The 562,500-nt window shown below is 40.5% G+C and overlaps 2 protein-coding genes across 7 annotated transcripts in view; one reads left to right on the top strand and one right to left on the bottom strand.

Annotated features, from left to right (window-relative positions):
- The window catches only part of Dg (Dystroglycan), a 253,094-nt gene extending 115,190 nt beyond the window's left edge, over positions 1 to 137,904 (top strand). Inside the window, exons 3-15 of the mRNA XM_076185188.1 lie at positions 864 to 907; positions 35,679 to 35,844; positions 51,253 to 51,410; positions 51,644 to 51,883; positions 62,764 to 63,036; positions 63,255 to 63,383; positions 70,482 to 70,640; positions 87,779 to 87,945; positions 88,806 to 89,001; positions 89,124 to 89,288; positions 123,307 to 123,585; positions 127,407 to 127,580; positions 133,628 to 137,904. Coding sequence (XP_076041303.1) covers positions 893 to 907; positions 35,679 to 35,844; positions 51,253 to 51,410; positions 51,644 to 51,883; positions 62,764 to 63,036; positions 63,255 to 63,383; positions 70,482 to 70,640; positions 87,779 to 87,945; positions 88,806 to 89,001; positions 89,124 to 89,288; positions 123,307 to 123,585; positions 127,407 to 127,580; positions 133,628 to 134,563 — 3,057 coding nt within the window. The 5' untranslated portion in view covers positions 864 to 892 and the 3' untranslated portion in view covers positions 134,564 to 137,904. The remainder of the gene's footprint in view (positions 1 to 863; positions 908 to 35,678; positions 35,845 to 51,252; positions 51,411 to 51,643; positions 51,884 to 62,763; positions 63,037 to 63,254; positions 63,384 to 70,481; positions 70,641 to 87,778; positions 87,946 to 88,805; positions 89,002 to 89,123; positions 89,289 to 123,306; positions 123,586 to 127,406; positions 127,581 to 133,627) is intronic.
- A 38,016-nt stretch (positions 137,905 to 175,920) lies between these two features.
- Positions 175,921 to 490,906, bottom strand: Ars2 (arsenic resistance protein 2). Of its 6 annotated transcripts, none has more exons than XR_012966393.1 (19): positions 490,754 to 490,906; positions 459,021 to 459,171; positions 458,776 to 458,913; positions 450,420 to 450,521; positions 423,143 to 423,316; positions 421,944 to 422,010; positions 421,602 to 421,825; positions 403,185 to 403,315; positions 374,360 to 374,635; positions 366,672 to 366,868; positions 366,327 to 366,467; positions 331,855 to 332,040; positions 292,118 to 292,309; positions 283,581 to 283,824; positions 270,878 to 271,050; positions 233,036 to 233,172; positions 210,299 to 210,448; positions 209,907 to 210,054; positions 175,921 to 176,398 (listed from the first exon to the last, which is right to left on the bottom strand). XR_012966393.1 is itself a non-coding variant. In XM_076185179.1 (19 exons), the coding sequence occupies exons 2-18, from the start codon at positions 459,146 to 459,148 to the stop codon at positions 209,985 to 209,987; spliced, it is 2,730 nt and encodes a 909-aa protein (XP_076041294.1). In that variant the 5' UTR covers positions 459,149 to 459,171; positions 490,754 to 490,906; the 3' UTR covers positions 175,921 to 176,398; positions 209,939 to 209,984. The 6 variants fall into 6 exon arrangements, 5 of the variants coding, with proteins under 5 accessions (XP_076041294.1, XP_076041298.1, XP_076041297.1 ...); XM_076185179.1 differs by having other exon boundaries at positions 209,939 to 210,054; XM_076185183.1 differs by having other exon boundaries at positions 209,939 to 210,054; positions 292,118 to 292,294.
- Between the last annotated feature and the right edge of the window lie 71,594 nt (positions 490,907 to 562,500).

The following is a 562,500-nucleotide window of genomic DNA, read 5'->3' as shown; positions in this document are numbered from 1 at the left end:
TATATATATATATATATAATAATAATAATAATAATAATAATAATAATAACAACAACAACAATAAGACAAATCTTCATGTATCCGACGTCAACTGAAATAACCAATAACAGAAGAGGGTTAAAAATAGCCAGTAACAGAAGAATGTTATGAAATAACGAGTAAATAAGAGAAGAGAGTTATGAAATAACCAGTAATAACAGAATGTTACGAAATTACCGATAACAGAAAAGGGTAACGAATTAATAACAGAGTAGGGTTAGGTTGCCAACTCGAACATTCCACCAACACGAAAAGAAGGAAAAACTCGCCGAAAGAAGAGGAGGAGGACCAGGTGAAGACCAAGTTGGGAAGTGTCTGCGCTAGAGGAAGAAAGGAGGAAGTCGTCTCTCTTGTATGAGAGCAACGATCCGTCGAAATTATAAAGGAAGGGAAAGGGAACGCGAAGGACCCTCTAGCTCTGTAGAGCCCTTGCCGATGTGACATACAGTGTGCGTGAGTACGCACGCGCGCGCGTGTGTATGTATAATATATATATATATATATACATATATATATATATGTATATATATATGTATAATAAATATATATATATATATATATATGTATATATATATGTATAATAAATATATATATATATGTATATAATATATATATATATATACTTTACTTTATTTTTACAGTTTATATATGTGTGTGTCTGTGTGTGTGTGCCTCGTTGTATACAAGATGCACAGGTCCAACTTAGGTTGTATTCTTGATTTGCAATCATGGCATTTAGATTTGAATTCATGTAAATCATCTGTGTATGAGCACATGTCATGGAAGCAAGTGCAATGCACTCTAAGAGTCTTGTTTCCTTGCAGGTATACGGCCGGCCGTTGGATCGGTTGCTATGGTGATGGCAGAGGTGAGAGGACGGCGCCGGAAGCTGCCCTCCGGTAACCTAGGATGATCATCGTGTTGCCAGGGCCCGCTGGGGAGGAGGAGAAGGAGGAAGAGGAAGAGGAGGAGAAGTAGACGGAGGTGGGGGGAGGGAGGAGGAGATTGGGGAGGGGAGGAGGAGGAGGTCGGTGGAGGGCTGGGGAGGGAAGGAGGTGAGGAGGAGGAGGAAGAGTAGGAGAAGGAAATGGAGGCGAAGGTGGGGGGAGGAGGAAATGGAGACGACGGAGGAGGAGGGGGTGAGGAGGAGGGAAGGAGATAAGGAGTGGGAGGAAAAGTATGCAGAGGAGGAAAAAGAGGCGGAGGTGGGGGGAGGAGGAAAAGGAGACGAAAGGGGAGGAGGGGGAAGGGGGAGGAGGAGGAGGAGGAGGGAAAGGTAGGAGGAGGAGGAGGTGGGAGAAGGGAGGAAGAGGTGATGGGGAGAGAAGGATGAGGGGAGGGGAAAGAAAAGTTGGCGGAGAAGGAAAAACAGGCGGAGGTGAGAGGGTGAGGAAAAAAAAAAAAGAGACGAAGGAGGAGGGTGAGGGAAGGGAGGAGGAGGAGGGATGCGGGTGGGATGAATGACAAAGATATAGAGAAGGAGGAGGATGATGAAGAGGAAGAGGAGGAGGAAGAGAAGGATCTGGAGGGAGAGGAAGAACAGAGGCAAAGGAGGAGGAAGTGGGACGACAGGGGATGAGAGGATTAGCTAAGAGGTAGGTAGATGGGAGGGGGAGGAGAAGGAAATACCAAAGTTTATTGTCTGATTTATTGAATGATGAAAACGAAAGGGAAATATCAGGTTAATTTCTTTCAGCACCATGATTTGTTGATTATCTGTCCAGGCGATTTTATCCATGTAGAGGACGAAGTCCAGACTCGCGGTGCCTGTGTGTGCCCCAGATCAAAATATAGAAAGTATGGCCACCGTGTTCAAGTGTTAAAGCTTCAGCCGATGCGACACATACCCGAACCTGACCCGTGTGTGTGTGTGTGTGTGTGTGTGTGTGTGTGTGAGAGAGAGAGAGAGAGAGAGAGAGAGAGCGAAAGAGAGATTCACCTTGGCCTTTCGGATCACGTGTTGGATTCGTGATCGACAGCTATTTCCCTCCCGGAAGAGAGCTCAGAGTTCGTATGACCGATATATGGGTAATGCTGTGACCTTACACGCACACACACCCCCAACTCCCCGCTCACGAGAGTTGGAGTAACGACTCGAAGCGCAGCGATACTGAAATTATTTCAGCCCTGGGTATGATTCGAACCCGGGCGTGTGTGTATGTGTGTGTGTGTGTGTGAGAGAGAGAGAGAGAGAGAGTGAATGAGTGAGAGAGAGAGAAAGAGAATCCTGTAAATATATCTTGTTGCATTAGTAGTTTTGTTTACATTTTCATAGCAAGAGAGCTAATGCATATACATTAAAAACTCAAAAGACCCATTTGCATAGTTCCAAGCTAGGTTGAGGTACCCGCAATGATGCACATAGTCCGGATGTACAGTGAGGTAACCTCATTTCATTGAGCACACACATCGGCCCCCGTTGATTGGACGTTGTTCGAGTCCTTCTTGGTGGAACATCCGTTCTAAAGGAAAGCGACCTACATCACCCGCAAGTTGTATCCGTGTTCTTGTCCGAGCTTGTTACAGAAGACCTGGGACAGAAAATCAATAGTCTGTCTGTGTCTGTGACCGCAGCATCGCCACCTTTGTTGTGAAAGACACACTGGTTACTGTTTCGTTTCTTATACCAATAGTGGAGAACGAATGAGCTAATCTGCATGACATTTTCACAATAACGGCTGCAACACGTCTCGAATAGTTTGTTGAGAAAGTACGAAAAACAAAAATGCAATGTATTATGTATACCGACATCATCCGCCACCCAACACCCCACCGTCAAATCATTTTAAGTATTTCCTTTTGATCTCCACATACCTTCGTATACATCTTTGGTCACTTTTGCCCCGTCCCTTCCGCCTGTCTCCCTCCACTCCTCCGCCCACCCTTCTCCTTTCCTCCACCACAAACAGAGGTGCATGAGTCTGCGGCCACCCTCGTATCAATGTAAAGGAATGCAATATCATATACAAGTAAATAAACAAAAGCAGGCGATATTCAAACCACCAACTCACCATACCCGCTCGCACTCTTACCACCTCCTCTCCTGGCCCTACATCAGCTCCCTCGACCCCTCCACGCGCTAACACCATCTGTACCATTATCACCACAAGGAGGCGGGGGTGGGCCAGGAGTCGAAGGACCCGGCTGAGTGGATTCGTGTCCCTTTACTCGCGATGGACGCGTTTGGGGGAAAAGTCCCTGGAAATGTGTAAGTTCATCAGCATCCTTCCCCGTGATGGGGGAAAAGTTCCTGGAAACTTGCAAGTTCCCCATGATCCTTCCCCGTGATGGTGGGGAGGGGGGAGGACCTTGGAAATGTGCAAGTTCCCCAGAATTCTTCCCCATGATGGAGGTAAAGGACATTGGAAATGTGCCAGTTCCCCAGGATCCTTCCCCGTGATGGAGGAAAAGGACCTTGGAAACGTGCAAATTTTCCAGAATTCTTCCTCATGATGGGGGAAATGGACCCTGGAAACGTACAATGTTCCCCAGTCTCCTTCCCCGTGATAGTCCCTAGACACCGAGGTTGAGAACCTGTGCTTGTTAGGGGCAGGAAATAAACCACAAAGGAAAAGCCACGCTGACAGCAAGTGCAAGATAATCGTTCGTGCACACACACACACACACACACACACACACACACACACACACACACACACACACACACACACACACACACACACACACACACACACACACACACACACGTCGTGGCGCTGTGGTTAGAGTTCTCGCCTGCCACTACGGCGGTCCGGGTTCGACTCCCGCCCAGGGGTGAAATTATTTCAGTATCGCTGCGCTGTGGGGTGTTACTCCAACTGTCGTGGGCGGGGAGTTGGGTGTGTGTGTGCATGTAAGGTCACAGTATTACCTATAGATCGGTCATACGAGCTCTGAACTCTCATCCGGGAGGTTAATAACTATCGATCACGTGGTTATTCACACACACACACACTAATAAGAACATAAAGAAATTAGAAAGAATTCAAATAGCAACGACAAAGATGGCACCAACACTCTCCAAATTGACATATGAACAAAGATTGAGCAAACTCGAACTACCAACCCTGGAACAAAGAAGAGAAAGAGGAGATCTACTAACCATATACATAATTATGAAAGGGACGGAAGTCCTTGATAGAGATGATTTATTAAAGTGGGAGAAAAGAAAAACAAGAGGACATGAAAAGAAACTTAAAAAGAATAGTTACAGAAGAGATCTGAAAAAGAATAGCTTTCCACACAAAGTGGTAAATATCTGGAACAAATTGAATGAGAAAACAGTGAGTGCAAAAACTATACAAGAATTTAATATCAAACTGGACACTGAAAGATACAAAAGCGGGTCATTACGAGCATAGCTCTCTTCCCGTAAAATGTAACTAGGTAAATACACACACATGCACACACACACACACATACACACACACGGCCCGGTGGCGGATTGGTAAGGTACTGGCCTCACAAGCCGGAGAACCGGGGTTCGATTCCCCGGCCGGGCGGAGACAAGTTAGGTTTGTCTCCTTTCACGTGTAGCCCCTGTTCACCTAGCAGCGAGTAGGTACGGGACGTTAGTCAAGGAGTTGTGACCTTGCATTCCCGGTGGGTGGAGTGTGAGTGGTCTTAGACCTACCCATAGATCTGCTAATAATGAGCTCTGAGCTCACTGCCGTAGGGTGGTGTCTGGCTGTCTCGAAAAGAGGCTGCAGCAGATCCGAGGTGAATACACACACACACACACAATATTCAAAAGAAAGAAATCGACCTCTAAAGATAAAATTAAGGTCACAAATGGTAGTAGAAGACATACTAGCAAAATCAGGAAAGTTATCAAAGAGTGCACTACAACAATATATGGATGAAAAGAGAAGTGAATGTTGAGGAAAGAGAAAGAAATAAGAAAAAAAAAAAAAAGAGAGATGAAGCGAAAAAAAAATGCGAAGAGAAATGGGGCCGAAAGAAAGGAGTCCTATTGGAGAGTCTTAGACATGACGCTGAGAAAATGGTGGTATGCTCGGGTAAGAGAAACGAAAGAAACAGAAAACGAGGTGGAGAAGGAAAAAAATTAAAAGTGACTTATACTAACATTGCCAGATTGATCTCAGGATTAAGTGAACTAAATGATTACCTATCAGAAGAAAAAACAGACATAATGGGAATCGCAGAGACCAAATTAAGGGGTCCATTACCACCAAATAATGTTGGACATGGGTATATAATCATTGGATTAAAAATAGAGACGAGAAACAGGGCGGTGGAGTCGTGTTTCTGGCCAAGAAAAAAATAAATGTGACGAAGGTTACAGAGGGTATAAATAGTGTGGGAATGATCATAAAAGTTGAAGAGCTTCTTTGCAGACGATGCTAAATTGCTGAGGAAAGTGAATACTGAAACGGATTGTGAATCGCTGCGGTTTGGAAATGGAGTCAGAAGTGGGAAGTAAACATAATTCGGAAAAAGTAAAAAAGAATATCAGGACAATATAAAATCGGAACGAAGGAAGTAAAGAAAGTGAAATCTGAAAAGGATCTGGGAGTAATCATCACAAATGACATGACCCCTGATAAACAGATAAACAAAATTGTCAGACAATCCTACAACTTACTAAGATCAATAAAGGTGGCCTTTACCTATTTGGGCGAAGAAACTGTAAAAAAAAAAAAAAAAAAAATACTAGTCACACCAATAAGGCCTAGACTGGAGTATCCTGTGACACTATGGTCACCCAGTACCAAAAAGAATATAATGGAGATTGAAAGAATCCAGAGAGCAACTACGAAGATGGTTCCAACACTTTCAAACCTGTCATATGAGGAGAGATTATCAAAACTGAGTTTACCGACTCTGGAACAAAGAAAAGAAAGAGGTGACCTGCTGCTCATCTACAGAATCATGAAAGGCATGGGAATCCTTGATAGAGAGGACTCACTAAATTGGGATAAGAGAAATACAAGGGGACATAAGAAGAAACTCAAAAAGGACAGTTATAGAAGAGATCTGAAAAAAAAAGTTTTCCACACAGCGGTGGATGTCTGAAACAAACTGGACGAAACAATAGTTTGTGCAAAAACTATACACGAATTTAAGAGCAAACTAGACACTGCGAGATACAAAGACGGGACACTACGAGCATAGTTCCCCTTCCCGTAAGATACAACTAGGTAAATACATATACGCACGCACATACACACACACACACACACACACACACACACACACACACACACACACACACATACACACACACATACACATACACGCGCGAGAGCATGATCTACATCGACTGCATCCTTCACTTTTGTGTGTGTGTTGTGTGTGTGTGTGTGTGTGTATTTACCTAGTTGTATTTTGCGGGAAGGGGAGCTATGCTCGTGATGTCCCGCCTTTGTATCTCGCAGTGTCTAGTTTGTTTTTAAACTCATGAATGGTTTTTGCGCATACTATTTCATTGTCCAGTTTGTTCCAAGTGTGTGTGTGTGTGTGTGTGTGTGTGTGTGTGTGTGTGTGTGTGTGTGTGTGTGTGTGTGTGTGTGTGTGTGTGTGTGTGAAGATCTGATATACCGAGATGATAGGTTGTCTAACGCCAAGGGCTTTTCCTCCTCCCAAATTGGGGCCCACAAATCGAATGGTTATATATTTGGGCGTTGCGTCCTGTCTCTCTGATCCAAATTATATTTTTCTGTCGCTCTCAGTGTGCGCGCGCACGTGTGTGTGTGCGAGTGTGTGTGTGTGTGTGATTGGAAAAAGTGCAATGGCGAGCCACAAAACTTATTCCAAATATCAAAATTAAATCATACGAAAACCGACTAAAACATATGAATCTGTTTTCCCTTAAAAAGCGTAGGCTCACTGGTGACTTGATACATGTCTTTAAGATTCTAAAGGGGATTGACATCAAAAGTGACAAAAAATTTAAACTGAGAATCCGACAAGAAATAATGGTCTCAGACTGTCAGGAAATAGATTTAATTTGGAAGTGGGTAGAAACAACTTCGCCAACCGTGTAGTAAATGAATGGAATAAACTTCCTGCAGAGGTAGAGCAATGTAGTTCAGTTCGAAGTTTTAAGATTCGTTTAGATATACACCTAAGTAAGATACTGTAATGACTGTCATATATTTTATATTGTTTATTTGTTTGTTATCATTTGCCTGTTTATTATTTGCTTGATTTTCATTTATTATAATTTATCTGTTAATTTATCATTATTTACTGTGGATGAGCTGTGTCTTGCGACACTGCTTCTGACCCAGGGCAGTGGACAATGTGCAGGGATGACCCGTCATCCAGGAGGTGCTAAGATGAGAGGGAGGGTGGAGGGGTGTGGAGTGTATTCAGGGATGGAATGGGTGGGAATGATTTTATGCCTTTTCTTTTTTGGCTACCTCCCTTGTAAGGGGGGAAAAGTCTTGGTATGTATGTACTATTTACCTGTTTGTTTATTGTTTAACTATACCTATGCATTAAATTATTTTATTTATTATTATTTTTATTATTATAATTTTTTATTTATTTTTTATTTATTTGTCATTATTATATATTTTTTCGCATCGGACCTAGTTATGGACCAAAAGGTCTCCTGTCGGCATGCTCCGCCTATGTAATCCTTTGTAAATCCTTTTGTGTGTGTTTTGTTTGAGTGTGTATGCGTACGTGTGTGCATGTACATGTATATGAGTATGTGCGTATGTATGTGTGTGTGTGTGTATATATATATATATATATATATATATATATATATATATATATATATATACACTGTATGAAAAACAGCAAATTTGCTGATCATTGAAAGGATCGTGCTGATGACCTCGCGAATGACAACAACAGTAAAAACAATATAATTCATGTATTTCTTATTGATCGTTATTGTCATTAATATGACAACTGAATAAATGCCTGGGACTTGTTTCGCCATGGCAGTGATGTCATGCTACGTCTACAGGGACCGCAGGCAGGAGACAGAACCATTCCCAGTGCCATTGCCAGGGCCTGAGGAGGTCGGGGAGGGGGAGTTGATAGCGGTGCCGCTCCTCCTCGAGTGGCACTTAATGCGAAGTCACGAGGCTTTGATTAGAACGACACAGCCCATTTGTAGATGCAAGTGCGCGGGGTGCTGCGTCCTTGTTGCCAAGTTGGGGACCCGGGGGTGGTGCCCCGTCCTATCAAGGGGAACCCCGGGCTGATGTCAGACCAGCGACAGCCCATGAGTTGTTGCAGGTGCCCCCAGGGGAAAAGCCCTAATGGGAAAGAGTGCCTGGAGTCGCTTAACCCCGTCAACGCAGTAACACAATGCGTTCCGGCTAAAAGGGATATCACACTGGGCTATTTTTCCTCCAACCTTCGATTGATCGGCGGTACTGCCCACCTTCAGAACTTTTTCCGCCTTAAAATCACTAAAGGGCAAACTATTTTGTTTTCTCAATAATTTACATAGCTGGAGGAAAATTATTTTCCTCCAACATATCAGATTTCTTCCCGAAAGCTGCGGGCTGTAAATCTGTTCCAGCAGTCGGAGGAAAAATAGCCCTTTGTGTGATAACGCCTTAAGGACAGGCGATTTTATGCAATTTTAAAGGGGGCTGGAAGAGGGGATGGTGTTGGCCTCGATCCTAGGAGGTGCATCGAACCCTCTTTCAGGTAGGAGAGCGCATCAACCTCCGCAGATTCGCTTGTTCTTAGCTGGATCAAACTCGGTAAGGGGTGTCACCCTATTGAGGATGCAACGCGATGCTTCAGCATGGCTAAAATGTTAATTGGTAGGTGCATGTATAGATGTGGTTATAGAGACTTTGGGGAGGGTGAGGAGAAAATCCTGCGAAGCTGGCTTGCCTTTCAAGGGCTTCATCGAGTGCCATTTTGGTACTCGATGAAGAGTCTGGTCTGGATAGTGCCACGCGATTGCGATTTACATTTGAAACTCCTCCTGGCGGTCTTATCTATGTACCAAAAGGTTTCTCCCCTTTTATAAAGTAGCCAGACAAGTCATGCACCCCATCCCATCCCATCCCACACCCAGCCTACACCCATTTGTTCCCCATTTCGTTTTAGCTCCTTGTAAGTAAAGGGCCACTTCTTCCCCCTGCCTATTGCACAGGTAAGAACCAATGCAAGAAGACGCAGCACCTCCACAGCAAGGTCCAGTAGCTGAAGTTGGTTTACCCCCACCGATTCGGTTGTCGGGATTAGTTTAGTAATTTAAAAAAGAAATATCGATTACCTCTGAACTGGAGTTTAGACACTTGGGACTCACCACGGTATTGAATCACGTGTTGGACTCGTGATCGTCAGCTATTACCCTATCGGACGAGATCTCAGAGCTCATATATGGTCCTATATATGGGTAATGTTGTGACCACACACACACACACACACACACACACACACACACACACACACACACACACACACACACACACACACACACACACACACACACACACACACACACACACACACACACACACACACACACACCGACTCGGTGGCATAGTTGGTAGAGCGCTGAACTGGGAAGCAGAAATGCTCCCAGCACCCAGTTCGAATCCTGCCCAGGGCCGAAATTATTTCGGTATCGCTGTGCCTCGGGTCGTTACTCTGACTCTCGTGGGCGGGGAGTTGGGGGTGTGTGTGTGTGCAAGGTCATAGCATTACCCATAGATCGGACCTACGAGCTCTGAGCTCTCTTCCAGGAGGGAAATAGCTGTCGATCACGAGTCCAACACGTGATCCAAAGACCAAGTGAATACACACACACACACACACACACACACACACACACACACACACACACACACACACACACACACACACACACACACACACACACACACACACACGCCCACACACACAGACACACACGCACACAGACACACACACACACACACACACACACACACGCCCACACACACAGACACACACACACATACACACACACACGCACACAGACACACACACACACACACACACACACACACACACACACACACACACACACACACACACACACACACACACACACCTACCTACCTACCTACCTCCATGCCCACCAGAGTTGGAAATTTTGTCAGGCCAGGGCGGGACTCGAACTCTGATCGCTGAATTAACCATTGAGAACGGTACCGCTGTACCAATGAGCCGATGTACTCTACATTTTGTAAACTGCTTTACTGGTGTATACGCAAATGATTTAGCATTGTCGATATAAAGGATTTGATCATAGAGGCGGTTAGACGGTGTGTGCCGAGTAACAATTTGGTTCCGTTCGTACCTTGTACTACCAGAGTGGCTTGTGTTGACTCAGGAGGTCCGAGGACCTAAGGCAAAGGTGACGACCTCTGATGCGGCTAACCGCCTCATGGCGTAAGGTCATACATATAGCTGTTGGGGGCTAGTGGATGACCATTGTAGATTACTTACCTCTTTTTAGATTTTACGATCGTATTCGTTTATTTTAGTTGCCGCCGTGCGATTTTATTTGGCTGTAAAAGTTAACTTGAAGCTCCAAGGGCCCCCATCCACAGTACAATTTGGTCTTGAGGCCGCCGGACAGATATGGTCGGATCCGACCAGATAGGATCGTCGGTCGAACAAACCTATACACGATCAAGTCTGGTCGGATTCATCAGATCTGTCCGGCGGCCTCAAGACCAGTTCGTACCGTGGATGGGGTCCTTAGAAGTGGCCTTGGTTGGTCTGAGTTTAGTGATGCGTATTACAGGCACTGAGGCGGCGAATTAGCCCATGATTTCGCCCCCGAGTGTTGATCCTCCTCATCCTTCACACTTTCCTCTGTTGGACGGGAACCGCAGACCCCACCACCCCTCCTTTGCAGTCCTTGTTACGTCATGTGGCGCGATATGCAGCCTTTGTTAACGCAAGTAATACGGGCGACGCGCCGCGAGGAAGCCAAGGCCCGCCTTGACGTAAGCACAACTCACCCTTATCCTCACGTGGCATAAGGGCTGCGGGGCACCGGAATGCTCTCGGGGAACCAAGTGTTTACACGATGGGTTGTGTGGATTATACGGCGGTGCCATGAGAGTGCCAGGCCTGCTTGTAATCAGCGATAAGGGGAGGCTGGCACCCCAGTGCCACCTCAAATGACACTGGCGGAGTGCAGGTGCCGGATGTTGGATAACGGGAGATGGAACGGAGCCAGAGGACCTGCTTGAAGCAGGAGAACCTGCCTGGAGGAGAAGAAAGAGGATGAAAAATATCTGAAGGAGAAGATTTTGTCTGAAGGAAAGCCTACTTGGAGGAGGAGGAGGAACATGAACTGCCTGAAAGAGGAAAAATATTTGATGAAGGGGGAGAACTTGTCCGAAGGAGAGCCTGCCTGGAGGAGAAGGAAGAAGAAAGAAGAAAGAAGAAAAGGAACTGCCTGGGGGGGAAATCAGGAGGAGGAGGAGGGTGGGGAGAACTTGTCATAGATGTCCGTGTGAGGAAAGCCAGGTACAGTACACGAGTTGTGTGCCTCATCGAAGGCCCACTCTAGAGGATATTCAAGAGGCCTCGCAAGAAACTGCCAGACACAAGACACAAGACCAGAAATAGCAGGACAGAGAGAGTGGGGGAGGGGGAGGGCAGAGTAAGCAGTGACGAAGTGTCACATACTTTGATAAGAGTGCCTGTCGAAGGGTCAAGACGAACCTTTGACACCGTAAATGTCATAGGTTTGAGCTCCGTTTGAGCTTTTCGTCGAACTGACCTGAGAGAGGGCCATGGGGAGGGGGAGAATGGGGGTTGTCTTTATAGGGGCGCTTGCGTGCCTCCTTGGCCAACGGTCGACAGTAAAGAGCCGTTAATCAGTTTACTAAGGTTTTTCTTACATAAAACAGGTCACGCTTTGCCTAGGTCACGCTACGCGCCTGCAGTAGGGAGCCATTCTTTGGCACTGTTCTACATAATTCGTGGAATGAAACGAAGATAACCAGGCCATGTGGTCCCATTGTTCATGGCAGGTTTTCTTGTACCGTGCCGTCATGGTATGCCATAGCGGTGGCACCCTATGCTACGTGACCGTACAGGAAACATATTGGGCTTGGCACCATACTGTATGGAGTGTGTACATATCACCTTGCCATGGTGATAGTTTATGGTAAATTGAGCGGCGGTCTTGTACAGACGGGCACGGCGAAGGATTTTGGGGAGCCGAACCAGTTTCTCGTGGTCTTGGTACAACATGCTGTCTCATGGATCATCAACCAAGGCTACCGGGGGTTTAAAAAAAAAAAAAAAAAAAAAAGTATATATATATGTATATATGTATATATATGTATATATATGTGTATATATATAATGTATTGATGGATGAATAAGGGGTGTGTAATTATATGAGATTCTGAGAATTTAGTATCGATGTACGATTTAACAAGGTCATCCCCGTTTCATGTATTAGTGGGATTTATATTTTTATGATCAAAGTTTATTATGAGCAGTAACCTAATATTTTATTTTTTCCTTTGTTTTCTCAATGCCGTTATGCCGGCTGTGCCTTGTTGTCATGAGAGTAACGTTATAAATGGCTAAAAACATGGAAAATGGCTAAAAACATCGAACCCTGGGAGATAGATTTATGACAAGAGGGCGGATGATGATAGTCGCTGTCCTGGCCGTGGGGCGGGAAGAGGGGGGGGGTGGCTAGTGCCAGACGATTTTATTCAGCCGCCGAGGGTTTACACCCTCGGCTGAATGGGGTCTTGATCGATCGAGACCCCGTATTGGCCAGGGGGTCCGCCAATTAATAAAATGGCTTGGCGGCGTTTGTCTCAGCAGGACTTGGAAATGAACGAGAAAAGGAAGTTGAGGGTGTGGAGGAGTCAACAGAAGCCGGAGCGGTGGTGGAAATGGTGGTGGTGATGGAGAAATGGGGAAAGGATGGAGAAGGTGACTTGGTGGTGGTGATAGTAGTAGGCATAGTGGTGGACTTTTTATTTTTATTTTATATATATTTTCTTTCTTTTGTACTTGCACAGGGGCATCACAACCGTTTACGTGAAAGGTGCAAGGGGGTGGCATGCAGAACCCTCTTTATGTGTTGCCAGTAAGGACTTTTTTTTTAATCGGTCTCCCCACACTCGCAATGCAGGACTCGAACCAGGCCCTTTGTATGACAGCAATCGGATTTGTGGACTTTACAGTGGCGACCCTAAAAAGAAAGAAAAAAAAATGTCCGAGAACTCGAACCCAGAACCTGATATTACAACCCGAGTAATCGAACCGCCACGACGACTGCCCTAGGTGGCACCTCAGTAGATGAGGAATCCTCCCGAGTGCCAAAGTTGCCACAATAGTGTGATCGTTCTGGCAACCAACTGTGATCGATGTTGAATGTTGTGATCGACGCTGAAGACGCCGGGCTTGATGCATCTGGCACTGAATACCTCTTATGGATGATTTGATGCTCGCCCGGGATACGGGGTTCGAGCCCTTCTTAGTATTGCACATTTTTATGATAAATTTATATTCTCTTGAGCACTCCCTGCGAATAAGTCCCGTGTGTGCTGCCCCCCCCCATTAAAAAAGAAAGAAATATGTTGATAATGCATGCATGCATACAATGTCTCTTGAGATGGGGCGGATTGTGTATTGCACTGCTCCTCATTCTTTTCTTCGCGACACAGTTTCATTGCATGGCTGTTGCACCTCTCCGACATAAAAACTTTACTAGTATGTATTTCTCTCTCGCTCGCTTTCTCTATCCCTCCCTTCTCTCTCTCCTCTCTCTCTTTCTCCTTTTCCCTATCTCTCTCTCTCTCTCTCTCTCTCTCTCTCTCTCTCACACACACACACACACACACACACACACACACACACATATATATATGTATATATATATATGTATGCAAAGTAAACCACTTGGAAAAAAGAAACTAACGAAGCAGAGCGCTTTCGTATATTACATCTTCAGTGCAACAAGTACATAGTGATAGGAATACATAGTAAATATATACATGATACAAAGGAACAAGGACAGTTTGAAACTGTCCTTGTTCCTTTGTATCATGTATATATTTACTATGTATTCCTATCACTATGTACTTGTTGCACTGAAGATGTAATATACGAAAGCGCTCTGCTTCGTTAGTTTCTTTTTTCCAAGTGGTCTACTTTGCATAAGTGAACACACGTACCCGTGTTCTTATTAGCATATATATGTATGTATATATATATACTGTATATATATATGTATATATATATATATTTATATATATATATGTATATATTATATATATATATGTGTATATATATACATATAATATATATATGTATATATATATATATATATATATATATTTTACAGGTGAAAAATGTAATCACACATTTGTCAATAACTCCAACAGTGGTTTCTACGTTATATATATATATATATATATATATATATATATATATATATATGTGTGTGTGTGTGTGTGTGTGTGTGTGTGTGTATACACATATATATTTGACATTTTGTGGTCTGGCACTACTGTGATAGTTATAATGGTTACTATACTTCATTCAGCGTTTGTATAAGCAGTATACCAGTGAGGGGCGTGGTGATCCGTTGCACAAAAGCGCTTTTGCGACCTCGGACATGCAAGAACGCCCTGTTGTAGTATAAGTACGAGAACGAAGGGTGTACACGTGCCTGAAGGCGGGAAAGAGCATGTTGAAGAGGCGTGATATGATTCAGGGAAGGGTGACATAGCAGTGTATGTCATTACAAGGGATCCGCAGATCCCTTAGTGAACGGGGTCGTGGTCCCTCGCGCCCCTCTATACCAAATGAAGTGCCAGCAGGTGCCAGCCAGGGCAAAGCCTGTAGAGTGTGCCATTGCTTTGAAGTGAGTCTCATCATCCGGGCGTCCTGAACTCTACTGAATAAAATGGTTTGGTGCTAGCCATAACAGAATATGTAAAGGGCGCCGCAGGTTGGGAGCCGTTTATCGAGATAGCCTCAATCTCTATTCACCCTCTGCTAAAATTGCTTGACGCAGGCCAGAATAAAATCAGTAAAGTGTGCTACAGTTATAAAGAGGATGGGATAGACCCGAGGGCGAGGTGTGTCTTGAGAGAGAGAGGGAGGGAGAGAGAGAGAGAGAGAGAGAGAGAGAGAGAGAGAGAGAGAGAGAGAGAGAGAGAGAGAGAGAGAATAGGTACCGCTAGTAGTAGAGGGCATGATAGTGGCAATGGACAGTAACTTTAGATCGTGTGAACAAGGGCCAAGGAATGCGAGTGGAGGGAGAGGGTAGAGAAGTGTCGAGTTGCATCTCTTAGCGACCTCTTAAATGCTATGCCTCCAGCCCAGCTCGCCCTTGGTCGAGACGAGGAAGACCTCCAGTTCTTGCTAATAGGAACAAGTTGCTCTCGAATTCGGGACCCGCTGAAGGTTAACGAAGGGGGATGCAGGGCCGAGACCCTCAGGTCCCCTTCAGCGCGGGGGTCCTGCCTTGCCTTCGGACAATTGAACAATCATTGAGTGTTATCCTGAACGAAATCTATCGAGAGATCTCATCAAGAGTGTGTAGACGTAGCGAAGAGGATTTTAATTCCTTTCCCAAGATGAATAGAATCGCCTGGCGGCAGCCAGAATAATATATTTAATGAGCGTCACCTTAGGGGACGGGCTTAACCTGAATTTAACCTAACCTAGGGAAAGGGCTTAATGATGTAGCCGTAGCTTCTTGAACACGTAGTTATTAACCCCTTCAGCTCAGTGACGCATTTTCACAGATGTTGTTTTGGGTAAGGACAGACTATTTTGTAGAGGAGAGGATGGGTGACGGGGATAGGGGGTGGGTGGGGCGGACTCAAGCTTGAAAGGCGGGGGGGTCTCCTACGAACGAGACTTCACGAAGAGGGTGAACACGTGCAAGAAGCGTTTCCTTAAGGAGCTCCCCTGATGCCTTCGAAGTTGTAGACCTCAAATGCGGCCGTGGTCAGGGCCGCGCTGCTCATGTGGTTGTGTAAGAGGACTCACCCCTACTCCTAGTGCTCATGCTCCTTCGCCGCCTCCTCCTCCTCCTCCTCCTCCTCCTCCTCCTCCTCCTCCTCCTCCTCCTCCTCCTCCTCCTCCTCCTCCTCCTCCTCCACCTCCACCACCTCCTGCTCTTTCTCTGCTGGTCCTTTTCCTTCCTCTCGTAATCTTCCTCCTGCTGCTGCTGCTGTTCCTCCTCCTCCTCTTCCTCCTGGTTCTATTCCTTCTCTTACTCTTGATGCTGCTACTTCTTGTCTTCCCGTAGCAGTTTCCCTTCCTTCCACTTTCACTGTAAATACCAATCCTCCTCCTCCTCCTCCCTCGCATTAACCCAGAGCAATTGCAGACTGACAGCGCTAAATGCATAACCGTTGCGAGATTGCACACAGGTCCCTCTCGGTCACAGAAATGGTTCGTCCCCGATTGTATTATCAAGCAGCGGTTTCTCAATAATGGGGCACTGGCACTGGCTCGCCACGTAACACGTTGCTAAATGTGAGAACTTGAGTTTGCCGTGAAGGTGCCGTTGAGAGGCAATCGTTTAATGTTCTTCGCTCTCGTTGTGGTTCTGTCATCATTCATCGTTATCGGTGTAGATTATTAATCTTATTATTGTTGTTGTCGCTACAAACCACAGGTAATCAGAGTAGTCCAAGGACCGCCCTCATTTGAACAAAATCGTCTGGCGATGATTTGAATAAAAGTGGATATTTTTTCAATGAGGTGTAGAAGCTAATAGGAGGTAAGTCACAATGGGGACGCTCCTTCTCAGGCGAGTAAAACCTAAGAAAAAGAAGAATAAAATTAATTATCTCGAACAGGGCCTTAAGTCCTCACAGGCCCTTGGATAAATGACAAACCCCGATAGACTCCGACAGACCCCGAGGGAGATTGAATTCTCCATCAAATCAGCCAGCGACGGGGTGGGGTGGGGGGGGGGGAGTAGTGTTGGTCTGTGGGTTCGAGTCCTGTAACTTGTGGACTTTCGCCCGTGCAGTCTCCAGAACCCTTTTCCATGCTCACCTTACGTAAGGCACTCGGGGGTGGACACCAATACCCCGAAGGAAAAAAAAATAATAATTACATTGCGTGACAACTGCCGGCCCATCGTACGCATTTTGTTCTCAATAGAATATCATATCGGTACTATAGGCTTGTCGTTAACTCCGGACAAGGTATTTTGACGTTGAGCACCCCGTGCAAGGTTTCTTCGTTACCGGGAACCTGCGTGAGCCTAATATACAAGATCATAGGTCATCACCACCATTGAGAGGCAACTTGGCGACAATACAGAAGTTCTCTGTCAACGGGGTTATGACGTCATCCGACGACGTCAGTGCAAGAAGGCAGTAGGACGTCGACAGACCCTTTGGGTTTCAAGTGCACACAAGTGACATCCCCCTAATGACATCACGATCTCTTTCGTGATGGGAGCCCCTTACGGCTACTTGACGTCTCCCAAGTATCGCTCGAAGTTTGCAGGACTCTTGGTACTTGGTACTTGGTACGACTCTTGGTATAGGTCGCCGCGTCCTGGCCAGGCCCTTATGGAAGACGTAACGAAATGCGGAGGATGGGGGGTTGGTTGGTTTTTATATCACGTGATCTAGTAAGGGTAGTTGGAGTGCATGCGTCCTACGCCAAGTTTTAATCTTAAGTACCGATAACATATAGCTTCGGCCTCCTAAACGCTTGCATGCTACCTTCACGTGGTCCCCCTGTTTCGTACAGAATGCATGCAAGTGACCGAGTAACCGACGGTATATTCGGTTTCTGCTACCTTGTAGGATATGCTTCTTTAGGTAAAGGCTAAGAGAAGGACAGCTCTGAACACAAACCCCCTGCTGCCTTGTAGAGTATGCCTCTTCAGACAAAAGTTAAGAGAAGGACAATTCTTAATCCAAACCCCCTGCTGCCTTGTAGGGAATGTTTTTTCAGGCAAAGGCTAGGTTCATAGCCAATAACTATGGCGTGGAAAAAAACTGGAAACCTTACCACGTAACCTTCCAAGAAACCATGGAGCAAACAAGACAAAGAAAAAGAAGGAATGGAGTAGTTACCTCGCCCAGTCGAGATGACTATGAGGAGCAGGTGGCCCTTGACCGTCAGCAAGTGATGACTGCCCCTAAAACAAGCAACACAAAGCAAATAAAACAAACGGCACAAAAAGAATTAGAAATAAAATAAAGATCGCTACATGGAACATCAGAACCTTTTACCAGACAGGCAAACTAGCAAACATAGAGAAATGAACAGAATGAAAATAGACATCATGGGATTGGGAGAAGTGAGATGGCCTGGGGTGGGCTGTATGGAGACGAGGGATGGCAGCCAATTAATATACTCCGGAGGAGACACAGCACATAGAGGTGTGGGTATATTAATGACAGAAACAGTAGCCAAATGTATCATGGGATATTGGCCCATTTCAGACAGAGTAATAATGGCTAAACTTAGAGGAAAGACATTAAATATTAACCTGATACAAATATATGCCCCTACAAACGAGAGTGAAGAATAAGATATGAAACTTTTTATGAAGAAATAACAAAAGCAAAGGAATAATGCAAAGAAGAAGAAGGTACATTCATTATGAGGAATTTAAATGCTAAAGTAGGGGAAGGTATATTCGAGGATATTGTAGGACAGTATGGCATTGGAAACAGAAATGAGAGAGGCACCAGATGGGTTTGAATGGTGCACAGAAAAATGACAAATCATCATGAACACTATGGTTCGAACACCACACACGCAAATTATATACATGGAAAAGCCCAGGAGACAGATATAAGAACCAAATAGATTACATAACAGTAAATAGAAGATTCAGAAACTCAGTAACACAGGTAAAAACCTATCCAGGGACAGATGGAAACTCGGACCATATTACAGTTAACATAAAAATAAAGAAACCACCAAAGAGAATTCATAGTATAAGTAAACAGTTGAAACTATTAAAGAACACAGAAATCAGAGAACAATTCAGTTTAGAAGTCAAAAACAGGTATGCAATACTAGAAGATGTAGCAGACGAAACAGAGGTAGGATCAGCTCAGTGGCAATGGACGACACTACAGAAGGCCATGGAAGAGGGGTCAGAAATCATACCAACAAAAGAAAGAAGAAATAAGAAACCATGGATGACAGATGAGATTCATGAATTAATGGAAGAGAGAAAAAAAATACAAAGACAAAGATGAAGAAAAATACAACGAGCTTAACAGAAAGGTACATAGGGAATGTATAAGAGCAAAAGAAAAATGGGTGAATGAAAGATGCATAGAAATTGGACACCTAGAAAGAAAGAAAAGACCAGCGAAAGATGCATGAGAAAGTAAAAGAAGTAATAAAAACAAGAAAACACAAAGTATAGCAATTTTTAAGAAAGATGGGGCAGTAGCAATGGAAGAAAATGAAGTGAAGGATAGATGGAAAGAAAACATCGGGGAACTTTTTGCAGATGTAAGGGAAGAACTAGAGGGGACTTTTAATGAAGAGGGTCCAAACATAATGGAAGATGAAATAAAAGCAGCACTATCAAAAATGACAAAAGGAAAAGCGATAGGAGAAGATGGAATGGCAACGGAAATGTTTGAGGCTTTGGGAGATTTTGGGATTAAAATTATGACAGAAATAACCAATAGAGTCTATGGAACTGGGGAATTAACAGAACAAATGTGCCAGTCAGTTTTCATAACTTTACCAAAAATACATGGGACTTTAGAATGTAGCATAGAACAATTAGTATCATGAACCACTGAACAAAAATAATCTTAAGAGTCATTACTAACAGAATAAGAAACAAAATAAGACCAGAAATAGCTGATGAACAATATGGGTTTGTACCAGATAAGGTTGGGGGGAGGCTACCCCCCGTGTAAGGGAAAAAAAAGCCTTTGGTATATAATAATAATAACCAGATAAGGGAACAAGGAATGCAATTTTTATTGTAAGAATACTAGCTGAAAATATGTTAGAGGTGCAAAAAAATCGATATGCCCGTTTCGTGGACTACGAAAAGGCATTTGACAAAGTAAGACACAATGAATTGATAAAGATGTTGAAGAAAATAGGGGTGGATGGGAAGGATTTAAGGTTAATCGCAAATCTCTATTGGAAGCAAGAAGCAGCAGTGAAAATAGGAGAAGAACTGTCTGATTGGCAAAAGATTGAAAGAGGCGTAAGACAGGGATGTGTAATTTCGCCAGACCTGTTTAATTTATACAGTGAGAGAGAGAGAGAGAGAGATATTTACCATCTAAAAGGAGTAACAATAGGAGGAAGAAATCTCAATAATATTAGATACGCAGACGATACTGTGTTACTCGCAGAAACGGAAGCTCATCTACAGGAATTAGTTACAGCTCTAGTAGAAGCAAGTAGAAACAGATGTCTAAAAGTGAATAAAAAGAAAACGGAAGTGATGGTAATGACGAAAAAACGAGTGTCCAAGGGTAAGAATTCAAGTAGAAAGAAGAATATTGACACAGGTGGACCATTTCAATTACCCAAGAAGCATGTTATCTTAGGATGGGAAAAGCGACGAAGAGATAAAGAGAAGGATAGCCATAACAAAAAAGAATTTTAACAAAATAAACACTTAGTAACTAACAATAAAATTAACATGAGAACAAGAAAAAGATTTGTAAAATGTTACATTTGGTCAGTATTATTATATGGATGTGAAACTTGGACAATTAGTAAACAAATGCAGGACAGGATAAAAGCAGTAGAAATGTGGATTTGGAGAAGGATGCTGAAAATTTCATGGACAGAATTTAAAACAAACGAAGAAATACTGCAGCAAATAGGAACACAGAGGGAAATAATAACAACTATCAGGAAAAGACAGTTACACTTTGTAGGACACGTCATGAGAAAACAACAATTAGAACATACGTGCTTAACAGGAAAAATAGAAGGAAAGAGGGCAAGAGGAAGACCACGCAGAAAATATGTAGACGGATTAAGGACGTCTGTAGGAGAAGAAATAACAAATGTCATCTTGTTAAGAAGAGCCATGTGCAGACAGGAATTGAGCTCCATGTTGGCCAACGTCCAAGTCGATACGGCACCCCGGTAAAGTAAGATCCAGTAAGAGCTCGCTCACGGTTAAGTAGGTACTCGTATGCGGGACTCGTTTAAGTTCTCGTGAGATTTTTCTCACGTACGATTTTAAAGTTGATCCCTTTGTTAACCCTCGATGTCAAGATCAACGAGAAAGCAATTATACAAGTTGAGATGTTTAACCCATTCAACTCCGATGACAAGATGTCTTGTCATTTGGTCAAATAAAACAAAAAATCATAAAACACCAAAATGTTTGATCAAACACCAGAAAAATATGACGTCAATCCTCGCTTCGCTCGCAGCGAAGCGAGGACTGACGTCATATTTTTCTGGTGTTTGATCAAACATTTTGGTGTTTTATGATTTTTTGTTTTATTTGACCAAATGACAAGACATCTTGTCATCGGAGTTGAATGGGTTAAGGATTTCAAGGAGTGATACAGCGAGACCTTAGACTGCCAACAGTTGACCTTTTGGTCCATAGCCGCGGTGAAATGTCTTTTCGGCGGCCTTCGGCCAGATAGAAATCTTCTGGTGACAAACATAATCAAATCGGTTGTGGTAGCAGTAGATGGCAAAACCCCTTCAACACAGTGATGCACTTCATGCGCTTTGTTCTGACTGAGTAAAAGAACTTTATTCGTTTCTGGGGACGGACCCCGGATTGAAAGTGGTCTTCAGTGACCGAGACCCCATTCAGGCCGGAGATCAAGTCCTAAAATATACAAGAAAATGTCTGTTTTTGGTCAGAATAAAATATTTCAAGGGTGTCACCGTATTGAAAGGATTAAAACCACCCTGACTCAGCGCCGGTAGAGGAAGGGGGAGACTGCCCCCCCCCTCCAAATGTCATCATTGTGAGGAAGTTGATGCATGTATGCTCATGACCAACAAGAAACTGCAAGGTAGGGTATGGGTGCAGAGCCTGCGTACATGTGGTAGCTTGCTTCTGAGGTGTCCAATATGGCATATGTGAGACGTAAGCTCTCCGGGACACACATTCCTTCATTTAAATGAAATATTTCTGCGTAGCATAACCAGAAACCCATTTAGAATAAGACTTCCATTATCACAACGCACCAACGTGTTGAAGGATTTTTTCTAACACATCGTATTGTTCGCAGTTGTCTCCTCAAGAATGCGCGTCGCCCCAAGTCGCTGTACTTGAGAACAATTTCAGTATATTTCTCGTGAACATCACTCATGCTCCTGCCCTCCGTTAGAGAGCCTCCGACACAATTGCTCCTCTGTCACAGTTGTGGCACCTTGAGGTCCCTCGTGTTTCTTACGACTTGAAGGAAATATTTTAATATTACTGTTGCCATATTTAGTAGAAGTGTAGAACTACAGCAGATGGCGCGACACCGAACGTGTACATCGCCACGACAATAACTTTAGTGATGTGACATACATGACGCGCCCCATTTCGTCAAAGGGTGACGTCACCCTGTGCATCATGCGATGCACAAGGAGGGAAAGAAGGAGCGGGAGAGAGAGGAGGAGGAGGGGAAGGAGGAGAAGGAGGGGGAGAGAGGAGGAGGAGAGAGAGGAAGAGGAGGAGGAGGGAGAGGAGGGGGAGAGAGGAGGAGAGAGAGGAAGAGGAGTAGGAGGAGAAAGAGGGGGAGGAGTAGAAGGAGGAAGGACACGACTGGGGGATGATAGGGGGACTCCAACAAGAGGCGACCCTCGGCGCTCGGCGTCTCCTTGCGTGTGTCCTAGTAGCGATTGCGCCGCCGACGCGCGTAATGCGATGATGAGGTCTCGCCTCTGTCGTCGTTTCACAACCAGGATGTGTGAGCGGCGACGTCAGCGGCGATGGTGGTGATAGCGTAGTTGGTAAAGCAGTGGTGTAGGTGGTAAAACTGTGGTAGTGGTATTGTAGGTGGTAAAATGTCGTGGTTAGTAGTGTAGGTACAGTATTAAGGCAGTGGTGGTGGGCATGGTGGTGGTTGAGATATTCCCCGTAGCCTCTGTGTCCGGGGAAAGGTGGTTAGGCTATCCTCCATGGGATCCCTCTCACAAGATCCAAGGGAAGTTTGGAGGAGGAGGTGAGAGGCGAGGTTCACGTTGCAGTGACGCAACGTGAACATAATGAACACGCTCTTCCGGAAGTATGCCCGTCGTAAATGTATATATGGAACGAAATAGAACGGTGTGGACGGACCAGGGAGACGAGACACGGCGAGGCGAAGTTTGCAGGAGTTATGTAGCAGAGGTTGGCACAGTCTAGCGACTCGTGAAAGAAGTTGGGAGAGATATTTTATTGTTGTGAACCAGGCTTCGAATTTCTGACGACTTTGACCTGCTGAAGCACTCCGCTTGGGGCGAACCCATGTACCGGGGAAAGGCCACACCACAGGGGCTGACATCCTCTGTCCTAGGATCACCCTGAGGGAAACATCAGATGTCATCAATACTCCTAAGGACATGTAACCTTGAAACCTCTTCAGATCGATGATGTTACATACATATACCAAGGCTTTTTCCCCCCTTACAAGGGAGGTAGCCAAAAAGGGAAAGGCATAAAATCATCTCCACCCATTCCATCCCTGAATACACTCCACACCCCTCCACCCTCCCTCTCATCTTAGCACCTCCTGGATGACGGGTCATCCCTGCACCTTGTCCACTGCCCTGGGTCAGAAACAGTGTCGCAAGACACAGCACATCCACAGCAAGGCCGCTTCATTAAATCGGCGACCCCCCTCTCCGTCCCCCCATTGCATAAAAGGAGAGGACGGGGAGAAATCCCTTCGGGCTGCGTCAAATTTTGCTCACACATACTACCTCACCCCCCACCCCCACCCCGCCCATTCCACCCCCCCTCCTTCTCCCGTCCTTCCTCAACAGACATTCCCCTCTTCCCCAAAGCCCCCTTCACCCCATCCATCCACCTCATCCTAGGACGTCCCCTCATGTTCACTCCCTCCACATCTGCCTTCCATACCTCTTTTACTAGTCTTCACTCATTCTTTCCATGTGTCCAAACCATCTTAATATTCTTTCATCAACCCTATCTCCCAGCTACTTTTCCACCCCTGTTCTCCTCCTCACCTCCTCATTTCTCACTCTATCTAGCCTAGTAACCCCCATCATACTTCTCAGACACCTCATCTCAAACACATTCAAACTCCTTCTCTCTTCTTCTCTTATGTTCCATGTTTCTGCCCCATACAGTGCTGTTGGCACGATCACTCCTTCATACAGTCTCCTCTTAGCATCCATTCCCAAATGTCTATTCCTCATTACACTCTTCAATCCACCAAGGCATTTACTCGCTTCTCTCAATCTACATTCTACCTCCACTTTCACTCCACCTTTTCCTGCCACATTTGCACCCAAGTATCTAAAACTATCCACTCCCTCCAGTCGCTCTCCCTTAATGCTCACTTCCAGTCTACTGCCACTTTCACCCCTTGTACATCTCATCACCTTCCTTTTACCCACATTTATCTTTAGCTTTCTTCTATCACATACTCTCCCAAACTCTGCCACCAACTTCCTCAATCCCTCCTCCGATCCTGCCACAAGCGCAGTGTCGTCCGCAAACAACAGCTGCCTCACCTCCCACTTTTCTCCATTTCGATGATGTTACTTGAAAAAAAAAAAAAAAAAAAAAAAAAATATAAAAATATATATATATATATATATATATATATATATATATATATATCGTGACGTTAACCGGAACAAGGTCCGAGTGTAGATGACATCACGGCGAAAGGATTCAACGTGGTCTAGGAGGCTCCGTGTGGTGCCCACCGGGGGAAGAACCCTCGCTTTAGTGTCCTCTCGCTAATACCATATCTTCTGTATAAGGAAACTGATTGTATTATCCCAGTTATGATTACGAGAAATAATGATGAGATGTACAATCACAATCGGGGCAGAAAGTGTCCCCACCAATCAGTGAATGAAAGCTGGCACATGGGAATGGTTTCAGTGCCAGTGACATCGTCGAAGGGGACTGTAGAGTCGGCGAGGAGGCACCGGGGGACACTGTGGTACTGCGGGGTGCCACAGTGCCAGTGAGTAGTAGTAGTAATGGGGTCCTCACGGTCTGCTGATCTCGTTAGGCGGCCCGGCGGGAGATCGGGTGAGGAGGGGGACGGGGGATGCCAGCTTGTTGCTTCACCCTATACGACCTGGATGCAACTACTCCCTTAGTAGGACGAAGGGGGAGGGGGAGGAAGGACCTGCGGGCGACTCTTGGCCCATGACAAGGGGTACAGTGATGCCCCCAAGCCGAATAAAACAGTCTGTGCCCAGGCACCATCGCCGGTGTGGCGTTAAGGGTCATTTATACGGTCAAACTGTTTGTCAAACAAGTGTTTGGAGTGATGTTTGACCGTATGAATGGTGTATTTGGTTGTCAAACACGTTTGACAGACGTGTTTGACAACCAATTACCCCATTCACACGGTCAAACATCACTCCAAACACTTGTTTAACAAAGCGTTTGACCGTGTAAATTACCCTCTAGTGTGTTGAGGGAATTACTGTAGGTAGTCTAAACCCATTTACTTGTACAGCGATGCCACCTCAACCTAATGTCATATGGTGGGCAGAATGAAAACCCAGTTGTATATCATCCCTCATTTAGATATAAGCTCGTAAAGTGATCCAGACTAAAAATTGTTGCTCTTACAAAGGGGTTGAAAGGGTCAGGACAGAACTTGCTGGTTGGTCACATATGTTGTACATAGACACCCGAAGCCGACCTATGGGTTATAACAAATTTGCACACAAACACACATACAAGGAAGGCCCAACCAATTACAGACCGGTCTGCCTTACAAGTGCAGTAGCCAAAAATTGTGAAAAAGTTTTTGAAAATAGATGGACAAAACATCTGGAGGAAAATAATATACTAAACCCGAGACAATTCGGATTTAGACATGGGAAGTCATGTGCCACAAATTTTATCTGTTTCTATTCAAGACTAATAGAAAGGAATGGATTGGCTGATTATGGTTTCCTAGATTTACAGAAAGCTTTTGATAAAGTTCCACACAAACTATTAAGAAAACTGGAAACCATAGGAGGGATACAAGGAAAAAATATTAAAATGGATGGAGGATTTCTTGCATGAAAGAAAAATGAGAGTGGTGCTCAGAGACAAGAGTTCTACTTGGGAAAAAGTGTTGGCGTTGCGTGGCGGGTTGGAGCGAAAGGCGTTTTGGTTTTCTTTATTCTTCGCCTAGCCTAGTCTAATCTGATACAACAGTTGCCGGCCAGCTCCGAAGAAACCTTCGGAGGATTGCCAGACTTTCCTAGCTAAGTTAGAAATGGAAAAAAAGGGCGTTCCCCCCGAAGGAGTGCCCAATAGGAATATGGGGAAAACATGGAAAAATGTGGCACTCTTCGAAGGTTGCCAACAAGAGGGGATTCGATGTGAAGACTGTTGTAGATGACCTTTGACCCTGTTCTTGTCGCGTCGACTCGAGTTTGTTTAGTGTCCTGCAGGCGCTCTGATATATGGGCCTAGTGGTCTGTCCCGTGCTTGGCTGAGAGGCCTCTTGTTGTTTCTTCATGTTGGAGCGAAAGAAATCGTCCGCCGCCTCACAAAAGTGATTAGTGGTGTCTCACAGGAATCAGTATCGGCTCCAATAATGTTTGCTATTTATATAAATGATATGGGATGAGGGTGTAGAATGTTACTTGAACTTCTTTGCAGACGACGCAAAACTAATAGGGGAAGTAAGTACAGAAAAGGACTGTGAGTCGCTACAGAGAGATCTGAAAAGGGTTTGAGAATGGAGTCAGAAGTGGGAAGTGGCCTTCAACATAAAGAAATGTAGCATAATGGAATTTGGAAAAAATATCAGGACAATAAAAAATTTATACAAAAGAAGTAAAGAGAGTTCTAGACCTGGGAGTGATTATCACAAAGGACATGACACCTGATAAACAGATAAATAAATTTGTCTGAGAAACCTACAACTTGCTAAGATCAATAAAGGTGGCCTTTACCTACTTGGACGAAGAAATGGCAAAGAAAATACTAATCACACTGATAAGACCAAAACTGGAGTACGCAGGGACATTATGGACACCCAGTACTAAAAAGAATACAAAGAAAATAGAAAGAATCCAAAGAGCAATTACGAAGATGGCTCCAACACTTTAAAAACTGTCATATAAAGAGATATTGTCAAAGTTGGAATTATCGACTATGGAACAAAGTAGAGAAAGAGGTGACCTATTACCATCTGTAGAATCATGAGAGGAATGGAAGTCCTTGATAGAGAAGACTTACTAAATTGGGATAAGAAAAATACAAGAAGACATGAAAAGAAACTCAAAAAGACACTTATAGAAGGGACCTGAAAAAGAACAGCTTTCCACTCAGAGTAGTGATGTCTAGAACAAATTGGACAAAACAGTAGTGTGTGCAATAACCATACATTAATTTAAGAGCAAACTAAATACTGTGAGATACAAAGACGGAACACTACGAGCGTAGCTCCCCTTCCCTTAAGATACTAGGTAAACACACACACACACACACACACACACACACACACACACACACACACACACACACACACACACACACACTCGGTGGCGCAGTTGGTAGAACGATGAACTACTAGCATGGTGGTGCGCGTAGTGCTTGGTTCGAATCCTGCCCAGGGCCGAAATTATTTCGGTACAGCTGTGCCTCGGGTCGTTACTCTGACTCTCGTGGGCGGGGAGTTGGGGGTGTGTGTGTGTGCAAGGTCATAGCATTACCCATAGATCGGACCTACGAGCTCTGAGCTCTCTTCCAGGAGGGAAATAGCTGTCGATCACGAGTCGAACACGTGATCCAAAGACCAAGTGAATACAAGTGAATACACACACACCGGCCGGGCGGAGACAAGTTGGGTTTGTCTCCTTTCACGTGTAGCCCCTGTTCACCTAGCAGCGAGTAGGTACGGGACGTTAGTCAAGGAGTTGTGACCTTGCTGTCCCGGTGTGTGGAAGGTCCACTACCACCCAACAGTGTAGGACATGATGCATATAATTATTGGATTAGAAACAGAGTGAAAAAGGAAGGGGGTGGAGTTATGTTCCTGACTAAGAAGGATATAAACTGTGAAGTGTGTCACATATGGAAAGAATACAGTAGAGATGATAATGATGGAAGTAGAAGACAGAGATAAGAAGAGCAGAAAGTTTGTGATAAATTATGTGCCCCCGAAAACAGCCTCATGGGAAGAGAGTGAACATAAAAGTATGTTAGAGGACACAAAGATAGCATTAAACAAGATAATGAAAGAGGGAGGAAGAATAGTTATGATGGGCGACTTTAATTGCAAAGAAATCTGCTGGGAAAAAATGACAGTAAAGGGTGGAGACGGCTCATGGGGAAACGCTCTACTTGAGATGGTTACTGACCATACAATGACACAATGGATACAGGAGAACACTAGGTATAGAAATGAAGAAGAACCATCGAGACTAGACCTAATAATTACATCTGAACCTAGAATAGTGGACAAAATTGAATATAAAACACCAATAAGTAAAAGTGACCACATATTGATTGAACTCGAACTTAATGAAGAAAAATATATGAAAAGAAATGAACAATATAGAAAAGGAAGAATGATGTATGAAAAAACAAACTTTGATAAAATAAGAGAATTCTTTCAAAAGGAAAACTGGGAAGAAATATACAAAGAAGAAACAACAGTAGAAGAGAAATGGAATATTTTGACAAAAATTTACAAAAAAGGAGTGGAAAAGTATGTCCCAAGACAAAAACAAGAAAAAGAATATGTAAAATGCTGGTACAACAAAAGTTGTAGGGAGTTAAAAGACAAAAGAGACAAAGCCTGGACCAGATGGAAAAAAGACAAAGACCTGAAAAATGGAAAATATATACCTGTTATAGAAATGAATATGTACAAACGTGCAGAGAGGAAAAGAGAAAATATGAAAAAGATATCATAGAAAAGTGTAAAGATCAACCAAAACTATTCTACAGATTTGTAAACAATAAACTGAAAAACAAACAAGACTTGGAGAAATTAAGACAAGAGGGAGTTGAATACACTGAGGAAATGGAAATGGCGGAAATTATGAACAAACATTTTAAATCAGTGTTTACAAGGGAGAACATACAACCTGAAGAGAATGAATGGAAAGAGAAAGTCCCCCCTATGGAAGAAATAGAAGTAACAAAGAATGAAATATTTACACACTTGAGTAATCTTGATGTCAGAAAATCGCATGGACCAGATGAAATAGCAAACTGGATACTGAAAGAATGCAGGAATGAACTGGCAGACAAAATACATAGCATACTAAACAGTTCCTTGAAAGAAGGAAAAGTTCCAGAAGATTTGAAAAAAAAAACAAATATAGTACCTATATATAAAGGAGGAAATAAAGAAGAACCTACCAACTATAGACCAGTCTCTCTAACAAGTACAATAGCAAAAATTTGTGAAAGAATTATCAAAAGTAGATGGGTAAAATATTTAGAAAAAAACAAAGTGTTAAATCCAAGGCAATTTGGATTCAGACAAGGACGATCATGCATCACCAATTTAATATGTTTCTATTCAAGGCTAATAGATATAATACAAGAAAGAGATGGATGGGCGGACTGTGCATCTCTAGACCTAAAGAAAGCTTTTGACAAAGTACCACATAAGAAGTTGCTTAAGAAATTAGAAACTGAAGGAGGAATACAGGGCAAACTACTAAATTGGATGGAAGACTTTTTGCAAGAAAGAAAAATGAGAGTAGTGATAAGAAACCAGCACTCAAAATGGGATGAAGTAATAAGCGGTGTTCCCTAGGGAACAGTTCTGGCCCCAATAATGTTTGCTATATAAATGATATGGATGAAGGAATTGAAAGCTATATGAGCTTTGCAGATGATGCAAAACTACTGAAAAGAGTGAAAACTGAAGAAGATTGTGAATCACTACAGAGAGATCTAAATAAAGTACAATAATGGAGTAGGAAGTGGGAGATGGAGTTCAATACAAAAAGTGTAGTATAATGGAATTTGGAAAAAGCAAAAACAGAATAACAGGAGCATATAAATTGGGAGAAGAAGGAATAAAAAAAGTAGAAAATGAGAAGGACCTGGGAGTCATTGTTATGAATAATATGTCACCTGAGAAACATATAAATAAGATTTTTGGAGAAACTTATAATTTAATAAGAACAATCAAAGTTGCATTTACATACCTGGATGAAGAAATGGTGAAGAAAATCCTAATCACCCTGATAAGATCAAGATTGGAATATGCAGCAATGATATGGTCACCAAGTACAAAAAAATGTATAAGAAAACTTGAAAGAATACAAAGAGCAATTACAAAATTGGCACCAACACTCTCAAAACTATCATATGAAGAGAGACTAGAAAAACTTGAACTACAGACACTAGAGCAAAGAAGAGAGAGAGGAGATTTGATAGCTATTTACAGAATCATGAAAGGCATGGAAATTACTGATAGAGAGAATCTGATAAAATGTGATGACAGAAATACAAGAGGACACGGAAAGAAAATAAAAAAAGACAGCTATAGAAGAGATTTGAAAAAGAACAGCTTTCCTCACAGAGTAATAGACAGTTGGAACAAGTTAGATGAGAAAGTGGTGTGTGCAAAAACAATACATGAATTTAAAAATAGTTTAGATAAAATGAGATATGAAGACGGGACCCCACGAGCATAGCTCCCCTTCCCGTAAAATACAACTAGGTACAACTAGGTAAATACACACACACATATATATATATATATATATATATATATATATATAATGTGTGTGTGTGTGTATTTACCTAGTTGTATTTTATGGAACGGGAGCTATGCTCGTTGTGACCCATTTTCTTATCTCTCCACGTCCAGTTTTTTCTTGAAATCATGTATAGTTCTGGCATTCACTGTTTCACTGTTCAATTTGTTCCAGACATCAATCACTCTGTGTGGGAAACTATTCTTTTTCAGGTCTCTTCTGTAACTGTCTTTCTTTAGTTTCTTTTCGTGTCCTCTTGTTTCCCTCTTGTCTCATTTTAATAGGTTATCTCTATCGGGAACTTCCATCTCTTTCATAATTCTGAAAATAGTCAACAAATTGCCTCTTTCCCTTCTCTGCTCCAATCTTGACAACTGTAATTTCTCCAGTCTTTGTTCATATGTCAAATTGGATAGTGTGGGTGCCATTTTTGTCGCTGCTCTTTGGATTCTTTCTAATTTTCTTGTGTTTTTCTTTGTGCTAGGTGCCCAAATTGATATAGCATATTCTAATTTTGGTCTTATCAATGTAATAATTATTTTCTTAACCATCTCCTCATCCATGTAGTTGAAGGCCACTTTCATTGGTCTTACTAAGTTGTAGGTCTCTCCAAATAACTTATTTACATGTTTGTCAGGTGTCAAATCACTTGAGATGATTACTCCTAGGTCCCTCTCTGAGTTTACTTTTTTGACTACTTTGTTTCCAATCGTACATTTTCTCAAAACTCTATTTTTGCCTCTTCCAAATTCCACTATGCTACATTTCTTGTTGTTGAAGTTCATTTCATATTTCTGGCTCCATTCCCAAATTTTATCCAGATCATCTTGTAGCGATCTGCAATCTTCTTCTGTTTTCACTCTCTTGAGTAATTTGGCATAAAGGATTACAAAGGCGGAGCATGCCGACAGGAGACCTTTTGGTCCATATCTAGGTCGGATGCGAAAAAAAATCATAATAATAAAATAATAAATAAAAAATATAATAATGTAAATAAATCAAATAAATAAATGCATAGGTATAGTTAAATAATAAACAAACAGGTAAATAGTAAATAATGATAAATTGACATATAACTAATAATAAATGAAAATCAAACGGACAAATGATAACAAAAACAAATATAAAATAAATTATAATCATTACAGCATCTTGCCTAGGTGTTTATCTAAATGATTCTTAAAGCTTCGAACTGAACTACATTGCACTACCTGTGCAGGAAGTTTATTCCATTCATTAACTACCGGTACACGGTTGGCAAAGTTGTTTCTACCTACTTCTAAATCTAATCTATTTCCGGACAGTTTGAGACCATTGTTTCTTGTCTGATTCTCATTCAATGTGAAAATTTTGTCACTTTTGATGTTGTCAATTCCCTTTAGAATTTTAAAGACCTGTATCAAGTCACCTCTGAGTCTACGCTTTTTTAGGGAAAACAGATTCATATGTTTTAGTCAATTTTCGTATGATTTATTTTTGATATTTGGAATCAGTTTGGGGCTCGCCATTGTACTTTTTCCAGTCTGTCAATGTCTTTAACCCCTTCAATACGAGCCAAAATCTCGCGGGCAGCATTAGCTGCCAGACGTGCGATGTTGCGTCATAATACTCGCATTATAAAAAATAAAGGCACCGCTGCATTAATCATTTTCTCTTTCACCCGTGAATTTTGATAACCATAGAGAATATGATGAAGCCAGTTTACAGAGTATGGGGGTCACACAGGTACAACTACAATAAATATAATCAAGACGCCGACGTCGGCATCCTCGCGTACCCACTTGCTCCTCATGACGCCTACGTAGGCGTCACCGTATGGAAGGGGTTAATGAGATTTGGTGACCATACGGAAACAGCATATTCCAAATGTGGACGAACTAACGATTTATATAGCTTGTTAATGAGTGATGGACTTTTGAAATCAAAAGATCATGCAATCAGTCCTAGAATCTTATTTGCTGTCTCATAGTTAGCAAAAAAGTTCATGTAACAATTTACTCCTTCATCCATATCATTTATGTATATCCATCTCTTTCTTGTATTATCTCAATTAGTCTCGAGTAAAAACAGATTAGATTTGTGGTGCACAATCTTCCACTTCTATAACCAAATTGTTTGGGATTTATTATTTTGTTTTCCTCCATGTGTTTGGTCCATCTGCTCCTGATAAACTTTTTGCATATTTTTGCTACTGTACTTGTGAGGGACACCGGTCTAAAATTTGTAGGATCTTCTCTATTTCCTCCTTTATGTATTGGTACTATGTTTGCATCTTTCCAATCTTGTAGCACCTTTCCCTCTTTTAGTGAGAAGTCTATTATCTTGTGTAGTTTATCTTACAATTCATCTATACACTCTTTTAGTATCCAATTTGCAATTCCATCTAGTCTGTGCGACTTTCTGACATCTAGGCTTTTTATTTGGTCTCTTATTTCCCTTTGTGTTATTTTTATTTCCTACATCATGGGTGAACATTCTAGTTGTCCATCCTCCCAGAGCTGTGAGCTCTCAATTGTAAAAACAGACCTGAAATGTCTGATCATAACTTCTGCCATCTCTGTGTCATCTATGTATCCTTTGTCTCCTTTGTGCAATTTTACTATATCATGTTTATCCTTTAGTTTGTCATTTATATATCTGTAAAAGAGTTTTGGTTGATCCTTACATTTGTCTATGATATCCCTTTCATATTCTCTTTTTTCTTTCCTGCGTATGTTTACATATTCGTTCCTAAGTTTTATATATGTTTGCCATTTGGATGTTTTTCTCTTTTTTTTTTTCCAGTCTTTGTGTCTGTCTCTAGCCTCACTACACCTTTTGTTAAACCAACATTTTATGTAAATCTCTTTTTGCTTCTTTTTTGGTACATATTTGTTAATTCCTTCTTTGTACTTTTCTTTGAATACGTTCTATTTGTCTTCCATCTTTGTTTCCTCTTTAGAGAATCTATCCCAATTTGTGTTTTTGAACAATTTCCTTAGTTTTACAAAGTCTGTTTTGTTGTACATAAATCTTCCTTCTCTATGTTTATCATTCCTATCTACATTGTTCTGTTCTTTTAATTCAAACTCTTGTCCTAGTTTAACAAGTCCTCTCTATCGAGCATTTCTGTGCCCTTCATGATTCTGTAGATGGTCAGTAGGTCACCTCTCTCTCTTCTTTGCTCCAGAGTTGGTAACTCCAGTTTAGCCAATCTCTCCTCATATGACAAGTTTGCAAGTGCAGGTGCCATTTTTGTGGCTGCTCTCTGGATTCTTTCTATTTTCTTTATACTGTATTCTTTTTGGTACTAGGTGACCACAATGTCACCGCATATTCTAGTCTAGGCCTTATCAGTGTGACCAATATTTGTTTACTCATTTATTCGTCCAGGTATGTAAATGCCACTTTTATTGATCTTAGCAAGTTGTAGCATTCTCCAACAATATTGTTTATCATAGGACAAGGCGTTCGAGATAATTACACCCAAATCTTTTTCGGAACTCTCCTTCCTTACCTCCTTGGTTCCAATTTTATATCGTCCTTATATTCTATTTTTGCTTTTTCCAAACTCCATTATGCTACACTTCTTAATATTGAAATCCACTTCCCATTTCTGACTCCAGTTCCATACCTTATTCAGGTCTTCCTGCAGTGATTCACAATCCTTTTAAGTTTTTACTTTCCTTAACAGTTTGGTGTCGTCTGCAAAGAAGCTCATGTAACATTTCACATCATCATCCATGTCATTCACATAAATAGCAAACATTATTGGAGCCAATACAGATCATTGCGGTACTCCACTGATCACCTCTTTTCAACCTGAATATTTTTCTCTGAGCACTACTCTCATCTTTCTACCAATCAGGAAGTCCTCCATCCATTTTAGCAGGTTCCCTTGTATCCCTCCTACATGTTCCATTTTTTTTTTTTTTTTTTTTTTTTGTGGTACTTTGTCAAAAGCTTTTTGTAAGTCCAGGAAGGCACAATCAGCCCATCCATTCCTTTCTTGCATTATGTCTATTAATCTTGAGTAGAAACATATTAAGTTTGTGGTACATGATCCTCCTTGTCTGAACCCAAATTGTCTTGGGTTTATTATATTGTTGTCTTCCAAGTGTTTTACCCATCTATTCTTGATGATTTTCTCATAAATTTTGGCTATAGTGCTTGTTAGTGAGACTGGCCTGTAGTTGGTTCTTCCTTGTTTCCTCCTTTATATATTGGTACAATGTTAGCATTTTCCAGTCTTTTGGCATTTTTCCTTCTTTAAGTGAGCAACTTATTATGTTATGTATTTTGTCCGTTAGTTCTTCTTTGCATCCTTTTAGAATCCAATTTGGAATTCCATCCAGGCCATGTGATTTCCTGACATCAAGGTTTAATAGATGTTCCATTATTTCTTTTTGTGTTATTGTTATTGTGTGTGCATGTGTTTTGTTGCTTTTAATAATGTTGAAAGGTTGATCTGGGAACAGCTTTATATAGAAGTATATCAAATACTCAATAAGGAAAAAAGGAAAGATCCACTTGCATATCGTTACAACCGGTCAGGTAATGTGTGAGTGCACGTAGTACTTGAAGATTGTTCTTGAAAATTGGTTTCTAACTACGAGTATGGGAGGGGGGGGTCCTGAGGACCGTTGGCAGCCGTTTTGAGGTTGCCTGTTTCCTGTCAGTAGAACTTGAGGCAGGTATCATATTATTATTATTATTATAATTATTATTATTATGGTTATTATGGTTATTATTGTTAGTACCATTGTCATTACCATTATTGTTATTACTAAAATCATTATCATCAATAATAATGATCATCATCGTGCCACTACCATCACAGCATGCTTTGTTCATTTTCCTCTGACTTTGCCTTTCTGTTGCAGGTGTCCTCGTTGCCGTCATGGATGAACTTCGACAGGTACCGCAGAGTGTTGGAGGGCGTACCTCTGTCAGTCGACCGCGGCCACAACTACGTCACCATCACAGCGATGAACAAACATGGCGATTCTGCTAAAGACGTTGTGGCCATCGATGTCACACTGCTGCATGGTAAGGATAAAGAAGAAGAGTGTCGCTCTCCTTCTGGTGTAGGGTCGTCCCCTTTTACCTTTGTTTTGTATATCACATTGATCTCGTGATGTTTGTTTACACGTACTTCTATGCCCTTATCATGCTCTCATACAGGTTCCCATCCCCTCCAATCGTATTTCACGTAGAAAACTTTCTTAAAACATCCAACATTTTGGAATATAATTCGGGGAATGTTAAGACATGGGAACTTAAGGTACAATGCACTGTGCATAACTAGGAGTTTTTCAATGGGAATTAAAATTGTTATAATGATTTAAATGAACCCCATTGCAAATCTAGTACACAGACAATACAGCGTTCACATATTGCACTTAAACTAGGGTTGCCAACCGTCCTTTATTCAGCTCTATTTATCCTTGTCCTTTATTGAAATTTGAAATGACACTATTTGTCCTTTATTTTGAAATCATTTTGACTGGTAGTTCAATTTCTTGCTCTCAAGATGTGATGATTGCAAAAGCGTTTATTTCTTGTAAGATTGCAGACTCTGTCAACTCTGCATTCTGCACTATACCAGACACACAGAGACAGACCGCAGACCAGGGTGTAAAATTAGTCTCATTTTATGTATAACTCAATTTTCCATTTAAAAAAAAAAGTGCTCATTTTCTGGCCCGTGCAGAGGGGGGATGCTGGGGGTGCCCGAGCACCTGCCCCTTTGCCTTGTGCCCCAAAAGTGCCCATCACAAAAATATATGAAAATGAATGAAAAATAATTTCTCGCAGGCTTTTTCCACTTTTTTACCATTCAGAAATTATAATGTGGAAAATGGTGTTGCACCCTACTGGATAGGTGCCAAATACGAATAATACAAAAGAGTGAAGTGCCCAATTTTCAGCCCAAAGCACTTGCCCCTTGCAATGTCTGCACGTTACTGCTCATTTTGGGAAAACCAGAAAATTGTAAACTATGTTACTAAATATGAGAACCACCACCAAGAAAAAAGAAAAGAAAAAGCAATAGAGAAAGAAAGGAGGCGCCGTTGGACGTTAGACAGTACTTGCCTATCAACTGAACTCACGAAGAACCAAAACAAATATGGCATATTACCAACAATGTAATGATGAGATCCTTCACAAAATTGAGCCATAATTTGTTATAACAGAAGAACAATGAAATCTGTGTGAGAAAACTTGTAATAGTAGTGCCAATATTTCATGTTATTAACAGATATTTGGAAAAACAGAATAGATTTTGGCAAATTATCAAACCTAAGTTTCGTAGTCCATTCATTTCCCAAAGTTTCAGAAATTTGTAGAAGTAGTATAACATTTGAAGCTAGAAGGAAAGCTTAAATTAAAGATGAACTTTTTGATGAAGTAGTATTAATTTAAAGAAACTTCAACACTATCAAAAGCTCTGAACTCTTCATAAGCTCAAAAACAACAACCAGAAAGTGGTATTTTATTTTGAAATCAATGGACTTTAAATGTATCAATTTTTTCAAAATAGTTTCTTTTGTACTATGAATTCCTGGAACATCATCTTATTGTGAGAGAGTTTTTAGTTTAATGTCATCTAAATGGCAAGATGAAAGGAACTGATGCTCTGTTGAATTAAGAATGAACTTCTCATACATTTTAACATAAAAGATAATTATTTGGAATTCGCTAAAAACAGCAAAGATGATATAAAGTTTCTGAAGGCAGCAAAAAGCCAGGGCAAATATAGTTTTAAATATTAGAATCCTTTGATCAAAGTAAAATAAATGTCTTCTCATTCTTGTTTTTGTATTTTCATTTAGGTAAGAGAAATTTAATTTTAAGCTGCATTTAATATTGGCAACTATTATGATCTACAGCCACTTAAATAAATATCAATAAAGTTTTTATGTCCTTTATTATAGCTTAACAGAGTTGGCAACCCTAACCTAAACTTAATGGAATTTTTATAGTAATCGACAGTGTTTAGTATAGAAATAAAAAATATATCAAAAGAATATTCTGCAGTAAATAAAATGCAGCCAACAATGCGACAGCCGCTAAAATTCCAGAATCACGTAAACACTGATAATAATTAATATGAAATTTACAGTCCCATAACTCGAAACCTATTTCAGAGAGAAAAAATTTTTCGCCACCCCTTGTCACCACTGTCACCACCACTGTCGGTCCTCGACCATTACACATATATTTGACTTGTATTACAACTCGTCTCGAGGCCCCTTGCCTTCGTTACGTGAGTTTCACTAAATATTCAAGTTCCTCTTAAGCAGTAGGCCCAATGCCTTGTATTTCCTGTAGTCTCACTATTTTCTAGGTCCCGTGCCTAGTTCTCTCGTCCTTTGGGTTAATAAAAGGGTGGTGAATTTTCTTTCTTCTTTCACTGTAATTTCACTGTCTTGTTACACTCAGGATCTCTTTCTCCCGTCTCTGTACATCGTCTCTCTAGATCCTCTCTCGATCGTCTCTCTAGATCGTCTCTCTAGATCGTCTGACGAGATCCCGTATCCTACGCTAAGCTACCTTCTTCTGACGTCACTAATTTTTCTAATCCAATCTCCGGTGACTTTTCAAATAAATGTCACTCCTTATGGGCGTGACTTTGAATTCTTGCACCAATAGTTTTTTTCTCCTTCTCCACCTTGCACCAATCCGGAAAGCCATTGCAATGCCACTAGCAAAATCGTTTACCTCAGCATTAGTCAAACGAAGCTAACCTGCGCTTACAGAGTTTTGATTACATCATCGATTATAAAACAGTCACCACCGTCGGTGTGTTTACATAGACATAGTGTTACCTCAATGTTATCAAAACAGCAGGCGAGCAGGCAGGCTCATTTCCATTCGTACAACTACCGGCCTCTTACAAAAATAAATGCAAAAATGAAAGAAGTGAAAAATGTATGCATGATACTGGAACAGAACCCTCATCCTTGTTGGCCAGACTTTTTTTTTTTTTTAATGGGTAATAGGCCCCATGGATACTTCCCCAGAAGGTGCGTTTACACCGGTGCACCTAGTTGCCATGTGGCTACGCAAGCCTCTCCGTATGCAATACGCACGTTCACGCATGCCATAGCCACATGCCTCTGTATGCTTGCTGGCTTCTGTTCACACTGAGAGTGAAGCAGTTGTCAACATGTCTGTTCTTGACTAAGCAGTTGCCGCTACTACAGTTGGTGTTATTTTGAGATAAAGACGAAAACGAAGGAAAAGGTGTGAGTGCTGGGTCAATGAATATCTTGCACGTTGGAGGGTATGTGTGAGTGTAGAAGAGTTTAGGATGGCAAGCAGTCTAGTCCTTGTGTACTCGTCGTACAGTATGGCCGAAAGCATTATATTTTGTTTAGGACTGCCTTTGACATCCCTAAATCATATTTAGCTTTTAGGAACAGCAGGGCATCACTCTGTTTGACCCTGTCTTTAGAATTATCAGTTAGCCCTCTACAGACAAGTAAAGGAATGATAAATCTCAATAAAATTAATATTTTTTCGTTTGACCAATTCTCCATACTGGCAATAGAGTAAACACATGTGTATCAAATGGTGGCTGTCGTGCGACTGGTGACCAGTGCTGTCACTCTAAAATATATATCCCAAGACTTGCCTCCAAAAATTCCCAATATATGCCAAAATATCCCAAGGTTTACAAATATTGTCGGTTAATGCTATTGAAATGTTTATTCTGGTATATTCCTTACTTGAATATTGAACTTATGAAGAACTATTGTAGAAGTACAGGAAGAGGCTCTTCATCACTGGGAGCCTCGGCATCATTGGGATGTAGAGTTGCCACTTCTCTCTGCTGATGTAGCACTGGTGGCACTGCCCACTTATAACATCTTTTATAAGTGATGTCGATGGCTCCCAGTGGTTGCAAGTTGTTTCCTGTTGTGCAATGGGACCTTTCGCAGTCAGGCTCGTAGATTCCTATTAGCGCTAGAATTTCCAATTGTCTCGGATTTCACGAGGCAAAGGGGTGACTTAGCTAATTTGGAAACCGATATTTAAAAAAAGATACAACATAAATTGCTGCATAAATGTATTTAAAATTAAAAACATGACTCTTAATGTTATAATTTATACTTACTGGTGTGTGATAAGGCTTTTTTAATTTAATTATAAGGTAAAACTAAAAATAGGTAATTATTTTTACTGAAGTATGAGCAGTAAAAATAAGAGGATGTTGATTTCGGTTTGTGCATTTTATCTGAAAGTGTTGAAAAATAATGGATATCACTGTCACGTCCTGTATATGAAGATAATCAGTAAGATAAAAGATAACAGTGGTGGCGGACGTACGAAGTGAGAGACGTTTGTGTAAACAATAGCCTCTTAGATCTGCTGGGAGCTATTTTCAAACAAATATGACTAATTTTACGTGTGTCGTGGCAGACTGCACGTCAGATTCAAGAAAAGGTAAGAGAAAGACAAATGTTAATCGTACCGGAAAAATTAAGTCTTCGATGCAAAATTATATTTTCTATACATTACATGGATTTGTCTATTGCTTGGTGCATTCAAATGAAAGTATATATCAGTATACGTCCATTGAAGTTGGTAGAAAATGACAAATTGCTTGGCTTGATAAACTTATAGGCTGTTTTACGAATATCATCTGTAATTATAAATAGAGGCTCAAACAATGCTATATGCCGTTTGCAATCATGAAATTAATTGACTTAAATTTCAGACACAATAATGTACAATGATACACCTCTGTAAGCTTATAAAACTTGCCAAAAAAGTATTTATGTTCCGGCAAGAATTACAAAATCTGGCTGTGTCTGGTATCAAATTGCTCACTGCGAAAGGTCCCATTGCTTGCTTAGCTAGAAGCCAGTTTGCAACAGTTGATACATGAAGACTGTTTGTTCATTTAGTTTTGATAATGCTGAGAAAATACTCTCTCAATGCATGCAGACGACTGGGGTAGAACCAGTAGACAGCACATGAAGTTAGTAAGGAGGCAGAATTTCTGACAGTTATGGCCATCTTTCACCGCCCGCAGTTCATGCCAGAAATTAGTTGCTGAGCCACTCATATTTTTCAGTGATTCCTTGAAATGCAATAAATCTTTCCATTCATCCTGTAGGTCATCTAAGTCTTCTTCTTTAATCAGTGTAAGAAACTTGACTGCCAATTTCACAATAGAGTGTAAGCTTCTCTCATCAGAGAGTGCTTCTTTCGGGTCAACAACTCGCAGCATGGCCAGTATACTGTCTTCCTCAAAAGCGAATCTCTCACATTTGAGCACAAAGTTCCACCAAAAACTTCTGGCAGTCAAGACAAAATATTTTTTCAGCTTTTCCTAGAGGTTCATTGAAAAGCATGCCACCAAGTTATACTGAACTTTCTTGTGTATTACATGATCATGGGGAATAATGCTGCTAAGCCCTTGTGACTGAAGTACTTCTTTTTTCACAAACATTGCTAAAATGTTTCTATATTCATCAGATATTGAAGAATACAGAGTTGAAATTTGAAAGTACTGTGACTAGAATTCAGTATTCATTTTGTCTACTTTCCAAAGAATATAGTTCAGGAAGAGCAACATGCGCTTTGTTCCTGGAGTTGTCATCGTTTTGTGTATCTTGCTCCATCTACATTATCTGTGTTGGATTCTCCCTGAAAAAACAGCTGTAGGGCATCCCATTGTTCTAATATTCTAAAGACAATGGAACCTCTAGACAGCTATCGAGTCTGTGCTTTAACATTTTATGTTTAGGGGTCTGGGCAATATCTTGGATCATCTGAAAAAGGTGACCTTTGCTGCTATGAGCAAAATAACCACAAGCATCCTTCAGAAAAGATTCAAGCCATGAAGGCAGGGTATTGCTGGCTTGACTAGCACACAAGGCAAATGAATGACACACACATTCTAAAATAAAAACAGATGGAATTTCATGTTTAAGGTAAGCCTGAAATAATGTATGTGTTCCTTACATATTGGAGCAGTTGTCACTAGTAAACCCTATTATGTTTTGTAGGGGTATACCCTTACTTTTCAGTAACTCCTTTACTGATTTAAACATTCCTTCAGCACTCACATCATCAACTTCTACTACATCTAAAAATGCATCAGTAACTTTACACTTTTTCATCATAAAATCGGACCATCACTGCAAGGACTTGTGATACAGAAACATCTGTACATTCATCTATAATTAAAGAAAACTTATTTTCATTGCAAATTTTTTGCAATAGACATACTTTCCATGCAATTCCACCCTGTAATATGTAAGAAGCTTTATTTATTTATTTATCTATTTATTTTCATTTTCATGCCTTGAAGAATTTCACAGTCAGGGCCATTTTCTTTCTAACTAAATAATCAACTTGTCCAAAAGGGACTCCATGTTCTGCTATATGTCCTTCTAAAAGCAATTTTGCCTTTGCTATCTTATCTTGAAGCTTTTCAGATTCTGTGGGCTTCTTAAAATACTGCTGAATGTTGCGTTTCTTTGCTTCAAAACACTTTTGTGTTTTAAGGAAGCTTTATGCTTCATTAGGGCAGACTTATTACAGTTTTTGAGTTTCCAGTTACACACACAACAAAATGCACCATTCTTGTCCTTTGGGTCTGGTTTTACCCAGTCTTTCAGTTCAGGGTCTTGCAGCCACTCAGGATTAAACGACTACTGGAACAATCCTTTGCTCAGGATCTCCAGGCTCACTTATTGTTCATAACAACACAAGTTTATGCAGTTATCATACAAGCACTCCTCACTTGAGTCACTACTGCTGTGATCTGTGAAGCTATAGAGGCCAGGCCAAGTGTATAGTGTTGCTAGATTTAGGAGGACAAAGTACCTGGATATTTTGTATTCAGATATAATATTAATTTGCAAACCTAAATAATGAAAGATACAATGAGAAGGCTTTAAAATCCCAAGATATCTAGTTTTTCTTATATAAAAATCCCAATACCATACACAAAATCCCAATATATTGGGAAAAGTCCCAAGGAGTGGTAGCACTGTTGGTGACTGTTGCATGTCTCTCCATCTGGGATGGGGAGACACTTTTACCTAGTTGTATTTACCTAGTTGTATTTTGCGGGAACGGGAGCTATGCTCGTGATGTCCCGCCTTTGTATCTTGCAGTGTCTAGTTTGTTTTTAAACTCATGAATGGTTTTTGCGCATACTATTCCATTGTCCAGTTTGTTCCAAGTGTCCAAAACTCTATGAGGAAAACTGTTTTTCTTCAGTTCTCTTCTATAGCTATGTTTTTTTATTTTCTTTCCATGTCCTCTTGTGTTTCTTTTGTCCCAGTTAAGTAAGCTCTCACTATCGAGTACCTCTGTGCCTTTCATGATTCTGTAGATGGTCAATAGGTCACCTCTCTCTCTTCTTTGCTCCAGTGTCGGTAACTCCAGTTTAGCCAATCTCTCTTCGTATGATAGGTTTGCAAGTGCAGGTGCCATTTTTGTAGCTGCTCTTTGGATTCTTTCTATTTTCTTTATATTCTTTTTGGTACTGGGGGACCACAATGTCGCTGCATACTCTAATCTAGGCCTTATCAATGTAACCAATATTTTTTTCATCATGTCTTCGTCCAAGTATGTAAACGCCACTTTTATTGATCTTAGCAAGTTGTAAGTCTCCCCGACAATTTTGTTAATCTGTATATCATAGGACAAGTCGTTCGTGATAATTACTCCCAAATCTTTTTCGGATCCTACTTTCTTTACTTCTTTGGTTCCAATTGTATATTTTCCTGATATTCTGTTTTTGCTTTTTCCAAACTCCATTATGCTACACTTCTTAGTATTAAAGTCCACTTCCCATTTCTGACTCCAGTTCCATACCCTATTTAGGTCTTCTTGCAGTGCTTCACAGTCCTCATCAGTTTCTATTTTCCTTAGCAGTTTGGCGTCATCGGCAAAGAAGCTCATGTAGCAGTTCACGTCCTCATCCATGTCATTCATATAGATAGCAAACATTATTGGTGCCAGCACAGATCCTTGCGGTACTCCACTGATCACCTCTTTCCAGTCTGAATATTTTTCTCTGAGCACTACTCTCATCTTTCTACCAGTCAGAAAGTCCTCTATCCATTTTAGTAGGTTTCCCTGTATTCCTCCTATGTGTTCAAGTTTTTTTAGTAGTTTTCTGTGTGGTACTTTGTCAAAGGCTTTTTGCAAGTCTAGGAATGCACAATCAGCCCATCCATTTCTTTCTTGCACTATGTCTATTAGTCTTGAGTAAAAGCATATTAAGTTTGTGGAGCATGATCTTCCTTGTCTGAATCCGAATTGTCTTGGGTTTAATATGTCATTGTCTTCCAGATGTTTTACCCATCTATTCTTGATTATTTTCTCACAAATTTTGGCTATGGTGCTTGTTAGTGATACTGGCCTATAGTTGGTGGGTTCTTCTTTGTTTCCTCCTTTGTGTATTGGTACAATGTTAGCGTTTTTCCAGTCCTCGGGTATCTTTCCTTCTTTGAGTGAGCTGTTTATTAAGATGTGTATTTTGTCTGTTAGTTCTTCTTTGCACTCCTTTAGAATCCAATTTGCAATACCGTCCGGGCCATGTGATTTTCTGACATCCAGCCTTGATAAATGTTCTGATATTTCCTTTAGTGATGCTGTAAATTCATTCATGAGGGGAGATTTCTTGTTTTTGTCTATGTCACAATTTGGTATTTTCTCTCTGGTGAAAACAGATTTAAAGTGATTGTTCATGACTTCAGCCATCTCTAAATCTTCTGTGTATTCTATGTTTCCTTGGCATAGTTTTGTGCCTACATGTGTGTCTGCACATTGGCCTGTGCGCACAGATTTGAGGGATGTCGCCCTTTGCGCAGAGGCATGCCTTGGCTTGCCTCTCCATGAAATAGGTGCATGCCTCCTGTGTGCATGAAAAGTTGCACTGGTGTAGCACCTGTAGGTAAGATGATGAAAAAATGCCCCAACACATTTATACAAATCTTTTAGGTTCCATATTGTCAGGTTGGATTTTTTTTTTCTTTTTTTTTTTCAGTTATATTTCATTTATACCTTCTCACTGGCCAGGCTGATCAGCACAGAAGCTACTGTATGTACCAACCTTTGCATGTTTTGCACAAACAGTAGGCCCACATTTTTTTATCATTACACCAGTGCTAGTCAGCAGTTTGGCAGAAATAATACAGTAATAAAAAAAAGAGGAAATTTTCCTGTTTGTTTGTTTTTATTTTGATTAAGTTTTCCAACATCGGCAAGCCCGCAACCCAATGAATAAAAAAAAAATCTGGCCTTATGAGGGCTGCTTGCGAATAATGATCTGCACATTTAAAAAAATAGAAACAAACATTGCTGTGACGTCATATGCTATTGCATGGAAAATTACTTGTGTACAAATGGATCTGTGCCTTGGTACACCGTTAATTTTCTTGTGAGAAATATCTATATTTAAAAAGCCATCCACTAACACTGCTGCTATGGATTATGTCATTATGACTCACATTATGCGGATAGACCACATATGAAGGGTATTACTTGGATCCGTTTTCCCAAACCACATTTGTCCTTTATGTCAGCAATGGTTTTGAGCATGTGGAAGGGATGATTTTACCACCGAGAATGTGAAGAAAAACATGTACATAAGCAGCAAACACTTCATAGTTGAATCTTGGGCTAAAAATGACTCACGAAGTACATCCAATCCTGCCCTCTCAAGCCCAGAGCAGGTTAGTCCACCAAGCACTGAAACAGTACAGTGTTGTCCAATTCAAATTCAGATGTGTTTTATTCATTCATTGTCAACTACAGAGTTTCAAAGGCATAAGCTGGGTCCACACTATTCCTTATGCAGATGTGCATGTAGTAGGTGGCTCCTTTGAAAGCCGAGCTTTGTCCACACTGATGTTCACACTGAGTGGGCATGAAGAAAGAATGCAAGTCTCACAGATGCAGTTCTAATCTATATCATTGGATAGCTCTTATAAATCTGAGTATTTTGAACACCATAAACAGGTACTGCAACTAGTAGTACCATTAGTAGTTATTTTTAAATTGTTAGTGTATTTTTGACAAGGGGCTGCCATGGAAAATAAAACAACTGTACTTAACCTAACTCATATTTTCAATGTCACTGTTCAGAATAACTCTTTCCTGATCTCATCAGGTTTGCAATTATGTTCCTTTGTCTTGATGTTCCATAAGCAGAGATGCTGCTTCAATAATTATAGAATATTGGGTGTGGCTTCTTGTCCAATCACTGGGGCTAATAGAAGTGGCCATGATGTAGAGCATACCTTTCCACATTGTTTTCACAGATTTTAGTCCTCAACACCCCAATCAGCACTTCAATAGAATGTTGGAATAACTATATGTTGAATATCTATCTTGGCCCCAGGGACATCGTCCCCCAACAATAAAACCTTTGGAAATAGGTTGCATGTCAACTTTGTTTACTCTTTTCAGTGCATTGAGATTGTCTGCATCTTGGTAGTTTGCCAGACTGCCAATAGAGTGTGTGGTAACTGTAACGTCAACATTGTGGTTTGCTATTGAAATGGGGTGTAAACAGTGGAAATGGTTAAGCACCACTGACTTATAAGAGCTCACAGTACTGAAAAATGTGCGAGATTGAATTTGGACTCCATATATTTATCAAAGCACTTTTTAAGTGTCAATTGTATTTCAACATACAACATGAACAGATAGTTTGTTCCAAATATTTGCAATGTGATTTAAAGAAAAAATTGTGTTTGATTTCTTATAGACCATTTTGCACAAGTCCTGTCCTGCTTTCTTCCTCACACTACTCCTGTGATAAACATGTCAAAATGAATTACTAACACTCCCTTGTATCTTCAGGTTAATGTAATTTGAATTTTTGTTTCTTGTGTTTAACTTGGGTTGTGGAAGGAAATCGTGCTGCAGGATGTTCCCCCACACCTCTTGTGCTAAGTGAGGTAATATAAGATACCAGCAAATCTGTTAGACTGTTAGACATTCAAACAAAGGCAGTTTATAATTAGATTTTGCAGTGTTTAAAATAAGAAGGATGGGGAAAGAAATTGTGTTACCGGACAGGGCCACAACACGTATACAAAGATGTCACATCTGTCGCTACCCACATGTACAGCAGTACATTTGTTGTGAATACAGTTTTACTTATTATGTGTTGGTAAAAAAAAAAAAATGTCTATATTTATAATATATTTAGCTGCTAATCATTCCAATGAAAATTGGGATCTGCCCCCCCCTGCCCACCCCCCACCCAAAAAAAAAAAAAAAAAAAAAAATGTATGGAAAGTGTAGTTCTGTAGCTCTGTGATCACCATCACCACTTGCCAGAAGCCTAAGTCTACTCACAGTCTGATAACTCAACTTCAAGTATAAGAATTTTCTCCGTGTACTTACCCTAGTTGTATTGTACACGGGAAGAGAACTATGCTCATAGTTACCCATCTTTGTATCTTTCAGCATCTAGTTTATTCTTAAATTCTTGTATAGTTTTTCCACACACTGTTGCCTCATCCAGTTTGTTCAGGCATCTACCACTCTTTGTGGGAAACTGTTCTTTTTCAGATCTCTTCTTTAACTCCTTTTTGAGTTTCTTTTCAGGTCCTCTTTTTTTCTTTTAACCCACTTTAATAAATTTTTTCTGTCGAGGACCTCCGTCCCTTTCATAATTCTGTAAATGGCCAGTAGATCTCCTCTTTCTCTTCTTTGTTCCAGGGTTGATAGTTCCAGTTTGGACAATCTTTGTTCTTATGTCAATTTAGAGAGTGTTGGTGCCATCTTTGTCATTGCTGTTTGGATTCTTTCTAATTTCTTTATATTCTTTTTTGTACTGGGTATCCATAGTGTTAGTGTATTCCAATCTTGGTCTTATCAGTGTGACTAATATTTTCTTTACCATTTCCTCATCCCAGTGGTCAAAGGCCACTATCCTTGATCTTAGTAAAGTGAAGGTTTCTCTGACTATTTTGTTGATATGCTTGTCTGGTGACCTTTGCTGATAATTACTCCTAAGTCCCTTTCTGAGCTAACTCTTTTTACTTCCTTTGTACCAATTTTATATTGCCCTGATATTTTATTCTACTCTTTCCAAATTCCCTCATACTACATTTCTTGATGTTGAAGTTTACTTCCCACTTTTGACTCCATTCCAAGTCTCTCTGTAGTGATTCACAGTCTTCCTCTGTACTTTCTTTAGTAGTTTTGCATCATCTGCAAAAAGTTCATATAACACTCCTCACCTTCATCCATGTCATCTATATATATATATGGCAAACATTATTAGAGTCGATACAGAACCTTATGGAACTCCACTTATCATTTCTTCCCAGGTTGAGTTTTTGTCTCTAAGTACCACCCTCATTTTTCTCCCATTCAAGAAATCTTCCATCCATTTCAATAACGTTCCTTGTACACCACCTATTATTTCTATTTTTCTTTGTAGCTTTTTGTGTGGTACTTTATCAAATGCTTGTTGTAAATCTAGGAAAGCACAATCAGCCCATCCGTCCCATTCTTGCATTATTTCTATTAGCCTCGAGTAAAAGCAAATGAAGTTAGTGGCACATGACCTTCCGTGTCTAAAGCCAAATTGTTTTGGATTCAGTATATTATTTTCTTCCAAATATTTAATCCATCTACTTTTGATAACTTTTTCACATATTTTTGCTATTGTGCTTGTAAGGAGACCAGTCTATAGTTTGTTGGGTTTTTCTTTTCTCCCCTTTACATAATGGTACAATAATTGCATTTTTCCAATCTTGTGGTACCTTTCCTTCTTTGAGTGAGTAATCAGTTATCTTATATATTTTGTTCGTTAGTTGACCTATACATTCTTTTAATATCCAATTTGCAATTCCATCCAGACCATGTGATTTTCTAACATCAAGGTTTTTTATTTGGTCCCTTATTTCCTTCTGTGTCATAGTTATTTCTTTCATTGGGGGAGATCTTTTTCTCTGTCCTTCATTCCATTTTTGTGTACTTTCAATTGTGAATACAGATTTAAAATGCTCATAATTTCAGCCATTTCTTCTCTCTTCTATATATTTGTCATTTCCCTGATGCAGTTTCACTATTTCTTGTTTATCTTTTAATTTACCATTCACATACCTGTAGAATAGTTTAGGTTGGTCTTTGCATTTGTCTATTATGTCTTTTTCATAGTTTCTCTTTTCTTCCCTGCATATATATACATATTCATTTCATTGTTTGTACCACTTGTTTGTTTTTTCTTTCTTTTTTCCATATTTTCCAAGCTTTGTCTCTTTTATCTTTAGCCTCACTACATTTTTTGTTGTACCATCACTTAATGTACACCCTTTCTTGCTTCTGCTTTGGTACATATTTGTCTATTACTTCTTCATAAATTTCTTTTAACCTCTTCCATATGGTGCCGCCTACGTAGGCGGCATGAGGAGCAAGTGGATACGCGAGGCTGCCATATTGGCGTCTTGATTATATTGTAGTTGTCCCTGCGTAACTGACATACTCTCTAAACTGGCTTCATCACATTTTCTATGGTTATCAAAATTCACGGGTGAAAGAGAGAACGATTGATATAAGCGGTGACTATTTTTTATGATGCGAGTATTATGATGCAACATCGTACGTCTGGCAGCTAATGCTGCCCGTGAGATTTTGGTCCGGAGTGAAGTGGTTAATATGTTTCATTTCTCTTCCATCTTTGTTTCTTCATTTAAGAAGTTTTCCCAGCTTACATTTTGAAAGAATTTTGTTTCTCAAAATCCATTTTGTTGTACATTAGTCTTCCTTTTCTATGTTTCTCATTTCTTCTCAAATCAATTTGTTCTTTTAGTTTGAATTCTATTAGTATGTGGTCACTCTTGCCAATTGGTGTCTTGTATTCCACTTTATCCACAGTTTCAGGTTCTGACGTAAATATTAAATCTAGTCTCGACAGTTCTTCATTGTTTCTATATCTTGTATTTTCCTTTACCCATTGAGTCATTGTATTTACCTAGTTGTATTTTACGGGAAGGGGAGCTATGCTCATGGTGTCCTGTCTTCATATCTCATTTTATCTAGACTGTTTTTAAATTTGCGTATCATTTTTGTACACACCACATTTTCATCTAACTTGTTCCAAACATCTATTACCCTGTGGGGAAAGCTGTTCTTTTTCAGGTCTCTTCTATAACTGTCTTTCTTGATTTTCTTTCCATGCCCTCTTGTATCTCTACTATGTCATTTTCTTAAATCCTCTCTATCAATAGTTTCCATGCCTTTCATGATTCTATAAATAGTTATCAAGTCTCCTCTCTCCTTTGCTCTAATGTCTGTAGCTCGAGTTTTGCTATTCTCTCTTCATATGGTAGTTCTGAGAGTGTTGGTGCCACTTTTGTAATTGCTCTTTGTATTCTTTCAAGTTTTGTTACACTTTTTTTTGTACTTGGTGACCACGTCGTGGCTGCATACTCCAATCTTGGTCTTATCAAAGTGACTATTATTTTCTTCACCATTTCTTCGTCCAGGTATGTAAATGCCACTTTGATTGTTCTTATTAAATTATAAGTTTCTCCAAAAATCTTGTTTATATGTTTCTCGGGGGACATATTATTCATAATAATGACTCCAGGCCCTTCTCATTTTCTACTTTTTTAATTTCGTCCTCTCCCAATTTATATGATCCCACTATTCTTTTTTTGCTTCTTCCAAATTCCATTATACTACACTTAATATTGAACTCTATCTCCCACTTCCTGCTCCATTCCCATACTTTATTGAGATCACTCTAGTGATTCACAATCTTCTTCAGTGTTCACTTTTTTCAACAGTTTTGCATTGTCCGCAAAGAAGCTCATATAACTTTCAATTCCTTTATCCATATCATTAATGTATAGCAAACATTATTGGGGCCAGAACTGTTCCTTGTGGAACTCCACTAATCACTTCATCCCAATTAGAGTGTTTGTCTCTTATCACCACTCTCATTTTTCTTTCATGCAAGAAGTCTTCCATCCACTTCAGCAGTTTGCCCTGTATTCCTCCAGCACTTTCTAATTTCTTAAGCAATTTCTTATGTGGCACCTTATAAGCTTTTTTCAGGTCTAGAAATGCACAATCAGCCCATCCATTTCTTTCTTGTATTACATCTATCAGCCTTGAATAGAAACACATTAAGTTTGTGACACATGATCGTCCTTGTCTAAATCCAAATTGCTGAACAGGACCATGATTCACAATAGCACCGTTAGCATAGCCCACTGGATCGTGTTGTTCACCAGTGTCTGGATAGGGTCTGGAAACCTAGCCCATTTTTTCCCTATAAGACCTATTATTTGCCCAACATGAATTTTATCCTGCATGATGGACTAAGGAATGTAACACTCGTGTTGGGTGAGGTCTGACTGTATATATATATTTTTTTGTTTTCATAGTATGCAGTGACACATGGCTGCATTTATGGTGTCATTTTTTGATGACTTATGTATTCTGCCCCAGGTGCAGAGAAGGTGCTTAATTTAGGATGCAGACCTGGCAAGGATGTGACTATGCTCACTGTGCAGCTGGATGTCAATGTGTCTAGTCTTGATACAAAGGCTAGAGTAAGGATTCTTCGGGCCTTTGCCTCATTCCTCAAACTTGAGACAGTAGCTAAGGTATGTGTGTGCTACTGGGAGTATGGCAAAATATCTGTTTGGATATGCAAGTGAGGGAGAAGGGAAGCTTCACTATTTTTCTCCTAAAAAAAATTAAAGATTAGAAAGTTACTTGTTTTTTACTTAGCTTTTATGTTTCCCCTTACAAGTAGGAAAGTCATAAAAAGGGAATATGACATACATCAATTTTAATATGAAATATCCTCTGTGCCTAATATTGGCTTGTATTGCAGGCTGCATTGATGCCACAACCAGCAGATTATGACCCCTTGTCAGACTCTATCATTGCGGGACCAGGGAGTGCTCAGGGTCAGAAGGCAATGCGGACTAGCCTGCTGCAATTGCCAGTTGGTTGTGAGGGAGAGATAAACCGTAAACAACAGGCCATTGTAGATCAAGTGGAGGCTGCTGCTAAGAATGGGACTTTGCAAGAAATCCTGAGCTTCCCTGTTTTGGGATGGCATGTCACACAGGTAAGATTGTATTAAATTCAACCTATTTCATAAAGAGGACATGTACGGACCAGAGCTACACACCATTTTGTCTGTGATAGAGGAGGACTCTGCTCACAGAAAAATGATGAAACTTTTATTATATTACTACTGTCCCTCTTTTATGCAGTCCCCCAACCCCTTGTTGCTGTCCTGTACCATTTCTCTGAATTTCATTTCCTTGTTTCGCCTACCCTGTGGTTGGGGAAAAGAATGCTGCCACCAAGTATTCCCACTTGGATCGTAAGAAGCGAGAAAAATGGGACGGGGATTGGAACCAGGCATCCTTCTCCCTGTAGCCCCACAGGGGACATTCTTAAAAAAAAGTAAAGGCATAAGAGGGTTTAGGAGTTTTCCAACCAGCACCCTAAGGTTTGGGTCTTTTAATGTGCGTGGATGTGGTACAGATGAGAGTAAAAGGGAAGAGATAGATAGTATGTTTGTGAGAAAGATGGATGTGTTGGCTTTGAGTGAAGCTAAGATGAGAGGGAAGGGCGAGTGTGAGTTTGGGAGTGTAGTTGGGAGTTTCTCAGGAGTGAAGAGAGGGCAAGGGAGAGAAAGGGTAGTTAAACCAGTAAGTGAAGAGATAGGTAAACGTGTAGTGGAGTGGGAGGAGGTTTCTTCAAGGTTAACCCCTTCCATATGGTGACGCCTACGTAGGCGTCATGAGGAGCAAGTGGGTTGTTGTTGTTGTCGTTCCCTAGACTGTCTGTCCGAGCAGTCCCGTCTCCCCAAGGAAGGCCACAGCCGAGACTGGGTTTTCCCACAAATCCTTTATAGAGTGTATGTTGTGTTGTTTGCGTGCATGATTGTGTATAATGCAGTCTTCCATTATGTGTTGTATGGTATGGGGTGAAGTGTTACATCCTGGGCAGCTGTTCACAACACGGTCGTCCAGCCTCCTCTGGTAGCTTAGAAGTGCTGGGTGGTGACCGCATCGCATCGCAGAGCTGCAACATCTACGTCGTGGGACCACCCCCCAACCCCAAGAGTTGGGGGCCAAACAGCGGCATTTACCCCTGGCCATCAGCTCTACGCAGATGGAGCAAGTGGGTACATGAGGATGCCGACGTCGGCGTCTTGATTATATTTATTGCAGTCGTACCTGTGTGACCCCCATACTCTGTAAACTGGCTTCATCATATTTTCTATGGTTATCAAAATTCACGGATGAAAGAGAACGAGCGATAGAGCAGTGACTTTATTTTTTATAATGCGAGTATTATGATGCAACATTGCACGTCTGGCAGCATTAGCTGCCAGACGTGCGATGTGGCCCGTATTGAAGGGGTTAATGTGGATGAAGGTGAAACTGGGAATGGAGATGTGGGTTTTTGTAAATACATATGGGCCTGGTAGTGAGAAGAGTGTAGGATAAAGGGAGGCTTTTTGGATAGATTTGAATGAGTGCATAGAGGGATTAGGGAGGAATGTCAATGTAGTGGTATTGGGAGACCTTAATGCTAGGGTAGGAAATGAACCAATTGATGGAGTGGTTGGGAGATGTGTAATTCCAGGAAGGAATCGTAGTGGAGAGTTGATGGTGGAGATGTGTCTAGAGAGTTGATGATAGCAAATACAGTGTTTCGGAAGAAAGTCAAGCATAAGTACACATGGGAGAGGGTGGTGGATGGAAGGGTGGTAGATAGAGCATTAATGGACTATGTAGTGGTAGATAGGAGTATAATAGGAAGAATTAAGAATGTACATGTTCTAAAGGGAGAGAGTGGAGGAATATCAGTTTATTTTTTGGTGGAAGGGAAGTTGAGAGTGGAGGATAGATGGAGAAAGAGGAAAAGGACAAAAGGTAGGGAGGTGCTTAGGGTGAACTCTTTAAATGCGAAGGAAAAGGAGAAGGAGTACAAGAAGAAGCTGAGGGAGGAGTGGGAGGGAGTGAAGGATAGAGTAGAGCTAGGAGTGGAGGAGGAATGGGGATAGTTCAAGGAGGGCGTCACAAGGTGTGCAAAGATGGTGTGTAGAACAAGAAGGATGGGAGGAAATAGAAGGAAGGTAGTGAGTGGTGGGATGAGGAAACAAAGAAGAGTGTAGAAGGGAAGAAGCGAGCTTTCACAGATTGGTTACAAAATAGGACGAGGGAGTCATGTGAGAGCTACAAAGAAAAGAGAAGAGAAGTAAAGCACAAAATAAAGGAGGCAAAGAGGAGAGCAGATGTGAAATGGGGTAAGAGTATGACAAAATTTTGAAAGTAATAAAAAGATGTTTTGGAAAGAAATTTAGAGAGGAATAGGAGGCAAATCAAGTAGAGAAGAAAAGGTAAAAGGTGCAGATGGAGAGATGTTAATGGAAGAGAAGACAGTAAGAGGAAGATGGGCAGAGTATTTTAGGGAGTTGCTAAATGTGAAGGAGGATAGGGAAGGAAAGATAGTTGCAGTGGGAAGTGCTAAGAAAATGACTGTGATGAGTGAGGAAAATGGAGGAGAAATAAGGAAGGATGAAGTGAAGACCGTTAACCTCTTCACTCCGGGCCAAAATCTCGTTGGCAGCATTATCTGCCAGACGTACGATGTGTCGTAATAATATTCGCATCATAAAATATAGTCACCGCTTATATCGATCGTTCTCTCTTTCACCCGTGAATTTTGATAACCATAGAAAATGTGATTAAGATAGTTTAGAGAGTATGTCATTACGCAGGGGCAACTACAATAAATATAATCAAGACGCCGATATGGCAGCCTCGCATATCCACTTGCTCCTCATGCCGCCTACGTATGCGGCACCGTATGGAAGGGGTTAAGATGATGAGAGTAGGTAAGGCACTTGGGCTAGATGGATACCATGCAGAATGTCTAAAAAAAAGGAGGTATAGTGATGGTGGACTGGCTGGTGAGGTTATTTAATGTTTGTTGGAGAGAGGGTAGAGTGCTGGAGGACTGGAGGAGTGCCTGTATAGTTCCACTCTACAAAGGAAAAGGGGATAAGTGTGAGTGTAGTAGTTTCAGAGGAATTAGCTTGTAAAGTGTAGTTGGGAAGGGTTATGGGAGGATCTTGATTGAGATGATTAGGAGAGGAACAGAGGGAGTAATTGGTGTGGATTTAGGACAGGTAGAGGTTGCATAGACCATATTTTTGTGAGAAACCTATAAGAAAAGGTAAGGATGTTTTTTGGGCTTTTATGGATATGGAAAAGGCTTATGACAGGGTAGACAGGAAGGCACTGTATTGTAGATATACGGGATAGGAGGAAAGCTTTTAGGAGCTGTCATGAGTTTTTATGATAGTAGAGCATATGTGGGCAAAAGTAAGGTGATGAGATATACAAGGGGAGAAAATGACAGCAGGCTGGAAGTGAGCATTAAGGGTGAGAGACTGGAGGAAGTGGATAGCTTTAGATACTTGGGTGTGAATGTGACAGGAAAGGGAGGAGTGGGGGTGAAGGTAGAATGTAGATTGAGAGAAGTGAGTAAATGCCTTGGTGGATTAAAAAGTGTAATGAGAAATAGATATCTGTGAATGGATGCTAAGAGGTGGTTATATTTAGGAGTGATTGTGCCAACAGCACTGTTTGGGGCAGAAACATGGAACATAAGAGAGAAAGAGAGAAGTAGTTAGAATGTGTTTGAGATGAAATGTCTGAGAAGTATGATAGGGGTTACTAGGTTAGATAGAGTGAGAAATGAGGAGGAGAACAGGGGTGGAAAGGGAGCAGGGAGATAGGGTTGATGAAAGAGTATTAGGATGGTTTGGACACATGGAAAGAATGAGTGAAGAAAGATTAGTAAAAGAGGTATGGAAGGCAGAGGTGGAAGGAGTGAATATAAGGGGACATCCTAGGACGAGATGGATGGGGTGAAAGGGGCATTACAAAAAAGAGGAATGTTTGTTGAAGAAAGACGGGAGAGGACAGAAGATAGGGGTGAATGGAGAAGGGTTGTGATTAGATGATGCTGTGAAGCATGAGGGGAAGTGGGTGGGGGTGGGGGATGAGGAGTATGTATGAGAAAAAATTTGACGCAGCCCGAAGGGATTTCTGCCAGTCTTCTCCTTTTCTGCATGAGGGGACAGAGAGGGGGGTTGCCGAATTTATGAAACAGCCTTGCTGTAGATGTGCTGTGCCTTGTGATACTGCTTCTGATCCAGGGCAGTGGACAGGATGCAGGAATGACCCGTCATCCAGGAGGTGCCAAGATAAGAGGGAGGAGGGTGGAGGGGAGTGGAATATGTAGGGAATGGAATGGGTGGGAGTGGTTTCTATGCCTTTTTTTTTTTGCTACCCCCCGTGTAGGGGGAAAAAAGCCTTTGGTATATGTATGTAGTAGAGCGTGTGTCAGGATTAGAAATGGAGAGAGTGAGTGGTTCAAGGTAAAGATGGGACTTCGTCAGGGATGTGTTATGTCGCCCTGGCTGTTCAACTTATACATGGATGGGGTGGTGCGAGAGGTAAATGCAAGGGTGGTGGGTCAGGGATTGGAGATTGTTAAAGAAAATGGAGAAAATTAGGAGGTGAGCCAGCTGTTGTTTGCAGATGACACTGCACTTGTAGCAGGATCAGAGGAGGGATTGAGGAAGTTAGTGACAGAGTTTAGGAGTGTGTGTGAAAGAAGAAAGTTGAAGATAAATGTGGGTAAAAGTAAGGTGATGAGATGTACAAGGGATGAAAGTGGCAGCAAACTGGTAGTCTGTGGAATCTTCCTTTGGATCTATGCAGGCTCTTGTTGGAACAGTAGAGCCATAGGGATCAATGATAGGATATTGCAATTGTGCACACAACAATTGGGATACCACTTTCTTGATCCCTGGTATCTCTTTCCAGATATCATGACCTTTACGCTTCTGATGGAATCCACCTTACCCACAGCGACAAAGATGTTCTTACAAACCTCATTGTGGGAGTTTGTAATGAACTAGTTCCTTTTTTGGGGTAGAAGCCCAAAGGGAAGGGAAAGTAGAGTGTACGTGGGAAAACAGAGTAGAGTATAGCATTAATGTAGAACAATATGCCATTATAGGACAAAATATAATTTTAGGATATAATGTCGGTAGAGGACAAAATGTGTAAAAAAGAAATAATACGAGTTTCTTAAAACTATGTACTTTAATGTTCATAGTATTAGGAACAAATTTCAAGAAATACAGGAGTATGTCAAAAGCGAAAATCTCTATATGATGGGAATAACCGAGACATGGTTAAATGGTACAGAGTTCGAAGCTGAATTAAATATTGTGGAATTTAAACACTTTCATCAGGATAGAAACCACAAGAAAGGTGGGGATGTTCTGTTGTACGTTAAAAACAATGTTCATGCTTGTGTTTTAGAGAAAGTGAAACACGATGCATATGATAGTTTGTGGGTTGAGTTAACCCAAACAAATGGACAAAAAATGAATGTAGGTGTAATATATAGGCCAAAGACATTATCATTAGCAGACGACAAACTGTTATTTCAAGAACTGTCTAGTTTCTGCAACCGAGATTTACTGATAATGGGTGCTTTCAATTTTACTGACATTGATTGGATGACCCTTGAACATAGCCATATAGGTACATACATACATACATATACCAAGGCTTTTTCCCCCTTCCTTACAAGGGAGGTAGCCAAAAAAGGAAAGGCATAAAATCATTCCCACCCATTCCATCCTTGAATACACTCCACACCCCTCCACCCTCCCTCTTATCTTAGCACCTCCTGGATGACGGGTCATCCCTGCACCTTGTCCACTGCCCTGGGTCAGAAGCAGTGTCGCAAGACACAGCACATCCACAGCAAGGCCGCTTCATTAAATCGGCGACCCCCCCCTCTCCGTCCCCCCATGCATAAAAGGAGAAGACGGGGAGAAATCCCTTCGGGCTGCGTCAAATTTTGCTCACACATACTACCTCATCCCCCATCCCCCCACCCATTCCACCTCATGCATCACAACATCATCCATATACAAACATTCTCCATTCACCCCTGTCTTCTGTCCTCTCCCATCCTAACCCAACAGACATTCCCCTCTTCCCCAAAGCCCCCTTCACCCCATCCATCCACCTCATCCTAGGACGTCCCCTCATGTTCACTCCCTCCACATCTGCCTTCCATACCTCTAATACTAGTCTTTCTTCACTCATTCTTTCCATGTGTCCAAACCATCCTAATACTCTTTCATCAACCCTATCTCCCAACTCCCTTTCCACCCCTGTTCTCCTCCTCACCTCCTCATTTCTCACTCTATCTAGCCTAGTAAACCCCATCATACTTCTCAGACACCTCATCTCAAACACATTCTAACTCCTTCTCTCTTCCTCTCTTACAAAGGATTACAAAGGATTACAAAGGCAAAGCATGCCGACAGGAGACCTTTTGATCCATATCTAGGTCGGATGCAAAAAAAAAAAAAAAAAAAAAAAAAAAAAAATCATATTAATAATAAATTAAAACTATAACAATGTAAATAACAATTAAAATACATAAATAAATGCATTGGTATAGTTGAATAACAAACAAACAGGTAAATAGTAAATGATAATAAATTGACATATAACTAATAATAAATGAAAATCAGACAGACAAATTATAACAAAACAAAAACAAATAATATAACATAAATTATAATAATTACAGCATCTTACTTAGGTATTTATCTAAATGATTCTTAAAGCTTCGAACTGAACTACATTGCACTACCTGTGCAGGAAGTTTATTCCATTCATTAACTACACGGTTGGCAAAGTTGTTTCTACCTACTTCCAAATTGAATCTATTTCCGGACAGTTTGAGACCATTGTTTCTTGTCTGATTCTCATTCAATGTGTAAATTTGGTCACTTTTGATGTTGTCAATTCCCTTTAAAATCTTAAAGACCTGTATCAAGTCACCTCTGAGTCTACGCTTTTTTAGGGAAAACAGATTCATGTGCTTAAGTCGATTTTTGTATGATTTATTTTTGATATTTGGAATCAGTTTTGTGGCTCGCCGTTGTACTTTTTCCAGTCTGTCAATGTCTTTAATGAGATTCGGTGACCATACGGAAACAGCATATTCCAAATGTGGACGAACTAACGATTTATATAGCTTGTTAATGAGTGATGGACTTTTGAAATCAAAAGATCGCGCAATCAATCCCAGAATCTTATTTGCTTTCTCAGAGGCTGAAATACACTGCTTGGATGATTTGAGGTCGTTACTGATAATTACGCCGAGATCTTTTTCACTATCCACTTTTGTTAACGAATTTCCAAATAACTTGTAATCGTACTTGCTGTTATTTTTACCTATGTGCATTACCTTGCATTTACTTGTGTTAAATTTCATTAGCCACTTTTCAGACCATTGCTGTAATTGATCTAAATCTTCTTGAATATCTAATTGGTTTGAGTGATCATTTGCCACTCCGCACAGTTTTGTATCATCAGCAAATTTGGAAACAGTAGATTTTAGTCCATGGTCTATATCATGTTCTTATGTTCCATGTTTCTACCCCATACAGTGCTGTTGGCACAATCACTCCTTCATACAGTCTTCTCTTAGCATCCATTCCCAAATGTCTATTCCTCATTATAGGTATATAGGTTGTCGCTTGATTGATTTTCTTGGTGACAATTACTTAATTCAGCATGTAAAAGAGCCCACAAGATATGGAAACAGTAGATTTTAGTCCATGGTCTATATCATGGTCTTATGTTCCATGTTTCTACCCCATACAGTGCTGTTGGCACAATCACTCCTTCATACAGTCTTCTCTTAGCATCCATTCCCAAATGTCTATTCCTCATTATAGGTATATAGGTAGTCGCTTGATTGATTTTCTTGGTGACAATTACTTAATTCAGCATGTAAAAGAGCCCACAAGATATGGAAACTTACTCGATCTATTGATCACTAGCCGTGAAAGCATGGTAACTGATGTAGAAGTTGGTGAAACTGTTGCAAATAGCGATCACAACTTAGATTCAAACTAAAGAATTTTAGAATAGCTACTTATGTTTCTAAAATACCCAATTTCAGTAAAGCTCAGTTCATAGGACTACGTCAGGAGCTTCAGCATACAGATTGGGAGCGAAATTAAGCGAAAGACCTGTAGATCAGATGTGGGAAATATTTCAAAATATGCTCAGTAAGATGATTCATATTTACATTCCTTTTAAGGACAGACGTCCCCCAAATCAGGCTTGCCCAAAGTGGCTCGACAAAGAAACTGAAAAAAGTATTGCTAAAAAGAGACAGGCTTATAAGAAATAAAAATGGTCGGGTGCATCTAATGACTATGAAAGTTATGTATCAATACAGAGATTTAAAAAAGACAATAAAAATAATAAACGACAATACGAAATGAACATCGCTGATAAATCCAAAGAGAATCCCAAAGAATTCTATAGTTACATTAGAGATAAAAAGGTTGTTAGGAATCACATTGGTCCACTATTATCTGCTGACGGTCAACTTGAATATTCAAATGATGGGATGTGTAATATTTTAAACAATTATTTTAGCTTGATATTTATAAACGAAACACCTCAAAGTGAACTCCAAACTGAAACCTGTGAAAAGTCTAGGGTAAACTTACTCACTACGGTAAATATACCAAAAGAAAAAATTAAAAGGTGTATAGGTAAACTCAAAGTTAATAAAACACCAGGGCCTGACGGTTGGCATCCAAGAATCTTAAAGAAAATGAAAAATGAGATTGTTGTTCCATTAGAAATTATTTTCAAGAAATCCATCATATCCGGAGATGTCCTAAGAGAATGGAAGCTAGCTAACGTTACTCCCATATTAAAAAAGGTGACAAAAAGAAACCAAATAACTATAGGCCTATAAGTTTGACTTCAATCATAGGAAAAATAATGGAAACTATCATCAGAGATGCTATCGAACATCATTTAGAAAGTAACCGTTTGATAAATGATAGCCAGCATGGTTTCAGACGGAAACGTTCTTGCATGACTAACTCGAATTCTACAACACAGTTATCTCGAGTTATGACAAAAGAGACAATATAGATTTAATATATCTAGACTTTGCTAAAGCTTTTGATACCGTCCCCTACAAAAGACTACAGGCGCTCCTCAACTTATGTTTTAGTTACGTTCCGAACGGCCGAACGTAAGTTGAAAATGAATGTAAGTTGTTACTGTACTATACATCGGTAAATTCTATTACCATATCTTATAAAACACCCCTAAATCATTAATTAAACACATAACATTGTAAAATAATAACATTAATTTCAAAGAGATTAAATTCAAGCAACATAAATTGAGATGGTGGAGGAGGAGGGGGAGGAGGCAAGGCATTTTCAGTTTGTCTGCGCAATGTAAACAATGGACACAGTGTCGTGCGCAAGTATAGTTTGAACTACGGAGAGCGCGGTAAACTAAAAAATTCACTCCAAATTTTTTTTTTTACAATTTTTTTTTTTACCGTCAGTTCAAATGTAAAATCGAAAAAACGTAAAACGAATGAACGTAAATAGAGGAGCGTCTGTACTTAATAAATTAGCTTCGCACAGAATAAGTGGTAGCCTGTTAAGTTGGTTGAATGATCGAAAACAGAGTTGTTTTATTTGGAAAAACTTCTAGATGGAAAAATGTTACAAGTGGAGTTCCTCAGGGTTCTGTTCTTGGGCCACTTCTATTCATACTATATAAAACATAAGTTGAGGAGCATCTGTATAATTCATTTTATATTGTTTTTGTTTTATCATTTGTCTGTTTGATTCTCATTTATCATTAGTTATATGTCAATTTATTATTATTTACTATTTACCTATTTGTTTATCATTTAACTATACCTATGCATTTATTTATGTATTTTATGTGTTATTTATATTATCATAGTTTTTATTTATTCATTTATTATTATTATTATTTTTTTTTTTAATGCGACCTAGATATGGACCAAAAGGTCTCCTGTCGGCATGCTCTGCTTTTGTAATTAAGGGAGAGCGACTGGATGAAGTAGATAGTTTTAGATACTTGGGTGTGAATGTGTCAGGAAAGGAAGGAGTGGAGGTGGAGGTAGAATGTAGATTGAGAGAAGCGAGTAAATGCCTTGGTGGGTTAAAAAGTGTAATGAGAAATAGACATTTGGGAATGGATGCTAAGTGGAGATTGTATGAAGGAGTGATTGTGCCAACAGCACTGTATGGGGCAGAAACATGGAACATAAGAGAGAAAGAGAGAAGGAGTTTGAATGTATTTGAGATGAGGTGTCTGAGAAGTATGATGGGGGTTACTAGGCTAGATAGAGTGAGAAATGAGGTGAGGAGGAAAACGGGGTGGTAAGGGAGCTGGGAGATAGGGTTGATGAAAGAGTATTTGGATGGTTTGGACACATGGAAAGAATGAGTGAAGAAAGTAAAAGAGGTATGGAAGGCAGATGTGGAGGGAGTGAACATGAGGGGCCGACCTAGGATGAGGTGGATGGATGGGGTGAAGGGGGCTTTGGGGAAGAGGGGAATATATGTTGAGGGAGGACAGGAGAGGACAAGACGGGGTGAATGGAAAATGGTTGTATATGGATGATGTGATGCATGAGGTGGAATGGATGGGGGGTGAGGTAGTATGTATGCAAAAAATTTGACACAGCCCTAAGGGATTTCTCCCCATCTTCTCCTTCTGCATGGGGGGACGGAGGGAGAGGGGGGTCGCCGATTTGATGAAGTGGCCTTGCTGTGGATGTACTTTGTCTTGAGTCACTGCTTCTGACCCAGGGCAGTGGACAGGATGCGGGGATGACCCGTCATCCAGGAGTTGCCCAGAAAAGAGGAGGGTGGAGGGGAGTGGAGTGTATTAGGGATGAACTGGGTGGGAATGGTTTTTGTGCCTTTGTTTTTTGGCTACCTCCCTTGTAAGGGGGAAAAAGCCTTTGGTATATGTATGTATTATTTATTTATTTATCTATTTTTTTTTTCAGGTCAGTTCAACTAGCCGTATACGTCGCCAGGTTGATTACTCTGGCTACTATGATGGAGAGATTGAAAATAGAGATTTTGGAGACTATTATGACTACTTCGTTGAGGATTATGATGAGGAGCCAGAGGAGCGGGTGATCCCATCTCTGGCCACCCCTGTTCTGCTGGAACCCACAGCTACTTTTGTTCCTGGGCACAATACTTTCCCCCACTCAGAGGTTCCACAATATGTGTCACCTGTACTCCGCCCTGTACCCATCTCTACACCTGTATATGTGAGTATTCACATACCATACTTCCTTTCTAACAGCTGGTTGAAGTGTTAAAGATATGAACCTGTAGATAGGTAATATAGTGACATACAGTTGTGAGTTTAGGGTAAACTGAATAAGTAAGAGTGTGTTGTATATGTAATAATAGTTTCTTAGTTCAGTAGGTATCTAGTATGGTAGAGCAATGATAGATTACAAGTTTATTAATGTCTTAATACCAGGTGGCAGTCAAACCGACACGTGTAGTAGATGCCAGCCCAGTTGTGGTGTATGAATCGGTGTATCCATCTGTTGTACCTGATCAGTACCCAACACTTGAGCCATCCATCACAGCACCACCCACAGCAGAGGTAAGTCCACACCAGCCCTACTGGTCTTGTGCATATTCATTACATTATCTTCACATTGTTCCTTCTCTCTTGGTATAGTAGTAACAGTGCAATTCCACCTGCTCAGAATAGGATTAAAACCATTGGTATTAGATATATTCTTTATACCCTTCTTTCTTATGAACACATGGTTGACCACGTGCATGGAAATTGGTTATACCTACAACATTTAGAGTTGAAAAAAAAAAAAAAAAAAACCCACTATATATATATATATATATATATATATATATATATATATATATATATATATATATATATATATATATGTATATAGATTTTAAAGTGATAGAAAGATATTTTGGAAAGAAATTAAGAGAGGAAGGGGAGGCAAATCAAGTAGAGAAGAAAGGGTAAAAGGTGCAGATGGAGAGATGATAATGGAAGAGGAGTTGCTAAATGTGAAGGAGGATAGGGAGGGAAAGGTAGTTGCAGTGGAAAATGCTGTGAAAATGACAGTGATGAGTGAGGAAAATAGATGAGAAATAAGGAGAGATGAGGTGAAAGCAGTTGTTAAGATGATGAGAGCTAAAAAAAGGAGGTAAAGTGATGGTAGACTGGCTGGTGAGATTATTTAATGTTTGTTTAAGAGAGGGTAGAGTGCTAGAGGAGTGCCTGTATAGCTCCACTTTACAAGGGACAAGGGGACAAGTGTGAGTGCAGTAGTTTTAGAGGGATCAGTTTGTTCACTGTAGTTGGGCAGGCTTATCGGAGGGTCTTGATGTAGAGGATTAGGATAAGAACAGAGGGAGTAATTGTTGAGGAACAGTGTGGGTTTAGGACAGGTAGGGGTTACATGGATCAGATTTTTATAAGACAGATGTGTGAGAAAGCTTTAGGAAAAGGTAAGGATATTTTTTGTGTTTCTATGGATTTGGAAAAGGCTTATGACAGTAGACAGGAAGGCACTGTAGGAGGTATTGCAGATATATGGGATAGGAAGAAAGCTTTTAAGAGCAATCAAGAGTTTTTATGAGAGTAGTAAAGCATGTGTTAGAATCAGAAATGGAGAGAGTGGTTTGAAGTAAAGGTGGGACTCCATCAGGGATGTGTTATGTTGCCTTGGCTGTTTAATTTATACATGGATGGGGCAGTTTGAGAGGTAAATGCAAGGGTAGTGAGTTGGGAATTGGAGATGGTTAAAGAAAATGGAGAAAAGTGGGAGATAAGCCAATTGTTGCTTGCTGAGGACAGTGCGCTTGTGGCAGCATCAGAGGAGGGATTGAGGAAGTTAGTGACAGAGTGCTGGGGGTGTGCAAAAGAAGGAAGTTGAAGATAAATGTGGGTAAAAGTAAGGTGATGAGATGTAAAGGGGAGAAAGCAGCAGACTGGAAGTGAGTATTAAAGGAGAGAGACTGGAGGAAGTGGATAGTTGTAGATACTTGGGTGCAAATGTGGCAGGAAAGGGAGGATTGGAGGTGGAGGTAGAATGTAGATTGAGAGAAGTGAGTAAATGCTTTGGTGGATTAAAAAGTGTAATGAGAAATATACATTTGGGAATGGATGCTAAGAGGAGATTGTATGAAGGAGTGATTGTACCAACAGCACTGTATTGGGCAGAAACATTGAACATAAGAGAGAAGGAGTTTAACTTCTTCAGTATGGGCCAAAATCTCGCTGGCAGCATTAGCTGCCAGACGTACGATGTGTCGTAATAATACTCGTATCATAAAACATAGTCACCGCTTATATTGATCGTTCTCTCTTTCACCCGTGAATTTTGATAACCATAGAAAATGTGATGAAGACAGTTTAGATAGTATGTCATTACGCAGGGGCAACTACAATAAATATAATCAAGACGCCGATATGGCAGCCTCACATATCCACTTGCTCCTCATGCCGCCTACGTATGCGGCACTATATGGAAGGGGTCAAGTGTGTTTGAGATGAGGTGTCGGAGAAGTATGATAGGGGATACTAGGTTGGATAGAGTGAGAAACAAGGAGGTGAGGAGGAGAATGGGGGTGGAAAGGGAGTTGGGAGGTAGGGTTGATGAGAGAGTATTTTGATGGTTTGGACACATGGAAAGAATGAGTGAAGAAAGATTAGTAAAAGAGGTGTGGAAGGAGTGAACATGAGCATGAAAAGGTGACCAAAGATGAGATGAATATGTGGATGAAAAGGGGCATTGGGAAAGAGGGCAGTGTCTGTTGAGAAAGGATTGGCAAGGACAAAAGATAGGGGTGAATGGAGTAGGGTTGTGTATGGATGATGCTGTGATGCATGAAAGGGAGTGGGTGGGGGATGAAGGTGAGGGAGTATGGATGAAAAATAAATTGCCACAGCCCAAAGGGATTTCTCTCCATCTTCTCCATATCTGCATGAAAGGATGGAGAGGGATGTCACCAATTTAATGAATTAGCCTTGTTGTGGATGTGCTCTATAATGCAACACTTTTTCTGACCCAGAGGAGTGGGCAAGATGCAGGGATGACTTGTTATCCATGAGGAACCAAGATAAGAGGGAGGGAGGGGGGTGGATGGGAGTGGAGTATGTGGGGATGGAGTGGGTGGGAGTTGTTTTTATTTATCTATTTATTTGGGGTATTGGGTGCATGTTATTGTGGCAAAGTAGCATGCAGTTGATACTTTAGGGTCTATATGGAGCACCCCTATGGACCAGAGCCACACATAATTTTGTCTGTGATAGAGGAAAACTCTGTTCATAGAGAAATGATGACACTCTTATACTATGACTATCCCTCCTTTATGCTGTCCCCCAACCCGTTGTTACTGTCCTGTACCATTTCTCTGAATATTCATTTCCTGTGGTGGGGGAAGAGAATGCTACCACCAGGTCTTTCGACTTGAGTCGTAAAAGGCGACAAAAATGGGACAGGGGATGGGATTAAGAGTCCTACTATGTGTAGCCCCTAAAGGGGACATTCCTAAAAAAAAAAAAAAAAGTAAAGGCTTAAGAGGGTCTGGGAGTTTCCGACCAGTACCCTAAGGTTTGGGTCTTTTAATGTGCGTGGATGTGGTATAGATGAGAGTAAAAGGGAAGAGATAGACAGTATGTTTGTGAGAAGAAAGATGGATGTGCTGGCTTTGAGTGAAACTAAAATGAAAGGAAAGGGCAACTGTGAGTTTGGGAGTGTAGCTGGGAGGTACTCAGGAGTGAAGAGGGGACGAGGGAGAGAAGGGGTGGCTTTACTAATGGAAGGAGGTTTCATCAAGGTTGATGTGGATGAAGGTGATGCTGGGAAAGGAGATGTGAGTTTTTGTAAGTGCATATGGGCCTGGTAATGAGAAGAGCGTAGAGGAAAGGGAGGCTTTTTGGGTAGATATAAATGAGTGCATAGAGGGATTAGGGAGAAATGTCAATGTAGTTGTATTGGGAGACCTTAATGCTAGGGTAGGAAATGAACTAATAGACGGAGTGATTGGGAAGTATGGAGTTCCAGGTAAAAATCGTAGTGGAGAATTGATGGTGGAGATGTGTCTTGAAAGAGAGTTGATAGCAAATACAGTGTTTTGGAAGAAAGTCAAGCATAAGTACACATGGGAGAGGGTGGTGGATGGAAGGGTGGCAGATAGAGCATTAATGGATTATAGTGTGGTGACCAGGAGTATGGTAGGAACAGTTAAGGATGTATATGTTCTAAGGGGAGAGAGTTGGGGAATATCAGATCATTTTCTGGTGGAAGGTAAATTGAGAGTGGAGAATAGGTGGAGAAAGAGGAAAAGGGCAGAAGGTAGGGAGGTACTTAGAGTGAACTGCTTAAACACTTCCATAGGGTGACGCCTACGTAGGCGTCATGAGGAGGAAGTGGGTACGCGATGTTGCCGACATCGGCGTCTTGATTATATTTATTGTAGTCGTATCTACGTAACCTCCATTCTCTCTAAACTGGCTTCATCATATTTTTTATGGTTATCAAAATTCACGGGTGAAAGAGAACGAACAATTGAGCACTGACTTTATTTTTTATAATGCGATTATTATGACGTAACATCGCACGTCGGGCAGCTAATGCTGCCAGACGTGTGATGTGCCCCGGAGTGAAGAGGTTAAAAAAAAAAAAAAAAAAAAAAAAAAAAAGGAGAATGAGTATAAAAAGCTGAGAGAGGAGTGGGAGGGAGTAAAGGATAGAGTAGAACTAGGAATGGAGGAGGAATGGGGATGGTTCAAGGAGGGAGTCATAAGGTGCGCAAAGATGGTGTGTGGAACAAGGAGGGTGGGAGGAAATAGAAGGAAGGGTAGTGAGTGGTGGGATGAGGAAAAAAAGAAAGGTGTAGAAGAGAAGAAACAGGCATTCATAGATTGGCTACAAATTAGGACGAGGGAATTGTATGAGAGGTACAAAGTAAAGAGAAGGGAAGTTAAGCATAAGATAGAGGAAGCAAAGAGGAGAGCAGATGTGAAATGGGGTAAGAGTATGACAGAAAATTTTGAAAGTAATAAAAAGATGTTTTGGAAGGAAATTAAAAGAGAAAGAGGAGGCGAATCAAGTAGAGAAGAAAAGGTAAAATGTGCAGATGGAGAGATGATATGGAAGACAAGGCAGTGAGAGGAAGTTGGGTAGATTATTTTATGGAGTTGCTAATTGTGAAGGAGGATAGGGAGGGAAAGGTAGTTGCAGTGGGAAGCTCAAAGGAAATGAGAGTGATGAGTGAGAAAAATGGAGGAGAAATAGGGAAGGATGAAGAGCAAGTAAGGCACCTGGGTTGGATGGATGCCATGGAGAATGTCTGAAGAAAGGAGGTACAGTTATGGTGGACTGGCTGGTGAGGTTATTTAATGTTTGTTTAAGAGAGGGTAGAGTGCCGAAGGACTGGAGGAGTGCCTGTATAGTTCCGCTTACAATGGAAAGAGGGACAGGTGTGAGTGTAGTAGTTTCAGAGGGATCAACTTGTTGAGTGTAGTTGGGAAGGTTTATGGGAAGATCTTGATTGAGAGGATTAGGAGAGGAACAGAGGGAGTAAATGGTGAGGAACAGTGTGGATTTAGGAGAGGTAGAGGTTGTGTAGATCAGATTTTTGTGGTAAGACAGATATGTGAGAAAGCTATAGGAAAGGGGAAGGATGATTTTGGTCTTTTATGGATCTGGAAAAGGCTTATGACAGGGTAGACAGAAAGGCACTGTGGGAGGTTTTGCGGATATACAGGATAGGAGGAAAGCTTCTAGGAGCTGTCAAGAGTCTTTATGAGAGTAGTAGAGCTTGTGTCAGGATTAGAAATGGAGAGTGAGTGGTTCAAGGTAAAGGTGGGACTTTGTCAGGGATATGTTATGTCGCCCTGGCTGTTCAACTTGTACATGGATGGGGTAGTGCGAGAGGTAAATACAAGGGTGGTGGGTAAGGGATTGGAGATGGTTAAAGAAAATGGAGAAAAGTGGGAGGTGAGCCAACTGTTGTTTGTGGACAACACTGCGCTTGTGGCAGGATCGGAGGAGGAATTGAGGAAGTTGGTGACAGAGTTTGGGAGAGTGTGTGATAGAAGAAAGCTGAAGATAAATGTGGGTAAAAGTAAGGTGATGAGATGTTCAAGAGGTGAAAGTGGCAGCAGACTGGAAGTGAGCATTAAGGGAGAGTGACTGGAGGAAGTGGATATTTTTAGATACTTGGTTGCAAATGTGGAAGGAAAAGGTGGAGTGAAGGTGGAGGTAGAATGTAGATTGAGAGAAGTGAGTAAATGCCTTGGTGGATTAAAAAGTGTATTGAGGAATAGACATTTGGGACTGGATGCTAAGATGAGACTGTATGAAGGAGTGATTGTGCCAACAGCACTGTATGGGGCACAAACATAGAACATAAGAGAGGAAGAGAGAAGGAGTTTGAATGTGTTTGAGATGAGGTGTCTGAGAAGTATGATGGGGGTTACTAGGCTAGATAGAGTGAGAAATGAGGAGGTGAGGAGGAGAACAAGGGTGGAAAGGGAGCTGGGAGATAGGGTTGATGAAAGAGTATTGGGATGGTTTGGATACATGGAAAGAATGAGTGAAGAAAGACTAGTAAAAGAGGTATGGAAGGCAGATGTGGAGGGAGTGAACATGAGGGGACGTCCTAGGATGAAGTGGATGGATGGGGTGAAGGGGGCTTTGGGGAAGAGGGGAATGTCTGTTGAGGAAGGATGGGAGAGGACAGAAGACAGGGGTGAATGGAGAATGGTTGTATATGGATGATGTTGTGATGCATGAGGTGGAATGGGTGGGGGGGATGGGGGATGAGGTAGTATGTGTGATCAAAATTTGACGTAGCCCGAAGGGATTTCTCCCCATCTTCTCCTTTTCTGCATGAGGGGACGGAGAGGGGGGGTTCGCCGATTTAATGAAGCGGCCTTGCTGTGGATGTGCTGTGTCTTGCGACACTGCTTCTGACCCAGGGCAGTGGACAAGGTGCAGGGATGACCCGTCATCCAGGAGGTGCTAAGATAAGAGGGAGGGTGGAGGGGTGTGGAGTGTGTTCAGGGATGGAATGAGTGGGAATGATTTTATGCCTTTTCCTTTTTGGCTACCTCCCTTGTAAGAGGGAAAAAGCCTTGGTATATGTATGTATGACTTTGGCTGCCTCCCTTGTCAGGGGGAAAAAGCCCTTGGTATATGTATGCATGTATATGTATATAGAGTAGTAATGCTTGGGTCTCACGTCCAGAAAGACCTGAGTTCAAGGTTCATGAAAGGTTGGGCCTGATTGTTTAAATTACATAGTTTTTATGAGTAATTTGTTCTTTAATATATATGCTATATTATGCTATATATTTTATGTTTTTAACATACGGGAGTGGGATGGATGTGGGGTGCATGCCTTGGCTGGTTACATCTCTCATAAGGGGGAAGAAGCCTTTGCTATAGACAGATAGAAATATAACTAAGTAAGACATTTTAATGTGCTTCTCTCTTTGTTCATTTCTGTTTCTTTTTTCCCTTTGTTTCCTTTTTCTTTTCTTTATATATATATATATATATATATATATATATATATATATATATATATATATACATGTATATATATATATATAATATATACACACACATGTATATATTTTTTCATAAGCATTGAACTTGAGAGGATTGTCACCACCCCTTTTGTTTTCATGAACATTCCTTTCATACAGGTTAGTTCAACAGAATATCTACCAAGTTCCACTACACCACCCGTGCGCCCAACAGCTGTAGTTGAACCCACAGCTGTCACTGGAGAGACCTCAACAGTCGAGTATGGACCACGCAACTTCTCTCCCCGTGTCAGATACAGGATTGACAAACAAGCATGGGTATGTTCAAAAGTTAAATAATTTATAAGAGAATCCTGCTAAAAAGAACCTTATTTTTGTAGGAAGTTGTGAGGGGGAAAGGGCCTGTGGTGTATATACTGTATGTATGTATATATACACACACATGTAAAATTTGAGCTCCGAGAAACAAGTTAAAAGTGGAATGTCTCAGCAGTGTCGCATTAGCAGGATGCCTAGGTTGTGTTAAATGGGAAGGGGAGTGCTAGTGGATACCCAAGATGGTCAAATTACAGCTTAAATAGTGGGTATTAAAGCAAAATGGAAGAAAAGGATGGCAGGCCAGAGAAGCCCAATGGTGGCAGTGCATTGAGTCATAACATAAACATGTACCCAAGACCATCTATCAGTGCATGACCAAAGCATAATGTGAGCTTCAGGTCACCTCTGGGTACAAAAAGATTTCTTTTAGACAGTAGTGATGAGGGATATTTTTCTGGATTTAGTGGGTATGAAAGAAGACTTTAGTAGGATTATAGACATAAAGAGGGAGATAAGATTTATGAATGAATCATGGAAGCAAGAGACTAACGATTTATGGAGCATGAATCAAGAAATAAACAAGTGAGTGATTTAAAAAAGTAAGTACTGAGATAAAAGAAGAGGTAAGTGCGCTAAAAAAAGAACTGGCCGAGTTAAAAGGTGAAAATGAAAGGTTAAAAATTATTATAACACGGGAGAGGACGGAAGACAGAGGTGAGTGGAGAATGGTTGTATATGGATGATGTTGTGATTGCATGAGGAGGAATGGGCAGGGGGGTGGGGGGTGAGGTAGTATGTGTGAGCAAATTTTGACGCAGCCCGAAGGGATTTCTCCCCGTCCTCTCCTTATATGCAAGGGGGGACGGAGAGGGGGTGTCGCCGATTAAATGAAGCGGCCTTGCTGTGGATGTGCTGTGTCTTGCGACACTGCTTCTGACCCAGGGCGGTGGGCAAGGTGCAGGGATGACCCGTCATCCAGGAGGTGCTCAGATGAGAGGGAGGGTGGGAGGGGTGTGGAGTGTATTTAGGGATGAAATGGGTGGGAGTGATTTTATGCCTTTCCCTTTTTGGCTACCTCCCTTGAAAGGGGGAAAAAGCCTTGGTATATGTATGTATGTATAACACTAATGCCAATTCTTCCTCTTCTTTATCTCTCAGGGACCAATTTAGGTCATGTTTTTCCTTTAGACCATATACTGTAGGTACGGGCACAAAATAAAAAAAATAAAAAATTAACCCTTAAATTATTGTTGCATATGAAAGGCAATTTTATTAGAAACAAAATACTTTTTACATTTTTGAAATAGCTCGAAAAGTAAGGGAGATACAATTTTTTAAATTATTTTTTTAGCCCACATTTTTGGCTGGACTTCACCATAGCAAAATGTTAGAATTAAAGGTGGTCATTTGTAAAGATTTCGGTAAAGAAATACACATTAACTCTAAACCACTGGTCCAATTTTATTAAAATTCGGAATACTTGGGTTTTAAGGATCAACAAATCACATGAGCATGTCAAAAACAATGCAAGACATCTCCATCATACCATATTTGCCTTTTCATGGCAACCATGAAGTTGTCAATTTTCAGATTATCATCAATAAAATCCAAACCCCTGGCCCAACTGACATGCAACTTGGCATGTCAAGGTTTTATGGGTCAATAAAACACCTGAGCATGTCAATAACATTGCAGGACCTTCTTCTGATACACATTCTTACTAACACCTATCACGTTGCCATGGCAACTGTTGTCAATTTAGAAATAATAAAATCCAAACCCCTGGCCCAACTGACATGCAACTTGGCATGTCAGGGTTTTATGGGTCAATAAAACACCTGAGCATGTCAATAACATTGCAGGACCTTCTTCTGATACACATTCTTACTAACACCTCTCACGTTGCCATGGCAACTGTTGTCAATTTAGAAATAATAAAATCCAAACCCCCGGCCCTACTGACATGCAACTTGGCATGTCAAAGTTTTATTTGGTCAATAAAACACCTGAGCATGTCAATAACATTGCAGGACCTTCTTCTGATACCATTCTTACAAACACCTATCACATTGCCATGGCAACTGTTGTCAATTTAGAAATAATCAATAAAATCCAAACCCCTGGCCCAACTGACATGCAACTTTGCATGTCTAGGTTTTATGGGTCAATAAAACACCTGAGCATGTCAATAACATTGCAGGACCTTCTTCTGATACCATTCTTACAAACACCTATCACGTTGCCATGGCAACTGTTGTCAATTTAGAAATAATAAAATCCAAACCCCTGGCCCTACTGACATGCAATTTTGCATGTCTAGGTTTTATGGGTCAATAAAACACCTGAGCATGTCAATAACATTGCAGGACCTTCTTCTGATACACATTCTTACTAACACCTCTCACGTTGCCATGGCAACTGTTGTCAATTTAGAAATAATAAAATCCAAACCCCTGGCCCTACTGACATGCAACTTGGCATGTCAAGGTTTTATGGGTCAATAAAACACCAGAGCATGTCAATAGCATTGCAGGACCTTCTTCTGATGCCATTCTTACATACACCTATCACGTTGCCATGGCAACTGTTGTCAATTTAGAAATAATAAAATCCAAACCCCTGGCCCAGCTGACATGCAACTTGGCATGTCTAGGTTTTATGGGTCAATAAAACACCAGAGCATGTCAATAACATTGCAGGACTTTCTTCTGATAAATCATGGGTCAACAATTCATGATAGATATTGGGTCAACAATTCTCCTGAGCATGTCATTAACATTGCAGGACCTTCTTCTTATACCATTCTTACTAACACCTATCATGTTACCATGGCAACTGTTGTCAAATTGGAAATAATAAATAACATCCGAACCACTGGCCCAATTGACATGCAACTTGGCATGTTAAGATTTTTGGGTCATTTCTTGACCAAGTGTATATTACCCAACGATCTTGAGCTGCTCATATACGGGAGAAAATAGGTTAAGAAATAAGTTTATTACATTGCAATAGATTATTAATGATGTCTTACCTTAATATTTTTACTCGGAAAACTAATTTGCCGAGGTTGATAACCAAATTTGCGTTGGAATCGGTGAATATTTGTTTCCTTTGAAAGATTTGGTCATACACTTGTACAATAACAAGATAATTTGAATGTTTTGTACATGCGCTGAACGCTCAAAACATTCAAACTAAGCAAAACAAAATCAAATGGGTCGCAAAAAATGGCGTTGTAAACAGTACCAGCGCGATGGTGACGTCACGCTTGTTTTCGCGCGTACCTATATACTACTATACACTTCTTTTTGTCTACTGTATCTCTTACTAGATTTTTTTTTTTCTTTTATTACCTTGATGACTGCATCTTTGGCATTCTCCTGCATTTGTTGATGAACTATTTCTTTAAAAGTTATCTTATCTTTTTCTTGGTCTCTCCTCCATTCATTCCTGAGTTGTAAATCATCCTCTCCTATGTTTTTTTTCCAGTTTTTATGGTTGCCTTTATCTGTTCATTTACCTCTTTATAGTCTCACTATTAGTGTTATCATTATTTTTCAGGGCAATATAAAATTGGTACAAAGGAAGCAAAAAAAGTTAGCTTGGAAAGGGACTTAGGAGTAATTATCAGCAAAGACATGTCACCAGACAAGCATATCAACAAAAAAGTTGGTGAAACCTTCACTTTACTAAGATCAATGAAAGTGGCCTTTGACCACTGGGATGAGGAAATGGTAAAGGAAATATTAGTCACACTGATAAGACCAAGATTGGAGTACGCTACAACACTATGGACACCCAGTACAAAAAAGAATATAAAGAAATTAGAAAGAATCCAAAGATCAATGAGAAAGAAGGCACCAACACTCTCTAAATTGACATTTGAACAAAGATTGTCCAAACTGGAACTACCAACCCTGGAACAAAGAGGAGATCTACTGACCATTTACAGAATTATGAAAGGGATGGTAGTCCTTAACAGGGGAGATTTATTAAAAGAAAAGAGAATTTAAAAAGAAACTCAAAAAGGATTGTTAGAAGAGATCTAATAAATAATAGTTTCCCACACAGAGTGGTAGATATCTGGAACAAATTGGATGAGGCAACAGTGTGTGCAAAAACTATACAAGAATTTAAGAACAAACTAGAAACTGAAAGATACAAAGATCACTACAAGTATATCTCCCTGTATAATACAACTAAGTAAATACACAATTTCTTTTGCATGGAGCCAAGAATGGGAAATGAAGTTCAGTACTAAAAAATGTACAGCACTGGAAATGGGCAATAGTGGCAAAAAACCATCCTTAAACAATTAGTTGGGAAGTGAACCCATTACAAAAGCAAAATAGGAGAAAGATTTGGGAGTGTTGTTAAGAAACAACCTGTCACCTGATATTTCAGCAGGATTGTGGGACATATGGACTACTATTTATCAAAGTGGCATTTCAATATATGGAAGAAGAGATGATGAAAAAACTCATTGAAACCCTGATCTGTCAGTTGTATGGTCCCCACACAGAGTGAAGGATATAAGTAAAATTGAGAGAATACAAATAGCAGCAACCAAACTGGTCCCCAGCTTGGCAAATAAACCATATGAGGAAAGATTAAAAGCACTGAGTCTGCCAACTTTGAAAGATCAAAGAGAAAGAGGCGATGTGATTACAGTATAGCTCTACTGATTAAAGATGGGAGGGCTAAGGTCATAAGAGCAAATTAAGAAAGACCAGATGTATAAATACTTGGAATAGCTTAGGAAATGATAATATGATAATTGGAAATCAAGGATATAGATTAAGTTGGAACTGTACATGAATTTGAGGCTAGGCATGATAAAAAAAAGATAGAGAATAGGAGACAGGACCCAATGAGCATTGTTCCTTTCCTTTATACTACAATTAGGTCAATTGTGCCATGGTTATTCAATATGTACATGCATGGGGTGGTGTGGGAGTTAAATGCGAGGGTAATGGGCATGGGACTGGAGATGGTTAAAGAAAATGGAGGAAAGTGGGAGGTAAGCCAGTTGTTGTTTGGTAATGACATTGTGCTTGTGGCAAGGTAAGAAGGATTAAGGGAGTTAGTGATGGAGTTTGTAAAGGTATGTGAGAGGAGAAAGTTGAAGGTAAATATGGGTAAAATTAAGTTGATGAGATGTACAAAGAAAGAGAATGGCACTAATTTGCAAGTGAGTCTTAAAGGAAAGGAGAGAGACTGGAGGAGGTGGATAGCTTTAGGTACTTGGTTACATGTGACAGGAAAGGGAGGAGTGGTGGAGATAAATTGTAGATATAGGCATGTAAGTTAATGCCTTGGAGCATTAAAAAATGTAATAAGAAATAGACATTGGGAATGAATGCTAAGATGAGATTGTATGAAGGGGTGATTGTGCCAACAACACTGTATGAGGTAGAGGCATGGAACATAAAGAGAGGAAGAGTTTAAATGTGTTTGAGAGAAATGTCTGAGAATTGTGGTAGGGGTTACAAGGTTGGATATAGTGAGAAACGAGGAGGTGAGGAGGATAGCGGGGGTGGAAAAAGAGATGGCAGATGGGGTTGATGAAAGAGTATTGGGATGGTTTGGACACATGGGAAGAATAAATGAAGAAAGATTATTAAAAGAGGTGTAGAAGGCAGAGAGGGATGGAGTGAACATGAGGGATTGACTGAGGATGAGATGTATGGATGGGATAAAAAGGGCATTCAGCAAGAATGGGATGTCTATTGAGGAAGGAAGGGAGAAGACAGAAGATAGGGGTGAGTGGAAAACGGTTGTGTATGTATGATACCGTGATGAATGGAAGGTAGTGGGTGGGGGATGTGGGGGGTTAGGGAGTGGTTATGTGTGGATAATATTTTGGTGCAGCCCAAAGCGATTTCACAGCATCTTCAATGTTTCTGCATGAGAGGGAGGGGGGGGGGGCTCACTGATTAAGTGAAGTAGCCTTGCTATAGATGTGCTGTCTCACTGCATTGCTTCTGACCCAGGGCGGTGGGTGAGATGCAGGGATGACCCATCATCCATGAGTAGCCTAGATGAGAGGGAGGGAGGAGTGGTGGATGGGAGTGGAATTATGCCTTTTGACTTTGGCTACCCCTCTGGTAAGGGGGAAAGAGCCCTTGGTGTATGTTTATAGGTACATACATATACCAAGAACTTTTTCCCCCCTTACAAGGTAGCCAAAGTCAAAAGGCATAATTCCACTTCCACCCATTTCATCCCCATTCACTTAATTCCCATTCACCACCCCTCCCTCTGTTCTTGGCTCCTCCTGGATGATGTGTCATTCCTGCATCTTGCCCATTGCCCTGGGTCAGAAACAATGCACCAAGACAGCACAGCCACAGCAAGGCTCCTTCATTTAGTCCATTCAATCCTGAGATTAATCTGTCAATGTTAGTACAGACACTCCTCAACTTATGTTTTAATTACGTTCCGAACGGCCGAACGTAACGTGAAAATGAACGTAAGTTGTTACTGTACGTTCCAGTAATGTATGACCGTTCATACTGTACTATACATCCATAAATTCTATTACCGTATCTTATAAGACACCCCTAAATCATTAATTATAAACATAACATTGTAAAATAATAACATTAATTTCAAATAAATTACATTCAAGCAACATAAAGTGAGATGGTGGAGGAGGAGGAGGCAAGGCATGTTCAGTCTGTCGTTTGTGCCATGTAAACAATGGACGCAGCATCATGCGTATGTATAGTTTGAACGTCTCGTACTACGGAGAGCTCGCTAAACTCAAAAATTCACTCAACAATTTTTTTTTTTTTTTTACAATTTTTTTTTTTACAGTCAGTTCAAATGTAAAATCGAAAAAACGTAAAACAAATTAACGTAAGTAGAGGAGCATCTGTATAGGCCACTTTTAATTTTTTTCTTTCACCATCTTGTTTTCTGTTTTTGTTTTGCCCACACTGATTTACCATTTTCTCAGTCTTATGTCTGTGACCCTCCAATAGAACTCCTTGCTTTTGGTCTCCAGTCTCTTCACATTTTTTTCCTTAGCTTCACCTTTTAGTATTTTCTCTTTTTCGATTTCCTCCTCACTCATTTCTCTTTTTATCCATATCTTGTTGTAGTGTTCTCTCCTTGCCAACTTGCTTTTTCTAATATATCTTCTACTACCATTTGTGATCTTAGTTTTATCTATAGTGGTTGATTTCTTTCCTTAGAATATTGTCCCATTCTATGTACTTCTTTTATGTCTTTACTTCCATGTCACCATCTTCTATTTCTTTTAGAATTGATATTGCTATTTCTTTTCCTGCTTTTTCTCTCATGTACCTCACCAGACCATATTTCCCTAAGTCCATATATCACAATACATTTTTTTTATCCACTGTATCTCTAACCCAATTTGCCTTTTCTTTAATTACTTGAATGATTTATCTTTTGCATTTTCCTGCATCTGTTGTTGTACTATTTCTCTAAAGGCAGTTTCTTAATTTTCTCTGTTTTCATTCCATTTCTTAGTCTTCTGCATACTTTCCTCACATAAGTTTTCTTCAATTCTTTCAGTCATTTCTTGTATTTTGTTATTTACCTTTTTTTTTTCTCTCATTATTGGTAGTATCATTATCTTCGTTTTTTCATTTTCACATTTAACTTACCCGGTATATAATTTTTTTTGTTAGCTTGGGTTAAACATTCCATTGAATCTACAATCTCCACTCTTAGTTCAATGACTTCATTCGTCCATCATTTTCTTTTATTACTCATTTCCCTTTTCATGTCTAAGATTCGACTCAAATTTCTTCTTTTGTACTTACCAAAACTGGAAAAGGAGTCTTCATTATACAATTTAAATCTTGCTGGTGTTTCAAGTCCTCTGTTTACATTGTACTTTGGCATGGCACCCCTAAATGGCTCTACTTTCAAGTCAACATTTGTCTCAAAATCATTGTTTTTATTTTCCTACATTTTCTCTTATTAAATCAAACTATCACTGCAGAGAAATCATTTTGGGTAACCACAATTGCTCCCCCTCCCATTCAATACAAACCAGGTCTCCTGTTTTCCTTGTACTATAAATTTTGTTTGTTTTTGCCAGCCGACAGAGCTCAAGTGAGATGTTGACAGGTCAGAAGCTCATGTGTGTATGAAGGAGTGATTGTGCTGACAGCACTGTATGGGGCAGAAACATGGAACATAAGAGAGGAGGTGTTTGTATGTATTTGGAATGAGGTGCCTGAGAAGTATGATAGGGGTTACTAGGCTGGATAGAGTGAGAAACAAGGAGGTGAGGAGGAGAACAGTGGTGGAAAGGGAGTTGGGAGATAGGGTTGATGAAAAGTATTGGGATGGCTTGGACACATGGAAAGAATGAGTGAAGAAAGATTTGTAAAAGAGGTGTGGAAGGCAGAGGTAGAAGGAGTGAACATGAGAGGGTGACCAAGGGTGAGATGGATGGATGGGGTAAAAGGGGCATTGAGAAAGAGGGGAATGTGTGTTGAGGAAGAACAGGAGAGGACAGAAGATAGAGGTGAATGGAGAATGGTTGTGTATGGATGATGCTGTGATGCATGAGGGTAAGTGGGTGGGGAATGGGGATGAGGGAGTATGAGCAAAGAATAAATTAATATAGCACCGAAGGGATTTCTCCCCATCTCCATTTCTGCATGTGGGGATGGAGAGGGGTGTCACCAATTTAATGAAGTGACCTTGCTGTGGATGTGCTGTGTCTTGCAACACTTTTTCTGACCCAGGGCAGTGGGTGAGATGCATGGATGACCCATCATCCAGGAGGAGTCTAGATAGGAGGGAGAGAAAGGGGTAGATGGAAGTGGAGAGTGTGTGGATGGAAAAGATGGGAGTGGTTTTTATGCCTTTGTTTTTTTGCTACCTCCCTTATAAGGGGGAAAAAGCCTTTGGTATATGTATGTACATACGGTGCATCCTCCTCTGTAGCCCTTAAAAGAAAAAACAAAAACAAAAAAACATAAGAGGGTCTGGGAGGCATTTTCCAACCAGATCCCTATAGTTTGGGTCTTTTAATGTGCATGGATGTGGTACAGATGAGAGTAAAAGGGAAGAGATAAACAGTATGTTTGTGAGAAGGAAAATGGGTAGCTATGGAGATAGATAAATGTGTGATGGAGTGGAAGGATTCTTCTTCAAGGTTAATGTGGATGATGTGGGAGATGTGGGTTTTTGTAAGTGCATATGGCCCTGGTAGTGAGAAGAGTGTAAAGGAAAGAGACTTTTGGACAGATTTGAATGAGTGCATAGAAGGTTTAGGGAGAGATGGCAATGTAGTGGTATTGGGAGATCTCACTGCTTGAGTAGGAGACAAACCAATAGACAGAGTGGTTGGGGAGTGGAGTGCCAGGAAAAAATTGTAGCATAGAGATGATGGTAGAGATGTGTTTAGAGAGTTGATTATATCAAATACAGTCTTTAGGAAATAAAAGTCAAGCATAGTACACATGTGAGAGGGTGGTGCATGGAAGTGTGGTAGATAGGGCTTTAATAGACTATATAGTGGTAACCAGGAGATGGGTAGGAAGAGTTTTGAATGTACATGTTCTTACAGGAGAGAGTGGGGGAATATAAGATTTTTTGTTGGAAGGTAAGTTGAGAGTAGAGGATAGATGGAGAAAGAGGGAAAGGACAGAAGGTAGGGAGGTAGAGTAAACTGCTTAAGGGAGTGTCACCAGTGATCATTTGAAAAATTCTTGTACATGAGTGAATTTTAGGTAAACATTTCAAAAGTATCTATGATGGTGGCAACACTCATACAAAGTTATACAAATGTATTTTGTTTCTATTTTTTATACAGCATAAAATAGATCAAATATTGGCAACCTCTGGCAACCCTATTGCATAAAAAATAAGAAGAGGAAATTGGAAATTTGCTTTTCATCACAACCATCAAATAAATGGTCGCAAAAAATTGTCGCGAAAATCTAAATCCCCCATCCTGTAAAGTTTATGTTTTTGTTCTTTCTGTTGTAATATCTTTGGTTGTTCTTTATGGATTTTTGTCATTCTTGTTTCATTTGAAAGAATACATCATGCTCTTTATTTTCTACAGAAAAAAAAAATTTGTATGAAACCTTAATTTTGCAGCATTTTTTGATTATTCAGAGAAACAATAAAAAATCAGAGGTATTAGTTTGAAAAAATGTATTCAGTAAGACTTGTTCCCCATACTCCAAACTTTCATTTCATACCAAGCTGAATGATGTGGAAGGATTTTCCATCAAGTAATTAGAGCTTCACTAGAGTTCACTATATCTTCATTAAATATTCACTATGCCTTATATATACATAGGAGGAACACAATGCCCTAAGGAATTACACACTAATGTAAGGTGTATTTATACTTATATTCATTAAACACACATTTGAAAAAAAAAAAAAATCACCTACTCTATAAAGTGATGCGACTCCCTTAAATGAGAAAGAAAAGGAGTACAAAAAGCTGAGAGAGGAGTGGGAGGGAGTGAAGGATTGAGTAGAACCAGGAATGGAGGCATGGGGATGTTTCAAGGAGGGAATCCCAAGGTGTGCAGAGATGGTGTGTAGAACAAGGAGGATGGGAGGAAATAGAAAGAAGGGTGGTGCATGATGGGATGATGAAGCAAATAAGGTTGCAAAATAGGATGAGAGAATCATATGAGAGATACAGAGAAAAGAGAAGACAAAAAATAAGATAGAGGAGTCAAAAAGGAGAGCAGATGTTAAATAGGGTAAGATTATGACAGAATTTTTTTAAAGTAATGAAAAGATGTTTTGGAAGAAAATTAAGAGAGGAAGAGGAGGCAAATCAAGTAGGGAAGAAAAGGTAAAAGGTGTAGATGGAGAGATGATAGTGGAAGAGATGGCAGTAAGAAGAAGATGGGCAGATTATTTAAGGGGTTTGCTAAATGTGAAGGATATGGAGGGAAAGGTAGTTGCAGTGGGAAACACTAAGAAAATGACCGTGATAAATGAGTGAAATGGAGGAGAAATAAGAAAAGATGAAATGAAGGCAGTTATTAAGATGATGAAAACAGATAAGACACCTGGGTTAGTTGGGTGTCATGCAGAGTGTCTATAAGAGGGAGGTACAGTGATGGTGGACTGGCTGGTGAGGTTTTATGTTTGGCTAAAAGAGGGCAGAGTGCCAGAGGACTGGAGGAGTGCCTGTATAGTTCTGCTTTGCAAGGGAAATGGATGACAAGTGTGAATGTAGTAGTTTCAGAGGGATAAGTTTGTTGAAAGTAGTTGGGGAGGCTTATGGGAAGGTTTTGATGGAAAGGATTAGGAAAGGAACAGAGAGAGTAATTGGTGAGGAACACTGTGGGTTTAGGACAAGTAGGGGTTGTGTGGATCAGATTTTTGTGTTAAGGCAGATATGTGAGAAAGCTTTAGGAAAAGTTAAGGATGTTTTTTGGGCCTTTATTGATTTGGAAAAAGGCTTATGACAGGGTAGACAGGAAGGCACTGTGGGGAGGTATTGCAGATATATGGGATAGAAAGAAAGCTGTTAAGAGCAGTCAAGAGTTTTTATGAGAGTAGTAGAGCCTGCGTTAGAATTAGAAGTGGATAGAGTAAGTGGTCTGAGGTAAAGGTGGGACTTCACCAGGGATGTCATATTGCCTTAGCTGTTCAAGTAAGGTGATGAGATCTACAAGGGGATAGGATGGCAGCAAATTGGAAATGAGTATTAAAAGAGAGAGACAGGAGGAAGTGGATAGTTTTAGATACTTGGGGGGCAAATGTGGCGGGAAAGGGAGGAGTGGAGGTGAAGGTAGAATGTAGATTGAGAGAACCAAGTAAATGCCCTGGGGTATTAAAAACTGTAATGAGAAATAGACATTTGTAAATGGATGCTAAAAGGAGATTGTATGAAGGAGTGATTGTGCCGACAGCACTGTATGGGGGGTATAAAGTTTAAATGTATTTACGTAGTTGTATCTCACAGGAAAGGGAGCTATACTTGTGGTGTCCCATCTTTGTATCTCTCCATATCTAGTTTGCTTTTAAATTCTTGTATTGTTTTTGCACACAATTGGCTGGATAAAGTGAGAAATAAAGAGGTGAGGAGGAGAGCGGAGATGGAGAGGGAGTTGGGAGATAGGGTTGATGAAAGTATTGAGATGGTTTGGACTCAAGAAAAGAATGAATGAAGAAAGATTATGAAAAGAGGTGTGGAAGGCAGAGGTGGAGGGAGAGAATGTGAGGGGGCGACCAAGGATGAGATGGATGGATGGGGGTAAAAGGAGCATTGAGAAAGAGGGGAATGTCTGTTGAGAAAGGATGGGAGAGGACAGAAGATAGGGGTGAATGGAGAATGGTTGTGTATGGATGATGCTGTGATACATGGAAGGGAGTGGGTGGGGATGAGGTTTGAGGGAGTATGTGTGAATGATATTTTGATGCAACCCAGAAGGATTTCTCCCTGTCTTCTTTTTTTCTACATGAGGGGACTGAGAAGGGAGGTTGCTGGTTAAATGAAGCGGCCTTGCTGTGGATGTGCTGTGTCCTGCTGCATTGCTTCTGACACAAGGCAATGGGCAAGATGCAGGGATGACCTGTCATTCAGGAAGAACCAGGAGAATAGGGAGGGAAGGAGGGAGGGGTGGTGAATTGGAGTGGAGTAAGTGGGGATTAGGGCTACCTCCCTTGTAAGGGGGTAAAAGCCCTTGGTATATGTATGTGTATTTACCTAGTTGTATTTTACGGGAAGGGGAGCTATGCTCGTGGTGTCCCGTTTTCATATCTCATTTTATCTAAACTATTTTTAAATTCATGTATTGTTTTTGCACACACCACTTTCTCATCTAACTTGTTCCAACTGTCTATTACTCTGTGAGGAAAGCTGTTCTTTTTCAGGTCTCTTCTATAGATATCCTTTTTGATTTTCTTTCCATGTCCTCTTGTATTTCTGTCATCCCATTTTATCAGATTCTCTCTTATCAGTAATTTCTATGCCTTTCATGATTCTGTAAATAGTTATCAAATCTCCTCTCTCTCTTCTTTGCTCTAGTGTCTGTAGTTCAAGTTTTTCTAGTCTCTCTTCATATGATAGTTTTGCGAGTGTAGGTGCTAATTTTGTAATTGCTCTTTGTATTCTTTCAAGTTTTTTTATACATTTTTTTGTAGTTGGTGACCATATCGTTGCCGCATATTCCAATCTTGGTCTTATCAGGGTGATTAGAATTTTCTTCACCATTTCTTCATCCAAATATGTAAATGCAACTTTGATTGTTCTTATTAAATTATAGGTTTCTCCAAAAATCTTATTTATATGTTTCTCAGGTGACATATTATTCATAACAATGACTCCCAAGTCCTTTTCATTTTCCACTTATTTTATTCTTTCTTCTCCCAATTTATATGATCCTGTTATTCTGTTTTTACTTTTTCCAAATTCCATTATACTACACTTCTTTGTATTGAACTCCATTTCCCACTTCCTACTCCATTCCTGTACTTTGTTTAGATCTCTCTGTAGTGATTCACAATCTTCTTCCGTGTTCACTTTTTTCAATAGTTTTGCATCATCTGCAAAGAAGCTCATATAGCTTTCAATTCCTTCATCCATATCATTAATATATATAGCAAACATTATTGGGGCCAGAACCATTCCTTGTGGAACACCGCTTATTACTTCATCCCATTTTGAGTGTTGGTCTCTTATCACTACTCTCATTTTTCTTTCTTGCAAAAAGTTTTGGTTGATCTTTACACTTTTCTATGACATCTTTTTCATATTTTCTCTTTTCCTCTCTGCACGTTTGTACATATTCATTTCTATAACAAGTATATATTTTCCATTTTTCAGGTCTTCTGTATTTTTTCCATCTGGTCCAGGCTTTGTCTCTTTTGTCTTTTAACTCCCTACAACTTTTGTTGTACCAGCATTTTACATATTCTTTTTCTTGTTTTTGTCTTGGGACATACTTTTCCACTCCTTTTTTGTAAATTTTTGTCAAAATATTCCATTTCTCCTCCACTGTTGTTTCTTCTTTGTATATTTCTTCCCAGTTTTCTTGTTGAAAGAATTCTCTTATTTTATCAAAGTTTGTTTTTTCATACATCATTCTTCCTTTTCTATATTGTTCATTTCTTTTCATATATTTCTCCTCATTATGTTCCAGTTCAATCAATATGTGGTCACTTTTACTTATTGGTGTTTTATATTCAATTTTGTCCACTATTCTAGGTTCAGATGTAATTATTAAGTCTAGTCTCGACGGTTCTTCTTCATTTCTATACTTAGTGTTCTCCTGTATCCATTGTGTCATTGTATCGTCAGTAATCATCTCAAGTAGAGCGTTTCCCCATGAGCCGTCTCCACCCTTTACTGTCATTTCTTCCCAGCAGATTTCTTTGCAATTAAAGTCGCCCATTATAACTATTCTTCCTCCATCTTCCATTATTTTATTTAATGTTATCTTTGTGTTCTCTAACATACTTTTATGTTCACTCTCCTCCCATGAGGCTGTTTTCAGAGGCACATAATTTATCACAAACTTTCTGCTCTTCTTATCTCTGTCTTCCACTTCTATCATAATCATCTCTACTGTATTCTTTCCATATATGACACCCCTCACGTTTATATCCTTCTTAGTCAGGAACATAACTCCACCCCCTTGCTTTTTCTCTCTGTTTTTAATCCAATAATTATATGCATCATGTCCTACACTGTTGGGTGGTAGTGGGCCTTTTAATTTTGTTTCTACAATTCCCATTATGTCCGGTTCTTTTTCTTTCAAATAATCATTCAGCTCATTCAATCCTGTTATTAATCCATCTATATTTGTGTAAGACACTCTTAGTTTTCTGTCACTTCCATTGTGTTCTCTGTTTCCCTTTTGTTTTTCTCTTGTATGTCGAACCGCCTTAGTTTCATATTCACTACTCTCCAATAGAATCTCTCTTTTTCTGACTCCGTTCTGCTCTCGTTTTTTTTCTTAGCTTCAAGTCTTTTCTGTTTTTCTTCCTCTCTTTCCTCTTTATTCATTTCCCTCTTTATCCATACCTTTTTATATTGTTCACTTGTTGCTAGTTTCCCTGTTTTGGATAAGATATTCTCTGCCGTCGTTTGTGACCTGAATTTAATCTTAATTGGTCTGGTCTTATCTGTACTATACTTTCCGAGCCTGAATTTTTCCTCAATTTCCTTCATAATTTCTGGTTCATCTTCCTGAACTAATTTTAGTAAACTGCTTAATTTTTCATTTTCCTCATTGGTTCTTGAGGTTCTATCTGGGTTATGTTTCTCTTCCATTCCTAATATAATTATACATTTCTTTTTATCAGCTAAGTCTCTTACTATATTCTCCTTCTGTCTCATCACTTTAATAACTGAGTCTTCAGTTTGTTCTCACATTTGCTGTTTGATTATGTCAGTAAATGCAACTTTACTGTTTTCTTGAATTATCTTCCATCCCTCTCTGTTTTCTTTATTATTCATCTTTAACTCTTCATTCTCCTTTTTTACTTCTTTTAACTGTCTTTTTAGGTCTTCTATTTCCTTAGTTAAGTTTTTGTTCGCCTTCTCTAGTTCTTCCAATTTTTCAACCCTCTGTACAATGTTGTTAACATGACCGAACCTACGCTCCCAGTGCTCGATCATCTTATCGAACTTCTCTTCTAGTCTTGTCAGTCGGGGGGGGGGGGGGGTTGTGTCCCCCCCACCCTCTTTAAATCCCTGGAAAATATTCTCATCACTTTCTACTGTATTGCTCTTATCTATACTTCTAATCTTTACATTTTTATTAGACATTTCGTCGTCACTCAGTTGGTCGGGGGGCCGTTTTTTGGTGTTTACATTTCGTTTGCCTGGGCCAAGTCTTCTCCTTCCTCATTTCCTTCCATTTCCCTCAGCAATCCCTCCCCTTCTCCTCTTTCCCTACTTTCCCACTACCCCACGAGCAATTTCCCCCCACCCTGTAAATACAATAGGCACTTCCTTTGCTTTGGGATCCACGAAACTTCACTTTTCTTCAGAACGTCCTCTAAGCCGTCCGTTCGTTGAAGTGTGTGTGTGTGTGTATATATATATATATATATATATATATATATATATATATATATATATATATATATATATATATACCGTATCTGCAAAAAATATAGAGTGCTCCCCATTGAAATCAAGGCTAAAAAGCTCTCCGAACTTTTTGCTTTTCCCACCACTGTCAGGCATCTTGTCATTATTATTTTACATCTAGCAACTCAATCAGCTTGCATTTTCCTGCCTTGGTGCTCTTCAAGCTCTTGTGGAGAGGGGTTGTGTTATTTTTTGCTCCAGCCTCCTACCCCCTATTTTCATTGTTTTACTTTGTGACACTGCAGTTTTAGGAGACATTCATCCTGATGGCTCCAACTAACCTTAGTGGTGAGGAAAAGACTCATATTTTGGCCTGGAAGACTGAAAATGTGTTGACAATTTTTTTTTCAAGACTTACAGGGCGAGGTGAGAGCACCATTTGACGTCTGGTCGCTACAGCTCGTGGACTCCCACCCAACGTCATACCACCTCAAAAACCTGTCCCTGGAAGGCTTAGAAAGACCTCTAAGTCTACTGACAACCTCCTATGACATGAATCACTCTCGTACGAGGTTGTCAGTATGCTTAGAGGCCTTCCAGGGACAGGTTTTCGAGGTGGTACATTGTTGGGTGGGAGGCCACGAGCTGTAGCCACCAAATATTGAATGGTGCTCTCACCTCGCCCTGTACGTCTCAAAATCTCTTTCGTTGATACATTTGCAGTCTTCCAGGCCAAAATATTAGCCTTTCCCTCACCACTAAGGTTAGTAGGAGCCATCAGGATGAATGTCTCCTAAAACTGCAGCGCCACAAAGTGAAACAACGAAAATAGGGGGTAGGTGGCTGAAGCAAAAAATAACACAACCCCTCTCCCCAAGAACTTGAAGAGCACTGAGGCAGGAAAACGTAAGCTGGCTGAGTTGCTAGATGTAAAATAATAATGACAAAATGTCTGACAGCGGCGGCAAACGCAAAAAGTTCAGAGTGCTTTTTAGCCTTGATTTCAATGGGGAGCGCTCTATACTTTTTGTGGATACTATATATATATATATATATATATATATATATATATATATATATATATATAATTTATATTCTCTTATATATTGTTTGCTGGTACTTACAGATTGCAGGTCTCCTGTACCACCTTCCCATCGACAGAGACCTATTTTATGATCTTGAAGATGGTGATACTACTAAACTGAGACTTGTCTTCAAGACTACTGATGGAAGCACAGTGGGTGTCAATTCCTGGATCCAGTTTGACCCCATTAAACAAGAAATCTATGCTTTGTAAGTAGGAGGAACTGTCAATGTACTTTAGCATTTGTATGCATGCATACACTCTCTCTCTCTCTCTCTCTCTCTCTCTCTCTCTCTCTCTCTCTCTCTCTCTCTCTCTTTTAGCTTCCATATCTTCCTATCCCCTTTACCCTCCCAACCTCCCTCTCCCCCCTCCCCCACCACCTTCTTCCTTCTCTACTTTCTCCCCTCCACTCCTAACCTCCCTTCCCACCTCTTCTTTCAAAGCTCCCTCTCCTATCTCTTTCCCAACTTCCCTCCTTGTCACCCTTCCCAACCTCCCTCCCCATATCCCCTCCCCCTCCTAACCTCCCTCCCCATCTCCCCTTCTTCTTTCTCCCCATCCTTCCCCCCACCTTCCCCTTCCCAACACTCCTTACCCCTCCTCCTCCCAACCTCCCCTTCCACCTCCTCCTCCCAACCTCCCCTTCCACCTTTGCCTTCCCAATATCACTCTCCACCTTCCCCCTCCTTCCTCCCCCTACCCCTCACTCCTCCTCCTCCCCTACCCCTCCCAACCTCTCCCTCCACCTTTGCCCTTCCAACATCCCCTGACCCCACCCAATCTCCCTCTCCCAACCTCCCTGCCACCTTCCTCCTTCTAACATCCTTCCCCCTACTAACCTCCCTCCCAGCCTCCCTTTCCCATCTCACCTCCTCCACCCCCTCTTTCTCCATCTCCCCCTCCTCCCCTCATCCACATTCACCTCTCATTCCTCTCCCCTTGACCAACCTCGTTCCTTTCCCCTCCCTCTTTCCAACCTCCCTCCCTTCTCCCACTCTCTCCCATAATCTGATGTTTCACTGGGTATAAAACATATAGGAATTCTAATTCGAGTTATTTCTTGCAGGCCTCTTGAGGAACATATTGGACGCTACACATTCACCCTTGAGGCCTTTGATTCTGAAGGCCAGTCTGCTAAAGATTCTATTATGATTCATGTTCAGCAGCCTCGTGAAGCACGCAACTACAACCATCAATTCACTGCCACACTCAGGCTTACTAAGAAATATGAGTATGAGTTCATTTACTCTCTAGACTGGCAGGTGAGATTTACATCAGTTATCACTTCTTGTATTATGTTTCTCTTCTTTGTTTGTATACTTGAATGTTATCAGTCATGCCTAGATTTTTTGCTTTTATATAATCCATTTATTTTGGCTTGCAGAGGAACCTGATGGAAAAGATTGCAGATATTTATGGGGATGGAGATGTTAGCAGTATAAATGTTAGGTCCATATCACGAAACCCCATCAAGTTCTCATGGACTAATACTACTCTTGTTAATCCACGCTCAACAAGCTGCCCAAAGAACCTCATGGCTATCAAAAAGGTAGAAATTGCAATATGTGTAATAGGAAAGCAAGAATACAATTTGCTGAAGTTATAATAATGAGTGGTAAAGGAATATAGTAAGTTAATACAAGAGTAAACTAAGTGACTAGGCTAGCCCACTTATAAGGAAGAAAAGGCCTTTTGGTGCACGTGTGTGTATTTACCTGGTTGTATTTTATGGGACAAGAGCTATGCTTATAGTGACCTGTTTTCGCATCTCTCCGCATCCAGTTTATTCTTAAGATTGTGTATAGTTTTGGCACTCACTGTTTCTCTGTTTAGTTTGTTTCAGACATCAATCACTCTATGTGGGAAGCTATGCTTTTTCAAAACTCTTCTGTAACTGTCCTTCTTTAACGTCTTCTCATGTCCTCTTGTTTCTCTTCTGTCCCATTTTAATAAGTTGTCTCTATCAAGAATTTCCATCCCTTTCATAATTCTGTAAATGGTCAACAAATCACCTCTTTCTCTTCTCTGTTCCAGTGTTGATAGATGTAATTTCTCCAATCTTTGTTCATATGTCAAATTTGATAGTGTAGGTGCCATTTTTGTCACTGCTCTTTGAATTCTTTCTAATTTTCTTATGTTTTTTTTTTTTTTTGTGCTAGGTGCCCATAGTGTTGCAGCATACTCTAGTTTAGGTCTTATCAGTGCAACCACAATTTTCTTTACAATTTCTTCATCCATGTAGTCGAAGGCCACTTTCATTAATCTTAATAAGTTAAAAGTCTCTCCAACTAGTTGTTGTTGTTGTTGTTGTCGTTCCCTAGACTGTCTGTCCGAGCAGTCCCGTCTCCCCAAGGAATGCCACAGCCGAAACTGGGTTTTCCCACAAATCCTTTATAGAGTGTATATTGTGTTGTTTGTGTGCATGATTGTGTATAATGCAGTCTTCCATTATATGTTGTATGGTATGGGGTGAAGTTTTACATCCTGGGCAGCTATTCACAATGCGGTCATCCAGCCTCTTCTGGTAGCTTAGAAGTGCTGGGTGGTGACCGCACCGCAGTCTGGCCAGGTGGACTCTGTCCTTTCGTGGGAGAGAGGATTCAGAAGGGTGGATATCAGGGGGTCTGGCATGCAGCAATGTGTTGTCTTTCAGTGTGTTAATGGAGCGGTGAGTGATATGATTATGAATATGTTTCCGGAGGCTGGTATTTGGTGGTTGTGGAGGAAGAGAAGAGAGTATCTGTGTGTGATACAGGTCTTTGGGTGTTGTTTATTGACATGTTTATCAGGTGTCAAGTCACTTGAGATAATCACTCCCAGGTCCCTTTCTGAGTCTACTCTTTTGACTTCCTTGTTACCAATTTTATATTGACCTATTCTATTTTTGCTTTTTCCAAATTTGATTATACTACATTTCTTAATGTTAAAGTTCATTTCACACCTCTGACTCCATTCCCATATTTTGTCTAGGTCTTCTTGTAGCGATCTGCAATCTTCTTTTGTGCTTACTCTCTTGAGTAATTTGGCATCATCAGCAAAGAAGTTCATGTTACTCTTCACTCCATATCATTTATATATATGGCAAACATTAAAGGAGCCAATATAGAGCCTTGCGGTACACCACTTATAACATCTTCCCAGTTTGAATTTTTGTCTCTAAGTACCACTCTCATTTTTCTCACACTTAAGAAATCCTTCATTCATTCCAGTAGCTTACCTTGTATTCCTACTATTATTTCAATTTTTTATTAACTTTTTATGTGGTACTATGTCAAAAGCCTTCTGCAAGTCCAACAAGGCATAATCTGCCCAGCCATCTCTTTCTTGTATTATCTCAATTAATCTTGAGTAAAAGCATATTAAGTTTGTGGTACATGATCTTCCACTTCTAAAGCCAAATCACATTGGTCCACTATTATCTGCTGACGGTCAACTTGAATTTTCAAATGAAGGAATGTGTAATATTTTAAACAATTATTTTAGCTTGGTATTCGTAAACGAAACACCTCAAAGTGAACTCCAAACTGAAACCTGTGAAAAGTCTAGGGTAAACTTACTACGGTAAATATAATAAAAGAAAAAATTAAAAGGTGTATAGAGAAACTCAAAGTTAATCAAACACCAGGGCCTGATGGTTGGCATCCAAGAATCTTAAAGGAAATGAAAAATGAGGTTGTTGTTCCATTTGAAATTATTTTTAAGAAATCCATCATATCCGGAGATGTCCCAAGAGAATGGAAGCTAGCTATTTACTCCCATATTCAAAAAAGGTGACAAAAAGAAACCAAATAACTATAGGCCTATAAGTTTGACTTCAATCGTAGGAAAAATAATGGAAACTATCATCAGAGATGCTGTCGAACATCATTTAGAAAGTAACCATTTGATAAATGGCCAGCATGGTTTCAGACGGAAACGTTCTTGCGTGACTTACTTGAATTCTACAACACAGTTATCTCGAATTATGACAAAAGAAACAATATAGATTTAATATATCTAGACTTTGCAAAAGCTTTTGATACCGTCCCCCACAAAAGACTGCTTACTAAATTAGCTTCGCATGGAATAAGTGGTAGCCTATTAAGTTGGACTAGTAATTGGTTGAATGATCGAAAACAGAGAGTTGTTTTAAATGGAAAAACTTCTAGATGGCAAAATGTTACAATTGGAGTTCCTCAGAGTTCTGTTCTTGGGCCACTTCTTTTCATAGTATATATAAATGATATAGACCATGGACTAAAATCTACTGTTTCTAAATTTGCTGATGATACAAAACTGTGTGGAATGGCAAATGATCACTTAAACCATTTAGATATTCAAGAAGATTTAGATAAATTACAGCAATGGTCTGAAAAGTGGCTAATGAAATATAACACAAGTAAATGCAAGGTAATGCACATAGGTAAAAATAACAGTAAGTACGATTACAAGTTATTTGGAAATTCGTTAACAAAAGTGAATAGTGAAAAAAATCTCGGCGTAATTATCAGTAACAATATCAAATTATCCAAGCAGTGTATTTCAGCCTCTGAGAAAGCAAATAAGATTCTAGGACTGATTGCGCGATCTTTTGACTTCAAAAGTCCATCACTCATTAACAAGCTATATAAATCGTTAATTCGTCCACATTTGGAATATGCTGTTTCCATATGGTCACCGAATCTCTTTAAAGACATTGACAGACTGGAAAAAGTACAACGGCAAGCCACAAAACTGATTCCAAAATATCAAAAACAAATCATACGAAAATCAACTAAAACATATGAATCTGTTTTCCCTAAAAAAGTGTAGACTCAGAGGTGAATTGATACAGGTCTTTAAAATTCTAAAGGGAATTGACAACATCAAAAGTGACAAAATTTTCACATTGAATGAGAATGAGACAAGAAACAATGGTCTCAAACTGTCCGGAAATAGATTCAATTTGGAAATGAGTAGAAATAACTTTGCCAACCATGTAGTTAATGAATAGAATAAACTTCCTGCACAGGTAGTGCAATGTAGTGCAGTTCAAAGCTTTAAGAATCATTTAGATATATACCTAACCAAGATGCTGTAATGATTATAATTCATTTTATATTATTTTTTGTTTTATCATTTGTTTGATTCTCATTTATCATTAGTTATAAGTCAATTTCTTATTATTTACCGTTTACCTGTTTGTTTATTGTTTAACTATACCTATGCATTTATTTATGTATTTTATTTATTATTTACATTATTATAGTTTTTATTTATTAACATGAATTTTTTTTTGCATCCAACCTAGATATGGACCAAAAGGTCTCCTGTTGGCATGCTCTGCCTTTGTAACCCATAGTAATCCTTTGTATTTTATTCTCTTCCAAGTGTTTGATCCATTTGTTTTTGATAACTTTTTCGCATATATTTGCTACTGTGCTTGTTAGGGATACTGGTCTGAAGTTTGTAGGATCTTCTTTGTTTCCTCCTTTATATATTGGTACTATGTTTGCATCTTGTGGTACCTTTCCTTCTTTGAGTGAAAAGTCTATTATCTTGTATATTTTGACCGTCAGTTCGTCTATACACTCTTTCAGTATCCATTTTGCAATTTCATCCGGTCCATAAGATTTCCTAACATCTAGGTTTTTTATTTGGTCTCTAATTTCTTTTTGTGTTTCCTTTATTTCTTTCATTATGGGTGATCTTTCTTGTTGTCCATCTTCCCAAAATTGTGAGCTTTCAATTGTAAAAACAGACCTGAAATGTCTGATCATAACTTTAGCCATTTCTGTGTCATCTATATATTCTTTATCTGCCTGTATAGTTCCAGTTTACAAGGGAAAAGGGGACAAGTGTGAATGTAGTAGTTTCAGAGGGATTAGCTTGTTAAGTGTAGTTGGGAAGGCTTATGGGAGGATCTTGATTGAGAGGATTAGGAGAGGAACAGAGGGAGTAATTGGTGAGGAACAGTGTGGATTTAGGACGGGTAGAGGTTGTGTAGATCAGATTTTTGTGGTAAGACAGATATGTGAGAAAGCTCACATATCTGTGAAAGGGGAAGGATGTTTTTTGGGCCTTTATGGACCTGGAAAAGGCTTACAACAGGCTAGATAGAAAGGCACTGTTGGAGGTTTTGCAGATATACGGGATAGGAGGAAAGCTTCTTGGAGCTGTCAAGAGTTTTTATGAGAGTAGTAGAGCTTGTGTCAGGATTAGAAATGGAGAGAGTGAGTGGTTCAAGGTAAAGGTGGGACTTCGTCAAGGATGCATTATGTCACCCTGGCTGTTCAACTTATACATGGATGGGGTAGTGCGAGAGGTAAATGCAAGGGTAGTGGGTCAGGGATTGGAGATGGTTAAAGAAAATGGAGAAAAGTGGGAGGTGAGCTGGTTCCAGCTGTTGTTTGCGGACAACACTGCACTTGTGGCAGGATCGGAGGAGGGATTGAGGAAGTTGGTGACAGAGTTTGGGAGAGTATGTGATAGCAGAAAGCTAAAGATAAATGTGGGTAAAAGTAAGGTGATGAGATGTACAAGGGGTGAAAGTGGCAGTAGACTGGAAGTGAGCATAAAGGGAGAGAGACTGGAGGAAGTGGATAGTTTTAGATACTTGGGTGCAAATGTGGCAGGAAAAGGTGGAGTGAAGGTGGAGGTAGAATGTAGATTGAGAGAAGCAAGTAAATGCCTTGGTGGATTGAAGAGTGTAATGATTAATAGACATTTGGGAATGGATGCTAAGAGGACACTATATGAAGGAGTGATTGTGCCAACAGCACTGTATGGGGCAGAAACATGGAACATAAGAGAAGAAGAGAGAAGGAGTTTGAATGTGTTTGAGATGAGGTGTCTGAGAAGTATGATGGGGGTTACTAGGCTAGATAGAGTGAGAAATGAGGAGGTGAGGAGGAGAACAGGGGTGGAAAGGGGGTTTGGAGATAGGGTTGGTGAAAGAGTATTAGGATGGTTTGGACACATGGAAAGAATGAGTGAAGAAAGACTAGTAAAAGAGGTATGGAAGGCAGATGTGGAGGGAGTGAACATGAAGGGACGCCCTAGGATGAGGTGGATGGATGGGGTGAAGGGGGCTTTGGGGAAGAGGGGAATGTCTGTTGAGGAAGGACGGAAGAGGACAGAACACAGGGGTGAATGGAGAATGGTTGTATATGGATGATGTTGGGATGCATGAGGTGGAATGGGTGGGGGAATGGGGGGTGAGGTAGTATGTGTGAGCAAAATTTGACGCAGCCCAAAGGGATTTCTCCCCATCTTCTCCTTTTCTGCATGAGGGGACGGAGAGAGGGGGTCGCCGATTTAATGAAGCGGCCTTGCTGTGGATGTGCTGTGTCTTGCGACACTGCTTCTGACCCAGGGCAGTGGACAAGGTGCAGGGATGACCCGTCATCCAGGAGGTGCTAAGATAAGAGGGAGGGTGGAGGGGTGTGGAGTATATTCAGGGATGGAATGGGTGGGAATGATTTTATGCCTTTTCCTTTTTGGCTACCTCCCTTGTAAGGGGGAAAAACCTTGGTATATGTATGTATGTGTTTGTCTTTTGATTTATCATTTACATATCTGTAAAAAAGTTTAGGTTGATCCTTACATTTGTCTATAATATCTTTTTCATAGTTTCTGTATTCTTTTCTGCATATATTTACATATTTGTTCCTAAGTTTTATATATGTTTGCCATTTGGATGTTTTTTTATCTCTTTTCCATCTTTTCCAGGCTTTGTCTCTTCTGTCTTTACCCTCACTGCACCTTTTGTTATACCAACACTTTCTATAAATCTCTTTTTGATTCTTCTTTGGTACATATCAATTATTTCCTTGTACTTTTCTTTGAATATGTTCCATTTGTCTTCCATCTTTGTTTCCTGTTTGGAGAATTTACCCCAGTTTGTGTTTTGGAATTTTTTTCTAAGTTTTAAAAAGTCTGTTTTGTTGTACATTAATCTTCCTTCTCTATGTTTTTCATTCCTTTTTACATTGTTTTTGTTCTTTTAATTAAAACTCTATTAGCGTATGTTCACTCTTTCCAATTGGTGTTTTATATACCATTTTGTTCATGATATCTGGTTCAGAGGTTAATATTAAGTCTAGTTTCGACAGTTCCTCATTGTTTCTATATCTAGTATTTTCCTTAACCCATTGTGTTAAGGTATATTCGATGGTCATATCCAGTAGAATGTTGCTCCAAAGTTCTTCTCCCCTTTTACTATCATTTCTTCCCAGATTATATCCTTTGCATTAAAGTCACCCATGATTACTATGTTACCACCCTCTTTCAGTAACTCATTTAGCACATTCATTTTGTCTTCCAGTAATTTAGAATGAACACTATCAGACCAAGCCTTCGTTTTTGGTGACACATATACTGCTACAAATTTTCTACATTTCATATTTTTATTTACAAATTTAATCATAATTAATTCCACATTATATTTGCCTTCATTCATCCTTGTCACATTTAAACCCTTTTTGGTCAATATCATGACACCTCCCTGTTTGTCTGTTCTATTTTTTGCCCAGTGGTTGTATAAATCTTGTCCCACCATACTTGTTGATAGAGGACCTTTCAGTTTTGTCTCCACAATTCCCATAATGTCAGGTTTCTCTTTTTCTAGATAGTTGTTTAGTTCATTAATTCTAGGGATCATGCCGTCAATATTTGTGTATGCCACTTTTAGTTTCATATTTTCTTCTCATTTTTGGTTTAAGTTTCCATTTTTCTGATGTACCATTTTTTCAGTCTCAAGTCCAGTACTCTCCAAAAAAATCTTGTTTTTTTTTCGTCTCTGTTCTTTTCTCATTTTTATCGTTGGCTTCAATTCTGAGAGCCTTGTCTTTCTCTTTCTCCTCATCACTCATTTCTTTTTTTATCCATATATGTTTGAATTTCTTGCTGTTTGCTAATTTAGTTGCTATCAATAGTACCTCCTCAGCTATCATTTGAGTTCTTAGTTTTATTTTCAGAGGTCTGTGTTGTTTTTCTTTTGAGTATTTGCCTACCCTGTGAATCTCGTCAATTTCTTTGTCAAAATTTTGCCCTTCATCCTGAATTTCTTTCAGAATTTCCTTAGCTATTTCCTTTTCCTCCTTTTATTCTCTGGTATTTATACACATCATGTTTTTCTTTGATACCATGGACCACAATGCATTTACCTTTGCCAATTGTATCTCTCACCCAATTTTAAGAGGTGGAATGGAGTGTATTTAGGGATGGAATGGGTGGGAATGGTTTTTATGCCTTTTTCTTTTTGGCTACCTCCCTTGTAAGGGGGAAAAAGCCTTTATATATGTATGTACTTTCATAACTGTTTCTTTTGTATTTTCCTCCATCTGCTTTTGTACTATTTCTCTAAAGGATATTTTTTTTATTTTCCTGTTCTTATTTCCATTGAATTTTTATTTCAAGGTCTGTTTCTTTGATCAACTCTTCCACATTTCCAGTTACAACCTGTAATTGCTCTTTGACCTCCTTTTTCATTTCTCCATTTTTTTTTTTTTTTTTTTTTTTTTTTTTCTCTTTTGAGCACATCAATTTTGCTCTTTAGGTTGCTTAATTCTCTAATTGTTTGCTCATTACTCTTACACAACGTAATCAATTCTCTAAGTGTGTGTGTATTTACCTAGTTGTATTTTACAGGACGAGAGCTATGCTTGTAGTGACCCGTTTTCATATCTCTCTGCATCCAGTTTATTCTTAAAATCGTGTATAGTTTTGGCATTCACTGTTTCTGTGTTCAGTTTGTTCCAGATATCAATCACTCTATGTGGGAAGCTATTCTTTTTCAGGTCTCTTCTATAAGTGTCCTTCTTTAGTTTCTTTTCATGTCCTCTTGTTCCTCTCATGCCCCACTTTAATAAGTCATCTCTATCGAGGATTTCCATCCCTTTCATAATTCTGTAAATAGTCAATAAATCACCTCTTTCTCTTCTCTGTTCCAGTGTTGACAGATGTACATACATATACCAAAGGCTTCTTCCCCCCACACGGGGGGAAGCCAAAAAGAAAAAGGCATAGAAACCACTCCCACCCATTCCATTTCCTATATACTCCACTCTCCTCCACCCTCATCCCTCCCTCTCATCTTGGCACCTCCCAGATGACGGGTCATTCCTGCATCCTGTCCACTGCCTTGGGTCAGAAGCAGTGTCGCAAGACACAGCACATCCACAGCAAGGCCGCTTCATAAATTAGGTGACCTAACACAAGCTCTACTACTCTCGTAAAAACTCTTGACTGCTCTTAACAGCTTTCCTCCTATCCCATATATTTGCAGTACCTCCCACAGTGCCTCCCTGTCTACCCTGTCATAAGCCTTTTCCAGATCCATAAAAGCCTAAAAAACATCCTTACCTTTTCCTATAGCTTTCTCACATATCTGTCTTACCACAAAAATCTGATCTACACAACCCCTGCCTGTCCTAAACCCACACTGTTCCTCACCCATTACTCCCTCTGTTCCTCTCCTAATCCTCTCAATCAAGACCCTCCCATAAGCCTTCCCAACTACACTCAACAAGTTGATCCCTCTGAAACTACTACACTCACACTTGTCCCCCTTTCCCTTGTAAAGCGGAACTATACAGGCACTCCTCCAGTCCTCCGGCACTCTACCCTCTCTCCAGCAAACATTAAATAACCTCACCAGCCAGTCCACCATAACTGTACCTCCTTTCTTCAGACCTTCTGCATGGCATCCATCCAGACCAGGTGCCTTACCTGCTCTCATCATCTTAACAGATGTTTTCACTTCATCCTTCCCTATTTCTCCTCCATTTTCCTCACTCATCACTCTCATTTTCTTAGCTCCTCCCACTGCAGCTACCTTTCCCTCCCTATCCTCCTTCACATTTAGCAACTCCCTAAAATACTCTGCCCACCTTCCTCTCACTGCCTTCTCTTCCATTATCATCTCTCACATCTGCACCTTTTACCTTTTCTTCTCTACTTGATTCGCCTCCTCTTCCTCTTTTAATTTCCTTCCAAAACATCTTTTTATTGCTTTCAAAATTTTCTGTCATACTCTTACCCCATTTCACATCTGCTCTCCTCTTTGCTTCCTCTATCTTATGCTTAACTTCCCTTCTCTTTACTTTGTACCTCTCATACGATTCCCTCGTCATAATTTGTAGCCAATCTATGAATGCCTGCTTCTTCTCTTTTACACCTTTCTTTGCTTCCTCATCCCACCACTCACTACCTTTCCTTCTATTTCCTCCTGCCCTCCTTGTTCCACACACCATGTTTCCACATCTTATGACTCCCTCCTTGAACCATCCCCATTCCTCCTCCACTCCTAGTTCTACTCTATCCTTTACTCCCTCCCACTCCTCTTTCAGCTTCTTCTTATTCTCATTCTCCTTTTTTTTTCTCATTTAAGCAGTTCACTCTAAGTACCTTTCTACCTTCTGCCCTTTTCCTCTTTCTCCACCTATTCTCCACTCTCAATTTACCTTCCACCTGAAAATTATCTGATATTCACCCACTCGCTCCCCTTAGAACATGTACATCCTTAACTCTTCCTACCATACTCCTGGTCACCACTATATAGTCCATTAACGCTCTATCTGCCACCCTTCCATCCACCACCCTCTCTCATGTGTACTTATGCTTGACTTTCTTCCTAAACACTGTATTTGCTATCATGAACTCTCAAGACAGATCTCCATACGATTTTTACCTGGAACTCCACACTTTCCAATCACTCTGTCTATTGGTTCATTTCCTACCCTAGCATTAAGGTCTCCCAATACAACTACATTGACATTTCTCCCTAATCCCTCTATGCACTCATTTATATCTACCCAAAAAGCCTCCCTTTCCTCTACGCTCTTCTCATTACCAGGCCCATACGCACTTACAAAAACCCACATCTCCCTTCCCAGCATCACCTTCATCTACATCAACCTTGATGAAACCTCCTTCCACTCCACTATCCGCTTACTTATCTCTTTACTTACTAGTAAAGCCACCCCTTCTCTTCCTCGTCCCCTCTTCACTCCTGAGTACATCCCAGCTAGACTCCCAAACTCACAGTTGCCCTCTCCTTTCATTTTAGTTTCACTCAAAGCCAGCACATCCATCTTTCTTCTCACAAACATACTGCCTATCTCTTCCCTTTTACTCTCATCTGTACCACATACAAAGGATTACAAAGGCGGAGCATGCCGACAGGAGACCTTTTGGTCCATATCTAGGTTGGATGCGAAAAAAATCATAATAATAAAAGAATAGATAAAAACTAAAATAATGTAAATAACAAATAAAATACATAAATAAATGCATAGGTATAGTTGAATAATAAACAGGTAAATAGTAAATAATAATAAATTGACATATAACTAATAATAAATGAAAATCAAACAGACAAATGATAACAAAACAAAAATAATATAAAAAAAATTATAATCATTAAAGCATCTTGCTTAGGTGTTTATCTAAATGATTCTTAAAGCTTCGAACTGAACTACCTTGCACTACCTGTGCAGGAAGTTTATTCCATTCATTAACTACACGGTTGGCAAAGTTGTTTCTACCTACTTTCAAATTGAATCTATTTCCGGACAGTTTGAGACCATTGTTTCTTGTCTGATTCTCATTCAGTGTGAAAATTTTGTCACTTTTGATGTTGTCAATTCCCTTTAGAATCTTAAAGACCTGTATCAAGTCACCTCTGAGTCTACGCTTTTTTAAGGAAAACAGATTCATATGTTTTAGTCGATTTTTGTATGATTTATTTATCAAAAATAAATTTGGAATCGGTTTGGAATAAGTTTTGTGGCTTGCCGTTGTACTTTTTCCAGTCTGTCAATGTCTTTAATGAGATTCAGTGACCATATGGAAACAGCATATTCCAAATGTGGACGAACTAATGATTTATATAGCTTGTTAATGAGTGATGGACTTTTGATGAGATGATTACTCCCAGGTCCCTTTCTGAATTGACTTTTTTGACTTCTTTGTTTCCAATTTTGTATTGGCCCAATACTCTATTTTTGCTTTTTCCAAATTCTATTATGCTACATTTCTTAATATTGAAGCTCATCTCACATTTCTGACTCCATTCCCATATTTTGTCTAGGTCTTCTTGTACAATTTACAATCTTCTTCCATTTTTACTCTCTTAAGTAACTTGTCATCATCACCAAAGAAGTTCATGTAACAATTTAGTCATCCATATCATTTATATATGTGGCAAACATTAAAGGAGCCAATACAGAGCCTTGCGGGTCTCCACTTTTCACATCTTCCCAGTTCGAATTTTTGTCTCAAAGTACCACTCTCATTTTACTTCCAATTAAGAAGTCCTTCATCCATTCTAGCAGTGTGTGTGTATGTGTATTTACCTAGTTGTATTTTACAGGACAGGAACTATGCTCGTTGTGACCCGTTTTCGTATCTCTCCACGTCCAGTTTCGTTTTAAACTCATTTATAGTTCGCATTTACTGTTTTACTGTTCAGCCCGTTCCAGACATCGATCACTCTGTGCGGGAAACTGTTCTTTTTCAGGTCTCTTCTGTAACTGTCTTTCTTTAATCTCTTTGCGTGTCCTCTTGTTTCTCTTTTGTGCCATTTTAACCTCTTCACTCCGGGGCACATCGCATGTCTGGCAGCATTAGCTGCCCAACGTGCGATGTTGCATCATAATAATTGCATTGTAAAAAATAAAGTCAGTGCTCAATCGTTCGTTCTCTTTCACCCGTGTATTTTGATAACCATAGAAAATTGATGAAGCCAGTTTAGAGAGAATGGAAATCATGTAGGGACGACTACAATAAATATAATCAAGATGGCGACGTCGGCATCATCGAGTACCCACTTGCTCCTCATGCCGCCTACGTAGGCGTCACCGTATGGAAGTGGTTAATAGGTCATCTCTATCAATAACTTCCATCCCCTTCATAATTCTGAAAATGGTCAACAAGTCGCCTCTTTCCCTTCTGTGCTCTAATGTTGACAGCTGTAATTTTTCCAATCTTTGTTCATATGTGTGTGTGTGTGTGTATTTACCTAGTTGTATTTTACGGGAAGGGGAGCTATGCTCGTGGGGTCCCGTCTTCATATCTCATTTTATCTAAACTATTTTTAAATTCATGTATTGTTTTTGCACACACCACTTTCTCATCTAACTTGTTCCAACTGTCTATTACTCTGTGAGGAAAGCTGTTCTTTTTCACATCTCTTCTATAGCTGTCTTTTTTTATTTTCTTTCCGTGTCCTCTTGTATTTCTGTCATCCCATTTTATCAGATTCTCTCTATCAGTAATTTCTATGCCTTTCATGATTCTGTAAATAGCTATCAAATCTCCTCTCTCTCTTCTTTGCTCTAGTGTCTGTAATTCAAGTTTTTCTAGTCTTTCTTCATATGATAGTTTTGAGAGTGTTGGTGCCAATTTTGTAATTGCTCTTTGTATTCTTTCAAGTTTTTTTATACATTTTTTTGTACTTGGTGACCATATCGTTGCTGCATATTCCAATCTTGGTCTTATCAGGGTGATTAGGATTTTCTTCACCATTTCTTCATCCAGGTATGTAAATGCAACTTTGATTGTTCTTATTAAATTATAAGTTTCTCCAAAAATCTTATTTATATGTTTCTCAGGTGACATATTATTCATAACAATGACTCCCAGGTCCTTCTCATTTTCTACTTTTTTTATTCCTTCTCCCAATTTATATGCTGTTATTCTGTTTTTGCTTTTTCCAAATTCCATTATACTACACTTTTTTGTATTGAACTCCATCTCCCACTTCCTACTCCATTCCTGTACTTTATTTAGATCTCTCTGTAGTGATTCACAATCTTCTTCAGTTTTCACTCTTTTCAGTAGTTTTGCATCATCTGCAAAGAAGCTCATATAGCTTTCAATTCCTTCATCCATATCATTAATATATATAGCAAACATTATTGGGGCCAGAACTGTTCCCTGCGGAACACCGCTTATTACTTCATCCCATTTTGAGTGCTGGTTTCTTATCACTACTCTCATTTTTCTTTCTTGCAAAAAGTCTTCCATCCAATTTAGTAGTTTGCCCTGTATTCCTCCTTCAGTTTCTAATTTCTTAAGCAACTTCTTATGTGGTACTTTGTCAAAAGCTTTCTTTAGGTCTAGAGATGCACAGTCCGCCCATCCATCTCTTTCTTGTATTATATCTATTAGCCTTGAATAGAAACATATTAAATTGGTGACGCATGATCGTCCTTGTCTGAATCCAAATTGCCTTGGATTTAACACTTTGTTTTTTTCTAAATATTTTACCCATCTACTTTTGATAATTCTTTCACAAATTTTTGCTATTGTACTTGTTAGAGAGACTGGTCTATAGTTGGTAGGTTCTTCTTTATTTCCTCCTTTATATATAGGTACTATATTTGCTTTTTTCCAATCTTCTGGAACTTTTCCTTCTTTCAAGGAACCGTTTAGTATGCTATGTATTTTGTCTGCCAGTTCATTCCTGCATTCTTTCAGTATCCAGTTTGCTATTTCATCTGGTCCATGCGATTTTCTGACATCAAGATTACTCAAGTGTGTTAATATTTTATTCTTTGTTACTTCTATTTCTTCCATAGGGGGGACTTTCTCTTTCCATTCGTTCTCTTCAGGTTGTATGTTCTCCCTTGTAAACACTGATTTAAAATGTTTGTTCATAATTTCCGCCATTTCCATTTCCTCAGTGTATTCAACTCCCTCCTGTCTTAATTTCTCCAAGTCTTGTTTGTTTTTCAGTTTAATGTTTACAAATCTGTAGAATAGTTTTGGTTGATCTTTACACTTTTCTATGATATCTTTTTCATATTTTCTTTTTTCCTCTCTGCACGTTTGTACATATTCATTTCTATAACAGGTATATATTTTCCATTTTTCAGGTCTGTCTTTTTTCCATCTGGTCCAGGCTTTGTCTCTTTTGTCTTTTAACTCCCTACAACTTTTGTTGTACCAGCATTTTACATATTCTTTTTCTTGTTTTTGTCTTGGGACATACTTTTCCACTCCTTTTTGGTAAATTTTTGTCAAAATATTCCATTTCTCTTCTGTTGTTTCTTCTTTGTATATTTCTTCCCAGTTTTCCTTTTGAAAGAATTCTCTTATTTTATCAAAGTTTGTTTTTCCATACATCATTCTTCCTTTTCTATATTGTTCATTTCTTTTCATATATTTTTCTTCATTAAGTTCGAGTTCAATCAATATGTGGTCACTTTTACTTATTGGTGTTTTATATTCAATCTTGTCCACTATTCTAGGTTCAGATGTAATTATTAGGTCTAGTCTCGATGGTTCTTCATTTCTATACCTAGTGTTCTCCTGTATCCATTGTGTCATTGTATGGTCAGTAACCATCTCAAGTAGAGCGTTTCCCCATGAGCCGTCTCCACCCTTTACTGTCATTTCTTCCCAGCAGATTTCTTTGCAATTAAAGTTGCCCATCATAACTATTCTTCCTCCATCTTCCATTATTTTATTTAATGTTATCTTTGTGTCCTCTAACATACTTTTATGTTCACTCTCCTCCCATGAGGCTGTTTTCGGAGGCACATAATTTATCACAAACTTTCTGCTCTTCTTATCTCTGTCTTCCACTTCTATCATTATCATCTCTACTGTATTCTTTCCATATATGACACCCCTCACGTTTATATCCTTCTTAGTCAGGAACATAACTCCACCCCCTTGCTTTTTCTCTCTGTTTTTAATCCAATAATTATATGCATCATGTCCTACACTGTTGGGTGGTAGTGGGCCTTTTAATTTTGTTTCTACAATTCCCATTATGTCCGGTTCTTTTTCTTTCAAATAATCATTCAGCTCATTCAATCCTGTTATTAATCCATCTGTATTTGTGTAAGACACTCTTAGTTTTCTGCCACTTCCATTGTGTTCTCTGTTTCCCTTTTGTTTTTCGCTTGTATGTCGAACTGCCTTAGTTTCATATTCACTACTCTCCAATAGAATCTCTCTTTTTCTGACTCCGTTCTGCTCTCGTTTTTTGTCCTAGGTTCAAGTCTTTTCTGCTTTTCTTCCTCTCTTTCCTCTTTATTCATTTCCCTCTTTATCCATACCTTTTTATATTGTTCACTTGTTGCTAGTTTCCCTGTTTTGGATAAGATATTCTCTGCCGTCGTTTGTGACCTGAATTTAATCTTAATTGGTCTGGTCTTATCTGTACTATACTTTCCGAGCCTGAATTTTTCCTCAATTTCCTTCATAATTTCTGGTTCATCTTCCTGAACTAATTTTTAGTAAACTGCTTACTTTTTCATTTTCCTCATTGGTTCTTGAGGTTCTATCTGGGTTATGTTTCTCTTCCATTCCTAATATAATTATACATTTCTTTTTATCAGCTAAGTCTCTTACTATATTCTCCTTCTGTCTCATCACTTTAATAACTGAGTCTTCAGTTTGTTCTTTCATTTGCTGTTTGATTATGTCAGTAAATGCAACTTTACTGTTTTCTTGAATTGCCTTCCATCCCTCTCTGTTTTCTTTATTATTCATCTTTAACTCTTCATTCTCCTTTTTTACTTCTTTTAACTGTCTTTTTAGGTCTTCTATTTCCTTAGTTAAGTTTTTGTTCGCCTTCTCTAGTTCTTCCAATTTTTCAACCCTCTGTACAATGTTGTTAACATGACCGAACCTACACTCCAAGTCCTCGATCATCTTATCGACCTTCTCTTCTAGTCTTGTCAGTCGGGGGGGGTTTGTGTCCCCCCCACCCTCTTTAAATCCCTGGAAAATATTCACATCACTTTCTACTGTATTGCTCTTATCTATACTTCTAATCTTTACATTTTTATTAGACATTTCATCGTCACTCAGTTGGCCGGGGGGCCGTTTGTTTACCTTTCGCCTGTCTGCCTGGGCCAAGTCCTCTCCTTCCTCATTTCCTTCCATTTCCCTCAGCAATCCCTCCCCTTCTCCTCTTTCCCTACTTTCCCACTACCCCACGAGCAATTTCCCCCCACCCTGTAAATACAATAGGCACTTCTCTTTGCGTTGGGATCCACGAAACTTCAATTTTCTTCAGAACGTCTTCTAAGCCGTCCGTTTGTTGAAGTGTGTGTGTGTGTGTGTGTGTGTGTATATATATATATTTATTTATATATATATATATATATATATATAAATCATATATATATATTTATATATATATATATATATATATATACATATATATATATACACACACACATACATGTATGTATATGTGTATACATATATGTATATAAGATGTATGTATGTATTACTATACTGCAACTGTCCCTCCATTATGCTGTCCCCCCCACCCTTTGTGTAACAAGAAAGCAAGAGTACAATTTGCTGAAGTTATAATAATGAGTGGTTAAGGAATATACTAAGTTAATACAAGAGTAAACTAAGTGACTAGGCTACCCCACTTATAAGGAAGAAAGGGCCTTTTGGTGTAAGTGTGTATTTACCTAGTTGTATTTTGTAAGAGAAGAGCTATGCTCACAGTGACCCCCAGTTGTATCTTTCCACATCCAGTTCTTTCTTAAAATCATGTATAGTTTTAGCACTCACTGTTTTCTCTTTCAATTTGTTCCATGTATCTATTACTCTGTATGAAAAGCTGCTCTTTTTTAGATCTCTTCTGTAACTGTCTTTTTTAAGTTTCTTCTTGTGTCCTCTTGTATTTCTTCTGTCCCATTTAAGTAGGTCATTCCTATCAAGGATTTCCATTCCTTTCATAATTCTGTAGATTGTTATCAAATTGCCTCGTTCTCTTCTTTGTTTCAAAGTTGATAAGTTTAGTTTGTCCAATCTTTGTTCGTATGTCAACTTGCTAAGTGTTTGTGCCCCCTTTGTCATTGCTCTTTGAATTCTTTCTAGTTTCTTTATGTTTTTTGTACTAGGTGTCCACTGCCTCTGACCCAGAGCAGTGGACAAGGTGTAGGGATGACCCTTCATCCAGGAGGTGCTAAGATAAGAGGGAGGGTGGAGGGGAGTGGAGTCTATTTAGGGATGGAATGGGTGGGAATGATTTTATGCCTTTTTCTTTTTGACTACCTCCTTTGAAAGGGGGAAAAAGCCTTGGTATATGTATGTATCTATGTAGGTGTCCATAGTGACTCTGCATATTCTAATTTTGGTCTTACCAGTGTAACTAGTATCCTCTTTACCATTTCCTCATCCATGAAGTCAGAGGCCACTTTCATTGATCTTATTAAATTATAAGTTTCTCCAACTATTTTGTTTACATGTTTTTCTGGTGTCATGTCGTTTGAGATAATTACTCCTAGATCTCTTTCTGAGTTTACTTTTGTAACTTCCTTTGTACCCATTTTATATTGACCCGATATTCTATTTTTTATTTTTCCAAATTCCATTATACTACATTTCTTAATGTTGAAATTCACTTCATTTTCTTTGTATTCTTTTTGGTACTGGGTGACCACAATGTCGCTGCATATTTGAGTCTAGGCCTTCAGTGTGACTAATATTTTTTTTAATAATATCTTCATCCAAATATGTAAATGCCACTTTTATTGATCTTAACAAGTTGTAGGATTCGCCAACAATTTTGTTGATCTGTTTGTCATAGGACAAGTCGTTTGAGATAATTACACCCAAATCTTTTTCGGATCCCACTTTCTTTACCTCCTTAGTTCCAATTTTATATTGTCCTGATATTCTATTTTTGCTTTTTCCAAACTCCATTATGCTACATCTCTTAATGTTGAAGTCCACTTCCCATTTCCGACTCCAGTTCCATACCTTATTCAGGTCTTCCTTAGTGATTTGCAATCCTTTTCAGTTTTTACTTTCCTTAACAATTTAGTGCCATCTGCAAAGAAGCTCATGTAACATTTCACATCATCACCCATGTCATTCACATAAATAGCAAACATTATTGGAGCCAGTACAGATCCTTGCAGAACTTCACCGATCACCTCTTTCCAACCTGAATATTTTTCTTTGAGTACTACTCTCACCTTTCTATCAACCAGGAAGTCCTCCATCCATTTTAGTAGTTTTTTTTTTAAATACTTTTTTGTGTGGTACCTTGTCAAAAGCTTTTTGTAAGTCCAGGAAGGCACAATCAGCCCATTCATTCCTTTCTTGCACTATGTCTATTAGTCTTGAGTAAAAACATATTAAGTATGTGGTACATGATCTTCCTTGTCTGAACCCAAATTGTCTTGGGTTTATTATATTATTTTCTTCCAGGTGTTTTACCCATCTATTCTTGATAATTTTCTCACAAATTTTGGCTATAGTGCTTGTTAGTGAGACCAGTCTATAGTTACTGTATTTTCCGGCTTAAAATGCGCATCGGGTTATAATGCGCACCCATGCACTTCGTTATCTCAGTACGCAGATAATGCGCACCGACGTATAACGCACATGCCAGGAAAAGTCACTGGTGGCTACAGCTCGTGAACTGCATGTATGCGACTCCTGCTTGCGTTGGTCCATTGTTTTGTGGGAAATTTGAGCCATGAAAAGTTTATTGAATACAAAATGTACATGAAAATTTTTGGATTTTTACAGAAAATTTTTAATTTACTATCCTGAGGGAATAATTCATCTTACAAGTTTTTATCACCATGTACAAGTTTTTATCACCGTGTACAAGTTTTTATCGCCATGCAGCAACAAACTATGTTTCGGTTCATAAGTGCCTTTACTGAAGTGACGTTTAGTTTAACAAACTCTCGCAAGAGGGTGTTTAGTGTAGGCTAGATTGGCAATAGAACTGTCAATCTCGGCCCTGATCTAGCATATTCCGGGTGAGCTAAAACGGCCAACGTTCATGATGTTGGTACCAGTGCTGTTTTACGGATCCCAAATATTTGCATAGACTATGATAATTAATGTTAGTAAAAATAAACCAATGAAATAACGGCGATTAATTACTTAGTATCATTTGGACGGGGTTACATGGAGAAGTATTTTTCATTGGCTAGAGCCACCGCTGGGAAATCTGTTGATTTGTCACTAAATTAAGTGTCAGTTTAGGCATCAATCAGGACACAACTAAGAAAAAGTCGGAACTACATGTACCGGTATATGACTCATGTTGTGCGTTGGTCCCTTATTACTTTGTAGCTTAAATAGTTTGTAGGAAATATGATTTAAAAAAAGTTTATTGAAAGTAAAATATACAGAAAAATATCGGGATTTTTACAGAAAATGTTCATTTTATATCTTGAGGAAATAATTCGTCTTTACCATTTTTTCTTTAATACTGAAACAAACTACAGACTGTTTCGTTTTAGCTTTGAACCTGCAATGACAGTGGTGAAATAGGACAGTCTCTCATCGAGGTGACGTTTAGTTAATATAACTCCCGAAAGAGGGTGTTGTAGTCAGGTGTTTGACACGAGTTTATGAACGGCCGCAACGGAATTTGTACCATACCTAAAGTGAAGCAACAAAGCCAACATGAAAATTCAAACTAGGATGCTGTGAACATGGGCAAATATCATGAATATTGATCATGTTTCATGGTGTTTAGGCCTATTTAAACATGAAAAATAAGATTCGATAGATACCTACCTATACCAAATATTTATATAGCCCATGCTGTCGTATTCTTTCATGTCACCATGGCTGTTCTTCTTGTTCTCACGGAACGTCACGGAGAAGTGTGCCGTCCCGACTTTGTGACGGCCAACATCATCACGTTGTTGTGAAAAAAATTACACAGCCGCAGAATTTTTATCGTAGGCCGTAGATAATGCGCACCACCGGATAACGCGCACCCCCCATTTTTAGGCCCTTCCGACGGGAAAAAGTCGCGCACTATACGCCGGAAAATACGGTAGTTGGTTCTTCCTTGTTTCCTCCTTTATATATTGGTACAATGTTAGCATTTTTCAAGTCTTGGTATTTTTCCTTCTTTAAGTGAGCAATTTATTATGTTATGTATTTTGTCCAGCAGGGTGGAGGAGTGATGTTACTAACCAAGAAAGGCCTAAATGTGACAAAAATCACAGAAGGAGAGAACAATGTGGAGTTGATTATGATAAAAGTTGAGGATAGAGATATGAAAAATAGAAAGTATACAGTGATTTATGTCCCACCTAAAACTCATGCATGGAATGAAAGTGAACACTCCAAAATGCTGGAAGACACTAGAAAAACACTAAATGAAATACTAAAGAAAGAAGGAAATCTGGTAATTATGGGTGATTTTAACTCGAAAGAAATACACTCAAACCTCGTTTATCCGGCCTTCACATATCCAGATTACGGTTTATCCGGACGTTTTGAAGCAGCTGGGCAGCTAAATATTATTTTTGAAAATAATATTTAGATGCCCGAAAAAAACAAAAAACCGCCACATACGCGAGGCGAACAATACCGAGTTACAGTAGTTTGAAATGTAAACACCAGATGGCGTGCGGCGGGGTATATAAACCATGCTAGTCGCGGGGTGAAGGCCATACAACACCTATTTACAGTACACTACTATACAGTACTACGAATACACCTGTGTCATCATGCCTAATAAAGTCATGAAACGAAAGCGAGTTGCTCTAACAGTGCGACAAAAATTGGACTTAATCAAGAAACTTGAGGAAGGAGCAAGTGTAAGAATTTGTGTGACGAATTTGGAGTGGCCAAACAAACAGTGTCGGATACTAGAAAATCCAAGGCAAAGTTACTGAATTACTGTTCTAAGTTTTGTGTGGACACATCAGCAGCAAAAAATGGTAAAGGAGTGCCTAGAAAATACACTAGACTTGGAAAAGAGGCATTTTCAATATCCGGATTTTTTCATGATCTGGACAGGTAGCTGCACCAATTAATCCGGAAAAACGAGGTTGGAGTGTATGTTGGGAAGAAATGACTGTGAAAGGCGGAGAAGATCACTGGGGAAACATTACTGGAAATGACCATTGATTACACATTGACACAGTGAGTTAAGGAAAACACCAGATGTAAAAATAACAATAAACCCTCAAGATTGGATTTGATATTCACATCAGAACCTGAAATTTTGTATAAAATCGAACACAAGACACCAATTGGAAAAAGTAATCGCATACTAATAGAATTAGAATTAAATGAAGAAACAAATATAGAAATTAACAAAAAACAGAGAAATGGAAGACTAATGTATAATTTTTTTTTTTAGAATCTTAGAAAATTCTTTTGAGAAGCAAATTGGGAAAAATTTAATAGTGAAGAAACAAAGGTGGAAGAGAAATGGACAATTTGGAAGGAAATCTATAATGAAGGAGTGGATAAGTATGTACCTAGACAAAAACAGGAAAGGGTATATATAAAATCCTGGTATAATAAAAAGTGCAGTGAGGCAAAATACAGAAGAGATAAAGCCTGGAAAACATGGAAAAAAAGAGAAATGGAAAATATACACCAAGCTAAGATATGAATATGTAAAAATACGTACAGAAGAAAAAAGAAATTATGAAAAGGACACAATAGACAAATGTAAAGATCAACCCAAACTATTTTATAGATATGTAAATGGCAATCTAAGAAATAAACAGGAAATACTTAAATTATATCAAGGTAATAGAGAAGATATAGAAATGGCAAATATTATGAACAAACAATTCAAATCTGTATTCACCAAAGAGGAAAAAAATTACAAAACTGTGATCAAAGAATTGAAGGAAGATTTCCTCCATTGAAGAAATGAAATATTACCCAGAATGAAATAAGGAATCAAATATTAAAGCTTGATGTTAACAAGTCACATGGCCTGGACGGAGTTGCAAACTGGATACTGAAGGAATGTATAGATGAATAGGAAAAATATACAAAATAATGGAATGCTCACTCAAAGAAGGAAAACTACCAATAGACTGGAAAAATGCCAATATAGTGCCAATATATAAAGGGGGAAATAAGGAAGACCCAACAAATTATAGACCGGTGTCCCTAACGAGTACAATAGTTAAAATTAGTGAGAGAATCATCATAGATGGACAAATTATCTGGAAGAGAATAATATACTGAACCAGAGGCAATTTGGATTCAGACAAGGAAGATCATGTACCACTAATTCAATTTGTTTCTATTCAATATTGATAGATATATTGCAAGAAAGGGATGGCTGGGCAGATTGTGCCTTCTTGGACTTACAAAAGGCATTTGATAAGGTACCACACAAAGTCTGGAAATAGAGTAAAGAATGAAGTGAATTTCAATATTAAGAAATATATCATGGAATTTGGACAAATCAAAAATAGAATATCGGGTCAATATAAAATTGGTACAAAGGTAGTTACAAAAGTAAACTCAGAAAGAGACCTAGGAGTAATTATCTCAAACGACATGACACCAGAAAAACATCCATTCCCAATTGTCTATTTCTCATTACACTTTCTAAACTCCCAAGGCATTTACCTGCTTCTCTCAATCTACATTCGACCACCTCCACTCCACCCTTTCCCGCCACATTTGGACCCAAGTATCTAAAACTATCCACTTCCTCCAGTCTCTCTCCCTTAATACTCACTTCCAGTCTGCTAAACACTTTCTTTGTACATCTCATCACCTTACTTTTACCCACATTTATCTTCAATATTCTTTTGCACACCTTCCCAAACTCTGTCACTAAATTCCTCAATCCCTCCTCTGATCCTGCCACAAGTGCAGTGTCATCAGCAAACAACAACTGGCTTATCTACCACATTTCTTCATTTTCTTTAACCATCTCCAATCCTTGGCCCATCACCCTTGCATTTACCTATCCCACCACCCCATCCAAGTATAAATTGAACAGCTAAGGCGACATAACACATCCCTGGTGAAGTCCCACCTTTACTTCAAACCACTCTCTCCATTTCTGATTCTTACACAAGCCCTACTACTCTTGTAAAAACTCTTGACTGCTCTTAACAGTTTTCCTCCTATCCCATTTATCTGCAATACCTCCCATAGTGCCTTCCTGTCTATTCTGTCATAAGCCTTTTCCAAATCCAGAAAGGCAAAAAAAAAAAAACTTACCTTTTCATAAAGCTTTCTCACATATCTGTCTTACCACAAAAATCTGGTCCATGCAACCTCTACCTTTCCTAAACCTACACTGTTCCTCAACAATTACTCCCTCTGTTCCTCTCCTAATCCTCTCAATCAAAATCCATGCTGAATGGTCTACCGGCTCCGGCGCTTGGCCTTCAAGCCAAAAATTTCATAAATCAATCAATCAATCAAAGTCCTCCCATAAGCCTTCCCAACTACACTTAAAAAACTGATCCCTTTGAAACTACTACACTCACATTTATCCCCTTTTTTGTTGTAAAGTGGGAATATACAGGCACTCCTCCAGTCCTTTGGCACTGTACTCTTTCCTAAACAAATATTAAATAGCCTCACCAGACAGTCCACCAATGCTATACCTCCTTTTTCTTAGACATTCTGCATGACACCCATCCAACCTAGGTGCCTTACCTGCTCTCATCATCTTAACAACTGCCTTCACCTCATCTTTCCTTATTTCTCCTCCGTTTTCCTCACTCATCACTCCCATTTTCTTAGTGTTACCCACTGCAACTACCTTTCCCTCCCTATCCTCCTTCACATTTAGCAACTCCCTAAAATACTCTGCCCATCTTCCTCTTATTGCCATCTCTTCCATTATCATCTCTCCATCTGCACCTTTTACCTTTTCTTCTCTACTTGATTCACCTCCTCTTCCTCTCTTAATTTCTTTCCAAAACATCTTTTTATTACTTTCAAAGTATATATAATATATATATATATAGATATATAAATATATGTATATATATATATATATATATATATATATATATATATATATATATATATACAGTCGAACCTCGAAAGCCCGGACCCCGAATGCTCGAACCCTCGTATGACCGGTCGAAATGAACAAAGGGCAGACTTTTCAAGCAAAGTTCCCTATTTGTCCGGTAGGTGGCAACGACGGACGTACACGTGTACTCAAACGGCCCAGTCAAGCCGCCACCAGGGCTGCCGTTTCGTAGAATTTTGTACCAAAACGTAGTAAAATAGTGGCATGTGGCAACTGCACAAGGACATGAGGAAATTTTTTCTACATATCAGCGGGCTGTTAAAAACATTCAAAAACTCAAACTTTTGTTTAAAAATCATAGAACTAGTCATCAAATAATAAATGATACATCAAAATATGACTTTTATTGGTAATTGTGTTTCTTATAAAATATTATACCCTAAAAGATACGTTTTTACCATGTAGAAAAAAATTCTACGCTAAAGTTTCAGCTTTCTTTTAGCGATAATATAAAGAAATATATCTTACGGAATATGTTAGGGCATGGGGCCTTATATACATTCAAGAATAAAAAAAACTAGAACCAACATTTTGTCAAAGTTTGACAAGTATATCTTGCTATGAAAGTCTGCACACGCCCGAGAAAAATGTATGCCCGGTATGGCAACACTCTCATTCTACACGGCAGTGTAGAAAACGCGGCAACCCTGGCCGCCACCACTATCCCGCGTGCATACCTTCCGATATTTACGGTGTACGTAATAAAAAAATACAGTACAGTACACTGTATAAACAGTACATTTACATGCCTGTATTACAATTATTATTACAGAATTATTAGTATTATAGTATTATTATTATTATTACAGTGTTAGAGTATTATTCTTATGTTTCTATGCCATATCATACATTACCTATACGTATACCGCTACGAAAATCTACGGGTGTTAGGGCGATATTTTCGATGACCGGACTTTTGGCATGACCGGATCACCCTTCCCCCCAATTAGTCCGGGCTTTCGAGGTTCGACTGTATATATATATATATATATATATATATATATATATATATATATACACACACACACACTTCAACGAACGGACGGCTTAGAGGACGTTCTGAAGAAAAAGTGAAATTTCGTGGATCCCGAAGCAAAGGAAGTACCTATTGTATTTACAGGGTGGGGGGAAATTGCTCGTGGTGTAGGGGAAAGTGAGGAAAAAGGAGAAGGGGAGGGATTACTGAGGGAAATGGAAGGAAATGAGGAAGGTGAGGACTTTGCCCAGGCAGGCAGACGCCATCTAAACAAAAGAGGTCCGGACCAATTTAGCGACGACGAAATGTCTAACAAAAATGTAAAGATCAGAAGTATAGATAAGAGCAATACAGTAGAAGGTGATGAGAATATTTTCCAGGGATTTAAAGAGGGTGGGGGGGACACAACCCCCCCCCCCCCGATTAACAAGACTAGAAGAGAAGCTCGATAAGATGATCGAGCACTGGGAACTTAGGTTCGGTCACGTTAACAACATTGTGCAGAGGGTTGAAAAATTGGAAGAACTAGAGAAGGCGAACAAAAACTTAACTAAGGAAATTGAAGAATTAAAAAAACAGTTAAAAGAAGTAAAAGAGGAGAATAAAGTCTTAAAGGAGAATAATAAGGACAACAAGGAGGGTTGGAAAAAAAATCAAGAAAACAGTAAAGTTGCATTTACTGACATAATCAAACAGCAAATGAAAGAACAAACTGAAGACTCAGTTATTAAAGTGATGAGACAGAAGGAGAATATAGTGAGAGACTTAGCTGATAAAAAGAAATGTATAATTATATTAGGAATGGAAGAGAAACATAACCCAGATAGAACCACAAGAACCAAAGAGGAAAATGAAAAAGTAAGAAATTTACTAGAATTAGTTCAGGAAGATGAGCCAGAAATAATGAAACAAATCGAAGAGAAATTCATGCTTGGGAAATATAGTACAGACAAGACCAGACCAATTAAGATTAAATTCAGGTCACAAATGACGGCAGAGAATATCTTATCCAAAACAGGGAAACTAGCAACAAGTGAACAATATAAAAAGGTATGGATAAAAAGAGAAATGAATAAAGAGGAAAGAGAGGAGGAAATAAAGAAAAGACATGAAGCTAAGAAAAAAAACGAGACCAGAACGGAGACAGAAAAACTAGAATTCTACTGGAGAGTAGTGAATATGAAATTGAAGCAATGGAAAATAACAGAGAGAAACACAAAAGAAACAGAGAATACAATGGAAATAACAGAAAGTTAAAAGTATCCTACACAAATATAGATGGATTAATAACAGGACTGAATGAACTGAACAAATATCTGAAAGAAAAAGATCCAGACATAATGGGAATTGTTGAGACAAAATTAAAAGGTCCACTACCACCCAACAGCATAGGACACAATGCATATAATTATTGGATTAGAAACAGAGAGAAAAACAAGGGGGTGGAGTTATGTTCCTGACTAAGAAGGATATAAGCGTGAAGAGTGTCACATATGGGAACAATAGAGTAGAGATGATCATGATAGAAGTAGAAGATAGAGATAAGAAGAGCAGAAAGTTTGTAATAAACTATGTGCCCCCAAAAACAGCCTCGTGGGAAGAGAATGAACATAAAAGCATGTTAGAAGACACAAGAATAACACTAAACAAGATAATGGAAGATGGAGGAAGAATAGTTATGATGGGCGACTATAATTGCAAAGAAATATGCTGGGAAGAGATGACCGTAAAGGGTGGAGAAGACTCATGGGGAAGTGTTCTACTTGAGATGATTATTGACCACACAATGACACAATGGATACAGGAGAACACTAGGTATAGAAATGAAGAAGAACCATCGAGACTAGACCTAATAATCACATCAGAACCTGAAATAGTGGAAAAGATAGAATACCAGGCACCAATAAGCAAAAGTGACCACATACTGATAGAACTAGAACTAAATGAGAAAAAATACATGAAAAGAAATGAACAATATAGAAAAGGAAGATTGATGTATGAAAAAACAAATTTTGATAAAATAAGAGAATTCTTTCAAAAGGAAAACTGGGAAAGAATACACAAAGAAGATACAACAGTAGAAGAGAAATGGAATATTTTGACAAAAATCTATAAAAAAGTAGAAAAGTATGTCCCAAGACAAAAACAAGAAAAAGATTATGTAAAATGCTGGTACAACAAAAGTTGTAGGGAGATAAAAGACAAAAGAGACAAAGCTTGGACCAAATAGAAGAAAAACAAAAGACCAGAAAAATGGAAAATATATACTTGTTATAGAAATGAATATGTACAAGTGTGCAGAGAGGAAAAGAGAAAATATGAAAAAAATGTCATAGAAAAATGTAAAGATCAACCAAAACTATTCTACAGATTTGTAAACAACAAACTGAAAAACAAACAAGATTTGGAGAAATTAAGACAAGGAGGAGTTGAATACACAGAGGAAATTGAAATGGTGGAAATTATGAACAAACATTTTAAATCAGTGTTTACAAGGGAGAACATACAACCTGAAGACATCGAATGGAAAGAGAAAGTCCCCCCCTATGAAAGAAATAGAAGTAACAAAGAATGAAATATTGAAACACTTGAGTAATCTTGATGTCAGAAAATCACATGGACCAGATGAAATGGCAAACTGGATTTTGAAAGAATGCAGGAATGAACTGGCAGACATAATACATAGCATAATAAACAGTTCCTTGAAAGAAGGTAAAGTTCCAGAAGATTGGAAAAAAGCAAATATAGTACCTATATATAAAGGAGGAAATAAAGAAGACCCTAACAACTATAGGCCAGTCTCTCTAACAAGTACAACAGCAAAAATTTGTGAAAGAATTGTCAAAAATAGATGGGTAAAATATTTAGAAAAAAACAATGTGCTCAATCCAAGGCAATTTGGATTCAGACAAGGACGATCATGCGTCACCAATTTAATATGTTTCTATTCAAGACTAATAGATATAATACAAGAAAGAGATGGATGGGCTGATTGTGCATTTCTAGACCTAAAAAAAGCTTTTGACAAAGTACCACATAAGAAGTTGCTTAAGAAATTAGAATATGAAGGAGGAATACAGGGCAAACTGCTAAATTGGATGGAAGACTTTTTGAAAGAAAGAAAAATGAGAGTAGTGATAAGAGATCAACACTCAAAATAGGATGAAGTAATAAGCGGTGTTCCACAAGGAACAGTTCTGGCCCCAATAATGTTTGCTATATATATTAATGATATGGATGAAGGAATTGAAAGCTATATGAGCTTTTTTGCAGATGATGCAAAACTATTGAAAAAAGTGAACACGGAAGAATATTGTGAATCACTACAAAGAGATCTAAATAAAGTACAGGAATGGAGTAGGAAGTGGGAGATGGAGTTCAATACAAAAAAGTGTAGTATAATGGAATTTGGAAAAAGTAAAAACAGAATAACAGGATCATATAAATTGGGAGAAGAAGGAATAAAAAAAGTAGAAAATGAAAAGGACCTGGGAGTCATTGTTATGAATAATATGTCACCTGAAAAACATATAAATAAGATTTTTGGAGAAACTTATAATTTAATAAGAACAATCAAAGTGGCATTTACATACCTGGATGAAGAAATGGTGAAGAAAATTCTAATCACTCTGATAAGACCAAGATTGGAATATGCAGCAACGATATGGTCACCAAGTGCAAAAAAATGCATAAAAAAACTTGAAAGAATACAAAGAGCAATTACAAAATTGGCACCAACACTCTCAAAACTATCATATGAAGAGAGACTAGCAAAACTTGAACTACAGACACTAGAGCAAAGAAGAGAGAGAGGAGATTTGATAGCTATTTACAGAATCATGAAAGGCATAGAAATTACTGATAGAGAGAATCTGATAAAATGGGATGACAGAAATACAAGAGGACATGGAAAGAAAATAAAAAAAGACAGCTATAGAAGAGATGTGAAAAAGAACAGCTTTCCTCACAGAGTAATAGACAGTTGGAACAAGTTAGATGAGAAAGTGGTGTGTGCAAAAACAATACATGAATTTAAAAATAGTTTAGATAAAATGAGATACGAAAACGGGACACCACGAGCATAGCTCCCCTTCCCGTAAAATACAACTAGGTAAATACATGTACCAAAGGCTTTTTCCCCCTTACAAGGGAGGTAGCCAAAAAACAAAGGCATAAAGACCATTCCCACCCATTCCCTCCCTAATACACTCCACTCCACCCTCTACCCTCCCTCTTATCTTGGCACCTCGTGTACATATATATATATATACAGGTATATATATAATATATATATATATATATATATATATATATATATTGTCATGTAAATACCCTGCCTTATCAAAAAAGATTATTATCTACGGACACGTTACAGATGTACTACTTCAAAACAATTAGGTTATTAGCCAGGTCCAGCATAGTATGGTGATAGAAAAATTAAAATGAAACATTTATACACTTAATAAATTATAAAATTTAACAACTTTGGCCTATTTAAACAACTGAAACGGAATTGTGATAGATGCGAATATGCAAATTCAAAGATACAGTAAAAGGAAAATACAAATCTAAATATTTCAAAAGCGAATTAAAAACCCCGTGCATTTACTTATTGCTAAACCTAAGTTTAAGATAAAACGTCTGGTCATCACGCGTAGCACTGTAGTAAAACAAAAAGGTTAACCAGAGCAACACTTAAAACAAAGGGGTTTACCTTAAACTTACGGAAGGCAGCAGCTTCCTCTTTGGGGAAAAGAAGATGGAAAAAAAGCCTCGAGAAACAGGTTGACCCTCTCTATATAGACCGAAAGTTTAATAGGAAGTACTTTCCTATCCCACTTTAACTGGTAGCTAACAAGCCTAACCACTTTCATAAACTTAAAATTACACACACAAGAATATTTATTATGCACATAACAAAATAAAAAACCTTAATACTAATCACAAAGAAAGTAAAAGGACAATGATAATTAAACGGCAACTTGACATTTTGCAAGGCACACATGTCCGGCCGGGAATTGGTAACAGAGATACACAAAAGACCAGTTGCAAGAAATCTGGTTACATTATAAAATAAAAATTGTAAACTACAGAGAAAGAAATATAACCACAATAAGATAATAAGATATCATAACTTGGCAATAATGACACCCTGAATGATAATGGCCACGGCTACTTGACCTGAGAGCAAGGGAATCACAAAAGACAGCTGCTGCTTTGACCATTGTTAACGAACTGGGTGTGTCAACTATGGTCCACAGCTGGGCGATAGAAGGGGGGAGGGGGTGAAAACTGTGCTGGCAGACTACTTGCGACCACCACTACCAAGAAAGAAAATGCATGACATCGGGATATGTTACAATATATATATATATATATATATATATATATATATATCTAATATATACAAGCCGCGGGCTTCACCGGGGGCTTGGCTGCGCAAACAGCAGCCTACGGCCGCAGCTTTCCGCGCTCTAATCCCTCATTTTCCCCTTCGGCCTCGGGGGCGGAACCCCAACACGGGATCCCCAGCACGAAGAAGAACGCGAAGAACGCTAGGAAGAAGAAGAAGAAGAAGAATGCGAAGAAGAACAACAACAACGCGAAGAAGAATGCAAAGAAGAAGAAGAAGAACGCGAAGAAGAAGAACGCGAAGAAGAATACCACCTGACCCTGACTTACCCAAGCGCTTTTTCAAGAATATTTTTAAGACAAAGTGTCACCGTAATACCACCTGTCCCTGACTTCCACAGCGTTTTTTAGAAGAATATTTTGATTTAGACTTATATATATGTGTGTATATATATATATATATATATATATATATATATACACACACACATATATACATACCAAGGGCATTTTCCCCTGTATAAGAAAGGTAGTCAATTCAAAAAGGCAAGTACCCAGTCCCACCAATTTCACTCCCACCCATTCCACTCCCATCCACTCCACTCCCATCCACTCTACTCCCACCCACTCCACTCCCATCCACCACCTTTCCCTCCCTCTCATCTTAGCTTCTTATGGATGACATGCCATCTGTGTATCCCACCCACTGCCTTGGTTCAGAAGTAATGCAGCAAGACACAGCACAACTGCAATAAGGCTGCTTCACTTAATTGATTAAAAAAAAAAAAAAAAAAAAAAAAAAAACTCAAGCAGAAAAATAGAAAATGGGGAGAGAGATCTTTGGGTTGCATCAAAATATTCTTTATACATAACCACTCCCTACCCCTATCTCCTGCCTTCCCCATTCCTTGCTGAACAAATATTCACCTCTTGCTCAGCACCCTGTTCACTTCACCCATCCAACTCATCCATGGTAATCTCCTCAACTTTCACTCCCCCCCCCTTCCTTCTATATCTCTTTTACTAATCCTTCTTAACTCATTCTTTCCATGTATCCAAACCATCCCAATATTCTTTCATCAACCCTGTCTGCCATCTCCTTTTTCACTCCTGCCATCCTCCTCACCTCGTTTCTCACTATATCCAAACTTGTAACCCCTACCATATTTCTCAGACATTTCATCTTAGTTACATTTCAACTTTTCCTTTCAGCCTCATATATATATATATATATATATATATATATATATATATATATATATATACATATATATATATATATATATATATATATATATACACACATACAGTGGAGACTCAATACTGAAACTTAATTCACTTCAACTGGCTGTTAGAGTATCTAAAAGTTTGACTACGAATACCTATAAATCAGGTAATTCCTTCTAACTTTAGCAAAAGCTTAAGTTTACAAAAATTTTAGTGTAAATTTTTTTTATAATTTTGATTTGTACTTGCTGTAAGTGAAGGCTGGTGATGGATAATGTAGGAGGGGAGAAGGGTGGGGAGGAGGAGGAGGAAGATATTCATTGGAGGACAAGTCACCATCCGTGAAAATGTCTGGTAACTCATCTCCTTGTGTGATTCCTGTGAACCCACTAGTGGAGGGCTGTGGCTCACTAACACTTGCACTCTCACCAGATTCCTTTTTCAACAAGAATCAGTCTAATGTGATCTGCCTTTGCCTTTTTTCAAAATGCCTCTGAAATGCTACATCAAATTTTCATCAAACTGGTTTATGTTTCTGTGTATGGCAGCAATATTAGGGTGGCACCTCTCCAAAAAGTTTCCCAACTCTGTCCACTGCCACAAATATTTCTTAATTTCTGCAGTGGAGACTCTTTCTTTGCTGTTCCTCTTCCCCTGAAGACAGCTCCTCAGTTACCACCTGTAGCTGTTCCTGGTGAAGTTGACACAGCTTGTCAGTGGTGAGGTCTTCAGAGTGTGTTTGCACCAGCTCCTCCATATCATCACTGGCCACCTCAGTGCCTATGGCCCTCCTCAGAGACACAATGTCCTCCACCACAGTAGACTCCTAGACTGAAGGCTTGAATCCCTTAAAATCCTTGGCTGTCACACAGGTTGGTCTATGGGTTGGATTAGTGGCATGGTGTTGGGTGGAAGGAACATCACTTCAATGAATTTTTACCCATTACCCAATTCTTCTTCCACACCTGGAAGATGTGCAGGGGCATTGCTCATCAACAGAAGGGCCTTGAGTGGTAGATTCTTCTCTATTAGGTATGTCTTCACTGCAGGTGCAAACACCTCCACAAACCACTCCGTGAAGAATTGCCTGGTTGTCCAGGTTTTCTTGTTTGCCCTCCACATCACACCATGCTTGCTCTTTTGCACACCGTTCTTTTTTAATGGCTTGGGGTTTTCATAGTGGTACACCAGCATCGGTTTAATTTTGCAGTTGCCGCTAGCATTGATGCAGAGAAGCAGGGTTAGCCTGTCCTTCATGGGCTTGTGTCCTGGCAAACACTTCTCTTCCTTTGATATATAGGTCCTGTTTGGTAGTTTTTCCAAAACAGGCCTGTCTCATCACAATTAAAAACCTGTTTTGGGCTTAAGTGCTCCTTATCCACAGATTTCTTAAATTCAGGCACATACTTCTTACAGCAACTTTGTCAGCACTTGTGGCCTCGCAGTGCCTCACAACAGAATGAATTCCAGTTCTTTTCTTGAAATTTCCAAACCATCCCTAACTAGCTTTAAAATCTTCATTGGAGTCAGGGGTAGTATCACAAATAAAGTCTTTATGGAGCTGCCTAGCCTTTGCACAAATTATGCCTTCTGACATAGAATCACCAGCCATTTATCCACACCATCAAAAAAAATTCCATTTCTTCCACTGCCGCAGATTGCTTAAGTTGCTTTTTCACACCTTCAGTATGGTGGCTACTCTAGATTTGCCCATACAATACTTAGCTGCAAAAAATGGTGATTCTTGCTCCTTTCTTGTATATATCAATGATCTCCTTTTTCCGTTCAATGGTCATCACTACTTTCTTCCTTTTAGGCTTATTTTCACCACAAATAAGCCTCTTTGTTGCCATTATAAGTTTCTAAATGAAAAACTACAGACAGAACACAGGAGAATGTTGTTGTTCTCACGACTGCAGTGGGACAACTGATGGCAGTGGGGAGGGAGAGGCCAGGAGCCTTTGTTTACAACCATATTTGAGTACCAGATATTTTTTCGAGTACCAAGTTGAACTTTTGCATTTGAGTATCAAAAAGTTCGATTTCCAAGACATTCAAGTATTGAGTCTTCACTGTATATATATATATATGTATATATATATATATATATATATGTATATATATATATATATATATATATATATGTATGTATATATATTCATAGTGTTTTTTAATAAGATCTAATTCCTTTGTGTTATCACTAGATTTATTATTATTATTATTTTTTTTTTTTATCAGATTTCATAATTTTATGATTTTTCTAAACAGGTTCTGATAGATAATGACAGTGGTGACCCCAGCAAAGAAATTAGAAATGCCTTTGAACCAGAATTCCACATAAAGAAGATCCACATGCACTACACAGGACCATGTGAAGGCTCACAGCCAGTAAAGCCTCATATTGGAGGTGAGGAGAGAGAGCATGTGGAGACCAACATTGAGGAATCTGGTGGGTCTTCACCAGTCAACATTGCACCAGTCATCAGAAACCAGATAGATTCTCTCAATGCCACTCAAGGTGTTCTCTTCAGGTTCCAGGTGCCTGAGGTGAGTGAAATTACATTGTAGAAAGTTTGGCAGAAGATGTTCAATCTATTATCTCTGGTTTCTTATGCAGGAGACCAGCAATCCAATAAGCTAAGGCTTCCTAGTTACCTCATAGTTCTCTCAGAAAAAATGTTGTACTGCTATTTATTATTGAACAGTTGGGGGAGACCCACCCCTTCCATTTTAGAAAAGATTATACTCAGTATTGTCTAATACCCCATCTGGGGTATTGGCTGCATGTTATTGTGGCTAAGTAGCATGCATCTGATACTTTAGGGTCTATATGGGGCGCCCTTACAGACCAGAGCCACATATCATTTTGTCTGTAATAAGGGAAATCTCTGTTCATAGAGAAATGGTGATAATTTATTATACTGTGACTGTCCCTTTGTTATGCTGTCCCCCACCCCTTGTTACTTTCCTGTACCATTTTTCTGAATGCTCGTTTCCTTTTTTTTGCCTAACTGGTGGGAGAAAAAATACTGCCAAGTCTTCCCACTTGAGTTGTACGAGGTAACAAAAAACAGAACAGGGATAGGATTAGGTATCCTTCTCCCTGTAGCTCCAAAGGGGACATTCCTAAAAAAAAGTAAAGGCATAAGAGGGTCTAGGAGTTTTCCAACCAGTACCCTAAGGTTTGAGTATTTTAATGTGCATGGATGTGGTACAGATGAGAGTAAAAGGGAATAGATAGGTAGTATGTTTGAAAAGAAAGATGGATGTGTTGGCATTGAGTGAAACCAAGTTGAGAGAGAGGGGCAAGTGTGAGTTTGGGAGTGTAGTTGGGAGATTCTCAGGAGTGAAGAGAGGACAAGGGAGAGAAGGAATGGCTATACAGTACTAGTAAGTGAAGAGATAGGCAAGCGTGTAGTGGAGATGAAGGTTTCAAGGTTAATGTGAATGAAGGTGAAACTGGGAAGGGAGATGTGGGTTTTTGTAAGTGCATATGGGCCTGGTAGTGAGAAGAGTGTAGAGGAAAGGGAGACTTTTTGGATGGATTTAAATGACTTCATAGAAGGTTTAGGGAGGAACGTCAGTGTAGTGGTATTGGAAGACCTTAATGCTAGGACAAGAAAAAATCATAGTGGAGATGTGTCTAGAGAATTGATGATAGCAAATACAGTGTGTAGGAAGTCAAGCATAAGTACACATGGGAGAGGGCAGTGGATGGAAGGTGGTAGATAGAGCGTTAATGGACTATATAGTGGTAACCAGGAATAAAATAGGAAGAGTTAAGGATGTACATGTTCTAAGGGGAGAGAGTGGGGTAATATCAGATAGTTTTTTTGGTGGAAGGTAAGTTGAGAGTGGAGGATAGATGGAGAAATAGGAAAAGGACAGAAGGTAGGGAGGTGCTTACAGTGAACTGCTTAAATGAGAAAGAAAGGAAAAGGAGTACAAGAAGAAGCTGAGAGAGGAGTGGGAGGGAGTGAAGGATAGAGTAGAACTAGGAGTGGAGGAGGAATGGGGATGGTTCAAGGAGGTAGTCACAAGGTGTGTAAAGATGGTGTGTGGAACAAGGAGGATGGGAGGAAATAAAAGGAAGGGTAGTGAATGGTGGGATATGGAAGCAAAGAAGGTTGTAGAAGAGAAGAGAGTTTTCACAGATTGGTTACAAATAGGACAAGGGAATCATATGAGAGGTACAAAGAAAAGAGAAGTAAAGCATAAGATAAAGGAGGCAAAAAGGAGAGCAGATGTGAAATGGGGTAAGAATATAACAGTTTTGAAAGTAGTAAAAAAATGTTTTGGAAAGAAATTAAGAGAGGAAAAGGAGGCAAGTCAAGTAAGAGAAGAAAAGCTAAAAGGTGCAAATGGAGAGATGATAATGGAAGAGAAAGTAAGAGGAAGATGGGGAAAGTATTTTAGGGAGTTGCTAAATGTGAAGGAGGATAAGGAGGGAAAGGTAGTTGCAGTGGGAAGCCATAGAAAATGACTGTGATGAGTGAAAAAAAGGGAGCAGAAATAAGGGAAGATGAGGTGAAGGCAGTTGTTAAGACGATGAGAGCAGGTAATGCACCTGGGTTGGATGGATGTCATGCAGAATGTCTGAAAAAAGGTACAGTGATGGTAGACTGGCTGGCTAGTGAGGTTGTTTGTTTTAGAGAGGGTAGAGTGCCAGAGGACTGGAGGAGAGCCTGTATAGTTCCACTTTACAAGGGAAAATGGGACAAGTGTGAGTGTAGTAGTTTCAGAGGAATTAGCGTGTTAAGTGTAGTTGGGAAGGCTTGATTGAGAGGATTAGGAGAGGAACAGAGGGATTAATTGGTGAGGAGCAATGTTTTAGGACAGGTAGGGGTTGTGTACATCAGGTTTTTGTGGTAAGACAGATATGTGAGAAACCTTTAGGAAAAGCTAAGGATGTTTTCTGGGCTTTATGGATCTGGAAAAGGCTTATAACAGGGTAGACAGGAAGACACTGTGGGAGGTATTGCAAATATTTGGGATAGGAAGAAAACTTTTAAGAGCAGTCAAGAGGTTTTACAAGAGTAGTAGAGCATGTGTTAGGATTAGAAATGGAGAGAGTGGTTTGAAGTAAAGGTGGGACTTCACCAGGGATGTGTTGTGTTGCCCTGGTTGTTCAATTTATATATGGATGGGGTGGTGTGAGAGGTAAATGCAAGGGTTGGGGATTGGAGATGGTTAAAGAAAATGGAGAAAAGTGGGAGATAAGCCAGTTGTTGTTTGCTGATGACACTGCGCTTATAGCAGGATCAGAGGAGGGATTGAGGAAATTAGTGACAGAGTTTGGGAAGGTGTACGAAAGAAGGAAGTTGAAGATAAATGTGGGTAAAAGTAAGATGATATGTACAAATGGAGGAAGTGGCAACAGACTGGAAGTGAGGGTTAAAGGAGAGAAACTGGAGGAAGTGGATAGTTTTAGATACTTGGGGACAAATGTGGCGGGAAAGGGAGGAGTGGAGGTGGAGGTAGAATGTAGATTGAGAGAAGCGAGTAAATGCCTTGGTGGATTAAAAAGTATAATGAGAAATAGACATTTGGGAATGGGTGCTAAGAGGAGACTGTATGGAGGAGTGATAGTGCCAACAGCACTGTATGGGGCAGAAACATGGAACATAAGAGAAGAGTAGTTTGAATGTGTTTGAGATGAGGTGTCTGAGAAATATGATAGGGTTTACTAGGCTGGATAAAGTGAGAAATGAGGAGGTGAGGAGGAGAATGGGGGTGGAAAGGGAGTTGGGAGATGGGGTTGATGAAAGAGTATTGGGATGGTTTGGACACATGGAAAGAATGAGTGAAGAAAGATTAGTATAAGAGGTGTGGAAGGAAGGAACCTGAGGGGTCGACCTAGGATGAGATGGATGGATTGGGTAAAAGGGACATTGGGAAAGAGGAGAATGTCTGTTGAGGAAGGACTGGAGAGTACAGAAGATAGGGGTGAATGGAGAATGTATGGATGATGCTGTGATGCATGAGGTGGAGTGGGTGGGGAGATGGGGATGAGGGAGTATGTGTGAAAAATAAATTGATCCAGCCCGAAGGGATTTCGCCCCATCTTCTCCTTTTCTGCATGAGGGGACCAAGGAGGGGGTGTTGCTGATTTAATGAAGTGGCCTTGCTGTGGATGTGCTGTGTCTTGTGACACTGCTTCTGACCCAGGGCACTGGGCGAGATGCAGGGATAACCCATCATCCAGGAGGTGTCAAAATAAGAGGGAGGGAAGAGGGTGGAGTGGAGTACAGTATGTTGGGGATGGAATGGGTGGGAGTAGTTTTTATCCCCTTTTTTTCTACCTCCCTTCTAAGGGGGAAAAAGTCTTTGGTATATGTATGTTGTCTAATCAAAAATTTTATTCACAGGATACATGCTATGATGCTGAGGATGGTAATTCAAGACGTCTTGGCATGAGTCTACTTACTTCACACAATTTAGCTCCACCATCTGCACAAAACTGGCTCCAGTTTGATACCTCTAACCAAGAATTCTTTGGCATTCCCCTGAAACCTGATGTCGGCAGTAAAGAGTACATTTTGGTAAGTAACAAGCTTGAGTTGAGAATGGTTGTGTGTAGATGGTATTTTGATGCATCCTGGAGGGATTTCTCCCTGACTTCTCTATTTTCCACATGAAGGGATGATGAGGAAGGGTTGCTGAATAGATGTAAGAGCTCTGTGTCTGCTGCATTGCTTCTGATCCATTCACTGGGCATGACACTGGGATGACCCTTCATCCATTAGGAGCTAAGATGTGAGGGAAGCAATGGGTGGTGGATCAGAATGGAATGGGTGAGAATGGGTATGTACCTCCCTTATAAGGGGGAACAAGCTTGATGTTATGTTTTCATTGCTCCATAAATATTTTGAGTGGATGAAGGGGTTACCATATAATGAAGTAGTGAGGGTAAACTCCTGTTGTTGGGTCCTGCTGTGGAAGTGTTGTGCCTTGTTGCATTTCCCTCAACCCAGTCAGTGTGACAGCTAACAGAAATCATCCTTCATCCTTGAAATGATGAAATGGGAAAGGCATTGAATAGGTGTTAATATGTACGAAGTGGGCATGTGCTTTGATGTGGTCATCCCTCTTACAAGGGGAAAAGGGAATAATTATTATTGTTATTATTATTCAGTTAGCATAATAATGATGATAATAATAATAATAATAATAATAGTTATTCCCTTTCCCGTTGTAAGAGGGATGACCACATCAAAGCCCACACACCCATGGAGAGAGGGGGGTCACTGATTATGTAGCGGCCTTGCTGTAGATGTGCTGTGTCTTGCTGCATTGCTTCTGACCCAGGGTAGTGGGTGAGATACAGGGATGACCTGTCATCCAGGAGGAGCCAAGAAAAGAGGGAGGGAAGGGTGGTGAATCAGAGTGGAGTATATGGGGATGAAGTGGGTAGGAATGGATTTATACCTTTGACTTTGGCTAGCTTCCTTGTAAAGGGGAAGGAACCCTTGGTATATGTATGTATTATTATTATTTTATTTATTTTTTCTGTGTATATCTCACTGGTTGAGCAAGTTAACATCGCTGCTTGGGTGGAGTTTAGAAGTGGAAGTGGTTCAAGTCCTGCCCAACAGCAAGAGAGTTTGTATTAAGGGCATCTCCATCTGTCAGTCCATATACCAGGAGTTTCTCTCCCCTTTATAAGATTTAACCAGCCAAGGGATGTACCCACATGTTGTACTGCCATTTGCCCTATCTGAAATAGGAAGCTCACAATGTTAAACTGAACTAAATCAGTCACATTAATATATATGTCTATATACCAAGGGCTTTTTTTCCCTTACCGCGGAGGTAGCTAAAATCAAATCCCACCCATTTCATTTCCACCCATTCCACTCCCATTCACCACCCTTTTCTCTCACTCATCTTAGCTCCTCATGGATGATAGGTGATTGTATCTTGCTCACTGGCCTGAGTCAGAAGCAATGCAGCAAGACAGCACATTTACAGCAAGGCCGCTTTACTTAATCAGTGACAACTCCCCCCCCCCCCACACACACTTTGTCCCTTCGTGCAGAAAAATAGAAGACAGGGAGAAATCTCTTCAGGCTACACCAAAATAGCATTCACACATAACCACTCCCTATGCACCCCTTTCCCTTCTTTGCATTACAGTATCATCTATACACAGCCATTCTCCACTCACCCCTATCTCCTGCCTTCTCCCTTCCTTGCTCCACAGACATCCCCCTTTTGCTCAATACTCCTTTCACCCCATCCATCCATCTCATCCATGGTCTTCCCCCCATGTTCACTCCCTCCAACTCTGCCTTCCACACTTCTTTTACTAATCTTTCTTCACTCATTCTTTCCATGTGTCCAAACCATCCCAGTTCTCTTTCATCAACCCTATCTCCATCTCCTTTTCCACCCCCACTATCCTCCTCACTTCCTCATTTCTCACTCTATCCAACCTTGTAACCCCAACCATACCTCTCATACATTTCATCTCAAACACATTTAAAATTTTCCTCTTTGCCCCTCTTACATTCCATGTCTGCACCAGGCAGTACTGACAGTACAATTATCCCTTCATATAATCTCTTAGCATCCATCTCATATGCCTATTTCTCATTACACTTTTTAATCCCCCAAGATGTTTACTTGCTTCTCTCAATCTATAATTTACCTCCACTCCCTTACCTGCCAATGCAACCCAAAGAACCTAAAGCTTCCTCCAGCCCCTTTCCTAGACTTGCTTCCAAATTTTTGCTGTCCTCTCTCCGTGTACATCTCATCACCTTTTACCCACATTTACATTCAAATTTCTCCTAATGCATACCTTCCCAAGGTCAATCACAAACTCCCTTAAAACCCCTCTGACCCTGCCACAAGTACAATGTCATCAGCAAACAATAACTGGTTTACCTCCCACTTTTCTCTGTTTTCTTTAACCATCTCCAGACCCCTGCCCATTACTCTCACATTTACCTCCTGCACCACCCCATCCATATACAGGTAAACGTCGACTTACGATGGCCGCGACTTACGATTGTTCGACTTTACGATGACGACGACGACGACGACGATATGATAATTTAACCCCTTCCATACGGTGCCGCACACGTATGCGTCATGAGGAGCAAGTGGATTCGCGACGCTGCCATATCGGCGTCTTGATTATATTTATTGTAGTCGCCCCTGTGTTTTTACATTCTCTCAAATGATTCATTCTCTGTGGTTTTCAAAATTCGCGGGTGAAAGAGAGAACGATCGATATAAGCGGTGACTATATTTTATGATGCGAGTATTATTACGTCACGTCGTACGGCTGGCATTGTATGCTGCCCGCGAGATTTAAGTCCCGTACTGAAAATACATATTATAGTGTTTGAATATGGTAAAAAGGATAAAAATGATTAAATAAACTACTGTACATGTTTAATAGGCTATATTCAGTATCTCTGGTGGTTAATATACAGGTAGGCTAGGTACAGTGACCACGGAACAGAGTGGGGATCGACTTACGATGAGATCGTCTTACGATGGCTCTATCGAAACCTAATGCCATCGTAAGTCGACGTTTACCTGTACATGTTGAACAGCCATGACAACATGACACATCCCTGATCCAGTCCCACCTTTACCTCAAACCACTCACTCTCTCCATTTCTAATTTTAACTCAGGCTCCTATAAAAACTCTTGACTGCCCCTAACAGCTTTCCCCCAATCCCATATATCTGCAGAACCTTCCACAGTGCTTTCTTTCTACTCTGTCATAAGCCTTTTCCAAATTCATAAAGGCCCCCCCAAAAAAAACGTCCTTACATACATATACCAAAGGCTTTTCCCCTTTAAAAGGGAGGTAGCCAAAAAACAAAAGCATAAAATCCTCTCCCACCTATTCCATCTCCACACACTCCTCCCCCATCCACCCCCCTCCCTCCATCTTATCTTGGCTCCTCCTGGATGACGGGTCATCCCTGCACCTTGCCCACTGCCCTGGGTCAGAAAAAGTGTTGCAAGACACAGCACATCCACAGCAAGGCTGCTTCATTAAATTGGTAACCCCCACTCTCCATCCCTTCATGCAGAAATGGAGAAGACAGGGAGAAATCCCCTCAGGCTGCATTAATTTATTTTTTACATGTACCCCTTCACCCCCTATCCCCCACCCACTCCCTTCCATGCATCACAGCATTATCCATACACAACCATTCTCCATTCACCCCTATCTTCAGTCTTCTCCCGTCTTTCCTCAACAGACATTCCCCTCTTTCCCAATGCTCCTTTTATCCCATCCATCCCATCCTTGGTTGCCCCCTCATGTTCACTCCTACCTTTACCTTCCACTGATCTTTTTTCACTCATTCTTTCCATGTGTCCATTTCCACCCATTCCACTCCCATCCACCACCCTTTTCTCTCACTCATCTTAGCTCCTCATGGATGATAGGTGATTGCATCCTGCTCATTTTCCACCCTGTTCTCCTCATCTCCTCATTTCTCACTCTGTTCAGCCTAGTAACCCCTGTCATATTTCTCAGTCACCTCATCTCAAACACATTCAAACTCCTCTCTTCCTCTCTTATGTTCCAGGTTTCTACCCCATACAGTGCCGTTGGCACAATCATTCCATACAATCTCTTCTTAGCATCCATTCCCAAATGTCTATTTCTCATTACACTTTTTAATCCCCCAAGGCTTCTCTCAATCTACATTCTAACTCCACCTCCATCCCTCCTTTTCCCACCACATTTGCACCCAATTATCTAAAACTATCCACTTCGTCCCAGTCTCTCTTCCTTAATACTCACTTCCAGTCTGCTGCTACTTTCTCTTCTTGTACATCTCATCACCTTACTTTTACCCACATTTATCTTCAACTTCCTTCTTTTGCACACCTTCCCAAACTTAACTTTCTTAATCCCTCCTCTGATCTTGCCACAAGTGCAGTGTCATCAGCAAACAACAACTGGCTCATCTCTCACTTTTCTCCATTTTCTTTAACCATCTCCAATCCTCAATCCATTACCCTTACATTTACCTCTCACACCACCCCATCCATGTATAAATTGAACAGCCAAGGTGACATAACACATCCCTCAAATCACTCACTCTCCATTTTTTATTCAAACACAAGCTCTACAACTCATGTAAAAACTCTTGACTGCTCTTAACAGCTTTCCTCCTATCCCATATATTTGCAATTCCTCCCACAGTGCCTTCCTGTCTACCCTGTCATAAGCCTTTTCCAAATCCATAAAGACCCAAAAAATATCCTTACATCTTCCTAAAGCTTTCTCACGTAACTGCCTTACCAGAAAAATCTGATCCATGCAACTCCTACCTTTTCAAAACCCACACTGTTCCTCATCAATTACTACCTCTGTTCTTCTCCTTGTCCACTCAAAACCCTCCCATAAGACTTTCCAACTACACTTTACAAAACGATCCCTCTGAAACCACTACAGTTGCATTTGTCCCTTTTTCCCTTATAAAGCAGAGCTATACAGTCACTCCTCCAGTCCTCTAGCACTCTACCCTCCCTTAGACATATATTAGATAACCTCACTAGCCAGTGTACCATCACTGTACTTCCCTTCTTCAGACACTCTTCATGACATCCATCTAGCCCAGGTGCCTTACCTGCTATCATCATCTTAACCACTTCAGTACGGGACTTAAATCTCGCGGGCAGCAGCCAATGCCAGCCGTATGACATAACGTAATAATATTCGCATCATAAAATATAGTCGCCGCTTATATCGATCGTTCTCTCTTTCACCCGCGAATTTTGAAAACCACAGAGAATGGGATTCAGGGCGCATTTGGGAGAATGTAAAAACACAGGGGCGACTACAATAAATATAATCAAGACGCCGATATGGCAACGTCGCGAATCCACTTGCTCCTCATGACGCCTACGTGTGCGGCACCGTATGGAAGGGGTTAAAAACTACTTCCACCTCAACTTTTCTTGTTTTTCCTCCATTCTCCTCACCCATCACTCATTTTCTTAGTGCCTCCCACTGCTACCACCACTCCCTCCCTTTCCTCATCCTAATTTAGCAGCTCCCTGAAATACTCTGCACATCTTCCCATTACTGACTCCTTTTCCATTATCATCTTTCCATCTGCACCTTTTACCTTTTCCTCCCTATTTGATTTGCCTCCCCTTCCTTTCTTAACTTCCCTCCAAAACTTATTTTTATTACAAAATTATCTGTCATACAACTTTCCCATTTTACATATGCCCTCTTTTTTGCCTCCTCTATCTTGTGTTTTGTTTCTCTTCTCTTTTATTTGTACATTTTATGTTTCTTTTGTCCTACTTTGCAACCAGTCTGTGAATGTTCATTTCTCTTCAACAACCTTCTTCACTTCATCATCCCACTACTCACTATCCTTCCTTTTATTCTCTTCCATCTTCCTTGTTCCACTTACCATCTTTGCACACCTTGTGACTCCCTTCTTGTAACACCCCCATTCCTCCTTCACTCCTACCTCTACTCTATCCTTCACCACCTCCCACACTTCTCACATTTATATACTACTTTAAAGTAAGTACTTAATAACTTAAAAAAAAAACTCCTACACTATTTTAACAACAATTTCTTTGTTACAGGTATGTATTGACAGTAAAGGAGGAAAGATCAGTGATGTGCTCAATGTGGAAGTGGTCCCTCGACCACGTAGACAGCGTCCGTCCGTGGAGTTTGGGCTCACTTTGTCAGCCAACTACCACCAATTCATGGATGATGCACATAACAAGGCCAAACTTATTGAACGTATTGCTCATGTCTTTGGTGATCCCAGCCCTCAGCACATTGCCGTCCACAGTATTAAGAAAGGATCAGTCATCATAACATGGCACAACTCATCTTTACCATCTTTCCCTTGCCCTCATGATGAGATTGAAACTCTAAAGAGTATTATGCTTGACCAGTCAGGACAACTCAAAGAGAGCTTTGTTGAGGCCTTTGCCCCAGATTTTGACCTGGAGAATGGTTATATAACACCACAGGGCAAGTGTTTGGGTGAAGACACCCCAACCCATCATGAGGACCCAGGTATTCCTCCAGAACCCAAGACAGTTGAAGAAGGTGGTGAAGACTACCTGCTAACCTTCATCATCCCAGCCATCATTATTGCTGTCATGCTCCTGCTGGCTGCCATTATTGCTTGTTGCCTGTACCGACGGCGGCGTTATGGGAAGATGACCATGGCTGAAAACAACACATTTGTTGGCAAGGGCATCCCTATTATTTTTGCAGAGGAATTGGATGACAAACCTGACCCAGCCAAAAGTCCAGTTATTATGAAGGATGAAAAACCACCTCTGCCACCCCCAGAGTACCAGAGAGGATCTGCCTCCCCATCGGCTTCAACACCACCTTCTGAACGCCGGCACTACCCCAATGACGGTCACCATGGTGATGGAGGTGAGGAGATGCCCTATCAGCCTCCTCCCCCATTCACAGCCACTAATGGTGGATCACGTCACACCCACCCTGCCATGCCCCCAATCTACAGGAAGCCGCCCACTTATGTGCCTCCCTAAGGCCAATCTACCCAATCCCCATAACTCCTCACCACCACAACACCCACAGCACACATGCAGAACACATTAGACTCACATATATATATATATATATATATATATATGCACACACACACATATACACAGTTATAGAAGAGACCTGAAAAGAAAAAAGAAAAATTCCACACAGTGTCTGGAACAAACTGGACAAAACAATAGTGTGTGCAAAAACCATACACAAATTTAAGAGCAAACTAGACACTGCAAGATACAAAGACGGGACACCATGAGCATAGCTCCCCTTCCCATAAAATACATTTAGGTAAATACATACATACAGATACACACGTGCATATGCATACACAAACATCGGTCTCATGATCCTGTCATACATATCCTGTAACAAAGTGCATTTGGCCACCAAGTATTAAACTGATCAACACCATCTCCACAACAGTGGACCAGGCATGTGGGGCCTACATATCAGCTATGCACAAAGTTTAGGGTATTGAGTGTTGTGGTGCAGTACAGGGAGGTGTGGCCAGATACAGGAGCCATCCCATCCTTCTCATCCCCCACAGAAACAGTACATATCGCACATTGAGGAGTTCATGTGAAGCCTTCATTGTCTTAGCACACTTTAGAGTTAGACTTCCTATTGTCAAGGAAACGACAATCTAGACCTAGCCTGTCCTTGTCAGAGAAATAATGTAAAAGTTTTATGTTAAATGTAGGAAAGTATAACACAATATTCTTCATTTGTGTTAAAAAAAAATGTTATTTGTATTTGCACAAATTGCATTGTGATGAATAAAAAATTGCTGCTTTTAAGGCCTGTAGTCAAGAAAATCATTGGGTGCCCAGTAGCATCATACCGGTGTGCAATAACATACAATCATTACCCATGTTTTCTTGTGGTGTAGGAAAACTCATGCCTTTGAAAACTTGCAATGGGTACAACACATATTTGTAATGTCTCCAGTTTGGGTAGAAATGAGTTGCACACTGTAGGAAACATGAGGACACCTTGTTCATTATTGTGCACTGCCAGCTCTCCCATTTTGACATGGTGCTATTGGTGGCTGACGCTTTTCTCGACTGGGCTAATTTCTGGTGGTCTAAACTGTTGGCACAAGTCTTGCTTGGATGTCCTACATGTTGGCATGGGAGATTCTTCATGTTGAAGTAGGATGTTCTTCACACTGGTATTGTGCAGCAGTCTTCAACATGCTGAGGTGTCCAAAATAGTATTGCAAGGCTTTCCTGTGGTGTGGCAGGCAAACAGTAAACCATAAGGTGTTTGCCAAGCAGCACTAAGTCATTTGATAAAGAAAAGTAGGTAATCCAGTATACTCTGTAGTGTTACACTCGGGAGAAACTTACAGTGATGAACACAGTGACATGGTTTTGATCTCTCTCTCTCTCTCTCTCTCCCACTTTACCTTCTTCTTCTTCTCTTTTTTCCTGAAGTTTGGTTCCCTTTCTAATGCTTCCAGTCAAGTGGGTTCACCCACTGTAGCCGCCTCCTCCTCATCATCCATCCCCTCCCCCCATGTTGTTATCCACCTTGTTGTCTACCACCAGCCATGATTAGAGAAACTGCCGCATGGCGGCGAAAGCATCTCACAGTGTACATAAGTACCTCTTCCCTACCTTCCCAAGCATTAGCTGTTAGACTTGCTTTTTATATACAATGCTCTTCATAGCTGCCTAATTCTAAATGCTTCAATCTGCTGTTCATTCAGTGATGATGCTTCCAGGTCCATCTGTCAAAAGAAAGCCATGCCCCTTCTTGATTTACCTAATAAGCAGTTTGTAGCTCCTGCTTGAGATCCTAGTTCATATCTAGGACTGCAGAAGTGAATGAGACTGCTGCTGCTCAGAGGGATGGTTATGGTTCTATTTAAGCAAATGATCCTGACAAAACGGTGTGGTGTTTGATAAGTAGAACTATGTTGAGGTGTACTTCTCTAGTGTGGTGTAAAAGATGTATGTTTGTGACAATTTTTGTATACATCACACGATAATATAATTGTAAATGATGAGAATTTCCTGTGAATGTTATTTTATTTTATTTTATTTTTTATTTTATTTTATTTTTTTCACCAAAATGGGCTAAATGTCATGTTTTCTATGCCCTCTACATCTTCTAGTGCCTCGTCTTCAAGCATCTTGACGTTAGATTGCCTTTCTAGACGTCATGCAACTCCGGCTTTGCGAGGTGAAGGTGATGTGGGTGAACTATAGCTGCTAATACCTGTTTTTTTGTGGAGCGAGGATAAAATTTGAATGGGGAAAGCAGCAATAAACTGAATAGTATGAATGAATAGATATAAGGATTCCAGGCTATGGACCCTGAAGAAAATCTAATTGATGGTGTTGATTGTTTAGGTACAGAGAACATGCTAGGTTTGCAAGCAGTTATTGCTAACCTCCCCTTATCTTGTGTAAGTTTGGAGAAAGCCACATCCAAATCTTGTGCTAAATGATAACAACTGATTCATAAGTTGAAATAGTTTTATCTGTTAAAACTGTTCAGGAATCTGTAAGCATTTGTTGATTTTTAACAATATATAACATCTGATAAAGGTTTACAACTACCATTTGGAGTTTAAGGTGTGGTAGACTTGTTTTAGTTTTATAAGCTATTATTCTGGTAGTTTTCAAGTTTGTTAGGGTACAGTGGGACATCCTTTGTGTAAATAGAGATGCACTTGTGACTGACATAGACACTAAGACCCACAAACTACGTACATGCATAAATCCCTCCTACACAAACAAAAACACGTTTTCTATTTTGACATTTACCAAGTGAACATGCAGTGCAGACACTCATACCCATGTGGTAATTGCTGCCAAACTTTATACATCACTGGACACAACTTGCCACTTGTTACAACTGGCTGTGTCCCTGTCCGTCTAGCAGAAACCCTTTAATCAAGCAGTGTCATCAGCATCCATACAGTAGATATAATTTCTTGGCATCCTTTTATCTTTATTGTAAATGAAATAGGACTTAAAAAGTGATTGAAGCGCTTTTCTCCTGTCTTATTCCTGTAGTTTTGCATCTTGTGTAGACAACACTGGAACAGGATTGGACAAACACTTTGTCTCCTCAATTTGCCTTCCTTCAACCTGCCGCTGTCCTGCATACTGATTGTAATAATATTAGTATTAATAGAAACTATATTGATAATAAGCTAGTGACTGCATTAACGAGAATTAATTGTGGGACGTGCGCGTGTGCATGAGTACAAGGGATGTGAAAATCAAGCTACATCAGCTCACTAATGTTACACCCTGTAGCTTTATCAACATTTGTGTCACGAGAAAATTATAATAAACTTTTTATACAAAAGTAATCACATTTTTTCTTCTTTGTCTTTTTTTTTTTTTTTTAAGTCACCCTATGAAGATTTTATCTCACTTTCCACCTGCATTGCCAATGTACTTGATCTTAAATTTCATGTTTCTGGGATATTGGCTGCATGTTATTGTATGGTAAAAATCTGCTCAGTAGCATGCAGTTGATAAACTGCGAGATACAAAGGCGGACACCACGAGCATAGCTCCCCTTCCTGCAAAATACAACTAGGTAAATACAACTACGGAAAGTCTATATGGGGCACCCCAAAGGACCAGAGCCAAACATCAATTTGTGTTAGAGGAAATATCTACTTGTATAGAAATGATGCTACTTTATTGTACTGTGACTGTCCCTCTGTTATGATGTCCCCCCCCCCCCACTCTTAATATGTACCACTTCTCTGAATATATATTTCAATTTTTGCCTACCCCTGTGGTAGGGGAGGAAAGAATACTGCCACTGAATTTTCCTTCTTGGGTCGTAAAAGGCGACTTAAATGAGACAGGGTGGGACTAGGCATCCTGCTCTCTGGAGCCCTAAAGGGCAAATTCCTACAAGAAGTCAAGGCATAATAGGGTATGGGAGTTTTCTGATCAGAATCCTAAGGTGCATGGGTGTGATACACATGAGAGTAAAAGGGAAAAGATAGGCAGTATGTGTATGAGAAGGAAGATGAATTTGTTGGCATTGAGTGAAACTAAATTGAAAAGGAGTGAGTTTGGGAGGGTGTCAGGAATAAGAAGAGGACAAGAGAAGGAAGGGGTGGCTACACTAGTAAATGAAGGGATAGGTAAATGTGGAGAGAAAGGAGATTCTTCAAGGTTAATGTGGATGGTGAAATTGAAAAGGGAAATGTTGGATCTTTGTAAGTGCATATGGGCCTGGTAATGAGAAGAGTATGGAGGAAAGGGAGGCTTTTTGGATAGATTTAAATGAGTACATAGAGAGTTTTGGGAGAAATATCAATGTAGTAGAATTGGGAGATCTCATTGCTAGAGTAGAGGATGAACCAGTAGATGGAGTGGTTGGGAAGTGTGGAGTGCCAAGTATAAATCATAGTGGAAAGTTGATGATGTGTTTAGAGAGTTGATAGCTAAAACAGTGTTTAGGAAAAAAGTTAAGCATAAGTACACATGGTAGAGAGTGGGGAATGGAAGGGTGGTTGATAAGGCTTCATTGGACTATGTTGTGGTATCCAGCAGAAAAGTAGGAAATGTTTTGGATGTCCATGTTCTAAGGGGAGAGATTGGGGGGATATCAGATAATTTTTTTGGTGGAAGGTAAGTTGAAAGTGGCAGATAGATGGAGAAAGAGAAAAAAGATTGAAGGTAAGGAGGTGCTAAGAGTAAACTGTTTAAATGAAAAGGAGAAGGAGTACAAGAAGAAGCTGAGAGAAGTGTGGGAGGTGGTGAAGGAAAGATAGAGGTAGAAGTGGAGTAGGACTGGTGTTTCAAGGAGGGAGTAACATGGTGTGCAAAGATAGTGTGTAGAACAAGGATGATGAGAGGGAATAGAAGGAAGGGTAGAGTGGTGGCAGGATGAAGTGAAGAAGGTTGTTGAAGAGAAGAAACAAGCATTCACAGACTGGTTGCAAAGTAGAATGAAACATATGAGAGGTACAAAGAAAAGAGAAGAGAAGCAAATCATAAGATGAAAGAGGCAAAAAGTAGAGTAGATGTAAAATGGGGAGGAGTATGACAGATAATTTTGAAAGTAATAAAAAGATGTTTTGGAAGTTCAGAGAGGAAGGGAGGTGAATTAAGTACAGAAGAAAAAGTAAAAGGTGTAGATGGAGAGATGATAATGGAAGAGGAGGTACCAAGTGAAAATGGGCAGAGTATTTCAGGGAGCTGCTAAATGTAGAGGAGGATTGGGAAGGAGTGGTGGTAGCAGTGGGAGACACTAAGACAATGACAGTGATGGGTGAGGATAATGGAGGAAAAATAAGAAAAGATGAGGTGCAAGTAGTTATTAAAATGATGAGAAGAGGTAAGGCACCTGGGTTAGATGGGTGTCATATGGAGTGTGAAGAAAGGAGGTACAGTAATAGTAGACTGGCTAGTGAGGTTGTGTAATATGTGTCTAAAGGTAGAGTACCGAAGGACTGGAGTGCCTGTATAGTTCCATTTTACAAGGATAAATGGGGACAAATGTGAGTGCAGTAGTTTCAGAGTTGAGTGTAGTTGGGAAGTCTTAAGGGAGGGTTTTGATTGAGAGGATTAGAACAGAAGTAGTAATTGATGAGGAATAGTGTATGTTTAGGACAGGTAGGAGTTGTGTGGGTCAGATTTTTGTGGTTAGACATGTGAGAAAGCTTTAGGAAAAGGTAAGGATGTTTTTTTAGGCCTTTATGGACTTGGAAAAGACTTATGACAAGGTAGACAGGAAGGCACTGTGGGATCTGCAGATATATGGGATTGGGGGAGAGCTGTTAAGAGCAGTCAAGATTTTTTACAAGAGTAATAGAACCTGAGTTAAAATAATGCATGGAAAGACCGAGTGGTTTGAAGTAAGGGTGGGACTGCATCAGGGATGTGTCATGTTGCCATGGCTATTCAGTGTGTTCATGGATGGGGTGGTGTGAGAGGTAAATGCAAGGGTAGTGGGTTGGGGATTGGAGATGGTTTAAGAAAATGGAGAAAAGTGTGAGGTGAGCCAGTTGTTGTTTGCTAACAACACTGTGCTTGTGGCAGGGTCAGAAGGGGATTAAGGGAGTAAGTGATGGAGTGTGGGAAAGTATGTGATAAGAGAAAGTTTAAGGTAAATGTCGGTAAAGGTAAAGTGATGAGATGTACAAGGGGAGAGGATGGCAAGTAAATCTTAAAGGAGAGAGGCTGGAGGAAGTGGATAGCTTTAGGTACTTAGGGTTGCATGTGGCTGGAAAGGGAGGAGTGGGTGGTGAAGGTAAATTTTAGATTGAGAGAAGCAAGATGCCTTTGGGGATGAGAAATAGGCATTTGGAAATGGATACTAAGAGGAGATTATATGAAGGGGTGATTGTGCTGACAGCATTGTATGGGGAGAGACATGGAATTTAAGAGACAAGAGGAAAAGTTTAAATGTGTTTGAGATGAAATGTCTGAGAAGTATGGTAGGGATTACAAGGTTGGATAGTGAGAAACAAGGAGGATAGCGGGGAAGGAAATGGTAAATTAGGTTGATGAAATAGTATTGGGATGGTTTGGACACATGGAAAGAATGAGCAAAGATTAGTAAAAGAGGTGTGGAAGGCAGAGTTGGAGGGAATGAACATGAGGGGGTGATTGAGGATGAGATGGATGGTGTGAAAGGGGCATTGAGGAGGGAAGGGAGAAGCCAGGAGATAGAGGTGAATAGAGAATGGCTGTGTATAGATGATACTGTAGTTAATGTAAGAACACAACTCAGGTGTCTACTTGCTACTATAAAAGGATTTTAATCTAGTTTACATAGTTCAGACAGGAAGAGGTCTGGAAACAAGGCTAAATGAACACAAATGATTGATCAGATAATTATAGCCAAGAAAGTTTGGCAGTGTTCCAGCACATGAATCTGTCTCTGGATTAGGACAAAGCTGGTCTGATTTATAAATCTGGTTGTGGGTTCAGGAGGAAGATAGTAGAATCCACACTAATAGGATACTATCCTAACATGAACATATCAAAGGGGTGGTGGTCTCCAGATATTATATCTGGACTCATGATCACCAACATGTTTTATTTTCATGTAGTATACCAGTGAAAGTGGCAGTAGACTGGAAGTGAGCATTAAGGGAGAGCGACTAGAGGAAGTGGATAGTTTTAGATACTTGGGTGCAAATGTGGCAGGAAAAGGTGTAGGTAGAATGTAGATTGAGAGAAGCGAGTAAATGCCTTGGTGGATTAAAAAGTGTAATGAGGAATAGATATTTGGGAATGGATGCTAAGAGGAGACTGTATGAAGGAGTGATTGTGCCAACAGCACTGTATGGGGCAGAAACATGGAACATAAGAGAAGAAGAGAGAAGGAGTTCGAATGTGTTTGAGATGAGGTGTCTGAGAAGTATGATAGGGGTTACTAGGCTAGATAGGGTGAGAAATGAGGAGGTGAGGAGGAGAACAGGGGTGGAAAAGGAGCTGGGAGATAGGGTTGATGAAAGAATATTAGGATGGTTTGGATACATGGAAAGAATGAGTGAAGAAAGACTAGTAAAAGAGGTATGGAAGGCAGATGTGGAGGGAGTGAACATGAGGGGACGTCCTAGGATGAGGTGGATGGATGGGGTGAAGGGGGCTTTGGGGAAGAGGGGAATGTCTGTTGAGGAAGGACGGGAGAGGACTGAAGACAGGGGTGAATGGAGAATGGTTGTATATGGATGATGTTGTGATTGCATGAGGTGGAATGGGTGGGGGGATGGGGGGTGATGTAGTAAGTGTGAGCAAAATTGACGCAGCCCGAAGGGATTTCTCCCCATCCTCTCCTTTTATGCAATGGGGGGACGGAGAGGGGGGGGGGTCGCCGATTTAATGAAGCGGCCTTGCTGTGGATGTGCTGTGTCTTGCGACACTGCTTCTGACCCAGGGCAGTGGACAAAGTGCAGGGATGACCCGTCATCCAGGAGGTGCTCAGATAAAAGGCAGGGTGGAGGGGTGTGGAGTGTATTCAGGGATGGAATGGGTGGAAATGATTTTATGCCTTTTCCTTTTTGGCTACCTCCCTTGTAAGGGGGAAAAAGCCTTGGTATATGTATGTATGTATACCAGTATTAGCCAAAAAGCATTCAATGAATGATATACTGAATATCAAAAGACAATATGAATTTTTTATTCTTTTAATACAAATAAAGACAATTACAGGTGTACTATTTATGCACAGGTCTTTTAGAAAATTATTTCTGTTTTTTTTTTTTTTTTTTTTTTTGTAAAATCTTTCAAAACAATTTTAAGGTCAATGGTTTCAGTAATGCCATTTTCTGTAGATAGCAGCACAAAATTCTGTAATCTTGTGAATTTGTGGACCATAAGTATGTTTTAATCAGTTATAGTTATGAAAATTTCTTTTGCCCAATGCAACTGTTATGGGCATTGTTAAGTAAATTCTCAAAGCAATAAAAACATTAAGAGATGTAACTCTGATTCCCAACATGGACAATATCACACCCTTGGCCTCATGTTGCACCAACATGTTACTTATCATCTTGATTATAGTGTTGCAGCAGGCTTTTTCAACACGCCATATGCCTCACAACCATTCTGATTTTATGCAGCAGGGAAGTGTTCGTCTTGACTCAGAGGAGATTTGTTGCATGCTAAGCTCTGCAGGATGGCACCTATATCCAAGTGTATAAGGAGCAACACTCTCGCATTTATAGATTTACTACAGCAGCATCCTTGTATTTGAAACATGAAGTGCAAGGAGTACAAGTGAAAGGACTGAAGAAGTACAACTTTGGAAGAAACTTAAGCAGAAACGTCCTGCATTATGAACTGGACAATGAGGACACCCATTCTTCCCTTGACAATGTTCATAGGTGACTGATACGCTGCAGCACTTTGGGTAGTGACAGACCGCGTGCACACAGGTGCCACATGCAACACTGCCAATTGCCTCATGCAGTGCTGTACAAGGCAGTGTTGGCAGATGCTGGGTGATTACCCTGTTCTAGGGTAATTTGAGCACTATCAGGGTAACACAAAGAAATTTATCCACTTACTATAGAGAGAGAGAGAGAGACAGGGGAGGGATTCTGCATTGGGATTTGTTCAAAGTTTGTCAAGAACTAGCAAAAGGTGAAATTCAGACCCAGCTAATTTTCTTCCCGTAAAAGATGTGTACTTCAGTGGTTGGGTAACTGCATCACTCCACACATGGAACTCTATTGAGAAACAAGATCTTGTAAACTTTAGGCTAAGATGTCTTGATTATTATATTGAGAAAACATCACAGCTTCTACAAATATTTAATTTTACTGATCCATTGTTTGAATCTCTCAAAGCATTGGATCCTCTTTGTATTTTGATGAAAACTATCCCTTCCATTTCCATTTAGCATCAAAGATTCCAAATCTTGTCTCTCAACTTAAACATCACTGACACTGAATGGCTACAGAACACAAATGAAGTCCTTGGAAATCTGGGTGGAATTAGAGTATGTTTCTATTGGTGGGAAACTTCATGACAAAACTGTTATGCTTGTCTTGTTCAATTACCAGTGTAGATTTTTTTCCCCCAGATCTTTTGAAAACAATAAAATCAATTCCCTGAACATAGACAGACATGTTAATTGGAATGATTCATGTGAAGAGAATATTAGAAACTTCAACATCAGACAATTTCAAAATTACATCAACACAGTGATTCCGATGACAGACTGCCACATATTAACCTGATCAGGAGTAAGTCCAAAATCTATGGACAGTGGCATGTAGCAGTTGTAATATAATGTAGTATAATGTAATTTAATGTAATGTGTAATTATAATGACATAACTGTCAATGACAAATATCCTATACCGCACTTGCGTTCTTTCACCTTATCACTTAAGGATAAGACAATCTTTACAAAGAGAGACTTAGGTGCATATCTGCAGATTCCTATCGCTGAACAGAATATGCCAAAAAATGCGGTATGGATACTATTTGGACTCTGACATCCTGTTCAGTGACAGGAATATGCAGATATGCACATTGTAAGTCTATCTTTGTAAAGAATGTCTTATATTTAAGTACTAGATCTAGGAGCAGAGGATGAGGGATGAGAATTAGGACGGGAATCAGGCAAAATGTTTACATGACTTCGCTCTACTACCATAATAGATATGGTACCTACATATATGTTGTCATTGACCCTCATGGTAACAGCCTTACTCCAGTAGGAATGTCAGTAGAAGCCGAGCTTAACACTGCACTGTAATGAGAGGGTGAACACGACACTTTGTCACTAACCACTGACACCAGAGTACTACGGTTGTTGGAACAGTAAGTCTGCAATATTTCAGTGACATGGGCTATTCGTCCAGGGTTCCTTTATGTGTTACGAGGAGAGGTCGAATGTCATGGGAACTGCTTTCAGAAAATTGAGTTTCAAGAATTCGTTGTCCACTTTCAGCTGTTGTCCAATCTTCCTGAGCTCTCGTAGGAATATCGTAGGTTTCTCATACATTTTCATGCATGAGGGCATCAAACAGTTCCGGTTGGGTCTTTGTGAATATGGTGGTCAACTCCCGCTTCAATCTGTCGTAGTCGGCGGAGTTGATAACGTCGTCACTGAGCTGGTTGACCATTCGAACGGTAAGTTTGCTACGGTGTGATGAAACTTGGTGGAGGACGTGGTGATATTTGCCTAAACAAATTAGGAATCCAGTAGAAGAAACCAGCGTGCTGAATAAGTTTCGTCAAATTGTGGGGATCGGACGGCGATTGCTGCTGCTACCGGAAGCGTTGACGTTGTTGATGTGGGCGTTGATGGTGTTGCTGCTGCTGTTGTTGGCGTCGCGCCTGGCGTGACGAACGACTAGATGATTGTGTCATGGTGTCGTTCCGCGACATAATTTCCGCGGATAGGTTGCTGGTTGGTCTGGATCAAGGATGAGGTTGAAGGATGTGTAGAAAGTGAGCTTCTTTATATGTCGTCGATACAGTACCCGTTAGATATGTGGTTAAATGCAAAACACTGGTTTTTATGTTGGGAGTTTATTACATCGATCTACACACAAGCATGTCAGGAAGTAATCTGCCTCCAGGCGAATGCTTGGAGGCATGGGCACGCTCTCATGGCCCACTTTCCTGATACTCTGTTGCCAGGTAGAACCCGTAGGCAAAGCAATACAGGCAAACACATATAGGTATATACATAACATAAACAAGAGAACAATTACATATAATGAGTAATATGCGTGTAAAACGTTTAAGGGTAACGTTATACTAAATACCTTAATGCTATGGCACGTAAAATTGGCAAAAGCGTATACGCTTGGGGCGTATGCCTAATGACGTATATAAACGTTTATATGATTGTGTATAGGGCACTTATATAATGTAATAACTACATAGGCTTACTTATGCAAAACATTTACAACAAATATATACTGAGATTACGTACATGTATGATAAATGAGTATTACATATACAATAAAGGAGAGTTACGTATACAATAAATATATGCAATAATTAAGTAAAGAAAGGAATCACTACATATATACTCCCCCCTCAAGAGTGGAGCGTCAGAGAAGAAAGTAGTAAGTAGTAAAAATCTGATTTATCGTGGAACCTAACGGTCCTGCCTGTACGAGTTGTGTATGGAAGAGCGGAAGTATGAGGGTGGGAGGGAGGGGAAGAGGTGATAGGGTGGCCAAGGTCATTGGCATCAGCTGTGGGTGGTATGGGACTTGGTGGGGTGACATTGGAAGTGGACGAAGTAGGAACAGGAGTGGAAGGTATTGAGGGTATGTTTGGAATTACATGGAGACGGGTCTTAGGGCGAGGAGGAACAGGGAGGAAAGCTGGTTTCAAACGATCAATGTAAACTGAGGTTTCGCCTTGAGGAAGGTTAAGGATGAAGTACTTAGGTTCACGTCGAATATCATCATAAGGACCAGAGTACGGAGCCTCCAAACTCTTACGAATTCTGTCGACTCGTACCCAAACTTTAGAGCAAGAGTGAAGGTCATGAGGGACATATGGCTGAGGTGGTGTGTGACAGTCACCGGATGCGAGGTCATGGAAATTGATAGATTGCATTTCCTTGATAAGACGAAGGATGGTTGCGTCGTCCGAGGGGGGGGGTGTTCCTTAGTAATGGCAACGGAAGGGCATAACATATGAGCGCCAGTAACAGCGGGAAACGGGGGGGGAAATTAGTGACGTGAGGTGTCATGCGATAGCCAAGAAGGACGATAGGTAAGGAGTAAAACCAGTTATCTTGTCTAGCGCGAAGAGCTGATTTCAGAGAGCGGTGGGAACTTTCAATCATGCCGTTAGCTTGGGGGTGATGACTAGTAGTGGAAGCCGATGATAGATGAAAGCTGAGAGAAAAGTTCACTCTCGAACTGGGAACCTCTATCTGTGATGACATGAAGTGGAACACCGAAACGGCATATCCAACCATTCACAAAAGAGATTGCTACAGAAGTGGCAGTAGTGTCAATGAGGGGAATTGCTTCAGTCCAACGCATAGCTCGGTCGATGCAAATCAATAATTATTTGTAGGGGAGAGGATAAGGATAGTTAGGAAGAGTAGCAGGGGGCAGCGGTCCTACGATATCGATGTGCACTGATTGGAAGTGGTCAATAGGAGTAGATATAGGAGAAACAGGAGAGGAAGTGTGGCGCGTAGTCTTAGCCTGTTGACACCTAAGGCATTGTCTCACAAATGTCTTAACATCTCTGTCAATGTATGGCCAGAAGTAACGTTGTTTTACCAACTTAGAGGTGGACTGAACACCAGGATGAGAAAAGTTATGCAAAGAAGAGACTACGTCATTACGTAAGGGTAATGGGACAAAAGGTCGAGGAGTCTTAGTAGAGGTATCACACCAGAGTGTCAAATCAGAGTGTAAAGTGAACTTAGAGAGTCTAGGCTTGAAAGTTTCCAGTTCGTCAGCTGTTGCCTGACTTTGAGCGATGCCACTTAAGTCAAAGACATCGAGTGAAACAGCGCACGTCGTGCGAGATAAACAATCGGCAACGACATTGTTGTCGCCGTGGATATACTCGACTGAGGAAACATATTCAGAAAGAACAGAGTTGTCGTTGTTGTCTGTCAGTTTTAGCAAGAGATTTAGAGTAAAAGGCAGCTACGAGGGGTTTGTGGTCAAGAAATAGAGTAACTGTATGGCCATCAATGAGAGTCCTAAAATGCAAAACTGCGAGGTAAGCAGCTAATAACTCACGGTCGTAGGTGGAATAGGCACGTGTGTCCTAGTAAAAATCCAGGGGCGTTGGTTCGCCGTCTATAACTTGATAGAGAGCGGCGCCAACGGCTAGGCTTGAACTGTCAGTCACGAGTTGGTAGTTTGTCGGTATTAGGGAAGGGTAAGCTAAGGTTGGACAGTCCAGTAAGGCTTGCTTCAAATTATTGAAGGAGTCCTTTGCTGCGTCAGTCCAAGTGAGACACTTTGAAGAAGGATATTGTTTAAGAACCTCAGAACCTCAGGAAGGGAATAAGCTACGGTTGCAAAGTTAGGAATCATGGGCCGAAAGAAATTGATCATACCCATGAAACGGCGTAAAGCCTGTGAAGTCTGGGGTAAAGGGAAATCGGAAATGGCCGTGGTACGGTCTTTAGGTGGCTTAATCTCTTTTGAGCTAATCTCGTAAACGAGAAGGTAAGGTTTGACTTGAAGAATTGACATTTGTCGAGAGAAAGTCGCATGTGATGCTGAGCCAAAATGGAAAGAACAGTTTGAGCATCAGAAATATGTTCTTCAAGGGTCTCACTAGCAATCAGTACATCATCAAGGTACGTAAACGTGTTGTTTACGTTAGCTAAAGAGAGTATCTATGAAACGCTGAAATGTGGCCCCGGCATTTTTCGATCCAAAGGGCATTTACAAGAATTCAAACAAACCAAAGGGCGTGCATATCGCAGTCTTAGGAATGTCTTATTCAGCTACAGGAATTTGCAGATATGCACGTTGTAAATCAAACTATATAACCTTATTCTTAAGTGACATGGTGAGAGAGCGCAAGTGTGGTAGGGGATATCTGTCATTTACAGTTATAATACAGTAATTACAGTTATAATACAGTAATCTCCGCAAGGTCTCCAGGAATGTGGTTCTTTCTTGGGAACCAAATTAAGTGGGGACGCCCAAGGTGAGTTGGAGCGTCGTATGATCCCTGCATTAAGCAAAAATTGAAATTCATCCTTTGCCGCCTTGAGCTTCTCACCTGTCAATGGCCTAACTTTAAAGGATATGGGGGAAGAATCACAGGTATCAATATGATAATAAATAGTACCTTCTAGTGTTTGAGAATGAGATAGTTGTCGGGGCGCGGTAAGTACAGGGAATTCTGAAAGAAGAGCAATGGCTCTTGAATCAATATCCCCATAATGTACCGCGTGTGAAGAGATAGGGAGAGGAAGCCTTAAGGGGGATGGTGCATGCAGTGGAGGGGTCGTGGAGGATGCGATTTTTACAATCAATAACTAGGGATTTATATACTAAAAAATCTGTTCCAAGAATTGGGCGGACGACATCAGCAACGACGAAGGACCATGGAAAAGAACGTCTGATACGTTGAATTCCAAGTTCCACGTCGACTTCGCCGTACGTACGAATGCGGGTACCTGAAGCATTCGTAAGTTGCACTACCGTGGAGCGGAGCAGTGGAGTTAAACTTGAGTTGTAGGGAATGAGAGAGACTTGAGAACCGGTGTCGATAAGGAATTCATAGTTCTTGCAACCTATTGAAGCACTTATAACGAGTGGCAGTCCTGCGGTTGCAAGGGATACTTCTACAGACTGCCCATCGAGTTTCCCGACATGTTAAGCTGAGGGCCTGGTGACGGGGGACGTGAGTTAGGGCGTGAATTGGGGCGCGAGTTGGGACGCGAGCTGGGCAAAACGTTGTCACACTTTGAAGATAAGATGCACCACGTTTTGCAAGTTCTAGCACTGTTGCCGTAGAAGAGGTGGTAACGGCACACTCGTTGCCTTTGGCCATCGTAAAATGGAGTTAATCCGAGTGAAGAGGTAGTATACGCGGAACCACGTGTAGTGGGGTTACCACTACGAAACACTGGCACACTATCACTCTGCGGAGCCCTTGGCACAGGCTTGTTCACTGATGACGCACTTATGCCTTTGTTTCCGTGGCCATGGGCCATGAGTGTATCGGAGACGCGGGCCAATTCATCTAGTCACTTCCATACGGTGCCGCCTACGTAGGCGGCATGAGGAGCAAGTGGGTACTCGCTGATGCCGAAGTCGCCATCTTGATTATATTTATTGTAGTCGTACCTACGTAATTTTCATTCTCTCTAAACTGGCTTCATCAGTTTTCTATGGTTATCAAAATACACGGGTGAAAGAGAACGGACAATTGAGCACTGACTTTATTTTTTATAATGCGATTATTATGACGCAACATCCCACGTCGGGCAGCTAATGCTGCCAGACGTGCGATGTGCCCCGGAGGGAAGAGGCTAGGGTCGGATGTCACTTGGCACTGCACGTAGAAACTTCAGACGGATGAAGTCATCGTCGACACCGAGTTGCTTCCCTATGGTGCGCAGTTCACGGAGGAAGGTCGTTGGCTTGTCGTATATGATGTTGTTCTGGTGGACCAAGGCATCGAAGAGTTCCGGCGGAGACCTGGTGTGGTGCCGTCGATTGATTTAGGATGTGTTTAACCAAGAGCACCTCCAATGGGAGTGATCAGAGATACCCACATAAGAACGATTTGGGAAATAAAAAAAATCAAGGTATACGCTGCCACCACCCAATCGTCTATATGGATATATCTGACCATAAATGGAAACTGCTCCTTGTTACTCACGTCTGACTCCGTCCCCTTTCCTCAGGTCGTTCGGGGTTGGTTCTGGGTAGCGAAAAGGCCTATGCCCAAGTGGGGGTAGTAAAAGAATATAAGTGAAGGTCTGCTATGTGTTAATTATTACACTGAAGCAAAAATATAGTAAGGAAATACAAAAGTATATTGTGGTTTTCTCCAACTAGACAATCTATTGATCCTTACAATATGAAAAATATATGGGTATGCGAGACATTTAATAACACAGTTTTTTTTTTTTTTTTTTTGCTTATGGGCATCATATGGGCATCATAAGGTCACAGGCACGTGGAAAAACGTAGTTATTTACGCTCCAACCTTCCGGTCAGTGTATAAGTCTACTTACAATATTGTGTCTACTTCCAGCACTGTGTCTACCTTCAACCCCGTATTCTTATTAGAGAACGATCACAGACAGAATTATACTCTAAGGATTACACCCTCATAGCTAATGTATATATGCAAAGTGTTTGTGAAGTACACTCCCTTAAACCCCTTTTTCCATATCTGTTATCGGAATCATTTTTGGCATCAGATTCAAAACTTAATAATAATAATAACTATCTACCTACTATATCTGCACTATATCATTTAACTCACATATTGACATTTGTTTTCATTAATCTTACAGAACGTGTTCATACCTGTTATCGGAATCATTTTTGGCATCAGATTAAAATTTTAGCTGCGCACAAAAAGAACGAGACGGCTATGTGTTCGTATCTATGGGTAAACTACTAACCTCCCTGTTGTATTATTTCGTAAAACTTCATTTCGCTTCTCAACAGAGCCCCTAGCTGCTACAATCTCTCCCTAAACTATTTCTCTAGTGGAATCCTGAACTGAAAGTTGGGAATTTTTCCTATTACTCTTAAAATTAATGGCCTTAGTTTACGCCTCTGTCCGAACGTGTTTAGTGACGTCACGGGTGGGCGGAGCTACGGTGCGCCCGCTATGTTCGAGAACATTCTAATGTCGTCTCGAAGCTTTAGTTGAACCAAAATCAGCTGAAATATATTTGTAGCTATCTCCTATTGTATGTTTTTCTTCAATGATTATAGTAAGGATCTTTGCCAACACATCTTGATAGGCAGACATAGAATAGAATAAATTCATGGTCTATTAAGGCTCTATTTTCTACTTTGCTTCTTGGTTGAGTAAAACCGTCACGACGTCCATAATACCCAGTCTCTCAAATAAATAAACAGATAAATAAAACGAAATTCCAAAAATAATATCCCTTCAAAATTCCTGTCCTTACACTGGTAAGGACGTCGATCAGCGCCTTCTTCAAGCGGTCGTAGTCGCCGGAGGTAACGACATCGTCGTCGAGCTGGTTGAGCACTGGGATGGTTAGGTTCGCGAGTGCATGGTTGAACTTTGTTTGGGGGACAGTTATGTTGGCTAGTGCAAATTGCGCCTCTAGCAACGAAAACCATCTTGCCGGCGATGCTTCATCGAATGGTGGGGGTCGAACAGCGACGGCGGCGGAAGTCGTGGAATGCGTGGATGAAGAAGTGCTTCCTGCTGCTGTAGTTGAAGTGACTACGGTGGTTGTAGGCGGAGTAGGGGTAGTCGTGGTGCCGTTGTCGGACATTCCCCGGTAAACGTGTTGCGTGTAGATCTAAGAGCTGTTAACAATGCTGCGCACTCCGATTAATTCTTGCGCACTTTGAAGTGCATAGGCACTTAACCACGTAATCTGTATGACACCTAAATCACTTAGGTACGAAGCACTTGGGTATTAGGGTCACTTGGGCACGTGTCACTCAGGGTCACCAGTGTGGTTAAATGCAAAACACTGGTTTTTATGTTGGGAGTTTATTACATCGATCTACACACAAGCACGTCAGGAAGTAATCTGCCTCCAGGTGCTTGGAGGCCTAGCCTTCGGCATGGGCACGCTCTCATGGCCCACTTTCCTGAAATTCTGTTGCCAGGTAGAACCCGTAGGCAAAGCAATACAGGCAAACACCAGTGGCAGATCCAGGATAAAAATTTGGGGGGGCTAACCTGAATTCCTTCCTCTGAGTAGTCTGATGTATCAGAAGTCTGAGGTATACTTAACTTAATAATATTTATCAGATTTTTCTGTATTTTGGACGTATATAATAGAATGTATATTCATTTTATATTGTTACACGCTTGTGGCTTGTGCTAGTCAGTGATAAGGCACTGGCACGCGTATACTCTCGCATAGAGAGAAATTATTGCAGGATCCGTGTGTAGTGTTAGTGCACATGGACTCATGGAAGTTATAAAAAATAAAAGTAGCTTTAAAAAACAGAAATACAAACAAAAACGTGTATGAACTTCTGAACCTGTTAATAAAAGTATCTAAATTACATTAATAACACACAGCATTGTTCATGGGATCTCACACGAACATCAACCTCCTGTTTTTTCGGGGGGCAAATATATTGATTACACTGTCTATTTCAATATTGATTTCATTGTGAACGCCGAGTAGCGCCAGGCCGTTGAGGCGATCTTGACCCATAGTATTCCTTAGGTAGGTCTTCAGTCGCTTCAGGGTTGAAAATGAACGCTCGGCCTCTGCGTTCGAGACTGGGAGTGTGGTTAAAACTCGGAGGAGCTTGGCCAGGTTCGGATACATTCGGGTCTGGGCGTGGGCAAGGGCATCTCCAATGGATTCGAACTTCATTGTTGTTGAATACCAGCGCTCTGCTTCCGCCTTCACGAGGCTCAAGGTCTCGATGTCAGCCTCATAAACCTTTGCCGCTTCCAGTACAGCAGGAACATCTCCGCCAACGCTGCTGAGCAGATTCTTGATCTTGAAGCCAACAGGAATAGTATCATTCCCGAACCGGGTCTGCAGCTCAGTCAATACATGGTCGAGGAATGGGACATATACAGATCTTCGGTATACTCCTCAGCTGTCTGGAAGGGTAAATTCGCTCGCTGCGTTTGGCGCTTGCAAACTCGAGGTACAGGAATGGTGTCGTGTGATGAATCGATCTCCTGGAGGAGCCCCTCTGCCTTCTTGAAGATGTCCTGGAAGCTGGTCAGTGCACCTTCCCGGGTCTTGATTAGATTCGTCACCACATCACCAATCGTAGCGTACGCTGAGACTAGATCGACCATAGGGTACTGCAGGGCTCGGCTCGGCTCCACAGTGTGAGCTAGCACAGACTCAGCGACGGCGAGACCAATCAGAAAGCGCGGTGTGTGTGTGTGTGTAATTCGGGAGTGAAGCTCCCACGGGCTTTTGATGTGAGCCCGTTTAGAGGGTGATTTTACATATGTGTGTGTGTGGGCCCAACCACACACACTCATACATTCAAAAGATGTGTATACGCATGTAAAATACGTATGCACATCTCGGCGAATGCACCCTTTCTGATCTAACGGTGTTTGGTGTTACAAGAGGTGATACAGTGAATACACACACACACACACACACACACACACACACACACACACACACACACACACACACACACACACACACACATATATATATATATATATATATATATATATACACACAGGGGGGGCTGACACTCCACCAGCCGACGCAGTTCGTAATCGCCTAGGTGGCGGCATAGGCGACGCACAAGACCCTCAGATGTTGTCGGAGGCCCTCTCCTCAGAAAAACAGTTGCGGGGCAATGCTTGAGGTAGTGCTTCAGGGTGGCTACAGTGGTGGCATCTTCTTTCTTCAGGTGTTGGGTTACTTTTGATTTGCCAGAAATAACGGTCCTCCAGTCGCAGACGGAAGAGCAGAGTTTCCACTTTTCTAGGTGTGGAGCGAGGAAGTACAAGGGGCTCGTAGTCTGTGACTGCCCTGTACCACCTCGCCCTCTCTGACACCTCTGCCTCCAGTCTGTGCTGAAGGAACCGTTGTATCTGATTAAGAGCCCTGGTGCGTAGGCGCAACTGATTTCTGCTGAGAGGGACGACAACATCGACTTCGGGTCTTTGGCGCGCCGCTTCAGCTGCGGCGTCGGCTAGCTCGTTACCTGGGACACCTACGTGGCTTGGCACCCAGTTGACCGTAACACTCCTGCCTTGCTGATGCAGCTTCAGCAGGAGTGCTAGGATGGAGGTCAGTAGGCGTACATTGTCGCTGGGCTGTATCGATTCCAAGCTGCCTAGCAGAGACTGTGAATCCGTGTGGATCACCACAGGACCAGCTCGAGATATTAGAGCATGCTCTAACGCTCCTTGGACCGCTATGGCCTCAGCTTGGAGAGTGGACGCATGATCAGATACTCTCCTGCCGAAGGTCAAACCATCCGTCACGAAGGCAGCCCCCGCACTACGGGGCCTGTTGGGGTCTATGGAGCCATCCGTATAATAGACCGCCATTCCAGGTTCCGACAGTGCGCGGATGCCTTGTAGGGCCTGCGCTCGTACTCTTTCCTGGCCACATAACTTCTTCTTACTGGGAAGCTTTGCGACAACGAAGGTTGCAGGTATCGACAGCCATGGTGGCGGGGGCTTGAACTCTGGGTGTGGAGAGTCCCTACCCTTCTCAAGGAGAACGCTGGTGAGCTTGAAGGAGTCCAGGAGCCCAGCCGCCTGTGATAGCCAGGTGGCAGAGTGGATAAAAGTACCCACCCGTCCCAGAGCTATCAAAGGCTCTGACTCAGCTCGGTTATCTGGGGCTCTGGACTATCTTGGCAAGAAAGTGCGGCTCTCGGATTGCTATTAGTAGTAGTCCCGCAGCGCCGTCGCGTCCGAGTTGCTCTCGTTCTCATTATACTCGTTCTCATTATACTTGTCACCACAATGATTTCGCCAATTGTTTGATAGCTATATTTAATGAAGAAATTACTAAATTAACGACTAAAATAACATCAAGAAGAAAGATTCCAATCAAACCTTGGATAACAAATAACTTATTGAAATGCATCAATTTAAAAAATAAACTTGATAAAAAATACATTAAGTGCAACTCTGAACTTAATAAACACAATTTTATCAGATATCGTAATGTTCTCAACTCATCAATTAAATCGGCTCGCAAGCAATACTATCTCAAAAAACTTGAAGAAAATTCATCGGTTCCGAAGAAACTCTGGTCAATACTTCTTGAAGTAATTAATAAAAAGAGAAGTAATAATACTCCCAATTTGTTTATTCACAATAACAGGCAGGTTACTGACAACCATGAGATCGCTGACATGTTTAACAACTTTTTCTGTTCAGTTGGTAGTTTATTGGCTGATAAGCTGCCAAATGACCCAGGAAACCCACTTCAATATATAACTCCAGTCTCATCACAATTTAGTCTAATAAAACCATCAACTCACGATATTTTGCGTATTATGAATAATCTTGAAAATAAGTCCAATGGCTATGATTGCCCTAATACAAAGATCCTTAAACTTGCTGCTCCCAAAATTATTCATTTACTCATGCATTTAATCACTTTGTGCTTTCAACAGAGTTGCTTTCCTAATGTCCTAAAAATTGCTGTAGTACACCCGATCCATAAAGATGGGCCCACATCAAACGTATCAAATTTTCGTCCGATTTCGATCCTTCCGGTATTGTCTGAAGTACTTGAAACCGTTATTCTTGAGCAATTGGTAGATTACCTTGAGTACTATGGGATCATTTTCGATAATCAATTTGGATTCCGTGAAAACCACTCAACATATATGCCTGTTGCTCTCTTACATGAATATATTGCAACTCGACTATCTAATAAAAAATATGTGCCGCAGTTTTTCTAGACGTTGAAAAGGCTTTTGACACAGTTGATCATAGTATTCTATTGATGAAAATGGCTTAGTACGGAATCAGAGACTTTGAACTTCAGATGTTTCAGTCATATTTATCTAATCGTAATCAAGTTGTCTTATTTAACGGTGTTAAATCGAGATTAATGGGTGTAAGTATGGGGGTACCTCAAGGTAGTATTCTAGGTCCTATTTTGTTTTTGATTTACAGTAACGATATCTATAAAGCCTGTGGTATTCCTGAATGCTTACTGTTTGCAGATGATACTTCTTGATTGATTGCTTCAACTTGATTGCTTCAACAACACAAAACAATCATATAGGTGACAATACAGGTATGTTAAACGGCCAACGAACGTGGTATATCTCCTTTCTATCCCTTTTCAGCGCAACTGAGACACAATCCTGGCAACCCTACAACACGCGCAGCACAAAACAGATAAATGGAATTAAACAAATGCCAAACACAGTACAATTCCGCCCAAATACCGCACCCATGCTGTCAGTTTATTTAGCCCCCGGACCTGGCAAAACATCAGAAAGTACTAAAATCGATAAATGACATCCTTACAATGATTCATGGAAGAACAAATTTGGGGGGGCTTCAGCCCCCTCAGCCCCCCCCCCCCTTGAATCCGCGCCTGGCAAACACATATAGGCATTTACATAAGAACATGAATAAACAAGAGAACAATTACATATAAAGAGTAATATGTGTGCAAAACGTTTAAGGGTAACGTTATACTAAATACCTTAATGCTATGGCACGTAAAATTGGCAACAGCGTATACGCTTGGGGCGTATGCCCAATGACGTATATAAACGTTTATATGATTGTGTATGGGCACTTATATAATGTAATAACTACATAGGCTTACATATACAAAACCTTTACAATAAATATATATTGAGATTACGTACTACATGTATGATAAATGAGTATTACATATACAATAAAGGAGAGTTACGCATACAATAAATATATGCAATAATTAAGTAAAGAAAGGAATCACTACAGATACGGTACACGAAGTATTGAAAGCGTCACTGGAATACCATAGTTGCAAAACACAACAGTCGCTTTGAATTAATTATTCACTCGTTACTTTTATCCATGAAGGATACATTTCACAAAATAAATGAATAAACATATAAAATAAAATAGAATTAATTGTACATCTATTGGGCACTAAACTCACTAAAGGTTTTGTTACATAAGTAATTTTTTAGTAGATTCTGTAATATTTGTATCTACCCGGTCTCATGATCCGTCATTTGGTATATTCAGCAATTGTATTTGTATTATTTGTCACAATGCATCTTACTATTATTTACGTAAAGGCCACATAAAAAAGTGCTTATCGTCCCCGCTCAAAAAAATGGCCCGACTCAATAAAAATTTTCTTAGAAAACCCCCCCCCCCCCAAAAAAAAAAAAAAAAAAAAAAAAAAATCAGACCTTCCAATTTCAAAATTTGTGCCTCTCGAGTTTCGAGCCTTCCGAACGTGCCCGAGTGCGCTTTGGTACCATTCGGCGCAGTGTATGAATGGGCGACTCAGTGAAAGTGCCAGTGTTTGGTTTACGACATTTAATGGCTTTTATTGTAGCTAGCATAGCGCAAGATGACAATTCTACCCTCTTAAAGGCCTGATATAGCATTGCCAACGATACATCTCTGAATTCTATGCAGAATTCTCTGACGGAAAGTTTGACAAACCGCTACAGGAGTCATGCAGCCGATCATTTGTCAAAGTTCTAGAAGTTGAGTTTGCATGTTAAAAGAAGAAGAAGAAAAAAAAAATCTCACCTAACCCACCGCCTCACAGAAGCAAGGATGATAATTTTTTTTATGTGGCCTAATGGTAACTATTTTCTAAGGTTTGGTATGTTGTCAGCAAGTGTTCGTTAATTGTTACCTTTTTTTAGTCGAAAAACAGAAGTCCTTGGCACACCAATTTCGAGTCAGTTGGAGCCTGGCGTACAGCATCATTCCTGATGTGCATCAAGTGCTGAAACCAACCTGCCTAAATATAACTGCAAACAACTCAGTTCTCGTTAACCATCTCCGGACTTCTGCCCATTCCCTTGCATTTACCTCCCACGCCACCCCATCCATGTATATATTGAACAGCCATAGCGACTTGACACATCCCTCACGCAGCCTCACCCTTACCTCAAACCACTCACTCTCTCCATTTCCAATTCTAATGCAGACACTACTACTCTCATAAAAACTCTTGACGGGGATATTTACCTAACTGTAATATACGGGAAAGGAGCAACGCTTGTTGGGTCCCTTCTCCTACTCTCCAATTTATCTTACCTAGCTTCAAATCTATGTGTCGTGCTCCTTGTTTACGAATAAATATAAATAAGTATAAGTAAATGGTAGCTGTGGCCAAGGTAACTAGAATAACAAGGAACACGAACAAACGTATGTACAAGAAATTATCACTTCACATTTGGTGGTGAATAAGACTAATGTTTCCTAAGTATGTGACTTTTATTATTATGTGATATTAATTTATATTCAAAATAGATGACTGTAATGTGTGCGAGTGTGCGGGTGTGGGAGGCTGGACTATGACTTAATTGGTACAGACCTTTCTCTGTTTTGCGAGGAGGCTTCAAGGTTCATGATACACTACTCGATTCCCGAATAGACTAATTAATAATAACTTGATTTCAGATATGCCTGAACTTGACACTGTTGTCATGTTCTTAAGACTGAAATTTACACTATTGCTGGCTAATAAGGGGAACCTCTGGATGATATAGGCTCCTCCTACAACTTATTATGATTGGTTAATATTCTCTCTGTATACCACAAATGACCAATGGGAACACATGCCTTTTTCGTAAACAACCCATCACGTGTCCATTTCAGAAATGCAAATTCAGCATAACAGCATATGGCTCGAGAAGGGCCCAGCGTGCGATGCGTCATGCCCAGCGCACGATGCAATGAAGAAAACTAGTATCGACTAGTATCACTGTCTAGTATCAACCTCTAGTAGCAACTAGTGGTGATGGTGTTGGTGGTGTCGTCAAACCAATCACCACATATGTACAGCCCCAACTCAATTTATATATTTTATTTCCAATTACCATATCTATATTTGAACTCGTGGATTGTTCCAGCTTGGGTTATATCACCTTCTAAACTATTCCAGGTATTTATGCCTCTTTATGGAAAACTGCATTTCTTTACATCCTTTAGACGTGTGTGTGTGGGGGGGGGGATAAGATTTGTGAAACCAAATTCTAATAATCCTTACAAGAGATAAGGAATTTTAGATACAACTTTATTAACTAATTTTACCTTAACACATGAATGTAGTACTAGGAAATATTCTAAAGATTACAAAATGCTCCAAGAGTTTGAAAACTCAAAAGTGAATTCAAAGTACCAGTATTACTTGGTAGGTGTTTTGCCATTATTAGAAATTATGTTTTTCCTTGAAGTCTTTAAATATTTGATGTGCAGTCTCCATAATAGCAAAACCAATTTGTGCCCTGCAGCTGTGGAGGAACTACATTTATTGCACTTTCTGCCACTACTGAAATACTCTTGGAGATTGGTGGTGAATGTATAGTCATCTGTAATGTAAGGTCCAGTGCTGTATTATAGCCTTTGCTCTTCTTCATGGCACTGAGACAACTCGTGACCTTGGTTTTGTGATTCTGGTAGGACTGGACTAGATGTTAGACTTGTCAAGATGGATGATGGAGATGAAGTTGTAAGAGGCGACTCACTACATTAGAATTGTGCTACTTACTGATTGCTCTAGTACAGGCTTCAGTAAGGTCATCTGTTTACTGCGTTGAGCTAATTCACTGGCACTATCTGTTTCAGTAACACTATACTATCAGACCTCGCCCAACACGACTTCACCGTGCACGAAATTAACCTTTACACAAATAGGTAAAATATCCCAGTATTTGCCGAACATGACCATGATTCACAATAGCACACTTTGAATAGCCTGCTGGGTCATGTTGTGCGCCAGTGTCTGGAGAGGGTCTGAGATACTAACCTAATTTTTCCTTTAATACCTGTTGTTTGCCCAACACGAATTTCGTCCTGCACGATGGGCTAAGGGACCTAACACTCGTGTTGGGCGAAGTCTAACTGTACTCAAATCCATTACACATATCTATTCCTTCTATCACAGTGCTGCATGGTTGTTCAAATGAGCTCTGTGACAGGGTAATCACAATATAGTAATTTATTCACAAAAAAATCTGATCATCTCATCCCTGTACACTTTTTAAAACTTCACTGCTCTTCACTAACTCTACATCCTGTGATTTTTTTGTACTGATTCATTCAAAATTCTTCCACACACCTTTCCAGATATAGCTAAAAGAGTAATTCTCTGCTTCTTGGGGTATTGTTATCAAGACGACATATTGATGTACTGTACCTGCTTGCAATTTAAGTATTGCTGCCAAACCAAGTTATACCATGATGTTCATACAGGTTAATCACACTAAAAGTGAGTGTACGGTTGGGCCATTACGTAATTGCAACTTATAAGGCCAAAATTATTATTATGGCAATATATAATTTAGAGAAAAAAAAATTGTGATAGTACTCACCCCCAATCAAAATCTACAAGAACACTACAAATTACCTCATGGTGTGTTGGTCCCGACCAGTTTGCCTCTGACAAGAACTCACCACATACAAACAAGAATACAAGATAAGGCCAAGAAGTAAATAACAATGCACCATAAAATATCTGTCAAGATATTTATTTACTTTTACATTCGAAATATAATTTTAAGTTAAAATCCTTCACCTTAGTACACAAAATGACTGATTTGGTCGTGGACTTAGATTAAATAAGGCGGGACCTCTTGGTGTATATATATATATATATATATATATATATATATATATATATATATAGATATATATATATATATATATATATATATACATATAGACTGTATATATATATATATATATATATATATATATATATATATATATACTGGATATATATATATATATATATATATATATATATATATATATAATTAATTCAAAACTTATAATACAAATATGTTATGCAATAAATATATTGCAACGAACCTAGACGCTTGTTGCAATATTGAGGGAAGGGTTCTGACAGGTTTCCATCGCGAGCAATTACTCAGAGAGGAAATACAAAATTAAATACTAACCTCACTTTTCCACGTATATTTCACTACGGCTTGTACACTGGAAATACATACACTATTTCCTTACAATAGTCGTACTAGCACGACAACGATCACCAAATTTTATATTTTTTCTTACTCATATTTCGTTTATTTGTTATTTTCTCTCACACTATTTTAAACATGGGTCTTTCACTGTTCACATCACAATGGTTCGAGGTAGTTCTGAAGTAGATAGGAATAATACACAAATAAATCAACGAGGAAAACAAAAAACATCCTTGAGCAGGCCTTGCTTTGGAACTCTAACCCGCTTGGCCATAGATCGGTCATCCCGCGTTGCCAAACGTACGATTCATGCCCTCTCCACATAGACGAGTCTGTTTACCTATATGAAACTAATATATACTACAATTTTTGTTTAACCTACAATCACCTTCGTAACAATATAATGTTTACAAACTAAGTTAAAACGGTAAACATCATTGTTCCTAATTTAAAAAGCATACTTTCATTGTAATATTATTAACATATTTATAGATAATAAAAATTAAGTTCTATTATTTTGAAATAAAAGAGTTAACCAAATTCATAAAGCACATCAAGATCACAAGTTCCGAGAATCTAATCTAATCTAATATAATATAAAAGATAAGTCTCCGCGGTCCAGGGTGGTTTCGTCGATTTTGTTAAAAACCTTCAAGTGCTCAGTCGGCGTGGCATTCTGCGGACACCTCCCTGTAAGCCCTCCAAGGGTGCAAGTCCTCCGAGGGTGCCAGTCCTCCGAGGGTGCAAGTCCTCCAAGGGTGCAGGTCCTCCGAAGTTGTAAGCCCTTGGAGGCTGCAAGTCCTTCGAGGTCGTAAGTCCTATGAGGGTGCAAGTCCTCTGAAGTTGCAAGTCATCAGCGAGGGTGCAAGTCCTCAGCGAGGGTGCAAGTCCTCTGAAGTTGCAAGCCCCCGGCGAAGCCCGCGGCTTCGCGGTCCAGAGTGGTTTCGTCAATTTTGTTAAAACCCTTCAAGTGGACGGCGAAGCCGGGTGCTTGTATAATATAAAAGATAAGTCTCCGCGGTCCAGGGTGGTTTCGTCGATTTTGTTAAAAACCTTCAAGTGCTCAGTCGGCGTGGCAATCTGCGGACACCTCCCTGTAAGCCCTCCGAGGGTGCAAGTCCTCCGACGGTGCCAGTCCTCCGAGGGTGCAGGTCCTCCAAAGTTGTAAGCCCTTGGAGGCTGCAAGTCCTCCGAGGTCGTAAGTACTATGAGGGTGCAAGTCCTCTGAAGTTGCAAGTCCTCAGCGAGGGTGCAAGTCCTTAGCGAGGGTGCAAGTCCTCTGAAGTTGCAAGCCCTCGGCGAAGCCCGCGGCTTCGCGGTCCAGAGTGGTTTCGTCGATTTTGTTAAAACCCTTCAAGTGGACGGCGAAGCCGGGTGCTTGTATAATATAAAAGATAAGTCTCCGCGGTCCAGAGTGGTTTCGTCGATTTTGTTAAAATCCTTCAAGTGCTCAGTCGGCGTGGCAATCTGCGGACATCTCCCTGTAGGCCCTCCGAGGGTGCAAGTTCTCCAAGGGTGCCAGTCCTCCGAGGGTGCAAGTCCTCCGAGGGTGCAGGTCCTCCGAAGTTGTAAGCCCTTCGAGGCTGTAATTCCTCCGAGGTCGTAAGTCCTACGAGGGTGCAAGTCCTCTGAAGTTGCAAGTCCTCAGCGAGGGTGCAAGTCCTCAGCGAGGGTGCAAGTCCTCTGAAGTTGCAAGCCCCCGGCGATATGTTGTTACAGGGGTGTGTGTGTGTTTAATTGGGAGAGAGGCTCCCACGGGCTTTGGTTGTGAGCCCGTTTGGTGGGTGATTGTACATACGAGTGTGTGTGGGCCCAGCCACACACACTCATACATTCACAAGATGTGCACACGCATAAGAATGCGCATGCACATCTCCGTGAATGCACCCTTCTCGATATAGCTGAATTAGATGGTAAGTGGTGACATCTTCGTAATTATAAAGTAAGATAAAGGGGAGGGGGGTGATCCAATGTATGAGTGTGTGTGACCTTGGCCACACACACTCATACATACATTGGATGTGCATACGCATGCAATATGCGTATGCACATCACCATAAATACACCCTTCCTGACAATGAGCATATATATTGAAATAAATGGGGGGGTGATTCAATGTATGAGCGTGTGTGTCCTTGGTCACACACACTCATACATACATTAGATGTGCACACGCATGCAATATACGTATGCACATCGCTATGAATTCACCCTTCCGAACAGAGACATGTATATATAATAATTACAGGGGGGGCTGACACTCCACCAGCCGACGCAGTTCGTAATCGCTAAGGTGGCGGCATAGGCGACGCACAAGACCCTCAGATGTTGTCGGAGGCCCTCTCCTCAGAAAAGCAGTTGCGGGGCAATGCTTGAGGTAGTGGTTCAGGGTGGCTTCGGGGTGGCTGCAGTGACTGCATCTTCTTTCTTCGGGAGTGGAGTTGGTCTTTATTTCCCAGAAACAACGGTCCTCCAGCCGCAGACGGAAGAGCAGAGTTTCCACTTTTCTTGGTGTGGAGCGAGGAAGTACAAGGGGCTCGTAGTCTGTGACTGCCCTGTACCACCTCGCCCTCTCTGACACCTCTGCCTCCAGTCTGTGCTCGAGGAACCGTTGTACCTGGTTAAGAGCCCTGGTGCGTAGACGCAACTGATTTCTGCTGAGAGGGACTGTTACAGGGGGAAAGAGAAGGCGTTTTCAACTATTTGACCAAATGTAGAAGGTTATTCCAACAGTTCGCGGTTGACAATTACGTAAAAGTTTAGTCTACAAGGTTATCTTTCATAGAGCATAACCAGAAAGAAATTAGAAAGGAACGATCAGATGTTCTACGGGGTGAAGACGGTAAAAATTCTGGACAACGTATCGTTATTCCTCCAACATACGTTGGGGGCCCAAGATACATGAAACAGCGTCAACAGGACGCACTCGCGTTCGTCACTAACTTTGGTTCTCCTGACTTTTTCATAACTTTTACCATGAATCCTGCCTGGGAAGAACTGATCGAAGCCGCGCAACAGACGGGTTCCCATGGTACTTCGAAAAATAGGGGCGATAGACCTGATTTAGTCAGCAGAATCTTCAAGTTGAAAGTCGACGAACTCATGGATGATTTGACCAACAAGAACATTTTTGGACGCGTAAAAGCTCACCTTTACAGTATCGAATGGCACAAAGGAGGTCTCCCTCACGTTCACATTCTTTTGTGGATGGAACATCGTGTTGACGCAGAATTAGTGGGAAGAATCATCTCAGCCGAAATACCAAACAAAGAAAAAGAGCCAAGGTTATTCGAAACTGTTACAACAAGCATGATCCATGGTCCTTGCAAGGGTTTCGACGAGTCCCAAGCATGTTGTCAAGGAAAATCAGTAAACGGGAATAATAAGCATGAAATACTCTTCCTCAAATTTCGATTAACCACGTTGAACATCTATTGTATGTTAAATTTTATTCAGTCCGTCAATCACACGCACACCTAACAACTCATCCATACTTTTAAGGGAGTGTCACATCGCTTTATAGAGTAGGTGATTATTTTTTTCAAATATGTGTTTCATGAATATAGGTATAAATACCCCTTACATTAGTGTGTAATTCCTCAGGGTATTGTGTTCCTCCCATATATATATATTATATATATATATATATATATATATATATATATATATATATATATATATATATAAATAAGGCATAGTGAGTATTTAATGAAAATATAGTGAGCTCTAGTGAAGCTCTAATTAATTAATGGAAAATCCTTCCACGTCATTTAGCTTGGCATGAAATGAAAACTTAGAGTCTGGGAAACAAATCTTATTGAATACATTTTTTCGAACTAATAACTGATTTTTTTTTTTATTAATTTGTTTCTCTGAATAATTAAAAAATGCTGCGAAATTCAGGTTTCATAAATATTTCTTTATTTTTTTTCTTACTGTAGAAAATAAAGAGCATGATGTTTTCTTAAAAAAAAAAAAAAAAAAAAACGAAAATGACAAAAATCCATAAAGAACAACCGAAGATATTACACCAGAAAGAACAAAAAACATAAACTTTACAGGGCTGGAGATTTAATTTTTCGCGACCATTTGTTTGATGGTTGCGATGTATAGCACATATCTAATTTCCTCTTCTTTGCTGATGAGGTGTGAGGTGAGGGTGAGTGGTGTGGCGTGGGTGGAGGTGTAAGGGGGGTGTGGCTAGTAAATGCTTGCGGAGTGCTGGGTGCAGCTGTGCTGCTTTGCTCATCTTTCTTTTCCCTTCTTGTTTCTATTTCAGGCACTCTCGGGCCCTCTCTATATTCTGCTGCTTCACTCTCTTGTTTCTTGTTAATTTTTCCATGAGCACAGCAACAATGCAGGGTGAGGAATCAAAATTGTTGCGTACAATGAGAGCGCCAGGAGCGACGTCACCTTTTGCTTTTTCAAGAGTACTGGTGCCCTGAGGGCACCAGTACTCTTGAAAAGGCCCTGTCCACTGTCTTTGTGGGGCGTGCTGGTGGGAGGAGTTGCCAAATATCCCCATAAACACAATTCTGTAGAAAAAAGTAGCTATAGAAATTTTGACGCTATTTCAATATGCAGAATGTTTTTTATGCAATAGGGTTGCCAGAGGTTGCCAATATTTCATCTATTTTATGCTGTATAAAAAAATAGAAATTAAATACAGTTGTATAGCTTTGTATGAGTGTTGGCACCATCATAGAGATTCTTTTGAAATGTTTACCTACAATTCGCTCATGTACCAGAATTTTTCGAATTATCGCAGGCGACGCTCCCTTAAATTATAAAATATGTACTCCATTTCCAATTTGAGCACTGTTTTAACATGTCGTTTGTCCCGAATAAAAAAGACCCAGTTTTACACAAGTGCAGAGATAACATGTCAACAAGCCCCTGACCAACAGATTCCAGTTCAGAACTGAGTACATTTTCAATTATGTTGACATTCTTGTGTGAATACAGCAGTGTTGAATCACTTGCATACAATAAAAGTTTGATATTGACTGCAGACTCCATGTTGTTCACATATATGAGAAATAATAGAGGTTCCAAGATGGAACCCTGAGGGACCACATGTTATGTTACATTCATTACATATGACAGAGTTGACACCAACATGTTTTCTAGACACTAGAGCACAAGTATGAGGAAAACCATTTAATACATGTTTTGTCTAGGTCTATGCATTGGACTTACCCAGAAGATTGTTACTATTTACAGTATCAAATGCTTTCTGTGGGTCAAGTAACATCAGACCACTATAGTTGCCTACATCTAATTATGATCGAATACAGTCTGGCAAATGGAAAACACATGATTCCAATTAATATGGTTGTCTAAATCCGGACTGAAACTCAGAGTAGGTTCTTTAGCTGTAGATACTCATTGTAAGAGGCCGGTAGATAGAGGTAGACATTTAAGGTAAATCAGAGTAGATCGAGAGGTAGATGGAGAACGAATGCTAATCCAGGGTCAGTTGTTATGAATACTTATGAAAACAACGGCCGACGGCCGACAGGCGTCAAGGATAGCTGAGTCAGACTCGCGCCTTGTATATATATTTAAAAGTGCTGAGTGTAGGTTGAATGCGGAGTGTCGCCTGGTGTGTAATATTATTTTGACTATTGTAACTGTAAGCGGACAAGCCATTTTTGTTACGACATAATGCTTACATTGTGACATAGTTTAGAAGAGTATAACAGCCTCTCTAATTGGAGAAAAAGGTGGAGAAAAATAATTGGTGCAGAAAGGAAAAGTCATGCCCTTAAGGTGTGGCACTTGTTTGAGAAGTAAAAGACTATTAGATGAATGAAAGAGTGATGTCAGAACGAAGGTGGCTTGAAGTTATGTAGAGAGTTCCGGGTGGGATTCTCGAGGTGTACTGATTTAGACCAACAAGCATCAGAACGACTACATCTATTTTATTCACCCCTCAAGAACTACTTTAGAATAAAGAGAAGTGATCGTGTACCACTATTTCTAGGATTTTTTGACATGACACGGAGAACAGACACTGGGCTGTAATTATCTGCCCCTGTTTTATTTAATTTTTCTGTACAGAGGAACAACACGTGCTTGTTTAAAATCATCAGGCATCACACCTTAATCGAGTGACAAATTTACAATGTGGGTGATTCCATATGCAAATGCCTTGGCACCATCCTTGATAGATAATGCTGGGATTTTTAAACTAGTAGCTTTACGCTTGTTGACATTGCTTAGAGCATACGGATTTGTTCAACACTGACATAATTTAATTTGCATGAGTCTGAGATGACACCTTTAGATCTATGATATATACAAACCTGTTTTACATCATACATATCACTTACCTTGGGCAACTTTTCAACCAACTTGGCAGCCATAGTGGTGAAAAAAAAATATATATATGATTTTTTTCTCAAAAGTTATTGAGCCATTCATATTTAGACCTATGTTGACAGATTTTTCGCTCTATTAGCCAGCTCCTAGATATTTGTTTTCCATAACTGCTTATGACAATGTTTATTTTCTTCAACCTTATCTTTAGTATGGAAAATTTTTAGCATTGTTGGTGAGTTTTTGTGTTTTGTTCTTAACGTTCTTGAACCTATAATACTTCTCAGTATTCTATGACACTGAACTGTTTCAGTAGTTCGTCCCTATGAGGGATGTAACTTAAGATTTCATTAGACATCAATCTTCAGACCATTGTTTTAACCTAACAGTTTTAGTTGGAGTTACCGCATCTAGAACGGTTGTAAATACAATCCTGTTTTTTGCCAAGCTTTGTTATCCATACAATTCAATACTACTGACCAATTAAGATAAGATAATTTTATCATTAAAACGCTCCTTTGTGCAATGATTTAGAGCGAATATTGACAGACGAGTGTTTGTTTCTTAGTTACTTTTCATTTACAAAATATCATGTGGCACTTACACCACTATTAGAAATTCTGTGCTCATCTGTCACCAGGATCAGATCAATTACAGAACTACACATTTTCGAAATTCTGGTAGGTTCATTGATTAGTTGTTTTAAGAGATAGTGGTCTGCACAGGCCTGTACACAAATAATTACTAATATGATAACATATAAATAGACAAATGCTCTTGAAAAATACCGTAGAAGTTCTGTTAGTCTGGTAATCTGTGTACAGTGCCGTCTTTGGTAGAAGGATTTCGATCATGAGGACCTCGAGCGTCTCTTTGTTCACGGCATCGCGGACGTTGAACGCGAGGTCATTGCAGATGTACATAGATACACCTCCGCCATGACGATTCTGTCCCTGTAGATACAAATATACCCAAGAATGTCTGTCTCCCTGTCCGTAACCGTGTTGTCCAACCATGTTTCTATGAAACCTAACACCGCGGCGTTCGTATCACAAGCAAGTTTACGGAGATCAGCTATTTTTGGGATGAGGCTACACACGTCGAGATTGAAAATATAAGGAAAGTTGAGCCTTTTCTCCGATTTTCACATTTCCCCCTCTGGCGCCCCTACTATTGGCCTGAGTGGTGTCCAAGTAAAATCCACAGGAGCCCTGGCGTCCCTCGACCTGTGGATGAGCAGGTGACCAAATGACCCGATAACTAAATAATCCCCAAAAAATGGACTGGTACCTATTTGGCTCAGACTTAATCCAGAGGGGAGTCGGGTGCAGTGCGCCACGAGGTAGACGCAAGTAGCCTAGACCTAAGGGACTGTGCGTGGCGACCATCCAAATTTTAGCATTTTCTCCGATTTTTTACATTTCCGCCTCCGGCGCCCCTGTTGTTGGCCTGAGCTGTGTCCAAGTGGAATCCACAGGAGCCCTGACGGCCCTCGACTTATGAGTGAGATGGTGGCCCAATCGGAGCAGGTGACCAAAATGACCCCAAAACGAAAAAATCCCAAAGGGACCCAAGGATTTTGGGCAAAAGGGGCAGGTCACCAATTTGGCCCAAACTTACCCAAGAGGTAGAGAGTCGGGCACAGTGCACCACGAGGTAGACACGAAGAACCTTGACCCCCCTCCAAAAAGTTGAAAAAAAAAAAAAAAAAAAAATAATAATAATAATAAAATAAATAAATAAAAATAACGTTGGGTCACCCACAATAGTAAAATTTCAAATGAATCTTCGTGTTACTCCGTCCTTGATATTGTTTATTATTGTTATGGGAGCATCGCCAGCGATAATTCGAAAAATTCTGGTACATGAGCGAATTTTAGGTAAACATTTCAAAAGAATCTCTATGAAGGTGGCAACACCCATACAAAGCTATACAACTGTATTTCGTTTCTATTTTTTATACCGCATAAAATAGATAAAATATTGGCAGCCTCCGGCAACCCTATTGCATACAAAATATTCTGTATGCTGAAATAGCGTCAACATTTCTATAGCTACTTTTTTTCTACAGAATTGTTTATGGGGATATTTGGCAACTCCTCCCACCTGCACGCCCCACAAAGACAGTGGACATGGCACCAGTACTCTTTAAAAGGCCAAAGTAAGGTGACGTCGCTCCTGACGCTCTCATTGTACGCAACAATTTTGATTCCTCACCCTGTATTGTTGCTGTGATCATGGAAAAATTAACAAGAGAGTGAAGCGGCAGAATATAGAGAGGGCCCGTGAGTGCCTGAAATAGAAACAAGGGAAAAGAAAGATGAGCAAAGCAGCACAGCTGCACCCAGCACTCCGCAAGCATTTACTAGCCACGCCCCCCCCTTACACCTCCTCCACCCACGCCACACCACTCACCTCACACTTAACCCCTTCCATACGGTGCCGCACACGTAGGCGTCATGGGGAGCGAGTGTATTCGCGAGGCTGCCATATCGGCGTCTTGATTATATATATTGTAGTCGCCCCTCCATAATGACATTCTTTCTAATTCTTTTGTAATCGCATTTTCTATGGTTATCAGAATTCACGGGTGAAGAGAGAACGATCAATATAAGCGGTGACTATATTTTATGATGCGAGTATTATTACGACACGTCGTACGGCTGGCATTGGCTGCTGCCACCGAGATCTAAGTCCATGACGCCTACGTGTGCGGCACCGTATGGAAGGGGTTAAGCACTTAACTGTTTATTGTTCTTCAAAGGCACACTTACACATGGGAGAGGGTGGTGGATAGTAGAGTGGTAGATAGAGCATTGATGGACTATGTAGTGGTAGATACGAGTATAATTGGAAGAGTTAAGGATGTACATGTTCTAAAGGGAGAGAGTGGGGGGAATATCAGATCCTTATTTGGTGGAAGGTAAGTTGAGAGTGGAGGATAAATGGAAAAAGAGGAAAAGGAGAAAAGGTAAGGAGGTGCTTAGAGTGAACTGCTTAAATGAGAAGGAAAAGGAGTACAAGAAGCTGAGAGAGGAGTGGGAGGGAGTGAAGGATGGAGCTGGGAGTGGGGGAGGAGTGGGGATGGTTCAAGGAGGGAGTCACAAGGTGTGCAAAGATGGTGTGTGGAATAAGGGCAACGGGAGGAAGTAGAAGGGTGGTGAGTGGTGGGTGAGGAAGCAAAGAAGGTTGTAGAAGATGGGGAAGTGAGCTTTCATAGATTGGTTGCAAAATAGGACGGGGGGGTCATGTGAGAGGTGCAAAGAAGGGAGAGAAGTAAAGCATAAGATGGAAGAGGCAGAGAGGAGAGCAGATGTGAAATGGGGCAAGATTGTGACAGAAAATTTTGAAAGTAATAAAAAGATATTTTGGAAAGAAATTAAGAGAGGAAGAGGCGAATCAAGTAGAGAAGAAAAGGTGAAAGGTGCAGATGGAGAGATGATAATGGAGGAGAGGGCAGTAAGAGGAAGATGGGCAGAGTATTTAAGGGAGTTGCTAAATGTGGAGGAGGATAGGGAGGGAATGGTAGTTGCAGCGGGAGGTGCTAAGAAAATGACCATGATGAGTGAGGAAAATGGAGAATAAAGAAGGATGAAGTGAAGGCAGTTGTTAGGATGATGAGAGCAGGTAAGGTACCTGGTCTAGATGGATGTCATGCAAAATGTCTGAAAAAATTAGGTACAGTGATGGTGGACTGGCTGGTGAGGTTAATTATGTTTGTTTCAGAGAGGGTAGAGTGCCAGAGGACAGGAGGAGTGCCTGTATGGTTCCACTTTACAAGGGAAAGGGGGCCAAGTGTGGGTGTGGTGGTTTTGGAGGGATTAGCTTGTTGAGTGTGGTTGGGAAGGCTTGTGGGGGAAGTGACTGGTGAGGAACAGTGTGGGTTTGGGACAGGTGGAGGTTGCATGGATCAGATTTTTGTGGTAGGACATATGTGAGAAAGCTATAGGAAAAGGTAAGGATGTGTTTTGGGCTTTTGTGGATCTGGAGGGGGCTTGTGACAGGGTGGACAGGGGGGCACTGTGGGAGGTGTCGCAGACGTGCGGGATGGGAGGAGGGCTTTTGGGAGCTGTCAAGAGTTTTTGTGAGAGTGGTAGAGCATGTGTTGGGATTGGAAATGGAGAGGGTGGGTGGTTCGAGGTGAAGGTGGGACTTCGTCAGGGATGTGTTATGTTGCCCTGGCTGTTGAATTTGTGCATGGATGGGGTGGTGGGAGAGGTGGGTGCGGGGGTGGTGGGTCAGGGATTGGAGATGGTTAGGGAAAATGGAGAGAGGTGGGAGGTGGGCCAGCTGTTGTTTGCGGGCAACACTGCGCTTGTGGTGGGATCAGAGGAGGGATTGGGGAGGTTGGTGGCAGAGTTTTGGGTGTGTGAAGGAGGGAAGTTGGAGATTGGTGTGGGTGAGGGTGGGGTGATGAGATGTACAAGGGGTGAGGGCGGCAGCAGACTGGAGGTGAGTATTGAGGGAGAATGGAGGGGATGGATGGTTTTAGATACTTGGGTGCAAATGTGGCAGGAGGGGTAAGAGTGGGGGTGGAGGTGAAATGTAGATTGGGAGAGGGGAGTGGGTGCCTTGGTGGATTGAAGAGTGTGGTGGGAGGTGGACATTTGGGAGTGGATGCTGGGAGGTGATTGTGTGAAGGAGTGGTTGTGCCGGCAGCACTGCGTGGGGCAGAAGCATGGAACGTGGGGGAGGAAGAGAGAGTTTGAATGAATTTGAGATGAAGTGTCTGAGAGGTATGATGGGAGTTACTGGGCTGGATAGAGTGAAAAGTGAGGAGGCGAGGAGGAGAATGTGGGTGGAAAGGGAGTTGGGAGATGGGGTGGATGAAGGAGTGTTGGGATGGTTTAGACACATGGAGTGAGTGAGTGGGGAGGGACTGGTAAAAGAGGTGTGGAGGGCAGATGTGGAGGGAGTGAACATGAGGGAGCGACCTGGGATGAGATGGATGGGTGGGGTGGGGGCTTTGGGGAAGAGAGGAATGTCAGTTGAGGAAGGACAAGACAGGACAGAAGACAGGGTTGAATGTAAAATGGTTGTATATGGATGATGTTGCAATGCATGAGGTGGAATGGGTGGGTGATAGCGGATGAGGGAGTATGTGTGAGAAAAATTTGATGCAGCCCGAAGGGATTTCTCCCTATCTCCTTTTCTGCACAAGGGGACGAAGAGGGGAGTCGCTGACTGAGGGCAGTGGACAAGATGCAGGGATGACTCATCATCCAGGAGGTACCAAGATAAGAGGGAGGGAAGAGGGTGGAGAGTGGTGTATGATAGGGATGGAATGGGCTTGAGTGGTTTTTATGCCTTTGTTTTTTGGCTACCTCCCTTATAAGGGGGAAAAAGCCTTTGGTATGTGTACAAAAAAAATTCTCACTTATCACAGACTTCCAACAAACTAAAACAGAAAAAACAGAATGTAGTCTTCTCAGAAATTATCAGTAACTTTTTTCACCTTACACAACCATGAATTAAAGAAGCAATAGTAAATTGGAATGACAAAATACTTTAGAAAAGCACCTTAACACCCTGAGCCTCATTTATATACTTGCATGACCTTGAGCCTACACATCATGGACCTGACAATGAAATCAACAAGTAAATAAACATACTATGATCAATAGCTAACACAGGTTTTGGTCAGCAGAGGGAAACTAATTACTGGTTACAAACAGTTCTTGAGAACTATACTTAACTATACCTCCGCAGCATGGTTCCTAACAATCAGGAAAACAAACATCACACCCTACAACCCATGCAAAATAAAGTACCAAAAATAATAACATATGACCCAAAACCTCCCAAATAGAGCATATGCACACAGAAACCCAAAGCTTCCCTATTGAACACAAGAAAATGATTGTTACACAATTCTATGCAAGAGCCCACCATCCTACCTACCCATCTAAATTAAACTGCACAAATACAATTGACTGAATGCAACAAAAACCACACCAGCAGCATCTACCACTTGTACCACAGCACACACATACATAAATACATTCACTCACATCACAAAACATGCACTTCAAGACTGACCACCAAACTCCTCACTTTTTCAAACCCCTTCAGAAAAACCCTCACCACAAGAAGCAAAAATCACACTAGCAAGACTGCATTAAGGTGACTGGTCAGTACTGAAATACATGCCCAAAATGGGCCTGACCACAGAAATTGCCCCACATGAAATCTTCACATAAATGATACCAAACACCTCATTCTACACTTCCATCCTAGCGTTACTCAGACAACACTATATTTCTTCCCTGAATAACTCTTAGTTATTCTAATGGCTGTATATTACCAGGTAGTTGTGGTATCCTACAAGAGAGATCTTAGGAAACTGGTTGATTGATTGCATTGTGGGGTACTGAGGGTAGGTCAATGTAGATGTTTGAACTGAAGGCATTTATATACAGTGGGTTCAAGAGTTCAGTGCATACTTTCTTCTAAATATTGTATGCAACCAGTGAATCTTGGAACTCGCAATATTTGTTTACATTTCAATTGTATTTTCATAACTGTAGAATGTCTAAAAATGGAGGTATAGTGATGGTGAGCTGGATGTTAAGGTGTCATGTTCCATGATACGTCACTGACATAAAGAAATGCGGATATGGCACATAAGCCACATCCTAGCAAGAAGCATAGTGCTTACCATTCTTAGTAAATTGAGTATAGTATTAGATCCTACTAAGTAGTAAGTTACCTTAAATTAGAGAAGATAAAACTTAAATTAGGCTTTAATTTTATGATGACTAGTTGCAGGAGATTTGGAAGCCAGTGGTGGAGGAGTACAAAATTGGAGCCTTCTCCCCTCAGGGGTAAGAGGGCATGTAAACAAGATGACACTGCGAAGTAGTATCCTCGTATATGTGCTTACCTTTTCCCATTTGTGTCAATAGGTAATGATTGAAATTTTGTAAGCCTTCTTCACACACAAAGAAGTAGGATTGTGTGGTGTGCAAATAGTGATAGAATAGGCTTACGTAGGCACACATTGGCATCTGTCCTTGGCAATGATGTCATGTGGTCATAGTATAATTAAGATGCGTGGGCATTGGCTCACTCTATGACTCCTGCACTCTGTTCATACCCAACTTCATTGTAAGTCAATATATTATTTTATTATATAATGTAAATTAAACGATACAGTATCCACCATACTTGTGTTCAAAGTATGATTAGCCCTCTATTAGAGAATGTCTCATCCAAATAGTTCAAGCAGCTCCAAAAATAGTCATGACTTCAAGGGATTCTCACAGGTAGGTGGGAGATATTGTGATATAAGAGACAATAGGAGGGAGGATTATGATATAAGGGATGATAGAAGAAATATTATGATGAAAGCAATGATAGGAATGAGATATAATGTAAAAAATTATAGAAATAGAGATATATGATGCAAGAGACAATGGGAGTGATAGGTATTATGACCCTTCATCCACAAGGAGCTAAGATGAGAGGGAACAAAGGTGATAGATAGGAGTAAAATGGGTGGGAGTGCCTTTGACTTGACTACCTCCCTTGTTAGGGGAAGAAGCCCTTGGATTATGACATCAGCAGACAACTTTCCAGGCTAAACTCTTCCCACCAACTACTATACACAACTACGAATACCATTATGAACAGCTCCAGACTTCAACTTGACAATCTTTATTACCAGATCATACCACGATACTGCAAGAGCAAAATTATAAAGAATACTTGTCTAATGAATTTCCAACTAATTTCAACTAATATGTCTTCCCATCACAGAAATGAACATCAGATGTGTGCTGCTCTCAGGCACCTTCCAACTTTTTTCCATTACCCTATTATCCACTCAGGCCAAAATCATGATATAAGCTTTGGGGTGTGCAGGGCTTTGTCAAAACAGTTGATCCAATATTTCATAGCAAGGGACAATAAAGAAAAAGAGAGACAATAATTACTATTGAGGAACTTTAATATGACAAATTTGTTGTCTTTAGTAGGTGTATAGTGCACACCTATCATACCCACAATATAGTATATGCCTGTCATGCAGGTCACCTTTCTTTCCTTCCATCAGTCCTACAATAAATCTACTTGCATCTTTAAAATAACAGCTTTTCAAAACATTGTGGCAAAATCTGAAAGTAAATTGTATGGAGCATGGCTGTTAGACTGAGTCAGATAGGTTTGATATAAGAAATTTTTATATCAAATTGGCAAACCTCAAAACTTTGAATTTTTAAGCACCTGGGTGATGGATATACAAATGATTATTGTACCTATTTCAGGTGAATAAGGGATAATCAGTAACAAAACAAATTAATTATTCACACTTTTATTTCTGATACAAAGATGAGTGACAAATGGCTCTATAGTTCAATACAAGACCAAATAGTACAAGTTTATAAAACTAGTATTCAGCTGAGAACACAGGGGAGAAATGGAAAACAGCAATGAAAAACTATGAGGTTATAATCTTGAAGTTAAATCAGCTAGTCTTGAAAGCAGAGGCAATGTGTGATTCTGAAGCTTACATTTAAAGTTTTAGTTTAAAATTAATAATGATAATAGAAATAAAATGAAATATGAGTACAAATTCTTAAATAAAAAAGAACCCCAAACAAAGTAATTGCCTGAATTACATGAGAAAACCTGCTTTGACTCAAAACCACTATACAGTTTTAAAATAAAACTACGATCTAACTCTACCCCACCTTTGAGCCTGACTGAAAAACAACTGATGCTTAGTGGTCTAGTAGTCTTCCTTGGGGGCATCCAGGTCCCTGTAGCCCACCCTGCCAACAAGGAGAAAGGGTAATGAGGCTTGGATATATTGTTGGCATACAGCATAGATACTCTGGCAACAAAACTTCTGTCGATCACAAAACCCCAAAACTGTGTAGTCAGAATGTCATATAAGCCACATGTTTACAATACATATGAATTAGACCCAAGATCTGAAATTTGTTTTAATCTAATTAATAATAATGATAGTAATAAATAATAATAATACATACATATATACATATACCAAGGTCTTTTCCCCCCTTTATGAGGGAGGTAGCCAAAGTTAAATGCATGAATTCACTTGCACCCATTTCATCCCCACACTACACTCCCATTCACCACCCCTCCCTCTCTCTTATCTTGGTTCCTCCTGAATGACATATCCCTACATTTTCCCCACTGCCCTGGGTCAGAAGCAATGCAGCAAGACACAACACATCCACAGCATGGCCACTTCATTTCATTGGTGACCCCCCTCTCCATCCCCTCATGCAGAAAAAGAGATGATGGGGAGAAATCCCTTTGGGCTATATCAAAATATCACTCACACATGCTCCCTCACCCCCCCATCTCCCACCCACTCCCTTTCATGTGTCACAGCATCATCCACACACAACCATTCTCCAGTCAATCCTATCTTCTGTCTTCTTTCTTTCTTCAACAGACCTTTTTTCCCCAATGCCCCTTTTACCCCATCCATTCATCTCATCCTTGGTCACCCCCTCATGTTCACTCCACCCCATCTCTTTTATTAATCTTTCTTTACTAATTCTTTCCATGTGTCCAAACCATCCCAATACTCTTTTATCAACCCTATCTCCTAACTCCCCTTCCACCCCTGCTCTCCTCCTCACCTCATTTCTCATTCTATCCTGCCTAGTAACCCCTACCATACTTCTCAGGCATTCAATAACAATAATAATATTAATAATAATAATAATAATGGTAATGATAATATAACTAATAATAACAATAACAATAATACTGATGATGATAACATTGGCTGGAAACCCAAAGCCTATCAATGGTTGGCAATACTCCTCAGGCCCTCCTATTGATCTCTGAGAATTTTTTTTGGATTGTATGTTTTGGTTACTGTCTGGGGTATTGGCTGCATGTTATTGTGGCAAAAGTAGCATGCAGTTGTTACTTTAGGGTCTATATGGGTACCCCTATGGACCAGAATCACACATCATTTTGTCTGTGATAGAGGACTGTTCACAGAGAAATGATGACAGTTTTATTATACTGTGACTGTCCCTCCGTTATGCTGTCCCCTAACCCCTTGTTACTGTCCTGTACCATTTACCTGAATATTCATTCCCTTTTTTTTGCCTACCCTGTGGTGGGGGATAAAATACTGCCACCAAGTATTCCCACTTGAATTAAGAGGTGAGAAAAATGGGACAGAGATTAGGATTAGGCATCCTTCTCCCTGTAGCCCCAAAGGGGACATTCCATTCCTAAAAAAAATAAAGTCATAAGAGGGTCTAGGAGTTTTCCAACCAGTACCCTAGGGTTTGGGTCTTTTAATGTGAGTGTATTTAGTACAGATGAGAGTAAAAGGGAAGAGATAGGCAGTATGTTTGTGAGAAGAAAGATGGATGTGTTGGCTTTGAGTGAAACTAAGTTGAGAGGGAGGGGTGAGTGTGAGTTTGGGAGTGTAGTAGGGAGGTTCTCAGGAGTGAAGAGAGGGCAAGGGAGAGGCTATACCAGTGAAGAGATAAATTAATGTGTATTGGAGTGGAAGGAGGTTTCTTCAAGGTTAATGTGGTTGAAGGTGAAACTAGGAAAGGAGATGTGTGTTTTTGTAAGTGCATATGGGCCTGGTAGTGAGAAGAGTGTAGAAGAAAGGGAGGCTTTTTGGATATATTTAAATGAGTGCATAGAGGGATTAGGGAGAAATGTCAATGTAGTAGTATTGGGAGACCTTAATGCTAGGGTTGGAAATGAACCAATAGACGGAGTGGTTGGGAAATGTGGAGTTCCAGGAAAGAATAGTAGTGGAGAGTTGATGGTGGAGATGTGTCTGGAGAGTTGATGATAGCAAATACAGTGTTTAGGAAGAAAGTCAAGCATAAGTACACATGGGAGAGGCTGGTGGATGGAAGGGTGTTTGAGCGTTAATGGACTATGTAGTGGTCGATAGGAGTATAATAGGAAGAGTTAAGTATGTACATGTTCTAAGGGGAGAGAGTGGAGGAATATCAGATCATATTTTGGTGGAAGGTAAGTTGAGATTGGAGGATAGGTGGAGAAAGAGGAAAAGGACAGTAGGTAGGGAGGTGCTTAGAGTAAACTGCTTAAATGAGAAAGAAAAGGAGTACAAGAAGAAGCTGAGAGAGGAGTGGGCGGGAGTCATAAGGTGTGCAAAGATGGTAGGTAGAACGGGAGAAAATAGAGGGAAGGGTAGTGATTGGTGGGATGAGGAAACAAAGAAGGTTGTAGAAGAGAAGAAGCAAGCTTTCATAGACTGGTAACAAAATAAGATGGGGTTCATATGAGAGGTACAAAGAAAAGTAAAGCATAAGATAAAGGAGGCAAAATGGAGAGCAGATGTGAAATGGGGTAAGAGTATGATAGAAAAATTTGAAAGTAATAAAAAGATGTTTTGGAAATAAATTAAGAGAGGAAGAGGACACGAATCAAGTAGAGAAGAAAAGGTAAAAGGTGCAGATGGAGAAATGATAATGGAAGAGAAGGCAGTAAGAGGAAAATGGGCAGAATATTTTAGGGGGTTGCTAAATGTGAAGGAGGATAGAGAGGGAAAGGTAGTTGCAGTGGGAAGTGCTAAGAAAATTACTGTGATGAGTGAGGGGAATGGAGGAGAAATAAGGAAGGATGAAGTGAAGGCAGTTGTTAAGATGATGTCAGCAGGTAAGGCACCTGGTCTGGATGGATGTCATTAAGAATGTCTGAAAAAAGTAGGTACTGTGATGGTGGACTGGCTGGTGAGGTTATTTAATGTTTGTTTAAGAGAGGGTAGAGTGCCAGAGGAATGGAGGAGTGCCTGTATAGTTCCACTTTACAAGGGAAAATGGGACAAGTGCGAGTGTAGTAGTTTCAGAGGGATTAGCTTAAGTGTAGTTGGGAAGGCTTATGGGTCTTGAGAGGATTAGGAGAGGAACAGAGGGAGTAATTGGTGAGGTACAGTGTGGGTTTAGGACAGGTAGAGGTTGCGTAGATCAGATTTTGTGTTAAGGCTATAGGCTATAGGTTAAGGCTATATGTGAGAAAGCTATAGGGAAAGGTAAGGATGTGTTTTGGGCTTTTATGGATATGGAAAAGGCTTATGACAGAGGAAGACAGGAAGGTACTGTGAGAGGTATTGCAGATATATGGAATAGAAGGAGAGCTTTTAGAAGCTATCAAGAGTTTTTACGAAATTAGTAGAGCGTGTGTCAGGATTAGAAATGGAGAGAGTGGTTTGAGGTAAAGGTGGACTTCGTCAGGGATGTGTTATGTCACCCTGGCTGTTCAATTTATACATGGATGGGGTGGTGCGAGAGGTAAATGCAAGGGTGGTGGTTCAGGGATTAGTGATGGTTAAAGAAAATGGAGAAAAGAGGGAGCTAAGCCAGGATCAGAGGAGGGATTAAGGAAGTTAATGACAGAGTTTGGGAAAGTGTGTGAAAGAAGGAAGTTGAAGATAAATGTGGGTAAAAGGTGATGAGATGTACAAGGGGTGAAAGTGGCAGCAGACTGGAAGTGAGTATTAAGGGAGAGAGACTGGAGGAAGTGGAGAGTTTTAGATGCTTGGGTGCAAATGTGGCAGGAAAGGGAGGAGTGGAGGTGGAGGTAGTGTGTAGATTGAGAGAAGTGAGTACATGCCTCAGTGGATTAAAAAGTGTAATGAGAAATTGACATTTGGGAATGGATGCTAAGAGATTGCATGAAGGAGTGATTATACCAACAGCAATGCATGGGGCAGAAACATAGAACATAAGAGAGGAAGAGAGAAGACGTTTGAATGTATTTACCTAGTTTACCTAGTTGTATTATACGTGTTTGAGATGAGGTGTCTGAGAAGTATGATGGGGTTACTAGGCTAGAGTGAGAAATGAGGTGAAGAGGTGAGGAGGAGAATGGGGGAGGAAAAGGAGTTGGAAGACGGGGTGGATGAAAGATTATTGGGATGGTTTGGACACATGGAAAGATTGAGTGAAGAAAGACTAGTCAAAGAGGTGTGGAAGGCAGACGTGGAGGGAGTGCACATGAGGGGGCGACCTGGGATGAGATGGGGTAAAAGGGGCTTTGGTAAAGAGGGGAATGTCTGTTGAGGAAGGACAGTTGAGGACAGAAGATTGGGATGAATGGAGAATGGTTGTATATGGATGATGTTGGCATGAGTATGTGAGAAAAATTTGATGCAGCCTGAAGGGATTTCTCCCCGTCTTCTCCTTTTCTGCACGAAGGGACAGAGAAGGGGGGGGGTCGCTGATTTAATGAAGTGGCCTTGCTGTGGATGTGCTGTGTCTTGTGACACTGCTTTTGACCCAGGGCTGTGGACAAAATGCAGGGATGACCCATTATCCAGGAGGTGCCAAAATAAGAGGGAAGAAAGAGGGTGGAGGGGAGTGGAGTGTGATAGGGATGGAATGGGTGGGAGTGGTTTTTATACCTTTGTTTTTTGGCTACCTACCTTATAAGGGGGAAAAAAGCATTTAGTGTATGTTTTGGTGTGGGACGGTTTCTATGTCACTAGTTTAAAGTAACAGGAATGAAGCACTTAGGGCTGTTCTTTCCATTGAGTTCATCCAGGGTGTGGCATAGCCATTCTGCCAAATCAACCTTAGTACATGCCTCCCTCTCTCTTATTTCCCATCTATGTGCTATTTGATTTTTTTTCTTTATTCTGTATGTAGTAAAGGAAGCTGTTTAGTACGATGAGTACCACTTTGCAGGATTAAAAAAAAAAAAAAAAAAAAAAAAAAAAAAAAAAAAAAAAAAAAAAAAAAAAAAAAAAAAAAAAAAAAAAAAAAAAAAAAAAAAAAAAAAAAAATCCTATGACATCTGGCAACACCTTTCCCCCATGTTGCCTTGCTAAGGTGTCACAGGCGAGACAGATGGGATGGGGTGGGTAATTAGTTATAATCCTAAAAAGTGATACTGTACTATATAGCTTCCTTTAATATATACAGAATATATAAATATAAAAACACAATTTCAAATAGCACATAGATGAGAAATGAGAAGTGAGGGGGGGGGGCACATATAAAAGTTGATTTGACCAAAGTAAATCATGATGTATGCCATACCCTGAATGGATTCCTTATGTGAAAAGTTAGAAGAAATACAAGAAAAGATCAGGCAGACCTTTGTCAACCTTGGGGACTGTGTGTCAACCCTTCAGAAATAGAGGTGAAAGGGTTGATAGATTTTGAAAATGGGCAGTAAATACACTCAGCCCTTGATTAATGGACTCCCATTTAACAGATTTTGGAGGCAATAGACAAAATTCAGTGACAAGTAAATTTTGAGCCCCCCTTCCCAACCCACCCACACACAATATGATCATATCCTATCAAGAACCTCTCTTCACACTCATTAGTATGTCTAATATTACAGTAAATATACTCGATTTATAATTATTAGAATGATGCCATCCCATTCTTGTCTACTAAATCAAGGGATGGGTATAATTTTTTTTCCTATCCATCTTGCAGGACCAACACAAGCATGTCACTAGCCCTTTGCTTTCACCTAAAACTGTAGCCTAATTCCTAAATATACAAATTACAAATAAAGATATGTACGTATGTATATATATATAATATATATACACCATATATACATACAACATTGTGGGCACCCAGCACAAAGAAGAACATAAGAAAATTAGAAAGAATCCAAAGAGCAGCGACAAAAATGGCACCTACACTGGCAAATCTGACATATTAACAAAGACTGGAGAAACTACATCTGTCAACACTGGAACAGAGAAGAGAAAGAGGTGATTTATTGACCATTTACAAATCTTCGATAGAGATGACTTATTAAAGTGGGACATAAGAGAAACAAGAGGACATAAAAAAGAAACTAAAGGACACTCATAGAAGAGACCTGAAAAAGAATAGCTTCCCACATAGAGTGATTGATGTCTGGAACAAACTGAACAGAGAAACAGTGAATGCCAAAACTATACACACTTTTAAGAATAAACTGGATGTAGAGAGATACGAAAACGGGTCACTACGAGCATAGCTCTCGTCCCATAAAATACAACTAGGTAAATACTTATATATACAGTCGGTCATAAGCAGTCGAGGAGAAAGGAAGTGTCAACAGCTGCTTTGAGTTTCGCTATGATTAGTGCTCCGAATGAGCTCTTTACTGCTCACCAGGAAATATGAATTGTTGGTATTGCGGAGAGTAATAATATGTTTTCATGGGACGGTGGGGTTTGTACCCGATCCAGTTCTTGAGGATTAGTTTAATACAAAATGGAAAGTAATAAAGAAGGAAGAATCAACGAATCAAAGAAGAGAGGATTAGACGAATCCAGGATTGAGTCCCCATGGGGGGTAATACGCAGGAAAAAAAAAAACATGCTTAAACGACACTCCCAAAGGGACCAGCAGGTATGTAAGTGATGAGTATTTCTCAGGGTTTCGGAGGCAAGGGGAAATAATGGAGAAAACCTTGGACACAGAGAGATTTCAGGATTAGCAGAGCAATACGAAACAGAGAAATTAACAACATAGCAGGTGAAGTGATCGATTTAAGATTATACTACAAAGCTTTGCAACTAGAAGTAACCAACCTATGTACAATGAATGAGGTAATACTAAGGGAACTAAACGAACTAAAAGGTGAACTATGTGCGGTAAAGAGAAAATCAAAGAAAGGAAAACGTGGCTAAGATTGCAAATGATGAACTGAAAAATAAGAGGTAAAAGAACAATTGAAAGCAGTAACAGAAAAAATGGAAGAATCAATCAAAGAGACTGACCTAAATGAAATGAAAAATTAGTGGAAAAAGGAACGCGAAAGTAAAAAACTATCATTCACAGAAATAGTGCAGCAGCAGGTAGAAGAGAATGCAAAGGAAACAGTGATCAAGGTGATCAAAGAGAAGGAAAATTGGGTGACAGTCGACAAAAAGAAATGCATTGTGGTTTATGGTATAAATGAAAACAATGTACACATATACCAAAGGAAAAAGGAAGAGAAAGAAATTGAGAAGGAGATTCTAAAAGCGGTCCAAGAAGGACAAAGTCTAGATACAGAAATCAATGACGTACCAAGGATGGGTACATACTCAAAAGAAAAAAATCACTGACCAATGAAAATCAAACTAAGAACACAAATGATAGCAGAAGTACTATCAAAAGCAGCAAAACTAGCAAACAGTGAAAAATACAAAAATGTTGGGATAAAAAAGGAAATGAATGCTGAGGATTTAGAGAAAGATAGGGAACTGAGAAGTGAGGCTAAGGAAAAAAAACAAGAAAAGAACAGAGACGGGAAAAAACGAGTTGTTTTTTTTTAGAGGGATCTGAGACTGAGAAAATGGTACATCAGAAAAATGGAAACTTAAACCAAAAAAGAGAAGTGGGAAAAAAAAAAAAAAAAAAAAGTGGCATATACAAATATGGATGGTATATCAGAATTAAATGAATTGAATGACTATCAATAGAGAAACCTGACATAATGGGAATTGCAGAGACAAAACTGAAAGGTCCTATACAATCAAGTATGGTGGAACAAGGATTATACAATATTTGGTCGAAAAATAGGACAGACAAACAGGGGGAGGAGTCATGATATTGATTAGAAAGGACCTAAATGTAACAAAGGCAACAGAAGGAAAAGATAATGTGGAATTAATCACAGTTAAAGTCGAAAACAGCAGTATGAAAAGTAGAAGGTTTATAGTTTTTTATGTGCCACCAAAAACTAAGACCTGGACTGACAGCGAACACTCAAAATTACTAGAAGACACTAAGAATGAATTAACCGAAACACTGAAATATGGAGAAAATATAGTAATTATGAATTAGGTAAATACATTCAAACTCCTCCTCTCTTATGTTCCATGTTTCTGCCCCATACAGTGCTGTCAGCACAATCACTCCTTCATACAACCTTCTCTTAGCATCCATTTCCAAATGTCTATTTCTCATTACACTTTTTAATCCACCAAGGCATTTACTTGCTTCTCTCAATTTGGTGGTATCTGATGCAGCAACAGCTTCAACAGATGCCACCAGCTATTTCAGCAATGTACAGAAACTGTACAGCCTTTTTTATGCATCACCACAAAGATTGGCAATCCTAAGGGATCATGTCACTTTTGCACTCGAGACTTGGAGTGACACGAGGTGGGAGTGCCGTATTAACAGCATAGAGGCTGTGTGGTACCAGGTCTCTATTATAAGGGAATATTTGCTGAAGATCAAGGAAATGATGGATCCTCTAACCAAGGTTGAGGCCCAAAATTTGGCAGAAGAGGTGGGGTCATACTGATTTCTCATTTGTATAGTTATATGGTATGACATTCTACACCATGTGAACTATGTCAGCAAGCTCCTGCAGTCTCCAAAAATGCAGTTGATGTGGCAGTTGACCTTCTCACTAAAGCAAAAACATCTCTGACTAACTACAGAAGAACTGGCTTCATTTCAGCTCAGGCCTCTGCTAAAGATATGTTTGAGGAAATGAATGTAGAGGCTGTACTCAAAGAGAAAAGATTAAAAAACACAAAAAAACACTTTGCTTACAAAGCCCCCAGATAAGCCCATTGCAGATGCCATGAAGAGGCTAGAAGCAACATTTTTTAATGCTGTTGTTGACACAGCTTAACTGATAGGTTTGAAACACTGGGTGAAGTGAGAGACAGATTTGGAGTGCTGCTCAATTTCCAAAAACTGGATGATCAGGCATTGAGCAACCAGTGTGACAATCTCTCCATGACATTAAGCACTAGAAATGTATGTGACATTGATAGAAAGGAACTGGCTGTGGAAGTCAAAAACTTGCCAAGCTTACCCTCAGATGACATGAATGCTCTCGAGTTCCTCACCTTTATCCACAAAAAACATTTGGAGGAACTGAGTCCCAATCTGTGGGTTGCCCTAAGAATTGCCTGCACTCTCCCTATGACTGTGACCTCAGCAGAGAGGAGCTTCTCATAGCTGAGGTGGGCAAGCAGGTGTCATATGAAGACATCACTGATGACATTGTGAGTAAAAAAGCCAGAAAGCAGACATTCTCAGGACAATACAATGTTACTATGAATAATGTGAATTATTAGTTGTTTTTCTGGTGTGTGACTATGGATGGGGTGGTGCAAGAGGTAAATGCAAGGGTAGTGGGCAAGGGATTGGAGATGGTTAAAGAAAATGGAGAAAAGTGGGAGGTGAGCCAGCTGTTGTTTGCGGACGACACTGCGCTTGTGGCAGGGTCAGAGGAGGGATTGAGGAAGTTGGTGGCAGAGTTTGGGAGAGTATGTGATAGAAGAAAGCTAAAGATAAATGTGGGTAAAAGTAAGGTGATGAGATGTACAAGGGGTGAAAGTGGCAGTAGACTGGAAGTGAGCATTAAGGGAGAGCGACTGGAGGAAGTGGATAGTTTTAGATACTTGGGTGCAAATGTGGTAGGGAAAGGTAGAGTGAAAGTGGAAGTAGAATGTAGATTGAGAGAAGCGAGTAAATGCCTTGGTGGATTGAAGAGTGTAATGAGGAATAGACATTTGGGAATGGATGCTAAGAGGAGACTGTATGAAGGAGTGATTGTGCCAACAGCACTGTATGGGGCACAAACATGGAACATAAGAGAAGAAGAGAGAAGGAGTTGGAATGTGTTTGAGATGAGGTGTCTGAGAAGTATGATGGGGATTACTAGGCTAGATAGAGTGAGAAATGAGGAGGTGAGGAGGAGAACAGGGGTGGAAAAGGAGCTGGGAGATAGGGTTGATGAAAGAATATTAGGATGGTTTGGACACATGGAAAGAATGAGTGAAGAAAGACTAGTAAAAGAGGTGTGGAAGGCAGATGTGGAGGAGTGAACATGAGGGGATGTCCTAGGATGAGGTGGATGGATGGGGTGAAGGGGGGTTTGGGGAGGAGGGGAATGTCTGTTGAGGAAGGACGGGAGAGGACAGAAGACAGGGGTGAATGGAGAATGGTTGTATATGTATGATGTTGTGATAGCATGAGGTGGAATGGGCGGGTGGATGGGAGGTGAGGTAGTATGTGTGAGCAAAATTTGACGCAGCCCGAAGGGATTTCTCCCCATCCTCTCATTTTATTCAATGGGGGGACGGAGAGGGGGGGTCGCCGATTTAATGAAGCGGCCTTGCTGTGGATGTGCTGTGTCTTGCGACACTGCTTCTGACCCAGGGCAGTGGACAAGGTGCAGGGATGACCCGTCATTCAGGAGGTGCTAAGATAAGAGGGAGGGTGGAGTGTGTGGAATGTATTCAGGGGTGGAGTGGGTGGGATTGATTTTGTGCCTTTTTCTTTTTGGCTACCCCCCTTGTAAGGGGGAAAAAGCCTTGGTATATGTATGTATGTATGTGACTATGATGTTGATTAAGCATTATTTTATTTTTTATTTTTTGCACTTTGAAATAGATGTGAAATAAACATGAAGTGTAATAGTTTCTTGCATCTTACTAGACCATCTAAAGTGTTAGGAATTGCTTCATCACAGTTTGACAAACCCCTTGGGGATAAATGAAGTACCTACGTATCTATCTAGGGTCCCCACAAAGCTAGAAATGGCCCTGCCTGATGAAGTCCCACCTTTACTTCAAACCATTCACTCTCCACTTCTGATTCTAACACAGACTCTTGACAGCTCTTAAAGCTTTCCTCCTATCCCATATATCTACAATACCTCCTACAGTGCCTTCCTGTCTACCCTGTCAAAGCCTTTCCCAAATCTATAAGAGCCCAAAAAACATCCTTACCTTTTCCTAGTTTTTTCACATATGTCTTACCACAAAAATCTGATATATACCCTTACCTCTCCTAAACCCACACTGTTCCTCACCAATTACTCCCTCTGTTCCTCTCCTAATCCTCTGAATCAAGATCCTCCCATAAGCCTTCCCAACTACACTCAACAAACTGATCCCTCTGAAACTACTACACTTACACTTGTCCCCTTTTTCTCTTGTAAAGTGGAACTATACAGGCAGTCCTCTGGCACTCTCTTAAACAAACATTGAATAACCTCACCAACCAGTCCACCATCACTGTACCTCCTTTTTAAGACATTCTGCATGACACCCATCCAACCCAGGTGCCTTACCTACTATCATCTTAACAGTTGCCTTCACCTCATTCCTTATTTTTCCTCCATTTTCCTCGCTCATCACAGTCATTTCCTTAGCACTTTCTACTGCAACTACCTTTCCCTCCCTATCCTCCTTCACATTTAACAACTCCCTAAAATACTCTGCCCATCTTCCTCTTACTGCCTTCTCTTCCATTATCATCTCTCCATCTGCACCTTTTACCTTTTCTTCTCTAGTTGGTTCACCTCCTCTTCCTCTCTTAATTTCTTTCCAAAACCTCTTTTTATTACTTTCAAAATTTTCTGTCACAATCTTACTCCATTTCACATCTGCTCTCCTCTTTGACTCCTTTATCTTATGCTTTACTTCTCTTTTCTTTGTACCTCTCATATGACTCTGGTCCTAATTTGTAACCAATCGAAAGCTCACTTCTCTTCTACAAATTCTTTGCATCCTCATCCTACCATTCCTTCTATTTCCTCCTATTCTCCTTGTTCCACATACCATCTTTGCACACCTTGTGACTCCCTCCTTGAAACATCGCCATTCCTCCACTCCTAGTCCTACTCTATCCTTCACTCCCTCCCAATCTTCTCTCAGCTTCTTCTTGTACTCCTTTTCTTTCTCATTTAAGCAGTTCACTTTAATCACCTCCCTACCTTCTATCCTTTTCCTCTTTCTCCATCTATCTTCCACCAAAAAATGATCTGATATTCCCCCATTCTCTCCCCTTAGAACATGCACACTCCTGGTTACTACTATATAGTCCATTAATGCTCTATCTATCACCCTTCCATCTACCACCCTCTCCCATGTGTACTTATGCTTGATTTTCTTCCTAAACACTGTATTTGCTATCATCAACTCTCTAGATACATCAACTCTCCACTACGATTTTTTCCTGGAACTCCACACTTACCAACCACTCTGTCTATAGATTCATTTCCTACCCTAACATTAAGGTTTCCCAATACCACTACATTGACATTTCTCCTTAATCCCTCTATGCACTCATTTAAATCTATCCTAAAAGACTCCCTTTCCTCTACACTCTTCTCACTACCAGGCCCATATGCACTAACAAAAACCCATATCTCCTTTCCCAGTTTCACTTTCTTCCACATTAACCTTGAAGAAACCTCCTTCCATTCCACTACACGCTTCATTTACCAGTATAGCCACCCCTTCTCTCCCTCATCCTCTCTTCACTCCTGAGATCCTCCCTACTACATTCCCAAACTCACTCGCCCCTCCCTCTCAGCTTAATGTAACTCAAAGCCAACACATCCACCTTTATTCTCACAAACATACTGCCTATCTCTTCCCTTTTACCCTCATCTGTACTACATCCACACACATGAAAAGACCCAAACCTTAGGGTACTGGTTGGAAAACTCCTCCCACACTCTCTTATGCCTTTATTTTTTTTTTATTTAGGAATGTCCCCTTTGGGGCTACAGGGAGAAAGATGCCTAGTCCTATCCCTGTCCCATTATTGTTGCCTCGTATGACAAGTGGAATGACTTGGTGGCATTATTCTATCCCCCACCACTGGGTTATAAAGAAATGAGGAAATGAATATTCAGAGAAATGGTACAGGACAGTATAACAATGGGACAGTCACAGTATAATAGAATAATTTTTCTGTGAACAGAGATTTCTTCTACCACGGACAAAAATAATGTGTAACTCTGGTCCATAGGGGTGCCCCATACAGACCCTAAAGTACCAGCTGCATGCTACTCATCAACTTTTAATGCCACAATAACATGCAGCCAATACCCCTCTTCTAAGTCTAGTGCTTCCATTGTGTATTTGCTCAAATGATCAGATGGTGACTTGCATGGGTGTGCATGTAGTGCCCGGTTAGTGTGTGACAACTTGTACTCCCAAGCTCCGTTACCACCCCACTGATCTGTGGCACTTCAGGGCAGGCTCAGACTACCTCCTGTGGATGTTATTGTGCATCTGAAAGCACTTCTGTTCTGCAACCCAAAAAAGAGTACAAACACTTAAGTGCTGAGATTATGGTATGACCTTCCTTCATTACTGGTATATAATGTAACACTGCTTAACAATAAACTCGATGAAGTTATAACAACAGTGAAAGATACCAGCACTGACATAGCAATTACTGAAGCATGGCAAGTGGTTCCTGAAGTGTGTAAAATTGTGGGCTACAAACTTTTCCACCATCTCAGAACTGACAAATGAGGGGGTGTAGTAATGTATTGTAGGCCAACCCTTAACCCTTCACACCTAACTGACGTAACCCCCGAGGGAGTGGAGGCTTTGTGGGTGAGGGTGTCACCTCCCTACCATCCTTGCCATACAGCATGTCATTTTCCGTGTTGTGTACCATCCATAGAGAAATGATGACACATTTATACTACGACTCTCCCTCCGTTATGCTGTCCCCCAACCCCTTGTTACTGTCCTGTACAAATTCTCTGAATATTCATTTCCTTTTTCGCCTACCTCCCCTGTGGTGGGGGAAAAGAATTCTGCCACCAAGTATTTCCACTTGGATCATAAGAGGCGAGAAGAAAGGGACGGGGATTGGGACTAGGCATCCTTCTTGTAGCCCCACAGGGGACATTCCTAAAAAGAGTAAAGGCATAAGAGGGTCTAGGAGTTTTCCGACCAGCACCCTAAGGTTTGTGTCTTTTAATGTGTGTGAATGTGGTACAGATGAGAGTAAAAGGGAGGAGATAGGTAGTATGTTTGTGAGAAGAAAGATGGATGTGTTGGCTTTGAGTGAAACTAAGTTGAAAGGGAAGGGTGAGTGTAAGTTTGGGAGTGTAAGTGGGGAGGTTATCAGGAGTGAAGAGAGGGTGAGGGAGGGAAGGGGTGGCTATACTAGTAAGTGAAGTGATAGGTAAACGTGTGGTGGAGTGGAGGGAGGTTTCCTCAAGGATAATGTGGATGAAGGTGAAACTGGGAAGGGAGATGTGGGTTTTTGTAAGTATATATGGGCCTGGTAGTGAGAAGAGTGTAGAAGAAAGGGAGGCTTTTTGGATAGATTTAAATGAGTGCATAGAGGATTTAGGGAGAAATGTCAATGTAATAGTACTGGGAGACCTTAATGCTAGGGTAGGAAATAATACAATTGGAGTGGTTGGGAAATGTGGAGTTCCAGGAAAGAATCATAGTGGAGAGTTGATGGTGGAAATGTGTCTAGAGAGTTGATGATAGCAAATACAGTATTTTGGAAGAAAGTCAAGCATAAGTACACATGGGAGAGGGTGGTGGAGGGAAGGGTGGTAGATAGAGCATTAATGGATTATGTAGTGGTAAACAGGATTATGATAGGAAGAGTTAAGGATGTACATGTGCGGTAAGTTGAGAGTGGAGGATAGATGGAGAAAGAGATAAGGGACAAAAGGTAGGGAGGTGCTTAGAGTGAACTTTTTAATTGAAAAGGAAAAGGAGAAGGAGTACAAGAAGAAACTGAAAGAGGAGTGGGAGGGAGTGAAGGATAGAGTAGAGCTAGGTGTGGAGGAGGAATGGATATGGCTCAAGGAGGGAGTCACAAAGTGTGCAAAGATGATGTGTGGAACAAGGACAGGAGGAGATAGAAAGAAGGGTAGTGAATGGTGGGATGAGGAAACAAAGAAGGTTGTAGATGAGAAGAAGCGAGCTTTCACAGATTGGTTACAAAATAGGATGAGGGAGTCATATGAGAGGTACAAAGAAAGGAAAAGAGAAGTAAAGCAATCGTAGTTTGGGAGGCAAAGAGGAGAGCAGATGTGAAATGGGGTAAGAGTATGACAAAATTTTGAAAGTAATAAAAAGATGTTTTGGAAAGAAATTAAGAGAGGAAGAGGAGGCAAATCAAGTAGAGAAGAAAAGGTAAAAGATGCAGATGGAGAGATGATAATGGAAGAGAAGGCAGTAAGAGGAAGATGGGCAGAATATTTTAGGGAGTTGCTAAATGTGAAGGAGGATAGGGAGGGAAAGATAGCTGCAGTGGGAAATGCTAAGAAAATGATGGTGATGAGTGAGGAAAATGGAGAAATAAGGAAGGATGAAGTGAAGGCAGTTGTCAAGATGATGAAAGCAGGTAAGGCACCTGGTCTGGATGGATGCCATGCAGAATGTCAAAAAAAAAAAAAAAAAAAAAAAAAGGAGGTACAGTGATGGTGGACTGGCTGGTGAGGTTACTTAATGTTTGCTGGAGAGAGGGTAGAGTGCCGGAGGACTGGAGGAGTGCCTGTATAGTTCCACTTTACAAGGGAAAAGGGGACAAGTGTGATTGTAGTAGTTTCAGGGGGATTAGCTTGTTAAGTGTAGTTGGGAAGGTTTATGGGAGGATCTTGATTGAGAGGATTAGGAGAGGAACAGAGGGAGTAATTGGTGAGGAACAGTGTGGATTTAGGACGGGTAGAGGTTGTGTAGATCAGATTTTTGTGGTAAGACAGATATGTGAGAAAGCTATAGGAAAGGGGAAGGATGTTTTTTGAGCTTTTATGGATCTGGAAAAGGCTTACGACAGGGTAGAGAGAAAGGCACTGTGGGAGGTTATGCAGATATATGGGATAGGAGGAAAGCTTCTCGGAGCTGTCAAGAGTTTTTATGAGAGTAATAGAGCTTGTGTCAGGATTAGAAATGGAGAGAGTGAGTGGTTTGAGGTAAAGGTGGGACTTCGTCAAGGATGCGTTATGTCACCCTGGCTGTTCAACTTATACATGGATGGGGTAGTGTGAGAGGTAAATGGAAGGGTAGTGGGTCAGGGATTGGAGTTGGTTAAAGAAAATGGAGAAAAGTGGGAGGTGAGCCAGCTGTTGTTTGCGGACGACACTGCGCTTGTGGCAGGATCAGAGGAGGGATTGAGGAAGTTGGTGACAGAGTTTGGGAGAGTGTGTGATAGAAGAAAGCTGAAGATAAATGTGGGTAAAAGTAAGGTGATGTGTACAAGAGGTGAAAGTGGCAGTAGACTGGAAGTGAGCATTAACCTCTTCACTCCGGGGCACATTGCACGTCTGGCAGCATCAGCTGCCCGACGTGCGATGTGGCGTCATAATAATCACATTATAAAAAATAAAGTCACTGCTCAATCGTTCGTTCTCTTTCACCCATGAATTTAGATAACCATAGAAAATATGATAAAGCCAGTTTAGGGAGAATGGAGGTTATGTAGGTACGACTACAATAAATATAATCAAGATGCTGACGTCGGCATCATCACGTATCCACTTGCTCCTCATGCCGCCTATGTAGGCGTCACCGTATGGAAGTGGTTAAGGGAGAGCAACTGGAGGAAGTGGATAGTTTTAGATACTTGGGTGCAAATGTGGCAGGAAAAGGTGGAGTGAAGGTGGAGGTAGAATGTAGACTGATAGAAGCGAGTAAATGCCTTGGTGGATTAAAAAGTGTAATGAGGAATAGACATTTGGGAATGGATGCTAAGAGGAGACTGTATGAAGGAGTGATTGTGCCAACAGCACTGTATGGGGCAGAAACATGGAACATAAGAGAGGAAGAGAGAAGGAGTTTGAATGTGTTTGAGATGAGGTGTCTGAGAAGTATGATGGGGGTTACAAGGTTTGACAGAGTGAGAAATGAGGAGGTGAGGAGAACAGGGGTGGAAAGGGAGTTGGGAGGTAGGGTTGATGAAAGAGTTTTAGGATGGTTTGGACACATGGAAAGAATTAGTGAAGAAAGACTAGTAAAAGAGGTATGGAAGGCAGATGTGGAGGGAGTGAACATGAAGGGATGTCCTTGGATGAGGTGGATGGATGGAGTGATAGGGGCTTTGGGGATGAGGGGAATGTCTGTTGAGGAAGGACGGGAGAGGACAGAAGACAGGGGTGAATGGAGAATGGTTGTATATGGATGATGTTGTGATGCATGAGGTGGAATGGGTGGGGGGATGGGGGGATGGGGGGTGAGGTAGTATGTATGAGCAAAATTTGATGCAACCCTTAGGGATTTCTCCCTATCTTCTCCTTTAATGCATGGGGGGACAGAGAGGGGGGTCGCCGATTTAATGAAGCAGCATTGCTGTGGATGTGCTGTGTCTTGCGACACTGCTTCTGACCCAGGGCAGTGGACAAGGTGCAGGGATGACCCGTCATCCAGGAGGTGCTAAGATAAGAGGGAGGGTGGAGGGGTGTGGAGTGTATTCAGGGATGGAATGGGTGGGAATGATTTTATGCCTTTTCCTTTTTGGCTACCTCCCTTGTAAGGGGGAAAAAGCCTTGGTATATGTATATATGTGTACCATCCACCTCAAAGCTGCTGGTCTCCCACATCACTGATACAGCAGATGCACTGAGAGTGAGATTTCCTGCTGCCAAGATCATCATATGTGGTGACTTCAATCAATTGAACATATCAGACATCATAAATCAACTCCATCTTACTCTAGTCATAGATTTCCCAATGAATGGTAAGAATAGCCTTGACTTTATCATGACTGACCTGAGTCAATACTACCTAACCCTCCCCCCTCCCACCACCACCTCCCCAACTGTGGGGTCAGCTGTTGTCAGGACTCACAGGCCCACCCCTGACTCAGCCATGGGAGTTTGGGCAGTGGATAGTACACCATCCCTGATCAGAAGTTCTCCTAGTGGATGATGTTGACACCAACTGGGATCATTATGTCAATACCATCACTGAGGCTTATCACCACTTTTTTTCCACCAAGACACCATGCACTCCTCAGACATTTTCTGGATTACACCAAGGATTAAATGGCTGATGGGACAGGGAGACAGGGGAACAAGGCATTCTATACAAACACCAGCCTTTACAGGAGTATTTGCAACAAAATCATCCATGAAATTAAGACTGCCAAAATGTCATATCATCCAAGCAAAGTCAATCATTTCAAACAGGTAAATAGCAGCCAATGGTACTTTAAGATTAAAGAGCTGTATGGTCTGAACAACCAGTCATCTCTCCCTTGCATTTCTCAGTCACCCCCTGAACAGGCAGCATAGGATATCAACAGTCACTTTGCTACTATATGTCAAAGTCTCCACAAGCTCATTCCTGCCCTCCTCCCAGCCTACCTGCCATCCCCTTCCCCCCACCCTCTGTTCTTGAGTTTGAAATCATTAAGAAATTAAAAAGCTTCAATTCTAAAAGATCCACCACACCAGTTGACCTCCCACTAAAGCTCTACCAGGACTTGCTGAACTTGCCATTCCTCTTTGTTTGATAATCAATGCCTCTCTAACTCAAAATAAATGCCCCAGAGATTGGAAGACTTCATATGTCAACCCCATCCCTAAAGTCCCCAGCCCCCAGTCCTTAATAAAATGACCTGAGGCCAATTGCCATCACACCCATCACCAGTCTCATCTGTGAGGACTTTGTTTTCAACTGGGCACATAGTAACATATGCAACAAAATAGATCCCCAGCAATTTGGCAACATCAAAACTTCATCCACTACTGTTTAATTGACCTACTTGATTTTATTTACAGAAATTTAAACAAATGTAACACTTCCCTTGCTCTCATTTTCATTAATTTTAGAAAAGTATTTGATCTGGTTGACCATACCAACTTAATAAGGTAATCAATAGAAATTGGTCTCCATCCCAACCAAGTAACATGGCTGTTGGATTTCCCAAGTGAGCACAGACAGTGTGTCAGGTTTAACTGCTTGACCCCTACCCCCAAGGGACCAAGATTGGACTGCTATGCTTCCTAATGTTAATTAACAATGCTTTAGCTGATGGTTCCCATCACTGGAAATATGTTGATGACTCAACTGTTGGCATCACCGTTGACAACACAGCTCCTGACTATTCTCCACTGCAGGCTACTCTTGATAAGTTACAAGCCTGGATGACTGACAACCACGTGACCATTAACAGTACAAAAATGGTCACCATGCACTTTTGGACATCAAAGAAGGATGTACTTGATCCAAATGTCACAATCTGCACCTAACCTATCCAAGTAGTGAAGTCCACTAAATTACTGGGAATCACTACAGGTAGTCATAAGTCGATTCAGTTGCAAGTTGGTCTTTATTCTAAATGTATGGGTAAAAATGTTAGGATTATCCATTATACCCCAGAGAAGAACCCCTCACCATAATTTGAGGCATTCATATCCCAGCTGCTGGGATATGTGGAGTACAACTACATGGCTGATATCTTTTTGAGGATCTAAACAATCTCATCTCTAGCCTCGACTTCTGTCGGGGCATGTTAGGGAGTTATCCTTTACTCAATGCACTGTGGTTCACAGTGGGTCACTCTCAGCCAATTGACATGCCACAACAAAAGGCTGGCTAGGATGAGCTAGGCTGCGTATCCGAAAGTAGCGACCATGGGTTACGGGTCAGAGCAACAATGACAGCTGCCAACCAGTGTGCAGGATACGTGCTGGCTTGGCTGTCTCGAGCCGTCTTGCTGGTAAGGCTCAACAGAAACTGCCAAAAGCACTGATTGCCTCGGAACCCAATGAAAATCACCACTTACAGTAGCCGTGTCTCTCGCCACCCACGAAGCCAGTCATCGCCTTGGAACCTCTCCTAGCTGCCTGGCGCATGGGCATTGAGCTCAACATTCATCTCTCTTTTGGCACCCGGAGCCAGAAGTCACTCCCTACTCGGTGCCAAACACCTGGTGAATCACTACAGTCAAGCCGTGGTCCCGTGGGCTGTGCCATGTGAAAGATGTAAAACCCTACTCTTTCCTGGAGATAAATCACACAGTCTTCCAGTGTTTACCCTCTGGACAGACCCTACCCAGCATCCACCAATCCTGACAAAGACTGATTCGGTGTGCCACGTGAGTGTGGGGCCATAATCAGTGGCAGGAAAATTGATTTTTGTGAGTGGTACTACGGTGCCCCAATGGAACTTGTTCATCTTTTTAAGTGCATGATAATAACTTGGAAAAACTGGTCATAAGTCATCAACAATCTGTAAATGTTGAGCAACCATGGTGACATTATACAACCATAGTGCAACCTCACCTTCATTTTAAACTCTCCTCCAACTTCCTTTCCTACCCTTACACAAGATCTATTACTTGTTAAACTTTCTCACCACCCTGAACAGCCTACCCCTATACCATACATCTACATACATAAACTGGAGGTCATGAAGTGAAAACTATGCTGATTCCTTGTATGAGAAATTGATCTTTTGAAGATAGATTGAACAAAATAAATCTGACCACACTGGAAGAGAGATGTGTGTGGGGGAGATTTGATCATGATGTACATAGGATTGAGGAGTTTCATAAAAAACTTTTTTACTAAACAAAACTTTTCTACCGTCTGGCAAGCGAGTGATACCTGCCAACCAGTCGCAAGTCCCATAGGTCATAAGTTGACGACTACCTGTATTGATGACCAACTGGACTGGAAGCAGCATGTGACAAACACCGTCAGAGCAGTATCCTATTGACTATACATGCTGTGAAGGCTGAGATCACTTGGAACACCACAGAAGGGGTTGAAGAATATATATTCCACCTTTATTTTGCCTAAACTTTGCAATGCATCTCCAGCCTGGACCCCCTCCATCAATCTCACTCAGGAACGGCAGCTAGAAAGGGTACAGAAAATGGCATGCAAAATCGTCCTAGGTTCCTCTTATTCCAACTATGAGGCTACTCTAACCATCCTCAACCTGCCCAAACTCTCTGACCATCACAAGGAGACACAAAGAAAATTTGGAATCAAGCTATTATGTCATCCTTGCCACCATAACTTGCTACCGTTGGAAGTTGACCGCCCTCCCTGGGACACAAGACATCACCATATTAACACTAAGACACATTTATCATTTTCTATATGTTCATGTTTTATATATTTGTATAGTGCACAATCACTTCAGCATCATAATATGCATAGGTAATCATTTATTATGTACCCTCTTACCTTAATATGTGTATTTTCACCCCTTGGCTGCCATGTTTTCAATAAACCGTTTATTATTATTATCATATACTTTTCAGAGAATGCAAAGTTTGCACACAAGCAAATTTCTGCACGCACAGCAAAAAATTTGAGGAAACATTACTCCACTTCCAATCACCCCCCCCCCTTACTCCCTCTTATCTTGGATCCTCCTGGATGACGGGTCCCTGCATCTTGCCCACTGCCCAGGGTCAGAAGCAATGTAGCAAGACACAACACATCCATACCTAGGCTGCTTCATTTAATCGGCGACCCCCTCTCCATTACCTCATGCAGAACAGAAGACAGGGAAAAATCCCTTCAGGGTGCATCAAAATATCATCCACACATATGCCCTCACCCACGCACTCCTTTCCATGCATCACAACATCATCCATATACAGCCATTCTCCACTCACCCCATTCTCGTCTTCTCCCTTTCTTAAACACATTCCCCTCTTTCCAAATGCCTTTTACCCAATCCATCCATCTCATCCTTGGTTGCCCCCTCACTCCTCCTCTGCTTTCCACTTTTACTAATCTTTCTTCACTCATTCTTTCCATGTGTTCAAACCATCCCAATACTTTTACATCAACCATCTCCTAACTCCCTTTTCACCCCTGCTTTCCTCATTTCTTACTCTATCCAGCCTAGTAACCCCTACCACACTTCTCAGACATTTCAACTCAAACACATTTAAAATCTTCCTCTCTTATATGTTTCTGCCCCATACCGTCCTGTCAGCACAATCACTCTTTCATACTATCTCCTCTTATCATTCATTCTTCAATGACTATTGCACATTACACTATTTAATACCCAAGGCATTTACTTCCTTCTCTCAATCTACATTCTACCTCAACTCCTCCCTTTCCTGCCACATTTGCAACCAAGTATCTAAAGCTATACACTAAAGCTACTCACTTTCAATTTGCTGCCATATTCTCCCCTTGTACATCTCATCACCTTACGTTTACCCACATTCATCTTTAACTTCCATCTTTCACACACCTTCCCAAACTCCATCACTAACTTCCTTAATCCCTCCTCTGATCCTCCTACAAGCACAGTGCTGTCAGCAAACATGCCTTATCTCCCATTTTTCTCCAATTTCTTTAACCATCTCCCAGCCCATTATCCTTGCGTTTACTTATAGCACCATGTATAAATTCAACACATATATATATATATATTAGTGATGGGACAAGTACTCGGAATTGGAATCGAGAATTGAAAATATTGGAACTTTTTCTGGTATCGGAATCTGAACATTTTAATTCAATTTCCGATTCTGAAAACAATTCTTTAGAATTCGTATGTTTGCAACTTAGATTTTTATCACAGGTAATAATAAAAAATAAATATTTTGTTTGACGACTTTAAAGTATCAGTATAATCTATAGATCTTAAAATCCAAAGTATCATTATTTCTAAAGAAGTTGAGAACGTTTAGAGAAGAAAGAAATTGCAACACTAAATGGTTGCGATAGAATGAATAACAATAGCATGAGTTTGATACTTGACTAACAAACTTCAGCCTCATGTAGTTCCCAACTTGAGTGTTGTCCTGCTGAATTTTTTGTTTTTATTATTTCTTAGCTACCTTTGTAATTTTAATGTGATGCACAAGGATTAGTTTATAAGAACTATAATATGTAAGAAATAGCCATACAACATTTACCGCTTCCTTCGCCAAAAAATAAATTCGCAAATTTTTATAATTTTGGCCGTTGGCGGCTCATCTCATCCTAACTGGCAATCCCTTTCAGTAGCAAGTGACAAGTGTTCTTCCGTGCAAACTCTATGACTGACGGGTGTTTTTTACAGTTGTTATTGCTAACAGGTAAGTTTTAGCACTTATTACATTTTGCAATACCAGAAACCAATTGCTATTGCAAACACAGGATACATATTTCAATCAAACTGTTTTATTCAGAAAAATATGGCTCTTGTTCGTAATCAGAAAAAGTATTGTTCTTGTTCGTAGTCATAAGATTATAATTCTGAGCCCATGACCTTTTAGTGAATAAGTGAAGGCGGGTATTGCTAGATATTTAGAATATTGTAGATCCTTGTTGATTGTACGAATTTATTAGATAATAGAGAAGCGACTGCCTCTCTTATCATAACACACATTAAAGTCATTTCTCACTTTTTTGATATGGGAGAAAAAAAGGGACTGTTTGATGGGCTGGATTCAACACTGACAGCATAGAAAGCCTCTTTCATTGCTAGATTTTTGCAGTTACCTAAAGGACAAGAACTTAATACTGGCAACATATCTTGATCCAAGATTCAAGACTACTTTCTTAGATAGTAACTACCAAGGAATGCCTAATGAAGAGGCTATTGCGGTAGTTCACCGAAGAAAGTAAAAATATTTGTACTATAAATGAAGGAAATTTTGACACCTCTCCTGAAATACCACAAGGCGACTCATTTGATGTGTCTGAAGAGAAAAGTGATAATGAAAGTGACTTTACCTTCAGCTTTGAAAAATACTTCTCTGAATTAAAGAAAAAGGGACAAGAAAAAATGGAGCTAATGCCTAACAAAGGATGTGATAATGCAAGTAGCGAAACTAGGAACAAATGAATTTTAATAGAACATGATATGTCCAAATATATATTTTTTGAAGAATATAGAAAATGATGAGAATCCTTTGCAGTGGTGGAGATTAAATAAAAATTAATTTCCTATCATGGCATTTTTTGGCAGGAAATATCTGTCTGCACCTCCCTCTTCTGTTGAAAACAAAAGATTAGTGTTGGAAGGACTATTTACTATAAATGAAGGAAATTTTGACACCTCTCCTGAAATACCACAAGGCATAGACTCATTTGATGTGTCTGAAGAGAAAAGTGATAATGAAAGTGACTTTACCTTCAGCTTTGAAAAATACTTCTCTGAATTAAAGAAAAAAGGACAAGAAAAAATGGAGCTAATGCCTAACAAAGGATGTGATAATGCAAGTAGCGAAACTAGGAACAAATGAATTTTAATAGAACATGAAATGTCTAAATATATATATTTTTGAAGAATATAGAAAATAATGAGAATCCTTTGCAGTGGTGGAGATTAAATCAAAATTAATTTCCTATCATGGCATTTTTTGGCAGGAAATATCTGTCTGCACCTCCCTCTTCTGTTGAAAGCAAAAGATTAGTGTTGGAAGGACTATTTACTCACCGAAAAGAAATAGACTGAAAGGTAAACCAGTGAGATGCTAATGTTCTTACATTACCATCTAAGAATATTGGGACTTGGATACGAATAAAGTACCTTCAAGGAATTTAGTTAAATATTTTTTTCTAAACTTTTATCCTTTTCATTTAATTTAATAAGAAACTTTTTTAATTTTTGCTATAACAAAACCATTTATGTCCCTTCTGAATGCATAATCAATAAAAGTACTTTGTCCAAAAAGTATTTGCTTCTTAAACCAGCTTCAGAATCTGAAAATAATCCTGCATTCATTGCAGGTATCGGAATCGGAATTTTAATTAGGTATCGGGACTCATATTGGAATCGTTATAAAATTTGGTATCATCCTGTCACTAATATATACACTCATGCCTTGATTTAACGGACTTAAAGGGGGGAACACCGGTCCGATATACCCAATTGTCCGAAGTTTCCGATACTACTGTATTTCAACGATTACGTTACGAAAAAATGAGGAATGAATACAGTACGGTATTTTTACTTAAGCACACTATCCAATCTGTTAGTGTAAATACCTGGGATCTGGCCCAAAATTTTCACCCCAAGAGTACCAAGTCCAAAATTTTCATCAACCGAATACTTCAGCGAATATTGGGTAAGTTGCTCCTTTTGTTTACGAATATCAGACACAGTTTGTTTCTTTACTCCATATTCATCACACACCTGCTTCACCGACACTCCACTTTCCAACTTTTTAATCAACTCAAGCTTCTGTGATACTGTTAAATTGACTCTTTTCCTCTTTTCTACAGGATGTACAGGTGCCATGGTTAAAAAAAGTTGAATTATTTCACAAACACACAAAACAGGGCCAAAAAGGTTGAAAAACACGGACCAAACAGCTCCACGTGTTCCAGCACAGTTGTAAACAAAGCGACCATAGGTCATCTGGCGGTCAACTGCGGAAACATCGGACCGCGTCCGGTTGCTCCGGATGATCCGGAAGCTACAGATTTTGTCCGTTGCATCCGAAATCCGTTAAAGTGAGGTCCGTTAAATCGAGGTATGAGTGTATATATAGAAAAGGAGACGAGATCATGGAATCTAGAGACTTGGGAGCTACATACGTACATACACCAAGGCTTTTTCCCCCTTACAAGGGAGGTAGCCAAAAAAGGAAAAGGCATAAAATCCTTCCCATCCATTCCATCCCTGAATACACTCCACACCCCTCCACCCTCCCTCTCATCTTAGTACCTCCTGGATGATGGGTCATCCCTGCACCTTGTCCACTGCCCTGGGTCAGAAGCAGTGTTGCAAGACACAGTACATCCACAGCAAGGCCGCTTCATTAAATTGGCGACCCCCCCTCTCCGTCCCCCAATGCATAAAGGAGAAGATGGGGAGAAATCCCTTCAGGCTGCATCAAAATTTGCTCACACATACTACCTCATCCCCCATCCCCCCGCCCATTCCACCTTATGCATCACAACATCATCCATATACAACCATTCTCCATTCACCCCTGTCTTCTGTCCTCTCCCATCCTTCCTCAACAGACATTCCCCTCTTCTCCAAAGCCCCCTTCACTCCATCCATCCACCTCATCCTAGGACATCCCTTCATGTTCACTCCCTCCACATCTGCCTTCCATACCTCTTTTACTAGTCTTTCTTCACTCATTCTTTCCATGTGTCCAAACCATCCTAATACTCTTTCATCAACCCTATCTCCCAATTCCCTTTCTACCCCTGTTCTCCTCCTCACTTCCTCATTTCTCACACTATCCAGCCTAGTAACCCCCATCATACTTCTCAGACACCTCATCTCAAACACATTCAAACTCCTTCTCTCTTCCTCTCTTATGTTCCATGTTTCTGCCCCATACAGTGCTGTTGGCACAATCACTCCTTCATATAGTCTCTTCTTAGCATCCATTCCCAAATGTCTATTCCTTGGGAGCTAAAGAAAGAAACCATGCACCTAAAGAATTAGTACAATGAAACCTACAAAGAACTGAGGGACTTAAAGAAAATGTGGAAATAAATAGAAATAGCAAGGTGAGTTGAAAAAAGAATTAATCAAAAGTGGGAATGAAAGGATGAAAAACAAGAATACCACCAATAATGAAGAAATAATGAAGAACTGTCGAAACTAGATTTAATGTTTACATCAGAGCCTGAAACTGTGGATAAAATTGAATACAAGACACCAATTGGGAAGAGTGACCACATATTACTTGAGTTTGAACTAAAAGAGGAAATAGATATGGAAAGAAATCAGAAATACAGGAAAGGAAGATTGATGTATAACAAAACGGACTTTGAAAAACTCACAAACTTCTTTCAAAAAATCTAAAATACAGACACACAAGTCGAAGAGATGTGGATAATTTTGAAAGCAATCTACAAAGAAAGAATATATAAATATATACCAAGTCAAAAACAGGAAAAGGTGTAAGTTGTAAGTTAAGTGCTGAATTAATAGGTGTAGCGAGGCAAAAGAAGAGATAAAGCTTGGAAAAGATGGAGAAAAGATGAAAAAACCTGGAAAGTGGCAAATATATATCAATCTAAGGAATGAATACATAAATTACACAGGGAGGAAAAAGAAATTATGAAAAAGGCATAATTGAAAAATGTAAGGACCAAAGAAAATCATTCTATAGATATGTGAACAGTAAACTAAAAAACCAACAAGAAATAGTAAAATTATGCCAAAGGATTATAGAATACACCGAATATATAGAAATGGCTGAAGTCATGAACAAACACTTCAAATCTGTGTTCACTAGAGAAAATATACAGCATGGGGATGAAAGAAGTGAAGTAAGATCCTTGCCCATGAGAGAAATAATTGTACAGTAAGTCCTCATTATATGGTATATATGCATTCCTGAAAACCCATTATAACATGTAAAAATAGGATATGGCAGACTTACCTTCTCCCTGCTCTTTCCTCTTCAAAACATGAGCGGATACCATATCTGTGAATTTTTCTTACCGTAAATAGAATCGAGGGTAGTAATTACCAAATACAGTAACTATGAATTTACCGGATAAAGAAATACCGTATAAGGAGGACTCACTGTACCAAGAAAAAAAAAATCATGGACCATATAATAAAACTTGATGTCAGGAAATCGCACGGCCCAGATGGAATTGCAAACTGGATACGAAAAGAATGTATAGATGAACTAATTGACAAAGTATACAAGGTATTAAGCTGCTCACTCAAAGAAAGAAAATTATCGGAAGACTGGAAAAATGCCAATATCGTATCAATATATAAAGGAGGAAACAAGGAAGACCCAGCAAATTAGACTGGTCTCCCTCACATATACAGAAGCACAAAATTTGTGAAAAGGTTATTAAAAATAGATGGACAAAACATCTGGAGGAAAACAATATACCGTATTTTTCGGACCATAAGGCGCACCCGCAATTTGCTATTCCCCGTCATTACATAAGGCGCACCTGACCATAAGGCGCAGCTGGTCTCGTCATCGGATAATCATGCTTATGTGAGTGCATTCAGAACTGATAATTTTCGTTGTCGAATGAGAAAAATCGTTTGGGATTTAGCAAAATTACAAAAATAAATGATATTTTTTTTTTTTTTTTTTTGGTCAGTGAAATCAGACCACCTCCATGGATGGTCTGCCCTACCAATACCCCTAAAAAACAACATAAACATGTCACGGGAATTGTAGGGAATAAAACCAGCATTAGCAGTTTTATTCCCGGAATTCTCTATTCACTTTAAAAACACAAGATTACAAAAGAAGGTAAATTTTTAGTTTCGACCATAGGCACAATATAGCAATAGAAAATGAATTATTAATTTTGTAAATTGTAATGTATCAACGTAATATGCAATTTTGTGAGCGGAAATAAAAAACAAAAAAAGTTACTAAAACAGATTTTGTAAGTAACGAAGTCTTGTCGGGCGAATGGTACGCCATGTTTGTTATGATAGATGCCGACGTCTAACCTAACCTGTGTTTAATAAATCGTTACCTGCAAATTAACTCATTCAACTCCAATGACAAGATTCTTGTCATTTGGTCAAATAAAACAAAATCATAAAACACTAAAATGTTTGATCAAACATTTTGGTGTTTTATGATTTTCTGTTTTATTTGACCAAATGACAAGAATCTTGTCATCAGAGTTTAATGGGTTAAATGTCATCCGGCTCGTCCTCGTTGTCGTCGTCGTGAGAGACGTTGGCGGGCTTTTCAACCACTCTCTCAGCTTGCGGGGTATACAGTTCCTATGCTACCGACTTCGTTCATTAGCATATTTGCTTGTAGCAAGGTATTTTTTTTCATTTCCGCCCACAAAATTGCATATTACGTTGATACATTTTAATTTACAAAATTAATAATTAATTTTCTATTGCTATATTGCGCCCATGGTCGAAACTTAAAAAATACCCAAATGACTACAGTTGGAGTGGAGCGAGACTAGACCAATGTAAAATGGCTGTCTTTGTTGTAAACGCTATCATGTCATAGCCATGATAGCGTTAATGAATGCGGTGTCATGGACACGAAAACTGTCGAAGTTTTCGCAATTTTCTTGTCAAGATACATGCATCTTGGTTATAACTTGGTTGTAACTTTTGCTAGGCCTATGCACTGTCGCCGTCGGCAGGCTAGCTACGAAACGTGTGAAAATAGTATGTCACTGTCCGAGTCATTTTTTTGCAATGAAGCCACACATAAGGCGCACCACCCAATTTTGGCTGATTTTAAGGATTTTGCCCGCGCCTTATGGTCCGAAAAATACGGTACTAAACCTGAGACAATTCAGATTTAGAGAGGAAAGGTCATGTGCCACAAATATGATCTGTTTCTATTCAAGACTAATAGATATAACACAAGAAAGGGATGGATGGGCTGATTGTGCTTTCCTAGATTTACAAAGCTTTTGATAAAGTACCACACAAAAAATTATTAAGAAAACTGGAAACCATAGGAGGGATACAAGAAAAACTATTGAAATGTTCCCAGATTTACAAAAAGCTTTTGATAAAGTACATACATACATATACCAAGGGCTTTTCCCCCTTACAAGGGAGGTAGCCAAAAAGAAAAAGGCATAAAAACCATTCCCACCCATTCTATCCCTAAATACAATCCACTCCCCTCCACCCTCCCTCTTATCTTGGCACGTCCTGGATGACGGGTCATCCCTGCATCTTGTCCACTGCCCTGGGTCAGAGGTAGTGTCGCAAGACACAGCACATCCATAGCAAGGCCGCTTCATTAAATCAGCGACCCCCCCCTCTCCGTCCCCTCATGCAGAAAAGGAGAAGACGGGGAGAAATCCCTTCGGGCTGCATCAAAAATTTCTCACACACTACTACCTCACCCCCCATCTCCCACCCATTCCACCTCATGCATCACAACATCATCCATACACAACCACACTCCATTCACCCCTGTCTTCTCCTGTCCTTCCTAAACAGACATTCCCCTCTTCCCCAAAGCCCCTTTCAACCCATCTCATCCTAGGTCAGCCCCTCATGTTCACTCTCTCCACATCTGCCTTCCATACCTCTTTTACTAGTCTTTTTTCACTCATTCTTTCCATGTGTCCAAACCATCCTAATACTCTTTCATCAACCCTATCTCCCAACTCCCTTTCCACCCCTGTTCTCCTCATCTCATTTCTCACTCTATCCAGCCTAGTAACCCCTATCATACTTCTCAGACATCTCATCTTAAACACATTCAAACTCCTCTCTTCCTCTCTTATGTTCCATGTTTCTGCCCCATACAGTGCTGTTGGCACAATCACTCCTTCATACAGTCTCCTCTTAGCATACATTCCCAAATGTCTATTCCTCATTACACTTTTTAATCCACCAAGGCATTTCCTCTCTTCTCTCAATCTACATTCTACCTCCATTCCACCCTTTCCTGCCACATTCGTACCCAAGTACCTAAAACTATCCACTTCCTCCAGTCGCTCTCCCTTAACCTCTTCAGTACGGGCCTTAAATCTCGCGGGCAGCAGCCGATGCCAGCCGTACGACGTGTCGTAATAATACTCGCATCATAAAATATAGTCACCGCTTATATCGATCGTTCTCTCTTTCACCCGTGAATTTTGATAACCATAGAAAATGTGATTACAGACAGTTTAGAGAGTATGTCATTACGGAGGGGCAACTACAATAAATATAATCAAGATGCCGATATGGCAGCCTCGCGCATCCACTTGCTCCTCATGACACCTACGTATGCGACACCGTATGGAAGGGGTTAACCCCTTCCATACGGTGCCGCACACGTAGGCGTCATGAGGAGCAAGTGGATTCGTGACGCTGCCATATCGGCGTCTTGATTATATTTATTGTAGTCGACCCTGTGTTTTTACATTCTCCCAAATGCGCCCTGAATCCCATTCTCTGTGGTTTTCAAAATTCGCGGGTGAAAGAGAGAACGATCGATATAAGCGGCGACTATATTTTATGATGCGAATATTATTTCGTTACGTCATACGGCTGGCATTGGCTGCTGCCCGCGAGATTTAAGTCCCGTACTGAAGTGGTTAATACTCACTTCCAGTCTGCTGCCACTTTCACCCCTTGTACATCTCATCATCTTACTTTTACCCACATTTATCTTCAACTTTCTTCTTTCACACTCTCTCCCACTAACTTCCTTAATTCCTCTTCTGATCCTGCTACAAGCGCAGTGTCATCAGTAAATAACTGCTGGCTCCATTTTCTTTAAAATTCTCCAATCCCTGACCCACCACCCTTATATTTACCTCTCGCACCACCCCATCCATGTACAAGTTGAACAGCCAGGGCGACATAACACATCCCTGATGAAGTCCCACCTTTACCTCAAACCACACACTCTCTCCATTTCTAATCCTGACACATGCTCTACTACTCTTGTAAAAACTCTTGACAGCTCCTAAAAGCTTTCCTCCTATCCCGTATATCTGCAATACCTCCCACAGTGCCTTCCTGTCTTCCCTGTCATAAGCCTTTTCCAAATCCATAAAAGCCCAAATAATATCCTTACCTTTTCCTATAGGTTTCTCATATATCTGTCTTACCACAAAAATCTGATCTACACAACCTCTGCCTGTCCTAAATCCACACTGTTCCTCGCCAATTACTCCCTCTGTTCCTCTCCTAATCCTCTAATCTCTCTGAAACTACTACACTCACACTTGTCCCCTTTTCCCTTGTAAAGTGGAACTATACAGGCACTCCTACAGTCCTCCGGCACTCTACCCTCTCTCCAGCAAACATTAAATAATCTCATCAGCCAGTTCACCATCACTGTACCTCCTCATTTTTTTTTTTTTTAGAAATTCTGCATGGCATCCATCCAGACCAGGTGCCTTATCTTAATAACTGCCTTCACTTCATCCTTACTTATTTCTCCTCCATTTTCCTCACTCATCATGGTCATTTTCTTAGCACTTCCCACTGCCACTATCTTTCCCTCCCTATCCTCCTTCACATTTAGCAACTCCCTAAAATAATCTGCCCATCTTCCCCTTACTGCCTTTTCTTCCATTATCATCTCTCTATGTGCACCTCTTACCTTTTCTTCTCTACTTGATTCGCCTCCTCTTCCTCTTTTAATTTCTTTCCAAAATATCTTATTACTTTCAAAATTTTCTGTCATACTCTTACCCCATTTCACATCTGCACTCCTCTTTGCCTCCTTTACCTTGTGCCACACAAAAAATAAAGAAAACTGGAAACCATAGGAGGGATACAAGGAAAACTATTGAAATGGATAGAGGATTTCTTGCATGAAAGAAAAATGAGAATAGTGGTCAGAGATAAGAGTTCTACTTAGGAAGAAGTGATTTGTGGTGTCCCACTGGGATCAATACTGGCTCTGATAATGTTTGCTATATGTAAATGACATGGATGAGGGTGTAAAATGTTACACGAACTTCTTTGCAGATGATGCAAAACTGATGAGGAAAGTACAGAAACAGAGTGTGAGTCACTACAGAGAGATTTAATCATGGTTTGGGAATGGAGTCAGAAGTGGGGCATGGCCTTCAACATAAAGAAATATAGCATAATGGAATTTGGGAGAGAAAAAATAAATAAATAAAAAATCAGAACAAAGGAAGTAAAGAGAGTTCTGAAAAAGACCTGGTGGTAATTATCACAAAACACACGACTCCTGATAAACAGATAAAATTGTTGGAGAAACCTACAACTTGCTAAGATCAATAAAGGTGGCCTTTACCTACTTGGACGAAGAAATGGTGAAGAAAATACTAGTAACACTGATACAGCCAATACTGGAGTATGCAGCGACACTATGGACACTCAGTACTAAAAAGAAAATAAAGAAAATTGAAAGAATCCAGAGCAATTATGAAGATGGCCCCAACATTTTCAAAACTGTCATATGAGGAGAGATTGTCAAAGCTGGAATTACTGACTTTGGAAGTCCTTGATAGAGAACATTTACTAAACTGGGATAAGAGAAATACAAGAGGACATGAAAAGAAACTCAAAAAGGAAGTTATAGAAGGGACCTGAAAAAGAACAGCTTTCCACACAGAGTGGTGGATGTCTGGAACAAATTGGACAAAACAATAGTTTGTTCAAAAACCATATATAAATTTATGAACAAACTAGGTACTGCAAGATACAAAGACGGGACACCACGAAGTATAGTTCCCCTTCCCATAAGAAACTAGGTAAATACACACACGCACACACAAACAAACAATAGGGAAGGGTTTTTTTTCTGAGTATGTATGGCAATTAGGATGTGTAATGTACACATTATAATTTTCGACCAAGGAGCTGCAGAACATGTCTAACTTTTATGAGAACTACAAACCAATATACAGGGGGATCTCTCATTACAAATGAATTTCCATATTGTATTCATGTGCCATATGAAACTTGAGAAACCAAACTCTGTATATTGATTGACATGAAAGGACTAGTTTAGCTATTATGTTACAAGAAAGTAATATTTCTAAAATATTTCTTAAATGCTTATACAAAGTATCTATTACTTTACTTGAACATAAATAAGTGTGCAAAAGAAATATTATCTTCCAAATATGACTATGACGTTGAATGAAATGATTCACATTTCAGCAACTCCATAGTGATATTCCTCTTGGTAACAGAAGAACTGCTTTTTTAAAAATTAAGGTGAACAAGTGAGCTGTCAACTGGAAAGCTGTATCTACAACAGGGAAAGTCCAAGTTACCAAGAGTTGTAACATGACAGCTAAGCTAGAACCTTGCAGCAGTTGCGTTGTGCACAGTCTCATGGTGGGGTGTGGCGCCTAAAACAGATCTGTATCATCTGGGGCATCCAAATCATGGTAGCCAATGACTTCTCGCTGGTCACCAGACCTACAAAAACAAAGATCAACTCAGTTGTGCTTCTGGCTGGTGACTCACATTACCGATTGTCTTCCCTCATACAAATACAACTAAATTATCTGAGCTCATCAATGAAGAATGCAATTTCTTCACAAGCAGTGACAGAATGGGATAAATGCACACACATCTTTAACTGTCAAACAACTTACGCTTACATAAACCTTTTAGCTGTATCCTCGATAATATCTAAGGGTATACCTAAACAATGATTTACCTTGATCTATATGTGGCTCGTGGTCTCTGGTATGGGTCACGAGCATATGGGTCAACTCGACCACTGTAGTAATCTTTTGGATAACTGCTTCCATAGCTGCCATAACCAGCTGCTGTTGGATAACGGCTGCCATAACTTCCATATCCATACCTGTTCAGAAGGAATCATAAATGGATACACCTATTATTACCATTTATCCTATATCCAATAATTATTTCATATATTTTGTACAATAAATCAAATAGTTGCTTCAATGAACAATGACCTCATAGTTGCTGGCAGCAGCCCTGAAGCCATAACATAAACTTACACAGCAGGGTCATACTTCCTGCAGGTAGGTTCTAGCTCCCGCCCATATTTTTATTCCATGATTGCCAACTATACATAATGCCCTAAACTACATGATAGCTTTTCAATAATGTCAGTTCCTCTACTAGCCCCCAACAAAATTTTTCATACACTATACCCCTGCACTGAGTGTGAAGATGTATCCATGTCATTAATGAGGAGCAGGAGGAGGAGGAACAGGGTGAGGCTACATCTACAATCCCTCCATAAAAATTTTCATGAACTACTGTCCTGCACTGGGAGTGAAACTGTATCTGTCATTAATGAGGAGCAGGAGGATTAGGAAGATGATGAGGCTACTTGTTACTCTATATGAAAAAGTAGTGGAAAAACATTTGAAATCAAAAGAGACCTTGGAACTAATTTGAAGATTTAATGACAATCCATACATTTATGAATGGGGTGGGAGAAGGAGATACCAATGTGGAAAAAAAAAAAAAAAAAAAAAAAAAAAAAAAAAAGGGGGGGGGTTGAGGCAAGAGAGGAAAAGACTTGGGCATTTCAAACATGACTTATTGCCAGTTCTATGAAGAACATAACAGGAGAGAACATTATAGGAACCAGAACAGTCCTGTGATATTCACTAGCCATTTTTCTCCAGTCCAACTTTTCATCTCTCACTACTGTTTTATACTTCTACTAGCCAAATTACCCGCGTTTTGCTGTGGGCAAATGATGATCATTTTAATTTTGATAGAATTTGAGGAGAAAAGTTACATGTATCAATATAACTCAATGGAAAAGGTAACAAATAAAATGTTAAGAAAGTAAGAAAAAAACAATTTGAGGAGGGAGATGCCCTTTGGAAATAAAATACACTCGGCTGTAAGAGAAGAAATTAACCAACCTTTAATAATCTTTGAACTCAAGTATATTACCGTCCACAAAAAAAGTAAAATAAAAATAACCAATATTTTAATATTTGGCAAAATTATACTATTATTTTACATTTACATGCTTTCTCCTTACAAAGGCTATCATAGTTTGTGGCAACATTAATTTCACAAATATAAATAATGTTTATGAACAGATACAATAGCTTGTTTAATCATGGTAATTTTTGTCACAAAAATGCTATGCATGTTAAAGGGACACAAAAAAAAAAAAAAAAAAAAAAAAAAAAAAAATATATATATATATATATATATATATTTTAATGAAATATAGTTATCCAAGTACCTGGAGTGATAGGGTATCAGAATATATATGGTTATGGGAAAGGCACTGTGGGACGTTATGCAGATATAGGGGATAAGAGGAAAGCTTCTAGGAGCTGTCAAGAGTTTTTATGAGAGTAGTAGAGCTTGTGTCAGGATTAGAAATGGAGAGAGTGAGTGGTTCGAGGTAAAGGTGGGACTTCATCAAGGATGCGTTATGTCGCCCTGGCTGTTCAACTTATACATGGATGGGGTAGTGCGAGAGGTAAATGGAAGGGTAGTGGGTCAGGGATTGGAGATGGTTAAAGAAAATGGAGAAAAGTGGGAGGTGAACCAGCTGTTGTTTGCTGACGACACTGCGCTTGTGGCAGGATCGGAGGAGGGATTGAGGAAGTTGGTGACAGAGTTTGGGAGAGTATGTGATAGAAGAAAGCTAAAGATAAATGTGGGTAAAAGAAAGATGATGAGATGTACAAGGGGTGAAAGTGGCAGTAGACTGGAAGTGAGCATTAAGGGAGAGCAACTGGAGGAAGTGGATAGTTTTAGATACTTGGGTGCAAATGTGGCAGGAAAAGGTGGAGTGAAGGTGGAGGTAGAATGTAGATTGAGAGAAGCAAGTAAATGCCTTGGTGGATTGAAGAGTGTAATGAGGAATAGACATTTGGGAATGTATGCTAAGAGGAGACTGTATGGGGCAGAAACATGGAACATAAGAGAGGAAGAGAGAAGGAGTGTGAATATGTTTGAGATGAGGTGTCTGAGAAGTATGATGGGTGTTACTAGGCTAGATAGAGTGAGAAATGAGGAGGTGAGGAGGAGAACAGGGGTGGAAAGGGAATTGGGAAATAGGGTTGATGAAAGAGTATTAGGATGGTTTGGATACATGGAAAGAATTAGTGAAGAAAGACTAGTAAAAGAGGTATGGAAAGCGGTTTGGAGGGAGTGAACATGAGGTGGCTGGATGGGGTGAAGGGGGCTTTGGGGATGAGGGGAATGTCTGTTGAGGAAGGACGGGAGAGGACAGAAGACAGGGGTGAATGGAGAATGGTTGAATATGGATGATGTTGTGATGCATGAGGTGGAATGGGGGGGGGGGGATGGGGGTGAGGTAGTATGTGTGGAGCAAAATTTGACGCAGCCCAAAGGGATTTCTCCCCATCTTCTCCTTTTATGCATGGGGGGACGGAGAGGGGGGGACGCCGATTTAATGAAGCGGCCTTGCTGTGGATGTACTGTGTCTTGTGACACTGCTTCTGACCCAGGGCAGTGGACAAGGTGCAGGGATGACCCGTCATTCAGGAGGTGCTAAGATAGAGGGAGGGTGGAGGGGTGTGGAGTGTATTCAGGGATGGAATGGGTGGGAATGATTTTATGCCTTTTCCTTTTTGGCTACCTCCCTTGTAAGGGGGAAAAAGCCTTGGTGTATGTATGTATGGGGGTCTATCTCCAAAACCCTAGGAGGAGTTCATGAACAGACAAAGGCTACTACTTTATTATAGAATACTTAAAAAGTCTTTTACCATTTATGTGTGATCCTTCTACAGCTTACTATATTTTCCAACTTCCATATCAATCTTTTGTGTAGTACTTTGTCAAAAGCTTTTAAGAATATAAGAATGAAAGAGATTACAAGAGGCCACAAGGCCAATACCAGGCAGTTCCACATTCATTACCACCTATCATCCCTATCCATAAGTTTATCAAACTTCCTCTTAAAACAACCAATCATTTCAGTGCTCACTACATGATTATTAAGTCTATTCCATTCATTAACCACTACTGGTAAACCAATTCTTATCTATTTTTTTTTCTTAAACCTACATTTCATCTCCTCTATCAGATCGCCCCACACTCTTCGTTTTTCCAGTGTAAGTTATAGTGCCTACATCTGTCTTTGGTAAATTTCTAAGCCCTTGTATCATTTAGGTCATTCTTTGTACCATAATGAAGATCCATTCTATAGGACAAAGACCAAAACTGTACTGCATAGTAAAGAGTGGGTCTATTGCAGTGGTATCTGAACCCCAAAGGGTTACAAAACCTTAATCCTGGTGGTACAAGACATGATAGCCAGTGCAATGGTACTGTATATTTACCAAGAGAAAGCATAATGTGCATTCATTGTATCTTACTAATTGACATTTCTAATTTGAAATAAAGAAGTACCTTTGTTCAGTAATTGAATATATCTAGTAATTTCTCAGCAAGGTTTGTATCACTAATCCTTTCCATATGTTTGCATTGTATTTATATTGGATGGGGTATGAATTTTTTTTTGAGATAATCAAGGAGTACAGGCACTGAAAAAGTTTAAGAACCACTGGTCTATTGCCATATAGTTAAAGATTACCTCTACACTTTAGTTTGTAACTGTCCTCACAAAAATCTGCCTTGTTAACCCTGTTCCTGGCACTAATGCACTGTTTCCTGGATTTAAGGTCAGGACTCAGGCTCCAAAGTCCTGTTCATATTCTGTTTTCTCTAATATAGCATTATCTAAGCTATACCTATTAGCTGGGTTTTGTAGTCCTACATTTAATACACTGTAATTTGAGATATTGAATTCCATTTCCTACTTCTCCATCAAGTAAACCATTTACATTAGCATTGGCCACTTTCTTGTTTTAGGCCATCTCCTATCTGAAAAGGTGATGTAGTTTTACTCCTAATTCTTCCATTATTTTCCATAGAGATGTTCTGCTCACTCTATTATAAGCCTGTTTGAAATCGATGAACAGGTGCAATTGCTCCCTATCATATTCCCAATACTTTTCTATTAGTTGTCTTATAACAAAAACTATTTGTTGTTGACCTCCCTCTTCTAAAACCACATTGGTACTCTCCTACTATATACTCTCACCACTGTTATTTAATCTGGGAATGGGAAAAAAATAATCAGAGGTAGTATGAATGGGTGAGACAAAGGAATAAAATTGGAAGATATAACCATAAAACTATTACCATATGCTGACGACATTGACATCATGATAGAGAATCAAACAGAATTGGGAAACCTGGCGGCACTCTTTAAAGAAGCTGCAGAAAGTGTTGGACTCAAGATCAATGAGAGCAAGACAAAGATAATGAAGATAGCAAGAGAGTCTAATTTGCCAGAAAGGGGATTGATTGCAGGGATGGACATAGAGAGTGTTCAAGATTTTAAATACTTTGGAGTAAAGGTGACCAGTGACAGAAGAATGAAACAGGAAGTGGAAGCCAGAATCGGAGCAGGAAATCGAAGAAGAAGAAGAAGAAGAAGAAAAGAAAAAGGTCAATTTCAAGAACAACAAAACTGAGACACTACAACTCAATAGTGAGACCAGTCATACTGTACGACTGCGAAACATGGGCCCTTACAAAAGCTATGGAGAAGTTTGAAGTTCTTGAAAATAAGTTTTATGTAGAATTTTAGGACCCGTGTATGACAACGAAAGGCAAGAATATAGAATAAGACAACTGGGAAATTCAAGAATAAACAAAACAACCCCATGTTAAAAATGTAATAAGATTAAAAAGATTGAAATGGGCAGGACATATTACATGGATGCAAGAAGATAGATGGCCAAAGAAAGTGCTCAATAGTGGAGTGCGTGGAAGATGACCACTTGGACGACCTAGAAAAGACTGGAGGAGATGAGTTGAAGAAGATGAGAAGATATGCGGAATAGAACAGGAATAAAAGGAGGTGGCACAGGACAGAAAGACATGGCGAGACATTTCAAAAGTGGTTATGAATCACCCAGTGGCCCCGAAGACCAGCGGAGTAGGAGAGTAAGTATTGGCCACTTTCTACTTGTAGTGTTTTTATACTATATTGCCCTATAGTCATTTTCAAAACAATATTGATACTGATTGTGACCTAACCTGAAAAACGTTTTTTTTCTTTCACCTTCCTTTTAATTTTTGTTCCTGGTTTCCTTTAAAAGTTGCTGTATTTTTTCATTCATTTTCAGTTACATCTTCCCTAATCTAAATATATTTAAATTTTTCTTTCCCTGCTAACCTCTGTGACTTGCTGATTACCTCAATTGCTAAAATTTTAGACTCAAACATTATATCTACTGGATGGAAGCAATTCCTTCTATAATGACCTAACAAACATTGTCTGTCTGATCAGTTGCATCAATTTCCCACACAAGTTTCCCTAGCCCTATGCCATGTTCCTGGCATACCTTCCATGAAGTAATGTAGTCTTCCTGCTATCCAACAGTTATGAAACATTTAGTGACACAGGTGATGCACTTGGAAATGTGCTGGACTCCCATCTTAGTTGTGTGTTTGATTTTTGCACTTCTCTCTGATTCCCAGCAATGACTGTTACCTCCTTCAACAGTCCAAGTACAAGGCAAAGGTAACAGCTTCAGTCACAGCAACATGCCTCATAGTATATGCTCCTCACCTATATTTCTGATGAGAAATTCTGCTCCCCTCACTACTTCCTATCAAATTCCTCCACAATTTTAACTTTGTTGCAAATTCACTTACCTCCACTGTTCAACATTTTTATTTTGGCCTCTGTTTCATCCTGGTCAAATTTCCAAGTTGAATTACATACTTTCATAGCCAGAAATCCTTAACAATCAGCCTTTTGTAATGTAAAACAACACTTGGTAATATAAACAAAGATTTTTTCTGACATTACATTTCATTTCTCATCCTGAATTATATCTAACCCCCCCAAAAAAAAGGGGGGAGGGGGAAAGTGACAAATATACATCAAACTAAGAAATGAATATGTAAAAATATGCAGGGAAGAAAAGAGACACTATGAAAATGACATAATAGAAAAATGCAAGGACCAACCTAAACTATTATATGTATGTGAATGATAAACTAAAAGATAAACATGAAATAATGAAACTGTGTCAAGGGAATAATGTATAGATGTAGAAATGGCTGAAATTATAAACATTTTAAATCTGTATTCACAATTGAAAATACACAAAATTGGGAAGGACAGAAAGATTCCCCCAATAAAAGAAATAACTGACACAGAAGGAAACAAGGGACCAAATAAAATACCCTTGATGTCATAAATTCACAAGGGCTGGATGGAATTGCACATTGGATATTGAGAGAATGTATAGGTGAACTAACAGACAAAATACACAAGATAATTGATTTCTCACTCAAAGAAGCAAAAATATCACAAGATTGGAAAAATGCAAATATTGTACCAATATACAAATGAGGGGACAAGGAAAATCCAACTAACTATAGACCAGTCTCCCTTACAAGTACAGAAGCAAAAATGTGAAAAACTTATCGAAAGTGGATGGATTAAAATTTAGAATATAACATACTAAATCCAAAACAATTTGGATTTAGATGTGGAAGATCATGTGCCACAAATTTTATTTGCTTTTACTCGAGGCTAATAGAAATAATACAAGAAAGGGGCAGATGGGCAGATTGTACCTTCTTAAATCTACAAAAAGCATTTGATAAAGTACCACACAAAAAGCTACTAAGAAAAATTGAAACAAAAGGTGGAGTACAAAGAACTTTATTGGAATGGATGAGAGACTTCTTGAACAGGGGAAAAATGAGGGTGGTAACTTAGAGACAAGAACTTGACCCGGGAAGACATGATAAGTGGAGTCCCACAAGGTTCTGTATTGGCTCCGATAATGTTTGCCATATATATATATATGACATGGATGAAGGTGTGGAATGTTATATGAACTTTGCAGATGCAAAATTACTAGAGAGTAAGTACAGAGGAAGATTGTAAGTCACTACAAAAAGACCTGGATAAAGTCTGTGAAAGGATTCAAAAGTGGAAAGTGAACTTAAACATCAACAAATGTAGTATAATGGAATTTGGACAAAGTAAAAATATATAGATGTAGAAATAGCTGAAATTATGAACAAATATTATAAATCTTCTCCTTTTATGCATGGGGGGACGGAGAGGGGGGGTCGCTGATTTAATGAAGTGGCCTTGCTATGGATGTGCTGTGCCTTGCGACATTGCCTCTGACCCAGGGCAGTGGACAAGGTGCAGGGATGACCCGTCATCCAGGAGGTGCTAAGATGGGAGGGAGAGTGGAGTGTAGTGTTTTTTAGGGATGGAATGGGTGGGAATGATTTTATGCCTTTTTCTTTTTGGCTACCTCCCTTGTAAGGGGGAAAAAGCCTTGGTATATGTATGTAAAAATGGAATATCGGGACAATATAAGATTGGTATAAAGGAAGTTAAAAAAGTTAACTCTGAAAGGGACGAAGGAGTAACTATCACCAGTGACATGGCACCAGACAAATATATTAACAAAATAATCGAAGAAACCAGGATCAATGAAAATGGCCTTTGACTACTTGGATGAAGAAATGGTAAAGAAAATATTAGTTACATTGATAAGACCAAGATTAGAGTATGCTGCCACACTATGGCCACCTAATACAAAAAAGAATATAAAAAATTACAACAAATCTACTACATAGTAGTAGTACTGGGAGACCTTAATGCTAGGGTAGGAAATAAACCAATAAACTGAGTGGTTGGGAAGTGTGGAGTCCCAGGAAAGAATTTTAGTGGAGAGTTGATGGTGGAGATGTGTCTAGAGAGTTGATGATAGCATACAATGTTTAGGAAGAAAGTCAAGCATAAGTACACATGGGAGAGGGTGGTGGATGGAAGGGTTGTAGATAGAGCGTTAATGGACTATAAAGTGGTAGATGGGATTATAATAGGAAGAGTAAAGGGTGTACATGTTCTAAGGGGTGAGACTGGGGGAATATCAGTTCATTTTCTGGTGGAAGGTAAGTTGAGAGTGGAAGATAGATGGAGAAAGAAGAAAAGGACAAAAGGTACAGAAGTGCTTAGAGTGAACTGCTTAAATGAGAAAGAAAAGGAGAAGGAGTACAAGAAGCAGCTGAGAGAGGAGTGGGAGTGAAGGATGGAGTAGAACTAGGAGTGGAGGAGGAATGGGGATGGCTCAAGGAGGGAGTCACAAGGTGTGCAAAGATGGAACAAGGAGGGCGGGAGGAAATAGAAGGAAGGGTAGCGAGTGGTGGGATGGGGAAGAAAAGAAGGTTGTAGAAGAGGAGAACCCAGCTTTCACAGACTGGTTACAAAATAGGACAAGGGAATCATGTGAGAGGTACAAAGAAAAGAGAAGTATAGCATAAGATAAAGGTGGCAAAGAGGACATGTCAAATGGGGAAAGAGTATGACAGAAAATTTTGAAAGTAATAAAAAGGTGTTTTGGAAAGAAATTAAGAGAGGAAGAGGAGGCAAATCAAGTAGACAAAAAGGTAAAAGGTGCATATGGAGAGATGATATTGAAAGAGAAGGCAGTAAGAGGAAGATGGGCAGAATATTTAAGGAAATTGCTAAATGTGAAGGAGGATAGGGAGGGAAAGGTAGTTGCAGTGGGAAGTGCTAAGAAAATGACAGTGATGAGCGAGGAAAATGGAGGAGAAATAAGGAAGAATGAAGGCAGTTAAGAAGATGAAAGCAGAAAAGGCACCTGGTCTGGATGGATGTCATGCAGTATATCTGAAAAAAGGAGGTACACTTATGGTGGACTGGTTGGTGAGGTTATTTAATGTTTGATTAAGAGAGGGTAGAGTGCCGGAGGACTGGATGAGTGCCTGTATAGTTCCACTTTACAAGGGAAAAGGGGACAAGTGTGAGTGCAGTAATTTCAGAGGGATTAGCTTGTTAAGTGTAGTTGGGAAGGCATATGGGTCTTGATTAAGAGGATTAGGAGAGGAACAGAGGGAGTCATTGGTGAGGAACAATGTGGGTTTAGGACAGGTAGGGGCTATGTAGATCAGATTTTTGTGGTAAGACAGATGTGTGAGAAAGCTATAGGAAAAGGTAAGGATGTTTTTTGGGTTTTTATGGATCTGGAAAAGGCTTATGACAGGGTAGACAGGAAGGCACTGTGGAAGGTATTGCAGATATACGGGATAGGAGTAAAGCTTTTAGGAGCTGTCAAGATTTTTTACAAGAGTAGTACAGCATGTGTTAGGATTAGAAATGGAGAGAGTGGGTGGTTTGAGGTAAAGGTGGAACTTCATCAGGGATGTGTTATGTCACCCTGGCTGTTCAATTTAAACCTGGATAGGATGGTGCGAGAGGTAACTGCAAGGGTGGTGGGTCAGGGATTGGAGATGGTTACAGAAAATGGAGAAAAGTGGGAGGTGAGCCAGCTGTTGTTTGCAGATGACACTGTGCTTGTAGCAGGATCAGAGGAGGGATTGAGGAAGTTAGTGACAGAGTTTGGGAAAGTGTGTGAAAGAAGGAAGTTGAAGATAAATGTGGGTAAAAGTAAGGTAGATGTACAAGGGGAGAAATTGGCAGGAGACTGGAAGTGAGTATTAAAGGAGAGAGACTGGAGGAAGTGGATAGTTTTAGATACTTGGGTGCAAATGTGGCAGGAAAGGAAAGAGTGGTAAAGGTAGAATGTAAATTGAGAGAAGCGAGTAGATGCCTTGGTGGATTAAAAAACGTAATGAGAAATAGATATTGGGAATGGAGGCTAAGAGGAGATTGTATGAAGGAGTGATTGTGCCAACAGCACTGTATGGGGCAGAAACATGGAACAAGAGAGGAGTTTGAATGTGTTTGAGATGAGGTGTCTGAGAAGTATGATAGGGGTTACTAAGCTGGATAGTGAGAAATGAGGTGGTGGGGAGGAGAACGGGGGTGGTAAGGGAGTTGTTGTTGTTGTTGTTGTTGTCGTTCCCTAGACTGTCTGTCCGAGCAGTCCCGTCTCCCCAAGGAATGCCATAGCTGAAACTGGGTTTTCCCACAAATCCTTTATAGAGCGTATGTTGTGTTGTTTGCGTGCATGATTGTGTATAATGCAGTCTTCCATTATGTGTTGTATGGTATGGGGTGAAGTGTTACATCCTGGGCAGCTGTTCACAATGCGGTCATCCAGCCTCTTCTGGTAGCTTAGAAGTGCTGGGTGGTGACCGCACCGCAGTCTGGCCAAGTGGACTCTGTCCTTTCGTGGGAGAGAGGATTCAGAAGGGTGGATATCAGGGGGTCTGGCATGCAGCAGTGTGTTGTCTTTCAGTGTGTTAACCCCTTCCATACGGTGCCGCACACGTAGGCATCATGAGGAGCAAGTGGATTCGCGACGCTGCCATATCGGCGTCTTGATTATATTTATTGTAGTCGCCCCTGTGTTTTTACATTCTCCCAAATGCGCCCTGAATCCCATTCTCTGTGGTTTTCAAAATTCGCGGGTGAAAGAGAGAACGATCGATATAAGCCGTGACTATATTTTATGATGCGAGTATTATTACGACACGTCATACGGCTGGCATTGGCTGCTGCCCGCGAGATTTAAGTTCCGTACTGAAGTGGTTAATGGAGCAGTGAGTGATATGATTATGAATTAAGGTCTCCCAGTACTATTACATTGATATTTCTCCCTAAATCCTCCATGCACTCATAGGGAATTAAAGAATGAAGTGACCTAAAGAGTGAAATTGAAATCCTTAAAAGAGAACACAAGGGAATGAAAAATGAGGACAAAAATAAAAATGAACTGAAAAAAAAAAAAGAGGTCAAAGAGCAATTACAAGTAGTGACCAGAGAGGTGGAAGTGTCAAAGAAACAGAACTAATTAAAACAAAAAAAAATCAATGGAAATAAGAACATTAAAATAAAAAAATATTCTTTAGAGAAACATTACAAAAGCAGATGGAGGAAAATACAAAAGAAACAGTTATGAAGGTAATTAAAGAAAAGGAAAATTTGGTGAGAGATACAGTTGACAAAGGTAAGTGCATTGTGGTCCATGGTATCCAGGAAAAACATATGTATCAATACCAGAGAGAAAAAGAGAAGGAAATAGGTAGGGAAATTCTGAAATACAGGATGAAGGACAAAATTTCAATAAAGAAATCAACAAAATCCATAGGATAGCAGAAAAAAAACCCTCTGAAAATAAAACTAACTTAAATGATAGCCGAGGAGGTATCATTGAGAGCAGTTAAACTGGCAAACAGCGAGAAATTCAAACATATATGGATACAAAAGAAAATGAGTGATGAGGAAAAAGAGAAAGATAAAGTTCTTACAATTGAAGCCAATGATAGAAATGAGAAGAGAACAGAGATGGAAAAAAACGATTTTTTTTTGGAGAGTGCTGGACTTGAGACTGAAAAAATGGTACATCAGAAAAATGGAAACTTAAACCAAAATAGAAGGGAAAATATGAAACAAAAAGTGGCATACACAAATATCGATGGCATGATCTCTGGAATCAATTAACTAAATGATTATCTAGAAAGAGAAAAACCCATCATTATGGGAATAGCGGAGACAAAATTGAAAGGATCTCTATTAACCACTTCACTCCGGACTTAAATCTCGCGGGCAGCAGCCAATGCCAGCCGTATGAAGTGTCGTAATAATACTCGCATCATAAAATATAGTCACCGCTTATATCGATCGTTCTCTCTTTCACCCGCGAATTTTGAAAACCACAGATAATGGGATTTAGGGCACATTTGGGAGAATGTAAAAACACAGGAGCGACTACAATAAATATAATCAAGACGCCGATATGGCAGCGTCGCGAATCCACTTGCTCCTCATGACGCCTACGTAGGCGGCACCGTATGGAAGGGGTTAACATGCATAGTGGGACATGGTCTATACAACCACTGGGTGAAAAATAGAACAGAGGAGCAAGGAGTAGGTGTTATGATATTGACCAAAAAGGGTCTAAATGTAAAGATTATTGAAGGCCAAGGCAATGCAGAATTTATTATGATCAAAATTGCAAACAAAAAAGATAAAAAGCAGAAAATTTGTAGCAGTGTATGTACCACCAAAAACCTATGCATGTTTGTACAGCGAACATTCTAAATTACTGGAAGACACAATGATCGTGCTAAACGAGTTACTGAAAGAGGGTGGAAACATAGTAACCATGGGCGATTTTCATGCAAAAGACATAATCTGGGAAGAAATGATAGTTAAAGGGGGGAGATAAATTTTGGATCAACATTCTACTAGATATGACCATCGAATACACCCTGACACAATGGGTTAAGGAAAATACTAGATATAGAAACAATGAGGAACCGTTGAAACTAGACTTAATATTAACTTCTGAACCAGATATTGTGAACAAAATGGAATATAAAACACCAATTGGAAAGAGCGACTATATACTAATAGAGTTTGAATTAAAAGAACAGAACGATGTAGATAGGAATGACAAACATAGGGAAGGAAGATTAATGTACAACAAATCGGACTTTTGTAAAATTAAGAAAAAAATTCCAAAACACAAACTGGGATAAATTCTCGAAATGGGAAATAAAGATGGAAGACAAATGGAACATATTCAAAGAAAAGTACAAAGAAGGAATTAACAAATATGTACCAAAAAAAGAAACAAAAAGATATCTACATAAAGTGTTGGTTTAACAAAGGGTGTAGTGAGGCTTGAGCCAGGAGAGGCAAAGCTTGGAAAAGATGGAAAAAAGATATATATATATATATATATATATATATATATAAATCCAAATGGTAAACATATAAAACTTAGGAACAAATATGTGAACATAAACAGGAAAGGAAAATGAAATTATGAAAGATATTATACACAAATGTAAGGATCACCCTAAACAATTCTATATATAAATGAAAAACTAAAGGATAAACATACATACATACATATACCATGGCTCTTTCCCCCTTACAATGGAGATAGCCAAAAAGAAAAAGGCATAAAAATCATTCCCACCCATTCCATCCCTAAATACACTCCACTCCCCTCCACCCTCCCTCTTATCTTGGCACCTCCTGGATGACAGGTCATCCCTGCATCCTGTTGACTGCCCTAGGTCAAAGGCAGTGTTGCAAGACACAGCACTTCCACAGCAAGGCCGCTTCATTAAATCGGCAACCCCCCTCTCCATCCCCCCCCCCCCATGCAGAAACGGAGAAGACAGGGAGAAATCCCTTCGGGCTGCATCAAATTTTTCTCACACATACTACCTCACCCCCCATCCCCTCACCCATTCCACCTCATGCATCACAGCATCATCCATATACAACCATTCTCCATTCACCCCTATCTTCTGTCCTCTCCTGTCCTTCCTCAACAGACATTCCTCTCTTCCCCAAAGCCACCTTCACCCCATCCATCCATCTCATCCTAGGAAGCCCCCTCATGTTCACTCCCTCCACATCTGCTTTCCATACCTCTTTTACTAGTCTTTCTTCACTCATTCCATGTGTCCAACCTATACTAATACTCTTTCATCAACACTATCTCCCAACTCCTTTACCACCCCTGTTCTCCTCCTCACCTCCTCATTTCTCACTCTATCCAGCCTGGTAACCCCCATCGTACTTCTCTGACACCTCATCTCAAACACAAACTCCTTTTCTCTTCCTCTCTAATGTTCCATGTTTCTGCCCCATACAGTGCTGTTAGCACAATCACTCCATACAGTCTCCTCTTAGCCTTCATTTCCAAATGTCTGTTCCTCATTATACTTTTAAATCCACCAAGGCATTTACTCGCTTCTCTCAATCAACATTCTACCTCCACCTTCACTCCACCCTTTCCTTCCACATTTCCATCCAAGTATCTAAAGCTATCCACTACCTCCAGTCTCTCTCCTTTAATGCTCGCTTCCAGTCAGCTCCCATTTTCACCACTTGTACATCTCATCACCTTACTTTTACCCACATTTATCTTCAACTTTTTTCTTTCACACAGTCTCCCAAACTCTGTCACCAACTTCCTCAGTCCCTCCTCTGATCATACTACAAGCACAGTGTCGTCAGCAAACAACAGCTGGCTCACCTCCCACTTTTCTCCATTTTCTTAAACCATCTCCAATCCCTGACCCACTACCCTTGCATTTACCTCTCGCACCACCCCATCCATGAAAGATTGAAAAGCCAGGGCGACATAACACACCCCTGACAAAGTCCCACCTTTACCTCGAACCACTCACTCTCTCCATTTTTAATCCTGACACATGCTCTACTACTCTCGTAAAAACTCTTGATAGCTCCTAGAAGCTTTCCTCCTATCCCGTACATCTGCATAACTTCCCACAGTGACTTCCTGTCTACCCTGTCATAAGCCTTTTCTAGATCCATAAAAGCCCAAAAGACATCCTTACCTTTTCCTATAGCTTTCTCGCATATCTGTCTTACCACAAAAATCTGATCTACACAACCTCTACCTGTCCTAACTCCACACTGTTCCTCACCAGTTACTCCCTCTGTTCCTCTCCTAATCCTCTCAATCATGATCCTCCCATAAGCCTTCCCAACTACACTTATCAAGCTAATCCCTCTGAAACTACTACATTCACACTTGTCCCCTTTTCCCTTGCAAAGTGGAACTACACAGGCATTTCCCCAGTCCTTCAGCACTATCCTCTTTCCAGCAAACATTAAATAACCTCACCAGCCAGTCCACCATCACTGTACCTCCTTTTTTTGGGATATTCTGCATGGCATCCATCCAGACCAGGTGCCTTACCTGCTCTCATCATCTTAACTGCCTTCACTTCATCCTTCCTTATTTCTCCTCCATTTTCCTCACCCATCATGGTTATTTTCTTACCAATTCCCACTGCAACTATCCTTCCCTCCCTATCCTCCTTCACATTAAGCAACTCCTTAAAATACTCTGCCCATCTTCCCCTTACTGCCTTCTCTTCCATTATCATCTCTCCATCTGCACCTTTTACCTTTTCTCTACTTGATTTGCCTCCTCTTCCTCTCTTAATTTCTTTCCAAATCATCTTTTATTATTTTCAAAATTTTCTGTCATACTCTTATCCCATTTCACATCTGCTCTCCTGTTTGCCTCCTTTGGCTTTTGCTTTACTTCTCTTTTCTTTTCTTTGTACCTCTCATATGACTCCATTGTCCTCTTTTGTAACCAATATGTGAAAGTGCTTCTTCTCTTCTACAACCTTGTTTCCTCATCCCACCATTCGCTACCCTTTCTTCTATTTCCTCCCGTCCTTCTTGTTCCACACACCATCTTTGCACACTTTGTGACTCCCTCCTTGAACCATCCCCATTCCTCCTCCACACCTAGCTCTACTCTATCCTTCACTCCCTCCTACTCCTTCAATTTCTTCTTGTACTCCTTCTCCTTTTCCTTTTCATCTAAAGAGTTCACTCTAAGTACCTCCCTACCTTTTGTCCTTTTCCTCTTTCTCCATCTATCCTCCACTCTCAACTTACCTTCCACCAAAAAATGATCTGATATTCCCCCCCCCTCTCCTCTTAGCACATGTACATCCTTAACTCTTCCTATTATACTCCTATCTACCACTACATAGTCCATTAACACTCTATCTACCACTACATAGTCCATTAACACTATCTACCACCCTTCCATCCACCACCCTCTCCCATGTGTACTTATGCTTGACTTTCTTCAGAAACACTATTTGCTATCATCAACTCTCTAGACACATCTCCACCATCAACTCTCCACTATGAATCTTTTCTGGAACTCCACATTTCCCAACCACTCTGTCAATTGGTTCATTTCCTACCCTAGCTTTAACCACTTCATGTCAGGCCAAAATCTCGCGGGCAGCATTAGCTGCCAGACATACGATGTTGCGTCATAATACTTGCATTATAACAAATAAAGTTACAGCTGTATCGATCATTCTCTCTTTCACCCATGAATTTTGATAACCATAGAAAATGTGATGATGCCAGTTTACAGAGTATGGGGGTCACGCAGGTACAACTACAATAAATATAACCAAGACGCCGACATCGGCATCCTCGCGTACCCACTTGCTCCTCATGACGCCGACGTAGGCGTCACCGTATGGAAAGGGTTAAGGTCTCCCAGTACTACTACATTGATGTTCCTCCCTAATCAATTTATACACTCATTTAAATGTATCCAAAAAGCCTACCTTTCTTCTACATTCTTCTCACTACCAGACCAATATGCACTTACAAAAACCCACATCTCCTTTCCCAGTTTTACCTTCATCCACATTATCCTTGAGGAAACCTCCTTCCACTCCACTACATGTTTACCTATCTCTTCACTTATTAGTATAGCCACCCCTTCTCTCCCTTGTCCTCTCTTCACTCCTGATAACCTCCAATTACACTCCCAAACTCACACTCACTCTTCCCTCCCAACTTAGTTTCACACAAAGACAACATATCCATCTTTCTTCTCACAAACATACTACCTATCTCTTCCCTTTTACTCTCATCTGTACCACATCTATGCACATTAAAAGACCCAAACCTTAGGGTGCTGGTTGGAAAACTCCTAGACCCTCTTATGCCTTTACTTGTTTTAGGAATGTCCCCTTTGGGGCTGCAGGGAGAAGGATGCCTGGTTACAATAACCATCCCGTTTTTCTCGCCTCTTATGATCCAAGTGGAAATACTTGGGGGCAGTATTCTTTTACCCCCACCACAAGGGATAAACATGAAATAGTGAAATTGCGTGAAGGAGATAAAGAGTATATAGACGACACAGAGACGGCAGAAGTTATGATCAGACATTTCAGGTCTGTTTTTACACTTGAGAGCTCACAATCTTGGGAAGATGGACAACAAAGAAGATCACCCATGATGAAATAAATAAAGGTAACACGAAAAGAAATAAGAGACCAGACAAAAAACCTAGATGTCAGGAAATCGCATGGACCAGATGGAATTGTAAATTGGATCATGGAGTGTATAGACAATCTGACAGATAAACTATACAAGATTCTCACAAGACTTCTCACCCAGAGGGAAAGGTTCCGCAAGATTGGAAAGATGCAAACATAGTACCAATATATAAAGGAAGAAATAAGGAAGATCCTACAAACTTCAGACCTGTATCCCTTACAAGCACAGTAGCAAAAATATGTGAAAAGGTCACAAACAAATGGACCAAACACTTGGAAGAAAATAAAATAATAAACCCCAAAAATTTGGCTTTATAAGTGGCAGATTGTGCACCACAAACCTAACCTGCTTTTACTCGAGATTAATTGAGACAATACAGGAAAGAGATGGATGGGCAGATTGCGCCTCCTTGGATTTGCAGAAGGCATTTGACAAAGTACCACATAAAAAATTAACAAGAAAAATTGAAATAATAGGAGGAATACAAGGTAAACTGCTGGAATGAATGATTTCCTAACTGGGAGAAAAATGAGAGTGGTACTTAGAGACAAAAATTCGAACTGGGAAGATGTGAAAAGTGGTGTCCCGCAAGGCTCTGTATTGGCTCCTTCAATGTTTGCCATATATATAAATTATATGGATGAGGGAGTAAATTGTTACATGAACTTCTTTGCTGATGATGCCAAATTACTCATGAGAGTAAGACCAGAAGATTGCAGATCACTGCAAGATGACCAAGACAAAATATGGGAATGGAGTCAGAGAAGTGAGATGAACTTCAACATTAAAAAATGTAGCATAACGGAATTTGGAAAAAGTAAAAACAGAGTATCGGGACAGTATAAAATTGGAAACAAAAAAGTCAATTCAGAAAGGGACCTAGGAGTAATTGTCTCACGCAACTTGACACCTGATAAACATGTCAATAAATTATTTGGAGAGACTTATAACTTATTGAGATTAATGAAAATGGCCTTTGACTACATAGATGAGGAGATGGTAAAGAAAATAGTTGTTACACTGATAAGACCTAAACTAGAATATGCTGTAACACTATGGGTACCTAGCACAAAGAATAACATAAGAAAATTAGAAAGAATCCAAAGAGGAGCGACAAAAATGGCACCTATACTGTCAAATCTTACATACAAAGATTGGAGAAATTACATATGTCAACACTAGAACAGAGAAGAGAAAGAGGCGATTTGCTGACCATTTTCAGAATTGTGAAAGGGATGGAAATTCTTGATAGAGACTACTTATTAAAGTGGAACAGAAGAGAAACAAGAGGACACAAAAAGAAGCTAAAGAAGGACAGTTACAGAAGAGACTTGAAAAAGAATACCGTATATACTCGTCTATAGGTCGATCTCGTGTAAAGGTCGACCCCCCATTTTTGGCCCAAAATTCTAGAATTTTCCATATACCTCATGTATAGGTCGAGTGGCTTGTTTTTGTTTTGGTGCTGTGAGCATTCCACTGTCTTAATGCTTTGAAGTGGCGTGGCTTGCCTGGTATAGCAATTGATTATTATGGTTTTTTCACTTCATTAATTCTGATGTATTTTGGTTTATGTTTTTTTTTCAAGTTCACTGATTTTAATATCTAATAAGTTTCACTGAAGTTGCCATTTCAGCAGAGTTAAAAACTTGAACAGATTACCAATTTTTTTTATCATGAAAGTAGCAGTTGCCGACAAGACCGACGAGTTAAACACCATATGAGGACGGAGCCTTTATTTGTACGACTTTTCTCTTATTACAGCCTTTTCAAGTACAAACTGTGATACATATGCTTGAGATTAAATAAGGGGAAAGGAGGGAACGGGGAGAGAAAAGAAGTAGGGGGAAGGGAGAGGAGGAGGAGGAGGAGGGGGATTGAACACTGGGAAAGGTTGAGAATGCTAGCCCAAACGTCCGTGGGCAAAATGTTCTCAAAGGGTGGTTTAATTATTTTTTTTTTTTTTGCCATGGGTATTAGGGGAATTATGTGGGGCGAGATGTTGAACATTCCCCTATTGTGTTCAATAGTGTTCGTTCCTTGAATGATCGCTGCTTCTAAACACTTCCTGCGGATTTTGTCTGGTTCTCGTATCAGCAGCTCTGCATTCTTCCAGTCCATAAGATGGTTTTCCTTGTTTCTATGTGTCACACATGCATTGGTGGTGACATCATGACCTGACGTCGTAATGATGTTCACGTATTCGTGTATTCAGGTTGCGTGACGTTTCTCCGATGTAAACACGGAACACGGAATACGATAAACACCAGCTTTGGTGCCCAGTGTTTGGTTGTTGTGTATTTTTGTCTTCGTGATGTCTTTTATCGTCCTGCTTGTCTGGCACACTACTTCCAAATTGGTGGTTCTTAAAATATGTGTCAGGTTGGTGGCAACGTCGCTGGTTGGCAACACGAGACGTCTTGTTGTGCAGCAGGACAGCACAACAAGTTGTCTCGTGTTACATTGTTTTAGTAATGGTAACAATAATATATACCATATAAAAAGCTAAATTTGAGAATATCACAATATTTTATTATTTTTCAACCAACTATGAGTACTATAATAGTATACATGATATAATAAGCTTGCCTGTGCTAAGAATTTTAACAAACAGGTAAACCCACAGTATGGGGTTACCGTATCTAGAAGGAATTTCACATGTTTTGGTACGTACCGTGTATTTCATGTCCCCATTGTTTACTGGTAATAACTAGTAAGTAAATATTTTGATTTCTGAACCTAAAGAAAAGGTAAGAGTTCTTCCTAGCCTTTCTTGTCATGTCTGGATTTCAACCTAACAAGATTATGACTTGTGTATAGGTCGACCCCTAGGTTTTGGCCTAAATATTTTTCCTTAAGATATCGACCTATAGACGAGTATATACGGTAGCTTCCCACATAGTATTTACCTAGTTGTAATATACGGGAAGGGAGCTATGCTTGTGGTGACCTGTCTTTGCATCTCTCCGTATCAAGTATTATCTTAAAATCTTGTATAGTGTTTGCACATACTGTTTCGTTGTCTAATTTGTTCCATGTATTTATCGCTCTGTGCAGGAAGCTATTCCTTTTCAAGTTTCTTCTATAACTGTCCTTTTTCAGTTTTTTTCCCATGTCCTCTCCTTTTACCGTTGTCCCACACTAACAAGTCGTTCCTGTCTAAAACTTCCATTCCTTTCATTATTTTGTAGATAGTCAGCAAATCTCTTCTCTGTTCCAAGGTTGCTAGATTCAATTTGGACACTCTTTGCTTGTATGTTAGTTCGGCGAGAGTTGGAGCTAGTTTGGTTGTCGCTCTTTGTATTCTTTCTAGTTTCTCAATATTCTTTTTGGTACTGGGTGTCCAAAGTGATGCTGCGTACACAAGTTTTGGTCTTATTAGTGTAGTTAGTATTTTCTTTATCATTTCTTCATCCAAATAAGCAAATGCCACTTTGATTGACCTCAATAAATTGTAGGTTTCTCTGAATATTTTATTTATATGCTTATCTGGTTTCATGTCCTTTCCAATCATCACTCCCAAGATCTTTTTCTGAGTTTGCTTTTTATTTCTTTTACTTTTTCTTCCCCAATTCTGTAATCTTTTTATATTCTGTTTTTACTCTTTCCAAATTCCATTATACTACATTTCTTTATATTAAATTTTACTTCCCACTTTTGAGTCCAATTCCAGATCGGTCTGAAACAAACTGAACGGAAAAATAGTGATTTTAAGAATAAACTGGGTGTGGAGAGATACGAAAATGGGTCACTATGAGTATAGCTCTTGTTCCATAAAATACAACTAGGTAAATACTCTTCCGACTCCATTTCCAGACTTTGTCCAGGTCTTCTTGAAAAGATTTGCAGTCTTCCTCTGTATTTACTCTCTTTAATAGTTTCACATTGTCTGGAAAGAAGTTCATATAACATTCCATGCCTTCATCCATATCACATATATAAATAGTAAACATTATTGGGGCCAATACAGAGCCTTGGGGGACTCCGCTTATCATATCTTTACAATTTGAGTCCTTGTCTATAAGTACCACCCTCATTTTTCTTCTGTTCAAGAAATCTTTCATCCATTCCAATAACTTTCCTTGTATTCCACCTATTATTTTAATTATTTTTAGTAGCTTTTTGTGTGGTACTTTGTCAAAAGTCTTTTGTAAGTCCAAGAAAGCACAATCAGTCCATGTGTCGAAATATACAGATTTTCTGTCCATCCTATCTCATTCTCTGACAGTGGGTCAGTAAGTCTCATTTTACAAAAGTGCTACTACATTATACCTTCCATACAGTAGTGGGATTCAGCCGGTTCTTACCTATTCGCTAGAACCGGCTCACGCAAATTTGTCAGTTCGGCGAACCGGCTAACTGGCGAACCGACTAGTTGCTCAGCTGGTCAGTGGTCTTCTGCATCTCATCCGATAAGTACCGGGACGGTATGTTTCGTAACTTTCGTTAGTGATTTATTGCATAGTTTATTTACACAAGTGGTTACCAGTTTTTTTTCATGTATATAGTGCTTGGTTTCTCTGTATATTTGTGTTATTAAACTACATTTTATTATAATTATGGACATACATACATACATGCACTCTCATACACACTCCTTAGGCCTACCCACACAAACATGTTTGTTTATAAATAACACAAATGCATTGCACACATACTCATGTACATGTACACATATGCACACGTGTAAGCACATACATAGCCTACACATGCACACACTACCCCCACACAAACATGCGTCCGTAAAAAAATAAATACACCTGCACTAGGTTGCCCAAATCGAATTTTTTGATCACGAGACTAACTATAGGTTGGCACCCAGGTCTATACCCCATTTTATTTTCCACCTGACAATTTTTCAGGTTTTTCGTATGTAAATATTTGAATATTTTTTACGTTTGGCAGCCAGAGATGCATTTTAGATATAATATTGTTAGTTTTCCATATTTCTAGTTAGAATATTTAATTGATAACAATAATATAAAGAAAATGTGGCTAAGAAGTGGTTGCAAATTAGTGTCAGATGGAAATACACCGACTATAACAGAACCGGCTGACGAAAAATTTGAATCCCACTACTGCTTCCATATATATTATATACATACAATACAAATGTTGTTGTAATTCCATTATAATTCTTTCACCTCTTTCAACAATCTCACCTGATATCAAATCATGACATACCTTTTGAATATACACCCATCTCACAATTAAATGGACAAGGGGGGGGGTTCCGATAAATATAATAAATTCAACATATTTACTGCAATATAATATGACATCTACCAAGGATTGTAAAGACTGTTTCTTGATATGCCATGATTGTATAGTCAGGGGACTCTCAAATTCAATTTGACTCGTTGGTTGGCATATTTATAAGTGTACTGGTCTTGCATTCGTTTAGTTATGGGTTCGAATCCCACACCCCTCTGATTCCTAGCAGTGACTGTTACCTGCCTTAATAATCCAAATGCATATGGCAAAGATGATGGCTTCAGCTGCAGCTACACACCTCTTGGTGTAGGCTCCTCACCTTCACCTCTAAAATCTGTTAAATGGGGGACCATCAAATCAAGAGCTGAGTGTAAAGACAAAATAAGAAAAGCTGACACTTACGCTGCTGGTTGTTGAGGGTATGCTGCAACATATGGGTCTGGCCTGTCCTCCTTACGTCCACCACCTTGTTTATTACCTGGGTACTCAGGTAGCTGGGGCCGCTTTGGGTCCCGCAAATAATTATTGAAGTATTCAACCTAAAATAGAAATGTACTTGTAGTTTCAACCAATACCACATGTGTCACATGATATACTTTACTCATCATCATCATGTACCAAAAATACCTTTCAATATTATAATGTGGTGGCCAGCAAAGACACACCCACTCTTTACCAATACCACATGCAATTGTTGTCATCATCTCAGCTCCTCATGGATAAAAGGTCTTCCCTGTCCCCTACCCACCACTTAGGTCAGAAGCAATGCAGCAAGATACAGCACCTCCACAGCAAAGCTCAACTGTTTAAATTGGTTCATCCCAACTGCTTCATTACATAGCAAATCCCTCCCACCTCAGCCTTTCCAGAATTTAGAAAATGGGCAATCTTTTTGGCCATATCAATTGATCATCCATTTAACTCTTTCCACTCCCACTTATCTCTTATACTTTCCCTTCCCTGATTGACAGACATTTCTCTTGTTCCCAATCCCACCATCACTGAATCCTTCCATTCATCCATCCCATTCTTGACCTTCCCTTCAAGTTCACTCCATCCATCGCTACATTACACACTTGTTCTTTGTCTTTCTTCACTCTTTTTTCCAAATGCCCAAACCATCCCAGAATTCCCTGATAAACCCTATCTGCCAGCTCTCTTTCCAATCATGCTCTCCATTTCACATTTCATTTCTCTCTCCATTCATCCTTGTAACCCCATCCATGCTTCTTAACACTAACACTTCATCTTGAAATACATTTAAACTCCTCCTTTCTGCCTCAATTTCAACTGTCTGCCTCATACAATGTCATGGGTATAATCACCCCTTTTTACAGCATTCTCTTCATATTCACCCACAAATATACTTCTTTCCCATGACACTTTTCATTACCTCAATACATTTTCACCACTCCCCATAAAATGTTACCCTAAATACTTAAAACTTTTCACTTCTTCTAGCCTCTGCTTTACAATTTATCTCACTCACTGCCACCCTACCCTCATGTATCTCACAACCTTACTTTTGCCAACATTTACTTTCATATTTCTTCTCTCACCTTCTCAAACTCCATCACTAATTCCCTAAAGCTCTGACCCAGCCACAAGTGCAGTGTCATCAGCAAACAACTGGCTCACTTCCCTCCACTCACATATCCAACCATTCACTCATCACCCTCACATTTACCTTCCATACAACCCCATCAATGTACATGTTTAACCACTTCCATACGGTGACGCCTACGTAGGCGTCATGAGGAGCAAGTGGGTACGTGATGATGACAACATCGGCGTCTTGATTATATTTATTGTAGTCGTACCTACGTAACCTCCATTCTTTCTAAACTGGCTTCAACATATTTTCTATGGTTATCAAAATTCACGGGTGAAAGAGAACGAATGATTGAGCACTGACTTTATTTTTTATAATGCGATTATTATGACGCAACATCGCACGTCGGGCAGCTAATGCTGCCAGATGTGCGATGTGCCCCGGAGTGAAGAGGTTAACAGCCATTGTGACATTACACAATCCTGGCACAGCCCTACCTTCACCTAGCAGTTCTCCATTTCCTATTCTAACACAAGCTTTCCGACTCGTGTAAAGATATTTGACTGACCTCAACAGCCTTCACCCTATCTTTTATATCTGCAATATATTACACACACCATCCACACACTGAAGCGAAAGGAAGTGCTGAGTTGTGAGCGTGCCTATCTAGCGGTTTTGTCGCCAATAACAAAGGAAACCTGTTGTTATTGTGCGGGATGGATACGCTATGGTACTCGTCGTGACTGGTAAAGTTTTTTCCAGTTCTTGAATTAGGTATAGTTCAGGCAAAATGGAGAAAGATAAAGAAGAAAGAATAACAAATGAACCAACCAACAGAGGACTTGATGCGAGTATAGTAGAAAGCCCTAGAGGTGCAATCCCCAAATGCCAATAATAGATACTCCTAGAAAAAACCCAAGGTGGGAAAATAACGTCTTTTCAGGATTTTAAAGAAACCCAGGTGAAGTAGGTAAAAGTTTAGATATAGACAGAGAAATCAGATACAGTAATGCACTAAGAAATTGCTAAGTAAATGACTCAATGGAAGAAATCATAGATTTGAAACTGGATTACCGAGCTGTACACAGGGAATTGATTACATTGCGAAAGAGTAATGAGCAAATGATTAAAGAATTAAGTGACCTAAAGAGTGAAACTGAAATTCTTAAGACAGAAAACAAGAGAATGAAAAATGAGGATAAAAATAAAAATGATGAACTGAAAAAGGTCAAAGAGCAGTTGCAAGTAGTGACCGGAGAAGTGGCAGAGCCAATCAATCAAACAGACCTCATTTAATTAAAAATCAATGGAAACAAGAACAGGAAATATCTTTTAGAGAAATATTACAAAAGCAGATGGAGGAAAATACAAAAGAAACTGTTATGAAAATAATTAAAGAAAAGGAAAATTGGGTAAGAGATACAGTTGACAAAGGTAAGTGCATTGTGGTTCATGGCATCCAGGAAAAGCATGATATGTATAGATACCAGAGAGAAAAGTATAAGGAATCAGCTAAAGAAATTCTGAAATACAGGATGAAGGTCAGAATCTCGATAAAGAAATCGATGAAATCCACAGGATAGGCAAATATTCAAAAGAAAAACAACATAGATTTCTGAAAATAAAACTGAGAACACAAATGATAGCAGAGGAGGTATTATCGAAAGAGGTCAAACTGGCAAATAGCGAGAAATTCAAACATTTAAGGATACAAAAGGAAATGAGTGATGAGGAAAAAGAGAAAGGGAAAGTGCTCAGAATTGAAGCCAATGATTGGGATGAGAAGAGAACAGACGGAAAAAAACAAGCTTTTTGGAGAGTGCTGGACTTGAGACTGAAAAAATGGTACATCAAAAAAATTAAAACTTCAACCAAAAAACAAAAGAAAATATGAAAATAAAAGTGGTATACACAAAAATTGATGGTATGATCTCTGGAATCAATTAACTAAATGACTATCTACATACATATATACATATACCAAAGGCTTTTCCCCTTTACACGGGGGGGAGCCAAAAAGAAAAAGGCATAGAAATCACTCCCACCCATTTCATTTCCCATATATTCCACTCCCCTCCACCCTCCTTCCTATCTTGGCACCTCCTGGATGACGGGTTATCCCTGCATCCTGTACACTGCCCTGGGTTAGAAGTAGTGTTGCAAGACAGCACATCCACAGCAAGGCTGCTTCATAAATTCGGCGACCCCCTCTCCATCCCCTCATGCAGGAAATGAGAAGACGCGGAGAAATCCCTTCGGGCTGCGTCAAATTTTTTCTGATACATTTTTCCTCATCCCCCATCCCCCACCTACTCCCCCTCATGCATCACAGCCTCATCTATACACAACCCTTCTCCATTCACCCCTATCTTCTGTCCTTTCCCGTCCTTCCTCTACAGACATTCCTCTCTTTTGTAAAGCCCCTTTCACCCCATCCATCCATCTCATCCTAGGACGCCCCCTCATATTCACTCCTTCCACCTCCGCCTTCCACACTTCTTTTACTAATCTTTCTTCACTCACTTTCCATGTGTCCAAACCACCCTAATACTCTTTCATCAACCCTATCTCCCAGCTCCCTTTCCACCCCTGTTCTCCTCATTTCTCACTCTATCTAGCCTAGTAACCCGTATCATACTTCTCAGACATTTCATCTCAAACACATTCAAACTCCTTCTCTCTTCCTCTCTCATGTTCCATGTTTCTGGCCCACACATTGCTGCTGGCACGATCACTCCTTCATATAACCTCCTCCTCACATCCATTCCCAGATGTCTATTTCTCATTACACTTTTTAATCCACCAAGGCATTTACTCGCTTCTCTCAATCTACATTCTACCTCCACCCACACTCCTCCCTTTCCTGTCACATTTGCACCCAAGTATCTAAAGCTATCCACTTCCTCCAGTTTCTCACCCTTAATGCTCACTTCCAGCCTACTGTCACTCTCTCCCCTTGTACATCTCATCACATTACTTTTACCCACATTTATCTTCAGCTTCCTTCTTTCACACACCTCAAACTCTGTCACTAACTTCCTCAATCCCTCCCCTGATCCTGCTACAAGTGCCATGTCATCAGGAAACAACAGCTGGCTCACCTCCCACTTTTCTCCATTTTCTTGAATCATCTCCAACCCCTGACCCACTACCCTTGCATTCACCTCTCGCACCACCCCATCCATGTAAAGATTGAACAGCTAGGGCAACATAACACACCCCTGACGAAGTCCCACCTTTACCTCAAATCATTCACTCTCTATTTCTAATCCTAATGCAAGCCCTACTACTCTCATAAAAACTCTCGACTGCTCTTAATAGCTTTCCTCCTATCCTATATATCTGCAGTACCTCCCACAGTGCCTTCCTGTCTACCCTGTCATAAGCCTTTTCCAGATCCATAAAAAAAAAAACCAAAAAACATCCTTACCTTTTCCTATAGCTTTCTCACATATCTGTCTTACCACAAAAATCTGATCTACACATCCCCTACCTGTCCTAAACCCACACTGTTCCTCACCAGTTACTCCCTCTGTTCCTCTCCTAATCCTCTCAATCAAGACCCTCCCATAAGCCTTCCCAACTACACTCAACAAGCTGATCCCTCTGTAACTAATACACTCACACTTGTCCCCCTTTCCTTTGTAAAGTGGAACTATACAGGCACTCCTCCAGTCCTCTGGCACTCTACCCTCTCTTAAACAAACATTAAATAACTTCACCAGCCAGTCCCCCATAACTGTACCTCCTTTCTTCTGACATTCTGCATGGCATCCATCCAGACCATGCCTTACCTGCTCTCATCATCTTAACAGCTGCTTTCACTTTATCCTTCCCTATTTCTCTTCCATTTTCCTCACTCATCACTCTCATTTTCTTAGCGCTTCCCACTGCAACTACCTTTCCCTCCCTATCCTCCTTCACATTTAGCATCTCCCTAAAATACTCTGCCCACCTTCCTCTCACTGCCTTCTCTTCCATTATCATCTCTCCATCTGCACCTTTTACCTTTTCTTCTCTAATTGATTCGCCTCTTTTCTCTTTTAAAAAGAAATAAGAGACCAAATAAAAAGCCTAGATGTTAGAAAATTGCATGGACCAGAAGGAATTGCAAATTGGATACTGAGTGTAAAGATGAACTGACAGACAAACTATACAAGTTAATTGACTTCTCATTCAAAGGGGGAAAGGTACCGCAAAATTGGAAAGATGCAAACATGGTAGCAATATATAAAGGAGGAAATAGGGAAGATCCTACAAACTTCAGACCAGTATCCCTCACAAGCACAGTAGCAAAAATATGCGAAATGGTCATCAGGAACAAATGGACCAAACACTTGCAAATTAAGAAAATAATAAACCGCAAACAATTTGGATTTAGAAGTGGAAGATCGTGCACCACAAACCTAATCTGCTTTTACTTGAGATTAACTGGGCTAATACAAGAAAGGGATGGATGGGCAGATTGTGCCTTCTTGGATTTGCAGAAAGCATTTCACAAAGTACCACACAAAAAATTAATAAGTAAAACTGAAAAAATAGGAGGAATTCAAGGCAATCTGTTGGAATGGGTGAAGAATTTCTTAACTTAGAGACAAAAAATCGAAATGGGAAGATGTGAAAAGTGGCATCCCACAAGGTTCTGTTTTGGCTTCTTTACTGTTTGCCATATACATAAATGATATGGATGAAGGAGTAAATTGTTACACGAACTTTTTTGCTGACGATGCCAAATAACTCAAGAGAGTAAGATCAGAAGAAGATTGCAGATCGCTGCAAGATGACCTGGATAAAATATGGGAATGGAGTCAGAGATATGAGATGAACTTCAACATCAAAAAATGTAGCATAATTGAATTTGGAAAGAGTGAAAATAGAGTTTTGGGACAATATAAAATTGGAAACAAAAAAGTCAAAAAAGTAAACTCAGAGTGGGACCTAGGAGTAATCATCTCAAGTGACTTGACACCTGACAAACGTGTAAATAAATGATTTGGAGAGACTTACAACTTATTAAGATCAATGAAAGTGGCCTTCGACTACATAGATGAGGAGATGGTATAAAAAATAATTGTTACACTGATAAGACCAAAATTAGAATATGCTGTATCAATGTGGGCATGTAGCACAAAAAAGAACATAAGAAAATTTGAAAGAATCCAAAGAGCAGCGACAAAAATGGCACCCTCACTGTCAAATCTGACATATGAACAAAGATTGGAGAAATTACAGTTGTCAACACTAGAACTGAGAAGGGAAAGATACAATTTGTTGACCATTTTCAGAATTATGAAAGGGATGGAAGTTCTCGACAGAGATGACTTATTAAAGTGGGACATAAGAGAAACAAGAGGACACGAAAAGAAACTAAAGACAGTTGCACAAGAGACCTGAAAAAAAAAAAAAAAAAGCATCCCACATAGTGTGTTGGTGTCTGGAACAAACTGAACAGAGAAACAGTGAATGTCATAACTATACACGATTTTAAGAACAAACTGGATGTTGAGAGATATGAAAATGGGTCACTACAACTAGGTAAATACACAATGTCTTCCTTCTGACCCTCTGAGGTCTGCTCTAGATCCATAAAAGCCGAAAAGACATTTTCATATTTTGCCAAAAACTTCTCCAATATCTGTCTTACAATCAAAATATAAGAGATGAAAAGCTAAAGAAAAATAGTGGAGGTTATGAGGATGGATAATGAGAAATGTGGTGGTGAGGTGGAGAGTAGTGGAGAGGTGATGGAATGAGGGCTGATGTGGTGGATCACCAAACACTGGTATGGTTTGAGTACATGGAAAGAATGAAGAATGACTAATAAAAAGTGTGATAAAAAGTGGATGGAGGGTACTTCAAGGAAGACTAATCAATCAATTCATCAATCTGTTGCCTCTGGTCTTTCTTGCTGAAGACCTGCAGCCTCCAGAAAACTGGCAACAGCCTCAAAGCAGGACCATAAAACACTTAGAGAAGAGATATTGTGTTGCTGTTCTGGGACTGTTAGTGTGGGGCATTGTAGTATGAGGGGATACAAAGAAGAAAGGAGAGAGAGAAAAAAAGAGGAAGCAAGATTGGGTGAACAGGGAGGGTGGAAAGTGCTGTCATGCCATTTTTGGTGAGAATGTCTCACACTCAAGGCAGTGTGCACTGACACACTGTTGTGATGAAACAACCACTTTCCATTTTGTCATAGGTCAGGGTGTTTTTATCTCACTGCATCTCGCAAACGCTTCAGAACTGCCAAGTAAAAAGTCTGGTTAACAGTTTGACCAGGGGGAACACATTCTTTGTGGACAATTTCTTTCACATTGAAGTAACAAATCAATATAGTCTTGACATTGGACTTCACTTGACGTGCTTTTTTGGGTTGTGACTTGACTGCTGTTTAGTTTCTGGGTCATAGCCATAGCACCACCTTTCATCACCAGTAATGACCTTCAAAAAAAGTTCTGGATCAACTTCCAACTCTTCTTTCAGTTCTTGGCACACTGCTTCTGACACAGGGCACTGGGCAAGATGCAGGGATGACGTATTATCCAGGAGCCAAGAGGGAGGGAGGAGGATGAATGGGAGTGGATATGTGGGGATGGAATGGGTGGGAATGGACTGTATGCCTTTGTTTTTTGGCTACCTCCCTTGTAAGGGAGGAAACAGCCATTGATATATGTATAAATTAATCTATTAATTCATTTATTATGTAAGAGGAGAAAGTTCAGGGTAAATGCGGGCAAAAGTAAGGTGACGAGATGTACAAGGGGAGAGGATGGCAGCAATTTGGAAGGAAGTCTTAAAGGCAAGAGGCTGGAGGAAGTGGATAGCTTTAGATACTTGGGTGCAAATGTGGCAGCAAAGGGAGGAGTGGAGGTAGACCGTAGATTGAGAAAAGCAAGTGCTTTGGGGGACTGAAAAAGTGTAATGAGAAATAGACATTTGGGAATGGATGCTAAGAGAAGACTATATGAAGAGGTGATTGTGCTGAAAACACTGTATGGGGCAGTGCCATGGAACATAAAAGAGGAAGAGGGGAAGAGTTTAAATGTGTCTTGAGAAGAAATGTCTGAGAAGTATGGTAGGTATTACAAGGTTGGATAGAGTGAAAAATAAGGTTAGGAGAAGCAGGGGTGGAAAAGATGGGAGATAGAATTGATGAAAAGAGTACTGAGATGGCTTCGGCATATGAAAAGAATGAATGAAAAAAAGATTTGTAAAAGAAGTGTAGAAGGCAGAGGTAGAGGGAGTGAACATGGGGGGTGATTGAGGATCAGATGGATGGATGGGTTGAAAAGGGCATTTACCAAGAGGGGGTTGTCTGTTGGGGAAGGGAGAAGGCACAAGATATGGGTGAGTGGAGAGTGGCTGTGTATTGATGATACTGTGATGAATGGGAGTAGGTGGGGCATGGGAGGGGGATTAGGGAGTGATTATGTGTGAATGATATTTTGATGCAGCCCAAAGGGACTTCTCCCTGTCTTCAATGTTTCTGCATGATAAGACAGAGATGGGGTCACTGATTGAATAAAGCGGCCCTGCTGTGGATGTGCTGTGTCTTGCTGCATTGCTTCTGACCCAGGGTGATGGGAGAGATGCACGCCCATCGTTCATGAGGAGAGCCAAGAAAATAGGGAGGGAGAGGTGGTGGATAGGAGTGGACTGAGTGGGGATGAAATGGGAGTGGAATTAGGCCTTTTGACTTTGGCTACCTCCTTGACAAGGGGTGAAGAAGCCCTTGGTATATGTGTATATGTATTACTTATTTATCTGGGAGACAGGGATGACCCTTCATCCACCAGGTGCTATGATGAGAGGGAGGAAAGGGTAGTGGATGGGAGTGGAATGGGTAGGCGTGGGTTCTTCTTTTTGACTTGGCTACCTCTCTTATTAGAGGGAAAAAGCCCTTTCATATCTATTTATATATTCATTAGAGAAGAGAGACTGGAGGAAGTGGACAGCTTTAGATACTTGGGTGGGAATGTGGTGGGAATGGGAGGAATGGAGCTAGAATGTAGATTGTGATAAGCAAGTAAATGGCTTGGGGGATTAAAGTGTAATGAAAATAAACATTTGGGAATGGATGCTATGAGGAGATTGTATTTACCTAGTTGTAATTTATGGGATGGGGTGGTGAGAGAGGTAAATGCAAGGGTGGTGGGTCAGGGATTGGAGATGTTAAAGAAAATGGAAAAAAGGGGGAGGTGAACCAGCTGTTGTTTGCGGATGACACTGTGTTTGTGGCAGGATCAGAGGAGGGATTGAGGAAGTTGGTGACAGAGTTCGGGAGTGTGTGTGAAAGAAGAAAGCTGAAGATAAATGTGGGTAAAAGTAAGGTAAGATGTACAAGGGGTGAAAGTGGCAGTAGACTGGAAGTGAGGATTAAGGGAGAGCAACTGTAGGAAGTGGATAGATTTAGATACTTGGGTGCAAATGTGGCAGGAAAAGGTGGAGTGGAGGTGGAGGTAGAATGTAGATTGAGAGAAGCGAGTAAATGCCTTGGTGGATTAAAAAGTGTAATGAGGAATAGACATTTGGGAATGGATGCTAAGAGGAGACTGTATGAAGGAGTGATTGTGCCAACAGCACTGTATGGGGCAGAAACATGGAACATAAGAGAGGAAGAGAGAAGGAGTTTGAATGTGTTTGAGATGAGGTGTCTGAGAAGTATGATAGGGGTTACTAGGCTGGATAGAGTGAGAAATGAGGTGAGGAGGAGAACAGGGGTGGAAAGGGAGTTGGGAGATAGGGTTGATGAAAGAGTATTAGGATGGTTTGGACACATGGAAAGAATGAGTGAAGAAAGACTAGTAAAAGAGGTATGGAAGGCAGATGTGGAGGGAGTGAACATGAGGGGTCGTCCTAGGATGAGATGGATGGATGGATGGGGTGAAGGGGGCTTTGGGGAAGAGGGGAATGTCTGTTGAGGAAGGATGGGAGAGGACAGAAGACAGGGGTGAATGGAGAATGGTTGTATATGGATGATGTTGTGATGCATGAGGTAGTATGTGTGAGCAAAATTTGACGCAGCCTGAAGGGATTTCTCCCCGTCTTCTTCTTTTCTGCATGGGGGGATGGAGGGGGGGGGTCGCTGACTTAATGAAGCGGCCTTGCTGTGGATGTGCTGTGCCTTGCAACACTGCCTCTGACCCAGGGCAGTGGACAGGGTGCAGGGATGACCTGTCATCCAGGAGGTGCTAAGATGAGGGAGGGTGGAGGGGAGTGGAGTGTATTTAGAGATGGAATGGGTGGGAATGATTTTATGCCTTTTTCTTTTTGGCTACCTCCCTTGTAAGGGGGAAAAAGCCTTAGTATATGTATGTATTTTATGGGACGAGAGCTATGCTCGTAGTGACCCCCTTTTGTATCTTTCGGCATCCAGTTTGATCTTAAATTCTTGTATAGTTTTTGCACTCACTGTTTCTTCATTCAGTTTGATCCAGATATCTATCACTCTGTGTGGGAAGCTATTCTTTTTCAGATCTCTTCTGTAACTATCCCTTTTAAGTTTCTTTTCACGTCCTCTGGTATTTCTTCTATCCCACTTTAATAAGTCATCTCTATCAAGGACTTGCATCCCTTTCATAATTCTGTATACAGTTAGGTCTCCTTTTTCTTTTCTTTGTTCCAGGGTAGGTAGTTCAAGTGTGTCTAATCTTTGTTTGTATTCACCTCACCTCGGATCTGCTGCAGTCTCTGTCGAGACAGCCAGACACCACCCTACGGCGGTGAGCTCAGAGCTCCTTATTAGCCGATCTCTGGGTAGGTCTGAGACCACTCACACACCACACACCGGGACAGCAAGGTCACAACTCCTTGACTAACGTCCCGTACCTACTCGCTGCTAGGTGAACAGGGGCTACACGTGAAAGGAGACAAACCCAACTCATCTCCGCCCGACCGGGGAATTGAACCCCGGTTCTCTGGCTTGTGAGGCCAGTGCTTTACTAATCCGCCACCGAGCCGTGTATGAAGGGGTGATTGTGTCGACAGCACTATATGGGGCAGAAACATGTAACATAAGAAAGGAAGAGGGGAAGAGGTTAAATGTGCTTGAGATGAAATGATTGAGAAGTATGGTAGAGGTTACTAGGCTGGATAAAGTGAGAAATGAGGTGAGGAGGAGAGCAGGGGTGGAAAGGGAGTTGGGAGATAGGGTTGATGAAAGAGTATTAGGATGGTTTGAACACATGGAAAGGATGAGTGAAGAAAGATTAGTAAAAGTGATGAGGAAGGCAGAAGATATGGGTGAATGGAGAATGGTTGTGTATTTACCTAGTTGCATTATACAGGAAGAGAACTATGCTTGTAGTGACACGTCTTTGTATCTTTCAGCATCTAGTTTGTTCTTAAATTCTTGTATAGTTTTTGCACTCACTCCACTTTAATAAATCTTCTCCATCGAGGACTTCCATCCCTTTCATAATTCTGTAAATGGTCAGTAGATCTCCCCTTTCTCTTCTTTGTTCCAGGGTTGGTAGTTCCAGTTCCTTGCTGTGGATGTGCTGTGTCTTGCTGCATTGCTTCTGACCCAGGGCAGTGGGTGAGATGTTGGGATGACCTATTATCCAGGGCCCAAGAACAGAGGGAGGGAAGGGTGGAGAATGGGAGTGGAGTATGTGGAGATGAAACGGGTGGAAGTGGTTTTATGCCTTTGACCTTGGCTACCTCCCCTTGTAAGGAGGAAAAAGTTGTTGGTATATATAGATGTATATATATTCATCTATAAGCAATACAAACACTAGATATGTGTTCTAAAAATGCAAGGTTAACCACTTTGAATAGAAACAACTGAAGCAGAATGCTTTCCTGTATTACATTGTAAGTGCACAAATACATCAAAAGCATTCTACTTCAGTTGTTTCTCTTCAAAGTAGTTAACCTTGCATAAAATGTGTGTGTATTTGTATATGTATTATATATATATATATATATATATATATATATATATATATATAGTGTTTCCTCTATTGTACTCTATATTCATCTATAAGCAATACAAACACTAGATATGTGTTCTAAAATTGCAAGGTTAACCACTTTGAATAGAAACAACTGAAGCAGAATGCTTTCGTGTATTACATTGTAAGTGCACAAATACATCAAAAGCACTCTACTTCAGTTGTTTCTCTTCAAAGTAGCTAACCTTGCATAAAATATGTGTGTGTATATTTGTATATATATATGTATATATATATATAAATATATATATATATATGTATATATATATATACATATATATGTATATATATATATATATATATATATATAGTGTTTCCTCTATTGTACTCTATATTCATCTATAAGCAATACAAACACTAGATATGTGTTCTAAAAATGCAAGGTTAACCACTTTGAATAGAAACAACTGAAGCAGAATGCTTTTGTGTACAGGAGTCCCTCAAATAACGCGGGGGTTAGGTTCCTGAAATTACCGTGTATGACCAAATCTGCGCATGCTGACATTCCATATTAAATACCGAGAACCGTATGTATGTGTGTATGTACAAAGATTACAAAGGATTACAAAGGCAAAGCATGCCGACAGGAGACCTTTTGATCCATATCTAGGTCGGATGAAAAAAAAAAAAAAAAAAAAAAAAAAAAAAAAAAAAAAATCATATTAATAATAAATTAAAACTATAACAATGTAAATAACAATTAAAATACATAAATAAATGCATTGGTATAGTTGAATAACAAACAAACAGGTAAATAGTAAATGATAATAAATTGACATATAACTAATAATAAATGAAAATCAGACAGACAAATTATAACAAAACAAAAACAAATAATATAACATAAATTATAATAATTACAGCATCTTACTTAGGTATTTATCTAAATGATTCTTAAAGCTTCGAACTGAACTACATTGCACTACCTGTGCAGGAAGTTTATTCCATTCATTAACTACACGGTTGGCAAAGTTGTTTCTACCTACTTCCAAATTGAATCTATTTCCGGACAGTTTGAGACCATTGTTTCTTGTCTGATTCTCATTCAATGTGAAAATGTTGTCACTTTTGATGTCAATTCCCTTTAAAATCTTAAAGACCTGTATCAAGTCACCTCTGAGTCTACGCTTTTTTAGGGAAAACAGATTCATGTGCTTAAGTCGATTTTCGTATGATTTATTTTTTATATTTGGAATCAGTTTTGTGGCTCGTGTGTGTGTGTGTGTGTATGTGGCGTATGTATGTGTGTGTGTGTGTGTGTATGTGGCGTATGTATGTGTGTGTGTGTGTGTGTGTGTGTATGTGGCGTATGTATGTGTGTGTGTGTATGTGGCGTATGTGTTTGTGCGTATATACATGTGTGTATGTGGCGTATGTGTGTGTTTGTGCGTATATACATGTGTGTATGTGGCGTATACACATACGTGTGTGTGTGTGTGTGTATGTGGCGTATACACGTACGTGTATTCACTTGGTCTTTTCACTTGGTCTTTGGATCACGTGTTGGACTCGTGATCGACAGCTATTTCCCTCCTGGAAGAGAGCTCAGAGTGTGTGTGTGTGTGTGTATGTGGCGTATACACGTACGTGTGTGTGTGTGTATGTGGCGTATACACGTACGTGTGTGTGTGTGTATGTGGCATATGTATATGTGCCTGTATGTGGCATATGTATGTGTGGCGTGTGTGTGCGGAGTATGTGCATATATGTGTGTGTATTTACCTAGTTGTACCTAGTTGTATTTTACGGGAAGGGGAGCTATGCTCGTGGGGTCCCGTCTTCATTTCTCATTTTATCTAAACAATTTTTAAATTCATGTATTGTTTTTGCACACACCACTTTCTCATCTAACTTGTTCCAACTATCTATTACTCTGTGTGGAAAGCTGTTCTTTTTCAAATCTCTTCTATAGCTGTCTTTTTTTATTTTCTTTCCATGTCCTCTTGTATTTCTGTCATCCCATTTTATCAGATTCTCTCTATCAGTAATTTCTATGCCTTTCATGATTCTGTAAATAGCTATCAAATCTCCTCTCTCTCTTCTTTGCTCTAGTGTCTGTAGTTCAAGTGTGTGTGTGTGTGTGTGTGTGCGTCCATCTGTCTGTGTTCACATGTACAAGTAAGCATGTACGTGCATGTGTCTGTGTTCATATTTGTGTGTACACGCATGCACATTCACAACATACTGTACACTGGTTGTCTAACACGTGTCTACATGTGCGTGTCTACACGTGTGTAACCGTGTATACGTCTGTTTTTGATCTCCCACACCACAACTGCCAGTAACAACAAGAGCCTCATATGAGAAATTAAGACACGACAAGCGCAGTCATTATCAGACTTATTAGTTGTGTTCCAAACGAAAGAAACCTTACACCTCAACAGGTTAGGGCAGTAAAATTTCACGATAGCACAGCGCAGGTGGTGGAAGCGACAAGCTAAAGCTTGTTGGCTACCCCCCTACTCCCCCCCTCCTGCATCAGTACCCAGAGGTTGACACGTGACCGCAGGCAGCCACCCACGGCTATCCCCTCACCCCACACCCTTGTTTGAGCAGTTCCCATTACAGGTAGTCGTCGACTTACGACCGAGTTCGGTTCCGACAGACAGGTCGTAAGTCGATCTGGACGCAAGTCGGATTTTATATATATACAGTATATATTACCCTTTATATATTATTTTTGTTACTGTATATATATATATTGTATATTATATTTACCATACTGAAATAATCTTAGCATCTTTGAACTATGTTGTATAGTATTTTTAACCTTTTTATAATTTTATCTGATTTTCTTTGGGAAACGTAGCTTAGGCCAAATAAAGTATACTGAATAAAATCCTATCATCTTTGACCTATGATATTAGATACTTTATTTTTTAACATTTTTATTATTTTACCACCAGACTTTCTTTAGGAAATGTATGCATACTGAATAAAATCGTATTATCTTTGAGCTATGTTCTTTAATATTCATCAACTTTTTATAATTTTCGTTAGGAAACGTAGCCTAGGCCTACGCATACTGAATAAACTATAAAGTCCTGTCATCTTTGACCTACAAATACTTTTTTTTTGTTAAATACATATCATTGCAAGGCACAATCAGGAAAATTTCTATTTCAAAACACATTCTTCTCGTTTACGTACTATACCGAAAATATTGACAACAGAGCATAAACAAAGTTTACCGTTACATTTTATTAATCGCAAAACATAAAAATACAAAATGCTGTACCGAACATATTGTTATCGACAACAAACTAAGCATAAAAAAGTTTTACTGTTACATTTCATTAATTGCAAAACATATACAAATACAAACCGTAAGGTAAAATTTTATTTCAAAACACATTCTCTTTGTTTACGTACTGTACTGAACATATTGTTATCGACAACAAATTAGCCTAGGCATAAAAAAAGTTTTACTGTTACATTTTATTAATGACAAAATATATAGAAATACAAAATGCAATGCAAAATTAGGAAATATTTTACTTCAAACAAACAAAATGAAAGAATATTCAGCTGGCTGAAATGCTGATGCCGCCGGCAGCCTGCCAAAATTGTCGTACTTGCGTCTTGCGGCATGCAAAGTAATTGTACTGCACTGCCAGGCATAACATTGCAATTCTATTAAATGTTAGATATTATTGCACTATCTCGTGGTCGTAAAGTCGATCAGTCGTAAGTCGCATAGGTCGTAAGTCGATGACTACCTGTACATAATGACCGTGTTATCTGAGGATCGACTGTATATGGTAAAATAGAAAGCAGTCACCACAAATGTTTGTGATGTTGCCGCGTGTGTGCGTATGCGTGCCCAACTCGGCACGAATTTTAAAACGGTTCTCTACATTTGAGATGGTTTTGAAATAAAATCCATGTTATTTGAATCCGTGTTAATTGAGGGAGTTCTGTATTACATTTTAAGTGAAAAATACATCAAAAGCACTCTACTTCAGTTGTTTCTCTTCAAAGTGGTTAACCTTCCATAAAATATGTGTGTGTGTGTGTGTGTGTGTGTGTCTGTGTGTGTATATATATATATATATATTGTTTCCTCTATTGTACTCTATCCCTGCCTAGGGTATTGGCTAAGTAGCATGCAGCTGATACTTTAGGGTCTATATGGGGTGCCCCTATGGACCAAAGACACACATCATTTTGTCTGTGGTCGAGGAAATCTCTGTTCATAGAGAAATGATGATACAGCAAGTAAATTGAAATTACCGTATACCGAACGCGGGAAGAGACTGATTGTTGTGGTGGCCGCATGGCATGGTGGCACTACGGTACAGTGTAAACAAAACACGAGCGGATACCATAACTGTGAATTTTTCTTACCATATATAGAATTGAGGGTAGTAATTACCAAATACCGTAACTGTGAATTTACTGGATAAAAAATTACTGTATAAGGAGGACTGACTGTACTTTATTATACTATGACTGTCCCTTCATTATGCTGTTGTTACTGTCCTGTACCATTTCTCTGAGTATTCATTTCATTTCTTTGTCCAACCCTGTGGTGGGAGAAAAGAATATTGCCACCAAGTCTTTTTACTTGAGTCGTATAAGGTAATAAAAACGGGATGGGGATAGGACTGGGAATCCTCCCTGTAGCCCCAAATGGGTCATTCCTAAAAAAAGTAAAGGCATAAGAGGGTCGAGGAGTAGTTTTCCAAACTGTACCCTAAGGTTTGGGTCTTTTAATGTGTGTGGATGTGGTACAGATGAGAGACAGTCATTATGTTTGTGTGAAGAAAGATGGATGTGTTGGCAGTGAGTGAAACCAAGTTGAAAAGGGAGATGTGAGTTTGAGTTTGGGAGTGTAGTTGTGAGGATTTCTGGAGTGAAGAGAGGACAAAGGAGAGAAGGGGTGACTATACTAGTATTTATCTAGTTGTATTATACAGGAAGGGAGCTATGCTCGAGGTGACTTGTCTTTGTATCTTTCAGCATAAATTTTTTTCTTAAAATCTTGAATAATGTTTGCACACACTGTTTCTTTATCTAAATCATTCCAGGTATCCAGTGCTCTATGTGGGAAGCTATTTTCTTTAGATCTCTTCTATAGTTATCCTTTTTGAGCTTTTCCTGTCCTCTTGTTTTTCCATTGTCCCATTTAATACATCATTCCTATCTAGGATTTCCATTCCTTTCATGATTCTATAGTCAGTGGATCTCCTCTTTCTCTTATTTGTTCCAGAGTTGGTGATTCCAATTTGGACAATCTTTGGGGAGAGTTGATGCCAACTTTGTCGTTGCTCTTTGTATTATTTCTAATTTCTTTATATTCTTTTTAGTACTGGGTGTCCATAGTGTTGCTGCATACTCCAGTTTTGGTCTTATTAGTGTAACTAATATTTTTGAATAATTTCCTCATCCAAGTAGTCAAATGCCACTTGAAGGTTTTTCCGACTATTTTATTGAAATGTGTGTCATGTCTTTGCTGATTATTACTCCAAGGTCTCATTCTGAGTTCACTTTTTTGACTTCTTCACCAATTTTATAATTTCTTGATATTCTATTTCTACTTTTCCAAACTCCATTATACTACACTTCTTGATATTGAAGTTCACTTCCCACTTTTGAGTCCATTTCCAGATTTTGTCCAGGTCTAACTGTAATAACTCACAATCCTCCTATGTTCTTACTTTCTTTAGTATCTTTGCGTCATCTGCGAAGAAATTCATATAACACTCTACTCCTTCATCCATTTCATTTATATATATGGCAAACATGATTGGAGCCAATACCAAACCTTGCAGGACACCACTTATCATTTCTTCCCAATTTGAGTATTTGTCTCTAATTACTACCCTCATTTTTCTCCCAGTCAGGAAGTCTTCCATTCATTCCAATAATTTTCCTTTGATGCCACCTATTGATTCTATTTTTCTTATTACAGTAGAAGCCCGATTTAACGAATCTCAATTTAGCGGAAGCTCAAATTAGCGAACTGCAAATAGCAATAACGATAATGCTCAACTTAGTGGAAATGGTCCGCTAGCTGGCCAGACACGCGTCTACGGAAATAGCTCAATTTAGCGGGAACGGTAAGCTAAGTTGAGCATTTTCCGTCAACTGGCCACATGCGTGTCTCAGAGTCCAATGTTACCAGATGTTACCAGATTGTGGTGGTGGAGTCAAGGAAAAATTTATAATTTAGTACTTTGGAGGTATATAAATATATATATACACTCATACCTCGATTTAACGGACTAAAAGGGGGGAACACCGGTCCGATATACCTGATTGTCCGAAGTTTCCGATACTACTGTATTTCAAAGATTACGTTAAGAAAAAATGAGGAATGAATACAGTACGGTACTTTTACTTAAGCACACTATCCAATCTGTTAGTGTAAATACCTGGGATCTGGCCCAAATTTTTCACCCCAAGAGTACCAAGTCCAAAATTTTCATCAACCGAATACTTCAGCGAATATTGGGGAAGTTGTTCCTTTTCGAATATCAGACAGAGTTTGTTTCTTTACTCCATATTCATCACACACCTGCTTCACCGACACTCCACTTTCCAACTTTTTAATCAACTCAAGCTTCTGTGATACTGTTAAATTGACTCTTTTCCTCTTTTCTACAGGATGTACAGGTGCCATGGTTAAAAAAACTGTTGAATTATTTCACAAACAACACACAAAACAGGGACAAAAAGGTCGAAAACACGGACCAAACAGCTCCACGTGTTCCGGCACAGTTGTAAACAATGCGACCATAGGTCATCTGGCGGTCAACTGCGGAAACATCGGACCGCGTCCGGTCGCTCCGGAAGCTACAGATTTTGTCCGTTGCATCCGAAATTCGTTAAAGTGAGGTCCGTTCATCGCATGCGCAGGGTATTCAAATTATCTTGTTATTAAACAAGTGTATGCCCAAATCTTTCAAAGAAAACAAATATTCACCAATACCAACGCAAATTTGGTTATCAATCTTGTCAAATTAGTTTGTCGAGTGAAAATATTAAGGTAAGACATCAATAACATACTATTGTAATGTAAGAATGTTTTTTAACCTATTTTCTTCCATATTTGAGCAGCTCAAGATCATTGGGCAATATACACTTGGCGATTTTTTGACCCAAAAATCTTCACATGCCAAGTTGCATGTCAATTGGGCCAGTGGTTCGGATGTTATCATTATTTCCAATTTGACAACAGTTGCCATGGTAACATGATAGGTGTTAGTAAGAATGGTATAAGAAGGCCCTGCAATGTTAATGACATGCTCAGGAGTCTAAATTGACAACAGAATGGTATAAGAAGGCCCTGCAATGTTAATGACATGCTCAGGAGTCTAAATTGACAACAGTTGCCATGACAACGTGATAGGTGTTAGTAAGAATGGTATCAGAAGAAGGTCCTGCAATGTTATTGACATGCTCAGGTGTTTTATTGACCCATAAAACCTAGGTATGCCAAGTTGCATGTGAGTTGGGCCAAGGGTTTCGTTTTTATTGATGATAATCTGAAAATTGACAACTTCATGGTTGCCATGAAAAGGCAAATATGGTATGATGGAGATGTCTTACATTGTTTTTGACATGCTCATGTGATTTGTTGATCCTTAAAACCCATTTATTCCGAATTTTAATAAAATTGGACCAGTGGTTTAGAGTTAGTGTATTTCTTTACCGAAATCTTTACAAATGACCACCCTTAATTCTAACACTTTGCTATGGTGAAGTCCAGCCAAAAATGCAGGCTAAAAAATAACTAAAAAAATTCGTATCTCCCTTATTTTTTTAGCTATTTCAAAAAACTAAAAAGCATTTTGTTTCTAATAAAATTGCCTTTCATATGCAACAATAATTTAAGGGTTAAAAGAAAAATGAAAATTTTGTGCCCGTACCTAGATAAGACCAGACCAATTAAGATTAAATTCAGGTCACAAACGACGGCAGAGAATATCTTAACAAAAACAGGGAAACTAGCAGCAAGTGAACAATATAAAAAGGTATGGATAAAAAGAGAAATTAATAAAGAGGAAAGAGAGGAGGAAAACAAGAAAAGACATGAAGCTAAGGAAAAAACGAGATGAGAACAGTCAGAAAAAGAGAAGTTCTATTGGAGAGTAGTGAATGTGAAAGTAAGGAAATACAACATACTAGAGAAAAACAAAAGGGAAACAGAGAATACAATGAAAGTGGCAGAAAACTAAGAGTGTCTTACACAAATATAGATGGATTAATAACAGGATTGAATGATCTGAATGATTATCTGAAGGAAAAAGAACCGGACATAATGGGAATTGTAGAAACAAAATTAAAAGGTCCACTACCACCAACAGTATAGGACATGATACATATAATTATTGGATTAGAAACAGAGAGACAAAGCAAAGGGGTGGAGTTATGTTCCTGACTAAGAAGGATATAAATGTGAGGTGTGTCACATATGGAAAGAATACAGTAGAGATGATTATGATCGAAGTGGAAGACAGAGATAAGAAGAGCAGAAAGTTTGTGATAAATGATGTGCCTCCAAAAACAGCCTCGTGGGAAGAGAGTGAACATAAAAGTATGTTAGAGGACACAAGGATAACATTAAATAAGATAATGGAAGATGGAGGAAGAATAGTTATGATGGGCGACTTTAATTGCAAAGAAGTCTGCTAGGAAGAGATGAGAGTAAAGGGTGGAGACGGCTCATGGGGAAATGTTCTACTCGAGATGATTATTGAACATACAATGACACAGTGGATACAGGAGAACACTAGGTATAGAAATGAAGAACCATCGAGACTAGACTTAATAACCACATCTGAACCTAGAATAGTGGAAAATATTGAATACAAAACACCAATAAGTAAAAGTGACCACATATTGATTGAACTGGAACTAAATGAGGAAAAATACATGAAAAGAAATGAACAATATAGAAAAGGAAGAATGATGAATGAAAAAAACAAAATTTGATCAAATAAGAGAATTCTTTCAAAAAGAAAACTGGGAAGGAATATACAAAGAAACAACAGTGGAAGAGAAATGGAATATTTTGACAAAAATTTATAAAAAAAGTGGAAAAGTATGTCCCATGACAAAAACAAGAAAAAGAATATGTAAAATGCTGGTACAACAAAAATTGTAGGGAGTTAAAAGACAAAAGAGACAAAGCTTGGACCAAATGGAAGAAATACAAAAGACCTGAAAATGGAAAATATATACTTGTTATAGAAATGAATATGTACAAGCGTGCAGAGAGGAAAAGAGAAATTATGAAAAAGATGTCATAGAACAATGTAAAGATCAACCAAAACTATTTTACAGATTTGTAAACAACAAACTGAAAAACAAACAAGATTTGGAGAAATCAAGACAAGGAGTTGAATACACAGAGGAAATAGAAATGGTGGAAATTATGAACAAGCATTCTAAATCAGTGTTTACAAGGGAGAACATCAACCTGAAGAGATCGAATGGAAAGAGAAAGTCCCTCCTATGAAAGAAATAGAAGTAACAAAGAATGAAATAATGAAACACTTGAGTAATCTTGATGTCAGAAAATCGCATCGACCAGATGAAATAGCAAACGGATTTTGAAAGAATGCAGGAATGAACTGGCAGACAAAATACATAGCATAATAAACAGTTCCTTGAAAGAAGGAAAAGTTCCAGAAGAATGGAAAAAAGCAAATATAGTACCTATATATAACGGGGGAAATAAAGAAGATCCTACCAACTATAGACCAGTCTCTCTAACAAGTACAATAGCAAAAATATGTGAAAGAATTATTTATCAAAAGTAGATGGGTAAAATGTTTAGGGAAAAAAACAAAACAAAAAAACAACGTGCTAAATCCAAGGCAATTTGGATTCAGACAAGGACGATCATGTGTCACCGATTTAATATGTTTCTATTCAAGGCTAATAGATATAATACAAGAAAGAGATGGATGGGCTGATTGTGCATTTCTAGACCTAAAAAAAGCTTTTGACAAAGTACCACATAAGAAGTTGCTTAAGAAATTAGAAACTGAAGGAGGAATACAGGGCAAACTGCTTAAATGGATGGAAGACTTTTTGCAAGGAAGAAAAATGAGAGTAGTGATAAGAGACAAACACTCAAAATGGGATGAAGTAATAAGCGGTGTTCCACAAGGAACAGTTTTGGCCCCAATAATGTTTGCTATATATATATTAATGATATGGATGAAGAAATTGAAAGTTATATGAGCTTCTTTGCAGATGATGCAAAACTATTAAAAAAAGTGAACACGGAAGAAGACTGTGAGTCACTACAGAGTGATCTAAATAAAGTATGGGAATGGAGTAGGAAGTGGGAGATGGAGTTCAACACTAAAAAGTGTAGTATAATGGAATTTGGAAAAAGCAAAAACAGAGTAACAGGATCATATAAATTGGGAGAAGAAAGAATAAAAAAAGTAGAAAATGAGGACCTGGGAGTCATTGTTATGAATAATATGTCACCTGAGAAACATATAAGATTTTTGGAGAAACTTAACTTATAATTTAATAAGAACAATCAAAGTGGCATTTACATACCTGGATGAAGAAATGGTGAAGAAAATTCTAATCACTCTGATAAGACCAAAATTGGAATATGCAGCAATGATGTGGTCACAAAGTACAAAAAAATGTATAAAAAAACTTGAAAGAATACAAAGAGCAATTACAAAATTGGCACCAACACTCTCAAAACTATCATATGAAGAGAGACTAGCAAAACTTGAATTACAGACACTAGAGCAAAGAAGAGAGATTTGATAGCTATTTACAGAATCATGAAAGGCATAGAAATTATTGATAGAGAGAATCTGATAAAATGGGATGATAGAAATACCAGAGGACACGGAAAGAAAATCAAGAAAGACAGCTATAGAAGAGATCTGAAAAAGAACAGCTTTCCTCACAGAGTAATGGACAGTTGGAACAAGTTAGATGAGAAAGTGGTGTGTGCAAAAACAATACATGAATTTAAAAATAGTTTAGATAAAATGAGATATGAAGACGGGACACCACGAGCATAGCTCCCCTTCCCGTAAAATACAACTAGGTAAATACACGCACACACACATTTTGCAACGAATTACTGCACGTTGCTGTTCGTTTACAATTCACGATTGTGCTGCCTATAATTCACTTACAATAATATATATACTGTATGTGTGTGTGTGTACACTAGGGAATTTTTAGGTACGTATCATTTTTATAATCCGCTCTGGCAACACTGTTACACCAACGCTCACTCACTCAATTTAACGGAAAATTCAATTTAGCGGATTGGACCTTGGCTGAATTAGTTCATTAAATCGGGCTTCTACTGTAGTTTGTTGTGTGGTACCTTCTCAAATGCTTTTTGTAGGTCTAGAAAGGCACAGTCTGCCCATCCATCCATTTCTTGGATTATTTCTTTTAGTGTCGAATAGAAGCAGATCAGGTTTGTTGTACATGATCTTCCTTGTCTAAATCCAAATTGTTTTGGATTAAGTACATTTTTTTCTTCCAGATGTTTAAGAGGGCCGTCGCGATGAATTTCCGAACAAAATCGAAATATTCGAAAAAAATTCCATCATCTAGTGGCCTTTGGCAAGCCAGTCCTGAAATATTTCAGCGAAATACCAAAAAATAAAGGAGTTATGGCTATTTTTCTGACCCCACCCCCACTTCCCAGTACACCTTCGCTGCACATATGTTCGACTAAGTTATTTCATTGCAATAAAAATGGCACAAATGCGATGTATTTTGTTATTCACTAATATAGACTAGCTGGAAACTTGTCCTACACGTGGGGAAAGCACTTCGCACTCGTGAGTAAACTGAGAGAATTATTGTGAGTAGGCGGAGAAGCGAATTGTCGCTCCTTGGAGAACTTTTATTTACTTTTATTTGAAGCTACAATCATTTCAAGAATGCCTAAACATTCGAAGAAGAAACGTGCATTTCATGAAAGCTAAGAAACTGAATCAAATTATTGAGAGTGTACTTCTGCCTCGGTTATTACTGGAGATGACTCATAGCAGTGGGGTTCTTCATTTTTTGTGATAGAAGTCGATATATTGTATATATATATATATATATATATAAAGAAAAAAAAAAAAAAAAATCTAAACTAAGAGGAAATTCCAAAAACTGTACGATAATTTTTTAGGTATTGCTATAGAGCATTTGTGGTATTTTTTTCAGCATGCTCAGTCAATTGATGAGATAGAAAGTTTGTAATTTGTCAAAAAACATTTTTTTTATTAATAACTTCATTATTTTTCAACCAAATGATATGAAAATTGGTGAACATATTAAAAATTCGCGAAATTCCGATCATAATTGACGAAGTTCGTTTTCGAGTGCGACGGCCCCCTTAACCCATCTACTTTTGATAACTTTTTCACATGTGTTTGCTTTTTTTTTCCAGTCCTGTGGTACCTTTCCTTCTTTGAGTATTTCATTATATTGCATATTTTGTCCTTCAACTTCTCTATGCATTCTTTCAGTATCCAATTTGCAATTCCATCCAGACCATGTGATTTTCTGACATCTAGGCTTTTTATTTGGTTGTTCATTTCCTTCATGGGGGGGTCTCTCTCTATTCCCTCACAGTTAGGTGAATTTTCAATTGTGAATACAGATTTGAAATGATTGCTCATAATTTCAGCCATTTTTTGTTCTTCATAATATTCATAATTTCCCAGGTGCAGCTTTTCCATTTTTTATTTTACCATTTACATACCTGTAAAATAGTTTAGGTTGTTCCTTGCATTTTTCTATTATTTCTCTTTCACAGTTTCTCTTTTCATCTCAGCATATTTTTACATAATCATTTCTTAGTTTGATATAGGTTTGCCATTTGCTCTTTTTTTCCACCTTTTCCAAGCTTTGTCTCTTTTATCCTTAGCCTCACTACAATTTTTGTTGTACCAGCTTTTTATGTATACTCTTTCTTGCTTTTGTTGTGGTACATATTTGTTCACTTCCTCATTATAAATTTCTTTTAGTATACTTCACATCTCTTCCATCTTTGTTTCTTCATTTAGGAATTTTTCCCAGTTTGCGTTACGAAGGAATTTTTTGAGTTTCTAAAAATTTGTTTTGTTGTACAATAGTCTTCCTTTTCTATTTTTTCATTTCTTAAGTCCATTTGCTCTTTTAGTTTGAATTCTATTAGTACATGGTCACTCTTTCCTATTGGAGTTTTGTAATCAATTCTGTCCACAATTTCAGGTTCTGACATAAGTATTAAATCCAGTCTCGATGGTTCCTCATTGTTTCTGTATCTGGTATTTTCTTTATCCACCGAGTCATTTTGTATTCAATGGTCATATTGAGTAGTATGTTTGCCCAGAGATCTTCTCCACCCTTCACTGTCATTTCTTCCCAACATATTCCTTTTTAATTAAAATCACCCATAATTACTATATTTCCTCTTTCTTTCAGTTTATTAGTTAATTCATATTTTCTATCTTCCAACAGTTTGGAATGATTACTTTCTGTCCAGGACTGTGTTTTGGGGGGCACATATACTACTACAAATTTTCTACTTTTCATGTTTGCTTTCAACTTTTATCATAGATAGGTAAGTGTGTAGTGCAGTGGAAGGTTTCTTCAAGGTTTATGTGGATAAAGGTGAAACTGGGAAGGGAGATGTGGGTTTTTGTAAGTGTATGTGGGCCTGGTAGTAAGAAATTTGTTAATGGGAGGCTTTATGGATAGATTTAAATGAGTGCATGGAGGGATTAGGGAGAAATGTCAATGCAGTGGTATTAGGAGCCCTTAGTGTTAGGGTAGGAAATGAACCAATTGAAAGAGTAGTTGGTAAGTGTGGAGTTTCAGGAAAAAATCGTATTGGAGAGTCGATGATCGCAAACACAGTGTTTATGAAGAAAGTCAAACATAAATACACATGGGAGGTGGTGGATGGAAGGGTAGATAGAGCATTAATGGACTACATAGTGGTAACCAGGAGTATAGTAGGAAGAGTTTTGGATGTACATGTTCTAAGGGGAGAGAGTGGAGGAATGTCAGATCATTTTTTGGTAGAAGGTAGATAGATGGAGAAAGAGGAAAAGGACAGAAGGTAAAGAGGTGCTTAAAGTGAACTGCTTAAATGAGAAAGAAAAGGAGAAGGAGTACAAGCAGAAACTGAGAGAGGAGTGGGAGGGAGTGAGGGATAGAGTAGAACTAGGAGTGGAGGAGGAATGGGGATAGTTCAAGGAGTCACAAGGTTTTGGAAGTAAATTAAAAGAGGAAGAGGAAGCAAATCAAATAGAGAAGAAAAGGTAAAAGGTGCAGATGGAGAGATGATAATGGAAGAGAAGGCAGTAAGATGAAGATAGGCAGAGTATTTTAGGGAGTTGCTAAATGTGAAGGAGGACAGGAAGGGAAAGGTAGTTGCAGGGGGAAGTGCTAAGAAAATGACAGTTATAAGTGAGGAAAAAGGAGAAATAAGGAAAGATGAGGTGAAGGCAGTTGTCACGATGATGAGAGCAGGTAAGGCACCTGGGTTGGATGGATGCCATGCAGAATGTCTATATATATATATACATACATATACCAAGGCTTTTTCCCCTTTACAAGGGGGGTAGCCAAAAAGAAAAAGGCATAAAATCATTCCCACCCATTCCATCCCTGAATACACTCCACACCCCTCCACCCTCCCTCTATCTTAGCACCTCCTGAATGACGGGTCATCCCTGCGCCTTGTCCACTGCCCTGGGTCAGAAGCAGTTTCGCAAGACACAGCACATCCACAGCAAGGCCGCTTCATTAAATCGGCGACCACCCCTCTCCGTCCCCCCATTGCATAAAATGAGAGAATGGGGAGAAATCCCTTCGGGCTGCATCAAATTTTGCTCACACATACTACCTCACCCCCCCATCCACCCGCCCATTCCACCTCATGCAATCACAGCATCATCCATATACAACCATTCTCCATTCACCCCCGTCTTCTGTCCTCTTCCGTCCTTCCTCAACAGACATTCCCCTCTTCCCCAAAGCCCCCTTCACCCCATCCATCCACCTTATCCTAGGACGTCCCCTCATGTTCACTCCCTCCACATCTGCCTTCCATACCTCTTTTACTAGTCTTTCTTCACTCATTTTTTCCATGTGTCCAAACCATCCTAATATTCTTTCATCAACCCTATCTCCCAGCTCCTTTTCCACCCCTGTTCTCCTCCTCACCTCCTCATTTCTCACTCTATCTAGCCTAGTAACCCCCATCATACTTCTCAGACACCTCATCTCAAACACATTCAAACTCCTTCTCTCTTCTTCTCTTATGTTCCATGTTTCTGCCCCATACAGTGCTGTTGGCACAATCACTCCTTCATATAGTCTCCTCTTAGCATCCATTCCCAAATGTCTATTCCTCATTACACTCTTTAATCCACTAAGGCATTTACTCACTTCTCTCAATCTACATTCTACCTCCACTTTCACTCCACCTTTCCCTGCCACATTTGCACCCAAGTATCTAAAACTATCCACTTCCTCCAGTCGCTCTCCCTTAATGCTCACTTCCAGTCTACTGCCACTTTCACCCCTTGTACATCTCATCACCTTACTTTTACCCACATTTATCTTTAGCTTTCTTCTATCACATACTCTCCCAAACTCTGCCATCAACTTCCTCAATCCCTCCTCCGATCCTCCCACAAGCGCAGTGTCGTCTGCAAACAACAGCTGGCTCACCTCCCACTTTTCTCCATTTTCTTTAACCATCTCCAATCCCTTGCCCACTACCCTTGCATTTACCTCTCGCACCACCCCATCCATGTATAAGTTGAACAGCCAGGGCGACATAACGCATCCTTGACGAAGTCCCACCTTTACCTCGAACCACTCACTCTCTCCATTTCCAATTCTGACACAAGCTCTACTATTCTCATAAAAACTCTTGACAGCTCCCAGAAGCTTTCCTCCTATACCGTATATCTGCATAACCTCCCACAGTGCCTTCCTGTCTACCCTATCATAAGCCTTTTCCAGATCCATAAAAGCCCAAAAAACATCCTTCCCCTTTCCTATAGCTTTCTCACATATCTGTCTTACCACAAAGATCTGATCTACACAACCTCTACCTGTCCTAAATCCACACTGTTCCTCACCAGTTACTCCTTCTGTTCCTCTCCTAATCCTCTCAATCAAGATCCTCCCATAAGCCTTCCCAACTACACTCAACAAGCTAATCCCTCTGAAACTAATACATTCACACTTATATATAAAAATTACAGTGATGGACTGGCTGGGAAGGTAATTTAATGTTTGTTTAAGAGAGGGTAGAGTGCTGGAGGACTGGAGGAGTGCATGTATAGTTCCACTTTACAAAGTTAAGGGGAACAAGAGTGAGTGTAGTAGTTTCAGAGGGATAAATTTGTTTACAGTAGTTGGGAAGGCTTATGGGAAGGCCTTGATTGAGGGGATTAGGAGAGGAACAGAGGGAGTAATAGGAGAGGAACAGAGGGAGTAATTGGTGAGGAACAATATGGGTTTAGGACAAATAGGGGTTGCGTGGATTAGACTGTTGTGGTAACACATATGTGAGAAAGCTTTAGGAAAAGGTAAGGATGTTTTTTGGGCTTTTATTGATTTGGAAAAGGCTTATGACAGGGTAGACAGGAAGGCAATGTGGGAGGTATTGCAGATATATGGAATAACAGGAAAGCTTTTATGAGCAATCAAGATTTTTTAAGAGAATAGTAGAGCTTGTGTTAGAATCAGAAATGGAGTGGTTTGAGGTAAAGGTGGGACTTCATCATGGATGTGTTATGTTACCCTGGGTGTTCAATTTATACATGGATGGGGTGGTGTGAGATGTATATGCAAGGTTAATGGGTTGGGGATTGGAGAGGGTTAAAGAAAATAGAGAACAGTGGAAGATAAACCAGTTGTTGTTTGCTGATGACACTGCACTTGTAGCACGATCAGAGGAGGAATTGAGGATTTAGTGACAAATTTTGGGAGGGTGTTCGAAAGGAAGTTGAAGATGTGTGTAAAAGGTGATGAGATGTACAAGGGGAGAAAGTGGCAACAGGCTGGAAGTGAGTATTAAGGGAGAGAGACTGGAGGAAGTGGACAGTATTAGATACTTGGGTGTGAATGAGGCAAGAAAGGGAGGAATGGAGATTGAGAAGAGAGTAAATGCCTTGGGGGATTAAAAAGTGTAAAGAGAAATAGACATTTGGGAATGGATGATATGAGATTAAGAAGAGAGTAAATGCCTTGGGGGATTAAAAAGTGTAATGAGAAATAGACATTTGGGAATGGATGCTATGAGATTGTATGGAGTGATTGTACCGACAGCACTGTATGGGGCAGAAACATGGATAATAAGAGAAGAGAGGAGGAGTTTGTATTTACCTAGTTGTATTATACGGGAAGGGAGCTATGCTTATGGTGACCCGTCTGTATCTCTCAGCATCGTTTTTTTCTTAAAATCTTGAATAGTGTTTGCACACACTGTTTCTTTGTATAATTTGTTCCAAGTACCTATCACTCTGTGTGGGAAGCTATTTTTTTCAGATCTCTTCTGTAATTATCTTTTTTTTTAGTTTCTTTTCGTGTCCTCTTGTTTTTCCATTGTCCCATTTCAATAAGTCATTCTTATCTAAGATTTCCATTACCTTCATAATTCTATAGATAGTCTCCTCTTTCCCTTCTTTGTTCCAGAGTTGGTAAATCTAATTTGAACAGTCTTTGTTCATATGTCATTTTGGAAAGAGTTAGTGCCAGTTTTGTTGTTGCTCTTTGTATTCTAACTTCTTTATATTCTTTTTGGTACTGGGTGTCCATAGTGTTGCTGCGTACTTGAGTTTTGGTCTTATTAGTGTAGTTAAATTTTCTTTTAGCATTTCCTCATCCAAAGAGGCAAAGGTCTTTCATCCATTTCAATAATTTTCCTCTGATGCCACCTATTGATTCTATCTTCCTTATTAGTTTATTGTGTTTGGGATGAGGTGCCTGTAAAGTATGATAGGGGTCACAAGGCTGGATAGAGTGAGAAATGAGGAGTGAGGAGAACAGGGGTGGAAAGGGAGTTTGGAGATAGGGTTGATGAGAGAGTATTGGGATGACTTAGACATATGGGAAGAATGGGAGAAGAAAGATTAGCAAAAGGTGTGGAAGGCATCAGTGGAAGGAGTGAACACGAGGGGGCAACCAAGGATGAGATTGATGGATGGGGTAATAGGGGCATTGGGAAAGAGAGGAATGTCTGTTGAGGAAAGGTGGGAGAGGACATGATGGGGTAAATGGAGAATGGTTGTGTATGCATGATGCTGTGATGCATGAAGGGGGAGTGGGTGGGGGATGTGGGGTGAGGGAGTATTTATAATAATAAATTGACACTGCCCGAAGGGATTTCTTCCTGTCTTCTCCATTTCTGCATGAAGTGAAGGAGAATGGGGTCACCAGTTTGATGAAGCGGCCTTGCTGTGGTTGTGCTGTGTCTTGCGACACTGCTTCTGACCCAGGGCAGTGGGCGAGATGCAGGGATGACCTATCATGCAAGAGCCAAGATAAGGAGTGGGGGTGGATGGGAGTGGAGTATGTGGGAATGGAATGGGTGGGAGTGGTTTTTATGCCTTTGTTTTAAGGCTACCTCCCTTGTAAGGGGGGAAAAACCTTTGGTATTTGTATGTCTATTGTACTGTCCATTTTTTCTTTTTCTTAGCAATTTCTTCATACTTTGAGTATTCTCCTGAAAAACTTTTGTTGTTCTTCACTCCTTATCTAATTTCTTTTACATGCTCCTGTGTCTTTGCACTTTCATTATGTTGCAATTTTTCTGGGCCAAAGTTTTTTAAACTTTCCCCTTCCCTTCCCTATGGTGGGGGAAAAGAATGCTGCCACCAAGTATTCCCATTTGGATCACAAGAGGCAAGTAAAATGGGACAAGGATTGGGACTAAGCATCCTTCTCCCTGTAGCCCCACAGGGGACATTCCTAAAAAAGTAAAGGCATAAGAGGGTCTAGGAGTTTTCAACCAGTACTCTGGATGTGGTACAGATGAGAGTAAAAGGAAAGAGATAGGTAGTATGCTTGTAAGAAGAAAGATGGATGTGATGGCTTTGAGTGAAACTAAGTTGGGAAGGAAGGGCGAGTGTGTTAGGGAGTATACCTGGAAGGTTCTCAGGAGTGAAGAGAGGGCAAGGGAGAGAAGGGGTGGCTATACTAGTAAGTGAAGAGATGGGTAAATGTGTGGAGTGGAAGGAGGTTTCTTCAAGGTTAATGTGGATGAAGATGAAACTGGAAAAGGAGATGTGGGTTTTTGTAAGTGCATATGGGTCTGGTAGTAAGAAGAGTGTAGAAGAAAGGGAGGCTTTTTGGATAGATTGTAAGTGCATAGAGGGATTAGGGAGGAACATCAATGTAGTTGTATTGGGAAACCTTAATGCTAGGGTAGGAAATGAACCAATTGACGGAGTGGTTGGGAAATGTGGAGTTCCAGGAAAGAATCATTGTGAAGAGTTGATGGTGGAGATGTGTCTAGGAAGAAGAAGAAGAAGAAGAAGAAGAAAAAAAAAAAAAAAAAAGTTGATGATAGCAAATACACTGTTTTGGAAGAAAGTCAAGCATAAAAACACATGGGAGAGGGTGGTGGATGGTAGGGTGGTAGAGTGTTAATGGACTATGTGGTGGTAGATAGGAGTATAATAGGAAGAATTAAGGATGTATATGTTCTAAAGGGAGAGAGTGGGGGAATATCAGATCATTTTTTGGTGGTAGGTAAGTTGAGAGTGGGGGATAGATTGAGAAAGAGGAAAAGGACAAGGTAGGGAGGTGCTTGGAGTGAAATGGTTAAATGAGAAGGAAAAGGATAAGTACAAGAAGAAGCTGAGAGAGGAGTGGGAGGGAGTGAAGGAGGAATGGGGATGGTTCAAGGAGGAAGTCACAAGGTGTACAATGATGGTGTGTGGAACAAGAAGAACGGGAGGAAATAGAATGAAGGGTAGTGAGTGGTGGAATAAAGAAACAAAGAAGGTTGTAGAAGATAAGACGCGAGCTTTCAAAGATTTATTACAAAATAGGACGAGGGAGTCATATGAGAGGTACAAAGAAAAGAGAAGAGAAGCAAAGCACAAGATAAAGGAGAGCAGATGTGAAATGGGGTAAGAGTATGACAGAAAATTTTGAAAGTAATAAAAAGATGTTTTGGAAAGAAATTAAGAAAGAGGAGGCAAATCAAGTAGAGAAGAAAAGGTAAAAGGTGCAGATGGAGAGATGATAATGGAAGAGAAGGCAGTAAGAGGAAGATGGACAAAGTATTTAACCCCTTCGATACGATGACGCCTACGTAGGTGTCATGGGGAGCAAGTGGGTACGTGAGGATGCCTATGTCGGCGTCTTGATTATATTTGTTGTAGTTGTACCCCCATACTCTGTAAACTGGCTTCATCATATTTTCTATGGTTATCAAAATTCACGGGTGAAAGAGAGAACGAGCAATACAGCGGTGACTTGATTTTTTATAATGTGAGTATTATGATGCAACATCGCACATCTGGCAGCTAATGCTGCCCGCGAGATCTTGGCCTGGAGTAAAGGGGTTATGGGAGTTGCTAAATGTGAAGGAGGATAGGGAGGGGAAAGGGAGTTGCTAAATGTGAAGGAGGATAGGGAGGGGAAAGGGAGTTGCTAAATGTGAAGGAGGATAGGGAGGGGAAAGGTAGTTGCAGTGGGAGGTGCTAAAAAAATTACTGTGAAGATTGAGGAAAATGGAGAAATAAGGAAGGATGAAGTGAAGGCAGTTGTTAAGATGATGTGAGCAGTTAAATCACCTGGTCTGGATAGATGCCATTCAGAATGTCTGAAAAATTGAGGTACAGTGATGGACTGGCTGGTGAGATTATTTAATGTTTGTTTGAGAAAGGGTAGAGTGTTGGAGGACTGGAGGAGTGCCTGTATAGTTCCACTTTACAATGGAAAAGGGGACAAGTGTGAGTGTAGTAGTTTCAGAGGGATTAGTTTGTTAAGTGTAGTTGGGAAGGCTTATGGGAGGATTTTGATTGAGAGGATTGGGAGAGGAACAGAGGGAGTAGGTGAGGAACAGTGTGGTTTTAGGACAGGTAGAGGTTGCATAGATCAGATTTTTGTGGTAAGACATATGTGAGAAAGCTGTAGGAAAAGGTAAAGATGTTTTTGTGGGCTTTTATGGATCTGGAAAAGGCTTATGACTGGGTAGACAAAGAGGCACTATGGGAGGGATTGCAGATACACAGGATAAGAGGATTGCTTTTAGGAGCAGTCAAGAGTTTTTACGAGAGTAGAGCATGTGTCAGGATTAGAAATGGAGAGAGTGGTTCGAGGTAAAGGTGGGGCTTTGTCAGGGATGTGTTATGTCACCCTGGCTGTTCAACTTATACATGGATGGGGTGGTGCGAGAGGTGAATGCAAGGGTGGTGGGTCAGGGATTAGAGATGGTTAAAGAAAATGGAGAAAAGTGGGAGGTGAGCCAGCTGTTGTTTGCAAACGACACTGCACTTGTATTAGGATCAGAAGAGGGATTGAGGAAGTTAGTGACAGAGTTTGGGAGAGTGTGTGAAAGAAGGAAGCTGAAGATAAATGTGGGTAAAAATAAGGTGATGAGATGTACAAGGGGTGAAATTGGCAGCACACTGGAAGTGAGCATTAAGGGACGAGAGACTGGAGGAAGTGGATAGTTTTAGATACTTGGGTGTGAATGTGGCAGGAAAGGGAGTGGAAGTGGAGGTAGAATGTAGATTGAGAGAAGCAAGTAAATGCCTTGGTGGATTGATAAGTGTAATGTGAAATAGAAATCTGGGAATGGATGCTAAGAGGAGGTTATATGAAGGAGTGATTGTGCCAACAGCATTGTATGGGGCAGAAACATGGAACATGAGAGAGAAAGAGAGAAGAAGTTTGAATGTGTTTGAGATGAAATGTCGGAAGTATGATAGGGGTTACAAGGCTAGAGTGAGAAATGAGGTGAGGAGAACAGGGGTGGAAAGGGAACTAGGAGATAGGGTTGATGAAAAAGTATTGGGATGGTTTGGACACATGGAAAGAATGAATGAAGAAAGATTAGTAAATGAAGTGTGGAAGGCGGAGGTGGAAGGAGTGAATATGAGGGGGCGTCCTAGGATGAGATGGATGGATGCTGTGAAAGGGGCTTTACAAAAGAGAGGAATGTCTGTAGAGGAAGAATGGGAGAGGACAAAAGATAGGGGTGAATGGAGAAGGGTTGTGTATAGATGAGGCTGTAATGCATGAGGGGGAGGTGGGGGATGGGGGGTGAGGAAGTATGTATGAGAAAAAATTTGACGCAGCACGAAGGGATTTCTCCCTGTCTTCTCCTTTTCTGCATGAGGGGGCGGAGAGGGGGGTCGCTGAATTTATGAAGCGGTCTTGCTGTGGATGTGCTGTCTTGCGACACTTCTTCTGACCCAGGGCAGTGTACAGGATGCAGGGATGACCCGTCATGCAGGAGGTGCACAGATTGGAGGGAGGGAGGAGGGTGGAGGGGAGTGGAATATATGGGTAATGAAATGGGTGGGAGTGATTTCTATGCCTTTTTCTTTTTGGCTACCCCCCCGTGTAAGCGAGAAAAATCCTTTGGTATATGTATGCTCCACACTAACATTCCCCAGACATACATACATCAAAGGCTTTTACCCCCTACATGGGGGGTAGCCAAACAGAAAAAGGCAAAGAAACCACTCCCACCCATTCCATTTCCTATATATTCCACTCCCTTCCACCCTCCCTCTTATCTTGGCGCCTCCTGGATGACGGGTCATCCCTGCATCCTGTCCACTGCCCTGGGTTAGAAGCAGTGTCGCAAGATGCAGCACATCCACAGCAAGGCCACTTCATAAATTTGGTGACCCCCCTCTCTGTCCCCTCATGCAGAAAAGGAGAAGACGGGGAGAAATCCCTTCGGGCTGCATAAATTTTTTTTTCTCATACTTCTTCACCCCCCAATCCCCCACCCAGTCCCCCTCATGCATCACAGCATCATCTATACACAACCCCTCTCCATTCACCACTATCTCCTGTCTTTCCTCCACAGACATTCCTCTTTTTTGTAATGCCCCTTTCACCCCACCCATCCATCTCATCCTAGGATGCCCCCTTACACTCACTCCTTCCACACTTCTTTTATTAATCTTTCTCCACTCATTCTTTCCATGTGTCCAAACCATCCTAATACTCTTTCATCAACCCTATCTCCCAACTCCCTTTCCACCCCTGTTTTCCTCCTCACCTCCTCATTTCTCACTCTATCTAGCCTAGTAACCCCTATCATACTTCTCAGACATTTCCATCTCAAACACATTCAAACTCCTTCTCTCTTCCTCTCTCATGTTCCATGTTTCTGACCCATACAATGCTGTTGGCACAATCACTCCTTCATATAACCTCCTCTTAGCATCCATTCCAAGATGTCTATTTCACATTACACTTACCAATCCACCAAGGCATTTACTCGCTTCTCTCAATCTAATATCTATTTCCACCCCCACTCCTCCCTTTCCTGCCACATTCACACCCAAGTATCTAAAACTATCCACTACCTCCAGTCTTTCACCCTTAATGATCACTTCCAACCTGCTGTCACTCTCCCCCCTTGTACATCTCATCACCTTACTTTTGCCCACATTTATCTTCATCTTCCTTCTTTCACACACCTTCTCAAACTCTGTCACTAACTTCCTCAGATCCTGCTACAAGCGCAGTGTCGTCAGCAAACAGCAACTGGCTCACCTCCCACTTTTCTCCATTTTCTTTAATCATCTCCAATCCCTGACCCACTACCCTTGCATTCACCTCTCGCATCAACCCATCCATGTAAAGATTGAACAGCCAGGGTGACATAACACATCCCTAACGAAGTCCCACCTTTACCTCAAACCATTCACTCTCCATTTCTAATGCTAACACAAGCTCTACTACCTTCGTAAAAACTCTTGACTGCTCTTAACAGCTTTCCTCCTATCCCATATATCAGCAGTACCTCCCACAGTGCCTTCCTGTCCACCCTGTTGTAAGCCTTTTCCAGATCCATAAAAGCCCAAAAAACAACCTTACCTATTCCTATAGCTTTTTCACATATTTGTCTTACCACAAAAATCTGATCTACACATCCCCTACCTGTCCTAAACCCACACTGTTCCTCACCAATTACTCCCTCTGTTCCTCTCCTAATCCTCTCAATCAAGATCCTTCCATAAGCCTTCCCAACTACATTCAACAAGCTGATCCCTCTGAAACTACTACATTCACACTTGTCCCCCTTTCCCTTGTAAAGTGGAACTATACAGGCACTCCTCCAGTCCTCTGGCACTCTACCCTCTCTCAAACAAACATTAAAAAACCTCACCAGCCAGTCCACCATCATTGTACCCCCTTTCTTCACCCATTCTGCATGGCATCCATCCAGACCAGGTGCCTTACCTACTCTTATCATCTTAACAGCTGATTTCACTTAATCCTTCCCTATTTCTCCTCCATTTTCCTCACTCATTACTCACATTTTCTTAGCGCTTCTCACTGCAACTACCTTTCCTCCTTCACATTTAGCAACTCCCTAAAATACTCTGCCCACCTTCCTCTCACTGCCTTCTCTTCCATTATCATCGCTCCATCTGCACCTTTTACCTTTTCTTCTCTACTTGATTCGCCTCCTCTTTCTCTTTTAATTTCCTTCCAAAACATCTTTTTATTGCTTTCAAAAATTTTCTGTCATACTTTTACCCCATTTCACATCTGCTCTCCTCTATGCTTCCTTTATCTTATGCTTAACTTCCCTTCTCTTTACTTTGTACCTCTCATACAATTCCCTCGTCCTAATTTGTAGCCAATCTATCTCTTCTCTAAGTGACTTATGGTCCTGCTTGGAGGATGTTGTCAGTTTCTGGAGGCCACAGGTCTTCTGCAAGAGAAACCAAGGGTGACGAATTGATTGAATATCAATGAGATGATGCTTCTCGATCTTGCCATTTCTGGTGCTATGTCATGTCCCCTTGTAGGTGCTTACTTGGAGAAAGGAGTCAGTGTGTGAAGCAATGCATTCCCCCCTGATATGTACACACATACATATACAAAGGGCATTTTATCCCATTACAAGGAAGGTAGCCAAAATCAGATGGCAAATTCCATTTCCACCCATTTCATCCCCACCCACTCCACTCCCACCACCCCTCCCTCTTTTCTTGGCTCTTCATGGAAGACACAGCACATCCACAGCAAGACCACTTCATTTAATCAGTGTCCCCCCCCTCTCCATCCCCTCATGCAGAAAAAGAGATGGGGAATAATCTCTTCTAGTGTTTGGGATAAATTAAAATCTCTTCCCCTGATATGTACTCTTAATTAATAATGAGGGTGGTTGTCATGCCTTCACTCATTATGAGAATGTGATGCAAGTTTGAATAATTAAAAGCATAAAGAATCTACTTAAAAATGGCAATATTAGTAATAATATCAATCAGTTTCCAAGCTTTTCTTTCAAGAAACCAACTCCAAGACTGCAGCAACAGTACCAAAAAAGCCAGCGAGTCATGTCAAACCCAATGATTTCTGGTCCATATTGAAAGCATTCTGGTAAATATCAGTTCCCAGGGCTGTATATCTTACAAGTGTTATGAGTCTTTGTATCCAGATGACAAGATTCTTTTGCACAAGTAGCAGCCACAAAACAATGAGAATACAATGTCACAGAAAGACATAGGAAGAAAAATAAATAAACTAAATAAATCTTACCTCTTTACTTCTTTAACTTTTTCTGCATAATCTTACCTCTTTCTTTACTTCTTTAACTTTTTCTGCATGTTTGTTCAGTATGTGTTTGTGAACAAACTCTGCTCCTTTGAATTTTTTTCCACATAATGGGCACTGCCATTTGTCTTTAGCAACTTCCTGAGTGTTCGCCTGCACAAATTTTTCAACTTCACCCTCAGCTTCCTTCAAACCTGAGAATTTAAATAATAATATAAATGTTAATATATACATGTAGGAACTATACAGGCACTTCTCTAGTCCTCCAGCACCCTACTCTCTCTTAAACATTAAACCTCACCAGCCAGTCCACCATCACTGTACCTCCTTTTTTCAGACATTCTGCATAGCATCCATCCAACCCAGATGCCTTACCTGCTCTCATCATCTTAACAGCTGATTTCACTTCATCTTTCCTCATTTCTTCTTTTTCCTCACTCCTCACTCATTTTCTTAGTGCTTCCCACTGCAACTACCTTTTCTTCCCTATCCTCCTTCACATTTAGCAACTCCCTAAAATACTCTGCCCACCTTCCTCTCACTGCCTTCTCTTCCAATGTCATCTCTCCATCTGCACCTTTTCTTCTCTACTTGATTCGCCTCCTCTTCCTCTTTTAATTTCTTTCCAAAACATTTTTTTATTACTTTCAAAAATTTCTGTCATACTCTTACCATATTTCACATCTACTCTCCTCTTTGCCTCCTTTATCTTATGCTTTACATCTCTTTACTTTGTACCTCTCATACAACTCCCTTATCCTAATTTGTAACCAATCTATGAAAGCCTGCTTCTTCCCTTCTACACCCTTCTTCACTTCCTCATCCCACCACTCACAACCCTTCCTTCTATTTCCTCCTGTCCTCTTTGTTCCACACACCATTCCCTTTACAAGGGAAAGGGGGGCAAGTGTGAGTGCAGCAGTTTCAGAGGGATTAGGTTGTTAAGTGTAGTTGGGAAGGCTTATGGGTCTTGATTGAGAGGATTAGGAGAGGAACAGAGGGAGTAATTGGTGAGGAACTGTGGGTTTAGGATAGGTAGCTGTTGTGTAGATCAGATTTTTGTGGTAAGACGTATATGAGAAAACTATAGGAGAAAGTAAGGATGTTTTTTGGGCCTTTATGGATCTGGAAAAGGCTTATGGCAGGGTAGACAGGAAGGCACTGTGGGAGGTACTGCAGATATATGGGACAGGAGGAAAGCTGTTAAGAGCAGTCAAGAGTTTTTTCGAGAGAAGTAGAGCTTGTGTTAGGATTAGAAATGGAGAGAGTGAGTGGTTTGAGGTAATGGTGGGACTTCGTCAGGGATGTGTTATATCACCCTGGCTGTTCAACTTATACATGGATGGGGTGGTGTGAGAGGTGAATGCAAGGGTAGTGGGGCTGGGACTAGAGATGGTTAAAGAAAATGGAGAAATGTAGGAGATAAGCCAGTTGTTGTTTGCGGACAACACTGCGCTTGTAGCAGGATCAGAGGAGGGATTGAGGAAGTTATGGACACAGTTTGTGAAGGTGTGTGAAAGAAGGAAGTTAAAGATAAATGTGGGCAAAAGTAAGGTAATGAGATGTACAAGGGGAGAGAGTGGCAACAGGCTGGAAGTGAGTATTAAGGAAGAGAGACTGGAGGAATTGGATAGTTTTAGTTACTTGGGTGCAAATGTAGCAGGAAAGGGAGTGGGGGGTGGAGGTAGAATGTAGATTAAGAAGCAAATAAATTCCTTGGGGGATTAAAAAGTGTAATGAGAAATAGACATTTGGGAATGGATGATAAGAGGAGATTCTATGAGGTAGTGATTGTGCTGACAGCACTGTACAGGGCAGAAACATGGAGCATAAGAGAGGAAGAGAGGAGTTTGAATGTGTTTGAGATGAAATGCCTGAGAAGTATGATAGGAGGGGGTTTGCCGAATTAATGAAGCGGCCTTGCTGTGGATGTGCTGTGTCTTGCTGTGCTGGTAGTGATGTGTAAGTGTAGTGATGCTAAAGATAGAAGAGACAATGCCTGGAAAAGATAGAGAAAAAAAGAAAAAGAAGAAGAAAAAAGGCAAACATACATCAAACTGAGAAATGACTATATAGATATACGTACATACATATACCAAGGGTTTTTCCCCCTTACAAAGGAGGTAGCCAAAAAGGAAAAGGCATAAAATCATTCCCACCCATTCCATCCCTGAATACACTCCACACCCCTCCACCCTCCCTCTTATCTTAGCACCTCCTGGATGACGGGTCATCCCTGCACCTTGTCCACTGCCCTGGGTCAGAAGCAGTGTCGCCAGACACAGCACATCCACAGCAAGGCCGCTTCATTAAATCGGCGACCCCACCTCTCTGTCCCCCCATGCATAAAAGGAGAGGACGGGGAGAAATCCCTTCGGGCTGCGTCAAATTTTGCTCACACATACTACCTCACCCCCCATCCCCCCCGCCCATTCCACCTCATGCATCACAGCATCATCCATATACAACCATTCTCCATTCACCCGTCTTCTGTCCTCTCCCGTCCTTCCTCAACAGACATTCCCCTCTTCCCCAAAGCCCCCTTCACCCCATCCATCCACCTCATCTTAGGATGTCCCCTCATGTTCACTCCCTCCACATCTGCCTTCCATATCTCTTTTACAATTCTTTCTTCACTCATTCTTTCCATGTGTCCAAACCATCCTAATACTCTTTCATCAACCCTATCTCCCAACTCCCTTTCCACCCCTGTTCTCCTCCTCACCTCCTCATTTCTCACTCTATCCTAGTAACCCCCATCATACTTCTCAGAAACCTTATCTCAAACACATTCAAACTCCTCTCTTCCTCTCTTATGTTCCATGTAGATATACGTAGAGAGGAAAAAAGAATTCCATGTTCCATGTAGATATACGTAGAGAGGAAAAAAGAAACTACAAAAAAGATATAAAAGACAAATGCAAATACCAATCTAAATTATTTTACAGATATGTAAATGACAAACTAAAAGACAAATATGAAATAGTGAAACTGCGCGAAGGAAATAAAGAATATATAGATGTAGAAATAGCTTTAGTAATGACCAGGCATTTTAATTCTGTATTTACAACTGAAAGCTCTCAATTTTGGGATGAAGGACAGAGTATGATCCCCCAAAATTAAAGGAATAACAGTGACACAGAAAGAAATAAGGGACCAAATAAAAAAAATCTTGATGTCAGAAAGTCATATGGGCCTGATGGAACAGCGAACTGAATATTGAAATAATGTATAGATGAACTTACAGACAAAATACACAAGATAATTGACTTCTCACTCAAAGAAGGAAATGTACTACAAGATTGGAAAAATGCAAATATTGTACCAATATACAAAGGAGACAAAGAAAATCTGACAAACTATAAAGCAATATCCCTTACAAGCACAAATGCAAAAATATGCGAAGTTATTAAAAATAAATGGATTAAACACTTGGAAGAGAACAATATACTAAACCCTAAACAATTTGTATTTAGAAATGGAATATCATGTACCACAAACTTAAAATGTTTTTACTTAAGACTAATTGAAATAATACACGAAAGAGAGGGATGGGCCAATTGTGCTTTCTTGAACTTACAAGAGGCTTTTGACAAAGTACCACTCAAAAAACTACAAAGAAAAATTGAAATAATTGGTGGAAATACAATGAAAATTATTGGAATAGATGAAAGATTTCTTGAACGGAAGGAAAATGAAGGTGGTACTTGAGAGACAAGAACCCAAAAATTAGGAAGATATGATAAGCAGAGTCCCACAAGGCTCTGTATTGGCTCCAATAATGTTTGCCATTTAGATAAATGACATGGATGAAGACATGGAATATTTTGTGTACTTCTTTAGAGATGATGCAAAACTATTAGACATACAGAGGAAGATTACAAATCTTTTCAAGAAGACCTGGATTAAGTCTGGAAATGGAATCAAAAGAGTGAAGTGAACTTCAACATTAAGAAATGTAGTATAATGGAATTTGGAAAAAGCAAAAATAGAAACTAGGGGTCAATATAAAATTGGTACAAAGGAAGTTAAAAAAGTAAACTCGGAAATGACCAGACAAACATGTCAACAACTTTGACTTCATGGATGAAGAAATGGTAAAGAAAATACAAGTTACACAGATAAGATCAAAATTTGAATACACAGTCTCACTATGGACACCTAGTGGAAAAAAAAAAAAAAAAATTTAGAAAGAATTCAAAGAGCAATGACAAAGATGGCCCCAACACTTTGCAATCTGACATACAAACAAAGATTGGCTAAACTAAATTTACCAACCCTGGAACAAAGAGAAAGAGGTAATTTTATAAACATTTATACATGCATACATATACCAAAGGCTTTTTCCCTCTTACAAGGGAGGTAGCCAAAAAACAATGGCATAAAAACCATTCCTACCCATTCCATCTCTAATACACTCTACTCCCCTCCACCCTCCATCTTATCTTAGCACCTCCTGGATGATGGGTCATCCCTGAATCTTGTCCACTCCCCTGGGTCAGAAGCAGTGTCACAAGACACAGCACATCCATAGCAAGGCCGCTTCACTTAAATCAGTGACCCCCCCCCCTCTGTCCCCCTATGAAGAAAAGAAGACAGGGAGAAATCCCTTCGGGCTGTGTCAAATTTTGCTCACACATACTACCTCACCCCCCACCCATTCCACCTCATGCATCACAGCATCATCCATATACAACCTTTTTCCATTCACCCCTGTCTTCTGTCCTCTCTTGTCCTTCCTCAACAGGCATTCCCCTCTTCCCCAAAGCCCCCTTCACCCATCTCATCCCAGGTCTCCCCCTCATGTTCACTCGCTCCTCATCTACCTTCCATACCTCTTTTACTAGTTTTTCTTCACTCATTCTTTTTATATGTCCAAACAATCCCAACACTCTTTCATCCACCCTATCTCCAAACTCCTTACCACCCCTGTTATCCTCCTTACTCCATCCAGCCTAGTAACCCCTATCATACTTCTCAGACACCTCATCTCAATCACATTCAAACTCCTCCTCTCTTCCTCTCTTATGTTCCATGTTTCTGCCCCATACTGTGCTGTTGGCACAATCACTCCTTCATACAGTCCCAAATGTCTATTCCTCATTACACTTTATAATCCACCAAGGCATTTACTCGATTCTCTCAATCTACATTTTACCTCCACCTCCACTCCACCCTTTCCTACCACATTCGCAACCAAGTATCTAAAACTATCCACTTCCTCCAGTCGCTCTCACTTAATGCTCACTTCCAGTCTGCTGCCACTTTCACCCCTTGTACATCTCATCACCTTACTTTTACCCACATTGTATAGGCCTCCTAACCTCAGCATTGAGCAGACTGATCCCCTGATTCATGAAATTCAGAGCGTCCCAGTACAAAAAGGTTGTGACCATGGGAGATTTTGATTATAGAGACATTGACTGGGAAAATTTAATAGATCATGAAGCAAAGAAATTCCTAGATGTGGTGCTGGATAATTTCTTAAAACAAGTGATTACTGATCCTACAAGGGGACAAAATACCCTGGACTTAATTTCAACTAATAATAAGCACCAAATTAGCAGCGTAATAGTGGGAGATAGTCTAGGCTCTGGCGATCATCAAGAAATAAGATTTAATGTTATTTGGGAAAAACTAAAAAGTACGAATAACGTCCAAGTACCAGACTTCAGGAAAGCAAACTTTGGCAATATAAAAACCTTTTTGAAATTGAAGACGAAATGTCATGCAGATGTTTCAAACATTGTCAGGTCTCGGTGCGTGACCGGGGGTAAGGTCATGACTAGGGGTTGGGTCACGGAGGGTAATATGCATACCTTGGGTCAGGTCATTTGGGGGCGAGGGCTCAACAGACAGGTCAGCGATTTGGAGGAAATGTATAGCAATCTACCTGATCTAATTATTAATGCACAAAACACATTTATCCCCCTAAAGTCAATACGGAAAAATAGTAATACTCCCAAATGGATGACGGACAGATTGAAAGATGAGATTGGAATGAAAAGAGGACTTTACATAAAAATAAAAAATGGGGAATCACACCTTAGATCAAGATATAATGAAATGGCAAAGCTGGTTAAAAGGAATACACGTACAGCGAAACATAATTATGAAATTAAGGTTGCCAGTCAAGCAAAATCCAACCCAAAGGGTTTCTTTCATGTCTATAGAACAAAAAATAAAGAATAGGACCAATTAAAAATGAAGAAAATGTCATGATAGAATCGGAGGAAAAAATGAGTGAGGAGTTTAACAATAATTTTCTATTGGTGTTTACTAATCAGAGGTTAAAGTACCTGACTGCGATCTGATTTTCAGAGAGGATGCAGAAAGTACATACATATACCAAAGGCTTTTTTCCCCCTACATGGGGGGTAGCCAAAATAAAAAAGGCATAGAAACCACTCCCACCCATTCCAATTCCTATATATTCCACTCCCCTCCACCCTCCTCCCTCCCTCATATCTTGGCACCTCCTGGATGACAGGTCATCCCTGCATCCTGTACACTGCCCTGGGTCAGAAGCAGTGTCGCAAGACACAGCACATCCACAGCAAGGCTGCTTCATAAATTCGGCAACCCCCCCCCCCCTCTCCATCCCCTCATGAAAAAAAGGAGAAGACGGGAAGAAATCCCTTCGGGCTGCGTCAATTTTTTTTTTCTCATACATACTTCCTCACCCCCCATCCCCCACCCACTCCACCTCATGTATCACAGCATCATCTATACACATCCCCTCTCCATTCACTCCTATCTTCTGTCTTCTCCCGTCCTTCCTCAACAGACATTCCTCTCTTTTGTAATGCCCCTTTCACCCCATCCATCAATCTCATCCTAAGATGCCCCCTCATATTCACTCCTTCCACGTCTGCCTTCCACACTTCTTTTACTAATCTTTCTTCACTCATTCTTTCCATGTGTCCAAACCATCCTAATACCCTTTCATCAACCCTATCTCCCAGTTCCCTTTCCACCTCTGTTCTCCTCCTCACCTCCTCATTTCTCACTCTATCTAGCGTAGTAACCCCTATCATACTTCTCAGACATTTCATCTCAAACACATTCAAACTCCTTCTCTCTTCCTCTCTCATGTTCCATATTTCTGCCCCGTACAATGCTGTTGGCACAATCACTCCTTCATACAACCTCCTCTTAACATCCATTATCAAATGTCCATTTCTCATTACACTTTTCAATCCGCCAAGGCATTTACATGCTTCTCTCAATCTACATTCTACCTCCACCCCCAATCCTCCCTTTCCTGCCACATTCACACCCAAGTATCTAAAACTATCCACTTCCTCCAGTCTTTCACCCTTAACCACTTCACTACAGGACTTAAATCTCGCGGGCAGCAGCCAATGCCAGCCGTACGACGTGTCGTAATAATACTCGCATCATAAAATATAGTCACAGCTTATATCGATCGTTCTCTCTTTCACCCATGAATTTTGAAAACCACAGAGAATGGGATTAAGAGCAGATTAGGGAGAATGTAAAAACACAGGGGCGACTACAATAAATATAATCAAGACGCCGATATGGCAGCGTCGCGAATCCACTTGCTCCTCATGATGCCTACGTGTGCGGCACCGTATGGAAGGGGTTAATGCTCACCTCCAGCCTGCTGTCACTCTCTCCCCTTGTACAGCTCATCACCTTACTTTTACCCACATTTATCTTCAGCTTCCTTCTTTCACACACCTTCTCAAACTCTGTCACTAACTTCCTCACTCCCTCCTCTGATCCTGCTCCAAGCGCAGTGTCGTCAGCAAACAGCAACTGGCTCACATCCCACTTTTCTCCATTTTCTTTAATCATCTCCAACCCGACCCACTACCCTTGCATTTACCTCTCGCACCAACCCATCCATGTAAAGACTGAACAGCTAGGGCGACATAACGCATCCCTGATGAAGTCCCACCTTTACCTCAAACCATTCACTCTCTCCATTTCTAATGCTAACACAAGCTCTACTACTCTCGTAAAAACTCTTGACTGCTCTTAACAGCTTACCTCCTATCCCATAGATCTGCAGTACCTCCCACAGTGCCTTCCTGTCTACCCTGTCATTAGCCTTTTCCAGATCCATAAAAGCCCAAAAAACATCCTTACCTTTTCCTATAGCATTCTCACATATCTGTCTTACCACAAAGATCTGATCTACACATCCCCTACCTGTCCTAAACCCACACTGTTCCTCACCAATTACTCCCTCTGTTCCTCTCCTAATCCTCTCAATCAAGACCCTCCCATAAGCCTTCCCAACTACACTCAACAAGCTGATCCCTCTGAAACTACTACATTCACACTTGTCCCCTTTTCCTTTGTAAAGTGGAACTATACAGGCACTCCTCCAGTCCTCCGGCACTGTACCCTCTCTCAAACAAACATAAAATAACCTCACCAGCCAGTCCACTATCACTGTACCTCCTTTCTTCAGACATTCTGCATGGCATCCATCCAGACCAAGTGCCTTACCTGCTCTCATCATCTTAACAGCTGCTTTCACTTCATCCTTCCCTATTTCTCCTCCATTTTCCTCACTCATCACTCACATTTTCTTAGCGCTTCCCACTGCAACTATCTTTCCCTCCCTATCCTCCTTCACATTTAGCAACTCCCTAAAATACTCTGCCCACCTTCCTCTCACTGCCTTCTCTTCCATTATCATCTCTCCATCTGCACATTTTACCTTTCCTTCTCTACTTGATTCGCCTCCTTTTTCTCTTTTAATTTCCTTCCAAAACATCTTTTTATTGCTTTCAAAATTTTGTCATACTCTTACCCTATTTCACATCTGCTCTCCTCTTTGCTTCCTTTATCTTATGCTTAACTTCCCTTCTCTTTACTTTGTACCTCTCATACGATTCCCTCGTCCTAATTTGCAGTCAATCTATGAATGCCTTCTTCCCTTCTACACATTTCTTTGCTTCCTCATCCCACCACTCACTACCTTTCCTTCTTTTTCCTCCCACCCTCCTTGTTCCACACACCATCTTTGCACACCTTATGACTCCCTCCTTGAACCATCCACATTCCTCCTCCACTCCTAGTTCTACTCTATCCTTTACTCCCTCCCACTCCTCTTTCAGTTTCTTCTTAACCCCTACCATACGGTGCCGCACACGTAGGCGTCATGAGGAGCAAGTGGATTCGCAATGCTGCCATATCGGCGTCTTGATTATATTTAATGTAGTCGCCCCTGCGTTTTGACATTCTCCCTAATCTGCCCTTAATCACATTCTCTATGGTTTTCAAAATTCACAGGTGAAAGAGAGAACGATCGATATAAGCAGTGACTATATTTTATGATGCGAGTATTATTACGACACGTCGTACGGCTGGCGTTGGCTGCTGCCCGCGAGATTTAAGTCCCGGAGTGAAGTGGTTAAACTCACTCTCCTTTTTTTCCTCATTTAAGCAGTTCACTCTAAGTACCTCCCTACCTTCTGCCCTTTTCCTCTTTCTCCACCTATTCTCCACTCTCATTTTACCTTCCACCAGAAAATGATCTGATATTCCCCCACTCTCTCCCCTTAGAACATGTACATCCTTAAATCTCCCTAACATATTCCTGGTCACCACTATATAGTCCATTAACGCTCTGTCTGCCACCCTTCCATCCACCACCCTCTCCCATGTGTACTTATGCTTGACTTTCTTCTTAAACACTGTATTTGCCATCATCAACTCTCTTTCAAGACACATCTCCACTATCATTTCTCCACTACGATTTTTACCTGGAACTCCATACTTCTATCTAATATCAGCATCAGTAAAGTAGTCAAGCAGATTGAAAGACTTAGTTACAAAATCTCCGGGTCCAGACAAAATTTTTCCAAGAACGCTTAAGGAGTGCAAATTTGAAATCTGCGACCAGTTAACTGAAATATTAAATAAATCGGTAGACACTGGTTTTGTGCCAACTGCTTGGAGGCAGGCAAACATTGTTCCTGTTTTTAAGAAGGGAGATAGATCGTCTATATGCAACTACAGGCCAATCAGTTTGACAGCGGTTATACGAAAAATGTTTGAATCAATAATAGGAAATAGACTCAGAGAACACATTGAAGGACATAATTTAATTCATAATTCACGGCATGGTTTCTCCAAGGTAAGTCATGTGACTAATCTTCTATCCTTTTACATTAAAGTATATAAGGTGTCACATAACAATGATAATTACAATGTTATTTACCTTGACTTTAGCAAAGCGTTTGACAAGGTGCCTCACCAGAGACTACTAAATAAAATCAAACCCCATGGCATAGGAGGAAAAGTGTTAGAATGTTTATGTGTCATATGTGTTCTGACTGGTGTTACTCATGATTGTCTCTAGTCCCCTTAACCCCCTACGTATGTTGTCAGTGTGACTTAGTGTAGAATAACAATCTGATGAGGACCACAATGGAAATAAGCGTACATACTTGGATTAGTAACAGAAAACAGCGGGTCACTTAAATGGAATAAAATCTAGGTGGGGCAATGTTACTAGCGGGGTCCCCCAGGGCTCGGTTTTGGGTCCCTTGTTGTTCATTATGTACAAAAACAAATTAGACGATGGGATAAATAGTGATGTTATTAAGTTTGTGGACGACACTAAAATAGGATGCCTAATTAGGTCAGGAGACGATGCAGAGATTCTGCAGGATGATCTTAATAAATTGTTAACATTGTCGGTGAAATGGCAAATGCACTTCAATATCTCTAAGTTTAGCATGTTAAACGTAGGGCTACACAAACCTGAAAATAGATACAGCGTAGATAACACGTTTTTAGACAAATCTGAGTGCAAGAGGGACTTGGGAGTTCTGGCGAGTCCAGACCTTAAAACTAGGAAGCAGTTGCATTAGCGCCAGGAATAAAGCTAACAGAGCATTAGGTTTCACTGCTAGGACGGTAACAAATAGAAGTGCAGAGGTAATTATTAAACTATCTAGCAATAATTAGACCCATCCTTGACTATGCGGTACAGTTTTGGTCTCCGTCCTTCAGAATGGACAAAAATTCACTAGAATCAGTACAGAGAAGAATGACCAAAATGATATATGGACTCAGAAATTTGCCTTACGAAGAGAGGCTTAGGCACCCTAACTTACACTCTGGAAAGACGTAGAGTGCGGGGTGATCTAATAGAGGTGTTCAAGTGGATCAAAGGTTATAACAAGTGTGATGCAAACAAGGTCATCATAATAAAACAACTGGGCAGGACTCGCAGTAATGGGTATAAACTGGACAAATTTAGATTCAAGAAGGAAATAGGCAAGAATTGGTTTACTAATAGGGTGGTCGATGAATGGAATAAACTCAGTAACCATGTAGTAAGCGCTGAAACTATCAGTTGTTTCAAAAAACAATTAGACAACTTTATGGATGGGGATGACAGGTGGTGATGGATACGGAGCTTCCTAGTGTAGGCCTTATGGTCTCTTGCAGTCTCCTTTATTCATATGTTCATCTTCAACTTTCTTCTTTCACACACTTTCCCAAACTCTGTCACCAACTTCCTCAATCCCTCCTCTGATCCTGCTACAAGCGCAGTGTCGTCCGCAAACAGCAACTGGCTCACATCCCACTTTTCTTCCTTTTCTTCAAACATCTCCAATCCCTGACCCACCACCCTTGCATTTACCTCTCGCACCACCCCATCCATGTATAAGTTGAACAGCTAGGGTGACATAACACATCCCTGACAAAGTCCCACCTTTACTCCAAACCACTCACTCTCTCCATTTCTAATCCTGACACATGCTCTACTACTCTCGTAAAAACTCTTGACAGCTCTTAACAGCTTTCCTCCTATCCCGTATATCTGCAAGACCTCCCACAGTGCTTTCCTTTCTACCCTGTCATAAGCATTTTCCAGATCCATAAAAGCCCAAAAAACATCCTTACCTTTTCCTATAGCTTTCTCACATATGTCTTACCACAAAAATCTGATCTACACAACCTCTACCTGTCTTAAATCCACACTGCTCCTCGCCAATCACTCCCTCTGTTCCTCTCCTAATCCTCTCAATCAAGATCCTCCCATAAGCCTTCCCAACTACACTTAATAAGCTAATCCCTCTGAAACTACTACACTCACACTTGTCCCCTTTTTGTATAATAGAACTAGGTAAATATACACCCATCCCCTGCCCCCTCCCTTCTTTGCTTGACATGGAAGTAGAGAATTAAAAATATCTTCATTGTTTTAAAAATTTCAGTTGAACATCCACCCCACCTGACATCTGCTTTCCTCTTAACCTCCCTAAACTTATATTTTGCTTCCCCCTATTTACTCTATACCTCTAATATGCTTCATTTACAATTCATCATACACCCATTTCTTGGTGAAGCATATAAACAAGACAGAGAGAATACAAAGAATATTGACTAAACTGGTTCCCAGCCTTGCAAAAGAGAAACTAGTAGCACTTGCCTTAACATCATTCAAATATAGAACTGAAAGAATATGACCATATTATTCAGGTCATTAAATTGTGGCAAATCTGACAAGATTTCTTGGTTTGAGACAAACTGAAAAAGACCACACATCTGAAGGCTGTGAACAGTTTTCTTTACAAATACATTAACAATGTTCAACAATCATTCTTTCAAGCCTGCAACACAACTGAATGTGGCCATGGCCAGTTCCCTAGGGACAAGGAGCCTCCTGAAAAAGAGTACTAGGACAACAAAGCTGCATGAAACTTCTGAGACACCTTAAACTTACCAAGTTTTTTTGAATCATCATCACTCAGCTTTGTCAGTGGTTGCAGAAATGAACCTATCTTATTTTCAAATGCACGACAATAATCTTGAACCTCCTGTGATGTGACTTTGCTTGAAGGTGGTATACCACGTGCATGCATTATGCCACATCTATTTGGCATTTCATCCTCATTTGGATATTCTGAGTGGTTGTAGTAGTCAACTGAATGGACAATCCGAAGATATAATAGCAGTCTATCCAGCACCTGCAATTAAAAAATCTTATTGTAATAATTGTACTGACATCCTACTTAAACTTCAAATAACAGAACCAAAAGAAACCTTTTTCCATTTCTAATATCAATCAGTTACCTTGGTTTCTTCATGCTAGACCAGTGCCCCCAGGACATCCATCAATAGCCCCCATTCTGCCCCAGTGATCATTGATATAAAACTATGTTGTCTATGGTATGCTACTGCTAGGCAATGCAACACTGTATTTACCTAGTTGTATTTTACAGAGAGAAGGAATTTGAATGTGTTTGAGATGAGGTGTCTGAGAAGTATGATGGGGGTTACTAGGCTGGATAGAGTGAGAAATGAGGAGGTGAGGAGGTGAACAGGGGTGGAAAGGGATTTGGGAGATAGGGTTGATGAAAGAGTATTAGGATGGTTTGGACACATGGAAAGAATGAGTGAAGAAAGGTTAGTAAAAGAGGTATGGAAGGCAGATGCGGAGGGAGTGAACATGAGGGGATGTCCTAGGATAAGATGGATGGATGGGGTGAAGGGGGCTTTGGGGAAGAGGGGAATGTCTGTTGAGGAAGGACGGGAGAGGACAGAAGACAGGGGTGAATGGAGAATGGTTGTATATGGATGATGATGTGATGCATGAGGTGGAATGGGTGGGGGGATGGGGGGTGAGGTAGTATGTGTGAGCAAAATTTGACGCAGCCCGAAAGGATTTCTCCCCGTCTTCTCCTTTTATGCAAGGGGAGACGGAGAGGGGGGGTTGCCGATTTAATGAAGTGGCCTTGCTGTGGATGTGCTGTGACTTGCGACACTGCCACTGACCCAGGGCAGTGGACAAGGTGCAGGGAAGGTGGAGGGGTGTGGAGTGTATTTAGGGATGGAATGGGTGGGAACGATTATGTCTTTTTCTTTTTGGCTACCTCCCTTGAAAGGGGGAAAAAGCCTTGGTATATGTATGTATGTATTTTACAGGAAGAGAGCTATGCTCATAGTGACCCCCTTTTGTATCTTTTAGCATCCAGTTTATCTTAAATTCTTGTATAGTTTTTGCATTCCCTGTTTTCTCATTTAGTTTGTTCCAGCTATCTATCACTGTGTGGGAAACTTCTTTTTCAGATATCTTCTATAACTATCCTTTTTAAGTTTCTTTTCATGTCCTCTGGTTTTTCTTCTATCCCACTTTTGTAAGTCATCTCTATCAAAGACTTCCATCCCTTTCATAATTCTGTAGATGGTTAGTAGACCTCTTTTTTCTCTTCCTTGTTCCAGGGTTGGTAGTTCGAGTTTGTCCAACCTTTGTTTGTATATAATTTTGGAGAGTGTTGGTGCTATCTTTGTTGTTGCTCTTTGAATTCTAATTTCTTTATATTCTTTTTTGTACTTAGTGTCCATAGTGTCACAGTGTACTCCAATCTTGGTCTTATCAATGTAACTAATATTTTCTTTACCATTTCTTCATCCATGTAATCAAAGGCCACTTTCATTGATCTTAATAAATTGAAGGTTTCTCTGACTAATTTGTTGATATGTTTGTCTGGTGTCATGTCATTGGTGATAGTTATTCCTAGGTCCCTTTCAGAGTTGACTTTAACTTCCTTTGTACCAATTTTTTATTGTCCCAATATTCTGTTTTTGCTTTTTCTAAATTCCATTATACTACATTTCTTGATGTTGAAATTCACCTCACAAAGGATTACAAAGGCGGAGCATGCTGACAGGAGACCTTTTGATCCATATCTAGGTCGGATGCGAAAAAAAAATCATATTAATAATAAAATAATAAATAAAAACTATAATAATGTAAATAACAAATAAAATACATAAATAAATGCATAGGTATAGTTAAATAATAAACAGGTAAATAGTACATACATACATATACCAAGGCTTCTTCCCCCTTCCAAGGGAGGTAGCCAAAAAGGGAAAGGCACAAAAACACTCCCACCCATTTCATCCCCAAGTACACTCCACACCCCTCCCACCCTTCCTCTCATCTGAGCACCTCCCGGATGACGGGTCATCCCTGCACCCTGCCCACCGCCCTGGGTCAGAAGCAGTGTCGCAAGACACAGTACATCCACAGCGAGGCCGCTTCATTTAATCGGCGACCCCCCCTCTCCGTCCCCCTTTGCATATAAGGCGAGGACGGGGAGAAATCCCTTCGGGCTGCGTCAAAATTTACTCACACATACTACCCCACCCCCCACTTCCCCGCCCATTCCTCCTCATGCAGTCACAACATCATCCATATACAACCATTCTCCACTCACCTCTGTCTTCCGTCCTCTCCCTTCCTTCCTCAACAGACATTCCCCTCTTCCCCAAAGCCCCCTTTACCCCATCCACCCACCTCATCCTAGGACGTCCCCTCATGTTCACTCCCTCCACATCTGCCTTCCATACCTCTTTTACTAGTCTTTCTTCACTCATTCTTTCCATGTGTCCAAACCATCCTAATATTCTTTCATCAACCCTATCTCCCAAATCCTTTTTCACCCCTGTTCTCCTCCTCACCTCCTCATTTCTCACTCTATCTAGCCTAGTAACCCCCACCATACTTCTCAGACACCTCATCTCAAACACATTCAAACTCCTTCTCTCTTCTTCTCTTGTGTTCTGTTTCTGCCCCATACAGTGCTGTTGGCACAATCACTCCTTCATACAGTCTCCTCTTCGCATCCATTCCCAAATGTCTATTCCTCATTACACTCTTTAAACCACCAAGGCATTTACTCGCTTCTCTCAATCTACATTCTACCTCCACCTTCACTCCACCTTTTCCTGCTACACTTGCACCCAAGTATCTAAAACTATCCACTTCCTCCAGTCGCTCTCCCTTAATGTTCACTTCCAGTCTACTGCCACTTTCACCCCTTGTACATCTCATCACCTTACTTTTACCCACATTTATCTTTAGCTTTCTTCTATCACATACTCTCCCAAACTCTGCCACCAGCTTCCTCAATCCCTCCTCTGACCCTGCCACAAGCGCAGTGTCGTCCGCAAACAACAGCTGGCTCACCTCCCACTTTTCTCCATTTTCTTTAACCATCTCCAATCCCTGACTCACTACCCTAGCATTCACCTCTCGCACCACCCCATCCATGTATAAGTTGAACAGCCAGGGCAACATAACGCATCCTTGACGAAGGTAAATAGTAAATAATAATAAATTGACATATAACTAATAATAAATGAAAATCAGACAGATAAATGATAAAACAAAAACAAATAATATAAGATAAATTATAATCATTACAGCATCTTACTTAGGTATTCATCTAAATGATTCTTAAAGCTTCGAACTGAACTACATTGCACTACCTGTGCAGGAAGTTTATTCCATTCATTAACTACACGGTTGGCAAAGTTGTTTCTACCTACTTCCAAATTGAATCTATTTCCGACACTTTGAGACCATTGTTTCTTGTCTGATTCTCATTCAATGTGAAAAAAATTTCACTTTTGATGTTGTCAATTCCCTTTAAAATCTTAAAGACCTGTATCAAGTCACCTCTGAGTCTGCGCTTTTTTAAGGAAAACAGATTCAAGTGTTTTAGTCGATTTTCATATGATTTATTTTTGATATTTGGAATCAGTTTTGTGGCTCGCCGTTGTACTTTTTCCAGTCTGTCAATGTCTTTAATGAGATTCGGTGACCATACAGAAACAGCATATTCCAAATGTGGACGAACTAACGATTTATATAGCTTGTTAATGAGTAATGGACTTTTGAAATCAAAAGATCGCGCAATCAGTCCCAGAATCTTATTTGCTTTCTCAGAGGCTGAAATGCACTGCTTAGATGATTTGAGGTCGTTACTGATAATTACGCTGAGATCTTTTTCACTATCCACTTTTGTTAACGAATTTCCAAATAACTTGTAATCGTACTTACTGTTATTTTTACCTATGTGCATTACCTTGCATTTACTTCTGTTAAATTTCATTAGCCACTTTTCAGACCATTGCTGTAATTTATCTAAATCTTCTTGAATATCTAATTGGTTTGAGTAATCATTTGCCACTCCGCACAGTTTTGTATCATCAGCAAATTTGGAAACAGTAGATTTTAGTCCATGGTCTATATCATTTATATATACTATGAATAGAAGTGGCCCAAGAACGGAACCCTGAGGAACTCCACTTGTAACATTTTTCCATCTAGAAGTTTTTCCATTTAAAACAACTCTCTGTTTTCGACCATTCAACCAATTACTAGTCCAACCTAATAGACTACCACTTATTCCGTGTAAAACTAATTTAGTAAGTAGTCTTTCGTGTGGGACGGTATCAAAAGCTTTTGCAAAGTCTAGATATATTAACCCATTCAACTCCGATGACAAGATGTCTTGTCATTTGGTCAAATAAAACAAAAAATCATAATAAAACAACAAAATGTTTGATGATCAAACAGCACCAGAAAAATATGACGTCGTCAGTCCTCCTCGAGGAGGACTGACGACGTCATATTTTTCTGGTGCTGTTTGATCATCAAACATTTTGTTGTTTTATTATGATTTTTTGTTTTATTTGACCAAATGACAAGACATCTTGTCATCGGAGTTGAATGGGTTAAATCTATATTGTTTCTTTTGTCATAACTCAAGATAACTGTGTTGTAGAATTCGAGTAAGTTAGTCACGCAAGAACGTTTCCGTCTGAAACCATGCTGGCTATCATTTATCAAACGGTTACTTTCTAAATGATGTTCGATAGCATCTCTGATGATAGTTTCCATTATTTTTCCTACGATTGAAGTCAAACTTATAGGCCTATAGTGATTTGGTTTCTTTTTGTCACCTTTTTTGAATATGGGAGTAACGTTAGCTAGCTTCCATTCTCTTGGGACATCTCCGGATATGATGGATTTCTTGAAAATAATTTCTAATGGAACAACAATCTCATTTTTCATTTCCTTTAAGATTCTTGGATGCCAACCGTCAGGTTCTGGTGTTTTATTAACTGAGTTTCTCTATACACCTTTTAATTTTTTCTTTTGTTATATTTACTGTTGTGAGTAAGTTTACCCTAGACTTTTCACAGGTTTCAGTTTGGAATTCACTTTGAGGTGTTTCGTTTACGAATACCGAGCTAAAATAATAGTTTAAGATATTACACATTCCTTCATTTGAATATTCAAGTTGACCGTCAGCAGATAATAGTGGACCAATGTGATTCCTAACAACCTTTGTATCTCTAATGTAACTATAGAATTCTTTGGAATTCTCTTTGGATTTATCAGCGATGTTCATTTCGTATTGTCATTTTCTTTTCTTATTGTCTTTTTTAAATCTCTCTGTATTGATACATAACTTTGATAGTCATTAGATGCACCCCAGCACTTATATTTCTTATAAGCCTGTCTCTTTTTAGCAATACTTTTTTCAGTTTCTTTGTCGAGCCACTTTGGGCGAGCCTGATTTGGGGGACGTCTGTCCTTAAAAGGAATGTAAGTTTGAATCATCTTAGTGAGCGTTATTTGAAATATTTCCCACATCTGATCTACAGGTCTTTCGTTTAATTTTGCCTCCCAATCTGTAAGCTGAAGCTCCTGACTCCATTTCCAGACTTTGTCCACGTCTTTCTGTAGTGATTTGCAATCTTCCTCTATACTTACTCTCTTTAGTAGTTTTGCATCATCTGCAAAGAAGTTCATACAACATTCCACAACTTTATCCATGTCATTTATATATATGGCAAACATTATCGGCACCAATACAGAGCCTTGTGGGAATCCACTTATCATTTCTTCCCAATTTGAGTTCCTGTCTCTGAGTACCACTCTCATTTTTCTCCTGTTCAAGAAATCTTTCATCTATTCCAGTAACTTTCCTTGTATTCCACCTATTGTTTAAATTTTTCTTAGTGCCTTTATGTGTGGTACTTTGTCAAATGCTTTTTGTAAATCTAGGAAGGCACAATCTGCCCATTTGTCCCTTTCTTGAATTATTTCTATTAGCCTCGAGTAAATGCATATCAAGTTTGTGGCACATGATCTTCTGTATCTAAATCCTTTGTCCATTAGTTCATCTATACATTCTTTCAATATACAATTTGCAATTCCATCTGGCCCATGTGACTTTCTGACGTCAAGGTTTTTTTATTTGGTCCATTTTGTGTCACTGTTAATTCTTGTGTGCATTATGGGCATACTGTCTCTTCCCAGTATAATTCTGCATTTAGAATAGGTAACCAAGAGTGGTGATCCAGTGAGGTGAACCAAAGCTGCCCTATTTGTAAACAGTACACAAAAAGAAGGAATGAATATTCAACCTCTTCAATACAAGTTGAATTCTCGTGCGGAGTATTGGATGCTTGATGTATGGTGATGCATCACAATACACGCATTATAGAATATAAAGTCACTGCTGATTTATTTGTTCTCTTTCACTCATAGTAATAATAAACACAGAAAATGCGATAAAGCCAGTTCACAGAATTTAGGGGTCACTCAGGTACAACAACTACAAAATAATATAATCAGGACGCCAATACTGGCATCCTCATATACCCACTCGCACCTCATTATGCCTATGTAGGCATCATCGTACAGAAGAGGTTAAGTTCAAATTGAATGAAACTGTGTATATAGGTGCTAAACTGCAAGCATAAATATTGAACAGTAATGTCCAGCATTTAACCAAGAAAACATTAAGACGATAAGGCAGTTATTGACTTACAATTATTTGCACTTATGACCACTTTGATTGTATCAGTGTTCATACAGCAAGCAGTATACAATTATGTAAAAATACATTTTAATTCGGACAGTTTCACATAGAGTGGTAACACATGCACTCTCCCACATGAACAAAGTCTGGGAATGGAGTCAGAAGTGTGAAGTGAATTTCAACATCAAGAAATGTAATATAATGGAATTTGGGACAATATAAAATTGGTACAAAGTAAGACAAAAAGTTAACTTGGAAAAGGACCTAGGAGTAACTATCACCAATGACATGGCACCAGATAAACATATCAACAAAACAGTCAGAGAAACTTTCAATTTATTAAGATCAATGGAAGTGGCCCTTAACTACATGGATGAAGAAATGGTAAAGAAAATATCAGTCACAATGATAAGACCAAGATTGGAGTATGCTGCAACACTATAGACACCTAGTACTAAAAAGAACAAAGAAATTAGAAAGAATTCAAAGAGCAACAACAAAGATGGCACCAACACTCTCCAAATTGACATATGAACAAAGATTGGACAACTCGAACTAACAACCCTGGAACTAAGAAGAGAAAGAGATCTACTAACCATCTACAGAATTATGAAAGGGATGGAAGTCTTCAAGAGAGATGATTTACTAAAGTGGGATAAAAGAAAAACCAGAGGACATGAAAATAAACTTAAAAAGGAGTTACAGAAGAGATCTGAAAAAGAATAGCTTCCCACACAGTGATAGAGCTGGAACAAACTGAATGAGAAAACAGGGAGTGCATAAACTATACAAGAATTTAAGATCAAATTGGACGCTATAGTGGGATAAAAGAAAAACCAGACAAGAAAATAAACTTAAAAAGGAGTTACAGAAGAGATCTGAAAAAGAATAGCTTCCCACACAGTGATAGATAGCTGGAACAAACTGAACGAGAAAACAGGGAGTGCAAAAACTATACAAGAATTTAAGATCAAACTGGATACTGAAAGATACAAAAGTGGGTCACTACGAGCATAGCTCTCTTCCTGTAAATTACAACTAGGTAAATACAAAGTACTAAGCATATGTCTCACTAACTTTCACTCAATGATTTCCATCTCTACCACTCATAGAATATGAACAAAGAGGAAGAGTTACTTCTGTTGACAAACCAACAAGGGGGTTGGCAGAAACTCCCATCCACCACTCTTGTTTCCCTCTTATCTTAGTTCTTTGTGGATGAAGGGTCATCCCAGTCTCCTCCCCATGTCCAGGTTGGAAGCAATGCAGCATGACACAGCACATCCACAGCTGGGCCACTTCACTTACACAGTTACCACCCCCCTCCTCCTCATCTCTTTTGGAAAATAAAGACAAGGAGAAATCCCTTGAGGCTGTCAAAATATCATCCATATATAACTATCCTCCACTCACCCATATCCCTTGCCTTCTCCCTTCCTTGCTCAAAAGACCTTAAGTTCACTCCCTCCACCTCTGCTTTCCACACCTCTTTTGCTTATCTTTGTTCACTCATTCTTTCCATGTGCCCAAACCATCCCAATCATCTTTCATCACCCCTATCTGCCAGCTCCCTTTCCACCCCGACTCACCCCCTCATTTCTTAAGCTATCCAACCTTATGAGATATTCATTACCTTGATTAAATTTGGATCTCTCTCAATAGTTTCTCCTTCTTGAGTTTTATCCTCATTATCATTTTCACTACTGTTGGCCCCAAGGAGTTCCTCTTCTTCAGCACTTGCTTCTTCAATTAGGTAGTCAGTTATATTGCGTAGTACTGGGTTTTGTGAAGATGTCAAACTCAACAGCATCTGAAAATCAAAAGCCTAACATTGATTATAAAAATCTGCATCATCAAGATTGCATTATTACATCTACTTACAAAATAAAAGTATTATGTATGAGCATATCATTAAAAAAATTCTGGAAAGTAAACAAATAAATGAATATACAAATAAAAAAAAATGAATGATGATAATTAAATATTAAGCAAATTACCACAACATGGAGCTCATTGAAAGAAAAGTGCATATGATTACTGTGGACTTCATTTTTGCAGGGACCAACAATACAACCATAACTGAGACAGACATATTCAAACTACACCAATATCTCACCTCTGGACAAAATGCATCCCCCAAGTAACTGCTACTTTCAACCAGGTTCATGATCCATTATCTGTTTCAACTATCCTTCCTCTGATTTTTTTCCCTAAGGAGATTTGCTAACAAGTATATTGCTACCCTCCTCTTCCTCTTACCACCCAGTGGCTTGTGGGATGGAATTATCTAGTTTAGGTCTATAACCATGAAGACATTTCAGCACCATAATGAATGAATACTTAGTTTCAAGTGATGGTTCTAAAATTCTGAATCAACCAATCCATTGTCCCTGTTCTCTCTTGCAGATCCACAACCTCCAGGAAACCAGCAACAGCCTTCAGTCAGGACCATAAATCAATTAGTGAAGAGATACTGTGTTGTCTGGGTATAATAGTGTGGGGTATAGTAGTATAAGATATTCCGTGTCTTCTGTGTGGTGGTTGCACCTGGGACAATTTGAATCTGTGGCCAGGCCTATTCTGTGTTGGTATTGTCTTAATGACAGATGGTGTCCTGAGCAGTCATGCCAGTGTGATTCTTGTCTGGTATGGGAAGACTTTCTCTGTGGGACTTTATTGGGGGAGGGGGGGTAGTATTGAGTTTGGTGGTCTTTCAGTCTTTCTTGAAGGGTTTGATTAGTTGTCTGGGTGTGAATGTTTTATGTGGTTTGGATGATTGATTGTGGTAGATGTTTGAGTAGTATGCTGCAGTTTTTTTTTTTTGTTGGATTCTGTTGGCGGTACTTGTGAGATATAATTTGAAGGGTGTGTGTTGTTTAAGGTTTTTGTGTAGAACTGTGTTCCTGTCATTCTATATGATGTTCCATTGAAAGGATTTTGGTTTCTGAGTACAGGTGTCTTATAGGGGTGGTTTTGGTGCATCCTGTTCATACTCTCAGTGCTCCATTCTGTAGTATCTATAAGTTGTTTATGTTTGATTTGGTGCTTGTTGGAAACCTTACTGTGGAGGTGTATTCTAGGGTGGTTCTTATGAATTGTTTATAGATGTTTATTAGTTTCTATATGATAGGCAAGAGATACACGAGTGTGGGTACTGTCTTTACTGGTGCCCAAGACCAACCACCTACAGCGCGTTACCACGGGCTTGCTGCCTGCGGGGCCCCACATATACTACATCCCCCTCCTAAAGATATTAATGTACTACGTTCATGTAGTACATTAAACAAAAATTACAATTATTTTGCACAAGTCCACAAGAGTAACTTGATATACAAACATAACTGAGAAATGCCAACTCCATGAGGGGAGGGGGGAAAACAAAATAAAGAAATACACAGGGCACTTCTGTGCACACACACACACACTTAGTTGCAGTCGTCTATTACATAATCTCCTACCCATCCAAGGATGGCAGGCCAGGCCTGTCTGTGTTATGAGTGGTGGTGAGGGCAGTTCTTGCAATGCATTATTGGCAGCAGGACACAGGTGTCGGCAGTTGCGTAGGGTGATCCGTTCAATTGGATTGAGTATTGGTGGAATAGTACAGCCTCAGTAATCACACCTCGCCTGTCCCACAGCTTATTAGCCTGGATCTGTATCCACACTTGGGTGCCAATCGCTAGTGTGGGAAGAGTCTTGGGCGTTCCTTGTTTGACAATCCAGGTCTCCTGTTGCCTTGCTGCCTCGCACTCTCTTGCACGCAGTGTTTGTTGCCACTGCACATCCACCTTGTAATGTTGTCAATTCACTGGTACACCATCTCGTAGCTGCCTGCCCATGGCCAGCTGTGCAGGTGACTTGTCCACCCCGCACAGAGGTGTGTTGTGGTTGTTGTTGTTGTTGTCGTTCCCTAGACTGTCTGTCCGAGCAGTCCCGTCTCCCCAAGGAAGGCCACAGCCGAAACTGGGTTTTCCCACAAATCCTTTATAGAGTGTATGTTGTGTTGTTTGCGTGCATGATTGTGTATAATGCAGTCTTCCATTATGTGTTGTATGGTATGGGGTGAAGTGTTACATCCTGGGCAGCTGTTCACAACACGGTCGTCCAGCCTCTTCTGGTAGCTTAGAAGTGCTGGGTGGTGACCGCATCGCAGTCTGGCCAAGTGGACTCTGTCCTTTCGTGGGAGAGAGGATTCAGAAGGGTGGATATCAGGGGGTCTGGCATGCAGCAGTGTGTTGTCTTTCAGTGTCTTAATGGAGCGGTGAGTGATATGATTATGAATATGTTTCCGGAGGCTGGTATTTGGTGGTTGTGGAGGAAGAGAAGAGAGTATCTGTGCGTAATAAAGGTCTTTGGGTGTAGTTTTAATGTTTCTTGGTGTGTGTGGGTGTTCTGCTATGTAGTGTAGCGGGTGTGATGTGTTTGTGGTGGCTGCAGCAAGTGTTTGTGTGCCTCTCATGTCGAGGTGGTCCTTGACTTTGAGGACTTTTGTTTCATGGTGTAAATGGTCGGTAGGTGATGTATTTGTGCAGCCTGTAATTGTTTTTAGGGCTTTGTTTTGTATGATTTGAAGGGTGTTGTGGTGTGTCTCACTGAGATTAGGAGCCCATGCAGGACTCGCATAATTCATCACTGAGCGTATGCATTGTTTGTATATTGTTATATTAGTTTCTTTGTTTTGTCCAAATGTTGTTCCAGTGATTGACTTAAGTGCGTTAAGTCTAGGTGTGCATTTGTTTTTTATGTTTGTGAGGTGTTGTTTGAAAGACATGGATGTATCGTATGTTACACCAAGAATTTTCGGTGTGTTTGTGTGTGGTATTAGAGTGTTGTTGATGTAGAGATGAGGTATGTATTTGTGTTCTTTTGTCCAGTTGGTGAGAAGTGTTGCTGTAGATTTGGTTGGAGCTATTTTGAGTCTGTTTGTGATGAACCATGTGTTGAGTGTGTCAAGGTAAGGCTGGATTATTTCAGCAGCTTTGTCTGTGTTACGATGTGTGCATGTGATTGTTATGTCATCTGCGTAGGAAGAGATTTGTATTTCTGAGGTGTCTGGCGTGGGTAAGTCATGCATGTATAGATTAAATAATGTGGGGGATAGAACTGAGCCCTGTGGTACTCCGTTCTTAATGTTTCTGATGTGCGATGATTGGCCATTATATGACACATGAGCATTCCTGCCTGCCAGATAATTGGCCAGCCATCTTTTGGTGTTATTGTGCATGTCTGTGTTATATATTTTATTTGTTAGGTTGTGGCGGGGGATAGCATCAAAAGCTTTACTAATGTCCAATGTTATAAGAAGTGTTCTGTGGTGGGGCTTATCTGAATTGATTCCATCTAAAATTCTTTGTGTGAGGTTTGTCAGAAGAGTGTTTGTGGAGTGGTACTGTAACAGGGCTACTGATGCCTTATCCACATTGAGGCCGCCCCTGGGGCCCGTGTTTTCTCGGAGCAGTCTCTTGGCACACTTCACAGCCGTTTCCGCTCTGCCCTTCGACTGTATGAAGTGTGTGGACGCAATCCACCTCTTTACTCCCCACTTCCTGAATAGGACACACATCTCTTCACTGGCAAGGTTCATCCCTCCTTCTGTTGTTGTTGTTGTTGTTGTCGTTCCCTAGACTGTCTGTCCAAGCAGTCCCATCTCCCCAAGGAATGCCACTGCCGAAACTGGGTTTTCCCACAAATCCTTTACAGAGTGTATGTTGTGTTGTTTGCATGCATGATTGTGTATAATACAGTCTTCCATTGTGTTGTATGGTATGGGGTGAAGTGTTACATCCTGGGCAGCTGTTCACAATGCGGTCATCCAGCCTCTTCTGGTAGCTTAGAAGTGCTGGGTGGTGGCCGCATCACAGTCTGGCCAGGTGGACTCTGTCCTTTCGTGGGAGAGAGGATTCAGAAGGGTGGATATCAGGGGGTCTGGCATGCAGCAGTGTGTTGTCTTTCAGTGTGTTAATGGAGCGGTGAGTGATATGATTATGAATATGTTTCCGGAGGCTGGTATTTGGTGGTTGTGGAGGAAGAGAAGAGAGTATCTGTGCATGATAAAGGTCTTTGGGTGTTGTTTTAATGTTTCTTGGTGTGTGTGAGTGTTCTGCTATGTAGTGTAGCGGGTGTGATGTGTTTGTGGTGGCTGCGGCAAGTGTTTGTGTGCCTCTCATGTCGAGGTGGTCCTTGACTTTGAGGACTTTTGTTTCATGGTTTAAATGGTCTGTAGGTGTTGTATTTGTGCAGCCTGTAATTGTTTTTAGGGCTTTGTTTGGAATGATTTGAAGGGTGTTGTGGTGTGTCTAACTGAGATTAGGAGCCCATGCAGGACTCACATAATTCATCACTGAGCGTATGCATTGTTTGTATATTGTTATATTAGTTTCTTTGTTTTGTCCAAATGTTGTTCCAGTGATTGACTTAAGTGCGTCAAGTCTAGGTGTGCATTTGTTTTTTATGTTTCTGATGTGTTGTTTGAAAGACATGGATGTATCGTATGTTACACCAAGAATCTTCGGTGTGTTTGTGTGTGGTATTAGAGTGTTGTTGATGTAGAGATGAGGTATGTATTTGTGTTCTTTTGTCCGTCTGTAGAAAACCCGGGTGCCCCCCACCTCTGGATGTACTGCCAGAACACCAATGCTAACTTGTTGGATGTGGCTCCATTGGAGAAGTCTGCTAATTCCAACCACCCGGTAAGTCTGTCAATGTATGCCACGTATATCTGTGCTTCAAGTTGGAACAAGTCTGCCACAGTGTTGAAATAGATACTCAGGTGGGGGCATCATGGTGAAGGGTTCGGTAGCTTGCGATGGCAAGTGAGTATTACAGGTGGTACAAGAATCTCTATGCTGCTGCAGGTCGCCTTCCATGTCAGGTAAATAGACTGACTGCCTCGCCCGTTGTAACATCCCATGCCTTGGTGACCAGTGTGGAGATTTCTTATGCATTATCTGGGATCACCAATCAAATCGACCCTGGGTCGTATGTGTACATCACCATTCCTTGTGACACTGCCAGCCTGTCCCTGACTCCATAGTACTGACAGAGACAGGTTAACTCGTGTGCTCGGTGCAGGTGCCAATCGCCTGCTGTCACCTTGGCAAGGAGTAGCTGATAGTCCAGATCATCTGCAGCAGCCTGCACCATTGGTGCATTGTCAAGCACGATGGAGTCACCGCTGTCAAGAGCAGTGACCGTTGCTGCCACCACTGTGGCCTCCATGATGCTGGCATCCTCTTCATCTCTGGTTTCTGGCAGCTCAAAGTGCAGGGTAGCAAGACAGGAAATCCGCCGCACACTTGCGCTTCCCAGGGAGGTACTTGATTTGGAATCTGTAGGGGAGGGTTTCTTCCTTAAGGGAGAACAACCTTGAGTTCACAATGTCCTTCAGTGCTCTGTCCCCCAGTAACTTGACTAGCAGGCAATGGTCAATGATGATCAGGAGGTTGGGGCATCCCAGCAGGAACAGATGGGCTTTGTGGGGGCACCAAGCGACTGCTAGTGCCTCACCCTCCACCGGAGCGTAGCCTGCCTCAGCAGGTGTAAGGTGATGAATGCCACATAGTGCGAGGTGCCACCCGCTCTTACAGCAAAAACAACTCTTTTGTTGGGCAGAGGCAATGTTGCAGCAGCACCACAAAGCCAATGCCCATCCTACTCCAATCAATCAATCAATGCTGTGGGTTTGTCCTTGTTGTAAAAGGTTGGACACTCCTTAGCAGGGCCACAGATGACGTCCTTTGCTTGCTGGAATTTTTCTTGCAGATTACCGTCCCAGTACACCTTCCTGCCTTCAGGTTTCCATAGCAGCTCATGGAACAGTTCCATGACTGGTACAGTGGCAAGGAAGGGTGCCAGCTGGTTGGCAAATCTGTGCCAGGAGTGGATGTCAGTCAGAGACGGCTCTGCAGGCATGTTGAAGTTTCTAATGGCAGCCAGCCTTTCTTCTGTGGGCTTATAACCATCCCACCTGACACGAAATCCCATGAAGACCACCTTTCCTCCAAAACTTGAATTTCTCGGGCTTCATGGTCACTCCTTTCACAGCACATGTCTCGAGGAAGTCGTAGACGTGCCAGAAAGCGTCAAACAGCAGTGTGTCATTGACGCATTTCAGCTACCGTTGGATCCCACTGATGGCATCATCGAACCGTCTAGTGTAAGTGCCAGGGGCGGCTCAGTGATCCATTGGAGTCCTGCAGTACCTGTACTGGCCCCAAGGAGTGATGAATGTAGTGAGTTTCTTGCTGGCTTCATGTAGCTCAACCTGGTGGAAGCCCCAGTGCACGTCTGCGACGGTCTTGTAGGTGTAGCGTGGGATCCCAGACACCATGTCAAATGGTGTTGGGGTGTGGTGGGTCTCTCTCCTGCAGATGGCATTAAGTTTCTGGTAGTTGGTGTGCCTGGGCTGGCCGGACTTCTTAGCAACAACCACCATTCTTGCACACCATTCCATAGCCTCTCCCACCAGCACTGGTTCTAGGATCCCCATCCTGACATCGTTGTCCAGTTATTTCTTGACCTCCGCCTCCAGTGTTTAGGTATGGTGGCCAGTGTGTGACATGTGTAGGGCTTGGTGTCTGGTAGCAGGTGGATGGTGTGTGGCTCGCCAGCCATCACTGGGAGGAGACTCCTGGTTGAATGTAGATCCTAAGAAGTGACAGAGGAGCCATTCCTCCAGTTGAGGCACGTTTTCCTCCAGGGGGGGAAATGGGAGTGAGAGTGGGTGAGGTGGCACGGTGTCAGCTGATTGTGTGGCAGCACTGTCAACGTCAGTGACTGCCACTCCCGTGATGACCATGTGATATGTAGCACTGTGTGGCTGTCTTCATAACAAACACTTCATGTGTTATAGACTTGTTGCCATGCTGTAGGTGACAGGTTGAGGAGTCGAGGGGTTGTAAGTTGACGTTTGCCACATCTCGCAAGCTTCCTCGGTAGGTTGGCGATGCCATCTTGACGCCCAGAGTGGACAGTAGCCCCGGACCAGCTACACACACCTGTGTTCCCATGTCAGGTATGGTCTGGATTCTAGTAGCTGACAGTCACCCAGATCTGTGGCTGACTCTGGGCCATGCATGCCGCTGTGTGTGATGCCAGATGTCTCCAGCTCCTCAGCTGCTGCCGCTGCTGTGAGTCCATCTTTACTTCTACACATCTTTTGCATGTGTCCAACTTTGCCACAGTTATGGCACGCCAGTGTCTCCATGGGACACAGCCCTCTCCCGAGCTTGTGCACTTTGACTTTAGCAAAGCGTTCGATAAGGTGCCACACCAGAGACTACTAAATAAAATCAAACCCCATGGCATAGGAGGAAAAGTGTTAGAATGGATTAGAGCTTGGATTAGTAACAGAAAACAGCGGGTCACCATAAATGGAGTAAAATCTAGGTGGGGCAATGTTACTAGTTGGGTCCCCCAGGGCTCGGTTTTGGGTCCCTTGTTGTTCATTATGTACATAAAAAACTTAGACAATGGGATAAATAGTGATGTTAGTAAGTTTGTGGACACTAAAATAGGATGCCTAATTAGGTCAGGAGATGACGTTGAGATTCTGCAAGATGATCTTAAAAAATTGTTCACATGGTCGGTGAAATGGCAAATGCACTTCAATATCTCTAAGTTTAGCATGTTAAACGTAGGGCTACACAACCCCGAAAATAGATACAGCTTAGATAACATGCTTTCAGAGAAAACTGAGTGCGAGAGAGACTTGGGAGTTCTAGTGAGTCTGGACCTTAAAACCAGGAAACAGTGCATTAGCGCCAGGAGTAAAGCTAACAGAGCATTAGGTTTCATTGCTATGACAGTAATGAATAGAAGTGCAGAGGTAATTATTAACCTCTATCTAGCGATAGTTAGACCCATACACTATGTGGTACAGTTTTGGTCTCCATCCTACAGAATGGACATCAATTCACTAGAATCAGTACAGAGAAGAATGACCAAAATGATACATGGACTCAGAAATTTACCTTACGAAGAGAGGCTTAGGCACCTTAACTTACACTCTCTGGAAAGACGTAGAGTGCGGGGTGATCTAATAGAGGTGTTCAAGTGGATCAAAGGCTTTAACAAGGGTGATTCAAACAAGGTCACCATATTAAAACAATAGGGCAGGACTCACAGTAATGGTTATAAACTGGACAAATTTAGATTTAAAAAGGAAATAGGCAAGAACTGGTTTACTAATAGGGTGGTCAACAAATGGAATAAACTTAGTAACCATGTAGTAAGCACTGAAATTATCAGTTGTTTTAACCTCTTCACTCCGGGGCACATCGCACGTCTGGCAGCATTAGCTGCCCAACATGCGATGTTGCGTCATAATAATCGCATTATAAAAAATAAAAGTCAGTGCTCAATCGTTCATTCTCTTTCACCCATGTATTTTGATAACCATAGAAAATTGATGAAGCCAGTTTAGAGAGAATGGAGATTACGTAAGTACGACTACAATAAATATAATCAAGATGCCGACGTTGGCATCATCCCGTACCCACTTGCTCCTCATGCCGCCTACGTAGGCGTCACCATATGGAAGTGATTAAGAAACAATTAGACAACTTTATGGATGGGGATGACAGGTGGTGGTGGATTCGGAGCTGCCTAGTGTAGGCCTTATGGTCTCTTGTAGTCTCCTTCATTCTTATGTTCTTATTTCAGGTTCAGCTGTGGTGGGTGGGCTGGGGGTGTTTGGCGGCCAGAGGGGAGACTTCTGTTTGTGCATCTGGCAGCAATGCCACCCCGGCTGCTGGGGCGAGGGTTTCCCTTCCGAAATTCCCACCCACGGAACTGTGGCGGGCATCTTTCTGTGCCGCCTTGAAAGTGACACATAATTTGCTTAATGAATCCACATCACTAAAGGACTCGCACTGATGAAATACCTCCTCTTTCAGCACTACACTCTGTAAACCACACACCAGCTTCTGGAGGAGCATGTACTCAAACAGGCTGTACTCACATTCTGGGCACTTGAATTCACAATCTGCGGCACACTGTTTTGAATGCATAGTCACAGATGGACTCACTGGGTTCCTGTGTGGCCTAGAAGAACTTGCACCAATCTGCTGCCTGACTGGTTGCCTGCAAGGCCATGTGACCTACGGCGTCCAGAGTGTCCCTGATGGAGAGAGCCTCCCACTGCCATGTGGAGTACCTGGAGTACAAGGAATGTTGCAGGGTCGAGGTGCAGAGAAGGCAAATGTACAGGACTGCTTCAACAGTTGTAAAGCTGTTGAGACCTAACCAGTGCTCCATAGAGCACCTCCAGGTGCGGAATGTTGCCGAGGACATGCCCAGGTTACATTTCTTGGGCTGATGAATGGTGGCCAGGTCTCATCGCCACCTGTCACTGCAAGGCTGTGATGGCTTCAGTCTATGCCAGTAGTAGCTGATGGGCCTGTTCCAAGGCTGTAGCTGCTTGAGGGGACAGACGGCTGGACTGTGGGGTCTGAGTTGGTAGATGGGGGCGACGACCAGCAACAGTTCCTCTTTGTTTCCTAAAGTCTGTGCTCGTGACATTTTTCAACAGGCTTCTTTTCTCATTGATCCTTACTGATAGGTTCTTGTTATGTGGGCTGATTATCATATGGGTATCAAATGTTGGACCTAGAATTTTTGTGTTCCTTTCCAATGTAAGGATTAGGCCATTTAGCTTCACTATAGGATGGTTTTTTTATTTATGGTTGTCTTGGGTGGTCAGTGTTACTGTTGATATCTGGGATGAAGCTTTCTGTTATTTCCTCACAAAACTCTCTAAACACTTGTATAAATCAATCTAAACACTCACCTATCCTCTTTACTTTTCTCACTACCAGGACTATATACAATTCCAATAGAAAAGGAACCTAAAATTCTTCTTATATTCATATGACTTTGAGCCTATATGTAAAGGACCTAACTGGAGAATGAAAAAAGGAAAGGAAGAAAAGAAAGAAAAGAAAAGAAATACATATATATATTTATATATACACAGGTACTCCTCGTTTAATGACGACAATTGGGACCAGCGCGCCGTCGTTAACCGAATTGGTCGTTAAGCGAAAGTGTATACATATACGTACATGTACTGTATGTACAATGTCCAGCAATACATGTATCTTTATTTTGGTGTATTTTCCCTCTTTTGTACAGTACATTAAAGCTTTATTTACTGTTTATTTACGGTGGTTAGGTTCCTGAAATTACCGTATATGACCAAATCCGCGTATGCTGACATTCCATATTGAATACCGGGGTATTTTTTTAGTTTCGACCATGGATGCAATATAGCAATAGAAATTTAATTATTAATTTTGTAAATTAAAATGTATCAACGTAATATGCAATTTTGTGGGCGGAAATGAAAGTAAAAAATACCATGCTACAAGAAAATATGCTAATGAACGAAGTCAGTAGCATAGGATCAGGATGCCATCTTGTCGTCTGCCAACGTCTCTCACGAGGACGAGCCGGATGACATTTAATTTGCAGGTAATGATATATCAAACACAGGTTAGGTTAGTTTAGTTTAGGTTAGACGGATTTATCATCCTTTCATTTCTTCGACATCGGCATCTATCATAACAAACATGGTGTACCATTCGTCCGACATGACTTCGTTACTTACGAAATTTGTTTTAGCACCTATTTTTTCCGCTCACAAAATTGCATATTACGTTGATACATTATAATTTACAAAATTAATAACACAAATTAACATTTTTTTTTCAAAAGTTTTGTTTATTGTATTTTGTTTTAGAGTTTATTAATCCATTTTTCCTGCTGATTTCAAATATGCAATTATTTTTTCTGTATCATTGACCGTTATAGAAATACATATAATTTCAATGTTACCATGTATATTTTGGAATTGTTATGTGGTCTGCTACTAAATGTTTATCTAATTTTCTCTTTCAGATCAATGACTGAACTATTTACCTGTTAAGATGGCTACTAGAGGATGTGAAAATTCTCCTGATACATTTTGCTATGTGTGTGGTTATTATATTGGGAAAAAACAAGTACTACATAAGATTGTGAGAGGTGCTAAAGTGTGGATAGCATACAGACTCTATTTCGGAATGCCCATGGATGACCAGGACAAGCCATGGGTACCTCATGTGATATGTGGAAGCTGCCGATCTACTCTAGAAGGATGGCTGAGAGGTACAGGAAGGGCAATGCCTTTTGCCATTCCTAGAATATGGAGAGAGCCGAAGAACCATCACGACGACTGCTACTTTTGTATGATTGATGTGACGAAGTACAGGAAAGTGAAAGGAAGACAAGCTCTGCAGTATCCAGACATACCATCTTCTAGAGCACCTGTCCCACATGATGATAGCTTACCAGTACCACAACCACCAGAAAATGCAAGTTTATTTTTATCATACTCTCTTTACTTTTAATTAACTTCAATATTAAGTACTTAATATACATTCACTTTCCTAAAGATATATGGAATACTAATGCTATTCGTCTTTGTTGAAGTTGCTATATTTAGTTATTTCTTTCTTTCCAGATGGAAGATGCAATGGAAATTTCATCTGAAGGGTCAGCAGGTAGCAGCAGCCATGAAATGGGAGACGAAGATTTCGCACCAAGAACGACTTCGGAGCCTCACTTTCCAAGTCAGAGTGAGCTAGATGACTTAATCAGAGACTTAGGTCTTACTAAGTCAGGAGCTGAGCTTCTTACATCAAGGATGAAAGAATGGAATCTACTAGGAGAAGACTGCAGGACATCTGTGTACCGGAAACGACATGAAGAATTTAAAATTTACTATGACTTTAGTGATGATATGTGTTATTGTAAGGATGTTACTGGTTTGTTTACAGCCCTTGGACTCGAACATGATCCTGCAGAATGGCGACTGTTTATAGATAGCTCAACATGAAGTCTCAAAGCAGTATTGCTCCACAATGGAAATAAAAACCCATCTTTGCCTCTTGCACACTCAGTACAGAAGAAAGAAAACTATCATAATGTCAAACAGCTTCTTGAAAAAATCAATTATGCTGAATTCAAATGGGATGTTTGTGGTGATTTCAAGATGCTAGCCTTTTTGCTTGGCTTACAAGGGGGATACACAAAGTATTCCTGTTTTCTTTGTTTATGGGACAGCAGGGCTGATGATGATCATTATAATAAAGTTCATTGGCCCCCAAGAGTTGAACTGCAGCCAGGAATGTTAAATGTTCTCAGACAGCCTCTAGTAGATTCGAAAAAAGTTTTATTTCCCCCACTTCATATCAAGCTAGGGTTAATTAAACAGTTTGTGAAGGCTTTGGATTTTGGAGGCAAAACTTTCCAAGAAATTTGTCTCATGTTTCCCAAGCTATCTGAGGCTAAGCTCAAGGGTGGTATATTTGTTGGACCCCAGGTAAACAAAATGTTGAAGTCGGAGAAACTGGAAAGAGCGATGACAAAAGTTGAAAGAGAAGCTTGGTGTTCATTTCGTGATGTAGTTCGTGGATTCCTAGGAAATCACAAGGACCCTAATTATTAACAAATAGTGGCAAAGCTTATTGAGAACTTCAGGAAACTTGGTTGTCGTATGTCCTTGAAGATACATTTCTTGCATTCTCACCAAGATTTCTTCCCTGAAAACTTGGGGGCTGTCAGTGAGGAGCATGGCGAGAGATTTCATCAGGATATCGCAACTATGGAAAGAAGATATCAAGGACGATGGAATACTGCTATGATGGGAGATTACATATGGTCACTAGTCAGAAAAGACGAAAGCATGCATTCTAGAAAATCTCGATCGTCATTTCTTGCATTCTCACCTAGATTTCTTCCCCGAAAACTTGGGGGCTGTCAGTGAGGAGCATGGCGAGAGATTTCATCAGGATATCGCAACTATGGAAAGAAGATATCAAGGTCGATGGAATACTGCTATGATGGGAGATTACATATGGTCACTAGTCAGAAAAGACGAAAGCATGCATTCTAGAAAATCTCGATTGTCAAAGCACTTCTAATCATGAGAAGAGTCATCAAAACACTTGCAGTGCAAAGTTGTGTTGTTTATTTTGTTCTTACTAATATTGTAGCTCTTAAATACACTTCATATTATGAAAAAAATACTAGATGTTGTAAAATTATCCTTAGAATGCTAAAGTAGATTGAATCAATTAACTACTGTAGAGAAAGGTTGCGTATATAACAATAAAATATAAAATCAAGAATAAATAAAGAAATATCGATGTTACGTCAAAACTAATGTAATATTTGGATTCAGTGACACGAAATACATATATAAACATGAAACAATACAAATAAACAAAACATATGTTACATTGTGTAATTAATTTTCTATTGCTATATTGCGCCCTTGGTCGAAACTAAAGATTTACCACTACCGGTATATACTGTACCCCAGGTAGTTTTTTCAGCTTGCAGGATGGTAATGTAGACCTAAGCTTCAGAACACTTTACCTCACAGGTAATATCCACCGTTTAAGTTCATTTATAACATCATACAAATTTGCCTCAGCCAACTAAATTATCGTACACGACGTCGTAACTTCGGGAGATTTACGTTAAATGTCATAAAGCCCGTCGTTACTCCGAGTTGTTGTTAACCGAGTAGGTCGTTAAACGAGGAGTACCTGTATATAATATATCTGGAGCCTTTTCCCCTTTTTAAGGTGAGTAGCCATGTCAAAGGCATGCATCCACTTTCCATCCTCCACCCATTTTCCTCTTATCTTATGAAGCTCTAATCCATTTATGTTTCATTTCTTCTCAAATTATGTCTTTTGCATTGAAATTGCCTATGATTACTGTTTCCACCCTCATTCAGTAACTTGTTTAGCACATTCATTGTCTTCCAGTAATTTAGAATGTTCACTGTCCGACCATGCATGGGTTTTTGGTGATACATACACTGCTACAAATTTTCTGCTTTTCATCTTTTTGTTTGCAATTTTAATCATAATTACTCCTACACCGCCTTGGCCTTTAATAATCTGTCACATTTAGACCTTTTTTGGTCAATATCATGACACCCCCTTGCTTGTCTGTTCTATTTTTCACCCAGTGGTTATATAGACCATGTCCCACTATGCTTGTTGTTGTTGTTGTCGTTCCTTAGACTGTCTGTCCGAGCAGTCCCGTCTCCCCAAGGAATGCCATAGCCGAAACTGGGTTTTCCCACAAATCCTTTATAGAGCGTATGTTGTGTTGTTTGCGTGCATGATTGTGTATAATGCAGTCTTCCATTATGTGTTGTATGGTATGGGGTGAAGTGTTACATCCTGGGCAGCTGTTCACAATGCGGTCATCCAGCCTCTTCTGGTAGCTTAGAAGTGCTGGGTGGTGACCGCACCGCAGTCTGGCCAAGTGGACTCTGTCCTTTCGTGGGAGAGAGGATTCAGAAGGGTGGATATCAGGGGGTCTGGCATGCAGCAGTGTGTTGTCTTTCAGTGTGTTAATGGAGCTGCAGCGTCTACGTTGTGGGACCACCCCCCAACCCCTAGAGTTGGGGGCCAAACGGCAGCATCTACCCCTGGCCACCGGCTCTACGCAGGTGGCACCGATCCCCAAGAGGAGCTACGCCTACCTTGGGGAGTACCACTATGCTTGTTGATAGTGGTCCTTTCAATTTTGTCTCTAGTATGCCCATGATATCAGGTTTTTCTGTTTCTAGATAGTCATTTAGTTCGTTGACTCCAGAGATCACACCATCAATATTTGTGTATGCCACTTTTATTTTCATATTTTCTTTTCTTTTTTGGTTTAAGTTTCCATTTTTTTATGTACAATTTTTTCAGTCTCAAGTCCAACAATCTCCCAATTTTTTTTTTTTTTCCATCTGTTCTCTTCTCATCCCAATCATTGGCTTCAATTCTGAGTGATTTGCCTTTCTCTTTTTCCTCATCACTCGTTTCCTTATGTATCCTTATATGTTTTAATTTCTCGCTGTTTGCCAGTTTAACTGCTTTCGATAATACCTCCTCTGCTATCATTTGTGTTCTTAGTTCTATTTTCAGAGGTCTATGTTTTTCTTTTGAATATTTGCCTATCCTGTGTATCTTGTCGATTTCTTGATCAAGATTCTGACCTTCATCCTGTATTTCTTTCAGAGTTTCTTTAGCAAATTCCTTCTCCTTTTCTCTCTGGTATCCATCTGTTTACAATGTACTTTGCGTAGCACAACTAGATGTCTCTCCTTTGAAGTTGACATGCATCTCGAAATTGTTTTTATTTTCTTGCATTTTCTCTTGTTAAATCACTAACACTGCAGAGAAATAATTTTGGGTAGCTATAACTGCTCCCCCTCCCATTCAATACAAACCGGGCCTCCTGTTTATCTTGCACTAATAAGAATTTTCATCTTTGACAGTCTGCCGAGTTCAAGTGAGATGTTGACAGTTCGGAAGCTTGTGTGTGTATGTATTTACCTAGTTGTATCTTGTGGGAGGAGAGTTATGCTCATAGTGACCCGCTGTTGTATCTCTCCATACCCAGTTTATTCTTAAAATCGTGTATAATTTGAGCTCTCACTGTTTCTCTTTCAGTTTGATCCAAATATCTATTACTCTGTGTGGAAAGATATTCTTTTTCAAAAAAATTCTATAACTGTCATTAAGTTTCTTCTTGTGTCCTCTTGCAGTTCTTCTGTCCCATTTTAGTAGGTCATCCCTATCAAGAATTTCCATCCCTTTCATAATTCTGTAAATGGTTATCCAATCACCTCTTTCTCTTCTTTGTTCCAAGGTTGGCAAATTTAGTTTGTCCAATCTTTGTTCATATATCAAATTACAGCGCTGGTGGCATCTTTGTCGTTGCTCTTTGAATCCTCTCCAGTGTTTTTTGTACTAGGTGTCCATAGAGATGCTACATATTCCAATTTTGGTCTTATAACTGCAACTAGTATTTTCTTTACCATCTCTTCATCCATGCAGTCAAAGGCCACTTTCACTGCTCTTAAGTTAAAAGTTTCTCCAACTAATTTGTTGACATGTTGGTGTCATGTTGTTAGAGATAGTTACCCCTAGGTCCTTTTCTGGGTTTACTTTTTTTACTTCCTTTGCACCAATTCTATATTGACCTGCGATTCTATATTTGCTTTTTCTAAATTCTATTATACTGCATTTCTTAATGTTAAAATTCACTTCGCTCTTTTCACTCCATTCCAGACTTTGTCCAGGTCTTCTTGAAAAGATTTGCAATCTTCCTCTGTACTTATTCTCTTTAACCACTTCACTCCAGGCCAAAATCTCGTGGGCAGCATTAGCTGCCAGACATGCGATGTTGTGTCATAATACTCGCATTATAAAAAAATAAAGTCACCGCTGTATCGATCGTTCTCTCTTTCACCCGTGAATTTTGATAACCATAGAAAATATGATGAAGCCAGTTTACAGAGTATGGGGGTCATGCAGGTACTGTACATACATACTGTACATACATATACCAAGGCTTTTTCCCCCCTTACAAGGGAGGTAGCCAAAAAGGAAAAGGCATGAAATCATTCCCACCCATTCCATCCCTGAAAACACTCCACACCCCTCCACCCTCCCTCTTATCTTGGCACCTCCTGGATGATGGGTCATCCCTGCACCTTGTCCACTGCCCTGGGTCAGAAGCAGTGTCGCAAGACACAGCACATCCACAGCAAGGCCGCTTCATTAAATCTGCGACCCCCCATGCATAAAAGGAGAAGACAGGGAGAAATCCCTTCAGGCTGCATCAAATTTTGCTCACACATACTACCTCACCCCCCATCCCCCGCCCGTTCCATCTCATGCATCACAACATCATCCATATACAACCATTCTCCATTCACCCCTGTCTTCTGTCCTCTCCCGTCCTTCCTCAACAGACATTCCCCTCTTCCCCAAAGCCCCCTTCACCCCATCCATCCACCTCATCCTAGGACGTCCCCTCATGTTCACTCCCTCCACATCTGCCTTCCATACTTCTTTTACTAGTCTTTCTTCACTCATTCTTTCCATGTGTCCAAACCATCCTAATACTCTTTCATCAACCCTATCTCCCAATTCCCTTTCCATCCCCGTTCTTCTCCTCACCTCCTCATTTCTCACTCTATCTAGCCTAGTAACCCCCATCATACTTCTCAGACACCTCATCTCAAACACATTCAAACTCCTTCTCTCTTCCTCTCTTATGTTCTGTTTCTGCCCCATACAGTGCTGTTGGCACAATCACTCCTTCATACAGTCTCCTCTTAGCATCCATTCCTAAATGTCTATTCCTCATTACACTCTTCAATCCACCAAGGCATTTACTCGCTTCTCTCTATCTACATTCTACCTCCACCTTTTCCTGCCACATTTGCACCCAAGTATCTAAAACTATCCACTTCCTCCAGTCGCTCTCCCTTAATGCTCACTTCCAGTCTACTGCCACTTTCACCCCTTGTACATCTCATCACCTTACTTTTACCCACATTTATCTTTAGCTTTCTTCTATCACATACTCTCCCAAACTCTGTCACCAACTTCCTCAATCCCTCCGATCCTGCTACAAGCGCAGTGTCGTCAGCAAACAACAGCTGGCTCACCTCCCACTTTTCTCCATTTTCTTTAACCATCTCCAATCCCTGACCCATTACCCTTGCATTTACCTCTCGCACTACCCCATCCATGTATAAGTTGAACAGCTAGGGCAACATAACGCATCCTTGACGAAGTCCCACCTTTACCTCGAACCACTCACTCTCTCCATTTCTAATCCTGACACAAGCTTTACTTCTCTCATAAAAACTCTTGATAGCTCCTAGAAGCTTTCCTCCTATCTCATATATCTGCATAACCTCCCACGGTGCCTTTCTGTCTACCCTGTCGTAAGCCTTTTTCCAGATCCATAAAAGCCCAAAAAACATCCTTCCCCTTTCCTATAGCTTTCTCACATATCTGTCTTACCACAAAGATCTGATCTACACAACCTCTATCCGTTCTAAATCCACACTGTTCCTCACCAATTACTCCTTCTGTTCCTCTCCTAATCCTCTCAATCAAGACCCTCCCATAAGCCTTCCCAACTACACTTAACAAGCTGATCCCGCTGAAACTACTACATTAACACTTGTCCCCTTTTACCTTGTAAAGTGGAACTATAAAGGCACTCCTCCAGTCCTCCGGCACTCTACCCTCTCTCCAACAAACATTAAATAACCTCACCAACCAGTCCACCATCACTGTACCTCCTTTTTTAAGACATTCTGCATGGCATCCATCCAGACCAGGTGCCTCACCTGCTTTCATCATCTTAACAACTGCCTTCACTTCATCCTTCCTTATTTCTCCTCCATTTTCCTCACTCATCATGGTCATTTTCTTAGCATTTCCCACTGCAACTATCTTTCCCTCCCTATCCTCCTTCACATTTAGCAACTCCCTAAAATATTCTGCCCATCTTCCCCTTACTGCCTTCTCTTCCATTATCATCTCTCCATCTGCACCTTTTACCTTTTCTTCTCTACTTGATTCGCCTCCTCTTCCTCTCTTAATTTCTTTCCAAAACATCTTTTTATTACTTTCAAAAATTTCTGTCATACTCTTACCCCATTTCACATGTGCTCTCCTCTTTGCCTCCTTTACTTCTCTTTGTACCTCTCATATGACTCCCTCGTCCTATTTTGTAACCAATCTGTGAAAGCTCGCTTCTTCTCTTCTACAACCTTCTTTGTTTCCTCATCCCACCATTCACTACCCTTCCTTCTATTTCCTCCTGTCCTTCTTGTTCCACACACCATCCTTGCACACTTTGTGACTCCCTCCTTCAACCATCCCCATTCCTCCTCCACACCTAGCTCTATTCTATCCTTCATTCCCTCCCACTCCTCTTTCAGCTTCTTCTTGTACTCCTTTTCCTTTTCATTTAAAGAGTTCACTCTAAGCACCTCCCTACCTTTTGTCCCTTTCCTCTTTCTCCATCTATCCTCCACTCTCAACTTACCTTCCACCAAAAAATGATCTGATATTCCCCCACTCTCTCCCCTTAGCACATGTACATCCTTAACTCTTCCTATCATAGTCCTATTTACCACTACATAATCCATCAACGCTCTATCTACCACCCTTCCATCCACCACCCTCTCCCATGTGTACTTATGCTCAACTTTCTTCCGAAACACTATTTGCTATCATCAACTCTCTTTCTAGACACATTTCCACCATCAACTCTCCACTACGATTCTTTCCTGGAACTCCACATTTCCCAACCACTCCATCAATTGGACCATTTCCTACCCTAGCATTAAGGTCTCCCAGTACTATTACGTTGACATTTCTCCTTAAATCCTCTATGCACTCATTTAAATCTATCCAAAAGGCCTCCCTTTCTTCTACACTCTTCTCCCTGCCAGGCCCATATGCACTTACAAAGACCCACATCTCCTTTCCCAGTTTCACCTTCATCCACATTATCCTTGAAGAAACCTCCTTCCACTCCACTACACGTTTACCTATCTCTTCACTTACAAGAATAGCCACCCCTTCCCTCCCTCGCCCTCTCTTCACTCCTGATAACCTCCCACTTACACTCATCCTTCCCTTTCAACTTTGTTTCACTCAAAGCCAACACATCCATCTTTCTTCTCACAAACATACTACCTATCTCTTCCCTTTTACTCTCATCTTTACCACATCCACGCACATTAAAAGACCCAAACCTTAGGGTGCTGTTCCAAAAACTCCCAGACCCTCTTATGCCTTTACTTTTACAAAGGATTACAAAGGCAAAGCATGCCGACAGGAGACCTTTTGATCCATATCTAGGTCGGATGCAAAAAAAAAAAAAAAAAAAAAAAAAAGAAAAAAAAAAAAAAAAAAAAAAATCATATTAATAATAAATTAAAACTATAACAATGTAAATAACAATTAAAATACATAAATAAATGCATTGGTATAGTTGAATAACAAACAAACAGGTAAATAGTAAATGATAATAAATTGACATATAACTAATAATAAATGAAAATCAGACAGACAAATTATAACAAAACAAAAATAAATAATATAACATTTTCGTTTAGGAATGTCCCCTGTGGGGCTACAAGGAGAAGGATGCCTAGTCCCACGCAGGTACAACTACAATAAATATAATCAAGATGCCGACATCGGCATCCTCTCATACCCACTTGCTCCTCATGACGCCTACTTAGGCGACACCGTATGGAGGGGGTTAATAGTTTTGTATAATTTGCAAAGAAGTTCATATAACATTCCACGCCTTCATCCATGTAATTTATATAAATAGCAAACATCAGAGCCAATACAGAGCCTTGGGGGACTCTGCTTATCATATCTTCCCAATTTGAGTTCTTGTCTCTAAGTACCACCCTCATTTTTCTTCCGTTCAAGAAATCTTTCATCCATTCCAATAATTTTCCTTGTATTCCACCTATTGTTTCAATTTTTCTTAGCTTTTTGTGTGGTACTTTGTCAAAAGCCTTTCGTACATTCAAGAAAGCACAATCTGCCCATCAGTCTCTTGTATTATTTCTATTAATCCTGAGTATAAGCATTTTAATTATGTAGTACATGATATTCCACTTATAAATCCAAATTGTTTAGGGTTCATGTTATTCTCTTCCAAGTGTTTAATCCATTTGTTTTTAATAACTTTGCATATTTTTGTAATAGTGCTTGTAAGGGATACCAGTCTATCATTTGTTGGATTTTCTGCTCTCCTTTATATATATCTACAATATTTGCTTTTTTCCAAACCTGTGGTACTTTAACTATTTTGAGTGAGAAGTCAATTATCTTGTGTATTTTATCCGTAAGTTCATCTATATATTCTTTCAATATCTATTCATTGGGCCCATATGAATTTCTGACGTCAAGATTCTTTATTTGGTCTCTTATTTTTTTCAATTTAGGGGATCCTCGCTGTCCTTCATTCCAAATTTGTGAGCTTTCAATTGTAAATACAGACCAAAAATGCCTGGTCATTACTTCAGCCATTTCTACATCTGTATATTCTTGGTCTCCTTCACATAGTTTCACTATTTCATGTTTATCTTTTAGTTTGTCATTTACATATCTGTAGAATAGTTTGGCTTGGTCTTTGCATTTGCCTATTATATCTTTTTCAGTTTCTTTTTTCCTCTCATATATCAACATATTCATTTCTCAGTTTGATGTATGTTTGCCATTTGTTAATTCCCCCCCCCATCTTTTCCAGGCTTTGTCTCTTCTACCTTTAGCATCATTACACTTCTTGTTACACCAATACTTTATGTAAACCCTTTTTTGTTTCTTCCTAGGTACATATTCATCTGTTCCATCCTTGTATTTTTCCTTTGCCCCTACAGCAGCAGCAGCATACATCATATGCCACAAATGAAAAAATTCACCAAGAATAGGCATTACATCAAGGGTCAAATATGTGGCAATGACCAAGTAGCCCTATCCTTTGGCTAAAAAAAAAAACACCCATAATTTTTTATTTATTGACAGAACTGGCAACCCCAGCAGCAATTTTTTGGGGGGTAACTTGGGGTATAAAATCGGCCTTTAGGATGTAATTTAGGTGACTGGTGTACAAAACAAAGTATGAGGAGGTGAAGTTGTACTTCGACAGTTAGTCAGGTGCTATTTAGTACGTATTCAGACATATAGAACTGGCAATTTTGCACTACCAATTTTTGTAATAAATGCATAATTCGAAATGTGGCCAGTCAATAATGGTGTGATGGATGCTTACTAAAACATTTACCAAAACAATAAGAAACACCACAATGACCTATCCTCCATGGAGAGAGAGAGAGAGAGAGAAAAAAAAAAAAAAAAAAAAAAAAAAAAAAAAAAAAAAAAAAAAAAAAAAAAAAAAAAAAAAAAAAAAAAAAAAAAAAAAAAAAAAAAAAAAAAAAAAAAAATTACCACATAACTAAGTGATAAGTATTTGCCAAAAAATCCACAAAAACCATTTATAAACACATTTTCCATAAGTGTCAGACTGTACATTGATTTGAATCATCATAAATGTAAAATTCTTTCACTCTCATGAGATTCTAACAAAGCTTCCCTGAAAAATACCTCGTTCAACCCGCGTGAGGAGCGAAAGAAAGTCTACAGATGTTCTACCAAACTTTCGCATGCATATCTTGACAAAATCGACCCAGTTTCTCCACTTCTAGGCTAAGGTGAATCAAAATAAACAAGATTTGTTGGGTGGGAGTGGTTTTTATGCCTTTGTTTTTTGACTACCTAACTTGTAAAGGGGAAAAAAACTTTGGTATATGTATGTACTTGTAAGGGAGACTAGTCTATAGTTTGTTGGGTCTTCCTTAGCTCCTGCTTTATATATTGGCATTTTTCCAGTCTTCCAGTACCTTTTCTTCTTTGAGCATTTTACCTTATATATTTTATCCATTAGTTCATCTATACATTCTTTTAGTATCCATTTTTCAATTCTCTACGGGCTGTTTGATTTTCTGACATTAAAGTTCATTATTTGGTCCCTTATTTCTTTGTGTCACAATTATTTCTTTCATTGCAAAATGATTTATGAGTGTGTTTGCTTGTTGTCTATTTGAGGGTAAGTTGACTGTTGTAATTATTGTTCTGGGGTATTGGTTGCATGTTATTGTGGCAAAGTAGCATGCGGTTGATTCCCTGTCTGGGGGTATTGGCTGCATGTTACTGTGGCAAAGTAACATGCAGTTGATACTTTAGGGTCTATATGGGGCGCCCCTACGGACTGATAGAGGAAAACTCTGTTCATAGAGAAATGATTACACTTTTATACTATGACTATCCCTCCATAAATGCTGTCCCCCCAACCCCTTGTTACTGTCCTGTCCCATTTCTCTGAATATTCATTTCCTTTTTTCACCGACTCTGTGGTGGGAGATGAGAATGCTACCACCAAGTCTTTCCACTTGAATCGTAAAAAGCGACAAAAAATGGGACAGGGATGGGATTAGGAGTCCAACTACCTGTAGCCCCAAAAGGGGACATTCTTGAAAAAATAAGAAGTAAAGGCATAAGAGGGTCTGGGAGTTTTTCAAACAGTACCCTAAGGTTTAGGTCTTTTAATGTGTGTGGATGTGGTACAGATGAGAGTAAAAGGGAAGAGATAGGCAGTATGTTTGTGAGACGATGGATGTGCTGGCTTTGAGTGAAACTAAAATGAAAGGAAAGGGCAACTGAGTTTGGGAGTGTAGCTGGGAGGTACTCAAGAGTGAAGAGGGGATGAGGGAGAGAAGGGGTGGCTATACTAGTGAAGCGATAAGTAAGTGGGTGGTGGAGTGGAAGGAGGTTTCATCAAGGTTGATGTGGATGAAGGTGAAGCTGGGAAGGGAGATGTGGGTTTTTGTAAGTGTGAATGGAGCTGGTAGTGAGAAGAGCATAGAGGAAAGGGAGGCTTTTTGGGTAGATATAAGTGCAGAGGGATTAGGGAGAAACATCAATGTAGTTGTATTGGGAGACCTTAATGCTAGGATAGGAAATGAACCAATAGATGGAGTGATTGGGAAGTATGGTGTTCCAGGTAAAAATTGTAGTGGAGAATTGATGGTGGAGATGTGTCTTGAAAGAGTTGATGATAGCAAATACAGTGTTTTGGAAGAAAGTCCAGCATAAGTACACATGGGAGAGGGTGGTGGATGGAAGGGTGACAGATAGAGTGTTAATGGACTATATAGTGGTGACCAGGAGTATGGTAGGAAGAGTTAAGGATGTACATGTTCTAAGGGGAGAGAGTGGGGGAATATCAGATCATTTTCTGGAAGGTAAATTGCGTGGAGAATAGGTGGAGAAAGAGGAAAAGGGCAGAAGGTAGGGAGGTACTTGAGTGAACTGCTTAAATGAAGAAAGAAAAAAAAAAGAAGGAGTATAAGAAGCTGAAAGAGGAGTGGGAGGGAGTAAAGGATAAAGTAGAACTAGGAGTGGAGGAGGTATGTGGATGGTTCAAGGAGGGAGTCATAAGGTGTGTAAAGATGGTGTGTGGAACAAGGAGGGTGGGAGGAAATAGAAGGAAGGGTAGTGAGTGGTGGGATGAGGAAGCAAAGAAAGGTGTAGAAGAGAAGCAGGCATTCATAGATTGGCTACAAATTAGGACAAGGGAATCGTATGAGATGTACAAAGTAAAGAGAAGGGAGCCTAAGCATAAGATAAAGGAAGCAAAGAGGAGAGCAGATGTGAAATGGGGTAAGAGTATGACAGAAAAGTTTGAAAGCAATAAAAAGATGTTTTGGAAGGAAATTAAAAGAGAAAGAGGAGGGAAATCAAATAGAGAAGAAAAGGTAAAAGGTACAGATGAAGAGATGATAATGGAAGAGAAGGCAGTGAGAGGAAGGTGGGCAGAGTATTTTAGGGAGTTTCTAAATGTGAAGAAGGATAGAGAGGGAAAGGTAGTTGCAGTGGGAAATGCTAAGAAAATGAGAGTGATGAGTGAGGAAAATGGAGGAGAAATAGGGAAGGATGAAGTGAAAGCAGCTGTTAAGATGATAAGAGTAGGTAAGGCACCTGGTTTGGATGGATGCCATGCAGAATGTCTGAAGAAAGGAGGTACAATGATGGTGGACTGGCTGGTGAGGTTATTTAATGTTTGTTCAAAAGAGGGTAGAGTGCCGGAGGACTGGAGGAGTGCCTGTATAGTTCCACTTTACAAGGGAAAGGGGGACAAGAGTGAGTGTAGTAGTTTCAGAGGGATCAGCTTGTTGAGTGTAGTTGGGAAGGCTTATGGGAGGGTTTTGATTGAGAGGATTAGGAGAGAACAGAGGGAGTAATTGGTGAGGAACAGGGTGGATTTAGGACAGGTAGGGGATGTATAGATCAGATTTTTGTGTTAAGATAGATATGTGAGAAACCTATAGGAAAAGGTAAGGATGTTTTTTGGGCCTTTATGGATCTGGAAAAGGCTTAAAACAGGGTAGACAGGAAGGCACTGTGGGAGGTACTGCAGATATATGGGATAGGAGGAAAGCTGTTAAGACCAGTCAAGAGTTTTTACAAGAGTAGTAGAGCATGTGTTAGGATTAGAAATGGAGAGAGCTAATGGTTTGAGGTAAACGTGGGACTTCGTCAGGGATGTGTTATGTTGCCCTGGCTGTTCAATCTTTACATGGATGGGGTGGTGCGAGAGGTGAATGCAAGGTTAGTGGGTCAGGGGTTGGAGATGATTAAAGAAAATGGAGAAAAGTGGGAGGTGAGCCAGTTGTTGTTTGCTGATGACACTGTGCTTGTAGCAGGATCAGAGGAGGGATTGAGGAAGTTAGTGACAGTTTGAGAAAGTGTGTGAAAGAAGGAAGCTGAAGATAAATGTGGGTAAAAGTAAGGTGGTGAGATGTACAAGGGGAAAGAGTTGGAAGTGAGCATTAAGGGTGAAAGACAGGAGGAAGTGGATAGTTTTAGATACTTGGGTGCGAATGTGGCAGGAAAGGGAGGAGTGGGGGTGGAGGTAGAATGTAGATTGAAAGAAGCGTGTAAATGCCTTGGTGGATTGAAAAGTGTAATGAGAAATAGACATCTGTGAATGGATGCTAAGAGGAGGTTATATGAAGGAGTGATTGTGCCAACAGCATTGTATGGGGCAGAAACATGGAACATGAGAGAGGAAGAGAGAAGGAGTTTGAATGTGTTTGAGATGAAATGACTGAGATGTATGATAGGGGTTACTAGGCTGGATAGAGTGAGAAATGAGGTGGTGAAGAGAACGGGTAGAAAGGTACCTGGGAGATAGGGTTGATGAAAGAGTATTAGGATGGTTTGGACACATGGAAAGAATGAGTGAAGAAAGATTAGTAAAAGAAGTGTGGAAGGACTGAACATGAGGGGGCGTCCTAGGATGAGATGGATGGATGGGGTGAAAGGGGCATTACAAAAGAGAGGAATGTCTGTTGAGGAAGGATGGGAGAGGATAGAAGATGGGGGTGAATGGAGAGGGGTTGTGTATAGATGATGCTGTGATGCATCAGGGGGAGTGGATTGGGGATGGGGTGAGGAAGTATGTATGAGAAAAAAATTTGACGCAGCCCGAAGGGATTTCTCCCTGTCTTCTCCTTTTCTGCATGAGGGGATGGAGAGGGGGGTCGCCGAATTTATGAAGTGGACTTGCTGTGGATGTGCTGTGTCTTGCGACACTGCTTCTGACCCAGGGCAGTGGACAGAATGCAGGGATGACCCGTCATCCAGGAGGTGCCAAGATAAGAGGGAGGGAGGAGGGTGGAGGGGAGTGGAATATATAGGAAATGGAATGGGTGGGTGTGGTTTCTATGCCTTTTTCTTTTTGGCTACCCCCTGTGTAGGGGGAAAAAGCCTTTGGTATATGTTTGTAGAGCATGTTGTGTTACTGTTGGATAGAGTAATGGTGTTAAATGTTTTCTACAGTTTGTTGGAGTTTGTTTCGTGATTGTGTTGACAAATGTTTATCAATTTTGTTGTTGTTGTTGTTGTTGTTGTCGTTCCCTAGACTGTCTGTCCGAGCAGTCCCGTCTCCCCAAGGAAGGCCACAGCCGAAACTGGGTTTTCCCATAAATCCTTTATAGAGTGTATGTTGTGTTGTTTGCGTGCATGATTGTGTATAATGCAGTCTTCCATTATGTGTTGTATGGTATGGGGTGAAGTGTTACATCCTGGGCAGCTGTTCACAACACGGTCGTCCAGCCTCTTCTGGTAGCTTAGAAGTGCTGGGTGGTGACCGCATCGCAGTCTGGCCAAGTGGACTCTGTCCTTTCGTGGGAGAGAGGATTCAGAAGGGTGGATATCAGGGGGTCTGGCATGCAGCAGTGTGTTGTCTTTCAGTGTCTTAATGGAGCGGTGAGTGATATGATTATGAATATGTTTCCGGAGGCTGGTATTTGGTGGTTGTGGAGGAAGAGAAGAGAGTATCTGTGCGTAATAAAGGTCTTTGGGTGTAGTTTTAATGTTTCTTGGTGTGTGTGGGTGATCTGCTATGTAGTGTAGCGGGTGTGATGTGTTTGTGGTGGCTGCAGCAAGTGTTTGTGTGCCTCTCATGTCGAGGTGGTCCTTGACTTTGAGGACTTTTGTTTCATGGTGTAAATGGTCTGTAGGTGTTGTATTTGTGCAGCCTGTAATTGTTTTTAGGGCTTTGTTTTGTATGATTTGAAGGGTGTTGTGGTGTGTCTCACTGAGATTAGGAGCCCATGCAGGACTCGCATAATTCATCACTGAGCGTATGCATTGTTTGTATATTGTTATATTAGTTTCTTTGTTTTGTCCAAATGTTGTTCCAGTGATTGACTTAAGTGCGTTAAGTCTAGGTGTGCATTTGTTTTTTATGTTTGTGAGGTGTTGTTTGAAAGACATGGATGTATCGTATGTTACACCAAGAATTTTCGGTGTGTTTGTGTGTGGTATCAGAGTGTTGTTGATGTAGAGATGAGGTATGTATTTGTGTTCTTTTGTCCAGTTGGTGAGAAGTGTTGCTGTAGATTTGGTTGGAGCTATTTTGAGTCTGTCTGTGATGAACCATGTGTTGAGTGTGTCAAGGTAAGGCTGGATTATTTCTGCAGCTTTGTCTGTGTTACGATGTGTGCATGTGATTGTTATGTCGTCTGCGTAGGAAGAGATTTGTATTTCTGAGGTGTCTGGTGTGGGTAAGTCATGCATGTATAGATTAAATAATGTGGGGGATAGAACTGAGCCCTGTGGTACTCCGTTCTTAATGTTTCTTATGTGCGATGATTGGCCATTATATGACACATGAGCATTCCTGCCTGCCAGATAATTGGCCAGCCATCTTTTGGTGTTATTGTGCATGTCTGTGTTATATATTTTATTTGTTAGGTTGTGGCGGGGGATAGCATCAAAAGCTTTACTAATGTCCAATGTTATAAGAAGTGTTCTGTGGTGGGGCCTATCTGAATTGATGCCATCTAAAATTCTTTGTGTGAGGTTTGTCAGAAGAGTGTTTGTGGAGTGTAGTGGCCTAAAACCGTGTTGTGAGTCAGCAAGGGGAATATATGGTGTGACAAGTTTAAGTATTAGGCGTTCAATGACTTTAGAGGGGGTGCAGAGAAGTGTGATTGGGCGGTGCAATGTTGGGATTGTTGGGTCTTTGTTCGGTTTTGGAATGGTGATTATTTTACCATGCTTCCAGATGTCGGGTATAGTGTTGTGTGAATAGCTGTAGTTTGCAATGTTTGTGAGTGCGTGTATACCTTGTGGTCCAATGTGTTTTAGGTGGATGTTGCTTATGTTATCAGGGCCACAGGCAGATGAGTGCTTGAGATTATGCATTATGAGTTTTGTCTGACTGTCTATGAAGGGTGCATAGTCTGAGTCTGTGGGGAAGTCTTTCTTACGTCGAATGGTGCATCGGTCGTCAGGGTGAGATGTAAGATGGCTCGTCTGTGCAAAATGACGTACGAGTGCGTTTGCTTGTTGTCTGTTTGAGGGTAGATTATCTGTTGTTGTGATTATTGCTGCGTGAGAGCGTGTAGTGTTAGTGTTGGATAGTGTGATGCTGTTGAGTGTTTTGTACAATTTGCTGGTGTTTGTTTTGTGATCAAGTGTATTGATAAAGTTTTGCCAATTTTGTGTTTTTTGTTCATGTATTTTATTGGCAATCACAGTGTTTAGTGTTTGCATTTGGTCTGCTATGTTTTGAGGGATAGGTGTGGGGGTATCGTGTTTAAGTGTGTCACGTTGTCCGATTTTGTTGTTGATTTCAGTGTTTAGTGCTTGTATTTGGTTTTATGTTCTGATGGATAGGTGTAGGGGGTATTGTGTTTAAGTGTGTTGCATTGACAGGGCTTGGATTTCTGGTGTGAAGTTTGAGTTGTGTAATTTTCTGTACCCTTTGAGGATGAATTTCTTGTCTGCATTTTGTATGGTTGTATGGAATATGTCCACAGCATTATATCTATGATTGATGTACTGTTTTGTGTCTCAAATTGTTGTTCTGTCTCTTCAGTGAAAACTTCCTAGTTTGCTCTCTTGTAATTGGTGTATATGTGTGTTGTTGGGTATTGTAGAATGAGGTACTCTGTGTTCTTTTGATGGCTGCATCGAGGACAATTTGATTTTATGTACCGAATATAAGCATGCCATGTTGTTTTTACCCCTCCTGAGAAGGATCCTCCTTGGGGTTCAGGTTCAGCATCTTTATTTCCTTCGTGCAGTTTCACTGTTCCATGATTGTCTTTTAGTTTGTCATTTGCATATCTGTAAAATAGTTTAGGTTGGTCTTTGCATTTGTCTATTATATCTTTTTCGTAGTTTCTTTTTCCTCTCTGTATATCAACATGTTCATTTCTCAGTTTGAGGAATGGGGATGGATCAAGGAGGGAGTTACAAAGTATGCAAAGATGGTGTGTGGAACAAGAAGGACAGGAGGAAATAGAAGGAAGGGTAGTGAATGGTGGGATGAGGAAATGAAGAAGGTTGTAGAAGAGAAGAAGCGAGCTTACACAGATTGGTTACAAAATAGGACGAGGGAGTCATATGAGACGTACAAAGAAAAGAAAAGAGAAGTAAAGAAAAAGGTAAAGGAGGCAAAGAGGAGAGCAGATGTAAAATGGGGTAAGAGTATGACAGAAAATTTTGAAAGTACAGACGCTCCTCTACTTACGTTCATTCGTTTTACGTTTGAAGTGACGGTAAAAAAAAATTTTGAGTGAATTTTTTAGTTTACCGCGCTCTCCGTAGTTCAAACGATACTTGCGCACGATGCTGCGTCCATTGTTTACATTGCGCAGACGACAAACTGAACATGCCTTGCCTCCTCCTCCTCCCCCTCCTCCTCCACCATCTCAATTTATGTTGCTTGAATTTAATCTATTTGAAATTAATGTTATTATTTTACAATGTTATGTGTTTAATTAATGATTTAGGGGTGTTTTATAAGATACGGTAATAGAATTTACCGATGTATAGTACAGTAACAACTTACGTTCGGCCGTTCGGAACGTAACTAAAATGTAAGTTGAGGAGCTTCTGTAATAAAAAGATGTTTTGGAAAGAAATTAAGAGAGGAAGAGGAGGCGAATCAAGTAGAGAAGAAAAGGTAAAAGGTGCAGATGGAGAGATGATAATGGAAAAGAAGGCAGTAAGGGGAAGATGGGCAGAATATTTTAGGGAGTTGCTAAATGTGAAGGAGGATAGGGAGGGAAAGATAGATGCAGTGGGAAATGCTAAGAAAATTACCAGGATGAGTGAGGAAAATGGAGGAGAAATAAGGAAGGATGAAGTGAAGGCAGTTGTTAAGATGATGAAAGCAGGTAAGGCACCTGGTCTGGATGGATGCCAGAAATACAGGCGTATGTCAAAAGCAAAAATCCCGATATGATAGGAATAACTGAGACATGGTTAAATGGTACAGAGTTCGAAGCTGAATTTAATATTGCGGGATTTAAACACTTTCATCAGGATAGAAACCACAAGAAAGGTGGGGGTGTTCTATTGTACGTTAAAAACAATGTTCATGCTTGTGTTTTAGAGAAAGTGAAACAGGATGCATTTGATAGTTTGTGGGATGAGTTAACCCAAACAAATGGACAAAAAATGAATATAGGTGTAATATATAGGCCAAAGACATTATCATTAGCAGACGACAAACTGTTATTTCAAGAACTGTCTAGTTTCTGCAACCGGGATTTATTGATAATGGGTGATTTCAATTTTACTGACATTGATTGGATGACCCTTGAACATGGCCATACAGGTAGTCGCTTGATTGATTTTCTTGGTGACAATTACTTAATTCAGCATGTAAAAGAGCCCCCAAGATATGGAAACTTACTCGATCTTTTGATCACTAGCCGCGAAAGCATGGTAACTGATGTAGAAGTCGGTGAATCTGTTGCAAATAGCGATCACAACTTAGTTAGATTCAAACTCCTAAACAATTTTAGAATAGATACTTGTGTTTCTAAAATACCCGATTTCAGTAAAGCTCAGTTCATAGGACTACGTCAGGAGCTTCAGCTTACAGATTGGGAGGCAAAATTAAACGAAAAACCTGTAGATCAGATGTGGGAAATATTTCAAAATACGCTCACTAAGATGATTCAAACTTACATTCCTTTTAAAGACAGACGTCCCCCAAATCAGGCTCGCCCAAAGTGGCTCGACAAAGAAACTGAAAAAAGTATTGCTAAAAAGAGACAGGCTTATAAGAAATATAAGTGCTCGGGTGCATCTAATGACTATGAAAATTATGTATCAATACAGAGAGATTTAAAAAAGACAATAAGGAAAAGAAAACGACAGTATGAAATGAACATCGCTGATAAATCCAAAGAGAATCCCAAAGAATTCTATAGTTACATTAGAGATAAAAAGGTTGTTAGGAATCACATTGGTCCACTATTATCTGCTGACGGTCAACTTGAATATTCAAATGAAGGAATGTGTAATATCTTAAACAATTATTTTAGCTCGGTATTCGTAAACGAAACACCTCAAAGTGAATTCCAAACTGAAACCTGTGAAAAGTCTGGGGTAAACTTACTCACTACGGTAAATATAACAAAAGAAAAAATTAAAAGGTGTATAGACAAACTCAAAGTTAATAAAACACCAGGCCCTGACGGTTGGCATCCAAGAATCTTAAAGGAAATGAAAAATGAGATTGTTGTTCCATTAGAAATTATTTTCAAGAAATCCATCATATCCGGAGTTGTCCCAAGAGAATGGAAGCTAGCTAACGTTACTCCTATATTCAAAAAAGGTGATAAAAAGAAACCAAATAACTATAGGCCTATAAGTTTGACTTCAATCGTAGGAAAAATAATGGAAACTATCATCAGAGATGCTATCGAACATCATTTAGAAAGTAACCGTTTGATAAATGATAGCCAGCATGGTTTCAGACGGAAACGTTCTTGCGTAACTAACTTACTCGAATTCTACAACACAGTTATCTCGAATTATGACAAAAGAAAAAATATAGATTTAGTATATCTAGACTTTGCAAAAGCTTTTGATACCGTCCCATACGAAAGACTACTTACTAAATTAGCTTTGCATGGAATAAGTGGTAGCCTATTAGGTTGGACTAGTAATTGGTTGAATGGTCGAAAACAGAGAGTTGTTTTAAATGGAAAAACTTCTGGATGGAAAAGTGTTGCAAGTGGAGTTCCTCAGGGTTCCGTTCTTGGGCCACTCCTATTCATAGTATATATAAATGATATAGACCATGGACTAAAATCTACTGTTTCCAAATTTGCTGATGATACAAAACTGTGCGGAGTGGCAAATGATCACTCAAACCAATTAGGTATTCAAGAAGATTTAGATAAATTACAGCAATGGTCTGAAAAGTGGCTAATGAAATTTAACACAAGTAAATGCAAGGTAATGCACATAGGTAAAAATAACAGTAAGTACGATTACAAGTTATTTGGTAATTCGTTAACAAAAGTGGATAGTGAAAAAGATCTCGGCGTAATTATCAGTAACGACCTCAAATCATCCAAGCAGTGTATTTCAGCTTCTGAGAAAGCAAATAAGATTCTGGGACTGATTACGCGATCTTTTGATTGTCCATCACTCATTAACAAGCTATATAAATCGTTAGTTCGTCCACATTTGGAATATGCTGTTTCTGTGTGGTCACCGAATCTCATTAAAGACATTGACAGACTGGAAAAAGTACAACGGCGAGCCACAAAACTGATTCCAAATATCAAAAATAAATCATACGAAAATCGACTAAAACACATGAATCTGTTTTCCCTAAAAAAGCGTAGACTCAGAGGTGACTTGATACAGGTCTTTAAGATTTTAAAGGGAATGGACAACATCAAAAGTGACAAAATTTTCACATTGAATGAGAATCAGACAAGAAACAATGGTCTCAAACTATCCGGAAATAGATTCAATTTGGAAGTAGGTAGAAACAACTTTGCCAACCGTGTAGTAAATGAATGGAATAAACTTCCTGCACAGGTAGTGCTATGTAGTTCAGTTCGAAGCTTTAAGAATCAGTTAGATAAATACCTAAGTAAGATGCTGTAATGATTATAATTTATCTTATATTATTTGTTTTTGTTTTGTTATAATTTGTCTGTCTGATTTTCATTTATTATTAGTTATATGTCAATTTATTATTATTTACTATTTACCTGTTTGTTTATTATTTAACTATACCTATGCAATTATTTATGTATTTTATTTGTTATTTACAGCTTGTTAAGTGTAGTTGGGAAGGCTTATGGGAGGATCTTGATTGAGAGGATTAGGAGAGGAACAGAGGGAGTAATTGGTGAGGAACAGTGTGGATTTAGGACAGGTAGAGGTTGTGTAGATCAGATTTTTGTGGCAAGACAGATATGCGAGAAAGCTATAGGAAAGGGGAAGGATGTTTTTTGGGCCTTTATGGATCTGGAAAAGGCTTACGACAGGGTAGACAGAAAGGCACTGTGGGAGGTTCTGCGGATATACAGGATAGGAGGAAAGCTTCTCAGAGCTGTCAAGAGTTTTTATGAGAGTAGTAGAGCTTGTGTCAGGATTAGAAATGGAGAGAGCGAGTGGTTTGAGGTGAAGGTGGGATTTCGTCAAGGATGCGTTATGTCACCCTGGCTGTTCAACTTATACATGAATGGGGTAGTGCGAGAGGTAAATGCAAGGGTAGTGGGTCAGGGATTGGAGATGGTTAAAGAAAATGGAGAAAAGTGGGAGGTGAACCAGCTGTTGCTTGCGGACGACACTGCGCTTGTGGCAGGATCGGAGGAGGGATTGAGGAAGTTGGTGACAGAGTTTGGGAGAGTGTGTGATAGAAGAAAGCTGAAGATAAATGTGGGTGATGAGATGTACAAGGGGTGAAAGTGGCAGTAGTCTGGAAGTGAGCATTAAGGGAGAGCAACTGGAGGAAGTGGATAGTTTTAGATACTTTGGTGCAAATATGGCAGGAAAAGGTGGAGTAAAGGTGGAGGTAGAATGTAGATTGAGAGAAGCGAGTAAATGCCTTGGTGGATTAAAAAGTGTAATGAGGAATAGACATTTGGGAATGGATGCTAAGAGGAGACTATATGAAGGAGTGATTGTGCCAACATCACTGTATGGAGCAGAAACATGGAACATAAGAGAGGAAGAGAGAAGGAGCTTGAATGTGTTTGAGATGAAGTGTCTGAGAAGTATGATGGGGGTTACTAGGCTAGATAGAGTGAGAAATGAGGAGGTGAGGAGGAGAACAGGGGTGGAAAGGGAGTTGGGAGATAGGGTTGATGAAAGAGTATTAGGATGGTTTGGACACATGGAAAGAATGAGTGAAGAAAGACTAGTAAAGGAGGTATGTAAGGCAGATGTGGAGGAAGTGAACATGAGGGGACGTCCTAGGATGAGATGGATGGATGGGGTGAAGGGGGCTTTGGGGAAGAGGGGAATGTCTGTTGAGGAAGGACGGGAGAGGACAGAAGACGGGTGAATGGAGAATGGTTGTATATGGAAGATGTTGTGATGCATGAGGTGGAATGGACGGGGGAATGGGGGGTGAGGTAGTGTGTGTGAGCAAAATTTTGATGCAGCCCGAAGGGATTTCTCCTTGTCCTCTCCTTAATATGGGGGGGATGGAGAGGGGGGGTCGCCGATTTAATGAAGCGGCCTTGCTGTGGATGTGCTGTGTCTTGCGGCACTGCTTCTGACCCAGGGCAGTGGACAGGGTGCAGGGATGACCCGTCATCTAGGAGGTGCTAAGATGGGAGGGAGGGTGGATGGGAGGGAGGGTGGATGGGAGGGAGGGTGGAGGGGTGTGGAGTGTTTTCAGGGATGAAATGGGTGGGAATGATTTTATGCCTTTTCCTTTTTGGCTACCTCCCTAGTAAGGGGAAAAAAGCCTTGGTATATGTATGTATGTATCTTTTCCAGGCTTTGTCTCTTCTATCTTTAGCATCACTAGAAAGAGGGGGGGTCGCCAACTTATATGTAAATGTGTAACCTGTGCCCAACATTATTGGGTGGTATTGGACCCCTTAATCTAGTCTCCACAATTCCCATTATGTCTGGTTTTTCATCTAACAGGTAATCATCTAGTTCATTCAGTCCTGAAAATAATCTGTCACTATAGGCCACTTTTATTTATTTATTTATTTTTTTTTGCCCATTCTGATGTACCATTTTCTCAGTCTCATGTTGATTACCCTCCAATAGAATTCCTTACTTTTGGTTTCCATTCTCTTCATGTTTTTTTTTCTTAGCTTCATCTTTTAGTGTCTTCTCTTTTTGTAATTCCTGAACACTCATTTCTCTTTTTATCCATATCTTGTTGTAGTGTTCACAAGAGAGGGTTTATGTTAAATGTTAGTTCAACGGAATATGCATACATAAATATACCAAAGGCTTTTTCCCTCCTTACATGGGGTAGGGGGGGGGGGCTTAGCCAAAAAGGCATAGAAATCACTCCCACCCATTCCATCCCCTACATATTCCACTCCCCTTCACCCTCCCTCTCATCTTGGCACCTCCTGGATGATGGGTCATTCCTGCATCCTATCCACTGCCCTGGGTCAAAAGCAGTGTCGCAAGACACAGCACATCCACAGCAAGGCCGCTACATTAATTCGACGACCCCCCTCTGTCCCCTCATGCAGAAAAGGAGAAGACTGGGAGAAATCCCTTTGGGCTGCATCAAATTATTTCTTATACATACTTCCTCACCCCCCCCATCCCCCACCCACTCCCCCTCATGCATCACAGCATCATCCATTCACAACCCTACTCCATTCACCCCTATCTTCTGTCAAAGGATTACAAAGGCGGAGACCTTTTGATCCATATCTAGGTCGGATGAAAAAAAAAAAAAAAAAAAAAAAAAAAAAAAAAAATCATAATAATAAATTAAAACTATAATAATGTAAATAACAAATAAAATACATAAATAAATGCATAGGTATAGTTGAATAACAAACAAACAGGTAAATAGTAAATTATAATAAATTTACATATAACTAATAATAAATGAAAATCAGACAGACAAATGATAACAAAACAAAAACAAATAATATAACATAAAGTATAATCATTACAGCATCTTACTTAGGTATTTATCTAAATGATTCTTAAAGCTTCGAACTGAACTACATAGCACTACCTGTGCAGGAAGTTTATTCCATTCATTAACTACACGGTTGGCAAAGTTGTTTCTACCTACTTCCAAATTGAATCTATTTCCGGATAGTTTGAGACCATTGTTTCTTGTCTGATTCTCATTCAATGTGAAAATTTTGTCACTTTTGATGTTGTCCATTCCCTTTAAAATCTTAAAGACCTGTATCAAGTCTGAGTCTACGCTTTTTTAGGGAAAACAGATTCATGTGTTTTAGTCGATTTTCGTATGATTTATTTTTGATATTTGGAATCAGTTTTGTGGCTCGCCGTTGTACTTTTTCCAGTCTGTCAATGTCTTTAATGAGATTCGGTGACCATATGGAAACAGCATATTCCAAATGTGGATGAACTAACGATTTATATAGCTTGTTAATGAGTGATGGACTTTTGAAATCAAAAGATCGCGCAATCAATCCCAGAATCTTATTTGCTTTCTCAGAGGCTGAAATACACTGCTTGGATGATTTGAGGTCGTTACTGATAATTACGCCGAGATCTTTTTCACTATCCACTTTTGTTAACGAATTTCCAAATAACTTGTAATCGTACTTACTGTTATTTTTACCTATGTGCATTACCTTGCATTTACTTGTGTTAAATTTCATTAGCCACTTTTCAGACCATTGCTGTAATTGATCTAAATCTTCTTGAATATCTAATTGGTTTGAGTGATCATTTGCCACTCCGCACAGTTTTGTATCATCAGCAAATTTGGAAACAGTAGATTTTAGTCCATGGTCTATATCATTTATATATACTATGAATAGAAGTGGCCCAAGAACGGAACCCTGAGGAACTCCGCTTGCAACACTTTTCCATCCAGAAGTTTTTCCATTTAAAACAACTCTCTGTTTTCGACCATTCAACCAATTACTAGTCCAACCTAATAGGCTACCACTTATTCCATGCAAAGCTAATTTAGTAAGTAGTCTTTCGTATGGGACGGTATCAAAAGCTTTTGCAAAGTCTAGATATATTAAATCTATATTGTTTCTTTTGTCATAATTCGAGATAACTGTGTTGTAGAATTCGAGTAAGTTAGTCACGCAAGAACGTTTCCGTCTGAAACCATGCTGGCTATCATTTATCAAACGGTTACTTTCTAAATGATATTCGATAGCATCTCTGATGATAGTTTCCATTATTTTTCCTACGATTGAAGTCAAACTTATAGGCCTATAGTTATTTGGTTTCTTTTTTTCACCTTTTTTGAATATGGGAGTAACGTTAGCTAGCTTCCATTCTCTTGGGACATCTCCGGATATGATGGATTTCTTGAAAATAATTTCTAATGGAACAACAATCTCATTTTTCATTTCCTTTAAGATTCTTGGATGCCAACCGTCAGGCCCTGGTGTTTTATTAACTTTGAGTTTGTCTATACACCTTTTAATTTTTTCTTTTGTTATATTTACCGTAGTCCTCTCCCATCCTTCCTCAACAGACATTCCTCTCTTTTGTAATGCTCCTTTTACCCCATCCAGAAGACGCAGTGAGGCAAAAGATAAAGAGACAAAGCTTGGTAAAGATGGAGAGAGAGAGAGAGAGAGAGAAAAAGCAAATATATATATATTATAGAAATGAATATGTTTAAGTGCAAAGAGAGGACAAAAGGAACTATGAAAAAGATATCATAGAAAAATGTAAAGAGCAACCCAAACTATTCTATAGTTAAACATCAACAGGAAATGGTGAAACTATGCCAAGGAAATACAGAATACATAGAAGATCTAGAAATGGCCCATGTCATGAATAACCATTTCAAGTTGGTTTTCACTAGAAATGGCCCATGTCATGAATAACCATTTCAAATCGGTTTTCACTAGAAAGTACATCAGTGGGATGAAGTGAAGTGTGATCTCCCCCGATGAGCGAAATAATAACACAAAAAGAAATAGTGGATCAATTAACAAACCTTGATATTAGAAAATTGCATGACCCAGACAGAATTGCAAATTAGATACTAAAAGAATGTAAAGAAGAATTAATGGACAAAATATATAACATAAGTTGCTCACTTAAAGAAGGAAAAATACCAGAAGATTGAATGCCAACATTGTACCAATATATAACAGAGGAAACAAGGAAAAACCAACTGTTACAGACCGGTCTCACTAACAAGCATTGTAGCCAAAATCTGTGAGAAAATGATCAAAAATAGATAGGTAAAACACCTGGAAGAAAATAATATAATAAACCCAAGACAATTTGGGCTCAGACAGGGAAGATCATGCACCACAAATTTAATCTGTTTTTACTCAAGACTAATAGATATAATACAAGAAAGGGATGGATGAGCTGATTGTGCTTTCTTGGACTTACAAAAAGCCTTTGACAAAGTACCACAAAAAAAATATTAAAAAAATTGGAAAACATAAGAGGGATACAAGGCAACCTACTAAACTGGATGGAGGATTTCCTGAATGGTAGAAAGGTGAGAGTAGTACTAAGAGAAAAATATTCAGGTTGGGAGGTGATTAGTGGAGTTCTGCAAGGATCTGTATTGGTTCCAATAATGTTCACTATTTATGTGAATGACATGGATGATGTGGAATGTCATGTGAGCTTCTTTGTAGACAATGCTAAATTGTTGAGGAAAATGAAAACCAAAATGGACTGCGAACCACTACAGGGAGACCTGGACAAGGTTTGGAAATGGAGTCAGAAATGGGAAGTTGACTTCAACATTAAGTGTACATAATGGGGTTCGTAAAAAGTAAAAACAGAATATCAGGACAATATACAATTGGAACTAAGCAGGTCAAGAAAGTGGGACCTGAAAAAGATCTGGAAGTAATTATCTCAAACAACTTGTTCTCTGATAAACAAAATTGTCGGAGAATCCTATAACTTGCTAAAATAAATAAAAGTGGCATTTACCTATTTGGATGAAGAAATTATTAAAAAACATTAGTTACACTAACAAGGAATATGTGGCGACATTATGGTTACCTAGTGCCAAAAATAATATAAAGAAAATTGAAAGAATAAAGACAGCAACCACAAAAATGGCTCCTGCACTTTCAAACTTGTCATAAAACTTGCTAAATTGGAGTTACTGACTTTGGAGCAAAGAAGAGAGAGAGGCAACCTACTGACCAGCTATAGAATCATGAAGGGCATGGAAATACTTGATAGAGAGGACTTGTTAAATTGGGACAAGAGAAAAACGAGAGGACATGGAAAAAAAAACTCAAAAAAGAGAGTTATAGAAGAGATTTGAAGAACAGTTTTCCACACTGAGTGATGGACACTTGGAACAAACTGGACAAAAGTGTGTGCAAAAACCATACACAAATTTAAGAGCAAACTTGACACTGCAATATACAAAGGTGGGTCACCATGAGCGTAGCTCCCCTTCATGTAAGATACAACTAGGTAAATATGAAACACATACCATAGTATCTCCTCCTTTGTCTTTGTCATGCCAAAGTCCCCACCGAGAATCAAGATTCTGGATTATTTTGGCTGACAATTTGATGTCAGAACGAACTACAGCTTTATGAGATGTAATACCATTCACAGTTCGAATGCGTCGACTAAGGTCCCGATTAACAATGGCACCTAATTCACAGTCACGCAGCTGTAAGGAAAGGATTGAAAAATTATTAAAATATGCACACTAATATATTTCTATATATAAAATCTAGTTAGCAAGACCTTCATAATCAATTTATACATATATATTACAAATTTATTTAATTTAGGCACTCAGTTAATACTATCCACATAGTTGACTAGTTGACGGCATAATTTTTACAGTCAATATGTTAGGTGAGGAAGAGAACGGGGGTGAAAAGGGAATTGGGAGATAGGGTTGATGAAAGAGTATTGGGATGGTTGGACACATGGAAAGAATGAGTGAAGAGGTGTGGAAGGCAGAGGTGGAAGGAGTGAACATGAGGGGGGTCAACCAAGGATGAGATGGACGAATGGGCTAAAAGGGACATTGGGAAAGAGGGAAATGTCTGTCGAGGAAGGACAGGAGAAGACAGAAGGTAGGGGTGAATAGAGAATGGATGTGTATGGATGATACTGTGATGCATGAAAGGGAGGGTGGGGGATGGGGGGTTGAGGGAATATGTGTGAAAAACAATTTGATGCAGCCCAAAGGGATTTCTGTCTTCTCTTTTTCTGCATGAGGAGATGGAGAGGGGAGGGTCTCCAATTAAATGAAACGGCCTTGCTGTGGATGTGCTGTGTCTTGTGACACTGTTTCTGACCCATGGTAGTGGGTGAGATGCAGGGATGACCCATCATCCAGGGGGAGCCAATATAAGAGGGAGGGGGGGGTGGGGTGAATGGAAGTGGAGTATGTGGGGATGGAATGAGTGGGAGTGGATTTTATACCTTTGTTTTTTGGCTACTTCCCTTGTAAGGGGAAAAAAGCCTTTGATATATGTATGTTAGGAACTTTGGTGACACCTTGTGGATGGAGCAGATTTATATAGTATTTTTTGATGGTTGGAAACTAAAAAAAGAATGTTGATAACCTTTTCCTAATTCTTTTTTCTGATGCCCTCCAAACATCTTGTCCCTAAGGGTAGCACTGGTGATTGTTGACAAAATATAATCGTTTATCATCTTGTGGCAGGTTACAAGAATCCAGCAACCATATTTCCCTAAAGTGTTACAAATGGCAACTAAATAGGGTGGAGAAACAAGACTTGGAACCTGGGAGGCAATGGAGCTGGGCCTGCAATACCACCCATGGGGATTGAGACTGGAGGCTTCAAAAGACCACCTTCTCTTACCCTTACCATTACCCGAGGACTTTTTGGGTAACATGTGGGAAGGCTGATGTTTTTGTTAAGTCTATAATTTTCCCCCTTATGAAGGAGGTAGCCAAGTCAAAGGCACATACCTACTTCCACCCATTCCATTCCCATCCACCACCCTTTCCTCCATCTTATCTTAGCTACTCATGGACAAGTTATCCCTGTATCCTGCCCACTGCTCTGGGTCAGCAGCAATGTAGCAAGACAAAGTACCTCCACAGCATGGCTGCTTCACTTAATTATTGACTCCCTTCTTTGTCCCCTCACACAGAAAAAGAGAAGACAGAGAGAAATCCCTTTGGACTGTGTTAAAACTATCATTCACACATAAGCACCCACCCCCACCACCACCACCCCATCCCCCACCCCTTCCTTGCATAGTACCTATCTCCTGCCTACTCCCTTCCTTGCTCAACAAACATCTCCCTCTTCCTCAATGCCCCATTCACCCCATCCATCCATCTCATCCTTGGTTGTCCCCTCAAGTTCACTCCCCCCACCTCTGCCTTCCACACCTCTTTTACTTATCCTTCATCACTCATTCCTTCCATGTCTCTGAAACCTCCCAATAATCTTTCATCAGCCCTATCTGCCATCTCCTTTTCCACTCCTGCTCTCCTCCTCACCTTGTTTCTTACTTGATCCAACCTAGTAACCCTTACCATATCTCTCAGACATTTCATCTCCACCTCATCTTTGCATCCATTCCTAGATGTCTATTTCTCATATCACTTTTTAATTCCCCAATCAATATACAACTTACCTCCACCTCCACTCCCTTTCCTGACAAAGTGACCACAAATACCTAAAGCTATTCACTTCCTCCAGACTCTCTCCTTTTAGACTCACTGCCATCCTGAACCCTTGTACATCTCACCTTACTTTTACCCACATTTATCTTCAACTTTCTCCTACCCCATACTTTCCCAAATTCCATCACTAACTCCCTTAATCCTTCCTCTGACCCTGCCACAAGTGCAGTGCCATCAACAAACAACTGGCTCACCTCCCACTTCAAATCTGTTCCCTCCCATCCTCCTCATCCACATACCATCTCTGCACACTGTCAATTCCTTTTTTGAAATACACCCTTGCTTCTTCTACTACTTTCCTTTCCTCACCACCTCCCACACTTCTCTCAGCTTCTGGTTCCTTCCCTTTTTTATTCTTATTCAATGGTATATCTCAGCACCTCTCTGCCTCCTACCCTTTACCTACACTCTCACTTTCCCTTTTACCAAAAATTGATCACTCTTTTGCTCTCTTCCCTAAAAATATGAATGTCTAAAACTCTTCCAATCCTTCCTCTGGATATATATAGTCCCTTAATGCCCTTTATAGTACCTTAATTCCCTATCAACCTACCTTCCATCCACCACCCTTTTCCATGAATACTTATGTTTGGCAATCTTTTTAAACACTGATCAATTCCCTTTCTAAACACATCTCCACCATCATCTCTTCACTAAAATTTCTACCTGGCACCCAAAACTTTCCTACTACTCCATCTATTAGCTCATCTTCTACTTAAGCACTGAGACCTTCAACACTACTAGTTACAGTCCTCCTAAAACTCTCTAAGCACTCATTTAAACTGATTCAAAAGGCCTCCCTTTCCTCCTAACTTTTCTATCTACTAAGACCATATACATTCATAAATTTCCTAACTTTTCTCTCTACTAAGACCATATACACTCATAAAAACCAACATCTCCCATCCCAGTTTCACCTTTGACCACAAAATCCTTGAAGACTGTTACCTTCACTCTACCACACACTTTCCTATCCCATCAATTACCAACAGAGCCACTCCTTCCTCCCCTTGCATATTTATCACTCCTGACACTTTCCACCACACTCCCAAACCCAAATCTATCTTTCAACTTTGTTTCATTTACAAGGGAGGTAGCTAAAAAACAAAGGCATAAAATCCACTCCTACAAAGTAGACAGAAAAGGATGAGAAAGGAAAAAATTAAAGACAGCTTATACCAACATAGAATGATTTCAGGACTGAAGTGGTTTAGCCTTGTCTTTCGGCTACCTCCTGTGTAAGGGGGAAAAAAGCCTTTGGTATATGTATGTATATGTATGATTTGGGGTTGTCTGTCCTTAACCACTTCCATACGGTGACGCCTACGTAGGCGGCATGAGGAGCAAGTGGGTACTCGATGTTGCCGACGTCGCCATCTTGATTATATTTATTGTAGTCGTACCTACGTAATTTTCATTCTCTCTAAACTGGCTTCAGCAGTTTTCTATGGTTATCAAAATACACGGGTGAAAGAGAATGAACGATTGAGCACTGACTTTATTTTTTATAATGCGATTATTATGACGCAACATCGCACATCGGGCAGCTAATGCTGCCAGACGTGCAATGTGCCCCGTAGTGAAGAGGTTAAACAGGATGTAAGTATGAATCATCTTTGTAAGCGCATTTTGAAATATTTCCCATATCTGATCTACAGGCCTTTCGCTTAATTTTGCCTCCCAATCTAAAGGCTGAAGTTCCTGACAGTCCTAAGAACTGAGCTTTACTGTAATCAGGTATTTTAGATACACAAGTATCTATTCTTAATTTTTTTTAAGCATAAGTTGTGATCACTACATGCAATAGTTTCATAAACTTCTACATCGGCTATCATGCTTTTGTGGCTGGTGATCAATAGATCAAGTAAATTTCCATGTCTTGTGGGCTCTTTTACATGCTGAACTAATTGTCACTGAGAAAATCTATCAATGTCAGTAAAATCTGAATCATCCATTATTAAGTCTTGGTTGCAGAAACTAGACAGCTCTTGAAACGTTTTGTCGCCTGATAATGATGTCTTTGGCCTATATATTACACGTACATTAATTTTTTGTCCATTTGTTTGGATTAATTCATGTGGGGACGACCATGGTTGAGAGAGATGGATGAGGGTAAAAGGGGCATTGGGAAAGAGGGGAATGTTTGTTGACGAAGGATGAGAGAAAACAGAAGATGGGGTAATTGGAGAATGGGTGTATATGGATGATGCTGTGATGCATGACAGGAAGTGGGTGGGGGATGAGGAGTGAGGGGGTACATGTAAAAAAAAAAAATTTGCAGCCTGAAAGGATTTCTCCCTGTCTTCTCTTTTTCTGCATGAAGGAATGGAGGGGGGGGGGTCACCGATTTAATGAAGCAGCCTTGCTGTGGATGTGCTGTCTTGCGACACTGCTTCTGACCCAGGTCAGTGGGCGAGATGTAGGAATGACCCATCATCCAGGAGCCAAGATAAGAGGGAGGGAGGTGAATGGGAGTGGAGTGTGTATTTACCTAGTTGTATTATACGGGAAGGGAGCTATGCTCATGGTGACCCATCTTTGTATCTTTCAGCATGAAGTTTTTTTTTAAAACCTTGAATAGTGTTTGCACACAGTTTCCACATCTAATTTATTCAAGGTATCCACCACTCTTATATGGGAAGCCCCCCCGATCTCTTCTATAGTTATCCTTTTTGAGTTTCTTTTCATGTCCTCTTGTATTTCCATTGTTGCATTTTAATAAAACACCTCTATCTAGGATTTCCATTCTTTTCATGATTCTATAAACAGTCTCTTCTTTGTTCCAGAGTTGGTAGTTCTAGTTTGGATAATCTTTGTTCGTATGCTAATTTGGAGAGAGTTGGTGCCAACTTTATTGTTGCTTTTTGTATTCTTTCTAATTTCTTTATACAGTAGGACCTCTCATTAATGGACGTTAATTAGCTGTGTTTTCGGTGTTTTTGGTGCTGTTGTTTAGTCCATGCAATCACTATGCCACCCAAAAACCACTCCAAAACACCGAAAATACAGCGAAAACACTGCAAACACAGCTAATTAATGTCCGTTAATGAGAGGTCTCACTGTATTCTTTTTAGTACTGGGTGTCCATAGTGTTGCTGCATACTCCAGTTTTGGTCTTATTAGAGTAACTAATATTTTTTTTTATCATTTCCTCATCCAAGTAATCAAATGCCATTTCCATTTACCTTAATAGGTTGAAGGTTTCTCCAACTATTTTATTGATACGTTTGTTCGGTGTCATGTCTTTGCTGATTATTACTCTAAGGTCTCTTTCCGAGTTCACTTTTTTTTTACTTCACCAAATTTATAATTTCTTGATATTCTATTTTTACTTTTTCCAAACTCCATTATACTACACTTCTTGTTGATACTGAAGTTTACTTCCCACTTTTGAGTCCATTTCCAGATTTGTCTAGGTCTAACTAAAGATTCACAATCTTCCTCTGTTCTTACTTTCTTTAGTATTTTTGCATCATCTGTGAAGAAATTCATATAACACTCCACTACTTCATCCATGCCATTTATATATATGGCAAACATGATTGGAGCCAATACTGAACCTTGTGGGGCACCACTTATCATTTCTTCCCAATTCAAGTATTTGTCTCTAATTACTACCCTCATTTTTCTCCCAGTCAGGAAGTCTTCCATCCATTCCAATAATTTTCCTTTGATGCCACCTTTTGATTCTATTTTTCTAATTAGTTTTTTGTGTGGTACTTTATCAAATGCTTTTTGTAGGTCTAGAGAGGCACAGTCTACCCATCCATCCCTTTCTTGTATTATTTCTATTAGTCTTGAATAGAAGCAGATCAGGTTTGTTGTGCATGATCTTCCTTGTCTGGGTTATTAGCTGCATGCTGTTATGGCAAAGTAGCATGCAGTTGGTACTTTAGGGTCTATATGGGGTGCCCCTACGGACCAGAACCACACATCATTTTGTCTGTGATAGAGGAGGACTCTGATCATATGAAATGATGAAACTTTTATTATACTGCTACTGTCCCTCAGTTATGCTGTCCCCCAACCCCTTATTGCTGTCCTGTACCATTTCTCTGTATTTCATTTCCTTGTTCCACCTACCCTGTGGTGGGGGAAAAGAATGCTGCCACCAAGTATTTCCACTTGGATTGTAAGAGGCGAGAAAAACAGGACAGGGATTGGAACCAGGCATCTTTCTCCCTGTAGCCACAAAGGGGACATTCCTAAAAAAAGTAAAGGCATAAGAGGGTCTAGGAGTTTTCCAACCAACACCCTAAGGTTTGGGTCTTTTAATGTGCGTGCATGTGGTACAAATGTGAGTGAATGGGAAGAGATAGGTAGTATGTTTGTGAGAAGAAAGATGGATGTGTTGGCTTTGATTGAAACTAAGTTGAGAGGGAAGGGCAAGTGTGAGTTTGGGAGTGTTAGTGGGAGGTTCTCAGGAGAGAAGAGAAGATGCTCAAGAGAAAGGGTGGCTATACTAGTACGTGAAGACATAGGTAAACGTGTAGTGGAGTGGAAGGAGGTTTCAAGGTTAATGTGGATGAAGATGAAACTGGGAAAGGAGATATTGGTTTCTGTAAGTGCATATGGGTCTGGTAGCAAGAAGACTGTAGAAGAAAGGGAGGCTTTTTGGATAGATTTAAATGAGTGCATAGAGAGATTAGGGAGGAATGTCAATATAGTAGTATTGGAAGACCTTAATGCTAGGGTAGGAAATGAACCAACTGACGGAGTGGTTGGGAAATGTGGAGTTCCAGGAAAGAATCGTAGTGGAGAGTTGATGGTGGAGATGTGTCTTGAGAGTTGATGATAGCAAATACAGTGTTTCTGAAGAAAGTCAAGCATAAGTACACATGGGAGAGGGTGGTGAATGGAAGGGTGGTATAGCATTACTGGACAATGTAGTGGTAGTTAGGAGTATAATATGAAGAGTTAAGGATGTACATGTTCTAAGGGGAGAGAGTGGGGGAATATCAGATCATTTTTTGGTGGAAGGTAAGTTGAGAATGGAGGATAGATGGAGAAAGTGGAAAAGGACAAAAGGTAGGGAGGTGCTTAGAGTGAACTCTTTAAATGAGAAGGAAAAGGAGGAGTACAAAAGAAGCTATGAGAGGAATGGGAGGGAGTGAAGGATAGAGTAGAACTAGGAGTGGAGGAGGAATGGGGATGGTTCAAGGGAGTCACTAAGTGTGCAAAGATGGTGTATGGAACAAGAGGGATGGGAGGAAATAGAAGGAAAGGTAGTGAGTGGTGTGATGAGGAAACGAAGAAGGTTGTAGAAGAGAAGCGAGCTTTCACAGATTGGTTACAAAATAGGACAAGGGAGTCTTATGAGAGGTACAAAGAAAAGAGAAGTAAAGCACAAGGTAGAGGAGGCAAAGAGAAGAGCAGTTGTGAAATGGGGTAGGAGTATGACAGGAAATTTTGAAAGTAAAAAAAAAAAAAAGGATGTTTTGGAAAGAGATTAAGGGGGGACTGAACACCTTAACAAAAAAATTCATAAAAAAAAAAAAAAAAGTTTATAGTCTTTGAACTTGAAACTGTCAGGTTTTGTTTAAAATATAGGTAGAAATATATTACGAACCCGAGAGCTTGCTAAATCTTGACGTCATAAAGTTATGACGTAACTTTTTTCTGACGTAACTGAATACATACATTGTATTTTTTGTACTACAGACTTCTGCTTTTTCATGGTAATACTTAAAGGAAAGGGGAAGGATGTTTTTTGGGCCTTTATGGAACTGGAAAAGGCTTACGATAGGGTAGACAGAAAGGCACTGTGGGAGTTTTTGCGGATATACAGGATAGGAGGAAAGCTTTTAGGAGCTGTCAAGAGTTTTTATGAGAGTAGTACAGTTTGTGTCAGGATTAGAAATGGAGAGTGTGAATGGTTTGAGGTAAAGGTGGGATTTCGTCAAGGATGCGTTATGTCGCCCTGGCTGTTCAACTTATACATGGATGGGGTAGTGCGAGAGGTAAATGTAAGGGTAGTGGGTCAAGGATTGGAGATGGTTAAAGAAAATGGAGAAAAGTGGGAGGTAAGCCAGCTGTTGTTTGCAGACGACACTGCACTTGTGGCAGGATCGGAGGAGGGATTGAGGAAGTTGGTGACATAGTTTGGGAGAGTGTGTGATAGAAGAAAGCTAAAGATAAATGTGGGTAAAAGTAAGGTGATGAGATGTACAAGGGGTGAAAGTGGCAGTAGTTTGGAAGTGAGCATTAAGGGAGAGCGACTGGAGGAAGTGGATAGTTTTAGATACTTGGGTGCAAATGTGGCAGGAAAAGGTGGAGTGAAGGTGGAGGTAGAATGTAGATTGAGAGAAGCGAGTAAATGCCTTGGTGGATTAAAAAGTGTAATGAGGAATAGACATTTGGGAATGGATGCGAAGAGGAGACTATATGAAGGAGTGATTGTGCCAACAGCACTATATGGGGCAGAAACATGGAATATAAGAAAGGAAGAGAGGAGTTTGAATGTGTTTGAGATGAGATGTCTGAGAAGTATGATGGGGGTTACTAGGATAGAGTGAGAAATGAGGAGGTGAGGAGAACAGGGGTGGAAAGGGGGTTGGGAGATAGGGTTGATGAAAGAGTATTAGGATGGTTTGGACACATGGAAAGAATGAGTGAAGAAAGACTAGTAAAAGAGGTATGGAAGGCAGATGTGGAGGGAGTAAACATGAAGGGACGTCCTAGGATGAGGTGGATGGATGGGGTGAAGGGGGCTTTGGGGAAGAGGGGAATTCCTAGGATGAGGTGGATGGATGGGGTGATGGGGGCTTTGGGGAAGAGGGGAATGTCTGTTGAGGAAGGACGGGAGAGGACAGAAGACAGGGGTGAATGGAGAATGGTTGTATATGGATGATGTTGTGATGCATGAGGTGGAATGGGCAGGGGAATGGGGGATGAGGTAGTATGTGTGAGCTATTTTTGACACAGCCTGAAGGGATTTCTCCCCGTCTTCTCCTTTATGCATGGGGGGACGGAGAGGTGGGGTCGCCGATTTAATGAAGCGGCCTTGCTGTGGATGTGCTGTGTCTTGTGACACTGCTTCTGACCCAGGGCAGTGGACAAGGTGGAGGGATGACCCATCATCCAGGAGGTGCTAAGATGAGAGGGAGGGTGGAGGGGTGTGGAGTGTATTCAGGGATGGAATGGGTGGGAATGATTTTATGTCTTTTCCTTTTTGGCTACCTCCCTTGTAAGGGGGAAAAAGCCTTGGTATATGTATGTACCTATAAACACTTTCACGCCTGCCTTTTTAAAAATTCGCTATATGTGAGATATAGGTGTCATATGGTCACTTACGTCACCCCTTTTTTCTGCGTTTTTTCCCACTTACATGGAGCCCATCGCTCTATTTTTCAAGATATCGAGAAAAAAAAAAAAGGCGTGGGAATACAGATATACCTATTATACACTACCAGAAGCATTTTCAGGCTGCTACAATTGATGAATTGTTTTTGGCATATCTTTAATTGCAAATATATGTGGTTTTGAGATACGAGCATTTAAAGTTTTCAGCATTGTATATCTCTGTTATTTATTGTGTGATTTTTATTATATTCACACACATTATTATATAATGTATACTGAATAAATTGACAGTAAATATTTTCATATATATATATATATATATACATATCTACTATATTACATTAAAATGTATTTGTTACTCGCCAAGCGGTTCTTTTCATAATTAAAGATTTTGCACTTCTACCGGTTTAAAATCTCACTGCTGGGGTGTCATCACTTTGTCAAATCATTGAAGAGTGGTTTATTTTTACCAGCAATGAGTGCCTTTCCTCTGCTCAATGACAAAGCTTACCAAAAAAGTGTTTGATCCTACACAGGCATGATCCCAGCCCTTTATGTTTCTCCTTCGCCAGCAATTTTCTCTTCCTCCTCATGAATTTCCCTCACCTTCTTCTCTTCATTTGGAAGAAAGCACTTTGTCAGCTGCATTGTTAGGTGTGGTGGTATTTGGTGGTGGAGATGGTGTTGGCAGTGGAGTTGGTGGTGGTGGTGACGCGCGAGGTGGTGGCGTTCCTCCTCCAATTCTTCTCACACCTTGCCTCCTTCTAGCAAACTTTCATTCCACTTTTGTCTCAATTTTTTCATCTTTTCCTTGGTTTTCCTCTTCATCATGATGCAGTTGATGATTCGACATCTAGTAAGTGTAGTAATGTCCAGGAAATAAGGCAAACAGCGACACAGGAACACAATATTGCCACAGTCAGTTAGGTGTTTATGCATCAATACACTCTGATTTTTGATGGGTAACTTAGGCTTGAAGTGTGCTGTGCACACCACATAAAAGAGGAAGACATGCTGATGCCAGACATACAAAAAAAATAGCCATTTCATGGAATTAGAAAAGCAAAAACAAAACATATTTATATATACAGATGCTCCTCAACTTACATTTTAGTTACGTTCCGAACAGCCGAACGTAATGTGAAAATGAACAAAAGTTGTTACTGTACGTTCCAGTAATGTACGACTGTTCATACTGTACTATACATCCATAATTCTATTACCGTATCTTATAAAATACCCCTAAATCATTAATTATAAACATAACATTGTAAAATAATAACATTAATTTCAAATAAATTAAATTCAAGCAACATAATTTCAATTAAATGAGTTTTATTCAAATTTACTTACCTTTGGCAGTGGTGCTTAAAGTGAGATGGTGGAGGAGAAGGAGGAGGGGGAGGAGAAGGAGGAGGGGGAGGAGGAGGAGGCAAGGTACGTTCAGTCTGTCGTTTGTGCCATGTAAACAATGGACGCAGCATCATGCGTAAGTATCGTTTGAACGTCTTGTACTACGGAGAGCGTGCTAAATTCAAAAAATTCTTTTTACAAAACTTTTTTTTTACAGTCAGTTCAAACGTAAAATCTAAAAAACATAAAACGAATGAACATAAGTAGAGGAGCGTCTGTATTCTGGGGCTATTCATGCGTGATCCATTCAAATTGACATGCCTCACGGGCCCTTTAAACTCCCTCCATTACGCTGGGGAGGAAAAAGTCATTCATATTTTGCTTTTAGAATGTTTATATTATTCAAATATGCCCATATCTAAAATTCAATTTTTGGATAAAAATGTCATGATTCAAGGCGAATCAAGTAGAGAAGAAAGGGTAAAAGGTGCAGATAGTTAGATGATAATGAAAGAGAAGGCAGCAAGAGGAAGATGGGCAGAGTATTTTAGGGAGTTACTAAATGTGAAGGAGGATAGGGGGGGAAAGATAGTTGCTGTGGGAAGTGTTAAGAAAATGACAGTGATGAGTGAGCAAACATGAAGGAGAAATAAAGTAGAATGAAGTGAAGGCAGTTGTTAAGATGATGAGAGCAAGTATGGCACCTGGTCTGGATGGATGCCATGCAGAATGTCAAAAAAAAAAAAAGAGGAGGTACAGTGATGGTGGACTGGCTGGTGAGGTTATTTAATGTTTGTTGGAGAGAGGGTTGAGTGCCTGTATAGTTCCACTCTACAAGGGAAAAGGGGACAAGTGTGAGTGTAGTAGTTTCAAAGGGATTAGCTTGTTAAGTGTAGTTGGGAAGGCTTATGGGAGGATCTTGATTGAGAGAATTTGGAGAGGAACAGTGTGGATTTAGGAGAGGTAGAGGTTGCATAGATCAGAGTTTTGTGGTAAGACAAATATGTGAGAAAGCTATAGGAAAAGGTAAGGATGTTTTTTGGGCTTTTATGGATCTGGAAAAGGCTTATGACAGGGTAGACAGGAAGGCACTATGGGAGGTTTTGCAGATATACGGGTCAGGAGGAAAACTTTTAGGAGCTGTCAGGAGTTTTTATGAGAGTAGTAGAGCTTGTGTCAAGATTAGAAATGGAGAGAGAGAGTGGTTTGAGGTAAAGGTGGGGCTTTGTCAGGGATGTGTTATGTCGCCCTGGATGTTCAACTTATACATGGATGGGGTGGTGTGAGAGGTAAATGCAAGGGTGGTGGGTCAGGGATTGGATATGATCTAAGAAAATGGAGAAAAGTGGGAGGTGAGCCAGTTGTTGTTTGCAAATGACACTGCACTTGTAGTAGGATCAGAGGTAGTTGAAGATAAATGTGGTAAAAGTAAGGTGATGAGATGTACAAGGAGTGAAAGTGGCAGCAGACTGGAAGTGAGCATTAAGGGAGAGCAACTGGAAGTGGATAGTTTTAGATACTTGGATGCGAATGTGGCAGGAAAGGGAGGGGTGGAGGTAGAATGTAGATTGTGAGAAGCAAGTAAATGCCTTGGTGGATTAAAAAGTGTAATAAGGAATAGACATTTGGGAATGAATACCAAGAGGAGATTGTGTGAAGGAGTGATTGTGCCAACATCACTGTATGTGGCAGAAACATGGAACATAAGAGAGGAAGAGAGGAGTTTGAATGTATTTACCTAGTTGTATTTTACGGGACGAGAGCAATGCTCAGTGTCCCGTTTTCGTATCTTTCCGCATCCAGTTTATTCTTAAAATTGTGTATAAATTTGGCACTCACTATTTCTCCATTTAGTTTGTTCCAGACATCAATCACTCTACGTGGGAAGTTATTCTTTTCCAGGTCTCCTTTGTATCAGTACTTCTTTAGTTTCTTTTCATGTCCTCTTGTTTCTCTTCTGTCTCATTTTAAGTCGTCTATATTGAGAATTTCCATCCTTTTCATAATTCTGTAAATGGTCAACAAATCACCTCTTTCTCTTCTCTGTTCCAGTGTTGACAGATGTAATTTCTCCAATATTTGTTTGTACGTCAGATTTGACAGTGTTGGTGCCATTTTTGTCGCTGCTCTTTGGATTCTTTCTAATTTTCTTATGTTTTTCTTTGTGCGAGGTGCTCATAGTGTTGCAGCATATTCTAGTTTAGGTCTTATCAGTGTAACCATTCCCTCCGTTATACTGTCCCCCAACCCCTTGTTGCTGTCCTGTACCATTTCTCTGAATTTCATTTCACTGTTTCGTATACCCTGTGGTGGGGGGAAAAGAATACTGCCATCAAGTGTTTCCACTTGGATCGTAAGAGGTGAGAAAAACGGGACGGGGATTGGGAGCAGGCACCCTTCTCCCTGTACCGCAAAGGGGACATTCCTAAAACAAAAGTAAAGGCATAAGAGGGTCTAGGAGTTTTCCAACCAGCACCCTAAGGTTTGGGTCATTTAATGTGTGTGCATGTGGTACAAATGAGAGTAAAAGGGAAGAGATAGGTAGTATGTTTGTGAGAAGAAAGATGGATGTGTTGGCTTTGAGTGAAACTAAGTTGAGAGGGAAGGGCAAGTGTGAGTTTGGAAGTGTAAGTGGGAGGTTATCAAGAGTGAAGAGAGGGCACGGGAGAGAAGGGGTGGCTATACTAGTAACTGAAGAGATAGGTAAACGTGTAGTGGAGTGGAAGAAGGTTTCCTCAAGGATAATGTGGATGGTGAAATTGGGAAAGGAGATGTGGATTTTTGTGAGTGCATATGGGCCTGGTAGTGAGAAGAGTGTAGAAGAAAGGGAGGCTTTTTGGATAGATTTAAATGAAAGCATGGAGGGATTAGGGGGAACATCAATGTAGTTGTATTGGGAGACCTTAATGCTAGGGTAGGAAATGAACCAATTGATGGAGTGGTTGGGAAATGTGGAGTTCCAGGAAAGTATTGTGGAGAGTTGATGGTGGAGATGTGTCTAGAGAGTTGATGATAGCAAATACAGTGTTTCTGAAGAAAGTCAAGCATAAGTACACATGGGAGAGGGTGGTGGATGGAAAGGTGGTACACAGTGTGTTAATGGACCAAGTGGTGGTAGATAAGAATATAATGGGAAGAGTTAAGGATATACATATGATAAGGGGAGAGAGTGGGGGAATATCAGATCATTTTTTGGTGGAAGGTAAGTTGAGAGTGGAGGATAGATGGAGAAAGAGGAAAAGGACAAATGGTAGGGAGGTGCTTAGAGTGAACTCTTTAAATGAAAAGGAAAAGGAGTACAAGAAGCTGAGGGAGGAGTGGGAGGGAGTGAAGGAGGAATGGGGATGGTTCAAGGGAGTATTCACAAAATGTGCAAAGATGGTGTGTGGAACAAAGACAGGAGGAAATATAAGGGTAGTGAGTGGTGGGATGAGGAAACAAAGAAGGTAGAAGAAGCGAGCTTTCACAGATTGGCTACAAAAAAGGACGAGGGAGTCATATAAGAGGTACAAAGAAAAGAGAAGTAAAGCACAAGGTACAGGAGGCAAAGAGGAGAGCAGATGTGAAATGGGGTATGACAAAATTTTGAAAGTAATAAAAAGATGTTTTGGAAAAATTAAGAGAGGAAGAGGAGGCGAATCAAGTAGAGAAGAAAAGGTAAAAGGTGCAGATGGAGAGATGATAATGGAAGAGAGGCAGTAAGGGGAAGATGGGGAGAGTATTTTAGGGAGTTGCTAAATGTGAAGGAGGATAAGGAGGGATAGTTGCAGTGGGAAGTGCTAAGAAAGTGACAGTGATGAGTGAGGAAGAGGAGAAATAAGGAAGAATTAAGTGAAGGCAGTTAAGATAATGAGTCTGGATGGATGCCATGCAGTGATGGTGGATTGGCTGGTGAGGTTATTTTATGTTTGCTGGAGAGAGGGTAGAGTGCTGGAGGACTGGAGGAATGCCTGTATAGTTCCACTATACAAGGGAAAAGGGGACAAGTGTGAGTAGTAGTTTCAGAGGGATTAGCTTGTTAAGTGTAGTTGGGAAGGCTTATGGGAGGATCTTGATTGAGAGGATTAGGAGAGGAACAGAGGGAGTAATTGGTGAGAAACAGTGTGGATTTAGGACAGTTAGAGGTTGCAAAGATCAGATTTTTGTGGTAAAACAGATATGTGAGAAAGCTATAGGAAAAGGTAAGGTTGTTTTTTGGGCTTTTATGGATCTGGAAAAGGCTTATGGCAGGGTAGGTCAGGAGGGCACTGTGGGAGGTCTTGCAGATATACGGGATAGGAGGAAAGCTTTTAGCTGTCAAGAGTTTTTACTATAGTAGAATTGTGTCAAGATTAGAAATAGAAAGAGTGAGTGGTTTGAGGTAAAGGTGGGACTTCGTCAGGGATGTGTTATGTTGCCCTGGCTGTTCAACTTATACATGGATGGGGTGGTGTGAGAGAGCAAAGGTGGTGGGTCAGGGATTGGAGATTGTTGAAGAAAATGGAGAAGTGTTGTTTGCAGACAACACTATGCTTGGAGCAGGATCAGAGGAGGGATTGAGTAAGTTGGTGACAGAGATTGGGAGAGTATGTGAAAGAAGGAAGTTGAAGATAAATGTGGGTAAAAGTAGGTGAATAGATGTACAAGGGGTGAAAGTGGCAGCAGACTGGAAGTGAGGATTAATGGAGAGCAACTGGAGGAAGTGGATAGTTTTAGATACTTGAGTGCAAATGTGGCAGGAAAGGGTGGAATGGAGGTGGAGGTAGAATGTAGATTGAGAGAAGCGAGTAAATGCCTTGGTGGATTAAAAAGTGTAATAAGAAATAGACATTTGGGAATAGATGCTAAGACGAGATTGTATGAAGGAGTGATTGTACCATCAGCACTTTATGGGGCAAAAACATGGAACATAAGAGAGGAAGAGAGGAGTTTGAATGTGTTTGAGATGAGGTGTCTGAGAAGTATGATAGGGGTTACTAGGCTGGATTGAGTGACAAATGAGGAGGTGAGGAGGAGAACGGGTGGTAAGGGAGTTGGGAGATAAGGTGAATGAAAAAGTATTGGGATGGTTTGGACACATGGAAAGAATGACTAGTAAAAGAGGTATGGAAGGCAGATGTGGAGGGAGTGAACATGAAGGGGCAACCTAGGATGAAATTGGTGGATGGGGTGAAGGGGGCTTTGGGGAAAAGGGGAATGTCTGTTGAGGAAGGATGGGAGAGGACAGAAGACAGGGGTGAATGGAGAATGGTTGTATATGGATGATGTTGCGATGTAAGAGGTGGAATGGGTGGGGGGATGGGGGGTGAGGTGGAATGGGTGGGGGGATGGGGGGTGAGGTGGAATGGGTGGGGGGATGGGGGGTGAGGTAGTATGAGAAAAATTTGATGCAGCCCAAAGGGATTTCTCCCCGTCTTCTCCTTTTCTGCATGAGGGAATAGAGAGGGGGGGTTCGCCCATTTAATGAATCTGCCTTGCTGTGGATGTGCTGTGTCTTGCGACAGTGCCTTTGACCCAGGGCAGTGGACAAGATGCAAGGATGACCCATCATCTAGGAGGTACCAAGATAAGAGGTAGGGTAGAGGGTGAAGGGGAGTGGAGTGTATTAGGGATGGAATGGGTAGGAATGGTTTTTATGCCTTTTTCTTTTTGGCTACCTCCCTTGTAAGGGGGAAAAAGCCTTAGTATATGTATGTTGTGTAACCATTATTTTTTTAACCATCTCATCTATGCAGTCGAAGGCCACTTTCATTGATCTTAACCCCTTCCATACGGTGCCGCATACGTAGGCGGCATGAGGAGCAAGTGGATACGTGAGGCTGCCATATCGGCGTCTTGATTATATTTATTGTCGTTGCCCCTGCGTAATGACATACTCTCTAAACTGTCTTCATCACATTTTCTATGGTTATCAAAATCACGGGTGAGAGAACGATCGATACAAGCGGTGACTATATTTTATGATGTGAGTATTATTACGACACCTCGTACGTCTGGCAGCTAATGCTGCCCGCGAGATTTTGAACCGTACTGAAGAGGTTAATAAGTTAAACGTTTCTCCAAATAACTTATTGACATGTTTATCAGGTGTCAAGTCACTTGAATTTGAGATGAGGCATCTGAGAAGTATGGTGGGGGTTACTAGGCTAGATAGAGAAATGAGGAGGTGAGAAGGAGAACAGGGGTGGTAAGGGAGTTGGGAGATAGGGTGGATGAAAGAGTATTGGGATGGTTTGGACACATGAAAAGAATGAGTGAAGAAAGACTAGTAAAAGAGGTATGGAAGGCAGATGGGGAGGGAGTGAACATGAGGGGGCGACCTAGGATGAGATGGATGGATGGAGTGAAAAAGGTTTTGGGGAAGAGGGGAATGTCTGTTGAGGAAGGATGGGAGAGGACAGAAGACGAATGAATGGAGAATGGTTGTATATGGATGATGTGATGCATGAGGTGGAATGGGTGGGGGGATGGGGGGAGAGGTAGTATGTGTGAGCAAAATTTGACACAGCCCGAAGGGATTTCTCCCTGTCTTCTCCTTTTCTGCATGAGGGGACAGAGAGGGGGGGTCGCCGATTTAATGAAGAAGCCTTGCTGTGGATGTGCTGTGTCTTGCAACACTGCTTCTGACCCAGGGCAGTGGACAAGATGCAGGGATGACCCGTCATCCAAGAGGTGCCAAGATAAGAGTGAGGGTAGAGGGTGGAGAGGAGTGGAGTGTATTAGGGATGGAATGGGTGAGAATGGTTTTTATGCCTTTTTCTTTTTGGCTACCTCCCTTGTAAGGGGGGGGGGGAAAGCCTTTGGTATATGTATGTATTTATGTAGATGTATTACATGAGAAGTGGAGCTATGCTCGTGGTGACCCGTTTTTGTATCTCACAAGATCAAGTTTGTTCTTAACTTCTTGTTTTGCGTTTCCACACACTATTTCTTCATCCAATTTGTTCCATATATCTATCACTCTGTGTGGGAAGCTGTTCTTTTTCAGGTTTCTTCTGTAGTTATCCTTTTCGAGTTTCATTGCATGTCCTCTTGTTTTTCCTGTCCTACTTTAATAAGTCCTCTCTATTAAGGCATTCTTTTCCTTTTATAATTCTGTAAATGGTTAGTAGGTCCCCTCGTTCTCTTCTTTGTTCAGGGTTGGCAATTCCAATTTGGCCAGTCTTTGTTCATATGTCAGTCTTGAAAGTGTATGTACGTACAGATGTTTAACCCATCTACTTTTGATAACTTTTTCATATATTTTTACTATTGAGCTGGAAAGGGAGACCAGTCTGTAGTTGGTTGAATTTTTCTTGTCCCCTCCTTTATATATTCATTCTACCCACAAATTATCATATACATCCTGTTTCACTTTCTCTAAAACACAGGCATGGTCATTGCTTTTAATGTACAACAAAACACCCACCTTTCTTGTGGTTTCTCTCTTGATGAAAGTGTTTAACCTCTTCACTCCAGGGTACATTGCACGTCTGGCAGCATTAGCTGCCCGACGTGCGATGTTGCGTCATAATAATTGCATTACAAAAAAATAAAGTCAGTGCTCAATCGTTCGTTCTCTTTCACCTATGTATTTTGATAACCATAGAAAATATGATGAAGCCAGTTTAGAGAGAATGGAGGTTACGTAGGTACAACTACATCCTGCAATATCAAATTCAGCTTCAAACTCTCCACCATTTAACCATGTCTCTGTTATTCCTATCATATCGATATTTTCAATTTTGACACGCACCTGGATTGATTTGGAATTTGTTTCTAATACATGAGCATTAAAGGACACGGTTCTAAGAAACTTGTGATTATTTATTTTTGACTAATTTTTTGTTTGAACATCATGCCTTACATTATAATGTTGTTGTTATTGTTGTTGTTGTCGTTCCCTAGACTGTCTGTCCGAGCAGTCCCGTCTCCCCAAGGAATGCCATAGCCGAAACTGGGTTTTCCCACAAATCCTTTATAGAGCGTATGTTGTGTTGTTTGCGTGCATGATTGTGTATAATGCAGTCTTCCATTATGTGTTGTATGGTATGGGGTGAAGTGTTACATCCTGGGCAGCTGTTCACAACGCGGTCATCCAGCCTCTTCTGGTAGCTTAGAAGTGCTGGGTGGTGACCGCACCGCAGTCTGGCCAAGTGGGCTCTGTCCTTTCGTGGGAGAGAGGATTCAGAAGGGTGGATATCAGGGGGTCTGGCATGCAGCAGTGTGTTGTCTTTCAGTGTGTTAATGGAGCGGTGAGTGATATGATTATGAATATGTTTCCGGAGGCTGGTATTTGTTGTTCTTTATTGATACCTTGCTCTATACTGATATTTGGTCCTTCAATGACATTCAGTGCCTCATGGACATTTGTCCCATCACTGACATCTGGTCCCTCACAGTCATCTGATCTCTCATGTACACCTTGCCCCCCTCCATCACCGCATCCCACACCAACCACTCATTGTTCATTGACATTCTGTCTGGCATCACCTAAAATGATATTCTGTCCTCCACTGACATTATATTCTACCATGATACCATAATATTTTGTCCTCCACTATCATTACATCCAATCACGATATTTTGTCCTTCATTGACATTACATTCTCATATAATATTTTGTCCTCTACTGACATTATATCCTAGAATTATATTTTGTCCTCAACTGACATTATATCCTAAAATGATATTATTTTGTCCTACACTGACATATTGCTCTACATTATGGCTACACCCTACTCCGTTATCTCAAGTAAATTCTATTTCCTCTTCCCTTTGGGTTTCTACCCCCAAAAAAGGAACTATTTCATTACAAACTCCCACAATAGTGTTGGTAAGAACATCTTTGTCTTTGTGAGTAAGGTGGATCCCATCAGAAGCATAAAGGTCATGATGCCTGGAAAAGAGATTGAGTAAGTCCTCATTATACGGTACATAACCGTTACTGAAAACCTTACCACAAATTGAAATTACCATATACCGAATGCAGGAAGAGACTGATTGTTGTGGTGGCTGCACAGCGTGGTGGCACTATGGTATGGTGTAAACAAAACATGAACGGATATCGTATCTGAATTTTTCTTACCGTAAATAGAATCGAGGGTAGTACTGTAATCCCTCCCGTATCCAGATCAATTGAGCAACAGCCGTGACAGATATGCGGATTTTTTGAACCATTATTATCAAAGAAAACAAGGGTTAAAAAAAAAAGAAAAAAAAAAAAGTGCCCAATACACTGTTATTTTATTGTAAATAAATGTATAAACACACGTGTACATTAATGTGTATATAAAAAACCCACACACAGTACATACTGTACAGTACTACATGATTACATCATGGTGTGGGCAGTGGTGGCAGTGGCGGTGATGGAGTTGACTGAGGTGTTGCTGGAGGAGAGTGAGTTGGTGGTGGTGGTGAGTCCTCACGAGTTGATGGTGGTGGTGATGATGACTCGTGAAGAGTTGATGGCCCTGGGTGTGGCGAGTCCTCACGAGTTGATTTTGGTGGTGGTGATGACGAGTCGCTATGAGTCGATGGCCCTGGGTGTGGTGCGTCTTTACGAGATTATGATGTTGTTACCCTGAAGAAGTTGTCCAGCTTGATCTGCCTCGTTGGCCACTTGCTGTGTTTTCTGATCAGCATTTCTCGAATTATCCGTAATGATGAGGTGTAGCTGCGCATTTCTTCGTCAGCAGCAGGATGTTCAATAAAATCCACGAGCACTTCAAAGCTTGCCCTGGCCTCAGAAAACTTAGGCCTTGCCTCAACAACAGCCTCATTATTATCATCATCATCACTATCAGAGTGAGGCTCATCCGGGTGCATGACCTCTTTAGCAATTTCTCCTTCAGTTTGCAAGTGCATCCCAGGGTCTCCTTCATCACACTCTAGCCAGTCTTGCATGTCCTCTTCTGTGGCCGCTTCACCTGGGATGGGGCATGGGAGAAGAAGGGGGTGGGATGCATGGGCTGTGGTGACATGTGGGCTATAGTGACACGCGGGCTGTTTGAATCACTCCAAATATGTTCGCCAGATCCCGGTCACCATTCGGATACTGGAGGGAACTCCGGTAGTTACAGGGCATCTGGATAGTGGCGAGTTCTGAATAATGGCGAACCGGATACAGGAGGGCTCACTGTAATTAGCAAATACCGTAACTGTGAATTTACCGGATAAAGAATTACTATACAAGGAGGACTCACTGTACCAAGGATCAAGAAAATGGTATTCCAGTTACATGCATATTTGTGATATCTTCTCATTGATCCCTATGGCTCTACTGTTCTAACACGAGCCAGCATAGATCCTCAGAAGGATCCCACAGACTACATGATGGCTCCCATGTCCTTTATATCCTGAATGAGAACTTGTAATTCTGAACAAATTCCTCTGATCTCACCCTACCCATATCGTTACTTCCCATGAGAACAATCGTAACCATGTTTGTCTGTCTTTGCTCCCTGATGGTCTGGGTAGAGTCAGCAATCCCATGGCCCAGTTGACATACAAGTTTGCAACGTTGTTTAGTCTTCCGCTGAAGGATGTCGTCATAGCCTCGCACCATGGAGTCCCCCACCACCAAGAACTGATTTCCAGCCACCTCATCTTCCAGCAGAGCAAAATGATTGGCTAGAGCTAGTGGTTGTTCTGCAGGGCACCCACCTACCAAACGTAGGCTTGACAAACAGGACCCCACGGAGTGCCACTCACTTACAGCAGTAGCAGAAGTGGAAGAGGTGGAAAACTCTATGGGTTGTGGGGAGGATTCACTCATATCAGAGAACACACTCTTGATGAGAAGACGAATTTCCTCCACACATCCTGAGATGGTCCTTCAAATTCACACAACCTTCACAAGCCATTTTGCTCCTTTGGCAATACAAACAGCAAAGAGAAAATACAAATCAACAAAAGAAATAAAAGCGGTCACTAAATAAACTAAATATTCAAGGTTTACTCTGCTAATCTTATACGATTACTCCTACCTTAGGAGTACAGTAACAGACTACGGCTCTTATTCTAAATTAATAGGACACTACACTTCAGCTTATACCTGTAACTGTATAATGCTATATGTATACAATTACAAAAACACAACACCATCAGTTGTCACTATTCGAAGATATACTGTAAACTTCACAGGAATCAATAAACACCAAGAGGTATTCGCTAGCTAGTGTCTCAGCAGCAAACGAGTTCACTAGCTGTGGTCTCTGAGGAGACTGAGATTATATCTATTTATGTGGGGGAGACTAGGCTGGATAGAGTGAGAAATGAGGAGGTGAGGAGAACAGGGGTGGTAAGGGAGCTGGGAGATAGGGTGGATGAAAGAGTATTGGAATGGTTTGGACACATGGAAAGAATGAGTGAAGAAAGACTAGTAAAAGAGGTATGGAAGGCAGATGTGGAGGGAGTGAACGTGAGGGGGCAACCTAGGATGAGATTGATGGATGGGGTGAAAGGGGTTTTAGGGAAGAGGGGAATGTCTGATGAGGAAGGACGGGAGAGGACAGAAGACGGGTGAATGGAGAATAGCTGATTATGGATGATGTTGTGATGCATGAGGTGGATTGGATGGGGGTGAGGTAGTATGTGTGAGCAAAATTTGATGCAGCCCGAAGGGATTTCTCCCCATCTTCTCCTTTTCTGCACGAGGGGACGGAGAGGGGGGGTTGCTGATTTAATGAAGCAGCCTTGCTGTGGATGTGCTGTGTCTTGCAACAATGCCTCTGATCCAGGGCAGTGGACAAGATGCAGGGATGACCCGTCATCCAGGAGGTGCCATGATAAGAGGGAGGGTAGAGGGTGGAGGGGAGTGGAATGTATTAGGGATGGAATGGGTGGGAATGATTTTTATGCCTTTTTCTTTTTGGCTACCCCTCTTGTAAGGGGGAAAAGGCCTTTGGTATATGTATGTATGTATGTGGCTATAGCTGAGTGACCACCATATTCTGTCAACTGGTCTGATCATATTTTCTATGGTTGTAGAAGAGAAGAAGCGAGCATTCACAGATTGGTTACAAAAGAGGACGAGGGAGTCATATGAGAGGTACAAAGAAAAGAAAAGAGAAGTAAAGCAAAAGGTAAAGGTTGCAAAGAGGAGAGTAGATGTGAAATGGGGTAAGAGTATGACAGAAAATTTTGAAAGTAATAAAAAGATGTTTTGGAAAGAAATTAAGAGAGGAAGAGGAGGCGAATCAAGTAGGGAAGAAAAGGTAAAAGGTGCAGATGGAGAGATGATAATGGAAGAGAAGGCAGTAAGGGGAAGATGGGCAGAATATTTTAGGGAGTTGCTAAATGTGAAGGAGGATAGGGAAGGAAAGATAGCTGCAGTGGGAAATGCGAAGAAAATGAGAGTGATGAGTGAGGAGAATGGAGGAGAAATAAGGAAGGATGAGGTGAAGGCAGTGTTAAGATGATGAAAGCAGGTAAGGCACCTGGTCTGGATGGATGCCATGCAGAATGTCTGAAAAAGGGAGGTCAAGTGATGGTGGACTGGTTGGTGAGGTTATTCAATGTTTGCTGAAGAGAGGGTAGAGTACCGGAGGACTGGAGGAGTGCCTGTATAGTTCCTCTTTACAAAGGAAAAGGGGACAAGTGTGAGTGTAGTAGTTTCAGAGGGATTAGCTTGTTAAGTGTAGTTGGGAAGGCTTATGGGAGGATCTTGATTGAGAGGATTAGGAGAGGAACAGAGGGAGTAATTGGTGAGGAACAGTGTGGATTTAGGACAGGTAGAGGTTGTGTAGATCAGATTTTTGTGGCGAGACAGATATGTGAGAAAGCTATAGGAAAGGGGAAGGATGTTTTTTGGGCTTTTATGGATCTGGAAAAGGCTTATGATAGGGTAGACAGAAAGGCACTGTGGGAGGTTATGCAGATTTATGGGATAGGAGGAAAGCTTTTGGGAGCTGTCAAGAGTTTTTATGAGAGTAGTAGAGCTTGTGTTAGGATTGGAAATGGAGAGAGTGAGGTAAAGGTGGGACTTCGTCAAGGATGCGTTATATCGCCCTGGCTGTTCAACTTATACATGGATGGGGTGGTGCGAGAGGTGAATGCAAGGGTAGTGGGTCAGGGATTGGAGATGGTTAAAGAAAATGGAGAAAAGTGGGAGGTGAGCCAGCTGTTGTTTGCGGACGACACTGCGCTTGTGGCAGCATCGGAGGAGGGATTGAGGAAGCTGGTGGCAGAGTTTGGGAGAGTATGTGATAGAAGAAAGCTAAAGATAAATGTGGGTAAAAGTAAGGTGATGAGATGTACAAGGGGTGAAAGTGGCAGTAGACTGGAAGTGACCATTAAGGGAGAGCGACTGGAGGAAGTGGATAGTTTTAGATACTTGGGTGCAAGTGTAGCAGGAAAAGGTGGAGTGAAGGTGGAGGTAGAATGTAGATTGAAAGAAGCGAGTAAATGCCTTGGTGGATTAAAGAGTGTAATGAGGAATAGACATTTAGGAATGGATGTGAAGAGGAGACTGTATGGAGTGATTGTGCCAACAGCACTGTATGGGGCAGAAACGTGGAACATAAGAGAAGAAGAGAGAAGGAGTTTGAATGTGTTTGAGATGAGGTGTCTGAGAAGTATGGTGGGGGTTACTAGGCTAGATAGAGTGAGAAATGAGGAGGTGAGGAGGAGAACAGGGGTGAAAAAGGAGCTGGGAGATAGGGTTGATGAAAGAATATTGGGATGGTTTGGACACATGGAAAGAATGAGTGAAGAAAGACTAGTAAAAGAGGTATGGAAGGCAGATGTGGAGGGAATGAACATGAGGGGACGTCCGAGGATGAGGTGGATGGATGGGGTGAAGGGGGCTTTGGGGAAGAGGGGAATGTCTGTTGAGGAAGGAAGGGAGAGGACGGAAGACAGAGGTGAGTGGAGAATGGTTGTATATGGATGATGTTGTGATTGCATGAGGAGGAATGGGCAGGGGGGTGGGGGGTGAGGTAGTATGTGTGAGCAAATTTTGACGCAGCCCGAAGGGATTTCTCCACGTCCTCTCCTTATATGCAAGGGGGGACGGAGAGGGGGGGTCGCCGATTAAATGAAGCGGCCTTGCTGTGGATGTGCTGTGTCTTGCGGCACTGCTTCTGACCCGGGGCGGTGGGCAAGGTGCAGGGATGACCCGTCATCCAGGAGGTGCTCAGATGAGAGGGAGGGTGGGAGGGGTGTGGAGTGTATTTGGGGATGAAATGGGTGGGGGTGTTTTTGTGCCTTTCCCTTTTTGGCTACCTCCCTTGAAAGGGGGGAAAAGCCTTGGTATATGTATGTATTAATATTCAGAGTGAAAGAGAAAAAGTTATAAAGCTTTAACTTTATCTTTTATAATGCAAGTATTGCGATGCATCATCATATGTCAGACAGCTGATGGATGCTGCCCATGAGAATTTGACTCATACTGAAGAGAATACAGAAGTCTGAAATAAAGTATATTTTGGCATCTTCTGTTTTTCCTTTAGTGTACTAGTGTACTAATGTACTTTAGTGTGCAAAGATATTGTGTGGAACAAGGAGGGCAGGAGGAAATAGAAGGAAGGGTAGTGAGTGGTGGGATGAGGAAGCTAAGAAGGGTGTAGAAGAGAAGAAACAGGCATTCATAGATTGGCTACACATTAGGACGAGGGAACCATATGTGAGGTACAAAGTAAAGAGAAAGGAAGTTAAGCATAAGATAAAGGAAGCAAAGAGGAGAGCAGATGTGAAATGGGGAGAGTATGACAGAAAAATTTGAAATAAAAAGATGTTTTGGAAGGAAATTAAAAGAGAAAGAGGAGGCAAATCAAGTAGAGGAGGCAAATCAAGTAGAGAAGAAAAGGTAAAAGGTGCAGATGGAGAGATGATAATGGAAGAGAAGGCAGTGAGAGGAAGGTGGGCAGAGTATTTTAGGGAGTTGCTAAATATGAAGGAGGATAGGGAGGGAAAGGTAGTTGCAGTGGGAAGCACAAAGAAAATGAGAGTGATGAGTGAGGAAAATGGAGGAGAAATAGGGAAGGATGAAGTGAAAGCAGCTGTTAACCTCTTCCATATGGTGCCGCCTACATAGGCGGCATGAGGAGCAAGTGGATACGAGAGGCTGCCATATCGGAGTCTTGATTATATTTATTGTAGTTGTCCCTGCGTAACTGACATACTCTCTAAACTGGCTTCATCACATTTTCTATGGTTATCAAAATTCACGGGTGAAAGAGAGAATGATCGATATAAGCGGTGACTATTTTTTATGGTGCGAGTATTATGACACAACATCGTACGTCTGGCAGCTACTGCTGCCCGCGAGATTTTGGCCCGGAGTGAAGTGGTTAAGATGATGAGAGCAGGTAAGGCACCTGGGTTGGATGGATGCCATGCAGAATGTCTGAAGAAAGGAGGTATAGTTATGGTGGACTGGCTGGTGAGGTTATTTAATGTTTAAGAGAGGGTAGAGTGTCGGAGGACTGGAGGAGTGCCTGTAAGAGGCCGGTAGTTGTACAAATGGAAATGAGCCAGCCTGCTCGCCTGTTGTTTTGATAACATTGAGGTGACAACATTGAGGTGACGCTATGTCTATGTAAACACACCGACGGTGGTGACTGTTTTATAATCGATGATGTAATCAAAACTCTGTAAGCGCAGGTTAGCTTCGTTTGACTAATGCTGAGGTAAACGATTTTGCTAGTGGCATTGTAATGGCTTTCCGGATTGGTGCAAGGTGGAGAAGGAGGAAAAAACTATTGGTGCATGAATTCAAAGTCACGCCCATAAGGAGTGACATTTATTTGAAAAGTCACCGGAGATTGGATTAGAAAAATTAGTGACGTCAGACGAAGGTAGCTTAGCGTAGGATACGGGATCTCGTCAGAGGATCAAGAGACGATCTAGAGAGACGATCTAGGGAGACGATCGAGAGAGACGATGTAGAGACGAGAGAAAGAGATCCTGAGTGTAACAAGAAGGTGAAATTACAGTGAAAGAAGAAAGAAAATTCACCACCCTTTTATTAACCCAAAGGACGAGAGAACTAGGCACGGGGCCTAGAAAATAGTGAGACTACAGGAAATACAAGGCATTGGGCCTACTGCTTAAGAGGAACTTGAATATTTAGTGAAACTCACGTAAAGAAGGCAAGGGGCCTTGAGACGAGTGGTATTACAAGTCAAATATACGTGTATGGTCGACGACCGACAGCGGTGGTGACAGTGGTGACAAGGGGGTGGTGAAAGTGCCTCTATAGTTCCACTTTACAAAGGAAAGGGGGACAAGTGTAGTTGTTGTTGTTGTTGTCGTTCCCTAGACTGTCTGTCCGAGCAGTCCCGTCTCCCCAAGGAATGCTACAGCCGAAACTGGGTTTTCCCACAAATCCTTTATAGAGTGTATGTTGTGTTGTTTGCATGCATGATTGTGTATAATGCATTCTTCCATTATGTGTTGTATGGTATGGGGTGAAGTGTTACATCCTGGGCAGCTGTTCACAATGCGGTCATCTGGATGACCGCTGGATGTGAGTGTAGTAGTTACAGAGGGATCAGCTTGTTGAATGTAGTTGGGAAGGCTTATGAGAGGGTCTTGATTGAGAGGATTAGGAGAGGAACAGAGGGAATAATTGGTGAGGAGCAGTGTGGTTTTAGGACAGGTAGGGGATGTGTAGATCAGATTTTTGTGATAAGACAGATATGTGAGAAAGCTATAGGAAAAGGTAAGGATGTTTTTTGGGCTTTTATGGATCTGGAAAAGGCTTATGATAGGGTAGACAGAAAGACACTGTGGGAGGTACTGCAGATATATGGGATAGGAGGAAAGCTGTTAAGAGCAGTCAAGAGTTTTTATGAGAATAGTAGAATTTGCATTAGGATTAGAAATGGAGAGAGTGAATGGTATGAGGTAAAGGTGGGACTCCGTCAGGGGTGTGTTATGTCGCCCTGGCTGTTCAATCTTTACACGGATGGGGTGGTGCGAGAGGGGAATGCAAGGGTGGTGGGTCAGGGGTTGGAGATGATTAAAGAAAATGGAGAAAAGTGGGAGGTGAGCCAGCTGTTGTTTGCTGATGACACTGCCCTTGTAGCAGGATCAGAGGAGGGATTGAGGAAATTAGTGACAGAGTTTGAGAAGGTGTGTGAAAGAAGGAAACTGAAGATAAATGTGGGTAAAAGTAAGGTGATGAGATGTACAAGGGGAGAGTGTGCCAGTAGGCTGGAAGTGAGCATTAAGGGTGAGAAACTAGAGGAAGTGGATAGTTTCAGATACTTGGGTGCGAATGTGACAGGAAAGGTAGGAGTGGGGGTAGATGTAGAATGTAGATTGAGAGAAGTGAGTAAATGCCTTAGTGGATTGAAAAGTGTGATGAGAAATAGACATCTGGGAATGGATGCTAAGAGGAGGTTATATGAAGTAGTGATTGTGCCACCAGCAATGTACGGGGAGGAAGAGAGAGGAAGAGAGAAGGAGTTTGAATGTGTTTGAGATGAAATGTCTGAGAAGTATGATAGGGATTACTAGGCTGGATAGAGTGAGAAATGAGGTGAGGAGAACAGGAGTGGAAAGGGAGTTGGGAGATAGGGTTGATGAAAGAGTATTGGGATGGTTTGGACACATGGAAAGAATGAGTGAAGAAAGATTAGTAAAAGAAGTGTGGAAGGTGGAGGTGGAAGGAGTGAATATGAGGGGGCATCCTAGGATGAGATGGATGGATGGGGTGAAAGGGGCATTACAAAAAAGAGGAATGTCTGTAGAGGAAGCACGGGAGAGGACAGAAGATAGGGGTGAATGGGGGAAGGGTTGTGTATAGATGATGCTGTGATGCATGAGGAGGAGTGGGATGGGGGGTGAGGAAGTATGTATGAGAAAAAATGTGACTCATCCCGAAGGGATTTCTCTCAGTCTTCTCCTTTTCTGCATGAGGGGATGGAGATGGGGGGGTCGCCGAATTTATGAAGCGGCCTTGCTGTGGATGTGCTGTGTCTTGCGACACTGCTTCTGACCCAGGGCAGTGGACAGGATGCAGGGATGACCCATCATCCAGGAGGTGCTAAGATAGGAGGGAGGGAGGAGGGTGGAGGGGAGTGGAATATATGGGAAATGAAATGGGTGGGAGTGATTTCTATGTTTTTTTTCTTTTTGGCTACCCCCCCATGTAAGGGAGAAAAAGCCTATGGTATATGTACTACATCTTAAACAATGTTATAATAATAATGTTAATAGCAATATAATAATAATAATATTAATAAGGAGCAAAACAAAATGGAGCAAATATCAGAGTATTTGCGGATATCTATAGAAGAGTATCCGTGGATTTGGCCATTCATGGGGATATCAGAAATGTAACCCCTGCAAATAACAAAGGGTTGCTGTATTTTGATGCAGCCTGAAGGGATTTCTCTCAGTCTTCAATGTTTCTACATAAGGGGATGGAGATGGGGGGTTGCCTTGCTATGGATGTGCTGTGTCTAGCTGTATTGCTTCTGACCAAGGGTGATGGGTGAGATGCTGGGATGACCTGTCCTCCATGAGGAACCAAGGTGAAAGGGAGGGAGGGGTGGTGGATGGGAGTGGAATTATGCCTTTGATTTTGGCTACCTCCCTGGTAAGGGGGGGATAAAACCCTTGGTGTGTATATTACAATACAGTCAAACCACTCCACTCACATTTCTCCCAAACTCAAATAAATCAATGCTTCAAATTTTATTAAGTGGAGAACCTGCAACTCTATACACACACATTTAAATAAATCCAAATTACTTCTCTCCTTTCACAGACTGGTTACAAAATAGGATGAGGGAGTCATATGAGAGGTACAAAGAAAAGAAAAGAGAAGTAAAGCAAAAGGTAAAGGAGGCAAAGAGGAGAGTAGATGTGAAATGGGGGTAGGAGTATGACAGAAAATTTTGAAAGTAATAAAAAGATGTTTTGGAAAGAAATTAAGAGAGGAAGAGGATGCGAATCAAGTAGAGAAGAAAAGGTAAAAGTTGTAGATGGAGATATGATAATGGAAGAGAAGGCAGTAAGGGGAAGATGGGTAGAGTATTTTAGGGAGTTGCTAAATATGAAGGAGGATAGGGAGGGAAACATAGTTGCAGTGGGAAGTGCTAAGAAAATGACTGTGATGAGTGAGGAAAATGGAGGAGAAAAAAGGAAGGATGAAGTCAAGGCAGTTGTTAAGATGATGAGAGCAGGTAAGGCACCTGGTCTGGATGGATGCCGTGCAGAATGTCTAAAAAAAGGAGGTACAGTGATGGTGGACTGGCTGGTGAGGTTATTTGATGTTTGCTGGAGAGAGGGTAGAATGCCGGAGGACTGGAGGAGTGCCTGTATAGTTCCACTTTACAAGGGAAATGGGGACAAGTGTGAGTGTAGTAGTTTCAGAGGGATTAGCTTGTTAAGTGTAGTTGGGAAGGCTTATGGGAGGATCTTGATTGAGAGGATTAGGAGAGGAACAGAGGGAGTGATTGGTGAGGAACAGCGTGGATTTAGGATGGGTAGAGGTTGCAAAGATCAGATTTTTGTGGCGAGACAGATATGTGAGAAAGCTATATGAAAAGTTAAGGATGTTTTTTGGGCTTTTATGGATCTGGAAAAGGGTTATGACAGGGTAGACAGGAAGGCACTGTGGGAGGTCTTGCAGATATACGGGATAGGAGGAAAGCTTTTAGGAGCTGTCAAGAGTTTTTACAATAGTAGAGCATATGTCAGGATTAGAAATGGATAGAGTGAGTGGTTCAAGGTAAAGGTGGGACTTTGTCAGGTATGTGTTATGTTGCCCTGGCTGTTCAACTTATACATGGATGGGGTGGTGCGAGAGGTAAATGCAAGGGTAGTGGGTCAGGGATTGGAGATGTTTAAAGAAAAGGGAGAAAAGTGGGAGGTGAGCCAGTTGTTGTTTGCAGAGAACACTGCGCTTGTAGCAAAATCAGAGGAGGGAATGAGGAAGTTGGTGACAGAGTTTGGGAGAGTATGTGAAAGAAGAAAGTAGAAGATAAATGTGGGTAAAAGTAAGGTGAGATGTACAAGGGGTGAAAGTGGCAGAAGACTGGAAGTGAGCATTAACCACTTCACTCCGGACTTAAATCTCGCGGGCAGCAGCCAATGCCAGCCATACGACGTGTCGTAATAATACTCGCATCATAAAATATAGTCACCACTTATATCGATCGTTCTCTCTTTCACCCGCGAATTTAGAAAACCACAGAGAATGGGATTCAGGGCACATTTGGGAGAATGTAAAAACACAGGGGCAACTACAATAAATATAATCAAGATGCCGATATGGCAGCGTCGCGAATCCACTTGCTCCTCATGACGCCTACGTAGGCGGCACCATATGGAAGGGGTTAAGGGAGAGCGACTGGAGGAAGCGGATAGTTTAAAATACTTGGGTGCGAATGTGGCAGGAAAGGAAGGAGTGGAGGTGGTAGAATTTAGATTGAGAGAAACGAGTAAATGCCTTGGTGGATTAAAAAGTGTAATAACGAACAGACATTTGGGAATGGATGCTAAGAGGAGATTGTATAAAGGAGTAATTGTGCCAACAGCACTGTTTGGGGCAGAAACATGAAACATAAGAGAAGAAGAGAGAAGGAGTTTGAATGTGTTTGAGATGAGGTGTCTGAGAAGTATGATAGGGGTTACTAGGCTGGATAGGGTGAGAAATGAGGGGGTGAGGAGGAGAACGGATGGTAAGGGAGTTCGGAGATAGGGTGGTTGAAAGAGTATTGGGATGGTCTGGACACATGGAAAGAATGAGTGAAGACTAGTAAAAGAGGTATGGAAGGCAGATGTGGAGGGAGTGAACATGTGGGGGTGACCTAGGATGAGATGGATGGATGGGGTGAAAGGGGCTTTGGGGAAGAGGGGAATATCTGTTGAGGAAGGATGGGAGAGGACAGAAGGCAGGGGTGAATGGAGAATGGTTGTATGTGGATGATGTTGTGATGATGAGGTGGAATTTGTGGGGGGGGGGGAGGTGAGGTAGAATGTGTGAGAAAAATGAGAACGGATGGTAAGGGAGTTCGGAGATAGGGTGGTTGAAAGAGTATTGGGATGGTCTGGACACATGGAAAGAATGAGTGAAGACTAGTAAAAGAGGTATGGAAGGTAGATGTGGAGGGAGTGAACATGAGGGGGTGACCTAGGATGAGATGGATGGATGGGGTGAAAGGGGCTTTGGGGAAGAGGGGAATATCTGTTGAGGAAGGATAGGAGAGGACAGAAGGCAGGGGTGAATGGAGAATGGTTGTATGTGGATGATGTTGTGATGATGAGGTGGAATTTGTGGGGGGGGGGGATGGGAGGTGAGGTAGAATGTGTGAGAAAAATTTGGCACCGCCTGAAGGGATTTCTCCCCGTCTTCTTTTCTGCATGAAGGGAGGGAGATGGGGGGGTCACCTATTTAATGAAGTGGCCTTGCTGCGGATGTGCTGTGTCTTGTGACACTGCCTCTGATCCAGGGCAGTGGACAAGATGCAGGGATAACCTGTCATTCAGGAGGTGCCATGATAAGAGGGAGGGTGGAGGGTGGAGGGGAGTGGGGTGTATTAGGGATGGAATGGGTGGGAATGTTTTTTGTGCCTTTCTTTTTGGCTATCTCCCTTGTAAGGGGGAAAACGCCTTTGGTATATGATGTACTTCTCTCACAAACTGGGCCACAAGCACTGAAAAATTCATCTTCCATCTTAATTTTGTCTTTTCCCAAGTTATACTAAACGAGATTTCTCTCCACTTCACCATGCACTTAATTATCACCACTCCTTCCTCTCACACTCTCACCACTCCTGATGCCCTACCCACTATATTCCCTTATTCTAACTTCCCTTCCTTTTTCTGTTGTGTTTCACTCAACACTCACAGATCCGTCTTTACTTTTACACACTACAAATCACTTCCCTTTCATCCATTCTACATCCATGCACATTAAATGACCCAAGGAAGTAGGGTTCTGGTTGAAGACCTCCTATGCTTTAACATTTTGTAGGAAGAAAAATAAAAAATAGATAATCTCTTTTCCCCTCACTCTGTCTAGTTTAGTTGTCTTCTGACATGCATGGGAATATATTGGTGACAATCTTTTCCACATGAGAGGCAGACAGACAGAGAGAGAGAGAGAGAGAAAAGGGGGGGCATTGATTAATCTGCCAAGAAGCCAATCCTAATTAATCAGCTAAATGGCAATGGCCAACTACTGAATTAGCTACTGATTAATCAGGGCAATCCTAGTTCTCATTATCACTTCACTCTTTAATAAATCATATATTTCCTTCTACTGTAGCAGTAAAAAAAAAAAAATATATATATATATATATACTGTATATATATATATATATTATATATATATATTAGCTACTGATTAATCAGGGCAATCCTAGTTCTCATTATCACTTCACTCTTTAATAAATCATATATTTCCTTCTACTGTAGCAGTAAAAAAATATATATATATATATATATATTATATATATATATTAGCTACTGATTAATCAAGGCAATCCTAGTTCTCATTATCACTTCACTCTTTAATAAATCATATATTTCCTTCTACTGTAGCAGTAAAAAAAAAAAAAAAAAAAAAAAAAAAAAAAAAAAAAAAAAAAAAAAAAAAAAAAAAAAATATATATATATATATATATATATATAAATAAATATGAATACATATACCAAGGTTTTTTCCCCCTTACAAAGGAGGTAGCCAAAAAGGAAAAGGCATAAAATCATTCCATCCCTGAATACACTCCACACCCCTCCACCCTCCCTCTCATCTTAGCACCTCCTGGATGACGGGTCATCTCTGCACCTTGTCTACTGCCCTGGGTCAGAAGCAGTGTCGCAAGACACAGCACATCCACAGCAAGGCCTCTTCATTAAATCAGCGACCCCCCCCTCTCTGTCCCCATGCATAAAGGAGAAGACGGGGAGAAATCCCTTCGGGCTGCCTCAAAAATTGCTCACACATACTACCTCACCCCCCATCCCCCACCCATTCCACCTCATGCATCCATATACAACCATTCTCCATTCACCCCTGTCTTCTGTCCTCTCTCGTCCTTCCTCAACAGACATTCCCCTCTTCCCCAAAGCCCCCTTCACCCCATCCATCCACCTCATCCTAGGACGTCCCTTCATGTTCACTCCCTCCACATCTGCCTTCTATACCTCTTTTACTAGTCTTTCTTCACTCATTCTTTCCATGTGTCCAAACCATCCTAATACTCTTTCATCAACCCTATCTCCCAACCCCTTTTCCACCTGTTCTCCTCCTCACCTCCTCATTTCTCACTCTATGTAGCCTAGTAACCCCCATCATACTTCTCAGACACCTTATCTCAAACACATTCAAACTCCTCCTCTCTTATGTTCCATGTTTCTGTCCCATACAGTGCTGTTGGCACAATCACTCCTTCATATAGTCTCCTCTTAGCATCCATTCCCAAATGTCTATTCCTCATTACACTTTTTAATACACCAAGGCATTTACTTGCTTCTCTCAATCTACATTCTACCTCCACCTTCACTCCACCTTTCCCTGCCACATTTGCACCCAAGTATCTAAAACTATCCACTTCCTCCAGTCGCTCTCCCTTAATGCTCACTTCCAGACTACTGCCACTTTCACCCCTTGTACATCTCATCACCTTACTTTTACCCACATTTATCTTCAGCTTTCTTTATGCAAATAAAAAAAATAAATATATATGATAGAAAATTACCCTTATGTTATTGAGATTCCAACATATGTCCTTGATGTTGACATGCCTTTTGAAAGTGACCCAACCTCTGCGAAACCATCTACGCTCTGGCTGTGGATCTGCTATAGCAGCCCTCAAGAAGCCATCATATCTGCGACACATCTGTTGAACATAACCATTAAATCAAATTACTGCATTTATTATTAAGTGAAACAAAATAATAGAAAAACTATGAAATAACTTTTATCAAAGTTGGACTATGAAGACAGAGGAATATGCATCCATTACAAATAAATTAACAATAAACTCATAGAACTTATGTTTGAATACTTTTTGTTAAGATTTGAATGATAAAGAAACACTTACAGCTTCTACTTCTTGCTTTGTAATTGTTGGTGCCAAGTTCCGCAGGAATATGGAAGCTGTCTTATGGAGAGCTCTTGGTCTCATTTCTCCTTCTTCCTCTTCCTTTTCCTCCTCACCATCCCTCTTTTTCTCATCTTCATCCTCTCCATTTTTCTCTTTAGCTTCACTACTATCTTTTCTAATTTGCAAGTCTTCTGCTGGAAGATTTTAATAAAATAATCAAAACATCTTTAAAATAAATCCTACTATGTGCATACATATCAAAGAACCTTCTCCCCCTAATACAAGCAGGTTGCCAAGGATGAGCATACATGCACCCCATGCATATCAAAATACATTAAACGCCCCTTCCATCTTAGCATACATACATACATATACCAAGGTTTTTTCCCCCTTACACAGGAGGTAGCCAATTAGGAAAAGGCACTTTATGGATTAAGGGTTATCACTGTCCCCTGCCACACTGCTTGGACCAAAGGCAAAGCAGTAAGACAAAGTGTCTCCACAATAAAACTAGACAGTTAACCACTTCACTCCGGGCCAAAATCTCTCGGGCAGCATTAGCTGCCAGATGTACGATGTTGCGTCATAATACTCGCATCATAAAAAATAGTCACCGCTTATATCGATCGTTCTCTCTTTCACCCGTGAATTTTGATAACCATAGAAAATGTGAAGCCAGTTTAGAGAGTATGTCAGTTACGCAGGGACAACTACAATAAATATAATCAAGACACCGATATGGCAGCCTCGCTTATCCACTTGCTCCTCATGCCGCCTACGTAGGCGGCACGGTATGGAAGAGGTTAAAGTTAGTTTATCCCCACTGTTTCATTATAAGGCAACTCCCCACCTCATCCACTCATAAATTCATGGAATATTGGCTCCCTTAATGTTTGCCATATATATAAATGATATGGGAGGGAGGAGTTACATGAACTTCTTAGCTGACAATGCCAAATTACTCAAGAGAGTAAGCACAGAAGAAAATTGCAGATCTCTACAAGAAAACCCAGACAAAATATGGGAATGGAGTCAGAGGTGTGAAATGAACTTTAACATTAAGAAATGTAGTATAATGGAATTTGGAAAAAGCAAAAATAAAATATTGGGTCAATATAAAATTGGTAACAAGGAAGTCAAAAAAGCCAATTGAGAAAGGGACCTGGGAATGATTATCTCAAGTGACTTGACACCTGATAAACATGTCAATAAATTATTTGGAGAACCTATTAATGTGGATGAAGGTGAAACTGGGACAGGAGATGTGGGTTTTTGTAAGTACATATGGGCCTGGTAGTGAAAAGAGTCTAGAAGAAAGGGAGGCTTTTGGATAGATTTAAATAAGTGCATAGTGGGATTAGGGAGCAACATCAATGTTTTAGTATTAGAAGACCTTAATGCTAGGGTAGGAAATGAACCTTTGCTTTTTCAGGGATGGAATGGGTGGGAATGATTTTATGCCTTTTCCTTTTTGGCTACCTCCCTTGTAAGGGGAAAAAAAAGCCTTGGTATATGTATGTATGTAGGAAATGAACCAATTGACGGAGTGGTTGGAAAATGTGGAGTTCCAGGAAAGAATCGTAGTGGAGAGTTGATGGTGGAGATGTGTCTAGAGAGTTGATGATAGCAAATACAGTGTTTCGGAAGAAAGTCAGGCATAAATATACATGGGAGAGGGTGGTGGATGGAAGGGTGGTACACAGAGCATTAATGGACTATGTAGTGGTAGATAGAAGTATAATAGGAAGAATTAAGGATGTACATGTTCTAAGGGGAGAGAGTGGGGGAATATCAGATCATTTTTTGGTGGAAGGTAGGTTGAGAGTGGAGGATAGATGGAGAAAGAGGAAAAGGACAAAAGGTAGGGAGGTGCTTAGAGTGAACTCTTTAAATGAGAAGGAAAAGGAGAAGGAGTACAAGAAGAAGCTGAGGGAGGAGTGGGAGGGAGTGAAGGATAGAGTAGAGCTAGGAGTGGAGGAGGATTGGGGATGGTTCAAGGAGGGAGTCACAAAGTGTGCAAAGATGGTGTGTGGAACAAGAAGGATGGGAGGAAATAGAAGGAAGGGTACAGAGTGGTGGGATGAGGAAATGAAGAAGGCTGTAAAAGAAAAGGAGCAAGCTTTCACAGATTGGTTACAAAATAGGATGAGGGAGTCATATGAGAGGTACAAAGAAAAGAGAAGATAAGTAAAGCAAAAGGTAAAGGATGTAAAGAGGAGAGATGTGAAATGGGGTAGGAGTATGACAGAAAATTTTGAAAGTAATAAAAAGATGTTTTGGAAAGAAATTAAGAGAGGAAGAAGAGGTGAATGAAGTACAGAAAAAAAAAGGTAAAGGGTGCAGATGGTGAGATGATAATGGAAGAGAAGGCAGTAAGGCGAAGATGGGTAGAGTATTTTAGGGAGTTGCTAAATGTGAAGGAGGATAGGGAGGGAAAGATAGTTGCAGTGGGAAGTGCTAAGAAAATGACCATGATGAGTGAGGAAAATGGAGGAGAAATAAGGAAAGATAAAGTGAAGGCAGTTGTTAAGATGATGAGAGCAGGTAAGGCACCTGGTCTGGATGGATGCCATGCAGAATGTCTAAAAAAAAGGAGGTACAGTGATGGTGGATTGGCTGGTGAGGTTATTTAATGTTTGTTGGAGAGAGGGTAGTGCTGGAGGACTGGAGAAGTGCATGTATAGTTCCACACTACAAGGGAAAAGGGGATAATTGTGAGTGTAGTAGTTTCAGAGGGATTAGCTTGTTGATTGTAGTTGGGAAGGCTTATGAGAGGATCTTGATTGAGAGAATTAGAAGAGGAACAGAGAGAGTAATTGGTGAGGAACATTGTGAATTTAGGACAGGTAGAGGTTGCATAGATGAGATCTTTGTGGTAAAACAGATATGTGAGAAAGCTATAGGAAAGGGTAAGGATGTTTTTTGGGCTTTTATGGATCTAGAAAAGGCTTATGACAGGGTAGACAGGAAGGAATTGTGGGAGGTTTTGCAGATATACGGGATTGGAGGAAAGCTTTTAGGAGCTGTCAAGAGTTTTTATGAAAGTAGTGGAGCATGAGTCAGAATTAGAAATGGAGCGAGTGAGTGGTTCGAGGTAAAGGTGGGACTTTGTCAGGGATGTGTTATGTCACCCTGGCTGTTCAACTTATACATGGATGGGGTGGTGCAAGAGGTAAATGCAAGGGTGGTGGGTCAAGGATTGGAGATGGTGAAACAAAATGGAGAAAAGTGGGAAGTGAGCCAGTTGTTGTTTACCTACATATATACATATACCAAAGGCTTTTTCCCCCTATATGGGAGGTAGCCAAAAGAGAAAAAGGCATTGAAACCACTCCCACCCATTCCATTTCCTATATATTCCACTTCCCTCCACCCTCCTTCCCATCTCGGCACCTCCCATATGATGGGTCATCCCTGCATCCTGTCCACTGCCCTGGGTCAGAAGCAGTGTCGCAAGACACAGCACATCCACAGCAAGGCCGCTTCATTAATTCGGCGACCCCCCCCCCCCCCATGCAGAAAAGGAGAAAGACAGGGAGAAATCCCTTTGGGTTGCGTCATATTTTTTTCATACATACTTCTTCACTCCCCATCCCCCACCCACTCCCCCTCATGCATCACAGCATCATCTATACACAACCCCTCTCAATTCATCCCCATCTTCTGTCCTCTCCCGTCCTTCCTCAACTGACATTCCTTTCTTTTGTAATGCCCCTTTCACCCCATCCATCCATCTCATCCTAGGATGCCCCCTCATATTCACTCCTTCCACCTCTGCCTTCCACACTTCTTTTACTAATCTTTCTTCACTCATTCTTTCCATGTGTCCAAACCATCCTAATACTCTTTCATCAACCCTATCTCTCAGTTCCTTTTCCACCCGTTCTCCTCAACTCCTCATTTCTCACTCTATCTAGCCTAGTAACCCCTATCATACTTAGATATTTCATCTCAAACACATACAAACTCCTCTCTTCCTCTCTCATGTTCCATGTTTCTGCCCCGTACAATGCTGTTGGCACAATCACTCCTTCACATAACCTCCTCTTAGCATCCATTCACAGATGTCTATTTCTCATTACACTTTTCAAACCACCAAGGCATTTACTCGCTTCTTTCAATCTACATTCTACATCTACCACCACTCCTCCCTTTCCTGCCACATTCGCACCCAAGTATCTAAAACTATCCACTTCCTCCAGTCTTTCACTCTTAATGCTCACTTCCAGCCTGCTGTCACTCTCTCCCCTTGTACATCTCATCACCTTACTTTTACCCACATTTATCTTCAGTTTCCTTCTTTCACACACCTTCTCAAACTGTCACCAACTTCCTCAACCCCTCCTCTGATCCTGCTACAAGCACAGTGTCATTAGCAAACAACAACTGGCTCACCTCCAACTTTTCTCCATTTTCTTTAACCACTTCCATACGGTGCCGCATATGTAGGCGGCATGAGGAGCAAGTGGATATGCGGGGCTGCCATATCGGCGTCTTGATTATATTTATTGTAGTTGCCCCTGCATAATGACATACTCTCTAAACTGTCTTCATCACATTTTCTATGGTTATCAAAATTCACGGGTGAAAGAGAGAACGATTGATATAAGCGGTGACTATATTTTATGATGCGAGTATTATTACGACACATCGTACGTCTGGCAGATAATGCTGCCTGCGAGGTTTTGGCCCGGAGTGAAGAGGTTAATCATCTCCAACCCCTGACCCACTAACCTTCACCCCATCCATCCAACTCATCCTAGGACGTCCCCTCATATTCACTCCCTCCACATCTGCCTTCCATACCTCTTTTACTAATCTTTCTTCACTCATTCTTTCCATGTGTCCAAACCATCCTAATACTCTTTCATCAACCCTATCTCCCAACTCCCTTTCCACCCCTGTTCTCCTCCTCACCTCCTCATTTCTCACTCTATCTAGTCTAGTAACCCCCATCATACTTCTCAGACACCTCATCTCAAACACATTCAAACTCCTCTCTTCCTCTATTATGTTCCATGTTTCTGCCCCATACAGTGCTGTTGGGACAATCACTCCTTCATACAGTCTCTTCTTACCATCCATTCCCAAATGCCTATTCCTCATCACACTTTTTAATCCACCAAGGCATTTACTTGCTTCTCTCAATCTACATTCTACCACCACCTCCATTCCACCTTTTCCTGCCACATTTGCACCTAAGTATCTAAAACTATCCACTTCCTCCAGTTGCTCTCCCTTAATGCTCACTTCCAGTCTACTGCCACTTTCACCCCTTGTACATCTCATGACCTTACTTTTAACCACATTTATCTGAAGCTTTCTTCTTTCACACACTCTTCCAAACTCAGTCACCAACTTCCTCAATCCCTCCTCCGATCCTGCCACAAGCACAGTGTTGTCTGCAAACAACAGCTGGCTCACCTCCCACTTTTCTCCATTTTCTTTAATGATCTCCAATCCCTGACCCACCACCCTTGCATTTACCTCTTGCACCACCCCATCCATGTACAATTTGAACAGCCAGGGTGACACAACGCATCCCTGACAAAGTCCCACCTTTACCTCCAACCACTCGCTCTCTCCATTTCTAATCCTGATACATGCTCTACTACTCTCGTAAAAACTCTTGACAGCTCCTAGAAGCTTTCCTCCTATCCTGTATATCCACAAAACCTCCCACAGAAGTAAATAAAGTAAATTCTGAAAGGGACCTAGGAGTAATCATCACCAAAGACATGTAGCCAGATGAACATATAAATAAAAAAGTCGGAAAAATATACACTTTGTTGAGATCAATAAAGGTGGCCTTTAAATACCTGGATATGGAAATGATTAAGAAAATATTACAAACACCGATAAGGCCAAAACTGGAATATGCAACGCTGATATGGTCACCCAGTACACAAAAAGAATATAAGAAAATTAGAAAGAATACAAAGAGCAACAACAAATGTGGCCCCAACACTTTCAAACCTGACATATGAATGAAGACTGGCCGAAACAGAATTGCCGACCCTGAAACAAAGAAGAGAACGGGGGGACCTGCAAACCATCTACAGAATTATGAAAGGAAAAGAACGCCTTGATAGAGAGGACTTATTAAAGTGGGACAGCGGAAAAACACGAGGACATGCAATGAAACTCAAAACCTGAAAAAGAACAGCTTCCCACACAGTGATAGATATATGGAACAAATTGGAAGAAAAAATGGTGTGTGCAACCACAATACAAGAATTTAAGAACAAACTTGATCTTGCAAGATACAAAAACGGGTCACCACAAGAATAGCTCCCCTTCCCGTGTAATACAACTACAATAAAACCCCGATTATCCGAAAAACGGGATTATCCGAAATTGATTTGGATAATGCAATTAATTTTTTTTCTATACTAAAACGTTATAAAACATAAAAAATACGAAAATAAATAAAAGTAACTACATATGTACTATATTAACACATTTAAAATTTATAAGAACAGTAAAAATGAATACGTATTAAGCGTACTACTTTGTTTATGTGTGTGTATGTGCACTTGTGTGTATGTGTGTGTGTTTGTGTATGTATACACCCGCGCGCGCAAGTGTGTATTTGTGTGTGAGCGTTTGTGTGTGTGTGTGCGTTTAAGTGTGTGTGTGTGTGCGTTTAAGTGTGTGTGTGTGTGTGCGTTTAAGTGTGTGTGTGTGTGTGTGTGTGTAAGTGTGTCTGTGTGCGTTTGTGTGTGTGTGTGTGCGCTTGTGTACATGTATGTGTGTGTGTTTGTGTATGTATACGCACGCGCGCAATTTTGTGTATTTGTGTGTGCGTTTAAGTATGTGGGGAGTGGAAGGGTTGTGGAGTGATGGTGACGGAGGCGGGGAGTGGCGGAGTTGCTTTATTGTGTTCATCAGGATAATGGAAAATATATGTATGGAATAATTCTTGTTCTCTGTTACGTATAAAGTATGTACGTCAACACGAAAAAAAATTTGTGTTCCATCCACAACTTGAGACTGATGGAGAGAGAGAGGGGGGGGGGAAGGCATAGGACACACACAAAGTATGTCAACACGAAATATATTTCTGATAAATCTGGATTATCCGAAAGAGGCTTCCCCCCTTTCGTTTCGGATAATCGGGGTTTTACTGTAGTTAAATACATTCAACATTCAAACTCCTCCTCTCTTATGTTCCATGTTTCTGCCCTGTACAGTCAGCACAACCACTCCATACAATCTTCTCTTAGCATCCATTCCCAAATGTCTATTTCTCATTACACTTATTAATCCCCCATAAAACACAACTTGGTATATACAGTCCTTTTAATCCAATCAGCTATTGCCCAAAAAGCAAGGAGGCTAAGCATTGGAGAGGAACATACTCACCCTTCCTTTCCTTCCCATTATATTTAAAACCCCTTGAAAACACCACATGACAACATGCATGTCTTGCAATGGGCACTAATGAATTATAGAGTCAATCTTGGCCCATAACATCTTTTCTTCAAGTTCATATGCCTTTGCATATACTGCAAAGAGAGATGAAACCAAAGATGTGTTTCAACCTCACAGCATCCTACACTCATCAACCTCTATAACTGTACATTGTAGTTCACTAGACATGTCAGCAACTACTTCCATAAACAGTAGATTGATTAGTAAAAGAAAAATGTGGTAGAAAAAATTCTATCAAAACATATACATACCATTTGATTCGTCACATTGTGGTTTTAAACCATTTTCTTCTTTCCCAGTTTCTCCTTCTTCTTCTCCTTCTTCTTCTTCTTCCTCCCCCTCTTCTACCTTCTCAGCATTTTCCTTTATATCCTTATCTTCATCATCTTCTTCCTCAATACCAGGTGGTGGTGGTTCCTTCCTTGGCCTAGTCTCTTCGGTACCTGGAGCTGCTGGTTCATCCTCTGAGTCACTGCTACTTGAACTTGATGATGAACTTTCCGAGTGTTTTCGCTTTCTTGATTCATCTGATGTAAAAATAAATCTCTTAAAATAAACTGAATGACCAAGCAAAAATGTACAAGTTAGAAGGGGGTTGGTCAAGTCAAAGAATTCACCCACTTTTCATCAATCCCCAATCCACACAAAATCCTATAGTTGTTGCTCCTATTGTATCCATATACTAACCCTATAACCATATATATATGTCACATGCCTGACACGATCCAAGTAGTCAATAGCATCCACTACAGCTCTGTATGCTACTGACTTAAGGCAAAAATTCTCAATAGTGCAAGGAGAGCAGGAGGCCTGGGTTGTATTGAGTGGAAGGGGGAGCACTTGTGCCCAAAGTGATCTAGTGCAGTGCTAGTAATGTCTATCAAGAGAAAATGCAACAAATTCAAGAGGGATCAAGTGAAAATGGCAATGATTTTGAGTCGAACATCGGCATGAATGCAGGTCTTCAAACACCAAGGGGAATGCTTAAGCTAAGTACTGATGATCCTTTTTCTGGATCTCATAAGTACGAAAGAAGATATTTGAGTTGAATCACAGACCTGGGACAGGGAATTCATGGAACTAAAGAGATTATGAATTTAAGAAAAAACTACTTTGAAGTAAACAAAGAGGTGTGTGATTTAAAGAAAAAGAATGCCAAAATAAATAATGAACCAAGTGGGAAAAAAAAAAAAAAAAAAGAGGTTAAATGCAAAAATGAAAGGATGAAAAACAAAGATACCACCAATAGTGAGGAGAGAAGGTGAGAGAGAAAAAAAGGTAATTGAGGTTCAATGTAAAAATGACAGGATGAAAAACAAAGATAGTGATAGAAGAGAAAAGAAAGAAAAACAAAAACAAAAACATTCCCACCCATTCCATCCCTAATACATTCCCCTCCCCTCTACACTCCCTCTTATCTTGGCACCTCCTGGATGACAGGTCATCCCTGCATCTTGTCTACTGCCCTGGGTCAGAGGCAGTGTCGCAAGACACAGCACATCCACAGCAAGGCTGCTTCATTAAATCGGCGACCCCCTCTCTCTGTCCCCTCATGCAGAAAAGCAGACGGGGAGAAATCCCTTCGGGCTGCATCAAATTTTGCTCACACATACTACTTCACCCCCATCCCACCTCATGCATCACAACATCATCCATATACAACCATTCTCCATTCATCCCTGTCTTCTGTCCAAACCATCCCAATACTCTTTCATCCACCTTATCTCCCAACTCCCTTTCCACCCCTGTTCTCTTCCTCACCTCCTCATTTCTCACCCTATCCAGCCTAGTAGCTCTCATCATTCTTCTCAGACACCACATCTCAAACACATTCAAATTCCTTCCCCCATGTTTCTGCCCCATACAGTGCTGTTGGCACAATCCTTCATACAATCTCCTCTTAGCCTCCATTCTCAAGTCTATTCCTCATGACACTTTTTAATCCACCAAGGCATTTACTCGCTTCTCTCAATCTACATTCTACCTCCACCTCCACTCCTCCCTTTCCTGCCACATTTGCACCCAAGTATCTAAAACTATCCACTTCCTCCAGTTGCTCGCCCTTAATGCTCACTTCCAGACTACTGCCACATTCACCCCTTGTATATCTTATCACCTTACTTTTAACCCACATTTATCTTCAACTTTCTTCTTTCACACACTCTCCCAAACTCTGTCACCAACTTCCTCATTCCCTCCTCTGATCCTGCTACAAGCGCATTGTTGTTTGCAAACAACAGCTGGCTCACCTCCCACTTTTCTCCATTTTCTTTAACTATCTTCAATCCCTGACCCACTGCCCTTGCATTTACCTTTCGCACTACCCCATCCATGTATAAGTTGAACAGCCAGGGTGACATAACACATCCCTGACGAAGTCCCACCTTTACCTCGAACCACTCACTCTCTCCATTTCTAATCCTAACACATGCTCTACTACTCTTGTAAAAACTCTTGACAGCTCCTAGAGGCTTTCCTCCTGTCCCGTAATCTGCAAAATCTCCCACAGTGCCTTTCTGTATACCTGTCATAAGCCTTTTCCAGATCCATAAAAGCCCAATAAACATCCTTACCTTTTCATATAGCTTTCTCACATATTTGTCTTACCACAAAAATCTGATCTTCGCAACCTCTACCTGTCCTAAATCCACACTGTTCCTCACCAATTACTCCCTCTGCTCCTCTCCTAATCCTCTCAATCAAGATCCTTCCATAAGCCTTCCCAACTACAATCAACAAGCTAATCCCTCTGAAACTACTACACTCACACTTGTCCCCTTTCCCCTTGTAAAGTGGCACTATACAGGCATTCCTCCAGTCCTCCAGCACTCTACCCTCTCTCCAACAAACATTAAATAACCTCACCAACCAGTCCACCATCACTGTACCTCCTTTTTTTAGACATTCTGCATGGCATCCATCTAGACCAGGTGCCTTACCTGCTCTCATCATCTTAACAACTGCCTTCACTTCATCATTTCCTTATTTCTCCTCCATTTTCCTTACTCATCACGGTCATTTTCTTAGCACTTCCCACTACTATTATCTTTCCTGCCCTATCCTCCTTTACATTTAGCAACTCCCTAAAATACTCTACCCATCTTCCCCTTACTGCCTTCTCTTCCATTATCATCTCTCCGTCTGCACCTTTTACCTTTTCTTCTCTACTTGATTCGCCTCCTCTATTTTTTTTCCAAAACATCTTTTTATTACTTTCAAAATTTTCTGTCATACTCTTACCCCATTTCACATCTGCTCTCCTCTATGCCTCCTTTACCTTGTGCTTTACTTCTCTTTTCTTTTCTTTGTACCTCTCATATGACTCCCCCGTCCTATTTTGTAACCAATCTGTGAAAGCTCGCTTCTTCTCTTCTACAACTTTCTTTGTTTCCTCATCCCACCATTCACTACCCTTCCTTCTATTTCCTCCCATCCTTCTTGTTCCACACACCATCTTTGCACACTTTGTGACTCCCTCCTTGAGCCATCCCCATTCCTCCACTCCTAGCTCTACTCTATCCATCACTCCCTCCCACTCCTCTCTCAGCTTCTTCTTGTACTCCTCCTTTTCCTTTTCATTTAAAGAGTTCATTCTAAGCACCTCCCTACCTTTTGTCCCTTTCCTCTTTCTCCATCTATCCACTCAGCTTACCTTCCACCAAAAAATTATCTGATATTCCCCCACTCTCTCCCCTTAGCATATGTACATCCTTAACTCTTCCTACTATACTCATATCTACCACCCTTCCATCCACCACGCTCTCCCATGTGTACTTATGCTTGACTTTCTTCCAAAACACTGTATTTGCTATCAACTCTCTAGACACATCTCCACCATCAACTACGATTCTTTCCTGGAACTCCACATTTCCCAACCACTCCGTCAATTGGTTCATTTCCTACCCTAGCATTAAGGTCTCCCAGTAATACTACATTGACATTCCTCCCTAATCCCTCTATGCACTCATTTAAATCTATTCAAAAATCCTCCCTTTCTTCTACACTCTTCTCACTATCAGGCCCATATGTACTTACAAAGACCCACATCTCCTTTCCCAGTTTCACCTTCATCCACATTATCCTAAAGGATAACCTCCTTCTACTCCACTATACATTTACCTATCTCTTCACTTACTAGTATAGCCACCCTTTCTCTCTCTCGCCCTCTCTTCACTCCTGAGAACCTCCCAATTACAATTCCAATCTTACACTCGTCCTTCCCTCTCAACTTAGATTCACTCAAAGCCAACACATCCATCTTTCTTCTCACAAACATACTACCTATCTCTTCCCTTTCACTCTCATTTGTACCACATCCACGCACATTAAAAGACCCAAACCTTAGGGTACTGGTTGGAATGTCCCCTATGGGGCTACAGGGAGAAGGATACCTGGTCCCAATCCCAGTCCCATTTTTCTTGCCTCTTATGATCCAAGTGGAAATACTTGGTGGCAGTATTCTTGCCCCCCCCCCCCACAGGGTAGATTAAGAAACAGAATAAAAACAGAAAACAAAGAGGTAGCATTTAAAGAAATAATATAACAAATGCTGGAGAATGCAAAGGACACAATTATTCAGGTAATCATAAAGAAAACAAATTGGGTTGAAGATACAGTGGATATAAAAAGTGTATTGTTTTTTATTGACTAAAGGAAAAACATGGGATGGTTAGGTATTTGAGGAGAAAAAAAAAAAAAAAAAAAAAAAAAAAAAGTACAAGACAGAGACCAAGAAGTAGAAAAGGAAATAGAAGTATATAGAATAGGAAAATATTCAAAAGAAATTGACCTCTAAAGATAAAATTAAGGTTACAAATAGTAGTAGAAGGCGTACTAGCAAAATCAGGAAAGTTAGCAAAGAGCTACAACAATATATGAATAAAATAAGAAATGAATATTGAGGAAAGAGAAAGAGAGAAGATGCTATGAGATGAAGCTAAAGAAAAAAATGTGAAGAGAATGGAAGCTGAAAGGAGTTCTATATCTTAGACATGAAGCTAAGAAAATGGTATGCTCGCATAAGCGAAATGAAAGAAACAGAAAAGGAGATGGGGGAAAAATTAAAAGTGGCTTATACTAACATACAGCTTGATCTCAGGATTAAGGGGGGCCTGAACACCTAGAATCGTGAAATTTTCATCCAAAAAACGAATTTTAGATATGGGCATATTTGAATAATATAAGCATCCTAAAAGCAAAATATGAATGACTATTTCCTCCACAGTGTAATGGAGGGAGTTTAAAGGGCCCGGAAGGCGTGTCAATTCAAATGGATCATGCAAGAACAGGCCCTAAATATCTATAAATGTCTTGTTTTTGTTTGTCTTATTCCATGAAACAGCTATAATTTTGTACGTCTGGCATCAGTGTGACTTCCTCTTCTGTGTGGTGTGCACAGCATGCTTCAAGCCTAAGTTACCCATCAAACATCAGAGTAGATTGATGCATAACACCTCACTAACTGTGGCGATACTGTGTTCCTGTGTCACAGTTTGCCTTATTTCCTGGACATTACTACACTTACTAGATGTCCAATCATCAACTGCATCACAATGAAGAGGAAAACCAAAGAAAAGATGAAAAAATTCAGCCAAAAGTGGAATGAAAGTTGTGCTAGAAGGAAGGCAAGGTATGAGAGGCTTGGAGGAGGGACATTACCGCCTCGCACATCACCACCACCACCTCCACTGTCAACACCATCTCCACCACCAAATACCACCACACCTGAAAACACAGCTGACAAAGTGCTTTCTTCCAGATGAAGAGAAGAAGATGAGGAAAATTCAGGAGGAAGAAGAGAAAATAGCAGGTGAAGGAGAAACATACGGGGCTGGGATTGTGCCTATGTAGGATAGTAAAACATGTTTGGTCAGCTTTGTCGAGCATAGAGAAGGTGCTCATTGCTGGTAAAAATAAACCATTCTACAATGATTTGACAAAGTGATGACACCCCAGCAGTGAGGTTTTAAACTTTAAGCACAAAATCTTCAATTATGAAAAGAACCGTTTGGCGAGTAACAAATACATTTTAATGTTATATAGTAGATATGAAGGAGGGAGGTGCAGTTGTGGTGGACTGGCTGGTGAGGTTGTTTAATGTTTGTTTAAGAGAGGGTAGAGTGCCAGAGGGCTGGAGGAGTGCCTGTGTGGTTCCGCTTTGCAAGGGAGGGGGGGACGGGTATGGGTGTGGTGGTTGCAGAGGGATTGGCTTGTTGAGTGTGGTTGGGGAGGCTTGTGGGTGGGTCTTGGTTGAGAGGATTGGGAGGGGAGCAGAGGGGGTGGTTGGTGGGGGGCAGTGTGGTTTTGGGACGGGTGGGGGATGTGTAGATTGGATTTTTGTGGTGGGGCAGATGTGTGAGAGGGCTGTGGGAGGGGGTAAGGATGTTTTATGGGCTTTTGTGGATCTGGAAGGGGCTTGCGACGGGGTGGAGGGGAGGGCACTGTGGGAGGTACTGCAGATGTATGGGATAGGAGGAATGCTGTTAGGAGCAGTCAAGAGTTTTTATGAGAGTAGTAGAGCTTGCATTAGGATTAGAAGTGGAGAGAGTGAGTGGTTTGAGGCAGGGATGGGACTTCTTCAGGGATGTGTTATGTCACCCTGGCTGTTCAATCTTTACATGGATGGGATGGTGCGAGAGGTGAATGCAGGGGTGGTGGGTCGGGGGTTGGAGATGGTTGGGGAGAGTGGAGAAGGGTGGGAGGTGGGCCACCTGTTGTTTGCTGACAACGCTGCGCTTGTGGCGGGGTCGGGGGAGGGATTGGGGAGGTTGGTGACGGAATTTGGGTGTGTGTGTGAGGGAAGGAAGCTGAAGATGGGTGTGGGCGGGGTAGGGTGATGAAATGTGCAAGGGGAGAGAGTGGCAGTGGGCTGGGGGTGGGCATTGGGGGGTGATAAGCTGTGGGAAGTGGATAGTTTTGGATACTTGGGTGCAAATGTGACAGGAAGGGGAGGGGTGGGGGTGGAGTGTGGATTGAGAGAGGCGAGTGGGTGCCTCGGTGGATTGAGGAGTGTAATGAGAAATAGACATCTGGGAGTGGATGCTAAGAGGAGGTTGTATGAAGGAGTGATTGTGGCAACAGTAGTGTGTGGGGTGGAAGCATGGAACGTGGGAGGGGGGGAGAGAGGGAGTTTGGGTGTGTTTGGGGTGAGGTGTCTGAGAGGTGTGATGGGGGTTGCTGGGCTGGATGGAGTGAGAGGTGAGGGGGTGAGGGGGGAATGGAGGCTGGAAGGGGAGCTGGGGGGTGGGGTTGGTGGGGGAGTGTTGGGATGGTTTGGGAGTGAGTGAGTGAGGAAAGATTAGTAAAAGAAGTGTGGAGGGCAGAGGTGGAAGGAGTGAATATGAGGGGGTGTCCTGGGACGAGATGGATGGATGGGGTGAAAGGGGCTTTACAAAAGAGAGGAAAGTCTGTGGAGGAAGGACGGGAGAGGACAGGAGATAGGGGTGAATGGAGAAGGGTTGTGTATAGATGAGGCTGTGATGCATGAGGGGGAGTGGGTGGGGGATGGGGGGTGAGGAAGTATGTACATACATACATACATATACCAAGGCTTTTTCCCCCTTACAAGGGAGGTAACCAAAAAGGAAAAGGCATAAAATCATTTCCACCCATTCCATCCCTGAATATGCTCCACACCCCTCCACCCTCCCTCTTATCTGAGCACCTCCTGGATGACGGGTCATCCCTGCACCTTGTCCAAAGCCCTGGGTCAGAAGCAGTGTCGCAAGACACAGCACATCCACAGCAAGGCCGCTTCATTAAATCGGCGACCCCCCCTCTCCGTCCCCCCATTGCATAAAAGGAGAGGACGGGGAGAAGTCCCTTCAGGCTGCGTCAAATTTTGCTCACACATACTACCTCACCCTCCATGCAATCACAACATCATCCATATACAACCATTCTCCATTCACCCGTGTCTCTCCTGTATGAGGAGAGAAAAAAAAAAAAAAAAAAAAAAAAAAAAAAAAAAAAAAAGACGCAGTCCGAAGGGATTTCTCCCCGTCTTCTTTTCTGCAGGAGGGGACGGAGAGGGGGAGGTCGCCAAATTTATGAAGCGGCCTTGCTGTGGAATGTGCTGTGTCTTGCGACACTGCTTCTGACCCAGGGCAGTGGACAGGATGCAGGGATGACCCGTCATCCAGGAGGTGCCAAGATAGGAGGGAAGGAGGAGGGAGGAGGGTGGAGGGGAGTGGAATATATGGGAAATGAAATGGGTTGGAGTGATTTCTATGCCTTTTTCTTTTTGGCTACCCCCCGTGTAAGGGGGAAAAAGCCTTTGGTATATGTATGTATATATATAAAAATATTTACTGTCAACTTATTCAATATACATTATATAATAATGTGTGTGTATATAAAAATCGAACAATAAATAACAGATGTACAATGCTGAAAAATTTAATCGTTCGTATCTCAAAACCACAAATATTTGCAATTAAAATATGCCAAAAAAATATAATCTACTGCAGTAGCCGATATCTTGAAAAACAGAGCAACGGGCTCTAAGTGGAGGGGAAAAAAAAAAAAAAAGAGGTGACATAAGTGACCATACTTACGACACCTATATCTCATGTCATATAGCGAATTTTTAAAAAAGCAGGCATGAAAGTGTTTAAACGATCTATAAATATTACCATGAAAAAGCAGTCTAGTACAAAAAATATGACATACATATTCGATTACGTAAAAAAAAATGTTATGACGTCAAGACATAGCAAGTTCTTGGATTAACAATATATTTCTATGTTTTAAACAATACCTGAAAGTTTCAAGTTGAAAGATCATAAACTTTTTTTATATGAATTTTTTCTGTTAAGGTGTTCAGTCCCCCCTTAACCCCTTCCATACGGTGCCGCACACGTAGGCGTCATGAGGAGCAAGTGGATTCGCGACGCTGCCATATCGGCGTCTTGATTATATTTATTGTAGTCGCCCCTGTGTTTTTACATTCTCCCAAATGCGCCCTGAATCCCATTCTCTGTGGTTTTCAAAATTCGCGGGTGAAAGAGAGAACGATCGATATAAGCGGCGACTATATTTTATGATGTGAATATTATTACGTTACGTCATACGGCTGGCATTGGCTGCTGCCCGCGAGATTTAAGTCCCGTACTGAAGTGGTTAAGTGAACTAAATGATTACCTGTCAGAAGAAAAACCAGTCATAATGGGAATTGCAGAGATGAAATTAAGGGGTCCACTACCACCAAATTGTGTTGGACATGGATTATATAACCATTGGATTAAAAATAGAGATGAGAAACTGGGTGGAGGAGTCATGATTCTGGCCAATAAAAACTTAAGTGTAATGACGGTTATACATACATACATATACCAAGGCTTTTTCCCCCTTCCAAGGGAGGTAGCCAAAAAGGGAAAGGCATAAAAACACTCCCACCCATTTCATCCCTAAATACACTCCACACCCCTCCCACCCTCCCTCTCATCTGAGCACCTCCTGGATGACGGGTCATCCCTGCACCCTGCCCACCGCCCTGGGTCAGAAGCAGTGTCGCAAGACACAGTACATCCACAGCAAGGCCGCTTCATTTAATCGGCGACCCCCCCTCTCCGTCCCCCTTTGCATATAAGGCGAGGACGGGGAGAAATCCCTTCGGGCTGCGTCAAAATTTACTCACACATACTACCCCACCCCCCACCCCCCCGCCCATTCCTCCTCATGCAGTCACATCATCATCCATATACAACCATTCTCCACTCACCTCTGTCTTCCGTCCTCTCCCTTCCTTCCTCAACAGACATTCCCCTCTTCCCCAAAGCCCCCTTCACCCCATCCATCCACCTCATCCTAGGACGTCCCCTCATGTTCACTCCCTCCACATCTGCCTTCCATACCTCTTTTACTAGTCTTTCTTCACTCATTCTTTCCATGTGTCCAAACCATCCTAATATTCTTTCATCAACCCTATCTCCCAAATCCTTTTTCACCCCTGTTCTCCTCCTCACCTCCTCATTTCTCACTCTATCCAGCCTAGTAACCCCCACCATACTTCTCAGACACCTCATCTCAAACACATTCAAACTCCTTCTCTCTCCTTCTCTTATATTCCACGTTTCTGCCCCATACAGTGCTGTTGGCACAATCACTCCTTCATACAGTCTCCTCTTCGCATCCATTCCCAAATGTCTATTCCTCATTACACTCTTTAAACCACCAAGGCATTTACTCGCTTCTCTCAATCTACATTCTACCTCCACCTTCACTCCACCTTTTCCTGCTACACTTGCACCCAAGTATCTAAAACTATCCACTTCCTCCAGTCGCTCTCCCTTAATGTTCACTTCCAGTCTACTGCCACTTTCACCCCTTGTACATCTCATCACCTTACTTTTACCCACATTTATCTTTAGCTTTCTTCTATCACATACTCTCCCAAACTCTGCCACCAGCTTCCTCAATCCCTCCTCTGATCCTGCCACAAGCGCAGTGTCGTCCTCAAACAACAGCTGGCTCACCTCCCACTTTTCTCCATTTTCTTTAACCATCTCCAATCCCTGACCCACTACCCTAGCATTCACCTCTCGCACCACCCCATCCATGTATAAGTTGAACAGCCAGGGCGACATAACGCATCCTTGACGAAGTCCCACCTTTACTTCAAACCACTCACTCTCTCCATTTCTAATCCTGACACATGCTCTACTACTCTCATAAAAACTCTTGACAGCTCCCAAAAGCTTTCCTCCTATCCCATAAATCTGCATAACCTCCCACAGTGCCTTTCTGTCTACCCTATCATAAGCCTTTTCCAGATCCATAAAAGCCCAAAAAACATCCTTCCCCTTTCCTATAGCTTTCTCACATATCTGTCTTACCACAAAGATCTGATCTACACAACCTCTACCTGTCCTAAATCCACACTGTTCCTCACCAATTACTCCTTCTGTTCCTCTCCTAATCCTCTCAATTAAGATCCTCCCATAAGCCTTCCCTACTACACTTAACAGGCTAATCCCTCTGAAACTACTACATTCACACTTGTCCCCTTTTCCCTTGTAAAGAGGAACTATACAGGCACTTCTCCAGTCCTCCGGTACTCTACCCTCTCTCCAGCAAACATTAAATAACCTCACCAACCAGTCCACCATCACTGAACCTCCCTTTTTCAGACATTCTGCATGGCATCCATCCAGACCAGGTGCCTTACCTACTTTCATCATCTTTACAACTGCCTTCACCTCATCCTTCCCTATTTCTCCTCCATTCTCCTCACTCATCACTCATTTTCTTCGCATTTCCCACTGCAACTATCTTTCCTTCCCTATCCTCCTTCACATTTAGCAACTCCCTAAAATATTCTGCCCATCTTCCCCTTACTGCCATCTTTTCCATTATCATCTCTCTATCTGTACCTTTTACCTTTTCTTCCCTACTTGATTCGCCTCCTCTTCCTCTCTTAATTTCTTTCCAAAACATCTTTTTATTACTTTCAAAATTTTCTGTCATACTCCTACCCCATTTCACATTATAGAGGACATAAACAGTATTTAACTAGTTGTATTTTATTTTACGGGACAAGAGCTATGCTCATAGTGACCCGTTTTTACATCTCTCCACATCCAGTTTGTTCTTAAAATCGTGCATAGTTCTGGCATTCACCGTTTCTCTGTTCAGTTTGTTCCAGACATCGATCCCTTTATGTGTGTAGCTATTTTTTTTTCAGGTCTCTTTTGTAACTGTCTTTCTTTAGTTTCTTTTCGTGTCCTCTTGTTTCTCTTCTGTCCCACTTTAATAGATTATCTCTATCGAGAACTTTCATCCCTTTCATAGTGTTGACAACTGTAATTTCTCCAATCTTTGTTCATATGTCAGATTTGACAGTGTGGGTGCCATTTTTGTAGCTGCTCTTTGGATTCTTTCTAATTTTCTTATGTTATTTTTTGTGCTAGGTGCCCACATTGATACAGCACATTCTAATTTCGGTCTTATCAGTGTAACAATTATTTTTATAACCATCTCCTCATCTATGTAGTCAAAGGCCACTTTCATTGATCTTAAGTTGTCTCTCCAAATAATTTATTAACATGTTTGTCAGGTGTCAAGTCACTTGAGATGATTACTCTTAGGTCCCTCTCTGAGTTTACTTTTTTGACTTCATTGTTTCAAATTTTATATTGTCCCGAAACTCTATTTTTACCTTTTCCAAATTACATTATGCTACATCTAGTTTATGTTGAAGTTCATCTCATATTTCCGACTCCATTCCCATATTTTATCCAGGTCATCTTGCAGCAATCTGCAATCTTCTTCTGTTCTTACTCTCTTGAGTAATTTGGCATTGTCAGATGTAACAATTTACTCCTTCACCCATATCATTTATATGAGGAGAGATTGTCAAAACTGAATTTAAAAACTCTGGAACAAATAAGAGAAAGAGGTGACCTGCTGACCATCTACAGAATCATGAAAAGCATAAGTCCTTGATAGTGCGGATTTACTAAATTGGGATAAGAGAATACAAGGGGACACGAAAAGAAAAGAAAAAAGGACAGCTATAGAAGAGACCTGGAAGAGAGAGAAAAAAAATCCATATAGAGCAGTGGATGTCGAGAACAAACTGGATGAAACAATAGTGTGTGTAAAAACTATACATGAATTTAAGAGCAAACTAGACAATGCGAGATACTGAGACAGGTCACCACGAGCATAGCTCCCCTTCCCTTAAGATACAACTAGGTAAATACATACATGCAAGGTGTCGACAAGCACTGGCAACTTCCAATACCTCCAATCTTGCTGATCTCCATATTCTCAAATTGTAAACACCTGACTCAAGCACAACACACATCATGCCACCGCCCAATGGAAAATTACCGAAACAAGTACATAATGTCGTGAGACACATACAAACCATTTCATTATACCTACCAAACTACATAATTATAACTATAAACCATATACCAAGTCAAGGCATATCTACTTATACTAACTAGACACATAATGCCTACAATCCACAAATATTATTGTACATATACTAAAGGCATAAAAAACACTCCCACCCATTCCATCCCTATCACACTCCACTCTCCTCTACTCTCTTCCCTCCCTCTTATCTTGGCACCTCCTGGATGATGGGTAATCCCTGCATCTTGCCCACTGCCCTGGGTCAGAAGCAGTGTCACAAGATACACCACATTCACAGCAAGGCCACTTCATTAAATCGGCAACCCCCCCCCCTCTCCATCCCCTCATGCAGAAAAGGAGATGGGGAGAAATCCCTTTGGGCTGTGGGCTGTGTCAAATTATTTCTCACACATACTCCTTCACCCCCGATCCCCCACCCATTCCCCCTCATGCATCACATCATCATCCATATACAACCATTCTCCATTCACCTGTCTTCTGTCCTTTCCCACCCTTCCTTAACAGACATCCCCCTTTTTCCCAAAGCCCCTTTTACCCCATCCATCCATCTCATCCCAGGTTGACCCCTCATGTTCATTCCTTCCACACCTATTACTAGTCTTTCTTCACTCATAATATTTTAAGTAAATATTATTATAGAAAGACAAAATGATTAGAGAATAGGTAACTTCACACAGAAACACTGATGCAGCTATTTCTGTGTATTTCACCTGTGACTGTAGCATCAAGAGGGGACTCCCTTACAAGAAGCATCTGAGGACTCTTCCCATACAGGATTACATCCTCATTCTGTAAATACTTCACTTCAATAAATCAAGAAACCCGAAGATGCTTTATTTTTCCCTGCACCACCCTAATGTGTAGCTATCAAAGACTACATCTAGTGGCAGCTGTGGCGGCAGATGCTATTCCTCCCTATGCCTCCGAAGAAAGACCATCCTCAACTACCCACACCCACCTGTGTAGCATTCAAAGTCTACATCTGGTGCCAGGCGATGGTCCTCAACACCTCTGAGGAGATACTGACCATCCACGACTATCACACCCACCCATGAAGCATTAACAGACTACACCATCTCAGCTCCCTATGGACAAAAGGTTATCCTAGTCCCTCCTCCCATGCTCAGGTCCAAGGAAAAGCAACAAGATAGCAACACCACACAAAGGCCTAATAGCTGAAGCTGGTTTATCCCCATTCACTACACTGTGGGAGGTTTTGTAGATATACGGGATAGGAGGAAAGCTTCTAGGAGCTGTCAAGAGTTTTTATGAGAGTAGTGGAGCATGTGTCAGGATTAGAAATGGAGAGAGTGAGTGGTTTGAGGTAAAGGTGGGATTTCGTCAAGGATGTGTTATGTCGCCCTGGCTGTTCAACTTATACATGGATGGGGTGGTGTGAGAGGTAAATGCAAGGGTGGTGGGTCAAGGATTGGAGTTGTTTAAAGAAAATGGAGAAAAGCGGGAGGTGAACCAGCTGTTGTTTGCGGACAACAGTGCACTTGTAGCAGGATCAGAGAAAGGATTGAGGAAGTTAGTGAAAGAGTTTGGGAGAGTGTGTGATAGAAGAAAGTTGAAGATAAATGTGGGTAAAAGTAAGGTGATGAGATATAAAAGAGGTGAAAGTGGCAGCAGACTGGAAGTGAGGATTAAGGGAGAGAGACTGGAGGAAGTGGATAGTTTTAGATACTTGGGTGCGAATGTGGCAGGAAAGGGTGGAATGGAGGTGGAGGTAGAATGTAGATTGAGAGAAGTGAGTAAATGCCTTGGTGGATTAAAAAGTAATGAGGAATAGACATTTGGGAATGGATGCTAAGAAGAGATTGTATGAAGGAGTGATTATGTTAACAGCACTGTATGGGGCAGAAACATGGAACATAAGAGAGGAAGAGAGGAGTTTGAATGTGTTTGAGATGAGGTGTCTGAGAAGTATGATGGGGGTTACTAGGCTGGATAGAGTGAGAGATGGGGAGGTGAGGAGGAGAACAGGGTTGGAAAGGGAGTTGGGAGATAGAGTGGATGAAAGGATATTGGGATGGTTTGGACACATGGAAAAAATGAGAGAAGACTAGTAAAAGAGATATGGAAGGCATATGTGGAAGGAGTGAACATGAGGGGATGACCTAAGATGTGATGGATGGATGGGGTGATAAGGGCTTTGGGGAAGAGGGGAATGTCTGTTGAGGAAGGATGGGAGAGGACAGAAGACAGGGGTGAATGGAGAATGGTTGTATATGGATGATGTGATGTATGAGGTGGAAAGGGTAGGGGGATGGGGGTGAGGTAGTGTGAGAAAAATTTGACGCAGCCTGAAGGGATTTCTCCTTGTATTTTTTTATGCATGAGAGGACGGAGAGGGGGGGGGGGTCGCTAATTTAATGAAGCAGCCTTGCTGTGGGTGTGCTGTGTCTTGCGACACTGCCTCTGACCCAGGGCAGTGGACAAGATGCAGGGATGACCCATCATCCAGGAGGTGCCAAGATAAGAGGGAGGGTAGAGGGCGGAGGGGAGTGGAGTGTATTAGGGATGGAATGGGTGGGAATGGTTTTTATGCCTTTTTCTTTTTGGCTACCTACCTTGTACATACATACATATACCAAGGCTTTTTCCCCCTTACAAGGGAGGTAGTCAAAAAGGAAAAGGCATAAAATCATTCCCACCCATTCCATCCCTGAATACACTCCACACCCCTCCACCCTCCCTCTTGTCTTAGCACCTCCTGGATGACGGGTCATCCCTGCACCTTGTCCACTGCCCTGGGTCAGAAGCAGTGTCTCCCTTGTAAGGGAGAAAAAGCCTTTGGTATATGTATGTATATACTACATGGTAACCGTCCCCCTTTACCCACTCAACAAATTTGTGACAAGATGAAATCACCTTCAGGCCATGTCATTTCCCCATCTATTCACACCTCTTTAACTCTCAATATCTTGCTCAGACATTTTTCTTGCATCCATCACCATTTTCACGATGTCCATCCACTTTATTCTTGATTTCACCCCCCATCCCCTGTCCAGGATACTCCCTTCACCTCCAGCTTCCATTTTTTTTTGCAAGTCTTCCTTCATTTTATTTATTTTTTCTTTCCTCAATGCGCTCCTTGTCAATTTCCTATCTGATAAATATGCACTCTTGAAACCATATACCTATATTTCCCTTTCATCTTAGCTCCTCATGGGTGAAGGATCATCCTTGTCTGTTGCCCACTGCCTAAGTCAGAAGTAATGCAGCAAGATGTAGTACATCCAGAGCAGGGCCACTTAACTTACATGGCAACCCTCCCTCCTCATCCCCTCATGTGGAAAATAAAAAAGACAAGCTAAAATCCCTTTGGGCCATGTCAATATGTCATCCATAGACAACCATCCTCCACTCATACCTATCCCATGCCTTCTCCTTTCCCTGCTGAATATACACTCTTGCTCAAAGCCCCTTTTACCCCATCCATCTCATCCCATCAAATTTACTCCATCCATCTCTACTTTCCACACTTTTTGCTAATCTTTCTTCACTCATTCTTTCCATGTACCTAAACCATCCCAATTATTCAAAGCCCTATCTGCCAGCTCCTTGTCCACCCCCACTCTCTTATTCACCTCATTTCTCACTCTATCCAACCTTGTAAACCCTACCATACTTCTGACACTTCTCCAACACATTTAAACTTTTTTCTCTCTTATATTCCAATTCTCCAACCCCATAAAGTATCATAGGCACAATTGCCCTTCTCTTTGCATCCATTCCCATCATGCACCTATCTCACTATTTATCAGCAATGTAACTCCTTTCCTCCCTTGCCCCCTCACCATCCTACCCACCATGCTCCTCAACTCTAACCCACCCACCCACCTAGAGTTGGGGGCCAAACAGCAGCAACCAGCCCTGGCCACCGGCTCTACGCAGGTGGCACCGATCCCCAAGAGGAGTTATGACTGCCTTGGGGAGTACCACAATCCCTTTTCTCAACATGCAATGTTACGTTTTTTCTGCACCAAGGGGTGATTTTCCGGCGATCACCCCTCTTCTACTTTTAGCTGGAGATGTAGAGAGCAATCCTGGGCCCACCACAAAATACACATACCCAACATGCTCTAAACCCATTACCTTGAGCAGACAGACAAAGGGCTCAATTCAGTGCAATATGTGCAAAAACTGGGCCCACCTCATTTGTACAACACTTGCTGACACAAACCAATACACAAACACTTGGACATGTTCTACCTGCCCTCCAGTAACCCCACTCTCACCTCCCCAACCACAACCAGCACCCTTACCCACTCCCAATTTCCCTTTGCCCTTATCCCCAATCAGTACTCCCCTTCCTTTGTCCCCAATCTCTCCTTTCCCCCCCTCTAACCCAGATCCTATACCTTCCCCATTAACACCCCAACCTCAACCCCAAACGGCAACATACAACACATACAGAACACACAACATTGACGGTATTAACACGAAAAAACATGAACTCGAACACTTTCTTAAACAACACAACATACACATTGCAATTATACAAGAAACAAAACTAAGACACTCACACAAAACACCATCATTTCATAATTACACCACCATCAGACAAGACTGGACTGACGGCAATGGCGGTGGACTCATCACCCTGATCCACCACTCCATCTATTTTGTGGACACAAGTGACACAACCAAAATTCTCCTCCCTACCACAGATAACACTACAGAAATCCAATCCATTCGAATCCGCACAGGCAACAAATCAACACTGACAATAGTTAACATGTACATTCCCCCCCAATCATCCCCCACAGTTCCAGACACCTTCAGGCCTCAATTTAGCCAACTACCCTCAATCCCCAACCTGATCATGGGTGGTGACTTCAACGCCAAGTCGTCTGCCTGGTATGTCGACAACCCTGACACAGACAGAGGGCTTGATATACAGACTCAGTTTGACTCAATGACTATCATGAACAACACACATAATCATACACATATCCCACACCAAGCCCTATACACTCCCTCCTCTCCTGATATCACCTTCTGCTCCCCCTGCCTAACCCCAACATCATGGACAGTGGTCAGAACCCTTGGTTCTGACCACCTTCCAATCATCATCACCACCAAAACAAGATGCACCCCAGTTGGCCACAGACACACATACACCAATTACAAGAGCTAACTGGGAAGCTTTTACTGAAGAGACAGAACAACATTTTGAAACACTTAACAGTACACCAATCACAAACATAAACAATGCTGTGCACACTTTTAATACAATCATACAAAACGCAGACTAGAGATACATCCCTAGAGGCAACAGAAAATCACACAACCCCAACTTCACACCAGAAATCCAAGGCCTCATCAGACAACAAGACACACTTAAACACAATACCCCCACACCTATCCCTCAAAACATAGCAGACCAAATACAAACACTAAACACTGGGATTGCCAATAAAATACATTAACAAAAAACACAAAATTGGCAAAACTTTATCAATACACTTGATCACAAAACAAACACCAGCAAATTGTACAAAACACTCAACAGCATTACACTATCCAACAGTAACACAACACGCTCTCACGCAGCAATAATCACAACAGACAATCTACCCTCAAACAGACAACAAGCAAACACACTCATAAATCATTTTGCACAGACAAGCCATCTCACTTCTCACCTTGACGACCGACGCACTATTCAACGTAAGAAAGACTTTCCCACAGACTCGGACTATACACCCTTCATAGACAGTCAGACAAAACACATAATACATAATCTCAAGCACTCATCCGCCTGTGGCCCTGATAACATAAGTAACATCCACCTAAAACACATTGGACCACAAGGTATACACGCACTCACAAACATTGCAAACTACAGCTATTCACATAACACTATACCCGACATCTGGAAGCATAGTAAAATAATCACCATTCCAAAAACGAACAAAGACCCAACAATCCCAACATCGCACCACCCAATCACACTTCTCTGCACCCCCTCTAGTCATTGAATGCCTAATACTTAAACTTGTCACACCACATATTCCCCTTGCTGACTCACAACATGGTTTTAGGCCACTACACTCCACAAACACTCTTCTGATAAACCTCACACAAAGAATTTTAGATGGGATCAATTCAGATAGGCCCCACTACAGAACACTTCTTATAACATTAGACATTAGTAAAGCTTTTGATGCTATCCCCCGCCACAACCTAACAAATAAAATGTATAACACAGATATCAACAATAACACCAAAAGATGGCTGGCCAATTATCTGGCAGGTAGGAATGCTTATGTGTCATATAATGGCCAATCATCGCACATCAGAAACATTAAGAATAGAGTACCACAGGGCTCTGTTCTATCCCCCATCGCACCGCCCAATCACACTTCTCTGCACCCCCTCTAAAGTCATTGAACGCCTAATACTTCAACTTGTCACACCACATATTCCCCTTGCTGACTCACAACGTGGTTTTAGGCCACTACACTCCACAAACACTCTTCTGACAAACCTCACACAAAGAATTTTAGATGGCATCAATTCAGATAGGCCCCACCAAAGAACACTTCTTATAACATTAGACATTAGTAAAGCTTTTGATGCTATCCCACGCCACAACCTAACAAATAAAATATATATAACAGACATGCACAATAACACCAAAAGATGGCTGGCCAATTATTTGGCAGGTAGGAATGCTTACGTGTCATATAATGGCCAATCATCGCACATCAGAAACATTAAGAACGGAGTACCACAGGGCTCAGTTCTATCCCCCACACTATTTAATCTATACATGCATGACTTACCCACACCAGACACCTCAGAAATACAAATCTCTTCCTATGCAGACAACATAATAATCACATGCACACACTGTAACACAGACAAAGCTGCAGAAATAATCCAGCCATACCTTGATACACTCAACACATGGTTCATCACAAACAGACTCAAAATAGCTCCAACCAAATCTACAGCAACACTTCTCACCAACTGGACAAAAGTACACAAATACATACCTCATCTCTACATCAACAACACTCTAATACCACACACAAACGCACCGAAAATTCTTGGTGTAACATATGATACATCCATGTCTTTCAAACAACACATCACAAACATAAAAAACAAATGCACACCTAGACCCAACGCACTTAAGTCAATCGCTGGAACAACACTTGGACAAAACAAAGAAACTAATACAACAATATACAAACAATGCATACGCTCAATGATGAGTTATGCGAGTCCTACATGGGCTCCTAATCTCAGTGAGACACACCACAACACCCTTCAAATCATACAAAACAAAGCCCTAAAAACAATTACAGGCTGCACAAATACAACACCTACAGACCATTTACACCATGAAACAAAAGTCCTCAAAGTCAAGGACCACCTCAACATGAGAGGCACACAAACACTTGCCGCAGCCACCACAAACACATCACACCCGCTACACTACATAGCAGAACACCCACACACACCAAGAAACATTAAAACAACACCCAAAGACCTTTATCACGCACAGATACTCTCCTCTTCCTCCACAACCACCAAATACCAGCCTCCGGAAACATATTCATAATCATATCACTCACCGCTCCATTAACACACTGCTGCATGCCAGAACCCCTGTTATCCACCCTTCTGAATCCTCTCTCCCACGAAAGAACAGAGTCCACTTGGCCAGACTGCGGTGCGGTCACCACCCAGCACTTCTAAGCTACCAGAAGAGGCTGGATGACCGCATTGTGAACAGCTGCCCAGGATGTAACACTTCACCCCATACCATACAACACATAATGGAAGACTGCATTATACACAATCATGCACGCAAACAACACAACATACACTCTATAAAGGATTTGTGGGAAAACCCAGTTTCAGCTATGGCATTCCTTGGGGAGACGGGACTGCTTGGACAGACAGTCTAGGGAACGACAACAACAACAACAACTCCCTTTCCACCCCTATTCTCCTTCTCACCTCCTCATTTCTCACTCTGTCCAGCCTAGTACCCCCTATCATACTTCTCAGGAATTTCATCTCAAACACATCTATACATGCATGACTTACCCACACCAGACACCTCAGAAATACAAATCTCTTCCTACGCAGACGACATAACAATCACATGCACACATCGTAACACAGACAAAGCTGCAGAAATAATCCAGCCATACCTTGATACACTCAACACATGGTTCATCACAAACAGACTCAAAATAGCTCCAACCAAATCTACAGCAACACTTCTCACCAACTGGACAAAAGAACACAAATACATACCTCATCTCTACATCAACAACACTCTAATACCACACACAAACACACCGAAAATTCTTGGTGTAACATATGATACATCCATATCTTTCAAACAACACATCACAAACATAAAAACCAAATGCACACCTAGACCCAACGCACTTAAGTCAATCGCTGGAACAACATTTGGACAAAACAAAGTAACTAATACAACAATATACAAACAATTATGCGAGTCCTGCATGGGCTCCTAATCTCAGTGAGACACACCACAACACCCTTCAAATCATACAAAACAAAGCCCTAAAAACAATTACAGGCTGCACAAATACAACACCTACAGACCATTTACACCATGAAACAAAAGTCCTCAAAGTCAAGGACCACCTCGACATGAGAGGCACACAAACACATCACACCCGCTACACTACATAGCAGAACACCCACACACACCAAGAAACATTAAAACAACACCCAAAGACCTGTATCACACACAGATACTCTCTTCTCTTCCTCCACAACCACCAAAAACATATTCATAATCATATCACTCACCGCTCCATTAACACACTGAAAGACAACACACTGCTGCATGCCAGACCCCCTGATATCCACCCTTCTGAATCCTCTCTCCCACGAAAGGACAGAGTCCACTTGGCCAGACTGCGGTGTGGTCACCACCCAGCACTTCTAAGCTACCAGAAGAGGCTGGATGACCGCATTGTGAACAGCTGCCCAGGATGTAACACTTCACCCCATACCATACAACACATAATGGAAGACTGCATTATACACAATCATGCACACAAACAACACAACATACACTCTATAAAGGATTTGTGGGAAAACCCAGTTTTGACTGTGGCATTCCTTAGGGAGACGGGACTGCTTGGACAGACAGTCTAGGGAACAACAACAACTCTAACCTTTTCCTTTCAATCTAGTTTTCCTCAATGCTAACACATCTTAAAAACACCTCACCAATGTGTTCTTTTTTATTCTCATCTAGCTGATGAAGGACCATCTCTGTCCCCGGTCTAATGCCCAGGTCAGAAACAGTGCAACAAGACATCACATGCAGAGCAGGGCCCAACAACCCAAAGTGATTTACCCCTAACACTTTATTTATATGGTGACCCACCCTCCTCATATCCTCATAAATAAAGACATGGAAAAATCCCTTCAGGCCATGTCAGTTACCATCCATTCAAAAAAAAATTTCCCTCACACCTATCTCCTGCCCTCTCACTTCCCTGCTCAACATTTTTCCTTTTACCCAAGGCTTCCTTCACCCCATTCTTATTCTTTCCCCATAAGTACACTCCGTCCACCTCTGCTTTCCACATTCTTTTTAGTCTTTCTTCAATTGTTCTTTCCACATGCCATAACATCCCAGTCATCTTTCATCAACTAACTGCCAGCAGTTTCCATCCCAGCTTTCTGCCTTATCTCATCCCACCATACATCTCAAATGCTTAATCTCACACATTAAAATTTATTTTTTTCTGCTTCCCTTACATTCCATGTCACTGACCCTTAGAGTGCTGAAGGCATCACTCCTTCATATAGTCTTCTTGTCACTCATCCCAACATATATATTTCTCCTTATACATGGATGGGGTGGTGTGAGAGGTAAATGCAAGGGTAGTGGGTCAGGGATTGGAGATGGTTAAAGAAAATGAAGAAAAGTGGGAGATGAGCCAGCTGTTGTTTGCGGACGACACTGCGCTTGTGGCAGGATCGGAGGAAGGATTGAGGAAGTTGGTGGCAGAGTTTGGGAGAGTATGTGATAGAAAAAAGCTAAAGATAAATGTGGGTAAAAGTAAGGTGATGAGATGTACAAGGGGTGAAAGTGGCAGTAGACTGGAAGTGAGCATTAACCACTTCACTACGGGACTTAAATCTCGCAGGCAGCAGCCAATGCCAGCCGTACGACGTGTCCTAATAATACTCGCATCATAAAATATAGTCACGGCTTATATCGATCATTCTCCCTTTCACCCGTGAATTTTGAAAACCACAGAGAATGGGATTAAGAGCAGATTAGGGAGAATGTAAAAACACAGGGGCGACTACAATAAATATAATCAAGACGCCGATATGGCAGCGTCGCGAATCCACTTGCTCCTCATGACGCCTACGTGTGCGGCAACATATGGAAGGGGTTAAGGGAGAGTGACTGGAGGAAGTGGATAGTTTTAGATACTTGGGTGCAAATGTGGCAGGAAAAGGTGGAGTGAAGGTGGAGGTAGAATGTAGATTGAGAGAAGCGAGTAAATACCTTGGTGGATTAAAGAGTGTAATGAGGAATAGACATTTGGGAATGGATGCAAAGAGGAGAATATATGAAGGAGTGATTGTGCCAACAGCACTGTATGGGGCAGAAACATGAAACATAAGAGAAGAAGAGAGAAGGAGTTTGAATGTATTTGAGATGAGGTGTCTGAGAAGTATGATGAGGGTTACTAGGCTAGATAGAGTGAGAAATGAGGAGGTGAGGAGGAGAACAGAGGTGGAAAGGGAGTTGGGAGATAGGGTTGATGAAAGAATATTAGGATGGTTTGGACACATGGAAAAAACGAGTGAAGAAAGACTAGTAAAAAAGGTATGGAAGGTAGATATGGAGGGAGTGAACATGAGGGGACGTCCTAGGATGAGGTGGATGGATGGGGTGAAGGGGGCTTTGGGGAAGAGGGGAATGTCTGTTGAGGAAGGACGGGAGAGGACAGAAGACAGGGGTGAATGGAGAATGGTTGTATATGGATGATGTCGTGATGCAGGTGGTGGAATGGGCGGGGGGGGGGGATGGGGGGTGAGGTAGTATGTGTGAGTAAAATTTGACGCAGCCCGAAGGGATTTCTCCCCGTCTTCTCCTTTTATGCAATTGGGGGATGGAGAGGGGGGGTCGCCGATTTAATGAAGCGCCCTTGCTGTGGATGTGCTGTGTCTTGCAACACTGCTTCTGACCCAGGGCAGTGGACAAGGTGCAGGGATGACTCGTCATCCAGGAGGTGCTAAGATAAGAGGGAGGGTGGAGGGGTGTGGAGTGTATTCAGGGATGGAATGGGTGGAAAAGATTTTATGCCTTTTCCTTTTTGGCTACCTCCCTTGTAAGGGGGAAAAAGCCTTGGTATATGTATGTATGTATGTATGTATTACATACATACATACATATACCAAGGCATTTTTGAGGTAGACAAAAAGAAGAAGGCATAAAATCATTCCCACCCATTCCATCCCTAAATACACTCCACTCCACCCTCGCACTTATCTTATCACCTCCTGGATGACGGGTCATCCCTGCACCCTGTCCACTGCCCTGGGTCAGAGGCAGTGTCACAAGACACAGCACATCCACAGCAAGGCCGCTTCATTAAACTGGCGACCCCCCCCCCTCTCTCCGTCCCCCCATGCAGGAAAGGAGATGGGGGAAAATCCCTTCGGGCTGCGTCAAATTTTGCTCACACATACTACCTTACCCCCCATCCCCCCACCCATTCCACCTCATGCATCACATCATCATCCATATGCAACCATTCTCCATCCACCCCTGTCTTCTGTCCTCTCCCATCCTTCCTCAACAGACATTAGCCTCTTCCCCAAAGCCCCTTTCACCCCATCCATCCATCTCATCCTAGGACGTCCCCTCATGTTCATTCCCTCCACATCTGCCTTCCATACCTCTTTTACTAATTTTTCTTCATTCATTCTTTCCATGTGTCCAAACCATTCTAATACTCTTTCATCAACCCTATCTCCCAACTCCCTTTCCACCCCTGATCTCCTCCTCACCTCCTCATTTCTCACTCTATCCAGCCTAGTAACACCCATCATACTTCTCAGACACCTCATCTCAAACACATTCAAACTCCTCTTTTCCTCTCTTATGTACCATGTTTCTGCCCCATACAGTGCTGTTGGCACAATCACTCCTTCATACAGTCTCCTCTTAGCATCCATTCCCAAATGTCTATTACTCATTACACTTTTTAAGGGGGCCGTCGCGATGAATTTCCGAAAAAATCGAAATATTCGAAAAAAAAATTCCCTGTCATCTAGTGGCCTTTGGCAAGCCAGTCCTGAAATATTTCAGCGAAATACCAAAAAATAAAGGAGTTAAGGCTATTTTTCTGACCCCCTCCCACTTCCCAGTACACCTTCGCTGCACATATGTTCGACTAAGTTATTTCATCGCAATAAAAATGGCACAAATGCGATATATTTTGTTATTCACTAATAAAGACTAGCTGGAAACTTGTCCTACACATGGGGAAAGCACTTCACACTCGTGAGTAAATTGAGAGAATTATTGTGAGTAGGTGGAAAAAGCAAATTGTCGCTCCTTGGAGAACTTTTATTTGAAGCTATAATCATTTCAAAAATGCCTAAACATTCGAAGAAGAAACGTGCATTTCATGAAAGCTAAGAAACTGAATCAAATTATTGAGAAAGAGTGTACTTCTGCCTTGGTTATTACTGGAGATGACTCATAGCAGTGTTGCTGCGCGCACACGGGCTCGCTAAAGCTGACCGCGCGTTATCACACTCCTATACCCCTCCACATCCTCGTTTCTCAAATGACATCACCGCAAACATCGAGCATGCGTGATGTACCATCACGTGCCTCTTCAAATGAAACGTTCCGAGTGCTTTTTGTCACAAGAGCGACTATCATTGATCATAACTTTGGAAGGACACATAATCTTCTTTCTCACTTGGTTGGAGTCAATCCCATCATTACAAAAGCACTTGAGGAACAAGACAGACACAGAATGGAAATGGACACCAAAGACCAGAAAGATGAAGAAAAAACTATTGTTCAGCTCCGATTTTCAGCTGGGAGCTTTCTAGTAAGTGAACCTAGCGACAATGAGGGAGGTGGTGCCTCCTGAAACCCTCACCTTCTAAGTGACTAATACCTCGTAAAAGGGGGGACCAGGTACCAGCTACACTTTATAATAACATGTGAATGACATAGAATGCAAGAAGATTGGCGCAGAGAGAGAGAGAGAGAGAGAGAGAGAAAAAAAAAAATCTAAATGAAATATATAAAAAATGCAGGGAAATGTATTTTGAACTTCAAAGCTCAATATCTCAAAACTACACTTTTCTCTACATTTTTCTATCTCCTCCGTAACTACTTGGCCGATTTTAATGGGGTTTGGATCATTTGAAAGCTGAATAAATTTGCAAACTTTTTGTCGTGGGGTTTTTCATTTTTTGTGATAGAAGTCGATATATTGTATATATATATAAAAAAAAAAGAAAAAAAGACACTATTCAAAATTCTTTCTCCTAAACTAAATTCCAAAAACTGTGCGATAATTTTTTAGGTACTGCTATAGAGCATTTGTGGTATTTTGTTCAGCATGCTCAGTCAATGGATAAATGAGATAGAAAGTTTGTAATTGTTCATTTTTTTTTTTTTTAATAACTTCATTGTTTTTCAACCAAATGATATGAAAATTGGTGGTGAACATCTCAGTATATGTATATATAACATATAAAAAATTCACGAAATTCCGATCATAATTGACTAAGTTCATTTTCGAGCACGACGGCCCCCTTAATCCACCAAGGCATTTACTCGCTTCTCTCAATCTACATTCTACCCCCACTCCACCTTTTCCTGCCACATTTGCACCCAAGTATCTAAAACTATCCACTTCCTCCAGGCGCTCTCCCTTAACCCCTTCCATACGGTGCCGCATACATAGGCGGCATGAGGAGCAAGTGGATACGTGAGGATGCCATATCGGCGTCTTGATTATATTTATTGTAGTTGCCCCTGCGTAATGACATACTCTCTAAACTGTCTTCATCACATTTTCTATGGTTATCAAAATTCATGGGTGAAAGAGAGAACGATCGATCTAAGCGGTGACTATATTTTATGATGTGAGTATTATTACGACACATCGTACATCTGGCAGCTAATGCTGCCCGCAAGATTTTGGCCCGTACTGAAGAGGTTAATGCTCACTTCCAGTCTACTGCCACTTTCACCCCTTGTACATCTCATCACCTTACTTTTACCCACATTTATCTTCAGCTTTCTTCTTTCACACACTCTCCTCAACTCTGTCACCAACTTCCTCAATCCCTTCTCCGATCCTGCTACATGCGCAGTGTTGTCCACAAACAACAGCTGGCTCATCTCCCACTTTTCTCCATTTTCTTTAACCATCTCCAATCCCTGACCCACTACCCTTGCATTTACCTCTCACACCACCCCATCCATGTATAAGTTGAACAGCCAGGGAGACATAATGCATCCTTGACGAAGTCCCACCTTTACCTCGAACCACTCACTCTCTCCATTTCTAATCCTGACACATGCTCTACTACTATCGTAAAAACTCGACAGCTTTCCTCCTATCCCGTACATCCACAAAACCTCCCACAGTGCCTTCCTGTCTACCCTGTCATAAGCCTTTCCCAGATCCATAAAAGCCCAAAAAACATCCTTCCCCTTTCCTATAGCTTTCTCACATATCTGTCTTACCACAAAAATCTGATCTACACAACCTCTACCCGTCCTAAATCCACACTGTTCACCACCAACAATTATTCCCTCTGTTCCTCTCTTAATCCTCTCAATCAAGATCCTCCCACAAGCATTCCCAACTACACTTAACAAGCTAATCCCTCTGCTAATCTCCTATTACTTTTCATTTTCAAGACATTTGTTAGCTTCACTCTACAGTTTACCTCCACCCTAACTCCTCTATTCCCTCTTAAATGTAACTCTGAATAGATAAAACTATCCACTTCCTCTTGCCTCTCTCCTTTAAGACTTGGCTCCAACCCACTGCCACCCTCACCCACTTGTACATCTCATCTTACTTTTACCCTCTGTATATAAATGGTAGAATTATACAGAGAATACATCTCCATATGTATCTTTAACCACTTCCATACGGTGCCGCACACGTAGGCGTTATGAGGAGCAAGTGGGTACGTGATGATGCCGACGTCGCCCTTTTGATTATATTTATTGTAGTCATACCTACGTAAGATTCATTCTCTCTAAACTGGTTGCATCATATTTTCTATGGTTATCAAAATTCACGGGTGAAAGAGAACGAACAATTAAGCACTGACTTTATTTTTTTATAATGCGATTATTATGACGCAACATCGCACATCGGGCATCTAATGCTGCCAGACGTGCGATGTGCCCCGTATTGAAGGGGTTAACCTCCCTGGCACACAAAACCCATTTGTTTGGATTTCATGGAGATTACAGCTCAATCTGACTTGATCAATCAACAAACATGTCTTTTTGCTATTATACATACATATACCAAAGGCTTTTTCCTCCTTACATGGGGGGTAGCCAAAAAGAAAAAGGTATAGAAATCACTCCCACCCATTTCATTTCCCATATATTCCATTCCCCTCCACCCTCCTATCTTAGCACCTCCTGGATGATGGGACATTCCTGCATCCTGTCCACTGCCCTGGGTCAGAAGAAGTGTCGCAAGACAGCACATCCACAGCAAGGCCGCTTCATAAATTCGGCGACCCCCCCCTCTCCGTCCCCTCATGCAGGAAAGGAGAAGACAGGGAGAAATCCCTTCAGGCTGCGTCAATTTTTTTTTTCTCGTACATACTTCCTCACCCCCCATCCCCCACCCACTTCCCCTCATGCATCACAGCCTCATCTATACACAACCCTTCTCCATTCACCCCTATCTTCTGTCCTCTCCCATCGTTCCTCTACAGACATTCCTTTCTTTTGTAAAGCCCCTTTCACCCCATCCATCCATCTCATCCTAGGACGCCCCCTCATATTCACTCCTCCCAACTCCACCTTCCAAACTTCTTTTACTAATCTTTCTTCACTCATTCTTTCGCTATTATACTACCAACAATTCAAGAACTAAAACATTCAGCAATTTTTCATCTAAACAAAATAAAACTTACTGTCTGAGCCTTTCTTTTGTAAATATTCTTTTGCTTTCTTCTGTAATTCTATCTGTTCTTCTGACATGTCCATCTTGAGGGGTTCATCATGAGATTTCGAGTCTGAATGTTCTTTCTCACCTTCATCAGAGCTGTAAAAATTGTTCTCATATAATCATTCTTCCAATACAAATGCTATTGCACAATCAGTTCAAAATATTGGCATGTGCCATACAGTATTTTAGACACAAACACACACAAGCAATAGACATGAGTAAACGAACCAGATACTGTACTCTAAAAAACAAGAGTGATACATGAAGTGAAAAATAGGGAAGTTATTCTGTTGCTTATGGTATATGAAACAAAAGATAATTGAAAAAGATGTGCAGTGAGAAGTGATATGCTTCACCAGATCTGAAACACTTTGAAAATATACACAAACAAATGTGTGCAACCAAGGCCTCTGTGGGGCAAGAAAATGTTTTGATGGGTTCCCAATAGTTAGAGTTTCTATATCTATGTACTGGGGTATTCACTTCATGTTATCATGTATTATTAATTGCATAGGAAATATGGAGGGTGGCTGTGTAAATGAAGCAGCCCTCCTAGATATGCTTTGTCTTGCTGCATTGCTTCGGACCTTGACAGTGGGCAGGAGACCAGGATGACCCTTCATCTGTGAGAAGCTATGATGTGAGGGAAATGAGTAACAGAAAGGAGTGGAAAGGGTGGGAGTGGGTCATACCTTCGCTGGCTATCTCCCTATATTACAAGGGGGAAGAGGCCCTTGGTATATAGATAGATGGTATACAGTCAATGGTTTAGGGACTACTTCGGGGTGCTCCTTTGGACTAGAACTACATTTGTCTATGTTAAAGTGGAATCTCTACTAGAAGAATGATACTTTTGTACTATGGCAATTCCTCCTTTATGCTGTTCACTTGAAACTATCATTACTACTTCTTTGAGTATACCCTTTTCTTATCCTGTGTCCCTGTGACAATGGGATTTTATATATATATATATATATATATATATATATATATATACACGTCGACCATCACTCATCTGGGAATCATTAATCCGGAACAATCAGTTATCCGGGATTATTTTCGCTACTGGCCGCTAGCATTTGGTGGCACTGTTCTACAAAAACAAATTTGAGCAGGAATTATAAACACCAGCATCCGGCAATCTTTTCCTCTCGTGATTTTTACACTTTGGTAAAAAAAAAAAAAAAAAAAAAAGAGTTCTATCCCCTACCATGGCTCCAGTGAATAAAGGAACTGACAAGCGAACACATAAATCATTGTCAATATCAGAAAAGGTTGAACTTTTGAAAAAACTTGATAAAGGTGTGTCTGTGAGAAGCGTGTGTGAATTCTATGGCATTGGATCATCAACAGTGTATGATATAAAGAAACAGAAAGAAAAGTTACTCGGCTTTTTTGCTAACAGTGAGTCGAAGAAACAGATGTTTAAAAGGAAATCAATGAAACCAGGTAAAAGTGCAGAACTAGATCAAGTAATGATGAGGTGGTTTAAGTTGCGTGAAAGTGAAGGTGTTGAACTGTCAGGTGATCTTGTGAAGGCACAAGCAAAATTATTTCACGAAGAACTTGGATTGGAACATCAGTGTGATTACACTGAAGGATGGTTGCAGCATTTTAAGGATGGACATGGCTTAAAGTTTCGTGCAATGTGCGGTGAAAAAAGATCAGCTGACAAGGATGCAGCTGAACAATTTGTTGACGAGTTTGCCAAGTTGGTCATTGATGAAAATTTAACTCCTGACCAAGTCTATAATGCAGATGAAACTGCACTCTTTTGGAAATGTACTCCCAAAAGAACACTGAAATCGGAGGATGCAGAATCACCTACAGGCTATAAAGCATCAAAAGTTCGCGTAACTATACTGGGATGTAGCAACGCTGCAGGAACACACAGATGTAAGTTGCTGGTTATAGGGAAAAGTTTACATCTTCGAGCGCTCAAAGGTATAACAAATCTTCCTGTAAATTATCATGCAAACAAAAAAGGTTGGGTAACAACTGAACCTTTTCTGGATTGGTTCATTAAAGACTTTATCCCAGAAGCAAGAGCTCTCTGTAACTCTATTGGGTTGGATCCTAACTGTAAGATAATGTTAATTTTAGCTAACTGTTCTGTGCATCCAAAAGCAGAACTGCTGGCAAAAGATAATGTTTTTTGTGTCTATCTCCCACCTAACTGCACCTCACTGATTCAACCTATGGACAATGGCATATTACGTTCATTTAAGTGTAAGTACCGCACTAATTTTATGAGGCGCCTACTGAGTGAAGTTAATTCTGGGAAGCCTGTATGTGAGTTTGTTCGCGAATTTAATATTCGTGATATGATTTACTGTGTTGCTAATACTTGAAAAAGCTGTACTGCCAACCACACTGAAAATAGATGGCACAAATTGTGGCCATCATTAATTTTTGAAACAGCACCTGGTGAAACGCTTGAACCAAACTTTACAGGATTTAAGCCTTCTAAGGAAAAGCAGCATATAAATGATCTGTTGTCTTATGCACGAGAACTTACTGACTTGGCAGCGAAGGATCTTGCATCACGGATGGATGACGATAACATTGATGAATGGATGGATGTTGATGCCGGTGCCCCTGTTGTTCATCATTATACTGACTCAGAAATTGTAGAAATGGTTATAAGCCCAGAAAAACAAACCAGTGAAGGAGAAAGTAGTGATGAAAATGAGGAAAAAGTACCAGAAAGAATTTCTATTGAACATTTAATTCAGCTGACAGGTGAACTGCTGAAAGGTTTAGAGCAGCGGAGTTTTATAACTGAGCAAGAAATAATGAATATTTACATGTTGCAGGATAAATTGATCAAAGAAAGGCCTAAATATATGAAGCAACAAAGTTTGCAAGATATATTAAAAAAAAATGGCTAAAAAACATTCAGCAGACGTGTCTAGCGAAAAAGCAGTGCCTTCTACGTCTGGCAACCCAGGAGTGTTGCTAACGTCACCAACACCATTACGTCTAGATGACAATGAAGATTCCGACAGCCTAGATGATGTGTTTCAGTGATGATCTTCAGTACGTAGGCTACGTTTACTATATGATTGTATTTCATCAAACTTGAATTTATTTTATAATTTTACGCAAATAATAATAGCAGTGACGATCTCTCTCTCTCTCTTTCTCTTGGCCTGATCAGCTGATAAGACTCTCTCTCGCTGCCAACTTATGATTTCCGTGTGTAGCCTACGTTTACACACTTACGGTTCTAGTGATGTCCTTTCTTGTGCAACATTACCATTTATTTTAATTGTACAGTACTCATATTATCATTTTTTTTTTTTTGTACGAAAATCAATAACATTACTTTGGAAGTAGCAGTGATGAATTTCCCTGTGTAGCCTACATGAACCACTTATGTTTTTTGTATGTAAGGAACCATTCATTTTATTTTACTTGTACTGTACTTTATTTCAACAAAGTTTCACTTGAATTTATTGGATATTTGTCTTTTCTTTATTAACCAACATGTGCTTATATAAGGGGTATCTTAAATTTAAAATGAGGTGATTAATTATTTGGTTTCCTGCATTCTTGGCTAATCAATCACTAATCCAGAAAAATGGATAATCTGGCACTCTCTCTGTCCCAAAGTTGCCGGATAAGTGATAGTCGACCTGTATATATACATATATGTATAATGGTTTGTGGGGCTGGCACCCGCTTGGACCTTAACCTTCCTGGTGGTTTGGAACTATTCATACATGAATGCAGGAGACAGTGTCTATGGTATGCCACTGCAGTGACAATACCCAAAGGAAGCTAATGCATCACAGTGTTACCAAGTCACCTCAGATCCAAGGGGAGCAGCAGTCAGGGACCATTACTCTGAGTGGTGGCCCTTCCTAACCTCTGCACCACAGCCAGGATTCAAACATTTTGGAAGGAAATTAAGAGAGGAAGAGGGGGCAAACAAGGAGAGAAAGAGAGAAAGAGAGAGAGAGAGAGAGAGAGAGAGAGAGAGAGAGAATGAGAGAGACAGAGAGAGAATGAGAGAGAGACAGAGAGAGAATGAGAGAGAATGAGAGAGAGAGAGAGAGAGAGAGAGAGATATGATAATGGAAGAGACGCCAGTAAGAGGAAGATGGGCAGAATATTTTATGGAGTTGCTAATGTGAAGGAGGATAGGGAGGGAAAGGTAGTTGCAGGGGGAAGTGGTAAGAAAAGGATGGTGATGAATGAGGAAAAATAAAGAAAGAAAAGGTGACAGCAGTTATTAAAAGGATGAGAGCAGGTAAGGCACATAGGTTGGAGGGGTGTCATGTGGAGAGTCTAAAACAGGGAGGTTATAATGATGATGGACTGGCTGGTGAGGTTGTTTATGTTTGTCTAAAAGAGGGTAGTGCCGGAGTACAAGTGCAAGTGTAGTAGTTTCAGAAGGATTAGTCTGTTGAGTGTAGTTGGGAAGGCTTATGGGATTACGAGAGGAACAGATAAAGTAACTTGTGAGGAATAGTGTGGGTTTAGGATAGGCAGGGGTTGCATGGATCAGATTTTTGTGGTAAGGCAGATATGCGAGAAAGCTTTTAGGAAAAGGTAAGTGTGTTTTTTTGGACTTTATGGATGCATTATATCAACTTGACCATTCAATTTATACATCGATGGGGTGGTACATACATATACCAAAGGCTTTTTCCCCCTTACACAGGGGTTAGCCAAAAAGAAAAAGGCATAGAAATCACTCCCACCCATTTCATTCCCATATATTCCACTTTCCTCCACCCTCCTATCTTGGCACCTCCTGGATGACAGGTCATCCCTGCATCCTGTCCACTGCAGGGATGGTACAAGAGGTAAATGCAATTGTAATGGGTCAGGGATTGGAGATGGTTAAAGAAAATGGAGAAAATGGGAGATAAGCTAGTTGTTGTTTGTTATAAATAATCATTGCCCTAATTAATCCTAAAATACTGGATAATTACAGGAATGTGGGGATCATAAACTTCATTGTGACAGTGCCAAGGCCCATATTTTGGAGCAGCATTGCAACACGTTAGTTTCAGTTAAAATAGCAGTCAATTACAACTCAAATTACAAAATTAACTTAGACAATAAAATAAAGTATTTCACATAAAACTATCTTAAGAAGAGATTAATATTAATTAATAGTCAATTCTCTGTATGCTGCAATATCTAATTATAGCTTCTGTTTTATTATTAGGTGCAGAAAGCCACACTGGGCAGTACATAGATCTCCAGAAGAAAGTAGTGGATGACATTGGGCCATTGAAAGTGTTGGGGGTCTGCACAGATTTACCTAGTTGTAATATACGGGAAGGGAGCTATGCTCGTGGTGACTCGTCTTTGTATCTCTCCGCATCAAGTTCTATCTGAAAATCTTGTATAGTGTTTGCACATACTGTTTCGTTGTCTAATTTGTTCCATCTATTTATCGCTCTGTGTGGAAAGCTGTTCCTTTTCAAGTTTTTTCTATAACTGTCCTTTTTCAGTTTTCTTCCGTGTCCTCTTGTTTTACCATTGTCCCACACTAACAAGTCGTTCCTGTCTAAAACTTCCATTCCTTTCATTATTCTGTAGATAGTCAACAAATCTCCTCTTTCTCTTCTTTGTTCCAAAGTTGGTAGATTCAATTTGGACAGTCTTTGCTCATATGTTAGTTTGGCGAGAGTCGGTGCTAGTTTGGTTCTCACTCTTTGTATTCTTTCTAGTTACTTAATATTCTTTTTGGTACTGGGTGTCCAAAGTGATGCTGCATACTGAAGTTTTGGTCTTATTAGTGTAGTTAGTATTTTCTTTATCATTTCTTCATCCAAATAAGCAAATGCCACTTTGATTGACCTCAATAAATTGTAGGTTTCTCCGAATATTTTATTTATATGCTTATCAGGTTTCATGTCCTTTCCAATCGTCACTCCAAGATCTTTATCAGAGTTTGCTTTTTCTACTTTTTCTTCCCCAATTCTGTAATCTTTTGATATTCTGTTTTTACTCTTTCCAAACTCCATTATACTGTATTTCTTTTTACTAAATTTTACTTTCCACTTTTGAGTCCAATTCCAGATCGTGTTGCAATGAGTTGCAGTCCTCTTCCGTTTTTACCTTCTTTAGTAATTTTGCATCATCTGCAAAGAAATTCATATAGCACTCCACACCTTCATTCATGTCATTAATGTATACGGCAAACATGATTGGGGCCAGTACTGATCCTTGCGGGACACCGCTTTTTACTTCTTCCCAGTTAGAGAATTTTTCTCTAATTACAACTCTCATTTTCCTCCCAATCAGGAAATCTTTCATCCATTCCAATAATTTTCCTCTGATGTCACCTTTTGACTCTATCTTCTTTATAAGTTTCCTATGTGGTACCTTATCGAATGCCTTTTGCAGGTCCAGAAAAGCACAGTCCGCCCACCCATCTCTTTCTTGTATTATGTCTATTAATCTTGAGTAGAAACAGATCAAATTTGTGCATGACAATGCCTCTAATATGAAAAAGGCTTGGTAACTGCTTCAGTTGAAGTATCCCCACATAAAACCATATGGTTGCATAGCTCACACTCTGCACTTAATATTCACAGACCTAAAAAAGATCAAGCTTGCAGAAAATATCCAGTCTGACTGCATAGAAGTTTGCAAAGCAGACAAACAGTCCCAAAATCTCACTGCTCTACTCAAACAACATCAACAGCAGTCACCACAGGGGCAACAGCAAACACTAAAACTGCCTGTTAAAACAATGTAGGAATTATTAGTATATTACTCATTTCTAAAGATCACAACTTGCAAAATAGTATTTGAAATCTCATTCTTATGCCAGTAAAGTTGCTGTGAATTCTTTATTAATGGTACATTTAATTTAATATTTCTCATGGCTGAGCTGTTTTGAATTGAGAATTCATACTGGTACTAATATTGTCCTCCTCCTTTGTTTCAGATGGGGATCCATTATCCAGTGTCTGAAGAGTGTATGCATTAACAATCATGCACTTCAGAAGTATTTTGGGATTGGACTGAGGGTATTCTCAAGCTCCTAAAGCCAGTGGCAGATGCTATCACTGTCATAGGAGACAATAAAAACCTCTCTCTGGTAATGAAAGTGTTCAGTGATTTAAAGCTCTCCTTTGAAGAGAATCTCTACCCATCCCAAATCCTCAAGAGTGAAGATGATGCCCTCAAGGAAATAATTCATGAAAGGAAGAAATTCCTGGTGAAAATTATTCACCTTGCAGCCAACTTTGTGGATCCTTGTTACTGTGGATGTCACTTTTCAGGTGAAGAAGCGGTACATACATACATACACCAAAGGCATTTTCCCCCTACATGGGGGGTAGCCAAAAAGAAAAAGGCATAGAAACCACTCCCACCCATTCCATACATACATATACCAAGGCTTTTTCCCCCTTACAAGGGAGGTAGCCAAAAAGGAAAAGGCATAAAATCATTCCCACCCATTCCATCCCTGAATACACTCCACACCCCTCCACCCTCCCTCTTATCTTAGCACCTCCTGGATGATGGGTCATCCCTGCACCTTGTCCAATGCCCTGGGTCAGAAGCAGTGTCGCAAGACACAGCATATCCACAGCAAGGCCGCTTCATTAAATCGGCGACCCCCCCATTGCATAAAAGAATACGGGGAGAAATCACTTTGGGCTGTGTCAAATTTTGCTCACACATACTACCTCACCCCCCATCCCCCTGAACATTCCACCTCATGCATCACATCATCATCCATATACAACCATTCTCCATTCACCCCTGTTTTCAGTCCTCTCCCGTCCTTCCTCAACAGACGTTCCCCTCTTCCCCAAAGCCCCCTTCACCCCATCCATCCACATCATCCTAGGACGTCCCCTCATGTTCACTCCCTCCATATCTGCCTTCCATACTTCTTTTACTAGTCTTTCTTAACTCATTTTTTCCATGTGTCCAAACCATCCTAATATTCTTTCATCAACCCTATCTCCCAACTCCCTTTCCACCCCTGTTCTCCTCCTCACCTCCTCATTTCTCACTCTATCTAGCCTAGTAACCCCCATCATACTTCTCAGACACCTCATCTCCAACACATTCAAACTCCATTTCTCTTCCTCTCTTATGTTCCATATTTCTGCCCCATACAGTGCTGTTGGCACAATCACTCCTTCATACAGTCTCTTCTTAGCATCCATTCCTAAATGTCTATTCCTCATTACACTCTTTAATCCACCAAGGCATTTACTCACTTCTCTCAATCTACATTCTTCCTCCACCTTCACTCCACCTTTTCCTGCCACATTTGCACCCAAGTATCTAAAACTATCCACTTCCTCCAGTCGCTCTCCCTTAATGCTCACTTCCAGTCTACTGCCACTTTCACCCCTTGTACATCTCATCACCTTACTTTTACCTATATTTATCTTTAGCTTTCTTCTATCACATACTCTCCCAAACTCTGCCACCAACTTCCTCAGTCCCTCCTCCGATCCTGCCACAAGTGCAGTGTCGTCCGCAAACAACAGCTGGCTCACCTCCCACTTTTCTCCATTTTCTTTAACCATCTCCAATCCCTGACCTATTACCCTTGCATTTACCTCTCACACTACCCCATCCATGTATAAGTTGAACAGCTAGGGCGACATAACGCATCCTTGACGAAGTCCCACCATTTACCTCGAACCACTCACTCTCTCCATTTCTAATCCTGACACAAGCTCTACTACTCTCATAAAAACTCTTGACAGCTCCCAGAAGCTTTCCTCCTATCCTGTATATCTGCATAACCTCCCACAGTGCCTTTCTGTCTACCCTATCATAAGCCTTTTCCAGATCCATAAAAGCCCAAAAAACATCCTTCCCCTTTCCTATAGCTTTCTCACATATCTGTCTTACCACAAAGATCTGATCTACACAACCTCTACCTGTCCTAAATCCACACTGTTCCTCACCAATTACTCCCTCTGTTCCTCTCTTAATCCTCTCAATCAAGATCCTCCCATAAGCCTTCCCAACTACACTTAACAAGCTAATCCCTCTGAAACTATTACATTCACACTTGTCCCCTTTTCCCTTGTAAAGTGGAACTATAAAGGCACTCTTCCAGTCCTCCGGCACTCTACCCTCTCTCCAGCAAACATTAAATAACCTCACCAGCCAGTCCACCATCACTGTACCTCCTTTTTTCAGACATTATGCATGGCATCCATCCTGACCAGGTGCCTTAACTGCTTTCATCATCTTAACCTCTTCACTCCAGGGCACATCACACGTCTAGCAGCATTAGCTGCCCGACGTGCGATGTTGCGTCATAATAATCGCATTATAAAAAATAAAGTCCGTGCTCAATCGTTCGTTCTCTTTCACCCGTGTATTTTGATAACCATAGAAAATTGATGAAGCCAGTTTAGAGAGAATGGAAATTACGTAGGTACAACTACAATAAATATTATCAAGATGGCAACGTCGGCATCATCGAGTACCCACTTGCTCCTCATGCCGCCTACGTAGGCGTCACTGTATGGAAGTGGTTAACAAATGCCTTCACTTCATCCTTCCTTATTTCTCCTCCATTTTCCTCACTCATCACTCTCATTTTCTTAGCATTTCCCACTGCAACTATCTTTCCCTCTCTATCCTCCTTCACATTTAGCAACTCCCTAAAATATTCTGCCCATCTTCCTCTTACTGCCTTCTCTTACATTATCATCTCTCCATCTGCACCTTTTACCTTTTCTTCTCTACTTGATTCGCCTCCTCTTCTTCTCTTAATTTCTTTCCAAAACATCTTTTTATTACTTTCAAAAAATTCTGTCATACTCTTACCCCATTTCACATCTGCTCTCCTCTTTACCTCCTTTAACTTTTGCTTTACTTCTCTTTTCTTTTCTTTGTACCTCTCATATGACTCCCTCATCCTATTTTGTAACCAATCTGTGAAAGCTCGCTTCTTCTCTTCTACAACCTTCTTTGTTTCCTTATCCCACCATTCACTACCCTTCCTTCTATTTCCTCCTGTCCTTCTTGTTCCACAAACCATCTTTGCACACTTTATGACTCCCTCCTTGAACCATCCCCATTCCTCCTCCACACCTAGCTCTACTCTATCCTTTACTACCTCCCACTCCTCCTTCAGCTTCTTTTCGTACTCCTCCTTTTCCTTTTCATTCAAAGAGTTCACTCTAAGAACCTCCCTACCTTTTGTCCCTTTCCTCTTTCTCCATCTATCCTCCACTCTCAACTTACCTTCCACCAGAAAATGATCTGATATTTCCCCACCCTCTCCCTTTAGCACATGTACATCCTTAACTCTTCCTATCATAATCCCATTTACCACTACATAATCCATTAACGCTCTATCTACCACCCTTCCCTCCACCACCCTCTCCCATGTGTACTTATGCTTGACTTTCTTCCAAAACACTGTATTTGCTATCATCAACTCTCTAGACACATTTCCACCATCAACTCTCCACTACGATTCTTTCCTGGAACTCCACATTTCCCAACCACTCCATCAATTGGACCATTTCCTACCCTAGCATTAACCTCTTCACTCCGGGGCACATCGCACGTCTGGCAGCATTAGCTGCCCGACACTCGATGTTGCGTCATAATAATCGCATTATAAAAAATAAAGTCAGTGCTCAATCGTTCGTTCTCTTTCACCCGTCAATTTTGATAACCATAGAAAATATGATGAAGCCAGTTTAGAGAGAATGGAGGTTACGTAGGTATGACTACAATAAATATAATCAAGACACCGACGTCGGCATCATCGCATACCCACTTGCTCCTCATGACGCCTACGTAGGCGTCACCGTATGGAAGTGGTTAAGGTCTCCCAGTACTATTACATTGACATTTCTCCCTAAATCCTCTATGCACTCATTTAAATCTATCCAAAAGGCCTCCTTTTCTTACAAAGGATTACAAAGACGGAGCATGCCGACAGGAGACCTTTTGGTCCATATCTAGGTCGGATGCGAAAAAAAATCATAATAATAATAAAAGAATAAATAAAAACTATGATAATGTAAATAACAAATAAAATACATAAATAAATGCATAGGTATAGTTAAATTATAAGCATACAGGTAAATAGTAAATAATAATAAATTGACATATAACTAATAATAAATGAAAATCAGACAGACAAATTATAACAAAACAAAAACAAATATAAAATAAATTATAATCATTACAGCATCTTGCTTAGGTGTTTATCTAAATGATTCTTAAAGCTTTGAACTGAACTACATTGCACTACCTGTGCAGGAAGTTTATTCCATTCATTAACTACACAGTTGGCAAAGTTGTTTCTACCTACTTCCAAATTGAATCTATTTCCGGACAGTTTGAGACCATTTTCTTGTCGGATTCTCATTCAATGTAAAATTTTGCCACTTTTGATGTTGTCAATTCCCTTTAAAATCTTAAAGACCTGTATCAAGTCACCTCTGAGTCTACGCTTTTTTAGGGAAAACAGATTCATATCTTTTAGTCAATTTTCGTATGATTTATTTTTGATATTTGGAATCAGTTTTGTGGCTCGCCGTTGCACTTTTTCCAGTCTGTCAATGTCTTTAATGAGTTTCGTTTCGGTGACCATACGGAAACAGCATATTCCAAATGTGGATGAACTAACGATTTATATAGCTTGTTAATGAGTGATGGACTTTTGAAATCAAAAGATCGCGCAATCAGTCCTAGAATCTTATTTGCTTTCTCAGAGGCTGAAATACACTGCTTGGATGATTTGAGGTCGTTACTGATAATTACGCCGAGATCTTTTTCACTATCCACTTTTAACGAATTTCCAAATAACTTGTAATCGTACTTACTGTTATTTTTACCTATGCGCATTACCTTGCATTTACTTGTGTTAAATTTCATTAGCCACTTTTCAGACCATTCCTGTAATTGATCTAAATCTTCTTGAATATGTAATTGGTTTGAGTGTTCATTTGCCACTCCACACAGTTTTGTATCATCAGCAAATTTGGAAACAGTAGATTTTAGTCCATGGTCTATATCATTTATATATACTATGAATAGAAGTGGCCCAAGAACGGAACCCTGAGGAACTCCACTTGTAACATTTTTCCATCTAGAAGTTTTTCCATTTAAAACAACTCTGTTTTCGACCATTCAACCAATTACTAGTCCAACCTAATAGGCTACCACTTATTCCGTGTAAAGCTAATTTAGTAAGTAGTCTTTCGTGTGGGACGGTATCAAAAGCTTTTGCAAAGTCTAGATATATTAAATCTATATTGTTTCTTTTGTCATAATTCGAGTAAGTTAGTCACGCAAGAACGTTTCCGTCTGAAACCATGCTGGCTATCATTTATCAAATGGTTACTTTCTAAATGATGTTCGATAGCATCTCTGATGATAGTTTCCATTATTTTTCCTACGATTGAAGTCAAACTTATAGGCCTATAGTTATTTGGCTTCTTTTTGTCACCTTTTTTGAATATGGGAGTAACATTAGCTAGCTTCCATTCTCTTGGGACATCTCCGGATATGATGGATTTCTTGAAAATAATTTCTAATGGAACAACAATCTCATTTTTCATTTCCTTTAAGATTCTTGGATGCCAACTGTCAGGCCCTGGTGTTTTATTAACTTTGAGTTAATCTATACACCTTTTAATTTTTTCTTTTGTTATATTTACCGTAGTAAGTTTACCCCAGACTTTTCACAGGTTTCAGTTTGGAATTCACTTTGAGGTGTTTCGTTTATGAATACCGAGCTAAAATAATTGTTTAAGATATTACACATTCCTTCATTTGAATATTCAAGTTGACCGTCAGCAGATAATAGTGGACCAATGTGATTCCTAACAACCTTTTTATCTCTAATGTAACTATAGAATTCTTTGGGATTCTCTTTGGATTTATCAGTGATGTTCATTTCGTATTGTCGTTTTCTTTTTCTTATTGTCTTTTTTAAATCTCTCTGTATTGATACATAACTTTCATAGTCATTAGATGCACCCGAGCACTTATATTTCTTATAAGCTTGTCTCTTTTTAGCAATACTTCTTTTAGTTTCTTTGTCGAGCCACTTTGGGCGAGCCTGATTTGGGGGACGTCTGTTCTTAAAAGGAATGTAAGTTTGAATCATCTTAGTGAGCGTATTTTGAAATATTTCCCACATTTGATCTACAGGTCTTTCGTTTAATTTTGCCTCCCAATCTGTAAGCTGAAGCTCCTGACGTAGTCCTATGAACTGAGCTTTACTGAAATCGGGTATTTTAGAAACACAAGTATCTATTCTAAAATTGTTTAGGAGTTTGAATCTAACCAAGTTGTGATCGCTATTTGCAACAGATTCACCGACTTCTACATCAGTTAACATGCTTTCACGGCTAGTGATCAATAGATCGAGTAAGTTTCCATATCTTGTGGGCTCTTTTACATGCTGAATTAAGTAATTGTCACCAAGAAAATCAATCAAGCGACTACCTATATGGCCATGTTCAAGGGTCATCCAATCAATGTCAGTAAAATTGAAATCACCCATTATCAATAAATCCCGGTTGCAGAAACTAGACAGTTCTTGAAATAACAGTTTGTCGTCTGCTAATGATAATGTCTTTGGCCTATATATTACACCTATATTAATTTTTTGTCCATTTGTTTGGGTTAACTCAACCCACAAACTTTCATATGCATCCTGTTTCACTTTCTCTAAAACACAAGCATGAACAATGTTTTTAACGTACAACAGAACACCCCCACCTTTCTTGTGGTTTCTATCCTAATGAAAGTGTTCTACACTTTTCTCACTGCCAGGCCCATATGCACTCACAAAGACCCACATCTCCTTTCCCAGTTTCACCTTCATCCACATTATCCTTGAGGAAACCTCCTTCCACTCCACTACACGTTTACCTATCTCTTCACTTACTAGATTAGCCACCCCTTCCCTCCCTTGCCCTCTCTTCACTCCTGATTACCTCCCACTTACACTCCCAAACTTACACTCACCCTTCCCTTTCAACTTAGTTTCATTCAAAGCCAACACATCCATCTTTCTTCTCACAAACATACTACCTATCTCTTCCCTTTTACTCTCATCTGTACCACATCCACGCACATTAAAAGACCCAAACCTTAGGGTGCTGGTCGGAAAACTCCCAGACCCTCATATGTCTTTACTTTCTCTTTTAGGAATGTCCCCTGTGGGGCTACAAGGAGAAAGATGCCTAGTCCCAATCCCCGTCCCTTTCTTCTCGCCTCTTACGATCCAAGTGGAAATACTTGGTGGCAGTATTCTCTTCTCCCATCACTAAGTATGACACACCTAAGTCAGTTGAACATGTATGTTCCCTCCTTGGACTGGCAGGATAATATCATGCATTTATTAACAATTTTGCTTCAGTTACATCTCCCCTTACTATTCTCCTCAAGAAAGATACTTCCTTCCAGTGGCATGATGTTTATCAGGAAAGTTTTGATCCATTGAAGCATGCCCTTACTGAAGCACCTGTGTTGGCATTCCCAGATTATAGTCTTCCCTTTACTATTTGTACAGATGCTTCTAGTACAGGCATTGGAGCTGTACTTATGTAGCAAATAGATGGATCTAGACCCCATGTTACTGCATAGGCTAGTCACACTCTTAACAAGCCTGAGTCTCGTTACTCTGTTACACATTTAGAGGCACTGGCAGCAAGGTGGGCTTTAAAGCATTTTCAAGACATCATTTTTGGATATCCTGTTACAATCTATACAGACCACACTGCTTTCACACAACTTTTCAAGGGCAAAAATCTTTCAGGCTGCCTAACCAGATGGTTCCTCACTATTGAAGAATTTAACCTGATCCTTAAGCATATTCCAGGACATGTGAACAATGTTACTGATGCACTTTCATGTAATATACCTGTAGCTGCAGTTACAGTGACTGACAGCTTCTCCCTGCAGGATCTGGCCAAAGCTCAGTGTGAGGACCCTGTTTGGTCTGCTGTCATTTATGCTTTGGAATCTGGTGATGATACCACCTTACCAGATTTACCTGTGCCTGTCCCAATTTTCTCTACAGGACAATGTTCTCATTCGTAATGTGGAAGTGTTTGAGCAGGATGTGGCACAGTTAATGATCCCCGAGTCTCTAGTCCATGTTATTGTCTCTTGCTCATGATGTCCCTCAGGCTAGTCACCCAGGTCATGGCAAAACTCTGTTTATGGCTCACAAAATATATTATTGGCCTAAAATGCGACTGGACATTACTACTCATGTAGCCCAGTGTAGTTCTTGTGCCCAGAACAAAGGTTCTATGCACACTGCTCCTATCCTAGAGTACCCTACTCCTCATCCTTTTCAGACTATGGGTATAGACCTTTTACAATTACCTCATAGTTATAAAGGTTCTGTGTATGTCCTTGTGTGTGTGGACCACTTTAGTTGCTTTGTAATATTGGCTTCCTTTCATAGCAAGTCTGCTCCAGTAGTTGCCCATGCTTTAGTTTCTCATGTTTTTTGCCCATACACTACTCCTTCAGTGCTCCTTATTGACAATGGGACTGAATTTAGGAATAAAGTTTTAGCAAATGTATGTGAACCTTATGGCATCACTCAAACCTTTGTGACAGTTTACAATCCTGCATCTAATGGTTTAATAGAGCAGATGAATAGGAAGATTTTGGATAATCTCAGGCACATTGCTAGTAGCCTCCATGAAGCTGGGGAGGATTGGCTTCTGCATGTTAGTACTTGCATTAATAGCACAATTAATATTTCCACAGGTAAGACACCTCATTATGTCATCTATGGAGTGGAAAAAAGGCTCCTATATGATGTGTTAGACAGTCCTACTCATCCCCTCTACAATTTTGATGATTATAGTCAACTCCAATGTCACACACTACACAGGATATGATTCTGTGAAAAAAACTTCATGTTTCTAAGTCAAAAATGTTGAAACACCAGCATAGTATTGGTGATTGTGTTTATAAAAGTATGCCTGACCACCAATCTAAACTCAATTGTAGGTTTACAGGTCCTTTTGGTGACTGAAAAGTTGCATCCCAATATGTGGACAGGCTTAAACTAACATGAATGCCTATCCCTGCATTTGCCTGGCCTCCCCCAAGGCCCACTGTACAAACTATGACTTATAATCTCCGTTCAAGGGGTCCTATACCTTACTATCTGTATGTGTGCACTATGTTGTTATCCATGACTGTCTTGAATTGTAGTGTAAATATTGTTTAGCTACTATATGTAGTCTTGAATTGTATAGTGTGTAAATTTTGTTTAGCTACTAAGTGTAGTCTTGAACTAAATCATGGGTAAATTTTGTTTAGCTATTATGTATATTGTCTTGATTTGTATAATGTGTAACTATTGTTTAGCTATTAAGTGTTATGTCCCAGATGTCCAGTATTTATTATCTCTAATCTAAAACTGGCACCAGTACTTATAGGCATATATTTATGTGTTCTTATACTTTGTATAGATATCTGTGTGTGCTATGTATGTTCATGTAAAAAATTTCTCCACACTTTTGTATGTATAATGTATATAAATGTGGTGTGTGTGGAGTCTGTTGTAGATATTTTGAGTTTTGACTTGTCTTGGTCATTCATTTTTCTCATTTGCTCGGTGGGGTCACTGAGTGGTGGTGGCCAAGCGATGTAATGGTGTGGTACATTGCAGCATCATACAATTATTGTTCAATTAGGAGTTGTAACTCCAACTCCAAACTATACGTATGCATTTGTTTATTGTAGTGCTGTATCAAATTGTGATTTAATACATTCATTTACATTATTAATATACTTTTATCTAGCCATCCTACAACAAGAGCAGGGGTGGAAAGGGAGTTGGGAGATAGGGTTGATGAAAGAGTATTGGGATGGTTTGGACACATGGAAAGAATGAGTGAAGAAAGATTAGTAAAAGAGGTGTGGAAGGCAGAGGTGGAAGGAGTGAACATGAGGGGGTTACCAAGGAAGAGATGGATGGATGGGCTAGAAGGGGCATTGGGAAAGAGGGAAATGTCTGTTGAGGAAGGGAGAAGTTGTTGATAGGATGAGAGGAGAATGGTTGTTTATGGATGTTGTAATGCATGGAAGGGAGTGGGTGGGGGATGGGGGAGAGGAAGTATGTTTGAATATTTTGACACAGCCTGAAGGGATTTCTCCCTGGCTTGTCTTTTTCTGCATGACAAAGAAAGGTGGGGAGGGGTCGCTGATTAAATGAAGTGGCCTTGCTGTGGATGTGCTGTGTCTTGCTACACTGTTTCTGACACAGGGCAGTGGGTGAGATGCTGGGATGGCCCGTCATCCAGGAGGAGCCAAGATAAGATGGAGGGGGGATGCATGGGAGTGGAGTACGTGGGGGCGGAATGGGTGGGAGTGGATTTTGTGCATTATTATTATTATTATTATTATTATTATTATTATATATATATATTTTTTTTGCTACCTCCCCTGTAAGGGGGAAAAAGTCTGATATATGCATGTATATGCACACACACACACATATATTATTAATTAAAAATAAAAACAAATATGTAAAAACTATATCAAACCAAGGGCTCCTTCCCCTTACATGGGAGTTAGCCAAGTCAAAGATACGCACCCACACCCACCCATTCCACTACCTTTACTTTCCTCTTATTTTAGCTTCACATGGAAGAAGGGTTATCCTTGTTTCCAACCCATTGCCCAGGTCAGAAGCAATACAGCAAGACACACCACATCCATGGCAGGGCCACTTCACTTACAAAGCAACCAACCCCCTCCCCATCCTTCATAAACATTCTGCACTCACCCCTCTCCATTGCCTTCTCCCTTCCTTGCTCTACAAGCATTCCCCTCTCGCTCAGTAAATGAATAAAACCAAGTCTATATAACAAGGGCTTCCCCCTAACATGGGACGTGCCCAAGTCAAAATGCAAGTACCCACTCCCACTCATTTCACTCCCATCCACCACCCTTTCCTACTTCTCATCTTAGCTCCTCATGGATGATGGGTCATCCCTGTATCTCACCCATTCCCCTGGGTCAGAAACAATGCATATCCACAGCAAGGTTGCTTCACATAATTGGCTCTTTCTTTACATAATTGGCTCTTTCTTTAGGCTCATGCAGCAAAAAAGAGAAGATGAGGAGAAATCCCTTTGGGCTGCATCAAAATATTCACGTAATTGGCTCTTTCTTTACATAATTGGCTCTTTCTTTACATAATTGGCTCTTTCTTTAGGCTCATGCAGCAAAAAAGAGATGAGGAGAAATCCCTTTGGGCTGCATCAAAATATTCATACATGAACACTCCCTACCCCATCCCTTTCTTGCATCACAGTATCATCTATACATTGCCATTCTCCATCACTCACCCCTATCTCCTTCCTTCTCTCTTTCTTGCTCAATAGACATCTAAAGGTATAATCAATAGAATACTTACTCCTCCCCAAGGATAAATGGTTTCTTCTCTTCCTCTACTGTTGCAGGTTTGGTCTCATCCTCAGGTGGTTGATCAAGTACTTGGAGATCAAAATTTGTTCCACCTTCCAATTTGATGACAACAGAGTCCAGGAGTTTCAGCAACTGATCGGATTGGTCTGCATCCACACTAATATTGTCTAGCCGAGTAGCATCTGCTAATTCTTGGAATACTGCAACTCGCCGCTGTTGTGTTAAATGCTCATTTAATTTCCAAACAAAATGCAACTTAAGTTGATCCACTATTGCTACTGAAAATTATAAACATTCATAAAGGATACTGTAAACTATGAAAATTGAATACCTTAAGATTTGCCAGCTGCTCTTCTCTCCTCTTGACGCATTCTTCTGGATGATATTTTGCCTTGAACCTATTAAAGAGGTTAAACAGTAATGAGGCAAAAATTCTTTATAAAGTCATGAAAGCATGTGTCAACCTGCTTACCTTGGTAGAAGTTCTGTTGCAGTCAATTTTTGCTTACACTCCTATCACATAGTCAAGACACGACATACATGTTATCTAATATTAACTAACCAAGGAATGGTAGAGTTGAAACACTGGAAATAATGGGAATCTATGTTGACTGAGGCTTGAAACCTGTATCAAAGTTTAAGGCTCTAAATTCTTAGAGCTTACATCATTACACACCTCTCACCTGGTTCTATGGCTACATGACAGCCACACGGTGCTGCTATGGCATCGTTGAAAGCGCAAAGATCGCTGGGTCCTTGTGCGACCCCCTACCTATCCTAGACATTTTAGAGCCGCATAGCTAACACTGCATTGCGCGCAGTGACCCTAAGCTGACCGCTCATCAGTCCCATCATAAGTGGTTGAGTGTTCAGTGCTCACAAAGCACATGACAAATGCAAGAAGATATCTTGTACAGCGCAGTGGAGTCCCAGCAGTCTTCTTTCCACTGTTGGGGGCAAGAGTGGTTAGGAAGAGCACATTCCTAGCAGACATGCATTTGTGCCATGTGTCCACATCTACTCAGCACATAATTAGCCTAGCTCCACAATATAGCATTAATTTGAATACGAGACCAACTAAAGATTCTAAGCAATTTAATATCTAATCCATTTCCCTTCATTCATAATTGCTTGAGGCTGTCAAAAAAAAGTTCAATTAATTGAAATGGGCTACTGATTGAGGCTGTATTAACAGAATCTTCATTCATTGAATGAGCTACTGATATCATATTTATGTTTGGAGAAAAGGAAGAAAGACAGAAAATGGCACTGGGTATAAAAATGTGTCCATACAACACACAAAACTATCCTACACAAACTCTTATTCTACCTCATTCAAATCCATATACCCACACTAATTAACAACTAATTTATAATTTAATGTACCAATTTTCCATATCAACATTCTTGGGCACTTGCCATGTTATGCAAAAAGATGAACAACTGGTTGCATCTTTGTGTATAACAATTTTAGGCTGCTTTTCATGTATCTAAACATAAGCTCATTATACTTCTCATACATTAACTTACCATTCCTCTTCCTTGTGGTTAACAAAAAACTCATTAAGCTGTTGACGTTTGAATTCTAATTTATATTCAGAATATTTCTTTATGGCATCTTCTTCAGAGATAGAATCATCACACTGTTCCATGAAAGCCTTAAAAGACATCATTGGTGGTTGAGTTGGACCAACATCATCTAGCCTGTAAAACAAATTACAGAAAACATTATTTATGGATGCTTGATGGCTGTGCAGGTTAGAGTGTCGCAACTTGCAACATAGGTTGAGGTGATGGCTGTTCGAACCTTGCCATAAGTGAGTTAGACCAAGGGCATGATCCATTAATTTCCATGCTACAAAGTCCTCTGTAAGAGACACCATTCTAGCCTCCTGATAGGAGGTGTACTGAAGGAGAAAATTTGGGAGTAATCAATTAATCAATCCATGTCTCTTTTGCAGGAGACCACTAGCTCCCATGGAATCAGCAACAGCCACCAAATTGGCCTACAAGCTGTGGGAAAGATTTTTCTGTTGGGCTGATCTCTGGGGTAGTTTGGTGGTGCATAAGTTAAGTGGTCAGTCTTTTAAGTATTTGTTCTATGATTTGAGTGTGTACAGCAGTCACAATGAAATGCTCACAAATTTTGTGCTAGGAAAAAGTTTACATGGACTTTTGTGTCACTTTTTCATCTATGTTTTCTGGCAGCTATAAGTTGGGAGAGCTTGGTATCATGTTAGTACCCAGGATCAGCCTCTGCCTTCAACCTCACCACTTGGTTCACACCAGTGAGCTGTGGATTCTCCAAGAGGAAGGTTTTCTTCATTTTTCTTCTTCAACCCAGTTTCAATCTTGAACCCACTTAAGACTTTTTAACTTAAAACTACAGTATTCAGAATGGGTCGAACTAAACTTTCAACAGTCGAAAAGACTTGTTGTTTGACCATGTTACAAGATGAATAGGTAACAACAGCAGTAAATGTATTTCAATAGGCACTTTACAACCTTAAATATGAAGCAGCTGAGGTACTATGGAGTGGAGTGCCACAAAGGAAACTTGGCTGGACCGGCAACATCCTTAAACATTAACCCCTTCCATACGGTGCCGCACACGTAGGCGTCATGGGGAGCGAGTGTATTCGCGAGGCTGCCATATCGGCGTCTTGATTATATTTATTGTAGTCGCCCCTCCATAATGACATTCTTTCTAATTCTTTTGTAATCGCATTTTCTATGGATATCAAAATTCACGGGTGAAGAGAGAACGATCGATATAAGCGGTGACTATATTTTATGATGCGAGTATTATTACGACACGTCGTACGGCTGGCATTGGTTGCTGCCACCGAGATCTAAGTCCATGACGCCTACGTGTGCGGCACCGTATGGAAGGGGTTAAATACTATCTAACCCTGACGTAACAACTTCTACACTAAAAATTAATTAGTACATACATATACCAAGGCTTTTTCCCCCTTACAAGGGAGGTAGCCAAAAAGGAAAAGGCATAAAATCATTCCCACCCATTCCATCCCTGAATACACTCCACATCCCTCCACCCTCCCTCTTATCTAATCACCTCCTGGATGATGGGTCATCCATGCACCTTGTCCACTGCCCTGGGTCAGAAGCAGTGTCACCAGACACAGCACATCCACAGCAAGGCCGCTTCATTAAATCGGCGACCCCCCCTCTCCGTCCCCCCATTGCATAAAAGGAGAAGACGGGGAGAAATCCCTTTGGGCTGCGTCAAATTTTGCTCACACGTACTACCTCACAACACCATCCCCGCCCATTCCACCTCATGCATCACATCATCCATATACAACCATTCTCCATTCACCCATCTTCTATCCTCTCCCGTCCTTCCTCAACAGACATTTCCCTCTTCCCCAAAGCCCCCTTCACCCCATCTATCCACCTCATCCTAGGACGTCCCTTCATGTTCACTCCCTCCACAGCTGCCTTCCATACCTCTTTTACTAATCTTTCTTCACTCTTCTTCCCATGTGTCCAAACCATCCTAATACTCTTTCATCAACGCTATCTCCCAACTCCCTTTCCACCCCTGTTCTTCTCCTCACCTCCTCATTTCTCACTCTATCTAGCCTAGTAACCCCCATCATACTTCTCAGACACCTTATCTCAAACACATTCAAACTCCTTTTCTCTTCCTCTAAGTCTTATGTTCCATGTTTCTGCCCCATACAGTGCTGTTGGCACAATCACTTCTTCATACAGTCTCCTCTTAGCATCCATTCCCAAATGTCTATTCCTCATTACACTCTTCAATCCACCAAGGCATTTACTCACTTCTCTGAATCTACACTCTACCTCCACCTTCACTCCACCTTTTCCTGCCACACTTGCACCCAAGTATCTAAAACTATCCACTTCCTCCAGTCACTCTCCCTTAACCACTTCACTCCGGGACTTAAATCTCGCGGGCAGCGGCCAATGCCAGCCGTACGACGCGTCGTAATAATACTCGCATCATAAAATATAGTCACCGCTAATATCGATTGTTCTCTCTTTCACCCGTGAATTTTGAAAACCACAGAGAATGGGATTAAGGGCATATTAGGGAGAATGTAAAAACGCAGGGGCGACTACAATAAATATAATCAAGACGCCGATATGGCAGCATCGCGAATCCACTTGCTCCTCATGACGCCTACGTGTGCAGCACCGTATGGTAGGGGTTAATGCTCACTTCCAGTCTACTGCCACTTTCACACCTTGTACATCTCATCACCTTACTTTTACCCACATTTATCTTTAGCTTTCTTCTATCACATACTCTCCCAAACTCTGTCACCAACTTCCTCAATCCCTCCTCCGATCCTGCCACAAGCGCAGTGTCGTCAGCAAACAACAGCTGGCTCACCTCCCACTTTTCTCCATTTTCTTTAACCATCTCCAATCCCTGACCCACTACCCTTGCATTTACCTCTCGCACTACCCCATCCATGTATAAGTTGAACAGCCAGGGCGACATAACGCATCCTTGACGAAGTCCCACCTTTACCCCAAACCACTCACTCTCTCCATTTCTAATCCTGACACAAGCTCTACTACTCTCATAAAAACTCTTGACAGCTCCCAAAAGCTTTCCTCCTATCCCATATATCTGCATAACCTCCCACAGTGCCTTTCTGTCTACCCTATCGTAAGCCTTTTCCAGATCCATAAAGGCCCAAAAAAAACATCCTTTCCCTTTCCTATAGCTTTCTCACATATTTGTCTTACCACAAAGATCTGATCTACACAACCTCTACCCGTCCTAAATCCACACTGTTCCTCACCAATTACTCCCTCTGTTCCTCTCCTAATCCTTTCAATCAAGATCCTCCCATAAGCCTTCCCAACTACACTTAACAAGCCAAGCCCTCTACACTCCCTCCTCTCCTGATATCACCTTTTGCTCCCCCTGCCTAACCCCAACATCATGGACAGTGGTCGGAACCCTTGGCTCTGACCACCTTCCAATCATCATCACCACCAAAACAAGATGTACCCCAGTTGGCCACAGACACACTTACACCAATTACAAGAGAGCTAACTGGGAAGCTTTTATTGAAGAGACAGAACAACATTTTGAAACACTTAACAGTACACCAATCACAAACATAAACAATGCTGTGCACACTTTTAATACAATCATACAAAATGCAGACAAGAGATACATCCCTAGAGGCAACAGAAAATCACACAACCCCAACTTCACACCAGAAATCCAAAGCCTCATCAGATAACGTGACACACTTAAACACGGTACCCCCACACCTATCCCTCAAAACATAGCAGACCAAATACAAACACTAAACACTGGGATTGCCAATAAAATACATTAACAAAAAACACAAAATTGGCAAAACTTTATCGATACACTTGATCACAAAACAAACACCAGCAAATTGTACAAAACACTCAACAGCATTACACTATCCAACAGTAACACTACACGCTCTCACGCAGCAATAATCACAACAACAGATAATCTACCCTCAAACAGACAAGCTAATGCACTCATAAGTCATTTTGCACAGACGAGCCATCTCACTTCTCACCCTGACGACCGACGCACCATTCGACGTAAGAAAGACTTTCCCACAGACTCAGACTATATACCCTTCATAGACAGTCAGACAAAACTCATAATACATAGTCTCAAGCACTCATCTGCCTGTGGCCCTGATAACATAAGCAACATCCACCTAAAACACATTGGACCACAAGGTATACACGCACTCACAAACATTGCAAACTACAGCTATTCACACAACACTATACCCGACATCTGGAAGCATGGTAAAATAATCACCATTCCAAAACCGAACAAAGACCCAACAATCCCAACATCGCACCGCCCAATCACACTTCTCTGCACCCCCTCTAAAGTCATTGAATGCCTAATACTTCAACTTGTCACACCACATATTCCCCTTGCTGACTCACAACACGGTTTTAGGCCACTACACTCCACAAACACTCTTCTGACAAACCTCACACAAAGAATTTTAGATGGCATCAATTCAGATAGGCCCCACCAAAGAACACTTCTTATAACATTAGACATTAGTAAAGCTTTTGATGCTATCCCCCGCCACAACCTAACAAATAAAATATATATAACAGACATGCACAATAACACCAAAAGATGGCTGGCCAATTATCTGGCAGGTAGGAATGCTTATGTGTCATATAATGGCCAATCATCGCACATCAGAAACATTAAGAACGGAGTACCACAGGGTTCAGTTCTATCCCCCACACTATTTAATCTATACATGCATGACTTACTCACGCCAGACACCTCAGAAATACAAATCTCTTCCTACGCAGACGACATAACAATCACATGCACACATCGTAACACAGACAAAGCTGCAGAAATAATCCAGCCATACCTTGACACACTCAACACATGGTTCATCACAAAGACTCAAAATAGCTCCAACCAAATCTACAGCAACACTTCTCACCAACTGGACAAAAGAACACAAATACATACCTCATCTCTACATCAACAACACTCTAATACCACACACAAACACACCGAAAATTCTTGGTGTAACATATGATACATCCATGTCTTTCAAACAACACATCACAAACATAAAAACCAAATGCACACCCAGACTTACCGCACTTAAGTCAATCACTGGAACAACATTTGGACAAAACAAAGAAACTAATATAACAATATACAAACAATGCATACGCTCAGTGTTGAATTATGCGAGTCCTGCATGGGCTCCTAATCTTAGTGAGACACACCACAACACCCTTCAAATCATACAAAACAAAGCCCTAAAGACAATTACAGGCTCCACAAATACAACACCTACAGACCATTTACACCATGAAACAAAAGTCTTCAAAATCAAGGACCACCTCGACATGAGAGGCACACAAACACTTGCCGCAGCCACCACAAACACATTACACCCGCTACACTACATAGCAGAACACCCACACACACCAAGAAACATTAAAACAACACCCAAAGACCTTTATCACACACAGATACTCTCTTCTCTTCCTCCACAACCACCAAATACCAGCCTCCGGAAACATATTCATAATCATATCACTCACCGCTCCATTAACACACTGAAAGACAACACACTGCTGCATGCCAGACCCCCTGATATCCACCCATCTGAATCCTCTCTCCCACGAAAGGACAGAGTCCACTTGGCCAGACTGCGGTGTGGTCACCACCCAGCACTTCTAAGCTACCAGAAGAGGCTGGATGACCGCATTGTGAACAGCTGCCCAGGATGTAACACTTCACCCCATACCATACAACACATAATGGAAGACTGCATTATACACAATCATGCACGCAAACAACAAAACACGCTCTATAAAGGATTTGTGGGAAAACCCAGTTTCGGCTATGGCATTCCTTGGGGAGACGGGACTGCTCGGACAGACAGTCTAGGGAACGACAACAACAACAACAACACTTAACAAGCTAATCCCTCTGAAACTACTACATTCACACTTGTCCCCTTTTCCCTTGTATAGTGGAACTATAAAGGCACTCTTCCAGTCCTCCGGCACTCTACCCTCTCTCCAGCAAACATTAAATAACCTCACCAGCCAGTCCACCATCACTGTACCTCCTTTCTTTAGACATTCTGCATGGCATCCATCCAGACTAGGTGCCTTACCTGCTTTCATCATCTTAACAACTGCCTTCACTTCATCCTTCCTTATTTCTCCTCCATTCTCCTCACTCATCACTCTCATTTTCTTAGCATTTCCCACTGCAACTATCTTTCCCTCCCTATCCTCCTTCACATTTAGCAACTACCTAAAATATTCTGCCCATCTTCCCCTTACTGCCTTCTCCTCCATTATCATCTCTCCATCTGCACCTTTTACCTTTTCTTCTCTACTTGATTCGCCTCCTCTTCCTCTCTTAATTTCTTTCCAAAACATCTTTTTATTACTTTCAAAATTTTCTGTCATACTCTTACCCCTTTTCACATCTGCTCTCCTCTTTGCCTCCTTTACCTTTTGCTTTACTTCTCTTTCCTTTTCTTTGTACCTCTCATATGACTCCCTCGTCTTTTTTTGTAACCAATCTGTGAAAGCTCGCTTCTTCTCTTCTACCTTCTTTGTTTCCTCATCCCACCATTCACTACCCTTCTATTTCCTCCTGTCCTTCTTGTTCCACACACCATCCTTGCACACTTTGTGACTCCCTCCTTGAACCATCCCCATTCCTCCTCCACACCTACCTCTACTCTATCCTTCACTCCCTCCCACTCCTCCTTCAGCTTCTTCTTGTATTCCTTCTCCTTTTCCTTTTCATTCAAAGAGTTCACTCTAAGCACCTCCCTAACTTTTGTCCCTTTCCTCTTTCTCCATCTATCCTCCACTCTCAACTTACCTTCCACCAGAAAATGATCTGATATTCCCCCACCCTCTCCCCTTAGCACATGTACATCCTTAACCACTTCACTACGGGACTTAAATCTCGTGGGCAGCAGCCAATGCCAGCCGTACGACGTGTCATAACAATACTCGCATCATAAAATATAGTCACGGCTTATATCGATCGTTCTCTCTTTCACCAGTGAATTTTGTAAACCACAGAGAATGGGATTTAGAGCAGATTAGGGAGAATGTAAAAACACAGGGGCGACTACAATAAATATAATCAAGACGCCGATATGGCAGCGTTGCGGATCCACTTGCTCCTCATGACGCCTACGTGTGCGGCACCGTATGGAAGGGGTTAACTCTTCCTATCATAGTCCTATTTACCACTACATAATCCATTAACACTCTATCTACCACCCTTCCATCCACCACCCTCTCCCATGTGTACTTATGCTTGACTTTCTTCCAAAACAATGTATTTGCTATCATCAACTCTCTTTCTAGACACATCTCCACCTTCAACTCTCCACTACGATTCTTTCCTGGAACTCCACCTTTCCCAACCACTCCAATTGGACCATTTCCTACACTAGCATTAAGGTCTCCCAGTACTATTACATTGACATTTCTCCCTAAACCCTCTATGCACTCATTTAAATCTATCCAAAAGGCCTCCCTTTCTTCTACACTCTTCTCACTGCCAGGCCCATATGCACTTACAAAGACCCACATCTCCTTTCCCAGTTTCACCTTCATCCACATTATCCTTGAAGAAACCTCCTTCCACTCCACTACACGTTTACCTATCTCTTCACTTACTAGATTAGCCACCCCTTCCCTCCCTCGCCCTCTCGTCACTCCTGATAACCTCCCACTTACACTCACCCTTCCCTTTCAGCTTAGTTTCACTCAAAGCCAACATGTCCATCTTTCTTCTCACAAACATTCTACCTATCTCTTCCCTTTCACTCTCATCTGTACCACATCCACGCACATTAAAAGACCCAAACCTTAGGGTGCTGTTCTGAAAACTCCTAGACCCTCTTATGCCTTTACTTTGTTGTTTAGGAATGTCCCCTGTGGGGCTACAAGGAGAAGGATGCCTAGTCCCAATCCCCGTCCCTTTCTTCTCGCCTCTTACGATCCAAGTGGAAATACTTGGTGGCAGTATTCTTTTCCCCCACCACAGGGAATTCCCCCACAGCAGAAAATGAATACTCAGAGAAATGGTACAGGACAGCAACAAGGGGTTGGGGGACAGCATAATGGAGGGACAGTCGTAGTATAAAAGTGTCATCATTTCTCTATGAAGATTTTTCCTCTATCATAGACAAAATGATGTGTGGCTCTGGTCTGTAGGGGCGCCCCATATAGACCCTAAAGTATCAACTGCATGCTACTTTGCCACAATAACAAGCAGCCAATACCCCAGACAGTATCATCTCCCAGAAAGTTTTGGATTTACCAACTCAGCATGCTGATAGGAAGCCATTACTCATGGAGACAATGATGAAGAAATGGATACAGTATGCCAAGAAATATCTGCACTGGACATCACAGAACTCAAAATAAGCAATGTTTAGTGATGAGAATAATTTTTGACTCATCAGGGAAGCCTCTGAAATCATGTATCACCCATAATCTGCATCTTGCTATGATGCAAAATACACTGAATGAAACATCCAGCCAATGTAATTGTATGGGGTGTTTTAATGGAAACAAAGGCCATGGGGTTCTGTATTTTCTTCCATAATGTATTATAATGAAGAACAATAAACATATTGAAGTGTTGGGGGATCATATGCTTGCGGAGTGTGAAATTAATGTGATTTTTATCATGCAACATGAGGGTGCTCCTTGTCACATGTCCAAGACTTCAAAAGTTTTTCAATAACAAAAACGTCACAAAGAGCAAGGTGCAGCAAGCAAGAATCAGCAACATCGAGGAGGAACTGAAGAAACTGTGGATCAATATGGATACCTCTCACTCTGTCAAACTAGCAGACTCTATGCCAAAATTACCCAAGAATGTACTGAAAAACAAGGGTAGCATGACTAAGTACTAAATGCAGAGAAAATTAGTATATCAAATCATATGAGGTTTTGCATTTACCATAAAAATTGCATGTAAACATTTCATTTGCAGCCACTGAATGTGTTTTTGTATAGATGTATTGGAAGGTGCAGGTGTGGGTTGCAACAGATACTGATGATGTGTTAAGTGACACGATAAGTGGATAGGCAGGGTTGGAGATTCTTACATAGAACTGTGCATACCATTGTCAGGTGCTGACCTATAGGGAACTTCTGGATCCCCTATTGTGGTGTAGTGGTCTTGTGGTAGTGGGATGGGGTTTGTTTAAGAGAAACAAGCTGGATGAGTTAGTGCAAGTGAAAGGAAGTTAAGGGGGCCGTCGCGATGAATTTCTGAAACAAAATCAAAATATTCGAAAAAAAATTCCTTGTCATCTAGTGGCCTTTGGCAAGCCAGTCCTGAAATATTTCAGCAAAATACCAAAAAATAAAGGAGTTATGGCTATTTTTCTGACCCCCCCCCACTTCCCAGTACACCTTTGCTGCACATATGTTTGACCAAGTTATTTCATCACAATAAACATGGCACAAATGCGATGTATTTTGTTATTCACTAATATAGACTAGCTGGAAACTTGTCCTACATGTGGGGATAGTACTTTGCACTCGTGAGTAAACTGAGAGAATTATTGTGAGTAGCTGGAGAAAGCGAATTGTCGCTCCTAGGAGAACTTTTATTTACTTTTATTTGAAGCTATAATCATTTCAAGAATGCCTAAACATTCGAAGAAGAAATGTGCGTTTCATGAAAGCTAAGAAACTGAATCAAATTATTGAGAAAGAGTGTACTTCTGCCTCGGTTATTACTGGAGATGACTCATAGCAGTGCTGCTGCGCGCGCCCGGGCTTGGCCACGCTGACCGCGCATTATCGCACTCCTCTCCCCCTCCATATCCTCTTTTCTCAAATGACGTCACTGCAAACATCGGGCATGTGTGACGTACCATCACGTGCCTCTTCAAATGAAACGTTCCGAGTGCTTTTCGTCACAAGAGTGACTGTCATTGATCATAACTTTGGAAGGACACAATCTTCTTTCTCACTAGCCAATCCTATCATTACAAAAGCACTTGAGGAACAAGACAAAGACACAGAACAGAAAGGGACACCAAAGACCAGAAAGAGGAAGAGAAAACTATCGTTCAGCTCCAATTTCCAGCCGGGAGCTTTCTAGTAAGCGAACCTGGCGACAATGAGGGAGATGGTGCCTCCTGAAACCCTCGCCTTCTGAGCTGCTAATACCTCGTAAATGAAATATATAAAAATTGCAGGGAAATTTATTTTGAACTTCAAAGCTCAATATCTCAAAACTACCCTTTTCTCTACATTTTTTCTATCTCCTCCTTAACTACTTGGCCGATTTTAATGGGGTTTGGATAATTTGAAAGCTGAATAAATTTGCAAACTTTTTGTTGTGGGGTTTTTAATTTTTTTTTGTGATAGAAGTAGATATATTGTATATATCGTATATATATGTTACAGTGAGAACACGTACCTAGGGATTAAGCGTAATCCCTGAATGTTTATTCAGTGAATACGCGTAATCTCCGTTTCACTAACCGTTTATTCAGTGAATACGCGTAATCCCCGTTTCACTAACCTAACCTAACCTAACCTAGCCTAACCTAACCTTAGGTTAGGTTAGGTTCAGTTAGGTTAGGTTAGGTTAGGTTAGTGAAACGGGGATTACGCGTATTCACTGAATAACCATTCAGGGATTACACGTAATCCCTAGGTACGTGTTCTTACTGTAACATATATACGTCTAGGGTATTGGCTGCTTGTTATTGTGGCTAAGTAGCATGCAGTTGATACTTTAGGGTCTATATGGGGTGCCCCTATGGACCAGAGCCACACATAATTTTGTCTACGATAGAGGAAAACTCTGTTCATAGAGAAATGATGACACTTTTATACTACGACTGTCCCTCCGTTATGCTGTCCCCCAACCCCTTGTTGCTGTCCTGTACCATTTCTCTGAGTATTCATTTTCTGCTGTGGGGGAATTCCCTGTGGTGGGGGAAAAGAATACTGCCACCAAGTATTTCCACTTGGATCGTAAGAGGCGAGAAGAAAGGGACGGGGATTGGGACTAGGCATCCTTCTCCTTGTAGCCCCACAGGGCACATTCCTAAAAATAAAAGCAAAGGCATAAGAGGGGCTGGAAGTTCTCGGACCAGCACCCTAAGGTTTGGGTCTTTTAATGTGCATGGATGTGGTACAGATGAGAGTAAAAGGGAAGAGATAGGTAGTATGTTTGTGAGAAGAAAGATGGACATGTTGGCTTTGAGTGAAACTAAGCTGAAAGGGAAGGGCGATTGTAAGTTTGGGAGTGTAAGTGGGAGGTTATCAGGAGTGAAGAGGGGCCGAGGGAGGGAAGGGGTGGCTATACTAGTAAGTGAAGAGATAGGTAAACGTGTAGTGGAGTGGAAGGTTTCCTCAAGGATAATGTGGATGAAGGTGAAACTGGGAAAGGAGATGTGGGCTTTTGTAAGTGCATATGGGCCTGGCAGTGAGAAGAGTGTACAAGAAAGGGAGGCCTTTTGGATAGATTTAAATGAGTGCATAGAGGGTTTAGGGAGAAGTGTAAATGTAATAGTACTGGGAGACCTTAATGCCACGGTAGGAAAAGATTCCAATTGATGGAGTGGTTGGGAAATGTGGAGTTCCAGGAAAAAATCGTAGTGGAGAGTTGATGGTGATGTGTCTAGAAAGAGAATTGATGATAGCAAATACAGTGTTTTGGAAGAAAGTCAAGCATAAGTACATATGGGAGAGGGTGGTGGAGGGAAGGGTGGTAGATAGAGCTTTAATGGACTATGTAGTGGTAAATAGGATTATGATAGGAAAAGTTAAGGATGTACATGTGCTAAGGGGAGAGGGTGGGGGAATATCATATCATTTTCTGGTGGAAGGTAAGTTGAGAGTGGAGGACAGATGGAGAAAGAGGAAAGGGACAAAAGGTAGGGAGGTGCTTAGAGTGAACTCTTTGAAGAGGAAAAGGAGAAGGAGTACAAGAAGAAGCTGAAGGAGGAGTGGGAGGGAGTGAAGGATAGAGTAGAGGTAGGTGTGGAGGAGGAATGGGGATGGTTCAAGGAGGGAGTCACAAATTATGCAAGGATGGTGTGTGGAACAAGAAGGAGAGGAGGAAATAGAAGGAAGAGTAGTGAATGGTGGGATGAGGAAATGAAGAAGGTTGTAGAAGAGAAGAAGCGAGCTTACACAGATTGGTTACAAAATAGGATGAGGGAGTCTTATGAGACGTACAAAGAAAAGAAAAGAGAAGTAAAGCAAAAGGTAAAGGAGGCAAAGAGGAGAGCAGATGTGAAAAGGGGTAAGAGTATGACAGAAAATTTTGAAAGTAATAAAAAGATGTTTTGGAAAGAAATTAAGAGCGGAAAAGGAGGCAAATCAAGTAGAGAAGAAAAGGTAAAAGGTGCAGATGGAGAGATGATAATGGAAGAGAAGGCAGTAAGGGGAAGATGGGCAGAATATTTTAGGGAGTTGCTGAATGTGAAGGAGGATAGGGAGGGAAAGATAGTTGCAGTGGGAAATGCTAAGAAAATGACCAGGATGAGTGAGGAAAATGGAGGAGAAATAGGGATGGATGAAGTGAAGGCAGCAGTTAAGATGATGAAAGCAGGTAAGGCACCTGATCTGGATGGATGCCATGCAGAATGTCTTAAAAAAGGAGGTACAGTGATGGTGGACTGGCTGGTGAGGTTATTTAATGTTTGCTGGAGAGAAGGTAAAGTGCTGGAGGACTGGAGGAGTGCTTGTATAGTTCCACTTTACAAGGGAAAGGGGGGCCAAGTGTGAATGTAGTAGTTTCAGAGGGATTAGCTTGTTGAGTGTAGTTGGGAAGGCTTATGGGAGGATCTTGATTGAGAGGATTAGGAGAGGAACAGAGGGAGTAATTGGTGAGGAACAGTGTGGATATAGGACAGGTAGAGGTTGTGTAGATCAGATTTTTGTGGTAAGACATATGTGAGAAAGCTATAGGAAAGGGGAAGGATATTTTTTGGGCCTTTATGGATCGGCAAAAGGCTTACGATTGGGTAGACAGAAAGGCACTGTGGGAGGTTATGCGGATATACGGGATAGGAGGAAAGCTTCTGGGAGCTGTCAAGAGTTTTTATGAGAGTAGTAGAGCTTGTGTCAGGATTAGAAATGGAGAGAGTGAGTGGTTTGGGGTAAAGGTGGGACTTCGTCAAGGATGCGTTATGTCGCCCTGGCTGTTCAACTTATACATGGATGGGGTAGTGCGAGAGGTAAATGCAAGGGTAGTGGGTCAGGGATTGGAGATGGTTAAAGAAAATGGAAGTGGGAGGTGAGCCAGCTGTTGTTTGCGGACGACATTGCGCTTGTGGCAGGATCGGAGGAGGGATTGAGGAAGTTGGTGACAGAGTTTGGGAGTGTGTGTGATAGAAGAAAGCTGAAGATAAATGTGGGTAAAAGTAAGGTGATGAGATGTACAAGGGGTGAATGTGGCGGTAATCTGGAAGTGAGCATTAAGGGAGAGCAACTGGAGGAAGTGGATAGTTTTAGATACTTGGGTGCAAATGTGGCAGGAAAAGGTGGAGTAAAGGTGGAGGTAGAATGTAGATTGAGAGAAGCGAGTAAATGCCTTGGTGGTTTAAAAAGTGTAATGAGGAATAAAAATTTGGGAATGGATGCTAAGAGGAGAATGTATGAAGGAGTGATTGTGCCAACAGCACTGTATGGAGCAGAAACATGGAACATAAGAGAGGAAGAGAAAAGGAGTTTGAATGTGTTTGAGATGAAGTGTCTGAGAAGTATGATGGGGGTTACTAGGCTAGATAGAGTGAGAAATGAGGAGGTGAGGAGGAGAACAGGGGTGGAAAGGGAGTTGGGAGATAGGGTTGATGAAAGAGTATTAGGATGGTTTGGACACATGGAAAGAATGAGTGAAGAAAGACTGGTAAAGGAGGTATGGAAGGCGGATGTGGAGGGAGTGAACATGAGGGGACGTCCTAGGATGAGATGGATGGATGGGGTGAAGGGGGCTTTGACGCAGCCCGAAGGGATTTCTCCCCATCCTCTCCTTTATATGGGGGGACGGAGAGGGGGGGTCGCCAATTTAATGAAGCGGCCTTGCTGTGGATGTGCTGTGTCTTGCGACACTGCTTCTGACCCAGGGCAGTGGACAGGGTGCAGGGATGACCCATCATCTAGGAGGTGCTAAGATGGGAGGGAGGGTGGAGGGGTGTGGAGTGTTTTCAGGGATGGAATGGGTGGGAATGATTTTATGCCTTTTCCTTTTTGGCTACCTCCCTAGTAAGGGGGGAAAAGCCTTGGTATATGTATATTAAAAAAAAAAAAAAAAAAAAAAAAAAAATCTCTCTCCTAAACCAAGAGGAAATTTAAAAAACTGTATGATAATTTTTTAGGTATTGCTATAGAGGATTTGTGGTATTTTTTTTCAGCATGCTCAGTCAATGGATAAATGAGGAGATAGAAAGTTTGTAATTGGTCAAAAAACGTTTTTTTATTAATAACTTCATTGTTTTTCAACCAGATGATATGAAAATTGGTGAACATCTCAGTATATGTATATATAACATATTAAAAATTCGCGAAATTCTGATCATAATTGACGAAGTTCGTTTTCGAGCGCGACGGCCCCTTAAAGGGGAGGGGTGATTTTGAGTTTGGGAGTGTGATGGGGAAGGTGTTGGGAATGATGATGGGATGAAAGAGGAAAGGAGTGGCTCTACTGATAAGTGATGAAACAGGAAAGTGCACAGTGGAGTGGAAGGAAGTGTCTTTAAGGTGAATGTGAGTGAAGGTGAAACTGGAATGGGATTTGTGGGCTTTTGTAAGTGTATATGGTCCTGGTAGTGAGAAGAGTGAAGAGGAAAGTGAGGCTTCTTTGGATCAATTTAATTAAGTGCTAAGACAGTTTTGGGAGGAATGTTGTCATAATGTTGGAAGATCCGAGTGCTAAAGTAGGGATGAACCAAGAGATGGAGTTGAAAGGAGGTTTGGGGGTGACAAACAAGAATCATAGTGGAGAGGTGATTTTGGAGATGTGTTTAGAAAGGAAGCTGATGACAGAAAACAGTGTAAAAGAAGAGAGCCAGGCATAATCATAAAAGGGAAAGGGTAATGAAGGGATGGGTGTTGATATGGCATTAGAGGGTGATGGAGAGGTGCCCAAATAAAAGATTGGTGTAAGAGGCTGGTAGATAAAGGTAGACAAGGTAGATTGAGAGATAGGTGGTGAGAATTTAATTTTTATGTGTGGGATGTTTGGTAAACAATAGCTGCAAAGGAGTTGCATAATCTCGCTCATCTAAAGTTTATAAACAACAGCTAGGGACCAGATTTTAATACTGATGTGCCAATATGTAAACTAAGCCATTCATGCATCGATATTGTGAGTGCTTGTGTAAGCAGTATTGCTTATGACATTGTAACAGTCTTTCTGATTGGAGAAAGGGTGGAGAAAAAGTTATTGGTACACAGGAGAAAAGTAACGGCCTTAACCCCTTCCATACGGTGCCGCATACGTAGGTGTCATGAGGAGCAAGTGGATACGCGAGGCTGCCATATCGGCGTCTTGATTATATTTATTGTAGTTGCCCCTCCGTAATGACACACTCTCTAAACTGTCTGTAATCACATTTTCTATGGTTATCAAAATTCACGGGTGAAAGAGAGAACGATCGATATAAGCGGTGACTATATTTTATGATGCGAGTATTATTACGACACGTCGTATGGCTGGCATCGGCTGCTGCCAGCGAGATTTAAGGCCCGTACTGATGAGGTTAAGGGAGGCACTTAACTGTAACAGTAAAAATCATTGGACTAAGAATCTTGTGATGTCAGTGCAGAGGTGGTATAGGGAGTGGATTGAGGATCCCAGTGGAGTCCCTTGGTGTAAACTGACAAGCCAAGTGTAATATTATTTGGGAAGAACAGAAGAATTTTTTTTACCTCTGATTAATTCACCCCATAAAGAAATATTACTTACTTCCTACAGAAAGATATGGTAAAAGACATACTTAAGACAGTGATGGAAAGTTGAAAGTGAAAGAAGAAATACAAAGCCATAGAAGGGAACAGTAAACAGAATTAAACCAGTAGTTACATAAAGACAGAGGTAAAAACTGGAAGTTCTGGATGTTCATGTTTTCAGGATAGTGGGGGGGAGTGTCAGATGATTTTTTGGTAGACAGGAAAGAAAATGGGGGAAAAGTGGGGAAGGAGTGAAAAGGTGGGAGGTAGAGAGGTATCCAGAGTAAATAATTTACATGAGAAAGGAAAAAAGAAAGAATACCAGAAGCTGAGAGGGATGTGGGAGGTGGCAAAGGCTAAATGGAAAGTATCAGCAAAAGAAGAATGTGCATGTTTAATAGAGGAAGTGACAATGTGTGCAAAGATATGTGGAACAAGAATGATGCATGGGAATAGATGATAGGTAGTGAAAGGTGGGATGAAGAGGTGAAGGCAGTGGTGAGAGAAATATATAGGGAATGGCTGCAAGGTGAAACTATGGAAGCACATGAGAGGTGCAAGAGAAGCAAAACATAAAATTAAGGAAGCAAAGAGGAGAGATGTAAAATGGTATAGGAGATTGACAAAGAATTTTGATAAGAATAAAAATATATTTTGGAAGGAAGAGAAAGGGAGGCGAGTCAGGTATAGAGGAAAAAGTGTAGGGGGCAGAGGGACTGATTTTAAGGTAAGTGAAAGTGATAGGGTGAAGATGGGTGGCGAATTTCAGAGATTTATTGAATACAAATGCAAAGGTAAGGCAGGGGATTGGAGATGGTTAATGAGTGGAGGGAAGTGGAAGGTGAGCCAGTTGTTGTTTGCTGATGATACTGCACTTATGGCTGAGTCATAGAAAGGTCTAAGGCTGTTGGTAACAGTTCAGTAGGGTATGTGATAGGAAAAAGTTGAAAATTAATACTAGTAAAAGGTAATAAGATGTGCAAGGGGTGAGGATGGCAGAAAGTTGGAAGTCTTAACAGAGAGGCAAGTGAAAGTAAACAGTTTTAAGTATTTAGGAAATAAGTAGCAGTGAATGGAGTGGTGGTGGAGGTAAACTGTAGAGAAGTGAGTAAATGTCTTGGGGGAAATTAATTTTTTTTATGAGACAAGCCCACCGGCTGCGCCGGCCCAGCTACGCCGGGGGCCTTGGCCTGCGGCGCTGCGCGCCCTGGGCTACGCCCCTTTTTTGGAAAATAAAGAGTTCTTCTTCGAGTTCTTCTTCGAGTTCTTCTTCGAGTTCTTCGAGTTCTTCTTCGAGTTCTTCTTCTTCGAGTTCTCCTTCTTCTTCGAGTTCTTCTCTTTCGAGTTCTTCTTTTTCGAGTTCTTCGAGTTCTTCTTTTTCGAGTTCTTCGAGTTCTTCTTTTTCGAGTTCTTCGAGTTCTTCTTTTTCGAGTTCTTCGAGTTCTTCTTTTTCGAGTTCTTCTTCTTCGAGTTCTTCTTCTTCTTCTTCTTCTTCTTCTTCTTCGAGTTCTTCTTCTTCTTCGAGTTCTTCCTCTTCTTCTTCTTCGATTTCTTCGAGTTCTTCTTCTTCTTCGAGTTCTTCTTCTTCACCGTAGTTGGCGGTGTAACCGATTTACCACCAAACGCGAAGGTGTGACCGAATTACCACCGGACGGCGTAAGCAACCATTAAATTTTTTTATATTAGAAACAGGCATCTGATAATTAATGCAATCAAGACTATCTGAAGGGGTGATTGTGCCTTTGACTGTGTGGGAGACTTGGATTGTAAGAGAGGCACAAAGGAGAAACTTAAACGTGTTTAAATGTGGTAGCTACAAAGATAGACAGGATAAGAAATAAGGTTAGGAGGAGAGCAGGGGTGAAAAGGGAGCTGGCATATCTGGTTGATCAAAGAATAATGGGATGGTTTGGGCACATGGGAAGAATCAGTGAAGGACTAGTAAAGAGTATGTGGAAAGCAAAGGTGGATGGAGTGAAGTTAAAGAGAAGACCAATAATTGGATGGATGGGGTGGAAGGGGAACTGTGTAAAAGTGCAAGTTCTGTTGAGCAGGGAAGGGAGAAGATATCCTGTCTTACTGCATTACTTTTGACCCAGGCTATTGGCAGGAGGAAGGGATGGCCCTTCATCCACAAAGAGTTAAAAAATAGAGAAACAAATGGGTGATGGATGGGTGTGAGATGGGTGCATACCTTGGCTGGCTACCTCCCTAATATAAGGTGAATGAATATTTTGGTATATATAGTGTAGATGTTCTACTGGTGTAGTGTAGTATATTTAGTTCTTTTTCTCAGTACATTGTTTCCTGTAATCTGTAAGGTGCCAATGTTTTCTTGATTATAACAAACCATACTAGGGAGGCATGGTCGAGTGCAGTGCAAGGAGTGATTAGTTTCTTGCTGCTCACCAAAAACTATGCCTTCAACTAATTTTAATAACTGTTTCATGTTTTTCTTTGCAGATGACACAAAACTACTGAGGAAAGTAAGTACTGAAAACAGTGAGTTGCAACAGAGAAATCTGAACAATGTTTGGGAATGGAGTCAGAAATGGAAAGTGGAATTTGGAAAGAGTAAAAAAGAATATTAGGACAATATAAAATCAATACAAAGGAAGTAAGGTAGGTTCTGAAAAAGATCTGGGAGTAATTATCACAAAAGACATATATACATATACTAAAGGCTTTTCTCCCCTTACACGGGGGGTAGCCAAAAAGTAAAAGGTATAGAAATCACTCCCACCCATTTCATTTCCCATATATTCCACTCCTCTCCACCCTCCTATCTTGGCACCTCCTGGATGACGGGTCATCCCTGCATACTGTCCACTGCCCTGGGTCAGAAGCAGTATCGCAAGACACAGCACATCCACAGCAAGGCCGCTTCATAAATTCAGCGACCCCCTCTCTCCGTCCCCTCATGCAGAAAAGGAGAAGACGGGGAGAAATCACTTCGGGCTGCGTCAATTTTTTTTTTTTCATACATACTTCCTCACCCCCATCCACCACCCACTCCCCCTCATGCATCACAGCCTATCTATACACAACCCTTCTCCATTCACCCCTATCTTCTGTCCTCTCCCATCCTTCCTCAACAGACATTCCTCTCTTTTGTAAAGCCCCTTTCACCCCATCCATCCATCTCATCCTAGGACGGCCCCTCATATTCACTTCTTCCACCTCTGCCTTCCACACTTCTTTTACTAATCTTTCTTCACTCATTCTTTCCATGTGTCCAAACCATCCCAATACTCTTTTATCAACCCTATCTCCCAACTCCCTTTCCACCCCTGTTCTCCTCCTCACCTCATTTCTCACTCTAACCTAGTAACCCCCATCATACTTCTCAGACATTTCATCTCAAACACATTCAAACTCCTTCTCTCTTCCTCTCTCATGTTCCATGTTTCTGCCACATACATTGCGGTTGGCACAATTACTCCTTCATATAACCTCCTCTTAGCATCCATTCCCAGATGTCATTTCTCATTACACTTTTTAATCCACCAAGAAATTTACTCGCTTCTCTCAATCTACATTCTACCTCCACCCCCACTCCTCCCTTTCCTATCACATTCGCACCCAAGTATCTAAAACTATCCACTTCCTCCAGTTTCTCACCCTTAATGCTCACTTCCAGCCTACTGTCACTCTCTCCCCTTGTACATCTCATCACCTTACTTTTACCCACATTTATCTTCAGCTTCCTTCTTTCACACACCTTCTCAAACTGTCACTAACTTCCTCAATCCCTCCTCTGATCCTGCTACAAGCGCAGTGTCGTCAGCAAACAACAGCTGGCTCACCTCCCACTTTTCTCCATTTCCTTTAATCATCTCCAACCCCTGACCCACTACCCTTGCATTCACCTCTCACACCACCCCATCCATGTAAAGATTGAACAGCTAGGGCGACATAACACATCCCTGATGAAGTCCCACCTTTACCTCAAACCATTCACTCTCTCCATTTCTAATCCTAACACAAGCTCTACTACTCTCATAAAAATTCTTGACTGCTCTTAACAGCTTTCTTCCTATCCCATATATCTGCATTACCTCCCACAGTGCCTTCCTGTCTACCCTGTCATAAGCCTTTTCCAAATCCATTAAAGCCCAAAAAACATCCTTCCCCTTTCCTATAGCTTTCTCACATATCTGTCTTACCACAAAGATCTGATCTACACATCCCCTACCTGTCCTAAAACCACACTGTTCCTCACCAATTACTCCCTCTGTTCCTCTCCTAATCCTCTCAATCAAGACCCTCCCATAAGCCTTCCCAACTACACTCAACAACCTGATCCCTCTGTAACTACTACATTCACACATGTCCCCCTTTCCTTTGTAAAGTGCAACTATACAGGCACTCCTCCAGTCCTCTGGCACTCTACCCTCTCTTAACCTCTTCACTCCGGGGCACATCGCACGTCTGGCAGCATTAGCTGCCCGACGTGCGATGTTGCATCATAATAATCGCATTATAAACAATAAAGTCAGTGCTCAATCGTTCGTTCTCTTTCACCTGTGTATTTTGATAACCACAGAAAATATGATGAAGCCAGTTTAGAGAGAATGGATGTTATGTAGGTACGACTACAATAAATATAATCAAGATGCCGATGTCGGCATCATCGAGTACCACTTGCTCCTCATGCCGCCTACGTAGGCATCACCATATGGAAGTGGTTAAACAAACATTAAATAACCCCACCAGCCAGTCCACCATGACTGTACCTCCTTTCTTCAGACATTCTGCATGGCATCCATCCAACCCAGGTTTTCAGCATTGTATATCGCTATTATTTATTGTGTGATTTTTAGACTTACTAAATTGGGATAAGATAAATACAAGGGTACATGAAAAGAAACTCAAAAAGGAGTTATAGAAGGGACCTGAAAAAGAAAAAATTTCCACACAGAGAAGAAACAATAGTGTGTACAAACAACATACACAAATTTAAGAGCAAACTACATACTGCGAAATACAAAGATGGGGCACCACGAGTGTAGCTCCCCTTCCTGTAAGATACTAGGTACAACTAGGTAAATACAGTATTTCTTCCTTGAGTGACATGGGCAAATCCAAAGTCTGTTTCTGATCACTTTGGAGCCATGGGTCTTCGACAAGAGACACCTGGCACAATGGACTGACTGAATGACCAAATTGTTTCAAGCTAAACCTTTCCTCTTTAACATTACTTAGAAATTATTCATAGGCACCAAAAATGTATTCACTAGAAACATGCAACAGCTATTAAAACAAACTACCAGACCCAGAGTATTGGGATGGTTTGGACACATGGAAAGAATGAGTGAAGAAATATTAGTAAAAGAGGTGTGGAAAGCAGAGGTGGAAGGAGTGAACATGAGGGGGCAACCAATGATAAGATGGATGGATGGAAAAATAGGAAAATTGGGAAAGATGGGAATGTCTGTTGAGGAAGGACACAAGAAGACAGAAAATGGAGTGAATGGAGAATGGCTGTGTATGGATGATCTGTGATGCATGAAAGGGAGTGGGTGGGGGATGGGGTATGGGGGATGAGGGAGTATGTGTAAAAAAATAATTCTACTCAGCCTGAAGGGTATTCTCCCTGTCTTCACTTTTTCTGCATGAGGGGATGGAGAGGGGGTGGGGAGTCACTGGTTAAATGAAGGGGCCTTGCTGTGAATGTGTCTTGTGACACTGCTTCTGACCCTGGGCAGTAGGCGAGATGCAGGGATGAACCTGTCATCCAGGAGGTGCCAAGAGGGAAGGAGGGGGGTGAATGGAAGGTCTGTGGAAATGGATTTTATTTATTCATTTTCTGGCTACCTCTCTTGTAAAGGGGAAAGAGCCTTTGGTATATGTATGTACCATACTTTACCTTTCATGAGAGAAGGAAAGAATGATGTGAAAATAAAATAAAAAGTTCCATTACCAGTTTTCCTGGTTGAATGTTGACATAACAATGCTAACTTGTATGGACAAAAATCATATTCCTATAAGAGCACTGTAGCTAAAGATAAAAATTAAGAACCATGACTGAAGTATGAACAGAAAAACTGAAGAGTAAGAATATATCACTTGGCTGAAATTCCACTATTACAAACTTATACCAAAAACATTTTTCCCCCTTACACAGGGGATAGCCAAAATGAAAAAGGCATAGAAACCATTCCCACCCATTTCACCCCCTCCATATTCCACTCCCTTCCATCCTCCTCCCTTCTCTCATCTTGGCACCACCTGGATGACGGGTCATCCCTACATCCTGTCCACTGCCTGGGTCAGAAGCCATGTCACAAGACACAGCACATCCACAGCAAAGCCACTTCATTAATTCGGCAACGCCCCCTCTCCGTCCCTTCATGCGGTAAAGGAGAAGACGAGGAGAAATCCCTTTGGGCTACGTCAAATTATTTTACATGCATACTTCCTCACCCCCCATCCCCCACGCACTCCCCCTCATGCATCACAGCATCATCCATACACAGCCCCTCTCCATTCACCCCTATCTTCTGTCCTCTCCCATCCTTCCTCAACAGACATTCCTCTCTTTTGTAATGCCCCTTTTACCCCATCCATCCATCTCATCCTAGGATGCCCCATCATATTCACTCCTTCCACACCTCTTTTACTAATCTTTCTTCACTCATTCTTCCCATGTGTCCAAACCATCCTAATACTCTTTCATCAACCCTATCTCCCAGCTCCCTTTCCACCCCCGTTCTCCTCCTTACCTCATTTCTCACTCTATCCAGCCTAGTAACCCCTATCATACTTCTCAGACATTTCATCTCAAACACATTTAAACTCCTTCTCTTCCTCTCTTATGTTCCATGTTTATGCCCTGTACAGTGCTGTCAGCACAATCACTGCTTCATATAACCTCCTCTTACCATCCATTTCCAGATGTCCATTTCTCATTACACTTTTTAATCCAACAAGGCATTTATTCGCTTCTCTCAATCTACATTCTACTTCCACCCCCACTCCTCCCTTTCCTGCCACATTCACACCTGAATATATCCACAACCTCCAGTCTCTCTCCCTTAATACTCACTTCCAGCCTGCTGCCACTCTCTCCCCTTGTACATCTCATCACTTTACTTTTACCCACATCTATCTTCAGCTTCCTTCTTTCACACATCTTCCCAGACTCTGTCACTAACTTCCTCAATACCTTCTCTGATCCTCCTACAAGCCAGTGCCATCAGCAAACAACAACTGACTTATCTCCCACTTTTCTCCATTATTTGTTTTATCTCCTACCCCCGACCCACTAACCTTGTATTCACCTCTCACATAACTCCATGTATAAATTGAACAGCCATGGTGACAACACATCCCTGACGAATTCCCACCTTTACCTCAAACCACTCACTCTCTCCATTTCTAATCCTAACACAAGCTCTACATACATATACCAAAGGCTTTTCTCCCCTTACAAGGGAGGTAGCCAAAAAGAAAAAGACATAAAAACCATTCCCACCCATTCCATCTCTAATACACTCCACTCCCCTCCATCCTCTTGGCACCTCCTGGATGATGGGTCATCCATGCATCTTGTCCACTGCCCTGGGTCAGAAGCAGTGTCACAAGACACAGCACATCCACAGCAAGGCCGCTTCATTAAATTGGTGACCCCCTCTCCATCCTCTCATGCAGAAAGGGAGAAGATGGGAAGGAATCCCTTCAGGGTGCATAAAATTTTACTCACACATACTACCTCACCCCCCATCCCCCTACCCATTCCACCTCATGCATCACATCATCCATATACAACCATTCTCCATTCACCCGTCTTCTGTCCTCTCTCATCCTTCCTCAACATACATTCCTCTCTTCCCCAAAGCCCCTTTCACCCCATCCATCCATCTCATCCTAGGATGCCCCCTCATGTTCACTCCCTCCACATCTGCCTTCCATACCACTTTTACTAGTCTTTCTTCACTCATTCTTTTCATGTGTCCAAACCATCCCAATACTCTTTCATCCACCCTATCTCCCAACTCCCCTACCACCCCTGTTCTCCTCCTCACCTCCTCATTTCTCACTCTATCTAGCCTAGTAACCCCCATCATACTTCTCAGACACCTCATCTCAAACTCCTTTCTTCCTCTTTTATGTTCCATGTTTCTGCCCTATACAGTGCTGTTGGCACAATCACTCCTTCATACAATCTTCTCTTTGCCTCCATTCCCATATGTCTATTCCTCATTACACTTTTTAATCCACCAAGGCATTTACTCACTTCTCTCAACCTACATTCTACCTCCACCTCCACTCCTCCCTTTCCTGCCACATTTGCACCCAAGTATCTACAACTATCCACTTCCTCCAATTGCTCTCCTTTAATGCTCACTTCCAGTCTGATGCCACTTTCACCACCTGTACATCTCATCACCTTACTTTTACCCACATTTATCTTCAGCTTTCTTCTTTCACACACTCTCCCAAACTCTGTCACCAACTTCCTCAATCTCTCCTCCGATCCTGCCACAAGTGCAGTGTCATCTGCAAACAACAACTGGCTCACCTCCCACTTTTCTCCATTTTCTTTAAACATCTCCAACCCCTGACCCACTACCCTTGCATTTACCTCTCACACCACCCCCATCCATTTATAAGTTGAACAGCCAGGGCGACATAACACATCCCTGACAAAGTCCCACCTTTACATTGAACCACTCTCTCTCTCCATTTCTAATCCTGACACATGCTCTACCACTATCGTAAAAACTCTCGACAGCTCCTAGAGGCTTTCCTCCTATCCTGTATATCTGCAGTACCTCCCACAGTGCCTTCCTGTCTACCCTGTCATAAGCCTTTTCCAGATCCATAAAAGCCCAATAAACATCCTTCCCCTTTCCTATAGCTTTCTCACATATCTGTCTTACCACAAAAATCTGACCTACACAACCTTTGCCTGTCTTGAATCCACACTGTTCCTCGCCAATTACTTGCTCTGTTCCTATCCTAATCCTCTCAATCAAGATCCTCCCATTAGCCTTCCCAACTACACTTAACAAGCTAATCCCTCTGAAACTACTACACTCACACTTGTCACCTTTCCCCTTGTAAAGTGGAACTATACAGGTAGTCCTCCATCACTCTTCCCTCTCTCTAGCAAACATTAAATAACCTCATCAGCCAGTCCACCATCACTGTACCTCATTTTTTTAGACATTTGGCATGGCATCCATCCAGACCAGGTGCCTTACCTGCTCTCATCATCTTCATCTTAACTACTGCCTTCACTTCATCTTTCCTTATTTCTCCTCCATTTTCCTCATTCATCACTGTCACTTTCTTAGCACTTCCCACTGCAACTATCTTTCCCTCCCTATCCTCCTTCACATTTAGCAACTCCCTAAAATATTCTGCCCATCTTCCCCTTACTGCCTTCTCCTCCATTATCATCTCTCCATCTGCACCTTTTACCTTTTCTTCTCTACTTAATTTGCATCCTCTTCCTCTTTTAATTTCTTTCCAAAACATCTTTTTATTACTTTCAAAATTTTCTGTCATACTCTTAGCCCTTTTCACATCTGCTCTCCTCTTTGCCTCCTTTACCTTGTGCTTTACTTCTCTTTTCTTTTCTTTGTACTTCTCATATGACTCCCTCGTCCTATTTTGTACCCAATCTATGAAAGCTCACTTCTTCTCTTCTACAACCTTCTTTGTTTCCTCATCCCACATTCACTACACTTCCTTCCATTTCCCGTCCTTCTTGTTTCACACACCATCTTTGCACACCTTGTGACTCCCTCCTTGAACCATCCCCATTCCTCCTCCACTCTTAGTTCTACTCTATCCTTCACTCCCTCCCACTCCTCTCTTAGCTTCTTCTTGTACTCCTTCTCCTTTTCCTTTAAAGAGTTCACTCTAAGCACCTCCCTACCTTTTGTCCTTTTCCTTCATCTATCCTCCACTCTCAACTTACCTTCCACCAAAAAATGATCTGACATTCCCCCACTCTCTCCACTTAGAACATGTACATTCTTAACTCTTCCTATTATACTCCTATCTACCACTACATAGTCCATTAACACTCTATCTACCACACTTCCATCTACCACCCTCTCCCATGTGTACTTATGCTTGACTTTCTTCCAAAACACTGTATTTGCTATCATCAACTCTCTTTCTAGACACATCTTCACCATCAACTCTCCACTATGATTCTTTCCTGGAACTCCACATTTCCCAACCACTCTGTCAATTGGTTCATTTCCTACCCTAGCATTAAGGTCTCCCAGTACTACTACATTGATGTTCCTCCCTAATCCCTCAATTCACTCATTTAAATCTATCCAAAAAGCCTCCCTTTCTTTTACACTCTTCTCACTACTAGGCCCATATGCACTTACAAAAATCCACATCTCCTTTGTCAGTTTCACCTTCATCCACATTATCCTTGAAGAAACCTCCTTCCACTCCACTACACATTTTCCTATCTCTTAACTTACTAGTATAGTCACCCCTTCTCTCCTTACTCCTAAGAACCTCCCAACTACACTCCCAAACTCAAATTCGCCCTTCCTTCTCAACTAAGTTTCACTTAAATCCAAAATATCCATCTTTTTTCTCACAAACATACTGCCTATCTCTTCCCTTTTACTCTCATCTGTACCACATCCACATACACTAAAAGACCCAAACCTTTGGGTGCTGGTTGGGAAACTCCTAGACCCTCTTATGCCTTTAACCTTTTTTTAGGAATGTCTCCTGTGGGGCTACAGGGAGAAGGATGCCAGGTCCCAATCCCCGTCCTGTTTTTCTCGCCTCTTATGATCCAAGTGGGAATACTTGGTGGCAGCATTCTTTTTCCCCCACCACAGGGTAGGCGAAACAAGGAAATGAAATTCAGAGAAATGGTACAGGATAGCAACAAGGGGTTGGGGGACAGCATAACGAAGGGACAGTAGCAGTATAATAAAAGTTTCATCTTTTCTCTGTGAGCAGAGTCCTCCTCTATCACAGACAAAATGATGTGTGGCTATGGTCCATAGAGGCACCCCATATAGGCCCTAAAGTATCAACTGCATGCTACTTTGTCATATCAACATGCAGCCAATACCCCAGATGGGAATCTTGTTAAAACTCTTGACTGCTCTTAACAGCTTTCTTCCTATCTCATATATCTGGAAAACTTCCCACAGTGCCTTCCGGTCTACCCTGTCGACTTTATAATAATAAGAAAAGAAAAAGAAAAAATATATATATATATGCACATTACTTCAAGTACATTGACCTATCATTAAAGAATAGGGAAATGTATCATGAATCACGATATTCCTATCCATTGTTTCTTGGTACAGCAAAGTAACATTATACACACCTTCCCCCACCACCTCCATGGCCTGCCGGAGGTGCATAGTCATGGCTATAATTGCCATAAGATCCATAGGCACCAGTATCATATGGGTATCTTCTTTCTTCCCTGTCAAGATAATAGGATGATATTTGAAACATGGGAGTTACTATTTGGAAATATATATATATATATATATATATATATATATATATCTATATATATAGATATATATATATATATATATGACGTAATCAGAATAGGAAACACAGGAGTCTTAGTCTTGAGTTTATTCCTGTCTAGTTTCACAGGTGTGCTTTATCATTCCTTTGATAAAGCACACCTGCGAAACTAGTCAGGAATAAACTCAAGACTAAGACTCCTGTGTTTCCTATTCCACTTACATCAACCTGTCAGAATGTCTCAATATATATATAAAATTTAATACTACGGACAAGTTTACACTAAAATAAATAATTTAGCTTGACAAAAGAAGTTCAATAAGCCCCTAGCAAGATAGGCTGTAACCACCTTTGATCAATGAAGAGGTTACCAGAGATGACTTTAACACCCTGGTGACAAATATTACATACACACACATACCAAAGGCTTTGTCCCCTTTACAAGGGAGGTAGCAAAAAAAAAAAAAAAAAAAAAAAAAAAAAAAAAAAATCATAAAATCCACTCCCACCTGTTCCTTCATCACATATTCCAGTCCCATTCGGTCCCTTTCTATCTTGGCTTCTCCTGGATGACGGGACATCCCTGGATCTTGCCCGCTGCTCTGGGTCAGAAGCAATACAGCAAGGCACAGTACATCCAAAGCAAGGCCGCTTCATTTAATTGGTGACCCCCCCCACCCTTTCCATCCCCTCTTGCAGACAGAGAAGATAGGGAGAAATCCCTTTGGGCTGCATCAATGGTGGGAATGATTTTATGCCTTTTCCTTTTCGGCTACCTCCCTTGTAAGGGGGGAAAAAGCCTTGGTATATGTATGTATGTACTACCTCACTCCCCATCCCCTCCTTTCCATGCATTACAGCATCATCCATAATCAACCATTCTCCATTAACACCTATCTTTTGTCCTCTCCTGTCCTTCCTCAAGAGACATTCCCCTCTTTCCCAATGCCCCTTTTACCCCATCTATCCATCTCATCCTTGGTCACCCCCTCATGTTCACTCCTTCCACACCTCTTTTACTAATCTTTCTTTACTCATCCTTTCTATGTGTCCAAACCATCTACCCTTTCATCAACTCTATCTCCCAACTCCCTTTTGAGCCCCATTCTCCTCATTTCTCACTCTATCCTGCCTAGTAACCCCTATCAAACTTCATACCTCTCAGGCACCTCATCTCAAACACATTCAAACTCCTCTCTTCCTCTCTTATGTTCCATGTTTCTGCCCTGTACAGTGCTGTTGGCACAATCACTCTTTCATACAATCTCCTCTTAGTACCCATTCCCAAATATCTATTTCTCATTACACTTTTTAATCCCCAAAGGTATTTACTTGTTTCTCTCAATCTACATTCTACCTGCACTCCCTTTCCCACTACATTCGCACACAAGTATCTAAAACTATCCACTTCCTCAGTCTCTCTCCCTTAATACTTACTTCCAGTTTGCTGGCACATTCCAGTCTTGAACATCTCATCACCTTAATTCTACCCACCTTTATCTACAACTTTCTTCTTTTGCACACCTTCCCAAACTGTCAATAAATTCTTTAATCCCTCCTCTGACCCTGCTACAAGTGCAATGTCATCCTCAAACAACAACAACTGGCTTATCTCCTTCTTTTCTCCATTTTCTTTAACCATCTCCAATCCCTGACCTATTACCCTTTCATTTACCTCTCACACCATCCCATCCATGTATAAATTGAACAGCCGGGGGGACATAGCACATCCCTGGCAAAGTCCCACCTTTACCTCAAACCACTCACTCTCTCCATTTCTCATTCTAACACAGGCTCTGATACATACATATACCAAGGCTTTTTTCCCCTTACTAGGGAGGTAGCCAAAAAGGAAAAGGCATAAAATCATTTCCACCCATTCCATCCCTGAAAACACTCCACACCCCTCCCATCTTAGCACCTCCTAGATGACGGGTCATCCCTGCACCCTGTCCACTGCCCTGGGTCAGAAGCAGTATCGCAAGACACAGCACATCCACAGCAAGGCCGCTTCATTAAATCGGCGACCCCCCCCTCTCCGTCTCCCCATATAAAGGAGAGGACGGGGAGAAATCCCTTCAGGCTGCATCAAAATTTTGCTCACACATACTACCTCACCCCCCATCCACCCACCCATTCCACCTCATGCATCACAACATCTTCCATATACAACCATTCTCCATTCACCCGTCTTCTGTCCTCTCCTGTCCTTCCTCAACAGACATTCCCCTCTTCCCCAAAGCCCCCTTCACCCCATCCATCCATCTCATCCTAGGACGTCCCCTCATGTTCACTTCCTCCACATCTGCCTTCCATACCTCCTTTACTAGTCTTTCTTCACTCATTCTTTCTATGTGTCCACACCATCCTAATACTCTTTCATCAGCCCCATCTCCCAACTCCCTTTCCACCCCTGTTCTCCTCACCTCCTCATTTCTCACTCTATCTAGCCTAGTAACCCCCATCATACTTCTCAGACACTTCATCTCAAACACATTCAAGCTCCTTCTCTCTTATGTTCCATGTTTCTGCTCCATACAGTGCTGTTGGCACAATTACTCCTTCATACAGTCTCCTCTTAGCATCCTTTCCCAAATTTCTATTCCTTACTACACTTTTTAATCCACCAAGGCATTTACTCGCTTCTCTCAATCTACAGTCTACCTCCACCTTTACTCCACCTTTTCCTGCCACATTTGCACCCAAGTATCTAAAACTATCCACTTCCTGATACTCTCATAAAAACTTGACTGCTCTTAACCCCTTCCATACGGTGCCGCACACGTAGGCGTCATGGACTTAGATCTCGGTGGCAGCAGCCAATGCCAGCCGTACGACGTGTCATAATAATACTCGCATCATAAAATATAGTCACCGCTTATATCGATCGTTCTCTCTTCACCCGTGAATTTTGATAACCATAGAAAATGCGATTACAAAAGAATTAGAAAGAATGTCATTATGGAGGGGCGACTACAATAAATATAATAAAGACGTCGATATGGCAGCCTCGCGAATACACTCGCTCCCCATGACGCCTACGTGTGCGGCACCGTATGGAAGGGGTTAATAGCTTTCCTCCTCTCACATATATCTGTAATACCTCCCACAGTGCCTTCCTGTCTACCTTGTAATAAGCCTTTTCCAAATCCTTAAAGGACCAAAAAACACTTACCTTTTCCTAAACCTTTCTCACATTTGTGTCTTACCACAAAAACCTGATCTACACAACCCCTACCTGTTCTAAACCCACACTGTTCCTCACCAATTCCCTTTGCTCCTCCCCTAATCCTTTCAATCAAAACCCTCACATACTCTTTCCCTACTACACTCAACAAACTGATCCCTCTGAAACTACTACACTCATTTTTGTCCCCCCTTTCCCTTGTGAAGTGGAACTATACTGGCAGTCCTCCAATCCTTCAGCACTTTACCCTACCAGCCAGTCCACCATCACTGCACCTCCTTTTTTTAGACATTCTGCATGACATCCATCCAACCCAGGTGCTTTACCTGTTCTCATCATCTTAACAACTGAGTTCACCTCATCTTTCCTCATTTCTCCTCCATTTTCATCACTCATCATGGTCATTTTCTTAGTGCTTCCCACTGCAACTCCCTATCCTCCTTCACATTTAGCAACTCCCTAAAATACTCTTCCCACCTTCTCTTCCATTGTCATCTCTCCATCTGCACCTTTTACCTTTTCTTCTCTCCTTGATTCGCATCCTCTTCCTCTTTTAATTTCCTTCCAAAACATCTTTTTAATACAATCAAAATTTTCTGTCACACTCTTACCTCATTTCACATCTACTCTCCTCTTTGCCTCCGTTATCTTATGCTTTACTTCTCTTCTTTTCTTGTACCTATTCATTTGATTCTCTAGTCCTATTTTGTAACCAATCTGTGAATGCTTGTTTCTCCTCTTCTACAACCTTCTTTGCTTCCTCATCCCACCACTCACTTCCCTTCCTTGTATTTCCTCCCATCCTCCTTGTTCTAACACAATCTTTGCACACAGTGATTCTGTTCTTGAACCATCCCCATTCCTCCTCTACTCCTAGTTCTACTCTATTCTTCACTCCCTCCCACTCCTCTGTTTCTTGTACTCCTTCTCCTTTTCTTTCTCATTTAAGCAGTTTACTTTAGGCACCTCTCAACCTTTTGTCCTTTTCCTCTTTCTCCATCTATCTCCACTCTCAACTTACTTTCCACCAAAAAACTATCCAATATTCCCCCACACTCTCCCCTTAGATCATGTACATCCAAAACAATTGCTACTATTCTCCTGGATACCACAATGTAGTCCATTAATTCCCTATCTGCCACCCTTTCCCATGTGTACTTATGCTTGACTTTCTTCCTAAACACTGCATATGCTATATTACTATAATATTAATGATAATCTATATATCAAAAGGCTTCTTCTCCTGCTTAAGAGGTAGCCAGCCAAGGCATGCACCAACCTTTCACCTGTCCAACACCCATTTGTTTTTCCTTTCATTTTAGCTCCTTGTGGATGATGGGCAATCTGTCCCCTCTCTAGGTCAGAAGCAATGCAGTAAGACACACCATATCCACACCAGGGTCCAACAACAGCTGTTGCGCCACTTCTCTTACACCTCCCTCCTCTTCCAATCATAACTAGAGAAGACAAAGAGCTATCCCTTCAGGCATGATCCATTTATCAATTTACAACCATTCTTCACTCATATGTACCTCCTGCCCCCCCCACCTTCCATACTCAACAGACATTCCCCTTTTACCCAAGGCCCCCTTTGCCCCATCCATCACATTCTTTGTCTTCCTCGAAAATCCAGTCCATCTGCTTCTACCATTCATACTCTTTTGCCTTTTCTTCACTTATTCTTTCACAAACCATCCCCATATTCTTTAATCAACCCTATCTTTCAGCTCCTTTTCCACCCCTACTCTCCACCTCACCTCATTTCTCAATATATCCATTCCATCTTTATACCCCCACCATACTTCTCCAACACATTGAAATTTCTTTTTCCTCACTCCATCACATTCCAAGTCTCTGCCCTATTAGGCCAGTCAATAGAGGAGTAAAAAAAGGCGAATAAGGAAAAAAATCAGGGAAAGCTGCAATAAGCTTTAATGTGTTTATACCTTACTTAATAACATATTAATTTTGCACCCCTCTACCCCCCCCGGATTTGGCCGCCATCTTGAAAAAATGGCGACCAAAAACAGTTTTTTCCAAATATCTCACTAGAAACTAATTTTAACGAAAAATGTATCGAAACAAAATTTATTCTACATAAAATTTTCTACAAAAGTTATTTTATTCAATTTTGTGATATACCTCACTGTTTTTGCGCTAAATGTGCGAAAAGATTGTGTTTATCTTTATTTGATACCTACAGTGCACAAAGATCATATAATAATTTCCTTTGTATGCTATACTGAATAAAATATCTAAGTTCCTAACTTGATTATAGTCTTTCTTTTGTTTCAGAACTATTAAAATAGATAGTTAAAGCTTCAGTGAAACCCCAGGCAGTTGTTGGTGCAAAATGTCTTCATTGGGGAAATGTTTAATATGCGATGGACAGCTTTCTGTGGGTGAGACTAGAGAAGTTAAAGAGAAAGGAATAAAGACACTGATTGATTATAGCATTAAGTGGAAAGACGGAAAACATTCTCTGTTAGAAGGACTAAAAAGTGTGAAAGTGCATGAAAAATGTAGAAAAGTGTATACAAAAGAACGGAGAGCTGAAACTTTCCAAGCAAGGCAGAAAACCTCGCAAGTGCCGACAACGTCACTGAGAAGTCAAGAATTACAGTTTGATTTTCTTCATGATTGTCTCTTTTGTGGAAAAGATGCATCAAGTGACTTTTTGAAAAAAGAAGGCAAAAAATATTTAGGTGATCGTGAATCTGTGCACTGTATAGAGATGCTGCATGTTAAGGATACTATTTTGAAAGCTGGTGAAATGAGAAAAGATGAATGGGGCAAAGAAGTATGTACTCGTATATGTAACATAGTGGATTTAGTTGCTGCTGAGGCAAGGTACCATTCAGCCTGCATGAAAAAATTCTACCAAACATCTTCTGGTATGAAACGTGGTCGTCCCAAAAGCTCTACGGTTTCTGAGGCAATGAGTCATGCTTTTAACTACTTGGAGGAAAATCGAGAGGAATGCCAGTTTACTTTCAGTGAGATTTTTTCAGAATATGAGGGTGAGCTACCAACTGATAAAACCATAAAATCTGAATTGATAGAGAGATATGGACATGATATTATTGTTTCTGTGAACAAAAATAGAAAACCAGTGATCTGTTTCCGTGACACAAGAAACAAAATTTTGACTGACGCTTGGTACGAAAATCATAGAAGTCATGACGAGAAGGAAGAACGGCTTCGGATTGTAAAGACTGCCGCCAGAATAATTGCTGAAGATATAAGATCGCAGATGTACGAAGCAGATCAGTATCCACCACCAGAAAATTTCCTAGAAGAATTGGATTCACTTATTCCAGAAACTCTCCAGTGCCTTGTTAAGACAATAGTCTTAAAAAACAAGAAAGGAAATCAAAGAAAATGGAATAGGAAATGTACAGCAATTTCACATGCTATCCTTACAGCAGCTAGACCAAATTCTTTCATATCTCCTCTACAAATAGGACTTGCTGTTCACTTAAGTCAGAAGTATGGCTCTAAGCATCTACTGAACTTGCTCTCTGCGTTGGGATTATGTGCGTCCTATGCTGAGGCAGCACTCTTTCAAGTATCTGCTTTGCAACATCCAGCCAAGGAACCTCCGAATGATTCATTTGCACAGTTTGTATTCGACAATGCAGATGTGAACATCTCTACTATTGATGGATTTAACACATTCCACAGTATGGGAGGAATTCAGTGTGTTACTCCTCAGAATAATATTACTTGTTGGTAAATTTAGAGACCCATCTGCTGTACCTGAACAGATTGCTGAAGTAGGCGAGGCTTTCATTATTCAGCTATACGGAGCTAATGAATGCAAATCCCTTTGTGATGCACGATATCAGTGTTTTGTCCAGGTGCTAAACAAAATAAATTTCTCTTTGGCTTCTTTACCTCCAACAGATGCAGCAGCCAGATTTCATTCCTTACGTACTTATCACCAAGTGCAGAAGTGGTTGGGAAATGACTTGCCACCTACGCAGTGGGGATGGAAGGCTACTTCAAAAGGACTGGTACCAGTCACTACAGATAAAGACCCTGCCCCACCAGAACTGATAAATATTGTATCTTGCAAGTGCCACAAAGGTTGTGGGACCACCTCCTGCAGCTGTAGAAAGGCAGGCTTAAAATGTTCCATGATATGTGCTTCTTGCAAGGGCCTGTCATGTTCAAATGTTGACATCATCGTTCATGAAGATGACTGTGATGATCCTCTTGATGCCATGTTAGAAAACTTCCTAATGCCAGAAAGTGAAACAGCTCATTGAATCAGAAAAAAATATATTGTAAGACAACAGTCAATTTCCTTGTTCTTGTAATTCTACAAAATAACAAGCAAAAAAGTACTAGCAAACAAGACAATTGCTATAAAATTGATAACTGATATAGGCTAGCAATAACTATAATTGATAACTTCACATTTTGGGTGGATGGTTGGGTGTAAGGGTGGTAACTCCGCCAGTGAGCAATCACTGTCTGTCCTAAGCCAGAATCAAGGAGGAAGGACACCCTTGGGAGAAGATATTCGAGACTAAACTCGGAAATGGAAAGTATAAAATATTATATGTGAATCTTTCCACAGCTCTAGCGCAAAAACGGTGCAACCTATGGAAAACATGACAGGGACAAATATTATAGGAAATTTTATGTAGATTATTTTTTGTTTCGACTACTTTCTCTGTAAAATGCATTTCAAGCGAGATATTTGGAAAAAAACGTTTTTTTCCACCATTTTTTTCAAAATGGCGGCTAAATCCGGGAAGGTAGAGGGGTGCAAAATTAATACATTATTAAGAACCACATTAGGAAGAAAATAAAGCATATTGCAGCTTTCCTTAATTTTTTTCCTTATTCAACCCCCTATTGACTGGCCTATATACAGTATTATAGGTACAATCATCCCTTTATACAGTCAATGCTCCTGCTGATGATGCTATGATGATGATGATAAGGATGATGAAGATGCAGATTATATATATATATAAACAATCATCATTACCAGGTAACCTACCATTCAGCTCTCATTCGTTTGATTGGTGGGGACATATCATGGCGTCCAGGAGAATAACGGTCCCTTGACCTGCCATACTCTCGACCATAATCTCTTCTGGAGGAACCTCTATCTCTGCTACTCCAGTTATCTCTACCCCTGAAGGCAGTAAAGTTTTATAACATTTGTTGCCATATATGCACATAACTACATGTTCAACAAAAATTTGAGAGCCACAATCTTCAAAGCATCATTACTTCACATACCTATCTGTCCAGTCATCTCTTCTACGAGAATCGTCTCTTCTATCTCTGCTACTGCTGTTGTAATCTGATCTTTCACCACGAAACTTATCTCTCCTCCTCCTTTCATAGTCATCATCACTGTCTCCCATGGTCTCCTCTTAATGGATGATGTCTGTAAAGTTAAAACTCATGCATTTATTACATAATATAAAAATGACACATTTGCCTCCAACACTCTTACTCAGCCCTCCAATAGCTGTCTGAGGCAAGACAAAATCAAATATAAAGATGAAGAAAAAAAAGAACAGGAAGAGGAAGAAGAAGAAGGTGAAGGAGGAGGAGCAGGATACAATAACCATAGATGTCAGTGGCCTTTGCCTTCAAGGTCAGATAAATTCTGTTGGTGGAAAGGTGTGTAGAGTACATTTGTGATGCACAAATAATAAGTGTGAGGTGAGAAGTCTATTGCAATCTGGATCTAGGAATCTCTGGGGTTATAGATGCTCTCTGTTACAGTTCAAGTTTTGAGCCTTAATTTGAACAATTTTTGACAAATTATATGGAAAAGTTTTATGTTGAATCTAAAGTGGTGTTACTAAATGTACTATAATTATACTTTAAGCAGAATAATTGTTTCCTCTTGTTTTCCTGGTGAATTTATACTGCCGATTTCTAAGCCAAGTTTTAACTCAAACCAAACTAATTTGCACAACAACCAGTAATCTAAATGAAAATTGTCTAAGATGGCACCACAACCACACTGCTAAATCCAAGTGACATTAAACTGAACAATTTTTATGTGAAATCAGTTTTAAAGCTGTGGTTTTGTAACCAGCTCATTATATAAAGCAATCATAACTTAATGCAACAAAAATATATCATCAGTGTATCAATCTACAACATATAATACACACATATCCATCAACAAACACATGCTTAGATAATAAAAATAACACATCAAGACCAACTACCAAACTCCCTAGTGCTTCAAACCCCTACTGACATTAATCCTACAGAAAAATCCATCCCAAGAGAATAGAGAACCACATTACAATGGCTGCATTCTTTCAGGTCACCATCCAGGCCTGGCCACAGAAAAAATCTAGATACAACCACCACACAGAAGACATTGAATACATCATCTTAACACTGTCCTGCCCCAGCCCTATGCAGACAGCACATTTCTTCTTTAAATGGCTTTCAAGCCAATCAAGAGACTGTTCCCAGTTATCTAGGAGCCATGGATCTTCTGTAAGAGAACCCTGGGACAACTGAAATGTCTACCAAATAAGAGTGGAATACAATATCTTCAACCTCAGATTCAATAAGTTCCTCCCCATTCACTTGTTAGCGTAATTCCCAGCTGGTCTCCACCACTTGCATGGCACTCATTACCACTCCCCTCCAAAACTTCTTGACACTTGAACATAGGCTTGATAATTCAGTCTTGGAGGTCACAGCATTCAGTGAATAGACAAGTTTTTAGTTTTTCTATTGATTTTCTAAGCCACTGTCCTCCTTACTTTCTCCTCCATTAGACAGAAACCATGTATTCAGGACTACAATGCGTAGAGCTTGGCACTTTGAAAAAGGAAATTATGAATTCCTTTCAGTATTATTTCCACAGAGGTCCACCATATGCTTCATCATTTTTAAGACCAATTTACACCAACTTAATGTACATAATGTATGCATGCTCACATGCATCCATGTGAACAATGATGGTAAAGAGAAGAAGGTGGATTTCATATTTTCAGAAATCAGTTGCATATTACAGTAACTATTTGGTCCTCCACCCCAACCCCATACTAACCACGGCAAAATATATGGTATTGCAGTAAGCTATTATTCATCATAGATTCTTATTAGCGCTAGAATTTTCAATTGTCTCGGATTTCATGAGGCAAAGGGGTGACTTAGCTAATTTGGAAACCGATATTAAAAAAAAAAAAAGATAAATTGCTGCATAAGTGTATTCAAAATTAAAAACATGACTCTTAATGTTATAATTTTTACTTACTGGTGTGTGATAAGGCTTTGTTAATTTAATTATAAGGTAAAACTAAAAATAGGTAATTATTTTTACTGAAGTATGAACAGTAAAAATAAGAGGATGTTGATTTCGGTTTGTGTATTTTATCTGAGTGTTGAAAAATAATGGACATCACTGTCACGTCCTGTATATGAAGATAATCAGTGAGATAAAAGATAACAGTGGTGGCGGACATACGAAGTGAGCGACGTTTGTGTAAACAATAGCCTCTTAGGTCTGCTGCGAGCTATTTTCAAACAAATATGACTAATTTTACGTGTGCCGTGGCAGACTGCACGTCGGATCCAAGAAAAAGTAGAAAGACAAACCGTAATCGTACCGAAAAAATTAAGTCTTTGATGCAAAATTATATTTTCTATACATTACATGGATTTGCCTATTGCTTGGTGCATTCAAATGAAAGTATATATCAGTATACGTCCATTGAAGTCGGTAGAAAATGACAAATTGCTTGGCTTGATACAATTATAGGCTGTTTTACGAATATCTGTAATTATAGAGGCTCAAACAATGCTATATGCCGTTTGCAATCATGAAATTAATTGACTTAAATTTCAGACACAATAATGTACAACGATACACCTCTGTAAGCTTATAAAACTTGCCCCAAAAAAGTATTTATTTTCCAGCAAGAATTACAAAATCTGGGGGTGTCTGGTATCAAATCGCTCACTGCGAAAGGTCCCATTGGCAAAAATCCACACGGTGAAATGGCCCTTGTTCGTTCTTCTGCAGAAGCTTACCACATTCCTTCTTGCTCTCTTTCTCTCTCTTTTTTCTTTCTTTTCTTTTCTTTCTGGATCATCTCACCACATCAATTACACTAAGTTTTCTTAAATGATGATCTTCCACAAATGTGTGTTTTTAGTACTATAAATTTGCTTTGGCTGCATGATGTATGTAATGTTGTTTTGGTCATCCATGTAAACAATGATGGCAGAAAGAAGAGGAGGGTGAGTCACATACTACTTTAGAAATTACTTGCATGTTACAGCAACACAGCTTGTTCCTCCACCGGTGTTAAATATAGCAAAACGAGTTCCTAATGCAATGGTGTTATCTTTACCAAACTATACTTAGTTTTGCACCAACACAGTGGGGGGGAATTTTTTGTTGAAAATTAATTATTTGCAGAAGAAATCAATACCAGATACACATGAACCATTCTACAAAACATTGATTCTGACATATTTAATTGGAGGTTGGGGTGGGGGACCTTTGCTGAAATTTTACCTTTCCTGTCCCTCAAATTGTCTGAGGAAAATTCCAGGCTAGAATAATTTTTCCTAACATATTACAATGATTTGATAAGATACATAAACTAAGGGCTTCCCCCTTACAAGGAGGGTAGCGAAGTCAAAGGCCCACTCCCATCCATTTCATCTCCACATACTCCACTCAAATTCATCACCCCTGCATTTTGCCCACTGCCTTGGGTCAGAAGCAATGTAGCAAGACACAGTACATCCACAGCAAGGCCACTTCATTCAATCAGCAACCCCCCTTCTACATCCCCTCATGCAGAAAAAGAAGAGACTGCAAGAAATCCCTTTGGTCTGCATCAAAATATCATTCACACATACTCCCTAACACCTCCATCCCCCACCAACTCCCTTCCATGCAGCACATCATCATCCATACACAACCTTTCTTCATTCACCCCTATCTTCTGGCTTTTCCCTTCCTTCCTCAACAGACATTCCCCTCTTTCCCAACGCCCCTTTTATCACCATCCATCCATTTTATCCTTGGTCAACCCCTCATGTTCACTCTATCCCTCTCTGCTTTCCACACTTCTTTTATTAATTTTTCTTCACTCATTCTTTCCATGTGTTCAAACCATCCCAATAGTCTTTCATCAACCCCATTCCCCAACTCCTTTTCCACCCCCACTCTCCTCCTCATTTCTCATTCTATCCAGCCTAGTAACCCCCGCCATACTTCTCACACATTTCATCTCAAACACATTTAAACTATTTTTCTCTTATGCTCCATGTTTCTGCCCCATACAGTGCTGTCAGCACAATCACTCCTTCGTACAATCTCATCTTAACATCCGTTCCCAAATGTCTATTTCTCATTACACTTTTTAATCCCCCAAGGCATTTACTTGATTCTCTCAATCTACATTCTACCTTCACCTCCATTCCTCCCTTTCCCACCACATTTGCCCCAAAGTAGCTATCCACGTCTTCCAGCCTCTCTCCCTTAATACTCACTTCCAATTTGCTGTCATCCTCACCTCTTGTACATCTCATCACCTTACTTTTACCCACATTTATCTTCAACTTCCTTCTTTTGCATACCTTCCCAAACTGTCACTAACTTCCTCAATCCCTCCTCTGATCCTCCTACAAGTGCAGTGTTGTCAGCAAACAACAACTGGCTTATGTCCTGTTTTTCTCCATTTTCTTTAACCATCTCCAATCCCCAGCCCATTACCCTTGCTTTTACCTCTTGCACCACCCCATCCATATACAGTGATCCCTCATTAATCACGGTAGATTGGTTCCGAGACCGGCCCCAATAACTGAACTTGCGTGATGTAGGGACACCATATTTACAGTATGTATTTAATGTGTATTTGGACTTTTAAAACCTTCCCTGTACTGTTAGCAACCCACCCATTACAGTACTCTATTATTAACAAGGACAACTGTTACGCAATAACACTTATAATAAAAAAAATAAAGATTGTTACTGTACTCAACATAAAAGAAGTTGAAGTAAAATTTGAATGATGATGGTGATGAATTTGCTGCACAGTAGAAATGATGACGATGAAGCTGATGACGACTTCTTCTGTGCAACCAATGATTGTATTTTACGTCTCTTCAAACGGTGGTGCCCTTTCCTGGGACACCTCTTCCACTTCTTCCGAAGGTGCAACCATAGTAGTAGCAGCAGGAACTGAATTTTTTTTTGCGAGGCTGCATAAATATTGTGATAGAAAGTTGCTGCCACTGCTTCTTTTTCCGTTCAAAGAGCATCTTGTAAGGATTTGTTGACCTTCTTGCAAAATTGCACAGAACGAACCATATTGTCGTCCCATTCCTGTGACCCCTCTTTCAATTCTTTAGCCAGGTTGCAGAGCTTGGCCAGCCATTCCAATGTCAAGCCAGTTTGGTCGACAACTTCTCCTGTAACTTGCTGCATTTCTTCTTCGCTGGCTGCCTTTGTCAAGTCTTCAAGGTCTGCATCAGTTAGCGGCTGGGAGTGGCAGTCTAATAACTCATCGATGTCTCCCGTTGTCATGTCTGCAAAGCCATCACCTCCAATGATTGCAACCAACTGCAAAGCTTTCTGCAGAGTGTTGGATTTCGGCAGGTGTAAATCCCTTGTCTTTGTAAATAACCTTGGGGCACAACTGCTTCCAGCTTGCATTAATGGTGGCAGGCTTCATTTCTTGCAATGCCTTCTGGATATTTTGGAGGCACATAGCAATTGTGTACTGCTGCCAGTATGCCTTCAAGTTAAAATTTTCGTCTTCGGCTTCTTAGGCAGCATCCACAGAAGCAACCAGGTTCGCCAGGGCATTCCTCATGTATAGGGCCTTGAACGCCCTGATAACCCCCTGGTCCATTGGCTGAATAAGTGATGTAGTGTTGGGTGGCAGTAACTCAATCTGAATGCCCTCATGCGACAGATCAGTAGTGTGGCCACCAGCGTTATCCCTAAGGAGAAGGATTTCAAATGGCAAGCCCTTCTCTAACAGATACACCTTAACTTGTGGGATAAAACACTGGTAGAGCCAGTCGAAGGTCAGCATCTTCGTTATCCACGTCTTTGGATTGTGCATCCAATGTACAGGTAGCAGATTCTTGTTTTTGTTTTTTAAAGCCCTTGTATTTTTAGACTTTATAAGTCCGGCTTTAACAAAAATCCCGCTGCATTGCCACACATCACAAGGGTCACATGATCCTTGTATGCTTTAAAGGCAGAGGCTTTTGCTTCCTCTTTGAACAGGAAAGTTTGTGACGGCATTCTTAAAAAAAGCCCATCTCATCCATATTAAAAACTTGTTCAGGCTTATATCCATCTTGAAAGTTTCATTCATGTATGGTTCTGCAGTGCTCATGTCAGCAGAAGCAGCCTCGCTATGCAGGGAAACGCTCTTAAGGCCGAAGTGTTTCTGAAACATAGCAAACCACCCTTTGCTAGCAGAAAAAGGACGTTTTTTACGTTGTGAATCACTGGACATCCCTGGTTGCTGATCTTCTATGTCGTCTTCATCTTCTTCCTCTTCTTCGTGGTCACCACTGTCATCCTTAGGTTCCTTAGTGGCTAAAGTCTCATACAGGCTCCTAGCCTTTGTTTGGATGAAGTTCGTATCCAAGGTTATGTTCTTCTTTCGGCAGTCAGCTATCCATACGGCCAAAGCAGCTTCCATACTACAGTAAATTGCTCGACAAGAAAGCTTGAAACAAAATGGCCACGAGAGAGACAAGGGAAGATGCTGTGGATCTGAGCATTTGTTAAAGCACCAATCACAGGCCAGATTACAAAATAGAAAGCTGTGATTTGTTATTTCTCTCCATTGCACCAATCACAGCCCGTCTTACAACACACTTCGTCACTGAGATGGTACGCTTTGGGTTTTCTCAACAACAGGATACACGGGTACTGTATACACCTCGCATTCTAGATTTTTTTTTGTCATGAGAGTTACAAGTTCAAATACCACTGTATACGTTTTTTTTTTTTTGCTATTTTACACTTTTGTTGTTCTTAGACTAGGAAATAATATCTATTATTAGTATTTTAATGGATTTAATGAAAATTTTTAGATGTTTATATATCGCGATTTTTCTAGAATTTTCCAGAAACTCTGCGATATATTTTCCATATATTTTAAAAATCCACGAAGTTGTGAATCCGTAATAGTTGAACTGCAAAGTAGCGGGGGATCACTGTATAAGTTAAACTGCCCTGGCGACATGACACATCCCTGGCAAAGTCCCACCTTTACCTCAATCCACTCACTTTTTTCATTTCCCATTCTGACACAGACTCTACTACTCTCTTAAAAACTCTTGACTGCTCTTAACAGCTTTCCTCCATTCCCATATATCTGCGATGTTTCCCATAGTGCCTTCCTGTCTACCCTGTCATAAGTATTTTCCAAATCCATAAAGGCCCAAAAAACATCCTTACATTTTCCTAGAGCTTTCTCACATATCTGCTTTACAACAAAAATCTGATCCACACAACTCCTACCTTACCTAAACCCACTAAAATACAGGAGCATAACCATTGCAGAAAGAAACCATCTCAAAATTAATATAATGATATTTAGAAATATTTCATGCCAAAATTTAGTAGTGATTTTTTTATACTAGAGAACAATATATGGGAATTTGTGAAGTTTCATCTCACCCACTCGCACAGCAGTTTGTACATTTTTTGCATCTATATTACGACAAATCCAATAACTTTTTTTTTTTTTTTTTTTTTTACCTACAAATGAATAATAAGGGATGATGAGAAAATAATTACTGCAACCTTCCCAATACACATCAGCAAAGCACCATTTTTGTTGTGAACATCATCCACTATTTTTTCGTGAAATGTTTTTCTCCCTATTCTAACCTAACTTACATAACCTAACCTAAAAATGTATGTAAGGACATACATACACCTTGCACTTTGGACAGCCATGACACCGCTTCAGCTTGCAGGTGGGAAAGGTTGCAGTAACCATGTTTTCCTCACATTGACAGAAAAATATTATAAAGAAAAGTTGTTGGAACTGCTGTACTACAGATGCAAAAAATATACAAATTCCTGTGTGAACAGAGGAGACAAAATGGCATGGAGTGGGACAGTTGCGGAAATTATTATTTCAACATGCCTTAATATCAATTTGCAGGACAAATGTTCACAAGGTAAGTTGTTGAATTTGTCATAATATAGATGCAAAAAATAAACACAGTGCTGTGCAAGCAGGTGAAACAAAACTTCACAAAGACCAATATATGTTCAATGATGCTTTAACTTTAAAATTAAATAATCATAATAAAAAATAAGGGTTGCATGATGGTCCAATGGATACCATGTCAAACTCATAAGCGGGTGGTCATAACTCATAAGTCTGACTCTCAGGACCCACTGCAGGCCTCCTGTGTTGGTTCCTGACAACCCTGGACAGGCAAGGAGACCACCCAAACATTGATTACAATCTAAGTGATTCATGACAAAAACAAATGTCAGATTTGTTCAATTCAGCAAGAAAGTTATTGGGGTATTGGCTGCTTGTTATTGTGGCAAAGTAGCATGCAGTTGATACTTTAGGGTCTATATAGGGCACCCCTACGGACCAGAACCACACATCAATTTGGCTATGATAGAGGAAAACTCTGTTCATAGAGAAATGATGACACTTTTATACTACGACTGTCCCTCCGTTATGCTGTCCCCCAACCCCTTGTTGCTGTCCTGTACCATTTCTCTGAGTATTCTTTTTCTGTGGTGGGGGGAAAAGAATACTGCCACCAAGTATTCCTACTTGGATCGTAAGAGGCGAGAAGAAAGGGACGGGGATTGGGACTAGGCATCCTTCTCCTTGTAGCCCCACAGGGGGCATTCCTACAAGAAAAAGTAAAGGCAGAAGAGGGTCTGGGAGTTTTTGGAACAGCACCCTAAGGTTTGGGTCTTTTAATGTGCGTGGATGTGGTACAGATGAGAGTAAAAGGGAAGAGATAGGTAGTATGCTTGTGAGAAGAAAGATGGATGTGTTGGCTTTGAATGAAACTAAGTTGAAAGGGAAGGGTGAGTGTAAGTTTGGGCGTGTAAGTGGGAGGTAATCAGGAGTGAAGAGAGGGCGAGGGAGGGAAGGGGTGCCTATTCTAGTAAGTGAAGAGATAGGTAAATGTGTAGTGTAGTGGAGTGGAAGGAGGTTTCCTCAAGGATAATGTGGATGAAGGTGAAACTGGGAAAGGAGATGTGGGTCTTTGTAAGTGCATATGGGCCTGGCAGTGAGAAGAGTGTAGAAGAAAGGAGGCCTTTTGGATAGAGGATTTAGGGAGAAATGTCAATGTAATAGTACTGGGAGACCTTAATGCTAGGGTAGGAAATAGTCCAATTGATGGAGTGGTTGGGAAATGTGGAGTTCCAGGAAAGAATCGTAGTGGAGAGTTGATGGTAGAGATGTGTCTAGAAAGAGAGTTGATGATAGCAAATACAGTGTTTTGGAAGAAAGTCAAGCATAAGTACACATGAGAGATGGTGGTGGATGGAAGGGTGGTAGATAGAGCGTTAATGGATTATGTAGTGGTAAATAGGATTATGATAGGAAGAATTAAGGATGTACATGTGCTAGAGGGAGAGGGTGGGAGAATATCAGATCATTTTTTGGTGGAAGGTAAGTTGAGTGGAGGATAGATGGAGAAAGAGGAAAGGGACAAAAGGTAGGGAGGTTCTTAGAGTGAACTCTTTGAATGAAAAGGAGAAGGAATACGAAAAGAAGCTGAAGGAGTGGGAAGGAGTGAAGGATAGAGTAGAGCTAGGTGTGGAGGAGGAATGGGGATGGTTCAAGGAGGGAGTTACAAAGTGTGCAAGGATGGTGTGTGGAACAAGAAGGACAGGAGGAAATAGAAGGAAGGGTAGTGAATGGTGGGATGAGAAAACAAAGAAGGTTGTAGAAGAGAAGAAGCGAGCTTTCACAGATTGGTTACAAAATAGGACGAGTGAGTCATATGAGAGGTACAAAGAAAAGAAAAGAGAAGTAAAGCAATAGATAAAGGAGGCAAAGAGGAGAGCAGATGTGAAATCGGGTAAGAGTATGACAGAAAATTTTGAAAGTAATAAAAAGATGTTTTGGAAAGAAATTAAGAGAGGAAGAGGAGGCAAATCAAGTAGAGAAGAAGAGGTAAAAGGTGCAGATGGAGAGATGATAATGGAAGAGAAGGCAGTAAGGGGAAGATGGGCAGAATATTTTAGGGAGTTGCTAAATGTGAAGGAGGATAGGGAGGGAAAGATAGCTGCTTTGGGAAATGCGAAGAAAATAAGATTGATGAGTGAGGAGAATGGAGGAGAAATAAGGAAGGATGAGGTGAAGGCAGTTGTTAAGATGATGAAAGCAGGTGAGGCACCTGGTCTGGATGGATGCCATGCAGAATATCTGAAAAAGGGAGGTACAGTGATGGTGATCTGGCTGGTGAGGTTATTTAATGTTTGCTGGAGAGGGTAGAGTGCCGGAGGACTGGAGGAGTGCCTGTATAGTTCACTTTACAAGGGAAAAGGGGACAAGTGTTAATGTAGTAGTTTCAGAGGGATTAGCTTGTTAAGTGTAGTTGGGAAGGCTTATGGGAGGATCTTGATTGAGAGGATTAGGAGAGGAACAGAAGGAGTAATTGGTGAGGAACAGTGTGGATTTAGGACAGGTAGAGGTTGTGTAGATCAGGTCTTTGTGGTAAGACAGATATGTGAGAAAGCTATAGGAAAGGGGAAGGATGTTTTTTGGGCTTTTATGGATCTGGAAAAGGCTTATGATAGGGTAGACAGAAAGGCACTGTGGGAGGTTATGCAGATATATGGGATAGGAGGATAATTTCTGGGAGCTGTCAAGAGTTTTTATGAGAGTAGTAGAGCTTGTGTCAGGATTAGAAATGGAGAGAGTGAGTGGTTCAAGGTAAAGGTGGGACTTTGTCAAGGCTGCGTTATGTCGCCCTGGCTGTTCAACTTATACATGGATGGGGGTGGTGCGAGAGGTAAATGCAAGGGTAGTGGGTCAGGGATTGGAGATGGTTATGGAAAATAGAGAAAAGTGGGAGGTGAGCCAGCTGTTGTTTGCGGACAACACTGCGCTTGTGGCAGGATCGGAGGAGAGATGAGGAAGTTGGTGACAGAGTTTGGGAGAGTATGTGATAGAAGAAAGCTAAAGATAAATGTAGGTAAAACTAAGGTGATGAGATGTACAGGTGGTGAAAGTGGCAGTAGACTGGAAGTGAGCATTAAGGGAGAGCGACTGGAGGAAGTGGATAGTTTTAGATACTTGGGTGCAAATGTGGCAGGAAAAGGTGGAGTGAAGGTGGAGGTAGAATGTAGATTGAGAGAAGTGAGTAAATGCCTTGGTGGATTAAAGAGTGTAATGAGGAATAGACATTTGGGAATGGATGCTAAGAGGAGACTGTATGAAGGAGTGATTGTGCCAACAGCACTGTATGGATCAGAAACATGGAACATAAGAGAAGAAGAGAGGAGTTTGAATGTGTTTGAGATGAGGTGTCTGAGAAGTATGATGGGGGTTACTAGGCTAGATAGCGTGAGAAATGAGGAGGTGAGGAGGAGATCAGGGGTGGAAAGGGAGCTGGGAGATAGGGTTGATGAAAGAATATAAGGATGGTTTGGACACATGGAATGAATGAGTGAAGAAAGACTAGTAAAAGAGGTATGGAAGGCAGATGTGGAGGGAGTGAACATGAGGGGACGTCCTAGGATGAGGTGGATGGATGGGGTGAAGGGGGATTTGGGGAAGAGGGGAATGTCTGTTGAGGAAGGACAGGAGAGGACAGAAGATAGGGGTGAATGGAGAATGGTTGTATATGGATGATGTTGTGATTGCATGAGGTGGAATGGGCGGGGGGATGGGGGGTGAGGTAGTATGTGTGAGCAAAATTTGACGCAGCCCGAAGGGATTTCTGCCCGTCTTCTCCTTTTATGCAATGGGGGGACGGAGAGGGGGGGTCGCCGATTTAATGAAGCGGCCTTGCTGTGGATGTGCTGTGTATTGCAACACTGCTTCTGACCCAGGGCAGTGGACAAGGTGCAGGGATGACCTGTCATCCAGGAGCTGCTAAGATATGAGGGAGGGTGGAGGGATGTGAGTGTATTCAGGGATGGAATGGGTGGAAATGATTTTATGCCTTTTCCTTTTTGGCTACCTCCCTTGTAAGGGAAAAAAAGCCTTGGTATATGTATGTATGTATGTTTCCAAAACAAATTCGTATGTACAGGTATTTCCAAAATTCAACTTTGAATCAATAAATTTTTTGGAAAATCCAAACATACATACATACATATACCAAGGCTTTTTCCCCCTTACATGGGAGGTAGCCAAAAAGGAAAAGGCACAATATCATTCCCACCCATTACATCCCTGAATACACTCCACACCCCTCCACCCTCCCTCTTATCCTAGCACCTCCTGGACGACGGGTCATCCCTGCACCTTGTCCACTGCCCTGGGTCAGAAGCAGTGTCGCAAGACACAGCACATCCACAACAAGGCCGCTTCAATAAATCAGCAACCCCCCTCTCCGTCCCCCCATGCAGGAAAGGAGATGGTAAGAAATCCCTTCGGGCTGCGTCAAATTTGCTCACACATACCACCCCACCCCCCCGCCCATTCCACCCAATGCATCACAACACCATCCATACACAACCATTCTCCATTCACCCGTCTTCTGTCCTCTCCCGTCCTTCCTCAACAGACATTTCCCTCTTCCCCAAAGCCCCCTTCATCCCATCCATCCACCTCATCCTAGGACGTCCCCTCATGTTCACCCCCTCCACATCTGCCTTCCATACCTCTTTTACTAGTCTTTCTTCACTCATTCTTTCCATGTGTCCAAACCATCCTAATACTCTTTCATCAGCCCTACCTCCCAACTCCCTTTCCACCCCTGATCTCCTCCTCACCTCCTCATTTCTCACACTATCTAGCCTAGTAACCCCCATCATACTTCTCAGACACCTCATCTCAAACACATTCAAACTCCTTCTCTCTTATGTTCCATGTTTCTGCCCTATACAGTGCAGTTGGCACAATCACTCCTTCAACAGTCTCTTCTTAGCATCCATTCCCAAATGTCTATTAATCATTACACTCTTTTAATCCACCAAGGCATTTACTCACTTCTCTCAATCTACATTCTACCTCCAACTTCACTCCACCTTTTCCTGCCATATTTGCACCCAAGTATCTAAAACTATCCACTTCCTCCAGTTGCTCTCCCTTAATGCTCACTTCCAGTCTACTGCCACTTTCACCCCTTGTACATCTCATCACCTTACTTTTACCCACATTTATCTTTAGCTTTCTTCTATCACATACTCTCCCAAACTATGTCACCAACTTCCTCAATCCCTCCTCTGATCCTGCCACAAGTGCAGTGTTGTCCGCAAACAACAGCTGGCTCACCTCCCACTTTTCTCCATTTTCTTTAACCATCTCCAATCCCTGACCCACTACCCTTGCATTTACCTCTCGCACTACCCCATCCATGTATAAGTTGAACAGCCAGGGCGACATAACGCAGCCTTGATGAAGTCCCACCTTTACCTTGAACCACTCACTCTCTCCATTTCTAATCCTGACACAAGCTCTACTACTCTCATAAAAACTCTTGACAGCTCCTAGAAGCTTTCCTCCTATCCCATATATCTGCATAACCTCCCACAGTGCCTTTCTGTCTACCCTATCATAAGCCTTTTCCAGATCCATAAAAGCCCAAAAAACATCATTCCCCTTTCCTATAGCTTTCTCACATATCTGTCTTACCACAAAGATCTGATCTACACAACCTCTACCTGTCCTAAATCCACACTGTTCCTCACCAGTTACTCCCTCTGTTCCTCTCCTAATCCTCTCAATCAAGATCCTCCCATAAGCCTTCCCAACTACACTTGACAAGCTAATCCCTCTGAAACTACTACATTAACACTTGTCCCCTTTTCCCTTGTAAAGTGGAACTATACAGGCACTCCTCCAGTCCTCCGGCACTCTACCCTCTCTCCAGCAAACATTAAATAACCTCACCAGCCAGTCCACCATCACTGTACCTCCTTTTTTTTAGACATTTTGCATGGCATCCATCCAGACCAGGTGCCTTACCTGCTTTCATCATCTTAACAACTGCCTTCACCTCATCCTTCCTTATTTCTCCTCCATTTTCCCCACTCATCACTCTCATTTTCTTAGCATTTCCCACTGTATCTATCTTTCCCTCCCTATCCTCCTTCACATTTAGCAACTCCCTAAAATATTCTGCCCATCTTCCCCTTACTGCCTTCTCTTCCATTATCATCTCTCCATCTGCACCTTTTACCTCTTCTTCTCTACTTGATTCGCCTCTTCTTCCTCTCTTAATTTCTTTCCAAAACATCTTTTTATTACTTTCAATTTTTTTTTTATCATACTCTTACCCCACTCCCCACTTCACATCTGCTCTCCTCTTTGCTTCCTTTACCTTTTGCTTTACTTCTCTTTTCTTTTCTTTGTACCTCTCATATGACTCCCTCGTCCTATTTTGTAGCCAATCTGTGAAAGCTCGCTTCTTCTCTTCTAAAACCTTCTTTGTTTCCTCATCCCACCATTCACTACCCTTCCTTCTATTTCCTCCCATCCTTCTTGTTCCACACACCATCCTTGCACACTTTGTGACTCCCTCCTTGAACCATCCCCAGGATGGATAATGCAAAAGACACAATTATCCAAGTGATTAATGAAAAAGCAAACTGGGTCAGGGTTACAGTAGATAGGAAAAAATGTATTGTGGTCTATGGACTAAAAGAAAAACAGGGATTGGCGAGGTACATGAGAGAAAAAGAAGAAAAAGAGACAGCAGTAGAAATTCTAAATGAAATTCAGGGGGGGGAAAGAGATTCAAGCATAGACTTAGAAGAGACACACAGAATCGGTCGCTACTCTAAAGATAGAAATCGACCTCTAAAGATAAAATTAAGGTCAGAGATGGTAGTAGAAGACATCTTTGAAAAAGTAGGCAATTTGGCAAAGAGTGAAAAGTACAATAAGATATGGATAAAAAGAGAAATGAGTACTGAGGAATTAGAAAAAGAAGTCACTAAGAAAAGAAGCAAAGGAAAAAAACTTGTTGAGAACGGAGACAGAATGCAAAGAATTCCATTGGAGAGTAATCGACATGAGATTGAAACAGTAGCACATCAAAACGAAAAAACCAAGGACAGAAAAGATAATGGAGAAGGAAGAAAATTAAAAGTGGCCTATACTAACATTGGCGGATTAATTTCAGGTCTGAACGAACTCAATGATTATCTGTTAGAAGAAAAACCAGACATAATGGGAATTGTAGAGACTAAACTAAGAGAAATACCATCTATTGATATTGGACAAGGGCTATACAATTACTGGATAAGAAACAGGGACAAAAAGCAGGGAGGGGGTATCATGTTCTTGGCCAAGAAAGACCTAAATGTGACAAAAATTGCAGAGGGCAAAGGTAATGTTGAACTGATCATGATAAAAGTCGAAGGCAAGAATATGAAAAGTAGAAAGTTTGTGGTGACCTATGTGCCCCCAAGAACGAATGCTTGGAAAGAAAACGAACACACAAAAATGCTAGAAGATACAAGAAAATCACTAAATGAGATACTAATGGGTAAGGGTAACCTAGTTATTATGGGAGACTTCAATTGCAAAGAAATTTGTTGGGACAACATGACAGTACGAGGAGATGACGTGTGGGGCAATGTACTGCTAGACATGACCATGGAGTACACAATGACCCAGTGGGTCAGTGAAAACACAAGATACAGAAACAATGAAGAGCCATCAAAACTAGATTTAATATTTACAATGGAACCTGAAATAGTGGACAAAGTCCACTACAAGACACCAATTGGAAAGTGACCATGTACTCATCGAAACTGTACTAAAGGAAGAAATGGAGATGAAGAGGAGCGAAAAGCATAGGAAAGGAAGATTGATGTACAACAAAACAGACTTTGCAAAACTAAAGACGTTCTTCCAGAATGCAAACTGGGAAAAATTCTATATGGAGGAGACAACAGTGGAAGAGAAATGGAACATACTGTTGGATAATTACAATGAAGGGGTAAACAGGCATGTACCAAGACAAAAGCGAGAGAGTACATTAAATGTTGGTTCAACAAAAGATGCAGTGAGGCAAAAGACAGAAGGGACAAAGCTTGGAAAAGGTGGAGAAAAGACAAAAAACAAAGCAAATGGCAAATTTATATAAACTATAGAAATGAGTATGTTAATGTGAGAAGAGAGGAGAAAAGGAACCATGAGAAGGATATTATAGATAAATGCAAAGATCAGCCCAAGCTATTCTACCGGTATGTAAATGGTAAACTTAAAACCAAACAGGAACTAGTGAAACTACACCAAGGAAATATAGAATACACAGAAGAATTAGAGATGGCCAAAATCATGAACCACTTTAAATCTGTCTTCACCAGAGAGAAAATACAAAATTGGGACGTAGATAATAACATACATTCTCCCCACATGAGTGAATTTACATCACAAAAAGAAATATCAGAACATCTATCAAAATTGGACGTCAGAAAATCACATGGCCCGGATGGAATTGCAAATTGGATTCTAAAAGAATGCAAAGAAGAGCTAATGGACAAAATACACATCATAATAAATAGCTCACTCAAGGAAGGAAAGATACCTAAGGACTGGAAAAATGCTAACATTGTACCAATATATAAAGGAGGAAACAAGGAAGAACCCACCAACTATAGACCAGTATCACTAACAAGCACTATAGCCAAAATTTGTGAGAAAATCATCAAGAATAGATGGGTAAAACACCTGGAAGATAACAACATATTAAACCCAAGACAATTCGGGTTCAGACAAGGTAGATCATGCACCACAAACTTGATATGCTTCTACTCAAGACTAATAGACATAGTGCAAGAAAGAAACGGATGGGCTGATTGCGCATTCCTAGACTTGCAAAAAGCATTTGACTAAGTACCACACAGAAAACTACTAAAAAAACTGGAACACATAGGAGGAATACGAGGGAACCAACTAAAATGGATGGAGGACTTCCTGACTGGAAGAAAGATGAGAGTAGTACTCAGAGAAAAATATTCAGATTGGAAAGAGGTGATCAGTGGAGTACCGCAAGGATCTGTACTGGCTCCAATAATGTTTGCTATCTATATGAATGATATGGACGAGGGCGTGAACTGTTACATGAGCTTCTTTGCTGATGACGCCAAACTGTTAAGGAAAGTAGAAACTGATAAGGACTGTGAAGCACTGCAGGAAGATCTGAATAGGGTATGGAACTGGAGTCAGAAATGGGAAGTGGATTTTAATACTAAGAAGTGTAGCATAATGGAGTTTGGAAAAAGCAAAAACAGAATATCAAGAAAATATACAATTGGAACCAAGGAAGTAAAGAAAGTAGGATCCGAAAAAGACTTGGGAATTATTATCACAAACGACTTGTCCTATGATACACAGATTAACAAAACTGTCAGGGAGACTTACAACTTGCTAAGATCAATAAAAGTGGCTTTTGCTTACCTGGACGAAGACATGATAAAAAAAAAAATTGGTTACATTGATAAGGCCTAGACTAGAGTATGCGGCAACATTGTGGTCCCCCAGTACCAAAAAGAACATAAAGAAAATAGAAAGAATCCAAAGAGCAACTACAAAAATGGCACCTGCACTTGCAAACCTATCATACGAGGAGAGATTGGCTAAACTGGAGCTACCGACACTGGAGCAAAGAAGAGAGAGAGGCGACCTACTGACCATCTACAGAATCATGAAAGGCACAGAAATACTTGATAGAGAAGAACTACTAAACTGGGACAAGAGAAACACAAGAGGACACAGAAGGAAATTAAGAAAACATAGCTATAGAAGAGAACTGAAGAAAAACAGTTTTCCACATAGAGTTTTAGACACTTGGAACAAACTGGATAATGAAATAGTAAGCGCAAAAACCATTCACGAGTTTAAAAGCAAACTAGACACTGAGAGATACAATGGCGGGACAACACGAGCATAGCTCCCCTTCCCGCAAAATACTAGGTAAATACTCCTCCAGACCTAGCTCTACTCTATCCTTCACTCCCTCCCACTCCTCCTTCAGCTTCTTCTTGTACTCCTTCTCCTTTTCCTTTTCATTTAACCACTTCCATACGGTGTCGCCTACGTAGGCGGCATGAGGAGCAAGTGGGTACTCGATGATGCCGACGTCGGCATCTTGATTGTATTTATTGTAGTCGTACCTACGTAATTTCCATTCTCTCTAAACTGGCTTGATCAATTTTCTATGGTTATCAAAATACACAGGTGAAAGAGAACGAACGATTGAGCACTGACTATTTTTTATAATGCGATTATTATGACGCAACATCGCACGTCAGGCAGCTAATGCTGCCAGATGTGTGATGTGCCCTGGAGTGAAGAGGTTAAAGAGTTCACTCTAAGCACCTTCCTACTTTTTGTCCCTTTCCTCTTTCTCCATCTATCCTCCACTCTCAACTTACCTTCCACCAAAAAATGATCTGATATTCCCCCACCCTCTCCCTTTAGCACATGTACATCCTTAATTCTTCCTATCATAATCCTATTTACCACTACATAATCCATTAACACTCTATCTATCACCCTTCCATCCACCACCCTTTCCCATGTGTACTTATGCTTGACTTTCTTCCAAAACACTGTATTTGCTATCATCAACTCTCTAGACACACTTCCACCATCAACTCTCCACTACGATTCTTTCCTGGTACTCCACCTTTCCCAACCACTCCATCAACTGGACCATTTCCTACCCTAGCATTAAGATCTCCCAGTACTATTACATTGACATTTCTCCTTAAATCCTCTATGCACTCATTTAAATCTATCCAAAAGGCCTCCCTTTCTTCTACACTCTTCTCACTGCCAGGCCCATATGCACTTACGAAGACCCACATCTCCTTTCCCAGTTTCACCTTCATCCACATTATCCTTAAGGAAACCTCCTTCCACTCCACTACACGTTTACCTATCTCTTCACTTACTAGAATAGCCACCCCTTCCCTCCCTCGCCCTATCTTCACTCCTGATAATCTCCCACTTACACTCACCCTTCCCTTTCAACTTAGTTTCACTCAAAGCCAACACATCCATCTTTCTTCTCACAAACATACTACCTATCTCTTCCCTTTTACTCTCATCTGTACCACATCCACACACATTAAAAGACCCAAACCTTAGGGAGCTGGTTGGAAAACTCCTAGACCCTCTTATGCCTTTACTTTTTCTTTTAGGAATGTCCCCTGTGGGGCTACAAGGAGAAGGATGCCTAGTCCCAATCCCCGTCCCTTTCTTCTCGCCTCTCACAATCCAAGTGGAAATACTTGGTGACAGTATTCTTTTCCACCACAGAAAATGAATACTCAGAGAAATGGTACAGGACAGCAACAAGGGGTTGGGGGACAGCATAACGGAGGGACAGTTGTAGTATAAAGGTGTCATTTCTCTATGAACAGAGTTTTCCTCTATCATAGACAAAATGATGTGTGGTTCTGGTCCGTAGGGGCGCCCCATATTGACCCTAAAGTATCAACTGCATGCTACTTTGCCACAATAACAAGCAGCCAATACCCTAGAAAATCCAAACACTTTCAAAAAACCACACCTGATCCGACAACAATAACGTACTGACCAACAAACATGTCTGAGCATTTTAAATGTGCTTGCTTATATTTTCTGTGATTTACAGGATACGTCATACCAACAGCTAGGTATGCGCGAATCCATGCGCAGTGCCACCATTGCACATGTACTGTTGACATCGCAATCTTTTGCGGCCCATTGGAATTTGTTTGGCTTAGTTTGAATGCTTGGAGCATTCAGCACATGCGCATCAGGGCTAGTCGGATGGTATAAGGTCCGACTCCGACTCCTTTGATTCCTCCGACTCCCGACTCTTAACTCCTTGACCCCTATGTGGAAATCTATTCTGCAGATCCATATACCAGCCTCCCACACCTATTCAGCAAGCATTTTATAAATATTTTTCATGTATATTATTTTTTACGTGAAACATTCACTTGTATGATAAATATACTCACATATACACTCAACCATCTTTATATATGTACACTATATGCACACAAGCACGTATATTCATATAAACATATACAGGTAAACGTCGACTTACGATGGCATTAGGTTTCGATAGAGCCATCGTAAGACGATTTCATCGTAAGTCGATCCCCAATTTGTGTATCACTCTGTTCCGTGGTCACTGTACCTAGCTTACCTGTATATTAACCACCAGAGATACTGAATATAGCCTATTAAACATGTGCAGTAGTTTATTTAATTATTTTTATCCTTTTTACCATATTCAAACACTATAATATGTGTTTTCGGTACGGAACTTAAATCTCGCGGGCAGCAGCCAATGCCAGCCGTACGACGTGACGTAATAATACTTAAAATATAGTCACCGCTTATATCGATCGTTCTCTCTTTCACCCGCGAATTTTGAAAACCACAGAGAATGGGATTCAGGGCACATTTGAGAGAATGTAAAAACACAGGGGCGACTACAATAAATATAATCAAGACGCCGATATGGCAGCGTCGCGAATCCACTTGCTCCTCATGACGCCTACGTGTGCGGCACCGTATGGAAGGGGTTAAATTATCATATCGTCGTCGTCGTCATCGTAAAGTCGAACAATCGTAAGTCGCGGCCATCGTAAGTCGACGTTTACCTGTATATATTAAATATATAATGGTATTATTTATGCTCATGATCATCTACCAGCTTATGAGCACTTTCAAATTTGTCATGGCAGAGTTGCCACTTCAAGCTAGATATTTTCTTTTTCCTTTGTGCCCCTCCCCCCCCCCAAAAAAAAAAACATCTGTTATTTCATTTGTCCAATCTCATAAACCTTCTATCACAATATTAGGAAAAAATGTGACAAATCATGATGAGGAAACGTTAATGGAGGATGCCCTACCTACTTACTGCAGAATTATTTTCACCATGTTATCATAAAAACCAGGAATCAGTTCAGGAAAGAGAGAGACAACCTTCCCCTGTGCACACTGTTCATATCTGCTGTTGTTCCTCCCCTTTTCAGTCATCATCAAATGCTGTGACATATGCTCTAATGTAATTCCTATCTGGCCTCTGAGATTGGTCAAAGTTTATCTCAGGGCACTTCCATTGACTTTTACATACATGAAGACGTACGTGCATAGTGCATACGTAGTGGATATATACTATTGTCTACATTGTCATGTACATGTGTACATGATGGAGTTCTAGATGTTAACATAATTTTAATTAATTAGACTGTCAACAAAGGTAAAGTAGCTGGTTTAAATTATTTAAAGATAAAAATCATCTCTATCACTTGACAGTTGACAAATTATTCAGGAATTTGAATTAATAATTATATTTATTGAGTATTTATTAAAAATAGAAATACATTCCACTGGCTATAACTCCCATGATATAGAATGAAATATTAATACAAACTACATTCTGGAAACTTCTATAAATGGTACATACTCTGTAACTAGCTATAAAACTATTCTATACTGGACGGTTATTAAATTTTCTCAACACAAAACGTATCAAATTTTTTAGATTTTTTAAACTTGGAATAATGAGACCTACTGCTTTCTATTTGCACAATAGCAACAAATTATTTCACAGTGCACATCTATAGACAGTATTTTACAGCTATTGTTGGCTTGCCAATTACTGTAATGGTAAAAATTCAGACAAAGCTTTCAAGAATATAACAAAATATATGTACTGTACCTTGAATACACCCGTATTATTACGTTAATAACTAGGTTAAAAATTCAATCTATAAAAATTTCTTATAACAAAATATTTTATATGTTCCTTGAATCTAACAGTATTATTACCTTTATAACGAGGTTAAAGCTAAAATCGATACAAATTTCTTATTTGTAAACATTAAAAAAATAGGCTTTATTCATAATTATAGAACTTATAGACTAAATTGAAATTTGCAAATAAAAAAAATAGTAGTTTGTACTTTATATACGTAGGGTAAACTGATATAATCTTATGAAATGGTTGGTTAGATTAGCCTATGAGAAATATAGGTTAGAGTCCTAGACTACCCTATGAATAGAGGCAGCCTATAGTCTAGGAAAAACAAATTCGACCCTACAATTTATGGTAAAAAGAAAGGTAAATGTGGATTATAAGGTTATTTTGGGATTATCTTTTTTTTTTTTAATGAAAAAAAAAAAAAAAAAATCATTAATTCATTAGTTTTATTTTTTATCTTCTTTATTTTTATCTATTTATTATTTTTTAAAGAACCCGATAAACAACATGTACCAAAAGAAATAGGTTTTATCTGTGTGTGTATATATATATATATATATACTGTATATACACTCTCTTCATCAAAGTTTTAAAAATAATACGAACTGCTAATGATTCGCTAGGTTAGCCTATCTCATAATCAGCATTTATCATACAACAGGTAGGACCTTACAATTGGCCTAGGCTACATCCCTGAGAAAAGTAGGAAACTTTGGCAAAGTAATCTAAATTGTTCTTGCATCCAATGCTTATTGTTTACCAATTCCTACTAAAAGAAACATAGCCAAATCATGCAAACTGTATATCTTGTAGGTAATATTTAATGCCCAGTAGTCACTCAATAGGCTACTATCAATAGTAGGGTTTTACAGACTATTCCGTATACCAGTATATCAATATTTGTCTTTACCAAGGTCACATTACACAATGTACAAGATTTGGCCTAAATATTTTCTTTTTACTATTATTAAGAGATTAAAAGAGGAAGGGATGTTGATTCAAGAAGTGAAGAAAAGGTAAAAGGCAAAGATGAAAAGATGATAATGGAAGAGGAAGCGATAAGGGGAAGATGGGCAGAATATTTTAGGGAACTGTTGAATGTAGAGGAGGATAGGGAGGGAATGGTGATAGCAGTGGGAGGCGTAAAGAAAATGACAGTGATGGGTGAGGAAAATGAGGGAAAAATAAGAAAAGATGAGGTGGAAGTAGCGATTAAAATTATGAGAGCAGGTAAGGCACCTGGGTTAGATGGGTGTCATGCGGAGTGTCTGAAGAAGGGAGGTAAAGTAATAGTAGACTGGTTAGTGAGTTTGTTTAACGTGTGTCTAAGGGAGGGTAGAGTACCAGAGGACTGGAGGAGTGCATGTATAGTTCCGCTTTTCAAAGGAAAAGGGAACAAGTGTGAATGTAGTAGTTTCAGAGGGATCAGTTTGTTGAGTGTAGTTGGGAAGGCGTATGGGAGGGTTATAACTGAGAGAATTAGGAGAGGACCAGAGGAAGTAATTGGTGAGGAGCAGTGTGGGTTTAGGAGAGGTAGGGGCTGTGTGGATCAGATTTTTGTGATAAGACAGATTTGTGAGAAAGCTTTAGGAAATGGTAAGGATGTCTTTTGGGCCTTTATGGATTTGTAAAAAGGCTTATGATAGGGTAAACAGGTATTGGGGGAAAGCTGTTAAGAGCAGTCAAGAGTTTTTATGATAGTAGTAGAGCCTGTGTTAGAATCAGAAATAGAGAGAGTGAATGGTTTGAGGTAAAGGAGGGACTACGTCAGGGATGTGTCATGTCGCCATGGCTGTTCAATGTGTATATGGATGGGGTGGTACGGGAGGTAAATGCAAGAGAAATGGGCAGGGAACTGGAGTTGGTTGCAGAAAATGGAGAAAAGTGTGAGGTAAGTCAGTTGTTGTTTGCTGATGACACTGCACTTGTGGCAGGGTCAGAGGAGGCATTGGGAGAGTTAGTGACTGAGTTTGGGAGGGTGTGTGATAGGAGAAAGTTGAAGGTTAATGTGGGTAAAAGTAAAGTGATGAGGTGTACAAGAGGAGAGGATGGTGGAGAGTTGGAAGTAAGTCTTAAAGGGGAGAGGCTGAAGTGGATAGTTTTAGGTACTTGGGGTCATATGTGGCTGCAAAGGGAGGAGTAGAGGTAAGCTGTAGATTGAGAGAAGCAAACAGATGCCTTGGGGGATTTAAAAAAGTAATGAGAAATAGACATTTGGGAATTAATGCAAAGAGGAGATTGTATGAAGGGGTGATTGTGCCGACAGTGCTGTGTGGGGCAGAGACATGGAATTTGAGAGAGGCAGAGAGGAAAAGTTTAAATGTGTTTGAGATGAAATGTCTGAGAAGTATGGTGAGGGTTACAAGGCTGGAAAGAGTGAGAAACAAGGAAGTGAGAAGGAGAGCTGGGGTGGAAAAGAAGTTGGCTGAGAGGGCTGATGAAAGACTATTAGGATGGTTTGGACACATGGAAAGAATGGATGCAGGAAGACTGGTGAAAGGGGTATGGAAGGCCTAATTTGCAATTGTCTTTATAGCATAATCAGTTTTGAATTAGATTAAAATAGTTCATGATTTTCTTTACTCTGATTTCTATTTTTCACTGCTTCACTTGTAGGCCTATTGTATTCACTAGTAACCATGATCAGTAGCCTGTTTCTATTTCGTATATTTCAAACCACTAAATTTCTTTGATAAATGTATGATTTTCATATTCTGAAGTAGCTTCATCATAATCTAGCATATTTCTATTAAAGGAAAATGTGATAAAACTACCGAAAACGAAGGAAAAGAAAATTCACTGGGAGACACTGCTTCAGGCACAATCTGCAGCTGTTTGTTTACATTAGTTAGTACTAGTAGCACACAATGCCGTCACATGGTAGCAGCACGAATTGATGTTTATGCTGAAGTAAAAGCATTGCAGTATAGTACAAAATATTATATATGTATATATATATATATATATATATATATATATATATGTATATATATGTATATATATATATATATATATATATATATATATATACAGTATATATAAAGTTTCACTCTCCTTACAGGAAACAACTACAAATACATGACCACAAACACTTTTACCCAGACTGACAACGATAGCTTGTCAGTATTGTGTATTTTTCTTTTTTATTAAATTGTCTTTTTGTTCTGCAAGTGTATGCCCATTTCTCAATAAAAAAAATAAAAATAAAAATAAAAAATAAATAAATAATTAAAAAATACATAACAGGAAACAACTACAAATACATGACCACAAACACTTTTACCCAGACTGACAACGATAGCTTGTCAGTATTGTGTATTTTTTTTTTTTTTATTATTATTATTGATGGATTGTTTTTTGTTTCCATCTGGAGAGACCACTTAGTGTACATATACACTGTACACACTCACTATTGCCTCCAAAAATAAAAGCAAAACCATACAAAAACTGCTAAATTGTGCAACTGGTAAAACCAAACAGGGAAACCATGTTAAAAAAAAAAAAAAAAAAAAAATTATTGGACTTAAGGAGTCGGAGTCGGATAAAAAATTCCAACTCCGACTCCTAGTACTCTTAGAAATCCGACTCCGACTCCACAGCCCTGGTGTGCATGGTATTCAAATTGTCTTGTTGTTCTGCAAGTGTATGCCCAATTCTTCAACAGCAAACTGATTTTCACCAACTTAAACGCAAATTTGGTTATCCTTGGCAAATTAGTTTTCCGAGTAAAAATCTAAAGGCATCTAGGCTATATATAAATATTTTAATGTTATAATCATGTTTTTTAGACTTTTTTCTCTCAGAAATGAGCAATTTAAGATCATTGGAAATTTGTACAGCTGAGCCTAAATGTGATGCATGTAGGTAGGTACGCACGAGTCTGAGGTCGTCGCCACCATTGTGGATGTAATGTTTACACTGCCATCTTTTTGCGACCCATTCAAATGAGTACGTGTCAATTTGAATGCTTGTAGCATTCAGCACATGTGCAAAATTATCAAACTGTCTTGTTCTGCAAGTGTATGCCCATTTCTCAATAAAAAAATAAAATAAAATAAAAAATAAATAAATAAAATAAATAATTAAAAAATACATAAATAAATAATAACCGATTTAAACATAAATTTGGGTATTAGCCATTGCAAATTAGTTTTTTGAGTAAAAAATTAAAAATAAGGCCCTTATATATGAATATTTTGATTAAATATTTGTATTTTTTAGCCAATTTTCTCTCTAAAATGAAAAATTCTAACACCGTTGGTAATGAGACAGCTATGCTATACCTATTACACAGCTGGCTATGGCTATGGTAGCAAGTATATGAAGTAGATATTAATAATATGGTCAATATTCCATGTCATGGACCATGTCCATGATAAGTCTCAAGACTAGTAAAGGTCTAGAGGCTAGACTTAATTTTTCCTCTTGGTTTCAAGATGATAACAGTTATGAGCTGTTGAAATAAGGCTGTTTATTCAGATTGTCAAGATTACAGATAACATGATTAAACAAAATAACTCCTTTGAAAGTAAAAAGACTATAATTTTTTCTATTTAAGTAAATTGGTGTAAAAAATAATTCACCGATTTCAACGTAAATTTAAGTTAGGTCTTAGGATAGTTGCAGTACTGACTGGTTAGTGTACCGAGAGGTAATCTAAGGGTAAGGGTTAAGGCACCTATATCTGCATGTTTTATTGTGAAAGTAAGAGTTATTTTCGCTGCATATATATTGTGCATACATTACATTAATGGAACAAGTTACATGATAAGTGTTAGTAAGAATAGTATAAAAGGAAGGTCCTATGTTCTTTCTGACATGCTCAGGTGATTTGTTGACCCATAAAATCTTCACATGCCAAGTTGCATGTCAATTGGGCCTGGATTTTACAGATGATTATCACTAAATTGACAATAGCTGCCATGGCAACATGAGAGGTGTTAGTAAGAATAGCATAAAAGGAAGGTCTTACATTGTTTTTGACATGCTCAGGTGATTTGTTGACCTATAAAACCTTCACATGTCAAGTTGCATGTCAATTGGGCCTGGGGTTTGGATTTTAAAAATATCTCTAAATAAACAATAGTTGCCATGGCAACATGATAGGTGTTAGTAAGAATAGTATAAAAGGAAGGTCCTGCATTGTTTTTGACATGCTCAGATGATTTGTTGACCCATAAAACCTTCATATGCCAAGTTGCATGTCAATTGGGCCAGGGGTTTGGATTTTATGGATGATTATCTCTAAATTGACAATAGTTGCCATGGCAACATGATAGGTGTTAGTAAGAATAGTATAAAAGGAAGGTCCTGCATTGTTTTTGACATGCTCAGGTGATTTGTTGACCCATAAAATCTTCACATGTCAAGTTGCATGTCAATCGGGCCAGGGATTTGGATTTTATGGATGATTATCTCTAAATTGAGAATAATTGCCATGGCAACATGATAGGTGTTAGTAAGGATAGTATAAAAGGAAGGTCCTGCATTATTTTTGACATGCTCAGATGATTTGTTGATCCATAAAACCTTCATAAGCCAAGCTGCATGTCAATTGGGCCTGGGGTTTGGATTTTATGGATGATTATCTCCCAATTGACAATAGTTGCCATGGCAACATGATACGTGTTAGTAAGAATAGTAAAAAAGGAAGGTCCTGCATTGTTTTTGACATGCTCAGGTGATTTGTTGACACACAAAACCTTCATGTGCCAAGTTGTATGTCAATTGGGCCAGGGGGTTGGATTTTATGGATGATTATCTCTAAATTGACAATAGTTGCCATGGCAACATGATAGGTGTTAATAAGAATAGTATAAAAGGAAGGTCCTGCATTGTTTTTGACATGCTCAGATGATTTGTTGACCCATAAAACCTTCACATGCCAAGTTGTATGTCAACTGGGCCAGGTGTTTGGATTTTATGATTATCTCTTCCCTTTGGCTGCCCGATGCTGGGAGGATTTACGTTTCCGAAAAATTGCATTTTACCCATAATATATGAAGTGTCTATTTCCTTCTTTTGCATAATATTCTGATGTTGTGGACACCATTCCCAATCCAAATATATCAATATCAGCTTTCTGAGATAATTCATATATTTATTATTAATATTTTTTTTCTGAAAAATGAAAATTTTGGGGAATTTTGATTTTTTTTTTTTTAATCCAAAAGTCATTCTTTTGTATGCCAGTAATACTCAGTAAGGTAGATAATGACCATATGTTATAGGAACAGTGATATAGAGACACAAGTTGGTCCTGAAGAAAAAAAAAAAAATTACGTAAAAATTTATTTCTTAGGGTACCTAAATTTTCTATCAATAAAATGATTATTCACACATTTTACCATATCACAGCTAGCCTATCATAATTTTCTATCACTGGAAGTATTGTAACTAGAATATTTTGAGGCTAAAACGTTTACTGAGAATATATATATGATCGATCACAATTTTTTTCAGTCGTCTGCAGCTGCTACTGAAGAGAATTACCATACGCTATTATCTCTATTACTAAAAATCTGTGACCCGATCGGTTTTCCCAATCCATCAGAACCCGGCAGAATGTGGACACGCTGACCCCTGTCCGAGAGTAAAGGTCTATTCGATTTTTTTGGCAGGGCCCGACGTGATATCAAGGGCACGTGTACATTCAACCTGTGAAAGATGCCTGAAACTTCAGCAGTAATGAAACGAAGAAACCGCCATTTTTGGAAATGGGTTACAGAAACAAAAAATATAACAAAACAACACCTGTCGAAAAACAAAAAGCAAGTTGTGTTTTTAAAACAAGAACATGCCGCTAAATTTCCAACGTTATATCAAACTTGCAAGGATTTCTCCATCAAGGAATCAATAAAGTCATTTCATCGTAAATTTTTGTTGTCTTATAAATAAAAGCAGTTCTGTGTCTGTCAGACTTTTTTCTCGTTTCGATCGATCGACTAATTTCGATTTCGACAACTCAACCTTGAGCCGTGGACGATCATCGTTAGGCCATGGACGCTCATCGTTGAGTCATGGACGATCATTGTTGAGCCCTGAACGATCATCGTTTTGCAATGGACGATCATCGTTGAGCCGTGGATGATCATCGTTGAGTAAAGAACGATCATCGTTAAGCCATGGTGTCGAAGTTCTCGAAGGTGTCGAGGTTCTCGAAGTTCTCGAAAGCGCCGAAGTTCTCGAAGGTGCCAAAGTTCGCGAAGGCGCCGAAGTTCACGAAAGCGCCGAAGTTCTCGAAGGTGTTGAAGTTCTTGAGGGTGCCGAAGTTCTCGAAGGTGCCGAAGTTCTCGAAAGTGCCGAAGTTCTGGAAGGTCTTGAAGTTCTGGAAGGTCTCGAAGATCTCGAAGTTCTTGGTGTTCATATTTCTTCCGAAGTTGTAGAAAATTTCAAGAAGCACTATTACGCAGGCTACAACAATTTTTGTGGTAATGGTGGAAGAGGACACAGGCAATACCAGTTGTACTATTTAGAGCATAGGTTCAAGACATTTAAAAGAAAGTACCCCAATCGTGGTCAAGGTTGCAAGTTGGACACAATGCCTCTGCCCGTTTCCAGGGGCGCCGAAACGGAGAAATGATAATTCGTATTGATCTATACTTTTATTATGACAGAGACCAAAAATTAAAGATTAGAACTGCCCGTGTAACACGAAAGCGAAGCGAGCGATCTGCGCAGCGGGTCTTGCCGAAGGCCAAGCACCCCTGGCGTAAGCCAGGTGCTTGTTTGTGGAAAAAATAATTATATTTCCTATTTCTTAGTGATTGTAAAACAACTACTCAACATATGAAAGACAAAATTTACCTATGAATCATATATTCGGCCTTTTATGCAGGTTTAAATGCCGATTAAAGTCCATTCGCTCGCATATGTTTACATTCCATCAGCTGATATTGCCGCGTAGATAAGGGCTATTAGTTTGTCCACCTGGTAAGAGATGGCAGCACCTACCGGTTGTAAACTTGATCTCTCGTTTCTATAATGTGTTGGGAGCATGGCGCAATGTTTAAAATGTTTTTTGGCTTGCGGTGCATTTTTGCGAGTTACGGCTGTCATGAGACTGTTTTAATTTTCGCAGAAATGCGCATTGGGTAGTCAAAGGGTTAATTGACAATAGTTGTTGTCGTTCCCTAGACTGTCTGTCCGAGCAGTCCCGTCTCCCCAAGGACTGCCACAGCCGAAACTGGGTTTTCCCACAAATCCTTTATAGAGTGTATGTTGTGTTGTTTGCGTGCATGATTGTGTATAATGCAGTCTTCCATTATGTGTTGTATGGTATGGGGTGAAGTGTTACATCCTGGGCAACTGTTCACAATGCGGTCATCCAGCCTCTACTGGTAGCTTAGAAGTGCTGGGTGGTGGCCGCACCGCAGTCTGGCCAGGTGGACTCTGTCCTTTCGTGGGAGAGAGGATTCAGAAGGGTGGATATCAGGGGGTCTGGCATGCAGCAGTGTGTTGTCTTTCAAGTGTGTTAATGGAGCGGTGAGTGATATGATTATGAATATGTTTCCGGAGGCTGGTATTTGGTGGTTGTGGAGGAAGAGAGGAGAGTATCTGTGCGTGATAAAGGTCTTTGGGTGTTGTTTTAATGTTTCTTGGTGTGTGTGGGTGTTCTGCTATGTAGTGTAGCGGGTGTGATGTGTTTGTGGTGGCTGCGGCAAGTGTTTGTGTGCCTCTCATGTTGAGGCGGTCCTTGACTTTGAGGATTTTGTTTCATGGTGTAAATGGTCTGTAGGTGTTGTATTTGTGCAGCCTGTAATTGTTTTTAGGGCTTTATTTTGTATGATTTGAAGGGTGTTGTGGTGTGTCTCACTGAGATTAGGAGCCCATGCAGGACTCGCATAATTCATCACTGAGCGTATGCCATGGCAACATGATAGGTGTTAGTAAGAATAGTATAAGAAGAAGGTCCTGCATTGTTCCGATGATTTGTTGACCCATAAAACCTTCACATGCCAAGTTGTATGTCAATTGGGCCAGGCGTTTGGATTTTATGGATGATTATCTCTAAACTGACACTAGAATAGTTGTCATGGCAACATGATAAGTGTTAGTAAGAATAGTATAAAAGGAAGGTCCTGCATTGTTTTGACATACTGATACTCAGATGATTTGTTGACCCATAAAACCTTCACATGCCAAGTTGTATGTCAATTGGGCCAGGGTTTTGGACTGTACAACTTAATAGTTGCCATGAAAAGGCATATTTTAGGTACGGGCACAAAATTTTCAATTCTTTTTTTAATCCTTAAATTGTTGTTGCATATGAAAGGCAACACTATACATGAGTATTCCAAATTTTAATAAAACTGGACCAATGGTTTAGAGTTTGTGTATTTCTTTACCAAAATCTTTAAAAAATTACCACCTTTTTCACTTTTTCACTAGCCAAAAATTCGGGATTAAAAAAAAAAAAAAAATCGTACCTCCCTTATTTTTGAAGCTATTTCAAAAATCTAAAAAGCATTTGTTTCTAATGAAATTGTCTTTCATGTGCAGCATAAAATTAAGGGATATGTATATATATATTTTTAATTTTGTTCCCGAGCCTACAACAGCTACACAGATCGAAAGCGTTGTTTACATGCATGCTTTTAGGGTGTGGAGTGAAAAATTCCTACAAATTATGTACAAAGAAACTAATTGTGTGCATGCGCAAAATGAACTTACTCAATTCTAGACAACAAGAGACAGTTATAATCACGTAAACATAGTCATTGTGTGACTGAAGGATAAGTTTGAAACATGTTTTCATTGAAGAAACGTTCAGAGTATTTCTTGCTTCAATTACTATAATTTTGACTGAGAATGACTAGTTCAACGGATGACTTGGCAAGGCTACATTTTCACTAGAAAGTCAATTTCTGGATGTCCAAAATATATTTTCACGTCTTATTAAAAGTACACTGTATGATACACTATGTACTGTAGTCGTAACTGTACTCTTGACACCCACGAATGACATTGAAGTATAAAAATGGGAAATCTAGCTTTTACGTATACCTTGTTTGCTGGCCATTCTACCCTCCACTCAGCATATAAGATTATGTAAAATATATAATACAAGCAATTTAAGTTGTTCCAAAATACGATATGTAACCATTATTTACCTTTCCTTGACACCGGTTATGGGTACCACAATATGGCGGCAATAAACAGTTGACAGTGAAGTTAAGTAAAGCGTATGTCATACTAAAGAAAGAAACTGTCATATATTTTTCATACACAGGAGAATACTGTTTTCTTTTTGGATTTAGTTGCCACTTTTCTAGGGTATAAACCTTTCAGGCGGGCTGTATCAACTTGTTATTGTTGTATTGGTCTCAGTAATACTATTTTGTTTGTTTATATTCATCTTTCACAATTTCTAGTTCCAAGTCATGACATTTCTTGTAATTTTTTTTTTAGTCTTTTGATATTGTCCAATTTCCATTGTGTCTTTCAAGTCAGCTGGAGGCATGAGGGACTATTCTCAAACATTCTATCTTTCATTATTTATTGGGCCGTGGTTCATACATTTCAAGTTTATCACTTTATACACTTTGAGGTTTGTCAAAAGTTAAAATAAATTCTATCTTTTAAATATTTGGGTTTCACTGATCTCATGCTTTTATAAGTGAGAGGGTACACACTATACATGATTATCTTTTATATTGGCAACCAGTGGAGTGAGACTAATTACAGACTGATTCTGTCATAATGAGTTCCTAGGACTTTTATTTTGTAAAATATAATCTATATTGTGTGGTAATTTGAATATGTATTCGAGTTGTAGTAATCTAGTTTAGAAATTATATAATTATTTATCAACATCTTTGTTGTGTTTTACAAACATTTTCCTGTGAATGCAAATTTTCTTAGATTCATACCATTCGTACTAGCATTTAGGACGATTGGTCACTTACAAGACCGACCCAGGGGGCTGTAACGAGGCAAGATACACGGTCAGCTCAGACGTCATTACAGACGATAATATGCGTACCTTGGGTCAGGTCACTTACAAGCGCGTGGTCAACAGCCCGGTGAGCGATTTGGGTGAAATGTAGAGTAACCTAACAGCTTTAATTCTAAATGCACAAAATAAAACTATTCTCCTCGAGTCAATACGGACGAATAGTAATACTCCAAAACGAATGACGGACAGGCCGAGAAATTGAGATCGGATTAAAAAAAAAAAAAAAAAAAGAGAGAGAGAGAGAGAGAGAGAGAGAGAGAGAGAGAGAGAGAGAGAGAGAGAGAGAGAGAGAGAGAGAGAGAGAGAGAGAGAGAGAGAGAGAGAGAGAGAGAGGACTTTACGCAAGAATAAAAATAGAGAAACACACCTTAGATCCAAATATAATGATATGGCAAGAATTGCTAAAAAGAACACACGCAGAGCGAAACGTAACTACGAAATTTAAGTTGCCAGACAAGCGAGATCCAACCCAAACGGCTGCTTTCATCTTCACAAAACAAAAAATAAGGAAAGGACAGGCCCAAATAAAATGACGAAGATGTCATGATAAAATTGGAGGAAGAATGAGTGAGGCGTTTAACAAAAAAATTCTCTCGGTGTTTACAAATGAGAGGTTAGATATGGTACCTATGATCTGATATTCAGTGATGATGAAGAAAGTAGACTAACATCAGCATTAGTAAGGTAGAAGTAGTCAAACAGAATTAAAAAAAATAAAGCTACAAAAACTACCGGGGTCCAGACAAAAAAAAAAAAAAAAAGTGCTTAAAGATATAATTTAGCCGGCCGGCATATCACGTGTATTTGCGTGTTTCCCTTTTTCTCATCCATTTCCAACAAGGTTTTTCAGGATACAGTGACTTTAGAAAATAAATAAAAAGTAGGCCTCATGAACAGTGTATTTTAAATGTACGCATGTGATTTTTTTCAGGAAGACGAATACCTCGTTGTTCTCAGTGTTTGCGTGTTTCCCTTTTTCTCTTCCATTTCCAACAAGGTTTTTCAGGATACAGTGACTTTAGAAAAGATATAAAAAATAGTGCTCATGAACAGTGTATTTTAAATGTACGTTTTTTTTTTGGGGGGGGAGATAGAGAGAGAGAGGGAGAGAGACGAATATCTCGTAGTTCCCAGTTCGGCGCTTCGTGTGAACTTTTGTTATTGTCATAGTCTTCTGCATTGGTGGTATGCTCGCGTCCTGTTGCTGTGTTCGAGGCAATTCATCTGGAGCCTAGATGAGGAAGGATTACTGTTCCAGCCTAGTTTGTGTGAAGAGATGGCTTGAATGATTGTCGGCCTCAGTACGTCGCCTCCGATGGGCTGGTCATGTTGAATGGGACCTTTCGCAGTCAGGCTCGTAGATTCCTATTAGCGCTAGAATTTTCAATTGTCTCGGATTTCACGAGGCAAAGGGGTGACTTAGCTAATTTGGAAACCGATATTTAAAAAAAGATACGCCATAAATTGCTGCATAAATGTATTTAAGATTAAAAACATGACTCATAATGTTATAATTTTTACTTACTGGTGTGTGATAAGGCTTTGTTAATTTAATTATAAGGTAAAACTAAAAATAGGTAATTCTTTTTACTGAAGTAACTATGAGCAGTAAAAATAGGATGTTGATTTCGGTTTGTGCATTTTATCTGAGAGTGTTGAAAAATAATGGATATCACTGTCACGTCCTGTATATGAAGATAATCAGTGAGATAAAAAATAACAACAGTGGTGGCGGACGTACGAAGTTAACGACATTTTTGTAAAGAATAGCCTCTTAGATCTGCTGGGAGCTATTTTCAAACAAATATGACTAATTTTACGTGTGCCGTGGCAAACTGCACGTCAGATTAAAAAAAATATATAACTTAAGACAAAGTTTATCGTACCGAAAAAATTAAGTCTTCGATGCAAAATTATATTTTCTATACATTACATGGATTTGCCTATTGCTTGGTGCATTCAAATGAAAGTATATATCAGTATACGTCCATTGAAGTCGGTAGAAAATGACAAATTGCTTGGCTTCATACAATTATAGGCTGTTTTACGAATATCGTCTGTGATTATAAATAGAGGCTCAAACAATGCTATATGCCGTTTGCAATCATGAAATTAATTGACTTAAATTTCAGACACAATAATGTACAACGATACACCTCTGTAAGCTTATAAAACTTGCCCAAAAAAGTATTTATTTTTCCGGCAAGAATTACAAAATCTGGCGGTGTCTGGTATCAATTTGCTCACTGCGAAAGGTCCCATTGTTGGTTGACAACCTTGTGAATATATTACATATTTCTTACAATACGCATGCATGTAACATCTTTTATGAAATATTGTGATTCCACTTTTCTTATAATTCAAATAGTCAATAGCCAGGCAGCCATATTGTATACGTCATAGATTAAGAAGCCATATTGCCTACGTCATAGGCAGCCATATTGAAACGTCTTACTATTCGGCCACATTCCTTTCACTAATTTATTGTTATGGTTATATCTTTGCAGTGGCTTTTTTTTTTTTTTTTTTTAATTATCAATTTTTAAGATTTCTTTTTTGTAGGTAGGTACGTAAGTATTTCCCGAGTGTTGGATATAATATTATGACCGCCAGTCCAGAAGGATTCATTTTTCCTTTAGTTGGGTATGTGATTGTGTGAGCGATCGCAATAATTAATATATGTATTAAGAATTTATTTCTTCACGTATATGTTGCTACGATGTGATACTAAATTGCCTATCCCTCCTTTAGCGATGTCTACAAAGCATAAGTTGCTCTCATCTATTTGTAACCAAATATCACCTCAGACAATGGCTAATACTACATTTACACTACTACATCATGACCCTTCCATAGTTCAATTCTCAGCTCAAGACCCTCATTATTCAGCGGCTGCCTTCACCCAACAGTGCGAAGACAGCATTGTAAACACTAATGTGTGTAGCGGTTCTGAAAATATCTCATTCGTGAGATCTCAACTTGTTTCCTGGCTCATTGGCACCAGAAATGATGTCAGCCTCATGTTTACTCCGTCTCCACTGTTCCCTTCTCTGGTCCCCTTTCACCACTGTGTGTAGTCGTCTTTATGTGTAGTCTTTCGTGTATTTACTTTCTTATAGAACGTCTTTCACTTTCTTTTTTACGTATGGTTAGTCACTCTATTCTAGTTTGTAGATTCAGGTATTATAATTGAGTCTAAGAGAGGGGAATTAAACGGAGCTTATTTTTTCTTTCTTTCCTTCCCGAATATATACACTTGGTTCCCTGAGTTACACCAAGGGGCTCCCCCTGAGAATCCTCAATCCATTTACTAAGTCAACTCTGCAATGACGTCATGATTTCTTTAGTCCAATGATCTTCACTTTTATATTTAAGATCCTCCCCCAAGGGCGTGGTTTTACTCTCGTGAATCAATTTAATTTTCTCCTCCTTCACCCTTTCTCAAGCAATCTCGAAATCAATGCATCTCTGTCTTAGTTTACATATTGTTACATCAGCAAAAAATGAACATTATACAGCAATGAAATCGGGTCCCCGGCGGCTGTTTGTAAACATTTAGGCGGGGATCGAGGTTGTGCAATTCCTTCGTCTACGAACTGTTGTTTATCAAACACCCAACTCATAAAAAATTAAATTCTCACCACCTACCCCTCTATCTACCTCACTTGTTTACCTTTATCTACGAGCCTCATCTACGAGCCTTTTACAGGGCTCGGTAGCTGCCACTTGGTCGTCCCGACCAACCATTTTCTACTATCCTGTCTACTACCCTCTTACAGGGCTCGCTGGAAATACACACTTGAAAAATATCCAATACAAGGAGGTAACTATTAAAACTGTTTATGCATAAACCGGCTAAACAAGGTTAAAAGTATTTTCCTTCAATGTATTTTGTTATCAAAGCATATGCCACACATAACAAAGAAATAAGTAATCCTTGTAAAATGCACAAATGTCTGTAACACCAAATACACTGCCTTAAAATAAAAACAAAACAGATATAAATTTGATGTAATAAATTGATTTGCAAAATTCATTACTACCAAAGTCTTAAGATGTCATAAATTACCAATAACAAATCAGGAAAAACTATCAAATAGCATTCAGTGTCTTCCTCCTTCTGAATGCGAAATTTGATTAAGAACACATACTGGTGAAGTTACACAAGAAAATTTAATACTTTACAAAAGAAAATATTGTTCAATACTTATTGGCACCAGTTGTTGTTCTTATATATTGGCAAAGCTCCAAGTCTTCATAACTGACCAAGGCTCCAGATAGCCCATCTGTCTGACACACCAAAGGTCCCAGTATTTCAGGTCTTCCATCTCAGGCATGCACCATTTATATAAACAATTAATACTATCTGTAAAAAATATTTGGATTAGTACTCAACTCAGACATGATAATACCAATATACTTCCTATACTCTTCTGGACTCAATATTTCTTTAAAACTAATATATTGTGTATCTTTTTCTTGTGTCACATTTATCATCATCAAATTCTATTCTAGTCTTCTTTATCTCGTCTGCATGTCTAAGTGTAAGATCTTGTATTTATTTCCACCTGCAAAATCAATTATCCTATATGGACCTGAATACCTCGGTGAAAGTTTATTATGGGTTGTATGTGGTTTGGATACATGGAAAGAATGAGTGAAAAAAGATTGGTAAAAGAGGTGTGGAAGGCAGAGGTGGAAGGAGTGAACATGAGGGGGCGTCCTAGGATGAGATGGATGGATGGGGTAAAAGGGGCATTGAGAAAGAGGGGAATGTCTGTTGAGGAAAGACGGGAGAGGACAGAAGATAGGGGTGAATGGAGAATGGTTGTGTATGGATTATGCTGTGATGCAAGAGGGGGAGTGGATGGGAGGTGGGAGGTGAGGGAGTATGTATGAAAAATAAATTGACGCAGCCCGAAGGGATTTCTTCCCGTCTTCTCCTTTTCTGCATGAGGGGACGGGAAGGGGGGGGGGTCACCAAATTAATGAAGCGGCCTTACTGTGGATGTGCTGTGTCTTGCGATACTGCTCCTGACCCAGGGCAGTGGACAAGATGCAGGGAGGACCCATTATCCAGGAGGTGCCAAAATAAGAGGGAGGGAAGAGGGTCTAGGGGAGTGGAATATAAATGATTACAAAGGCGGAGCATGCCGACAGGAGACCTTTTAGTCTATATGTAGGTCGGATGCGAAAAATCATAATAATGACAAATAAATAAATCAACAAACACATGAATAAATAAAAAATATAATCATACATACATACATACATACATACATACATACATACATACATACATACATACATACATACATACATACATACATATACCAAAGGCTTTTTCCCCCTTACACGGGGGTAGCCAAAAAGAAAAAGGCATAGAAAATACTCCCACCCATTTCATTTCCCATATGTTCCACTCCCCTCCACCTTCCTCCCTCCCTTCAGTCTTGGCACCTCCTGGATGACGGGTCATCCCTGCATCCTCTCCACTGCCCTGGGTCAGAAGCAGTGTCGCAAGACACAGCACATCCACAGCAAGGCCGCTTCATAAATTCGGACCCCCCCCCTCTCCGTCCCCTCATGCAGGAAAGGAGAAGACAGGGAGAAATCCCTTCGGGCTGCGTCAAATTTTTCTCATACATATTTCCTCACACCCCCATCCCCCACCCATTCCCCCTCATGCATCACAGCCTCATCTATACACAACCCTTCTCCATTCACCCCTATATTCTGTCCTCTCCCGTCCTTCCTCTTCAGACATTCCTCTCTTTTGTAAAGCCCCTTTCACCCCATCCATCCATCTCATCCCAGGACACCCCCTCATATTCACTCCTTCCACCTCCGCCTTCCACAATTCTTTTCCTAATCTTTCTTCACTCATTCTTTCCATGTGTCCAAACCATCCCAATACTCTTTCATCAACCCTATCTCCCAACTCCCTTTCCACCACTGTTCTCCTCCTCACTTCCTCATTTCTCACTCTATCTAGCCTAATAACCCCCATCATACTTCTCAGACATTTCATCTCAAACACATTCAAACTCCTTCTCTCTTCCTCTCTCATGTTCCATGTTTCTGTCCCGTATATTGCTGTTGGCACAATCACTCCTTCATATAACCTCCTTTTAGCATCCATTCCCAGATGTCTATTTCTCATTACACTTTTTAATCCACCCAGGCATTTACTCGCTTCTCTCAATCTACATTCTACCTCCACCCCCACTCCACCCTTTACTGTCACATTCGCACCCAAGTATCTAAAACTATCCACTTCCTCCAGTTTCTCACCCTTAATGCTCACTTCCAGTCTACTGTCACTCTCTCCCTTTGTACATCTCATCACCTTATTTTTACCCACATCTATCTTCAGCTTCCTTCTTTCACACACCTTCCCAAACTCTGTCACTAACTTCCTCAATCCCTCCTCTGATCCTGCTACAAGCGCAGTGTCGTCAGCAAACAATAGCTGGCTCACCTACAAAGGATTACAAAGGCGGAGCATGCCGACAGGAGACCTTTTGATCCATATCTAGGTCGGATGCGAAAAAAAAATCATATTAATAATAAAATAATAAATAAAAACTATGATAATGTAAATAACAAATAAAATACATAAATAAATGCATAGGTATAGTTAAATAATAAACAAACAGGTAAATAGTAAATAATAATAAATTGACATATAACTAATAATAAATGAAAATCAGACAGACAAATGATAACAAAACAAAAGCAAATAATATAAAATATATCATAATCATTACAGCATCTTACTTAGGTATTTATCTAAATGATTCTTAAAGCTTCGAACTGAACTACATTGCACTACCTGTGCAGGAAGTTTATTCCATTCATTAACTACACGGTTGGCAAAGTTGTTTCTACCTACTTCCAAATTGAATCTATTTCCGGACATTTTGAGACCATTGTTTCTTGTCTGATTCTCATTCAATGTAAAAATTTTGTCACTTTTGATATTGTCAATTCCCTTTAGAATTTTAAAGACCTGTATCAAGTCACCTCTGAGTCTACGCTTTTTTAGGGAAAACAGATTCATATGTTTTAGTCGATTTTCGTATGATTTATTTTTGATATTTGGAATCAGTTTTGTGGCTCGCCGTTGTACTTTTTCCAGTCTGTCAATGTCTTTAGTGAGATTCGGTGACCATACGGAAACAGCATATTCCAAATGTGGACGAACTAACGATTTATATAGCTTGTTAATGAGTGATGGACTTTTGAAATCAAAAGATCGCGCAATCAGTCCTAGAATCTTATTTACTTTCTCAGAGGGTGAAATACACTGCTTGGATGATTTGAGGTCGTTACTGATAATTACGCCGAGATCTTTTTCACTATCCACTTTTGTTAACGAATTTCCAAATAACTTGTAATCGTACTTACTGTTATTTTTACCTATGTGCATTACCTTGCATTTACTTGTGTTAAATTTCATTAGCCACTTTTCAGACCATTGCTATAATTTATCTAAATCTTCTTGAATATCTAATTGGTTTGAGTGATCATTTGCCACTCTGCACAGTTTTGTATCATCAGCAAATTTGGAAACAGTAGATTTTAGTCCATGGTCTATATCATTTATATATACTATGAATAGAAGTGGCCCAAGAACGGAACCCTGAGGAACTCCACTTGCAACACTTTTCCATCCAGAAGTTTTTCCATTTAAAACAACTCTGTTTTCGACCCTTCAACCAATTACTAGTCCAACCTAATAGGCTACCACTTATTCCATGCAAAGCTAATTTAGTAAGTAGTCTTTCGTGTGGGACGGTATCAAAAGCTTTTGCAAAGTCTAGATATACTAAATCTATATTGTTTCTTTTGTCATAATTCGAGATGACTGTGTTGTAGAATTCGAGTAAGTTAGTCACGCAAGAACGTTTCCGTCTGAAATCATGCTGGCTATCATTTATCAAACGGTTACTTTCTAAATGATGTTCGATAGCATCTCTGATGATAGTTTCCATTATTTTTCCTACGATTAAAGTCAAACTTATAGGCCTATGGTTATTTGGTTTCTTTTTGTCACCTTTTTTGAATATGGGAGTAACGTTAGCTAGCTTCCATTCTCTTGGGACATCTCCGGATATGATGGATTTCTTGAAAATAATTTCTAATGGAACAACAATCTCATTTTTCATTTCCTTTAAGATTCTTGGATGCCAACCGTCAGGCCCTGGTGTTTTATTAACTTTGAGTTTGTCTATACACCTTTTAATTTTTTCTTTTGTTATATTTACCGTAGTGAGTAAGTTTACCCTAGACTTTTCACAGGTTTCAGTTTGGAATTCACTTTTCTCCATTTTCTTTAATCATCTCCAACTCCTGACCCACTACCCTTGCATTCACCTCTCGCACTACCCCATCCATGTATAAATTGAACAGCCAGAGCGACATAACACATCCCTGACGAAGTCCCACCTTTACCTCAAACCATTCACTCTCTCCATTTCTAATCCTAACACAAGCTCTACTACTCTCGTAAAAACTCTTGACTGCTCTTAACAGCTTTCTTCCTATCCCATATATCTGCATAACCTCCCACAGTGCCTTCCTGTCTACCCTGTCGTAAGCCTTTTCCAGATCCATAAAAGCCCAAAATACATCCTTACCTTTTCCTTTACCTTTCTCACATATCTGTCTTACCACAAAGATCTGATCTACACATCCCCTACCTGTCCTAAAACCACACTGTTCCTCACCAATTACTCCCTCTGTTCCTCTCCTAATCCTCTCAATCAAGATCCTCCCATAAGCCTTCCCAACTACACTCAACAAGCTGATCCCTCTGTAACTACTACACTCACATTTGTCCCCCTTTCCCTTGTAAAGTGGAACTATACAGGCACTCCTCCAGTCCTCTGGCACTCTACCCTCTCTTAAACAAGCACTAAATAACCTCACCAGCCAGTCCACCATAACTGTACCTTCTTTCTTCAGACATTCTGCATGGCATCCATCCAACCCAGGTGCCTTACCTGCTTTCATCATCTCAACAGCTGCTTTCACTTTATCCTTCCCTATTTCTCCTCCATTTTCCTCACTCATCACTCTCATTTTCTTAGCGCTTCCCACTGCAACTACCTTTCCCTCCCTATCCTCCTTCACATTTAGCAACTCCCTAAAATACTCTGCCCACCTTCCTCTCACTGCCTTCTCTTCCATTATCATCTCTCCATCTGCACCTTTTACCTTTTCTTCTCTACTTGATTCGTATCCTCTTCCTCTTTTAACTTCCTTCCAAAACATCTTTTTATTACTTTCAAAATTTTCTGTTATACTCTTTCCCCACTTCACATCTGCTCTCCTCTTTGCTTCCTTTATCTTATGGTTAACTTCCTTACTCTTTACTTTGTACCTCTCATATGATTCCCTCGTCATAATTTGTAGCCAATCTTTGAATGCCTGCTTCTTCTCTTCTACACCCTTCTTTGCTTCCTCATCCCACCACTTACTACCCTTCTTTCTACTTCCTCCCACCCTCCTTGTTCCACACACCATCTTTGTACACCTTGTGACTCCCTCCTTGAACCATCCCCATTCCTCCTCCACTCCCAGTTCTACTCTATCCTTTACTCTCTCCCACTCCTCTTTCAACTTCTTCTTATACTCATTCTCCTTTTTTCCCCTCATTTAAGCAGTTCATTCTAAGTACCTCCCTACCTTCTGCCATTTTCCTCTTTCTCCACCTATTCTCCACTCTCAATTTACCTTCCACCAGGAAATGATCTGATATTCCCCCACTCTCTCCCCTTAAAACATGTACATCCTTAACTCTTCCTATCATACTCCTGGTCACCACTATAATAATGTAAATAATAAATGAAATACATAAATAAATGCATAGGTATATTTAAATGGTAAACAAACAGGTAAATAGTAAATAATAATTTATTGACATATAACTAATAATAATTGAGAATAAAGCAAATAATGATAAACAAACAGGCAAATAATATCAAAACAAATAAACAAATAATATAAAATAAATTATATTACAGCATCTTGCTTAGGTGTTTATCTAAATGATTCTTAAAGCTTCGAACTGAACTACATTCCACTGCCTCTGTAGGGGATGGAATGGGTGGGAGTGGTTTCTATGCCTTTGTCTTTTGGTTACCTCCCGTGTAAGGGGGAAAAAGGCTTTGGTATATGTATGTATGCATGTAATTTGACCATAACTAAATCTCCTATTTGTAATTCTATTTTATATGCTATTTTGTGTTGTTGCCTTTTCATCTCTTGTGTATACTCTTTCATGTGTTCTCTAACTCTTTGATGTATAGCTTGAAATGTATGTATCCTATTTGAGATATAATCATCTATATTATACACAGGTTTTTGCTCTGCAATCAAGACCTCATATGGCAGAATTTTGTCTTCCCCAAAAATAATAATATAGGATGTTTCTACCGTAGCTGTGTTAATTTGGTTGTTTAGGGTACATTTAACACAAGGAATCCAAATATCTCAAGTTGTACTATGTGGGCTTATCAAACTTCTAAGACATGTAATAATTTTCTTATTTAACCTCTCTACAACTCCATTGATCTGAGGATGACTGATCACTAATATATTGACTTTATGAATTTTAGATAACCTACACAATTCTTCAGTTACATTATCTGAATCTGAGGTCTTAGGTGTAGTGAAATTACAGATTATCTGATCATAGATTACTGAAGCAATTGTTTCAGCTCTCTTATTTGGAATGGGTTGTAAAATACAAAATATTGAAGGGCCATTTACACGGCCAAACACTTTGACAAACCCGGTTTATCAGACAAGTGTTTGAAGTGATGTTTGATCGTGTGAATGGGGTATTTGGTCGTCAAACACGTTTGTCGAATGTGTTTGACAACCAAATACCCTATTCACATGGTCAAACATCACTTTAAACACTTGTTTGACAAACCGGGTTTGTCAAACCGTTTGACCGTCTAAATGCCCCTTGAAAGGTAATTAATAGCAACAAATACATATTTATATCCATTTTCAGCCATGTTTGTGTCTGTATGTGTATGTGTATGTACGTGAACTCTTTCCTAAAGTTTCTGAGAGATGGGGTATGATAACATAGGAACAGGTTTAGGTGTATTTCCTTTCATCTTAGCACATTTCAAACAATTTTCTTTATAGCCATATATATCTTTCTTCATACCTGGCCAAAAGTATTTAAGTTGTGCTTGTCTAAAAGTTTTATCCTTTCCTGGATCTGAACTACAATCATTATCATGAAGTAACTACGTCTTGTACAAGAGTTTTTGGAATTACTATCTGATTCACTGGGACCCTAGAAATATCTCTCCCTCTTACAACTGTTTTTCAATATAAAAGTCCATTGGTCAAATTAAATTCCTCTATCTTATACCCTTTTGGTAGTTTTGGAGGGTTACCTCTCGAGTTAATAAAAACTGTGCTACTTTCCCCCCAGTCTTATCTTTTCTTTGTTCCCTTATTATCATTTCCTCATCTGATATCACTAGCTCATCTTTACTACATACATAATTGATCAACCCAGTCGTTGGTTGGCTAATATTTCTAGATAGTGCACCCGCTGCACGATTCAATCTACCCGGAATATATTCAAACTTAACCTTATAACACTGAAGTGTGGCAAACCACCTGGCTAGTCTGCCCCTAAGTTTCTTATGCTTAAGTAAGTTCTGAATAGTTGTATGATCAGTCCACAGTCTGATTGGATATCCCCGTATCATATCTCTAAAACTTATTACGCCACCTTCCACAATTAACAAAACTTCGTTTGAAGTTGATGAATTAGTAATTTCTAGTATTTCACTCATTCTTTCCACGTGTCCAAACCATCCCAATACTCTTTCATCAACCCTATCTTTCAACTCTCCACTCCTGTTCTCCTCTATCTAGCCTAGTAACCCCTATCATACTTCTCAGGTATTTCATCTCAAACACATTCAAACTCCTCTCCTCCTCTCTTATACTCCATGTTTCTGCACCATACAGTGCTGCCGGCACAATAACTCCTTCATACAATCTCCTCCTATCATCTATTCCCAAATGTCTATTTCTTATTACACTTCTTAATCCCCTAAGGCATTTACTCACTTCTCTCAATCTACATTCTACCTCCACCCCCACTCCTCCATTTCCTGCCACATTCGCACCCAATTATCTAAAACTATCCACTTCCTCCAGTCTTTCACCCTTAATACTCACTTCCAGTTTGCTGCCACTGTCTCCCCTTGTATATCTCACCACCTTACTTTTATCCACATTTATCTTCAGCTTCCTTCTTTCACACACCTTTCCAAGCTCTGTCACTAACTTCCTCAATCCCTCCTTTGATTCTGCTACAAGTGCAATGTCGTCAGCAAACAACAACTTCTTCTCTCTTCCTCTCTTGTGTTCCATGTTTCTGCCCCATACAGTGCCGTCGGCACAATCACTCCTTCATACAATCCTCTCTTATCATACATTCCCAAATGTCTAATTCTCATTACACCTCTTAATTCCCTAAGGCATTTACTCACTTCTCTCAATCTACATTCTACCTCCACCTCCACCTCCACCCCTCCCTTTCCTGCCTCATTCGCACCCAAGTATCTAAAGCTATCCACTTCCTCCAGTCTCTCTCCCTTAATACTTCCAGCATGCTGCCACTGTCTCCCCTTGTATATCTCATCACCTTATTTTTACCCTCATTTATCTTCAGCTTCCTTCTTTCACACACCTTCCCAAACTCTGTCACTAACTTCCCCAATCTCTCCTCTGATCCTGCTACAAGCGCAGTGTCGTCTGCAAAATAACAACTGGCTTATCTCCCACTTTTCTCCATCTTTTTTAACCATCTCCAATCCCTGACCCACTACCCTTGCATTCACCTCTCGCACTACCCCATCCATGTATAAATTGAACAGCCAGGGCGACATAACATATCCCTGACGAAGTCCCACCTTTACCTCAAACCATTCACTCTTTCCATTTCTAATCATAACACAAGCTCTACTACTCTCGTAAAAACTCTTGACTGCTCTTAACAGCTTTCCTCCTATCCCATATATCTGCAATAACCACAGTGCCTTCTTGTCTAGCCTGTCATAAGCCTTTTCCAGATCCATAAAAGCCCAAAAACATTTTTACTTTTTCCTATAGCTTTCTCACATATCTGTCTTACCACAAAAATCTGATCTACACATCCCCTACCTGTCCTAAAACCACACTGTTCCTCACCAATTACTCCCTCTGTTCCTCTCCTAATCCTATCAATCAAGACCCAGAAGGCTCCCCAATTACACTTAACATGCTGATCCCTCTGAAACTACTACACTTACACTTATCTCCCTTTCCCTTGTAAAGTGGAACTATACAGGAACTCCTCCAGTCCTCCGGCACTCTACCCTCTCCTAAACAAACATTAAATAACCTCATCAGCCAGTCCACCATCACTGTACCTCCTTTTTTTTTTTTTTTTTTTTTTTTTTTTTTTTTTTTTTTTTTTTTTTTTTTTTTTTTTTTTTTTTTTTTTTTTTTTTTTTTTTTTTTTAGACATTCTGCATGGCATCCATCCAACCCAGGTGCCTTACCTGCTCTCATCATCTTAACAGCTGCCTTCACTTCATCTTTCCCTATTTCTCCTCCATTTTCCTCACTCATCACTCTCATTTTCTTGGCGCTTCCCACTGCAACTACCTTTTCTTCCCTATCCTCCTTCACATTTAGCAACTCCCTAAAATACTCTGCCCACCTTCCTCTCACTGCCTTCTCTTCCATTATCATCTCTCCATCTGCACCTTTTACTTTTTCTTCTCTACTTGATTCGGCTCCTCTTCCTCTCTTAATTTCTTTCCAAAACATCTTTTTATTACTTTCAAAAATTTCTGTCATACTCTTACCCCATTTCACATCTGCTCTCCTCTTTGCCTCCTTTATCTTATGCTTTACTTCTCTTCTCTTTACTTTGTACCTCTCATATGATTCCCTCGTCCTAATTTGTAGCCAATCTATGAAAGCCTGCTTCTCTTCTACACCCTTCTTTGTTTCCTCATCCTACCACTCACTACCCAACCTTCTATTTCCCCCATCATCCTTGTTCCACACGCCATCTTTGCACACCTTGTGACTCCCTACTTGAACCATCCCCATTCCTCCTCCACTCCTAGCTCTACTCTATCCTTCACTCCTTCCCAGCAATTCACTCTAAGTACCTCCCTACCTTCTGCCATTTTCCTCTTTCTCCACCTATTCTCCACTCTCAACTTACCGTCTACCAGAAAATGATCTGATATTCCCCCACTCTCTCCCCTTAAAACATGTACATCCTTAACTCTTCCTACCATACTCCTGGTCACCACTATATAGTCTATTAACGCTCTATCTGCCACTCTTCCATCCACCACCATCTCCCATGTGTACTTACGCTTGACTTTCTTCCTAAACATTGTATTTGCTATCATCAACTGTCTTTCAAGACACACCTCCACCATCAACTCTCAACTACGATTTTTTCCCCTGGAACTCCATACTTCCCAATCACTCCGTCTATTGGTTCATTTCCTACCATTAAGGTCTCCCAATGCAACTACATTGACATTTCTCCCTAATTCCTCTATGCACTCATTTAAATCTATCCAAAAAGCCTCCCTTTCCTCTACGCTCTTCTCACTACCAGGCCCATACGCACTTACAAATACACATATTTCCCTTCCCAGCTTCACCGTCATCCACATTAACCTTGAAGAAACCTCCTTCCACTCCACTACACACTTTACAAAGGATTACATAGGCGGAGCATGCCGACAGGAGACCTTTTGGTCCACATCTAGGTAGGATGCGAAAAAATCGTAATAATAACAAATGAATAAATAAAAACTAATAAGTTAAATAACAAATAAAATTCATAAATAAATGCATAGGTATAGTTAGATAATAAACAAACAGGTAAATAGTAAATAATAATAAATTGACATATAACTAATAATAAATGAGAATCAAACAGACAAATGATAACAAAACAAAAATAAATGATATAAAATAAATGATAATCATTACAGCATCTTGCATAGGTGTTTATCTAAATGATTCTTAAAGCTTCGAACTGCACTACATTGCACGGCCTCTGCAGGAAGTTTATTCCATTCATTAACTACACGGTTGGCGAAGTTGTTTCTACCCACTTCCAAATTGAATCTATTTCCGGACAGCTTGAGACCATTGTTTCTTGTCAGATTCTCATTCAGTGTAAAAATGTTGTCAATTTTGATGTTGTCAATTCCCTTTAAAATTTTAAAGATCTGTATCAAGTCACCTCTGAGTCTACGCTTTTTTAGGGAAAACAGATTCATATGTTTTAGTCGATTTTCGTATGATTTATTTTTGATATTTGGAATCAGTTTTGTGGCTCGCCGTTGTACTTTTTCCAGTCTGTCAATGTCATTAATGAGTTTCGGTGACCATACGGAAACAGCATATTCCAAATGTGGACGAACTAACGATTTATATAGCTTGTTAATGAGTGATGGACTTTTGAAGTCAAAAGATCGCGCAATCAGTCCTAGAATCTTATTTGCTTTCTCAGAAGCTTGGATGACTTGAGATCGTTACTGATAATTACGCCGAGATTCTTTTCACTATTTACTTTTGTTAACGAATTTCCAAATAACTTGTAATCGTACTGTGGCGAAAGAGCATGGATGAATGTTGCATAGTGCGCCTGGATGATTAGTATGAACGTGACGTGATTTGTAACGTGTGATTGATGCGTGATTCGGAGAGGAAGCAAGGGGTATGTAGTGAGGGTATGCGGGGGGGGGGGGTTCCCGGAGTCGCCCGCCATACCCCGGATAGGAGTGCAAGCTTAGACCCGGTGTTAAACACAAGTGTTAATCCTCCTGTTCGTTAGTCAGAATAAAGTGAAGAAAGTGACACTTCTGCCTTTCCCTGACCGGGACAATTGTATGTGAGCTTCTTCCATCACTCGTGATTCCGGGATCACGGCTCATGTGCCATAGAAAAGGTGGGTTAATTGCAAGATCCGTAATAGTACTTACTGTTATTTTACCTATGTGCATTACCTTGCATTTACTTGTGTTAAATTTTATTAGCCACTTTTCAGACCATTACTGTAATTCATTTAGATCTTCTTGAATATCTAATTGGTTTAAGTGATCATTTGCCATTCTGCAGTTTTATATCATCAGCAAATTTGGAAACAGTAAAATCTAGTCCATGGTCTATATCATTTATATATACTATGAATAGAAGTGGCCCAAGGATGGAACCCTGAGGAACTCCACTTGTAACATTTTTCCATCCAGAAGTTTTTCCAATTGAAACAACTCTGTTTTTGATCATTCAACCAATTACTAGTCCAACTTAATAAGCTACCACTTATTCCGTATGAAGCTAATTTAGTGAGTAGTCTTTCGTGGGGGACAGTAACAAAAGCTTTTGCAAAGTCTAGATATATATATATATTATTTCTTTTGTCATAATTCGAGATAGCTGTGTTGCAGAATTTGAGTAAGTTAGTCACGCAAGAACGTTACCGCCTGAAACCATACTGGCTATCATTTATCAAACGGTTACTTTCTAAATGATGTTCGATAGCATCTCTGATGATATTTTCCATTATTTTCCTACGATTAAAGTCAAACTTATAGGCCTATAGTTATTTGGTTTCTTCTTGTCACCGCCGTTTTTGAATATGGGAGTAACGTTAGCTAGCTTCCATTCTCTTGGGACATCTCCGGATATGATGGATTTCTTGAAAATAATCTCTAATGGAACAACAATCTCATTTTTCATTTCCTTTAAGATTCTTGGATGCCAGTCGTCAGGCCTTGGTGTTTTATTAACTTTGAGTTTCTCTATACACCTTTTAATTTTTTCTTTTGTTATATTTACTGTTGTTTCAGTTTGGAGTTCACTTTGAGGTGTTTCGTTTACGAATACCGAGCTAAAATAATTGTTTAAGATATTACACATTCCTTCATTTGAATATTCAAGTTGACCGTCAGTAGATAATAGTGGACCAATGTGATTCCTAACAACCTTTTTATCTCTAATGTAACCATAGAATTCTTTGGGATTCTCTTTGGATTTATCAGCGATATTCATTTCGTATTGTCTTTTTTTATTGTCTTTTTTAAATCTCTCTGTATTGATACATAACTTTAATAGTCATTAGATGTACCCGAACACTTATATTTCTTATAAGCCTGTCTCTTTTTAGCAATACTTTTTTCAGTTTCTTTGTCGAGCCACTTTGGGCGAGCCTGATTTGGGGGACGTTTGTCCTTAAAAGGAATGTAAGTATGAATCATCTTAGTGAGCGTATTTTGAAATATTTCCCACATCTTATCTATCTCATCACTTACTAGTATAGCCACCCCTTCTCTCCCTCGTCCTCTCTTCACTCCTGAGAACCTCCCAACTGCACTCCCAAACTCACACTCACCCCTCCCTTTCAACTTAGTTTCACTCAAAGCCAACACATCTATCTTACTTCTCACAAACATACTGTCTATCTCTTCCATTTTACTCTCATCTGCACCACATCCACGTACATTAAAAGACCCAAACCTTAGGGTACTGGTTGGAAAACTCCTTGACCCTCTTATGTCTTTACTTTTTTTTTTAGGAATGTCCCCTGTGGGGCTATAGGTAGCAGGATTCCTAGTCCTATTCCCCGTCCCGTTTTTGTCGCCTCTTTCGACTCAAGTGGGAAGAATTAATGGTAGCATTCTTTTCCCCCACCACAGGGTAGGGGAAAAAAGGGAAATGAATATTCAGAGAAATGGTACAGGACAGTAAGAAGGGGTTGGGGGGACAGCATAACGGAGGGGCAGTCGCAGTATGATAAAAGTGTCATAATTTCTCTATGAACAGTCTTCCTCTATCACAGACAAAATGATGTGTAGCTCTGGTCCGTAGAGGCTCCCCATATAGACCCTAGAATATCAACTGCATGCTACTTTGCCACAATAACATGCAGCCAATGCCCCAGACATGCTGAGAACATAAGGATGAGGAATTTATATATATATATATATATATATATATATATATATATATATATACATATGTATATATATATATACATACATATATATATATATATATACATATATATATATTATATATATATATATATATATATATATATATATATATATATATGATGATGAAGGTGGAAAAAGAAGTCACGGGTCTAGTTCCGAGTTCCTGAGTTTATTCCTGACCGGTTTCGCTCTATGCTTCTTCAGAGGAATGTGACTCTGGAGTGAAGCTGGCGGTATACATAGTCTGAGTTAGACCGCGTTCCCTCCTTGGAGGTGGGTTACATTTGGTTGTTCAATGGTTTCTAATTTTTAATACAATGGACAATAGTGATAATATAGTATACAATAAATTGTTGTGATCTTATTATAAAACAGCTCCGGTGTGTGTGGAATGTTGATCGAGGGTGTAACAGTGTAAGTGAAGTGAGTGGTGTAAAAATGTGGGAATCCTAAAAAGTGTCATAAGGTAACTTATAGTATTAAATAATATAAAGATAAATATCCAGATAAATAAAATGAAATAAAATGAAAATAAAAATAAAAATATAAATGTACACATATAAATATAAATAAAAATAAATAAATAAAAATGTGCTTATTTAAAGTGACATGACATCTCATCGCATATCGTTGTGTGACAGAATGTTATCAAAAAATACATACATATACATATATGGTACAGTTTTACATATGGTACTGCAAATAATAAATAAATAAATAAATGGATAATAACATATTTGGACATATTCGGACAGAATATAAGTATAATAATAACAATAATAATAATAGTGTAATAGTGGGCAACGTACTCTTTGACACATCATTGTATGACCTAAGGTATAGATTAGTTTATATATAAAGACCAGACCAATTAAGATTAAATTCAGGTCACAAACGACGGCAGAGAATATCTTATCCAAAACAGGGAAACTAGCAACAAGTGAACAATATAAAAAGGTATGGATAAAAAGGGAAACGGATAAAGAGGAAAGAGAGGAGGAAATAAGGAAGAGACATGAAGCTAAGAAGAAAAAAAAAAAAAAAAAACGAGACCAGAACGGAGACAGAAAAACAAGAATTCTACTGGAGAGTAGTGAATATGATATGGAAGAAATGGAAAATAACAGAGAGAAACACAAAAGAAACAGAGAATACAATGGAAATAACAGAAAGTTAAGAGTATCCTACACAAATATAGATGGATTAATAACAGGGCTGAATGAACTGAACAAATATCTGAAAGAAAAAGATCCGGACATAATGGGAATTGTTGAGACAAAATTAAAAGGTCCACTACCACCCAACAGCATAGGACACAATGCATATAATTATTGGATTAGAAACAGAGAGATAAAACAAGGGGGTGGAGTTATGTTCCTGACTAAGAAGGATATAAACGTGAAGAGTGTCACATATGGGAAGAATAGAGTAGAGATGATTATAATAGAAGTAGAAGATAGAGATAAGAAGAGCAGAAAGTTTGTAATAAACTACGTGCCCCCAAAAACAGCCTCGTGGGAAGAGAATAAACATAAAAGCATGTTAGAAGACACTAGAATAACACTAAACGAGATAATGGAAGATGGAGGAAGAATAGTTATGATGGGCGACTATAATTGCAAAGAAATATGCTGGGAAGAGATGACCGTAAAGGGTGGAGAAGACTCATGGGGAAGTGTTCTACTTGAGATGATTATTGACCACACAATGACACAATGGATCCAAGAGAACACTAGGTATAGAAATGAAGAAGAACCATTGAGACTGGACCTAATAATCACATCAGAACCTAAAATAGTGGAAAAGATAGAATAACAGGTACCAATAAGCAAAAGTGACCACATATTGATAGAACTAGAACTAAATGAGAAAAAATACATGAAAAGCAATGAACAATATAGAAAAGGAAGATTGATGTACGGTTTTTTTTTATATAAAATAAGAGAATTCTTCCAAAATGAAAACTGGGAAAGAATACACAAAGATACAACAGTAGAAGAGAAATGGAATATTTTGACAAAAATCTATAAAAAAGGAGTAGAAAAGTATGTCCCAAGACAAAAACAAGAAAAAGAATATGTAAAGTGCTGGTACAATAAAAGTTGTAGGGAGATGAAAGACAAAAGAGATAAAGCTTGGACCAAATGGAAGAAAAACAAAAGACCAGAAAAATGGAAAATACATACTTGTTATAGAAATGAATATGTACAAACGTGCAGAGAGGAAAAGAGAAAATATGAAAAAGATGTCATAGAAAAATGTAAAGATCAACCAAAACTATTCTACAGATTTGTAAACAACAAACTGAAAAACAAACAAGATTTGGAGAAATTAAGACAAGAAGTTGGCGGAAATTATGAACAAACATTTTAAATCAGTGTTTACAAGGGAGAACATACAACCTGAAGAGATCGAATGGAAAGAGAAAGTCCCCCCTATGAGATAGAAGTAACAAAGAATGAAATATTGAAACACTTGAGTAATCTTGATGTCAGAAAATCGCATAGACCAGATGAAATAGCAAACTGGATTTTGAAAGAATGCAGGAATGAACTGGCAGACATAATACATAGCATAATAAACAGTTCCTTGACAGAAGGAAAAGTTCCAGAAGATTGGAAAAAAGCAAATATAGTACCTATATATAAAGGGGGAAATAAAGAAGACCCTACCAACTATAGGCCAGTCTCTCTAACAAGTACAATAGCAAAAATTTGTGAAAGAATTATCAAAAATAGATGGGTAAAATATTTAGAAAAAAAAAACAACGTGCTAAATCCAAGGCAATTTGGATTTAGACAAGGACGATCATGCGTCACCAATTTAATATGTTTCTATTCAAGGCTAATAGATATAATACAAGAAAGAGATGGATGGGCTGATTGTGCATTTCTAGACCTAAAAAAAGCTTTTGACAAAGTATCACATAAGAAGTTGCTTAAGAAATTAGAAACTGAAGGAGGAATACAGGGCAAACTGCTAAATTGGATGGAAGACTTTTTGCAAGAAAGAAAAATAAGACCAACACTCAAAATGGGATGAAGTAATAAGCGGTGTTCCACAAGGAACAGTTCTGGCCCCAATAATGTTTGCTATATATATTAATGATATGGATGAAGGAATTGAAAGCCATATGAGCTTCTTTGCAGATGATGCAAAACTGTTGAAAAAAGTGAACACAGAAGAAGATTGTGAATCACTACAGAGAGATCTAAATAAAGTACAGGAATGGAGTAGGAAGTGGGAGATGGAGTTCAATACTAAGAAGTGTAGTATAATGGAATTTGGAAAAAGTAAAAACAGAATAACAGGATCAAATAAATTGGGAGAAGGAATAAAAAAAGTAGAAAATGAAAAGGACTTGGGAGTCATTGTTATGAATAATATGTCACCTGAGAAACATATAAATAAGATTTTTGGAGAAACTTATAATTTAATAAGAACAATCAAAGTTGCATTTACATACCTGGATGAAGAAATGGTGAAGAAAATTCTAATCACTCTGATAAGACCAAGATTGGAATATGCAGCAACGATATGGTCACCAAGTGCAAAAAAATGTATATAAAAAAAAAAAAACTTGAAAGAATACAAAGAGCAATTACAAAATTGGCACCAACACTCTCAAAACTACATATGAAGAGAGTCTAGCAAAACTTGAACTACAGACACTAGAGCAAAGAAGAGAGAGAGGAGATTTGATAGCTATTTATAGAATCATGAAAGGAATAGAAATTACTGATAGAGAGGATCTGATAAAATGGGATGACAGAAATACAAGAGGACATGGAAAGAAAATAAAAAAAAAGACAGCTATAGAAGAGACCTGAAAAGGAACAGCTTTCCTCACAGAGTAATTGACAGTTGGAACAAGTTAGATGAGAAAGTGGTGTGTGCAAAAACAATACATGAATTTAAAAATAGTTTAGATAAAATGAGATACGAAAACGGGACACCACGAGCATAGCTCCCCTTCCCGTAAAATACAACTAGGTAAATACAACTAGGTAAACACACACACACACACACACACACACACACACACACACACACACACACACACACACACACACACACACACACACACACACACACACACACACACACACGGCTCGGTGGCGGATTGGTAAAGCACTGACCTCACAAGCCAGAGAACCGGGGTTCGATTCCCCGGCCGGGCGGAGATAAGTTGGGTTTGTCTCCTTTCACGTGTAACGCCTGTTCACCTAGCAGTGAGTAGGTACGGGACGTTAGTCAAAGAGTTGTGACCTTGCTGTCCCGGTGTGTGGTGTGTGAGTGGTCTCAGACCTACCCAGACATCGGCAAATAATGAGCTCTGAGCTCACTGCCGTAGGGTGGTGTCTGGCTGTCTCGACAGAGACTACAGCAGATCCGAGGTGAATACACACACACACACACACACACACACACACACTAGCATGGTGGTGCCCGTAGTACTTGGTTCGAATCCTGCCCAGGGCCGAAGTTATTTCGGTACCGCTGCGCTTCGGGTTGTTATTCTGACTCTCGTGGGCGGGGATTTGGGTGTGTGTGTGTGTAAGGTCATAGCATTACCCATAGATCGGACCTACGAGCTCTGAGCTCTCTTCCGGGAGGGAAATAGCTGTCGATCACGAGTCCAACACGTGATCCAAAGACCAAGTGAATACACACACACATCACACTTTCGTCGGATTCACGGCGTGGATTGGAAGTCCGGAAAAAACGCATTTTTCGTGGATCCCAACTACGAGGAAATACCTTATTGTATTTGTAGGGAAGGGGAAAACTCGTGACGTAGTAAGAATGTAATGAAAGGGGAGAAGGGGAGGGATTACTGAGGGAAATTGAAGAAAATGAGTAGGGAGACGAACGGGCTCCCCCTGACAGCAGAAAAAATGTAAACAAAAGGTCAGCTGACGACACTGGGGAAATCGAAAATATCAGTAAAAGCATTAAGGTTAGAAATATAGATAAGAGCGCACAATGGAAGGTGAAGATAATAATTTCCAGTGATTTAATGAGGGGGGAGGGGAATACCAACCTCCCCCGATTAGCAAGACTAGAGGAAAAACTTGAAAAAATGACCGAACATTGGGAGAAGAGGTTCGGTAACGTAGCAAAGATTGCGCAGAGAGTTGAAAAAATGGAAGAACTAGAGAAGGTCAACAAAAACTTAACTAAAGAAATAGAAGATTTAAAAAGACAGTTAAAAGAAGTAAAAGAGGAGAATGAGGAATTAAAGAGGAATAATAAAGACAACAAAGAGGCCATAGCAAAAGAAGCACAGGGTTGGAAAAAATCCAAGAAAACAGTAGAGTTGCATTGACTGACATAATTAAACAACAAATGAAAGAACAAACTGAAGACTCAGTTATCAAAGTGATGAGACAGAAGGAGAATATAGTAAGAGACTTAGCAGATATAAATAAATCTATAATTATATTAGGAATGGAAGAGAAATATAACCCAAATAGAACCACAAGAATGAATGAGGAAAAAGAAAAAGTAAGCAGTTTACTAGAATTAGTTCAGGAAGATGAACCTGAAATCATGAAACAAATTGAAGCGATGTATAGACTCGGAAAGTATAGTACAGATAAGACCAGACCAATTAAGATTAAATTCAGGTCACAAACGACGGCAGAGAATATCTTAGCAAAAACAGGGAAACTAGCAGCAAGTGAACAATATAAAAAGGTATGGATAAAAAGGGAAATGAATAAAGAGGAAAGAGAGGAGGAAAAAACAAAAAGACATGAAGCTAAGAAAAAAAACGAGATGAGAACAGAGTCAGAAAAAGAGAAATTCTATTGGAGAGTAGTGAATATGAAAGTAAGGAAATATGACATACTAAAGAAAAACAAAAGGGAAACAGAAAATACAATGGGAGTGGCAGAAAACTAAAAGTGTCTTACACAAGTATAAATGGATTAATAACAGGATTGAATGAGCTGAATAATTATCTGAAGGAAAAAGATCCGGATATAATGGGAATTGTAGAAACGAAATTAAAAGGTCCACTACCTAACAGTGTAGGACATGATGCATATAATTATTGGATTAGAAACAGAGAGACAAAACGAGGTGGTGGAGTTATGTTCCTGACTAAGAAAGATATAAACGTGAGTTGTGTCACATATGGAAAGAATACAGTAGAGATGATTATGATCGAAGTGGAAGACAGAGATAAGAAGAGCAGAAAGTTCGTGATAAATTATGTGCCTCCAAAAACAGCCTCGTGGGAAGAGAGTGAACATAAAAGTATGTTAGAGGACACAAGGATAACATTAAATAAGATAATGGAAGATGGAGGAAGAATAGTTATGATGGGCAACTTTAATTGCAAAGAAGTCTGCTGGGAAGAAATGACAGTAAAGGGTGGAGACGGCTCATGGGGAAATGTTCTACTCGAGATGATTATTGAACATACAATGACACAGTGGATACAGGAGAACACTAGGTATAGAAATGAAGAAGAACCATCGAGACTAGACCTAATAATCACATCTGAACCTAGAATAGTGGAAAAGATTGAATATAAAACACCAATAAGTAAAAGTGACCACATATTGATTGAACTGGAACTAAATGAGGAAAAATACACGAAAAGAAATAAACAATATAGAAAAGGAAGAATGATGTATGGAAAAACAATCTTTGATAAAATAAAAGAATTCTTTCAAAATGAAAACTGGGAAGGAATATACAAAGAAGAAACAACAGTGGAAGAGAAATGGAATATTTTGACAAAAAATTATAAAAAAAAAGGAGTGGAAAAGTATGTCCCAAGACAAAAACAAGAAAAAGAATATGTAAAGTGCTGGTACAATAAAAGTTGTAGGGAGTTAAAAGACAAAAGAGATAAAGCTTGGACCAAATGGAAGAAAAACAAAAGACCTGAAAAATGGAAAATATATAATTGTTATAGAAATGAATATGTACAAGCGTGCAGAGAGGAAAAGAGAAAATATGAAAAAGATGTCATAGAAAAATGTAAAGATCAACCAAATCTATTCTACATATTTGTAAACAACAAATTGAAAAACAAACAAGATTTGGAGAAATTAAAACAAGGAGGAGTTGAATACACAGAGGAAATAGAAATGACGGAAATTATGAACAAGCATTTTAAATCAGTGTTTACAAGGGAGAATATACAACCTGAAGAGATCGAATGGAAAGAGAAAGTCCCCCTATGAAAGAAATAGAAGTAACAAAGAATGAAATATTGAAACACTTGAGTAATCTCGATGTCAGAAAATCGCATGGACCAGATGGAATAGCAAATTGGATTTTGAAAGAATGCAGGAATGAACTGGCAGACAAAATACATAGCATAATAAACAGTTCCTTGACAGAAGGAAAAGTTCCAGAAGATTGGAAAAAAGCAAATATAGTGCCTATATATAAAGGGGGAAATAAAGACCCTACAAACTATAGACCAGTCTCTCTAACAAGTACAATAGCAAAAATTTGTGAAAGAATGATCAAAAGTAGATGGGTAAAATATTTAGAAAAAAAAAAAAACCGTGCTAAATCCAAGACAATTGGATACAGACCAGGACGATCATACGTCACCAATTTAATATGTTTCTATTCAAGGCTAATAGATATAATACAAGAAAGAGATGGATGGGCTGATTGTGCATTTTTAGACCTAAAAAAGCTTTTGACAAAGTACCACACAAGAAGTTGCTTAAGAAATTAGAAACCGAAGGAGGAATACAGGGCAAACTGCTGAAATGGATGGAAGACTTTTTGCAAGAAAGAAAAATGAGAGTAGTGATAAGAGACAAACACTCAGATTGGGATGAAGTAGTAAGTGGTGTTCCACAAGGAACAGTTTTGGCCCCAATAATGTTTGCTATATATATTAATGATATGGATGAAGAAATTAAAAGTTATATGAGCTTCTTTGCAGATGATGCAAAACTATTAAAAAAAGTGAACACAGAAGAAGATTGTGAATCACTACAGAGTGATCTAAATATAGTCTAGGAATGGAATAGGAAGTGGGAGATGGAGTTCAACACTAAAAAGTGTAGTATAATGGAATTTGGAAAAAGTAAAAACAGAATAACAGGATCATATAAATTGGGAGAAGAAGGTATAAAAAAAGTTGAAAATGAGAAGGACCTGGGAGTCATTGTTATGAATAATATAATCTGAGAAACAAATAAATAAGATATTTGGTGAAACTTATAATTTAATAAGAACAATCAAAGTGGCATTTACATACCTGGATGAAGAAATGGTGAAGAAAATCCTAATCACCTTGATAAGACCAAGATTGGAATATGCAGCAACGATGTGGTCACCAAGTACAAAAAAGTATAAAAAAATTGAAAGAATACAAAGAGCAATTACAAAATTGGCACCAACACTCTCAAAACTACATATGAAGAGAGACTAGCAAAACTTGAGCTACAGACACTAGAGCAAAGAAGAGAGAGAGGAGATTTGATAGCTATTTACAGAATCATGAAAGGCATAGAAATTATTGATAGAGAGGATCTAATAAAATGGGATGATAGAAATACAAGAGGACAAGGAAAGAAAATCAAGAAAGACAGCTATAGAAGAGATCTGAAAAAGAACAGCTTTCCTCACAGAGTAATAGACATTTGGAACAAGTTAGATGAGAAAGTAGTGTGTGCAAAAACAATACATGAATTAAAGAATAGTTTAGATAAAATGAAATATGAAGACGGGAACCGCGAGCATAGCTCCCCTTCCCGTAAAATACAACTAGGTACTCGTAAATACAACTAGGTAAATACACACACACACACACACACACACACACACACACACACACACACACACACACACACACACACACACACACACACACACACACACACACACACACGGCTCGGTGGCGGATTGGTAAAGCACTGGCCTCACAAGCCGGAGAACCGGGGTTCGATTCCCCGGCCGGGCGGAGACAAGTTGGGTTTGTCTCCTTTCACGTGTAGCCCCTGTTCACCTAGCAGCGAGTAGGCACGGGACGTTAGTCAAGGAGTTGTGACCTTGCTGTCCCGGTGTGTGGAGTGTGAGTGGTCTCAGACCTACCCAGAGATCTGCTAATAATGAGCTCTGAGCTCACTGCCGTAGGGTGGTGTCTGGCTGTCTCGAAAAGAGGCTGCAGCAGATCCGAGGTGAATACACACACACACACACACACACACACACACACACACACACACACACACACACACACACACACACACACACACACACACACCTGTTTATATACCCTCTTAGAATTGCCTCACTCACGTCGGCTTGTAGTACAGTACTTGGTTGACGACTTGTTGAGTGAAGGTGTTGTCCAAGAGTCTCACTCAGAGTGAAACTCACCGTTCTTCCTGGTGCCTAAGAAAGACAGGTTTTTCCGTCCTGTTACAGATTATAGATGAGTCAATGAGGTCACAATTCCAAACCATTCCCTTTGCCTGTGTTAAGTGATTTTCTCCAGTCCATAGGAACAGGTAGCACGGTGTTCACCACCTTAGACTTAAAGGTTGACTTTTGGCAGATTCCCTTGGGGGAGAAGTCTCGTAAGATCACGGCCTTCTCGACTCCATCAGGTCATTATGAATAGCTTCGCTGTCCCATGGGGTTAAGGATAGCTCCCCTGACATGACAACTCTTGATTAACTCGATTTTTCATGGCCTAGTAAGAAACGGATTTTTTTTTTTTTTTTTTTTTTTTTTAAGTCGGACGACTTAATCTTAGTCTCCAAGTATGTGGAAAGCTACTTCCATAAGTTGTTCCTGGTCTTGCAACGTTTCACTGAAGTTGGATTGAAACTCAATTTGCCCAAGTGTTCAGTTTTTAAATCTAGCATTCAATTACTAGGTCAAGTTGTAGACAAACATGGTATTTACTCCACAGATGATAAAGTCAAAGCTGTTAGGGACTTCCCTACATCTAATTCAATATACCATGTACGTTCCTTCCCTGGACTGGCAGGATACTATTGGGCACTTAATAAGAGTTTTGCTTCAATTGCATCTCCCCTTACACGTCTCCTCAAGAAGGATACTTCCTTGCATTGGCGTGATGTTCATCAGGAAAGTTTTGATTCATTAAAGCATACACTTACGCGCCTGTGTTGGCATTCCCAGATTATAGCCTTCCCTTTACTGTTTGTACAGATGTTTCTGGTACAGGTATTGGATTTGTACTTATGCAGCAAGTAGATGCCTGTAGGCCACATCTTATTGCATATGCTAGTCGCATACTTAACAAGCCCGAGTCTCGTTACTCTGTCACACATTTAGAGGCACTAACACTGATGTGGGCTTTAAAGCATTTTCGTGACATAATTTTTGGTTATCCTATTACAGTTTACACGGACCACACTGCTAACACATAACTTTTCAAGGGGAAAAATATTTCAGGCCGCTTAGTTCCTTACTATTGAAGAATTGAACTCGATGCTTGAGCATATTCCGGGACGTGCAAACAATGTTGCTGATTCACTTTCACGAAATGTAACTGTAGCTGCAGTTGCAGTGATTGACAACTTCTCCCTGCAAGGTTTAGCCAAAGCTCGACGTGAGGACCCTGTTTGGTCTGCTGTCATTTATGCTTTGGAATTTGTTGATTATACCACCTTACTAGATTTACCTGTACCCCTGTCCCAATTTTCTCTACAGGATAATGTTCTCATTCGTAATGTGGAGGTGTTTGAGCAGGATGTAGTACAGTTAGTGATCTGTGTTGTTCTGCATCTTGTTCATGATACCCCTCAGGCTGGTGACCCAGGTCGTGACAAAACTATGGCCATGGCTCGCAAGAAATATTGTTGGCCTAGAATGCGACTGGACATTACCACTCATGTAGCCCAGTGTAGTTCTTGTGCCCATAATAAAGGTTCTACGCACACTTCTCCTATCCTAGAGTACCCTACTCATTCTCGCCTTTTTCATACCATAGCTATAGATCTTTTGCAACTGCCCCATAGTACTCAAGGTTCAGGGTATGTACTTGTACAGTATGTATAGACCACTTTAATCGCGTTGTGATATTGGCTCCCTTACGTAGCAAGTCTGCTCCGGTAGTTGACCATACTTTAGTTCCTCATGTTTTTTGTCCATACACTGCTCCTTCAGTGCTCCTTACTCGGGCGCATCTGGGCTGACTGTATCCCACATGTTACCATCCTCCAGCATGCCGACTGCGTTAGTGTTGAGGCCCTCATCATACAGTGTCAGCCCCGTTGGGTCGCACACCTGTCGAATGGTGAACTTGCGGCCAGTTAACGCAGCGTCCGAGAGCATAAGAAACGCTATAAGGACCTTTTGAATACGACCCTCAAGCGCTGTGCCATTCCTTCCTCCAATCTGGGACAGCTCGCCGGTGACCCGGATACGTGGCGATCAACGTGCCAAGAAGCGATGACGACCTTTGAGGTGTCGCGGACACGTGATCGTGAGGAGCGGCGCCATCGCTGACACGAGCGACTGAACCGAGGTCCTCCATCTCCGGAAGACTGCATTCCATGTCCCACCTGTGGGAGACGGTGTGCCTAGGAGTTTGAGCCGCACAGCCACCAGAGGAGCCACCGAGGCTACTGTGCCACCCCTCCGTAAGAAAGCCACACTAGACCACATGACGCATTCGCTGCACCCTGGCTTTCTCTTGACATATACAAGACTATGACTTTATATCATAATTAATTTTCCTCATGCATGGGGGAAAACCACACTAGATCACATTCGCTGCACCCTGGCTTTCTCTAGACATATACTAGACTATGACTTCATATCATAATTATGGGGGGAAGACGTCGTCATCGTTTTGGTGGACTCCCATAATTAATGTGTGTGTGCATATATATATGTGTGTATGTATGCGTGTATGTATATATGTATGTATATATTTACGCATATACGTATATACGCATGTATGTATGTATGCATAGAGAATTCTTAACTGCTTTGGCGTAGGTTTCCACTTTCCGAGGTATATATATATATATATATTCAACCACAAATCACTTTTAATTTCATGCCATCGCAGTCGAGACTGAGAATCGCTCGATGGAGGCATCCGTTGGAAATTGAAACGTGGACGAGCCGAGGATTCGAACCCAGCTAACCCGTAACAAAGTTACAGTGACGTAAACCAATACGCAAAAGTTATTTGTGGTTGAAAAAAGATATTAATTGATCACTGGGAACCATGCAGTGTAATTGTATATATATATATATATATATATATATATATATATATATATATATATATGTGTGTGTGTGTATATATATATGTATATATATATATATATATATATATATATATATATATATATATATATATATATATATATATATATATATGCACAATCGGTTGTCACTACAGCACTTGTCACGGACTAGCCGGGTTCTAGTCCTTAGCCGTACCGCGCTTCAATTTCTGCATGTTAGCCTCCACGGGTCTCCCGATGTTGATGGCTTAGAATTAAAGTGCATTGTGGTTGATAGAAATGTATCTCTATTCACTGGTACCCATTAAGTGTTGTACAAATGCTTTCCCGCGTTCGTATACTTACCAATTGTATTATCATAGTGGAGATGGGTTGAATGCAAAATTTCAAGTATGTGTATGTAACTCGAACATACAAATATATAAGAAAAGTTGCGTTCAACTTATATCTCTCTTGATGGAGCAATCGGTTAAGTCACTGCAGCACTTGTCACGTGCTAGCCGGGTTCGAGTCCTTGGCCGTACCACGTTTCAATTTCTGCATGTTAGCCTCCACGGGTCTCCCGATGTTGATGGCTTAGAATTAAAGTGCATTGTGGTTGATAAAAATGTATCTCTATTCACTGGCACCCATTTAGAGTTGTACACACACACACACACACACACACACACACACACACACACACACACACACACACACACACACACACACACACACACACACACACAAATACACACACACAAATATATATATATATATATATATATATATCTATATATATATATAAATATATATATATTTATATATATATATATACATATATAAATATATATATATATATATATATATATATATATATATATATATATATATATATATGCAATATCACCACGGGAGAAGAGAAACTTGTAGACAGTATTTTCGTATATTACAGCTTCAGACAAAGTAAGATAGATACAATGGTGTTTTAATACAAAAGTAGGGAAGCAACACGAGCATAGGGGAACAGCAGGAGGTAAGGGAAAAGTGTACAAAAGATGGGGAGGGGGCATGACCTTACCTCCCTCGCTTCGACCTGACTACATATGGTTCAATCTGGTAGAAACATTTTCATCACCATTTCGGTTAACAATTGATCAATGGTGATGAATAAATTCAGGCACATTATTACCCTCTCTGGAGAACCTCTTGGTGTCACTGATCTCATCATCACGTTCCCCTTCGAGCAAATGCCCAACTGTGTTATATCACTGCAAACAGATTGCCTTATAGCAAACGGAATGTTGTAAACACACTCATTGCAGACATGATTGTTGAAAACATAATCGAACCTTCAATCTCAGAATAGAACTTCCCTCTTTTTGTTGTTCTTAAACCAGATGGTTCATCCCCCCCCACACTCGTTGTTGACTTCCGTGAGTCGAGTAAATTAACTGTCCCGGATCGCCACCCGACCCCAGTCTTACAAGACCTTCTTCACTCAGAAGATGAAAACAACGTGTTTACCACTCTCGACCTTATGTCGGGATATTTTCAGATCCCCATTGCTCCTGAATCCGGACCTTTTACAGCATTGAATGCCCCAATAGGACGTTTTCAATTTAAAAGGTTAGCAATGGGTCTTGTTTTTGCACCTTTTGTATTTTCCCGTCTAATGCACAAAATTATCGCAGGACTGTTTTCTCTCGGCTGGCACAAGCAGGTCTTAAACTGGAGCTTACGAAGTGTTCCTTCCTTAAGAAGGAAACACGCTTCCTTGGACATATCCTTAATGCAAATGGTATTCTTACGGCCAATGACAAGGTGAAAGTGGTCCTTGATTTCCCGCCTCCTACCTCGGTAGAGCACGCCCGCTCCTTTTTGAGCCTCTCAGGGTTTTATAGGGCCTACATTTCCGGCTACGCCAGTATAGCCGCGCCTCTCACGTCTTTATTCAAGAAGGATACTCCCTTCACATGACCTCAAAACGGCCTTAGCCACAACCACTGTTCTAGCTTCTCAAATTTTTCAGCTTCCCTTCACATTGTACACAGAAAAATCCTATTCCGGTTTAGGTACGGTATTAATCCATCATGGAAACAACCTCAGACCGATAGTTTATGTCAGTCGCACACTTAACAAAGTAGAAACAAAATACTTTGTCACGGTCAGAGAAGCGCTTGCTGTATTTTATGCCCTAAGAAACTTCAAAGATATCATTCTTGGACACGAAATTCACATCTACACAGACCACCAGGCAATTTTATATTTATTCCGTGGAAAAAATCTATCAGGAAAAATCGCTCGTTAGTTTCTAAGCATCCAAGAATTCATGCCCACCTTTCATTATATCCAAGATATAGCCAACTCCGTTGCTGATGCCCTTAGCAGACATGTCGTCATCACCATCCAATCTCCCCATTCAATAAACCTCAATAAGGGACGCATTTGTTGGTCACTCTCCTAGATGAGTGGAAAAACTGTTTTTGTTCTCCATATCTTTTGACACTGGCGTTGAATAAATTGTTTCTATATTTTGGTTTTCTTCTCTACTGTGTACCACTGTTTCGGTTCCTTTCAAATTATCAGCCTTGAAACTGTTATCCTAAATTATATATGGGTGGTTTCTTGACCTCAGCTTCAAGTTCAACAACACTTTCATCAATTGATCTTGAAAGATGGGAAAGTCCAGCTTGAGGTTCAGATGTGTCAGTGTCACTAGGTTTTATCTTGAAGAAAGTAGTCAACTTTGGAATTTTGGACACAGTCGCTCTCTCCTTTAATTTGTCCTCCTTAGCTTCCTTTAAGCACTACCAGACGGGTAACTGTGCCCAAGATCTCGTTCACGATTCACCATTATTTTTTTTCTGGAAAAAGGCCAAATTAAAAAAAATCATAAAAATTAAATAATAGCCAAATTCTTGAAGGGATGTATATATATATATATATATATATATATATATATATATATATATATACATATATATATATATATATATATATATATATATATATATATATATATATATATATATATATATATATAATGACGGCGTGGACCATTGGGCACCTTGTAGATATATTGGGCTTCACCGAAATGAATAATGTGACACCAGAGAAATATCTCACCAGAAACCAGCTGGCATGGAGGTGAGATTATTGCCAAAAGCCTTTCATAGCAAACATGAACAGCACAAACAAAACAAAACCGGGCGTTCCTTTTGAATCATCATCTCCTAAAGGTCCAACCGCATTGCCTCATGTGCTTACGGGCTGTGTACCACCGAATGTGAGTAAGCACTGTCCAAGTAGATCCAAGCTTTGGACATTAAACAGTATAAACAAAATGAAGATCTATATCTACAACGTAAGAACTCTCTCAGAAGACCACAGGCTGAGTTTAATGGAAGAACTAGGCATCATCAAGTGGGATATCGTAGAACTGAACAAAGTCCGAAGAACGGAAGAAAAGCTGAAATAATTACAAGATGGTCACTACCTAAATTCTACTATAGAGGTAAGGATAAAGGTAGATCTAGTGGAGTAGGATTCTTGATCAACCGAGAGATTGCTGGTAACGTAGTCAAGTTCAGTATTCAATCAGACAGGGTAGCTTGGATCGTGATTAGGTTGTGTAAAAGGTACACTCTAAAAATAGTTCAGGTTTATGCACCAACTTCACAGAGTTCAGACGATGAAATTGAACCCTTCTATGATGATTCAAGTCAGGTAATGGATCAAGAAAAAAGTAAGTACACGTTGGTAATAGGCGACTTTAATGCTAAAGTGGGGAAGAAGATGAGGGATGAATCGTGCATTGGGAAGTTTGGAGTAGATGAAAGAAATGACAGAGGCGAGATGTTAGTCAATTTTGCAGAGAACTACAACGTGAGGATAATGAATACTTTCTTAGAAAAGCGTGTAGGTCGTAAATGGACGTGGAGAAGTCCAAATTGAATAACAAAGATCGAAGTAGACTTCATATTAGGAGATGAGAGTAAGAGCGTTAGCAATGTTACGGTCATACATAAAGTCAAGGTAGTGACCATAGAATGGTGGGTTGTACAGCTAAATTCAATTTCAGAGCCGAGAGAAATAAACTAGTTTTAAAAAAGAAAATAAGCCTTGTAAAGGTAATAATAAGAAGGAATTTCAGTTAGATATTAAAAATAGATTCGAAGCTCTAAGAACTAACGAGGACACCGTCGAAGATATGAATTTGAATTTAGTGAATATCATTAGGGAATCGGCAGAGAAAGTAGGAAGTACAAAAAGTATTAGAGAAAATAAATGTTCCAAAGCTACAAATGACTTAATTAAAAGAAGGAGGACCATCCCGATCAAAAGTAGGAAAGACGAAATAGAAAGAGTAGAACTAAACAAGCTTATCAACAAAAGACAGAGATCAGAAAAAACAAGAAAAAAAAAAACATGGATTAAGTAGAGGAAATTATTCGGAAAGGTAAAAGTATTAAAGTGACCGAGCGCAGACATGCTTTAGGAAGACAGCAAATGATATGTTTGAAAGATAAAAATGGAGAAATCATTAAATGCAGAGACAGAATGGTAAAAAGAGTAGAAGAATTTTACCAAGAGCTTTACTCGTCGAAGACCGTAGTTGAGCCAGTAAATTCATCTGTAGACGTTAGTAGTGTACCAGAGATTACAAAGGAAGAGGTAGATTTTGCTCTGAAAATATGAAACGAGGAAAAGCACCTGGGGAAGATGGTATATCGATAGATCTGTTAAAAGACCTACGGAAAGAAGTTCATATTAAGTTAGCCCAGATGTATACATCCAGTGTTTACGCCGGTAAAGCGTTCCTGAATCGTGGTTGAATGCTATAGTGATTTTGCTTCATACAAAAGGAGACCAGAAGGACCTTAGTAACTCAACCGATTAGCTTGCTATCAAATGTATATAAAGTATTCTCCAAAATCCTTATAAATAGACTAAGTAAAGTTTTAGATGGAAACCAACCGAGAGAACAGGCAGGCTTTAGGAGTGGATACTCGACTCTAGACCATTTGCAGGCGATGAACCAACTAATCGAGAAAGCAACAGAATACAATGTACTTCTCTGTTTAGCTTTTATAGATTACGAGAAGGCCTTTGACTCGGTAGAACAAATAGCAACACTAAACTCGCTACCCAAGCAGGGTACAAACGAACAGATCGTAAGAGTTTTAGAAAAGAATTTTCGAAAGGTACCGCTAAAATTCGACTACATAAAGATATAGACAAGATCAGAATCGAGAAAGGAGTACGGCAAGGCGATACAATTTCACCCAAATTATTTACAGCTTACTTGGAAGAATTTTTCAGAAGGTTGAGTTGGGAAGAAAAAGGTTTGAAGATTAATGGTGAATATTTGAACCACCTAAGATTTGCGGATGACATTATTCTTATTTCAGAAAGAGCAGAAGACTTGCAAGATATGCTGAGTGATCTGAACAAGGAAAGTCTCAAAGTAGGTTTAGAAATGAACAGGACCAAAACCAAATTAATGTTCATCACGAAAGTTCAAAGTAAAGATATTATAATCGATGGTGGGAGTCTTGAACAAGTTGAAGAGTATAATTATTTAGGCCAGATAGTGAAATTGACAAAAGATCATGACAATGAAGTAGAATGACGTATTACAATTGGTTGGAAAGTGTTTGGTAAGTATAATAAAATCCTGAGAGGCACTCTACCTTTATGTTTGAAACGTAAAGTTTACAATCAATGCATTCTGCCAGCAATAACCTAGGGGTGTGAAACTTGGAAACTTATGAAGGCGATGGAAACAAAGCTAAGGACGGCACAGAGGAAAATGGAGAGATCAATGATGGGAATAACGCTGAGAGACCGAAAGAGAGCAAGTTGGGTGAGAGAGCAGACTAGAGAGAAAGATATTGTGGAGGTGGTGAAAGAGAGGAAGTGGAATTGGGCAGGTAAGTTAGCGCGAACGACTGATGAGCGATGGAGCAAGTGTGTTACTAAATGGATGCCGCGAGATGGGAAGCGTGGAAAAGGGAGACCAGGACGGAGGTGGAGAGACGAGACTGAGAGGTTTGCAGGAGTGACGTGGCAGAGATTAGCTCGGTCGTGTGAATCATGGAATGCTATGAAGGAGGCCTTTGTCCAGCAGTGGACTCAGGACGGCTGATTTGATTATGTATATATATATATATATATATATATATACATATATATATATATATATTCTGTTAAAAACGACAGCAAAAGAATTGTTAATCAACTTTTTCCGTGAGCTCTCAAGCTTGCGAAAAGTAGATTTCTGGCAGGGGGAAAGGGAGTAAATCAAATTTCCAAAACTCATAGGAAACAAAAGTTATAATGAAAAATAATAATAATAATAATAAAATAAAATATGCTCCCTTTTCCTTTCTTATTCACATCAACTGAGGATGCAGAAAGATCTGCGAAACGTTTTGAAATTTGTTCTGCTTGTATTTTGTTTTTTGCTGTATTCTTTGTCTTTTCTTGTATTTAGTTTACTGTGTGCTGAATTTTTTGTGTTCATTATAACTTTTGTTTCCTATGAGTTTTGGAAATTTGATTTACTCCCTTTCCCCCTACCAGAAATCTACTTTTCGCAAGCTTGAGAGCTCACGGAAAAAGTTAATTAATAATTCTTTTGCTGTCATTTTTAACAGAATATGCATCAGAGAGAATCTCCTGCCACGCTTCACAAATATCTATATAGATATATATATATATATACTGTATATATATATATATATACATATATATGTATATATATATATATATATATATATAAGCCAATAATTTAAGATATGCAATAATTAACCAACGTAAATACAACCTAACTTGACCTAACCAAACTTGGCTGACTATTTGAGTAATTATAAAGTATTTACCAAGTAGGTATTAAGTATTTAAGTAATCATCTACGTAATTATTATTAAGGTATTATTAGACGGCGCCACCCGAAACCCCAATTTTCTCACCAAAAGAAGAATTTTTCTAGGAATTCGATATTGTGTTATGGCTCAAGGGCTTAATGGCTTAAAAGCATTAATGGCATTCTTTACATAAATATAACCTAACATAACATAACCAAACCTGGCTGAGTTTTTAAATTATTAAACGGCACCACCCGAAATCTCGCTTTTCCCACCTTTCCCAAATGTACAGTAGAGAAGAAATTTCCCAGAAATTCTGTATTGTATTTTTCTGAACATTTACCATTGTTGTTTTTTTTAACTGGCCATGAAAAAGCTGTTTTTTAAAACGACTTAATAAAATGTCATTTATTGCAATTTATCAGACAAAATTATAGTCAAAATAACGTGCAGTTTAGACGAAAAAAAAAAAAAAGGATCACTTACAAGGTTGTGAGATTAATTGGAACACTCAAGTAACACAACGATGTACAACAAAACACACACAACTTCCCAAGACTTTTCACGCTACAATTTAACTAAATACCAGTGAGTTTGAAGGATTCCTGTTGCACGCACGCGGCGGTAACAGCTTATCATTGGTCAAATCAAGATCTAAGAATATAAGGTCTAACCACTTCCGACCGAATTTCGAGGGAGTTGGCGCAGCGAGCCCGTGAACGTCACTTGGCTGTTCAAAGTGGGGTTAGCGGGTCCTATAGCTGTCAGTTGAAGTTGGTCCGTCGTTCGAAAATGACGTCGCCTTCGCTCGCACCGCTCCACTCAATTATTTATATTCTGACAAATATTATATAAAATATATATATATATAATATATATAAAATATTATAGTTCCTGTCTATATATATGAATATATAATATATATGATATATAATATATATATATATAAAATATTATAGTTCCTGTCATCCTTGGCGTTTCACAGTTTTCTTCAATGTATCACAAAGAGAAAATGGACGCATCTAAATGACGTCAGAAGCTGCGCAGAACTACTCCAGCGATTAGACCTCTTTACTTAGACCTTGGGTCAAATTCGAATGATTGTTGTCTTCATGTTTGTACGTCTGTGTGAAAATGCGCGTGCGGTTGTTCATATGCCCCTATGAATAATTTTTCCAGAGCGCTTCTACATTTGGATGCGTAAAATCAACGCGACCATTATGCATGTGCATAGGTATATAATTTCTTAAATTTACAAAATCAATTGATAAATGTTAGCCTGTTAATGCTCTTATATCAAACTTATTATACAATGCTCTAATGAAATGTTCTATATTTTTATACAATAATAATAATAAAAAACTCAGGAAAAATCGTAATTATTTTATCTCGGGCTTCTGTGCCTCAGGGCAAAAACTTTTATTATCATTGTTGCTGGTATTGTTATTGTTATTGTTATTGTCATTGTTATTGTTATTATTATTATTATTATTATTATTATAATTATCATTATAATTATTAATATTATTGTTATTATTATTATTATCATTATTATTATTATTATTATTATTATTATTATTATTACTATTACTATTATTATTATTATTATTATTATTATTATTATTTTATTATTATTATTATTATTACTATTATTGTTATTATTATTATTTATTTACTTATTTTCAATATGTATATACATACATACGTACACACACACACACACACACATATATATATATATATATATATATATATATATATGTCTATATATATGTATATATATATATATATATATATATATATATATATATATATATATCGTATACTTAGGGCGCAGGTTCTCCTTGATACACACTGAGTTAAACACCACAGCATTGTCACAATTATTTATCTTCTTCCTAATATTTTAAATTCTTCTCACTATAGTTCTGACTTTGGGAGGGTGATCGAAAATCAATTGTCCAAAGTTCTCCATTTTAATAACAAATTTGACGTTTCGACTTCAAGGAGTCATTTTCAAAATAATTACATTTATCATAACACAATTACACAGAACACAGAACAATTACATTTTTTCCCCTCGGATCTGAACAGTGCGACGTCTTTCCATATACATGGAAAGACTTACAGTGGAGTGTGGCTTGATGACCTTGATGACCTGACCCGACTAGATCGCCTAAGGAGAGGGGGAGAGGGAGGGGGAGGAGTAGGGGGGGTCGGGACAGTAGGCGATGCGAGAGGGATGGACATAATCCCACCATTGGTGGCATTATTTCTCACATGTCAAGATGAGCTATTGAACAAGGGAATGGCCGTAATCATATTAGATTGTATATTAATGCTAGGAGCCCATTCCCTGATATACATAGCCTCTAGCATCCTTAATTCTCTTATATAATTACATTGTGTAACTACTTCAGTGGTGGGCTTACGGTAAATGGAGGTAATAAAAGCATCTGAGGCACCATCTACCATTGCATCGAGGAAAGGGAGTCTGTTGTTCTTATTCAACTCCACAGTGAACCTTAAACCAGAAATAACTTGAAGGTTAGATCTGAGCTCCTCGAGTAACTGTAGGTCATCAACACACACAAAAATGTCATCAACATATCTACGATACAAAATTGGCTTGGCATGGAGTTTTTTTTTTTTTTTTTTTTATAGCTTCTTCAACATGGGCCATGAAAGCCTGGGCAAAGAGACCTAAAGGTGATCCCATAGCAACTCCATCTTTTTGAACAAACAGATTACCCGAAGGACATCTGAAAGGGGCCTCAGAAGTACAGGCCAGGAGCATATCTTTCAAGATGTTTTCAGGGAGTTTGTGGGGGAGGGAGCACAGAGGGGCGATAAACAAAGTTAAGAACGATATCAATAGTTCTCAAATGTCCCCCTTTTTAGAACTATTGATATAATTGGTGGGATTATGTCCATCCTCTCTCGCATCGCCTACTGCCCCGACCCCCCCCCTACTCCTCCCCCTCCCTCTCCCCCTCCCCCTCTCCTTAGGCGATCTAGTCGGGTCAGGTCATCAAGGTCATCAAGCCACACTCCACTGTAAGTCTTTCCATGTATATGGAAAGACGTCGCACTGTTCAGTCCGAGGGAAAAAAATGTAATTGTTCTGTGTTCTGTGTAATTGTGTTGTGATAAATGTAATTATTTTGAAAATGACTCCTTGAAGTCGAAACGTCAAATTTGTTATTAAAATGGAGAACTTTGGACAATTGATTTTCGATCACCCTCCCAAAGTCAGAACTATAGTGAGAAGAATTTAAAATATTAGGAAGAAGATAAATAATTGTGACAATGCTGTGGTGTTTAACTCAGTATATATATATATATATATATATATATATATATATATATATATATACATATATATGTATATATATATATATATATATATATATATATATATTTGTACAACACTGAATGGGTCCCAGTGATTAGAGATACATTTTAACAACCACAATGCACTTTAATTCTAAGCCATCAAAGGCCGACATGCAGAAATTTAAATGCGGTACTGCCAAGCACTCGAACCCAGCATCCTCATGACAAGTGCGGTAGTGACTTACCTCCTTTTTCATAGAATTTTTTTTTTTTTTTAGTTTAACTCGTACTTTTAATAAATTTGGTGTCCAAGTTGTCTTTAAAAATAACAACACTGTTAAAAACAGGTTGATTAAAAATTCACCTGCTTGTAATGAAGGCTGTGTTTATAGTATCCCTTGCAAAAATTGTAACTTTAATTATATTGGACAAACAGGCAAGGATTTAAAATTGAGAATAAACCAACATAAATATAACATCAGAACAGGGCAAGTTTCAAGTGGGTTGTTTTTGCATTTAAGGGATTTTAATCATTGCATTGATTGGGATAAAAAAAAAAATTGTCTTAAGTAAGGACAAGGAGAGGAATATCATAGAATCATGTTATATAAAAGCTTCATTTGAGAACAACATGAATATGAGTATGGGAATGTATAAATTAGATAACTTTGTAACATATAAAATTGTTGACAGTAGCCGGGCTAAACGTCCGGCAGTGCTGAGAGAGTGAGGTCACTATTGGACCTGTCCTAATTCCCCTCTAATGTGCTTCTTTTGTATATATAATGTCACTGCTACTTTACTCTGTGCCTTTGAAAAGGTCTTAAATAGACGAAAACGTTCGGTCACCTTTCATTTTATTTTCCAAGTGGTTTTATTACACACACACACACACACACACACACACACACACACACGTATGAAGAGAGACTACAAAAACTTGAACTACAGACACTAGAGAAAAGAAGAGAGAGAGGAGATTTGATAACTATTTAAAGAATCATGAAAGGCATGGAAATTACTGATAGAGAGAAGCTGATAAAATGGGATGACAGAAATACAAGAGGACAAGGAAAGAAAATAAAAAAAGACAGCTATAGAAGAGATTTGAAAAAGAACAGCTTTCCTCACAGAGTAATAGACAGTTGGAACAAGTTAGATGAGAAAGTGGTGTGTGCAAAAACAATACATGAATTTAAAAATAGTTTAGATAAAATGAGATATGAAGACGGGACCCCACGAGCATAGCTCCCCTTCCCGTAAAATACAACTAGGTAAATACACACACACACACACACACATACACACACACACACACACACACACACACACACACACACACACACACACACACACACACACACACACACACACACACACACACACATATATATATATATATATATATATGTATGTATGTATGTATGTATGTATGTATGTATGTATGTATGTATGTATGTATGTATGTGTGTATTTACCTAGTTCACCTAGTTGTATTTTACGGGAAGGGGAGCTATGCTCGTGATGTCCCGTCTTCATATCTCATTTCATCTAAACTGTTTTTAAATTCATGTACTGTTTTTGCATACACCACTTTCTCATCTAACTTGTTCCAAATGTCTATTACTCTGTGGGGAAAGCTGTTCTTTTTCAGATCTCTTCTATAACTGTCTTTCTTGATTTTCTTTCCATGTCCTCTTGTATTTATATCATCCCATTTTATTAGATTCTCTCTATCAATAGTTTCTATGCCTTTCATGATTCTATAAATAGTTATCAAGACTCCTCTCTCTCTTCTTTGCTCTAATGTCTGTAGCTCAAGTTTTGCTAGTCTCTCTTTATATGATAGTTTTGAGAGTGTTGGTGCCAATTTTGTAATTGCTCTTTGTATTCTTTCAAGTTTTGTTATAAAAAATATTTTGCACTTGGTGACCACATCGTTGCTGCATATTCCAATCTTGGTCTTATCAAGGTGATTAGTATTTTCTTCACCATTTCTTCATCCAGGTATGTAAATGCAACTTTGATTGCTCTTATTAAATTATAAGTTTCTCCAAAAATCTTGTTTATATGTTTCTAAGGAGACATATTATTCATAATAATGACTCCCAGGTCCTTCTCATTTTCTACTTTTTTTATTCCTTCTTCTCCCAATTTATATGATCCTGCTATTCTCTTTTTGCTTCTTCCAAATTCCATTATACTACACTTCTTAGTATTGAACTCCATCTCCCACTGCTTACTCCATTCCCATACTTTATTGAGATCACTCTGTAGTGATTCACAATCTTCTTCAGTGTTCACTTTTTTCAACAGTTTTGTATCATCCGCAAAGAAGCTCATATAACTTTCAATTCCTTCATCCATATCATTAATATATATAGCAAACATTATTAGGGCCATAACTGTTCCTTGTGGAACGCCACTTATCCCTTCATCCCAGTTAGATTGTCTCTTATCACCACTCTCATTTTTCTTTCTTGCAAAAAGTCTTCCATCCATTTCAGCAGTTTGCCCTGTATTCCTCCTTCAGTTTCTAATTTCATAAGCAACTTCTTATGTGGCACCTTGTAAAAAGCTTTTTTTAGGTCTAGAAATGCACAATCAGCCCATCCATCTCTTTCTTGTATTATATCTATTAGCCTTGAATAGAAACATACTAAGTTTGTGACGCATGATCGTCCTTGTCTGAATCCAAATTCTCTTGGATTTAGTACTTTTTTTTTTTCTAAATACCTTACCCATCTACTTTTGATAATTCTTTCACAAATTTTTGCTATCGTGCTTGTTAGAGAGACTGGTCTATAGTTTGTAGGGTCTTTTTTGTTTCCCCCTTTATATATATGTACTATATTTGCTCTTCTCCAATCTTTTGGAACTTTTCCTTCTTTCAATGAACTGTTTATTAGGCTATGTATTTTGTCTGCCAGTTCATTCCTACATTCTCTCAAAATCCAGTTTGCTATTCCATCTGGTCCATGCGATTTTCTGACATCAAGATTACTCAAGTGTTTCATTATTTCATTCCTTGTTACTTCTATTTCTTTCATAGGGGGGACTTTTTCCTCCCATTCGATATCACTAGGTTGTATGTTCTCCCTTGTAAACACTGATTTAAAATGCTTGTTCATAATTTCTGCTATTTCTATTTCCTCTGTGTGTTCAACTCCTCCTTGTCGTAGTTCTTCTAATTCTTGTTTGTTTTTTAGTTTGTTATTTACAAATCCTTGACGAAGTCCCACCTTTACCTTGAACCACTCACTCTCTCCATTTCTAATCCTGACACAAGCTCTACTACTCTCATAAAAACTCTTGACAGCTCCTAGAAGCTTTCCTCCTATCCCATATATCTGCATAACCTCCCACAGTGCCTTTCTGTCTACCCTATCATAAGCCTTTTCCAGATCCATAAAAGCCCAAAAAACATCATTCCCCTTTCCTATAGCTTTCTCACATATCTGTCTTACTACAAAGATCTGATCTACACAACCTCTACCTGTCCTAAATCCACACTGTTCCTCACCAGTTACTCCTTCTGTTCCTCTCCTAATCCTCTCAATCAAGATCCTCCCATAAGCCTTCCCAACTACTCTTAACAAGTTAATCCCTCTTAAACTACTACATTCACACTTGTCCCCTTTTCCCTTGTAAAGTGGAACTATACAGGCACTCCTCCAGTCCTCCGGCACTCTACCCTCTCTCCAGCAAACATTAAATAACCTCACCAGCCAGTCCACCATCACTGTACCTCCCTTTTTCAGAGATTCTGCATGGCATCCATCCACACCAGGTGCCTTACCTGCTTTCATCATCTTAACAACTGCCTTCACTTCATCCTTTCTTATTTCTTCTCCATTTTCCTCACTCATCACGGTCATTTTCTTCGCATTTCCCACTGCAGCTATCTTTCCCTCCCTATCATCCTTCACATTTAGCAACTCCCTAAAATATTCTGCCCATCTTCCCCTTACTGCCTTCTCTTCCATTATCATCTCTCCATCTGCACCTTTTACCTTTTCTTCTCTACTTGATTCGCCTCTTCTTCCTCTCTTAATTTCTTTCCAAAAACTTTTTATTACTTTCAAATTTTTTTGTCATACTCTTACCCCATTTCACAACTGCTCTCCTCTTTGCGTCCTTTACCTTTTGCTTTCCTTCTCTTTCTTTTCTTTGTACCTCTCATATGACTCCCTCGTCCTATTTTGTAACCAATCTATGAAAGCTCGCTTCTTCTCTTCTACAACCTTCTTTGTTTCCTCATCCCACCTTTCACTACCCTTCCTTCTATTTCCTCCCATCCTTCTTGTTCCACACACCATCCTTGCACACTTTATGAATCCCTCCTTGAACCATCCCCACTCCTCCTCCACACCTAGCTCTACTCTATCCTTCACTCCCTCCCACTCCTCCTTCAGCTTCTTTTCGTACTCCTCCTTTTCCTTTTCATTCAAAGAGTTCACTCTAAGAACCTCCCTAACTTTTGTCCCTTTCCTCTTTCTCCATCTATCCTCCACTCTCAACTTACCTTCCACCAAAAAATGATCTGATATTCCCCCACCCTCTCCCCTTAGCACATATACATCCTTAACTCTTCCTATCATAATCCTATTTACCACTACATAATCCATTAACGCTCTACCACCCTTCCCTCCACCACCATCTCCCACGTATACTTATGCTTGACTTTCTTACGAAACACTGTATTTGCTATCATCAACTCTCTAGACACATTTCCACCATCAACTCTCCAATACGATTCTTTCCTGGAACTCCACATTTCCCAACCACTCCATCAACTGGACCATTTCCTACTCTAGCATTACGGTCTCCCAGTACTATTACGTTGACATTTCTTCTTAAATCCTCTGTGCACTCATTTAAATCTATCCAAAAGGCCTCCCTTTCTTCTACACTCTTCTCACTGCCAGGCCCATATGCACATACAAAGACCCACATCTCCTTTCCCAGTTTCACCTTCATCCACATTATCCTTGAGGAAACCTCCTTCCACTCCACTACACGTTTACCTATCTCTTCACTTACTAGAATAGCCACCCCTTCCCTCCCTCGCCCTCTCTTCATTCCTGATAACCTCCCACTTACACTCACAAACTTACACTCACCCTTCCCTTTCAACTTAGTTTCACTCAAAGCCAACACATCCATCTTTCTTCTCACAAACATACTACCTATCTCTTCCCTTTTACTCTCATCTGTACCACATCCACACACATTAAAAGACCCAAACCTTAGGGTGCTGGTCGGAAAAATTCCAGACCCTCTTCTGCTTTTACTTTTTCTTTTAGGAATGTTCCCTGTGGGGCTACAAGGAGAAGGATGCCTAGTCCCAATTCCCGTCACTTTCTTCTCGCCTCTTACGATCCAAGTGGCAGTATTCTTTTCCCCCATCATAGGGAATTCCCCCATCACAGAAAAAGAATACTCAGAGAAATGGTACAGGATAGCAACAAGGGGCTGGGGGACAGCATAACGGAGGGACAGTCGTAGTATAAAAGTGTCATCATTTCTCTATGAACAGAGTTTTCCTCTATCATAGACAAAATGATGTGTGGCGTTATGTCGCCCTGGCTGTTCAACTTATACATGGATGGGGTAGTGCGAGAGGTAAATGCAAAGGCAGTGGGTCAGGGAATGGAGATGGTTAAAGAAAATGGAGAAAAGTGGGAGGTGAGCCAGCTGTTGTTTTCGGACGACACTGCGCTTGTGGCAGGATCGGAGGAGGGATTGAGGAAGTTGGTGACAGAGTTTGGGAGAGTATGTGATAGAAGAAAGCTAAAGAGAAATGTGGGTAAAAGTAAGGTGATGAGATGTACAAGGGGTGAAAGTGGCAGTAGACTGGAAGTGAGCATTAAGGGAGAGCGACTGGAGGAAGTGGATAGTTTTAGATACTTGGGTGCAAATGTGGCAGGAAAAGGTGGAGTGAAGGTGGAGGTAGAATGTAGATTGAGAGAAGTGAGTAAATGCCTTGGTGGATTAAAGAGTGTAATGAGGAATAGACATTTGGGAATGGATGCTAAGAGGAGACTGTATGAAGGAGTTATTGTGCCAACAGCACTATATGGGGCAGAAACATAGAACATAAGAGAGGAAGAGAGAAGGAGTTTGAATATGTTAGAGATGAGGTGTCTGAGAAGTATGATGGGGGTTACTAGGCTAGATAGAGTGAGAAATGAGGAGGTGAGGAGGAGAACAGGGGTGGAAAGGGAGCTGGGAGATAGGGTTGATGAAAGAATATAAGGATGGTTTGGACACATGGAAAGAATGAGTGAAGAAAGACTAGTAAAAGAGGTATGGAAGGCAGATTTGGAGGGAGTGAACATGAGGGGATGTCCTAGGATGAGATGGATGGATGGGGTGAAGGGGGCTTTGGGGAAGAGGGGAATGTCTGTTGAGGAAGGACGAGAGAGGACAGAAGACAGGGGTGAATGGAGAATGGTTGTGTATGGATGATGTTGTGATGCATGAGGTGGAATGGGCGGGGGATGGGGTGAAAGTAGTATGTGTGAGCAAAATTTGACGCAGCCCGAAGGGATTTCTCCCCGTCTTCTCCTTTTATGCAATGGGGGACGGAGAGGGGGGGTCGCCGATTTAATGAAGCGGCCTTGCTGTGGATGTACTGTGTCTTGCGACACTGCTTCTGACCCAGGGCAGTGGACAAGGTGCAGGGATGACCCGTCATCCAGGAGGTGCTAAGATGGGAGGGAGGGTGGAGGGGTGTGGAGTGTATTCAGGGATGGAATGGGTGGGAATGATTTTATGCCTTTTTCTTTTTTGGCTACCTCCCATGTAAGGGGGAAAAAGCCTTGGGATATGTATGTATGTATGTATGTATGTATGTATTTACAAATCTGTAAAATGGTTTGGTTGGTCTATACATTTTTCTATGATAACTTTTTCGTATTTTCTTCTTTCTTCTCTGCACACTTGTACATATTCATTTCTATAACTAGTATATATTTTTCATTTTCAGGTTTTTTGTCTTTTTTCCATTTTGTCCAAGCTTTATCTCTTTTGTTTTTTAACTCCCTACAACTTTTATTGTACCAGAACTTTACATATTCTTTTTCTTGCTTTTGTCTTGGGACATACTTTTCCACTCCTTCTTTGTAAATTCTTGTCAATATATTACATTTCTCTTCCACTGTTGTTTCCTCTTTGTATATTCTTTCCCAGTCTTCTTTTTGAAAGAATTTTCTTATCTAATCAAAATTTGTTTTTTCATACATCATTCTTCCCTTTCTATATTGTTCATTTCTTTTTATGTATTTTTCCTCCTTTAGTTCCATTTCAACCAGTATGTGGTCACTTTTACTTATTGGTGTCTTATATTCAATCTTTTCCCCTATTTCAGGTTCTGATGTGATTATTAGGTCTAGTCTCGATGGTTCTTCCTCATTTCTATACCTAGTGTTCTCTTGAATCCATTGCGTCATTGTATGGTCAATAATCATATCAAGTAGAACATTTCCCCATGAGTCGTCTCCACCCTTCATTGTCATCTCTTCCCAGCAGACTTCTTTGCAATTAAAGTCACCAATTATAACTATTTTTCCTCCATCTTCCATGATCTTATTTAATGTTATCCTTGTGTCTTCTAACATACTTTTGTGTTCTCTCTCTTCCCACAAGGCTGTTTTAGGAGGAACGTAAATTATTACAAATTTTCTGCTCTTCCTATCTTTGTCTTCCACTTCCATCATTATCATCTCTACTCTATTTTTTCCATATGTGACATTCCTCACGTTTATATTCTTCTTAGTCAGGAACATAACTCCACTCCCTTGTTTTACCTCTCTGTTTCTAATCCAACAATTATATGCACCATGTCCTACACTGTTGGGTGGTAGTGGACCTTTTAATTTTGTCTCCACAATTCCCATTATGTCCGGTTCTTTTTCCTTCAGATAATCATTTAGTTCGTTCAAGCCTGTTATTGATCCATCCATATTTGTGAAAGACACTATCAATTTTCTACTACTTCCATTGTATTTTCTGTTTCCCTTTTGTTTTTCTCTGTTATGATCCATTTCCTCACTTTCATATTCACTACTCTCCAATAGAATTCCTCTTTTTCAGGTTCTGATGTGCTTATTAGGTCCAGTCTCGATGGTTCTTCTTCATTTCTATACCTAGTGTTCTCTTGAATCCATTGCGTCATTGTATGGTCAATAATCATCTCAAGTAGAACATTTCCCCAAGAGTCGTCTCCACCCTTTACTGTCATCTCTTCCCAGCAGACTTCTTTGCAAATAAAGTCGACCATTATAACTATTTTTCCTCCATCTTCCATGATCTTATTCAATGTTATCCTTGTGTCTTCTAACATACTTTTATGTTCTCTCTCTTCCCACGAGGCTGTTTTTGGAGGCACATAATTTATTACAAAATTTCTCCTCTTCCTATCTCTGTCTTCCACTTTCATTATAATCATCTCTACTCTATTCTTTCCATATGTGATATTCCTCACGTTTATATCCTTCTTAGTCAGGAACATAACTCCACCCCCTTGTCTTGTCTCTATTTCTAATCCAATAATTATATGCACCATGTCCTACACTGCTGGGTGGTAGTGGACCTTTTAATTTTGTCTCTACAATTCCCATTATGTCCGGTTCTTTTTCCCTCAGATAATTATTCAGTTAGTTCAAGCCTGTTATTAATCCATCTATATTTGTGTAAGACACTATTAATTTTCTGCTATTTCCATTGTATTCTCTGTTTCCCTTTTGTTTTTCTCTGTTATGATCCATTTCCTCACTTTCATATTCACTACTCTCCAATAGAATTCCTCTTTTTCTGATTCTATTCTTTTCTCGTTTTTTTCCTTAGCTTTTTGTCTTTTCATTTTTTCCTCCTCTCTTTCCTCTTCATTCATTTCTCTTGCTATCCATACCTTTTTATATTGTTCACTGTCTGTTTGTTTCCCTGTTTTTGCTAAGATATTCTTTACTGTCGTTTGTGACCTGAATTGAATCTTAATTGGTCTGGTCTTATCTGTACTATATTTCCCTAGTCTATACATCTCTTCAAATTGTTTCCCTATTTCAGGTTCATCTTCCTGAACTAATTCTAATATATTGTTTACTTTTTCTTTTTCCTCCTTAATTCTCGTAGTCCTGTTTAAGTTATACTTCTCTTCCATCCTTAATATAATCATACATTTCTTTTTATCTGCTAAGTCTCCTACTATATTCTCCTTCTCCCTCATTACTTTAATAACTGTATTTTCAGTTTGCTCTTTCATCTGCTGTGTCGTTAAATACAATTTTATTGTTCTCTTGGACCTTCTTCTAACCCTGTGCTTCTTTTGCTATGGACTCTTTATTCTCTCTATTATTCCTCTTTAATTCCTCATTCTCATCTTTTACTTCCTTTAACTGTCTTTTTCAATTCTTCTACTTCTTTAGTTAGGTTTTGTTTTTCCTTCTTTAATTGTTCCAATTGATCAACTCGCTGTGCAATCTGTGTGAGTTGACCTAGCTTACTTTCCCAGTGTTGAGCCATTTTTTCTAGTCTTTCCTCTAGCCTTGCTAATCGGGGGAGGTTGGCACCCCCCCCCCATCATTAAATCCATTGAAATTATTATCTTCACTTTTGATTTTGCTGTTCATATTTATATTTCTAAACTTAATGGTTTTACTGAATTTATTCACTTCTCCTGCGTCAGCTGAAGATCTTTTGTTGACATTATTTCCGTCAGGTGGCGCCCGTGCGCCTCCTTCCTCATTTCCTTCCATTTCCCTCAGTAATCCCTCCCCTTCTCCTTTTTCATCACCTTCCCACTACACCACGAGCTTTCCCCTTCCCTATAAATACAAAAAGGTACTTCCTCGTTGTTGAGGTCCACGAAAATTTCCCTTCTTCTTCGGAGCTCCAATCTTCGCTGTGAATCGGTCTACGTGTGTGTGTGTGTGTGTGTGTGTGTGTGTGTGTGTGTGTGTGTGTGTGTGTGTGTGTGTGTGTGTGTGTGTGTGTGTGTGTGTGTGTGTGTGTGTGTGTGTGTGTGTGCGCGTGTGTGTGTGTGTGTGTTCACATTGGTCTTTGGATCACGTGTTGGACTCGTGATCGACAGCTATTTCCCTCTCGGAAGAGAGCTCAGAGCTTGTATGACCGATCTATGGGTAATGCTATGACCTAACACACACACACACCCAACTCCTCGCCCACGAGAGTCGGAGTAACGACCCGAAGCGCAGCGATACCGAAATAATTTCGGCCCTGGGCAGGATTCGAACCAGGTACTTCCGCACCTCCGTACTGCCAGTCCAGTGTGTGTGTGTGTGTGTGTGTGTGTGTGTGTGTGTGTGTGTGTGTGTGTGTGTGTGTGTGTGTGTGTGTGTGTGTGTGTGTGTGTGTGTGTGTGTGTGTGTGTGTGTGTGTGTGTGTTTACCTACCTAGTTGAATTTACCTAGTTGTATTTTACGGGAAGGGGAGCTATGCTCGTGTGGCCCGTCTTCATATCTCATTTTATCTAAACTATTTTTAAATTCATGTATTGTTTTTGCACACACCACTTTCTCAACTTACTTGTTCCAAATGTGTGTGTGTGTGTGTGTGTGTGTGTGTGTGTGTGTGTGTGTGTGTGTGTGTGTGTGTGTGTGTGTGTGTGTGTGTGTGTGTGTGTGTGTGTGTGTGTGTGTGTGTGTGTGTGTGTGTGTGTGTGTGTGTGTGTGTGTGTGTGTGTGTGTGTGTGTGTGTGTGTGTGTGTGTGTGTGTGTGTTTACCTACCTAGTTGAATTTACCTAGTTGTATTTTACGGGAAGGGGAGCTATGCTCGTGTGGCCCGTCTTCATATCTCATTTTATCTAAACTATTTTTAAATTCATGTATTGTTTTTGCACACACCACTTTCTCAACTTACTTGTTCCAAATGTGTGTGTGTGTGTGTGTGTGTGTGTGTGTGTGTGTGTGTGTGTGTGTGTGTGTGTGTGTGTGTGTGTGTGTGTGTGTGTGTGTGTGTGTGTGTGTGTGTGTGTGTGTGTGTGTGTGTGTGTGTTTACCTAGTTGTATTTACCTAGTTATATTTTATGGGAAGGGGAGCTATGCTCGTGGTGTCCCGTCTACATATCTCATTTTATCTAAACTGTTTTTAAATTCATGAATTGTTTTTGTACACACCACTTTTACGTCCAACTTGTTCTAGATGTCTACTCTGTGGGGAAAGCTTTTCTTTTTCAGGTCCCTTCTATAACTGCCTTTCTTGATTTTCTTTCCGTGTCCTCTTGTATTCCTACTACCCCATTTTATTAGATCCTTTCTATCAATAGTTTCTATGCATTTCATGATTCTATAAATAGTTATCAAGTCTCCTCTCTCTCTTCTTTGCTCTAATGTCTGTAGTTCAAGTTTTGTTAGTCTCTCTTCATACGATAGCTCTGAGAGTGTTGGTGCTAGTTTTGTAATTGCTCTTTGAATTTTTTCAAGTTTTGTTATAAATTTTTTTGTACTTGGTGACCACATCGTTGCTGCATATTCCAATCTTGGTCTTATCAAGGTGATTAGTATTTTCTTCACCATTTCTTCGTCCAGGTATGTAAAAGCCATTTTGATTGTTCTTGTGTGTGTGTGTGTGTGTGTGTGTGTGTGTGTGTGTGTGTGTGTGTGTGTGTGTATTTACCTAGTTGTATTTACCTAGTTGTATTTTACGGGAAGGGGAGCTATGCTCGTGGGGTCCCGTCTTCATATCTCATTTTATCTAAACTATTTTTAAATTCATGTATTGTTTTTGCACACACCACTTTCTCATCTAACTTGTTCCAACTGTCTATTACTCTGTGAGGAAAGCTGTTCTTTTTCACATCTCTTCTATAGCTGTCTTTCTTGATTTTCTTTCCGTGTCTTCTTGTATTTCTATCATCCCATTTTATCAGATTCTCTCTATCAGTAATTTCTATGCCTTTCATGATTCTGTAAATAGCTATCAAATCTCCTCTCTCTCTTCTTTGCTCTAGTGTCTGTAGCTCAAGTTTTGCTAGTCTCTCTTCATATGATAGTTTTGAGAGTGTTGGTGCCAATTTTGTAATTGCTCTTTGTATTCTTTCAAGTTTTTTTTATACATTTTTTTGCACTTGGTGACAATATCGTTGCTGCATATTCCAGTCTTGGTCTTATCAGAGTGATTAGAATTTTCTTTACCATTTCTTCATCCAGGTATGTAAATGCAACTTTGATTGTTCTTATTAAATTATAAGTTTCTCCAAAAATCTTATTTGTTTGTTTCTCAGGTGACATATTATTCATAACAATGACTCCCAGGTCCTTCTCATTTTCTACTTTTTTTTATTCCTTCTTCTCCCAATTTATATGCTCCTGTTATTCTGTTTTTGCTTTTTCCAAATTCCATTATACTACACTTCTTTGTATTGAACTCCATCTCCCACTTCCTACTCCATTCCTGTACTTTATTTAGATCTCTCTGTAGTGATTCACAATCTTCTTTCGTGTTCACTCTTTTCAGTAGTTTTGCATCATCTGCAAAGAAGCTCATATGGCTTTCAATTCCTTCATCCATATCATTAATATATATAGCAAACATTATTGGGGCCAGAACTGTTCCTTGCGGAACACCGCTTATTACTTCATCCCATTTTGAGTGTTTGTCTCTTATCACTACTCTCATTTTCCTTTCTTGCAAAAAGTCTTCCATCCAATTAAGCAGTTTGCCCTGTATTCCTCCTTCAGTTTCTAATTTCTTAAACAACTTCTTATGTGGTACTTTGTCAAAAGCTTTTTTTTAGGTCTAGAAATGCACAATCAGCCCATCCATCTCTTTCTTGTATTATATCTGTTAGCCTTGAATAGAAACATATTAAATTGGTGACGCATGATCATCCTTGTCTGAATCCAAATTGCCTTGGATTTAACACGTTGTTTTTTTTTTCTAAATATTTTACCCATCTACTTTTGACAATTCTTTCACAAATTTTTGCTATTGTACTTGTTAGAGAGACTGGTCTATAGTTGGTAGGGTCTTCTTTATTTCCTCCTTTATATATAGGTACTATATTTGCTTTTTTCCAATCTTCTGGAACTTTTCCTTCTTTCAAGGAACTGTTTAGTATGCTATGTATTTTGTCTGCCAGTTCATTCCTGCATTCTTTCAAAATCCAGTTTGCTATTTCATCTGGTCTATGCGATTTTCTGACATCAAGATTACTCAAGTGTTTCAATATTTCATTCTTTGTTACTTCTATTTCTTTCATGGGAGGGACTTTCTCTTTCCATTTGATCTCTTCAGGTTGTATGTTCTCCCTTGTAAACACTGATTTAAAATGTTTGTTAATAATTTCCGCCATTTCAATTTCCTCAGTGTATTCAACTCCTCCTTGTCTTAATTTCTCCAAATCTTGTTTGTTTTTAAATTTGTTGTTTACAAATCTGTAGAATAGTTTTGGTTGATCTTTACACTTTTCTATGACATCTTTTTCATATTTTCTCTTTTCCTCTCTGCACGTTTGTACATATTCATTTCTATAACAATTATATATTTTCCATTTTTCAGGCCTTCTGTCTTTTTTCCATCTGGTCCAAGCTTTGTCTCTTTTGTCTTTTAACTCCCAACAACTTTTATTGTACCAGCATTTTACATATTCTTTTTCTTGTTTTTGTCTTGGGACATACTTTTCCACTCCTTTTTTGTAAATTTTTGTCAAAATATTCCATTTCTCTTCCACTGTTGTTTCTTCTCTGTATATATCTTCCCAGTTTTCTTTTTGAAAGAATTCTCTTATTTCATCAAAGTTTGTTTTTTCATACATCATTCTTCCTTTTCTATATTGTTCATTTCCTTTCATGTATTTTTCTTCATTTAGTTCCAGTTCAATCAATATGTGGTCACTTTTACTTATTGGTGTTTTATATTCAATCTTGTCCACTATTCTAGGTTCAGATGTAATTATTAGGTCTAGTCTCGATGGTTCTTCTTCATTTCTATACCTAGTGTTCTCCTGTATCTACTGTGTCATTGTATTGTCAGTAATCATCTCAAGTAGAGCGTTTCCCCATGAACCGTCTCCACCCTTTACTGTCATCTCTTCCCAGCAGATTTCTTTGCAATTAAAGTCGCCCATCATAACTATTCTTCCTCCATCTTCCATTATCTTATTTAATGTTATCTTTGTGTCCTCTAACATACTTTTATGTTCACTCTCTTCCCACGAGGCTGTTTTCGGAGGCACATAATTTATCACAAATTTTCTGCTCTTCTTATCTCTGTCTTCCATTTCGATCATAATCATCTCTACTGTATTCTTTCCATATATGACACACCTCACGTTTATATCCTTCTTAGTCAGGAACATAACTCCACCCCCTTGCTTTGTCTCTCTGTTTCTAATCCAATAATTATATGCATCATGTCCTACACTGTTGGGTGGTAGTGGACCTTTTAATTTCGTTTCTACAATTCCCATTATGTCCGGTTCTTTTTCCTTCAAATAATCATTCAGCTCATTCAATCCTGTTATTAGTCCATCTATATTTGTGTAAGACACTTAGTTTTCTGCCACATCCATTGTGTTCTCTGTTTCCCTTTTGTTTTTCTCTTGTATGTCGAATTTCCTTAGTTTCATATTCACTACTCTCCAAATGGAATCTCTCTTTTTCTGACTCTGTTCTGTTCTCGTTTTTTCCTTAGCTTCAAGTCTTTTCTCTTTTTCTTCCTCTCTTTCCTCTTCATTCATTTCCCTTTTTAGCCATACCTTTTTATATTGTTCACTTGTTGCTAGTTTCCCTGTTTTGGATAAGATATTCTCTGCCGTCGTTTGTGACCTGAATTTAATCTTAATTGGTCTGGTCTTATCTGTACTATACTTTCCGAGTCTGAACTTCTCTTCGATTTGTTTCATAATTTCTGGTTCATCTTCCTGAACTAATTCTAGTAAACTGTTTACTTTTTCTTTTTCCTCTTTGATTCTTGAGGTTTTATCTGGGTTATGTTTCTCTTCCATTCCTAATATAATTATACATTTCTTTTTGTCTGCTAAGTCTCTTACTATATTCTCCTTCTGTCTCATCACTTTGATAACTAAGTCTCCAGTTTGTTCTTTCATTTGCTGTTTAATTATATCAGTAAATGCAACTTTACTGTTTTCTTGGATTGTCTTCCAACCCTTAGCTTCTTTAACTATGGCCTCTTTGTTTTCTTTATTATTCCTCTTTAGTTTTTCATTCTCCTCTTTTACTTCTTTTAACTGTCTTTTTAGTTCTTCTATTTCCTTAATTAAGTTTTTGTTTGCCCTCTCTAGTGCTTCCAATCTTTCAACCCTTTCAGCCATTTTTTACATTCTACCGAACCTACTCTCCCAATGTTCAGTCATTTGTTCAAGTTTTTCTTCGAGTCTTGCCAGTCGGGGGAGGTTGGTATCCTCCCCCCCCCTCCTTAAATCCCTGGAAATTATTATCCTCACCTTCTATTGTGCTACTCATATCTATGTTTCTAATCTTTACATTTTTGTTAGACCCTTCATCGTCACTAAACTGGTCCGGCCCTCTTTTGTTTACATGGCGTCTGCCTGCCTGGGCCAAGTCCTCTCCTTCCTCATTTCCTTCCATTTCCCTCAGTAATCCCTCCCCTTCTCCTTTTTCCTCACTTTCCCACTACACCACGAGCAATCCCCCCCCTGTAAATACAATAGGTACTTCCTTTGCTTTGGGATCCACGAAAATTTCACTTTTTCTTCAGAACGTCCTCTACGCCGTCCGTTCGGTGGAGTGTGTGTGTATTCACCTCGGATCTGCTCGGATCTGCTGCAGCCTCTGTTCGAGACAGCCAGACACCACCCTACGGCAGTGAGCTCAGAGCTCATTATTTGCCGATCTCTGGGTAGGTCTGAGACCACTCACACACCACACACCGGGACAGCAAGGTCACAACTCCTTGACTAACATCCCGTACCTACTCACTGCTAGGTGAACAGGGGCTACACGTGATAGGAGACAAACCCAACTTATCTCCGCCCGGCCGGGGAATCGAACCCCGGTTCTCCGGCTTGTGAGGCCAGTGCCTTACCAATCCGCCACCGAGCCGTGTGTGTGTGTGTGTGTGTGTGTGTGTGTGTGTGTGTGTGTGTGTGTGTGTGTGTGTGTGTGAATGTAATTCATCATGGTCTTGGATCACGTGTTGGACTCGTGATCGACAGCTATTTCCCACCAGGAAGAGAGCTCAGAACCCATGTATGACCGATTTATGGGTAATGCTGTGACCTTACACGCACACACACTCCCCGCCCACGAGAATTGGAGTAACAACCCGCAATGCAGCGATACTGAAATTATTTCAGCCCAAGACGGAATTCGAACCCGGACCGCCGTAGTGGCAGCCGGGATCTCTACCAACTGTATGTGTGTGTGTTTACCTAAATTACCTAATTGTAGAAGGCCTATACAGGAAAGGAGCAACGCTCGTTGGACCCCCGTCTCCTATTCTCCATTTTTTATAATACCTAACCTCAAATTCATGAACAGTTCTAACTTAACATATATCCTTGATTTCCAATTATCATGTATAGATTTGAACTTATGTATTGTTTGAGCCTGTGCTATATCTCTTTCTAACCTATTCCAAGTATTTATGCATTTATATGGAAAGAGCTGTATTTCTTCTCATCTTTTAGACATGTAGTTCTTCTTAATTTGTTTCCATGACCTCTTGAAACCTTTTCATTTTTAATCAGATCTTTTCTTATATGATTACTGTAATCATATATATATATATATATATATATATATATATATATATATATATATATCTACATATCTATATATATATATATATATATATATATATATATATATCTTTTTTTTTTTTTTTTTTTTTCCCTTTTTTTTCTTAGATCTTTCAAAATTGGCAGACCCAGTGTTTTTAGTCTTTCCTCATATGTTTAACCTGACAGGCTGGGGACCAATTTGGTTGCGGCTCTTTGTATTCTCTCAATCTTGCTATATCCTTCACTCTGTAAGGGGACCATATTTTTGATACATATTTCAGTCTTGGACAGATCAGAGTTTGGATGATTTTTTTTTTTTTTTTCTCATCTCTCCATCCTTATAGTGAAACGACACTTTACTTCAGTAGTCCATACGTCTCTCCTACAATCCTACTGATACAGTATGTCTATTATGTGACATGATGTCCTTTAATACGACTCCCAAATCTTTCACATCTTTTATTTTTGTAATGGGTTCACTTCCCAAGGAATAGTTTAAGGGTGGTCTTTTGCCACTATTTCCCATTGCCAATACTTTGCATTTCTTTTGTATTGAACTTCATGCAAAAATATTATCTAGATCTTTTTGCAATAGGCTGTCGTCTTCCTTGATTTTCACTCTTCTCATACTTTTGTTGTCATATGCAAAGATGTTGGGATAGATTGTTGTTCCTTCCATCAAGCCATTGACATAGACAAGAAACATTATTGGTGCAAGCACTAAACCTTGTGGAACTCCGCTCGTTACTGCTCTCCATCTTGACATTTTAGTCATGTATCTTTTTTTTTTTTTTTTTCCATCCGTTCTGGTAGTTTGACTCTCAGTCCTCCAGCATGCTCCAATTTCCATATATGTCAACTGTGAGGTACCTTATCAAATGTCTTCTACAGGTCGAGGTACACACAGTCCACCCACCTCTCTTTCTCTTGCACAGCATCAATCACTCTGGAGTATGTGATATCTCAGCTTACCACCCCTGCTCAAATGTCCTTGCTGAGCAACAAAAAACAGAAGAATTCTCGTGCCCGCGCATGTGTGTTTGTGTTGCCTTCTGAGACATTCAAAAAGCTCATGTTATTTGCGCGAGGAGAGATCACGTGGTCAGACGTCTGAAAGCACAGAAGTAGCTCAACATAATGAAAAAATATATCCTACTTATAATGATAGCAATAAACAACAACATCACACAATAATGCGAAAAGGAAGATTACATTGGATGTTTGTACTTTGAAACACGACTTGATAAATTATATGTGTGAACTGGTTCAGATTCTAATGTCTCTGAAGGGGAAAAGTGTGGCATAGTGTAGTTGGCATAGGGTACTAGAATAGTGCACGGTGGAATAGTGTGTAATAGTGTAGTAGCGTGCCCTTACCAACAATGACGCTCCCCGGAAAAAAAACCTTTCATATGGCCAACAAAGCCCCCTCTCATACGTGTACTAGGCGTGGCAGCGTCTTCGCCCACGCCAGCAGTTACTCTAGACTCCTTAGGCACACGAAGTGACCCTCCTCTATACGCATAACCTACCGATTAATAAATGCACGAACCGTCTAACCTGTTTCACTGCTGCCCCCACCCTGCAACGTTGCTCGCAAAAATGGCGCAGTAGGATGCTTCAAATTGCTTGCAACTTGCAATTTGCAACAGTAAAACACAAGCGACTATTCGTTAATCGGTGATATGCTAGCGAGTGTCAGTAACACGACAATACACGATCCGGTGGTTCTTATGTGAACGAAGTGTTGAAGGAACCGTGCAACAGTGCACAATGCTAGACCGTGAGTGCATTGCCGTTCAACAGTGTGCATGCTGGACCGTGAGTGCAGTGCAGTGCCGTTCAACATTGCGACACGCTTTCGTGGGCCCGTCGAGGTGCGAACAAAGAGGTCTTTCATCCCACCCCCTTGGATACAGTGTCTCTCGGCAGAGCGCACCCGACGCGACCGCAACCCACATAGGGAGCGACGCTGACGTCACGCGACACCCCAGCTCACTCACGTAGGCCACGCCCCACCAGCCCGGACCATGGCACAACGGAGTGATTCATCTTCATCGCTAGAGGACGATGTCGAATTACCTACCCCGCCCGAGCTCACACCGAACGTGACGCTTTCACGGGATGGTGGCGGAGGCGTCGAGCAACGCATAGCGGTGATGTAAGATGAACGGAGAGAGGACCTTGCGAAGATTTACACATGGCGGAGACCCTGCAACATCTCGTAGCCTTCGTCACCCGCACGACGTCCCCTCCATCGGGCCCCCCGCCGATTCATTCCGGCCCGGCCCCGCCTGTCACCGAAGTGCCGCCCGCCCCTCAGTCGCCGGGCAACCCGACGGTCCCGCGTCCGCCGCCTTTGCAAGCTGACGCCCACTTCCAGTCGTCTCTGTCGTGGCGCCGTGTCTTGACCGACTACGTCGCTATGACCGGCGATAACGGATGCCGCACGACATACAGCTTAGGTCGTGCTCGTCCTTCGGCGTACAGGCGATTTTGCGGAATTCTCTGGACATTCCCCACGACACCCCGCTCTAGGCTAACGAGGTGTTCTACCTGTTGCAATCACACCTCCGAGGCGCGTGAGTCGAGGCCCTCCGCCGCCGCGACCTGTTCCGATCCAGACAGGCACAAGGTGAGTTCTTCAACGACTTCTACGGCCACGTGAGGGACACAGCTAGGGAGGTAGACCTGTGCACCGGAAACCTCGCCACTTGTACGGAGGCCCAGCTGAAAATGGTGATGCTCATGAGCGTCAGCGACGAGGAACTCGTACAATGCATCAACTCCCTCGCTCCAGATACGCCGCTGCAGGAAGTAGTGACCCACTGCCGCTTGCACGAGTCGGCGAGGGTGACATATTTGGACGTCCAGGACGACCCGTATGTGTGCGCTGTGTTGGCATATAAAAGGCCCAACGCCATGCGCATGTACCCCCGCCTCAGCAGCCGCTCGCACCTTCCTCGCGACCCAGTGACCCCTGCCAATTCTGCCAGGCGCACGTACCCCAGCCTCAGCAGCCCCCCGCACCTTCCCCGCGACCCAGCGACCCCTGCCAATCCTGCGGCCGCCGGCATGACCCCGAGAAATGCCGGGCGGCTAAAAGCACCTGTCACAGCTGCGGAACCAAGGAACACCGCCGGCGTGCCCCCCAAGTGCCCTGCCAGGGACGCCCGCTGCCACACTTGCAAGTCGACCAGGGATAGGCACGAGAATCACCACGGGTCGCTAAGTCCCGGCGCCACCGCCCCTCCCCCCGGAAAAACCGGCACCTGCCGCCAGGTGTCTAGCGGCCCCGGTCGCTCTCCGCCCCCTGTCAGCGTCCGCATTCGCTTCGAAATCGTGTCCCCGAGCTTGCTTATGGTGTCTGACACAGGTGCGGACATCACGGTGATAGGCACTCGACACCTGGGTATGTTGGGGATATCCAGAGCCAACTCACAGCCACCGCTCTCGGCGTCGACGTATATGGCCGACGGATCACGATGCACCCAGCAGTGGGAATCTTCAGAATCCACTTGAAAGCCGACACGATGTCCTTCGCCAACCACACGCCCAGGCCGATACAGTTCGCATTTCAGGATCAAGTGAGGGAAGAACTTGACTCAATGGTGCAGCAAGGTGTCATCACGCCTGTCGGTAAAGAATCTTTGGATTGATGCCACCCGATGGTCCTCGTGGCCAAGAATAAGGGCGTACGCATCACAGTGGGCCTGATTAAACTCAACTGTCAGGTGTCGCACCCCACCCATCCTTCGCCCAAACCGTTTGCGGCTTTGCAGCCACTAGCGACGCCTACTGCCTCTGTGGAGACGCGGCTCTGCAAGGCGTAGCCAACTGCGTTAAAATTGTGGATGACACCCTCCTGTTCGACGAGAACCTCCCTTTCCACTTCCGATGCCGCAGCCACGGCATTACCCTTAACAAGGATAAATTTACGATCGCCGCCCCTAGCATCAGCTTCTATGGCTACCGTCTCTCCACCGACGGCATCCTCGCCTACGAAGACAAGGTCAGGGCCATACGGGACTTCCCCGCGCCCGCTAACTTGACCGATCTAAGCCCCATCATGGGTTTGGTGAACCAACTGGCGGACTTCACCTCGGCCATAACGGTGACGGGTCAACCCCTAAGGCCTCTAATGAGCCATAAACGCTCATTCACCTGGACCCCGGATCACGACAAGCCTTTCGCCGACGAGCTCTGTCGTCGCCGCCCGTACTGGCGCCCTTCGACCCCACCCTGCCAGTGGTACTGCAGACGGATGCGTCGCGCCTCTACGGCATCGGGTACGCCCTTCACCAAGACCATGGTCAGGGACACTTGCGTCTCGTCCAGTGTGGCCCGCGTTTCCTGGTGGACGCCGAAACCTGATATGCCACTATCGAAGTGGAGATACTCGCGGTCACCTGGGCTGCGTCCAAATGCAAGCTATATTTGTTTGGACTGCCCCACTTCACATTGATGACGGACCATCGTCAACTCATCCCCATCTTCAACTCCTACACCCTGGACGCTGTCGAGAACCCCCGCCTACAGTGGCTTAAGGAGAGGCTCTCGCCCTTCGTCTTCACGGCGAAGGGGTACTCCTGGAAGCAGCTCTGCATCTAAGACGCCCTCTCACGAGCCTCGGTCTCCCGCCCTACGCTGGAGGACGAGGCCAACTACAAGGACACCGCGCACGTCAGGAGTGTCGTCGCCGGCAATGATGGCGCTCGCGGAGAGGACGGCCCGTCTCCCGACGCCGACAAGACGCTCCAGAAACTCCGACCGTGGAACGAATGAACCCCGCCTACGGCCACCTGATTAACTGTGTGTCCTCTGGGTTCCCGTCCAGCCGCCTCACCCTACCCAGCTCCGTTCTCCCGCAACAGGAATCTTGTCCATGGGAGATCTTTTTAGTTGATCTGTATGCATGATGGATACTTTCTGTGAATGAGGTCCATTAATTTAACCTTATTCGGTGATTTGTGATTTAACACACGATGTGGGCCTATAAATTTGGGGGAGAAATTTGAATCCGGTGTGTGAGTTAGAGTCCTACCAACAGCCTGGAAGACGGCAATCATAACGCCAATTCCGAAGCCAAAGGAACCTAGTGCCTATCGCCCCATCAGCCTGACAAGCTGCATGGGGAAGACAGCGGAGAGGATGGTGCTAAACAGGCTGCTGTGGAAACTGGGCCCCATGCATGAGCATATCCATGCTTACTGCAAGGGCACTGGCACAGCAAACAGTATAGCAACACTCCTCAATCCTGTCAGTGGCACACCGTCCATCGTGGTCTTTTTGGATTTGGAAAAGGCGTTTGAGCTGGCCAGTCCACTTGTGATATTAGACACCCTTGCTCGCAAGGGCGTAAAAGGCAAGCTGCTTTCTTGGATTGCTGACTATCTCAGTCACCGGTCTGCGAAAGTACGCTTTCAGGGTCATATATCAGAGGCCAGAATGCTGGAGAATGGCACTCCACAGGGGGGCGGGGGTTCTCAGGCCCACTCTTTTCAATGTGCTCGTCTCCAACATTCTGGAACTACCTCTACCACATGGGTGCAAGGTCATCTGCTACGCAGATGACATTGCGCTCATAATTACTGGGAAATGGCAGTGCTTCAACAGGGCTCAACGCTGTTTAAGCACTGTGGCGACGGAATGTTGCAGGTTAGGGTTAAAGATCTCCCCTACAAAATCGAAGGCCATGGCATTGAGACTCTGGAAAGAAGGGAACCACCTCACCATCCAGGACCTTAGGCTGGACTGGGTTCACCAGTATCAGTACCTGAGGGTCTGGATTGATGAGAGGCTCACCTTTCAGAAAGAACTAATCTATCTCAAGGAGAGACTGAAGGCAAGAACCACAGTTATGAGAGCAATGACAGGGAAGGCACTTGGTGCCACGCATCGGGTCCTTCGCACATTCTATGTGCACGCAGTCCGCAGTTTGGTGGACTACGCTGCCCCAGCTCTCATAAATGTGGCGACTGCCAAGCTTGAAGACCTGGACCCTTGCCAAAATGCCGCAGCAAGGATTATCCTGGGAGCTCAACCTTGGACTAAGATCGTTAACCTCCAAATGGAGGCTTCATTGCCTTCATTAACATCACGGGTCAGAAGGCTGGAGGTCGACTTTCTTGCCAAGATAGTCCAGAGCCCCAGGATAACTGAGCTGAGTCAGAGCCTTGTGACAGCTCTGGGACGGGTGGATACTATTATCCACTCCGATACCTGGCTATCACAGGCGGCTGGGATCCTGGCTCCTTCAGGCTCACCAGCGTTTTCCTTGAGAAGGGTAGGGACTCTCCACACCCAGAGTTCAAGCCCCCACCACCATGGCTGTCGATACCTGCAACCTTCGTTGTCGCAAAGCTTCCCAGTAAGAAGTTATGTGATCAGGAAAGAGTACGAGCGCAGGCCCTACAAGGCATCCGCGCACTGTCGGAACCTGGAATGGGGGTCTATTACACGGATGGCTCCGTAGACCCCAACAGGACCTCGCAGTGCGGGGGCTGCCTTCGTGACGGATGGTTTGACCTACGGCAGGAGAGTATCTGATCCTGCGTCCACTCTCCAAGCTGAGGCCATAGCGGTCCAAGGAGCGTTAGAGCATGCTCTAATATCTCGAGCTGGTCCTGTGGTGATCCACACGGATTCATAGTCTCTGCTAGGCAGCTTGGAATCGATACAGCCCAGCGACAATGTACGCCTACTGACCTCCATCCTAGCACTCCTGCTGAAGCTGCATCAGCAAGGCAGGAGTGTTACGCTCAACTGGGTGCCAAGCCACGTAGGTGTCCCAGGTAATGAGCTAGCCGACGCCGCAGCAGAAGCGACGCGCCAAAGACCCGAAGTCGATGTTGTCGTCCCTCTCAGCAGAAATCAGTTGCGCCTACGCACCAGGGCTCTTAATCAGGTACAATGGTTCCTTCAGCACAGACTGGAGGCAGAGGTGTCAGAGAGGGCGAGGTGGTACAGGGCAGTCACAGACTATGAGCCCCTTGTACTTCCTCGCTCCACACCTAGAAAAGTGGAAACTCTGCTCTTCCGTCTGCGACTGGAGGACCGTTGTTTCTGGCAGATTAAAAGCAATCCAACACCTGAAGAGAGAAAATACCGCCACTGTAGCCACCCCGAAGCCACCCTGAAGCACTACCTCCAGCATTGCCCCGCAACTCATTTTCTGAGGAGAGGGCCTCCGACAACATCTGAGGGTCTTGTGCGTCGCCTATGCCGCCACCTAAGCGATTATGAACTGCGTCGGCTGGTGGAGTGTCAGCCCCCCCTTTAATTATGTTATATTATTGCACTTATATACTCCATCATGTCAGGAAGGGTGAATTCACCGAGATGTGCATACATATTTAACATAGGTATGCACATTCGGTAAATATATGAGTGGGCGTGGCCAAGCCACACACACCCATATATTGAATCACCCCCCCCCTCTTTTCCAAATCTTATCACACCAATTGCTACACAGCCACTATGTCTAAACACACAGTTAATGTTAGGAAGGGTGCATTCACCGAGATGTGCATACGTATTTCATATACGTATGCACATCTTGTGAATGTATGGGTGCGTGTGGTTGGGCCCTCACACACTCATAAGTCAAATCACCCTCCAAACGGGCTCACACCTAAAGCCCGTGGGAATATTTTCCCAAATTAAACAGAACAGAACAGGCGACTTGCATACGCAATAGGGTGTAGGTGGTTGCCATGTTGTTACATGAGAACTGCACCTAACCCTTGATATGAGGCATCCGTATAGATAATGAATGGTAAGCTATAATCATAGTATGCGAGAACTGGTGCAGTTGTTAACGCCTATTTGAGGGAGGCAAATATTGGCAACAAATACACCACACACAAACATTTTGAATTCACTGTGAAAAACATAATGATTCATGTGAAACCAAAATTTGGGACATAGTGTAGATTTGAATCAGTCCTCTTCAACTACCTTGAGGTAGGACTGAATAATGTTGTGGTTGACACCAGGCGGCCGGAGAGGCCGCCTGAGCGTATATGGATCCCTTTAGAGTTCTCCTTCATAGAGTATAGAAAAAATCCACTGAGACCAAGGAATGAACGTGGGTCCTGTACTGTAAGGGGAGTAGGAAATTCTTGCACTACTCTGACTTTATCGCGAGAAGTGATATGAGTTTAACACGTGGCCCAGAAGCTTGATTTCCTTTTGAAGCAAGCTACATTTCGAAAGCCTCACTTTGAGACCTGCATATGTTTTTCTTGAAAATACGTCATGATGAGTTTGTAAATGTTCAGGGATCGATCTGGAGTCAATGATGACATCATCTAAATACATGAAAACATGTTTCCCTATGAGTCCTGGGAACACGGTATATATTAAACGTGTAGGCTTAAACATTGAAGGTGCTGAGACAATTCCCATTGGCAAACGTTTAAACTGATAATGACCCGTGGAAGTACTGAATACAGTCAGTTGTTTGCTTTCTTTTGCAAGAGAGATTTGCAAATATCTCGACATGAGATCTAATGTTGAGAATACAAGATCATTTTCGCCAGCGAGGTGAAGTAGAGCCTGTAAAACTGAGATAGGGTGACGATCCTGAATGGTAAGTTTATTCAACTTACAAACATCTACGACTGGATGATAAGTAGCCCACCATCGTGTTTGGGAACTAAGAAAAATGGAAAATTTCAATGTGAACTGAATGATAAACAATTTGCTGCTCTACCATATCGGCATTGAAAGAATCTACAGTCTGACGCTCACTATGTGGAAGTCGGTATGCAGAAATATAACATGGATTTGAGTTAGGCTGAAGATGACTTTTATGGTGAACTAGGTCTGTACCGCCTATATGTTCATTGGGCAAAGCAATGGCATGACGAAATGCTTGTAGGGTGTTAGCTAAGTCTAATTAAGATTGCGGCGAAAGCAATTTGCTTGCAATGTGACATTAAATTTTCAGGTTGTACATGAAGTACATCTCAAGCTGGTACAAACTTGAACACAAAGGGACAGAATATTTATGACTTTGATTTGAGATGAATAACCTATGAAATCACGTATGTTTGTACCAACTGTGGAAGTCAAAGGGACATTTGAGTCATTGCCAATCAGCATCTGGATATGAACTTTCTTTGAAGTAGTGCATGAGGCTGAAAGAAATTAAATGCCTTTAACACGAAAATATTCTGGCATACAGACTACATCAAATTCTGGTGCCTGGAAGAGGCGAATAGTAACTTTACTCGCGCGGAGGAAATGTTATGGTCGTTGTCAAAACCGCATGATCAACCTTTGAAATTGCAAGAACAATCTGTAAAGCTGGAGAAGAAGTGATGGCACAACATTGGAAGACATCCGTAACACTGGATGAGTTTTGAGTTTCTGCAGCGCATTTTGATTCACGTTTTGTCGACTTTGATCTGCTAGCTGAACGAGCGCGTTTTTTGTTTCGAGGTTGTGAACAGACAGAAGTCCTAGATTGAGAATTGTAGTTTGTGGCAAAAGGGGAACTGAGGGTTCAGAAGTGTCACTGCCATTGGGAGCATACTTATGGAAACACTCAGTTCTGAATTCGGAGTTTCCTGAGAGGATGAAGGGACAGTCACGCAAGGAGCTACAACTCACGATGTGACTGAATTAGTTAAAGTCTGCTCGGCCACGTGGATAATGGAAACTGATAAGAGTGGAGCAGGGTTGCGCATAGCAGAATTAAATTATCTGAAACTTGTATACCATTCTGAGCTGGGTGATATCGATACCATGGTCTTGCATGAGGGGTAATCCAATGAACGCATCTGCAGGAAAATGAAAATCGGTCACGTACAAGATGACTGGGATGGGTGGGTATTCAGGCGTAAATGAAATGTCAATGAATGTTTTGCCAGTCACTTAAAATGGAAAACCGTTCACATTGCAAAGTTGCAAATCGGTGGGTTCTCTGGCTTCACGAGGCAAGATGTCGTTAACCTCGGTTGGGACAGATAAAGCATATATCCATTTGAGAATTAAAGAGAACAGACTTTCAGGATTGCTGTGAAGGTTTTATCGCTAGATTCCTACATTGTTCCTTTGAATGTAAAGTCCATTGATGATGATTGTAATGGCGAGGGTCCTTGGGGAAGAATGTTCCAATGAGTGGAGTGATGATATTTCATTTTATATGTTTGTGTTCATACTTGCTCTTCACTGGGGGAGGTTACCGGATAACTGGAAGAGGTTACTGAGTAAGTGGGAGAGGTGACTGGGTAAGTGGGATAGATTACTGGGTAAGTGGGAGAGGTTACCTGGTAGCTCAAGTAGAGGCGGGTTGTCGTATGGTTGGGAGCACCTCCGGCATCAGGTTGTGACGAAATGTCGCTTGTTTGGTTTTCTGGCGTTTTGTCGCACACTTTGGTTTACGATGTTTTGTCCCATACTTGGGTTTGTGGTGGTTTGTTGTGTGGGTTAGTGGCGGTTATTCGGATGCTTGGGAGTGCCTTCAGGTCCTCTGCTTGCATGTTTAAGTTTGGGCTCAACTCTTTGATATATAGTGTCTCTAAGAATGGGAGGCGTTTATTGCCTTACATATATCCAAAATCTCTGTATTTTCTTCTATCATATTTCTTGTCAGGGCTCTGCAATATTCGAGGCTTAGGTGGTCTATAGGGGTTCCTGTTTTAAATCGGTATAAATGACGACGGGATGACCTCATTGTTGCCATGCCAATATAGGCGGAAAGAGAGTTTCACAGTTCCCTCGGGTACATTTGAACCTATGAATGACATGTGACCTCTGTAGTTCCTTTCTCTCTTGGTGTGGACTGTTCTTAAGTAGGGGGTGGTTTGTCTTTTTTCGGTCTTATGATAAATGACTAAGTTTACTATTTTCTATGGGTTGACTGGTTTTGTTTTTCTTGATAATTTGTTTCATTATGCGTCCTTCATCTTTGTAAACTGAACTAAATCTAGTTTTATAGTAGATGTTAAATTTTCTCCTTGTTATGATTATTGCCATTACCTTTGTTCCAGCCGTCCATTATCTTCTTGTTCTAGCGGTTAATGTCTTTCTCACTGAAGCCATTATTGTTAAGTATTTGGGTAGAGTGTTCAATTTCATTATGCACCTATTACCAGGTGCTACAGTGGGTGAATGCTCTCCGGATGTGGGTGCCAATGGTAGAGTCCTTATATATCTGAGGGCACTCTTTTAAACCATTAAGGCAGTGTCCAGGGTTGGTGGACCTGGTGTGTACTTCTGTGTTAAAAGAATCTTTAGCTTGGTTTACAAGTAGGTCGAGGAAGGGCAAGGCTCCTTCAGCGCTGTCTTCCATAGTCAGGGTGATCTCAGAGGTTTCTTGTAGTATGAGTCGAAGTTTTTCAGTATCTGTACCGTTCTTTTATATATATATATATATATATATATATATATATATATATATATATATATATATATATATATACATATATCGATGTATCGGCAGTAAATATCTGGTTTATCTGTTTGTCTGAATACTTCTTCTATGCAGCCCATGAAAAAGTTTGCAATTAATACTCCAAGGGGGGATTCCATTGCTACACCATAAAGTTGGCAGTACTTGTTTCCTCGGGGGCAAATTAACGAGACTTCTTTTGTACAACATTCGAGCAGTCTGTGTAGTGTAAGTTCTGGGATATCCAGGTTTGTTGTAGAATCATCGTATTATACTTAGTCGATGATGTAATTGATGGTGCGATTTACGGAAATGTTCATGTACAACTTTCATCATCGAGAGAAGCAATTCTTCCTTCTCTCGATGTTAAAGGTCTATACACTAACATTTACGTATATATATATATATATATATATATATATATATATATATATGTATATATATATGTATATATATATATATATATATATATATATATATATATATATATATATATGTATATATGCTGGTACATTGTGACAAGCTGATGAAGGTGGAAAAATAATTCACGGGTCTAGTTTCGAGTTCCTAATTTTATTCCTGACCGTTTTCGCTCTATGCAACTTCATTCCTCTGAAGAAGCGTAGAGCGAAACCGGTCAGGAATAAACTCAGAAACTCGGAATTAGACCCGTGACTTCTTTTTACACCTTCATCATATATGTATATATACATACATACATATATATATATATATATATATATATATATATATTTATATATATATATATATATATATATATATATATATATATATATATATATAGACTATATATATATATATAGTAACAGGAGTGAAACAAGGAAGTGTGTTGTCCCCATTATTATTCATAGCATATATGGATAGCATTATCAAAAAGTATAAAAAGAGAATAAGAGATCAAGAAGGGGATGGAGATATACAAGTGTATACAGATAACATTGCCTGCTGGAGTAACGACAGATTACAGTTAGAAAGAGCTCTAAATTGTTGGAAAAGATGCTTTAATGAGCCGGGGCTAAGCATTAATATTCAGAAGACTGAAATACTAACCATCACAAAAGAAAATTATGACATTGCAGAAATGGTGATTGAAAATGAAAGAAGCACAGTGTGTTAAGTATCTGGGAAGCGTATTTACAAAAGATGGCTGCAAGAATAGAGAAGAGATAACTGAAAGAATATCGAAGTACAATAGAGGTGTCTGTGCCTTGTACCCTATCCTAAAAGATATAAATGTACCTACGGAGGCAAAGAAAACTATTTTTGAATCGCTTTGGTACCGGTTTTAATGTATGCTGCTGAAAGCTGGACATTAACATCAAGAAATTGGAGCAGAATTCAGTCGGCAGAAATGAAGACGTTAAGAGCAATAGTAAATAAAACAAAAAGAGATCGAATTAGAAATGATGAAATAAGAGAAATGATTGGAGTAACATCAATTAGAAGCAAAATAGAAAAGGCACAACTAAGGTGGCTTGGACACGCGGAGAGAATGGATAAAGAGAGAATTGCAAAGAAAAGATGAAACTGGAGACCAGAAGGTAGCAGATCTAGAGGTAGACCAAAGAAAAGATGGAAAGATGGAGTTGAAGAAATCCTAGAGGCAAATGGATTAGGAAATATAGAGGATTTGAAGGAAGAAGGAAGCTTTGAGAGGACAATCTGGAGAAGTGTGTATATATATATGTATGTAACTATATGTGTATATATATATATGTATATGTATATATATATATATATATGTATGTATATATATGTATATATATATGTATATATATATATGTGTGTATGTATGTATGTATATATATATTTATATATATATATATATATATAGATAGATAGATAGATATATATATAATGGGAGGAGGCCATTTTGAATGCAGTCGTTATTGAAGTCTACAGCAGTGGTAGCATTGTTCAATTTGTATGAAGTTATTTCAATACGTCCTATGAGAAAGCGAAGATTGAAGGCCAGGGTAGTGATAAATTCTCCTAGGTGCATGTTTCTTTACTCAAGATGTCTTTCGACCTAGTCGGGGGTCATCTTCAGGAGTTACAATGGTTGTGATAACGTGAGTACAAAAACAGGAGTATAATATGGAGCGTGACGGATGTGATTTTGTACCCACGAAGAATCACTGGGAGAGGATACGGCCAAAGCTACCCACGGGATGGCATCGAATTACCCGTAGGTTGCTAGGAAGATTTCCTCATAGGGCGAAACTTCTGTTTGTAATTGTATGTTGATGGAAGGTTTATCCATACGAATAAAGACTG

The sequence above is a fragment of the Oratosquilla oratoria genome, chromosome 5, assembly GCF_046742065.1.
Source record: "Oratosquilla oratoria isolate Oo_2021 chromosome 5, ASM4674206v1, whole genome shotgun sequence".
NCBI lineage: Eukaryota > Metazoa > Arthropoda > Malacostraca > Stomatopoda > Squillidae > Oratosquilla > Oratosquilla oratoria.
This window is presented reverse-complemented; position numbering and strand designations above follow the sequence as displayed.

Excerpts from the sequence above, each read along its gene's own strand:
- Ars2 (XM_076185179.1), bottom strand. The coding sequence starts at position 459,148 with ATGGGAGACAGTGATGATGACTATGAAAGGAGGAGGAGAGATAAGTTT. Across the intron at positions 423,317-450,419 it reads CATGGAGGTGGTGGGGGAAG|GCTAGATGATGTTGGTCCAA; the intron begins GTGTGTATAATG and ends TTTGTTTTACAG. Across the intron at positions 366,468-366,671 it reads CAAAGCAAGAAGTAGAAGCT|ATGTGTCGCAGATATGATGG; the intron begins GTAAGTGTTTCT and ends TATGTTCAACAG.